At 34.9% G+C, this 456,056-nt stretch overlaps 27 protein-coding genes, 1 long non-coding RNA gene and 1 other non-coding gene across 57 annotated transcripts; 16 read left to right on the forward strand and 13 right to left on the reverse strand.

Annotated features, from left to right (window-relative positions):
• Positions 1 to 144,971: 144,971 nt before the first annotated feature.
• On the reverse strand, positions 144,972 to 146,097 carry LOC125052706 (DNA replication complex GINS protein PSF1-like). Its single transcript, XM_047653696.1, has 3 exons — positions 145,770 to 146,097; positions 145,631 to 145,695; positions 144,972 to 145,481 (listed from the first exon to the last, which is right to left on the reverse strand). The coding sequence occupies exons 1-3, from the start codon at positions 145,839 to 145,841 to the stop codon at positions 145,031 to 145,033; spliced, it is 588 nt and encodes a 195-aa protein (XP_047509652.1). The 5' UTR covers positions 145,842 to 146,097; the 3' UTR covers positions 144,972 to 145,030.
• A 2,240-nt stretch (positions 146,098 to 148,337) lies between these two features.
• Positions 148,338 to 160,209, forward strand: LOC125052705 (NF-kappa-B inhibitor alpha). Its single transcript, XM_047653695.1, has 5 exons — positions 148,338 to 149,007; positions 149,355 to 149,677; positions 156,429 to 156,517; positions 159,068 to 159,277; positions 159,470 to 160,209. Exons 1-5 carry the CDS (start codon positions 148,571 to 148,573, stop codon positions 159,536 to 159,538), a joined length of 1,128 nt encoding a protein of 375 aa, XP_047509651.1. The 5' UTR covers positions 148,338 to 148,570; the 3' UTR covers positions 159,539 to 160,209.
• A 3,460-nt stretch (positions 160,210 to 163,669) lies between these two features.
• Positions 163,670 to 167,141, reverse strand: LOC125052704 (sphingosine-1-phosphate phosphatase 1-like). The gene is made up of 4 exons (XM_047653694.1): positions 166,487 to 167,141; positions 165,752 to 166,002; positions 164,945 to 165,117; positions 163,670 to 164,626 (listed from the first exon to the last, which is right to left on the reverse strand). The coding sequence occupies exons 1-4, from the start codon at positions 166,914 to 166,916 to the stop codon at positions 164,209 to 164,211; spliced, it is 1,272 nt and encodes a 423-aa protein (XP_047509650.1). The 5' UTR covers positions 166,917 to 167,141; the 3' UTR covers positions 163,670 to 164,208.
• Positions 167,142 to 167,625: 484 nt separating this feature from the next.
• Positions 167,626 to 168,334, forward strand: LOC125052518. 2 transcript variants are annotated; one of them, XR_007117459.1, is made up of 3 exons: positions 167,626 to 167,675; positions 167,835 to 167,999; positions 168,301 to 168,334. It is a non-coding gene; the product is annotated as an uncharacterized LOC125052518 (long non-coding RNA). The 2 variants fall into 2 exon arrangements; XR_007117458.1 differs by having other exon boundaries at positions 167,665 to 167,723.
• A 5,614-nt stretch (positions 168,335 to 173,948) lies between these two features.
• Positions 173,949 to 249,817, forward strand: LOC125052148 (lysosomal-trafficking regulator). 8 transcript variants are annotated; one of them, XM_047652761.1, is made up of 54 exons: positions 173,949 to 174,096; positions 175,703 to 175,797; positions 176,121 to 176,206; positions 176,280 to 176,449; positions 176,903 to 177,039; positions 187,973 to 188,112; positions 188,602 to 188,673; positions 188,748 to 191,128; positions 192,378 to 192,574; positions 206,193 to 206,342; positions 208,051 to 208,138; positions 208,521 to 208,638; positions 209,314 to 209,534; positions 210,066 to 210,266; positions 212,286 to 212,378; positions 213,710 to 213,829; positions 214,562 to 214,690; positions 215,757 to 215,908; positions 216,125 to 216,179; positions 217,177 to 217,343; positions 217,992 to 218,066; positions 218,769 to 218,886; positions 219,579 to 219,748; positions 220,545 to 220,718; positions 221,595 to 221,741; positions 222,641 to 222,856; positions 223,674 to 223,817; positions 224,469 to 224,770; positions 225,262 to 225,308; positions 225,380 to 225,534; positions 226,453 to 226,557; positions 226,672 to 226,839; positions 227,929 to 228,018; positions 228,760 to 228,897; positions 229,922 to 230,089; positions 230,846 to 231,050; positions 231,950 to 232,117; positions 232,691 to 232,899; positions 233,642 to 233,880; positions 234,497 to 234,687; positions 235,266 to 235,409; positions 236,607 to 236,887; positions 237,596 to 237,696; positions 239,202 to 239,463; positions 240,270 to 240,417; positions 241,132 to 241,272; positions 241,886 to 242,100; positions 243,134 to 243,283; positions 243,962 to 244,151; positions 245,097 to 245,275; positions 245,957 to 246,186; positions 246,982 to 247,208; positions 247,928 to 248,138; positions 248,879 to 249,817. In XM_047652761.1, the coding sequence occupies exons 2-54, from the start codon at positions 175,720 to 175,722 to the stop codon at positions 249,009 to 249,011; spliced, it is 10,596 nt and encodes a 3,531-aa protein (XP_047508717.1). In that variant the 5' UTR covers positions 173,949 to 174,096; positions 175,703 to 175,719; the 3' UTR covers positions 249,012 to 249,817. The 8 variants fall into 8 exon arrangements, 7 of the variants coding, with proteins under 7 accessions (XP_047508717.1, XP_047508719.1, XP_047508718.1 ...); XM_047652763.1 differs by lacking the exon at positions 173,949 to 174,096 and adding an exon at positions 175,107 to 175,280 and having other exon boundaries at positions 243,965 to 244,151; XM_047652762.1 differs by lacking the exon at positions 173,949 to 174,096 and adding an exon at positions 175,108 to 175,280 and having other exon boundaries at positions 219,582 to 219,748.
• A 1,523-nt stretch (positions 249,818 to 251,340) lies between these two features.
• On the forward strand, positions 251,341 to 263,288 carry LOC125052494 (U4/U6.U5 tri-snRNP-associated protein 1). The gene is made up of 15 exons (XM_047653379.1): positions 251,341 to 251,620; positions 252,746 to 252,851; positions 253,307 to 253,446; positions 253,789 to 253,924; positions 254,086 to 254,191; positions 254,937 to 255,071; positions 255,610 to 255,723; positions 256,574 to 256,774; positions 256,940 to 257,068; positions 257,954 to 258,041; positions 258,742 to 258,872; positions 259,758 to 259,922; positions 260,529 to 260,809; positions 261,567 to 261,792; positions 263,163 to 263,288. Exons 1-15 carry the CDS (start codon positions 251,482 to 251,484, stop codon positions 263,283 to 263,285), a joined length of 2,220 nt encoding a protein of 739 aa, XP_047509335.1. The 5' UTR covers positions 251,341 to 251,481; the 3' UTR covers positions 263,286 to 263,288.
• Positions 263,289 to 273,862: 10,574 nt separating this feature from the next.
• Positions 273,863 to 275,483, forward strand: LOC125052764. The gene is made up of 2 exons (XM_047653782.1): positions 273,863 to 274,042; positions 274,123 to 275,483. The coding sequence occupies exons 1-2, from the start codon at positions 273,934 to 273,936 to the stop codon at positions 275,349 to 275,351; spliced, it is 1,338 nt and encodes a 445-aa protein (XP_047509738.1). The 5' UTR covers positions 273,863 to 273,933; the 3' UTR covers positions 275,352 to 275,483.
• Positions 275,457 to 288,602, reverse strand: LOC125052762 (WD repeat-containing protein on Y chromosome). Of its 3 annotated transcripts, XM_047653777.1 has the most exons (17): positions 287,681 to 288,602; positions 287,307 to 287,610; positions 287,039 to 287,196; positions 286,796 to 286,972; positions 286,254 to 286,433; positions 284,396 to 284,629; positions 282,910 to 283,162; positions 282,367 to 282,503; positions 282,116 to 282,204; positions 281,440 to 281,634; positions 280,619 to 280,741; positions 279,676 to 279,842; positions 278,917 to 279,128; positions 277,960 to 278,141; positions 277,042 to 277,183; positions 276,723 to 276,920; positions 275,457 to 276,293 (listed from the first exon to the last, which is right to left on the reverse strand). In XM_047653777.1, exons 1-17 carry the CDS (start codon positions 287,936 to 287,938, stop codon positions 276,153 to 276,155), a joined length of 3,150 nt encoding a protein of 1,049 aa, XP_047509733.1. In that variant the 5' UTR covers positions 287,939 to 288,602; the 3' UTR covers positions 275,457 to 276,152. The 3 variants fall into 3 exon arrangements, with proteins under 3 accessions (XP_047509733.1, XP_047509734.1, XP_047509735.1); XM_047653778.1 differs by lacking the exon at positions 284,396 to 284,629; XM_047653779.1 differs by lacking the exon at positions 287,307 to 287,610 and having other exon boundaries at positions 287,681 to 287,782.
• LOC125052767 (28S ribosomal protein S21, mitochondrial) lies at positions 288,600 to 289,141 on the forward strand. The gene is made up of 2 exons (XM_047653786.1): positions 288,600 to 288,886; positions 288,955 to 289,141. Exons 1-2 carry the CDS (start codon positions 288,713 to 288,715, stop codon positions 289,069 to 289,071), a joined length of 291 nt encoding a protein of 96 aa, XP_047509742.1. The 5' UTR covers positions 288,600 to 288,712; the 3' UTR covers positions 289,072 to 289,141.
• Positions 289,142 to 289,334: 193 nt separating this feature from the next.
• Positions 289,335 to 291,087, reverse strand: LOC125052765 (out at first protein). Of its 2 annotated transcripts, none has more exons than XM_047653783.1 (6): positions 290,848 to 291,087; positions 290,658 to 290,771; positions 290,444 to 290,578; positions 290,093 to 290,273; positions 289,858 to 290,000; positions 289,335 to 289,652 (listed from the first exon to the last, which is right to left on the reverse strand). In XM_047653783.1, the coding sequence occupies exons 1-6, from the start codon at positions 290,929 to 290,931 to the stop codon at positions 289,500 to 289,502; spliced, it is 810 nt and encodes a 269-aa protein (XP_047509739.1). In that variant the 5' UTR covers positions 290,932 to 291,087; the 3' UTR covers positions 289,335 to 289,499. The 2 variants fall into 2 exon arrangements, with proteins under 2 accessions (XP_047509739.1, XP_047509740.1); XM_047653784.1 differs by having other exon boundaries at positions 290,978 to 291,067.
• A 258-nt stretch (positions 291,088 to 291,345) lies between these two features.
• On the forward strand, positions 291,346 to 306,140 carry LOC125052763 (WD repeat-containing protein 26). Its single transcript, XM_047653781.1, has 10 exons — positions 291,346 to 291,937; positions 293,381 to 293,552; positions 293,761 to 294,189; positions 294,730 to 294,863; positions 297,024 to 297,141; positions 297,428 to 297,556; positions 298,163 to 298,296; positions 301,359 to 301,459; positions 302,927 to 303,042; positions 304,214 to 306,140. Exons 1-10 carry the CDS (start codon positions 291,795 to 291,797, stop codon positions 304,370 to 304,372), a joined length of 1,635 nt encoding a protein of 544 aa, XP_047509737.1. The 5' UTR covers positions 291,346 to 291,794; the 3' UTR covers positions 304,373 to 306,140.
• On the reverse strand, positions 306,093 to 308,098 carry LOC125052766 (trafficking protein particle complex subunit 4). The gene is made up of 4 exons (XM_047653785.1): positions 307,779 to 308,098; positions 307,259 to 307,350; positions 307,004 to 307,190; positions 306,093 to 306,728 (listed from the first exon to the last, which is right to left on the reverse strand). The coding sequence occupies exons 1-4, from the start codon at positions 307,951 to 307,953 to the stop codon at positions 306,529 to 306,531; spliced, it is 654 nt and encodes a 217-aa protein (XP_047509741.1). The 5' UTR covers positions 307,954 to 308,098; the 3' UTR covers positions 306,093 to 306,528.
• An 887-nt stretch (positions 308,099 to 308,985) lies between these two features.
• Trnas-uga lies at positions 308,986 to 309,067 on the reverse strand. Its single transcript has one exon. It is a non-coding gene; the product is annotated as a tRNA-Ser (tRNA).
• A 406-nt stretch (positions 309,068 to 309,473) lies between these two features.
• Positions 309,474 to 323,955, forward strand: LOC125052745 (DNA-binding protein D-ETS-6-like). Its single transcript, XM_047653758.1, has 6 exons — positions 309,474 to 309,880; positions 312,342 to 312,484; positions 313,123 to 313,258; positions 322,721 to 322,824; positions 323,457 to 323,603; positions 323,723 to 323,955. The coding sequence occupies exons 1-6, from the start codon at positions 309,808 to 309,810 to the stop codon at positions 323,843 to 323,845; spliced, it is 726 nt and encodes a 241-aa protein (XP_047509714.1). The 5' UTR covers positions 309,474 to 309,807; the 3' UTR covers positions 323,846 to 323,955.
• A 1,882-nt stretch (positions 323,956 to 325,837) lies between these two features.
• On the forward strand, positions 325,838 to 329,851 carry LOC125052343 (neuronal acetylcholine receptor subunit beta-3-like). The gene is made up of 6 exons (XM_047653130.1): positions 325,838 to 325,973; positions 326,218 to 326,408; positions 327,093 to 327,407; positions 328,006 to 328,259; positions 328,661 to 328,868; positions 329,528 to 329,851. The coding sequence occupies exons 1-6, from the start codon at positions 325,925 to 325,927 to the stop codon at positions 329,636 to 329,638; spliced, it is 1,128 nt and encodes a 375-aa protein (XP_047509086.1). The 5' UTR covers positions 325,838 to 325,924; the 3' UTR covers positions 329,639 to 329,851.
• Positions 329,845 to 338,466, reverse strand: LOC125052344 (ionotropic receptor 75a-like). Its single transcript, XM_047653131.1, has 10 exons — positions 337,868 to 338,466; positions 337,007 to 337,170; positions 335,797 to 336,105; positions 335,376 to 335,491; positions 334,531 to 334,698; positions 332,807 to 333,036; positions 332,253 to 332,461; positions 331,587 to 331,709; positions 330,850 to 330,998; positions 329,845 to 330,313 (listed from the first exon to the last, which is right to left on the reverse strand). The coding sequence occupies exons 1-10, from the start codon at positions 337,947 to 337,949 to the stop codon at positions 330,094 to 330,096; spliced, it is 1,770 nt and encodes a 589-aa protein (XP_047509087.1). The 5' UTR covers positions 337,950 to 338,466; the 3' UTR covers positions 329,845 to 330,093.
• An 891-nt stretch (positions 338,467 to 339,357) lies between these two features.
• Positions 339,358 to 342,685, reverse strand: LOC125052342 (solute carrier family 52, riboflavin transporter, member 3-B-like). Its single transcript, XM_047653129.1, has 2 exons — positions 340,918 to 342,685; positions 339,358 to 340,140 (listed from the first exon to the last, which is right to left on the reverse strand). Exons 1-2 carry the CDS (start codon positions 341,980 to 341,982, stop codon positions 339,934 to 339,936), a joined length of 1,272 nt encoding a protein of 423 aa, XP_047509085.1. The 5' UTR covers positions 341,983 to 342,685; the 3' UTR covers positions 339,358 to 339,933.
• A 5,359-nt stretch (positions 342,686 to 348,044) lies between these two features.
• LOC125052341 (solute carrier family 52, riboflavin transporter, member 3-A-like) lies at positions 348,045 to 355,300 on the reverse strand. 5 transcript variants are annotated; one of them, XM_047653127.1, is made up of 3 exons: positions 355,019 to 355,300; positions 351,447 to 351,610; positions 348,045 to 349,547 (listed from the first exon to the last, which is right to left on the reverse strand). In XM_047653127.1, the coding sequence occupies exons 2-3, from the start codon at positions 351,545 to 351,547 to the stop codon at positions 348,242 to 348,244; spliced, it is 1,407 nt and encodes a 468-aa protein (XP_047509083.1). In that variant the 5' UTR covers positions 351,548 to 351,610; positions 355,019 to 355,300; the 3' UTR covers positions 348,045 to 348,241. The 5 variants fall into 5 exon arrangements, with proteins under 5 accessions (XP_047509083.1, XP_047509081.1, XP_047509082.1 ...); XM_047653125.1 differs by having other exon boundaries at positions 351,447 to 351,628; XM_047653126.1 differs by having other exon boundaries at positions 351,447 to 351,631.
• Positions 355,301 to 356,773: 1,473 nt separating this feature from the next.
• Positions 356,774 to 375,303, reverse strand: LOC125052173 (reticulon-3-B). 7 transcript variants are annotated; one of them, XM_047652805.1, is made up of 7 exons: positions 374,236 to 375,303; positions 368,906 to 368,941; positions 361,117 to 361,324; positions 359,878 to 359,979; positions 359,151 to 359,257; positions 357,649 to 357,754; positions 356,774 to 357,018 (listed from the first exon to the last, which is right to left on the reverse strand). In XM_047652805.1, exons 1-7 carry the CDS (start codon positions 374,930 to 374,932, stop codon positions 356,964 to 356,966), a joined length of 1,311 nt encoding a protein of 436 aa, XP_047508761.1. In that variant the 5' UTR covers positions 374,933 to 375,303; the 3' UTR covers positions 356,774 to 356,963. The 7 variants fall into 7 exon arrangements, with proteins under 7 accessions (XP_047508761.1, XP_047508766.1, XP_047508763.1 ...); XM_047652810.1 differs by lacking the exon at positions 374,236 to 375,303 and adding an exon at positions 372,967 to 373,125; XM_047652807.1 differs by lacking the exon at positions 374,236 to 375,303 and adding an exon at positions 369,015 to 369,170.
• A 570-nt stretch (positions 375,304 to 375,873) lies between these two features.
• On the forward strand, positions 375,874 to 388,346 carry LOC125052514 (serine palmitoyltransferase 2). Of its 2 annotated transcripts, none has more exons than XM_047653405.1 (7): positions 375,874 to 376,068; positions 378,598 to 378,792; positions 384,685 to 384,839; positions 385,422 to 385,626; positions 386,210 to 386,437; positions 387,081 to 387,658; positions 388,079 to 388,346. In XM_047653405.1, exons 1-7 carry the CDS (start codon positions 375,904 to 375,906, stop codon positions 388,233 to 388,235), a joined length of 1,683 nt encoding a protein of 560 aa, XP_047509361.1. In that variant the 5' UTR covers positions 375,874 to 375,903; the 3' UTR covers positions 388,236 to 388,346. The 2 variants fall into 2 exon arrangements, with proteins under 2 accessions (XP_047509361.1, XP_047509360.1); XM_047653404.1 differs by lacking the exon at positions 375,874 to 376,068 and adding an exon at positions 378,397 to 378,513.
• A 160-nt stretch (positions 388,347 to 388,506) lies between these two features.
• LOC125052613 (SID1 transmembrane family member 2-like) lies at positions 388,507 to 403,188 on the forward strand. Its single transcript, XM_047653555.1, has 17 exons — positions 388,507 to 389,407; positions 390,659 to 390,728; positions 391,050 to 391,149; positions 392,831 to 392,929; positions 393,052 to 393,182; positions 393,840 to 393,950; positions 394,610 to 394,696; positions 395,122 to 395,319; positions 396,355 to 396,520; positions 397,117 to 397,191; positions 397,275 to 397,399; positions 397,931 to 398,390; positions 398,715 to 398,837; positions 399,819 to 399,935; positions 400,564 to 400,684; positions 402,192 to 402,438; positions 403,028 to 403,188. Exons 1-17 carry the CDS (start codon positions 389,340 to 389,342, stop codon positions 403,160 to 403,162), a joined length of 2,433 nt encoding a protein of 810 aa, XP_047509511.1. The 5' UTR covers positions 388,507 to 389,339; the 3' UTR covers positions 403,163 to 403,188.
• A 1,722-nt stretch (positions 403,189 to 404,910) lies between these two features.
• On the forward strand, positions 404,911 to 407,208 carry LOC125052771. The gene has a single exon (XM_047653791.1). It carries the CDS (start codon positions 405,081 to 405,083, stop codon positions 405,591 to 405,593), a length of 513 nt encoding a protein of 170 aa, XP_047509747.1. The 5' UTR covers positions 404,911 to 405,080; the 3' UTR covers positions 405,594 to 407,208.
• Positions 407,209 to 407,762: 554 nt separating this feature from the next.
• On the reverse strand, positions 407,763 to 410,190 carry LOC125052770 (chitinase-3-like protein 1). The gene has a single exon (XM_047653790.1). It carries the CDS (start codon positions 409,799 to 409,801, stop codon positions 408,452 to 408,454), a length of 1,350 nt encoding a protein of 449 aa, XP_047509746.1. The 5' UTR covers positions 409,802 to 410,190; the 3' UTR covers positions 407,763 to 408,451.
• Positions 407,790 to 417,751, forward strand: LOC125052768 (blastoderm-specific protein 25D-like). Of its 3 annotated transcripts, XM_047653788.1 has the most exons (7): positions 407,790 to 408,336; positions 411,298 to 412,476; positions 412,883 to 413,161; positions 413,859 to 414,085; positions 414,404 to 414,692; positions 415,068 to 415,196; positions 416,360 to 417,751. In XM_047653788.1, exons 1-7 carry the CDS (start codon positions 408,289 to 408,291, stop codon positions 416,552 to 416,554), a joined length of 2,346 nt encoding a protein of 781 aa, XP_047509744.1. In that variant the 5' UTR covers positions 407,790 to 408,288; the 3' UTR covers positions 416,555 to 417,751. The 3 variants fall into 3 exon arrangements, with proteins under 3 accessions (XP_047509744.1, XP_047509743.1, XP_047509745.1); XM_047653787.1 differs by lacking the exon at positions 407,790 to 408,336 and having other exon boundaries at positions 410,716 to 412,476; XM_047653789.1 differs by lacking the exons at positions 407,790 to 408,336; positions 416,360 to 417,751 and having other exon boundaries at positions 410,717 to 412,476; positions 414,404 to 414,724; positions 415,068 to 415,191.
• A 2,786-nt stretch (positions 417,752 to 420,537) lies between these two features.
• On the reverse strand, positions 420,538 to 424,896 carry LOC125052663 (titin). Of its 2 annotated transcripts, none has more exons than XM_047653628.1 (8): positions 424,358 to 424,896; positions 423,563 to 423,732; positions 422,490 to 422,778; positions 422,278 to 422,407; positions 421,660 to 421,904; positions 421,191 to 421,484; positions 420,839 to 421,055; positions 420,538 to 420,770 (listed from the first exon to the last, which is right to left on the reverse strand). In XM_047653628.1, exons 1-8 carry the CDS (start codon positions 424,604 to 424,606, stop codon positions 420,643 to 420,645), a joined length of 1,722 nt encoding a protein of 573 aa, XP_047509584.1. In that variant the 5' UTR covers positions 424,607 to 424,896; the 3' UTR covers positions 420,538 to 420,642. The 2 variants fall into 2 exon arrangements, with proteins under 2 accessions (XP_047509584.1, XP_047509583.1); XM_047653627.1 differs by having other exon boundaries at positions 421,660 to 421,907; positions 424,358 to 424,894.
• A 375-nt stretch (positions 424,897 to 425,271) lies between these two features.
• Positions 425,272 to 443,126, forward strand: LOC125052665 (protein phosphatase 1 regulatory subunit 14B). Of its 2 annotated transcripts, none has more exons than XM_047653631.1 (6): positions 425,272 to 425,379; positions 431,016 to 431,195; positions 440,534 to 440,665; positions 441,272 to 441,364; positions 441,986 to 442,027; positions 442,797 to 443,126. In XM_047653631.1, the coding sequence occupies exons 1-6, from the start codon at positions 425,353 to 425,355 to the stop codon at positions 442,836 to 442,838; spliced, it is 516 nt and encodes a 171-aa protein (XP_047509587.1). In that variant the 5' UTR covers positions 425,272 to 425,352; the 3' UTR covers positions 442,839 to 443,126. The 2 variants fall into 2 exon arrangements, with proteins under 2 accessions (XP_047509587.1, XP_047509588.1); XM_047653632.1 differs by lacking the exon at positions 425,272 to 425,379 and adding an exon at positions 428,079 to 428,318.
• LOC125052662 lies at positions 432,080 to 440,239 on the forward strand. Its single transcript, XM_047653626.1, has 2 exons — positions 432,080 to 432,279; positions 438,220 to 440,239. The coding sequence occupies exons 1-2, from the start codon at positions 432,251 to 432,253 to the stop codon at positions 440,024 to 440,026; spliced, it is 1,836 nt and encodes a 611-aa protein (XP_047509582.1). The 5' UTR covers positions 432,080 to 432,250; the 3' UTR covers positions 440,027 to 440,239.
• Positions 443,127 to 444,646: 1,520 nt separating the features above from the next.
• Positions 444,647 to 449,879, reverse strand: LOC125052664 (serine/threonine-protein kinase grp). Of its 2 annotated transcripts, XM_047653630.1 has the most exons (6): positions 449,739 to 449,844; positions 449,516 to 449,640; positions 449,269 to 449,440; positions 448,000 to 448,544; positions 447,144 to 447,347; positions 444,647 to 445,683 (listed from the first exon to the last, which is right to left on the reverse strand). In XM_047653630.1, exons 3-6 carry the CDS (start codon positions 449,337 to 449,339, stop codon positions 445,145 to 445,147), a joined length of 1,359 nt encoding a protein of 452 aa, XP_047509586.1. In that variant the 5' UTR covers positions 449,340 to 449,440; positions 449,516 to 449,640; positions 449,739 to 449,844; the 3' UTR covers positions 444,647 to 445,144. The 2 variants fall into 2 exon arrangements, with proteins under 2 accessions (XP_047509586.1, XP_047509585.1); XM_047653629.1 differs by lacking the exon at positions 449,516 to 449,640 and having other exon boundaries at positions 449,739 to 449,879.
• Positions 449,880 to 451,225: 1,346 nt separating this feature from the next.
• Positions 451,226 to 453,078, forward strand: LOC125052666 (myosin-2 essential light chain). 2 transcript variants are annotated; one of them, XM_047653635.1, is made up of 4 exons: positions 451,226 to 451,383; positions 451,455 to 451,482; positions 452,003 to 452,184; positions 452,541 to 453,078. In XM_047653635.1, the coding sequence occupies exons 1-4, from the start codon at positions 451,381 to 451,383 to the stop codon at positions 452,769 to 452,771; spliced, it is 444 nt and encodes a 147-aa protein (XP_047509591.1). In that variant the 5' UTR covers positions 451,226 to 451,380; the 3' UTR covers positions 452,772 to 453,078. The 2 variants fall into 2 exon arrangements, with proteins under 2 accessions (XP_047509591.1, XP_047509590.1); XM_047653634.1 differs by lacking the exons at positions 451,226 to 451,383; positions 451,455 to 451,482 and adding an exon at positions 451,521 to 451,929.
• Positions 453,079 to 456,056: the final 2,978 nt, after the last annotated feature.

Genomic DNA, 456,056 nt, shown 5'->3' on the forward strand with positions numbered 1-456,056 from the left:
CTCGGCCTGTCTCGGGGTGTCTCGACGAGTGTGTACAGCCACCATAAAATATAGAATTAGGAAGATAAAAAAAAAATAAGAAATGAAAATAAGGCAAAAAAAGAATGGACAGAAATAGAAGGACGTCGACAACAATTAAAAAATTATTTACGCAGACTAGACTACACAAACAGCAATTATTTTTAATAACAAACGGTTCCCATAAAACCCTTGAAAAGATGAAATAAACAAAGTATGATGGAATTTTACGAGCCGATAATAATTAATGGGACAGCAAATTAATGGTAATGTCTATCTGTTTATGAACGCGGTCCCACAAAGCGATTATTGTTAACTTTAATGAACCGTTAAAATTTTAACAGAGATTTTATTGAATTTATATTTTCATCTATTGTCCCTAACAAATATCGGACAAATTCAATTATATTATTTATGTGTCAATTTGCTATGTAGATCAACTTAGCACCGGAAATAATAGATACAGTATCTTTTTTTTTTATGGCTCTGGCACGATTTGTGTATTAGCCAGCGTCAAGTATAGGATTTTTTATAATTCGTGCTTGTCTTTAGAAATTCGACCGTGTCCTCCATGTGCGGTTTAGGCACTCGCCCGGTACCGCACAACCCTCCCAAAGGCCGAGAACAAATTTAAATTAAATTAAATTTGCCCTCGAACCGGGAATCGAACCCGGTACCCCTCACCTAGCTGCCACTTAATACAGTATCTTATAGAGTGACTTTATGTAAGATCACTGACATAATGTCACTGTCTGTGACCTCTAACTGAAATTCATTAAAGTTATTATGAGCGTATTATATTATCCAGTTCCACTATGAGTTTGACAAAGTATTAAGTGATAACGTTGAAGATGTTTTGCAGGCTATTGTTTAAAATTTGCCAAACTCATGGCTTCTGTCGAACACCTACGGCACCAATACGAAAATTGATGTGACAGTTTGTGGCACTTTCTATATTCATAAATAAATCATAATATTTTGGGCCTCAGATTTTGGTGTTTTTTTCGTGATCATTTATTTAAAAAAACGAATATTTTTTTTAAATAAATTATCAGCCTTCTGGGCAATCGTTTCTACGAGCGAGTGATGAATACAAAGATAGAAAGTCCATTGGAACACAGCCAGTGATCAAACCTACTACCAGGAGAGATGTGAGCCGCAGGTTGTACCACTAGCCAACACTGCTCTAATTTACAAGACCAGCCCTGCGATTCTGTAACTCACTTTTCGAACTCACACAGCGGTTTTCGCATCGGCGATCGCTCTGAAATCAGTCGTGAAGCAGTCATTTTATGATTTGGCATTCTGAAAAGGTGGGAGCTTGTAGTTTATTGTTTATCAGAATTCCAAATCATAAAATGACTGCTTCACGACTGATTTCAGAGCGACCGCCGATGCGAAAACCGCTGTGTGAGTTCGAAAAATGAGTTACAGAATCGCAGGGCTGTTATTAAATATATGCGAAGGCTGATTAATCAATCTTGTTAAATACCAAAATAAATTAGGCCGAGTATACTTTGTTCTCTATTTACTGTAAGCTATAGAAAAGAGTATTCTTCAGTATTTACCATTTTTATAAAGCGAATATACACTCTTGATTTGGAGCACGGTATTGATATATTTTTGCGTTGGCTTTTTAAATTTTATGTTTTAAAGTCATCCCAAAGGATTACTTCATTCATGACCTTTCCAGGCTATAGGGACATTCACTCTGAATTAAACTTAACATTTTATTAATTTGTTTTCGGAATATTTTACTAAATTAAACTACATAAGCCTAGCTTATGTAGCCATTCCCTTAGGCATTTTTGACTTTAAATATGGCGGCTAGTGTCTCAAATCACTACGAGTGAGTACTCAAGTCTCTGCGCATGCGCTTTTGTAATGTAATATATCCTGTGCACAATCTCAATTGTAATGACACCACCGCCATGGCCTGGCCTGGAACATTATGTAAAATATTATAATTAGCACAACAGCTAGCACAAATATTTTATTAAATAGACCGTGTCTGATCAATATTATAATAGATATTATAAGCAGAAATTGCAGTGGGTAGTTTCGATACCCACCCGCCTTCTAAAAAAGAAAGGCCTCAATGTGCCACGGGCTCATTGGTTGCTCGGACGTAAACAAGTAAGGTGGTTGGTATCGAGGCCGCATACTGTGATATCGTTCTATGTTATTTTTATATATTTTTCTTTTATTTGATTATCACTTCTGGTTGGTAAAAATATATAATTAACATAAATATATTACCACGTGACAATATTGTTTTCCTCATAGATAGTATAAGCATTCTACTGCTTTGTCTGATCTTAATCCGTCAGATTAAATCAGCATGACCAATCTTGATCTGGGAATTAATTTATCTACGCGTGACCCTGATACAGAGATACAATTATATGATAATTTGCATTAATACCTTATTCCCAGACAATTGTGCAGACAATTCGAGTTAATCGAACCCCAATTATTCAACAGATATTTTAAATTACGCCGCATTTGAGTTTCATCAACTATTAATTCTCCATTTCATTTTGATAAATTTCACAAGTATTTTAAATTGCGATAATTAAAGGAAATTTAAGTTAAATAATTTTACATTCGTGGAGTGAAAGCTTACTTAATCATAATGTTTTCCTTTGCATGCGAAAGCCATTTTGGTTTGTTGTGTGGTAACAAATGTCTGAAAATGTCTTCAAGTTTTAAAACGACTCTGCATTTATATAATACTCATAGTTCAGCTGCAATGTGGCAGTGTTTTTTATTCATTTACTAGCTGATCCGGCAAACGACGTTTTGCCATGTTTATCATTTATAATAAAAAATAGGGGTTGATCGTGGAGGGGTGAAAATTAGGGGTTGTATGTATTTTTTAATGCTGTATCATAAAAAATAAAAAATAAGAATTAAACAAAAGTTTTAGGGGTGGACTGGACTACCCTTAACATTTAGGGGGATGAAAAATTGATGTTGGCCGATTCTCATAGATACCGGATAAGCACAAAAAATTTCATCAAAATCGGTCAAGCCGTTTCGGAGGAGTATGGCAACGAAAACTGTGACACGAGAATTTTATATATTAGATAATTCTTTTGTTTTTTTTTTGTTTTTATATAAACATACTAGCCTATCACACAATCAGGCAGATATGTGATCGAGTAGCTAAGCAGCAGGGGAGTGTCGATTATTATATTATACAGTATATAATGACAACTAGGTCATCGTCCATCTGTCAAATTCATTTCGCCGAAATTTCTAGAAATACGGTAATACTTTTGAACACTGCGTATGGGAGCCCTATATTTAGATTTCGCGGTTCACTGGAGCGCGGTAAAATAACATACGGGGCAAAATAACATAACATACACCTTGTGAAGTAGGTACTCGCATCATACTTGTACATAGGTTTAGGGTAGCCGATACAATACCAATCTGTGGTGAAAAAAAGTTATTTACTTACTCACCACGGTTGCACTTTTTGTGGAAAGCCAAGAAACTTTCATATTTATAATAGACACTTTATATGGCTATTTTAAAGGCAATGAATAACGCATTGTGTTTTCAATGTAGTTTATTCTATTTTAAGAAGATTTATTGTAATCTTAATGAACTACTACGGCATTAAAATGTCTTTACATGAAGTAGTCAATAGCCAATTAGCGGATATATCACATACATATAAGCCATAACTTCTAGTCTAGTCTAGTCTTCTGAAAGTAGGGACAAACGGAATAACTTTTTTAAAAATCAGTGGTGCTACAACCTCTTTAGGTCTGAGCCTCAGATTTTTGAATCCATTTCATGATCATGTTTCAATCTAATAGGCAAGTAGGTGATCAGCCTCCTGTGCCTGACACACGCCGTCGACTTTTTGGCTCTAAGACATGTCGGTTTCCTCACGATGTTTTCCTTCGCCGTTCGAGCGAATGTTAAATGCGCACATAGAAAGAAAGTTCATTGGTGCACAGCCTGGGATCAAACCTATGACCTCAGGGATGAGAGTCGCACGCTGAAGCCAACACTGCTGTTTATAACTTTTTTAACTGTATTTAAAATCAATTTGTACACCAGCTCTTATTCTACGAATGAAATTTTAATTATACCCATCCACCGCTAGCTCGTGTGAGTAGGAAACGAGCCCTCTGGGCCTCATACTGAGGTAATTGAGCTCTTAAGAAATAAAAGAAATTTATCGGAATTTATATAATAACGCTTTTGTAATAACGCTCGAAATTGGTTCACGTCATTTGCAGAACTAATTACGATTCACTTCAAAGATTAAACTTTTATTAAATTTAAAAATATTTGAATACGGAACTTAATGTGTAAGTTGTAAGTAAAAAAAATTTTTTTATATAACATTTGGTTCTGCACTTCTTAAACTCATCATCTTTCTTTATTTAGTTTTTCTCTTCCTAGGGTTGCCTGGAAGAGATCGCTTATTAGTGATAAGACCGCCCGTTGCATGCCTTATAATTTTTATGTATTGTGTTTCTCTTATTTTTATTGCAACGAGGTGTGAATATATAAATAAATAATGCGTAGGTTTTCATTAAGTTCCTTATAAGTACGAACTATGACGAATACGAAATTTTAATATATAAATTAATACACGAACTACTATTAAATAAAAATAGTAGCCCTTTCGTATATGTTATTCACAAAATTATTACAACCAATTTGCATCACAGATGTAGCCTAAGCCTGTAAAGTTTCCATTACGCCAGGTACAACTACACTTTATTAGTTTAGATTAAATAAAATTGGTACCAACTGCTTACATTGCGCTGGTTCTCGTCCATAAAAGGGTTTGTTTATCTAAAAGACACCTGAGTCCACATAAAACCACAGTTTAAGTGTAGGTAGAAATCGCTGACAGAGTACATAAATAAGAAAAACGCGACGGTACGGGCAGGTAACCTTATTTCAATTCCTCTGACCCTTGGCACACCTTACCCTTGCGGTACCGCACTTTATTTCATCCTAAAACCTCTATTTACGGTATAAGTCATAGACTGTAGAAAGTTTTACAAAAGACTAGCAAAACATGTCACGTGTTGAAACAAAAAAGTGCATGCGTACAAAGTACACAATACATATGTCAGAATGTTAGGCTTTTAATGAATTTAATTGTCAAGAAAAGTTGTCATTTCTTCAATAATGAAATACGTGGCATTTAAATTTACACGTCATTTGAGGTTTCATTAAATTATTTAGCATAAAATACTAATATTTAATAACTAATTCGTATTTCGCCCTTCTCACTCTCTCAATCGGTCTCAATCGCTCTCTCCCTTTTGTTCGACAAAAACACTGCACATATTCGCGACGCTAATATTATTACGTTTCATCCGTAAAAAAATTACCCTCATACGCCGCGCCTAAAGAAGTTTCACTTCAAAAATATCTATTTATTCTATATGACATAAAAAAAATTGCATTTTTCACAATTGGTATTAAGTATATTACTAGTTAAAAGAGAAAAGTTAGTGTGTAGATAAAATAGATTTACTAACAAAAAGGGTGACAAAGCCATAATATCTTCTTCTATGTCGCTGATGGTCGCGTCACTGTAATGAGCCTGCTGTCCTGCTAGTGATATCTCTCCACTTTGATCAGTCTATAGTTTCTGTTAATAATCATACTTTCTAATTTAACGAAAATAAAGGTCTATATTTGGTATATCCGCTATTTTCTTATCCCTTACGCCTCATAATAAGTGTGAAATAAGAATTTATTATAGGATTCGTAAAGTCCTCGGATCTGAAACCTCTCTTATTGGTTTACCGCCAAAAAGTGTTCTAGTCTCTACAGCTAAATGTTTGTCTCATTTTGGCGCCAAAATGATCCCATGACACACTCTATTTGATTTATAGCACTTCCTAATAGAGGTGTGATATGAAAAGATATGGGGGTGTTTTTCTCGAAGGAAATGGGAAATTATTTCTTTTTACTTTGATTTAGTTGAAGCTGAGTCATACAAGTCTCATATTTACTTCAAGTCTTATAGATACAGATCTATTTCAGAAACATTTTCTTAGGATCCTCCAAGAAAAAAGCGTACCAATTCTTAAAAGGCCGGCAACGCACTCGTAAGCTTTAACCACTTAACATCAGATACATCAACCTACTGCCTGTCCGCCCCCTGTTTAATAAAAAAACTTTTCACTACAGACAGTTTTAAACAAGAAAAGAGCGTACCAATTCTTAAAAGGCCGGCAACGCACTTGCGAGCCCTAAGGCGTTGTGAGTGTCTATGGGCGGCGGTATCACTTAACATCAGGTGAGCCTCCTGCCCGTTTGCCCACTGTTCTATAAATAAAAAAAAATAAAAAACTAATTAGTAAGTATTTACTTCGAATATAGGTATGTCAACGAAATATTTATTTTCAAAATGATTCTAATGTCAAATATATTTTATATAAATAAAAAATGGTGTCAGAAACACTGCGTAATTATTTAAAACTTTAATCTCAAATTACTTATTATTGACGGTACCTCACTATTATTAACATAATTGTACGTCTCGTTTATTAACAGCTAAAAGTGGATTTCTCTTACATAGCCAAGACGTCAAGTCATGCAAGCTGCGAATTTCTAGTACATTAAATTCAAATTTGCTTATGCACTAACAATAAACGATCGTCTAGACTTTAGACTATGACGGCTGCGGTGTGTCTTACACAAACCAAATGATGCGATAAATGGATGTTTTCAATGGAAATCCATTTATAATGCTCCAATGTTTACCTTCAAGATGCAGTTGAATGCGCCCCGTCGCTGGGTAATCGGAAAAGCATTTGATTTAGTGATGTACAATATGTACGAGGTCCGATTATATCACTGCTATCCGGTGTTTTTACACGCTTTATATTAGGTTCACCTGTATGTATGTATGTAACCGACTCCTTCGGACTCGATTTTGACCCACTTTAAACGGACAGATTTAATTCAAACTTGGTACACTTATAAAGAATCAGCGACAATATAATAATTTCATAGGATTATCTCGAAAAAACAATGGAATCGAAAGTCCACAAAGCAATACGATTAAATTGAGACAACACGTATTGCTGCTAGGACTAAAAAGTGGTAAATAAATATAGTTTTACAAAAAATACTGGTATTATTGTGAAAAAGCGTGGGTTGCTCGATAGACGAAAAATATGGCACAGAGCGCCCCACGCTTTTTCACAATAATACCAGTATTTTTTGTTCATTACCATTTTCAGCCTAAATTAGGAATTGTTTTTCACTTTTTAGTTTGATTAGCGTGTTTTATAGTTTTTTTAAACTATATTTATTTCTGTTAGATCTCACCTAAATATGATTTATTTCAAGAAAATTCTCCTTCGTTGAATATAATATTAATAGAAGAGATCGTAATGTTTTTCCCATGTTTGAGCTTTTAAAAATATATATTATTATGCCGTTCGTCAGATGCAGTATGAGACTGTTATTGTTACTTTTATCTGTGATTTAATAGTCTACATCTCTACACTATGGTCTGAAAACTTTGCCGACTGCCAGATGAATCGAGCGTAGAACGTTACTGTTCAGAGTACTATTGACATTTACTAAACTTTTGCGTTAAGATTGCATCCTTTATGCCAGATATTGCACGAACACAAATATCATTCCACTTTAAGAATTTCAGAAGCGAAATAATATTTTTACTATGGGATTTTAGTTTTATAAAATATTTGTATTTATTGGCCAACCAAGCCAAGCAATAAATTGTTGTATATGGAACTAAATGCTTCATAAAAGCTTCTTTAGAAGAATATAATCAATGAAGCTTATGTAACTGTCTTCTGTATAAAAGGGATTTGTCATCAACTGTGCGCCAGAGAATTGCACATTTTGCATTATGACGTCCTACTTTAGCTCGATTGTGGGTGCCTTTTCATCACAGTGCTTATAAAAATTATTTTTAACGTATGAAGTTTTATATAAAACGTACTATTTTATTTTATTAAAAGTAACGTACTATATAAGAAACTAGCGACCCGCCCCTGCTTTACACGGGTGCAATGCTGATACTAAATACACTACAGAAAAACTGTGAACGTTTTCAAAGAAAAATGTGGAAAAAATGTTGTTGTGGGATATCCATAAGAGATAGACATATACCATCGAGGACTTTTCTGTAGACCTTTTTAATGTGTACAATATTTAGTACAGTATTTTAATAAATCTCGTAGGGTTCAGCCTGCGTTTACAATGTAAGTGGAAAAATGTAATTATTTACGACATCACATTAGAAACCTCCACTAATTAATGGATGCTATTATATATAAACCTTCCTCTTTAATCACTCTATTTATTAAAAAAACCGCATCAAAATCCGCTGCGTAGTTTTAAAGATTTAAGCATACATAGGGACAGAGAAAGCGACTTTTTTATACTATTTAGTGATATTAAATCTAGAGAAGAAATTTTATCTTCGCATGAACCTTACCTTAGCTAGAAAATAATTAAAATTAATTACAAAATTACTTGAGACCTAAAGTTTTACAAATATAGCTTAAAAATAGCATTTAATATTATTTTTACAATATTAATATTAAGTGTAGTAGTTCACTTTACTTTTATTTCTGCAATTCTGAGCTTTCTATTAGCTAAGGTTGCCTGAAAGAGATCACTTATTAAAAGAAGGCTTTCTGTTGCACTACCCTTAAGATGTTTTATTGTATTTATTTTTATTGTTTTCCTATGGTTTAAGAATCGTAAATATAAATAACAGAAGAAGATCAACTGAACTACTACGGCGTAGCAAGGCTACGCATACGTTCCTACTTGTCTCTTATGGCCGATTTACATTATCATTAGTGTTTAGGAGAGTGCTTTAGGATAGTACTTTAGTTGAAACATGTAAACGCTACTTGCTTTAGTAAACGCTACGCTAAAGAACTTGCCTTTCAAGTTGTACTAAAGCACTCTCCTAAACACTAAGATAATGTAAATCGGCCTTAACTCTTATCGCTAAAACCTTGAGTGATATTTTTTATGAACAGGGCAGCAGCAATCAAGCAGGTGCTTCTCTTAGAAATAAGTTCTTACTGCACATGGACACCTGCTACGCCACGAGGCTTACAGGTAATCCTTGAAATAAATAGACCGATACAGCTGTAACGTAATTGTATTCCTACAATGGCAACCCTACTAAACTAAAGTGTATATAGTTAATAAATTAAGCAATAAACACATTAGCTAATAGTATTACAGGCTCGTTGTGAGGGCCGATAAATCCGTTACGTACTGGATTATAGCCTAATTTTGACGTTATTGGGTTTTCCAAGCGTCAAACAATGCACAACTCCGTGCTTTATTCATAATAGCCTAGTGAGCTTATAATATGAGTAAATGAACAATAGTTTAAATTAGCAACCTTATAAATTTATGCCGTTTCCAGGCAGTCGTGATCACTTAAAGACCATTGACTGTAAAATAAGTTCAATACTGAAGCTTAAATCTGTTAAAAAAGATTCTATTCATTGTATTCATATGTTTATCGTGATAATCGTACAAAACAAGTAACATTCATGGGGTTTACTATCTGAGCATCGACAATTGCATTAAAAGGATTGCCTTTTACTATAAATAGGGAGCGTTCAAGTATTACGTTACGCAATTTTTGGAGATTATTGACCCTCCCCCTCCCCATGTAACGCGCCGTAACGTTTTTCTGTATCCAAGTATAGTATTATGAAGTGTAAAGTACTGGAAAGTCGAAAATGATATTAACAATAACAGCTTAATTCAATCCCCGCCCCGCATCGTAACGTTGTACAAACCCCCCCCCCACCAAATTCGTTACGTAATACGTAAACGCTCCCTTAGCTAATAACAGGACGAAGTAATACTGGGATGAAGATGATACTGTATAGGTAACCTATTTTTTTGGACGAACTACGAAACTAGCAAAAATTAATGGGTATTTTTTTTCTTTCAACGGTTATCAATGTAAGTACCAAAAGGACTCAAAGACATTGTTCGTGCTTTTTTAAGACCCTAACATACTTTAGTAACTTTGTTATGTATTATATATACAAGCTAGGACACAATATAATTACTCAGATTATCTATATTCAAATCGAATTCTAAAAGGAATAACAACTATACATAAAAATCTGACAATGCAATATTGAATTTTGTAAATCGTATACGGGCAAAGTCATAAATAAAATAGGGTTGAAGTACAAACAATCCTTTTAGATGGTAAACTAAACCCGAGTTTTCAATATAGCGTGCTGTGACATGACAAGTTCCGGGGGAGAGTTCCGGCCCGACAGGAGTAAGCTATGCTTATATTTCACAATAGTACCGAGGGGTTGCACCCAAAGACGTAATATATGACTTGCAGGGAGCGAGGAAAACTAAAAAATCACTGCAATGAATCATCTTGCCGAGCCCTACGGCTGAATTGAATTGTAAGGTTTTAGAACCTCCCTGCACTTCGTCTACGTAATATAATGCTTATGTTATATACAAGGCCTATGTATATAACAAAGTTACTAAAGTATGTTAGGGTCTTAAAAAGCACGAATAATGTCTTTGAGTCCTTTTGGTACTTACATTGAAAACCGTTGTAAGAAAAAACTTAGGTATTTTGCCAAATAAATTGTATTTCTTTAAGATTCGGAATTCGCATAAGGTATCATAAGGTTAATATTGTAACTTAAGGGCAGTTAAGTTCTTTGCCAATATCGAAGAGTTTAAAATAATGATAAAAGCTATAATTTCTACTACTAAGAAGTATTTCGGAACGCCTTAAATTAAAATTCTTGTCTAATAATACTTCTGATGAATGATAATTTAATTAATTAATATAATAAATAAACACCAAAGAGTAATGGACAAAAGCTAAGTAAATGTTCATCACTGAGGCTCGGTTTACTTACTTACTTACTCCAAAACCTTAGTAGAGTCTATTGTGTACAAGCAACTGTGAGCCGAATCGTTCTAGTTACGTCTAGAACACAAAAGCTGCACATATCAGAGGGTCAATTAGATTAGAAAAGCTGAAATATTTATCAAAGCTGATTATTCAAATCAGGACGATTTTGTATTCCCCCGCGGCAGTATGAAGTGTGCTGTATGAATGAACAAATGGTCCAAGTTACAAGTAAAATTATTGAGCTTCCTATACTTCTTGTTTGCTGAAAAATGACCATCGCTCGGGTAAATTAATGTCTATCGAATCTAACAATTTGAACATCTTACCTTTGAATTCCACTCAACATTTTCCGGATTCCAACCAATCGCTGCTGGATCTCATATTTGTATCTTATCCTAGTTTTGTGCGAGGCCAAATTCCCTTGGTGCCTTTTCTTGTCGATCTTATCTTCCTTTCGTACAAATTACATTCACGGAAAGTGAAACCAGAAATCTTTATACTATAATTTTAGCGGTAATTTTAACGGTTATCTAAGATGGTACTAGGTTAGTAATCGGTGTACCATGAGAGAGATGTTTACATGAAATTTATACTTTTTAACGCAGCTGTATGAGGTTAATGCCCCATCAGGTCTTTATTGTCCATAATTGGGGTGCCTGGAAGAAATCGATTGTTAGCAATATGGCCACCCGTTGCCTAATAACTTATGTAACCTGTTTTTTTAATGTAACGTGTAAAGAAATAAAATAAATAATAAACTTTGTATACCTAATATGATAGTTATTGTAAATTCTGAATTATTTGCAGTTTTGCACTTCTTGTACTGTTCCATATTCATTTATCCTTACTTTAGCTGCCAGAAAGATGCGCTTGTCATCGTAAAAAATAAAGTTGACTGTACTTTAATATATATGAAACAAAATTATTTTTATTTACCCTAAAAGTTTATCTCAAATTTGTGGCTAAGACCAATAAAGGTACGTCACTTTTTAAAATAATAATCGTGTCACAGTCATTTTGAAACCCATACTACTCTGAGTTATCTTATATATAAAAATGAAACCCCTTTTCCGTTGTCACGATGTAACATGAGAACGGCTTGACCGATTTGTCTGATTCTTTTTTATAATATTCCTTGAAGTACGAGGATGGTTCTTACGGAGAGAAAAATTAATAAAATTAAGTGAAAATGTCTAAAAACAACACTTTTCTATATTCCCATACATAATATTCGTAATAATACTTAAAAGTCAATTTGAACTTTAATACCATAATATCATAAAGTTCAAGTGTTAGTGGAGTGGTTCCGGGAAGGTAAATTTTTTGACATAATGTATTTGTTGTCTTATCAACTTTCTTTTTTTTATCTTATCTAGACCGGTGTCCCGAATAACAGAATAAGTATTAAAAAAAAATAAAGAATCGACTGTTAGGCGGTACGATGTTCGCCAGGCCAGCTAGTTTTGTATAAATCACAATACAACAGAGACAAGCTATCAAACAGTCGACTTATTAAATGTGTGTGATGGATAACTCTCTACTATTATTGACTTCGAGAATTCTAAAAATGTTTTGTTTATTTAAAATAAACATGTAAAATAAATATGTTTTGTAAAGAAAAATATCTGTGCGTTTATATATACTTCTAAAGCCATTCTATCCTATTTTCATATGCTTTTGCATCAAACATTGTACTGTAATATCCGCAATTCCGCTTATAAATTGCACAGGAGATGTATCAGGGATGTGAGCGGTGATTTGTGGTTGCGAAGAACGAATAGAATAGAAAATGAGATCACTCACTCTTAGCCAATGCAACTCCCCAGGCAATGCCATAAGTGTATATGATATTTATATAATAGTTTTATAAATATTTACAAATTATTTTTAACAAAAAAAAATTCATAACAAATTATGGTTGTGACAAAATTGATCTGACACGTCACTAGTATGGAAACTAGATGTGTGGGTAACTAGGTTACAGCTCGTCCGGGGTACATGGTGCATTTTTAATACAATAAGTTATTATTAAAATAGTTTTTAAGGAAAAGTAGTATTAATGCTAAATCTAACTAAACAATAATCGTGTAAGACAATAAGTATGTGTGAGTGTACTATGTAAATGGGTGTGTGTGCTGTGCTATGTTGATATGAAATAAATACCTAATTCAGGTCATTTATACAACTAATAACCTACTTAAATAGAAACGCATATAATAAAACAGCTTTTGAATGCTACGTCCTAATTACACTCAATTCATTCAGTAAATAAAAATTATCTATATTCGTTTTCTATTCTGTGTGTGATACATATAAGTCAACAATTGTATTGTTGGAAATCACGAATTTACGAGCAGAGACGTCATCATGGTCAAATATAAGAAAGGTAATCACCATTGACCATTTAGACCTGCTACGTCCCGATCAGATTTAGCTTCGAGACAAATGGGATACTTAAATCCTCACAAATAGATTAAGAAATAAGCAATACCTTAAACTATATGTTTGTACATAGAGTAGTCTTTCCAAGATTGGTACGTGAAGCCATTGAAATCAAAAAACACCCCAATTTCAATAGAGAAGACGGCCTAAAATTGTCAAATACCTGGGATCCAATAATATCCAAATTAAAATCTCAAGATAAACAATCCCCGAAATTAGAGGACACCGTGAGCCATTTCTGCCAAAACCCTACAACTTTTAGTCGATCCCACTCCGGGGACTTAAATACAGATAATACAAATTTTTCTACAGCTGTGATACTTTTTGACATTCAACACCTTTTGTCTTCAGTCACCGTGACCACGCACGCTGTAAAGCACGCGAAACGTCGGTCAAATTTAAAATTATGTAAAATAAATGTAAATTTATAATAAAACATAACTTCAAATCCGTTCAAAAACTGTTTTTCTATATGTTTGTATTTATGGCATGTTAGCCATTATGGTACATTTATTACGATAATAATTCTCAACTTTCGGCTTAAATTAAACCTACCTCTTCATAAATATACTTAACTTGACTCCTTTTAATAATATATTTTAAGTTTAGCTATTGTTTTTTGTAATATTAATTTATGATAGCTGCATGTTATTAATGTATTTAAAATTGGAATATTACATTGTCTAATGTCTTATATCTTATGTTCATTTCTATTGTTCCAATTTTGAAATTTTATTAATTCGTTAAATATAAAAAAAAATATTTTCATGGTCAAGGATAAATCACATAATAGTGCCTCATTAACACGATTATTAGGTTGAATACAGAATGTTGAATTCCGAGAGTCATGAACTAGCTGACAAAGTAAACCCACAACGGGATCGAAACAATGCGAACTTCGCGTATCACCAACTATCGAACGTGCTCACTAACGACAAACGACTATGGACTCGAATGTCGTTACGCTTCAGTGATATTCTGATTATTGTTTCAAAAGATTTTTAAGTGAGATTTAATACAATATTGCGCAAAATCTATTGCATTATCTTAAATTAAATCAAAATCGTAAAAAATCAATTTCTATAAACGTAATGTGTTGAATTGTTATATTATGATTTTTTTAATGTCATGCATCAATAGAACTCTAAAATTTGTCGTATTTTATAATAATTATGTTTTTATGTTTACATTTTTTTTAATCAGTTTTGGTAAGTGTATCAGTTATTCATTGTCTTTAGACTATATTTTTATATTAATTTATATACTGCTATAAATTAATATAAAAATTTAACTGTTTCTTTTTATAAAAGAAAGTTTTACACTTCTTCACAATAATTTTTTACTGTTTTCTTTAATTAGGATTTCCTGGAAAAGATCTCTTAGTAGCAATTAGCCCGATCGTTGCACGATATTTTTTTGAGTTTAATTTTAATGCTATTACTTTAATACTTCCGCAAGAAAGTTTTAATAAATGAGAAAATAAATTACATTACAAAATTAACAAAAATGTAATGACTTATAATGTATCAATGTGCTCCGTAACACTACATTCTAAATCTACCAATTACTTATCTTCAAGTTAGAAATCTGTTTGCGCAAACCCGCTGCTTGTTACATTTATATTTATTACAGCGCATAAAATGTAAATATCCGTTGCAATACATTCTGACGTCTAGATGCAGAATCTCAGCACCCTGATTAGATTCCGCGCAGACTCGGTATAAAATATGTAGCTCATACATTTTGATTGCAGTCTCGCGCGTAATTAAGCCACCTCGCTGATGTGGGTCAAGCTTTTGATCTCGAGGATATCTTGTTCATCTAGCCTTAACTAGACTTACCCTTATATAATCTTTAGTATATTGAGATGGCAGATGGATTTTCTTAGAATAAATTAGAGTACAAAACTTTAAATTGGGGTTGTGCATAACTATACTATTGGTATATGTTACGTAAGACGTTTGAGTGAACGTACGTACGTAAAATTTATTTTATTAGTAGCCGACTTTAAATCTCTTTATATATAAAATTCTCTTGTCACAATGTTCGTTCCCATACTCCTCCGAAACGGCTAGACCGATTCTTATGAATTTTTTATGCATATTCAGTAAGTCTGAGAATCGGCTACTATCTTTATTTCAAACCCCTAAGTGATAAGGCGTGTCCACCCCAAATTTTTCATTTTTATTTTTTCAAACATTTTTTGTTGTTTTTATTTTTTTATGATACAACGTACAAAAATACATACAACCCCGAATTTTCACCCCTCTACAATCAACCCATATTTTTTATTATAGTAGATAGCTATTTTTAATTGATCTAAAAAATGTTTAGCGTCAGCTAGTCTTTACATATGAAAATGACCATAAATTTGCAATTTAATTTAAAAAACTCAATCAATTTATATTACAGCAAGTCTTTCAATTTAAATTAAAAAAGCCCTTTTAATTGTTTTCTTTAATTTGATTTTTTTTTTAGACGTTTATCACAAGTAGTCATCATAATACAGTGTATTTCAAAATTGCTTTGAATACTAAAAGTCAATTAAAGTAAATTATTTTTGCTACTTGTTAGTTTGCACCAAAGTATCTTAAATTAACCGTAAAATAATGTTCTGATTTCTGAGAATGTATCATTATTTATTCACATTTATGAATACGAACAGCCAACCTGCTTATTCTAATAATATTTTTACTCTAAAAACATTTTCTATAAAACTTACAAAGTACCTAGGATACAATTTGACCAAAATTAAAAAACCAAATTTATTTTATCAGAATACAAAATATATACATTATAACTGTTATTTTCCTTAATCTATGATAACTAATTCTGTGTGCCTACGGGCAAAGGCCTCCCCCATTGTCCTCCATTTTTCCTTATTGTAAACCAATCTCGTCCAGGTCTTAGTCTTTCCTGCCATTTCCACGATTTCATCGGCCCACCTCTTAAATTGCCTACCTTTGTTTCTTTTATGGCCTCTTGGTTGCCATAGTGTAACAATTTTGCTCCATTTTTCTGCTCCTCTTATGGTATGTCCAGCCCATTTCCATTGTAGTACTTTTGTTTTATACACAACGTCAGCAAACCCTGTTTTATCTCTTAATTTTTTCTTACTAATTTCATCAATTCTTCTCTTCTTTATTATGCTTCTTTCCATGGCTCTCTGGGTTACACTTAATCTTTCGCATTAATCGCATCTATCGCATTCATCGCAAATAACCAAATAATATCGTTCAAAAGCCTGCTGGATGCCAATAAAGATAATTTATCAGTAATATTAATGATATTGCAAGTTGTTTAACAACTCTGAACAAGATAAATTGTCGTCGCATTCATGTTACATATTCATGTGTGTGTATCAGAATAACGTACCATCACACATACAATAAATAAGACTACGTTTACACATATTAAACACTATTTTTTTTAAATTCTAAACAAAATTGAAGAAGAAGCATTATTTTTCACAGAATTACCCAATCATTTATTCTGATATAAAATGTTTAGTAAGTGGTCTATCTTATGTAAAAGTACTAGTAATTTAATTTTTCATCCATCTTGAAAACAATGTTTCAAATATGCGATATAATAGCTACATAAAAGGTTTAGGATAGTTAAAATTTAATTTTTCATATATTTTTTTTCCTTAATGGCTCTGGTACGGTTTGTGCATTAGCCAGCGTCAAATATAAGATTTTTTATAATTCGCACTTGTAATTTGCCATCCTCGGCCTAGAACGTATTGCTACGTTCTAAACCGTCACAGTCTCCTTTCTTAGGTACTCACTCCTTGTCTTAGAAATTCGACCGTGCCCTCCATGTACGGTTTAAACACTCGCCCGGTACCCGCACAACCCTCCCAAAGGCCGAGAACAATTTTAAATTAAATTAAAACTTGCCCTCGAACCGGGAATCGAACCCGGTACCCCTCACCTAGCTGCCACTTAATAAAACCTCTAGGCTATGAGGCCCCTTTCATATTTATAACAAACCAATAATTGTATTACATAAAGCCTCATAATAATTCATACTTGTATGTGTAACCGCGCTCTAATAAATTTTAACAGGGCGTATAGTTCAAGCGATACATAGATTGGGAACAAAGTATAATATGAGTAGACGAATTCATCTCCTTGGCCTCAATCCTAGGCGAGCGAAACTTCAGCGGAGATGGAGCCCATTATACCGACTCATGACTCGTTTCCCCTTGTTTCTCGTTTCAAACTTGCTATACAAAATAAACAATACAATTTTATATAGTACAGATTTATACAAGCCTCAACCTCCCAATTCAACTTTGAACTTTTGGGGGTAATTTAAAATGGAATCTCATTACAAAATTATAACTTGTGAACGCATGACTTGCTATGTAAGAAGTGAATAATAGATTATCAAAATCGGCAATTCTGGCAGTGTGAAAGACATCATGTTTAAATTATCATACAAGGATAAATATAATCAAAGCATTCCATTAAAATGTGGTTTTAAATGTAAAATCATTATTGTTTAATTAAAAATAATACTTTATAATTTACTAAATTAGTTTTACAATACATAAATTAGTTGTAATATTTTAACACTGAATAGTGAGTGACAGTGCTAATGAAAAACCATGAGATTTATTGATTGTAATTAGTAAATTTACTTGGGTAGCGTCGAGAATAAAGATTTTAATTTAATTGGCTGTTATTCGCAGAGAGTACTTAAGTACATATTTATAGTCTGTAAGTATAGTCTATAAGTATAGTCTAGCTTAAATGTTTAAGAATTCAGTCCTAAAGAATCATCAAGTGTACCTCGTACTATCTGGAGTAAGTATTTTACACAAGCAATAAAAGCCATAAATGGCTATACTATGTAACTCCACCCTTACAATTAGTGTTATTTTATTTATGCCCATGTTCTATAATTTAGTAGACGTTGGGTTTTCTATTAAAATTTGTGCCACAGCGAAGCGGGGCAGGGTACAGCTAGTTATACATACAAACTAGGAGACGGGCCAAACGTTGCTGTGGCTAAGGTTTTTGTTATATTACATAGTAGCAAACTATTCAAGGGAAACGATAGGAGAACACCAGTCATGGGGACCACAATTTGGTCTCAGGCTTTATGGTGGCTATGCCATTAAATTGTAACTTATGTGAAACGTTGCTACTTTCAACACAGCGCCATCTGTTAGAATTGTGACTATTAAAAAATAAACAAATATTTTGCAATAAAATAATATTGCGGGTATAAATTGAGATTTAAGCTATCCTATCTTTTAAGTTAGATCAAACTGCATACGGTGTGCAAATTTGATTGATATCGGTTCGGTAATTTAGGTGTCCATAGCGGACAAACAACGTGACACGTAATTTACGGCCTGGCCACGGGGATCGGCGGTGCGAACTGCGATGCGGGAGGCGAGGCGACCATTCGCGCGGGGCCGTTTGCAGGCCACGGACCAGTCACGTTTGCCGCCGCGACCAGTAAGGAAGTTCGACAGCGAAATGTCTTTATCGAAATCATCTCGATATTGCTTGGAAAGTAATAGCTTTTGGTGCAAAATCTAATATTTGGAGAGATTGTGGAGAATTCCACAAGAAGTATGAGAAATTCAGAATATATCCAGAATTATTTTTTTGAGTATACCAGAATGAGTATTGAAACCTTCAATTATATTGAAGATGAATATTCATCCAGAATTGGAGAAAAAAGTTAATATAGAATTTTAAGTGCCGCTGAAAAATTGTTTTTGAGATTAAGGTATATTAAATTAATGCTGTGGATGGCCAGACTTCCAAATAGCTGGTCTAGCCAGTATTTCAGTAACAAAAAACTCTGTATTCATTTTTCGCCGCGACCGCGACTAAACTTATTTATTCCCTTCTCTATTCGCCGCGACTGCCGCTCGACTCCGTGGCTTGCACCGTACTGATTCATGCATTTGTTTCGCTCGCCCGTCGCGACGTCAGTCGCCCGCGCGATTCGCTCGGTACATTTTGCCGGTCGCATCGCTGGTCGCCGTTGCGCGTGGCTTGATTAGTACATTGCTATGAGTTTATTTCAGTCGCTAGACGCATCGCGGTTCGCACCGCGCGAATATTCGCGTCGGCGAATGTCCCGTGGCCAGGCTGTTATATATATTAAGATTTACATATCATAGAGCATTAAGCCTGTTTTAGAGAGTAAATAAAAGTATATACTGCTGTTTCTATAGCATAATTTACTAAATGTTGAAACCTAAAATAATTTAGCTGTTTCAAATAAAATATATGAAAAAGCCACTGTATGATATTCAGTAGATTTTTTAATTACAAATTTATGTCAACATCAAGATAACATAACAAGTATTAAGGTTTGTACAAACATGACAACAGTGTATGGACCTTCAAATATAAACTTATCTTCAACTATAACAATGGATAAATCAACATACCAAGTCTCCCATGTCTACCTATTTAGAACTTTAAATAGTCTGTGGATTCATAATTAATTACAGCGGTTGCGTCACAAACAGAAGTCTGGTTAGAAAGCCTAAATCTACTTACAATTGAATAAAACTTATCCCTAAACTAACATTGGGATTCGTTATGTACATTAGATAACATTGGTTTCATGAGACTTTGTAAATAATCACATGAAAACGAATTATAAAACAAAAAATCATGTGTCCAATCCACACGTGGTAGAAGTGAAACCTTCAAAAACAAAGTTTTTATAATTAAAATATGTAAATTAGACTTTTTCTCTATCTAAATGTAGGATCTTTTCTTTAAAAAATATATATATTTTAATGTTGAATTTTTATTTATAACTTTAATATCAATCTTTAATTTGGTAAAAACTAAAATAATAAAAGTTTGAAATAAATTCACAAGATCCAACGTGGGAGAAAATGAGATAGGAAGCATTATACAGTGTATAAACTTTTAATTAAGTGTAGTACGAAGTTTTCACTTCAAAAAGTTTCTATAACTAATGATTTGTAAATAAAATTGATAAATAATCTAATTTTATAATTAAACTACTTACTTGACTTACTTATTTAATTTTCATCAAATCTGTTTTTTTATTTCAGAAAATGTTCAAATACACACTATTAAAGTTTATACACTGTATAATGCCTCCTATCTCACTCTCTCCCACGCCAAATCCTATTAATTTATGTGTCTGTCTCTTTTTACTGTCGCTTTTTCCGTTGCATCCGGTTTGAAATCACAACGATTCTAAAGAATCACTTCAAAAATCTTTCGTTTAAAAAGCAACACGAAGAATTTTAAAATTTACTTTTGTACATGTAAAGATTCTATAGTATACAAATATATATAGACATAACTGGGTTGAGATGGGTAGAATTAATCATATAATAATACACCACAAATTCTAATAGAAAAACCAACGTCTACGAAATTATAGATCATGGGCATAAATAAAATAACACTAATTGTAATTACAGGTGGAGTACACAGTATAGCGAATCGTCGATGACCTGTCACTTTCCGTGCGGCTTGATCCCTTGGCGTTGCGTAGAGATGTCGGATCTCTCTGCATCTTCTACCGCATTTACCATGGAGAGTATTCAGAGGAGTTGTTCGGTCTAATACCTGCAGCTGAGTTTCATCATCGGACGTCAAGGCAAAATACAAAATACCATCCGTATCACCTCGACGTCCGTCGTTCCACAACAGAGCGTTTTCTAAGGCAGTTTTTGCCGCGCACCACCACTATGTGGAACTAGCTGCCCACTGAAGTATTTCCGAACCAATTCGACTTTCGAGGGTCCTTCAAGAAAAGAGCGTACCAATTCTTGAAAGGCCGGAAACGCACTTGCGAGCCTTCTGGCATTGTGAGTGTCCATGGGCGGAGGTATCACTTAACATCAGGTGAGCCTCCTGCCCGTTTGCCTCCTATTACATTAAAAAAAAAAAAAAGCCATTTATGGCTTTTATTGCTTGTGTAAAATACTAACTCCAGATAGGTATCCATATATTTGATGATTCTTTAGGACTGAATTCTTAAACATTTACGCTAGACTAAGACTATACATATGTATGTCAGAGATTAGGTTATAATAGAACACGGTGTAGTTTGTTTCATTACAATGGCAACACCACGCAATATCATAGACATCTTATAGGTTGTAAAGTGTCAATTATCAAAGTCAATTTGTCAGTAGTGCGTAGAATCGGTCGTGAAGAGCTTGAGTTGCTTTCCGATCGGCGCCTGCGCCGGACGTGCGCACTGACTGTGTTTAAATATTAAGTAATAAAGTCGGACGACGGTAGTGATGCCAACTTTGTAATTATTAATCGCGTTGAACCTCCGACATCAGAAGTGAGATCGATACAAAATTCATCCTGCGTGCGAGAAGTTTGGGTGAGTCCAATAAAATTGTAATATTAAGGTACGCACAGATTTACTTAAAAAATACTCCGATGAGTTTTGTGTCACATTTGAATACGTAGCCTAACATTAAATTTTAAGTGAAATTCACATGTGAGGTCCGTAGTGAATATAATGCTTCTAAGCACCCTAAAATATGCGAGTTAACTACAGGTCGTTGCCATTTTTTTGATTAGGTAGAACATTTAAAACGACATTGTTTATTTTTACGTATAAAAATAAAAATGAGGGTACCCTAACGCGATTTTCATATTGCCACAAACTTGGACATTCTAATTTTATTTGTTTTATAATGTAATATTATGTGTAATGATCATGGGGCGGGTTCAGCATGTAAACCTATACCTCATTGACGCTGTATGTTCATTAAATTGGCATATTAATATTACAAGAAGCAAGTAAACACAAGTTAACGTGTACCGAATAATGTTACTCGAGCGAGCTCGGTCGTCCCCAGAGTACTTATTTATTCAAACTTGGAGACATAAGCAGCTCTCATTAGGAACTTGCTACTCCACGGATATGGTGTAATGTATGCCAAGTAATTACAGACTAGCTTTTCAGGTGGTCTTATGTTTGAATTTTTAGGATCATTTGGAACGATGCGAGCTTAGGCATGAATACTATAATGAGTGTACATTTATACCGAAGAATAATTGTCCCTGGGTACCTAGGATGCCAGTTAACTTGAGTTTTAATTACCTAAATTTAATTTTGAGGACAACAAAAATAATATCAGATGATATCATTATTGCGATTACATTTGCAAACACATCAAATTGTATTTAGTATGAAAAAATAAAAATTACTTTATTTTACTTAAAAACATTACATTTTGTACTTACATTTAGAAAATTGTAAACACAAGGCTACGAATCGATGAGATACAATATTCATTGTGTTAAACCTTATACATAATATACTTCTATGAGCACTAGCGTTTAAACTAGGCCTAGCCTGTATCTTAAACGCTAGTTCCTTCCAGTGTCATTAAGAAATTGGTTAAATTGTTTGGTTTCATTAGATAAACACTATGCTACGAATTGTTAAGATACAATATTCATTGTGGTTAACCTTATACATAATATACTTCTATGAGCACTAGCATTTAAACTAGGCCTAGCCTGTATCTTAAACGCTAGTTCCTTCCAGTGTCATTAAGAAATTGGTTAAATTGTTTGGTTTCATTAGATGTTTATTCATTTTAATTGTTTATTAAATGAAGGTAGAATCTATTTAAATTGTTGTAAATGGTTAGACCGTAGTAAGTGTGCACTTCAACAAGGATTTTAAGTCTTGTGGATGAGATATGAATTAATATGATCATTATAACTTAGAGTCTTTAAGAACATTTATTATTTAACGTGTAATAGTAAGCAACAATAGAGAACGGTATAGGTACGGTATAGAGTTATAGTATATAGTAAGAGTACAGACGGTATAAGTGCGCTTGTATCTGAGGATGTATCATCCCCGTGGAGCCGCCAAGTTGCCTGATTCACGAACTAAACGCAACTATTAGGGCTGGCCTTCGAAATACATTATATCAATAAAAGAAACATATTTTAATTAAGATTTGTATTATCTTTTCTGAAAGTTCACACTTCATCGTTCATCACTTAATATCATCCTAAGCTCAACTTGCAACATATCAATGCTAAATTGCTTGGCTCAAAACTACATCAGTTGTTGTTTATATAGGAACTTTAATTTCCATTGCTTTTCAATTTCCAATTTCAATTGCTTACTTATAGGAAGATTAATAGAAATTAATCTTCCTATTTAAAGAATCATATTTGAAATAGAAATTTCAAATATGATTCTTTAAAGAATTACTCTTTTTTATAAATGTCACTCTTGTCTAGATGTGTTGTCCTGTAAATAAAATTACGTAGACTTAATTCCGTCCCTGGGAAATAGTTGTCCTTGGTTTACGAAAGTACTTCTTCACACAGTAATCAAATCTTAAACGAATTCAATCACGACTGCTATAAGCCACTCACAACAGAGTTATTTCAATTAAAACAAATTCGAGTTTATCTTTGAAAAGTTTTTTAAATGAGCTTAAGTAATCAGAGGTAGACAGCCCTAGCGAGCGACTTACGGTGTCGGATATTAGCGTCGTTCGCAAGTAGATCACGTATTATTTGAGAGTTTGACTGTAACTTTGTTGTGCCGGCGAGGCCGAATTATCGCACGTGACGAAGCCTAACTACAATATACAATACTCATACGATGTCTTAGAAAACCTTTTTTTATATGTGGCGTGTAAAATTAGGTGGAACAGAAAAGTATATCGATTGACTCAAAACCTGGGTTTTTTGAGCGAATTCCAAAAACCACACGATTTTAGTTGCCCTACTTGTACATATAAAACATTTACGAAAGCGATATTTTTTTTATTTTTTTTATTAATAAAAAGCTTGCCAACGCTCGGCACACTGACTTGGTTACAACAAACACAAAATAAAAATTTTAATGTGACAAGCACTCAAAGGCAAACATGACATACATATAGAGATCATACAAATATAAACCTATTATTAAACAAAACAAAAATTAAAAAAAAAATACTAATCAAAGAAAAAATTCAAATTACAAAAAATTGCGATATCATCCCTTTGTTTGATCATATTTTATAAACGACATACGAAATATTATTATTCATATACAGGTAGACGTCATTTTGATTCTGTTAGAATACGTAAATAATGCTCAACCTTTCAATAGGGTATATGATAGCCACACTTCTATAGTATATATATACAGTATCTATTCCACTATTCTATTTTTTTATCTTTTAATAATTTTTTTGAAAATAATAATTTTATTTTATTTAAATTAAATTGAATTGTATTGAATCTAATATAATATAATATAATATAATATAATATAATATAATATAATATAATATAATATAATATAATATAATATAATATAATATAATATAATATAATATAATATAATATAATATAATATAATATAATATAATATAATATAATATAATATAATATAATATAATATAATATAATATAATATAATATAATATAATATAATATAATATAATATATTTTTGCTCTTAGTCGGTAAACTTCAAGATATACTTTAATATTAAAACTAGTATTTACGTATCATTATTTACCTACTGTTTATTTACCTGATATGATGGAGTATCAAGAAATAAAAATGTTGTCGGCTTATTTAAAGCAACATTTTGTTGTACCACTATTTCTTATAGAGTCAAGAATTGTGTAGCCGACAGTCCGTTTCTACAGTCCACTGCAAATCTGGAATTTAGGAAATTGCTAGGCAACGTTCACTATTGTTCTGGCCAAATAATTCATTAATAAAAAATAAATAGGGATTGGAACTTTCCAGACATTCTTTTCCGATATTGACGATTCTTCTTACAATAAAAAAAAACCAGTGGCGGTATAATCCTTTTAGGTCTGGGCCTCTGATCTTGTATCTGTTTTATGATCATTGTTTTATGATCATTTTTCAATGTAATAGGCAAGTTGGTGATCTTGTGCCTGACACACGCCGTCGACTTTTTGGGTCTAAGGAAAGACGGTTTCCTCACGATGTTTACCATCACCGTTCGAGTGAATGTTAAATGCGCACATAGACAGCAAGTTCATTCACCAATGGGCTAACCCCGGCTATGCACCCATAGCCGGGGCTCGAACCTACGACCTTAGGGATGAGAGTTGCACGCTGTAGCCACTAGATCAACACTGCTCTCCTTCTTTCATTCACCTGTATTGTGTACATTTCATCTAGACTCGTACTGTAGATTATATGTTCAAATTTCACTACATAAGGAGCTGTCAATGGCGCCTGCATTCTATTGAAAACAATTAAATATTGCATTATGGTTCCTACTTCAAATTCTGAAATACCAGATGGGAATACCAGGATTTTTAGTGGTACAGTCCAACACTCAGAGTATTTGACTAGTTATGAATAAACCTTTAGCAAGCGAATGTCTGGCCGAACATAAGGCAGTAACCAGGATCGTTACGAGTTGCCGACTGCAACGAGTGTTATGTCTGGGTATAATTAAACCCTTGTGGCATACATTTTCAATTTCATTTTGCGAATTTATGAGCAAGCTTTCGTGCAATTAAGTGTTAAGTTATGGATCATTTGTTCATATGTGGTATTGAGAATATGTTAGTAAATTTGCTTTGTGTAAAGGTAATAAATAATTGCTTTTAAATTCTCCTATTCTTAGAACTAGCGCAAAAATTAATTTACTTACAATCTCCTATCCTTTTTGGTACTTAGAGTGTAAGGTACATTTCACCCTATCCCAAACCCCTTCAGAAAATCTTTTTACTGAGTTATCACTAATGCTGACATGCCTTGTTGTGTAAGGAATACAAAGCAAAGATGGAGCCCAAAGCTGAAAAATCCCTCTATCTATAATGGCTCAGTAATTGTAACAAATACCAGAAGTTAATCTATACAGAAACATTAGTACAAGTATGTGAGAATAAAAATACAGAATATAATTAGAGCACAACGTAGAAAAAAATTGACAAGTTAGATTTTTCCATGAACTTAACTTTAAAACATATTTATTGCGAAATTAAACGAGTAATTGTATAATTATTATTTTCCTCAAATGCTCACTTGCTTTTTAAAGATATATTTAAAATTTGTAAAAAAGAAAAGTTATATATTATTTGTACAATTGTTTTACTGACTTAGTCTTAGACTTCCTATGTCATTTATTCATTCATTCCAGGTCATAACTGTGATTTGAATATTTGGCATATGGATAAAATAATGCATATTTCAGATATGATGTTGACAAAACCGCCTATCGGACGGAAAACATGTTTTACGCAACATTTTGTTTATTTTGTTTGAAATGTTTTACAGTTATTTCTCGCGGGATAGCCAAACGTTATTTCGAACAAAGCATTTGTGTAACAAATCATAGATCTGACGTATTTCACTTTTTGTTGTGGGAGATACAATTACTAAACAATATTTTTGCCTATGTAATGAAAAATATTTATTTAATAGCTATTTATGAATATTTTCTTCACGAGAAAAGTATGTTTCCATTATGATGACGTTATTAGTTTCCATATAATAGTTCTTGGTAGTAAAGCTGTTTCTTTCTGTAAATTATCATCTACGTAATTAAGATTACTTTTTTATATATCAACTAGCTGCCCCGCGAACTTCGTTTCTCCTTCATGTGATTGTACTTACCAACTGCCTACCTTTTAAGTACATACCAACATGGAACATTTTCCTATGCTACCCCAGAGACTGTTCGGTTTTCCGGAATGGATTTTTTTTAGGTTCTTCAGTGAATTTTTCTCTACATATAAACAAGTCAATAGTTTTTGATATACAAATAAAAATAAGGGCTGATCGTAGAGGTGAAAATTAAGGGTGGTATGCATTTTTGTATGTTGTATCATAAAAAAATAAAAACAAAAAAAATTGTCTAAAAAATAAAAAATAAATGGGTTGGACTCCCCTTGTCTTAGCGCCAAACTTATATAAAATATAGTGAATATTTTATATATCTAAGGGTTTCAAATGTAGATAGTAGCCAATTCTCAGACTTACTGAATATGCATAAAACAATTCATAAGAATCGGTCGAGCCGTTTCGGAGGAGTATGGGAACGAACATTGTGGCACGAGAATTTTATATTTTAGAAGATTATTTATCGTAGTATTTAAATTATTTACATCCAGCAAATAACAAAAAGACGACTACGATCGAATTACCTCAGCACTGAGATCGCGCCTTCATATTCTGAATGTGCACTAATTAATATATTTCTATGTACACTATAAACTCTTGCTCATACAGTGCAGGAACGGCATGTCTTAGACGTGTGTCAGAAACAAAAGACTACCGACTCACATAGAAATTTCATTTAAGATTTGCCGCGCCGTTGTTATATATTTTTCAAATATAAGTGTTATATTATTTCTTAATTCACTAATAAATTTGTCTACAAACTTCCGCATTAATACCTTTGTTATCATTTATCTGTAAACCCGTCACGTAACATTAAATGCAGTGTCGGCGACCCACAACACTGAACGCGCGTAATGAAGAATACTGCCACGTGCCGGGATCATGAGACCCAGAACTCAGGACCTTTTATACTAATTATGATTTTGTGCATAGATTATTTGGTCATAATTTCATGAATATGCTATGAGTTAATGATTTATCGTGATTCACTAGTACGTGATCTAAAAGGAATGAAAGATTTGTATTAAATTTGTTTACATAATTTATTATTTTATCTAGAAGATTTATGAATTTTACAATAATAATAATGAACTCATAAGTTTAAACAATGTGGATAAAAATTTGGCACTTCACTTTAATAATAATAATCAATAAAAATAGTGTGTACTCTTCAGGAGCTCATTGTGTAAAATTTATATTATTACTTAGAATAATTGATGTAAAAAGTATAAAAGCAGTAGCGGCAAAGACGAGTTTAAATATTCAGACACTAATACTAACTACAATTAAAATAGAGACTTTAAATGAATTTTTTTGACTGACATATATTATGTCATTTACATAGCTACTATGTAAAACACATATACATATAAAACCAACATAACAAAATGTACACTAATTAAATACTTATAATAATAAAATAATATACATTGAAATAAATAACTAAACTTAACATAAACTAAGGTACTTTGCAACTTTCAATGGCGATGGTATTTGATCAATACAGAATATATACTACATTTTGTTTATGTTATTAGTAACTTATATAAATACAGTGTTCATGGATTACAATAAAATAAAAGTGACACACTATATTCTTTTACTCCACATTGGCATTAAATATTAATTGTCTCTCTAATCTCACAATAAAAACGTTCCAGTGAATTTCAATGGACGCTACAATGTCGATATCGAAGTACGAGTGTTCACGACAACCTATTCTTTGTTCATTGGCTTGTACTAAGAATTATTTACGAATAAAACGTAAAATATTGTAAACACGGGCTATCACTAATTCCCGTAACTGTAACGAAAAATAGATATTAAACAGAAAATTATTTATTCCCACGAAAATCATGTTATAACTAAGTGTACTATTAACTGAACAAGCATTTAATGTAAACTTGATATTTTAGAAGAAGGTACATGTTCACAGTATACTTAAATGTATTAAATAAAATTAGTCCTGTTAAATAAAACATAAATTAAATAACAAAAATAATCATTATTTACCTATACTTATTAATCTCACCTCTCACGTCACATCGCAACAGCATAGCTATTTAACTAAAGGTTAAATGACCGCTAAAGCTTCTGAATAAATTTTGTTATTTGTTCTAGTTTCGTAAAACACTTATTTTTATTTCAACGAAAAGCTCACGTGTTCTTTTAAATAAGCTCAAAGTAATCTCCACATACATGTCATACAATTTATTTGTCACCTTAATTAAGCTCCGCCGGTAATCTAGGTCAAGGCTATCATTATTATTACAGCTGAGAGCTAAATCCTCAACTTCGTGAATAGTTGGTTAACTATACAGCCCTCGTGTCGACGTTTGTTTAGAAATGACACTATTCTGGATTTCAATGTGGTTATTTAAGTAGGTGTCCTATTTAGCCGTAACAAAAGGTATTTACGTTTTTATTCTTGTTTTTTCAATAAATAATAATAATAATAATATAGCCTTTAAATTCCGAAACTCTGTCACTTTATATATCTGAACTTTTATATATTTTCACTCCAGTATATCTCGGAGTTCGGTTTGCCTCTTGGCAAAGGCCTCCTCTAACCCTTTCCACTGTTCTCTATCTTTTGCGACTCTTCTCCAGTTGTAGCCTGCTGTTAGTTTCAGTTCGTCCTCCCATCTCTTGCGTGGTCGACCACTTCTTCGTTTTCCGTCTCTAGGGTACAATTCCGTCACTATTTTGCTCCATTTTTCATGAGAGCTCCGTAGCATATGTTTTTTCAATAACTTTATTAAAAATTTCTTAGTTAGCTTCGATGCGTGCGATACTCAACCTAAAAGTGCATTCAAATCGTGACTATTAATTATTAATTTTATTTATTATTACATTAATTTTTCTCTTATGCTCTTATCGTGAAAGTGAATAGTAAGGAAACCGGTATGTCTTAGACCCGAAAATTGACGGCGTGTGTACTTACACAGTACTTACTTATTTAAGAAAAACTAAAAACACACATACCAAACGGGGCACCAACAGTAGAAATGCCACTCTGATGATAGATATATTTGTTGTTCTCACACCAATGGGGCTCCTGAAAACCAGTACAGTAAGTTTATCTATTAAATAGTAGTGTCTACTTAGGCTGCATGGGTACTTTGCAACTTTCAATGGCGATGGTATTTGATCAACACAGAATATACTACATTTTGTTTGTTATTAGTAAAAAAATAATGTATTATTTCTTCTTCGGTGGTCTATCCAGTATCGAATTAGATATTACAAATTATTGTATCTTGAGCCATGCACGTATATCCGAACAAACAGAAACAAGCTGTATCATTTCAAAAGCTTCAGTGGTAAAAAGTACTTAATATTCTGAACAAATATCCTAAGTTGGCAAAACTTAGTGAATATTAAGTTAAATAGAAACTAGCCGAAAACTGCGTATAGCCAGACCACAGGAAATGTGGATTAACTTTGCCTAATTTGAATTTAGTTTCACGTTGTCTATGATAAGTGTGTTACACAAACTTTATGTTTTGTGTATATGTCACCGTAAAATTGTAAACACCGTTAGATTGTAATATTGTAAACTGTCGAAAGATTGTGAACCTCAACGAACTGCTTACAATTTAAGGTATTATTATTCGGTAGTTATATGAAATTGTTGGGAAGTAAAATTAATCTGTAATTGACCAAAGAAGTTTGAATGATAACTAAGTTAGTGTAGTACAATCTACCGAATAATAATACGTTAAATTGTAAGCAGTACGCTGAGGTTCACAATCTTTCGACAGTTTATAATCTCGCGAGATAGATTACAATCTAACGGTTTTTACAATTTTACGTTCACATATATATACCTTTTTACAATAAAAAGGTATATATATGTGAACGTAAAATTGTAACAAGTATTGACTTGTTTGAAGTTTTAAGATTTATTTATTAGTTATACAATTCACAAGAGACAACAATAGATTATAATCTTTAGTTAACATACATCTTACAATAAAAAGGAAACTTATTTTAATTATTATTATATTATTGAGGGGGCATCGGGTGGCTTATCGCTAACAAGTGATCTATTCCAGGCAAGGTAATGTAAGGAAAAATAAATATTAAGGGGGAAGTGAATAAAAAGTTAACTAAAATAAAAAATAAAAGCTAATCTTATTCATCATGAATCACAATTAAATGAAATGCAATGAAATGAAATTAAATACAACGGTCTAATATACAATAAATGTAATATATTTACAATTACAAAAAAACTGTAGGAATTTTGAACGATTGAACAAATGGGAACAATATGGTTAAAAGGCTGTTATGACTTCTAATAGGCATTACAGAGGTAGCTAATCGTATAGGATCGCTATTACAATAATCTTAGATTGGTAAAACACTGGATTTTACTTGAAATGAAATGATTTATTATATAAGTTATCCTTTGAGGACGGCCACTTCATTAATCCTTGGAATACTTTGAAAACTTAAGAAAACTTTGACGTTGCTCTTTCTTTAAGAAGTTACAAATTAAATATCTTCCTTTTGGGCTGTGTTAATTTTATTGACTTGCCATAGCGTATAGTGTCTTCGGTTCATCCTCAAATGTAACAGTAATTTTTGGTTGGTAAACCTACGTGCAATTATAAAAAATATGGAAGAAAACATTTGTTTCCTACTATACTTCAGCTTGATTACTTCGTTTCATTACAAGTATGCGATTTGCTTCCATTGATGCTTTTGCTATGTTATATATAAAAAAACTTCCAAGCGAAATAAGAGAATTATCACTAAACAAATTCAAAACTCTCGTTAAACGTAAATTAAGCAGCGTTTTATAAATTTGACGAATATTTAAATGATCCTACTCCTTGGGATTGATTTGCCCCAGTTCAAACAATATGTATGACTCAAAACTTAGCGATTAAAAAGAGTGGCGAAAGGTTTCTTGCCAGATCTTCTTGCCTGCTCTACGCCCTTGACTTGCGAACTGGTAGTAAATTTAAATTTAGAATTAATCTAACTTCTTTTCTGACGTTCATAAGTGTACTTGTTTACCTATAATAATTAAGTAATATTGAGTTTGAGTTAAACCATAATATTCTTTATCTGTGCTATCGTAGCTATACATATATTTCATACCCATAATACCTCTTGTATTGTTACATATTATAATTTTATTGTACTAAAATTCAAGTATGCGCGTATTATATTGTAATTGTATTTTCGCGGATGTTGCCTTCGTTCATTTGATGTTAACCAGAATGTTCTAATTTCTAGGGAAACAGAATCATTTGCCGTGTAATAAGCATCTACTAGTCTGTTAGAACAGTTAATTTGGCGGTGTGTAATCTGTATTAAATATTTCTTTTAACAGCACTATGGAGTACAATAACAAAAGAATAATAATTAAAAACATTAATTTTTGATCTCTAGTCACGTGTCACCAAACAGTCGCAAAATAGTCGAATCGACAATGACGTAGCATGCTTATAAATAATATTTCTTCACTTATCTAATCTTAATACTAGGTATAGGAGTTCCATTTCAAAAGAGAAGGATATAATATATATAATATATGTTAAACAATGAAAATTTATACGTAAAACACATAACATCTGCACCGTCTTGCCTAAAGAAGGGCTATAGTGACTTCATGAAATTATGCATATCTAATTTGAATTTTTAAATACTTAACAGAATTTAAAATAATAATTTGTGTAGATTCTATAGTCTGTAATAAATATCCTGTTCTCATTGTAAATATTCAGTTTTATAAACTCAAAAATACAAAGCCTTGCGAATACTAAATTTAGAAAAACAATTGAAAATCCTTAAGCTGTATAAAAAGGCAAAGTTAGTTTTTACCTCCATTCAATAAAACAGGCTCAGAATCGCAGGAATTCCTGCCGGACTCTGCATTGAGTTGAACTCGCTATTTTTTTTATCATTTGGCTACATCGGTATCCGACGCTGTCCGACCACTTAATCTCTTTTAGAAATGTTTTAATTTACTCACAAAGGATTTTAGACAACTTTTTGAAAAAGAACTCTAGCGCATTATACGAATGGCTAAAAATTATCTGGAATGGACAGTGTTAAATAATTTTCTATTAAACAAATTAAATTTCTAACTAACTAACCTATGGGTGTTATGAAAGGGTATCGGGAAGCGGTAAGTATGAGATTCCTTCCAGAATCGAATGCACAGACTCGTATAATGTTACAATTGTTGTTATAATGTTAAAAAAAATCATTTAATCATATTTGTAACATAATGTACACTTATGACTTGTCAGTAAAGAAATACATATTACTTCTAATTTTACATTTACTGCCAGTTCTCAAATCAAGGGCGTAGAACGGGAGAGAAGAACTGGCAATAAACTCTCCGCCACTCTTTTTAATCGCCATTTTTTTGTTTTACAAAATGTTTGTAAGGAGCTGAAACCATTACACTATGTCCCATGTGACATTTTTAGTAATTAATAATATAAATTAAAAACAAAGATTGTCCTCTATCAGCAGGAGGCATGGTGAAATAGGAGCACGCACTTACATTCTCGTCAGTCTGGTTGATAGATATAAAAGTAGCTGTCAAACGTTAAAACATGGATACTTTTTTCACTGTATATTATCGAATCAATACCAAAGTCATGTAATATGTATTAATGACGTGGCGTGGCTGGTGCTTCCTTGTACAACGCGCCTTCACAAGGAAACTATTGATTTTTCTATGTATAGAGACAGTTTGATTTACAATGCAAACGTAAAATGTTTCGTGTCGAATGCAAGTTTAAGAACCTTTCGGTTGAAGTATTTTGTATCATCAAATGATGGTGGGGGAGCGTTCAAGTAAATGAATTTTGGGAGGGGGGGGGGTCCTTTTTTAAAACGTTACGATGCAGGGCGGGAATTACGCATTATTGTTAATATTATTTTCGACTTTCCAGTACTTTACAGCACATAAAGGTATCTTTTACGAAACGTTTTACTATTGGGTACAGAAAAACGTTACGGCGCGTCACAGGGGGGGAGGGGGTTTAATCATCAAAAATTGCGTGACGTAAAACTTGAACGCTCGCTGTACACAGATAATATATCAGTAAGGCTTGTTTACTCCGTGGTAGGTAATACAGAAATAAATACTGCACATATTTTTAAAAGTTAATTATTTTTTGTGTAAGTACATACTTGAACCCATAAGTATTAAGCTTTCCATAGTTAAGTATTAAAATGGCAGTTAAATCCACCCGTTAAAGTAGAACGCAGTACTTATTGAGTTATAGTTCCAGTTTAAATTAATGCAAATAACTCTAATCCAATTAAAATCTACGAGTATTGAAACGTTGAATTCATTAAAGCAACTTACTTCGCAATAAAGAAGTTGTAAATATCCGTTCGTAGTACAAGAAAAGTTGAATTATAAAAAACTGTGATTTTTATTGTGTAGTGGATCAAACAACTCGTGTATAAACTGTTATTACAAAGCATTTACTATAGTTATTCTGACATATCTAGTGTAAGGTTCTAATTTCTACTGTTTTTTTTAATCTGTAACTAACGAGCTCTTCTCAATAAGAACCTTTTCTTTTGAACGTCTTTCTATCTTTATATGTAGATATTTCTCCGATTTTTTTTTTTTTGATTGGACATTTCACACCAATTGACCTAGTCCCATGCTAAGCTGGTGAAGCTTGTGTTATGGGTACTAGGCAACGGATATACATTCATATTATAGATACATTATAAACATAGAAATACATATTTAAACACCCAAGGACAACACCAAATGATCATCATCATTGATGTTTGTCTCAGCCGGGGATCGAACCCGGGACCCATGGATTCGCAGTCAGGGGTACTAACCACTAGACCAATGAGCCGTCGATTTACTATTTATTAAAGTAGTAGACGGGGTCTTGCATGCCCTTTTGATTTGTACGTGGTACTATGGAGGGTAAAAGCAGCTGAGTACTCTGGGAATGGTGGGTTATATTTGATTAATTAAGAGTGACCGTGCTCCGACCGACGCTTTCGAAACAATATTAGCACACAACGTTGTGCAACGCGAAAACAAAAGCAATATATCAAAACTATTTTCAATTACACTAGCAATAAATCTACCTTTTATCGATTAGCGTCTCAACTCTAAACTGAGATTACATATTAAAAATTATATTGTTAATTATACCCACCAATTTTCTAATTTCTTTTCTGCCATGCTCAAAAAGCCTTGCCGATTCAAAATATCAATACGAAACCCAATACGAAAATCATACATTGACAATGACAATATACAGAAAAGCTCCGCAGGTCAATTTGACATTTGATAGTAGCCGGGCACGGCTATAACCAAAGACAAGTTAAATTGTCTTTGCTATAATTGAATATCGACCGTTTAGTTTTGAATGAATACCGCTACGATGGTCGCCATTTGCCGTCGTGTTAAATAAAACAAAAGCTAGATGTCGCTGCTATGCATTCCAATTTCTCAAGTAAGTAGGATAATGCGGGTACTTTATTATTAGCCGGTTAATAAAAGTGTTTGTTCAAAGCCCGCGCCACTCGAGTGACGTGGATTACTTATCCAGCCCACTATTAGTTTAGGGATATGGATATAAACACAGAGTAACGGAAAATGGTAGTTTTTAAAGGTTCTAAATAAAATTACTGTAAAAAATTAATAGTTATCAATATCTACATAGGAAGTCGGCTATAAATGTTGAAATAGATAAATACTGATTTAAATCATAAAGCCGTAAACTATCTTTTTGGCGTTTATTAAAATATTTACTAAGTGGCTTAAAATATAAACGTTTTAAGAACATTAAGCGAGCCGAGAGCGGCTGTAAATCCAAGAGTTCATATTTTACTTTTACATCGTTTTTGTTTGTGTCATTAACTGCATAGATAACAGATTCGAGATATTATAGCCCGACGTTATTTAATTCGCTAAATTAATATTGACGATATAGAAATCATTTTTTAATCAGCTGTGAAAACTGTTCACATCTATCCAAATTCGAAACATTCGGTTGCAGTATCATGACATGAATTTAAAACATCGCGCATATGTTATATGCAATTAAGTAAAACATTATTATCGACTACTGTGATGGCACTACGGCTACTTTAAAGTACGCGAAATACATTTTGGTTATTTTATTTAAAATCCACCTTTAAATTAAATAAATCGCTCGCCGCTACGCTTTCCTGAGCGCATGCCCGTATTCGTAGCAAATAATTTTTCTAAGCTATGTTATGAGCTAAGAAAAATTGTTTGCTACGATCCGTAGCATCCTTTACCCTCTATGGGCTCTACGATACTACGACATTTACTTAATTACAAACAGTATATATTATGTCAGAGATTAGGTTATAATAGAACACGGTGTAATTTGTTTGATTACAATGACAACACCACGCAATATCATAGACATCTTACAGGTTACATTAGTTGTGTCAATTGTCAAAGTCAAGCTGTCAGTAGTTCGTAGAATCGGTCATGAAGTGCTTGAGTTGCTTTCCGATCGGCGCCTGCGCACTGACTGTGTTTAAATATTAAGTAATAAAGTCAGACGGCGGTAGTGATACCAACTTTGTAATTATTAATCGCGTTGAATCTCCGACATATAAAATCAATTACTCTAGCTTGGTGCTTTGTTCATATATTATTATTTGTTACCAAACAAAACAATTATATCTCTACATAGTATAAAATGTTCCATTTGTACGCTTAGATCTTCTACAATACGCTTTCTACTAACTAGTATTCCATAGTTAATTATATAAAAATTTATTAACTATACTAATTTTTTCATTTACATAGTAGTAATACTAAAATCATTCCTTATTACACGTAACATTTAAGACACATGGCAATAAACCTACATCTCTGGTGAGCATTTTACCAACACAATTATGCAAATATAAATGTATTGCTTGAATTATTAGCCATAAATATGTATGATCTGAAAATATGGAAGACTTAATGAATGCAACATGGAAACAATCTGGCTGATATATAAATCTCGTATCTCCATACCAAGTAAGCAATCTGACAGATTCTCAATCTTTTCTAGCATTAAAAAACGCCACAACCAAGTCACCTTTTTAATTATGTTCAACTGTAAGCGATAAACAATTTCGTATGAGAATATTATGCTTGTATTGTGGGTTTTTTGCTGTTTGCTTGTGTTGATTTTTTTCTTTGCTAGTTGTGTATGTGTGTGAAGTCATATTTTCTTGTATAGTTTAGCATACATGTTGTTTTAGAAATTATAAATAAATAAATTCCCACAAAAGTACAATAACTTTGGAGTTCTAGCGTTTTAATATAATTTCCTCTATTGTCCAAAGTAAAAAGGAAAAAGACATTTATTAAAAGTAAATTATAAATAAAAATTATTTATGAATATATGCGTCGTAAAAACTATCGTATAGTAGAGCTTGCGTGGTACAGGGGGCCAAAGTTTACGATACTAAACGTCACGTAATTCTCTAGTTTTTCTTTATAAATTGTTAAAACTAGCATTATATTAAAGAGATTTTCTTTTAAACAGTACGTCGTATATCTTGTGAGCTTATTGCAATGTTGGTACAAGAATCTTTTAGCTGACACTTTTAGTTAAACTTGTTTTATTTTAATAGGTTGGTGTCTGACACCTTGGGTGAAAAAGCCGCCCTTTAAAATTTATGTATTATACTATTGATAGCTTTCGTTGCTTAAAGTATATTTTATTTATGTAATATATAAATATATATATTCATAACATTATTATGTGTAATTTATTATGTTATTAACTATGCATAAGCATGCCTTTGTAATCAGGTTTATGTCAAAAATACATAAAAGATAAGAAACTAAATAAATCATAAAAAGACAGCCGGACGTTAAACGTGTCCACAAAAAGGAAATTGTAGTAAACATTATCCCAATCACATTTCCTTTCACATATCAGTAACAAACATTTCAAGAACAAAAGAAACCTATCAGAATATTTCTTACGTATTTTTAATAAAGGAATCTTCCGCTCCATTTAAATATAGCTTCGGGCATTACAGATAAATAAAGCGATACAATGTTTTTCATTATTTCAAGGCAGATAATTTGCACATTTTATTGTACTACTTGTTTGCCTCAATTGTCAATATTCAAGTGAAATTCATTCAGCTTCATCTAGTGAATATCAGAATTCTCCAAGTAATAATGAAAAGTAGGTTGAGTTCTTCAATGCATATCATTATGGAATTCGAACAGTAACGATTTGGAAATCGTACAATGTCCGTGTCGAGTATAAGAAATGCAGGAAAAATATCGTCAACTTATCTATTTTATTTATTCACTTTGCACACACTTTGTATCTGCATCTCAAAAAAATGACCACATTATTTAATCAAAATATGTAATTTTTCAGATTTAATCTAGCAAATATAAGGACAAGAGACAAAAAACAATTGATGAATCAGTGGAAGTGCACTAAATTGAATACAAAAAAAGAGTTGTCATCTTATCGCCGTGAAACATCAAAAACTGGAGGTGGAACAAAGCCACCATCACCTTCTCCACACACAATGGACATGGCAGAGATGATACCGCAACGGTTTGAAGTAGATTTCAATGAATTTGATTGTGATGGTGTCGAGGTAGGAATGTTAATTATAAATATGATGTATAGTGATGTTCAAGGTTCAACCTCTCAAGCATAGGCATATGCTCACAACAGTACTTTATTCCCCTACAGGGTAGTTAGAGATATTCTAATACCTCAAAACATCCATGTTGCACTTGTAGTACCGAAACTCTGTCCAGCCAGAGGTGAGCCCATTCCCACTTATAATGGACAGTGGGTATAATACACCTCAACACCTGAGTGCGAACCACTCACCATGATACTTAAATTAATAGATGTTATTTATATATTTCAGGATATTACAAATAAAATCATTTTGGAAACAATTGATATCCCAAAAGCAAATAAAGCCAACAATGACAAGGTAATAAATCAGTTTTGACAAACCTTGAATACTAGAAAAGCCAGACAAAGGTGTGCACAATAGTGACAACATAACTTAACAATTTCATTATTTTGTAGGATTAAAGAAAGGTTAAAGAAAATCATGTCGAACTGAACAACAACAATCCCCAAACAACTCCAAGGAAACCTACAAGGAAGACACCGGTATTATATTTAAATTATCTCTATCTCTAAATAGAATAAAAGAAAGTTGCTATCCAGCCCTGCGATTCTGTAACTCACCTTTCGAACTCACACAGCGGTTTTCGCATCGGCGGTCGCTCTCGAATCAGTCGTGAAGCAGTCATTTTATGATTTGTCATTCTGAAAAGGTGGGAGCTTGTAGTTTATTGTTTATCAGAATGCGAAATCATAAAATGACTGCTTCACGACTGACTTGAGAGCGACCGCCGATGCGAAAACCGCATTGTGAGTTCGAAAAGTGAGTTACAGAATCGCAGGGCTGGTCTGTAGCATGTGCTACAAATTATATTAATAAACACTGTAAAACCAAAGGCTGCGTGCAACGGGTGGCTTATAAGTGATATTTTCCAGGTAACCTCTTCTAATAAAAAGCCCATAGTAAAACAAAATAATTAAATAATCTTATACAAGAAAATTTGGGTATAATCGGTAATTGTAATAAATCATGAATATAATATGATCCGTAAGTTTTAAAGTCAAAGCATTAATAATGGATTATTACAGTACTAAATACTAGGCCAAACAAAACATTTTTCAGCGTAAATTACTAATTAAAACTCTGATATTTTTGTTTAACATAATCCACTGTTACCACATGTATTTTGCCACTTGAATTAATATTTTGATACTAATGAGACTTACTACCGCTGCGTACATATTTGATTTGCGCATGCTTTATAATAGGTTGGGGAAAAAGTTTCTTCGCATTTTTTAAGAAAATTCAAAACATTTTTTAATATAGTTTATTTACATTTAACTAAAGTATGTAGGTACCATTTTGTTCGATAACTTATTGCCATTATTTAGGTAGGGACATGATCCCATTGCTATAGAAATTTTGGGGCTTCTGATCAAAATACCGCGATAATTGGTTTTGGCAGTCCTCTCGTGATGATAACCTGACACTGCCTAAAGAATTCTGAAGAGACTGAAACAGGTGGAAATCTGAAGGTGCAAGGACAGGACTATACGTCGGATGCATTATTACCTCCCAGCCAAGCTCTCTTAGTTTTTGCTGAGTGGCCAAAGATGTGTGAGGTCTAGCGTTATCATGATGAAAAACCACACCTTTTCTGGTGATTAATTCCGGCCGCTTTCTCTCAACTTCTTGCTTTAATCTCATCAGTTGTTAGCAGTAGAGTTCAGAATCGATGGTCCTGCCTGATGGTAACAGCTCATAATGAATAATGCCCTTCCAATCCCACCACACACACAGCATCACCTTGTTGCGAGTTATCCCGGGTTTCGCCACAGTCTGTGAAGCCTGACCGGCCTTTGACCACGACCTTTTTCGCACGTTCTTGTCGTACGTGATCCACTTTTCATCATCAGTTATCAGCTTCTTCAAAAATGGTTCGGTTTCATTAAGTCGTAATAAAGAATCAAAAATGAGTACACAATTCATTAGGTTTCTTACAGTGAGCTCGTGAGGTACCCAAGTGTTGAGCTTTTTTGTGTACCCAGTTTTTTTCAAATGCGCCAAAACTGTTTTGTGGTCAATTCCCCGTTCTTCAGCTACGTCGTAACTACTGATATGCCGATCTTGCTCCACTTTTTCAAAAATTCCATCCATTTTATCTGTCATAGGGCGACCAGAGCGACTTGGATCTTTGACATCAAAATTTCCGGATTGAAAACGCTTAAACCAAATTTGTGTTCTCTCACAGACACTGCACTAGGTCCATAAACATCGCAAAAAAAATTCGCGGCTTGTGTTGCATTTTGACCTTTTTTGTAGTAAAATTTTAAAATGTATCGAATTTCTTCATTCGATTCACTCATCTTGACGGTACGAAAAATAAATAAAAAACAGTCATTATCCTAATTTGATTTTGGAATTATCTTCTTTAAAATCTCAACTTTCCTTGATAACAAAACCAGCCAGATACATATAGTATAGCCAAAGAGATTTTATTACAAGTTCATACATACTATAATGCGAAAAGACTTTTTCCCCAACCTAATATAATAATTACTAGTGGACCCGACAGACGTTGTCCTGCATGATATTTCAAGCAATTAGTAAAGCAAAGTATGAAAGTACCGACTGCAGCGCCATCTGGCGGGCTGATTTGTGAATCAAAACTATTCCCAGATCCCCTTGAACACACACAAAAAATTTCATCAAAATCGGTCCAGTCGTTTGAGAGAAGTTCAGTGACATACACACTCACAGAAGAATTATATATATAAAGATATATATGTTATTGTGGATTGATAGGTACTTTGTAAGGTGATTCGATTTTAATATTTCCTAGGTTATTTGAATATATTTACATTAATTTGATTGACATTAATTTAAATATATATTTGGGCAGTGCTTAGCGTACTTTTATGCTTAAGATAAGTGTGGGTTAATCCGATGCAAGAAAGAATTACTCTTTTTATGTTCGCAATAAGTAATTCCACATACGACGAAAGATAAACATTTTTTTTACACGGAAGTCATCTTTTCTTTGTTTAAGAAAAAAAGTAACGCGTATTAGGCATAGATGGCAAAGATTTTAAAGAAAAATGCAACAGGCTCATTAGTCTCAAAACAAATATAGTAGGGTCACTGAATTATTAATATAATTTACGATTATACACTGACACGACTTATATAAGTCTATAGTAATATAGCATCGCCGCAATATTCGCACTCTTCAAATATTTATCTCACAAAACAGCACCGGTACTCTCCAACTTCTGTTAGCGATTGCCTTCCTGACTTCGTATTATACCGCACGAACCCAAGGTTATTGAGAAAACAACATCGGATCTGACCTGCGTAGGTCGAATCTTAAAATTTTAAGACTTATAATTGAACATAATATAATTTGTATACAATATTAACGAAACCAATGAAGTTCAATGCCATGTATACAAATTATAAAGTATAATAACATTTGTTCAAAATGTTTCATTAAGCAGAAATTACTCTAATTGCTAATTAGGTTGTAACGTTTTAATTATACACAACAGAGATCTATCACTCGGCACACTGAATATTTGCGGAAACGGATTTTATTTGAATTAAATTTTATTTTGGCACTTGTAAAAATTTTGAGTAATTTTTTGTGTTCTTTTTTATAGCAAACAGATGGATTCGGAAACACCTCTACGGGCAACTGGTTGCACAGAGTGATGAGGAAAACCGTGCAATAACCTTTTATAACGAAAGAAGAGAAGAAAAGAAGAGCCTGGAAGAAGCCATTCGTAAATGATATCTCAAATTGAAATTATTTTATTTCTACTCCTTCTAATCGACTTATAAAAACCGAAGAAGAACACCATCAATTTGACATGTAATTTTTTTATCATCATCATGTTGAAATATTTCAACCGTAGACCGATCTGGATGATTCAAATGTCAAATTTTTCAGGATATTAACTCATGAAAAGTCAAAAACTCGGGCCGCCATGATTGAAAAGTCATACAGATAAATAGATAATTATTCGTATAGATTAAAGTTTCAAATACAATGTAACTTACACATTATCAATACTACGAATCCATGGGTCCCGGGTTCGATCCCCGGCTGAGACGAACATCGATGTGATGAGCATTTGGTGTTGTGCTTAGGTCTTGGGTGTTTAAATATGTATTTATATGTCTATCTATCTATAATATGTATGTATATCCGTTGCCTAGTACCCATAACACAAACTTCACCAGCTTAGCATGGGACTAGGTCAATTGGTGTGAATTGTCTTTATAAAAAAAAAAAAAAAATACTTCCTCGACAAGTTGGGATATCTCTAATAATAGTGAAGTTTATGAAATCCCTAGTGAGCGAGGAGCATGGATACTTTATATCCGGTATAGGTATACCTTATATTGTCATTATTATGTATTATCTAAACTAGGTAATTATGAAAGCAGTTACATATCCTATCCTTACATTACTAAAAAACCAAGCGCTTCAAGATCTGACCCTCAGATTTCTGCATCTTTTTCGTGAACATCTGTTTTTTATAATAGGCAAGTAAGTGACCCTTCTGTGCCTGACACAAGCTTTCGACTTTTTGGGTCATGCAAGCCGGTCTCCTCACGATGTTTCCTCCACAGTACGAGCAAGTGTTAAATGCATACATAGAAAGTCCATTGCACGGCTAGGTATCGAACCTAACACCTCAGAGATGAAAGTCACACGCTGTTGCCAAAACTGCTAGTATTTATATTAATATATAATTTAAAGTTTAGCTAAATAAAGTTAATAAATTTTGCTGTCGTAAAAGTTTTGAAGAATAACAAGAGTATATGAGAAAGTTTTTCAATTTTCTATGAATATACCGCATCTAATAGCCCAATAACTTCGATAAAAACAGATAAAACCCTTCAATAAATAACTGAGTACACAAGATAGCTGAGGTTGGGCCACGCGTACTTTCCGTTTGTCATTTCACGCAACCTTAATAAATAATTGTACCTTTCGTGGCTTAGGGAGACCCAATTACAAAGGACAAAGGCGTCAGAAAATCACGGTCAGAAAATATGAAGATTAAAACCTCTTCATTCTTTTATTCGCATTTTGTGATTCGTTATTATATATGTCACCGTAAAATTGTAAACACCGTTAGATTGTAATCTATCTCGCGAGATTATTAACTGTCGAAAGATTGTGAACCTCAACGAACTGCTTACAATTTAACGTATTATTATTCGGTAGTTATATGAATTTGTTGAGAAGTAAAATTAATCTGTAATTGACCAAAGAAGTTTGAATGATAACTAAGTTAGTGTAGTACAATCTACCGAATAATAATACGTTAAATTGTAAGCAGTACGCTGAGGTTCACAATCTTTCGACAGTTTATAATCTCGCGAGATAGATTACAATCTAACGGTGTTTACAATTTTACGTTAACATATATATATATCGTTGTTAACGAACAAATAATGTTATATAGATAACAGGCGTACAAAGTAAATTCAATTACATCTACACAGTCAAAATCATTTAATCATATAGGTAACACAATGTACACTTATTAACGTCAAAAAAAAGAAATGTATATGACATGCTTCTACATTTAGTGCCAGTTCTCAAATCAAGGGTGTAGAACGGAAGAGAACTGGCAATAAACTCTCCGCTACTCTTTTTTAATCGCCATGTTTTTCTACACAACGTTTGTAAGGAGCTGCAACCATTACACCATGTTCCACATGACATCAAGTAATTAATAATAATAACATAAATTAAAAACAAAGACTTGTCTTCTAGCAGCAGGAGGTGAAATAGGAGTACGCACTTACATTCTCGTGGGAACAACACGCAAACTCATAGTCGAAATAACTAACATCTCCGCATACAAGAATTCAAGTACGACCAGTCACAAGTAGCACCCGTTCACGAGTATGACGCATGGCCAGCCATCGGCCCCCTCGCCATATTTTAGGGAGAGACAACCCGACGCATGGCACATAAACATGATGAGAGCATAAGAGATACGGATAAGAATGTGTGTGTGCGCAGGCAGTGCCTTCTTGGTCAGCTTCAATAGGAATGAATCGCTGTCATCGAAGTGGAGAACATTATAGGTATATTACAACATACAAATGTATAAGAAAAGTACGTACAAAATGTTTATTTAGTCGTAGTTTAATATTAAAGCCATTTTCAAATTTTATGAAAATAATGATTATTCAGTCTCGTTTAATTTGCCCACCTCCCTGGCTTAGTAATACTTCACTTTAAGTTGTTATTGTCTTGTGAAAAACTCTCTAATAGTCAATAAGTTGTATACTATAAATAAAATATGCTTATTAATGTCAAAAGATGTATCGTCATTTCTCGTACAACAAAACGAATCTTCACATTCAAATAGACCTCCCACGGGGCAAAACTTACAATAACATAAGTATCAAAAATAAGGAAAGTGGATAGGAATTATTTAGATAAAAGCTTTGTCGATTCCACTCCTACACCGTCCCTCGAGGTGGCGCGAAGAACACTGTTTGCTTATAATTTCCTAAATAATGCTCATAATTGTGTAACAGCTTAAGGTTTTTGTAAGATAAATGGGGATTTACTGAAAAGGTTCTTTGCTCATGTAACGAGAGGAAAGTCATCGTTTCACACATGAAGAATAACTTGACTTCGCAGGCGAAGCTGCGTGGTTTTCGTTTGGTAAGATTTTCTTTTTAACATATATCGTTATTTTTCAGCCATTTATATAAATAATAATACACACATGAGCCTTTCGGTAATCACTATATATTGGTAAAAACCGTACAAAAATACACTATTACACACGCGTAATATAATTTTGACTTGTGTAAAATCACCACATTAATAATAAAAAAATATTTTAATTTGACGACTGCGAATCCATGGGTCCCGGGTTCGATCCCCAGCTGAGACGAATATCGATGTGATGAGCATTTGGTGTTGTGCTTAGGTCTTGGGTGTTTAAATATGTATTTATATGTCTATCTATCTATAATATGTATGTATATCCGTTGCCTAGTACCCATAACACAAGCTTCACCAGCTTAGCATGGGACTAGGTCAATTGGTGTAAATAAAAATAAATAAATAATTCCGCATTTACGCTCACATATAATTTAAAACCACATCAATGAGCTTAATTACAAATTTCACATTAAAAATGATATAAGAAGATAAATGTGCCGGCCGTGATCCATTTGGCGAAGTCGGCGTCCATCACAATTACGCGTTGCGGCAAACCAAGCCATTAATATCGGTTATAGCCGGTACTGCCCACTGCCAAACTGCACATGTGCTCACTAGTAGCAGATAAGCACCTTGCACCTAAGCAATACTTCTACGACCTCTAGCAGTTTTAATAAATTATAACTACTTTTAAAATGCGACTTTTTTAGCGACAAATCCTTGATAGACACGGTTGAAAGAGAGGAGCAGTCTCGATGGAGATTTTGCTTTGAACGCCTAACAGCTCTCAACACATCTGCTCATAGTCTAGCTGACTGATTGCAAGATAAAGACTTATAAAAAAAAAAAAACTTTTAAAATGCCTTTAAACAGTGTTGCTACCTTCACCAGAGCTTTTATTTATTTATTTATTTGCTTAATGGTATTCCTACAGCTACTTACAAGTACTATACAATATTAAAAAAATTACACTATACACAAGAGCCGAAAATGGAATACACATTTAAACATACACAAAACACAGTTACACCTATACAAATACAAAGAATATATGTATGTATGTATGTAAATTCTAAATTCTAAGATTTATAGTTCATTACAACATATTTAGTATAAAGGAGGAATAAAAAAGCCATAGTTAAATTTTTATATAATTTCTTAAGCATTTTTTAGATACATTAAATATTTCTATTTGCTGGTAATTTCTGTTATAATCTTTTTATACGCTCTATTAATATACTTGTGTGATTTCAAATTTCTTTGCAAGAACCTGAATAAAATACTGTTCAAACAGTGGCACAAGTTAGAATATTTACTATAAACATATGAGCATTAACTAACTATCTTATCAATGGTAAAAAATTTCAGAATATTATCAAAAATTAAAACCTTCCGAACAATCATAATCGAAACCCAGAATCAATCATATTTAACTTAAACGCATTGTCGTTTAAAAGACATAGACATAGTTTGTTCCAGTTTCAGGCAGTTTAGACGACCACAGACAAGAAACGCATATAAAGTCGGCGATAACGGTCACGTATCAGCCAGAGTGGTTCCGTAGAATTAATTACAGCGAGCGCAGTCAGGTGCCTGGCGCGCTTCCAACCCGCTCAATAATCGCCACGGCTCATCGATTGCTTGTGGGTACTACCTACTTCTTATTGGATAACGTTAGTTTATACTTTTCCATGGATTAGAGTATTTATACCGTAGAAACCGTAGCGTAGGACGTTTCACATATTATTTATCATGCTAAGTAGATACGCGAAAAGTTTTCTTTTTTCGCACACCATAGTGAGATGTTTTGCCAAATGCCTGTCCTAGAACATGTGTCAATACTGAATCAAAGCGTTAGCTAGAAACGAAAGAGGGTACCAACATACGCAGGGATTTTAACATTATTGCAGCGCCAATGCAACTTGATCAGTGAGTTTCTTTTTTAGCAGATATATTACGAAACATAGTGAGCAGTGTTGGCCTAGTTGCTTCAGGATGCGACTCTCATCCTTGAGTTTGTAGGTTCGATCCCCGGCTGTGCACCAATGGACTTTCTTTCTATGTCGCATTTAATATTCGCTCGAATGGTGTAGGAAAACATCGTGAGGAAACCGACGTGTCTTGGACCCAAAAAGTCGACGGGGTCTGTCAGGCACACGAGGCTGATCACTTACTTGCCTATTAGATTGAAAAATTATCATGAAACAGATACAGAAATCTGAGGCACAGACCTAAAGAGGTTGTAGCGCCACTGATATTTTTTTATTACGAAACATATTAAGTCATATTAAACTATTTGTGTTATTTTTATTTATTTTGACAGATAAACGGCGTGCACCGTATCATGTGAGATATTAGCGGCCTTCACACGTACAGTTCGAACCGTAGGAAACAGCCCGCGCCATTCCGATCTGCCGTCCAATCCGTCCGTGTAGACGCGACAAGCGCGTGGTGGTTTGACAGTTCGATGCGGCGCATTGGTGTGTTCGAACGTTTGTACAGTTTTATGCGGGTACCTCGTGTGGATGACAATTATTTCAAAATGGCAGTTTGGAGCGTGGAAGCAGTGACAGGTTTTATAAGGATATATCGGGAACATCCATGTTTATGGCAAGTTAAAAATAAGTCGGCTTATACAAACCGTAATTTAAATCTTCAAATGAACGTCCAGTTGCCAGATATCTTAATGTTGCGGAAAGACGTTCTTCTGGTGTTATGCATTTTCTCATAACTGTATCTTGCTTAGTAATTCTATGACGGATAAGTTCCAATAAGCAATCAAAATTATCGCCGTCCATCCTTAGGTAATTTTTAAAATCTTCTGGATAGTTTTCTCGTATTTCTTTTAACATGGGTAAATGTCCAAATTTTCGTCTATATATCTTAACCCATACACGTCTCCTTTTTAGATTATTAAAACCAACCACGAAACCAGCTAACGCGATCACTAGACGTGTATCCATTTCTACTGTACCGGTTAAAACTGAAAGAAAACTTTTAAAATTGGTCGACATTCCACGCGCCATTCCATACTGCGATCTAAACTCTCGAAAAGCATTTATACGTACAGTTTTATCTGCAGGAAAGCGAAATAGACAGTTTGAACCGCAGTTCAAACTGTTATTACAATTTAAGCGTAAAGTAGAAGCACAGATCAGCGCGCGGTCTAGTCTGCACAGATTTATCTGCAGATTGGTGCGCAGTTCCAGAAATGCCATTCCGAACTGCACGTGTGAAGGCCGCTATTACGGTTCCAACAGCCTGAGACCGAGATTTCACAGGAAGATTTTTTTGAAAGTATGTTTTTGTTATTATTTGATTCGCCCAGCCCTGCGATTCTGTAACTCACTTCACGAACTCACACAGCGGTTTTCGCATCGGCGGTCTCTCTCAAAACAGTCGTGAAGCAGTCATTTTATGATTTGGCATTCTGATAAACAATAAAATACAAGCTCCCACCTTTTCAGAATGCCAAATCATAAAATGACTGCTTCACGACTGATTTGAGAGCGACCGCCGATGCGAAAACCGCTGTGTGAGTTCGTGAAGTGAGTTACAGAATCGCAGGGCTGATTTGTAAATTGTACGTTAAGTTTACAAATAATTTTGTGAGTACAGACTTTTTTGGTCTTGTTTTAGCCAAACTGCGATCCAAATATTCAAAGTAAAAAATATAAACAATTTGAAACACAAAGGTAATCCAATTATAAATTTGGCATTACCATTTCAATTACAAAAGACTTACTGTCAAAATAATCCAATTAATAACTTTAAATTAAAATTTCAATTATAAAAAAGCTTATTACAGTACTGTCACTCACAAAAATTAAGATTTTACGGAGAAACCGTGAGCATGACATTTACGTACAAACGTATTGCAAGAAATATTTGAAATTTTAAAACGGAATTCGCGTCTTGAATTTGAAATGTTTGAGTTATGACATATAAATGTTTTGTTCCTGGCGCGCACATACTATATGGAAATCAGATAAATGCAAGTCATATTCTTGTATATATGATTTTAATACTGTCTTATGTTGAACTGATTTTAAACTATAGCATTTGTTTAAATAAAACACTATTTTGACCGGATTGAAGTTATGTATTATTATAAATTTACAACTATTTAACATAATTTTAAATTTATCTGACGTTTCGCGTGCTTTACAGCGTGCGTGGTCACGGTGACCGAAGACCAAAGATGTTGAATGTCAAAAAGTATCACAGCTGCAGAGAAAGTTGCATTATCTGTATTTATTTCCCCGTCTTCTCTATTGAAATTGGGGTGTTTTTTGATTTAAATGGCTTCGCGTACCAATCTTGGGAAGAATCTGTTCTCTTTTGCAAGTACTTTCGGTAAAAGTTATGTCAATCAAAGACAATACTATAGCATTTGTTTTTCAAAATCGAACCGATCGTGTTTTGTTTGTAGAAATCAATATTTTTTTTCTTCGTAGTCTTCATTACTGAAGGTTGTGCCTGTCTTGAAATCTCCGGACCAATACTGCTTCATCTTTCTTCTCTATTTACTTAACTAATACAAATAAAATTTGTTTCAGTTTCTTATTTGTACTATGACTAGATTAAATATTATCCTATAACTAAGGCTATTGACATTATATGTAATATGAATTATTTAGTCCAATGGTATAAAGAAGGATAACATTATTATAATTCAGAAGTTTAGTTAGAACGTCTAGATAACTTAACATACCTTCAAATACCACTTTAAAGGAAACATACGGTTAGTACAAAAAAGGGCAAATGACCTCAATCAATCGCGATTTAATTACTTTTAATCAAACAATTTAAGGGTCATATTAATTTGCACGTCCAATGTAAACGTCGAGAACTATTCGAGAATTTCATTTTGTTTGACTTTTAACTGGGCAATAAAATAACAACATGCAAGTTTAATATGAATCCTGTGGTGCGACCGGCACTTAAATTTTATATGCTGTCATAAAATTTTCTTCACAAAAATTAATATAGTATGAATTTCGGTGAAATTTTATAAAGCGGATTGGTTTATAGATATAGTCATCCCGGGTTATCCTTTATTGCATTTAAATGAATATAGCGAACGATTAAACGACTTCAACGGTATATATTTTTAATCTCTCAGTTTATATGTTACTTACGTTTTGCTTGTGAACGGTAACGTGAACTTTTGATGAATGTTCGGACTTAAACTACAAAAGTCCATAATAATAATTCAAAAAGTCTGAATATATATATAATTTGTATTATTTTACTAACCAATATTAATGAATCTGAAAATTAACGACTATTTGATAGTCTGTAGTCCTTATTATTTATATAGAAGAAATTGTGGAAGCGTCAGCTGTCATTGTCATTTAATAATGTCAAAGTCGACTTGGTTCGAGGCCGTTAGTACGAATGGTTTATTTGTCAATGTTGCTAGATCTACAAATTAACGACTATTCAATGGTCGATAATAATAATGACTCCATACTCGTTATTATTATTATTAAAAGTAGTTTATCATATCACTTTAAACATTTAAAACTTATTAATAATAAATATTAAAGTATATCTTTGACACTCGTTTCTATGACTGCCGTTTGACTCTGTGGTCGATTCGGGTTCTGTCGTGGAACGAGTACACGTGCTATAATATATATGGGAACTGATTGGTGCGGCCCTTAGTTCAATTGGGCGGTCGAACCAATAAGAAGACTTTAATGTCGAAATTAAATGGCTGATGCCAAAAAACTAATTTATGACGTCATTATCTTCAACAATTCATCGTGGACTCTGGACACAATAATTCACGAAAGTAAGTTTCAACCCTGTTATTTCCTTATGTTAAGGATGCGCGCGTGATATGTTGGCTTGCGTGCGAGTGTGCGGCAAGTGTGTGCCTTGCTGGTTGAAACGGACTGCCAATGTGGTGCGGTCATGGTGTGTTCCTGAGGCCCGCAACCTTGAGAGGCGGGCCTCGGCGGACGTGCATCCTGTGCGCGTGGCGGGCACTGTCCCGGAAGATGTGTTCTTTGAACACATATCAGGCGCAGTCCTGGTTTACGTTGCTAACGTGGGAACTTGTACAAGTTAAGTATGAGAATGTGTGAGATGTTTTGCGAGATGATGTATGCATACTTTTGAAAGTGAAGTGTTTTGTTAAAAGTTGTGGTAGTGTGATTTTGTATGAGGGCCTTGGATGCGTGATGTATGATAGACTAGGCACTAACGTAATGTCGTCGTGATTTACTAACTGGATAAATGTTGCACAGATTGCGATGACGAATACCCCGATGACGTTGGTGAGCCTTTGGCTGCGTGTACTAATCCTTCAGCTTTCTCAAGAACACACGAACCACATATTGTCACACATTTTAGATGTAAGATTTTGTAAAACAATTAGCAGATTTCGTACTGTGTGTGATGTTGTAAGCTAAATAACTAAATACATATAAGCAGAAATCATAGTGGGTGGTTTCGATCCCCACCCGCCTTCTATAAAAGAAAGACTTCAGTGTGGCACGGGCTCTGTTGTTGCTCGGACGCTGACAAGAAAAGTGGTTGGTGTCTAGGCCGCATACTGTGAGTTAATTCTGTGTTATTTTTATTCGGTTGTTTTTGTGTAATTGTTTTATGGTTAACGGTGTTACGGGTGCCTACCTGAAAGATATGTTGAAATAACATAAATCAGGGGAAGCCCCGTCAGCCTTAGTGCTGGAGCTCTTTTGAGAGTGTGTTACGGGTTCTGGCCTGAAAGATATGTTGAAATAACATAAATCAGGCGCAGTCCCGTCAGCCTTAGTGCTGGAGCTCTTTTGAGAGTGTGTTACGGGTTCTGGCCTGAAAGATATGTTGAAATAACATATATCAGGCGCAGTCCCGTCAGCCTTAGTGCTGGAGCTCTTTTGAGAGTGTGTTACGGGTGCCTACCTGAAAGATATGTTGAAATAACATAAATCAGGCGAAGCCCCGTCAGCCTTAGTGCTGGGGCTCTTTTGATAGTGTGTTACGGGTTCTGGCCTGAAAGATATGTTGAAATAACATAAATCAGGCGAAGCCCCGTCAGCCTTAGTGCTGGGGCTCTTTTGAGAGTGTGTTACGGGTTCTGGCCTGAAAGATATGTTGAGATAACATAAATCAGGCGAAGCCCCGTCAGCCTTAGTGCTGGAGCTCTTTTGAGAGTGTGTTACGGGTTCTGGCCTGAAAGATATGTTAAAATAACATAAATCAGGCGCAGTCCCGTCAGCCTTAGTGCTGGAGCTCTTTTGAGAGTGAATTACGGGTGCCTACCTAAAAGATATGTTGAAATAACATAAATCAGGCGAAGCCCCGTCAGCCTTAGTGCTGGAGCTCTTTTGAGAGTGTGTTACGGGTGCCTACCTGAAAGATATGTTGAAATAACATAAATCAGGCGAAGCCCCGTCAGCCTTAGTGCTGGGGCTCTTTTGAGAGTGTGTTACGGGTTCTGGCCTGAAAGATATGTTGAAATAACATAAATCAGGCGCAGTCCCGTCAGTCTTTTGAGAGTGTGTTACGGGTGCCTACCTGAAAGATATGTTGAAATAAGATAAATCAGGCGCAGTCCCGTCAGCCTTAGTGCTGGAGCTCTTTTGAGAGTGTGTTACGGGTTCTGGCCTGAAAAATATGTTGAAATAACATAAATCAGGCGCAGTCCCGTCAGCCTTAGTGCTGGAGCTCTTTTGAGAGTGTGTTACGGGTTCTGGCCTGAAAGATATGTTGAAATAACATAAATCAGGCGAAGTCCCGTCGTCCTTAGTGCTGGAGCTCTTTTGAGAGAGTGTTACGGGTTCTGACCTGAAAGATATGTTGAAATAACATAAATCAGGCGAAGTCCCGTCAGCCTTAGTGCTGGAGCTCTTTTGAGAGTGTGTTACGGGTGCCTACCTGAAAGATATGTTGAAATAACATAAATCAGGCGCAGGCCTGGCAGCCTTTGTGCTGGAGCTCTTTAGAGAGTGTGTTACGGGTGCTGACCTGAAAGATGTGTTGAAATAACATAAATCAGGCCTAGCCCCGACAGCCTTAGTGCTGGAGCTCTTTTGAGAGTGTGTTACCTGGGCTGACCTGAAAGATGTGTTGAAATAACATAAATCAGGCCTAGCCCCGACAGCCTTAGTGCTGGAGCTCTTTTGAGAGTGTGTTACGGGTGCTGACCTGAAAGATATGTTGAAATAACATAAATCAGGCGCAGTCCCGTCAGCCTTAGTGCTGGAGCTCTTTTGAGAGTGTGTTACGGGTGCTGACCTGAAAGATATGTTGAAATAACATAAATCAGGCGCAGTCCCGTCAGCCTTAGTGCTGGAGCTCTTTTGAGAGTGTGTTACGGGTGCTGACCTGAAAGATATGTTGAAATAACATAAATCAGGCGCAGTCCCGTCAGCCTTAGTGCTGGAGCTCTTTTGAGAGTGTGTTACGGGGGCTGACCTGAAAGTTTTTTTTTTTTTTTTTTTTTTTATGTAATAGGAGGCAAACGGGCAGGAGGCTCACCTGATGTTAAGTGATACCTCCGCCCATGGACACTCACAATGCCAGAAGGCTCGCAAGTGCGTTGCCGGCCTTTCAAGAATTGGTACGCTCTTTTCTTGAAGGACCCTAAGTCGAATTGGTTCGGAAAAACTTCTGTGGGCAGCTGGTTCCACATAGTGGTGGTGCGCGGCAAAAACTGCCTTAGAAAACGCTCTGTTGTGGAACGACGGACGTCGAGGTGATACGGATGGTATTTTGTATTTTGCCTTGACGTCCGATGATGAAACTCAGCTGCAGGTATTAGACCGAACAACTCCTCTGAACACTCTCCATGGTAAATGCGGTAGAAGATGCAGAGAGATCCTACATCTCTACGCAACGCCAAGGGATCAAGCCGCACGGAAAGTGACTGGTCGTCGACGATTCGAACCGCTCTTCGTTGAATACGGTCAAGTGGAAGGAGCTGGTACTGGGGAGCTCCTGCCCAGAGGTGAGAGCAGTACTCCATGTGGGGCCGAATTTGCGCCTTATATAGTTGCAAGCGGTGGCCCGGAGTGAAGTACCGTCTCGCCTTGCTGAGCACACCAAGCTTTTTGGAGGCTAATTTAGCCTTTCCTTCCAGATGACCGCGAAACTGAACGTTATTCGATATGTCAACGCCCAGTATTCCGATGCTAGCTGAGGCTTTAAGGAGAGTGTCTTCGAAGAGGGGAGTAGCGACAAAGGGAGTTTTTTTAGCGGAAAACGCGCATACTTGTGTCTTCTTGGGGTTAAATTGGACTAGATTTAGTCTACCCCAGTCCGAGACTCCACGTAGAAGAGTTTCGACTTCAGACACAAGTTTGTTCCGGTACTCATCGACAACAGCCCGAGAAATACCTGCCCGGCCAGTGTAAAAAGTATCCCCAGTGCTGTCGTCCGCATAGCAATGGATGTTGCTAAGCTGCAACATATCATTGATATGCAGAATAAACAGGGTCGGGGATAGGACACAGCCTTGTGGGACACCAGCATTCACAGGTTTCAGGTCGGAGCATGCTCCGTCGATGACGACTTTGATGCTTCGATCAGCGAGAAAGCTGGAAATCCAGTTGCATAATTTCTCAGGGAGCCCATAGGCTGGAAGCTTCGAGAGCAATGCTCTGTGCCACACCCGATCGAAGGCTTTCGCTATGTCCAAACTTACCGCCAGCGCTTCCCCCTTGGACTCAATTGCCTCTGCCCACCTATGTGTAAGGTATACAAGGAGGTCACCAGCCGAGCGACCACGACGAAAACCGTACTGGGAATCGCTAATCAGCTGGTGGCCCTCTAGATACCTCAAGAGCTGGCTGTTAATAATGGTTTCCATTATTTTGGAGAACAAGGAGGTTATAGCTATTGGGCGATAGTTGGACGGATCAGAGCGATCGCCTTTTTTAGGGATCGGATGTACCGAAGCGATCTTCCAGCACTTCGGAACAGCGCCGAGCGTGTAAAGGTACCGGAAAAGGCGCGTTAGGACCGGAGCCAACTCAGGAGCACAAGTACGCAGCACAATTGGGGGAATGCCATCAGGCCCGCTCGACCTATGGATGTCCAAGGAAGACAAAGCTTTACGGATAGCACGTTGCCGGAATATAACTTCGGGCATCGTAGTATCACACCGCAATAGTGTCGGTGGTTCCTTCCCTTGATCATCCAAAGTGGAGTTCGACGCAAAGAGACAGCCTAGAAGATCGGCCTTCTCTTTCGCGGTATGGGCCAGTGAGTCATCCTCCCTATGCAATGGTGGAATTGAGGGCTGACAGAAATTCCCTTGGACAGCTTTGGCAAGAGACCAGAAGGCTCGAGTTCCCGAAGGGAGGTGGGCCAACTTCTCACCAAATCTGGCAATGTGCTCTGACTTTGCTTTAGCGATTTCCCGCTTGAAGGACCTGGAGGCTGAATTGTATGCTTTTTTACGTTCGCCGATAGTCACATCACAGGATGTCACCGCTTCTGCACAGGCTTTGAAGCATTCATGCTTACGGCGTAAAGCCGCTTTGCAAGAACGCCTAAACCAAGGCTGGGACTTGCCACCGACCGGCACCGAAGAGAATGGAATAAAAAGATCCATACCCTGCAGGACCACCTCGGCGACAGAGTCAGCGACGGCATCTGGAGTACTCGACGAAAAGCAAATGGGCCCCCAAGGGTAGGACGCAAAAAAAGACCGCATCCCATCCCAATCTGCTGACTTATAGTGCCACACGCGGCGACAGCCCGCGAAGCTAGGCCGTAGAGGGCGCGTGAACGGCACAATGCTCCGGACCACACAATGATCTGATGAACCCAATGGCGGTTCAACAGAGACTTGGTAGTTCTCCGGATGTGAAGTCAGCAGATGGTCCAACCAAGAGGGTTTATGACCATCCACATCTGGTATTCGCGTAATCGCAGGGACCATTTGTGTCAGGTCGTAGGCTAAAGCAAAGTCGTGAAAGGATCTTCCCGCGTGATCGGTAGTTTCAGAACCGAGCCAATCGGCATGGTGGGCGTTAAAATCGCCAAGTATCACGATTTCAGCGGTAGGAACCCTTTCGAGCAGGGAATCTGTAGCCATTTGGATGTGCTCAATGAGTCGGTCAGTTTCGGTATTTCCGCTATGGGACCTATACAGGCATGCGTAGAATCGCGGATGGTCATCGCAGTCTACGCGCAGCCAGAGGTTAGATAGGTCCCTTCCTTCAAGCGTCCCGAGGCGACGAGAACAGATATCCTCTCTGACGTACACGCAAACTCCAGCCCGCGGCACAAATGAATGTTCCAATTTGTACCCCGGGTAGGAGAGGTAGGAAGTATCAGCCGGGGAGGAAATCTGAGTCTCGGTAAGAAAGAGCAAGGCCGGCTTCGCAGTCTCTAGATGATGGTGGACAGCGTTGATGTTGGAATTGAGCCCCCTAACATTTGTGAAGTCCACGGCGAGTGTGGACGGGGGTGCCTTTGTTAAATTGCTCCGTTTGCCCCGAGAACGATTACTGTTGTTTTTATCGAGCGCAGAATTGCCCCCCCCAGAATACGAAGGGCAGCCTGTGCGTCCACCACCGGGTGCTGTGTGTCCCGGTGTTGGACGCCCAGAGGGGGATTCTCCACCGCGAGCGCGTGTGGTACCCCCCTGGGGTAGTTTCTGTTTTTTCTGCACCTTCATATTTCTTGTAGAGGGGGGGGGGGGGGGAGAGGGATGGGCTCCGGGAGTCTCTCTCACCGCACGAAACGCGAGTACAATAGGGCGAACCTATTGCATCACTTCACGCCGGTTTTCTGAGAGACAGTGGTACTGCCCCGGTCGTGCCTGCCCATTTGGCTGAAGCCCGAAGGCAACAGCATGGCACTCCCACTAGGAAAATGTCGAAATAACATAAATCAGGCGCAGTCCCGTCAGCCTTTGTGCTGGAGCTCTTTTGAGAGTGTGTTACGGGGGCTGACCTGAAAGATGTGTTGAAATAACATAAATCAGGCGCAGTCCCGTCAGCCTTAGTGCTGGAGCTCTTTTGAGAGTGTGTTACGGGTTCTGGCCTGAAAGATATGTTGAAATAACATAAATCAGGCGCAGTCCCGTCAGCCTTAGTGCTGGAGCTCTTTTGACAGTGTGTTACGGGTGCTGACCTGAAAGATATGTTGAAATAACATAAATCAGGCGCAGTCCCGTCAGCCTTAGTGCTGGAGCTCTTTTGAGAGTGTGTTACGGGTGCTTACCTGAAAGATATGTTGAAATAATATAAATCAGGCGAAGCCCCGTCAGCCTTAGTGCTGGAGCTCTTTTGAGAGTGTGTTACGGGTTCTGGCCTGAAAGATATTTTGAAATAACATAAATCAGGCGCAGTCCCGTCAGCCTTAGTGCTGGAGCTCTTTTGAGAGTGTGTTACGGGTTCTGACCTGAAAGATATGTTGAAATAACATAAATCAGGCGAAGCCCCGTCAGCCTTAGTGCTGGAGCTCTTTTGAGAGTGTGTTACGGGTGCCTACCTGAAAGATATGTTGAAATAACATAAATCAGGCGCAGTCCCGTCAGCCTTAGTGCTGGAGCTCTTTTGAGAGTGTGTTACGGGTGCCTACCTGAAAGATATGTTGAAATAACATCAATCAGGCGCAGGCCTGGCAGCCTTTGTGCTGGAGCTCTTTTGAGAGTGTGTTACGGGTGCTGACCTGAAAGATGTGTTGAAATAACATAAATCAGGCCTAGCCCCATCAGCCTTTGTGCTGGAGCTCTTTTGAGAGTGTGTTACCTGGGCTGACCTGAAAGATGTGTTGAAATAACATAAATCGGGCCTAGCCCCGACAGCCTTAGTGCTGGAGCTCTTCTGAGAGTGTGTTACGGATGCTGACCTGAAAGATATGTTGAAATAACATAAATCAGGCGCAGTCCCGTCAGCCTTAGTGCTGGAGCTCTTTTGAGAGTGTGTTACGGGTGCTGACCTGAAAGATATGTTGAAATAACATAAATCAGGCGCAGTCCCGTCAGCCTTAGTGCTGGAGCTCTTTTGAGAGTGTGTTACGGGTGCTTACCTGAAAGATATGTCGAAATAACATAAATCAGGCGCAGTCCCGTCAGCCTTAGTGCTGGAGCTCTTTTGAGAGTGTGTTACGGGGGCTGACCTGAAAGATATGTCGAAATAACATAAATCAGGCGCAGTCCCGTCAGCCTTAGTGCTGGAGCTCTTTTGAGAGTGTGTTACGGGGGCTGACCTGAAAGATGTGTTGAAATAACATAAATCAGGCGCAGTCCCGTCAGCCTTAGTGCTGGAGCTCTTTTGAGAGTGTGTTACGGGTGCCTACCTGAAAGATATGTTGAAATAACATAAATCAGGCGAAGTCCCGTCGTCCTTAGTGCTGGAGCTCTTTTGAGAGAGTGTTACGGGTTCTGACCTGAAAGATATGTTGAAATAACATAAATCAGGCGAAGTCCCGTCAGCCTTAGTGCTGGAGCTCTTTTGAGAGTGTGTTACGGGTGCCTACCTGAAAGATATGTTGAAATAACATAAATCAGGCGCAGGCCTGGCAGCCTTTGTGCTGGAGCTCTTTTGAGAGTGTGTTACGGGTGCTGACCTGAAAGATGTGTTTAAATAACATAAATCAGGCCTAGCCCCGACAGCCTTAGTGCTGGAGCTCTTTTGAGAGTGTGTTACCTGGGCTGACCTGAAAGATGTGTTGAAATAACATAAATCAGGCCTAGCCCCGACAGCCTTAGTGCTGGAGCTCTTTTGAGAGTGTGTTACGGGTGCTGACCTGAAAGATATGTTGAAATAACATAAATCAGGCGCAGTCCCGTCAGCCTTAGTGCTGGAGCTCTTTTGAGAGTGTGTTACGGGTGCTGACCTGAAAGATATGTTGAAATAACATAAATCAGGCGCAGTCCCGTCAGCCTTAGTGCTGGAGCTCTTTTGAGAGTGTGTTACGGGTTCTGGCCTGAAAGATATGTTGAAATAACATAAATCAGGCGCAGCCCCGTCAGCCTTAGTGCATGAGCTCTTTTGAGAGTGTGTTACGGGTGCCTACCTGAAAGATATGTTGAAATAACATAAATCAGGCGCAGACCCGTCAGCCTAAGTGCTGGAGCTCTTTTGAGAGTGTGTTACGGGTTCTGGCCTGAAAGATATGTTGAAATAACATAAATCAGGCGCAGTCCCGTCAGCCTTAGTGCTGGAGCTCTTTTGAGAGTGTGTTACGGGTTCTGGCCTGAAAGATGTGTTGAAATAACATAAATCAGGCGCAGTTCTGTCAGCTTTAGTGCTGGAGCTCTTTTGAGAGTGTGTTACGGGTGCTGACCTGAAAGATATGTTGAAATAACATAAATCAGGCGCAGTCCCGTCAGCCTTAGTGCTGGAGCTCTTTTGAGAGTGTGTTACGGGTGCTTACCTGAAAGATATGTTGAAATAATATAAATCAGGCGCAGCCCCGTCAGCCTTAGTGCTGGAGCTCTTTTGAGAGTGTGTTACGGGTTCTGGCCTGAAAGATATGTTGAAATAACATAAATCAGGTGAAGCCCCGTCAGCCTTAGTGCTGGAGCTCTTTTGAGAGTGTGTTACGGTTGCCTACCTAAAAGATATATTGAAATAACATAAATCAGGCGCAGTCCCGTCAGCCTTAGTGCTGGAGCTCTTTTGAGAGTGTGTTACGGGTTCTGGCCTGAAAGATATGTTGAAATAACATAAATCAGGCGCAGTCCCATCAGCCTTAGTGCTGGAGCTCTTTTGAGAGTGTGTTACGGGTGCCTACCTGAAAGATATATTGTAATAACATAAATCAGGCGCAGTCCCGTCAGCCTTAGTGCTGGAGCTCTTTTGAGAGTGTATTACGGGTTCTGGCCTGAAAGATATGTTGAAATAATATAAATCAGGCGAAGCCCCGTCAGCCTTAGTGCTGGAGCTCTTTTGAGAGTCTGTTACGGGTGCTGACCTAAATGATATGTTGAAATAACATAAATCAGGCGAAGCCCCGTCAGCCTTAGTGCTGGAGCTCTTTTGAGAGTGTGTTACGGGTTCTGGCCTGAAAGATATGTTGAAATAACATAAATCAGGCGCAGTCCCGTCAGCCTTAGTGCTGGAGCTCTTTTGAGAGTGTGTTACGGGTTCTGGCCTGAAAGATATGTTGAAATAACATAAATCAGGCGCAGTGCCGTCAGCCTTATTGCTGGAGCTCTTTTGAGAATGTGTAACGGGTTCTGACCTGAAAGATATGTTGAAATAACATAAATCAGGCGCAGTCCCGTCAGCCTTAGTGCTGGAGCTCTTTTGAGAGTGTGTTACGGGTTCTGGCCTGAAAGATATATTGAAATAACATAAATCAGGTGAAGCCCCGTCAGCCTTAGTGCTGGAGCTCTTTTGAGAGTGTGTTACGGGTGCCTACCTAAAAGATATATTGAAATAACATAAATCAGGCGAAGCCCCGTCATCCTTAGTGCTGGAGCTCTTTTGAGAGTGTGTTACGGGTTCTGGCCTGAAAGATATGTTGAAATAACATAAATCAGGCGCAGTCCCGTCAGCCTTAGTGCTGGAGCTCTTTTGAGAGTGTGTTACGGGTGCCTACCTGAAAGATATGTTGAAATAACATAAATCAGGCGCAGTCCCGTCAGCCTTAGTGCTGGAGCTCTTTTGAGAGTGTGTTACGGGTTCTGGCCTGAAAGATATGTTGAAATAACATAAATCAGGCGAAGCCCCGTCAGCCTTAGTGCTGGAGCTCTTTTGAGAGTCTGTTACGGGTGCTGACCTAAAAGATGTGTTGAAATAACATAAATCAGGCCTAGCCCCGACAGCCTTAGTGCTGGAGCTCTTTTGAGAGTGTGTTACCTGGGCTGACCTGAAAGATGTGTTGAAATAACATAAATCAGGCCTAGCCCCGACAGCCTTAGTGCTGGAGCTCTTTTGAGAGTGTGTTACGGGTGCTGACCTGAAAGATGTGTTGAAATAACATAAATCAGGCGCAGTCCCGTCAGCCTTAGTGCTGGAGCTCTTTTGAGAGTGTGTTACGGGTGCCTACCTGAAAGATATGTTGAAATAACATAAATCAGGCGAAGTCCCGTCGTCCTTAGTGCTGGAGCTCTTTTGAGAGAGTGTTACGGGTTCTGACCTGAAAGATATATTGAAATAACATAAATCAGGCGAAGTCCCGTCAGCCTTAGTGCTGGAGCTCTTTTGAGAGTGTGTTACCTGGGCTGACCTGAAAGATGTGTTGAAATAACATAAATCAGGCCTAGCCCCGACAGCCTTAGTGCTGGAGCTCTTTTGAGAGTGTGTTACGGGTGCTGACCTGAAAGATGTGTTGAAATAACATAAATCAGGCGCAGTCCCGTCAGCCTTAGTGCTGGAGCTCTTTTGAGAGTGTGTTACGGGTGCCTACCTGAAAGATATGTTGAAATAACATAAATCAGGCGCAGTCCCGTCAGCCTTAGTGCTGGAGCTCTTTTGAGAGTGTGTTACGGGGGCTGACCTGAAAGATATGTCGAAATAACATAAATCAGGCCTAGCCCCGACAGCCTTAGTGCTGGTGCTCTTTTATGAGTATTACGGGCGCTGTGCCGAATGATGTGTTCTGTGAACACATATCAGGCGCAGGCCTGACAGCCATTTAATTATTTCAATTTCATTATATTTATGCAACGAAGTGTGAATAAATAAATAAAGAGTTGTAGTCCCAATTATTATAAATATTAATTTAACTTAAAATTTGATAATTGCCATTCAATACGAACTAAATAATATATCTAAAAAATACACATCGAACCTCCTCCTTAGTTCGTATATTTCAACGGTAATATATTAACTAATGGTGTATGTCTATCTATTATGTTTTTTAATGGATGGTGTAGGCAGATTTGTAAAAAATGAAATGTAATTTACTAATACGAATACTCTCAGATTAAATCTTAGACATTTGTTTAAGTCTGTTTTGTCAACAAATTGTAACAAATAGATAGATATATCATTATATAGTAAGAATATTAAAAAAAACTTTGTGTATCAAATTCCATTCTTAAATAGTATTTAGTTAATAACTTATTCCATATTGAATATTAAGATATTAAAATATAATTGACTAAAAGATCGTAGCCGTATAATATAGTTTCTCTACATTTTATTTGTTGTAAAAAAAATAAAAAACATTAATTTGACCAACCGGCTAAACAGATTTAATTAAAATTTTGAAAATCGTTTAAGTTCTTTGAGCTCGTGTGCGTTATCGTTTAAACGGAATTACCTACGAATCAGATTGTCTATGTCTACTATGCATTTCCCAAAAAGCCTATAATCTAGTTGTATCTGAGATAAGCGTTTACTTTAAACTATATGAGATCGAGCCCGATTCACAACAACATTTAGACGGTATAAAAAATTGTAGTGTTTCTGTTTTGTAATTGTATTTCCTTTCTTTAACACTAGATGAAAAGGATTTTAAAATTTGTACTGTGGTGTAGCCCTTCAGGCATGAAGGTTTAGTTTTTATTTTTTAATAACCTAAAATATAAATTAAAAAAACGTGTGTGTACTTATGTATACGCAGCGAAGCACGAAGTTATACTTCTTTGGCGTAACAAGATAAAAATCTTTTCAAAATTCTATTCTACCTTTGTAGAAAAAAACGACACTAACAATAGAAAAAAGGTATTGAATACATTAAAAGTTTTATTTTAACGCATTATCTAGTTAAATAAAGCTTATTTAAATATCACAATAAACTAAAATGTTGAGCTATGATATAAATGATAGCTAACTTCAGGGTATCGGTTTTTTGTGACGTATCGTAAAAATTCACTCTAATTATTGTTCCCTAACGCGCCAAAAGAAGTACCTATAACTTCAAAAAGTAAAAAAATCTAATTTTACAACTGTGGTGAGCCCCCATCCTTGAGAGAATAGTACCAGAGCCCAACTGAACCGCTCAGTATTCCGCGCGAATATTCGATTAGGCAAACAGAATAGTGAAAAGACTACTCAATGTACACTTTGAACAGTTCGACACTCGTGTAAATGTGTTCACTGCTATTTAAATAACATAAAGATTCACTTCTTATGTTCGCTTTCCGATAAGTTTTAGCTCATATTTGCATTAAATCAAAATTGAAAGGAGTATTTTTTATTCGTTTTATATATTATAAATTAGTAAATACACTATTTAAATTTGGACCTGCCATGCCATTCTGTTAATTGTATTGTTAATTATAATTATTCTTGACATAACGACAGAAGTAATGATTCCTACAAACAAGTATATATTGTTTATAATAACATTTACTTTAGTTTTTGGTTCGGTACGTTTATGAAAAGTCTGATTATTAAATCTCAACCGTAAAACGAATCTAGTCACTAGTTAATTAATTAGTGAAATTCACTTCGTGTGTCCAAACGTGACGTTACCATTAACAACTTTGTATTTTATTAGATACGTTTATCGAAACATAACTCTTATTAGAATTAAAATAAAGTCTAAAGTTGTCCAAATAAAATTGTATTTGGAGTGACAGGGTACAGTTAGTAATTATTTCGAAAAGTCTAGCACGACGGAATGTCCCAGAGAAAGTTCCGAACTACAAACAATGCATATTCCCAATTTCACAGTTGGCGATTGAGTGTTAAATTTTAATTATAAGTTAGTAGATTTTATTTTTGGTTACTCGAGCACCAGACATTGTGGAGCGTGATTTAATATTTCCACTAAACAAGCAAACAAGCAGATTAATTTAAAAAGTTGTCCGGGTCGTGATTGGTTTTTATACGAAGTTAAAATCGGTGAAGCGGTTTAATAATAAAAATGTACAGAAGTGTGTTACATTTTTCTATGTTCAAACATCCACGTAGTATCCTAAATCAATTGATTAGCCCAGTACAGCTTGGGGACGATCTTTGTAATTTTTCAACTTTATTTTATTTTGGTACCGACTTACCAAACCGAAACAATATTGTTTCATCGGATATTTTTCGCGTTGAGATGTAATGTTGACATATTTCAGGCACTATATTTGAAAAAAAACCAGCTGGGCCTCCGATTTCTGTATCTGTTTTGTGATAATTTGCTTTTTTTGATACATCTCCTGTGCAACTTATAAGCGGAATTGCGGATATAACGGTACAATGTTTGATGCAAAAGCATATGAAAATAGTATAGAATGGCTCTGGAAGTATAATATATGAACTATTGTTGTTTGTAATATTAATTTAATAATTAATTTATGAATGCTGTTATTAATGTATTTAAATTTGGAATATTACATTGTCTTATAGCTTGTGTTCATTTCTATTGTTCCATTTTTGAAATTTGATTAATTCGTTAAATATTAAAAAAAAATATTTTCATGGTAAAGGATAAATCATGTAATAGTGCCCGATTTACACGATTATTAGGTTGAAATACAGAAAGTTGAATTCCGGGAGTCATGAACTAGCTGACAAAGTAAACCCACAACGGGATCGAAACAATGCGAACTTCGCGTATCACCAATTATCGAACGTGCTCACTAACGACAAACGAGTAACGACTCGAATGTCGTTACGCTTCAGTGATATGATTACGAAGGGCAGCCTGTGCGTCCACCACCGGGTGCTGAGTGTCCCGGTGTTGGACGCCCAGAGGGGGATTCTCCACCGCGAACGCGTGTGGTAGATTAGATTATAGAATAGATTCTCTTTTTTCTGCACCTTCATATTTCATATGGGGAGGGGGGGATGGGCTCCGGGAGTCTCTCACCGCACGAAACGCGAGTGCAATAAGGCGAACCTATTGCATCACTTCACGCCGGTTTTCTAAGACACAGTGATACTGCCCCGGTCGTGCCTGCCCATTTGGCTGAAGCCCGAAGGCAACAGCATGGCACTCCCACTAGGAAGGGGTTGACTGATTGCGCTGATGAAATAACCTCTGTCACTGGTTATTTCACCAGTGGGCGATGGGGTCGTCACGTCCCGACGCCAAAATATTAATTAATTAAATGAAATCGAATCGAATCGAATCGAATCGAATAGAATAGAATAGAATAGAATAGAATAGAATAGAATAGAATAGAATAGAATAGAATAGAATAGAATAGAATAGAATAGAATAGAATAGAATAGAATAGAATAGAATAGAATAGAATATAATAGAATATAATATAATATAATATAATATAATATAATAGAATAGAATAGAATAGAATAGAATAGAATAGAATAGAATAGAATAGAATAGAATAGAATAGAATAGAATAGAATAGAATAGAATAGAATAGAATAGAATAGAATAGAATAGAATAGAATAGAATAGAATAGAATAGAATAGAATAGAATAGAATAGAATAGAATAGAATAGAATAGAATAGAATAGAATAGAATAGAATAGAATAGAATAGAATAGAATAGAATAGAATAGAATAGAATAGAATAGAATAGAATAGAATAGAATAGAATAGAATAGAATAGAATAGAATAGAATAGAATAGAATAGAATAGAATAGAATAGAATAGAATAGAATAGAATAGAATAGAATAGAATAGAATAGAATAGAATAGAATAGAATAGAATAGAATAGAATAGAATAGAATAGAATAGAATAGAATAGAATAGAATAGAATAGAATAGAATAGAATAGAATAGAATAGAATAGAATAGAATAGAATAGAATAGAATAGAATAGAATAGAATAGAATAGAATAGAATAGAATAGAATAGAATAGAATAGAATAGAATAGAATAGAATAGAATAGAATAGAATAGAATAGAATAGAATAGAATAGAATAGAATAGAATAGAATAGAATAGAATAGAATAGAATAGAATAGAATAGAATAGAATAGAATGGGATAGGATAGGATAGGATAGGATTCCCCCCCTCCGCGGATGGATTTACCCGCGGCTCCTAGGCTCGTCGTGCCGGGGGGGCCCAGTACCTGAAGCGACCACAGCAATGCCGTCGCAAAGGGGAAGCGAAAAAGAGGTTATACAGGCTCTGGAGAGGGCATCAGCGCCCAGCGGAGATGAGTCCGCTAGTCCCTGGCAAGCTGGAGAGATCATTTGATCTCAAAGGTGAGGCTGAGGGACCTTTGCTTTGACCTGGGCTTCGGATGCTCTCGACTCTTTCTTTCTCAACAAACATGCGGTGCAGATGTATGTATGTTCTGGGGGGCAAAACAGCATTCTTTGGTGATATGGTCAGCGTATGGTGGAGGACGCTTGACGCACGATTGGAGGAGAGGCCTAATTGGGCAATAAGAGGAAGGAAACCTTGATACAAAAATCCCCTAACGTTCGGCGCTGATGAACGTGGCGTCGGACACCTAATCCCCTCTTTATGAGGAATTGAGGTCGTTGGCGGGCAGGTCAATGCCTAGCGCCAAAAAAAAACGCGTCCCCGGATAAATAAAATTGGTGTAAAAAATTAATAGTTATAAATATCTACATAGGAAGTTGGCTTTAAATGTTTAAATAGATAAATATTAAATACTGATTTAAATCATAAAGCCGTAAAATATCTTTTTGGCGTTTATTAAAATATAAACCTTTTAAGAACGTCTCACAGCGAGCCGAGAGCGGCTGTAAATCCAAGAGTTCATATTTTACTTTTACATCGTTTTTGTTTGTGTCATTAGCTGCATAGATAATAGATTCGAGATATTATATATAGCCCGAAGTTATTTAATTCGCTAAATTAATATTGACGACATAATTTTTTTTTTTTTTTATAGAACGGGGGGCAAACGGGCAGGAGGCTCACCTGATGTTAAGTGATACCGCCGCCCATGGACACTCTCAATGCCAGAGGGCTCGCGAGTGCGTTGCCGGCCTTTTAAGAATTGGTACGCTCTTTTCTTGAAGGACCCTAAGTCGAATTGGTTCGGAAATACTTAAGTGGGCAGTACAATACGGGTGGAATTTCGTATTCTGTCTCGACGTCCGATGATGAAATTCAGCTGCAGGTATTAATCCGAACCACTCCTCTGAACACTCTCCATGGTAAATGCGGTAGAAGATGCAGAGTGACCCCACATCTCTACGCAACGCCAAAGGATCAAGCCGCTCGGAGAGGGATTGGTCGTCGACGATTCGAACCGCTCTGCGTTGTATACGGTCAAGTGGAAGGAGCTGGTACTGGGGAGTCCCCGCCCAGAGGTGAGAGCAGTACTCCATGTGGGGCCGAATTTGCGCTTTATATAGTTGCATGCGGTGGCCCGGAGTGAGCACACCAAGCTTTTTGGAGGCTAATTTAGCCTTTCCCTCCAAGTGACCGCGAAACTGAACGTCGTTTGATATGTCAACGCCAAGTATTCCAATGCTGGCTGAGGCTTTAAGAAGAGTGTTTTCGAAAAGAGGAGTAGCGACAAAGGTAGTAGTTAATTTCACATAATATGTGAAATTAACTGTGAAATTAACTGTTTACATGTATCCAAATTCGAAACATTCTGTTTCAGTATTATGACATGAATTTAAAACACCGCGCATATGTTATCTGCAATTAAGTAAAACATTATTATCGACTGCTGTGATGGCACTACGGCTACTTCAAAGTCCGCAACTATTTTTGATACAATGGTTACTTTGAGATGTACATTTGAAATAAATTTTGGTTATTTTATTTAAAATCAACCTTTGAATTAAATAAATCGCTCGCCGCTACGCTTTCCTGAGCGCATGCCCGTATTCATAACAATGCTTAGAAAAATTATTTGCTATGAACCGTAGCATCCTTTACCCTCTATGGGCTCTACGATACAACGAGATTTACTTAATTACAAACAGTACCTATATAAAATCAATTACTCTAGCTTGGTGGTTTTTTATATATATTTTTATTTGTTACCAAACAAAACAATTATATCTCTACAGAGTATAAAATGTTCCATTTGTACGCTTTGATCTTCTAAAATACACTTTCTACTAACTAGTATTCCATATTAATTATAAAAAATGCATTTATTAACTATACTAATTTTTTCTTTAACAGTAGTAGTAATACTAAAATCATTCCTTTACACGTAACGTTTAAGACACATATGGCAAAAAACCTACATCTCTGGTGAACATTTTACCAACACAAATATGGAAATATGTATGTATTGCTTGAATTATTAGCCATAAATATGTATGATCTGAAAAAATGGAAGATTTAATGAATGCAACATGGAAACAATTTGACTGATATATAAATCACGTATCTCCATACCAAGTAAGCAATCTGACAGATGCTCAATCTTTTCTAGCATTAAAAAACGCCACAACCAAGTCACCTTTTTAATTATATTCAACTGTGAGCGATAAACAATTTCGTATGAGAATATTGGAGTTTACTCCTTAAGAAACGATTATAATTAAAAATATAAATATAATATATGGAAATTATAAATATAAATGATTTATCAATATATGCGTCGTAAAAACTATCATATCTACGTATATAGCAGAGCTTGCGTGGTACGGAGGGGGCCAAAGTTTACGATAGAAACCGTCACGTAATTCTCTAGTTTTTCTTTCTAAATTGTTAAAACTAACATTATATTTAAGAGATTTTCTTTCAAACTGTACGTCGTATATCTTGTGAGCTTATTGCAATGTTGGTACAAGAATCTTTTAGCTGACACTTTGAGTTAAACTTGTTTTATTTTAATAGGTTGGTGTCATGACACCTTGGGTGAAAAAGCCTTTAAAATTTATATATTATACTATTGATAGACACGTTTTCATTGCTTAAAGTATATTATGTGTTCCGTTTGACGTCCGAGGTCCATTATGAGAGTACATCGTTTCCGTTTCCGCCCAAATCGCTAGTATCCGACCTTTTCCCACCACGTGTCACCGCCGCCAGCGCCCAGCGTTTGAAACTGGAACTAACTTTTTACCTCGCTAAAGCAAGCCGCCAGAATTCTTGTTCATTGTTGCGTCGGTTTTCGTCTTGCACAGTCGCTAGTGCATACTTAAAAACGAATCAGTATATTCAAAGTTATATCGACCTAATATTTATTTTCAAAGTGGAAATAATTATTTCGTAAAATGGTAAACTCGGTTTTCACATTAAGAAAAGTGAAAGTGCTAAAATCGGTGTAAATGACGTGTTGGCCACGCGGTCAAACGTGCCTCACCCGCGCTTTACAAAGCCAATTGTCGCAGTTATTGGTGAGTCACCTTAATAATACTTTTTTACAATTATGCTGCGTCGTCTAGCATGTTAAATATAGTGACCGAATCTAATAATGCAAACCTACACGACCCATTTTTGAACCATGCGGCTGTATTTAAAGATATTGCGCATTTAGACGTGTCGGTTCAAGAACCTCGGAGTTATAAATTATAATATTAATTTAAATGCAGAGGTTTTTACATTTCTGATTTGAACTGTGTACGTCATATTGATATACAAAAGAAATACGTTGCTTTTCCTGCTTTTACCGATTTAAAAATGAGTTTATCAATAAAGCGTTACGTAGCGTTTTAGTGGTCTTCAGTCGAACGCGGTTCTTAATTTAAATTCTATACATAATAAATTGCAAGAATGTATTGGTCAAACTTGCTACTTGTCATTGCAAGTTCTTTGCGAATGAATGGGCGGTTAGGAATTGGGTCATTTGAAACGATATCGACGCTTGAAAGGCAAAAATATCTAAGCGACAAAAATACCTAAAATGAGTTCTATATACCATTCGAATCGTTTACAACGCATTTCATGTCGCTTAGATGGGTCCAACTCATGGGCTAGTTCAGGTTGAGGATTGTTTAAAAATAATACTTTTTTTATGCTGATATATATTTTGATATAGATTATTCACAAATATTCCTTCATTTACGTTCGCTAAATATGGAATTATTTAGTTTCTAATTTGTTGAAAAAAAAAGAAAAGTTTTAAAATGTCCCCTTCTGTGGACTGTTCGTGAACGTGGTAAGCACATTTTGACAAATTCTGTTCTTAATTAACAAGTGTTTAATTCATAATAAATATTAATTATCGATAATATGTATACTGAATGTTAAAATGTTACCAAGTTATTAAATATATATCTTGCTAAACCTACACAATTAGCAATAAACAGTTGGTTACGCAAAATCACGTCTTTTCTGTAGACCTAAAATTCAATCGATTTTATCGAGCTAACTCAAAATACTATTTCACAATTATTTTTTTGTACTGGCCACACTACACGGCTGGCGTTTGCCAGTTTGGATTGAGTAACTGAGCGCTCGTAGTTTATTACAACAGTTTTTGTAAATTTTACAAAACCTTTAGGCCACAACTTTATTTTTTTCTGAAGACATAATGTGTGCGTTCAGAAATTTATTTTTTGTAAAATGTCTACAAAGTGCAGGTACCGTTATTTTTTTATTTTTTTTCTTTTCTTTTCTTTTCTTTTCTTTTCTTTTCTTTTCTTTTCTTTTCTGTTCTGTTCTGTTCTGTTCTGTTCTGTTCTGTTCAATTTAATCTAATGTAATCTAATTTAATTTAATCTAATCTAATGTAATCTAATTTAATTTTATTTTGTTGTTGGCTAAATAAGCAACATTTTGTTGTACCACTAACTACTTATAGAGTCAAGTATTGTGTAGCCGACAGTCCGTTTCTACGGTCCACTGTAAATCTGGAATTTAGGAAATTGCTAGGCAACGTTTACTATTGTTCTGGCCAAATAATCTATATATAAAAGAAAGTCGGCTGGACCGATTGCCATGGTTTTTGATTTGTTGGATTTGTTTCCGTCCAGAATAGCAGAATACATCTTAAAAACAATGAAAACTCGATATGTGTTATGAATACTTAATCATTTCAAAAAATGCTGATTTATATTACATGTCAAACATTTGTTGTCCAATCCTGTCAAATAGTGTAACAACTATTTTTTGTTGTTGGAGCTTATAGCCTGGTTGCTGAGACCTTTAGGCCACAACTTTATTTTTTTCTGAAGACATAATGTGTGCGTTCAGAAATTTATTTTTTGTAAAATGTCTACAAAGTGCAGGTACCGTTATTTTTTTATTTCTTTTCTTTTCTTTTCTTTTCTTTTCTTTTCTTTTCTTTTCTTTTCTTTTCTTTTCTTTTCTTTTCTTTTCTTTTCTTTTCTTTTCTTTTCTTTTCTTTTCTTTTCTTTTCTTTTCTTTTCTTTTCTTTTCTTTTCTTTTCTTTTCTTTTCTGTTCTGTTCTGTTCTGTTCTGTTCTGTTCTGTTCAATTTAATCTAATGTAATCTAATTTAATTTAATCTAATGTAATCTAATTTAATTTAATTTTGTTGTCGGCTAAATAAGCAACATTTTGTTGTACCACTAACTACTTATAGATTCAAGTATTGTGTAGCCGACAGTCCGTTTCTACAGTCCACTGCAAATCTGGAATTTAGGAAATTGCTAGGCAACGTTTACTATTGTTCTGGCCAAATAATCCATATATAAAAGAAAGTCGGCTGGACCGATTGCCATGGTTTTTGATTTGTAGGATTTGTTTCCATCCAGAATACATTTTTCTTTTCTGTTCTGTTCTGTTCTGTTCTGTTCAATTCTGTTCAATTTAATCTAATGTAATCTAATTTAATTTAATTTTGTTGTCGGCTAAATAAGCAACATTTTGTTGTACCACTAACTACTTATAGAGTCAAGTATTGTGTAGCCGACAGTCCGTTTCTACGGTCCACTGTAAATCTGGAATTTAGGAAATTGCTAGGCAACGTTTACTATTGTTCTGGCCAAATAATCTATATATAAAAGAAAGTCGGCTGGACCGATTGCCATGGTTTTTGATTTGTTGGATTTGTTTCCGTCCAGAATAGCAGAATACATCTTAAAAACAATGAAAACTCGATATGTGTAATGATTACTTACTCATTTCAATAAATGCTGATTCTTATTACATGTCAAACATTTGTTGTCCAATCCTGTCAAATAGTGTAACAACTATTTTTTGTTGTTGGAGCTTATAGCCTGGTTGCTGAGACCTTTAGGCCACAACTTTATTTTTTTCTGAAGACATAATGTGTGCGTTCAGAAATTTATTTTTTGTAAAATGTCTACAAAGTGCAGGTACCGTTATTTTTTTATTTCTTTTCTTTTCTTTTCTTTTCTTTTCTTTTCTTTTCTTTTCTTTTCTTTTCTTTTCTTTTCTTTTCTTTTCTTTTCTTTTCTTTTCTTTTCTTTTCTTTTCTTTTCTTTTCTTTTCTTTTCTTTTCTTTTCTTTTCTTTTCTTTTCTTTTCTTTTCTTTTCTTTTCTTTTCTTTTCTGTTCTGTTCTTTCTTTTCTGTTCTGTTCTGTTCTGTTCTGTTCAATTTAATCTAATGTAATCTAATTTAATTTAATCTAATGTAATGTAATCTAATTTAATTTAATTTTGATGTCGGCTAAATAAGCAACATTTTGTTGTACCACTAACTACTTATAGAGTCAAGTATTGTGTAGCCGACAGTCCGTTACTACAGTCCACTGCAAATCTGGAATTTAGGCAATTGCTAGGCAACGTTTACTATTGTTCTGGCCAAATAATCTATATATAAAAGAAAGTCGGCTGAACCGATTGCTATGGTTTTTTAATTTGTTGGATTTGTTTCCGTCCAGAATAGCAGAATACATCTTAAAAACAATGAAAACTCGATATGTGTAATGAATACTTAATCATTTCAATAAATGCTGATTTTTATTACATGTCAAACATTTGTTGTCCAATCCTGTCAAATAGTGTAACAACTATTTTTTGTTGTTGGAGCTTATAGCCTGGTTGCTGAGACCTTTAGGCCACAACTTTATTTTTTTCTGAAGACATAATGTGTGCGTTCAGAAATTTATTTTTTGTAAAATGTCTACAAAGTGCAGGTACCGTTATTTTTTAATTTTTTTCTTTTCTTTTCTTTTCTTTTCTTTTATTTTCTGTTCTGTTCTGTTCTGTTCTGCTCTTTTATTTTCTTTTCTTTTCTTTTCTTTTCTTTTCTGTTCTTTCTTTTCTTTTCTATTCTGTTCTGTTCAATTTAATCTTATGTAATCTAATTTAATTTAATCTAATGTAATCTAATTTAATTTAATTTTGTTGTCGGCTAAATAAGCAACATTTTGTTGTACCACTAACTACTTATAGAGTCAAGTATTGTGTAGCCGACAGTCTGTTTCTACAGTCCACTGCAAATCAGGAATTTAGGAAATTGCTAGGCAACGTTTACTATTGTTCTGGCCAAATAATCCATATATAAAAGAAAGTCGGCTGGACCGATTGCCATGGTTTTTGATTTGTAGGATTTGTTTCCGTCCAGAATACATTTTTCTTTTCTGTTCTGTTCTGTTCTGTTCTGTTCAATTCTGTTCAATTTAATCTAATGTAATCTTATTTAATTTAATCTAATGTAATCTAATTTAATTTAATTTTGTTGTCGGCTAAATAAGCAACATTTTGTTGTACCACTAACTACTTATAGAGTCAAGTATGGTGTAGCCGACAGTCCGTTTCTACGGTCCACTGTAAATCTGGAATTTAGGAAATTGCTAGGCAACGTTTACTATTGTTCTGGCCAAATAATCTATATATAAAAGAAAGTCGGCTGGACCGATTGCCATGGTTTTTGATTTGTTGGATTTGTTTCCGTCCAGAATAGCAGAATACATCTTAAAAACAATGAAAACTCGATATGTGTTATGAATACTTAATCATTTCAAAAAATGCTGATTTTTATTACATGTCAAACATTTGTTGTCCAATCCTGTCAAATAGTGTAACAACTATTTTTTGTTGTTGGAGCTTATAGCCTGGTTGCTGAGACCTTTAGGCCACAACTTTATTTTTTTCTGAAGACATAATGTGTGCGTTCAGAAATTTATTTTTTGTAAAATGTCTACAAAGTGCAGGTACCGTTATTTTTTATTTCTTTTCTTTTCTTTTCTTTTCTTTTCTTTTCTTTTCTTTTCTTTTCTTTTCTTTTCTTTTCTTTTCTTTTCTTTTCTTTTCTTTTCTTTCTTTTCTTTTCTGTTCTGTTCTGTTCTGTTCTGTTCTGTTCAATTTAATCTAATGTAATCTAATTTAATTTAATTTTGTTGTCGGCTAAATAAGCAACATTTTGTTGTACCACTAACTACTTATAGAGTCAAGTATTGTGTAGCCGACAGTCCGTTTCTACAGTCCACTGCAAATCTGGAATTTAGGCAATTGCTAGGCAACGTTTACTATTGTTCTGGCCAAATAATCTATATATAAAAGAAAGTCGGCTGAACCGATTGCTATGGTTTTTTAATTTGTTGGATTTGTTTCCGTCCAGAATAGCAGAATACATCTTAAAAACAATGAAAACTCGATATGTGTAATGAATACTTAATCATTTCAATAAATGCTGATTTTTATTACATGTCAAACATTTGTTGTCCAATCCTGTCAAATAGTGTAACAACTATTTTTTGTTGTTGGAGCTTATAGCCTGGTTGCTGAGACCTTTAGGCCACAACTTTATTTTTTTCTGAAGACATAATGTGTGCGTTCAGACATTTATTTTTTGTAAAATGTCTACAAAGTGCAGGTACCGTTATTTTTTAATTTTTTTCTTTTCTTTTCTTTTCTTTTCTTTTATTTTCTGTTCTGTTCTGTTCTGTTCTGTTCTGCTCTTTTCTTTTCTTTTCTTTTCTTTTCTTTCTTTTCTTTTCTATTCTGTTCTGTTCAATTTAATCTAATGTAATCTAATTTAATTTAATCTAATGTAATCTAATTTAATTTAATTTTGTTGTCGGCTAAATAAGCAACATTTTGTTGTACCACTAACTACTTATAGAGTCAAGTATTGTGTAGCCGACAGTCCGTTTCTACAGTCCACTGCAAATCAGGAATTTAGGAAATTGCTAGGCAACGTTTACTATTGTTCTGGCCAAATAATCCATATATAAAAGAAAGTCGGCTGGACCGATTGCCATGGTTTTTGATTTGTAGGATTTGTTTCCGTCCAGAATACATTTTTCTTTTCTGTTCTGTTCTGTTCTGTTCTGTTCTGTTCTGTTTAATTCTGTTCAATTTAATCTAATGTAATCTAATTTTATTTTATTTTGTTGTCGGCTAAATAAGCAACATTTTGTTGTACCACTAACTACTTATAGAGTCAAGTATTGTGTAGCCGACAGTCCGTTTCTACGGTCCACTGTAAATCTGGAATTTAGGAAATTGCTAGGCAACGTTTACTATTGTTCTGGCCAAATAATCTATATATAAAAGAAAGTCGGCTGGACCGATTGCCATGGTTTTTGATTTGTTGGATTTGTTTCCGTCCAGAATAGCAGAATACATCTTAAAAACAATGAAAACTCGATATGTGTAATGATTACTTACTCATTTCAATAAATGCTGATTCTTATTACATGTCAAACATTTGTTGTCCAATCCTGTCAAATAGTGTAACAACTATTTTTTGTTGTTGGAGCTTATAGCCTGGTTGCTGAGACCTTTAGGCCACAACTTTATTTTTTTCTGAAGACATAATGTGTGCGTTCAGAAATTTATTTTTTGTAATATGTCTACAAAGTGCAGGTACCGTTATTTTTTTATTTCTTTTCTTTTCTTTTCTTTTCTTTTCTGTTCTGTTCTGTTCTTTTCTGTTCTGTTCTGTTCTTTTCTTTTCTTTTCTTTACTTTTCTTTTCTGTTCTTTTCTGTTCTTTTCTTTTCTTTTCTATTCCTTTCTTTTCTTTTCTTTTCTTTTATTTTCTGTTCTGTTCTGTTCTGTTCTGTTCAATTCTGTTCAATTTAATCTAATGTAATATAATTTAATTTAATTTTGTTGTCGGCTAAATAAGCAACATTTTGTTGTACCTCTAACTACTTATAGAGTCAAGTATTGTGTAGCCGACAGTCCGTTTCTACGGTCCACTGCAAATCTGTAATTTAGGAAATTGCTAGGCAACGTTTACTATTGTTCTGGCCAAATAATCTATTTATAAAAGAAAGTCGGCTGGACCGATTGCCATGGTTTTTGATTTGTTGGATTTGTTTCCGTCCAGAATAGCAGAATACATCTTAAAAACAATGAAAACTCGATATGTGTTATGAATACTTAATCATTTCAAAAAATGCTGATTTTTATTACATGTCAAACATTTGTTGTCCAACCCTGTCAAATAGTGTAACAACTATTTTTTGTTGTTGGAGCTTATAGCCTGGTTGCTGAGACCTTTAGGCCACAACTTTATTTTTTCTGAAGACATAATGTGTGCGTTCAGAAATTTATTTTTTGTAAAATGTCTACAAAGTGCAGGTACTGTTATTTTTTTATTTCTTTTCTTTTCTTTTCTTTTCTTTTCTTTTCTTTTCTTTTCTTTTCTTTTCTTTTCTTTTCTTTTCTTTTCTTTTCTTTTCTTTTCTTTTCTTTTCTTTTCTGTTCTGTTCTGTTCTGTTCTGTTCTTTTCTTTTCTTTTCTGTTCTGTTCTGTTCTTTTCTTTTCTGTTCTGTTCTTTTCTTTTTCTGTTATAATTGTATGTTTTAGACATTAATTCTCGAAAATTATTTATTAATTAATCACATCAGTTAATATTAATTAATATCAACTGATGTGAATGAGGATATCCATAACCAGACTTTACTCTTGATCGAAGATATGTGTTACCTTATGTGCGGCAGTTTGTTAGTTAGGTTAGGAATGCCAGATCGCGGAACACGGAAAAACGCATTTTATAGAGAATTGGAACGTGAACGTGAATATGATCCACATGAACTAATCCAATCAGTTCAAACGAATGTACCTCTGTTGAATCCTAAGCAGTGGGAAGTCTATGATACACTGATTAATGCAATTGATGATGTAAATGGCGGCTTATTTTTTTTTATGCCCCCGGTGGAACTAGGAAGACATTTCTCATGTCATTGATTTTAGCCACTGTACGTGCGAGATTCGAAATTGCGGTAGCAATTGCTTCTTCTGGAATAGCGGCCACATTGTTAGACGGATGCCGTACGGCTCACTCAGCGTTAAAATTGCCATTAAACCTTCAAACTACTGAACAACGGACATGTAACAATTCAATCCATATTTGTGCTGCAGAAGCGGGCCGTTCGGGGTATTTGTTGTGTTTCTCCGAGGGAGTCGGTACGGAATAAGTTTAAGGAATTAAATATTATGACACTATCTGGTCAATATATTCTTGAAGCCTTGTTGTATGTCCAAAAAAATAAACGATTTTAAAACAAATGGTGACTTTCACCAGTATAATACGCGAAATAGAACTAATTTGAGTGTACGACCAACTAGGCTCCAAAAGATAAACCACTCCTTACATGGAAATTGTATTCGTTTTTACAACAAACTCCCAAGCGAAATTAGAGAATTATCACTAAACAAATTCAAAGCCCTCGTTAAACGAAAATTAATCAACAAAGCATTTTATAAATTTGAGGACTACTTAAATAATCCTAATCCTTGGGATTGATTTGCTCCAGTTCAAACAATTTGTATGACAATACTTGGCGATTAAAGAGAGTGGCGGAAAATTTCTTGCCAGTTCTTCTTACCCGCTCTACGCCCTTGACTTGCGAACTGGTAGTAAATGTAAATTTACGATTAATTTAACTTGACGATTCAAAAGTGTACTTGGTTACCCACTTGAATAAAGATATTTTGAGTTTGAGTTTAACATTTCGAAACACTCCGCAATGGCCAAAGTTTTAGTAGCATCAAAAATCATCATATGGGACGAATGCACAATGGCGCACAAACGCGCATTGGAAGCACTAGACCGAACATTAAAAGATCTGCGCAATGACTCGAGATGTTTTGGTGGTGCAATGATTTTATTATCTGGTGATTTCCGACAAACACTACCAGTCATTCCAAGATCTACTACTGCCGACGAAATAAACGCTTGCCTCAAAGCATCAAATCTGTGGCGTAAAGAAACTTCAACTGTCTGTAAATATGAGAGTTGCATTGTTGAACGATCTATCTGCTGATGATTTCTCGAAGCAATTGCTGACTATCGGTAATGGCCGTGTTCCTGTTGACAAATCGAGCAGTTTGATTTCATTTCTTCCAAATTTTTGCAATTTTGTATCATCAAAAGACGAGCTTATCAACAAAGTATTCCCGGATATCATTGCTTACCACAAAAATACTAAATGGTTAAGTGAGCGAGCAATTTTGGCCGCTAAAAATAAAGATGTAAAGAAAGAAAGAAAATGACCTCAATTTTATAATTCAAAATCAAATCGTAGGTAGGTACTCTGAATTCATTCAAATCTATCGACTGTGTAACAGACGAAGAAGAAGCCACTAATTATCCAACTGAATTTTTAAACTCCTTGGATGTGCCTGGTTTACCACCGCACAATTTAAAACTTAAAGTTGGCTCGGTAGTCATCATGCTTAGAAAATTAAACCAACCAAAACTGTGTAATGGAACGCGTTTGGTGATAAGAAAACTGATGAGCAATGTGATTCACGCGTCGATACTTAAAGGAAAATTTAAAGATGAGGAAGTTCTTATTCCAAGGATTCCGATGATCCCAACGTATATGCCCTTTGAGTTTAAACGAATTCAATTCCCGATTCGTCTTGCCTTTGCCATGACAATCAACAAATCACAGGGCCAATCCTTGACTATTTCTGGCCTCAATCTAGAAAATGCATGTTTTTCTCATGGTCAATTGTACGTGGCATGCTCACGTGTCGGCAAACCATCCGCTTTATTTGTTCTTGCGCCTGACCAAAAAACAAAGAATGTCGTTTACCACAAAGTGCTTGAATGAAGGTCCTATTAATGAATTAATCCGAGTTTTTTTTTTTTCCCAATCTGCACAACATAGTTTTCTGACATGAGTTTGAAGTACTTAATTATTATTTTTTATTTTTACTCTTATTCTGTATGTATGTTTTCATCATCATTCATCATAATAAAATACTTTTTTGTTTCTATCTATATAAATATATTATTTTGTATCATTGTTTTACGTTCATCAAAGCCTAAATTAGTTCAGGTAAAAAGTAACACGACATTCATTGACTGTAAGGCGGTACAAAGTTCGCCGGGTCAGCTAGTATTATATAATTGTAATCGTTGTCTTATATGGTGAAAAAATATATAATCGTAATAACGAAATGTTTAAATTAATACCTTTTTGTGCTTTTTATCTTTATCACTAAATGTTTGGTTCAGAATATTCTGTTATCAGATAATCGGTAAAAATGCGAGAAACCCATAAAATTGTTCACGTTTCGACAATTTACAAATGGCAGGATGCCCGCTGGGCATAGAATGACTACACACTAGCGACGGACAAACCGCTCTTTTTTAATTAGTAAAATGAATTTAATTGATTTGTTATTGATAAAGCTAGTCGTTACATCATAAAAGCAAACTATTCTCTATACACTATAGAACATATCGTTCTATTTTGGGCGTTTATTATTTTTATTTTGACATTTTATGGAATGGAATGGAATTGAACAAGGGTTTTTTTTTTAAGGGTATTTCAACAAGAACTTTGTTTTTCAATTGTGGCCACACCGAGAACGTGATAGTTTTGACATTTAGTTTTTGGCGGTATTCGTAGCAGGTGCTTTGGCAATTATTACAATGAATTCAATTTCGCTCGAAAATCGCATTAAAATAATTCAAATCCACTATAAAAATGGTGGTTCTGTTAAAGTTACATTTCGTAAAATTCGTGATATTTTCGGCCAGCATAATCGTCCTTCTGAGACCGCTGTTAAGAATTTGGTCGCGAAATTTGAGTCGACAGGCTCGGTACAAAATGTGCCAACACCAACACGTGTTCGACCGGGTCGTTCAACAGAAAACATCGCCGCCGTGAGCCACAGTGTTGAAGAAGATCAAAATTTGTCAATTTCACGACGTTCTCAACAATTGGGGTTATCCAAAAGCACAACATGGCGAATTTTGCGAAAGGATTTGGCTTTGAAGCCTTACAAGATTCAACTGGTGCAGGAATTAAAGCTGATCGACCTTTCAAATCGCCGCAGATTCGCTCAGTTCATTCAGGAACAACCTGCTGGTTTTTCTGAAAAAATCATTTTTTCAGACGAAGCCCATTTTCATTTGTCAGGGTACGTCAACAAGCAAAATTGTCGCATTTGGGCTTCTGAAAATCCTAAAGCAATTATTGAGAAGGCTTTGCATACTCAACGTGTTACTGTGTGGTGCACTATGTGGTCTGGAGGCGTGATTGGGCCGTTTTTTTTCGAAGATGAGGCTGGAAATGCGGTAACAGTCAATGGATCACGGTATCGCGAGATGTTAACCACTAAATTTTGGCCTATTATTGATGACATGGATATCACTGAAATGTGGTTTCAACAGGACGGTGCCACATGTCACACAGCCAATGAAACGATCAATTTATTGCAAACCAAATTTCCCGAGCGCATAATTTCGCGAAATTCAGCTGTTAAGTGGCCAGCCAGATCGTGTGATTTAACACCACTGGATTATTTTTTGTGGGGCTATGTTAAAGACAGAGTCTATACGGAGCCAATCGAATCGATTGCAGCCTTAAAACTCAAAATCCGTGATGTCATTAACGAAATAGACCCTCCATTTTGCCAAAAAGTGATTAAAAATTTTGATGAAAGAATCAACATCTGTCAGCGTGGTCGTGGTGGACATTTGCCAGATATTATTTTTCATTCATAATTGCCAAACTTTTCTCTTTGTAATACAATAAAAATTTTATTCATTTTCCTCTAAATTCTTTGTTTTATTTTGTTTTAGAAAACAAAGTTCTTGTTGAAAAACCAAAGAACAGGAAGCAAATGGGCAGGGGGCTTACCTGATGATAAGTGATATCCCATGACACTCTCAATGCCAGAGTTTGCCAAGAATGCCGGTTATGAATTGGTACGCCGTTTTCTTAAAGAACGCACTACCACGACAAATAGCTGGTTCCACAGCAGTGGTGGCAAAAGAACAAAGAATGTTTTTTAAGACATAACTTTTAAACTATTGCTAAAATTTAGTCAAAGTTTTCTAATTAAGTCATATTATTATGTGTTAAACTTGGACGGAGATATCAGAATTAAAACGCTGCCCGTATGTTGTGTCTTTATTGTATATTTATTAGGACGCCATGTCCACATAGCGGTTATTCGGGGCTAATTCGGGGACTGTTCAATCATGCAGTCTTTACACCAACGTTTCTGTCATCCCTTTATGTAATTTACAATTTCGTCCTGTTTTTCCCTTTTACACAATTTCCCTTTTACACCTATAATTTTAATAAAAATACCATATATGTACTATGAAATACTCGTTACGAAATAGATTACCATGAGAACACGAAATTACGGGAGCCTTACAAAAATTGTTCAAAGAGTATGGTACTGTAATCTGGTCGCCACATTACCAAATTCATACTGATACCATTGAGACACTTCACTTTTTCATAGAAATCGTACTATACTTGCGTGGTCTATTGCAAACGTACGAGGCTTAGACTATTTGCAGTTACATAGTACATACCCTAAAACTCCGACGTGACTTTATTTACCTTGTTTATTAATATAAAGTACTTAATTTAATACTCATACTGACCTTCTTGGTAAATTTTCCTTTCTTTGTAATCCTAGAGTTACTAGTAACAAGTCTTTTTACGTACGGCTCACTAATCCGCTAATTTTAAGGCTCGCTCAATAAGTCAATTACCAATATTAATAAACAAAAACCAATGGTGCTACAACCTTCTAGGCCTGGGCCTCAGATTGCTGAATCTGTTTATGTATTTGTTTTTCTAATAGGCAATTAGACCTGACACATGCTGCCGACTATTTGGGTCTAAAGCAAGGTTCCTTTGCCTCACGAGCAAGTGCTAAACAGACGACAGACGATAGTACGAGTGTGCACATGAATAGAAAGTGCATTGGAGCACAGCCGAGCTGATGGTTAACCTACTGTTTGACCACTGGCCCGCCCGAAGTATAATGTAATACTTAATAATAAATTCTGAATATCACAACTTTTAAATGAATATAAAATACTGCATTCGCACAATAATTAGAAATTAGGATACAGTTCTGAATACACGTTTTAATTGCTTTGCTTTGTTACATTAGTTTTGTCTAAATAATGTCTTTAATAGTCTTGCGCTTACCTTATCTACTTTTTGCTCATAGAGGTTGCCTTGAAAGCAAATAGGCCACCAGTTGCTCTCTTTTTTATTTAATTTTACTATATTTCTTTATACTTGCAAGTTTTAATAAAAAAATAAAATGAATAATTTATAACATTCAAAGAGTATTAAAGGTTTTAGTTCAATAATATTTTCTATATTTATGTATAATGTCTGCAACATTTTCCACTTTCAATACTTTTCTTACGCGGTCCTTGACTTGTAATATAAGACAATTGTAGTAATAATAAAGATAAACTTCAATTTTATAAGCTATGTATTAAGTTTGGCATAAGTGTGTAAACGTATGTTGCTTTGTTTTAGGCAAGTGTCAGTAAACCTTTTGTCATAGATTTTTGGATCTGAGACATGTTTGCTCACGTCTAAGCACACATCGATTGATACCCAATCGAGAGTCAAATGCACTACGGCAGGTCTTACAATCGTATGCCCTCAGTCACTGCTCATAATTTATATTTAAATATCTTAAAAAGTTTAAACCTTTACCCAAAAGGGGTCCATTCTGCAGAATACGAAGTAATGGAAATAATAATAAATAACATAGACAAAGACAAATCATCATGGATGTTACCATCTGATTTGTAATTTTTATAGTACGGAATTAAAGTGTCTTTATTATTATCTTAAAAAGGTTAGGCGTTTGCAGATCTTTGTAATATAATTTATATTGAATTAATCAAAATAATGTTTGGATCCAACTGAGCTAGGAAGGCTTACTATTATTAAGGTTGGATAGTTCTAATAGTAAAGACAAAGATAAAATTTTTCTCTTTGTCTTTGCAATTTACATTAAAAAACCTCAAAGCTATGTAGTCCTCACTGTCGGTACCAGTATCGATTCAGGTTCACACAACCTCTTATATTAAGAAATATGAAATAATTATAGAAATGCACGAATTATACGCGCACGTTGCAATTGTCGTTCTAATTAGCCACTTAGGTTAATGCGTGACAGAATCATCAATTTTTTGCACTTTTTGGACTGACAGCGATTAGGCACAAAAAGGCATTTCAATTTTTTATTCAGCACAGGTATGGAAATCTAAAAAATTTCAGACGAGAGCGTCAAGATTGAAACAAATCATTGAACTTCGAATGAAATCAATTCTTCAAAAAGTTGTGTGATCCGATCATATCCGTCACCTCGCGTGTTATATTAAGGCTTTATTTAATATTTGTTCGTTGCCAATCTCCTAAGTGCTTGCTACTTTGACGGATCACGGGGACTTGAGATAACTCTGTTTTACTCTTTTTTCGTCTAAGTTTTTGAACTTGTGGTTGTGATTTTTTTCAAGAATGAGGGATTTGTTTTAGAGATACAAATATTTATCTTGGTGACAATATGTCGGTTAATTAAGAAGTATGATACGATGGCGCGATCAGTGCCTTCTTTACCAACTGCGTCACACTTTCTGCGGCACATAACCTTTTTTTATGTGTTCGCAAACTCCATGCGTCAGTAATAAATAAGTAAAATTGTTGGAATTGAACAAAATTTAATTTTTTTCACTTTTTTACTTATAACTCTTGAATTTTGGCTTTTTGATAAAAAGTCACCCAGACATAATTGTAGGCAAAGCGATTTGCTACAAAATATGTCCTTACAAATTTTTTGTACAATGGATAGTTAAGGAAATATAGCCAAAAACGTGTTTTCACCCCTTTATCCAAGATGGCGGCCGGGGGACAAGTGTGCCAACCCCACAAACATGGGTTTAAGCTTGTAGTGACCCCCCTACATGTCCCATAAATAAAATTGCGTCCTCTAACAAATGTTCAGCAAATGTAACATTTCAATGGACTAATATTCATATTTTATTTATTGCAATGTAGAAAACTTTGGGCTATCAAATAGCTTTATCATTCATTTCACCCTTTTGGATTTTCCCGAGAATTCGTCCTAGCCTAGAACCATCAATCTAGAAATGTGAAAGCCATAATTAGCCAAAATTTTCAAATTCCTAAACTAGTGTTAAAATCACTATAGTTAAAGTAGCATATATGGGCATAAGAAAATGTCGTCTAATTCTTTACAATACTAAACTTGCAATTAATAACAAGCAAGTGTATTTACTTAAAAATCTTTTAAGTAAGAGCCGTAAAGACGCGTGTCAGGCAAGAAAATTACTGAGTGCACCCTGAGTACCGCAAGAAAAGCTTTCATTTCAAATACTCGACTTGTTATTCGTTTTTGCTTCTACTAGCTGCCGGGAAATGGAATAGTTCTAGTTTGTTTTAACTGATTCAATGAGGAATGGTCTTTTTTTGCAAGTCTCTTGAGGGTGACAGCTTTTGAAATAGCTTCAACTTATTTTATACCAATGGAAGAATTTACTTTGAAATATCATTTTCTCGATACATTCTTCCTATAAAATATAATTATACATGTAATTTTAAGTGTTTGAATAGAAAGTAATAGAATTTTTTTTAATGTTATTGTTACAAGCAGGTCTATTAAAAACAATAATAAAATATCTCCATTTAGATAAATACTTTTAGTTTTTGTTTTATCCATATATGAGTCTACTTCTCTTCAGCTGGAAAAACAACAAAGCACATCAGTTACAATAATGAAATTAAAGTTACTGAGTGCTTCTTAAAGTATCTGAAGTGAAGTATTTATCGTGCACAAATGGATACTGCAATCATCGCAAAGTAATTTAAACCGGACTCATTGGCCAGTTAACCGTCAATAAAATGAACAATAACCACCATTTTTATTGCTTTGACATTCAATAATTTTAAAATGCAATTTACAAACGACTTTTCGTTTTACTTTTATCTCGGTTTTATACGATAATGATTGCAATCAAAATCGAAGTAATGCTCGTATACGGTTCCTATCAAAGAGCATAATTCGTTTATGACAGAAATGGTCGGAGCGCGGTATGCTGCCGTAAATTCCGCTGATATTTGGGCCCCGAGATCGAACCTAAACCGATTGTAGGCGCTTCACGAATTTGTATTTATGAGGTAATCATACCGAGTACTGTGCGCTGTGGGAAGCACAGTAATGTGGGGCAATGAGCGGCCTGAAGAAATGTATATTTAACCAGCACAAATCGACATTTTATGTGTTACGTTTTGAGTGTAAAAAATAATTTTATATCTATAAATATTTCATGATAAATAAAAACGATAATAATATCTTACCTTATTATTTTTATTAATAACCTGTAGGTTGGGGGCCTCATAGCGTAGCGGTCTTATTAAGTGGCAGCTAGGTGAGGGGCACCGGGTTCGATTCCCGGTTCGAGGGCAAGTTTTAATTTAATTTAAATTTGTTCTCGGCCTTTGGGAGGCTTGTGCGGTACCGGGCGAGTGCTTAAATCGTACATGGAGGACACGGTCGAATTTCTAAAGACAAGCACGAATTATAAAAAAATCCTATACTTGACGCTGGCTAAGGCACAAATCGTGCCAGAGCCATTAAAAAAAAACCTGTAGGTTGAGGTACAAGGTTGAGGACTAGTTCAGGCAGGCCCGAGTAACCTTCGTACAAATCCAGCCTGCCTTGCGATTCTATATTCTAAAAAATAAACTACAAGCTCCCTCCTTATCAGAATACCAAATCGTAAAATGACTGCTTCAGACTGATTTGAGCGCGAACGCCGCTGTAAAAACCGCTGTGAGAGTTCGAAAAGTGAGTTACAGAATCGCAAGGCTGTATCGCATTCATGTAAATTTATGTGGAATTAAGCTAAAAATATTCGTCAAATCTGATCAAGATTTAATTATTTAGGTACCAAAAACATTATGTAATATTTCCAAATATCGATTAGTCATAAACGAACTTCAAAATGTAATTACATACTGTTTTTTGTTTAGACTACATCATTAAGTCGGCTATATAAGTACCCTTAGTCCCATTCCCTTGACCTATAAACCCGAAATACCTAAGTTTGAGAAGCTGCATAATAAACGTGTCTCAAGAGTAACACTCATACTGAAGATGTGATGTCAAGGGAAAGGTGATAGCATGAATATGTATGAAGTAACGAGTACTTTGAGGGATTTTGAGACAATTCTATGCTACCAAGGTACAAAAATACGAGATTTAAAATTATGCGTTGATAGTGATAGTATTGATACGTTTCAATAAGTCTACATATTTTAGCCTATAAATTGATTCTCTGAATTCTGTCTGGAAATCTATTTTATTTTCAAAACTCAAACTCAAACTCAAAATAAGTTTTTTTAAACAAATATTGTATTGTAGATAAAATACTTCTATTATATTATATTATATTATATTATATTATATTATATTATATTATATTATATTATATTATATTATATTATATTATATTATATTATATTATATTATATTATATTATATTATATTATATTATATTATATTATATTATATTATATTATATTATATTATATTATATTATATTATATTATATTATATTATATTATATTATATTATATTATATTATATTATATATATTGAGATAATAAAGAATTGTATTATTTTTATCAATTGCTCTTAGTCCATGTTAGAATTACTTCACGAAACAACAGTAGTACACATTGAGTATATACAACGTACATTAGTTAAGGCTATTGAACATCTCGAAGGCTGGTGCAATGGTCAATTCAAGAGGATCACAATTAACTGATGGCTGACGTGCGCCGCTCGGAGTTCCGACAGCTTCGATTTACTGTTCAGACACTTGATAGGGTTTTGCAATAACAACAACGTATTAAAAGGTCATTAACACAGAATTGTGTTATGTGTTTTTCTCTTATATATATATATATATATAAAACGTATCGTATCTCGTATACTTATTTCTCTTATATTTCTCTTATATATATATAAAAGATACGTAGACACTCGGATATTTTGTGTACTATTAAACTCTGAACTAGATAATATTGAAACTTTTGTCGCATAATTTGAAACTATGTAACCAAAAATTCCGCTGTAACATGACAGGCAATACACACGCACATAGGCCAAAGTGTAGCGTATAAATTTTACTCCGAAACAATTATAATTTCATCGGGACTCAAGCCTACAAACACCCACCGTTGCCAAATAAGCCATGAAATCGAGCGATATTCTTCAAACGGATTTGTATATTAACACAAAATTACCAAACACTGGTTATCCCGCATATCACTGTAAATGTACAATGTCGGTGTAATTGAAAATCAAAACATAACGTCAGATGCAAAGCGAAATAGTTATTTTGCAAGCGCTCAAAGTATTGAACTAGTTATTTGCTGAAATCATGTACAATAACCATCGTCCGAATCGCAATCAAGCGTTCTTGTGTAAATAATTGAATGTGAAGCAACAATACACAGTAGGGCTGTCGACTCTTCTCTTGCTTACGTTCTGTAAAAGAAACGGCTTCACACAATGATGAAGTAGTTTGTAATTAAAAATGAAAAGGGAAATACAAAACCTACTTACAACGTTATTCATTATAGTCCAGTCAGTCAAGACAATTAATTCATTATAATTCCAAAAGTTTTCAAATTTTGATGTAAGGTCGGGAGTGGTATTAAAACAAACTATAAAATTTTGCAACCTGCTCTGCGGTCCGGAACATTGTTAAAAATGCAATAAATGAAAATTTGCTCAGTTCTTGAGACCAAAATTCCAAAAGTTCTGCAAAGTTGGAGTGGTGTTAAATATATTATTTTACATCACGTGTCAAATTTGCAACCAATTTAAGTGTACGGAACATTTTTTGTTATTAAAAATTAATGTTTTTCTTTATTAAACTGAAGGAAAACGTTCCAAAAGTTCTGCAAATTTGACAGATATATCGAAAATAAAATTGTTGGTTGGTTAAAATTGTGGTTGGTTGCAAATTTTATACGTCATATGAAATATTATATCGAAAACTTCCCAAAGTTTGCAGAACTTTTGGAATTTTTTTCACGACCATACAGCAAAAATTAATTTAATTGCAATTTTAACAATGTTCCGGACTGCGGACAAGGTTGCAAAATGAGATTTATTGTCGTCGCAATGTACCATTCACTTGACCGAAGTTTGAAAACTTTTGGAATTATTATCAAATTTTCGATTTCGAATGTCTATAATGACTGCTCTATTAATCATTCGCACTATGTTGTATCTTATCGTTTATCTAAGTGTAATAGAAAAAAAAGGGTGCGTGTACTTATGTACGCGCGTAAGAAGTAAGTACTTCTTTGGCATTATTAAAAATAGTTTTTGATTGCATGCAAATAATTAATTACAATTAAATAATCAAAGACTGGAAAAGGAGTCATTATAGTCAATAAAGTTCAGTTTACATTTGAAAAATTAAATAAATAAATATTTATTATTATTCTCTTACATTAGGTGTAATATAAATTCTATAATTATTCGAATGTTGTTTTTAAATTATGTCCAATGCCGTAGCATCTTCCGTGGGCAACTTTATTCTGTTAATTTTGTGTTACGGTGCGCGCGCGTCGTAAAATTTCACTCTCATCAATTTTTCATAACGCGCCTAAAGAAGTATAACTTCAATAAATATAGAATATGTTTGTTTAATACATAAACAAACCAACTGAGTACTGAGTTGCAGTATTTTGTTAGCACAAAAGAGTTGTCTGGTATATTTATTTTTATATACGTGCTTGTTATTGAAGCATCTACGAAACGCATCTGGCATCGATATGTAACTTTCAATAGCGATATTGATACACAATAAATAAATATTTACAAATTGGTTGATCGACAATTTACCTAGAGGAAATTGAGTTACCGCATGAATGAATATATATCTGACAGCCCTATAAATAAGTCTGTCTGTACACATCTAGTGTATAACTAATGGTTGTCGGTTAAGCGGATTAGATCCCAAGACGGGAGACGTAATCCATTTTTGAATTTAATCAGTACAACTTCGGGACAGGAATAAACAACTTAAGATAAAGGTTAGTCGCTGAATTCAGCTTTCACGCTCCAAGATCCAATAAAACTTGTGAAACATGTTCATGACTAATTTACGTAGTTTATGATTCATTAGTTATAAGAACAGTGTCCTACTGTGAACATTATTTTCCCCTTCTCGCTCGGGTAACAGGAAAAACATTATATCTAAATATAAAACGCAACTTCAGACATGAACAAAGCAATAAATATGGTTGTAAATGATTGTGTAGTTTAATAATTAACACACATATACATAATATGTAAGGAAAACATATTTTCCTATACAAACTCTTTTTTATATTTTATTTTTCTTTTTTGTCGTCTGATCGACGATGTTTTATTTGTCACTTGACATGTAAGATGTTTTAATTTTTTCTTTATATTATTTTATTTTATAAAACCTAGAATATAGGCTTAAAATGTTGTTTCTTTTGTATTCACAGGTGAGTGAATAATTTGTAAATATATATTTTTCATTAAATGTAAATTAATAGATATTTCTTTTGTAAATAAAACTTTTGTATTCACAGAGAAACGCAGTTGCGCCTTATTTATTCCCAGTACTCGTATAATCGTTTGATACCATTATACATCTATAATATAATATATAGAATACAACAGGAATAAAACGCCTAAAGAGAACTAAACCTTTTGAGTTAAAAAACCTAGTGTAGAGAATATAAGTGCAAGTGCGGTCTCTCGGACACACGAACATAGTGTCTAATCATTATAGAGCACTAAGACTATTAATTAACATTACCTTAGTTTAGTATTGTTGAAAATTAAGTCAACATAATATTACTTATTAGGCATAATTATTGTATAGGCTAGATTGTAATTCATGTAACGACTCATTGGTCTAGTGGTTAGTACCCCTGACTGCGAATCCATGGGTCCTGGGTTCGATCCCCGGCTGAGACGAACATCGATGTGATGAGCATTTGGTGTTGTGCTTAGGTCTTGGGTGTTTAAATATGTATTTATATGTCTATCTATCTATAATATGTATGTATATCCGTTGCCTAGTACCCATAACACAAGCTTCACCAGCTTAGCATGGGACTAGGTCAATTGGTGTGAATTGTCTTTAAAAAAAAAATGTAAAGCCATTTGTGAACTTTATAATTTAAAAAAAAACATACATGGTCAATAAATCTTCTTCTGAACTTTTTGTGGTAGATATTACTTGGCTACTGACCAGTACTTTAGGCGGAGTCCATAAAGTTGAAGTCATTTACGAGCTAATTCGAGCGAAGGCCTAATTCGGGTACATTTAGTGGAAATAGCGGTATTAGGATAATCAGTAACAGTAATTATGTGGTTTGGGACGGAAGTATACATTTAAATGCGGTTGCAGCCGTATCATTGCACACTTTGTATGATTTAGTTTGTTGTGTCAAATGAATTCGAGTGTGTTAAATCGGCGATGTTTAATTTACATTACAAAATATGTGACTGATATTTAAAAAAGTTTGTTTAAAATATATGCTTTTAATTAATTAAAAATACAGAATAATTATTGCCAGTTCATCCTTTCTGCCCCTTGATTTAAGAACTGGCAGTAAATTATAAGCATAATATTTTTGCAGACGTTAAAGTGAACATTGTTACATTAATAAATTATATTTTTATTTAATTTGATTTTAACATTTTCAAGAACACGATCATTGTTTCTATTAAAAAGAAATCTTGTGTCTATGTAGAAATGTATATTTTCGTAAACTATTGTTTAATATTCGAACCTTATTGTTCTAGTAGGTATTATATGTACTATACGTCAAACTTTATAGACAAAATTTATATAAAAAAATCAGTGATTTAACATATTGTATAGTCCTATTTTTGTTCACAATATATACTACCATTAATATTTCAATAAGTATATCATCGAGACCAATAGACATAATATATTGCTATTTAAACTATTGGACACAAAAACAATAAACTAAAACATATCAGTATATTTAATGTAAAAAGAAACATTGTTCAAAATAAATTGAGCTAAAATTACGCTAACAATTGAATTGAGTAATGAAAATCGATACCACGCTTATTGTTTATGCAATCAAACAATGTCGGCAGCATTAGTGCAATATAATTGATATTATGTAAATTTATATAAATACATTTATATTATGGAACATCGACAATTGAATAGGCGTGTGGACTAATTTAAATTAATTACTTTGACCCTGTTCTATGATATTGTTTGCTGGTAATATTGGTAATTCATTATTATTTACACAGTATTTCTGCATAATTTATTGATGAGTTTGGTCTAAGCAAGTCTAGAAAATAAATTATCAGAAAACAGATATTTAAGTATCTGGTGTTATAAGTTCTATGCTTCAAAGCTTTTTTGGGCCTGTATTAAGACTTTTCTTACATTCATTCCAGGTAAGGTTGTTTTTGTAGAGTACAAAACTTACTTACACAAATACAGTATTTACAATTTTCTTAACCTATAAAGTAATAATAAAAATAATTAAAAATAAATAAAATGAAAATCAAAACAAATTTAAAAAGTTTTGGTGGCAGTGTACCTTTAACGCTGGCAGCATATCCTCGCTGTATTGCGAGACTTATTCTTTGAGCCAGGAAAGTGCCAGCTCTGCGGTCACCGGTACTATCTACTAGGCGCCAACTTAAATCTTTAATAAGCGCCTGTGCACTTGAACCCCACGGCCCAAGAGTCTCTACTCCAAAGGGAACAAAATTGAAGTTGGAGGAAGATATTTGTGTCGTTAAAAAACTTACAAAACTTACTTATTTCGACTATGTATTTGCGTTTTGTTCCCACGGGAATGTAAGTGCGTGCTCCTATTTCACCATGCCTACTGCTCATAGAGGACAAATCTTTTTTTTTTATTATTTTTTATTATTAATTACTTAAGATATTATGTGGAACATGGTGTAATGGTCAGTCCTACGCCCTTGATTTGAGAACTGGCAGTAAATGTAAAATTAAAATTTGAAGAAAAGAGGAATGCGTTCATAATTGTACATTGTGTTACCTAAATGATTTTGAATTTAACTTTTTTTTATTGGACAATTCACACCAATTGACCTAGTCCCATGCTAAGCTGGTGAAGCTTGTGTTATGGGTACTAGGCAACGGATATACATACATATTATAGATAGATGGACATATAAATACATATTTAAACACCCAAGACCTAAGCATAACACCAAATGCTCATCACATCGATGTCTGTCTGAGCCGGGGATCGAACCCGGGATTCGCAGTCAGGGGAAAATTTAAACACATTCTTATAAGAATGTCTAATTGTAAATAGTACCTGATATTATACAATAGCGATTTAAATTTAGAGTATTTTTTCTTTTAATATTGAAAAATTAAATGAGTGCCTACTCACTAGTCAATATTTATTGAGCTAAATCTCGTTAACAGATTAATTATAATACTTTCGTAAGCTTCAGAAACATCCTTCAATAAATTGAGTTAACTAAATCGGTTATAAGAGTACGTAGCACTTAACATATTTCACATCGAGTAAATGGTTCGGAAACACGTATATTCCCCTTCCCACCTCGGCTCTGGAAGTGCCGAAATCCGGTCGAGCTCTAAAGACCAATTTCCCTTGCTAGACGAAACGTGCTTCAAACTTAATTTCATTATGAAGGTTTTAGTAAAATTAAGAATACAGCACACCACAGTGTTAGATTAATACACATTACGAATTAATCTATATATATAAAAATGAAACCCGTTTTCCGTTGTCACGACATAACATGAAAACGGCTTGACCGATTTAGCCAATTCTTTTTTTATAATATTCTTTGAAGTACGAGGATGGTTCTTACGGAGAGAAAAATTAAAAAAATGAGTGAAAAATTCTAAAAACAACACTTTACTATATTCCCATACATAATATTCGTAATAATACTTAAAAGTCAATTTGAACTTTAATACCATATCATAAAGTTCAAGTGTTAGTGGAGGGGTTCCGGGAAGGTAAATTTTAATTTTTTATCAACTTTCTTTTTTTTATCTTAGCTAGACCGGTGTCCCGAATAGCAGAATAAGTATTTAACAAAAATTAAGAATCGACTGTTCGGCGGTACGATGTTCGCCAGGCCAGCTAGTCATAGATAAAATTCTACGAAAGCCAGTCAGTCCGAATTTTTGAAGAGTATAAAAACTAACTAGCTACTTTTTTTCTTTGTTTATGTATTTTTAGGAAAAAAGTACCAGCAATACGGTTCCAAAGTGGTTGGTAGGATTAACTTACAAACTCATTTTCGAATATAGGTCGAAGTAAGAGGAGCCGGTAAGTATATAAATTTTAAAACATTCAAGAATCGTGTTCAAGTTGCCTAATTAATTTAGTTAATTTATAACGAAAGTCAGGTTAAAACGATATAAATTTAAAGTTAAAATATTTCAAGTGACTCTATGCCACTCGTTAAATAGTTTTAATTCCAGTTCTTAAATTTAAAATAAGAATGTACATCCATTACTTTAAATAAAGCAACTCGGAACTAGAGTGCAAACCCAAATTACCTTTCATAGAAATAAATGGGTCAAATTAATGCTATTTATTTTAGCAAATTGCATTTAAGTTTACACAATGTATTGTTGGATATAATTCCTAGTTGTATGTGGGACACAGTGAGCTACGAATAGACAGTATAACAGGACAAAGAGCTTTGAAGACTTAGGTTTGTTATTGTTTTGGAAAGTAATGTAATGTGCCACGAGAGAATGTGATATAATCCCTGGAAGATATGACAGAAATATTGTTACCGATCTGTCTGTCCAATTGCGCGTGTAATAGTCGACAAATCGGGTATTTAAGTCTGAGAAATCCTAATCTTGTATGTAGGTCTAGTGGGCTACGCAAAGAGACTGTTACGGGTTCAAATGTTTTGCACAAATCTTATTTTTTTTGGCGCCACCGGTGATGGTATAACCTTTCAGATGGCAGAATGACAATTTTAGATCAAAGACCTATGTTGGGACCAAAAGAAGATAGTTATCCTCAACTATTCTCTGGTTGATTGTATTCGCGGGCTGCTTTGGTAGAATGCCTAGAATGATCCCCGATAACCTTTAGAGAGGCTTTGAGAGTTTACCGTAAGCTACACTTCTTGTGACTTTTTAACTACCAGTTACGTTGTATAATAACATAATGTATACAAATACAAATTGATCTTCTTCTTCTTCTTCGCAAGGAAATGGCACTCCTTGCGAAGGTTGGTAATTTTGGATGCCGCGCTTCTAATCAATGACTTGGTGCAAATGACCAAACTATTGTCTTAAGTTTTTCAACCAGCACGCGGCCAGTTCTAATTCTACCTGCCACTTTGCCTTATATCATTAGTTGAAGGAACTCATATTTTTTGGAGTTACGTAAAACGTGAAATACTCAAGTTTCCTTTTCTTAACCGTCATAAGCACTTCTTTGTTCTTCTGCATTCTGTCCAGCACGGTTGTATTTCGTATGCGGTCTGTCCAATATATTTTAAGCATACGTCGATACACCTAGATCTCAAACGCTTCCAGATGTCACAAATTGATGAATCCAATTAAATTATTGTTCTTCCTTGGTAAATTTAGAGTCCCGAACCGAACATAAATAATCTGAATGCGGTAATGGATTGAATAAACTAGTAGCGCACTAAAGAAACTAAACACTTTGAATTTACATTATCAGTTTTGAAACATAATTTTCACGTAACCATAATGATAGCGATCAGTTCCTCCTTTGAATAATTCATTTATAAAGCTACTTGAAAACTGCTCAATGAATACATTTTTATAAAACCGCATGCCTGTCTGAATTTCGATAAAATTGTTTTTCATAATAAAATTTTCATATTAACCTGTTTACGTTTCACACCGGTGTATGTCATCCTTGTTTGTCCAAGAGGTGAGCGCTCATATTTTAATAATGTAAACACGATGGTAATAAAAATATACTTTTGTATATAAATTATAGAATAATAATAAATAATCCAAATGTTTAAAAAGCGAGTCTACTCCTCCCTCAAAGGCCGGCAACGCACCCACTAAAAATTCTGTCTTTTTGGTCGTCCCGCAAACTTGCCCCCCTATTATATTATTTATATTAAAAAAAATAGTTGTATAGGTTTATAAGAACGGTTTGCAAACATGGAAAATGAGACAAATCTTAGCTATTCTTAGACGTAATTAAGAAATTTCAAAACCATTTATTTTTTAGGACTTAAAAGTAAAATATTATATTTGTGCCAACCGAAACCAAAATATTATTTTTCTTTTATGTAAGATAATGAACGTCAATAAATGTAGTGACATTATTCTAAATTTTCTACCTGTTTTAAACAGCGTAGAACAGACTAGAACTGGCAAAAAACTGACCGCCACTGTGTATAATTGCCAAGTTTTGCAACTTGCTTGACTAATAACATATTGAAGCAACAACACTATTTCATACGTGAGTCTAATCATATATAATCGAAAGAAATAAAAATCTAATCTTCGTTCACTATGGATTGATTGATAGTCGATAGATTGCCCGGTTAGTAACGTAAATTCACTGTGCCTTCAGAATCTATTATACTTACTGCACACCTATAGTTAATTAAATATATTTATACAATAAGTAAAGCAAGTAAACTGAACTGAAATAACTTCTTAATAAAAATTTCGAAGTTTTCGAAACGAGTACTTAAATAAATCGTTGTTAAAAATCTTTTCCCAAATAAAATCTTGGTATTGGAGATAATATCGCTTTCAAAGGGTGACATTAGGAAGCAACAGCACGGCCATCGCCACATTACCGCTCGATAGTACCCGATAGAGGATATCGTCACAATTTACAAAGCCCACATTATCTTTTATTGTTCCTCCAATCCGAATGATAATTATACTTCGGTTTTATACCTAGTTTTAAACGTTACTTTTTGTAACATACAAGTATTACACTTCTTTTTTAAAAAAAACAGCATTGTTTTTGCTTCGACAACTCCACTGCATGAATATATCTATGCAGTGTACTCTACATACAAATAAACATTCATGATGGATAATTTCAGACAAAAGATCATAAATATAGAAGAAATTCATGTGGCATCTATATTTCTGCAGTGGGATCTCGAAAAAAGAGTTGCTAACATACGAAACCAGGTTAGAGCATGTTAAGGTGTCATTTAAGAATCGTAGAAAATTAATTGATATATCGTTTGCGTTTAACATATTTATGAATCAGGTTGATTGCCCCAACCTTTTAACTAAATTTAAATTTCGTATACCCTTTAGATACCCAAGGCATCCCATCATCCTATATATTCCTCTTTTCAGAAAAACGTGGTTTGGCCAAACCTTAGCGATATCCAGATTGAGTATTCTGATAAACGAGCTGGTTCTGTATATCCATAGTTGCTACCCTCATACTTTGAAATCAATAACCCTTTAGTTTTTATAATTTACTAGCAGACTCGGCCAAGCTTTGCTGTGGCTAAAGTTTTTGTTATAGTAGTAAACTATTCAAGGAAAACGGTAGGAGAACACCAGTCATGGGGACCCATGGGGAACATGCTTTTATGGTGGTTATGCCATTAAATTGTAGCTTATGTGAAACGTTGGTACTTTCAACACAGCGCCATCTGTTAGAATTGTGACTGTCAAATAATAAACAAATAATTTGCAATAAAATAATATTACGGGTATAAATGAAGATGTAAGCTATCCTATCTTTTAAGTTAGTTCAAACTGCACACGGTTTGCAAATTTGATTGAAATCGGTTAAGTAGTTTAGGAGTCCATAGCGGACAAACAACGTGACACGTAATTTATATATATTAAGATTAATCGATATATTTTTTCGCTTCCTGTTTGCCTATAAGTGCTTGTCACATTAAATGTTGTATTTTATTATTCTTTATGTACCAAAGTATCAGTGCACCGAACCTTGACAAGCTTTTGTAAATTAAAAATATATATTTTTGTTAAAGTTATGAAATGGGTAAAACTGAAATTAGTAATAATATCAAACCGATATTTACCCTTTAAACTAGACAACGAGCATAAACTTTCATTCGGAAGTTCGAAATCCACTTTTAGTTCTAACAGTTTATTGGTAACTTTGATTGTTAGATGTAGCAATTTGTTTAATTGGCAACCTTGATCAAGCTTAGGTATTTGCCATGAGTTTGCTCTTTACGTCGGTTATTAGAGATTATAACTTTTTTTCATTTTTTTTTTTTTAAAGACAATTCCCACCAATTGACCTAGTCCATGCTAAGCTGGTGAAGCTTGTGTTATGGGTACTAGGCAGCGGATATACATACATATTATAGATAGATAGACATATAAATACATATTTAAACACCCAAGACCTAAGCACAACACCAAATGCTCATCACATCGATTTTCGTCTCAGCCGGGGATCAAACCCGTCCCGGGTTCACAGTCAGGGGTACTAACCACTAGACCAATGAGTCGTCAATTAAGTCAAGCTTTTATTTATTTATTTAATTGAAATATTCGAATCGTAACCAGGAATAAATTAGCTTTTTAACCCTCGCCAACTTGGCGTAAATAATACGATAATTTGCATGAAGAATATAGAAATACGCATTGTCTTATATACATAATAGAAAGCGTTTCTTAATTAATGTTGCTGCAATTTTTCTTATGCAATTTCTCAATGCAGCCCTGCGATTCTAAAATGACTGCTTCACGACTGATTTCAGAGCGACCGCCGATGCGAAAACCGCTGTGTGAGTTCGAAAAGTGAGTTACAGAATCGCATGAAAATGCATGGAAAATTCTCCCTACGCGAGGACATTCAAATTTCACAATTCAAGATTGCAAGTGCTGTTATTGACACAGGTGAGATCAAGTTTTCAAACTAAAATAGCGGCTGTCGCGACGCTTGACAATTGTGAGGGGTTTTCAACTTGTATGCGGAATGTCTGAAACTCCAAATCAAATATTATTTACGTTTTATATTTTTCATAATGCATGTCCTGGTATATTATTTCATTTTAAACGGAATCATATTTATCCTACTGATAATTTATCAAGAATATAATTAAATTATATTAAATTAATGTGAAATTGAATGTGAACCACATCGATATTATTTTGACGTGATAACGTCTTTAAAATCGTTTTAGTCGGGTGACATGTTCAGAAACTTGTGTCACACCAAAACCTCACGAGCGCGATCGCAGGTATAACGAGAGAGAGACGGACCGATCTCCCGTCTCATCTCGAGCGCTGCCAGTCATTCCGTGAATGTATGAAGAAAAATGTATATCATAGTCGAATAAGTAAACTTGTCATTTTACACCCGAAATTTATCATCAAAAGTGTGAATAAAACGATAGATGTAATTTAAAATTTGAAAAAATTGTTATCTTAATTAATTCCTTACTTCCCAAAAACTTATATCACCAATAAGACGTTATCACGTAAACATCTCGATCGTAAACCTACTTTACAAACAACCAATATTTTTTTACCATAAAAAATGGTATAATTTTACTAACTTTGCAAAGGTTTTTAAAAGGTTGGCAATTAAAACAGTGACTAGGAGCTCGACTGCTCAGTGAGGTGGTGTGTTTGAAATTGACCAATGGAATTTTCTATGTGCTGCAACTTGCTGTTAATTAAAAATTCACTAGTAAACAGCTCACGCAAAAATCCCTGGCGTATGTTCGACACAGGGGATTGAATGCATAAAAAAATCCATACAATATTCAGAGGCAAAGAAGTTTAACATTGGAATGAGACTTTAAAATTATTTCATTCTAAATAAAAGTTTCCAAAGCATCTTGTCTCGATATAATTTTGATAAATTTACGAGCGACCTTGCGTCTGAAAGCAGCCATAATAGGATTGATTTTATTCCGCTCGTGTCCACAGACTATCTAGTGTGGACTACCAACCAGACGTTTCAATTTATTCCTCGTTACAACCATTATTTTTGTACTTAGAAAATTTGTTATCACTCCTATCATTACGTTTATTCTTTATTTCTTACTAGCGACCCGCCCCGGCTTCGCACAGATGCAATGCTGATACTAAATTCAAAGTGCTATAGAGAATAGAGAGAACCGCGGCCTCCGGCCTCTTGGAATATCTTCGAAAATATTCATTTAAATTATATGTTGTAAAGAGCCATATAGATCTATATTAAATCAATACTGTATTTAAGGTATTTAATTGGATAGGGATTAATGCGGTATTGGTTAAAATCGCTTCGAAAATTAGCCATTATTTGTCGTAAAAAGTAAATTACAAATTTTTTTTTACTGTGGGATATCCATGAGAGATAGACATATACCATCGCGGAGTTTTCTGTAGACCTTTTCAATGTGTACAATACGTAGTACATTATTTTGATAAATCTCGTAGGGTTCGCAATGTAAGCGGAAAAAATTTAATTATTTACGACATCACATTAGAAACCTCAAAAATAACAGTACTTTTCCACTATTTAATGGATGTTATTATACATATAAACCTTCCTCTCGAATCACTCTATCTATTAAAAAAACCGCATCAAAATCCGTTGCGTAGTTTCAAAGATTTAAGCATACAAAGGGACATAGGGTCAGAGAAAGCGACTTTGTTTTATACTATGTAGTGATTATTGACCATCCTGAACCAATCATCACTATTCTTCATTCTGCTGCTATCTTTAAAATGTTGAAGATTTCTTTTCAGTAAGTTGGATATAAAAAATTAGTTCCACGAAGCTACGATCATTTAAATACGTTTTCTCGAGAAATATTTTTCTATTACCATTTTATTTGAATTTGTATGTACATATCTTCTCTTATTTTAACTGGTCAAACACTGGGTGTGGCTAAACATTGGGAATAATCACTATTTGTAATATGTTTATGTAAAAGTATTATGTATATATATATATGTAATGTTGGTAATTTTAGCATGATATATATAGGTATATAATCCGCATCAAGGATTGTTTTTATCATTTTTTTTTGTTTTTTTATTTTTCATTTTTTTTTTCCACAAGTATTGCAAAATGAAACTTATATGAAATGTATTCTTTGTTTTGTTTCTCATTTCTCAACCATTCAATCACAATGTGCAACAGCGAAGCTTGGCAGGGAACAGCTAGTTTAATTTATATATATTATATGTAAAAAATAGAGATTTAATACCACACGTGAGTTTAATATTATTTACTAGAAGAATAGATTTTTGGCTTTATAACACCAGTACATTATAGTCCGCTAATAAGACCAAAGCCAATATAATACTACCAATGTTCTTTATATTAATTATTTATTCAATATTTTTCCATTGGTCATCTATTCAAAAACATTTTATGTTCAAGCCGTAATTAAAAAATAACTTCTACGTATTCTTTTGCTGTAAATATAAGCACATTCCATTCTACGTCGCAAATGTCGAACCTTTTCAAGCTCAACTCCGAGATTGCTCCTTTTAGTGAACCCTTACAAGTGGTTATCATACTCCAGAACGCACTCTTTAAACTTACGTGACAGAATAAGGGAACAAAAGGAACATTAGGAACTGAGATGTTTAAAAATCTGAGAATGAGAACATTGTTTTTTTTTTTTTTTTCAAAATAAAACCGACACAGTTTAGCCTTTCTTAGTTTCATCATTTTAGTATTATTTATTGAATTCCATTAACATACAGTACAATTAAAAAAAATTATAATAAGTAAGGAATTTTAAGGTTTTTTTATCGCTAGTAATTATTCTTACTAATAGCATTTACTATGATAAGAAAAGCTTGGTTTCGCTTGACGTCTAAATGTCTTAAAAAGCTCTTAATGTCTTAAAGGTTTAGGTTAAGCAAAATATAAAATTATGAAAAAATTTTGTTACGTAAACGGCACCGCTGTAAAAATTTCCGTCTTCTACTAAACTATTAAATACCTACTCATTCTAATTTCATCATAATCAAAATGTTTTGATTTATATTTAATAAACAATAATTTCATCAGAGTTTTACGATGCATAAGCCACACCTAGCACTCAGGCCGGTAAATAATTTAATATACCAATACTGAACACGCTTTACACAAGTTTATATTTGCAAAATACTTAACACGCAACTTCCTCTTCCAAATAATATGTATAGCATTGATTAAATAGACTATCAGGCTCTTGAGACTATTTAGTATAAATCTCTTCTTGCTTACGAATGAAATTCTATTCTATTCTATATTTTATTCATTCATGATTTCGTTAATTATGCTTTATGATATATTTTACGAATTCTCTGGATCAACAAGGAGTATATTATTGTTTTTATGCTAGGTGGCGCGAAATTTCTATTCTTTGGTCATTTACTTTTTTACGCCGTACCAGACTGGCGCGTATTGATGAATCTTAGGATCTGGAAATTAATACAAAACTGTTGTAAGTTTATTTAATTCTCAACTATTCCATTCCATAAATGTATTTATTAATTTATTAACACTTCGTTGCATCAACATCATAAAAATTGAATATAATTAACTGACGGCCTTATCGCTTTCAAGCGATCTCTTCCAGTCAACCACTGTGAAAAGATTATATATGTATTTAATTAAATAAGGTAAGCAAGAAGTGCAAAAATACATAATACATATACATAGTTATTAAGACAAAACTCAAGGAACAAAAAACACTAAACAAAAAAGGATACATGAAATGTAAGCTATATCTCAGTTCAACGTCTTTTATTGCATCTTGTAAATTAATAAAAAGAAAATGTGATTCTAGCGATGCTCCAAGAATTAAGACAACTCTCACGTGCGTTCACAGAAATCAGAAAATCCTTTTCATCTAACCGAATGAAGATGATGTATCCAATACAACTTGTTTACTCACTGCCTTTGTACATAATCGAATGTTTACTTTATTTGTATTGTTTGTCCAACAGAATTTGTTACGAATAGGCATTACTTGCTATAAAACAATGCCAATATAAACGTTTTTTTTAAGACTAGAATCGACAAAACAAATATGGACCTCAGTTTTTTTAACATTAGCACTGATCTGGTTTTAAAAGGTAAGGTAAGATATATACGAAGCCGCGGACTTATACATCTCAAATCAGTCGTGAAGCAGTCATTTTATGTTTTGGTAATCTAATAAACAATAAACTACAAGCTCCCACCTTTTCAGAATGCCAAATCATAAAATGACTGCTTCACGACTGATTTGAGAGCGACCGCCGATGCGAAAACCGCTGTGTGAGTTCGAAAAGTGAGTTACAGAATCGCAGGGCTGAATATTACGGGCTACTCGATTGTGAGGAAGTTGCATTGATCTGGTTAGCGTTGCACCTTCTTAAGTTCTTGTGTCATTTTCACACGTTTATATTATTTTTATAACATACTTTCATAAATTCACATTCAAAATCATTTATTCATTTGGTAACACTTATGAACGTCAATAAAGAAATACATATTAAATGCTTCTAATTTTACATTTACTGCCAGTTCTCAAATTAAAAGCGTAGAAGGGCGAGAAGAACTGACATTAAACTCTCCGCCACTCTTTTAAACCGCCAAGTTTTTTGTTTTACACTATGTTTGGTTGTAATCATTTAAGAACATAATTTAAATACAATAAAATTAACAATTAATATTAGACATTAAATTTTTTTATTAATTTAATTTTTATCGGTACTTGCATAGGTACAATGCATTCAGGACAATTTTGTCTAAAATTTTAATTTTTTGTTGCATAAATGAAGATGTAAAGTGAGTAAACCAAGTATTGACTTAAAGCGCTGGCTTTTCATTTGATGTTTCGAACGTGTTCTATTAAAACGTGACGAATCGCTTCACATAGCTTCCACGTAAAAGTAACTTTAACCTTATTTTAAGATTCGTGTCTCAAATGGAATTTTCCATCTTTCTTCAATTTGCGGTTTTAGATACAATTGTTTATATTTATGCATGTACGATTATTTGGAATCCAATCTTCAATGCAAATTTTTGAACGCTTCCACGATATGAATCTAATATAGGGGCAATCATTCGTCTACATCTACAGATAAATAACTTTGTATATCATCTAATACATATATAAAATTCTCGTGTCTTGTTGTTTTTACGGTTAAACTCCTCCGAAACGGCTTGACCGATTCTCATGAAATTTTGTGTGCATATTGGGTATAACTGAGAATCGGACAACACCTATTTTTCATCCCCCTTAATGTTAAGGGTAGTCCACCCCTAATTTTTTCTTTATTTTTAGATAATTTTTTTAATTTTTATTTTTTTATGATACAGCATTAAAAAATACATACAACCCCTAATTTTCACCCCTCTACGATCAACCCCTATTTTTTATTATAAATGATAAACATGGCAAAACGACGTTTGCCGGATCTGAATGATCTGATGCCGAATATGAACACACAAAAACTGTTAAATATTAGCATTGTATTTAATATTCGTCATTGTAAAACTATCGTACTACAACCGCTTGAGCAGAACAAATTCTGGGTAAATTGCATGAAATCAGACAGCAACTTTGAAGTTATCATACAACTTTTACCAAAAAAAATATATTAAAATTAAATATAAAGGCAGAGAAAATTGTAACATGAATATTTAGTGGATCCTATATTGAATTATAGAGTTCATTGAACAAATAATATGATTTCGCGTCGACAGTGAGCAATGACATATTCTGACGGTCTAATCTCAGATGACCCTGGGGTCCTCTAGTTATTGTTTCTAAGCCAATGGCTCCTTACATTTTACTGGAATAAAATGCGTTTAATGAAACTTTTTATCCAAGTTTATAATAACTAATTCACCATATGTCATTTAAATATCATATACAGAATCTAAGGTTATAAATATGAATCTTGTTTTGATCTAGATTTTAATTTGTAAGCCTTTTTTAAATCATGATTTCAATATAAAAAATTGGAGCTCAAGGTGTTGGAAGGTGATGCTGTCCACAAATTGTCTATGATGCACTGCATTTGAATTTGGATTTTGTCTTTTATTTTTGATGTTCGGTGTAATTTATTATATACAAGTAAACACAATGTTTTCAAGTATTATTGGCGTTTTAATTAATTGCTATAGCCTCCACCCTACCAGTCTAAATGTTCCAAAACTGTGTGCATGTAGTAGCTATTTTTAGTTAAGCTTTTATCACTTTATTATTTAGTTTTAAAAAAATTCGTTTGGAAATTTAAATTAAACAACCCAATAGAGAAATTAGTTAAGGTCTTGTAGCAGAGAAATAAATTGTAAGAACTTGCTATTGCAAGGCTGTATAAGTAAGCATTCACTTTAATACTGAGCCACATTAAACTCCGAAATAGTACACCAGTTCCACAAATAAAGCTAATAAATAAAACATGAATGCTAGTTTTTCTTCAGAAATGCATTTTTCCAGCACTTTCCTCTACCCTGTTATTCTGCGTGCCTGTCAAAAGTGTGCATTTGCGGCACTAACATTTTAAGAAAACTAGAATTTAAACTCATTTTCTCATTTAAAATTCTGCCTTGTCGACACGTTTTAGGGTGTTCATATAGGAACGTTTGAACTATCTGCCTTGCGATTCTGTAACTCACCTTTCGAACTCTCACAGCGGTTTTCGCAGCGGCGGTCGCGCTCAAATCAGTCGTGAAGCAGTCATTTTACGATTTGGCATTCTGATAAGGAAGCTTGTTGTTTATTGTTTATCAGAATGCCAAATCGTAAAATGACTGCTTTACGACTGATTCGAGCGCGACCGCCGCTGTGACAGTTCGAAAAGTGAGTTACAGAATCGCAAGGCTGTACTAGAAACAAATCGATTTTTATATATACGACTATCCGTAATATCAAATAGTAGATTTAATTTGTAGTTAAACGTGTTTAAGGTCGTCGTGTTTAAATTTAGCGGATTGAGAGATAAAATAAAGACATAAATTTTTCTTTACTATAATTCTAGCAAGTAAAAGTTCAATGTACTTTTTTGCTTAATTTTGTATCATCAAAAAAAATCAAATATCGACTGTGGTCCTTTTACTGTAACATAACAGGATTTTGCAACTCTCAGTTATTTTTACAATGTCAAGGGGCTTAGCAATATTTTTTAAATTATATAGCAAATCTTTTAATAACATTTTATTGTACTGTGTGTTACCGGCCTTAAGTAAATAGACGGATACATTGTATACTGTCAGTGATAAAACTAAAAGAAATTGACTTAATTAGTGAATTTTACGGGACTTGGAAACCCCGGTATTAAATAGTTCGTTACTTTAATCCGAATGACAAATTTCCGAGCGTATTCACGTTTCGTCTTAAATCGTACTTTATCGCACCGATGACTATGTATTATAATGAAAAAATGTATACTAATGCGCTACCCACTTTTTTATAGAACAAAGCTTTATTGTTGCAAACTGTGAACTTAAATTTAGAAAATTCTTGTTGTTTTAGTTTTGTGAGAAAGTCTCACACAAACTAGCATTTTCCCTAAACGGAAGTAAGACAATTATTTATTTATAATAGTATAACACTGTCACTTGTTTATGTACTAAGTTTTTGTGAGAAATGAATATTATATAATAATAATAATAATATATTTATTATTATTATTATTATAATAATTCGTGTTGTGAGAATTTGCTGCCTTTCCCATCTTCGCACTGTTGGACTTATAAAAATATTTTGTACATAACTTTTGTTACTCGAGAATGATATATTTCTAACAATCTTTTTACTTATAGTAATTTTGTTTATTATAGTCTTAATGAGGTTTAAGATTCTATTTAATTTTAATTTAAAATCGCGTTTTTATTTTGGCAGTTTTGTCTGTAACGCATGTTGTTTTTCTACTTGATATTAATAAATAAATAAAGCAATTAAATGAAGAAAGAACTTTTGATATCGGTCAACATAACTACGGATGAATGTAATATCGGAAATATACAAATATTTCCTCTTTATAATATAAGTATAGATTATATAATATGATAGAAAACTTATATCGATATAATTAAAATATTTCTGGCATAAAGAGGTTTTTTCTACTAAACAACCTAAACATTTAGATTAAATCAAGTCAACCTGAGAACAAGCAAAACTCGTGGACTAACAACGACCCAATATATTCATTTTGTCGTTTTGGGAAAAACGCTTTACCACTGTAACATTGGACATTTGCATAGCCATAGAATGGATTAAGTTTTGGGTGTACTAGCCGATTGGAAAGGGTCGCTTTACGAGTTAACATAAGATAGATCTATAATTCTAAATAGCTGCTAAAATGTCTCATCGTTTCTTGTACTGGACGCTGTAAAAAATATTATCCCCGCGAATGTATGACTACCTATAATTAATGTAGGTTAACCTAACATTAAACACATAAAGCAATTATAGATAAAATTGTTAAAAACTTCATGTTGGAAGTTGTAAGATAGTTTGGAAGGTTGGAATAAATGTATTTTCATTTCATTGTCACTGTCTAACGTCCTTTTTTGTAATTATTGTTACATAGTGTTTGATAGAGCATATTGGTTTTCGTTGTCTTAAAATTAAGAAAAAAATCGCGCAATGTTTACACCAAACCTAATATGTAATTGATACTTTTAGAATACTATATACTATTTATTTACTATTATTTTCTTTATTACTTTAGTTTAGTAATGTTTTTTGCTGAATATTTTCTCAAAAAAAAAAACTCAAAACTCAAAATATCTTTATTCAAGTGGGTAACCAAGTACACTTTTGAATCGTCAAGTTAAATTAATCGTAAATTTACATTTACTACCAGTTCGCAAGTCAAGGGCGTAGAGCGGGTAAGAAGAACTGGCAAGAAACTTTCCGCCGTGATAATACTCTAATTTCGCTTCTATCCGCGATCAAGAATTTCATAGCACCAGCCTCGCACAAAGACGGTCAATAAACCTTATTAATATCATAATTAAAATTGACTTTGGCCAAACCTCTTTTTTTATGTCATAGGAGGCAAACGGGCAGGAGGCTCACCTGATGTTAAGTGATACCGCCGCCCATGGACCCTCACACTGCCAGAAGGCTCGCCAGTGCGTGGCTGGCCTTTCAAGAATTGGAACGCTCTTTTCTTGAAGGACCCTACGTCAAATTGGTTCGGAAATACTTCAGTGGGCAGCTGGTTCCACATAGTGGTGGCGCGCGGCAAAAACTGCCTTAGAAAACGCTCAGTTGTGGAACGATGGACGTCGAGGTAATACGGATGGATAATTTAAACCTACTGAAGAACTGACTGTCAAGTTATATTTATTTATTTATTTATGCTTTATTACCTTATTCACAAACATACACATAACAAAAAAAAAACATGTTACAAAAGTTATAATCAAATCATGCAGTTGGTATATATACTATTAACAGAAATGTATGGGAGACGCCTAATTCCCTCGGTATATTGGGCCTCATTCAAATTCTATCTAAGGTCAGGGGTCAGATTAATAGCGCAGATATACTTGGAACCCGAGAACTTAGAAACAGATCTTATCGAAAGCCGACGACGGAGTGATTTCTACGAATTTTAGGAAGCTCTCAATGCTAAGCTTCATTAATTATATTCTTCGAAACGAAGTTATATTTATAAAATTCTACACATTTAAGCAAAAGATCCTTGTCCAGTAGTTTTTGTAAAATTCAATTGCAAATGCTAACTACGTGAAAATTACTTCAATATTTAAAGAAAACACTTTTCAACCGGATGAAAGTTATGTATTATTATAAATTTACAACTATTTTACATAATTTTAAATTTAACCGACGTTTCGCGTGCTTTACAGCGTGCGTGGTCACGGTGACTGAAGACAAATGGTGTTGAATGTGAAAAAAAAGTATCACAGCTGTAGAAAAAGTTGTATTTTTTTTTTTTTTTTTTAATATATTTATTCACAAAAAAGTTACACCTTAAATCAAACCATGCCCCGCAAAACTGCTTACGCAGTTTGACTGCAGGTGACTCGCCTTAAATAAACATATCTTCTAAATCACTAAATTACTAACACTGCTACTACAACTAATACTAATACACTTAAATTACTTATAGGTTACAGCATATTTAACAAATGGTTTTTTAATAAACCTCTAAATTTATCCAATGAAGTCTCACGTCTTATGTCCTCGGGTAAACTATTGAGCAAGTATGGAATCCGCTTCTTCAACGTTCTATCTCCATAATAATTTTGCACCATGGGTATTTCAAATTTACCTTTGGACATTGACCTTGTGTCAGTTATATGATGCACCAAACTAATAAAACGATCCTGCTTACCATGGTTATTTACAAGTACAAGGAATCTATGTTTCAGGCTAGCCGGTATTCTGTATTTATTTCAATAGATAGCATTTCAATAGTCTATTTAATCCTAATATCAATAGAAAAATCTAAGCTTATAAATTCATTATATTACATTGTCTTCGGCCCTGGGATGAATTACGATCGGGAGAAGGCCGAGTAGGTACAGTAAAAAATTCTAAAAGAAATATAATTGTTTTGATAGCGGCAGTCTCAAGAGGACCACGATTGATGAAAAGCACGAAAGTTCGCGTTCTGTAAATAATGTATAGAAAAATATTATTTAATTGAAATTAGTACCCAATTGTTATGTATCATAATAGTTAGGCCCAATACTAAAGTATAAATTAAGCCTAGGCGCTGTTGCTTAAATTATAGTTTTTTTTTTGTGATACAATTTGTGACCTATCACTTTATATTTGTGTTGATGTAGATTTAAAATAGTTATATTTTTGAAGTTATACTTCTTTAGGCGCGTTATGAAAAATTGATGAGAGTGAAATTTTACGATGCGCGCGCACCGTGACACAAAATTAACAGAATGTTGCCCACGGAAGATGCTACGACATTGGACATAATTTAAAAACAACATTCATTTACATTAATGTAAGAGAATAATAATAAATATTTATTTATTTAATTTTTCAAATGTAAACTGAACTTTATTGACTATAATGACTCCTTTTCCAGTCTTTGATTATTTAATTGTAATTAATGATTTGCATGCAATCAAAAACTATTTTTTATAATGCCAAAGAAGTATAACTTCTTACGCGCGGAAGTACACGCACCCTTTTTTTTAAATTCAAAATACACTAATCATCCGCCATCTTTTTCGTTTAATGTGGTTCCAAGTTTTCAAACTTTCTAAGAAATAGATTATAAACTTAACGGAGTCGGACGACGAATGTAAAAGTTAGCAGATAATTTCTCAATTATAACTCTTAAATCCCTCTCGATCCGTTGACAAAACAAAATTGCTATTTACTGGGGTCTGAATCCACTTTGTCCCGGGAAAATACAAAAGCAGTTAATCCGGGTAAAATATAGCGCGTTCCGGGTATCCGGCTGTCCGGTGCGGGGCCGCCCAATGTCCGACACTACGTCACATTATGTACACTACTACGTTCCATTTAAATTATTACTCTATTTATTCTTTTATGAAGTTATATTGTTTGTATACTCCGTAACTTAACTGGTCTATACGAGTTAAGTTATTTATGGCATCAGTAACATTCAGTCAAAAGATTTTATCTAAATATCTACCACATTTATGACTATTGGCAACCAAAATTTATGAGTAGACTATACTCATTATATAGTAAGATCTCATGGCGTAAATGCTTTGCGATTTATTTACTTTTTATTTATTTATTTACACTTTGTAGCAATAAAAATAAAAGAAACACAAATAACACAATACATAAAAATTATAAGAGATGCAACGGGCGGCCTTATCGCTAATAATCGATCTCTTCCAGGCAACCCTAGTTAAAGAGAAAAACTAAAAAAAGAAACATGATGAGTGCGATAAGTGCAGAACTAAATGTTATATAAAAAAAATATAAACTAAAGTAATACAAAAAAAAATATATTAACAACAAACAAAAAACTTAAAAGCTAATCTTACAGATTCATGAACAGCGAATAGTGATGCAATGCAAAAGAAAACGAAACACAAGAATTACACAAGTCAGGATTTATCAGGATTGGATAAGGTTAAGAAATGTTTATACAGAAGAGTTTTAAAAGATGACAGAGAGGTACCCAATGGTGTGGAGACGGGCAGCCTATTCCATAACTTAATAGCGGAATCCTAAATGAATTGCCTAAGAAGGATGAACTGTGGGATGGAATTTCCAATAAACATCTATTAGAAGAGCGTAACATATAGTTAGAAGGACCTAACAATTTAAAGTGATTTTTGAGATAAGAAGGGGTTTTCTGATTGAAAAGAATAGAAGTTTAGTATTTAGTATACGAGTATATACTATTATTAGTACTGTGCCAAATACCATGTATTGTAATATCACTTATTATTTCAAAACATCTGTCTAAACATCTAAAATAGATAAATAGGATTGCAGCAACCAAGCGGCAAAGCTCACAAGTAATGCGGCCATTACTCAGCCGTAATCTTTGAAGATAACAGACATTTATCTACGCCCGCGTGATGCGGACATATCTATATTTGTACCTGGATCTAGATTCAAGTAGATCGCCTGTTATTATTTTAAACAGAGTGACATGTGGTGTGGGTTGCGAATGCAACGAGCTATTTACATAACAATTTTATAGACAATCACTTTTAATTTTGAAAATATCTTCTAATAAAATTTAACATTATTCACTCTTTAACTCGCTTGATATTTTCATAATCTCTTATAATCTCGCCTTAAGAGGTTAATAGTACTAGATTATTCATTGCCTTTGATTCGAAGGAGTTATTTCTGCTTTCGAGTTATAATAAGGTTGTTTGTGTTAATTATTTAGATACCTTTTGTAAACAGCTTTGTTGGTGCTTATCCAATACTAGATAGCTTTGTCATTTTCAGTAAATTCGAACTTCAGGGTTCTCAAGTTACATTAATGTGTAATAACATACCCGGCTTTTGAATTTACTACATAATCCCAGGATTGTCGCATGATGTATCTATGTATATTTCATGAAGGCATTATCTGCTAGGAAATCTATAAGCTTGTATCTTCATAACCACCCTAGTTGGTCGCCATCCAAATGCTCTGTTCATCGGACTCATATGTCAAATGCAAACATGCAACCATGTGAAGACGCCTTATTCATAGCTGGAACTGTGTATTAATCATCGTAGTTTTCAAGGAAAAGTTCGTATAATAATACATTAAGAATCTGATTTACTAAATCAAGATGATTTACTACAAAATAAACATTTTGTGGGAAAATAGAACCTATATAGGTGAATTTAATTTCAGACAAATAATTAATATCCTCAATAGTATTAAAGAAGCCACTTATTTAATTTAAAATGAATTTATTTGATCAATCAGTTCAACACTCGTACGATTTCAAAATATTAAGTTCTCTTAGATATATTTAGTATTGGGGGCAAAAGAAGCCATACAATGTTTTTGAGCCATTCACAATTTACGTACAGGAATATGATTAACAAGTAAATGTCATGACAAAATACGTAAATGTATAAAGCAAAATTCTGTTCTCGTTAATTAGGTTACATCAATATACTATAAAGTCATTATACTCCCGATATGACACATCTTAAAGATTATTATTTCGACAAGTTGGTAATCATGCAATATGCCGGTTCAGACGCGACGATTTAACTAAGTATTTAATTGGGTACACAACCTTGGGTTGAAATTTACTTAAGCTATTAAGTACATAATCTTATATATTAAATACTCGTGTCACAATGTTAGTTACCATACTCCTCCGAAACGGCTTGACCGATTTTTATCAAATTTTATATGCATATTCAGTAGGTCTGAGAATCGGCTACTATCTATTTTTCATACCCCTAAGTGTTAAGGGTTGTCCACCCCTAACATTTTATTTATATTTTATGGACGAAATTTTAATGTTTTTATAGCCATTAAAAAATACATACAATTCTAAATTTTCACCTCTCTATCACCAACTCTTATTTTTTATTTGTTAATTAAAATCTTATGACTTGAACTCTGAGGTTTATATAGAGAAAAAGGTAGGCTAGTAAAGTCACATTAAAGAGAAACGAAGTTCGCGGGGGCAGCTAGTTTACTATAGATCTAACTGAAACCTAAAATGGTATACTAAAATCAGTTTTTAACAAATTCTTGGCGATTGTTGAGTTGCACCGATGTTAAGATGAAATTCAATGAATAAAAAGTCACTATGGCCAAAATTGTTGAACAATATATATATATATATACCAGCTACGCCTCAGAAGAGAGCTAGCCTTTTCTTTTCTTTTTTTTTTCATTATTTCTTTCCACAAGTACGAGTATTGCAAAATTAAACTTATATGAAATGTTTTCTTTGTTTTGTTTCTCATTTCTCACCCATTCACAATGTGCTACAGTGAACAGCTAGTAATAATATATATTTCTAATTAGTATATATGTTAATATAATTTAATAAAGGACTCTTTAGATTCCTATTCTCTCCTTCTTCTATATTTTATAACATTTTTTTTAAAATTAAATTGGTGACGGCAAAAATATTTATAAATAATATATCGTTTCTAATATATGAAGATTTAAATATAATTTGTTATTAGTACTGCCTGTAAAGGTCTGTAACCGAGGCCAGATGGCGGACCCACAGCTAGTTACCAATTATACCGGGTCGAGGGTCGTAATTTAATTGTCATTGTTGTTAGAACAATATCAACTAATGTAACTATACGCAAATTGTCAATCATTTTAGCTCAATTACGTGACATTATACACAATGTTAAAATAGGCGCATGGCGATAAAGTAGCTAGATTTATTAGTTCTAACATGTTTTTAATAATAACGATAAATATTATTCGGATAATAGTATTATTCTAATGATATAATTAGAACGCTTTCTTACGCCAGCTCCTCGTCGGCATGCCAAGTGGCAAAGGGCATCCCCAGTCTTCTACCGCGCTGCATTTGATCTTTGATAGCTTGATCCCTTGGTGTTGTATAGAGATGTGGTGTTTGCTGCACCTTCTATCCCATTAACCACGGAGAGTTGAGGAGTTATTCCTTCAAGAAAAGAGCGTACCAATTCTTAAAAAGCCGTCAACGCATTAGCATTCCCTATGGCATTGAGTGTCCATGGGCGGCGATATCACTTAACATCAGATGAGCCACCTGCCCCCGGTTCTATAAAAAAAAGTGTGTGCGTGTAACCTTTATGCGCGATTGAAGTAAAACTTCTTTGGCGTTGACTGCCAAGAATAATAATATTAATACAAGAATCAGTATCAAATAAAACGAGAGAATGCTATCCTAAATAAACACTCAAGAAACTGACTTAAATCAGTTCAAATAATGCACCACTAGATGGCGCTAACGGACTTATAAAACGCGCTATCGTTGTTATTTTTAATAGCCGAAACTACACAGTTTATAGTTAGCGTTACCTCCCCCAAAAAAAAAACCGAGTTACTGCCTAGTCGCGCCTAACGTTTTACTGCAAATAGATGGAATGAATTGTGTTATATTTATTTAATAAAACGATATCATTAATTATTATATTATTCAAGAAAAAAAAACATTATTGTGAATTTAACCTTTAATACGTGTTTTAGATAATATATTAAATGGGGTTTCTCCAATGGGCATCGCCCGGCCTCGTTAAGTATGTTCAGCTGTGTTTATTATTAGTTGGCGGGTAAAAGGAAAAACCAACAGCTCACACGAATAACGTAAACAGTATCCCGTTTTAATTCGGTGAAAAGATTTAAATTTGCAGCACGTTAAGCCTTGGCACAAAAGTGAATCCGGAAATAATTAAGTTTTCTTTAACAAAGCAGTAAAACTTTTCTTCGAGCTTTTCCATACATTTGGAAACTCGCCAATAAGGTTCTTTCAGACTAATCGCGGGCCACGTGCATTATGGAGCCTTGTCTGTATTTTATAAGTCTCTATTTTTTTAAAAAAAACATTAACCTATTAACTGCAGATTTTTTTTTTTTATTACCTATCGCCTTTACGTGAGTATACGTTGTGTTTACGTAAGTTTTTTGGGTTTACAAAAAAATCGAAGATAGCCCCTTTTCCATACAAATATTTTTTATAAAAGTGTTTATATTTAATTACAAAAGTGTTTAAATATAACTACTATTTAATAAATTTTATTGTTTCAACCTCGTATATATTTAAGGCATCAAAAGTATTAACGAAGATACATGATTTTATTTTTTTATTTTGATTATTTTTTGACGCGCCTCGTCTGAAGACGCCGTTCCTAAACAACACATAACGCACCATTTCGCCGTAAAATTTAATATTCTCTATAAATCAGTAGGAATAACTTCCTCTTAGTGCAAAGATTATTTTACACATAATTCGTTCTAGCCCCGAAACGACATCGTCTACTATGTAACTTACAATAAGCATGAACATTATCATTTCATTAAAATAAAGAAATCTCAAAAATAATGCCAACTCTTTTATAGATATCAGCCCTGCGATTCTGTAACTCACTTTTCGAACTCACACAGCGGTTTCAGCATCGGCGGTCGCTCTCAAATCAGTCGTGAAGCAGTCATTTTATGATTTGGCATTCTGAAAAGGTGGGAGCTTGTAGTTTATTGTTTATCAGAATGCCAAATCATAAAATGACTGCTTCACGACTGATTTCAGAGCGACCGCCGATGCGAAAACCGCTGTGTGAGTTCGAAAAGTGAGTTACAGAATCGCAGGGCAGTGTTACGATTTTTATTTGTATGAATTTTATAAAAGTCGCTTTATTTTCATTACACTGTTTATTTATTTAACTGTTTATACAGTTTAAATATTCCACAACTTCAATATTATTAAATTTTTCATGAAAGGGAAAAATTCCACTGAAATCAAATTCATTCAGTCGTAATTGTAAAAAAGACAAATCATCCATTTTCGGAATTAAGCCGTAAAGCCTCTGAGCTATCGTGAAAAGGCTCATTCACTAAATTACATACGAATTACATCTAAAAAACCACCGTAAATGGTCGTTTGAGAGAATACCGTCAATTTTTAGAATTAGGCCTTCACAGACTGGCGTCTGTAAAGCAATTATCTATTGTCACAATTTATTTGTCTTTGATAAAATGGAAAGTTTGATATACAGTGTAAATTCTTTATAACGAATTTCCAGAGACCGAACATTTTATTCGTTATAGAGAGGTTTCGTTATAGGGAGGAAGTATTTATGTATGGGTTAAACCAAATAAATATATCAATTGTTTGCGTTATAGAGAGTCCTTCGTTATAACGAATGACGCAATAAAGAGTTTGTATCTGTATTTATTAACAAAACATACGAATTTACACGTACGAGTTTATACGTAAAATAAAGACATTGGGAAATTTTATTTTACGTTTTTGTTGCTTTATTATTCTTAATCTATCTATCAAATAGTATAGAAGAATGTAGATATATAACATAGTATTATAATATTATAATCGATTAATCGTTTAGCATGAGACTTAACTAACGTTACTTATTTGTAATAGTAGAAAATATTCTATTCTATTACAAAGAAGATTATCTGTAATCTGTGTAAAAAAATAGTTTTTTTGTTTAAATTATTTATTTTCACTTAGTTTGCCACCAGTACTCTTCTTCACAACAGTTAATCTTTATAGCCTTTTGATATAAATGTATAAAATGATAAATATACTCGAATTTTATCGTGTTCATACAAAAGTATATGCTGTGACAAAATTAGCAGATACAAAGAATTCATTCACTTTGTTTTAACTCTGGCAGTTCGTCTGACGTACATTCTGCTGGTGGAGCTAACGACCAACGATGCACGTGTTACACCTGAAAATTAGTTTCTAGAACCATCGATCGGGTATAGAACGCCTGTCACCATCGCAACCTGATCTCGGTAATGGTGGCACTAAATCAAAGGCGAACTCATTCGTTTTAAACCCGGTCGCCGTGCGCTGAGCGAATTTAAATAGAATCTCTTTTACATAATTCAATGCCGAAGTTTGGGCCCTTTTTCAAATTTACAGCTTTATCAACGAATGTATATATGTATAAGAAGACATTTTTTTTTTCTTTATAGAACGGGGGGCAAACGGGCAGGAGGCTCACCTGATGTTAAGTGATACCGCCGCCCATGGACACTCTCAATGCCAGAGCGCTCGCGAGTGCGTTGCCGGCCTTTTATATATATGTAAATATATTTGTTTGTAATGATCTTTTCGTAGACTTTTTTAGAAGTTTGATCGATGTTTACGCTATTAATAACATACTTTGCTAGTAAAATTGTAATAAACTAATTTCGGGCGTTATTTAACGCTATTATAATCGTATTGTTTACAAAAATAATTGTCTTAGTATAAATGAAAAATATTATAGAGGAAATATAATTTCGAAGATGAAATATTTTTATGAAAATACAAGGCGCGCCGTATTATAATTTCAAATGGCGACCCATAAAGTGTTTTACGCCAAGATGCGGACCATGCTATTTCACTTATTCCATCACGTTTTGTATTTCTTTTAAAGAAACTTTTGAATAACCACAATTAAAATAATAAGAATTTACATTTTAATGAAAAGAGAATAAGCTTATGTTAAATGTAAGAAAGCATTTATTACGTTACTAAGTCTTTACATAATTATATATTACTAGCTGACCGAGCAAACGTCGTTTTGCCATGTATATCATTTAAAATAAAAAATAGGGGTTGATCGTAGAGGGGTGAAAGTTAGGAGTTGTATGTATTTTTTAATGCCGTATAATAAAAAACAGAAAAACATATCTAAAATAAAAATAAAATTATTTAGGGGTGGACCCCCTTAACATTTGGGGGGATGAAAAATAGATGTCCGATTCTCAGACACGCCCAATATGCACACAAAATTTCATGAGAATAGGTCGAGCCGTTTCGAAGGAGTTTAACCACAAACACCGCGACACGAGAATTTTATATATTAGACGCTTTAAACTAATACTTATTCAAGACGTATCATTTATAAAGGGGTATTTAGACTAAACGAAGCTACACTAAACCCCAAACCCTATCACGTGACATCGTCTCCAATCAGATCGTTATTCTATTTCGTTTCTGATGGATTCTGCAGTACCTCGTGTATTCTAGATAATGGACTTGCGGCTTGACACAAACTTAAGTAATTTCGCTTTGACGAGGTAAACGTGATTTGGAGCTGAATCGATACAGGGGTTTAAACTGAACCGTCGACTAATTGCGTCGAGTTTATCTCGTATTTCATGGATTTAGCTAAACCTAACGTAAACTATCCTTATTCGAGGATTTTCAAGTAAGATATACAGGGATTCGCTTACGTGTGGCCTGTATTTAATTTACGCTTAGAAGATAATCACGTAATTGTAAGTTATAAACAACCTCTCTTACGACCGCATTGATGTGGTTAGAACTGCTTACACTTCGCCCACGTTCATATAGACATGTGAACTGTATTTTAATTACACTAAATTAAGTAATTAAACATTAGGTTTAAAGACTTTATTTCTCAAAAAATGTCACTTACATGAGAATAATACTCTAGATGAACATAACATTGTAGTCGTTCTTAAAATAATCACAATAAAATATAGCCGTACATGCAATAAACTTAAAAATAAAAGTAACCAAAGAAATGAATTAAAAGTAATTATAAGAAATGAATTTAAAAGTAATTTTGTTCAACATATTCACTTAGCTTCGATTTGAATGAATTGATAGAAGTAATATTTTTTATATCTGTGGGTAGTTTATTATACTGTGCGCCTTCGTAGGTAAACATTTTTTTGTCGTAGTTCGTACGTACTTTACGTAATGCAAGATAACTCATTACAACATGCAAGAAAACATTACATTACATAAATAAAATTTATTATAAAATTGTCTCAATGTTTCATTGCTGCTATAAATTATGTCAAAAATTCTGGTTTAAATACGTCAAAGTAGAATTATTTTGATGTGTAGTACTTGTAAAAAAAATAAACTATAATGTGCGTGATCTTAGATTTATTCTTATAAAGCCCGTATTTTTGTTAAGTGAGTTTTTATATTATTCATTCTTGTATAAACGATTTATACAGAGAGAGTTGCTAGACCATTCGATAAATAATAAGGTAAAATGGTACTAAAAAGTTTATCATCAGGAATAGTAATTGAATTTTTACATTAACATCTTTCCGTTTCATTATCTATTTTTCTTAGTATGTGGGCTAATAAAACCATTATAGAAATTGCTACGACGTGGGTGAGTACTGAGTAAGGGAGCGTGGGTTTTACACAGATAATTTATTTTTAAACACATAAAAATCTATATTTTTGTTGAAATTTTTATTACTTTACATTCTCATAATATTCGCATTTCCACGAACCATCGTTAACAGTGTTTTGAAGGTTGAATGACTATAATAGCTAGCCAAGAGCTCACTTAGCTTAAAACAATCAACTCTATTTTAAGATCCATGTGTGATTCATGCAACAAATCGCTTTATTAAAATTTTAATTGATAAAAAAATAAAAATAAAATATGTTTATTATGGAACGTAAGATACATGTATCACTTATTCCACGTCATTAAATTTGAAGGCATCCCTACTCATCGGCAAAGAAGACAGAGGGTGTAGGCCGAGAGAAAAAGCCGGCGTAAAAAACTCTCGGTACTCTTTTAAAACAGCAAATCATCAAACAACACTTATTTATAACAAATATCGCAAATTAATTAGAAGTAGCCTGTCTAGCACTAGTCCCAGGCCCTTTTATCAATTAGATAATCGTTGACTTTATAGTAAGCCTTTTTACACAGCTTTTCTTTAATACATTTCTTAAATTTATTGAAAGGCAGTGATAAAAGAGCTTCTGGGATTTTATTAAAGAAGAGTATCCCTTTCCCCAAAAAAGAATTACTAACTTTAGATAGTCTAGTACGGGGAAATTGCAGCCTGCGTTTGTTCCGTGTATTAACATTGTGCGTATGTTCTATTCTAGTATTGTCACAAAACCAATGTTGGTGTCGGTATTTACAAATTCTTTATAAAAATGCTCGAATCAGTCAATTTACATTATAAACACACAAACGTATAGTCTTATTCATAAAAATTTAAACTTCTACTGACGTCACACAAACCTAGTAGACGGACGTCAAATCTACCCGCAAAACTAAAATTTCGATATTAATTGTTTATTTTTAATAATATTTTTTTTTATGGCTCTGGCATGATTTGTGCATTAGCCAGCGTCAAGTATAGGATTTTTTATAATTCGTGCTTGTCTTTAGAAATTCGGCCGTGTCCTCCATGTACGGTTTAGGCACTCGCCCGGTACCGCACAACCCTCCCAAAGGCCGAGAACAAATTTAGATTAAATTAAAACTTACCCTCGAACCGGGAATCGAACCCGGTACCCCTCACCTAGCTGCCACTTAATAAGACCGCTAGGCTATGAGGCCCCTATAATATTATTTATTATTATGTTTATTTTGTATAAGTTCAGTTCGAAACAACCCTAGTCTATAATTTATGTTATATTAACGTGATTTAAACAAAAGATAGCTGCAGTAAGCTGTAAGGATGTAGCGCCCTTGTTTATTTAATAACAGCACCGAGGCAGTTCATTAGACGCCGCCACACCAGCTAATAACGTTACTTATAACACTGCACTACACATTTTATTTACACTTTTGTGGCTTGTACTACATACAATTAAGAACACAGCATTTTGTTGCGGCGAAATTTAATCAAGATATAATTAATAATTTTTCATAGCATTTTCATATATACTGTTATGTTAAAAATTAGTATTTGGAACAGGTTTCTGAGTCTGTTGGATTGTTCATTTTAGGCAAGAGGGTTCATTTTAGTCTGCTGTGCTAGACTAAACAAATATGTATTCGCCGGGACTTGGCAAGACTTTAACATGTGACATTAACCACTATGCCACGGAGGTCGCTTTTATAATATTATTATCGTTACACAATGCAAACAAAAACAACTTTTTAAATTAACGAAAGCAGACAAAACTACGTTTTTTTATTTATCTGTTAAATTTGAATGAGTGTCTCCGATTACGGGTTTTTTTGCTAAAGCGAGATAAGCGATTTAAAAATAATTTAGTTTATATTAATATTATTCTCGATTACATATATGGTGTTCTAAGATATAAATTTTATAATTTATTAAAATTATTTAATTTATTTAATTTTTTAAACTATTATAAATAATTTGGTTCAGAAAAACGTTACGGCGCGTTACATGGGGGGGGGGTCAAAAATCTCCAAAAATTGCGTGACGTAATACTTGAACGTTCCGTTACACTTTATTAAGTTTAGCTATTTTAATTTAGCAAACGGAACACGTTAAATTTCGTAACATTTGAACGGCAATATCTCTGCGCAGTGGTGTCTGAACTGCAGTTAGGTTGATTATCGAATGAAGTCTAGGTGTCTGGCAAATGTCTGAGCGGATGCGATAGCTGGAACATAAATCTGATAGTGAAAACGAGCAGACGTCTGCTAAATAGTTGCAGTCCTCCTGAGACTCAATGTCGTATAATCTAAGAATTTACCTGCGGTTATGAATTTAGTTCGAATTTACATGAAATTGTAGCGGTTGTCCTTATAGTCCGGTCAAATTAGACAAAAATAGTGGTCAAAAAACAAAAATTCCCGGAGAGCCAAATATTGGTGGAGAGCTGGGGTTTACCATTACAAATAAAGTTTTAAAATCCCCAACGATCCTATGTGTGCTACAAAAGTTATTCGGGGTCAAAGGTCAAATGTGAAACAGGGAAAACCACGCTAAAAAAACGCGCCGGTACGGTACTTTATAGGTGGCGTGGAAATGTGTGCATATCGTATAATATGACTCTTTGAATCGCGATATCTCAGAAACTCAGGTGACTCTTAGAAAAAAAATTGTGAATACCATTTTTGTAGATAATTTTAAGATCTACAACTTTCTCACTCAAAAACTCAAATTTTGCCCTTGGACCCCGAATAACTTTTGTAGCTCACAAAGGACCGGTGGGGATTTTTAAAACTTTATTTGTAATGGTAAACCCCAGCTCTCCGCCAATTTTTGGCTTTCCGGGAATTTTTGTTATGTATTTCAAATGTCTATATTGACCGGACTATTAATGGATCAGACAATACAATATTATTTCCCACTGCCTGCGTATATTATTTAATTCACAAACATAACACAAACTTTTATATATTTGCGTCAGATATTTGCATTTGTCTATTCTATAATGTCAGTATGTGACGCCAAGAATGCATTATTAATTCCCAATAAACTTGGATTTTTGAATGTATACTAGATATTAAAATATTCGAACTATATCCTTATTTATTACGTAGTTTCGTTCTTAAATGAAAAACGTTTACAGATTATACGAGTATCTATACCAATTTCATCAATATCCCTAAGGTAAAGTAGTAAAAAAGTAAAAGTAAATGTAATCTAATTATGTCAGTATTAAACGTTAAATATTGACGCATTCTTTGGTCGCAGTAAGTTTAAATAAATAAACAAATGAAGAATGTATAATTGTACTTGTTTAATGTTTCATTTAAAACAAACGAGTGTTTTATTATTATATTATAATTATACGTTACCAATTGGTATTTCCAAATGATAACAAGAAATGTGAGTTTACAATAATATATAATACCTAAGATAATTATTTAATTGTCTCTGATAATGAAAAAATACTATGCGTAAATGAATTTCGTGTTGTACAACCAGGTATTTGTTCCTTTCTTTGTTGAGCATCTATTAAAATAAGCAAAGAACATTTTAATATTAGTAAAACGGTGCAAACAAAATACGGTTGAGAACAAACAACTAAGTCCACCTTCATAAAGCGACAAAGAATTCGCTCACTCAATTTTGTGGAGTCAGCTCAAACAGGAAAACGAGCAGCCTTTGAGCAAAGCTGAATCTCGCATTGTTATCCACTTCTAAAGATTCTAACACTAGATTTTTCTTGATTTTACACCTTGTACCAATTGATTTGGTCTTTGAAGTTGTATGCTGTATTCGCCTTTTCAGACAAATACCTCGTTTAAACGCCTTTACTAAAGTTACTACTACTAAACTAAACTATTTAATATAAAATATGATTAAAAGAAATTCGTTTATCTAATTTACAATACAACTATTTTCAATCAAAAATATTTATCAATTAATAAATGCCGTATATACAATTTTCGATTGTTACCTACAGTCCTCGATTGTTGTTATTATATTATGTATAGACTTTCTTTCTATGTGCGCATTTAACATTTGATCGAACGGTGAAGTAAAACATCGTGAGGATACCGACATGTCCTAGATCCAAAAAGTCGATGGCGTGTGTCAGGCACTGGAGGCTGATCACCTATTAGATTTAAAAATGATCATGAAACAGATTCAGAAATCTGAGGCCAAGACCTAAAGCTTGTAGCGCCACTGATTTATTTTTTATATACAGTATATAGAAAAATAGTAAAAATATATATCGAAATAGATTCGATAGATTCGATACTCCATGATTATATTCCAATTGGCGCTATTTATTCGTTTTATTAAGACACAATCTCAATTTATGAGTTATAGTGTTTAAACTATACATAAATAGGTAATCCCTAAAACCTTTTTATAATAAATAACTTGCCAAGTCTGCTATGAAAATAGATAATGTATTTTAAAACTAATCCTACTAGGAGAAAAACATTATTAACGCCTGGAAAATGTATATATTATGTTAGTATGCTGTGCAGTGATAGCAGACGTTGCTAATCATAATCTGATGTATGAGGTCAGCTGTATGGGAGTCGTGCACATCCTGATGCCGATCGATATCCGCCGTCTCGCCAGATACAGCCTACTACTAACATGCCAAATTGAATAGACAAGAATTAAATACGTACTACGTACGTTGCAGTAAAAATCCATAGAAATTTGTAGGAGAACGAAACTCTATAGACATTTGTATGAAGAACCTAAATAACTCATTTATGTAATTAACTTAACTGGCTGAATTCACAAGAATTGCATTATTTATAATTAGTTATAAAATGGTTTAGGTTTTAAGTTTTTACTTGTTATGTTTATAGTTTAGCTTTCTATTGTATTAGTATTAATTCATTGTAAAAATAGGAAATAAGGAAAAATAATTTAATAAATAAACTTAGTACCAAAAAAACCCGAACGACGCTACTGTTTCTTTGACGTATTTTCTGTTATATAGAACTATAATGTGTTATTAACACTTATTAACCCTGTGACCTGTGTTTTAAACAATTAAAGGTCTTTAACCCCTGTGAATATTAATGCAAGATTGCCCTGACGAGTTGAATTATCCCATTTGGTCGACTCGAGCTCGGGATATGCCGTGAATAAATGCGTACCTCTCACCTAGCTTAGGCTGAGGACTCATTTGTAATAAGTGAAAAAATATGTTTCTTTAAAAGGATTAGGGTTTTTGAACATTAAGGTTTATTTGTTCCAAATGAGCGAAATTGAGACGGTATGACTTAGCTATTTCTTTTTTAATAGAAAAAATACGAATATGTAAATATGTAAATTATCTTTATAACGAATTTCAAAGGACCGAGTATTTTTATTCGTTATAGAAAAATTTCGTTATACGGAGAGAAGAATTAATGCATGGGTATTGAGTTAAACCAAATAATTTTTACTCAATTTTACGTTATAGAGAATTATGCGTTATAACGATTGACGTTATAAGGAGTTTACACTGTATTTAAATTTATGATTTGGCTTTTTTGCTTCGAAATCCACGTGTTTCAAATCTTAACATTGTAATAAATATGGTTTAGGATTCAATTATTGTACTTCCTTAATAAAAGTTGTAAAATGTTCAATTGTAAAAAGGTTATATAGTTCATTATTTCTCAGGACTTCAATTTTCTATACCACAAGCCGTGTATTCAATGTGTTGAAACCTAAGTTGCAAAGCTAAATGTGTCCGCAGCCTGCAATACATAAATTACTAACAAGACTGTCTCGGTCGGGACGAATTAAAGGGAGTCGCAAGTCAGCCTCATACATACTGACTCGACACTTTACATACTAAGAACGTGCCTGGTGCGTTACTGTGACTGTCACCTCGGAAGCACTAAGGAATTTTGTATTGCATCTGTAAATTATAAAGCGAGGTTTGAAGGGCGAATAAAAAAAAGGGTGCGTGTACTTATGTACGCGCATAAGAAGTTATACTTTGGCATTTTTAAAAATAGTTTTTGACTGCATGCAAATAATTAATTACAATCAAATAATCAAAGACTGGAAAAGGAGTCATTATAGTCAATAAAGTTCAGTTTACATGTGAAAAATTAAATAAATAAATATTTATTATTATTCTCTTACATTAAGTGTAACATAAGTTCTATTATTATTCGAATGTTGTTTTTAAATTATGTCCAATGCCGTAGCATCTTCCGTGGGCAACTTCATACTGATAATTTTGTGTCACGGTGCGCGCGCATCGTAAAATTTCACTCTCATCAATTTTTCATAACGCGCGTAAAGAAGTATAACTTCAAAAATGTTTTTTATTAATACAAGTTAAATATTGTTACAATAATCGTTACGTCGGATTCATTAATTCATAAAAGTCTTCAAAAATAAGATCAGTGAAAAGGAGCAAAACAAATTCGTATCTTCTTCGTAAAACAACATTTTTATCAAGTTAAATTCAATTATTTGTAAAATTAACATTTCTGTAAAAACTCATGTTCAATGATTGAAGTTTTCTTCTTATAATGAAATTAAAACACTCATTCATCGAGCCGGACGTGTAATGTGAAACATTAATTAAAAAACCTCTCCACAATTAATTAAAAAAATGCTTGCATGTTCTCGCGCCTGTTTTTGGGAAAAAATAAAATTGATTATTCGTTTCCTTGTATTACACGAGGGCTTATAACATTGAGGGCACTCATAACTTGCTCACGGGTCAGGGTTGGCCCACTTTGCAGACCAATAGGTCACGCCACAGTAAATAAGATATGAGCTTCTTTCACCTTCGAGAATTTCCAACCAAACTGCATAATAACTGTAAAATTGACGTATTCATAATCTTAATGATATGGGGTCGTTCAAGTATTACGTAAGCATCATATGAGGGGGGGGTTATTTGATTTTCGTATTTGGTGATTACGTCAACAGTTATTATTTACTTTTCTACACATTTTAACCTATACATTGTCTATGCTGGAAGACGAAATGTATTTTCGAGGATTCCTACAAAAAATTAATACGATTATGTACTATTATTTATGAGATCTTTGCTTATTTTTTCAGACAAGAGGAAAGAGGGAGGATAAATTGCAGTAAACTAAATTCATATATATAAAAGCATATGCTAATCAAAATTTTCTTCGTCTTTTATAGATGTTGCTCAGCCTATCGTTCTAATGTGTAAGTGTAAAAGAAAATTGTATGTATCTACAGTAATCATGTCATGAAACTTATAATGGAAGGAGCGAAGTCAAATACACTAGATGTAGATAGGTACTCAATATAACATGTACTATTTATGACCATTATTTAATTTATAAAGAATAATAATTGAAATCTTAGACAATACATTTTGACTAAATATTAAACAGTTGGCACTTTTAAGAAATTTTTGATGTGCTTTATGTCTGACAATATAATATAGATTTGTATGTTATTTATAAAACACACAAAACATTGTCACAATATGCCATTCATTGTTGTGTTTCTTTGTATTATTTTATCTTGTTTAATTAGTGTCGTATAAATGCAAACAGTTGGTGCACATACAAATAAATTATGTATAAACGTTTCTGTGTAAAAAAAATTGTAGCAAAAATAAAGATACTGTCGTGAATTTACTCGTTCTAGATGTTTGGAATGTTGCACAGTTTTTACCGGAAATTGATGTATTGAAATATTATAAAACTTCTAAGCAATACATACATTAACATAACCTTAACCTAAATCAAGACTTTAAGAGCTATTACGCACTGTCGACTTGTAGCCGGCGACTCGGTCGCTGGCAACTGTGAGTTTCTACAGTTTAAATAGATGTCTACGCACTTGGTCGTCGACTGGGCGACTCGCCGCGTCGTGGCGACACACAAGCGACTGCCGGTCGCTGGCGACCAATAGGAGCATGGCTTCAAATGGAAGCATTCACACTGCGAGCAACTGTCGTAACGACTGGACGTATATATACGAATGTACTTGGAATACTGTCGCTCGGCTTGGTCTCCTGCCTAGTTGCCTATGTTTTGGTCGCCGAAGTGACCGAGTCGCCGGCGACAAGGCGACAGTGCGTAATAGCTCTAAGCGTCGACCTTTTTAAAATGTTAAGTGACATCCCTAATCATAATTAATTTTGTTCAAAGTTCGGTCAACAGCGAAAACAATTATAATTTTTTAATTCGCTCCACACATTATCACCATTACATTAATGTCGGTAAACTTCGTCGGTAAAAATGATCATGTTTTTTTAATGGATCGGTTCCGTATTCTAGTGTAAGAATTTCGTGTCATCCCAATAATCGTTTCGTTTAAAATATCAATGAAATAAAAGCAACCATCTGATTACCCTATTATCGATCTTCGACGAGACTTTATACAAAAAAATATAATCTTTAAGAAGTATATTTTTAGCCAATCTTATAGACGTAATTAACTTAAGACAGCCCTGTTATAATGAAATTATAAAAAATAGCACAAAGCAATAAAAATAATTTTCAAACTCAAGGGAAAAAGTTTCGAAGTAATCCAAAAGAAATTAATCTTTTAAACAAGTTTGGCCCTTGTGAGATCTCAACATTCAGGACCAAGAAGGAGCAATACTTCAAATAAAAAGATATATTGAAGTGTCTGAGTTTAAATAAGACTTTAGGCTCTTAAAACCTTTTAGTCTTACAGGCTCGCTTGCGTGTTCACGCTTTAAGAGCTCATTGACAATATTCTAAAATATAAACGAAATTATACAGGGTGGCCAAAAAGTCGTGGATCAAACGGAAATAGGGGATAGATGAGGTCATCAGCTGCAAAAAATTGTTCTACGGGAGGTCTCTAAGCTCAACCAATGCAGAGTTATAATTTATTTTGCGTTTTTATAAGAAAATTGACTTTTTTTACTAATTCTTATTAATATTCGAAAAATCTACACCTGTATCTTTTTCATAATATCCACTAGATTGGTACTGATGAGTACTTGCGTTAGACATACTATTTATAGTTTATTGAGTTTATTGAAGATAATATTAAGTTATACGATATAATTTTTTTTCAAATCATAACTTTTTGTTTACGATTTTTCACAATGGGGTCCGAAACACTAAAAAAAATTACTCTAGCGAAGAGTGACCCTGTATTACAAGTTTTGGCGCATTTAATATGGATTCTGAAAAGGTATTACACATGGCCATGAGGCGCTCTAATATATACAGTATGTGGTTTATTATTCACATATTATGTAATTTCGTATTCGTCTTCGTCGTTTCGTAATCGTTTATTCAGGTGTTTTTAACAATACTATCGAATGGAGTAATGATAAAGATAAATTTTGAAACTTTCATTTTGTCAAAATCTGCATCTTCCACCGCATTTAACATAGAGAGGGTTCAGAGGAGTTGTTCGGATAAATACCTACAGCAGAGTTTCATCATCGGGCGTCGAGGAAGGATACGTAATACAACCCGTATCACCTTGACGTCGTTCCACAACTGAGCGTTTTTAAGTCAGTTTATGCCGCACATCACCACTTTGTGGAACCACCTGCCCAAGTATTTCCGAACCAATTCGACTTAGGGTCCTTCAAGAAAAGAGCGTACCAAATTTTAAAAGGCTGGCAACGCACTTTCGAACCTTATGGCAATGTGAGTCCATGGGCATTTTGACCATGACCCGTTTGCCCCCTGTCAGACATAAATAAATAATTATTGATTGGTTGGTGAACTCCGTGTCCGCACTTAGACTCTCACTAGGTTATGCGTATTGATTGGTATTACATAGTGTCTTAATTTACAATCCGTATTAGCAATATCTAATCTGAATATTACACAAGTATGTATTAAACGACGCCACTTCCACATTCTCCAGTCAACGTTATAGTTGACTATTTATTTATTGTTATTTCATGTCAAATATGGGCACTTACCACATCACAATGTAAAAGAGTGTAAGTGTAACCCAGAGAGCCATGGAAAGAAGCATAATAAAGAAAAGAACAATTGACAAAATAAGTAACAAGACTTTAAGAGATAAAACAGGGTTTGCTGACGTTGTGTATTAAACAAAAGTACTTAAATGGAAATGGGCTGGACATACCATAAGAGGAGCAGATAAATGGAGCAAAATTGTAACACTATGGCAGCCAAAAGCCATAAAAGAAACAGAGATAGGCAATTTATAAGGTGGGCCGATGAAATTATGGAAATCGCTGGAAAGACTAAGACCTGGACGAGATTGGTATACAATATGGAAAAATGGAGGACAATGGGGGACAATGGGGGAGGCCCATCGACCAGAGGAGGATCAGTTATCGTAGATTAGATTAGATCTTAAAAGGCCGGCAACGCACTCGCGAGCCCTCTGGCATTGAGAGTGTCCATGGGCGGCGGTATCTCTTAACATCAGGTGAGCCTCCTGCCCGTTTGACCCTCGTTCTATAAAAAAAAAATTAAGAAAAACAATAGTTATAATGTATATATTTTTTTATTTCTGATATAAGGCTATAAAAATAAATAAATAAGTAGATGTTATGAATTTATCCAAAGCCCGCTTTAACCTCAACAAAGCAGCTTATCTGTTATTCTGATTGTCTGTACAGTGTCAAGGAAATTGTCAGCAAAAGTTAACATCAGATCGTTTCCTGATGCGCATACATTTGAATAGAAACACCCTTAGCCTCCTGTTAGTTTTGCAAAATGTGTCGGGATTCCAGGGATATATGATTGTATCAGCGACAAATTGGCTGTAACTCTTTTATTACGATCATAAAACAATATCAGCGAAAGTATTAACAATGTGGTTGTTCAGGTTCAGAGTCCTCCATTAAAGTATATAGCGGTAGATTAACTAATTATTTTATATATCGCGATGGTTTATTTGGTAGTGTAGGCTTATTTTGTTTTTTTTCTATTTAATATATTACTACGAGAGAGTTGGCCTAGTGGCTTGGCAATAAAGCCATACGTTGAATCACGGATATGCTCCCATAAATTTCTCTTTCTATTTGCACATAGCTCTTGCTTACAAAAAATCTACAGCGTGTTTTGGTACTCTCAATCAACCTACTTGCCTATAAAAAAAACATGTGTACTTATTTACACGCGTTAGAAGTAACACTTCTTTGACGGAATAATTTTCTTCGAGCACATTAGAGAGACGTTTCCCTCTTCGAATTGCATTTTTCTTGTCCATTTTAATTGTCAATCGAAACGATATAATGATAATGTTTCACAAAAAAACACTATATTTCTTATCACACTGGAACGGGTTTTCTCGTATAGAAATCATTATTTTGGTTTAAATAAACTCAAATCTGAAAAACACTACGCCATGACAGTCAATGCAACTTTTCGATTAAACAGAGCTAGCGGCCCAGACTGTTTTACCGACGTTTGAACAGATATTCAGGGTGTCGGTTTTTTGTGACGTTGTGCGGGTGTCGGTTTTTTGTGACGGTGACGCATCGTAAAAATTTACTCTCATCATTTTACCCTAACGCGCCAAAAGAAGTATAACTTCAAAAAAATCACAAATCATATGTATTGGTCAGGTAACATATAAATGTTACATTATACATCATAACTATAATATTATGGCGTCACTGGTTTATTTTTTATTAAACTGGTTTCAAAGTTAAAAATAATAAAGTTTGACATACGTTGTATTATATATGTCACCGTAAAATTGTAAACACCGTTAGATTGTAATCTATCTCGCGAGATTATAAACTGTCGAAAGATTGTGAACCTCAACGAACTGCTTACAATTTAACATATTATTATTCGGTATTTATATGAAATTGTTGGAAAGTAAAATTAATCTGTAATTGACCAAAGAAGTTTGAATGATAACTAAGTTAGTGTAGTACAATCTACCGAATAATAATACGTTAAATTGTAAGCAGTAAGCTGAGGTTCACAATCTTTCGACAGTTTATAATCTCGCGAGATAGATTACAATCTAACGGTGTTTACAATTTTACGTTAACATATATACAATATAGCAGTGTGACTTGGTGGTCGCTGTTATCAGTTTTAATAATAATGTGTTATCTTTACATTTGTTTCTTCTTTATTCCCTCTCGTTCGGTAAGTTTATAAGTTATTACTTATTAATATTAGGATATCATTTATTTTATTGTATTATCATTATTATCTTGTATTATAGATTAGGTTTACTAAACCGATAAATATTCAAAACCCAATCATCTCAACAAGAACGCGGCATAAAGTTCCGTAGACTAGATGAAGCATGCCACACACGCATAGGCCGATGCAATAAAGTCAACGCAGTAAACATTTGTCGGGTTCGGCCGTAATTGCGCATAGTTTGTTACCGAGACCCGATACCGACATGTCCCGATAGCTAACATGCCGACTCTACATGACTCCACATCTATCAAAGCATAACTCTTCGCTCCACGCACTGCAGCTCGCTATAACTCACCTCGACCAATCTTTATTCATTACGTAGCGAAAGATCTCAGTCACTGATTACCCGTAATGAGTACTTTTCTATCTTAATATATATAAATTACGTGTCACGTTGTTTGTCCGCTATGGACTCCTAAACTACCGAACCGATATCAATCAAATTTGTACACCGTGTGTAGTTTGATCCAACTTAAAAGATAGGATAGCTTACATCTCAATTTATACCCGCAATATTATTTTATTGCAAAATATTTGTTTATTATTTGATAGTCACAATTCTAACAGATGGCGCTGTGTTGAAAGTACCAACGTTTCACATAAGCTACAATTTAATGGCATTACCACCAAAAAAGCATGGTGGTCCCCATGACTGGTGTTCTCCTAACGTTTCCCTTGAATAGTTTAATACTATGTAATATAACAAAAACCTTAGCCACAGCAACGCCGGTCTACTAGTTAACTATAATTTATATGTCATTAAGACTTCATAAACGGACTAAATGACAGAAAGGAATAAATCAAAGCAATTTATTTGAAACGCGTAGTCACGTAAAAGTAAAAGAAAGTAGTGCAATGCATTGAAAGCCATCTTATTAAATAAAAGTATTATCCAGAAAACTTGGGGCATATTTTCTTATAATAAATTCTCCGGAGTTCAGTGCAATAAACGCATATCTGCATTCAAACGAATCCCTCCGATATTTTACTCAAGAGCGAGCGGGCAAGCAATTTATAGCTATCAGAAGAATAAAGTTACTTACAAATATATTCTTCCAATATTTATTTATCTGAGTTACTCTTAATACATAATAATTACTGTTATATGAACCATTTGAAAACACTAAACTTTTGAAATCTCGGAAATATCCTAGTTTTTTAAAAATATAATAATACTAGCTGACCGGGCAAACGTCGTTTTGCCATAAATATCATTTATAATAAAAAAATAGGGGTTGATCGTAGAGGGGTGAACGTTAGGGGTTGTATGTATTTTTGTATGTTGTATCATAAAAAAATAGAAATTAAAAAGTTTGTCTAAAAAAAAAAAAATATTTAGGGGTGGACTACCCCTAACATTTAGGGGGATGAAAAATAGATGTTGGCCGATTCTCATAGATACCGGATAAGCACAAAAGATTTCATCGAAATCGGTCAAGCCGTTTCGGAGGAGTATGGCAAAGAAAACTGTGACACGAGAATTTTATATATTAGATCAGTAATTTAATAGTATTTTTCCTGTTGGAAACTACACAAATACAAAACAGCAAAACAAGTCGTGGGCATTTCACACAATTTCAGTGACTAATATTGATTTCCCACCGTGATTCAATAGTTCAATAGTTCTTAATCTGAATCATAACAACATGTTTAAAACCCATGTGTGTAGAACGGCGCGCGCTTAACCTAATAAACTTTCCTTAATGTTACGCAAATAATATGATGTTTGGTTTTACTGATAATATTGTTCCTATCTTGGTATCTATATATATTATTAGCTGGCCTGGCAAACGTCGTTTTGCCATGTATATTTTTAATAAAAAATATGGGGTTGATTGTAGAGGGGTGAAAATTAGGGGTTGTGTGTATTTTTTAATGCTGTATCATAAAAAAAATAAAAAATAAAATTTATCTGAAAATTAAAAAATTAAAATTTAGGGGTGGACTACCTTTAACATTTAGGGGGATGAAAAATAGATGTTGTCCGATTCTCAGACATAACCAATATGCACACAAAATTTCATGAGAATCGGTCGAGCCGTTTCGGAGGAGTTTAACTACAATCACCGCGACACGAGAATTTTATATATTAGGTAATGTTCTTATCACTCCCGACAATTAAGTCGGCCTTTAAATTTTTGGCCGGTAAATTTTTTTTTATTAATTGTTAAGGCTGTTTCGTTATGTCCGCAAAACAGGTTGATTATGACATCACAATTTTGAGGAGCACTCACGCGAAAGCACAGAAATAAATTACGTAAGCGCTATATGAATTTCATTTGTATTAATGAATAAATTTACAAAAAGTGTTATAAGGTATTTAGTAAATAGCAACAGAATTCTGGGGTTTAAATTTCTTTTTTCAATATGGCAGTTACATTGAAAAACAATTTAGAAATTCAAATGGAAATTATTTATTTTGATTGGTTTCCAAATGAAGTTGAGTGAGAGATTCAAAGTACATTAATCAAGTTTAAAATAGTGTCGCCTCCGAGGTGGAAATCGCAAACTCTACTTTTTATCGTTTCTATGAGAAAATAGGTGGATGCAACTCATGGAAAAGAGTTACGATTATTAATTTGTATAACTTTAGAGTTATTACAAAACTTTCATATCACTACTTGAGGCACACATCATTTTTAAGTATAATCTTAAGTCCAAATGAGAACACTATCAAACGAAGGAATATGTTCCGCGCGTTTTTCTTGGGCGGCAATAATTTTGTCAGCCATTAACGTTTTCATAAATGGAATCGATCTCTTTGGTGAGTCTCTCTCTCTCGGAATTTAAATTTATTTACTACCATTGAATAGATGTGATGAAAGTAATTTCTAACATTAATTTTAACCTAAATTACAGGTGGTGATTTCTGCTGAAAGCAATTATTGAAAACATGGCCGCACATTAAACTAAATTGGTTTATTTGGCCTGTAAAATTGCAAGTACTCCCACATTTCCGTATGAATTTTAAATATTTCACCAAAAGCGTCAACAACGTAATTGAACGAACAAGTATTTTACATTGACACGGACCGAACTGGCAACGACAATTAATCGACATCGCACATAACTCGTTCAAAAGTGGAATTTACTCAACTATTTGATAAAACCTATTATAAAAATAATCGTAAAAATTCATAAATTTGTCATATTCCTGAATATAAAATAAAATTTTGATTTTATATTGTACTAACAAATTCAACGTACACATTTATATTAAGAAATACAGTTAACAATTGTTTTCTTATGTTTCAAGTACCTAACCGTTCTACCGGTGCTCTGAGTGACGTAAACAATAAAAAGACTGATGATAATAAGCAAATAATTAAAAAAACAAAAGAAACGTGACAACATAAATTGGTTACAGTCTTCTGTTGATCGAAACGTCGACTTTCGTTACAATAATAATATTATAAAGATTTAAAATTAACTATACCAAAAATCAAAAATTAAAAAAGGTATAGTAATCGGTTGATGTGTGGGTACCCATACGTTTACAATATTAATTTGTTAGGTACAAAGTGCAACTATAGCAACCTGTTATTGACGCCCGTGACAACCGTCTAGGTACAGGGTTTTTAGAGCTTCATATACTACAACTTCACATACATTGGTACACAATATGACACAGACTAGCGCGTCATCAGTCTGAAGTCGTCAGTTTAAAGCTATGTGGGTTTCCTCAGGATATATCAAAATCAAAATACGTTTATTCAATTTAGATACTTATACTTCTTAGAGCATGCTTATGAATGTCAACAACGTTTACAAAATTCACGAAAGAGCAAGACTACGCCATCCGTTCGCAAAACTACCAGGAGGCCTTGTTCTGAGAAGAACGGGCAAGAAACTCAGCAAGTTTTGCCCTCCCTTTACATTACAATTATTCAAAGGAAAATGTCATAAACCACAACGTCATTAAAGTTACATAAGTAAAAAAAATAAAAAATCTGTTCTGTGATTTACCACATTCACCATTACACACATATTCATAACACTTCAAAGATAACAAATCAAATTATAAGAATATAATTAGAACTATTGCCAAGCGTTTTTATCTTCCAGGTAGTCATTGACTGTGTAGTAACCTTTACACATTAAGGTTTTTTTGATATGTGTTTTGAATCTGTTTAAAGGCAGTTCCAATATTTCACTAGGAATCATGTTATAGCAGCGTATACTTAAGCCCATAAATGAAGTATTTATTTTCTGCAACCCGTAAGACGGCTGGAAAAGTTTTCCCTTATTTCTTGTATTCCTATTGTATATCAAAGCAAGTATTACTTGCGTGCAAAACAAAAATACTGATGCACATACTTGTAATGCAAGTAAGAGAATGTAGATTATTTTATAAAAATATTGTTAGTAAAATCGAAGATCGTTTACAATTTGTATGTATATAAAGCAGGTATATACTTATCAAGAGTGACAAGCCCTACGCAATCATTGAGTGAACATCAAAGGTGACCTGCTTAGGGCCAATCGCAGGATCTTGCTTTGATCACCGTTTTATATTCCATACGTCATGTTTGGCTAAAATCGTAAAAGTAGCACAGAAGGAACTAACTTTTATGAAATACAAGGAGTCCTAAAAACTTTTTGAAATCTTCTTATAATTATTTATTAGAACAACAGTATTTAAGACGCCAAAATTATTTTTAGTAGGTATAAACATATTTAATAAAACAATTTTCAACCGGATTGAAGTTATGTATTTACAATTATTTTTCATAATTTAAAATTTATCCGACGTTTCGCGTGCTTTACGGCGTGCGGGGAAATAAATACAGATAATACAACTTTTTCTACAGCTGTGATACTTTTTGACTTTCAACACCTTTTGTCATTAGTCACCGTGACCACGCACGCTGTAAAGCAAGCGAAACGTAAGTTAAATTTAAAATTATGAAAAATAATTGTAGACATAACTTCAATCCAGTTAAAAATTGTTTTATTAAATGTGTAAAAGTTATGTCAATAAAAGATAATACTATAAACATATTTTGTAACAGTAAATACAACAAAGGAAATAAAGCATAGATACTATTTTTCCATTAGACGTTTCGAGAACGAGTTCCTGGTTCGTTACGAGATGTACTTTTCCTACGTAAACAGTCTTAATATTTGTCTACCAGACTCTGCTTGTTAAATCTCCTTGTGAATAACAAGATATGTCAGTGTGCAACAAACAACTTCGAATTCCGTTTGACATAGATTTGACATAAAAAGTAACTCAATTATCCGCCGAAGCACGAGACTTACGGATGAGTTAATCCGCAAATAATTTATTTAATCCCCTGTTAAAACCTTTAATTACTTTGAAAATTCAGACTTAACCCAAAAGTTTGTTTATTATTTCGTTACGTATGTTTTCGCAACGCGTGAAAGCCTGGAATGTTAAACGCTTTGTGAGCGTTGATAGACTACGGTCATTCATTTTAATTAAAAGTGGCTGAGAAATAATTAGTACAGGAAATGCTTGTTCAAAGAAACTTGTGTGAATATATTTTGTATAACTATAAATTGAGAGATTAATTACTCCAAAACAGTATTAATTGCAATTATTCAACATTCTTTATTTTGTAGTTCCGCGTGCCTTAAAAGCTTATTGCAGCAGCTTTTTGGGCAACCGAATCACAACTTTCAATCAAGATTGTTCAATTGTAGTGAATTAAGTAATTCTAAAAATTGCACAGTAGTGCCTTAATATTACTGGAATCCTTAATTGCATTACAACTTTAAAGTAATACCCAATCAGTATGAATCGTACACGTATACGATCATACTGCTATAAGTATCAAGGAAAACCTCAGAAAGGTCTATTTCCCATAACACCAGTTAATTAACAAAGCCTCTATAACCGTAAAGGCTGACAACCAGTATATGCTTAACAACTTGATAAAGCTAAGTAGTCCCCTTTCTCTCATAAGTTCACAAACGTGTCTACAGCTCAGCAACGAGTACGTGGAGTAAGGATTGTGAGCTGTCACAAGTCAGTGCGGCCATTGTTTAAGACCCCTGACACACATTGCGAGAGCCCTTCCCACAAGGATCCTGCAACTGCTCTGACCTCATTATTTAAGTTTTCCTTTTCCTGAATAAATAAAAAAACATGAAAATTGTGCCTTGCTTTAGTATAGCGTTGTGTTAAGAGTCTGTTGATACTTTTAAAAGTGTCGCCTACTGAAACGCGATGAATATACGTGGTGTTATAATGGGGGTCCTGTTTTTTTTATTTACACACAGCTTGCTATATCATTTTTCTTGATGAGCCTAGAAGATGACGACAGTCAGTCCCTATGCGAGACATGACGGCGTTTTTTTTGGGTCTAAGATAAGCAGTTTTCTCACGAATTTTTGAAGTTACACTTCTTTAGGCGCCTTATGAAAAATTGATGAGAGTGAAATTTTACGATGCGCGTGCACCGTGACATAAAATTAACAGAATTAAGTTGCCCACGGAAGATGCTACGGCATTGGACATAATTTAAAAACAACATTCGAATAATAATAGAACTTATGTTACACTTAATGTAACAGAATAATAATAAATATTTATTTATTTAATTTTTCAAATGTAAACTGAACTTTATTGACTATAATGACTCCTTTTCCAGTCTTTGATTATTTAATTGTAATTAATTTTTTGCATGCAATCAAAAACTATTTTTAATACTTAATGCCAAAGAAGTATAACTTCTTACGCGCGTACATAAGTACTCGCACCCTGTTTTTCGATACTGTACGAACATTACTTCCACTCATAGTAAGATTTATTGGTGCACTGACTGCTTCTAACATCAGGTGCGTTTGACAATCGAACGTTTAACCACTAGGCTTTCTCTCTTTGTATGCAAACAACCCCGTATGTAAAGTTTACGCCAATCAAGATTACATTGGTAAATATTTACAATTTCAAATACGTACATTTTGTATATTATATTAGAATATTTATCAAGGCCACACAAGTTTTCATTTAAGTCGCGGCGATTGTAGAGAAACATTTAATCTTCCACCAAAGCACTTCTCGTAATTTAAAACTGCAGTTGACACTTTAAACAATAGCTTCACGTCTCTTATACAAGTGCTGATATTATACCTTCTACTATTCGTTTTCCGTTAGGTTTATTTAATTTTTAGCTCCATTTTTAGATTACATTCAGTTTAATCACCTACATATCTCTGGCAACACTCTATAAGAATTGGTTAGTAGGCATTAGGCGTCTAAATAATAAAGACTATATATCTCCAGTTGATACTTAAAAATAGAAGATACGTTGCGTCGCCAGCTGTAGAACACCATCAATCTATACTAAGAGGAAAGATTTGTATGTTACGTAGCGTTTTTCAAGGCAGTTTTTGCCGCGCGCCACCATTTTGTGGAACCAGCTGCCCACTGAAGTATTTCCGAACCAATTCGAAATAGGGCGTACCAATTCTTAAAAAGCCGGCAACACACTCGCGAGCCCTCTGGCATTGAGTGTCCATGGGCGGCGGTTTCACTTACCATCAGGTGAGCCTCCTGCCCGTTTGCCCCCTGTTCTATAAAAAAAAGGTTATTTTAGTTGCAAGAAAAAATAAGGATCCCTACTAAAACTACAATAATGTTACCCAAGGTGTCAAAAAAATGTCTATAAAATATCTTTCGTCGCATGCGCTGCGAAAACTATTGATGATAGAACAAAAAAAAATGTTCCACAATATTAAAGAACATAATATTAATATCTACAAAAAAAATGTGCATCCTTGCGAAGCCGGTACGGGTCGCTAGCTACTACATGATTGGTTTATACAAAATAAAATCCGCAAAAAAGAACTATACATTGCTACGTCGTAGGAAGGCGACGAGAAATAAATGAACTGTCACAAAAACCATGGCAACGAGGACCAAATGGTTTGTTTTCGCAATCAGAGCTCCCCCGACAACAAGTTATTATAATGATGCCCCAATAAAACAAAAACGGAAGTAAATTAGGCAAATGCGCCTTAAATTCATTTGCAATTAGACGAGTGCGACGCGAAGGAGGGTGGTTGGGTTGTAATCCTATTATCTACATCGGAAACAACCTTGTTACGATGTATTGCAAATTCTAAGTTCATGACTGAAGTATAAATTTAGTGGAAACTGGGTTTTCCCGGAATGAGGTATGTTTGCATAAACAATGCATAACACAAATTAGTTTTAAATATTTCAATCTTTAATTGTTTGTTTAAATATTTAAGGAGTTGTTTAATATTAACTTAATTCTAGCCACAGAATTCACTATTAATAGAGACCGTGATTATTAAAATTTAAAAACTATGGGTGATCACAAATAATTGTTATTTTATGCACATATTTTTTTACAGATTATTCAGTAAAATTTACTAACTTTATGCTATATAACAATACAATATAAATGAATACTATTTTTATGTATTTCCATATAATTTTGTAACGTTCAAACATTTATATTGTATCGGAATAAAATTAAATCGAGACATATTTTTACTTTATTTTGAGAAAAACATTACCAGTATGAACGATTGTAAAATTCACCGTCGCGTACTGAATGCAGTTTACAGAAATATGAATTTTATGTGAACACATGTTACGAGTATAAAACGAGACGCCAATTTCATACCGAGACGCGAATATAAAGATCTCACAACATTACAAAGTACACGCGTGCGATGCATCTAAAACTTACACAAACTTACGTAATAATATTCGGTCTTATTTACCCTGAAATACGGAATGTATATGTAGTACATTCCGCCATTCTTGTTTACCATTACAATTGATAAGTCCCTTAACATATATTTTATTGAATCATTATAATTTTTGTAAGTTACGAATTTGTTGTAAAAAATCTTTATTTAAAAACATTTCAATATCTTGGGAGATATCATAGTTAACACAACTCCGTAACTTGAAGTTTACCAAGAACAACGGAATGTACTGTAGTAGGTACATTCGTTTGTATTAAAATTATTTGTTGTTCTTGTTTACCATTACAATTGATAAGTCCTATAGGAAATTTTTCATTAAATCATTATAACTTTTATAGACTATCGAATTTGTCGTAAAATCTTTATTTAAAAACCTTTCTCACCTCTCTCTCGATTTCAATGAATATCTTAGTTAACACTTAACTAAAAGTTAACCAAACATACAACCAACGAAACGTGTTTATAATCTCATACAAAATCTTCATTAAATATGGTTAGAAAGTAAATTGGCTCATTCACGGCGTCAGATACCCATCTAAAGTAATTTCAAATTACAACTCGCTTTTTAGAGTAACCCTCACGTTGGAACTGAATGCATTAGCCCAAAAACAAGAAGTGGGTTCTCGTAATCACGTTAGTATTCAGTGGAAAGGTACACTGAATCAGGAACAAGTGACGTTTTTGTCTTTTTAATGAATGCTGCTCTAAATTTCTAACAAACAATACGCGCGACTGCGACTCCCCGTCCGCGCTGTGCAATATCAAACGATTTATTGTTTTGCTTTCATTTATTAAGATAAACTGACGATCAATAACTTTACTAAAATCTTTGATCTATGTATAATTTGACGACTCATTGGTCTAGTGGTTAGTACCCCTGACTACGAATCCATGGGTCCCGGGTTTGATTCCCGGCTGAGACGAACATCGATGTGATGAGCATTTGGTGTTGTGCTTAGGTCTTGGGTGTTTAAATATGTATTTATATGTCTATCTATCTATAATATGTATGTATATCCGTTGCCTAGTACCCATAACACAAGCTTCACCAGCATGGGACTAGGTCAATTGGTGTGAACTGTCTTTATAAAAAAATGTATAACAATATCTAAGATATCTTATAATTATTATAAATAACAGTTATTAATATTTTATATCTAAACCTAAATAGTTGTTAGAAAATGTATATTTAAGTACTTGAAAGTTGTCCACTCCTAGATTTTTAATTACACAAGGCATTCTGTGCGTATCATAATATATAAGTACACATATTTATCAAATTTTACACATATTGTATCTTCTTATACGAATTCGTAACCGTTAGGAGACTACAAATAAAAACCAATGTACCATTTAATACCATAGACAATTAAAGTAAATCATTATTTTAATCAATTGAACACGCAATCTACAAAAAAATTTACCGTCCGTAATTGAGTGTATAAAAACAGCCAACGCCCATTTTTAACGCAAAGCGTGTTATTGCGCCCGTGCGAACACGTTGGTTGAAAAACCTTCATGTTTCTTCTGTAATTGGAACTAAACAATAGTAGCAAGTATTGTATGGTCATAATTGGTACCAAAATTCACAAACAATGATTTATCGAATGTAATGAATTATTCATCGACACCCTATAAAAAGACATAAATCAAAAGTATTTTAAAATGTTCATGCATACAAAATGCAAAACGCTTATAGCTTATAAAAACCACCATTTGTATTTAACGAGGCAACATAAAAACTGCAAATGAAACCGAACCGTAGCGTGAGCTTAGTTTTTCGTGCAAACACTGAACAATCCATCCATGTTTATCTAGCTAACAAAAAGTTTACACATATTTCAGATTTTCCGATCAATAGATATGGTTGACGGGTGATTGACACGGAGACATTTACGTCGATAGGCTGCCGAAATTGTGAAAATATGAAGTAATGAGCGTAGGAAAAGTTCTATATGTATTCTATACGTATTCTAAATAAAGTGTGATATATTTTTGTCAGATAAATAAAGATTATTATTATAACCTCACATAGATACCTATATTTATAACTCGAACTTTTCATTGGCTAAAATTGCTTTAAAATCGCATTAAGAAAAGTTTACCGATACCATACTACCATAAATGAACACTTAAGTATGATTTACACAAAATTTTTTTTTTTTGAACAATTCACACCAATTGACCTAGTCCCATGTTAAGCTGGTGAAGTTTGTGTTATGACTAGGCAACGAATATACATACATATTAAAGATAGATAGACATAAATACATATTTAAACACCCAAGACCTAAGCACATCAAATGTTTGTCTTAGCCGGGGATCGAACCCGGGACCCATGGATTCGCAGTCAGGGGTACTAACCACTAGACCAATGAGCCGTCAAAGTTATAACTATTGGCGCGTTTTGGGTTTGACGTCATCGAAATACAGCCTTCGGTTGTAGGTTTCGGTAGGTTTTTGGGGATATAGTTTTATTATGCTTGAAAATATGCTACATAAACTCTATTATAAACAAAGTATTCATTTTATATACTTTGACCTACGTGGATAATATTTTGTGTTGACGCCCTTGATTTGAGAACTGGCAGTAAATGTAAAATTAGAAGCATTAATATGTATTTCTTTACTGACAAGTCATAAGTGTACATTATGTTACCTATGTGATTAAATGATTTTTTACTTTACAAATTTACAGTCCACCTAATACATAATATACAAACAGCTTATTCGATATACCGTAATTAAAAAACCTCTAGGTCTGTAGACTGTATCCCGTGTATTGTGATCAGCCGGTCGTTAGTATGGACTTACTGAAAGTGTAGCCGATGCGTGTGAATGTTGGTAGCCTGTATCTAAATAATAGAGCTATAGTGCTTTTCATGAAAGAAGTCCCGCGGCGATTTTTGGAACTAAATTTGACAGGTCGGCAATGTTGTCATTCGTCGATGTTAACAAGTTCGTTTGTTGTGGTAGATTTTTGTGAATTTTTAACTAGCTTAGTGCATTTTAAAGATTGATTACAATGCCAAAAGGTGTAAAAAGTTCGGTTCGAGAAATGATATTAAAGGTGAAAGAGTTCTGTGAAGCGTAACATAAGAATCAAGGTGTTTTAATACGACTAAACAATGTTCGGAAGAGAGTTGCCGCCATAACAGGTACTTTTTAAAGTTGCCATTTAATAATTTTTTGCTGTATTTATGGGACTTTTATGTTATAAATTTTTGCGACAAAATTTAACAAATACATAAAGTGATGAAACTAGGTAACTGAAATTAAAACATATATTACATATACTACCATATTAAAGTTATTATTATTTTTAATTATTCATAATTTAATTGCAGGTGTGTCAGAAAACTGTAACAAGAATTACAAACGAAGGTATTGTAACAACAGCGGCGTATACTTCGAAAAATTATGCAATAAAACTCTGAATAAAAAATTGTATTGCTTTTCTTTACCCTATTTTCTCATCTTTTCCCTGTAAGTAGGTAGAACACCGCTAATATAAGTAAATAAAAATATACTATTTACATAACAGAAATATTGTTTTATCGAAGTATGCAGAAAATAATATTATTTGATAAATAATTACATCTGCTAAATGTAAATAAAATAGGTAAATTTTATACTCATAAATGGCAACATTACGTCATGCGATTGCAGCGCCGCGTCTGGGGGACTTCTTTCATGAAAAGGAGTATACAAGGATTCTTTAAGATCGAACAGCTTTTTATAGTGTATGTACAATGATAAAAAAAAATATACTAAGAAATTAGTTATTAACAAATGTTTGTGTGGGTGCCTCCACTGATTTCATAGTTTTGTAGACATTCTGCTGTTTTTGTAAAGAAAAAGGAAATAGTAAATAAAACAAATGGGCCAATATCAATATAATGTCATTAATAACTTTCTAATGCTCGTACATACGTTACGTTTTGAAGTGGGTAAAGTGAGCAAAATATATCGATTTGCAATAAAGGGCACTTCTGATATAATGTAACTGGCCAACATAAATCAACGAAAACGCTCAGCGACAGGATCCCAAATGAAATATAAACCGTGAAAATAGAGAAATGGTCTGCCATTCACGCTGATCTTGCCATTGCTTGTTTAATTTTAATATTATTATTGAAGTGAAACTTCTTTATCGGGGTTGGAAAAAAAATTAGTGTAACATTTTTTCGTTACGCGTCACCATTTTCGGTTACGCGCCATGTTGCTTTTTGAAGTCAAACTTCTTTATCGGCGTTGGAATGAAAGTTCTTTATCGACGTATGGGAGAAATTTTGTAGCAAATCGTCACGTTTTTCGGTTACGCGCCATGTTGCTTTTTGAAGTCAAACTTCTTTACCGGCGTTAGAATGAATTTTTATCGACGTATGGGAGAAATTTTGTAGCAAATCGTCACGTTTTTCGGTTACGCGCCATCTTTTTCTTGTCCCTACCACGGTTGATCCGAAGAGATTCGAAGCCATTAATAACAAAAATATATAATAACGATAACAATGATAGTAATAATTATATTACAATTAATGAAAATCTGTAATAATCCTAGTAGTAATAAGGTAAAATGAAATAATTGTATTTGTATTCATGTCTATGATAATAAAAGCCTTTTGTTAAACTTTATTTAACCAATTTCGTTAAGTTGCATAATAGTAGATCATTTTTCGAAAAATAAGGTCATAAAGAAGTTGGCTTCTTACGTGTTTACACCTAGTACACGCACACATTTTTTTCTGTTTTGATTATTAACACACATGTGTATATTTAGAAGAAACATACAAAAATAGAAATAGGTTTTTCTCATAACTATCAAACTAGAAATCAATCGTTTCGTTATATTTATCATCTACTCTAGTAGATGACGCTTCACATCCGTACTCAAAAGTCGTTCAAGAGTTAAAAGTCATGATCTCATAATTACACAATAAATCAAATCGGAAACTAGAGGTCACTGCCCTATGCTTCTTTGAGGGTATAACTTAAATTTGTTAATCTATCGGTCGTGATGTTCGATGTCCTGGTTAACATGTTGCCACCATAAATCTAAAGTATAAGGCCATAAGCTAAAGTATATAATAAATCTAGAAGCTAAATTCCGAAATAGCTTTCTCATCTAATCACAATTCGATTTCCGACATCCCGCACTATTTATTTAGAAAGCCTGGCAACAGAGAAAACGCTGCGTCAAACAAAAATCTGTTATTCCCGCTGGAAGAGCGCCAAAGTAAACGCGCCAATACTTTTTACGAATCTGTCACAAGGAAAATGATAATAGAATAAGTAACAGAAGATATGGTTTTACAAAATGCACAAGTATATAGATATTTCTATTGACTATATATATAAATATGTATATACTTGTTATTTTAATGATAACCACAATTTGTCACATATTTTTACTTAAAACATATTGAACAGCAATTTAAGATTTTCTTCAATGATGACAACTCAGAGTTTAAACTCAAAGCAATATTGTATTGAGTTTGTGATTCTAGAATCTTCTCTCACTGGTTATTTTTTATTAAGAAACATTATCAGTTAAACCAAAAACAAGTGACTACTCTCAGGGTTAGGTCTTAATGAATTTATTTATTAATTGCCAAGCTGGATAATTACATTCAAACTAAAACAGTCTAAATGTCATTAATCTATCTGCATCTTGATACACAATTACCTAACTAGCCATAGATTTTTTAGTTGGTCTTAAATCTTAATAAACTCAATAATGTATGTATACCAAACAAATTTATTAAACTACTTTTATTAGCAAACCACTAATGCCTATAACTATGTAATTTGTTTTAAAATACCCTGTCGTATAAGTGTTTGACACTCAGATGTAGGCAGGAAGTGTCTACTATTTTTCTTCAACATAACAACATCACCATCTTCTAATTCTAATTTTCCATAATCTGTTATACACAGCACTTCAATATACAATGATTTAGGAGGTCTCAAATTCTCCGTTAGATCAATACCACTATAACCAATATCTTGGCCCAAAGACCTCATAAATGTTGCTAAATTGGTTGAATATTTAGAAAACCAATCATATTCACTGTCAGATAATAATTCTCTTATATCTGGAGGTAGGACTGAGCCAAACTCCCATCTCAGAGTTTTAATTTTATTAATGCGATCATACAGGTAAGCTAATAAGCACCGTTTATTGCGCTCTAGTGCTGAATGACGAACCTGAACAGTTGTCCACAATGACTTATTCTCTGAGGTTGCATTTCTGAAATTACAAAATATATATGAATGCATGAATTATGTTAGATGTTACTCTTAGCATGCAAAGGCTTAGCATGTAAATTGCTATGTCCACAAGTTCATCTTACATCTGTAAAGGATCAAAAACATATGATTATATATAAAGTTACTTACGCATCATTCATGTTCAATTTAAACAAAATGTGCATTTCTTCAATAATTTGACGAATCATTTCATCCTGCAACAAAAATTAACAAATAAGGTCTTAGTAATAATATACAAAACAAATATAAATGTAAGAAAACTGCTTACATTGAATGGACTCAGTGTTTCCCGGTTTCTCTCAGATTCTTTTAATAATTCAATTACTTTTTCACCGAACATGCCGAGTTAGTTTGGTTTTTAGCCTTTGAATCAGTTTTCTTATTAATTGTCGTATTGGTGGTAGGGAGAGGATACCTACTTTAACACATCGGAATTATTTAAAAAACCTAAACGCTACTTATAAGTTATAATAACGGTTATTGTATAGATGTTTTTGTAATGTTTTATAACTTAAACAAGATATTTAGTAAACAGCATGTAAATTGTTGAGTGTAAACAGTAGTTTTAGTAGGGACAAGAGGGATGCTCGTGCTCGATCAAAAAAAACATCGATGTTGCTATACAAAAATATCGTAACATCGATGTTAACTCACGGCCTACCGCACGACTAATGGGGCGTTCCCACGGAGCGTTAATCACGACAGTCAACTACGCTAGTCAACTGTCGTTCGTGACACTCACGAAAGTGTGAATTGATGAAACGTTCACATGGTTGGGGGATTTCGTGCCGTTCACGCTTCGTGTTTCGACTTAGTCATTATCGAAACATCGATATATAAATCTCTATCACGGTATTCCTCCAAACTTGGATCATATAACACCTTTTCCATAGAATATAACTCCAAAAAACGCGTAGTTTCACTGTCGTTAAACTTAATTCCACGTTGTTGTGACGACATCTTGGCTTCACGAACGGTATATCACGACTGAAAATCAAACACGTTTGATCTATCCACGCTTGAGTCGTGCGCCGTTCCTCACGAAAGCAAGTTTAACGCCTATGCGTTCACACAGAAGTGTATTTCACGAAAGCGTGGTTGACTGTCGTGATTAACGCTTCGTGGGAACGCCGCTTAATGCAACTTACGAAACAAATTATGTCTCCTATGAACGCATCTACAAATCATTCCTATTAAAATTTTAAATGCGTATTCATTCTTTGCGCCTAGGTCGTTCCCATCGTTCGTTCTTCGTAGTTTCACTCGCTCTTTCTTTCTCACGCTTCCTCGCTACTCTTTATCAACAAAGAAAATATATATTAAAAGGTTCTTCTTTATCAAAATTACTTTTCATTCAGTCAGTTGATAAAAATATCGGAATATGTAATAATTTGTTGTTTCTTGATAAATTTCGAACCATTTTACTGTATTTTATTTCTTTGTCAATTAATTAATGCAAAAGTTCAGTTTTCGATAATTATCGAACATCGATGTTGGGCTTTCGATTATGAAATCGATGTCAATATCGATGTTTTTCTAACATCGAACATCCCTTAGTTTTAGGCATGTATTGGCAGTTGGCATTTAACGTATCACAACACATCATTGCAATTGTTAGGTGTAATTACAATTATTATTATTATATGTATAATTACACATTAATTAAATACAAGACATATTTTTATTTATAATATTTGTCACTGTCAACTATCATGTGCCAAATTTTTGTAAAAATATATCGGTTCTCCAGCGAAAACTTAACGTTAGCATAACGTTGATTTTATGGGAACCCTTATGAAACAAGAATAAACTAATAACTGGAACTTTATTTTCTAGCGCCATCCTAATGCGTATATAGGATATACAATATATTATGTATTTTTTTTATCAAAATTACAAATATTTCTTATTCTACAAAATAATATCTTATCTAAACTTTTGGCAAGTTCTTGTTATTTGACACCTAGATAATTCCTAGTCTGTGAATGTTGGCTTTCAAACTTTTTGTATCCGACTATATTATAGTTGTAATAACGAGTAATCTGTGCCGTGTGCGACTGACAGTCAGTGTTACCAACTCTACCAAGTTTTAGGTAGATCTACCAACTTTTTAGGTAAATCTAGCAACTTGTAGGTAGATCTACCAACTTTTAGGATTTTTCTCAAATCTATTACGTTATAAAGAATATCCACCAACTTTTTGTTAATAAACTTTTTATTTTTATATTGTTAAATTTTATTTTATACACACAATAAGTTAAAAACACCGCGCTTTTGCGTTCTTGACAGTTGAAATATATTGATATACATCAGCCAATAAGAAACCTCGGCTTATTTACTGCGAGTTTTGACTTATGACTAACTTCAAGACTCTCATGAACTTACTATATATTTTGATATGTAAAGCGCAGCGTTGAATAAAGTATTTTAGTACTATTGGTCTATCTAAACATTAAAAAATAAAATGATTAGCAATGAATGTGAAAATGAAGAAAATTCTCCTCCATGAAAGAGAGAGTAAGATTGATCTCTTCAATCCATAACATGCTGTGATTTTTTTATGAATATTGTCCATTTTTTAGTTAATATTCATTTTTTTACTAAATACTATTAGTGATTACTTTTTTACGAAAAAAAAATGATTAAAGGGTAGCATTTTTTTATATTTAGAACTAGTTGGTAGATCTACCTACTTTTCGAATTTAAGATGGTTGGAAACTACCAACTTTTGAAATTGTATCGACCTACTCGATAAAATTGGAGTTGGTAACACTTCACTGACTGACTGATAATTATTACTAATACTTATATTATTATCTGTACGCTGAGTGCTGACTGCTGACTGCTGAGTTCAGTACATAGCATAGATCTGATACATACATTACTATTTACTAGTTACTACGTAACTTCAGTCAGTTGTTGCATGTTGCCACTTGTGGTCGTTTTGCGTTAAAAGTACAATATTTTTTTATTTTAAAATGTGCAAAACCGCAAATTGTTGAGTTTTCTTCATAATTTAGTTTTAAAAATTGAGTGATTTATAGTGAGAAGCGTTAATACTACATCACGATGAGTGCCAGGAAAGCTGTTGACACAAAATTCCTCGACGATGAAAATACGGACTCTGGTTTCCTTTCGGGGCCTCTTAGTGAACAAAACTTGACGGAGGAATACAATCCAGACGAAGAATCAAAAGAAATACATGACGGAGCAAACGATACACTAGACCGAACTAGTGATAAACAAGAAATGAATAAAGACGACAGCTGGAAAGATAATAAGAGTAGTAAAGGTTTGTTAAGTGAACATGAAGAGTTTGATAGTGGGGTTATTTCTATGGAACTGAAGTCAGGTGAAATAGACTGTCAAGAGAGAACATCATCACACGTCCCTGTAGAGCCACTGATAGTGATTGAAGAAGTTAAAAGTGACAATTCAATTCAGGCTCCAAAATATGACCTACCTCCAATCAACATATTGTTTGAACAAGATGAGGATGGTGATACGTAAGTTTCACGATCAACTTTCTTAATATGTCAAATAATTAGTCTGTATTGTGGAAGGGAAAGTTACTTTTAAGAATGAATGTGAATGGTTATGTATTGAACTGGGGATTCTTTAATTTAGTATCAAATTCAAATTCAAAAATCATTTATTCACGTAGGTAACACAATGTACACTTGTGATTCGTCATTAAAGAAATAAAATGAAATATCAATGTGGTATCCATTCTAAGAAAAGAAAACTATGTCGTAAATGTAAAGGGATGAATATTACATCTAGTCACACATATTTAGGCTATTTACATTGCAATATGTAAAGAATGTTTTGTTAAATAGTGCTTCTTTTACAGACAACTTCACATTGCTGCAGTCCATGGATGTGTCAAATCAGTTTCCACCCTTATAAAGATATGTCCTGAGAAAAAGTTACTGAATATTGTAAATCGTTATGGCCACACAGCACTGCATCTTGCTGTACTTGCTGGACATTATTATATTACAAAAAGGCTTTTGGATGCAGGAGCTTTATTAAGTGTTAGAGACTGTAATGGAGAGACACCACTTCATGTAGCTGTTAGAAAAACACATATGAAAAGCTTGAAATTTCTTCTTGAACAATTAAAAAGAAGTCCTCGGGAATATCATAATGTATTGGATCAGAAGAATTACAAGGGTAAGTTGTTTTAATTTTTTACTTGCTGCTTGTTCTCTCCCACTCACACAATCTTAGTAAAAATTTACGTAATCAGTATTCAAATATGTATTAATTCTTTGACAGGATATTTATAATTTACTTATAATATACAACATATTTTAAAATAATGATAGGGAAGTTGATTTAATTAAATATAATGAAATAACATGATATATTATACATGATATTGCTTGTCATTGTTTTAAGAAATACCACAATGTTAAAGTTTTTAATGTGATTCATATTTAAAACCCAATAATGTGTGGAATTTCCAATATGTTCATTTATTTTAACACTCAAAATAAAGCAGTTTAAAATCAACTACATTACAAAATATCTAAATACAGTACAATACTAATGAGACCATGTTGATAATATGATCATGAACAGTAATAGGTACTGAAAAATCTGAATTTGTGCAAAATTCCTGAAGGTGTAAAACCCAAGGTTTTCCTTGAATAGGACTTTACCAAAAGCAATTTGTATTTTAATAGTTCTACTCCATTAGGACTGTTATTAATTTGTCAAGAAATAGTGAATATTATATTTAACCACAACAGTTTATGCTCTAATAATAGGCTAATAAATATAAATAATATACAAAGTTTTCATCCTCATCTCAAGTATAATGTATAACAGCATCTTAAATTATTTAATAATAAACCATTTATTTAATATAAATTAAAAAAATTGAGTGATAAAGTCTAAAAACAACACTTTTCTATATTCCCATACAAAACATTCGCAGTAATATTTAAAGGCAATTTGAACTTTAATACCATATCATAAAGTTCAAGTGTTAGTGGAGGGGTTTCGGGAAGGTAAATTTTTATTTTTTGACATAATGTATTTGTTGTATTATCAACTTTATTTTTTTTATCTTACTAGCTAGACCGGTGTCCCGAATAGCAGAATAAGTATTTAAAAAAATAAGGAATCGACTGTTAGGCGGTACGATGTTCGCCAGGACAGCTAGTTTAATATAAAAGTATATATATATTTCCCTTATAAATTGGATGATCGAACAAAATGTGTATACATAAAAATAAAATGACGTCATGACGCTACTTTATAATTATTGAAACCCGATCGTGGTAATGACATTGGTAATAGAAAATATAACGGATATCAACCTGCCGGATATTAACCTGTCGTCCTTCACAGGCATTGTTAAGAAATTGCAGGACACTGGCACGCAAATGCACGTCATTATAAAAAAAGATGTCACTAGGATGTATTGAATAGGTAGCCGACCAGTTATCGTAAACATTGTTTACGTGTTCAGAAAGATGACCGTCAAGGTCTTGAGCACACTCAATGGAATCCGCATCCTTGGCAAGTCACGCGCGGGAAATACAACTGATGGTTTTTGATCAGGTATTGAAGCGTGGAAAAGTCAAGATTTACCTTAAACAGCTAGCCACAATATTTAAAGTCAAATTTTTACACTAATCACTACATAGTATAAAACAAAGTCGCTTTATCTGTCCCTATGTCCCTTTGTATGCTTAAATCTTTGAAACTACACAACGGATTTTGATGCGGTTTTTTTTAATAGATAGAGTGATTCAAGAGGAGTTTATATGTATAATAACATCCATTAAATTGTGGAGAAATACTGTTATTTTTGAGGTTTCTAATGTGATGTCGTAAATAATTACATTTTTTCCGCTTACATTGCAAACGCAGGCTGAACCCTACGAGTTTTATCAAAATAATGTACTAAGTATTGTACACATTGAAAAGGTCTACAGAAAAGTCCGTGATGGTATATGTCTATCTCTTATGGATAACCCACAATAACTTTTTTTTGTCATTTCTTTTTACGACAAATAATGGCTAATTTTCGAAGCGATTTTAACCAATACAGCATTAATCCTTAACCAATTAAATACCTTGAATACATTGTTCATTTAATATAGATCTATATGGCCCTTTACAGCATATGATTTAAATGAATATTTCGAAGATATTACAAATTTAAAAATTGCGGGTCGCAGCGCGTCGGAGGCCGCGGTTCTCCCTTTACTTTATAGCACTTTGAACTTAGTATCAGCATTGCATGCGTGCAAAGCCGGGGCGGGTCGCTAGTTAAATATATATTATTCTATAGGTACACATTTATGCTTAAACACTGGGAAAGTTGAAACCTGTTTCGAAACCTCTCAGTTTCATTGAGACAGATCTAAGCTACTTTTAAAGGTCTTGAAATGTATTTTTTAACGAATTAATTGAATGTTATATTAAAGCAGCTATTTAAATATTCAATTGACATTTTAAGTAGGGTAGGAAATGTCTACAGACGAGTTTTTCTATTTTATACAATGCCTCGTCCTTGCCTTGAAACTTTCAGCAGCTATTGACATAGGTTTTCCCATCGTTGTGACCTCGTTTCATAATAATGTAAGCGATAACATTATTGTTCTTTCAATAAGAAGTTTAACAAATTAACCGTATTCATTTTGGAATTCCCAAGAAGTGCTAATGATACCCAAAAGTAAATAATTACGGTGTATCTTTAGGCAATTGGCAACCGCGCTATACGATGGGTATTCCCAAAGTGTTCGCGTAACACATAACGATATGAACCGGCTCGCGGAGAAAGCGTTGCAAACATTCACAAAGCCCCAACTCAGACGCCAGTGTGGCTGTGTGGGATATCCCACATTGTTGCTTGTACAATGTTACGTGACTTTCGGATGAGGTTTTTCCAACTTATATGATTTCAACGATAAATAAGCGATCATTGACACGTGTATTCAATTATGTGTGTCACCTTGCGCGAACGCAGCTTATGCCTCACTAATTATATGCAACTAAAAGTAAACGTATACGTATAAAATGTATACGTTGCTTTGTTTAGTCAGTTGCATAATAGCAAGTCTGTTTGTTATCATTGCGTCGACAGAGTTGTACTGCTAACTCTAAACGCGCGATTGGATACATATATATTATTACTACATAGTATAAAACAAAGTCGCTTTCTCTGTCCCTATGTATGCTTAAATCTTTAAAACTACGCAACGGATTTTGATGCGGTTTAATAGCTAGAGTGATTGAAGAGAAAGGTTTATATGTATAATAACATCCACTAAATATGGATGGAGAAATACTGTTATTTTTGAGGTTTCTAATGTGATGTCGTAAATCGTAAATAATTACATTTTTTCCGCTTACATTGCGACATTTATCAAAATAATGTACTTAGTATTGAACACATTGAAAAGGTCTACAGAAAACTCCCCGATTACATATGTCTATCTCTTATGGATATCCCACAATAACATTTTTTTTGTCATTTACTTTTTACGACAAAAATTGCTAATTTTCGAAGCGATTTTAACCAATACAGCATTAATCCTTATCCAATTAAATACCTTAAATACATTGTTGATTTAATATAGATCTATATGGCCCTGTACAGCATATGATTTAAATGAATATTTTTGAAGATATTACAAATTTAAAAATTGCGAGACGCAGCGCGTCGGAGGCCGCGATTCTCCCTATACTCTATAGCACTATGAATTTAGTATCAGCATTGCATCCGTGCGAACCCGGGTCGCTAGTCTTAATATAATAGGCGAATATGAGTGATCTTTTGTGGCTAACCTTAAATACCCACCTCTATCAATCACATGGGGTGATTATAAACTAAATAAAAACTTCAAAGAACCGTTGTCGGAAAGTACAGAAGGTTCTCGTATACTATGTAAGGAAAACCGCAACCTGAACTTAAATGGTCTTAAGACAAGTCATCCGCCTAATGCTTGATTTAAGTGCAACAATGACTCGGATACTCTTTGGGTAATTCCGAGGTGAAAGTATTTCAAAGGCTTCGGAAATCCCAGTCTGTGTATCTGCGATAATGATGCAGCTTTTGTATGCACCTGTGTATTAGGTATCGTTATAGTTTATTTGTGTACATTAGATACGATTTTTTTATGTATCAAGTTGACCATGAGTAATGCAGGAAGGGTGGTAAACACTAGGTATAATTAATATACTTTCTTGAATCATTGCCTACTCACGTGGTCAAAGGCGTTTAGATAAATCGATGACCGCACCGGTTTTTTGGAAAACCAACATGAATCCGGTTTCCACATAATAAATTGCTTTGAGAAATTCAAAGTTTATTGTACCTAATGATTAATATTACTCAAGTGTGTACCTACTATGTTAAGGAGCAATCGAGGTATTTCCCATCACATGCTTCATTAATGGTCATGTATTTATTTGAAATATAATTGAGATATTTTAGTTATATAACGATTATAATTATTATTAGGTAGTCATTGATTTTAAAACTAGCTTAAGTCTACTTTAAAATGTTGTTAGTACTATGTTGTAGGTGCATACAATATGATACGTCATTTATAAATTAGTCCAAGCTTATTCGAATCAAAAATCAAAATACGTTATTCAATTTAGATGCTTCTTAGAGCATGCTTATGAATGTCAACAACGTTTACAAAATTCACGAAAGAGCAAGACTACGCCATCATCATAGTCTCACATGTATGAGTTAAATATGACGCGGAAGCAGTGAAAATATCATCGACCGTATATGGTGAGGGCAACAGCGCGCGCGCCGATTGCCACATTATTCGGAAAACCCGAGTACTCCCCGCGCCGCGCTCCCCTCACACCCGCGTCCACATGACCGCTCGCGCCCATTTACATCTACGCAGCTGTTTATTTACACCTCATTGTATATAGGTTTCATACGTTTGCGTGCATAATAATTAAGCTGACTTAGCTGTAACATTGCAATTCGCTTGCCAGCACCTACCTTGACGTAACTTCACTGATACATTCAGTAAAGCGCAAATGCGCAAAAAAATGTTACTGGATTTTTAAATACCCGCATTTACTGATAACAAAAATACTATTTTATATCGTGCGAGAGATAAATGGCCTTTAATAGAGTTAAATGGGTCGCCATTTGTGCGTTTCATTTTATTACCACTGCCGAAATTTAAGATGATGCCAATTGCCAAGTTTCATAAAATAGTTGTCAATGTACCCACATCTAGAATCTAGATCGATATTTGAATAATGAACGTTTTTTGCATAGATCGATAGAGATTACCTTATCAGCTGTGATTGTAAACTCGTCTGCTGTCATTGACTTAGCTAATTGTCATACGGCATACCTTGATAAACTTGATGTCATGAGAATGATATAATTGCAAAGTTTTTATACAGTGTAAAGTCGCATTTGGCTAAAATATAGATTTAAACTTATAGTAGAATATTTAATATGCACATAATACAAATAACTGGTCGTATGACGTATTTTCAAGGTAAACTTACAATAATTCGTCGATACTAGCACATAGTAAGAGTCTAACTCGTGTCTGCTGTAACTTCGTTTTTTTTTTTAATATCATGCAATAGATTTGACTTTATGCCTGTTACGTCGTTTTGGCATCTGCTGAAATCTATATATATATATAATGAAAATGGTCTTCGTTTGAGGCTCAATCACGCCTAAACCACTGATCGTATCGACATGAAACTACCACCATTCGATGCGAAATTTTCCTAGATGGTTTATGGCTATTTATTTTGTTAATTCCAACGTTCCTTCATTTTTTTATTTCTGTTTTACTTTTATGAAAATTTTTCCCGCTAATAAACACAAAAGAGGCTTCCTAGAACCGCAAAACGTCAACATCTGTTAAAAACTCGATTTTCGAAATATTTCAATTTTCTTAGCGGGAAGTTATAAAGAAGAATAATAAAAATATGAATAAAAATAAAATAATGAAACATAAAATTTATTTTAATTCGTCCAGCAAAGCGGGCGCGAAACGGCTAGTACTTATATAAAACCTCTTCCCGTAATAAATGTTCTAGATATTAAAACTTGAGCTCAGTTATTTCGGTTAGAGAATGTTTGTTGAAAATAACACTGGACAGGGGCCAGCATCTGTTTTAGGCACAGTGAGATGACGGCGAGGATACTATTTTAGAAAATTAAGCTAATTCTGCTCCTGACTTACCTTTATATAAATAATTTATTTTTCGAAAGTTGAAATATTTTGTCGGAGCTGTTTACGTTTACTAATAAACAGAAAAACATGTTTAACGTGTTTATATAATTATATAATAATGAATACTTACGCCTTCGAATTTTAATGGGAATTTTGAGAAGGTTGTATGTTAGAAGAATTAATGAATTTCCTTAATAACGTAGACAGATATAATGATACTGAGACATCTGTTACATATATTTAATCTATATTTTTATCTGTCTATTAAGTCTTGAAATAATTGATGCATTTTCTGCTGTAATCGCATCTAGTTATTTTGTAATTCTTATTTATTTTTTCATTCTTTGAAAACCACTATTCGTGTCTATTTGCTTTTACGCACATGTCATATGTCCTTTTGGGTTAGGTTTAATAAGCCGGATGAAATAACTGTTAAGGCCGATTTACATTATCTTAGTGTTTAGGAGAGTGGTTTAGGATAGTACTTTAGTTGAAACATGTAAACGCTACTTGCTGTAGTAAACGCTACGCTAAAGAACTTGCCTTTCAAGTTGTACTAAAGCACTCTCCTAAACACTAAGATAATGTAAATCTGCCTTTATACTTAGTTGTTACATACTTAAAATAAATATTATACACAAATGTTCTACACAATATTTAATCTTATACTAATCATATTCCCTTACTTTTTTGGTAAAACAATATGTAAAGTGTGGTTTATATTTTTTCAGGTCAGACGTGCCTCCATATCGCAGCTTCAAATGGCAACATAGACCAGATAAGGACGTTAGCCTCCTATGGAGCTAATATAAATGCTAAGGTAATATAAATACTTATGAAATAACGATTTAATTGTAAACATTTTATTGCTATAGATCTTTATTGTATCTGTGTGTTCTGTTATATATGGGACTCATCCATATTATGGGTACAATGATTTGTTTTAAAGAAAATCCTATCAATTACGAGTAAAACGATTATCAATGTTCTATGGGGTAATTTTTATTAATGCATTTTTCAAAACAATAACTTCTTATTATTTAATTTATTTGTTATTATTTTAAAAATATAATACAATTTTAAATCACATTTAGAAAAAAAATAGTCAAAGTTTTCCGCAGTTGCAAACCTAAGTGTTATTGATTTGTTACTAGAAATGTTGTAGTTAGATTTAACACGAATCTATCCTGATACTATAAAAACAATAATGATTTCAATAGTGTAACGATTAGTAGAATTCGCACTCCCAAAGAAAGCTTCCTTTATTAATTTATTCATCTAACGCCCAAACTCAATCGATCTAGTATTTTTAAATAATAGCAGTTATACGACATACATATGGGGGTCATGTATTCCCGTTTTAACCGCGTTATTTATTACGTGGTAGTTGAAATCGTTATCACTCGGTTACGCGTAAATATATGTTGCGTAGTCCAAGCAATTTTTGGCAAAGTAGTAAAAAATTGACAAACAACAGATGAAAAAACGCAAAATTAAATATAAACTATGCTTAAAGGTAGTACAAAAGCTCAAATTTGTTTGAAATATTTAAATTATATACCCTATTACTTATCAAGTTACGCTTTGATATCTGTTATCTGATTGTTCATTTAGTACTTATTAATTATACAATTACATACTGATTATAATCGTAAGATTCTCGTTGAGTGTCCTTAATATCACTATAAATCACAATATCATGTCATTTATGTATCACCAAGCATCAATATTAAAGTTTTACTAATTGTATACAAATTATAATGTAACTAGCAGACCGGCCAAGTGTTGCTGTGGCTAAAGTTTTTGTTATAATATTACATAGTAGTGAATAGTTCACGGGAAATACTATAAATAAATAAATAAATACGTTTAAGGGAAACGGTAGGAGAACTTATGTGAAAGGTAGATAGCTTATGTGAAACGTTGGTACTTTTAACACAGCGCCATCTGTTAGAATTGTATCAAATAATAAATAAATATTTGCAATAAAATAATATTGCGGGGGGTATAAATTGAGATGTAAGCTATCCTATATTTTAAGTTGGATCAAACTACACATGATGTGCAAATTTGATTGATATCGGTTCGGTAGTTTAGGAGTCCATCGCGGACAAACAACGTGACACGTAATTTATATATATTAAGATTACTTGTTATTAAATTAAATCTGCATTTATTTAAAAAGTTACTACGTGATGTTTTTGTGTATTTCTTTTGGGAAACCCGTCGTCAATCGTGATATCTGATAAGACGATAGCGGGTTTTTACTGAGCTATATGTAGTTCAAATTTTCACCAGCGCACTAATGAGGAATGATGAAACTGATTGCTTTTAATGATTATACATTACGAAATAATACAATTGCGTATTAGAATGTCTGATACATAACTTAAAAGAATTTATATTTCTTAAACAATTAAGACTTGTAGTATAGAATTATTAGTATTTTAAGTAAATTTACAAAATATTTTGTATAAACAATTCGTGCTTGCCTTGATTAGGTTTTTTAAACTTTTATTTCTGTATGGCATTTAATTATACATTAACTAAACGTCTTAATTATTACAACTATTACGTTGTATCTATACTATATATACATAGTAAATTTAATTACGCATTTATTAATTATATTACGTTATAGTTCCCGTATATAAGAACCACTGCTAAAACTAAAATATTTTGTTTAATTAATTTATATAAATATATTTTAGTTTTACTAGATATGGATATGTTAACGTAAGATTGTAAAAACCGTTAGATTGTAATCTATCTCGCGAGATTGTAAACTGTCGAAAGATTGTGAACCTCAACGAACTGCTTACAAATTAACGTATTATTATTCACACACAGTGACAGATATAATTCTTCGTTTAGGCGCCATATTCTGGCCTACAGATAAGATAACCTCATAAACCAGGTTCAAATCTGAAATGACGAATTATTTGACGGAATGTAATTTATAAAACGTACTTAAACTAATATTGAATGATAGAATAACGTAAGAATTTGAATTAGTTCTTGCTAGTATGCACTCAGATGATTCGTAAGGAAATTCTTAACTAAATGGCCCTTTTTTAAATCAAGCCATGATTCTTCTGTAATAATAATTGACACTTCTGTAATAATAATTGACACTTCTGTAATAATAATTGACACTTCTGTAATAATAATTGACACTTCTGTAATAATAATTGACACTTCTGTAATAATAATTGACACTTCTGTAATAATAATTGACACTTCTGTAATAATAATTGACACTTCTGTAATAATAATTGACACTTCTGTAATAATAATTGACACTTCTGTAATAATAATTGACACTTCTGTAATAATTACGAAGTTTTTCAAACAAATACTTGTTATACAGGAGGGATTAGCCGGTAGCACTGCCCTTCACATTGCAACACAGAGCCGGGACGAGGCCCTACTGCGGTACTTATTGACTGAGACAGCGGCGGATCGGGGAGCCAGAGACTACGCGGGTCACACAGCAAGACGCTTCGCTCGTAATACTAGCCTGGCGCAGCTCTTTACTGATGATTATTCTGATGATGACGATTATGATTGCGATTCAGAGGTGAGCATACGAACTTAGAAAGCAACCATTTAAAAGTGATACATCGACCAATGGTATCATAATATTACATGTTTTACTTAAGAATTTATCGTAACAAAATCCTAACCAAAGAGAAATATGTCCAGTCTTTAAATTACCTCTAAAGTATAAGCGGTAAGGATCTTCCTTTATTTTTGTTTTTTTTTTTTTCAGAATGAGAGTGAGGTGGTGTGGTTTGAGATGCCTCAAATGATGGCTGCTTGTACGATGAAGTGCGCATAACACAGTTCTATGTTCAATTCATAAACCGTAGCTTTAATTAACAAGTGAGAGCACAATTCTTGTTTGATGGCTAGGGACGAGGTCAGAGGAAGTGGCGAAGCTAGTCTTCTAATCGAAATGTTATAATTAATATTCATTTAAAATTATTTACTCCAAGAGTGACAGTTTAAAAGCTATAATGCTCAATACAATACACCTATGTTTTTATGAATTACACAGTGCGATGTTCAAATGATATCAAATATGAAATTATATTAAAATGCAATCTGATATATCAGCTATTGTAAATATAATAATTTGAACATATATATTTATTCCTTGTAGTTATGTCGTTGGTAAGTTCAAATTATTCTATTTGGCTGTATCAGTCGTTGCCATAATGATAAGTATACTCGTGGAACCGGATGTTATTTTAACTTTGTACTATCAGAAAAATAACATAGTAGTAGAGTCGATATGTAGATTTTGGTGTCACATGTAAGTTGATAGAACTCTGAATATTTGAATGTTTATTCTAAGTTTAGCATAACATATAAAAAACAAATTTAAAAATTAATATTTGACAATTGACTTTTATACGAGTAATCTACAGTCTTTTGTCCAATGCCATTATGAGGTCGTGTGGTCTTCCTTTATCTAATATAACGATTATTAAATATCTATATTACTTATTTACTGTTTTATTTTGTGTTTTATTTAAAATTAATATGATTGTGATGACCTTAATTAACGTTAAAGGAAAATGATTGAAGATACTATGTTGTTTTGAATGATGTAATATATTATTCATATTTATGGAATTTCCTTGGGGTTTCGGGTGCAACATTGTTATTTGCGGAAAATGGATTACTCATTATTTAAGATTAGGCTCCGAACAGACTTTTAATCAAAGCAGTGATGGAGGATTAATCTTATGTCCGATTTACTCTATACAAAAAAGTTGAAAGAGTCCCTCTAGTTAAAGAGTTACTTATGGATTTTAAACTTGTTTACTTTTTGCAACTATTGTTTTTTAATAGTTATATAAATTTAGTAAGTTAAAATTCCGATGTTGCCAGATGCAAGATAGGTTGATATTTATTGCGCCTAGTACAAGTCGATTTTTGATTATTGATCAGTTCTGTTGCGATGCCGCAGTTGAAAGTTGTTATCTGGAATCATATAATTTTCCGTTTATTATCAATGAGGTCGAGATAACGGTTGTATTAATTCTATGATGAAAAAAAATAATTGAGAACTTGCATTGTAAAATATCTATTGTCTATTCTAATGTCATTAGACCTGTAAAAAATCTGATAGTTATGATAAGTAAAAAAATGATAGTTGGCATCCTAAATTGTCATTAATTTATTTAACGAATTTAATTCGAAAGCGGACGCACTTACATTTTTTAGTTCTATACAAAAAATTACCTATAAGTATCTATTTGCGTTTCGGAATTTTCAGATCGCTAGTTTGGATAAATGCTCTATTTTTTATGTAGAAATCTCCATGTGCCTGTAACTAGTTCCTTCGTTTTGGAATCATAGATATCTTGTTGACTTTGTCTATGTAACAAAAACATTTTTGTAAAATCTTATTTATTATATGATTTGATTAAGTTTCTTTCAGACGCCGTTATTTAAAGATTATTATTGTATGTATTATGATTAGTATATAACTACTATTATATGAAATAAGTTGAAATATATGATGTTTAATATTATACAGATTTGTTCTTATTACCTAACTAAACTACCTAAGTAAAAATAATGGAGTTTCTACTATTTTTTCCCCACTACAAACTGATATTTTTATTCCTTTTTATAACAATAATTTTATAGATGCCTAACACTAAATATTGATGAAGAAAACCAGCGTTATAACCTTCTCAGCCTTAGGCGGCGTCCTAATTGGGAGCGATCGTACGATGGCGCGATGCGTTTTTCATCTCACGATCAAAATGGTCGTGCGATGACCTAACAGGTGTCCTAATAGATCGCGCGATGTCCATCGTGTGATCAGTGATGCCGTCGTTCGATGGCTGGCCCTTGCCCCTCACGTCCCGCGCATTTCGCGCGTCGACGCATCGCGTAGTAACCGATTAGGACACTCAAAAGAGATCTGTTGCTTTGATTACATGATCGCACGATCAAACGCATCGTACGATCGTTATTAAAGCATTTCATGTGTTCGCACGATTACTTGCGAGGTTCAAATAGGACACTCTGATGAAATCTGTATGTTTGAACTCATCGCACGACGAGACCGCATCGTGTCATCGTGCGGTCTCCGCCAATTAGGACAACGCCTTAGATTTCAGTATCTGTTTCGTGGTAACATTTTTTGTAGTTATTTAGGTCTAATGCACGTAGAGTTCTTGTTCTTTTGCGTAGAATTAAAAGTCAAAAGCACCACTGGGTTGAGTACCTTGGTAGGCCCACAAAACTGATACATAATATATAGGCAAGTTAGACTGGCTGTCTCGTAAAGCTCAAGCCCATGTAGATACATTTATATGTGTCGTTTTTCAGTTTTCTTCATCTCCTAATTCGACAAATATTTATTTATTTAATTATAAGTAATCTTACAGCTAACATACATAATATTACAAAACAAACACTTAGACAGTACAAAAAGCCAAAACAGATTACATAGATAAACAATATTATATACGAAAAATTAAACAAATAAGCGCATCAATAGACAAAACTACATACAGAAAACTGAAATTTAATATTTAAAACAACAAATAATACTAAATACAACCTAAACAAAATTCGAGTCTTCCCGCCTCTTCAAATATTTTCTCACATGTTCTTTGGTGAGGTGGAAAATATCAATATCCTCATAATTAGTGTCATAGTTAGATACATTGGTGAATTATGCAGGTAATTCGAGTTCGTACGAGGCACATGGAACAATTTTGTGTGTCTTGTCGCATATGGAGAAGGAATTTTAAAAGAAATTAACGACAGCAAATAGGGGCTATCGATCCGCCCATTAAGAATAGCATGTAAAAAAAGCAGGTCTTGCTGACTTCGCCGACTTTCTAATGAGTCTAAATTAAAATAATTGCAAGAATGTGCATAACTATCGAAGCATTGGTATTTTTTAAAACTAAGGAATTTTACAAACTTTTTTTGTTGAAGAAAACAAAAAATGTTTCATTTTAGACGTACATTAACTAATTACGCTACTAAGTGCCTATTATTATCGTTATCATTATCATCACCTTTGACTCTCATTGGCGTCATTAATATTTAAACATCTTTATAATATAACGAGGCATTGTTTTAGCTATCTTGTTGAATAAGAGGGGCTGCTTCTGCGCGTATAGTCGAGTAATAATAATACTTAAGATTTACTATTGTTTTTGTAGTAGTATCTAGGTACTTTACTGGCTACAGATTACTTTGAACAAGGTTGGATTTAAAAATATGTTTCCTTTACAAAGACATTATTTTTTTTATTTTGATAAAGTAGGTTATAACAAGATAACTAAAGCTAAATAAAGGTGATTACGCCATCCATGAAATCACTCAAACAAATCACTTACTTAAAAAAAACAATTGGATAATTAAAAATATACTTTAATATTGTAACAAATACTTAGAACTATACAACCATGTGTTCGATTTATTATAACGGAATATCTTTAATTTTTGTATAATTAGAAAATATCACTATTAATGAAAAAAATAAAATCTGTATCAACATTCTTCGGGGCCTTCGCACGATAACTTAACGATAGTTATTCGCACGATACACGTTCATGTTTTCGTTTACCTTTAAAACGCCCACAGAACGAATCTTAAGTTTTACATACAAAAATATTTCCTTAACTATAAGGATAGGTATTTGATATATCCAAGCAAGTAAATGTAGCTGGGACTAGATGAAATTAAGGTAGCCGGAATCGAGGAGTGCTCAAAAAGACTTGCTGACTTAGTCAAGTTGTAACGGTTTTTATAATTATATTCATAAAACACAAACGTTTTAAAAAAATTTTAAGCTAACGGTAGTACTCTGTAATTTTCAATATCAAAATTGGATAAAAAATCATCACTATTAGATTAGGGAGTACTAGCGTGTTTGTGGTAATAGTATTGTTTCATTTATTTTGATGAAAAAATAATTTTTGTAATGATATACAGCCGCATTTATTGCAAGGCACTTTATAACAGGATTTAATAATCTGAACTTTGTGTGTATTAAACGTTACCAAATGGTATGTAGCAATGGTATATTATTTAGTATTTGGTTTTTCCACTACCAAACAGCCTCATGTTGAACAGTAAAAAAATGGAATGCAACTTTTTTACAAGGAATATAATCTAGTGTACCTATTTACCAAATTAATAAATAATACTATTTGGCTTGTGCACATATTTATCATATTTCACTTGTGTTCGATTTAATAATAATTATATAGTATCTTATTAAACTTAAACAGGTACATTGTGCTAGAATAACATAATATATAGAAAAGTGTATAACAGTTATTAACATGTATTTAGTATTTGTTAACATGTGCATTTTTTTTTCTTTAATCATTAATGGGATTTTAATACTTATTGCCTTATATATAAACGGGTAGGTTAAATGGTGTTGACTAGGTACCATAGTCAGGTACTTTACAGACGAGTAATATTTTAATAGTTGCTGCCTTAATGTGTAGCATACCACTGTCAAATTTCAGTGTAGTATGTGGGTCTATTTATTTGCAATAGGTCGAAGACATTTGGAAACACATATGTTGTGTTAAGGCCAATAAGACCACATGTGAAGTACTTATAGCAACATTCAACAAAGATCTTGTGTTTATTGTCTAAGCTATCTTCAGAGTTTCGGAGTTCATTCTTGTCTCTACCGAGTAGAGCACATATGACGGCGTAAGAAAAGGATTTAGCGATTGCCCGGGTGGCTAAGACCCCACAGAAGCCAAGTGTGGTTCTGAGAAGGAGGCATCCAAACATCTCAACGGAGGGCCAGATGATGCGGTAGGGTGGTGTAGCCTGTGGTGGAGACATATTTCCTAACTGGTAGTTAATCCAAGAACCAATTAGGATTCCTGCACATACACTCACTATCATTGTTGTATCACCTCTGAAAATTTTCAATCTACATTAATGTATTTATTATATAGCAATATCAGAGACTAGTTATCTCAAAGTATGAAATTAAGATAACATTAACAAATATGTCTAAATAGATAAAACTAGTCAATGGGGTCTGCCAACAACTATATTGAACGATTTATTTGCTTGTAATTCATTATTTAATTAATTGATGTAGTTCAAATTAATTATTTATAAATGTGCATATTATTATTTCACTTTAATTTAAACATATTAACTTTATATATAAAATATATATTATTATAATTTAACATTTGGTATTTTGTAAATTTCCCAAATCACTTACCGTGTAGGTGTCCACTTGTCAGATTGTGGGTGGTAGACAATGACAAGGATAGAAACAGCAAACACCACCAAGGGTGCTGAGTGGCTGGTCAATAACAACGCATCCAGATAATCTACAAGAGGAACAAGTACCAACAGCAGTGTAAATGCCAGCACAAGACCCGCTGCAATGTCCTAAAATATTAAATCAAATAATTAGAGAAATACAGATATACAAAAAAAATAAAAATTTAGTTGTGTAATTGGTAACGAGTACCTATATTAAGAATTTCCTTATTTTAAAATTGGATTAACTTATTAAGAAGAAAAACTAAAGAATTGTTTTATTATCCTGTTTAGTATAACCAATTTTGTTGAGAAAAAAATTACTAAATTAAGTTCTATTGATGTATATGTCACCGTAAAATTGTAAACACCGTTAGATTGTAATATATCTCGCGAGATTGTAAACTGTCGAAAGATTGTGAAACTCAACGAACTGCTTACAATTTAAGGTATTATTATTCGGTAGTTATATGAAATTGTTGGGAAGTAAAATTAACCTGTAATTGACAAAAGAAGTTTGAATGATAACTAAGTTAGTGTAGTACAATCTACCGAATAATAATACGTTAAATTGTAAGCAGTATGCTGAGGTTCACAATCTTTCGACAGTTTATAATCTCGCGAGATAGATTACAATCTAACGGTGTTTACAATTTTACGTTAACATATACAAGTAGAACTTCAATTCACACTGACATTTATAACAAACTGTAAACTTTTTTCAATCAGAATATAGCCAATTTAGTAGCATGAAAATACTTACCAAAACACTGTGCATTCCTAAATAAACTCTACTAACACATATTAAGGTGCACCATGAAATGGCTATAATGAGACCCCAATGCATTGGATACTGATATCTATCCATAGTATAAAAGAGAACAGAGAAAGGAATCGAAACGCCCACCATTGCATGGGTTGATGGCATACCATACTCTATTGCCCATTTATCTTGTAATTTCTTGACTGGGTATCCAGGTCTTGGCCAGCGGATTATATCTTTAAAACCTTGACCTGGAATTTTAAAATGAAATTGATAATTACTCATTATAAAATTACAAATAATCCTATTCATAATCATTTTTTTAACATATTAAAATGTCATACTTCCATACCTGTAAAAGTTTTATAAAATAAATGTCAAGATAGATTTGAAATCACATTATTTTTGTGAAAATTCTCTACAAATAAGAACACAGCGAACTAGAGAACATAATTTGAGATGAGTCTCTGAATGAGTAAGTGAATCTCAGAACTATAAGGCAGTATTCTGTTATACTTAATTATCTTAATCCTTTACTTTCCATGAAACCAAAATTATTAAAAATTTGCAATTTATAAATATTCATTTAAATGAATATAATTCAAGTTATTCATTATTTGCCTACAGTAAAAGAACAATGAACAGTAAAAAATCTTTTTAATTTCTTATCAATATTACATAACATCAATATTGATAAGAATTTAGAAATTGACTTAACCATTAATTAATACTAACCTATGTACATTACAACTGTCCAAACAAGTACTACTCTCCGACCTACTGCTCCATCTACATTCCAAAACCAGAATGGTATGAATGTTGCATAAAATATCTCATCTCCAAGAGCTGTTCCTATTACAAACAGGTAATACCAAAACTTATTGCCTATCATAAGGTCCAACTCATCAGGGCCACTCTCTTCTGATGTCTCTGTATCACTTGAGGTTAGGGAACTGCCAGAATTATCACTTGGAACTCTTTTATGTTGTTTAATATCAAATTCTTCATATTTATCAAGTCTATCAGAATGTATTACAGTGGTTTCATCTTTGTTGTTTATTTTTTTATATACAATGCCAAAAAAATTCTGTACTTTAACCACAAGAAGGGGATCCTTAAGGTATTCAATTATATTTTCCCACATTATTAAATTCATTTTATTCATACAGTGATTTATGGCTTAAAAGCCCCTGCAGAATACTAATTACTTCATACACTTTCCTTGAATTAGGCCTTGGTGGTTTATACAAAAAGGTAAATAGACTACACTAAATTCGCCATCAAAAACTCGTAAATACAAAATAAAAAGATGGAAGTTTTATTTTTATTCTAAGAGTTACACTAACAAGTAACAAGCAGTTGCAAGTCTTCAAAAGTAATAACTAATAAGACCAGTGCTTCCAGGGGGTCTAGCCAAGATGGCTTAACAGTAGTGTATGTAGAAAGTCGAAAACTAAATTTGTATGAAAATGACAGCTCGTGTCGACAGTCGGTAGCCTAGGCCCTAAAGGCGTGAGTCGGGATACAATAAGCGACGCCATGACAGTGCTACGAAAAGACACACATTAACGCTTACGCTATTCGGTAGCCAACGGCCAATTAATGTTTCGGCAGTGTAGAAAAAACGGCGTTTCTCCGCCATGTTTTAGCGTGATCTCAAAAGCTGCTGTTTGCAATTATTAAGTACAAATATTGCCATCTTTAATGGCTACCGTTTTAAAAACATGTCATATTTTGGAAGTTTTAACGAAATGGTTTTAATTTGTTATCTGTCTTTTTTTAACGTTCTCGTGTAATTATAATAATTTAAACTAGAGTTAATATTTTTAAGTTAAGAGTTTTAGTTTTTCTATGAATCAATGCGAGGATAAAATAATAGACACATAAATATGAAAATATCAAGAAAATCAGCAAATTAGTAGAGGTAAATCCTAGTTATATTGGATATCTCTTATTGATATTTATATTGCATGTAAGTTCATGAAATTGTTCTTTAATTTAAAAAATACATATACCATTTAATATAGCATATATTATGTAATCACAAAGTAAAATTATTGTTCATTTTATTTGTATATTTCAGATGATAAAGCATTCACTAATGAACATAATTAGAAGTTCTAAATATATTTTATTGTAATTATAATAGAAGCTAATGATATAATATTGATTATATTAATCAAATAAAGTGGATTTATACTTCATGAACTTTGGAAATATAAAATCTAGTGAGCAATACTAAGGAATGGTAAGCAGATATTTTCTTTAATTATTTACTAAGTTAATATACTAGAGAAGTTATTATAATATTGTTAATGAATGAGAAGTTTGAATTCAAGTCCTTTGGGAGTTACTGACATTGTTTGGTTATTAAGAACTTTAATTGACAATAAGCAGCAGTGACAAATTAAGTATATTCTTAAGTTTAGAATTAAGTAAAGAGTTTTAATACTAAAGTTACCTATTGAACAAACCTTGGACCAATCTTACAGTTTAGTTTGTCAGTTTTTTATTTGATCAAAGTACTAACTAAAATATTTTCTTTTCAGAAAAAGAGAAGCTATGGAGTATGAAATAATGGTTGGTTAAGTAACATTACCTCAAGAACAGGAAACAGTAACTGAAACTATGTTCTTCTTTTGTTCTACATTTAATCTTAATAAGTTCAGCAGTTTGAATGTTAATGAGACATTATTATAAACAAACTGCATTTGTAGATTTTGGGAAGAATTATATCTTTACAATAACTATTATTATTTACAATTGTTGTGTTAAGGAAACAATCACTATTTTTTTAATCGCCCAGGATGTATTCATAGTAACTGTAGGTATCATAGTAATTTTATGAAATCATCACAACATCTAACGTTAGGTTTTATGAATTGAACAATTTTTTGTAAATAACAGCACACAAACAAGATATTGACATTGCTGCAAACTAACACTTACATTTATTAGTTAATTATCTAAATATATAAATATGAATGAATACATCTACATTAGGTAGTAATGCATTTAATTTGATGCACCTGTGTGTGTCCAGTAGTAATGTCTGTATTGTTTAATAAGTTGTTAAATATGCTTATTTTTCTATGTAGACTGCATTATGTTAAGGAAGATATTTGTGCCTTATTTTAATAAAAAATAACCATAACTGAAACATTTTTATTTTGCTACCTATTTGTTTAATATTCCTAACTATTAGTAGGTACGGGTCATTCATATATGCATTATCTGTATATTCTTGTAAAATAAACTAATATTGTGAACCACTTTAATGGCTTTTCCTACTAAAGAAGACAGGTAAATTACCAAAAATAAAACTGACAAATACATAACATACAATGTTTATTCATTTCTTACTTACCTAAACCTAATTAATTGAAGCTTAAATCAAACTCTAATTTCAGTGTTCACACTAGTCTACGTTTTTTTTTCTATTGTTTTTTAAGTCCTTGGACTTTATCAACTTCTAGTCAACCTTATTTTCACTTTTTATTTATCAATCCACAGTACTATTTCTATTGTTTCTTCTAAGCGGTAACAAAATATGTTGCTTCTTCATTTTGCAGATTAGTTGTGAGGTCAAATCCTAAAAATATCAAAGTATGAGTACTACTAATTATTATTATATATCGCGATTATGCAATTTCAAAATATTGTATTTATTTGTAGCCTTAAATTTCTGAGAAAACAAACTGAAACAAAACATAATTAATTTAAACATGCAATTAAAATTCATATATTCACTTTGCACCTTCCGTAAATTCCACTTAAATCTAAAATTGTTCCAACCTTGCTGACATTCTAATGTCCCTTTTGCAGCTTCCAATTGCAAATTTACAAAAATATTGTAAAGTTTTAACTTTTATTTGTTTATAAAAGTGACATTAGGAATACATTTAATCCAGAGACAATATGACGGAATAAGGTGCTACGAACAGCAGCTCGCATCTACGCTGTCGACTTTGCGGTAATGTATCGAGATGCCTCTTGGCTACGAACGAAGCGTTTTCGACAGTACAATTACGCAAAAGCGGTAGTGTATGTAGAATACTTTTCGACACCAATATGGCTAGACCCCCAGATCCCAAAAGTAAAATTACAGTGTTGTCAGCTAAAAAATATCGTAGTTTCTTAAAACAATACAGCAGATTTCAAATTCGATTACAGTAAAATTACAGTAAAAGTTTGTTTAAAAATTAAAAGAAAAATAAGCTGCTGTATTAATTTATTTGTAAATACATATCATTGTAAGTTATTCTAAAATAATTTCCTCATGATTTTGATAAATTTTTGCATTCATCTTCAAAATCATTTCAATAGTGGGATTAAATTTGACGCAGTTTTCAGAATTTCGACGAATGGCTTGCTGAGCTAACATATTTTCTTTAATAGTATTTGTGATCAGACAGTTCCTCTGCTTGGTTTTTATATTATTAATTTCACTAAACTTGCGTTCGCACTCAGCGTTTGAGTGAGGCAAAGATAATACTAGACGGTTAGTTTTTGCTAAGCGTTAGTTCTGATTCATTGGGGAATTCCCAGCACGTAAACTAATATGTAGGTAACAATCCTACTCTACATTGTCTATAGATAGAGGTCAGTGGTTCTGGGTTCTAGATTAGGTTGCAAATTTATATTTCGTATTTTGTAATACGTAAAACGTATTAAATTTGATTAATTTGATAATTTATATGAACGGAAATTAAATACAGTATTTTCATACACTGTATTTTATCATTACAGTATACAGTAGAAAAGTCTAAAATACAGTAAATCTACTGTAATTACAGTGAATCTGGAAGCGCTGAATAAGACCCAGACAGATTGAGAATTGAGTTATTCAAAAAGACCAAAGAGTATACTTAACACAGAATATAGTATGACAACAATTCTAACTTATCATTTACGGCACAGACGGTACATATTTCTAACTAATCTGTGATGGTTTACTATATAATGGAAGATAAGATGACAAAAGTACGGGAACCTTAAGTTGGCGGGGGGAAATTAATTTTTTTCACTTTTTTTTGGCTCTATCAACTGTTCGTTAACTGTTCTTCATTGTTCTATCAAAAAAATTTTTTGTTCGTTCTTATTTTTATTTTTTTTTAATTATAAAAAAATTGACCCTCAATTTGGCACGAACTATAGATATTTTGATATTTTTTTTTCTTTCTAATAGTTTAGAACTATTCAATAACTGTTCGTTCAAAATAAACAACTGTTCGGCTTTCATTATCCTGTAATTTAATAATAATTAACTTTTTTTTATAAATCTTAATTAAATGTTATTGCACATGCGCAGTATCAATGCGCATAGTTCTCATAAATTATGCGCGGCCTATTTGAATTCGATTGAAAGAGACAACACAACAATAACAGCAACAACAACGAAATCATCATCATCATTAATAATAATAAATATCATTCGGCAGCCTAAATGGAATTTGATGTCTTTTTTAAATTTCATATTTTAAATTCAGATAAAAATGTTCGTAATTATTTATATACAATATTTTGTTTTCCTTTTCAACGGAGTTCTTTGATTATATCTTATGTAATTGAGTAAAAATAAAGGAACTGATAAAACAATATTTTTAATTCATTTAAATCTTAGTAGGTATATGTTGGTGAAGATATGGATCTTCTTAAAGCTTCGTTTATAAAAAAAACGGTGATAAACGTAATTCATTGTAAAATTCATTAAATCATTCGAGAGAATAATTTTTTTTTTTCATTAAATTCACCTCTCTATAATCTTACATTTTAAGTTAGTCATTATGATGTAAAGCATGTCTTCAAAAAAATATAAATAAGATAAAATTGCCACCTACAAATACAAAAATGATATTAATTTTAAATTAAAATTCTTTTATATTAATTTTGAAGTAAAAATCTAAGTCAACTTATAACGTAAGTAGTACAGAAAAAATTTGTTAAAGTTTTCGTATTCGAAAATGAAATTATATTATCATCTATTTTAAATGAATAATTAAAAATATTGACTGAGAATGAAAATGAAATTGGTTCTAGAATATATTGTATCAATATATAAATATATAGTTTGCATGGGACTAATCCTTTTCTATTTTTCTCAATCAATATATTTAATCAGGAATGTTAAAAGAATGGATAAGTACAAGAAATACGACTTTAGATGTTAAGAAAGAGTTCATTTTGTTTGTATAAAATAACAAAATATAAATGAAAGTAAAAACCGGGTGATGATGATGATTTTGTTGTTGTTGCTGTTATTGTTGTGTTGTCTCTTTGAATCGAATTCAAATAGGCCGCGCATAATTTATGAGAACTATGCGCATTGATACTGCGCATGCGCAATAACATTTAATTAAGATTTATAAAAAAAAGTTAATTATTATTAAATTACAGGATAATGAAAGCCGAACAGTTGTTTATTTTGAACGAACAGTTATTGAATAGTTCTAAACTTTTAAGGCTGATTCACGCTACACCGTGTCTCGACCGGGCCGTGCCCCGGCCGGGGCACGGTCTAACATTAATGATATACTTTTGTATGAAGTAATTCATGCCTGACCGTGGCTCGGCCGGGGCACGGCCGGGGCACGGCCGGGGCACGGCGTTGTAATGTCGGTGGGTATTGTTTCCCGGCTCCGGCACGGTCCGGCCCCGGCACGTCGTAACATGAACGTAGGCGCCCGGGCGCTGCAGAGCAGTCAACGTCAAATCTTAGTGAGGTTAAATTTTTTTTTGTTTTTTTTTTGACAAAAACAGATATAGTCGTCCAAACACGTACGTGCGTACACCCAAACAGCCCGGTGTAACATGAACCACTGTCCCGGCCGGCGCACGGTGGACGTGTCCCGGCCGAGGCCCGGCCCGGTCGCGACACGGTGTACCGTGAATCATCCTTTAGAAAGAAAAAAAAATATCAAAATATCTATAGTTTGTGCCAAATTGAGGGTCAATTTTTTTATAATTAAAAAAAATAAAAATAAGAACGAACAAAAATTTTTTTTGATAGCACAATGAAGAACAGTCAACGAACAGTTGATAGAGCCAAAAAAAAGTGCAAAAAATTAATTTCCCCCCGCCAACTTAAGGTTCCCCTATAGATGGAACCATATGGCACTAAAGTTCGATGGCATTTTTTTTAATTACACGTCAAATTAATAATATCCTTCGGTTTTTCTGAAGTCGGTTAAAAAACGGTAAAAACATCGTGTACCTGTCGTCCTTTTCGGTTTATTGTTTTATTAGTAGGTTGTTGGTAAAATAGATTTAAAATGGGGAGATTAACATGCTCCTAGGCGAGGTGATACGGGTGGAATTTCGTATTCTCTCCTCAACGACTGATTATGAAACTCAGCTGCTGGTATTAATCCAAAGAGCTCCTATGATTAATGCGGTAGAAGATGCCAAGAGACCCCACAACTCTACGCAACGCCAAGGAATAAAACCGCTCTTAAAGTGACTGGTCGTCGATGATTCGAAACGCTCTTCATTGAATACGGTTAAGTGGAAGGAGCTGGTACTGGAGAGCCCAGAGGTGAGAACAGTATTCCGCGAAAGGCTGAATTTGCGCTTTATACAGTTGCAAGCGATGGCACGAAGTGAAATACAGTCTCGCCTTGTTGATGACATTATGCTTCTTTGAGAGTAATTTAGCCTTTGCTTCCAAATGACCGCGAAACTGAACTTGATTCTATATGTTAACGCCCAGTATTCCGATGTAGGCTGAAGCAAAGTAAGAAGAGTGTCTTCGAAGAGAGGAGTATCGACATAGGGTGTTTTTAATTGATATTTGATGTAATGCTTTAAAACACAAACAACTTAATGGAAGAAACAACTTCTGCGCAACTAATGCAATAACATTCCTTATTATTGCCAAACACTAAACATATATGTTTTTACTCTAAAGGGAGAAAATTGATTAATGAATACGGTAAGATATACAGTAATATATTTATCTCATCGTTCTCACGGTGGAAACAGTAATTTACTATGAAGTAATTAAGAGCGGGAGAAAAAGCGATAAAAAAAAATTTTCACTTGACATTTTTTCACTCTGTGGAGATCAAGGTGAAAAAAGTAAAAACTCGACAGACTATTATTATTCTATGACTCAAACTATAGTATAAACTCAGGAAAACAGATTATATCAAATGTCGAAATCAAAAAATATATGTTATTTCAAAGTTCGAAAGGTTGTTACTTGTTTATTTACGTATATTACATTTTTAATTCTTCTTCCAACAAATTAAGGAATTTGTAATATTAATATTAATTCAGTAATTATAAATAGTATGTATTTCAGTGTACTAAGTATTCAAGATTTTATGTGCATATCATTTTAACTTGTAAGTAGTTTACTTTCGAAAAAACTTAGAAATTACCTAGTTAGCGTAGAAAATAATAACATTACCATCTTCTCTTTAATGTTTTATTCACATCTTCTTAAAGACATTTTTATAATCAAAATTTTCATACATTGTACTATTGTATATTGGTATTTAAAATAATTAATATTTAAGGGAAAATATAATAATTAATTTGGCTTTTCTGAAGGTTTATATTCTTTTAAAATTTATTATTTATCCCGTTCTTTTAATAGATTTCTTGCTCATAATTAAAATGATAGGTTGTAATAATTCTAATTATATAAAAGACTAGAATAAACATAACTTTCAATTGCACACAACCTCTGCAAGGCAAATATTGATGGTTATCAAATATAAATAATTGAAATAAAGACAATACTTTACTCGCCTACTAAAATTTATAGTTTGTAAAAGTTTATACTTACTACAAGTTCTTCTGTCATACAATATTATTTATAATTTATTAAAAATTTTGTATGTACAACATTTGATTTCTTTAATATGTATGTTAATGTTATTGTAATTAAAAATAAGTAATTTAAAAGAAAATGCAATGAACTTCTTTTACTTAGCATATTGTACAGTATGCATTTTTATAAAACAAAACTGTAAGCTAGCTTTTAAGAATATAATATTCAATTAATGACAATTCACAATGAAAGTGGATATGATATCTCGCGGTCAGCAGATAACATTTAATAGTACATACAAACACATACTTGCTGCCCACTCACTGATATCACTTCATTGTATTAATTATAATATTCCCAGCATACTGTTGGTTTGTTTATAAATGCTGTATAAATCATTATAAACCTCAAACTTGAATGTACCTTTTCATAATGAAATTTAAAATAATTGTAAAATAATAGTTGTATAACTATTTCTCGTTTGGATTTATTAAATCTTATCATAGCAAGATTAAAGCAAAGAAATTAAATTAACAACCGGAGTTGCAGGACAAGTTGTGTAATATTTAAAGAACACATAGATAAGGTTTCTTTAAGTCAGTTCACAAGTGATGTGACAACAGTGTGTTCGTAATACATTGAAAGTTACCGAGACATAGTTGTTTATCACAATAATTTTGAAATATAAATATTTCATGACCAACAAGTGTTTAATAGTTATTAGTAGTGTGACTTGTTAATGCCAATGTGAAAGTAAGTTATATAAAAAATTGTATAAATTTATTTTTTATTATGAGAGAATAAAAATCATTTTATTTACTTTTGTAAGTAAAATACTCAATATACAGTTACATTTACCTTTCACTAAAGATTTCACTGTGCGCTTATAACAATAGACGCCGGTGAAGCAATTTTCTCTTATTGTGGTGCAAATCATTTTGTATTCACACTTTATTATTTGGTCTTCCAAAATATTAGTAATAATTATAAGGACTGTTTTTGATTACCTAGTTTAAAATAACGTATTTGCGGCATGCTTTGTTGCGAAAGTGTTACTTTAAATTACGTGTTTATATGTTACTTTTTGGCAATACTTTCTTATATTAACGATACTACCGCTAGAACTTATTTGAAGAAAGACTCAATTGCTGACCCTTAGCATTGCAAACTTGTAGGTTGGCGGTTACGGAGCATGGCCTCTGAGGAGGGAGCTAACGCGCTCAAAGTATACTGGGAACACTTCTTCAAAGCAGAAACAGGCACTTATGAGGTATAATCTTAATACATATAAATTACGCGTCACGTTGTTTGTCCGCTATGTACTCTTAAACTACTTAACCGATTTCAATCAAATTTGCTTACATATATATAATTCTACTGTACGTGTTTATGTTACTGAACTCCTCTTAAACGGCTCGACCGATTGGAATTATTTATTTTATATGCGTTTGTGTGGAGTCCTACTACTGCATTCGGTACTTTCACACTTTGTTTAATATCCTAATCGCTTGAAATATCATGCAGGTCAACGTCTGTTGGGTCCGCTAGTTATAATATAAAGTTATCCATTGCTAAAAAAAATTGTCTTTTCAGAAATCAACATGGCTGGACTTATTTTTAGCAGAGTTCATTGTGCGTCTCGACGAGGGCTGCAATCCAAAGGAATTGATAAAATTTTGGTAAGTTTTCTTTTGCGAAAAAATAAATCATTATTTTTTCTTACTTCGCCACATATTCTATTCTCTTTTACAGCCCTGTAAGTGGTGTGGTGTCTCTGGTAGGTTGCGAGTTACTTTGCGGCATCCACCGAGTCACGTCATCAATCAACACGCAATACACGCTACCGCTACCCGCCACGCTAGATGTTACGCTCGCTTCTGGCGTCACACCCGTATTACCTGACATACAAACAGAGTCATCAGGTATTTAAAAAAAAACATATAATTGTTCACGGCTAATCACGCCGGCATGGACCCATATTGCGAGTTAAGCTTTTCTTGCTCAGGGATTCCATTGAATTTTACTTTTTCTTTATAAAAATCGAAAGGTATTTTTTCTATCAAGGTTCGAACCTGAGACCTCATTCTTTATTATTACTTAGACCTTAAATTATCTAATTATGTTAGTAATACTATACTGTTCTCGAATCTCGAATATCCTTCGAAAGGAGTGAAAGTGCCAATTAATTACTACAGGCAAGTATTGTTATCTCATCAAAACTGTACTACAATATACAAAAACTGTAATGTACATAGTTTTCGATGGAATACTCAGACTTTGTACAGACTGGCGCGCAAAGGGTCAATATTAAAACAAATAACAGAACAAAACATTTATTTACGTTAGAATTTTTTTTTTATTTTTTTATTTTCTAGAAACGGCGGCGGCGCTGAAGTCCTCAAGTCTGTTTACGCGCACCAATACACTGAGTTCTGCGGAGATCCTTCGTCAGTACCTGCTCACGGGGCTTGCTTGGCGCTGTCTACTCGTGCTTAAGGCTTTGGGAGTCGAGGTACACATTATATAGGTTATATACTTATTATCAATACTAACCCATACAGCGTTACAGAACATATGTTTACAGTAAATAGAAATAAATAAAAGTAAGAAAATGTCTGTGTACTTATGTATACGCGTTAGAAGTTATACTTCTTTGGCGTAACAAGATAAGTGACCGTGTGCGCGTGCATCTAAAATATTTACTCTCATATTTTTCCCTAACGCGCTAAAAGAAGTATAAATTCAAAAACTTTAATGTTGACGATAGCTAACTTCAGGGTGTCAGTTTTTTGTGACCGTGTGCCCTCTTATCGTAAAAATTGACTATCATCATTTTTCCCTAACGGGCTAAAAGAAATCAACTTCAAAAACTAAAATGTTGACTATAGCTAACTTCAGGTGTCGGTTTTTTGGGACAGTGTGCGCGCGCATCGTAAAAATTTACTAATAATTTCCCCACGGGCCATAAGAAGTATAACTTCACAAACTAATTCATAAATACAGTTAAATAAGAGAAATATAGATTACAAAACACTAAATAAAACATTAGATAGTTCATTTAGTAAGTGGGTAAGAATGTATGAAAATATTTATTTATTTATTAACACTTCGTTGCATATACATAAATATAGTACAGTTAACATAATTAAATAAAAAGGAGAGCAACAGAGCAACTGGCGGCCTTATTGCTTTCGAGCGATCTGTTCCAGGCAACCACTGTGAGAAAAGAAAAAAAAAAGTATTAAATTACATAAGGTATAATTTATGTATATAGTATTTATGTAGTATAATTTATAAGGTAAATATTCATAGCGTAGTTTAGAATTAAATGGGATATAATAAAAGCCTGCCTGGCGTCACCTTTCCTTAGAATTTTAATTTTAAAAATCAGCCTATAGGTCTTGTTTTAATACGTTACAAAGATACATATTTTCCTCCTAAAAATATCATAGAATTATGTTTTTACAACTTGAAATTTAAACGTTACTAATTGTAAGAAAAGAATATGTCGCACTTCTTACTAAATTTTATAATAAATCTACTTTAAATCAATGCCTAATTAAATGATTTCAAAATACATCAAGTAATTATAAGAAAAAGATATTTATAAATATGCGTGTTTAACATTTGCGAGATGTCTCGTAGAAAAGTTGTCTAACAATAAATCAGAATTTTTACAATTGATGATTAAAGAAACGATTGCTTCAATGATTGTTTCTTGGGTTAAGAACCTTACTGTAATGATAAGGGAATCAAAAAACGCATAGTTAACGTGTAGTAGTATCAAATGAGTACAATCCAAGGTTATATATTTGTATTTCTTAGTTTTATAAGCGTCGCGAGTATTCAATATTTATATTTCATCTTTGAAATTCGTAAGAATTCTAAACCCAGTCACCGGCATTTTCTTTTCCGTTAGCATTTTTTGGTTCATTAATATTATTTACTATAGAATAGTGAGATCACATAAGTTTCTAAAATTTGTATGGTTGGTCCTAAGAATTATAATATAATAAAAGAAAAATGTTCATGTGGTTATGTCTCACTTTTGCGTCTATTATAATTTATAGGTACTTAAACTTACTAGAACTCTGATAAGTGATCATCCAAACCGGATCTTCGGGTTAAACATATTTAAACTTATTATTAAACATGAACTAAAGATTACGTTACCATGGTTACTATTTATGCATAAAAAACATCGTATCCACAGTGAAGCCGGTTGCAGACCGAAAACTAAGCTTTTTTTTTTTTTTTTTTTTTTTTTTTAACGTCAGGAAATGCTTTTACGCATATCCCTGCTGAATTTTACTCCAGCAGGGATTATGTGGGACTCAGACATAATATTTACACACCTACCCACTAAAACCTGACGGATGCCTTCGGCTCGCCAAAGGGCGGAGGCAGGTAACAGCTGTGCCCTATCCTTACCCCCGCCAAACGCGAATGCCACAATATCAACGTGACTCCTCCCACGAACAAATCATCAGCATCTTAACTTAGGGCAGACGTGCGAAAGCACGGCGTCGCTGCCCCAGTCGTCGTTTTCTTACCGGCGGAGCATCAGAATTGTTTTCGCGCTGACGCTCCGCATTCTCTTTCTCAGTCATGACGGCCTCACAAAAAGCCTTGAAGGCATTCCATGGGCCGTCATTGTCAGCTTCCACCATTCTTTGGATAATTAGTGGAAGCGACAGATTGCCAACAATGCTATCAGCAAGGACCGAGCGAAAGCCGTCCCAAGCCGGACACTCCTCAACAGTGTGCCTCACCGTATCCTCTCTACAGTCACAATGATGACAAGCAGGTGTCGCCTCTCTCCCAACGATTCGATGCAGGTAACTCCCAAAGCATCCATGCCCAGAGAGAACCTGAACGAGCCGATAGGAAAGCGATCCCCACCGTCGGTCCACCCAGTGTTTCAAGAAGGGACGAATAAGATCAACGGTTTGTAAACCAAACCGACATTCACTTAACTCATCCCTCCATTCTAGCAAAATTAGGCGGCGATACTCCTCCTTCCAGACCTTGACTACCTCCAGAGGTGGGTCAAAACCACCACTCCTGGCTTCAGCTCGTCTCCAAAAAATTTTACCCAAAGCCAAAGCTTCCAAATGCCAAGGCGGAGTGGCGGCTATGACACATGCCGCGTCACAGGATACGGTACGGTATGCCCTAGCAATTCTTATGGCAACTTTACGCTGTGACCGTCTCAGTAAAGCCTTGTTGTAAAAAGACAACTTATCTGCCCATATCGGACACCCATAAAGCGCCTTTGCACGCACCACTCCAGCATAAAGGAGCCTACAGCCCCCGCCTGGCCCACCGATATTTGGCATTATACGACCCAATGCCATTGCAGTTGAATCAAGCTTGGGTTCCAGGGCAGCAAAATGAGCCTTGAAAGTCCATCGGGCGTCAAGAACCAACCCGAGGTATTTCAACGTCGACTTTAATGCCATATGAACACCATCCACTATTATCTCAGCGCCTCTAGGTGGTGACCTCCTAGCGAAACATATGACATCTGATTTTTGTAGAGCGACTCGAAGACCAAGTTGTCTTATACGAGTCACTACTTCTTCCACTCCAGCAGTAACTAACAAACTCGCCTCCTGATAATTACATCCCTTGGCCGTCACAAGTGTATCATCCGCATAACATATTAAACCTACTCCTGGCATCAGTCTACCTCGAAGGACTGCATCAAATCCAATGTTCCACAAAAGGGGCCCAAGAACAGACCCCTGTGGAACTCCACATCGAACCTGATAGCATCTCCAACCTTCCCGACTTGGATAAATGATCGATCGATCAGAGAGATAAGTTCCTACTAAATGACGTAAGTACACAGGCACACCATGATAAAGGAGACCATCCATAATCGCTCTCCAGGGAATAGTATTAAACGCATTCGCAATATCTAGCGAAACCGCCAACACAACCCCACCCCCAGAGACAGTTTCTTCGCACAAGTCCCTTAACTTAGCTAAAGCGTCAATTGTAGAGCGAGCACGCCGAAAACCGAATTGAGTATCAGACAGATTTGGACCAATAGTCTGAAGATGCTTCTCGAGGCGCGAGACAATTATTCGCTCAAACAGTTTGCCCACCTCAGGAAGTAAAACAATAGGTCGATAGGCCGAAGGTGAATCTACCGGTTTCCCGAACTTCCTAAGAAGAAGCAATTGTCCAACTTTCCAGCTATTAGGGAATATGCCTTTCCTCAAAAGATCAGAAAGGAGATCTCGAAATCTGTTAAATAAGCCATTATTAAGAGATTGCGCCCAAACCGTTCCATGCAATCCATCTGGACCAGGAGCGGTTTTTTTGTTTTGAATTTTAAAAACACCAGCCCCTAACTCACCCTCTGACACCTCAGGAATATCTTCTGAATGATCGAAGTCAACATTAATAAAAGGAGTAGAATCACAAGGAAACAACGATGTAACAACCATCCCCAGAAACGTCGGCTCCATTGTGGATGTTAGCGGCGGCCTCCAGGGACGGAGTTTACTCATGACAATATTGTACGGTCGCCCCCAAGGATCACGATCCAAAGAGTTCAGGAGCTCCTTCCATGCCCTATCCTTTGCTTCAGCTATTTCCAACCGAAGAGCCCTTTTTGCTTCTTGATAAGAAGTATATAAACTTGCCTCTTCGTCCGGATCACGATAACTGAGATGCCTTCTTCTAAAACGCGTGTAACGGCGACGCGCCTTAACACACTCCATTCGTAGTCGGGCTAGTTCAGATGACCACCAATAGACGCTTTGCTTGGGTGAGATGGGACCGATCCGGGGCATAGCAACGTTACTGATACGAGTCAGTGAGTCTCTAAACCATTCTACCTCAGAATCAATTGTAAAATTTGAAGGTTTGGGATTCCAAGCTTCTACTAAGGATACCTCGGTAAGCGCATCTTTGTCTAGATATTTTCGGGACCATCTAGGACCTATCTCAGATGGAGCAGGACCCGGTAAGCTTACAGTGGAATCGAGGATATCAAAACGAATGTACTTGTGGTCCGATAAAGTTTCAACTTCTGACAACACCCTCCATCCATAAACACGACTTGCAAGAGCAGGACTTGAAAAAGTAACGTCCACAATAGAGCCACCATTCATACGTACACAAGTCTGAACATTACCCCGATTCAGTGACACTAAATTTTGAGTTGCTAGCCAATCCAACAAAGCGTCACCACGTTCGTCAGATACTGGAGACCCCCACACTGTAGATTTAGCATTGAAATCTCCAGCGACTATAAGATCGAGGGGTCGACACCATGAAACCAGACAGCCCAGTTCGGACAAAAACGTTTCAAATTCAGCAAGCGTTTTATTTGGGGAAAAATAAACACCAATAACTGCAATTCTGCCAATTTTTAAAGCAACGCAACCTCTACCCTGCATTGTAGAAGCAACTGACAGCAAGTTGACATCATTTATAAAAACCGCAACAAGGCCATCACGGTCACCGACCCAGTTGTTTTTATCTGGAACCATGTATGGTTCTGAAACAATCCCTATATTAACGATCCACTGTGTCAAACTCTGAATTAAAAGGTCTTGAGCACTTGCACAGTGGTTCAGGTTAGATTGAATAAAGCGTAGATCCATACTAACTTATTACAATTTCTTGGGTCTCCATTATGTCACCGCTTAAGGTTGGTTCTACTGAAACCTTCGTGTTGAATCTTCTCGGCATTTTTTGACTGGGAGCCGTACAAGCTTTCCCCCCCAGTCGATGATCAGCTGTTTTACCTGCCGCAATACATAGAGGACATTGTGGTTTGGATGAACAAACAGAAGCACGATGGCCTGGCTGGCCACACCGGTAACAAGACTTACTACGGTCTATTTCCGCCGTACAACGAGCTGCAACATGACCAGCTTGCAAACAGCGGAAGCACCTAAGTTCTCGTTGTTGCAGCACCGTCACCCTAGCTGAAGTCCAGCCTACAAGCAGACGACCTTCAGACAATTTCTTTGCAGCTTCCACCGGGCATTTCACCCACACCGCAAAGAGACCTGACTTATCCTGACGAACTTCGCCAACTCTAACATGATCGGATGAGCACTCCCCTTTTTTACACACAGCGAATTTTACTTCGTCAGCAGTAACAGAATCGTCTAAGCCTGATACTCTTACCTCAACAGATTTAACAGGCCTCGATACAAGGATGCCATTCGTACCATACAACTCCCTTAATTTTTTAGCCAAAACATCTGCTTTATCTCCTCCACCTTCACCAGTGACTTGTATAATGGCAGCACCAGTTGCGGCACGTCTAAACCTAACTGCTTCAATTCCCAACTCTTCTAGCCTAATCTGGCCTTTCGCTTCTTTAATAGCCTCCGCATATGTTACGCCTTTTTTCTGAATTTCCGCCGGGACAGTTACAACAACAGCAGCTGTTCGGGGAGTACGCAGTCTTGGCTTTTTAACTGGTGCCTGAAAACCTGTTACAGTTGGTTGAGCTAACACAGCACCTGACCTTTCCCTTTTCTTCCTTTTCCTTTTCTTTCTTTTCCCAACAATCAACCAATGTTCCTTAGAAAGATTGGAAGCCGATTGCAGAGGCGAGGGCTGAGTAATAGCAGATACCTTTTCAATGGCCAATATTTCCTCTCCTGCAATTCTTTTATTTTTCTTCTTTTTTGAAATAGAGGATGGTCCTTGGGGCAAAGCAGTAGATGCTGCTTGCACCAAGCTTCTACTATTCACCTGTCTATTATCCTGGGATTGACCTGACTCAAATCTAGGGGGCCCAACGACCTTGCGTCGGTCCGCGGCTAGAGAAGGTCTTAATACAGGTGCAGGATTAAGCCTAGGCTCTAGACTCTCAAACCGTGCATTTAATCTATCCCCGATACGGCGCATCAGATTTGCCTCAAACTCCTCGAGGAGAGAAGGAGTGAGCGGTGGCTCCTTTGAATTAACTCCAACATGTTTCCGAAGATCCGTCATATCCTGCTGGAGTATCTCAATTTGGTTTTTGAGGCGCTCGTTGTCTTCACGCAGAGATCGAGTTTCCTCAGAAACTGAACGTGTAGCAAGCACCCCAATATCCTTCCGCATGTCCGCAATGGCATTTTTAGCCATATGGACCCATTGTCCTTTGATATTGGACGATCTTGTGGCGACCTTTTCAACAACTCCCAGGCTAGCCTCAATCCTCTTTACTAAATCCAATGACATATCCTCGCCCTGTTCCGACACCAAGACAGAAGATAGAGTACATTGTGTTTCTCGAGCTTTAATTTCCAAGGCCAAAAGCTCTTCTTCCTCGCGAGCCTTTTTCTTAGCTCTAGTTTCTTTCAACTTGGCAGATTTATTAGCAGGAACCGGATCCACATTCTCGCCCTTAGTGGATGGCCGACCTCTGCCTTTACGCCGCGTTATCTTTGAAGTCGCCTCTCTAGCGATATCTGAATCAGTGTCAGCGACTTCTCTGAAACGCTTCCGGGAGCTCCAAAACCGCGATGAAACTGTCAAAGACTCCCTTGCTTCAACACCTGAGTATGTGGAAGAATCCGACATCTCAGGGCACTCCAACATAATATCACTCGGGGGCGCTGGCAAAACAAACTGATCGCCCGCCGTTGCCACTCCAGCCTCCTGCTCAGCCGCATCACACGGCATCTCCACACTAACATCTTCTTTTGATTTGGTTTTTTTGTTTATTAGATTATTTATTGTTGTCATTTCATAAATTATTTTCCATGGGGGAAATACACAGTCCACCCAGGTGGTGCCCCCTGCACCTAGGTAACCCATATACCACTCGGAGGACGGGTGGTATCCGAGGGCTGGCCGCTAGCGACTGACTTTACTCACCAGCCACCTGTAAATACAGGTAACCGACACCGCGCAAAACCTACAAGGCGCCCCAATGTCGGGAATTTAAGGGTTTTTTATTGAGATTTTCCTTTCTCTCAGGGCCGGCCAATAAAGGCAAGCCCCCCTGGCCACAAGCATGCCGCTAGACATGACAACGACACACGCCGGAGGTAACAGGTTGCCCGACGGAGAGTCGAAACCCACCCAGAAACTGCTTATCGCAGTCACCAGATCCGTCGCGCCATTGACCTAGAAGGTCATCTACAATATGCAGAAGCTACTGAGCATTACAAATGTAAAAAGACACGCAAGCTCTTCACCAACTCAACGCAAAAATATGCGCTCAACACCGGTCGTTACCGATTCAAAAATTGAACCGGGGGCACGCCCTGAGCCCACCAGTTTTGGTCCACGCCAGTTGGATGTCGGAAGTCCAACCGGTACCCCCGCGGGCGAGTGCGAGGACCCCTATTCGCCACCTGGGGTCGTGATCTATGGAAGTCTGGCAACTCCACAAGTTTCAAATACAGTGTGCCAAGAGCAATGCTCTTGATATTCACAAACGCCAGTTATACGAGCTGGCCATCCCACGTACGCAATAAAACGCACCTCTTGCCTTTAAAGGCTACTACAAAAGTTCGGACCGAAAACTAAGCTATGCCAAGGCTAAACTAAGCTATGCCAAGCAAGCTAGGCTAAGCTAAGCTAGAAATAAATAGCGTGCACACCAACAGCTAAGCCAAAGCTCAGTCAGTGTGGTGAAAGATGTGCAAAGGGTGTGCGGGGTAGCGGGTAGGGCTTAGCTTAGCTCGTGAAGCTGCGCATCGGCATACACAACTAACTTAGCTTCGCATATTTTAGTTAACTCACATAGCTTAGTTCGCATAGTTTGCGGTCTGCACACAAGTATGGAAAACTGCGTCAGCTATGCGAGCTAAGCTAAACTAACTTAGCTTAGCTCTTGGTCTGCAACCCGTATGACATTCTTAACTATATGGCTTAATAATTTCAGCGCATGATAAATACGGGCAGAAAGGCGTTTTACACCTTCGATGAATTAAAATACAAATATTGAGAGACTGAATCTCAAATGACAATCTAGTTAACGGGTGCAGTGCTATCTCGCTACATTATACAAGTTGTAAAACATTGAGACCCGCGACCTGCGATAACCTGCGTTATGGCCGTATTGTACCTATGTATCTACACAGCTAATTCTCAAACCTATAAAGCCCTAAATGTATAAAATAATGAATGCCAAATATTCAATAGGAATAATAAAAAATATAAAAAATTAATTGTTTCGCCGATAATTAAGTCCTTTACGCATAGTATGCTCAAACATAGTATAGTTAGATAAAGAATATATTCAAATAATCATTTCACTCAAGTATCTAATCATGTAGGTGATAAATAGAGATTTCATACCGGAACCGGAACCAGATAACTAAACCGCAGTGTCTATTAAGACAATTATTTATGAAATAAGAACATGCTTTTTGTATCTGTTAGTATTGATTGTGAAATAGGTTAACATAAAAAGAAAATTAATAATGGTCGCGTCCGCATTTTGTAGGGACGGCATCGCTTTTCATATTTTTGTATATACGTCAATTTGTTTGTCTGTCCTAACTTTGTGTCGACCAGCTGCCGACTGAAGTATTTCCGAACCAATTTGACTTAGGGTCCTTCAAGAAAAGAGCGTATCAATTCTTGAAAGGCCTGCAAGGCACTCGCGAGCCCTCTGGCATTGAGAGTGTCCATGGGCGGCGGTATTACTTAACATCAGGTGAGCCTCCTGCCCGTTTGCCCCATGTTCTATAAAAAAAAAGTGATCTAAATAAAAACAAATAATAATATTAATGTCCGATACATAGCTATCTAGCTATATTTAGTATCAAACCTGTTTCTATGAATTTGCAAAATCACACGGTACTTTAAAATACCCATTTACCAGGAATTCTGCTGTAATACATTTATTTATATGTATACGCTACAAATATAACTTAAATTTAGCTTATTTATGTAACATTAAAATATTCATTTTTTTTATGTAATGGGCAGGAGGCTCACCTGATGATACCGCCGCCCATGGACACTCACATTGCCAGAAGGCTCGCAAGCGCGTTGCCGACCTTTCAAGAATTATCTTTTCTTGACGGACCCTAAGTCGAATTGGTTCGGAAATACAGTGGGCAGCTGGTTCTTCATAGCCAAAAACTGCCTTAGAAAACGCTCCGTTATTTAGAACTAAATTAGTCATATTCTTTTGCATTTATTCATTATTTTTATCAATGCTCCTTAGCAACAGTTATTAAATAACATGCACACACACATGCAACAATGTTGTTTAGCTGACGCACTCCGTGAGTGTTTACAAACATATGTTTATTCAACATGAATATCTAATAGTATGTAAAACATAGAAAATTGATTAAAGATAATTATTTGTGTTTCGATATTTCCAAGCCAACGGAGTCAGGTGAACAGCACTTAGTAAATAAATATATATAATGTATATTTCAATTGTATTCATAGATCAGGATTTGTACTATTTTTCTAAAAGTGCCCGAGCTAAGTGGCTAATCCTTTTCATAAAGGGTCCGTGGTGATTGGGGTATCGGGTTCGATTTATAATCAGTGTGTAATATTAATGTATAAAATTAAATTTGTAAATTGGTTGTTGGCGACCGGAATAAAAATAAAATGTGTTTATTCGTTTGACAACAGTTCATTATAATGTGTAAGATTTGGAAACCCTTTCAAGGAAAAAAGTACCTGTGTCAGGAATCCGAGCGCTTCCATAACAAACTTATTAGTAAATTCCATAAACATATATAATTTAACTAGCTGACCCGGCAAACGTCGTTAGACCATGTATATTGTATATTATTACTAGGAAACACTTTTTTTAGTGCAATGAAAATAACTATCTACAATAATAAAAATGTTGTGGTTTTATGTATTTTTGTATGCTGTATCAAAAAAAATGTTTTATTTGGGTGGACACCCCTTATCAATTAGGGATTTGAAAGATAGAAGCCGTTTCTGAGACGTACTGAATATGCATAAAAAAATTCATAAGAATCGGTCGAGCCGTTTTGGAGGAGTATGGGAACGAGAATTTTATTTATTAGATTTAATTATTTTTGTTTTTTCAACTGTTTTCAACACGCCTGCAATAGTGAGTATGTGGGTTCATGTTAGTGAATTAATGAATGGTCTATTCTCTCAAATCACACATATGACACTTTGACATTTAACTGTTTGGTCAATAGCGTATAGTAATATTAACTGATATTTAATTAGTCTAATAATAATTCTAATGTATTGCGGAGACTAATGATGTGATTGCACCTCGGCAATTCTCAATACCTAGAGCAAAGGCGGATCTAGCGTTCCCATTTGTTTCTAGCATACATACGCTCGCGTGTTTGTGTCTTTATAGTAAATGAACAATATATATAAATATTTGTAATAAAGTGAGGACTAGTCCAGACCCCAGATCAATCATGTTATGACCCCCATGACCCCCTCTGGATCCGCCCTTGGCCTAGAAGGACCTCTGACAACACTTTAAAGAGCATAACATTTTTTAGGGTCTGTCATGTTGCCGTCAATTGAGCTCCGTGTTGATCTGGTTGTTTGGGGAGCTAAGTGCAGCAGGCCACGCGGCCTCAACTCATCAGAATATAACAAGGCCTCCCACTGCGCCTATACACCAGCTCTTCTCCAATAGGTATATCAAATCCATATGGGCTAACTAACTAAAGGACTTCTGTGTAAAATTAAAATTGAATCCTTGATTTTTTTAAATGTCTAAAAGGCCAAAAATTACTTTTTTTTACTTTGTGCTTACTTAACATAATATTTAAATAACAGTTCAAACTAGTCTTCTGTGGAATTAGCATTTTTCATAAGTAGCAGTTAAGTTTTCTGGATGTTGAGCAAAATTATTTGATATTACATTTTTAAAGTTATCTGACCCGATTTATTTGATTTGCTTACCATATAAGGGTTGGAGAAAGAAAAAAGTAAGAATGTTTATGTTTTTTAATTTTAATTACGCTAATATATGTATGTAATCATCTAATCGATTTCAGTTAGATTTTAAATAACCCGTTTTACCTGCTAGACATTTGTTTTATAAAAAAACATGTCATCTTGAATCAAAACTTTAGATTTTAATAATATAAAATATAAGTATGTAATCATTATTTCTAAACAGGATATGGTCTAAACAAAAGGCCAACGGAAATCAAACTTCGACGTCGCCGGGTAAGGGTTCTATTGCGACGAGGTAAATTAAGTTTTTATAATAGCGTTAGCATTTTATCGCGCTGCGTATAACTTAATCCGATTTATTATTCACAGGTCAAGGTACAATGGCTTAATGAGATTAGATTCTGATTCTAAATCGATATCCAATCCTAAAAAGAAGATAGCAAAGAAGTCAGAAGCGTCATCGGAATCTGGCGACGGGGGCGATGACCTTCAAGCTCTCAATCGCTCGCTGGGTATTAAGGCGTGCACGCCCTACGATGACCTTGACTATTGTCCCACGCCGCCGCGGTCATCCGACTTAAATGACACACTCTATTCCGACCCCTACTTCACACCGCGAAAGGCTAAACCTAAAGCTGATGACTTTATGAAAGACAAACATAAGGAAATTATTAATTCTGAAATTAGCACTTTCGAATTTACCTTGATTATAATAGATTTGTTACAAGAGTTATGCAGGGCAGAGAGCAGTCTCACTGGATCTGAAGGCTCGCAAATATCGATGCAATGCATAAATTTTTCTTTGAAAAACCTGTGCTCTCTTCAATTTGGGTCAATAGCTGCGCAGTCCAGTGCCTATGATCCCCTCGAGTTGTCGAGCATCAAGGTAGCATTAACTGAACTTTTGATCGTTTCACTAGACCAGGTGCTGATACATGCAGATCTCTGTGCCAAATTAATAAACGTTGGAATATTACCTATGCTTTTACGAATTCTAGAAGACGTCGTCTGTAAATCCTGTGCCAAATATAATACGAAAACAGACAGACAAAATCGTGCCAAAAACGTAGAAAATCCAAATTTAATAGAAACAAGTAACCTTCTAAAATTTGTATTTGGAATCGCGTATTCCGTCACGGCATTCTTTTACTGTTTGCTCATGCAATGCCGAACTGTGGAGAAGCTCAGAGAATTTACTGATCAGTTTAGGCTATACGGAGAATGCTTTAAAGGAGGATTGCTTAAAGAGTGCATAGAGCTGATGATACGAGTACCGAGGAGCGACAGTGACGAGGCTGTGACATTAATTAAGAAACTAATAGAATCAATAGGCAAGTTAGTCAGCGGAATGAAGAGAGTACGGAGTGAAGTGATACACTCAGCGGCATGTCCACGGTCACGACACAAGCCGTGCCGACAGCGAGTGACCGCTGGTATGCATCACCATCACGATATTCTTGGCGAGGCAGGCGCCGGCCTGCCCATGCCCACTGCCTGCTGTGTGTCTGTGTTATACGCCACGCTCACCTCGCTTGTGCCAGACGAGGAAATTTCCGCTCACAAAGTCCTGAGAAACAAAATCCTCCATGTCATGCTTAAGTGCGGGGTGTGTTGTTGTTTTTCGCCGAGTTTTCTCATGGAGAGCATTGTTAGACTTATGCTGACCCATAATAGTGTCGCTACTTTGTGTCTTAGATTACTTGAACACACGGTGTATGGTGATTTAGGTGCGAGTGTCCTAGTACCGAAAGTTACAGATCAGCTGCCGTGCTCGATTTGTGAACAATGTGATGATAATAAAGATCTTGGCCGTAAATATTGCGCTCACGGCGTAAGCCCGATGGAAAGAAAGAGTGTCTGGTCTTTTCTTATCCATTATAACTCTCTACTGCAGCTAGACAACCACAATAGTGTGCTTCATGCAACTGTCACCCATCTCCTTAAAGTTACACCCAAGTGCCGAATGGAAATGAAATATGAATTGCTTTTTAGTGTCATTTATCCCACATTTATCGTCTCTAAGCATAGATATACAATCCGGTTAGACGAATCCGCCTACTTTTTAACAGTTTCAAGTCTTAATATTTTTGCTAGTCTATTAAATACTGTCTCCTTCGCCGAGCAGTTTATACAAAAGGGTGGATTAAGTTACGTTCTTGAGTTGATATCGCTTCCAGAATTTTCTAGCCAGTGCTGTGCCATTTTGGAAATAGCTATCATAGTCGAAATATACAAGTTGATGAAAGAGAACGCCGAGTTGACTTACTTCCGTGAAATGAGTTCTTTGGCATCCGTGCAGATGCTGTTTAAATCTCTCTCTGAAGTTACAGATAAATGCTTCGGAGTGTTTAAGTCTTGGATACCTTTAGAAAAATCCGAGGTATTACGGGAAATAAGTGAGATAAAGGAGTCTTTAGGGCTAGGTCTGCGTGAAGGGAGAAAATTTTCTGAGCCCATCACAATAAAATCCCCGGTAAAGGAGGGTGAGAATGAGGAACAGGAATGTTTAGAAGTTCTAAAGACAGCATGCACGTTCTGGAGGTCGTGCGCAGGCCTATGCGTGCACAGCCGAGAGTTCGCCGCGTACACAGCACGTGAGAATGCTCTGGCCGAGAGCTATGCTCTGCTGCGGCTAGTGCTGCATGCGCTATGCCGCCCTTCTCCGCTATCTACAGTCCCCAGCCCCGCTGCCCTTCGTCTACTCGTTAAGATCTTGGAAGCAGTGCTCACTGTTCAATTTGCACTCACTGGTATGTATAACTAATAATTATTTAAATCGATCCGAAAGCCGTACTTGGTATCCACATTTCAGGAGAGAAAGAAATTGCTTTTGAAAGTTTAAATGACAATCCACGATAGCTAAAGGATAAATTTTATAAAGCTATTGTGTAAAATATCTAGTCTCTCTGGCCGATCGTTGGCATCTTTTGCCCTCGTTGTGACGCATTCTGTAATAAATTTGGATAATAATTTGACTTTATTTTTATTGTTTTTCGTATCAAAATTTCGTAACATTTAAATTCATCTTATTTTATAATGTCCATTTATTTCCATAGAAAACAGCTTTAAAACGCTTTCATCACTTTTGAGTTTTCGTTTTTAATGAAGTAGTATTATTGATCCAATTAAATGTGACTAATGCGCATGAGATAAGTTGCATTAAATGGCTCATGGCGGCTGAGTTTACTCGTATATTTAAGTTTGTAAACGAGACCTCATTATATGCCTTGATTTAGAGCACTGTTCGAATCAAGGCCGTTTCGTGTGTTGCTATATTATTTAAACGTTTAGCTGAGCTAGAAAATAACAAAATAATTACTGAAATAATTACCCTAGTTACTCTTTTATGTTGTGTTCTTTGTTTTCAATAGGTTTTACTGATATACTCTAGTAACAGGTATCCACAAAGGTCAGACTGTTAGAAAAATTGTCTTTCTATTTATAATAATGAGTAACTTGGATTATGTTTGGTATAAGTTTTATGCAACAGATGATATTTAAATGAAACTTTTTTGATGGATTTACTATATTATTAGCCTAACTCATAGTGCCTACGGATCCGTTATAATTTTTTTTCTAGAACGGGGGAAAACAGGATTCAGATTATAGAACATCTAATATATAAAATTCTCGTGTCGCGGTGTTTGTAGTTAAACTCCTCCGAAACGGCTTAACCGATTCTCATGAAATTTTGTTTGCATATTGGGTATGTCTGAGAATCGGACAACATCTATTTTTCATCCTCCTAAATATTAAGGGTAGTCCACCCCTAAATAATTTTATTAAAACTTCTAAATAATTTTCATTTTTTATGATACAACATTAAAAAATACATACTACCCCTAATTTTCACCCCTCTACGATCAACCCCAGTATAAATGATATACATGGCAAAACCACGTTTTCCGGATCAGCTAGTAATATATAAATTTAAGAAGAGCTATATTAGTAAATATATGGGGTGAAAATATAACCTTTTGATTGTTGTTACAAATGAAGATGCAACATCCGGCCGTTCAAAAGAAGTAAGCTGTGAGGTTGTACGTAGCGCGCTAAGCGAGTACGCGAGTACGGACGCATGGCGCGACGCGGCCGGTGGTCTCCGGGCCCTGTGTGATGCGCTTGTAGCTGTTGCCGTTACCCGTCCGCGACCTCGCATCTATACCAGCCCTCGATCACCTACAAACTTCACTAAGGTAATCTAGTCTTGTATTACAACTCTTAAAAAGCTGGGAACGCACTTGCAAGCCTTTTGGCAATGTGTTCACCGGCTGCGGTGTCACTTAACATCAGATGAGCCTCCAGCACGTTTTCCTTCTATGAAAAAAAAGTCTATCATAGTATTACAGGAGGTCTGGACCCGTTTGAATTAAATGCTTACGTGCCCATGGACACCTGCAACTCCCTCAACGGCTTCTTACGGCAACACGGGCCTTTAATGTAGTGGTACGCTGTTGTCTTGAAGGCCCCAATTCGTTACTGTTCGGATATACCTGAAAAGAATTTTCTAGAATAGAAGCCTAGATTTTCGTATTGGTAACCTGACATTCTAAGGACCAAGTGTTGGTCTCTCTCTCAATCTCTGTAAGATCAACGTTTATCAACAATATTAAAATGTTAATTGTTGAACATTTTTTGAAATAACGAACATAAAGGAGATGTCGAAAGTTGATAACGGTCATTTTAGTAAACGTTTAAAGTAAAAATATAAAGTTTGGGTAAAAAACAAATTTGAATATAATTTTAGCAGCTAACTATATAACGTAATTTAAAAAAATATATACACATATTAGTACTCATTGAATGGATATATAATGGAGTATAAAGAGTATTAATCTATACGTACAGTTTAAGGGCCTCATAGCCTAGCGGTCTTATTAAGTGGCAGCTAGGTGAGGGGTACCGGGTTCGATACCCGGTTCGAGGGCAAGTTTTAATTTAATTTAAATTTGTTCTCGGCCTTTGGGAGGGCACGGTCGAAGTTCTAAGGCAAGCAGTGAGTAGGTAGCAACCTAAGAAAGGAGACTGTGAAGGTTTAGAACGTAGCAACATGTTCTAGGCCGAGGACGGTAATTTCAGTGGTCAGTAATTCAACATCTCTTCTAGACCCAGCCCCACAATCCCCGCGTCAAGCTCGACATCCTTGATAAGCCTTCGTAAGCGCATTTTGACCTTATATAAAAAAAAATACGTACAGTTTACCCACTTTACTCTACATACGACTGTCAATTGTATATGATTTTGAACTATGAGACAATATTAAAAAATATGACTAGAAAAATGGTTAAAACGTTATACTGAATTTATCTTCTAAACGGCGAAGTCAGGGTTTAACTTTAACTAATAAAGTATAATGAACTAACTCATTAATAGATCTTACCATTTTACCGTTATTAAAAATCAGTACAAAATCGCGTCGTATCACATTAATATGGGTGAAAACAGTTGATAACATCCTTTCGTCCTTCGAAGGACGTATTAGCTTGTGTATCAATGATATGTTGTCTTTATTAAGCAAATTACCGGTTGTGCCCCTCCGAGCGCGGCCCACCGCCGGCCAACGTACATCAATCAGTCTCTTGCGGCCGTGTACGTAGACGCATCGCGACCGTGTTTTGTTATCGGTTCTAACAATCTCTACTAATAACTGTGAATCTGTGTTTGTTTTTTGGATATACCAGTTTCAGGATTAACGCATTGCTGTAGTGAAAGTTGCGGTAGGTTGGTTAGAACTGACATGCCTAGTTCGTGATCGACTTTCCTTCATAATTTCTCCTTATCTTAGAGACGTCACTGTGGCCGCTCACATTTCTCAATTGCAAATAAATAACTTATATTTATTGTGCGTATTTGTTTTCCAAACTGCAATTTTGTATATTTATTAAGTTATTTATCTATTAAAAAAATTATCAGATTGAATTTTGATTAAGTTTTTGTACTTCGTAATCGATACAAAAATACAATACTTATGTTAAAAAGTTGACAAATTTATGGCCTTTGGTTATATTAAAAACAAATCCTATCCGAGTAAAAATTAATTAATGTAATCAATGTATTAACAATTCTCCCGAAGTGGATTAAAAGGCGTATTTTTAAAATACTAATTTAATAATTCAATCAAGTATCGAGGTCAATAAATTAAATTATAACGTCCAAGTTTATCTCAAGGTGCATGTCAAAATATTTCTATTAAAAACAGTTATGAGGCCATACTTCATGCATTAATTAATTAATTACGATTATTCACTAACAGGCTATCGTTAAACTTCATTAATCAAGCATAATTGTTGACTATACTCACGTTTCTGCCTTACGTAAAACCACGCATTCGACACCTATTATTGCACGATAAATTGCTTTTGAAACTAATTAATGAGCATAGATTCCGTATGATATTACTTAGAATAATAATTGTGTGTTAGAAAGATTGTGCCTAATTTAACACACAACGTAAATTCAATGTAAATTTTAGGGTAAATAAAAAGCTTATTATTTGTTATTAATAGTAAATTGAATTTACTATTACTCTTTCTAACTTCATTCGTTATAACGAAATCCTCTAATAACGTAAAAATGAGTTAAATTTGTTTGGTTTAACCCAATACCCATACATTAATTCTTCCCTCGCTATAACGAATCCTCTCCATCTATATATATAAAAATGAAACCCGTTTTCCGTTGTCACGACATAACATGAAAACGGCTTGACCGATTTGGCCAATTCTTTTTTTATAATATTCTTTGAAGTACGAGGATGGTTCTTACGGAGAGAAAAATTAAAAAAATTGAGTGAAAAACAATACTTTTCTATATTTCCATACATAATATTCGTAATAATACTTAAAAGTCAATTTGAACTTTAATACCATATCATCAAGTTCAAGTGTTAGTGGAGGGGTTCCGGGAAGGTAAATTTTTATTTTTTGACAAAATGTATTTGTTGTCTTATCAACTTTATTTTTTTTATCTTAGCTAGACCGGTGTCCCGAATAGCAGAATAAGTATTTAAAAAAAATAAAGAATCGACTGTTAGGCGGTACGATGTTCGCCAGGCCAGCTAGTAACGATTAAAAATGCTCGGTCCCTTGAAATTCGTTATAAAGAGTTTACACTGTACTTGCTAGATGTTGGATATATACATTCTACAATATGGTTTACTATATACCTGCGACTGTTCTGTTTTTCCTTAATAAATGTATATTGCATGGCACCATTTATGAAAAGTGTCAACCCCGATTGTTAGGTGATCACTCGCACTAACGAACACTATTCATTTCTTATTCTCCTATATGTACTATAAAGACAAGTAACATTTACATTAATTTTTATTTACAAAGCCAATATTAATAACGAACTATATTTTTAACTAAGAAACTGGAATTATTGAAACAGTTAAATACATAATATATTAAGTATTTTATGGGATTCTTAAAGTTCAAGCGAATCAAAACATTTATTCGATTCCTACTTTACCGGTTTATAGGAAATGCGTTTATGTTTAAGTACTTTTAATTGTTAATTACAAAGTTAATCGTAAAATATAAAATGTCGACCTTCCACAACAGATTCCAGTATATCGTATAACGCGATGGTTCCACATGAACGCGTGTTTGCTCGGCGCACACGCACTTATTCCTTCGATTCACCGAGTCGCATAGTATTACAGGTGGATCGCTCGTGTCAAACTATTAACCAACAAACGATTTGAGTACAGATATGGCTTAAACTAAAGTAGGCCCATTAAAAAGGATAGTGTGCATTTACCAATAAATCGATTTGACACGTTTCAGTTAACCTAAAATTATGCACACGACTTAACATTTACCCATTTATATCTATATACATATATAAATAAATATCTTTATATATATATAAATGTTATGATGGTTTTTCTACGTTTCAAAAACTCAAAAAGTTCTGCAGCGATCGAGCTAAAATTTTAGCATCCGCATCAAGGATTGTTTTTATCTATTTTATTTTTTCCAAAACTATTGCAAAATTTAACTTATATGAAATTTAAACTTAAATTTAAACTTTTATTCTTTGTTTTATTTCTCATTTCTCAACCATTCAATCACAATGTGCAACAGCGAAGCGTGGCAGGGAACAGCTAGTTTTTATATAATATTAAGCATTATTAATTTGCTATACTTTAGTCGAGTTCAAACCTCTAAATCACACAAAGACCACATAAAAAATATTATACAATTTTTAATTAATTTTTTTTCCTATTGCTAAAAGTGAGAAAATAATGCTAAAAGAATTTATTCTCATGAATAAATGAAATATGCTTTATATGTGAACTTAATTATAAGAATAGCACGCCGCCATCAGACAGTTGCCAGCACTTTACATTACGTGTATTGGTTATAGTGGAAAAATGCAAAGAAAATCTGACCGCGGTCGTGATAAACCAATGCGGGCAGGAGGCTCACCTGATGTTAAGTGATACCGCCGCCCATTGACACTCAATCCCAGAGGGCTCGCGAATGCGTTGCCGGCCTTTTAAGAATTGGTACGTTCTTTTCTTGAAGGTCCCTAAGTCGAATTGGTTCGAAAATACTTCAGTGGGCAGCTGGTTCCACAAAGTGGTGGTGCGCGGCAAAAACTGCCTTGAAAAACGCTCAGTTGTGGAACGGCGGACGTCGGGGTGATACGGGTGGAATTTCGTATTCTGCCTCGACGACCGATGATTAAACTTAGCTGGAGGTATTAATCCGAACAACTATATATTATGGTTTGAGGCTCTTGATTAGCGTGGTAAAGACTACGGTATTAATTAGTTAAGACGCACTATAGCTAATCCAATTACATACACGAGACGACTCTGCCCTTAATTATAAATCCAATCAAGTGCTAATACTCAGCTTTACTTAGTTTCATTCTAGACACGTTTCTATTGAACAGGATTATCTGAGTCTGATTGTATAACGATGTGTCAAAGACCTGTACTAGTATAAGCTTTTTATAGTTTCGTCAAGTCTGTTTTAATATGAACTTGTTCACACAGAGTTTTCCATACATTTTGTTGATTTTGCAATTGTAATTCCGTTTTAATATGATAATGCATTGTTAAGCTATCAGAAGTCTCGACTCAAGCGCAATTAATGTTTTTGTTCTCCGATGGGCTGATAGCTAACATTTAAAATACACAATTCCCGCCATTGATAGGATTTACGAGGTGGACCAAATGCAAACAACTTGAATTTTATTCGGCGAATGGGGATCAAACCATAAGCCAGGCGTCAAGGTTACTTTACGAAACCGATTGGCAAACATTCCCAAATGCTTAGGGAGCCGTGGTAATTTTTTTCCATATAAAGGAACAATTATTAAATATAAACAAATATTTGTTCTATACTGCGTACAACTCTCGTGTAAGGGCGTTGTGTAAAATATATATTTTTCTTATGTACAAGTCATAAATTAGCAATCCTTTTGTATGTCGCTATTAAACCAACTATAGTCGTATTTTTAATTAGACGAAGCCAACTGATTACTGATTACTGTATTACAATTTTATATTCTACACCTTCTATAAACGTAGGTAATGTTACATCATATTATAAATCGCAGAAATATTAAAAATAAAAACCGGTTTCATTGTATAATATTAAATTGATAATCATATCTAAGTTTGTTAATTTTAAATCTCAGAGCTACCGCAACTTATGTAAAAAATAAAACAGATACAAAAGATTTTGATAAAATCCTTAGATTAATTTTTATATTGAAATGTTGGCCAATTTTTCATAATATTTCATAACAATGGTTATTTATGCGTCCTTGTTTGGTTTTCGGTCGCTGTCGCATATAACCTCGGTTTTAAAATTACAAAATTGATCTAGAGGGCGTGACTAGAGCCTTTAACCGGTTTCTCCGTTACTTTGTTCGCTTTTCTGTTTCTTCGTTTTTTACTACGGCTATTCATTTATATTTATGAATAAAAGTACAATTAATAACCATAGTATCGTTAAAACATGAGTGTTAATTACACGTATATTTTGGGCAGTTTTAAAAGTTATAAATCTTTTTTACGAGCTTTATAAAAGCACGAGTAAGACAATGTTTTTAATTATAGTCTGATTATTTTTGATACATCTTCAAACATTTTATATTACTGGAATGTTAATTTGCATTATTAGATTAAAATGCATTTCCTGCGTCATCGTAAATATTGTTAGGCAATTTTATTAAAACTTGTTCTTATCGGATTATTTGTAAATATAGATATGTAGTAAATTACGAACCGGTTTCATCATAAAAATTATAATTAGAAATATTGAGAATTTGACGGCTCATTGGTCTAGTGGTTAGTACCCCTGACTGCGAATCCATGGGTTCGATCCCCGGCTGAGACAAACATCGATGTGATGAGCATTTGGTGTTGTGCTTAGGTCTTGGGTGTTTAAACATGTATTTATATATCTATAATATGTATGTATATCCGTTGCCTAGTACCCATAACACAAGCTTCACCAGCTTAGCATTGGACTAGGTCAATTGGTGTGAATTGTCCAATAAAAAAAAACAAAAAAAATATCATTAACGGAATTGTAATATGTTGATCGAGAAATAAAACCGAGAATAAGTACACTTTTAATCACTAAGTTTACTAGGCATCTTATATCTAATTAATGATTATGTAATAAAACATGACGGATTCAAGGTCTATAAATTATATAAGTTGCTTAAGTTTTTAACTTTAAAGATAGAGTTTCAATTCTGTCGATACAAAGCTTCGTTGTTTATAGGTTATAATTTTTATTACGAAGAAAGAAACATTATACACAATATTAAGACAGTAAAAAATCTGGTTCTAATAACCAAAAGAGAGAGTGACTTTATATAAATGACAAGCCTATATAATTATGGCAATTTTTTACAATAGTAGTATATAAGTTAAATAAGGTAATTTTAAGGTGGTTTTAGTACTAACATCGTGTGTCCGAGATACCGCTCTTAAACTTATATTCACTTCACTACACCACACTAGTTTTAGTCAAAAGGTTTAGTTTTTTTAGTCTTGTTCCCGTTGTATTAAGAAGTTGAAGAAAACAGTAAAATTAAAATCAATTTATTATAGATATTTATCCGATTTTTATCTTAGAATGTCGTGCATGTTATTTTGCGTTAAAATTGTTTTATATATACTTAGTATAAATTGGATATTTTGGGATACTTCCGGTGTCATAAGATAAGTCTTAAAGGTCGGCAAACACGGCTGATTAAACCCTCACAAAAAATTGCTTATCGCTTTAAATAATCTTCATGTGATATTGCTCCGTACTAGAGTAGATGTCGCTTAATTTATAGTAACTTTTGGATTCTACTTTCTAGTACAAGCGACTTTACATATTAACTCATCAAAAATACAAACAATTACAAAAATACTAAAATATTGTTGAATCTCTGTTGTGCCTCAGTGCCAATTTTATTTCATTTCAGTGAAATAGTTATTGTAAATAGTTCCCTGTATTTAATCTGACATCGTATTATCAGAAACAATGGTTGCTTATTGATAAATAAGAACAAATAGATGTTATCATTCATGACCTACGATATACATAAGACAATCATTCTTATACCTGCTATAATTCAAAGCCTTTATTACAACTAATACAAGAGAACAAAATATAAATGCTATAATAAATAAAACAATTACTTAGGCATAGGTACCTCGCACATAGGGATGGGTAGATAGAAAATATGCAATGACCGGAAATATGTCATGATTGTAAGAAGAATTATATTAAACTGTCATAGCCAAATACTAAACTTTAAAGGCCGGCAACTCACCCACTAAAAATGGGTGTCTATGGGCTGCGATGACTGCCCTTTTTGGGCGTCCCGCAGGTTCGTTTGCCCCCCTATTGTATAAAAAAAGAATTCGCTGATACGATATAATATTCTACCTTCTTGATAAGCCGGCAACGCACTTGTGAGTATTCTGCCAGTTTGAGTGTCCATGGGCGACGGTATCACAAAACAGGTGAACCTCAAATTCGTTGTATTCAAAAAAACCTTATTAGTTACAATATATACGCCTCCTCCAAGGAATGCATTTTTTTCCTTTCATAAGCCAACTGGAGCCAATGTGGCCCAGCAGGTTTGAAAAAGATGTCCTCCCATTGTTCTGGGGGTCGTCCTTTATACCATTTACCTGTCCTTTTCATGATGCAACTTGTTTGGCCAATCTTTCATCTTGAATATCTTGAAATACGAATATGATCACTCATTATTAATATCTAATACACTAACACCTACACAATAAATTATGTAGTCAAATGTTCTGACTAATAAATTAAATTATATATATTAAATGTTGTGCAATAATAGTGACGCGATCTTGTTGCCTTAAAAACTGTAAGTCGATCTTAAATAATACACTTTTAATTACTGTAAGGGCCTTACAAAAATGGCGTTGTTCATAATTGTATAACAAGACATACACGTTTTGTAGTTAATTAAAATTGCAAAAAATGAATACCGTTGTGTAATACTTAAGGACCAGGAAGAGACCCTTGTAACAAGACATTTGTTTGTTTCTGCATCTTGCACATTGTTAAAGCCGTTTTAGCTGTACTTATTAAAAAAGATTTATGCATCAAACCAGGTTTAAATTTTTTGCATTCAAATTTTTCAATTGGTAACCGTGTAGAGTCTGGCTAATGAAAGAAGATAACGAAAAAGCGCGGCAAAATCAATAAGAGTTTGATATATTTTGCGGATTAAACTTACTTGATACTTGATATTATTTTTACATTGATAGTAACGTATTTAGTCTTTTATGTACTTAAAATTACTAGCATTGCATGGAAAACTAAAACTATATTTATTATAAAACACAACTTTATTCGAAATAATCAAAATCAGAATCCAAAAAATCAATATGCATAGATTCATCGGAGTAATTGCTGTTATCACTGTCTCTCACATTGATTATGAAACTTTATATAAATAACTATAAATATTGAGGCTATTATACCTGTTAACTATTCGGAAAAAATATATACTTAATAGAAATAAAAATGAGTTATTGCATGAAGTATCAAGACAATAAATCATACTAAGAAATTCAATGACATTCTGTGTTGCCATCCGAAAGCCAGACTCTAGTGAAAAAAAATTTATTGTTCAGAAGGGAGTAAGCGACTTTGTTTTATTATGGTGTGGTTGCCTGGAAGAGATTGCTTGAAAGCGATAGAGTCCAGCTCGTTGTCCTCCTTTTCATTTAATTATGTCAATTGTATTATGTTTCTGCAAGGAAGCGGTAATAAATAAACAAATAATATAGAGATTATTCATTATACGTAGGTATTCGCACTTTGTCATGAATCACTCTGTCTACTTACGAACCTCATTAAAATCGTTTGCGCATTAGAGAATTAAGTGTTTACGTTTATTTTATACTGTGGAAAGATAATTTTGAAATAGTTTTATTGAGTGTATTGATTCAATTTGTGGGCACCCACTCTACCCTGTGGTCGTTCAGCCGCGGTTTTAACATTGCGCAACCCGACACCGGTTTAGACACGTGACTCTGCTCGCGTGACGTCGGAAGTAAAGCTATTAAATATATAGCTATGATAATGAACCTTTGTAATAGATACTGGAAACCTGACGCTTATGCTATTAAAGGACAAATTAAATTGACGTCTCGGTCAACTACGTAATTGATAAAAAATGCGATGTGTAACGGTTATCGTATCAACGACATTTAAAACTTATTGAGTTCGACATTAATCATGGAGTTTGGGTAACGGCTGTTTAGAATGTCATTAGATATGCAGAAATAGTTTTTACACGCTTTATATTAGCTTCACCTGTATGTATGTATGTATGTATGTAACCGACTCCTTCAAACGGACAGATTTTATTCAAATTTTGCGCACCTGTCAAAGATCGATGACAATGCAATAATCCAAAAAAAAAAAACAAAAATTAAACTAAAAAATAAATAACAGTTTAAAAAAACTAAAAAACACGCTTTTAAAGCACATCAAACTAAAAAGTGAAAAATAATTCCTAATTTAGGCTGAAAATGGTAACGAACAAAAAAATACTGGTATTATTGGGAAAAAGCGTGGGGCGCTCTGTGCCATATTTTTCGTCTATAGAGCAACCCACGCTACCCTCGCGTGTTTTTTTTAGTTTTTTTAAACTATTATTTATATAGAGATACTTCCTACAAAACTACAATAGTTCTTTCCTACACTCAAAGACTAGAAACGCTCATTTGTAGAGTTTAGGATTTTGCTTGGTGATCTAACAGTATATGAAAATATAAAAACATGTGCTCAATGAAGCAAAAAATACCTTATAATTATACGTAATACCATTAATGATATTTATAGCTGAGTAACGCTTTGTTTTTCTTATGCAATATAGGTAAATAATTGCTAGTAAAATATTTATAATGTCCCTGTTATCGTAAAGATCTGAGGTCAGCATCGTGTGAGTGTGACACACACCAATAAAAAACAACAATGCGTGTTTTATTTAGATTATCATGTTTGGATAAAAGAATGTAGAAACTTAACGAAATTCGGAACGAACGAAACTAGTGGCGCTACTACCTCTTTTAGGTCTTCAGATTTCTGTATGTGTTTCGTAATCAATTTTATTTTCAATACCCAAGTGAGTGAACAGCCTTTTGTGTGAAACACGCCTTCGATTTTTGGGTGTAAAGCATGGTATGCCGGTTTCCTCACGATTTTGTAAGAGCTAGTGTTAAATGAGCACTTTATAGAACAGGGGGCAAACGGGCAGGAGGCTCATCTGATGTTAAGTGATGCCGCCCCATGTACACTCAATGCCAGAGGGCTCGCGAGTACGTTGCCGGCATTTTAAGAATTGGTACGCTCTTTTCTTGAAAGACCACGATTTCGGGACATTTTCGAGCAGGGAATCTGTGCTATTTGGATGTATTCAATGAGTCAGTCAGTTTCGGCATTTCCGCTATGGGACCTATAAAGGCATGCGTAGAATTGTGGATGGTCATCGCAGTCTACGCACAGGTTAAATAGGTTCGTTCCTTCAAGCATCCCGAGGTGACGAGAACAGATATCCTCTCTGTTTTACACGCAAACTCCCGCCCGCGGCACAAGGAATGTTTCAATTTGTACGCCGGATAGGAGAGGTAGGAAGAATTAGCCGGGGAGGATATCTGAGTCTCGGTCTATAATAAGGCCGGCTTCGCAGTTTCAAGATAGAAGTGAACCGCGTTGATGTCCATAGCGGACATTCTCCATAGCGGAGAGTTTACGTATCGCGCGATCCCAAGGACTTCGGCGCTATGGATTTTGAGATATTCATAGACATAAGATTTATTACAAACAAAAACACACACACATAAACACACAAATAAACAATACTTAAAGAAAAAAATAAAATAAGACATCAAAAACAATAAAAATTTAAAATAAAAATTTGAAATTCCCTTTTGCCATTCAGTTCGCTTCCAGTGTGCAATGTGTGTGTACTGTGGTTGTAATTGGCCCTGGCTCAACATTATGCTGAGGAGCAAAAAGTTCCACAGCGCTGGTCATTCTGCCAGAGACCACAGCAGCTAGTTTGCGCCTCTAATAAAAATAAATAATAATAATACCAAGTAGAAAAATAATAATAATAATATTAAAGTTAGAAGTGTGAGTAAATCGTGTGTAACGGTGTATAATAAATAAAATAAAATTAAAAGTTAAAAATATGAATAATTGTAAATAAGTAGATATTTTTTATTTTATGGGTGGATAAAAACTAGATTTCGTGGGACTTTAGTTGATTCGGTTGATTCATATCGAAATTGTATACGAAAAGGTCGAAATCGGCGATTACAGAGTACGGCGTAGTACACATTGTTATTGTCGATGTTTTATCGTCATAGTCTTAATATCGTCAATATGCACGTCACCTAAGACGTCCGTTAGTCTTCTTGTAAATTTGTCTGATTGATAATTATTCTGTTTACTAACGTGAGCTACAAGGCCAATGCCAATCTCTAACCTCTTATAAGCGATTGTACTCAATGCTGTACCCTCTCTTTGGTTTCGGTTCACAAGATACTCTGTCTCTCTTAGTGGGAAAATTTAAATGAAACGTAGGTTGGTTTAAAAAAACTATATAAAACAAAAATATTAGTTGCTCTGCAAATATTAAAATCTAAACTTGAATCGCTAAAGTAATAAAAACAAAAATAATAATATGTTTTACAAAAATGCAGGTAGGTCATCGATGTTAAATCAGGCATTGCGTAACGAACAGTAATCATTTCTTAGCTTTTTAACATTTGACTGCAAGATAACTAACTTCGATACTGAATTTTAATTGCATTGGCACTCCTACAAGGAAGTCGATAGAATAATATTATAATAATGTGACACACTTACAACTACGTGTCATTAATACTCAAGCTTACTTAAAAGAGAAACTTATTAGTATGTAAGGAAAATTACCTTGTTTCTACATTAACTTAGAAAGTATTTCATAAGATGGGTTATGATCAGCTACGCCTCAGAAGGAGCTATATAGTGCATATAGTGTATATATTGAAGATAGTTACGGGTCGGGTTCATAATCTGGATAATATAATGGAGAGACTGAGTCTACGGGTACCAAGTAAAAACCTGAGGCGGAAATCTCAACTTTTGGATGTACCGCGCGCACATTCCAACTTGGTTAGCGAAGCACCACTCACGCGAGCAATACATATAATAAATAGAATTTCTGTTAAGGTAGACCTATTTGTTTGTACACTGGCTGAGTTCATAAGAGTTGCTTATTATTATTAGTTATAAGATTTAGGTATATAAATATATTTTTTTAATGTTTTTTATCTAGGGTTATTGGTGTGGGTATAAATATTATGTCGTTCTATCGAATTAGTAATTACTGTAAAGATAGAATAATTATATGGAATAAAATAAAAAAGATTTTAAGAGAACAAAATGTACGCAGTACGCACCCATCAAATATATTTATAAATTTAGCATAAATAAAGTTTTTTTACTTAAAATTCCAACTGGTACATGTTTACAAACTTAAAACGCTTACAGCGATTATGGCCTCGTTTATTCCTACAATAATTTTACTGTTTAGTGCGATCCTTTGCCGCGTAGAAGATCTTATCACGATGCTGTTTTATTCCCGGACCTATTAAATTTATATTGCCTTGATAACTTATGCACTATACATTTTGCGAATTGAACTTTGTTAGACCTGCTTTTGCGTTTTCTAATTACTCGTGAACTGCAGCTTTCTAATTTGTACATATAATAGTATATAAAATATATATAATAATGTATATATAATAGGATCCTAACACTTAGTTCTTTCGACTATGATTTGCGTGTTGTTCCCACGAGAATGTAAGTGCGTGCTCCTATTTTACCATGCCTCCTGCTGATAGAGGACAAATAATTGTTTTTAATTTATTTTATTATTATTAATTAACTATTAATTACCTAAAATAAAAAAATAAAAAACTTGGCGATTAAAAATTGTGGCGGAGAGTTTATTTCCAGTTCTTCTCTTCCTTTCTACGCCGTTAATTTGAGAACTGGCAGTAAATCTTAAATTAGAAGCATTTAATATGTATTTATTTTTTGACGTTCATAAGTGTACATTGTGTTATCTATATGAATAAATGATTTCGACTTGTATTTAATTTCTTTATTCTATATAGGTTCTACCCACAAATTGTTCCGACAAGGATCTAAATCTATATTTCTTACAATAAAGAAATCATTGATATTAACAAAAAAATGTTGCGGTATGTGCAAATGATAAAATTTTGTAATAAGTAAACTTTTGCAGGTGCCATCTCTATCATACGGTTCAGAAGCAAGCTCAGCAGAGCTATCGTCGAGTGAGGAGAGCGTTTGCGGACCTTACCTGGAACCTAGCGAGCATAGTGACCCGCTTGACCGCCCAGACGACGGATATGAGGTCAGGACACAAATACAGGTTTTGAAAATACACATGTAAGGGTGCGTCCACATCTGGCGAATGTGCTGCTCGCGAGCCGTTTGCGAGCTGCGCGCGTGCAGTAACCTCGCCTCTTTAACGCAACTCATGCAAGGCTAGTAGTATATTAAGCCGCCTAGTAGTATAAGGCGTGCGCGCACTCAATTCTCGCGCTTACAGTTCTGTTAACTGGCGTGGGCGGAAGAAAGACGCGAGCCGCTAGCGCGTCGCCGCGGCCGCGACCGCGCGCTCATCGCGTACGGCGTTTAGGTTGCGAGCGAACTGCGCGCGGGCGGCGCAGGATGCACATACGCGGCATATTCGCCAGATGTGGACGCACCCTTATATCATAATAGAGAAACACAGATCGAAACACTTAAATACTGTTTGCGTATCTGATGTATACCAACACTATATTATACTGGACGTTGCTACACGTTATATCCTGGTATCTTTAGAGATCTTAATACTTTTATTTTACTTTAACATAGGATATTTGGTTTTAAAAGGCTTCGCAACAAAGATATTTGTACTGGAATGCTTATAAATCATAAACTTATGATCTTTGTCATACATACCTGTCGTGAAGGCTTAATCCGAAGTTTAATAAATGATCTTAAAAAGTATTAAATCTACATACATAACCGCACGCTCGTCCTTCTTTGTTAGTAGACTGCCGGTAATTATCTTCAGAAACTCTGTTAAAAACGTTTAAATTTATCTTATCGTTCTCACTGTCCCTGCGGAATGCTTTTTGTCACATTAGCATACTGGGTTAACATATCTATTTTACTGTTATTGTATGTTGAGGTCTTGTAACAAGTTATTCGTAGTACTTAGTACATCGACATGTTTAGGTGTATAAATAAGTTGTTTTGCATTGTAAGGGTTAGTATTATTAAATTACGATAGCCTGGTTATAAAATACTAGTAGACTCGGCCAAGCGTTACTGTGGCTAAGATTTTGTTATATTACATAGTAGTAAACTATTCAAGAGAAACGGCAGGAGAACACCAATCCACCAAATTTGGTGGTTATGCCATTAAATTGTAGCTTATGTGAAACCTTGGTATTTATTTTGATAAGGATCAATACCTAGGTACGAATAAAGAGCCATTTCTAGCGGTGGTATTTTAATAAAAAAAATTAATTAAAGGACGCTTATTGTGACGTAACTATAAAAGATAGAGACATGCTGTAGCGACATTTTTTATAGATAGTAATGGGTCCTGAAAAGTACTACATCATTTTGTTCTATCATTAATAGTTTTCGCAGCGCACACGATTGAAGGAAGTTTTTTGTTTATTTTTTTAGTTAGATTATTCAAGTTTTAGTAAGCACCCCAATTTTTTTGAAAATGAAACATAGCCTATGTCAAAGGGAATAGTGTAGCATGCCAACGGTGAAAGAATTTTTGAAATCGGTCCAGTAGTTTCGGAGCCTATTCATTTCAAACAAACAAAAAATCAAATCTTTCCTCTTTATAATATTAGTTTGATGTTTAATATTCTAAAAATTCATTGCATAATACAAGCTGCTTAAATGTAGCCGGTCTGATAAGTGTTTGATGAAGCCCTTGATAAGCGATGCAGTCTAATTTAATTGTACATGTATTTTTGTTTAAATATGGCAATAGTTTTGACATTATGCCAGTTTCAAGTAAAAAACATGTATTTTATGTTACGTATCATGTGTATTTTTCACAGGCAGACGTAGAACAGAGCAAACTGGAAGCGACAAATATGTTCAAAACTCGAAAACTTTCTGACTCTTCTATATTTAGCTATGTCTCAGGTAAAAATATTTACTTTATTACATTAAAATGCGCGCTTTATCAAACTCAAACTCAAAATATCTTTATTCAAGTAGGTAACCAAGTACACTTTTGAATAGTCAAGTTAAATTAATCGTAAATTTACATTTACTACCAGTTCGCAAGTCAAGGGCGTAGAGCGGGTAAGAAGAACTGGCAAGAAACTTTCCGCCACTCTTTTTAATCGCCAAGTATTGTCATACAAATTGTTTGAACTGGAGCAATTCAATCCCAAGGATTAGGATCATTTAAGTAGTCCTCAAATTTATAAAAAGCTTTGTTGATTAATTTTCGTTTAACGAGGACTTTGAATTTATTTAGTATCCTTGATTATGCGATAAAAGTTTATATAATTTATTGTAGGAGATAATTGTATAGAAGCGTTCAGCAAAGAATGTCCAGAGTACAACAGAAATGGGGAATTGACACACCCGGAACTGTGCGTCATTGTGGTCGATATTCTTACACAATTGATAGACAAGTAAGTACTTTATACGTTATGATACACTTTTAAAAAGAATACCTTATAATCAAAACGTATACTAAACAAGATATGAAAAATGCCTAATTAAATGGACATTAAAAACGATTATGTCGCTTTATTGGTCGCAGTATTGGTCTAGAAAAACTGTTGACCATAATAAAACAAACTCTTTCAGTTAAGAAATAAAAGGTAACCACATAATTATTAATAAATACTATGCACATTACACTTTGTTATATTACTAAAACTAGCCGTTTCGCGCCCGCTTTGCTGGACGAATTAAAATAAATTTTATGTTTCATTATTTTATTTTTTTTCATATTTTTATTATTCTTCTTTTTAACTTCCCATAAATAAATAGCCATAAACCATCTAGGAAAAATTTCGCATCGAATGGTGGTAGTTTCATGTCGATACGATCAGTGGTTTAAGCGTGAAAGAGCCTCAAACGAACACCATTTTCTTTTTATATATATAGATTACCATTTAACATTGGAACCTTCTATTCCAAAACGGAATTGCTGCCCTATCGGACACGGGACACACGTCTTTCTCTATCTCTGAAACTACATATTATAAGCCGGTGATAAAAACAACTGACCTCACATTAAAGAAGCAAAACCAATTAACACTTCTTTCTTCATTGAAAGTGATTATACATATCTGTTACAGGTTATTAGAAGAAGAGGATGGTAAAGTCAAAGATGGAAAAGACGTGAGCGGCGTTCTTGCGTCGGGCGGTGAGGAGATCGAGCGCGTATGTGCGAGCGTAGCGAGAGCGTGCGTAGCTCGACTTGGTAGCGGCCTCGCACCGCCTCGATTGTTACATCGCCTGTTGGCACACGATGCTCCCGCCGCTCGCCTCTTGGCTAGAAACTCAAATACACATGCAGGTATACCCTCATATGACGCAATTTCGTTATCGGCTCGAAATATAGCCAGGTCCTGTGAGTTAAGTGTCCTTGTAGGTAAAAACCTAAAACTAACCTTATTTTTAAAATAAATTTTATCCCATTTAAATAAAACTTCTTTAACGGATAAACGCGGATTTGTATTATTTATCGACGTTTCGATTTCATTCATGATATGATATGATAATCAGATATAGTAGATTTGGTCACCAACAAAATAATTAATAAAAAAGGTATAGAAACAGCTCAGTTTGTATTCATTTTTAACCTCCACATCGTGTGATAGCACATGATATTCGTGCTACTCCTCTTTTGGATTGATATTCATACTCGTATTTACATGCCGAAACATTCAAAAGTTTATTTATACAAAATCTTTTGCTTCAAGACGTGTCATTCAAGACGTATATATATTCGCATATTTCAATACAAAATTAATTTAAATAAGTTCAGCTACATCACGAGTCAATTTCTTTTCTATTGTTAATTTAAATTCAATGTCCTCTTTTTCAGAGCTTCAACGAAGTATAATCGAACTGATAGTGAAGTTGGGGTCCCAAAGTATGGAGTCGTGTGAACTAGCCAGTATTTTTCGGCTCGCTAGCTCCTGGAGCGCACCACTTGGTCCGCTATGTAGGGCTTTAGGCCGTCTTGCTGCGAGGGACCCCCAGCCGGACTGCGAGTTGCTACTTACAGTCACTGCTCAACCCACAGGTGAGTAACGCGATCGTAATTTGGACCACAGTTTCGATAAAAGTAGAATTTAGTACCTTTTTTATTCTTTTGATATTTACAACAAAGAAAGTGAAAACAGAAAAACAAAACAAAAACAAAAAAACAACATAAAAAAAAACAAAAACTACTAAAATAATGACAAACGGCGCGGTTGTTCCAAACAGTGCAGTATACCTTAACGGAAAGCCTCTGGAATATGTAAAAAACTACATTTACCTTGGTAAACAATTAACATTCGAAAATAAAATGAAGAACCTGATGTGACGAGCTGGAAAAAGTTTAGGTTTTTTAAGCCCTTTTAAGGTTTCCTTTATGGACATAAAGGAAACCTTAAAAGGGCAATTTCCCCTTCACCCAAAGACAATTAATTGTCTTAGACACTTGTATCTTACCTACTCTTACATACGGCTGCCAAACGTGGTCAAACAACGCAAAAATTAAAACTAAACTCGCATGACAGAAAGCAATGGAAAGAAGCGTAAGTACTAAAAATAAGAAAAAATCATAAAATTAAAAGCGAAAAAATAAGACGTAAAACAAAAGTTAGTCTTATGCCTACAACGCACTAGCGGCTGGCCGCGATGCGGCGTGCCGCTGCGGTAGGCCGCACATCGATTATTACATGAAACCGCACGATAACAACGCACTCATTTGCGGAAAAAAGCTGGAGGAGGCCTTTACCCGTGAAGGGGTTCCGATCGACGGTACTGAAGATAGCTAGAATATAGGATAACAAAATTAAAATCGTCACGAAGATGTGCAGCGTTTTTGTCGGAGAAAAGGGAGAGAGCGATTGAGACCGATGAGAGAGAGTAAGAAAGGGCGATCGTAGCATGAAGCAAATAGCCATGGAGCGAGAGTAGACTTAAAAATTAGTTTGCCAAAGAAGTTTCACTTCTGACATGTGAACTTTGTAAGCACGCATTTTTTCCTCAAATGGCTTTTGTCCGAATATTATATTAGAACTAGTATCACCGCATATTTCCAACTATTTTATTTCACACATGCAAAATCTTTTAATTATGATTGCATCATGTACACTTTAGTATTATACCATTTTTCTTTGTCTATTTCAATTTTATAACTAGAATGACGACACCGCCGAAATTCACTTGAACCTTGACCAAGTAATTTCTCTGATATAGAATTTCTGAACAAACACGATAATTTCGAATCAAACTTCAGGGCTTTTTAGGAACACGCAGAATTCAACTTAACTAAGTAATTAGATTGTAGAGTCTGGCTAATGAAAGAAGATAATTGAATTATTTGAAAACTTTCGGATGGCAACACATTCTGTGTTTTGTCATTGTCATTGAATTTCTTAGGTTAGTACGGGTTAGTATGATTTATTGTCTTGATACTTCATGCAATTACTCATTTTTATTTTTATTATTTATTTTTTCCGAATAGTTAACAGGTATTAGCCTAAACTTTGTTTTATTTGATAGAATATTTCGTTTCTTTCGCAGGATTTGATTATTCCGAATAAAGTTTGTTTTATAATAAACTAGTGGACCCCACAGACGTTGTCCTGCATGATATTTAAAGCGATTAGGATATTAAGCAAAGTATGAAAGTACCGACTGCAGTGCCATCTGCCGGGCTGATTTGTGAATCTAAACCATTCCCAGATCCCCTTGAACACACACAAAAAATTTAATCAAAATCGGTCCAGTCGTTTAGGAGGAGTTCAGTCACATACACACGCACACAAGAAATATATATATTAAGATATAGTTTTAGTTTTCCATGCAATGCTAACTAAGTACCAATAGTAAAATACTAAATACGTATAGTGTTTAATTTCATAGAAATACAGTTACTATCAATGTAAAAAATAAGAAAATCAAGTATCAAGTAAGTTTAATCCACAAAATATATCAAACTTTTAGGGATACCATACTAAAATTTTTGAATTTACCGCGCTTTTTTGTTATCTTCTTTCATTAGCCAGACTAATAGTAGAAATTTCCATACGATATATTGTTTTTACAGATGAAGAGTCCACATTTGAGGAAGTAGTAGGCGCCGTTAATCAGCAGGCAGAGACGAGTGCACGTCGAATAAGATTTAAACATCTACGAGCTGGTATGTAAAAAAACTGTTAGGGTTCCCACCTTGTAATAAAAAATTTTAGTATGATCAGTTTTTATCGGTGAATTCTCATTCTATTGGGTATAATTTTTTGGACTTAAATATTTTTTTTTATATGTTTGGACAATTCACACCAATTGACCTAGTCCCATGCTAAGCTCGTGAAGCTTGTGTTATGGGTACTAGGCAACGGATATACATACATATTATAGATAGATAGACATATAAATACATATTTAAACACCCAAGACCTAAGCACAACACCAAATGCTCATCACATCGATGTTTGTCTCAGCCGGGGATCGAACCCGGGATTCATGGATTCGCAGTCAGGGGTACTAACCACTAGATCAATGAGTCGTCAACTAATATATTAGTATAGTACTCGTGAGAACTATAATATACTGTTTAGGCCACATATTATATACATAGTAGATAAGCTGTTTATACAGGTTTTATGGTAATTTATTCTGTGGTTGACTCTGTCAAACGCTTGGATGTTAAATTTAAAATGCAGATCTTGAGTTAAATTTTTGATTCGATTTTGATAAGTTTTAGATACCAAATATAATTTATTCATGTAGGTAACTTATGTATGCTTATGAACGTCAGTAAAAATATTAATAGTTTGGAATTTACATTTACTGCCAGTTCTCAAATCAAAGGTGTAGAATGGACGAGTAGAACTGCACTTATAAATTACAATGCTTTTTTAAATAAAATGTTTGTCTCCTTCAACCATTACGTCATCCTCACGCGTTAAAGCAATCAATTATTGTAATTAAATACATAAACAATAAAACCAAACAACATCTATCAGCAAGGCGCGCTGAAATGTGAGCATGCATTTCATTACTGTGAGCAAGTAAGTAAAGGAGAATTAAGGCAAAAATTTGGCATATTATAATTTACATTACACTCTTAGTAGTACGCAGTTTTATTTAACTTTTGTCTATATAATACTAGACCGTCCAAGCGTTGCTGTGGCTAAGCTTTTTGTTATATTACATAGTAGTAAACTATTCAAGGGAAAGTTAGGAGAACTTATGTGAAAGGTAGATAGCTTATGTGAAATGTTGGTACTTTTAACACAGCGCCATCTGTTAGAATTGTATCAAATAATAAATAAATATTTGCAATAAAATAATATTGCGGGTATAAATTGAGATGTAAGCTATTCTATCTTTTAAGTTAGATCAAACTGCACACGGTGTGCAAATTTGATTGATATCGGTTCGGTCGTTTAGGAGTCCATAGCGGACAAACAACGTGACACGTAATTTATATATATTAAGATTAAAATATAATAAATTTAAAAAAAATAGGAATAACTTCCCCGTGGAGTAACGGTGCTGTCCGGTGCAGTCTGGAGACAGCCGGATGGGCTCCATGGCTCCAGGGCTTTGGTCTACTCGTTTGGCTGTCTCTCACTCCACCACAACAAGGTAAAACCACACTTTCATAATCATGGAATAAAACTTATAGAGTCTGGCTAATGAAAGTTGACACTGAAAAAGCGCGGCAAATTTAAAAAATATCAGCATGGCAGCCCTAAAGTAAAAAGGAAAGTTGGAACAACTCACTTTGATACTTTGACATTCATTTTTATTTTACTAGTGGATGCTTGCAATTTTGTCAGCGTTATGAGGAGATTAAAAGTAGCTTATATCACTTGTTAACTCTTTTAACTCCATACCAAACATCACACGGATACGTCACTCCATTGTGGCGGATTAAAGGAACAAACAGGCTATCAAACACTATCATGAGTATCAATATTATCATGAGTTTAAATATTTGTAAATCTATGTGAGTATGTATCAAAGAAAACAACACCATATATTTTTATACTGTTTTTTAATCACTATAATCAAAATCTGAATCTAAAAATTCAACATGGAGTGAATCGTCAGAATCACTGGAGTCGCTGCTGTCTCTTAAATTGATTATATATATATCATATATATTATATTAACTAAAACTAATATGTACTTATTTAAAATAAAAAAATATCAAGACATTTTGACCGTACTAACTTTAGTGTTGTCATATAAAAAGTTTGCAAAAAAATCCAGTATCTACTTTCGTTAGCCAGACTCTAATCAATAAATTAATTCACATTTGAAATTGTTATATATACAAAATTTATTTTATTTATGACATTAAATAAATTACAGAGGATTGGCAAGAAGAGCCGCCAGATGGAGGCACGCCTCGAAAGAAACGCGAGTCAAACGACCTACTGCATATATTCTCAGTCGGTCACGATTCACTTGTATTTGAGCTATGGGCCAATCCTAACAACGGTAATTGTTTTACAGTACCATGAGCGTTCAAGTATTACGTAACGCAATTTTTAGAGATTATTGACCCCCCCTCCCCCATGTAACTCGCCGTAACGTTTTTCAGTACCCAAGTACAGTACTGTACCCAAGTATAGTAAAACGTTTCGTGACCACCTAGTGACTCTTCAGATACTATTATGTAGTGCAAGTTGAAAATAATATTAACAATAACGTGTAATTAAATCCCCGCCCCGCATCGTAACGATTTACAATATGACCCCCCCCCCCTCCCAAAATTCGTTACGTAATACTTGAACACTACCTAATGTGATTTTAATTAGCCTACCTTTTTAGTACATACCAACATGGAATATTTCGCTATGCTACCCCAGAGACTGTTCGGTTTTCCGAAATGAAACTTTTTAGGATTTTATGTGAATTATTCTCTATATAAACCTCAGAGTTCAAGTCATAAGATTTTAACTAACAAATAAAAAATAGGGGTTGATCGTAGAGAGGGTAAATTAAGGGTTGTATGTATTTTTGTATGCTGTATCATAAAAAAATAAAAACAAAAAAAAACTAAAAAATAAAAATAACTTTTTTGGGGTGGATACCCCTTACCACTTAAGGGTTTGAAAGATAGTAGCCAATTCTCAGACTTACTGAATACGCATAAAAAAATTCATAAAAATCGGTCGAGCTGTTTCGAAGGAGTATGGGAACGAACATTGTGACACGAGAATTTTATAAATTAGATAAAGAACTCGTTACTATTTTGTACCATTGGTCATCTTTTCACATAGAATAACTGCAGTTAGTGAGTAATAGATTCTAAGAAGGAGAAGTCTGTAATCTTTTCCTATCCTTTTGATAAAAATGCCTTTGGTTTGACACACCCTCTTAACTGAGATATCATTTATTTTAACTGGATTTTTATAGAACAGAGGGCAAGACGCTCATCTGATGTTAACTGATACCGCCGCCCATGGACACTCAATTCAAAAGGGGTCGCGAGTGCGTTGGCGGCCTTTTGAATTTTGTCACGTTTGTCACTGGAATGTTACTATATAATATTAAACTATAGGGGAACTGACTGTGCGGCTCACTCGGCCGGAAGACGAAGCCAACTGTGTGTTAAGTTCGGCCACGACTCGCACCGCTTTAAGACCGTCGCGTTGGACCTGCCTTGCGCTAAACGTGACTGAGCGGTTGCACCGACGGCTTATATACATACAGGTAGTGTGAACTCTCATGCATTACACAACATCTTTGTGTCACTTTCATGGATTTTTTCTTTTTATTCAGGCGTTCCCAGGAATTCTAGAAAAAATATTGACTATTGGTTTGTACTGTGTTCAAAGTGTAGTTTCCTTGGATGAGATTAAGATCCTTGCTTGTTTAATAGAGCATAGCACGAAAGTATTTTATAACTTTGTTTTGTAATTTTTTCAGGTAACTCTGTATGTAAATGGTCGTGAAAATGAAGTTTTGTCATTGCCTCTCCAAGGTACGCATAAAAACTAATATCTATAATACTTTATGGGGTAGATAAATTAACCACCATTTTTAAGTGAATTAATTAATGGTTTATTACAATTCACTAATAATATACATAAGGAAACATTTGTGCATAAAATAACAAGCTCCCAAGCGCACTGACTACGTACCACCCGGTTACCTGCGTGCACGTACACGCGCAAATCATGCAAGACCAGTTTTCTGTACATTTTTTGCAATGTCAATTCAGGTTTTACTTCAACATTGACTAACTGCTGCTCACATGGTTGTTCCAAGTTTTAATAGCTAAAGGTGCGCGGTACACTAACAGCTCACAAAAGTCACTTTCTATAAGTAAAGTAAGAAGTATTTAAGATGTTGTTTTGTAACAATAAATCTGATTTTAATATTGCTCTGTCTTATTTCATAATGACTCAGGTTAAAATTAACAGTCTTAAATACAAATAAAGATAAAAAAGATACTAATAAAATCTACCAAGAAACCAAAATTATAGGTAGGCACCTGAATCTTAATTTTTTAATTAGCTCTCCGTAGCTTATCATATTAAAAAAAAATCAAACACACCACTACACGCAATACTCGTCGAGCGAGTTTGCTTATCTTGTCAAAACCGCGTACAAATTATTTGAAGAAGTCTATTAAGTATGAGGGTGTGCAATTATTTAATCAAATACCGTTTAAAATTCGTAATATTAGCGCGTTTAACCAATTCAAAAGGGCATTAAAGATACATATAATGAGTAGACTAAAATTGGGACGCCTGATGGCGACGTGTATCTCGTTTGTATATAGGTACATATTGTTTCTCATGTAAATTAAAATACATGAGAAAAAAAGTTCTTTAAACATTTAATATGAAAAATTCTAAATAGCCTAAAATATATATATATATATATGCTTATCACTGGATAATCTCACAATACTCGACATGAACATGTATCTTTCACTTGCATTTGTTTCTATAATTTAAATAAATCTTCTTCAGGTATCCTGGTCCGCAAGGCGACACCCAGTAATATACTACTGGGTGACGTAAAGCCGGCTGGTACGGGATCGGTTCGCGTATCGTCAATACGTGTGTATCGAGCGCCCGTACTTACAGCACCCGCTGCGTTGCATCTTGCTGCCCATGGGCCCGACATGCCTTGTGAGGTTAGCTTTTATATACATTTACGACTAAAAGAATATTTTCTCAATTAGTACACCATCGATACTCGACGATAAAACAAATATAGCATTGCGGGATTACAATTTGTTTAATATTGCAAGTTAACTCGTTTTTATATAGTTCTTGCAGGAGTCAAAATTATCATCTATCTTGAGTGGGGGGGAGGGTTAATCATTTAAAAGTACACTTCTATTCAAATAAAATAAAAAAGTACATTTGCTGACTGTTAAGTTGGAATATCTAGCGTTAAATAAATATAAATTATAAACACGATTAAAGGCTATAATGTATTTACTTAACCCTTTATACATATATATATATATATATATATATAGTACATACGTATATATTCTTATATTTTATTTACTCAACTTTTTTTAAAACCCTTTACAATTAAATGACTCATTTTATTTTTGTAGTCTGCGCATGTCTAATGCATATAAACTATGGAATTCTTATAATGGTTACTTGTGATGTTTTCTGTGAACAAAATATATATTGACCTAGTGAAATCTATTATATACAAAGAATTGTGAATCATCCTAAAAACATATCTGGAAAATCTGTTTTTGTAATGATAATATAAAGTGTCTATTGAATTATAAAATGAAATATAATCCATTTTTTTACAGATTCGTTGCGAATCAGCTAACTATCCTTTAGTGATCACGCCGGAACTATTAGATATGGACCTTGATTGGGACCAAGTAAGACAATTTCTTCTAAGCTATTGCATAATGTTGTTATTATATCTATGTAATCCGATTTCTAATTCCGTAGAATTCTGACAGCTATCATTTTTTGACATGTCAGAGATGGCAAACCTTTTTGGCCGGGCACATTTTTCAATTTCAATACGAGTCTGAATATCTGAATCTTTACATACATTTTATTTGTTAGCGAATGTATCCATTTTATTATGTGCGGTCCTCCGCATTAAAAGTGGTTTAACGTTGAGTGATAATTATGTACCTTTTCATCACAAACAGTAAAAAACGCATAAGTATAGGTAAAAATGTTATTTTCTTAAAAAGGTTTACTAAATCTGGAATTAGTAAGCAGTGATGCCAGCTAAAGAATAAAATAAAGTAATTGAAGTTAATTCGATATATTATTCGTGATATTGTAATATTTTTTTATTAGGTCACTTGAGTAAGTAAATATTTAGATTTACCTTTTTGTAGTTAAAACATAAAAAAACGTAGCCTTTTTTTTATTGCCCTAAAATGGGTAAAATTTGTCCCTTTTTCGGTGGAGAACTTTTTTTGTAGCAACACTTATGAAATGTCAGAATTCTACGGAATGAAAAATCAGAGTATAACATATTTCAATTTATAGCTTTCTTTTTTGCTAGGCTTTTTATTTGAATAATGATGGAAAAATATCAGTGCCAATTCTTTCTTTACCAGGTCTATGAAATCCCAAGTACAACTCTGCGGGAGTTAAATGATAATCTATTGTTACTCTTCTCTGCCAACTCTCCCGATGTTATGAATCTCTATCAACCACCGGCGCCAACTCCTACTGGTGAGACTAGTTTTCCATTTCTAATACAAATTTCAAAAATCTTAAAACATTAAGTAGCTGCTAGCACTTTTGAATGGTTTTAATAGAAAAAAGGGTGCGTGTACTTATGTACGCGCGTAAGAAGTTATACTTCTTTGGCATTATTAAAAATAGTTTTTGATTGCATGCAAATAATTAATTACAATTAAATAATCAAAGACTGGAAAAGGAGTCATTAATAGTCAATAAAGTTCAGTTTACGTTTGAAAAATTAATTAATAAATATTTATTATTATTATCTTACATTAAGTGTAACATAAATTCTATTATTATTCGAATGTTGTTTTTAAATTATGTCCAATGCCGTAGCATCTTCCGTGGGCAACTTCATACTGATAATTTTGTGTCACGGTGCGCGCGCATCGTAAAATTTCACTCTCATCAATTTTTCATAACGCGCCTAAAGAAGTATAACTTCATAAAAAGTAACTTTTTTAATTAAAGACAATTTAGAATATTTATTTTACTGTTATTTCTTTGATTAAAAACTGTAGATTCTCTAAACGATACTAATGCTCGATGATGTTCCAGTAAATTGTAAAAAAAATATTCATTTTTGACACATAAGCTCATTTTTGGGTGTGGTGTACGATAACAGATCATGTCACTCTGAATAAATAAAACTGACTTTGATATATGTATACCCTATGTAGCAGTGTTCGGCGGTCGCAGTGTGGGAGGACGATCACTGTGTAGCAACGGTGTGCCCGAGTCATTGCGGTGTACGTGGGCCGTACGTGCACGTCCGCACCCTAATCACAATCTACACAATGCTTTGTTATCGCTCGGTGGACCAGAACTCGTACTGTTTCTATATGCCAGGGTCAGTTAAGAGGATTTTTTTTGTTAATATTTCACGATGCAAGTTTTAATGATAAAACAGTCTAAACATAGGAGCTAATGTTCATAAGAGATAGCGTATGTGATTCTATACGACTAAAGGAAATGGCTGGATTTTCGGCTACACTTTTTCTTTTTGTTTTCAATTAAACATGATCTCTTCTAGCCAATTTATTATAAGAAAATGTGAGACAAAATTATTTTTTTGTATATAATATATAATGGCTAATGAAAGAAAATAATTGAATTATTTGAAAACTTTCGGGTGGCAACACAGAATGTCATTGAATTTCTTAGGTTAGTATGATTTATTGTCTTGATACTCATTTTTATTTCTATTATTTATTTTTTCCGAATAGTTAACAGGTATAATAGCCTTAACTTTGTTTTATTTGATAGAATATTTCGTTTCTTTCGCAGGATTTGATTATTCCGAATAAAGTTGTGTTTTATAATAAATATAGTTTTAGTTTTCAATGCAATGCTAGTCATTTAAAGTATCAATAGTAAAAGACTAAATACGACTAATAATAAAGACTAAATAAAATTATAAAATAAAATCAAGTATCAAGTAAGTTTAATCCACAAAATTTATCAAACTTTTAGGGATACTATACTATTTTTTTTTAATTTGCCGCGCTTTTTCGTTATCTCCTTTCATTAGCCAGACTCTAGTCGTTATTTATGTACTCTTCTATTTATTCTATTCACTTACAAAAAGTAAATTATCACGCTTATTTTAAATGTTGCTTATTTAGTGTGTTCATATATTTTTGTAGGTCGTAGAAGCAGGAGGGACCGCTGAACAGCAGGCAGCAGCGTTGGGCGTCGCGCTAAGTGCTTGTCGAGGTGACGCACGGTTATACGCAGCATTGCACGCTCGTGATACGTTGGACATGTTGCTGCCCATTTTTGCCTGCGCGGACTGCCGTCTTGGGCCACATACACTCGCGGTATGCCTTTGCTAAATAAGTAAAGGACGAAAGTATATTATGTATTATTTTATTTGGTACAAAATAGTACGAGGAAGAAATTATTTACGAATTAAATGTTTCAATTGACGTGACAAAATAGCTACACGTTTTTACATAACCATCTTTATTTTTCGAATAAACAGGTGAGAAAACTCTGAATTTTAAGTCCGTAGAAATCTGACAGCCATCATTTTTGACATGTCAGAGATGGCAAACCTTCTTGGCCGGGCACATTTTTCAATTTCAATACGAGTCTGAACATCTGAGTCTATATATACATTTTATTTGTCAGTGAATGTATCCATTTTATTAAGCGCGTTGCTCCACATTAAAAAGTGGTTTAATGGCGAGTGATAATTAAAAATTTTCATCACAAACATTAAAAAACGCACAAGTAAAGATAACATTTTTTTTTAAAGGTTACTATACCTGAAATTAGTAGGCAGTGATGCCAGCTAAAGAATAAAATTTAGTAACTAATGTTTATTCGATATGTTCGTGATATTGAAATATTTGTTATTTTTGTATTAGATCACTTGAGTAATTAAATATTTAGATTTATCTTTTTGTAGGTAAAAATACGTAGCATGTTTTTTATTGCTTTCAAATAAGTCAAATTAGTCCCTTTTTCGGTGGAGAACTTTTTTAGTAGCAACACATGTGAAATTTTTTTCACACAATACTACGGAATGAAAAATCAGAGTATAGGTGGAGATACTAGGTAGGTACTGATACGTGTTGTCCGAATTTATCTTTAATAATCAAAGGCCCATATAAGGCCGCAAGTGCCAACTATTCATCCTAGCTGTCAAGTGTTTTAACAGATGGGATTCATTCAACATTTTGAAATTTCAGATAATGTTCAAGGAAGCTTGTGACAGATCGGTAATAGAAATTAGCGGAGGTGCGGTTCGCGTCGATGTGGGCACACGAGCTGTGCTACTGGAGCCACGACTTCTTCTATTGCTGTTGCGTGCTTCTAGATATCTGGATTCACAGCCTGTATGTTTTAAATTTATTAAGAAAACTAGCTGACCCGGCAAACGTTTTTTGCCATGTATATTATTTCTAGGAAATATTTTTTTTAGTTCAATAAAAATAACTATCTACTATACTATTCTAACTATTTCGACTATGTGTTTGCGTGTTGTTCCCACGAGAATGTAAGTGCGTGCTCCTATTTCACCATACCTCCTGCTGATAGAGGACAACTCTTTGTTTTTAATTTATGTTATTATTATTAATTACTTAAGATGTCATGTGGAACATGGTTTAATGGTTGCAGCTCCTTACAAACGTTGTGTAAATAAAAAAACATCGCGATTAAAAAGAGTGGCGGAGAGTTTATTGCCAGTTCTTCTCTTCCGTTCTACGCCCTTGATTTGAGAACTGGCACTAAATGTAAAATTAGAAGCATTTAATATGTATTTCTTTACAGACAAGTCATAAGTGTACAAAGTGTTACCAATATGATTAAATGATTTTTGATTTTGATTTGATTTTACTAAAAAATAGGGGTTGATCGTAGAGGGGTGACAATTAACGGTTGTATGTATCTTTGTATGCTGTATCATAAAAAAAATAAAAACAATTTTTTTTTGGAGTGAACACCCCTTACCACTTAGGAGTTTGAAAGATAGATAGTAGCCGATTCTCAGACTTACTAAATATGCATAAAAAATTTATAAGAATCCGTCGAGCCGTTTCGGAGGACTATGGGAACGAACATTGTGACACAAGAATTTTATATATTAGCTTGAAGTGGATTTGTTAAACTGCTGTTAACTTAAATTATATGGCCTCTAGTTTTATTAACCGCACCGATTAGATCTCTGAGTATTAGTAAATCACTTACATTTTAATAGCATGTAAAGTCTTTATATATTTCCTGTATATTTAAGGAAGTGCAATGGGAAGAAGTGGATCTTAGCTCAAAAGGCGAGGACAATGAAGACAGGGATAGGAAGTTAAAAGGAGAGTTGTGTGGTGGGTCCGTATGGAGTTTGGCGTTGGCGGCGACTCGTGCGTTACTGCGGCCAACGCATCCGCGACGCACTTTTAACGCGTACCAGGCAGCACGGGTACCGCTGCTGCGGCATCTACTGCTCGCTTGCAAGGTATGGTAATGTTCGGTTAACTAGTCTAAATACTTCGTTTTTTACACCATGCACTTGATATGTTTTTACTTATAGCTCCTAATCCAGTAGGGTCTAAAACCAACCATATATTTATTTCAATAGAACCTTTTTTGTAAGTAACCTTTCTATAGAACCAGTGGCGTAACAATAGGGTGGCAGGGCTGGCAAAATGCCACGGGCCCCCGACCCAAGAGGGCCCCTGCCCAAGAGATATTATGTTCTATGGATGAATGTGAAGTCTCCATTACGCATTGGGCTAGTGTGGAGACTGCAGACCATTCCCTCTCGCCTAAGCAAGGAGGCCTATGGCCATTAGTGGGACATATACAACGTGTAATTGAGTACGCTGAAAATCTCGAAGTTTATTAAAATTAAATAAATAATAATAATAAATAAATCGTTTATTTGCCAAGATAGTGGTACAATTAGATCGAACGACAAGAAAAATCCGCACAATCAGCCATATATAAAAAGGCATGCAAATGTCATACAAACATTATCATTTTATTTTATTTTCAATAAGACCATTAACATAATGTCATAATAAGAAGTTAAGTCATTTATAATTGTTAAACTTATGGTCTAAATACTCGCTCACGCCATAAAAGCACCTTGACTTTAAAAACTGAGTAGAACGTGACGATTTTTACTGATGGGGCCCCATCAAAAGAATTGCGACGAAAGATTTCCCACGGGCCCCAGATAGTTACGCCACTCTATAGAACTTTCACAGCTAAAAAATGTGTAGAAATGTCAATCGTGGGGTTTTTTTATGTTTGTGTTTATTCTGCCTTAGGAGCGGTTCCTGAACTCGGACTCTGGTCCGTTGTCTGAACGCGGCAGTCTTACGCTGGTACAGGTGGTCCGCACTTTACTAGATGCACCGCCATTACTCGCCAACATCGCGTTACTGGCAGACTTCTTACTGCTCATGCACCAGGTACGAACTGATTGTAATTGTCGTCAATTTTAATTTCAGAAGTAGTGGGTAGTAGTGAGTACAATTGGTATTTTCCTGTTAATGTTAAAATCAAACTATGCAATATAACGAATAAAGCGCTGAAAAATCCAGTACTTTTATTTTCAGTTCATGTAATTCCGTCTTAATAATAACATTTAAAAATGTTTTTGTAGTTATACTTCTTAAGGCGCGTTATGAAAAATTGATGAGAGTGAAATTTTACGATTCGCGCGCACCGTGACACAAAATTAACTGAATGAAGTTGCCCACGGCAGATGCTACGGCATTGGACATAATTTAAAAACAACATTTGAATAATAATACAATTTATGTTACACTTAATGTAAGAGAATAATAATAAATGTTTATTTATTTAATTTTTCAAATATAAACTGAACTTTATTGACTATTATGACTCCTTTTCCAGTCTTTGATTATTTAATTGTAATTAATTATTTGCATGCAATCAAAAACTATTTTTAATAATGCCGAGAAGTATAACTTCTTACGCGCGTACATAAGTACACGCACCCTTTTTTATCGTTATTATGTAATTTAGCTATTTACTAAACAAGACAACATTCCAACTAAATGAGGCTACAAATATTTTAGAATAATGTATATTTCTAGGCTAGTGAGACTTTTATCACCCACTCCCGCGCAAATTTCTACTTCCTGGTGACGTCTGAGACACCAGATAGCACGGAGTTCAACCTCTTGCAGCTGTTAAGCAAACGGCGTGGAAAGCAGCAGCTACGTAAGTGGCGCAGTCGGGATACCATTGACAAGTCTAGCTCCTCCAGTATCTCCAATGAGGACAAAGGCTCCCGGGAAGAATTACCCCCGGACACGGACAGCGATAAGACTGACAACGCCAGCCTGGACGCTAAGCAAGTCAAATCTATCATCAATACAAGGATAAAAGAAGATCGGTATGAGTATATAACAATTTCAATTATCAAATGTAGAAGTTGAAGTTAGAAGTAGACATGGGAAGAAATTGGCTGTGCCAAAAATCAAGAACTGTTTCGGAAAAATACCATTTGTATGGCAATTAAAGTTTACAATAAATTACCAAAAGAATTAAAAGATCTTCCGTCTAGAGTCCTTGAAAAGCTTAGTGTATTACTTTTAGAAAAAATGTACTATTCAATAAATGATTATTTGCATGAAACACCGTAATTTATATAAAGCTAATGATGTAATGTATATAATATAATAGACTAGATAATATAAGAATTGACTTTGACTAATAATGTAAAATTCCTTAAGACAAATTTGCGCGACATTGTGTGGCAGAATATGCGAACGATTTACGATTGTATCACCTTAACATTTTGTACCATATTCTTGCAATAAATAAATTATTATTATTATTACACTTCCGTACTCTTATCGACATTAATATCAGGATTATTTTCAGAAAGAGTGTATCGTCAACTTCAGAATACTCGGACGCCACCACAGCAGGTTAGTAAAACTAGGAATTAGTTATAATATTTAATGACAATTTTTTTTTATTAAATGGTGGAAATTGACAGAAATTGGCGCTGATAGTGAAGCTGACGGTACGGAAAAACAGAACGGCAATGACGGAAATGAAGGGACTGACCCGCTCAAAGAATACGTCGTAATTGACTCAGAAGACGTCGTACAGCCCAATGTGGACATATACGCGGACGGCCTCTACCAACAGGTATCATTTTTGGAACGAAGTTCCTTATCGTTGCGAAAGGGGGCTAGACGGAATAAATTAAGACCAAAAGTTGAAACGTCATTTTTTGCTATAGTTGTAAGCCGTGCGGCGTGCGCGTGTTTCTCTCCCTCTCTGTCCCTATCTCTCTCTATATATATCCCTCTCTCTCTATCTCTCCCTCTCTCTCTATCTCTCCCTCTCTCTCTATCTCTTTATCTCTATCTCTCTCTCTCCCTCTCTTCCTCTCTCTCTCTCTCTCTCTCTCTCTCTCTCTCATAGAAAGCAAGCCAGTTATTTTTGTTTCGTCTTTCTATTTCACATCGAACAGTGTGGTGTCGCGATGATTATCTAATTAATCGAAAGGAACCTCGTTCCATCCGGGTGTCCCTTGACACCTCTCAAGTTTTTTTTAAACCACGTTGGACATTATGTAAATCTTATCTTAATATATATAAATTACGTGCCGCGTTGTTTGTCCGCTATGGACTCCTAAACTACCGAACCGATTTCAATCAAATTTGCACACCGTGTGTAGTTTGAACCAACTTAAAAGATAGGATAGCTTACATCTCAATTTATACCCGCAATATTATTTTATTGCAAATTATTTGTTAATTATTTGATAGTCACAATTCTAACAGATCGCGCTGTGTTCAGAGTACCAACGTTTCACATAAGCTACAATTTAATGGCATTACCACCAAAAAAGCATGGTGGTCCCCATGACTGGTGTTCTCCTACCGTTTCCCTTGAATAGTTTGCTACTATATAATATAACAAAAACCTTAGCAACAGCAACGCTTGGCCGGTCTGCTAGTGTCATATACTTGTCTAGCCCTTTTCCTGTGAATATTCTTTAAATTTTGACAGTCAAGTGTGAAACATTTTCCGATTCTAATAAATAGTACTGTATTTTAGCGTAATGTACGCGCAGGCGCCGAGCCAGGCTGGAGTGCATGTTCCGGGCTACTGCTGCTTCTGCGAGACACAGTTTTACATTTGCCTCAGGATATGTTACCGCAGGTATTAATGACTTAGTTGCATAGCACTCTACTACATTGTTTTTCATTATACAATGAAACAAAGTTCTCTTTAAAATATTTTTTTTTGTAAATAAAAGACTTTAATGTGTTTTAGGCACTAGGCGGTGCAATACAACCAGAACAGATAGCGGTATTAGCGAATCATCGATGTGCGAGCGTACGAGCGGGTGTCGTACGCGTAGTACGTGCTTTGCACGCTCGTGACCCGCGTACGCTTGCCGCGGCGCTGCACAACCATTTCTACTTGCACCTTGCCAATCAGGTATTTATTACAAAAGGTATTTTATTTATACAAAACAACTTTACGATTATAATGAAACATCCTGTTTGTGATAAAAAAAAAATATTTTCTTATTTTCTATTTTTATAGTAACTTAATAATTAAAATAAAAATTAAATTAATGACATAAAACCTATACCTTTTTATAACTATTTATAAATGTTGGCGATCTGCCTTGTCTGCCTATCCATTTTAATGTAGTAGCTCGATACAAGAGTTAGCTTCACATTCCAAACAAGTCGGCGGTAGTGTGGTAAAAACATTTTCATTTCAATATATATTTGTCTTTTATCAACACGATGGATCATTTAAAAGAAAATAATTTTTTTATTGAATCCTTACCTACAGAAGTTCTCACCCTTAAAATCGAAAGACAAAAAAAATGCAAATGCATGTCATCCTACTATTGACACTCAATGCTTTAGGTTATAGAGAACCTGAGAAGATATTAGAGCGACTCATGGCCACGTGTAATACCTTTTCAGAATCCCTATTAAATGCGCCAAAACTTGTAGTACAGGGACACTTTTCGGTGGAGTAATTTTTTTTCACAGTGGGGTCCAAAGTAAAGAAAAATTTATGATTTGAAAAAATGTTATATCGTATCACTTAATATTATCTTGAATACACTCAATAAACAACTATAAATAGTATGTAGTATACGAACGCAAGAACTCATCAGTACCAATCTAGTGGATATTATGAGGAAGATACAGGATGTAGATTTTTTCGAATTTTAAGAAGAATTAGTATAAAAAGAAGTCAATTTTGATATAAAAACCAAAATAAATCATAACTCTGCAGGGGTTGACCTAAGAGACCTCCCGTAGAACAATTTTTTGCCGCTGATGACCTCATCTATCCCCTATTTGCGTTTGATCTACGACTTTTTGGCCACCCTGTATAGATTAGACTTTAGAGAATGATAGTCATACAAATCTTTTTCTAATTATGATAAGATATTTAACGATAAAATTATAATTCCATACCTCATTTAATACCCGTGTATATTTTTCACTGTCTGGTTTTTATTAGTATTATGGTTATTAGTATATTCTTTACCTTCAACAGATATCAATGTATGACGGGTCCTGGGAGCTGGCCGAAGCTTGCGTCGCTCTGCTTACAGGACACGACAAACCACTCGAGGACCAATTAGATGTAAGTTAATGTAAAATTAAGTATGATTACGATTTATAAATCAAACTAATCTTCATTTTTATCAAAATGTACCTACGGAAAGATTACATTAATTAGTACGTATACTATACAAGTATTTTATATTTGCTTTTGTAACTTAGTGAGCTGGAGAATTGTATGTAACGGACCCCGTCGGTATGGGGCAGAAACATATCTTGATAATATTTAATCGTGTAATACGTCAGTCCAGCAACGCAGTGGCAGAGTAAGTGTCTATGGACGGTGGTATCTTAACATCAGGTGAGGCGGAAGCTCGCCCGCATAAAAAAAAAAAAACGTTTCTGTACTTATGTACACGCGTTAGAAGTTGTACTTCTTTGGCGTAACCAGATAAAAATCTTTTCTAAAATTTTGTAGAAAAAACGACACCAACAATAGGAAAAACTACAATGTCGATAATAACTAACTTCAGGGTGTCGGTTTTTTGTGACGGTAAAAATCGTAAAAATTTAACTCTCATAATTTTTCAATAACGCGCCCAAAAAAGTATAACTTCAGAATAAAGAAATAATGCAAGTAGATCAGCCTTCTATGCTTACTAATTCGAGTACTAGTCTACTGCTACTAAAATCGAACTCAGGACTAATGTGGTGGTGGTAACTAGAGAAGAATTACCACATTAAAAAAAAAAAATTTCATATACATATTGTGTATTAAAATTAACCAATACTCCTGTCCAAAGTTGATTGATATTTATGTTAGGAGGAAGTATGGAATGATCCGGATTCGTGTCGTATGTGTCCGCGAGCGCCCCCTTTGCTTGCAGTGCTGCCTACTTGCCTCAACGATGTTCCCCTCGCTCACAATGTGCTAGCCGTACTGCGCAGACTTGTTGAAAAGGTACAAATTTTGAATGCACATACTAACGGGTGCCGCAAAAGTAATGGCACTAAAGAAAATTTGTTTATTTTTTTTTATATGACGATAGTTTTCATTCTGTTGTTGATAATTGTGTAGTGAACAAATGTAAAATACACTGAAAATAAACATAGACCGTTTTACTCCCCAAGAACGTGGAATTATTTATTTATTTATTTATTTATTCAATATTATATGTCAATGTTCTTACGGAATAATTCATCAGTAATAAAAACACAACGTGAATTTCGTCGACGATTTCCTGCAAGATCTCCCGTTCTGACGAGTCCAGACTTTTTTTTTGGGGTTTTTTTGAAATCTCGGTGTATGTGAAAAAGCCACAGACTCTCGCAGCTCTAAAAGAAAACATTCATCAAGAAATAAGGAACATATCGCATGAAGTATTACGGCAAGTTATGCAAAATGTCATAAATAGGGCTCAAATGTGCATCAACTCTGGAGGTCACCATTTAAAAGACATCATCTTTAAATCCTAATGGCACAAATATGCATTTAAAAAACCCTAAATCTCGTTTTCTAATTCAGAAAAAATGTTATAGCTGAACCAAATAGGGTCTTTACTTTTGCGCCACCCAGTATATTGGAAGTTTTAACAGATTTCTAAAATATCATCATCAAGTCACTTACATTCTTACCATTATTTCGTTTATATCGATTATTCCCATTGCCTATAAATGTTTTGATTCCTCATACAATAAGACCATAGTTAGAAAGGGTCTAGTTATGAGGATTAAGTATTTAGAACGAAGTAGGGATAAAACTTTTTTTAACGTTTTGCAATACCATATCACAAACTATTCGACAGTTATATTATTAGCTCATAGATATTCCATGATTTATTTTATAAAATCTAGATATTTTTTCCGTTTAGTCCAAATACGGCTACGGAGCACTGCTCAATTTTCATTTTTAAGTTGTTTAATATGACGTAAACTCAAAAACTCAGTAAAGTTTGACATTATTAGAATATTCTTAATATTTCCAGTCATCAGTAAAATCCCTACACGAAGTGGCACTCTGCGAAGTAGTAGTGCGATGTATAGCAGGAGTTGGAGACTCAGGGGGCGAAGGCCGGGACCTATTGCTAGAGGAGTTGGGAGATCTGTTATCCCGTTTTGCTGTAAAGGTGCTTGCTGGAAACCACAGCACACAGGTATTACTTACAGACAGAGGTTATATGTTATTATTATGTTAATGTACCTTCGTAGCGCCCATTCTTTTAATTTGTTTCTGTTGCGTGATAATGATTTTATCATTAGTAAACAAGTTGTAAAAAGTGATTCCACAACTCCTTTTTTATAAACTTTATATAATATAATAATTATAAATAAATAATTAATTTTAAAGTTTAGAGAAGTTTTAAGGAAATATATTGTTTTTTTCTGTTATTGTAAAAGTAAAAAATCATTTAATCATGTAGGTAATATAATGTACACTTATGACTCGTCAATAAAGAAATACATATTAATGCTTCTAATTTTACATTTACTGCCAGTTCTCAAATTAAGGGCGTAGAACAGAAGAGAAGAACTGGCAATAAACTCTCCGCCACTCTTTTAAATCGCGATTTTTTTTACACAACGTTTGTAAGGAGCTGCAACCGTTAGACCATGTTCCACATGACATATAAAGTATGTAATTAATAATAATAACATACATTTAAAAAAAAACAAAGACTTGTCCTCCATCAGCTGGAGGCATGGTGAAATAGGAGCACGTACTTACATTCTCGTGGGACAACACGCAAACACATAGTCGAAATAACCAACATCACCGCATACACGAATTCAAGTACGACCAGTAGTATGTGACAGAAAAAAATGCCATGCATTTGTAGACAGGACTGTCAAGAATGACTAATTTTTCTGTTGAATTAACGTTTGTTATTTTAAATCTATGTATGTTACAGTTGATCGTAGATATACATCACCTATTGAGCTACATAGAGCGCGGTGGTGTGAGTGGTGACGCAGATGGCAACGGGGAGGGATGCGCTCGCGCAGCTCGAGCCGCACAAGTGCAGCTCTACATTGGACAGCTTGACCATCTTGAAACCCGACTACACCAGTTCCACGTGAGCGCGGCTGACAAGATAGCTGGTTACTTTTCTAATGGTCAGTACTTAAATTATATTACTAAAAAAATATATTTAAGCGGGGAAAAGAATTATGAATTAAATATGTATAAGAAAATATATAGTATATTGAATAGTATAAATTCACCGTAAAGCTAAAATTATTGAATACAGTACAATTCGCATTTAAATAGCAGCCGTCCAAACTATAAAGATATATTTTAATTAAACAAACTGTTTATTTATATGCAGTAATAATTACGCAATACCGTTTATGGATAATGCCGAAAGGATCATCAAATATAAAATCAAGTGTTTTAAAGGGTTCTAAAATTAGAATTAAAATTCGATCAATTTTATACTAGAACCACACGTCTTTAATTATTTGTTAAACAAATGTCACATTGCAAAGATATAAACTTTGGGGTTGTCATTGAGGCTTTTTATACAAATTACAATAATATGAATATAGATTAACGACAATTATTATATGTTAAATATATATATCTTAATATATATAAATCACGTGTCACGTTGTTTGTCCGCGATGGACTCCTAAACTACCTATCCGATTTTAAATTAAATTTGCACACCGTGTTTAGTTTGATCCAACTTAAAAGATAGGATAGCTTACATCTTAATTTATAGCCGCAATATTATTTTATTGCAAATTATCTTTTGATTATTTGACAGTCACAATTCTAACAGATGGCGCTGTGTTGAAAGTACCAACGTTTCACATAAGCAACTATTTAATGGCATAACCACCAAAGAAGCATGGTCGTCCCCATGACTCTTACTGTTTCCCTTGGATTGCTTACTACTATGTAATGTGACAAAAACCTTAGCCACAGCAACGCTTGGCCGAGTCTACTAGTATATATGTATATATTTTTTAAATTCGTTTACACAAACAAATAACCGGTTTTGTGTGCGCAGTACTTTCGTCAGCTGTAGAAGGCCGAGGCAGCGAGCGCGGAGAGGTGATGTCTCGTCACGGAGCCGTTGTATCACGTGCCGTTGCGTTCTTGCTCTCGCGTTCGCCGCGTCACGAGCTTGTAGACGAGGAGAGGTTACTGTTTCGCCTGTTGGACACACTGCTTGCTGGTATGTTTTACTTTTTTATTTCTCTTTTCTAACCGGTCAGTATTCTTTGTTTTTTTATTCCAAATTTAAAATTATTTTCTGCTGAAAATTTTGGTAAATTGTTAAGTCATGGAAGTAATACAGATTGAAAATGTTTCTTAGCCGTTTTTTTAAATATAATGCTGGTTTTCCGTGCAATACTCCAACAGAAGTAGAAGGTATAGCATTAAAAAGAAGGAAACTATATTTTCCACATGTCATATATTAAAAATACTGGCTATTTTACTCTTGACACATGTCAAGAGTAAAAAAGCATAACATCATAAACTTGAAGATTAGGTAATTTTATCACATGCATATTAAAACAAAAAGAGTTACCACTGTTTTTGGGTCAACGGGATGCTTTAAATAATATGATGTTATTTTCTCTCTATATTTATCATTCACGTACAACAAAATATTAAAATAATGCTATAAAATGCTGAAGTGAGTGCCTAAGTCTCGCTTTATTCTATGGGCTGAAGATTTTAGAAATCACCACGCTTATAGAACTCATTCCTGATTCGTACTTATAGTAGATATTGTTACTCGTAGGCGTAAGTGGCAGTGGGTCGGGCCGCGGGCGTTGGCGTTGGGGCGGCGGTGCCGAATGGGCGGCTTTACTTGGCGAAGTGTTCTGGTGGGCGGCCAGCCCTGCATCGGCCGTACGTTCCCTACAGCCGCGGCTTCTACGCACCCTGTACTGTGCGCCGCCTAACGCCAGAGACTTGCTTGCACCTAAGGACCCCTCTCATATGAGGAAGGTATGTTTACGTGTTCTAGAAGATCAATTCTTGTTTCAAGATATATTTGGCTGTGCTCAAAACGAGATTGGGAAAGAAATAAGAGAAAAGACTCTTAAGAGCGCCCTTCCCCGTCCGACGAACGGCAACGCGAGCGTGGCCAAAAAGCTTGTTGTTTCATCCAGCGCAATGTCAGAACAAGAGGTAAAGCAAGAGATAGCATAGATAGATAGCGAGCCATTCATAAAAATGGCTAACAAGCAAGTGAGAACACGATAACATTGAAAGAAAAATAGTGTGCGGAAATTTCATAAAACTTGTTCCAAGAAATACGTCTTTTTTTGCGTAAGCCTTACAAGATTATAAAAAAAAGTTTTTTATTTAGAAACTCCATTACATTTGCAAGGTTTCTATGCAAATATTTCTTTCCGGTTACTATTAATGAGTACATTATAAACGCCCAAACTTCATATAAAATTTGTACATAGAAGCAGATTTTTGGAGGTTTGTACTGAATTTGTTTCTTAAAATTTTGATTTCGCGTTTTAATAGAAACCTAGATATAGTGCACAAGATGCCTATTAGTTCAAAAGTTTCAAGGAAATATCTGTTACAACGCCATAATCACGTACGAGCGTTTGTATGAAAAGATAGACGGGTTAGCCGATAGCTCTTAAATAAACATATTTAATATATATAGGTATATAAAACAGGCTCAATAGTTGCTTGATTGCTATAGAAATAACATATTCTGTTTCCTTAGCTTTCGGTATACCTGTTGACGATGATCCGTCACATCCACTTGGCAGCGGAGAGCGAAGAGGGTGGCGGGGAAACTGTAGAGTTAGCCATCACGGACTGGGCACGCGATTGGGCGGTGGGCTCGCAGGCTGACTTGCCAGAACGACCCTTACCCGCGGAGGCCGAGCGTCTCTTACGTGCGGATGAACTACGCTGGGCCAAGACTTATTATGCCCACACGCAGGCGCAGCAGATTGCTAAGTACGAATCATTTATTAAAATTTCAAATTATCTACTGGAAATCACTATGGAACCTAATGTTTTAAAAATTATATGCTTATATAACGTTTTATAATTAAACTAGCTAACCTAAACGTTGTTTTGCCATGTATATTATTTCTAGAAAACATTTTTTTAGTTCAATAAAAATAACTATCTACTATATTAGGGCTTTATACCTGATAGTTTTTATTTAACTACTTTTTTCTTATTTTTACTAATTCTACTAACATAGATCTTAAATCAAATCTAATTTTACTAACTTACTAATCAATCAATGGACTGTATTTGTCTGATTAATAAAAATTATTATATATATTATTAAAAAATAGGAGTTGATCGTAGAGGGGTAAAATTAAGGGTTGTATGTATTTTGTATGCTGTATCATAAAAAAATAAAAACAAAAAATTTTGTCTATAAAATAAAAATTTTGGGGACACCACTTTGAAAGAAATATAAAATAGTTGATTTTCATTTATATAAAATTTCATAAGAATCGGTCTAGCCGTTTCGGAGGAGAATGGGAACAAACATTGTGACATGAGAATTTAGATTGTCATGTTATAAAATGTTTTTACAAATATATTTTGTTTATAGGGCAGTATTTAGCCGTTCGGCATTGGCGGCGCGTGTTTGCGAAACGGCCATGGCGGCGACACGGCGTGTTGTGGACGCGCAGAATGCTGAGCGTAAAGCTTTCCTTGACCACCTAAGGGACGCGCACGCTCGCCTCGCACGTGCACACACACGTTGGGCCCGCACCCTTGATGCGCATGCGCATGAAAGAGGTTTTTAAAATGTTTTAACTTAATCACGTTATATTTATGCTACCAACAAACCGAATCAGCTATGCTATTAGAAACTTTTTTTTTTATGGCTCTGGCACGATTTGTGCATTAGCCAGCGTCAAGTATAGGATTTTTTTATAATTCGTGCTTGTCTTTAGAAATTCGACCGTGTCCTCCATGTACGGTTTAGGCACTCGCCCGGTACCGCACAACCCTCCCAAACGCCGAGAACAAATTTAAATTAAATTAAAACTTGCCCTCGAACCGGGAATCGAACCCGGTACCCCTCTCCTAGCTGCCACTTAATAAGACCGCTAGGCTATGAGGCCCCTTATTAGAAACTTAAAAAGTCAGTTATGAACAAAATTTTGGGTAAGATTCAAGAGTCTTTTAGACTCGAGCCTACCTTACGTCAAAAATGTTTGAGACTTTTTTTTTTGAATAGGTGGTAGGAAAAGATTGATATGTATTTCATTTATATATTGTTATTATTACATTAAAAAACTAAAATTGACAAGAACTCTATAACAATATACAACCTTTGCTGCATTGTTAAGATATACGTTGTGATTAAATAGGTGTGTGGCACCGCTCCCGCGGATATCCCATGTCCTGGCAACTGGACAGCACTGAAGGACCCGCACGTGTTCGTCTACGCTTGCGACGTGCACACCTTCGATTACCGCCGGACAAACTACAGCCTTTACATAGGCATAAGACTGGTAAATTAACTTGTTTTTTTAAGACAATTCACACCAATTGACCTAGTCCCATGCTAAGCTGGTGAAGCTTGTGTTATGGGTACTAGGCAACGGATATACATACATATTATAGATAGATAGACATATAAATACATATTTAAACACCCAAGACCTAAGCACAACACCAAATGCTCATCACATCGATGTTCGTCTCAGCCGGGGATCGAACCCGGGACCCATGGATTCGCAGTCAGGGGTTCTAACCACTAGACCAATGAGTCGTCTTAACTTATCGGAATATATGGATTAAAAAGCAATTATAGAAGAGAAAATAAGTATTTAAGCTAATAATTACAACTCAGTGTACGATAGTAGTACCCGAGTATAGTGACATGAGCACGCGTATTTCGAATCGAATGTGGCTGAATGGATGCCTTGAGATCTCTTTTGAACAGTAATAGTATCTTAAATGAAACTCAGAGCAGTGTTGGACCAATGGACTTTCTTTCTAATTGCGCATTAACATTTGCTTGAACGGTTAAGGAAAACATCGTGAGGAAACCGACTTGTCTTAGACCCAAAAAGTGACGTCGTGTGTCAGGCACTAGAGGCTGATCACCTACTTGCCTCTTAGATAAAAAAATTTATCATGAAACAGATTCAGAAATCTGAGGCAAAGACCTAAAGAGGTTGTAGTACTGATTAAATGAAACTCTAACGACCCTTATTAAGCGTATGATACTAGCGGATTCGTTTCTATGGTTACTATTTCTTATATTAAAATAAATAAATATAGTTAAAAAAAAACTAAAAAACACGCTTGTTGTGTGTTTGCACGTTGCTCGATAGACGAAAAATATGGCACAGAGCGCCCCACGCTTTTTCACAATAATACCAGTATTTTTTGTTCATTACCATTTTCAGTCTAAATTAGGAATTATTTTTCACTTTTTAGTTTGATGAGCTTTAAAAGCGTGTTTTTTAGTTTTTTTAAACTATATTTATTTATTTTTTAGTTAATTTTTTTTTTTTTTTTTCATTTTTATTTCGGATTATTGCATTGTCATCGATCTTTGACAGGTGCGCAAAGTTTGAATTAAAACTGTCCGTTAAAAGTGGGTCAAAATCGAGTCCGAAGGAGTCGGTTACATACATACATACATACATACAGGTGAAGCTAATATAAAGCGTGTAAAAATCATATTATCTATTATATAGAAAACGCACAGCATCCACCACCATTACGCAGCGTATTATCAGGCGGCGGGGGTGGGGCCAGAGGGGCGAGGCTTCAACGCGGAGAAGCAGTGCAACATATGTCTCGGGTGCTCCACGTGAGCGTGGCTGCTGAGACCGCCGGTGAATTACTCCTCACGGACAGAGCTATGCACTTTGTGCCAGATGCAACGCCAGAAAATTCAGAGGGCATAGCGTGGCCAGCGTCTAGTGTCTATGCCGCTGCCACGAGACGGTGGTGCCTCCAGGAGCGAGCAGTTGAGGTGATTAACAAATTGTGAAATTATTGTTTAAATATAGCAGTTATGAAAAAGCCCTTATTATAGTCGTAAGTTGTTAGGATGCGTATGTGTCTAAGTTATTAAATACTTAGGGTCTGTTTCACAATTTACGGATAAGTTCCACATATCCAAATTAGCTATTTATTACTTATTGGTAGGATAAACACTATTGTTGTGTTTCACGACTGTCAGATAGCGCTATTCGTCACATAAAGTCCATCATAAGTTATGAGTCCGATGAAGTGTCATATAGCACAATTTATCTGCCAAATAATTTATGTGTTGCATAGCTATTTGGTACTTTATCCATACATTGTGAAACAGACCCTTATGTAATATTTTTTAAGATCCATAATGAATACAATTTGTGTTTGACAAAGTTTAAAAACTATTATACCAAAGCTCTTAGACGTCTTCAAATTTGTATATACCGAAGTATTAAAAAAACTATAACCAGAACCTGTAATATCAATAATTATTAAAACAATCCCCCTGCCTCCGCCCTCCTCCAAGCCCCTCAATCTTTCCTAAATATGGGTTCATTCAAGCGGGGGGCTAAATAGGCAGGCGTGCTCTCAAATTGCCCGTCCTTCTTTACATCGGATGGAATTGAGGCCAATTTTATATACTAGAAGAATGATTAACCAAAATAACCCGTCGTAACATGTTGTTTAAAATGTATGTTTATAGGTGTTCGTTCGTCCGTCGCGAGCGCATCTGCTAGCGTTTGAAACACCAGCCGATCGAACTGCTTTCCTTTCTCATCTTGCGCGCACGCATCCACATATCAAGTAAGATTTTTTTCTAGTTAAACTGTTGTTAAGTTTTAAATCTTTTAGAGAATTTTGGTGCTAGATTGGGGAGCTGAATTTTAAGTCGTTTCTGGTAATACAGTATATACATCTGTTCGGTTCAAAGAATTACATTCACTTAGTAAGAAAATTTAAATTTAAAGTAGGCTAGTTGTGTACTTCGTGCTATCAAATTATTAGAAAATAATCTCTGCAAATATTATTACAGGGTGGCCAAAAAGTCGTGGATCAAACGCAAAAAGGGGATAGATGAGGTCATCAGCGGCAAAAAATTGTTCTACGGGAGGTCTCTAAGGTCAACCCCAGCAGAGTTATGATTTATTTTTGTTTTTATATGAAAATTGACTTTTTTTTACTAATTCTTATTAAAATTCGAAAAAATCTACATCCTGTATCTTTTTCATAATATCCACTAGATTTGTACTGATGAGTTCTTGCGTTAGACATACTATTTAGAGTTGTTTATTGAGTGTATTGAAGATAATATTAAGTTATACGATATAATTTTTTTTCAAATCACTACTTTTTGTTTATTTCGGGCCCCACTGTGAAAAACAATTACTCTACCGAAAGGTGACCCTGTATTACAAGTTCTGGCGCATTTAATATGGATTCTGAAAAGGTATTACACATGGTACAACAACGATTCGGACTTATGATAGATTATTTACCTACCTGTGACCAGTACTGTGTGAATCGGACTAGATTCAAAAAATTGGACCGAATGGCTGGAGGGTTACGTAGGAATTTGATAAGACGGTGCAAATTAAGTATTATGGTCAGAGTCAGGAATTTTGAGCATATTTTATTGTAAAATATTTTGTTTCCTACAAACAACCATTGAGAAATAATTGTTTTAATACAATTATTATTTCATAATCGTTGTTTGTAATTCTTCCTAGAAAGATATTAGAGCGACTCATGACCACGTGTAATACCTTTTCAGAATCCCTATTAAATGCGCCAAAATTGTATGTAGTACAGGGACACTTTTCGGTGGAGTAATCTTTTTTCACAATGGGGTCCAAAGTAAAGAAAAATTTATGATTTGAAAAAAATGTTATATCGTATCACTTAATATTATCTTGAATACACTCAATAAACAACTATAAATAGTATGTCTAACGCAAGAACTCATCAGTACCAATCTAGTGGATATTATGAGAAAGATACAGGATGTAGATATTTACGAATTTTAAGAAGAATTAGTAAAAAAAAAGTCAATTTTCATATAAAAACCAAAATAAATCATAACTCTGCAGGGGTTGACCTTAGAGACCTCCCGTAGAACAATTTTTTGCCGCTGATGACCTTATCTATCCCCTATTTGCGTTTGATCCACGACTTTTTGGCCACCCTGTATATATACTATGTAACTTCGTGTTAAATTGTTTCGCTAAAGTAAAGGAAACAAAAAACATCTGTTTATTAGACATCCAATTTTTAATTTAATAAATCGTTTTACTACTTAAAATTTTATTCAGAACGGAACCAGAGAGTTTAACAGAAGCAATGAATCAATGGCGAAATGGCCTCATCACAAACTGGGAGTACCTGATGATTCTAAACAGTCTTGCGGGTCGTTCATACAATGACCTAATGCAGTACCCCGTGATGCCTTTTGTCCTGGCCGACTATATCTCTAAAATCCTTGACCTGACAGACCCTGCGTCCTTCAGAGACTTAAGCAAGCCCATGGCTGTCCAGAATAAGAATAGGGAGCAGCATTACATCAATACGTATAATGTAAGTATAACAATTAACAGTTTTTTTAAATATTTTTCATAAGCCATGTAGAATTTTTAAATCGTGACAAACCTTCGATTTTTCCCGTGTATTTTCTTATTACTAACATTCAACGTACAATATTTTTATTCATTTGTATGAGGGAGCGTTCAAGTATTACGTAACGAATTTTGGGGGAGGGGGGGGTCCTTTTGTAAAACGTTGCGATGCGGGGAGGGGATTGAATTTCGCATTATTGTTAATATTATTTTCGACTTTCCAGTACTTTATACCACATAATGGTAACTTTTAGGTATAAAGAGTCACTAGGTGGTCACGAAACGTTTAGTATAGTACTGTACATGGGTACAGAAAAACGTTACGGCGCGTTACATGGGGGGGGGGGGGGGCAATAATCTCCAAAAATTGCGTGACGTAATACTTGAATGCTCCCTGATTAGGCATCAACATATCTTTTTATTGTTACCTTTCTGATTAGTACCGTATACGAACGCGCATATACATACGAAAATACGCGCAACCACCGATTGAGTCTATAAGTATAGAGACTTTTCTTAATGTATTATTTTTTTTTAATCTATCAGGTCTCAAAGGTTTGTAGTGCTTAAGTAAAGTCGGGTCCAATGCTTAAAAGAATGCGTCAGCATCCTTTCTGTTTGACGATCGATCAAATGGGACTAGGCGGAGAAAACAGGGAGGTCGGACCCGTCCTCCCTGCCCTTTCTGCCCCTCGTCCTTACGACGACGGCCTCACAGAATCCTACTATTAAGTATACTAGCCAGTCTTCCATTAACGTACAATTTAGGACCTGAAAGCCGCTCGACGCATAGGCTGCAGTCCACTACTATCCCGTCAGCCACATCACTACGCATCGCTGTACTCCAACTCAGGCGGTGTACTACACTATCTCGTGCGGGTACCTCCATTCACCGAGCAATTCCTTTCCTATCAGGGTGAGTCACATAAACGGTTAGATTTTTTTTTCTTAGGCTTCTAATAATAAACATAATTCTTATTATTGAATATTTAAATTCATGTAGAGACTTTCGATGACTTGTTTCAGCAGATATGGTTAGCGAAAGCCGTGATTAGTGAAAAATACAAATTTACTTACAAACTTACAAATCTACTTAGGTAAGTTTTAAAAACGACAAAACAATATAAACTAACCTTCTTCGGATACGTAACACAAAGTACACCTATGGATACTTCGATAAAAAAAAGGGGGCGTGTACTTATGTACGCGCGTAAGAAGTTATACTTCTTTGGCATTATTAAAAATAGTTTTTGATTGCATGCAAATAATTAATTACAATTAAATAATCAAAGACTGGGAAAGGAGTCATTATAGTCAATAAAGTTCGGTTTACATTTGAAAAATTAAATAAATAAATATTTATTATTATTCTATTATTATTCGAATGTTGTTTTTAAATTATGTCCAATGCCGTAGCATCTTCCGTGGGCAACTTCATTCTGTTAATTTTGTGTCACGGTGCGCGCGCATCGTAAAAATTCACTCCCATCAATTTGTCATAACGCGCCTAAAGAAGTATAACTTCAAAATCTAAATTGACCTTTACTACCAGTTCAGTAGGCACTTTAGGGTACTCCGGGTGGTATGAAAATTTAGTATAAATTGTATAATGTATATTGATTGGTTACAGACAACAACTTCGATATGCCAGACCGGACGTTCCACTCACTTGCAACTACCTGGCGCCTCATCACTCACGACTCTCCCACCGATGTCAAGGAACTCATCCCTGAGCTCTACTATCTGCCCGAATTGTTCTACAACAATGAAGGTACAGTGAATATACGTTATTTGTAACCAAATTACCTCAAAAGACTTTTCAAATAGTTCAGAACATCACATATTTCAAACTAATTTTTGTTTTCAAACTCAACAACTTTTGGGCCGCTTTCAATTTCAAACAAACGTAACAAACTATTACCAAGAGTTCAAAAACCATTTGAATGACGAGTTATATGTGCTTTATTAACATATAAGCAAATCTTTTGAAAGACTCAAAATCTTCACAATTTTATCCTATGTACATAGTCCGTCCTTGGTTTTTGTAAAATAGTAATAAAAATCTTGACCCGTTGCTTTTTTACAATGATAGATGGTTACATACATAATTAAAACCCGTTTAAGTTTTATAATACCTATTTTTTGACATTAGATTAACATCGCTGTTTACTTTCATAAACGCTTCATTAATTAATTAAGTAATATTATCACAACTATTTTTGGCATACCCCATGTCTATATTGTATTTTTTCAATTAAGCCTAATAAATACACAACATTTATTGGCAGTTTTTTTAAATGACGATCACGAAACTTTGTTTTGCATAAAAATATTAATAGCTTTTCTTTCTTGAGCTCTTGAAAGATATACATGTTTTTTTTTAGGTTTGGAATTGGGAGTTCGTCAATGCGGCCTACGCGTGGATAGCGTAGAACTTCCTCGATGGGCGGCTGACGCTCGTCTCTTCACGTTGGCACACCGCCAAGCCCTTGAAGCACCACATGTGGCCGAAGGTCTTCCACATTGGATCGACCTTGTCTTCGGCTACAAGCAGACCGGCCAAAACGCCGTCGATGCCATCAATGTCTTTCCAGCATGTGTTAGTATCTTGACTCATATTCTGTCTGATACAACGTCAACCAAACCATATTAAATTTTATTTTATTTTAAAAGGCACACTAACGAAACACACAAACACTTACAGAGAACACATAACATAGAAAACAAGATACATGCATGTGCATCAATAAGAAGTGTGCACAACATTTAAACAACATTACAATGATGAATAGAAAATAATTTCCACATTAAAAGTAAAAAACAAACTAGATTTTAAAAAATACAAACATGCAATTTACAAATATATATAAAAGAAAACCAATTATTTTCTACTTTGAAATTATCACTATTGGTCACGGATCAACAGTGATAAATGTTGTTCTACCGTGAGTTTGATAAATTCAGTACAAAGCGTCTGTTTCATTTGTATGGAAATTCTTAGACGCTGTACGATTTTTCATAAAAATATTTAATGTAGTTTTCCATTACGTTCAATACTTCCTGAGTCATCGGGTGCTTTCATTAATGGAGGATATTATTATGACTATATATTAAGCACTCGCGTACAAAGAAGGAATAAATTCGAAATAATTAAATGCTAATTGCTATAAAACAAATGCTAAATGAATGTTATGTAAATGTTAAAAAGAAGGGGGCCTCATAGCCTAGCGGTCTTATTAAGTGGCAGCTAGGTGAGGGGTACCGGGTTCGATTCCCGGTTCGAGGGCAAGTTTTAATTTAATTTAAATTTGTTCTCGGCCTTTGGGAGGGTTGTGCGGTACCGGGCGAGTGCTTAAACCGTACATGGAGGACACGGTCTAATTTCTAAAGGCAAGCACGAATTATAAAAAATCTTATACTTGACGCTGGCTAATGCACAAACCGTGCCAGAGCCATAAAAAAAAATGTTACAGAGAGTGCCTGCGTTTGGTAATACTCGCCGATTTAAGTAATCGCCACGAAAGCCTTAGTGAGTAAAATGTACAGCCTTGACTCGTACAGCCTAGGTTTCAAGCCGAAACTACAAGAAATCTTACCTATGTACTTTAAAATGGTTGTGTTCCGATGTACAGACGTACTACGGATTTGACCCAACTGCGCTGGAAGACGAAGTGGATCGCACAGCAGCTGAAGCAATGGTGCGTACGTACGGACAGGCACCCCGTCAATTGCTTCGAGCGCCACATCCGCACAGGGCGCCGGATCTTGCAAACCACGCGCAGGTGAGAATTCTAAATGAAGACCATATTACAATTTCCAGCTGAATCGTAATCCTTTCGAACGCTATCATACTAAATTTATATATTTATCTAATATCTGAGATATAGGTTTAAAACATAACTAAGGACATAGTCTAGTCGACAAGTTGAAAATGGTACAAAATAGAGATACTGCTATTAAAATTATGTGCGAAATTGTATCCGGAATGACGTCTAGAAAAATGTGCCAAAAGCGTGTATTAGCACATAAAAAATTGCAAAAGTTATAAACAATTAAAGAAAAAAAAAAATGGCATTTCGTTTTTTGCCAATATTTAATAAACTATTAATATTTAAGAAATTTCAAATAAGATTCTGAAAGAGGAGGAAATTTCCAATAAAAAACTGGAACTCTATCTCCATTATTTATAATTATATATCATATTTTTTTTACTTTAACAAAAATTAAAAAATCCAAGTAATGTTAAAGTAAAAAAATTGTTATAAACAAAGTATAAATATTTTTTTTTACTTTTATGGCACGATCTTGTTAAGTAATGTATACGTAACAAAATTTAGTCGTCTTCGATATATTATAGATATATATAGATTATATTTAATAATTACTAAAAAAATTACGATTATCGTTAATCCTAAGTAGATTAAACATTTCTAAAATAAAAAACACTATCTCCTTCACAGCAGGCCTCATCATCAGTATACGCAGGGGTCCGTGGTGTACGTTGGGGCCGGTACTGTGGGTCACCAGGCGCGCCTCCCGCGAGACAAGTTCTACGAAGGACGTACGCGTCTGCGCACGCCTTATTGCCGCTACCACACGCGCGGGCTGTAGTTGTCTCGCTCGAACGGACTGCACTTATGCCTGTGCATGGTACGTATTTTTCTTTTTATAATGCTTTTTGACACATCTAATGTTAATTTAAGAAAGTTTAGATTTTCAGTATTTAGTAGACTATTATTTATTAAATACTATAAATATCTGTAACAGATTTTTTAATATTTTTTATCCTGTTTGCTGAAAAGTGCTCGAAACGTCCTACTAATTGATATTGTTACGAGCTAGGGAATCGGATAGAAAACGCCGTAGATTTCTTCAAGGGTTTATTTCCAATTAAATCTACGAGGAGTTTACGTCCTTCACACAGTACTTTATCACTTGTATTCACTATATTCGCACTTTATCTCTTCGGATCATCTCTTGAAATCGCATTCAAAACTGAACTAATTGGTCGCGTTTCGGCTCGCTTATATATCCCTGGGAATAATCTTGACGAAGTTCGAGAACTTTCTAGGCAGGAGCGCTACTGAGTAGCGATCGCACAATTCTAGAAAATGCGTACTCGCTATCTCTTTCGCACACTGCTCCGTCCTTGTCGTACGGCGTTCTAGAGTGCTCGGTATAGCTTCGAGAAGGTTCTGATCTTCCCTTTCTCTCGCGTTTCATACCGTCCTTTTCCCACACCTACAAAATTCCTTCATCAAAGGGGTATAACCAGGTTTGAAAGCGGGTTTCCTGAAAAGTGTACCGCTCGCCTACACTTGTTCTGAAACTGTCTGAAAAATTGTTTTAGCCTCCTGAAAACTAGGGTAACATTCTGTAAATAACGATTTTTCTAATATGTGATTGACCCTCTCCTGAAACTCCTCCTCCTCTCAGAATTCACATTTCAGCCTGCTGAATAGTTCTCTAACTAGTGGAAAAATCTAGAAACAATGCAGTCAACCCGTCTGCGTACCAATATTATGAGTAGAGCATACATGGCCTCATATAAACCACAGACATTGTTTAATAAATTTCATCACATTTTTCTTCTAGATGAACCATTAGCGACGGGATCAGGAGCAGCTAACAATAAAAACAGCTCGTCGAATAGTCCCAATTTAGGTCTCAACGTGGGATTGGTATCTTGGGGCCACGGTGACGGTGCAGTACGACTGCGTCGGCGCAGAGATCTGCCTCCGGATATCTTGTTCCATACACCACCTACTGAACAGGTATGTATTTCTGCCATAAAAATTAGTAATCTTTTTAAAAGTTCTTTTCGCTTTAGGTTTATTGAACCCATCTATGTTTAACATAGTTAATGTTGTTGCTTATATCATATATTATATATGTATATTTAAAGATTTAAAACCTTAATGTGTAAAGGTTACTACACAGTCAATGATTACTTGGAAGATAAAAACGCTTGGCAATAGTTGTAATTATATTCTTATAATTTGATTTGTGTGTAATGGTGAATGTAGTAAATCACAGAACAGATTTTTATATTTTTTTTTACTTATGTAACTTTAATGACGTGGTTTATAACATTTTCCTTTAAATAATTGTAATGTAGAGGGAGGGTAAAACTTGCTGAGTTTCTTGCTCGTTCTTCTCAGAACATGGCCTCCTGGTAGTTTTGCAAACGGATGGCGTAGTCTTGCTCTTTCGCGAATTTTGTAAACGTTTTTGAGATTCAAAAGCATGCGCTAAGACGCATCTAAATTGAATAAGCGTATTTTGATTTGTTTTCATTTGAAAGAGTTCTATAAAAAAGAGCATCGTGCAGACACATTACTGTGTCCGTCCGTATTTTAAATACGCCATTGAGTAGAAAAGCAAGATTAGCTTTCAATATCGAATTTATGTGAATTTTAATTATTATAATGTTTAAATCATTCACAATTTTTCAGATAACGACAGTATGCACGTGGCAGGAAGGCAGATGGGGCTGTGCATTGGGCCTTAGCGGTGGGGCCGTAGTGGTGATACGCGCAGAGTGCTGCGGTGGTGTGCTTCGGGCTCGAACGAGGCAATTGCACGCGCACGCCGCACCTATTACGCACATTGACGCGCAGCCAGCGGTCACGCTGCTCGTCACATCGAGTGAAGACGGACTCATTGTGCTTTGGGACTTGCACGAGTACGTAATCTACACTGTATTGAACTTAGTATTGTCTTTGATTAACATAACTACATACGCTTTGATACGAAAGTACTTGCGAAAGAAAAAAGATTCTTGCCAAGATCGGTACGCGAAGCCATTGAAATCAAAAAACACCCCAATTTCAATAGAGAAGACGGCCTAAAATTGTCAAACACCTGGGATCCAATAATATCCAAATTAAAATCTCAAGAAAAACAATCCGCTAAATAGAGGACACCGTGAGCCATTTTTGCCAAAACCCTCCATCTTTTAGTCGATACCAACTCCGGGGAAATAAATTCAGATAACACAACTTTCTCTGCAGCTGTGATACTTTTTGACATCCAACACCTTTTGTCTTCAGTCACCGTGATCAAGCACGCTGTAAAGCACGCGAAACGTCGGATAAATTTAAAATTATGTTAAATAATTGTAAATTTATAATGATACATAACTTTAATCCGGTTAAAAAGTTTTTTCTTTAAATGTATTGAACTTATTTGATTTTGTCGATGATATAATATTGAAGATTTTATTATAGAAGACTTTATATCAAATGCCTTAAGCAATCGTGACGTCTAACAATCATTAGTTCCTTATTTCCTAAATTAGTTTTCAACTTTGTGTAGTTCTCGTAAAAGCGCAGAAGTTATATATTTACAAACCTAGCTAGCATAGCTACTACAAAAAGCAACCCCAGGTTTGGGAATTTAAAAAAAATCTTACTAAAGTTATGTTGGCAACAGCAATATAAAACATATAGCAATATAAACAATTGAAAATATATTTCAGGTTAACATACATCCGTACTCTTCCAAATCGTGAAATGTTGCAAGTTAGCCTTGTAGCGATTAGCCCTACATTAAGTGACGTGGCGAGCGTACACGCGCCCGCTACCAGTGACGTACGCGCTCGTAGAGATGAGTACGCCGATAATGAAGGAATGGAATACGAACACGACGATACATACAAGTATAAGTCGCTGATTAGAGTACACACAGTTAACGGACGATTTGTTGGTGAGGATATTATCAAGTACTTCTAAATATTAGTGCTTGTTTTTTTACTTTTAACTGCTTTACATTTAGCAAATTTTCTATTTTAAAAAAAAGTGTGTGTGTGTCAGCTACGACGCACGATTGGAGTTTACTCCTTACGAACGATAATTATGATATATATCGAATAGAAAAAAAGGGTAAATGAACGCATCTGCTAAAATGATAAGAGAATCAAACATATATCTGTAATTATTCGGATTATATATATTACTTCAATAAAGCGTATTACATAAAGTATGTTACAAAATGATATAAATAAATAATAATAATAACATAATACTCTTAGACTCTTATGTCATTTAACTGGTATAATCATGAAATAAGGACTTATTTTTGTTATTAATAAATCCATGTGTTTTAGAATGAGATACGCTGTGTAATGTATTCCATCTCATTCTTTTACACATTCAATCCTACAGATATATATGTTTGTCTCTTTCTACATAACGCCTCAACTTTTCGTGTTACACTTGATTTTACTCCTCATAAAATTCATCATTCAAATCGTTTCTTAAGGAGTAAACTTCAATAAAAATTTAGTTCTTGCTTCACGTAGGGTGCATTTGTGCATACATAAAGCTTTGTATGATAATAATCTAATCTCTATTAAGACTAGGCAGGATTTTATTTTGTTATAAAAGTCTCAATGGCGTATTTAAAATTAATCCTTGTGTATATAGGTAGCGTCAAAGTGGCGGAGATAGTAAAGTGCGTGCGTTACTCGGCGTGCGCGGAGGGCACCAGCGTGAACTGCATAGCAGTTGGGCTTCGGTCTGGGGCCATCCGGCTGTACTCGTCGTGGGAACTTCGTCCTCTGGCGCACATTCCGCCACCCCAGCCCTCACCCCAGCCCCATCCACACACTGAACATCTTGACCGGGATACGCTCAGGTACACAAATGTGAAAAACACTTTAGTTTCAATTCATACAAAGAACTTTCAAATTTGCAAGTTGGAAAGTAATTGTAATTTTTTCTTTTAGTTTATTCATTGAAAAAAGAGTGTACTACTTACGTACACGCGTTAGAAGTTATACTTCTTTGGCGTATGGAAAAAAAATAACTAAAATGCAGTAGTGATTAGCGATAAATATTAAAATTAATCAAAAAGATTTTATTTAAATGAAAAAGGTTCTATTAATGTAAAAATTTATCAAGTTAATTTTACAAATTGATTTTCGCTTTTTCCATAATTGAAGCAATAATTAAAAATTATATATACCGACAATTAACCTCAAATCTATATATGCACTCTAAACAGTTTATTCAAATCAGTTTTATCACTAATATTCAATATATATAGATATACTAATAAATAATAAATTATTATTAGTAAACACTATCACCGTCGTATATGAAATTGATTTAATAAAAACACCAAAATAATATTTATTTACTAACACTGTTTAATTGTACTGTTACTAAACAAGTGTTCTAAATATAAAATACTAGAATATACAACTTGAACATAGTTATTATCGATTTTCATGCCACCTAGAACTAACTTTACGATGTAGAATTTAGGTGTCATTTAGGTGTAAAAATTCACTCTCATAATTTTTCTCCATCGCGCCAAAAGAAGTATAACTTCAAAAAGGTTTGCTCCTCAAATCTGTAATGAACGGTTTTCAGCATATCCTTCAGCCATGATAACGAAATCTTGTTCGCGAGCTACGCAGATGGCGGCGTTGTAGCGTGGGAAAGCGTGGATCACGCTGCAAAACCCTCGCCCGTACGTATACTACCTGCGCATGCCCTGCTCTAAACAGGAAAGCACCGGAAAATACATCCCAAAATACGCATAGATTTATAATATATAATAATGTCAAAAATTTGAAAATGGAACTCGAATATTCTCCTAATGACTTTTATGTCACAGATAACAGTCTGAATTTAAGAATTTAAAATATTATGTTTGTAGCTTCTGTAAAAGCTAAAAAGGCAGGTGCTATATTCATATCAGAAAATTATATTGGAATATTTTGAAATTATTATTGTTACAGGGTTTTAAAATTGTAAATTCTTGCCTTTTATATTAAACAATAAGCAGTCTTCCTACAAAGTGGAGATTCAAAATCTTCACTACTTGCTATAGTTGTTAAGATAAATCTTGTAAATGTGTATATAGGTATTTTTTTATTAAGTTAAGTGATCAGAGGCATAATGTATTTTTAATAATTGTTTAAATGATTTTCAAATAAATACATGACAAACACTATTTTATTACACTATTGGCCATTAAGGTTTTTAATTTTACATTCCAGTAGAAAAAAATAAATGCTCAGTAAAAATTTGTTAGTTTAAATGAAAAAATCTCCCATGTTATTAGAAAATATTTTAATCTTTACAAGTATCAAGACTTGATTTTATAAGTAAGATAAACTAAACTATCATATCGAATTATATTGCTCTCAATCTTAGATTAAGAATATATATATTATCTGTCATATTTAAAAGACTACATGGAATGTCTTTCTTATATATAATAAAGAGAAGTATCCTATTTAGATAATATTATGATTCGTTCCTTGTTGATTATTGTTAAGTTGTATAATAAATACTTAATAATTACTGGTGTTTGTTACTTCATCTTTGGATATCCAAAAGTCCACACACAAGTGTTGCAGTATGTAAAGTGAAAAGCAGGAGCATATTATATAGGAAACCAGTGTTACCAACTCAAATTTTATCGAGTAGGTAGATACAATTTCAAAAGTTGGTTGTTTCCAACCATATTTAATTCGAAAAGTAGGTAGATCTACCAACTATAATTTCGAGTTTTATATAAAATCTTACTCTAAGATGACCTTTAATTTATTTTTTTTTTTTCGTAAAAATGTTATAAATCACATCACAATAGTATTATAGTAAAAAAATGAATATTAACTAAAAAATGAACAATATTCATTAAAAAAAATCAAAGCATGTTATGGATTGAAGAGATCAATCTAACATAATTTACTTGTGGGGACAATGGGGGCCGGAAACTAAAATGCTTAATCCAACCTGCATATTCTGGTTCTTTTTTCCAGAATTTTGAATATTTTTGATCATAATGAATTTTCCTCAATTTTCGTGGAGGAGAATTTTCTTCATTTTCACTTTTATTACTAATTTTATTTTTTAATGTTGAGATAGACCAATAGTACTAAATGCTTTATTTATAAGGTAAAGTAGATTTGAGAAAAATCCTAAAAGTTGGTAGATCTACCTACAACTTGCTAGATTTACCTAAAAAGTTGGTAGATCTACCTAAAAGTTGGTAGAGTTGGCAACGCTGTAGGAAACACTTATCACTAAGGTTTTTTTTTAATACATTTTTTTTTAAGTTGGTGGTTCTCAGTGTTACGTCTCTCATTGATAATTTACTTTCTTATGTAAAGCATCTGACATTACTTACAGACAATATACGAATTTATTCGGAATTAATAAAGTTTTTTATTTCGATACAACAGCTATGTTGTAAGTTTATTACTTGCAATATAAAATTACCGATGAAAGTTTTTTTTTATTTCTACCGTCCAATTAGACACTTGTGACTTATTTAACCTATAGGAAAATAATTCTTAATTATATGTTAGTTATATGTTCTTAGTTATATGTTTTACAAACAGTAACATAGCTTCATGAAAGAAGATGTCTTTCGTCATTAAATATAATGGGCAAGATCTCATTATTTGACATTTATCATGGCAACCAATTTATGTCGTCACTAATTAATTGACTTAACAACATTTATACGAACTACACACTCAATTTGATGGTATTTAAAAGGCCTAAATGGAACTAGTATCCGTATTTGACAAAAGAGTTAACGACCACCATGAAAAAACGCCCATTAGTGTAAATTAGTGTCTTCTTTACCCATACACATAAGTCATAATATAATGCTTAAAGGCATATAGCTAGGTGTCCATTCTTATTTTTTTAAACGATTTCTTTGCTTTCGCTCTTAGTTTTTGTCACCGGCCCCACAATTATAATCTGTGATAACCTGTTTAGTAACTATATATGGTCTGTGGACTGTGTTTGTTTAACTGTGAAATGTGTATCTGTTGAACTTTGAAGGTTTACTTTACTCTTACTTCTTAGTTTAATATCTATGAATTGCTGTGAATTCTGCGATTTAAGCGTGTTTTACTTTTAAAAAGAATTGTGCCGTAATTTTCTACTAAATAGAATTTAAAACACGAACAAAAGCAGATACAAGCTTGAATATATTGCAATCGTACAATATGGGGTCTAAAAAACACAAAAAGGAGTCTAAAAAAAAGAAGCATAGGAGTAGGTCCCGATCGCCATTGGAAGGCGAGGAACGTGAACGAAAACGTCACAGAAAACACAAAGACCGCAAAAAGGATCGCTCTCCCGATGGTTAGTTTAAACACTTTTAACAATTTTAGCAATACGCTGCTTTCCAAGAATCATGTTTATGGTACTATGTTTAAAAAATATAGCATTGAATACGTACACAGAATTCAAACATGATTGCTGGAGACAGCGTTTTTCCAAGTTAACAAAATAATGGCAAATTTTGCTCATTTTCAGAGTGGTGGCATTCGAGATGAGAGTGCATCCCGAGTGCTTCGTCATTAAGGTAGGTACAGTAGCCAGGCTGTTAAAAAAGTTCCAAACTGGATTTGTGTCTTAGATGGATTGACATGATAAATTCTTATGAAAAGTGGAACGATTACTGTGTATTTTATGTTAACAATATCTGTCATCCTTTCTGTTGCCTATATTAGATATATGTACTTTGATATTGATGACATTACCTGGATAAGAATGTAATTTTTGCAAATTTCGGCTAGGTCTGTTGTTAACTATAAGCTGGCATGCCTCAAATTACATATAAACAGACTATAGCTTACATGTCATGTATATGTTAACGTTAAATTGTAAAAACCGTTAGATTGTAATCTATCGGTTATCGGTATTCGGTAGATTGTACTACACTAACTTAGTTATCATTCAAACTTCTTTGGTCAATTACAGATTAATTTTACTTCCCAACAATTTCATATAACTACCGTATAATAATACGTTAAATTGCAAGCAGTATGTTGAGTTGACAATCTTTCGACAGTTTACAATCTCGCGAGATAGATTACAATCTAACGGTTTTTACAATTTTACGGTGACATATACATGGAGTCTTCTTTTTCTTTATGACAGCTATTACACTATTGTGAAATACAATAAATATCTAATTGTTAATATTTATATAGTCAACATTTTGCTTTTTGGAAAGAACACAATTTACTACATTAATGTAACAGTAAAACTTATTATATAATTTGATTGTATTTGAAATTCGTTTCTTACCTTAAAGAATTAAGAAGAAAAACAACTACTGTTTTGTGTGCTAGATTTCTTAAAAAATGTAGGCAAGACTATTTCATCAGATCTATCAAACAATTATTGTTTCTATATTTTTGAAATATGGATACACAATTATGTGTCCTGGCTCTATATAAATATTATATTAATTTGTTGTAGTGGAGGAAGTTCCGGTAGACTCACATTTACAACCAAAAGAGGTTCCAAGATCAAAAAGTCGCAGTAGCAGTGTTGAAGCTGTTCAGTCCCATGATGATAAACCAAGGTAATTTTATATAATTTGTTGGTCTTTTGAGTGTAGATTCTTTTTATAATATAAAAAATTTGGTCACTGGCTGTTAATTGTCTATAGTAGTTTTTTCTTTAGTAGCTTGGCGCAATGAAAAAAATTATAGTAACTTTCTATTTTTTTTAAAGCCTAATTTACTTGACTATAATGCTAAATGTGATTGAAATATATAAAGTATATTTTCGATTTTAAGTGTGTTTAATTAAACTTGATCACTATTTTCAATAAAATACAGTGTACTCTTTATAACGAATTTCAAGGTCCGAGTATTTTTATTTGTTATAGAGAAGGAAGAATTAATGTTTGGGTATTGGGTTAAACCAAATAAATTTAACGAATTTTTACGTTATAGAGACTTTCGTTAATATGAATGACGTTATAAAGAGTTTACACTGTATAATAAATTCAATACTGTGTTAACTGAATTTCAGTGAGAAGAAGCGGAAAGTGGAGAAGGCTAAATCACCCGTTGCCCCACCTGCTTCTGCTCAGGAGAGCCTCTCTATTGAAGACACAAATAAGTTGAGAGCTAAGTTAGGCCTCAAACCTCTTGCAGTTGCTGAAAAACCAGGTTTATTTAACTTATTTTTTTTATAGAATTGGGATTAAAATATCTCAGGATATCTTCTAAATTCTATGTTGTTTGTAAATCCATAGATCTATCTAGCATCAAATCCATAATGTAGATTTATACTAATGAGTCTATGATGTTAGGTATTTCTATACCTTAAGAAACTTTCTCTATTTCTCAATAGATCATATATGTTCTTCCAATTGTTTCTATATTTTTATTCAATTAATTATGTAGTTATATTTTAAGCATTCAGTAGGTCTAGAAAAGGACTGATTATTATTCACATATAGTTATAAACAGGAATACAATTATACATAATTATAATGTTTACTATAACAGCGGAAGATGGAATGTTAAAAGATGACTTGGGTGAATTCTATCATAAGCCTGCACCCAACATATCACAACAGAAAAAGTCCGACAAGATACGCGAAAAACTTGAAGAACGCAAAGAAAAAAGGAAATTGGAGACAAAGTAAGAGAAATTCCAATTTTAATTTATTATTTGTCTTAAATAAATAACTGAACTACAAGTGTCGTTAATGGTAACAAAATTAAATGTTTTTGTTGGTGGACAAAATGTAGACCTTCTCTAAAGCTATTGAAGGATATAAGATGACTTATATTTTCCTTTAGGTTGAAAACAAATCTCATTGCTGACACTTCTGACGATGAAGATGCGTTGGCATGGATCAAGAAGTCACGACAAATGGATAAACAGAAAAAAGAAGCGGAAAAGCGGGTAAGTAGCTAACATTATTAAAAGACATTTTATTCGACTTAGGGTCCTTCAAGAAAAGAGCGTACCAATTCTTCAATTATTCTCTAGGCAACGCACTTGCGAGCCTTCTTTCATTATGAGTGTCCATGGGCGGCGGTATCACTTAACATCAGGTGAGCCTCCTGCCCGTTTGCCTCCTATTACATAAAAAAAAGACAATGAATATTTTCGTTTTTCACAAGGAACAGTTAGTTTTAGTCATGTTTTCAAGTATTACGTCACGCAATTTTTGGAGATTATTAACCCCCCCGTGTAACGCGCCGTAACGTTACTATAGAGTATAGACCCAAGTACAGTACTGTAACCAAGTATAGTAAAACGTTTCGTGACCACCTAGTGACTCTATATACCTAAAAGTAACTATTATGTGGTGGTAAAGTATTGGAAAGTCGAAATTAATATTAACAATAACGCGTAATTCAATTCCCGCCCCGTATCGTAACGTAACGTTTTACAAAAGGACCCCCCTCTCTCCTCCAAAAATCGTTACGTAATACTTGAACGCTCCCTTAGTAGGTAAATGACGTGAAAAAGAACCTAATGTTATTCACAATTTTCTTTTAAATGTTAAATACTCAATATTTATTTCCCTAGAAAGCTTGTCATAGAAAACAATTGCTATTACTAGAACTAGTATCGAGTCTATAGTGTATTAATATTTCTGGCTTTGTAAGATGATATATGATACATTTTTGTGATATGTCAGGCGGCGATGCTGGATGAGATGGATCAGGTGTTCGGTGTAGGCGCACTGGTAGCTGAGCAGCAGCTGGAAGAACGACAAAACACCTATACAGACCGACATTTACGGGGACTTCGCGTCGCACACGATATAGAACAGGTTACAAACATATATTTTTTGTATGTAATTATACTTCAAATCAGTGGTGCTACAACCTCTTTTAGGTCTGGGCCTCAGGCTCTGGTAAGTAGGTGATCAGCCTCCTGTGCCTGACACACGCCGTCGACCGTTTGGGTCTAAGACGTGTCAGTTTCCTCACTATGTTTTCCTTCACCGTTAGAGCGAATGTTAAATGCGCATATAGAAAGAAAGTTGGTGCACAGCCGGGGATCGAACCTGCGACCTCATGGATGAGAATGGCACGCTGGAGCCACTAGGCCAACACTGCTCCTATGGAATTATACTTCATTTATAAATAATTCTTGATGTATAAACTAAAACTGAAATGGTCAAATAAAACACACTACCAGATATTAACCTTTAAATTGACACAATTATAATGTGTGTAATTAAACAAAAATTTAAAAAAAAATCCCTTTAATGAAAATTATTTACTATTGTAAATATCTAATTATATTGTCCTTGTGTGTTAAATAATAGGCAACTATATATCTCAGTGGATTTAATAATATTTCAGCTGCCTGAGGAGCGCGAGACAATCCTGACGTTGGCGGACAAAGACGTGTTGGCCGAAGACAACGAGGATGTACTCGTCAATGTCAACGTACTGGACGATGAGCGTTACAAAAAGGTACTAAACGACACTTTGTGATAGAACCTTCTAGGATTTGGTTTGAAATAATTAAAATGGCTTTTGCTGTTAGTTTACATTTACAAAATAATACAATAATTACTTCATTTACTCAGACAACAGACAGATTAACACAAACATATTATGATAATGAAATAAACGTGTGGCACTCGGGAACTGCCGCGGTTAAGCTATTGCATATAATTTTTCATCAACTTATGCAGTTATAATCATTTATTAATTTTTTATTTATGCAGTATTTGTTTATCTTTGATATTAATTCAATCTACCACTCTACCTGACTCAGACTAACACGACTAGTCTGTCGCACTCTAACGCACACCGGCCGCGGTTACGCTACGTCACCGATCTCGCCAGACCGATGTGAGATGCAGAATGCGTTCTGTCCCGCTCTAACGCGTATTGGCCGCTTCTATATTACGTCATCGTGTGTTAGGTTTATTTTCGTAACAGAATGTTTTGATTCGGTCGCCGCGCTCAAAGCCCGCGATAAAATCTATGCAATAGCTTAAAATTTGCTATACAGTGTAAACTATTTACAAGGAATTTCAAGGGACCGAGGATTGTTATTCGTTATAGAGAGATTTAGTTATAGGAAGGGAAGAATTTATGATTGGGTTTTGTGTTAAATCAAATAAATGTAACAAATTTTGCGTTATAGAGAGTTTTTCGTTATAACGAATAACGTTATAAAGAATTTACACTGTATGTAAATGGGTGGTGCTACTGCTGAGGGCAGTTAATTTCAGACAACCAAACATCGGATCGGAATGTACATTAAAAAACTTGAGACTTGTAATCTAAAACTTAATCCTTTAAATTACTTTAGAACATCGAGGAACGACGCAAGGCCGCGGCGGGTTACCAAGCTTATGACGAGGAGAGCGAAATGGCTGCGGCGTTGGGTTACAATAAGCCGCTTCTGTCCAAGTATGACGAAACAATTAATCCTGAACATAAGGCGCGTTCTTCTGGATTCCACCTTGGAGACGAGGCCGCACTTGAAGCTGGAAGGTACCGGGAGATGATGGTCAGTATCTGGAACTATATTTAAGTAAAATCTGAGCATCAGTAACTTTCTCATATCTTTAATAATAGTAGGTAAGCGTCTTGTAACAAATTGTATCAAAGTCAACCTCAACATATAGATACTTATATATTTGATATATAGTAATAGTGTGTGTGTATATTACAGAGGGCTGAACGCCTGGCAGGAGGGCCTGATAAGCGTCTCGAGTCACTTCAGCTGCCAGCTCTGCGTATTGCTTCTGACTACATGGATGAAGCTGAGATCAGTACCAAGTTTAAGAAGTTCAAAAAGAAGGTAAGCGTTTTTACTACTAATATTAACAATATCTAACTTCAAGATGATATGCAACTTAAAAAATTTAGTTCCATTTTGCAACAAATATATGGTCAGAGTATATTTTTTTATATTTATATAGTATAACTAGCGGATCCGACATACGTTATTAAACAAAGTATATTAGTACCGACTGCAGCGCCATCTGCCGGGCTGATTTGTGAATCTAAACCATCCAGGGCTCCACCCAAACTCATACAAAAAAATCATTTAAATCGGTCCAGCCGTTTAAGTGGAGTTCAGTGACATACACACGTACAGTAGAATTATATATATATGTAAGCTATCCTATCTTTTAAGTTAGCTCAAACTTCACACGTGTGCAAATTTGATTGAAATTGGTTAAGCAGTTTAGGAGTCCATAGAGGACAAACATGACGCGTAATTTATATATGTCAACGTAAAATTGTAAAAACCGTTAGATTGTAATCTATCTCGCGAGATTATATTAAACTGTCGAAAAATTGTGAACTCAACGTACTGCTTACAATTTAACCTATTATTATTCGGTAGATTTTAATCTATCGAAGTGAAATCGTCAAATTCTGAAACGGTACGCACCTCGCGCGCTGATTTATAATAATACATAACTTCAATCCGGTTAAACAGTTTTTTCTTTAATACGTTAAATTGTAAGCAGTACCTTGAGTTCACAATCTTTCGACAGTTTATAATCTCGCGAGATAGATTACAATCCAACGGTTTTTACAATTTTACGTTAACATATATATGTATTAAGAAGATTATAACGGCAGTTTCAGTCTGATCAATCTGTTTACAGTACAAGAAATAAAAATAACTAACCCATTTTTGAAATTTTGTGTAACACGCCAATGAATATTTCAGGGCAAGATCCGTAAAAAACCGAAGCATGAACCCATTGACGTGGATGACTATGAGGCCGGCAACGCGCCGCTCGAAACTGACGATACAGGTGATTTTACGTATTTATTTATTTATACTTTATTACCTTAATCAAAAACATACACATAAAAAAAAGCAGGTTACATAAGTTATTACGCAACGGGCGGCCTTATCGCTAACAAGCGATTTATTTCAGGCAACCTTAAAGTGGAACAATTAAAAAGAAACACCTACAGAGGGTAGAGTACAAGTAATGCAGAAATTATTAACAAAAAAAAAACCTCAAAATGACACGTTATTATAAATAAAATATAGTAAAATCTAAAGAAAAAATAAAAATAATAATAAATAAAAATATGTAGAAACAAAAACTTAAAATACAATCAAAAGGTTAACAGAGTCACAATAATTAATACATATAAGCAGAGCTAATTACGAGGTAGAAAGAAAATGATCAAAAAGAAACTCTTTAAATAAATTTAAGGACTGAGCTTGTCTAATATCAATTGGTAAGGAATTCCATAGCAGGATTTCTTATTAATCAAGCTTATTTAAAAATAATTTCTTGCTAATTGTGTTCAAGGCCCTAACTTTATTAGCAAATTCTTCACTTAATGAAATATAAGTATAAACCTTATAAGTATGGTACGCTATTTTAATTCTCTGTATTTTTTACCTTAGATTCAGCGCCCTAGTTTCATGTGATAAATAAATATATTTGTATACATTTTTTTTAATACAGCCAGCTAATGGGCATTTTTATGTTGTAGATGTAAAGTTCGAGACACTTCAACCTGTGATGGATGAGGAGGAGGTGGAAGTGGATGGGGAGCTGCAGAGCGCCGTGGCACGGGCAAGGAGACTCAGGCTGGCAGAGAGACAGGAACCTGTCTTGCCCAAGGTATAGCCATTTATATAATTGATATTATGTTTTTTTTTTTTAATTTTATTGTATATAATTAGGGAGTCACAGTCTCATCAAATTTAGTAATCGCTACATCATGATCCTGCCGTATAATATGTTCTTATAACATGTTTTGCCAATAAATTATTATTTTATATACATACTAGCGGACCCAACAGACGTTGTCCTGATATTTCAAGCGATTAGGATATTAAACAAAGTATAAAAGTACCGACTTCAGCGCCATCTACCGGGCTGATTTGTGAATCTAAACCATTCCCAGATCCCCTTGAACACACACAAAAAATTTCATCAAAATCGGTCCAGTCGTTTGAGAGAAGTTCAGTGACATACACACTCACAGAAGAATTATATATATAAAGACTATCTGCCCCGCGAAGCTTCGTTTCTCCTTAATGTGATTTTACTTAGCCTACCTTTTTAGTACCAAAATGGAGCATTTTGCTATGCTACCCCAGTGACTGATCGATTTTCCGGCATGAAAACTTTTAAGGTTTTTCTATGAATTTTTCACTATATAAACCTCTAAGTTCAAGTCATAAATTTTAAATTAACAAATATAAAATAGGGCTTAATGATGATGAAGGGTTTGAAAGATAAAAAGTAGCCGATTCTCAGACTTACTAAATATGCATAAAAAATTTCATAAGAATCGGTCCTGAGTAGTATGGGACGAACCGAACATTGTGACACGAGAATTTTATATATTAGACTTGTGTATCAATTATTGTATTGAAAATACACACTCATATTATAATGCATGTTTTTCTCATTCAACTCTCTTTTCGTCTGCTAGTGCTCCCTTGATTTCGTTCATGAAGCATTCCAAGATACGTTAAAATTTTAAACCTTGATTTTCAGGTGGAAGAAATACTAGAGACGGTTAAGAAAGAAGAGTCTGAAGACGAAGATGCGGAGGGCGGCAGTCGCATGGTGTTAGACTCCACGGCCGAGTTCTGCCGAACTCTTGGAGATATACCCACATACGGACTTGCCGGAAACCGGGACTCTACTACTGAAATCATGGTCAGTCTTTTCTATATGTCTTTGTATTAATTGCGATTATGTCTGGTTAAGCGTTTTTTTTTTTTCGTGAAAAAGATAGATCGATTACAAATCTTTGTTTTTAATTTATTTTATTATTATTAATTAACCTAATTACTTAATATGTCATGTGGATCATGGTTTAATGGTTGCTCCTTACAAACATTGTGTAAAACAAAAAACTTGGCAATTAAATAGAGTAGCATAGTTTATTGCCAGTTTTTCTCTTCCCTTCTACGCCTTTGATTTAAGAACTGGCAGTATATGAATAAATGATTTTGATTTGATTTAAGAATGATCATCGGGACTTAATCTGTTTTATTCTTTTAAATCCCTACCTAACTGGTAGAGTATTAATTTTATTTTGATAGTATCATCATTATTTGTAACACGGTAAGTCAAATAAGGTTACTGTAAAAAAAATGAGGATAATTACACATTAGAAACATTACAATTTTATCTCAACCAGGTTAAGCACATGAATATAAATCAAATCATCTAACCAGAGTTGTTTTCACAGGAAACATAACATTACAAATGTTATTTATTAAACAAAAGACATAAATTATTTCAATGTGATTTTTATAGGATTTCGAGCAAGAAGATTTGGAGACGGAAGCGGAATCAGCAAGTGGTTCCGGCGCATGGAGCCGTGTGGAATTAGGCAGCGAGGCGCCACCGGAATTAGTAGCGGGATCATCAGTTGGATTGGGGGCGGAACCAGCTTTGGGTACGGGAGTAGCGGGAGCGTTGCAGGTGGCTCTGAGTAAGGGATACCTGGAGAGGGAAGGTGCCGCTCCGGCGCCGCGATCCCGCCTTCATCATTTGTTGCAGGCCCACCACTACTCTATAGAGGATAAGACATATGGGTAATTTATTCATCTACACAATTTTTTTTTTAAGTGTAATTTGATTATTTTTATGCGGATGGTTCATTTATTGAGGAAGGCTAAAGATTATATAACACTAGCAAACTCGGCCAAGCGTTGCTGTGGCTAAGGTTTTTGTTATATTACATAGAAGTAAACTATTCAAGGGAAACGGTAGGAGAACACCAGTCATGGGGACCACCATGCTTTTTTGGTGGTTATGCCATTAAATTGTAGCTTATGTGAAATGTTGGTACTTTCAACACAGCGCCATCTGTTAGAATTGTGACTATCAAATAATAAACAAATAATTTGCAATAAAATAATATTACGGGTATAAACGAATATGTAAGCTATCCTATCTTTTAAGTTAGTTCAAATTGCACACGGTATGCAAATTTGATTGAAATCGGTTAAGTAGTTTAGGCGTCCAAAGCGGACAAACTATGTGACACTATGTTATATAGGAACCGGCTGCCTACAGAGATATTTCCGAACCAATTCGACTTAGGGTCCTTCAAGAAATGAGCGTACCAATTTTTAAAAGGCCGGCAACGCACTCGCGAGCCCTCTTGCATTAAGACTGTCCATGGGCGGCAGTATCACTTACCATCAGATGAGCCTCCTGCCCGTTTGCCCCCTGTTCTATAAAAAAAAAACATTACGACCGAATTAATGCGGTATTGAAATGAAATGAATGTATTGTCATAGTATTATTAAAGGCTTTAATATAGAATAACCTCTAAATGGTCCACAGAGAGGACGACAAGTACAGCAGACGTGAGCGTGGCCATCACGGCGCTCTCAGCGAATTTCGGGAGAAAAACAATTTCCGGCCCAACATCAAGTTGGAGTACGTCGATGACGATGGCCACGCCCTTTGCCCTAAAGAGGCCTTCCGGTATCTCTCGCATAAGTTCCACGGCAAAGGGCCTGGAAAGAACAAACAGGAGAAGCGCATCAAGAAGGCCGTACAGGAAGGGGTCTGTAGATTTATATTTTACACTAATTTACAAATCTATAAGATTACTAGCTGATCCGGCAAACGTCGTTTTGCAATGTATATAATTTATAATAAAAAATAGGGGTTGATCGAAGAGGGGTGAAAATTAGGGGTTGTATGTATTTTTTAATGCTGTATCATTAAAAAAATTAAAATTTATCTAAAAATTAAAAAAAAATATTATGGGTGGACTACCCTTAACATTCAGGGGGATGAAAAATAGATGTTGTCCGATTCTCAGACATACCCAATATGTACACAAAATTTCATGAGAATCGGTCAAGCCGTTTCGGAGGAGTTTAACCACAAACACCGCGACACGAGAATTTTATATATTAGATATTTTTCAATTTTGTATTATAATTTGATATGGCTATGGTTGGTGGTCTTAGTGCGGAAGCACTTAGACTTATTATCGGTCCGTTGTGCGTTTATAATTTGATATATATTCTATTTTTTTTACATTAAACACAAACTAACAAGGGTTAGTTTCTAATATATAAAATTCTCGTGTCACAATGTTTATTCCCATACTCCTCCGAAACGGGTCGACCGATTCTTATGAAAAATTTTTATGCATATTCAGTAAAAATGAGAATCGGACAACATCTATTTTTCATCCCCCTAAATGTTGAGGGTGGTACCACTCCAAATTTTTATTTTAAGACAAAACTTTTTGTTTTTATTTTTTTATGATAGAGCATACAAAAATACATATAACCCATTATTGTTACCCCTCTAAGATCGATCCCTATTTTTTATTATAGTAGATAGTTATTTGAACTAAAAATTTAAAAAATATATATATATACGTATACATATGGCAAAACAACGTTTGCCGGGTCAGCTAGTATTATATATGTCACCGTAAAATTGTAAAAACCGTTAGATTGTAATCTATCTCGCGAGATTGTAAACTGTCGAAAGATTGTCAACTCAACATACTGCTTGCAATTTAACGTATTATTATTCGGTAGTTATATGAAATTGTTGGGAAGTAAAATTAATCTGTAATTGACCAAAGAAGTTTGAATGATAACTAAGTTAGTGTAGTACAATCTACCGAATACCGATAACCGATAGATTACAATCTAACGGTTTTTACAATTTTACGTTAACATATATAAATCACCTAAACTATGAAACCAAAGGTAAAAAAAAAACTACTGATCGGGTCGCCTAATTGTTATTGAACTAAGTAAGCAAAGCATCCCGACGTTATAATTCATAATCTTTCAATGAATTCGCTGACCACAATTGTTGAAAAGCACAGTTTATCTTATATGTAGTTATATTTTAATATAACAATAACTTAATTATTAAAATAACATTTCTCTACATTTTTAACAGCTTATGAAGAAGATGAGCTCAACAGACACCCCACTGGGTACATTGCACATGCTGCAGCAAAAGCAGAAAGAGACTCACTCGCCATACGTCGTTCTTAGCGGTGCAAAGAGGGACAAAAACTAATGTGTCGTCAAAAAGTAATTCTTATGTAGAAAGAAAATATTAATAAACGTTAATCCAAAAACAAAAAATAATTATTGTGTAACAATCAACTTATTAATGATGGTGATGCAAAAACTATTTTCCAATAGAAAATCTTATTCCAGTTTTTTAAACATCAATTAAAATGGATAATTAAATTAACCTCTGTATGTATATTTAGAATATATTCAATAAAAAAATTCAAAAAGAACCGTCGTTTTTATATATATATACATACTAGTGGACCCGACAGACGTTGTCCTGCATGATATTTCAAGCGATTAGTAAAGCAAAGTATGAAAGTACCGACTGCAGCGCCATCTGGCGGGCTGATTTGTGAATCTAAACCATTCCCAGATCCCCTTGAACACACAAAAAATTTCATCAAAATCGGTCCAGTCGTTTGAGAGAAGTTCAGTGACATACACACTCACAGAAGAATTATATATATATATATAAAGATATGTATATGAGCAAATACTGAAATCCGTAGGCTTGAAATGACGCTGTAAAAATTTATTTATTTATTACAGAAATATATACATTATCCTTACAGACTATGCCAATACGATAATGTCGTGAAACATTAAATAAAGTAGGTACATATATAATATTAAACACAACATATACAAATGTAGAGATAAAAAAAAAGATTTTGGCACCAATTCGGGTAATATACAACAAGCCCTTTCTTTCCTTTTAAGATTCTAGCCATAAATGTGTTCTTGAATCGTACATACGTTACAGCGAGCATACGTTTCATATCTTATATATAAAATTCTCGTGTCACAATGTTAGTTACCATACTCCTCCGAAACGGCTTGACCAATTTTTATCAAATTTTTCATACCCCTAAGTGATAAGGGTTGTCCAACCTAACATTTAATTTTTGGACGAATTTTATTTTTTTTATAATGTGCCATTAAATAATACATACAACCCTAAATTTTTACCCCTCTATCACCAACCCTTATTTTTTATTTGATAATTAAAATCTTATGACTTGAACTCTGAGGTGTATATAGAGAAAAAGGTAGGCTAAGTAAAATCACATTAAGGAGAAACGAAGTTCGCGGAGGCAGCTAGTATTTTATAAACAGCTGCCGCACCGCACAGTGTACCTGGGTCTCACGATAAAGAGCCCTTATAGGCTAGCAAATGATCGTTATTTACAAAATCATCGCCGCTTAAGGCCGATTTACATTATCTTAGTGTTTAGGAGAGTGCTTTAGGATAGTACTTTAGTTGAAACATGTAAACGCTACTTGCTTTAGTAAACGCTACGCTAAAGAACTTGCCTTTCAAGTTGTACTAAAGCACTCTCCTAAACACTAATATAATATAAATCGGCCTGTACTCTTGCGCCATCCATGATCCAGGCAACAAACTACAAGAAATTCGTGGATTTTATCACTAAAAGCAGCCTGAAATTCATTAATGACTAATTCCATATTGTTATTCCAATAGACGTTGCACCGTACAATCTTCTTTATTGAAAATATCCAAATCGTTTTATATACCTTTCGGTTTAAATTTCATGGGAATATGGAAAGATATAATAATAAGTTCCAAAACTACAGTCTTTAGACTCATTATTAAACGATATTTTACGTTTTGATTCTATTTCTCATAACATATTAATGTAAGAAAATAATAAGTTAAAATTGTGACAGAACATAGTTATCTGAGGCTTTTAGTTGGTACGTTTATGAATAACAGTTCTTATCTTAATATTTTAGTCCGGTCAATTTAGACATCCAAGGTTACAGTAATTCGCACTTGGCTGAATATTGGTAGGATTGCTCAATACACTATTATAAAGGAAATGTGAAAAGTCCTCATCGATCCGGCACGTGCAAAAAAATTTACTCCGGGTCAAAGATCACAAAAATGGGTTTTTCGCGATTTTCAGCAAAATGGTAAGTTTTATCATAAAATTAGTTTAGACAAAAATTGTAGATCAGATAACTATCTATAAAAAATGTCCAAATACTTTTTTCCTAAGAGCCACCGTTTTTGAGATATAACGATTCAAAAAGTTGAAAGGGTTGTAATCGTCATAATATGCACACGTTTCCGTAGTGTACTTAGCGCTTTTTTTTTAATGTGGTTTCCCCGGTAGGCCTATTCCACTGATCTTTTATGATTCTGTTTAATTTGAAATTATTGAATAACTGTAGATATTGACAAGGGTTGAAAATGATGAAAGGGGTGTAAATTACAAAAAATAAGAAAATTTATCCGTCTGAATCTAAATCATCATTAACTTCTGCTTTCTCTTGTTCTTGTTCTTCTTCTTTTCCTTCTCCTTCTTCTCCTTCTTCTCCTTTTTCTTCTTCTTTATCTTCTTCATTCTGGGTGTTAATAAATTGTCCCAATAATGACACATCGCATGTCTCTTCCTCAACATCAAATGAATCTTCAATTGTTGGCAATTCAACATTGGAGCATGACCGGCCTTGACAGTTAGTACATGCTACAGAACAAACAGTCCAACTTTTTTTGCAACCACATTTAGCACTACATCCCTTTTTACAGTTGCAAAAAATGGTGTTTAGTAGTTTTTCTGGTGCAGGTGGAAGTAAAGTCTGAACTGGCTCTAATGAATTGTCGACCAACTTCCAACCCCAGTCTTTTCCAACAGCACGAAATAGGTTAGAAAAAATAGGTTACAATAAACACGTGTTTTCACTCCAGAGCGATGTTGCTGAAGGTTACACTGGCGTAGAAAATAAAGGACTGGGTTTTTTTTACCCGAAATTTTCATATTTTATATGTGTAAGTCACAGACCGATAGAACGATATTTTTGCTTGTATTACGGCTTCAGTGATATATATACGTGGTGTACTTATACATATTATGACGATTACAACTCTTTTAACTGATTTGAATCGTGATATCTCAAAAACGGTGGCTCTTAGGAAAAAAAGTATTTAGAAATTTTTTATAGATAATTATCTGATCTACAATTTTTGTCGAAACTAATTTTATGATAAAACTTACCATTTTGCTGAAAATCGCGAAAAACCCATTTTTGTGATCTTTAAACCGGAGTAATTTTTTTTGCACGTGCCGGATCGATGAGGACTTTTCACATTTCCTTTATAATAGTGTATTGAGCAATCCTACCAATATTCAGCCAAGTGCGAATTATTGTAACCTTACCCCTATTTTTTAGTCTAATTTGATCGGATTATTTAGTTTACCCCGGCTATAATTCGAGTATACTTAGGTATACGTACAAAATTGTATGCGAGAAAGATGTCATATAATATTACGAACCTCTTTTAAAATTTCTTTGATTTTATGACAAGAATGAAAACATAACATTAGTGCTTATAGATATAATCTGGTCAACGACTTTATTTACATTTTAATACGGCCATTGAACGTATTGCATAGTGCATTGCAGAGTGTTATCATATTTTGTTGTAATTGCAATTAATTAATATGACAGAGGAGTGTTCTCGGCCTAGTCCAGACAATATCGTTGAATTTTTACCGTATCTCTGTTATACAATGCAAGCACCGTTCGGCGTTAAATTAAAAACTCGTATCGTGGGCAAGTTAAACATATTAAAAATCTAACTTAATAGTGGCATTGCGCAAACTGTTTTTATTAATTTTTTAAATTTCCACAGAAGAATATGTGAGCGTTATTGATAAGGCTAAAAAAACTAAGAAAGACAAATCCACAATGAATGCTCTTCAGGATCCGGAGCCAGGAGATACGACAGCTTCGGACATGCAAGAGGGCGGCGTGGGGCTAGTAGCGATGACGGCGCTATACAATGCAAGCGGCCGTCTCGTGGAGCTGCTGGTTAACCGATCACCCGTGCCCACGATGCTAATACGCGTGCTGACGCTCTGCCTGCCTTTCCAGCCGCATCTCTACCGCCTTACAGTGTGCAATGGGGTTTTTGAAAGTAAGACCCTCGCGGCGATCAGTCAGCTGTTAGTACAATCCCAAATCACGGAGCTATACCTGAGCGACTCTCCAGTGCCGGGCCACCGCTTCGGCCAGTTGCTAGCATTAGAAACTCGACTCCAGTGCCTCAGCCTCGATCGCTGCGGCCTGGACGACGATGACTGCATCGAAATCGCGAGTATGCTGTCTCATCCGAATCCAGCCTCGCAGACCCTGCTCGTCCTTTCTATGGGCTCCAACAATATTTACAATCGCGGTGCCGTAGCGCTAGCCGTTATGTTACGCAGCAATCGCAAGTTACGCTACCTGAATCTCTCAGGAAACCAAATTTCGAATACGGGGGCTGCAGCCATCTTCGGTAGCCTAATGGAGTTTCCCCTGTCCCACACGGATATCGTATCGAAACGTTTGCGAGTACTTCAATATCTTAAATTGCGAAAAGAAGTCTACGCTAAATGCTACGACGATTTAATCGCAACCGCGAGCGACAGTAAGTCTGAGGCGCGACGAAAGCCAACGACACGACCGAAGTCGGTGCCGACTGGGGCATCTCACTCCCCGGACGATATTGCCGCCAAAGCTGACGTCATGACCACCCATCTTATTGGGCCCTTCAACGAGCCGTTTGGCTGCGAGGTCACGTTTAAAAAAGAGGGCGCCGTGTACTCGTATGGCAACTTGTGCCTGTCCTATCTGAACATGTCATACAATAATTTAAACCATCCGAGCGCGGTAGCGTTAGCAGAGGCAATACAAGCCCAACAGAGGATCAAGGCGCTGACTGCCACGACAGAGGTGGGGCTCGTACGCGTACAATTAGAAGGCAACCCACTGCCTGCAGATACCGATGAGCTGGACACTGTGCAAGCGATGCTTGACCGTGCCATGCTCAGCGGAAGTAAAGGGCGTAAGAGCGAGAAATTTTCAGGTAGGTTGACCAGGCGTTGAAGTCCTTATATAAACCAACTAGAGATAGATGACTACAAAACACTTGCGACAAGAACATAGATAAGGAATGTAATATTATTAGTCAATGCTACAGAAAATTCAGTTTCTCTTCGCTTTTATGAAACAGAATTTTAAAATAATTATATATTGTATGTGCTTAAAAATATATGTATAGTTTAATGATTTCCTGGGCTTTTTTTCATAGATAATAGATATAGCTTGTTTCACAAGATTTTAAAAAATCTATGGTGTATCTTTATCCAACCAAAGGATCTTATCCGTACAGCGTTATCTACGGTGTGCTTTTTTAGTGTAACATAATAAAACTTTTCTTAGAATGAGTAGTGACCTACAGGTCCAAATTTCCGCCCTCGCCTCTACAATTGCCACGTCCTAGATTTTTACAATCCAACAATTTCGTTGCAATTGGACATAAAATAATTTTTGTTATTGATTTTTTATCATAAAATTATACCACCCATAGAACAGACACATCGTGTCCTCATAACATAATTAATTAAATATAGTTAAAAGTAGAAATATATCATAAATAGCAATAATAAGGCAATATTAGTGAATTGTCCATCTCTGGAAGTGATAGGTGCTTTATGGAGTACGGAATATATACAAATAGTTCGACTTTTCAAAACTGATTTTGTGTTGGTGACTATAAATTGTGAACTAAAAAAAAAACAAACTTTGTGCAAGTGAACTGAGATCCCAGATTGACAGTTTTTTCTGTCTAATACGTGTTTATTTTGGATCAACGACCGTTATTGTGAGTTGCTTAAATATAAAGTATAAGTACTGAAACGTACATTACTGTGAAGAGCATTTATTGCAGTGCAATTTTTACTGAGACATTTTTAAAGAGAGCATTTATTGTTGTGCAATTACGGAAATATATTTAATAATAATATAAAGTAACTAATCTAACTAATTGTCAATAGAGGGCAGTGTCCGCAAGATTGTTTTCGTAAATGCGAAAATAAGCATACCAGGGTGCAAAATAAATATTACATAGTAAACAAAAAAAAAAAAAACTTCAACCGGTGATACCAACTACCAACCAGTGCTGCTAACTTAGTGTTGCCAACTAAAAATCGATTTTACACACACGTACTAACGCTAACTCACAGCCATGGAGAAACAGCTGGCACGTCTACTAGAAAAAATAATGGAAATTGACGAGAAGCTGAATAAAAACAAAAAGGATACTAGGGACGAATTTCGTGAGCAAACAACTGCCCTCACCAAAAGCCTTACCCAAAGTATGGCGTCGACAATAGAAGAAAAACTGAAACCGTTGGTAGAAGAGAATAAAATACTTAAAAACGACGTGGCAATTATGAAGAATAAGATGCAAAATCTGGAGAGAGAAGTCAGAAAAAATAATTTAATACTCCACGGAGTAGAGGAAAACGAAAGCAATAATGCAGAACTCCTACAACTGGTCCTGAAGGTCCTTAACGAGGTGGGTAAAGATTGCGAGTTGGACAACTTTGATAAATGGGAAATAAGTGAAGCTCGTAGACTTGGCTCTATAGTCGACCAGAAACGCAGGCCTATTCTCATAAAGTTTACTCTAGCATGGAGAAAAATAGAAATCTTAAAAAACAACAAAAGATTCCCTGCAAACATATACGTGTCTGAAGACTACCCCAAAGAAGTACTGCAGAAGAGAAAAGAATTAAAGTCCCTACAACAAGAAGAAAGAAAGAAAGGAAATCTGGCTCTCATCCGATATGATCGGCTCATAATAAAGGAAACAAACTCAACCAAGGCAACTGAGAAAAGGAAGCGCTCACCATCTAAAACACCAACGCAATCTGACTGCTTTGAAGGTACAAGGCAGACGGAGCCAAAGAAAATGATTGTAACCAATGCATTTGAAAAAATGATACGCCATAGAACAAATTCTATTTCAGAAACATCTAACCAATAACATTTAGTACACAGCGGTCCCCGGAATCAAAACAAAAATAAAACCAAAGAACAAATACAAACAACCAACAAAATATACCTTTCCCCAAGCCGGACAGCGGTCTCCGTGGGGAAGCGCGACCGCAGCCCTCCAGCTGACCCTCGAGAGAGATCTCTGAAACTCACATTGGAGCAAACAAACCGGCCAAAACCCAACCTACCAAATCCAAACCCACCAAAGCCCAACCTACCAAAGTCTAAGCAACGAAGTCAAATAAACACCAATATTTATATCGGCACGCTCAACGTACTAACACTAAGAACCTGCGATCGACTTATGGAACTAGAAGAGGCGCTCAAGAACATTAAATGGAACATTCTAGGCCTTAGCGAAGTCAGAAGACTAGGAACAGAAATCACTGAACATGACGACTACATTCTATATTCTATTGGAGAGACAAAAGGACACTACGGAGTAGGCTTCATGGTCAGAAAGGAACTCAAGAACAGCATACTAGAATTCACAGGCATCTCAGAAAGAATAGCAATCCTAAAAATAAAGATAACAGGATACAGAGAACACTGTACCTTGATACAAGTGTATGCACCAACAGAACAAGCAGAAGAAGCCACAAAAGACTCATTCTATCATCAACTATCCAAAACAATAGATGTAACAGAAAAAAACTTAATAATTATGGGAGACTTCAATGGGAAAATTGGCAAGCAAAGATCAGGAGAAGAAAATATCATCGGCGAATACACCATAGGAAAGAGAAATAATAACGGAGAACGACTAGTAAATCTGAGTCACGAAAACAACCTGGCTATCCTCAACACATTCTTTAAGAAAAAACCTAGCAAAAAATGGACCTGGAAGTCACCAGACGGTAGCTACCATAACGAAATCGATTTCATAACAAGCAATCAACCCAAAGCTTTCAAAGACGTAAAGGTAATCAACCAGTTCAACTTCTACACCAACCACCGAATGGTCAGAGCAACCTTACACTCCAAAAACCAGATTAAATCTAGGCAACGCTACAAACAAGTGCTACCTTCTGAGGAATACACCCTTACTACCAAATTAGACGCAAACCATCTGCTAGAATCGCCGAACGCAATGCAGGAAAGATACAATAAAGAAATAAACAGAATGTATCAAGCTAAAAAACCAAAACAACAGACGAAGGAAATATTAAGCACACAGACCAAACAACTAATTTCGGAAAGAAAATAATTATTCAAGAACAAAAAGGATAAAGACATATTAAAAGAAATAACAAGGATCAGCAAAGCCCTAAAAGAACTACAACCACCTAAACAATGGATACCAAGACTCAAAAAACAGGACAAAAACTTAGTTACAAATAGAAAAACAATACTAGATACTGCAACATCCTTCTTTAAAGAACTGTACTCATGTAACAACAATTCCGAAACATATGCCAACCCTGACCCAGAACACGAAGAACCTATCCCACCTGTTTTAGAAAGGGAAGTCGAATATGCAATCCTGACACAGAAAAATGAAAAATCCCCTGGCCCCGACAACATAACAAATGAGACAATCAAAATTGCACTTCCGGACACACTAACAACATTAACAAATCTATTCAATGAAATATTGGATACTGAATACATACCTACACAATGGACACAAAGCACAATAATCCTAATCCACAAGAAAGGAGACAAAGAAGACCTTAGCAACTATCGTCCTATCAGTCTTATGTCCAACGTGTATAAAGTCTTTGCAAAAATCATTCTCAACCGCATCACCAAACAACTTGACGAACAACAACCTATCGAGCAAGCCGGATTTCGGTCTGGATTCTCCACAATAGACCACATGCACACCTTGAAGCAAATTGTCGAAAAGTGCCAGGAATATGGATATCCCCTGTATCTGGCTTTTGTCGACTACAGCAAAGCTTTCGACTCTTTGGAGCACCCATGCATTTGGAGAGCGCTAAAAAACCAAGGCATTGAAGGGAAATACATTAGACTCATCGGAAATGTCTACAGCCAGTGCTCGGCCAGGGTGAAGCTGGAGATGCTGGGAGAATCATTCCCACTCAAAAAAGGAGTCAGACAGGGAGACCCTCTTTCGCCTAAGCTCTTTACTAGTGTGTTGGAAGAAGTCTTCAGAAACCTACACTGGGAAGATTGCGGTATAAACATAGATGGAGAAAGGATCAACCATTTGAGATTTGCAGATGACATTGTGCTCATAACTGACAACCCGAGAACACTACAAACTATGATCGAAGAACTGGCAACCAAAAGCAAAGAAGTGGGTTTAACAATGAACAAATCAAAAACAAAAGCCATGACAAACAGAACACCAGATACTATTATCCTAGAGAACGAAAACCTAGAATATGTGACAACCTACATATACTTGGGACAACTCATCTCCATGACAGAACAAGCCCATCAGGAAATAGAGAGAAGAACCTCAAATGCCTGGAAAAGATTCTGGTCATTAAAACACATCCTAAAGAATAAAGAGTACCCACTTAGGATCAAAAGGAGCATCTTCAACACCTGTATCTTACCTATCCTAACGTACGGCTGCGAAACTTGGACCTAAGCAAGTCACAAGTCAAAAGCTTGTGACTTGCCAGAGAAGTATGGAAAGGAGCATACTAGGTTACACACGGAATGATAGGAAAAGAGCTGTAGATCTCCGAAGGATCACCAACTGGGAAGATGCAATGACCAGAGCCAAAAGGCTTAAATGGAGATGGACAGGACACCTGCTCAGAGGCCAGAGAGCAAAATGGTCGAAAAAAGTCACCCAATGGACACCTCGCTACAACACCAAGCGAAAGAGAGGAAGACCATGTGCCCGGTGGGCTAACGACTTAAAAAAAGCCACTGGTCCTCTGTGGCAAAGACTTGCCAGGGATAGGAAGGAATGGAAACAGTTGGAGTTGGGGCCTTTGTGCCACAAAGGCAAGCTATACAAGAGGACAGCTGTGCTTGTTAAACTTTTTTCTTTTTTTGTATACATTTATATTTTGTTCTCTTGTATTAGTTAAAAATAAAGGCTTTGAATCTTGAATCTTGAATCTATACCACCCAGTTCGAATCCTCCAACCAGTTACTACTGGTCTGTCATGTATAAGTTGATAGGGGGAAGAGGAAGATAGGGGGAAATACATTTTCAGCAATTGGAGGTGGATTACTGCAGTGGGGGCGGTGAACTATCTGTCTTACTTTAGAATATGGAAGTTTGCTACACCGAATGTAGGTACAATGATAAATGAGAGGGGGTTGGGTGTTAAATGTCACCGCACTTTTTTGATGATACTAATTATGTAGGAGTCTCGGGGGACCTTCATTGGAACACCTCCAAGTGATTTTTGCTGCGGAAACGCGTCTAAGTATTTTTACAAAAATATTTAAAGTTTTGTGTAATGTATTGAAATTTGTAAACAATCCACCATTTTCTACTTTTCTATTGGTTATAAGAAATGTGATAACAACATCAGAAAACGTTAAAATCTGTTTGATTTCTAATATTTAAAGGTAGCAAAAAAAATATCGGATCCCAAATTTGCTCCAGCCAGCCTACTCAGCCTGCTGGTAAATCCGCCACTAATACTACACTTCCAATTAGTTACAAAAACAGATATTGGGCTTGATGTTTTCAGGCGCTGACTCGCAATGTATATTCTCTTTGCGTCTATGTTTTATGGTTTTGGACTTAACATAAATTAAAGTTTTTAATAATGACACTGATTTGTCAATATTTTGCGGATTTTTGTACCGATTATTAAAACATATTTATAATTTTATTAAAATAATTAAGTTTTGAAGTTATGAGTGAGGATAACCAATGTACTCCCCTCAATCTCGTTAACTTTTTACCTTATGCTTGTTATCAGCTCCAAGCGCCATTCAGTGTTGATGTATCTACTAGAATTCTAGGTAAACGGCTATTTAAATTTTTATCATGAATAAGTCCGATATTGCGTTTATATATAAAATTTTCCGTCTACTTCTTTCAGAGGATTACGTGAATCAGGGCGATAAGACAAAGAAAACAAAAGCAGAAAAGTCAACGGCAAACTTAGGGTCGCAAGCGCAAGTATCAACTTCGGAAAAGAAGGAAACCCCTGTACACTTTAGAAGCAGCGGCAACAAAGATACTGTCTTTGTGACAGTCGTGTTGAATACACAAGGGCGAGTCATCGAGCTCGAACTGATAAACACTATATTGCCAATATATTTTCTCAAAATTGTCGAGCTGTGTATTCCATTCCATCCCCATATTTATAAAATTACGTTGCGATCGTGTCCTGTCAGTGAAAAAACGATCTATGAGCTCTCAAGTATATTATCCAAGTCTCAATTAACTGAACTTTGCTTAGATAAATCCCCGCTAGCGCACTGCAACTGCGCCGCAGTTCTTCAACATCAAACTTATTTAAAAAATCTAAGCCTAAACGATTGCGACTTAACTGATGAAGACTGTGAGGCCTTAGCTGTCTTCCTCAAGCATCGAAGGCCCCCCTGCCAACTGCAACTACTGTCATTGGCCTTCAACTTAATCAAAGACCGAGGTGCTGTAGCCCTCGCCAGTATGTTACGCTCTAACCGTCATTTGCGGTATCTTAATCTCGCTGAGAACCAAGTAACAGACACCGGTGCTCTTGCCATCTTTAATAGTTTAATACAGTTTCCTCTGACGCAAGATGAAATTCACTATAAACGTTTACATAATTTCGAATACCTAAAGCTATATAGGAATTTGTACGCAAAATTCTACCAAGAAGCGGTCGCGACTTACAACGTAAAAGTATTGGACGACCGCAGCGGGGGACGCAAGAAAGTTGCAGGACCAGTATCATTGGCGGTTAATCAGGCGCCAAACGTGGTCGAAATCATCTCGAAGGCCACCGCAGCCACCCTGAACTCAATAGGCCCCAACAACAATCCCTTCAGTGAAACTCTAAACCAAGATGGCCAGTTGCACTCCATCGGGAACACAAGTCTTGCTTACATAAACATTTCCCATAACAACATAAGCGTTATAAGTGTGTTAAAGTTAATAGAGGTCTTGCGCTACCAGGACCACCTTAAAGAGGGTTTAGTGCGCGTAACGTTGGAGGGAAACCCATTCCCCGCCAGCTCGCCCGCTCTAGTGCAGTTGGCAGAATTGCAGCTCCGCGCTGTCGCCCGCGTGGGGCTCGCTGGGCTCGGCAAGGCAGACAGGAAGATCACGCGCAAACGATGACCGACAAGTTCTAGTTTAGATAGTTTTACGATATTTCAGATAATTGTTAAGTATTTAGATAGTTTACTTTTAATTATTTAGTTTTGTAGGAAATGAAACTGTTACTATAGATAATTTTAAACGTTTATTGTTCATAATAAAGTATAACACACAGATTTATCATTTATATGTTTAATTGCTCGTTCAGACACGGCGGGAACCGCGCGATTTCAAAATCACATGGAAATCGCGCGGGTCTTATTTGTATGAGTTATTAAGTAATCGTTCAGACATACCCGCGCGGTTTCCGCAACCCAACCGCCAGAAAATAGAATCGCGATACTCCCTCGCGGTTCTATTACTATGAAGATCTTACTCAGCGTTCATTAGCATTGCGGGCACCGCGCGATTAACACGTCATAACAAGAGCACCGTGAGTTATTTATTGATGAAGTGGAGAGTTTTTCTTCTGGTAACACGCTTGCCCTCATATGTGTTTCAGAGCTTGAAATATCTTACCTGATTTGTTCAATGAGTTCATCAAAAGATTTTATTGACATTCTCAAATAGTCAAAAAAATTTCGCTCAAACATTCTTAAATTGGGATATAGTGTTACTATCCTCTTAAGATCCTCTCTGAATCTGCGTTTTCTTTATTTTCTGTATCAACCACTGACACGTTAGTTACTCTTCGACTTCCATCTTGAAACTGATCGCTAACTAACCGCCACTGTTTGAACAGTCGCCATTTTTGCGGTTCCAACCGCACGATCTGACAATCGCGCGGTTCCCGCTGTGTCTGAACGAGCACTAATAAGTAGTCTACTGTGGAGGAGCGGGTGGTTCGAAGTGTGGGCGTCGGGCAGGGGCTCGCTTTAATCGCGTGGCTCGCACAAGTTCTGGGGTTGGAGGCCGCCTAACGGGTTGGGTCGATGCCATGCGTAGGTGCGCGTATAGCGGAATCTGTACAAACAACATCTATATATTTTCTGATCACGGAAACTCCATTACTAATAAGATTGTATACTTAAAAATAAATCAGAGTCACAAAGATAAGGGAGCGTCCAAGTATTACGTAAGGAATTTTGGAGGGGGAACCTTTTGCAAAACGTTACGATGCCGGGCGGGGATTGAATTACGCGTTATTGTTAATATTATTCGACTTTCCAGTACTTTACACCACATAATGGTAACTTTTAAGTAGAAAGAGGCACTAGGTGGTCACGAAACGTTTTACTATACTTGGTTACAGTACTTGTACTCGGGTACAGAAAAACGTTACGGCGCGTTACACGGGCGATACGGGGTCTATAATCTCCAAAAATTGCGTGACGTAATACTTGAACTATCCCTAAGTACAGCCTGGGCTTGTACAAAAATAATAATAGCTACCGTTTGCAGTGAATCGTCGAGACGAATAGTCTGGTGTGCATCGGGACGCTTGGGCAGCGCGAAGTAATCTCCCAGCAACGGCGGCGGTGGAGGTTCACCGAAAGTGCGCGTGCGCAGCTCCAGTTCCGTGATATCGCGAAGCTTGTCTATCTCCACCTGCCCTGGCACGTAGCGAGACACCCATCCTCCTCGCCACACCTGTCAAAAAGAGCATTAGGACCATACAAAAGGCATTGGAAAGAAATAGTTGTTTGTGCTATTTCGTCGAATCTCTTTATTAAAGTAGGTAAATATAAACACAGCACAGTGATGATGTTACCTTGAAAGTAGTGAAGCTGGCGACCTTTTGAACATCTGGAGGGAAGCGCGTGTCCGTGAGCGACCACGGCACGAAGCTCCCCAACGTGCCAACGTATTCACCTGACAGCCGCCATGCGCGAACGCTGTAGTCTGACGAACCACTGCAAAAAATAATTACTATTAGAAGAGAAGGCTGTATTTGTTAAATCGACGGCATTACTGATGATCGGGATACTGCAGGCAATATTGTGTATGTGATTATTTTTAACAACTAAATAATTATTATTATTTATCGCCACGGTCACATAGCGCGCATGGACAAGAACCGATGGACCCGCCCCTTTGAATGGAGACCTCGTCAGAAAATAAGACCGCGCGGCCGCCCACCGGCTAATTGGACTGAGGACATCGTCAAGGAGGTTGCCCCCCAATGGAAGCAGAGAGGCCAGTGCAAGCCGTACTGGAAGAAAGTGGAGGAGTCCTACGTTCAGATATAGACCAAAAAAAGAGGCTGAAGATGATGATGATCATTAATCGCAAATTAAAAAAAAAACTGAATTAAATTATTGCACTCTCACTTTGAGAATTACAGATTCAATTTGCGGAAAGGGTAGCAGCTAGTTTTGTACATGTTTAGCTCGATTAAATGTCGGTTAGGGGGCGTTCAAGTATTACGTAACGAATTTGGGGGGGGGGGGTCCTTTTGTAAACGTTACGATGCGGGACAGGCATTGAATTACGCGTTATTGTTAATTAAAATTTTCGACTTTCCAGTACTTTACACCACATAATGGTATAATATGTTAGGTATAAAGAGTCACTGGGTGGTCACGTAACGTTTTACTATTGGGTAAAGAAAAACGTTACGGCGCGTTACATGGGGGGGTCAATAATCTCCAAAAATTGCGTGACGTAATACTTGAACGCTCCCCTATACCTGAAGAGTAACTCCAAATGGTCAACGTAGGCGAGACTAGTGACGCAGCGCAGGTGCGCCTTGTAGCTGTTGAGTAGCAGAGGCAGCGGTTGGTCTCTGACGCATCGCTTGGCGCGTCCTTCGATGCGATCCCGCCAAAGGAACGGAAACTTCAGCCGCAACTTTGGCATACTGATGTGCGTCTGTCAATAAAGTCAGTTATAATAGTTCAACGTCTGTTTTAAATTATTTAAAGCATTCTTAGTATAAACATTAATATTATAGAAGCAATAAATGTTTGTGCTAAAAACATGAGCTTGACTAATTTAAAAATAAGCGGCAGTACAGGATTGTTTTAATAATATAGTAAACTATACTACAGTGCAAATGTATGGACAATCTATCAAAAAATATACTCTAAAGCTTAGGTTTCCTAGAAAAGCGGTTCCGTTAACTAACGGCCCGTCATTTTACGGTTGTTAATAATGGCCGTCTTTACTTTTTAACATAATGCAAAAATACATAATTTTCACTCGTCCACTCATTGTATTAATTAAATATGGGCACCGCTACACGCGAAAACGTTGAACTAATGCTTATCACCGCTATGACGGCCGTCATGACAAATGACAACACCGCTATTTGACGTTACGGTTACAACGTTCTCTAGAAAACCTACTCCGATGTTATTTATAGACGTATGGGTGACGTCACCCAACGTTACATTACGGCACCGCTTTTCTAGGAAACCGTAGCTTTAGGACAAATAAAATCTGAAATTGAATAATCAAGGTGAAAGAATAGCAATGATAGTATCGTTGTATGGAAAACTTAACTTGGAAATCATGCATCATTCGAATTAGTAGTACATTACACAAATTTAACTATGCGTTCGGTCTGACAAAACCTACTATTTTCGTAGTGACGTATTACTAGACAAAACTATAGAATAGTTGCGCTAAGGATACTACTTATTACCTTTTCATGGGTGAGGTAGTTAGTCATGAGCCACACTTTGATATAGCCAACAGTGGTGCCGGTGAATAGATAGTTATTGTCGACATCAGTCGTAAAGGCAGACACGTAGTCACCGGCAGTGTGAATGCCCTGAAACGCACCCTGGATCCCACCAGCTGGATGCTCCGACCAGCATTGCACTTGCCCGTTTTCCAGCGACAGCATCAGAGTCGCTGGTAACAAGTTTTATCTTTACATAGCATAAAATAAATTATCATCAAAATTTTTCTCTTTTGCATTAGACAAAACGCTTGTTCAAGTTTATAAACAATTCTAAAATCGTATAAACTAATATCAAATCCAATATATAAAATTCTCGTGTTACAATGTTAGTTACCATACTCCTCCGAACCGGCTTGACCGATTTTTATCAAATTTTATATGCATATTCAGTAGGTCTGAGAATCGGCTACTATGTATTTTTCATACCCTTAAGTGATAAGGATAACCCCTAACATTTTATTTTTATTTTTTGGACGAAATTTTTTTTTTATAATGTGCCATTAAAAAATACATACAACTCTAAATTTTCACCCTTCTACGATCATTCATTATTGTAGATACAGTTATTTTTATTGGACTAAAAAAATGTTTCCTAGAAATACATGGCAAAACAACGTTTGCCGGGTCAGCTAGTTTTATTTTTAAATTTTTGAGTAAGTTAATTTTCTTTCTTGTAATCTGTGTAAAATAACTTAAGATTTATATTGTGAGGCTAACCAACGTGCATGTGCACGGGGCGTCTCTGCAGGAAGACCATAGCGTGTACGGCGAGTTGTCGCATCACTTGCGCACGGGCCGGTAAGCTCACCGCAGAAACGCGTCGAGCGCGGGCCTTCTCCATCGCAGACGCCGCATCGATTACCGAATCACGCGCACCACCCATGCTTCACATACAATTTTAAAATATTCAAGATAAATTTACTTTAAACTCGAAGCTAGCTAAATTTACTATTTAAACTCGAAGGTAGCTAAATTTTCTATTTAAACTCGAAGCTAGCTAAATTTACTATTTAAACTCGAAGGTAGCTAAATTTTCTATTTTAACTCGAAGCTAGCTAAATTTACTATTTAAACTCGAAGGTAGCTAAATTTTCTATTTTAACTCGAAGCTAGCTAAATTTACTATTTAAACTCGAAGCTAGCAAGATCAGTTGTTCCCAACCTTTTTTGTGCCATACATATTTGAATTTGAATTGTTTTAGGAAACTTAATTGATAGGTTTAGGTAAAATTCAAATTCCAAATTTTTTCATTATATGTTTTGACAATCAAATTGCCCCCCTGTGGAGAGTCGGCCCCAATTTGGAAAACACTGGTCTAGATGGTTACAACTGCTCTATTCTTCTTTAAAAAAAAAATATTTATGATTTCTCTGTCAATGCTGTATTTTAAATAAATAAGGACGATTCTAATAGCATTCAAAACTGAAATGAAAATTACAACAACTCCAAAGGACTTTCGCATTTATGAGTAGGTCTCGTAGAATTGTATAAGTTTACATTAGGAACAAAATTCTTGGATGATAGATTTATCGTGTAAGATTTATAGCCCTTAGATAAAACCAAGATGTTGAATAATTTGTCAAATGCATGCTTTAGTACCGGCTTGCACAATGATAGGTCGGTGATAGGTGTTCGTGTTATTAGATAACGTATATAAACCTAGGTCGTCGTAGTATAGAAGAGCCACGATGCGCAGATGACCCTGCAGCGGCGTGAGGGGAGGCAGCACGTTTGCTATACTGCATCTTGATACGCAGCATCGGTTCCGTGCATGAAAATCTCCTACAATATAGTCCAAATTAATTTCTTACATACAAGAGATCTTTTTCTTGGCAGAAATTAAAAAAAATCCTTTTTGTTCGGTGTTTGAAAAGGTGACACGCTCCTACAATTCGCCGACGAAACAATAATTGTTTCAGCTTACTAGAAGGCTTCACCTACTTGCATATATAACTTCCCAAGGGCGATGGATGAATCTGTCTCATTCCCCATGTCCTATAGTGGTTAAGGTTTTCAGCTACACTGTTAAAGTATAATTCTTTATCGCTTGTTAATATCATTTTCTGGTTTAAAGTACAACATATTTTCATTATTGGACTAGCACACTCGGCCAAGCTTTGCGGTGGCTAAAGTTTTTGTTATATTACATAGTAGTAAACTATTAAAGGGAAACGGTAGGAGTACACCAGTCATGGGGACCACCACGGTGGTTATGCCATTAAATTGTAGCTTATGTGAAACGTTGGTACTTTCAACACAGCGCCATCTGTTAGAATTGTGACTGTTAAATAATAAAGAAATAATTTGCAATAAAATAATATTACGGGTATAAATTAAGATGTAAGCTATCCTTTCTTTTAGGTTAGTTCAAACTGCACACGGTGTGCAAATTTGATTGAGATCGGTTCGGTAGTTTAGGAGTCCATCGCGGACAAACAACGTGACACGTAATTTATATATATTAAAGATATTTTTATTACCGATACGGTTGTCCAGTCTCCAATTTCCAGAATATCAGCTCTGAATTGTATGACGAAGTAGCGAGGGTCATAGGAGATCGCGCGGCAGCAGCTAGCACGTCATCAGTGTGCCGCGTCTCCCACGACTTTCCTGTACGCTGGGTCCCACCTTCCTCGAATTCTGTTACGTGCCGATTCCAACCCACAGCCAGGATTCTACCGAGAATCCATAGCTCTTAAAACGATTCAACTTGACTGTGTATATGTGATCTAATATAAAACTCCTACTCAAAAAGTGTTGAAATCCAACAAGCTCAGACTTTAAATTCATTTAAGAATCTTCTTTTTGAGAATTTTTATTCTACCTCGTAATAAGCTACTTATATAATATAATTCACCCTAAGATTAGCTTTAACTTTTTTATTCTTATTAATTTTTTTAGACTTTAGTATTGGACAATTCTGGTGTTATATGTACGTTTATGGTTTTTTTGGTAATTTAGTTTGGCACTTCTTGTACTTAAAAATTCTATAATAAAAGAAATACCTACTTGGGTTTACCCTCAGTAGGTATTTTTTTTATTATTTTTCTATACTAGGACTGCCGGGAAAAAATCACTTGGTAGCCATAAGGCTAACAATTTATGTAATGTATGTTTAAGGTATATAAGTGTAAATAAATGTGTGCAAACACACACCGTCCTTCCACCCAGAAACAGTTGGTCACTTCACACATGTGCTCTATCGTCATCTCCTTCAAACACACTCCCGTATTGAAGTTCCACACCTGCAACACCACTTTACTTATATTTATTTACTTACTATACATATCAAAACAAACCGCGTGTAAAACTCAATCAATCTATCCAAAAACTATTGTTTGATAGTACAATTAAAACCAAAGCAACAGTTTACGCGTCTTCTGTAAAGAAATGTAAACTCAACCCACCTTAAGCGTCCCATTCCTTGCACCGGTGAGCAGCAACTGGTCACCGGGATCGAAGCAGGCTGCCGTGATCTCAACCGGGATCAACTCACCGTGCAGAAGTCGTGTATGCGCCTCTCGGATGAGCACGTTGCGTTTACCTACACACTTCTTATTCAAGCTACTTCGACTCACGTTTATAAGTTCATTCATCTTCTATTTAACATGTAAACAATATGATAAATACAGAAATAATAATGAAAATTACAGTAAATATAATTTGTGAAAACATTTTACAGAAATTAATTTGAAAATAGCGCATGAATCATGTAAAGTATATGTCACCGTAAAATTGTAAGCACCGTTAGATTGTAATCTATCTCGCGAGATTGTAAACTGTCGAAAGATTGTCAACTCACGTACTGCTTACAATTTAACGTCTTATTATTCGGTAGATGGTAATCTATCGAAGTGAAACCGTCAAATTACAATATAAATTGTCAAATTGTTAACCGATTGTTCCGAAGGCTCTACGAAAGCAAACGCAATCCAAAAGATAAGCCTAACCAGTGAGAGGATCCCAGTTGATGATGATGCTGTCCATACCACAGGTAATGATGACCTTAAAGAGTGGGTTGTAGAGAATGCGTGCTACAGCTCGAGAGTGTGTGAACCCGTCAGTGTGGTGCGGATTGATCTGTTCGTCCAGCACCAATACGGCTATTTTGATGGCAGCTAGAATCAACTCGCGTGTTGCGCTGTTATAAACGCATGAGATGGGCGTGCGCTCTCCCACCTGAGCCGGAATGTCGATGTACGTCTGTGACAACATTAAGATTAATTTGGTACAAGAAACTTAAATACTACACCATTTCAATTTGCTTTTTAGTCGTATCAAATCACACTCATTTATTTATATAGGTAACACAATGTACACTTATGAACATCAAAAAAGAAATATACACTAAATGCTTCTAATTTTACATTTACTGCTAATTCCTAAATCAAGGGCGTAGAACGAAAGAGAAGAACTGGCAATAAACTCTCCGCCACTCTTTTTAATCGCCAAGTTTTTTGTTTTACACAATGTTTGTAAGGAGCTGCAACCAACTTAATAATAATATAAAATAAATTAAAAACAAAAATCTGTCCTCTATCAGCAGGAGGCATGGTGATATAGGAGCACGCACTTACATTCTCGTGGGGAACAACGCGCAAAAATAAATCGAAATAACTAACATTAGGGCCGATTTACATTATCTTAGTGTTTAGGAGAGTATTTTAGTACAACTTGAAAGGCAAGTTCTTTAGTGCTATAGTGCGTTGCGAGTGAACGTTTACATTTCTTCCAGTAGAGTATGATTACAGCGCCACAATGAACGCGCAACGACGTCGGCAAATACGCTCTATTCTACGCAAAATACTAACTGTAGTTATAGAACAAATAGAAGACGAGATTTTATTCGAAATAAATAAACTAAATATAAATAGTAAATAAAATAGCTTCTTTTAAGGAAGTGTATGCCGAATGCCTAGCTTGTTTGTTCTTGTATAAATTGTTTTTAACGTTCCACAAACATTCGTGAACAACATATTCAGACACAAATTTGATAGTTGTATCTTCCGACCATTTAGCCATTTTTAAAAATCAAAAAACACGCACGCTTTTCACGGCACTTGTGCACGCTCCTAAAAATTTTACTAAATTACGTGTTTACACACAACGAGGGAAGATCTCGGGGGAAGCGCGGGCGCGGGAGGGGTATCACTTGAAACAAAAATAAAAAGCGATTATATTTTGATTCAACTTGAAAGTCAAGTAGAACCGTACTAAAGCAAGTAGCGTTTACATGTTTCAACTAAAGTACTATCCTAAAGCACTCTCCTAAACACTAAGATAATGTAAATCGGCCTTTACCGCATACACGAATTCAAGTCCGACCAGTCACCACAAGTAGCACCCGTCCACGAGTATCGTCTGTGAATCGTCGGTCTATCGTCGGTGAAACCGTTTCTTAAATTATGTTTACACTTAACGATTTTTATTTTTTACCTGTACGCAATTCTGACCCTGGACATCCCAGACCTTGATCACTCGGTCACGCGATAAAGAATATACGATGCTGGCACGGTTCTGCAACACGAGTGCGACAATACCCGCGTGATGGCCGTGCAAGGCTGCGCTGGCCTTACTGGGCACGAAAGGGTTCCAAACACGCACCGAGCAGTCTGGCCCTCCCGTCACTAGAACATGTGCTTCTTCATCGAATGCGAAGCATTGAATACCCTGACAATATTGTAATCTCAGAATAGACCCATTTCTTTTAAGCACATTTTAAATAAACAATTAGTTGAACTTAGAAAAAAGTTATGAAAAGAACTGCAATTTATTTATTTTTTTTATTTTAAGCTGGTGAAGCTTGTGTTATGGGTACTAGGCAACGGATATACATACATATTATAGATAGATATACATATAAATACATAATTAAACACCCAAGACCTAAGAACAACACCAAATGCTCATCACATCGATGTTCGCCTCAGCCGGGGATCGAACCCGGGACCCATGGATTCGCAGTCAGGGGTACTAACCACTAGACCAATGAGTCGGCAATAAAAGTGGTGTTCATAATAAACCCTATCTGGTATATAAAAAAACGTGGGCGTACTTATGTACACGCGTTAGAAGTTATACTTCTTTGGCATAACAAGATAAAAATCTTTTCAAAAGTTTTGAAAGTTTTGTGAAAAACGACATTAACAATTGAAAAAACTAAAATGTTGACTATAGCTAACTTCAGGGTGTCGGTTTTTGAAGTGAAACTTCTTTATCGAGGTTGGAAAAAATTTAGTGTAACATTTTTTCGTTACGCCGTACGCGTCACGTTTTTCGGTTACGCGTCACATGTTCCGGTTACGCGTCACATGTTCCGGTTACGCGTCACATTTGACCGTTACGCGCGTCTTTTTCTTGTACCCTACCAGGGTTGATTCAAAGAGATTCTAAACCATTAATAACAAAAATGTTTAATAACGATAACAATGATACTAAAAATTCTATTACAATTTATGAAATTCTGTAATAATCTTAGTGGTAATAAGGTAAAATGAAATAATTGTATTATTTGTATTCAAGTCTGTGATATTAAAAGCCTTTTGTTAAACTTTATCTAATTTAACTTTATTTAACCAATTTCTGTAAAGTTGCATATAGATAATTTTTCGAAAAATAAGGTCATAAAGAAGTTTCACTTTAACGTGTGTACACTAGTACACGCACATTTTTTTGTAATGGTGTGCACGCGCATCGTAAAAATTTACTCTCGTCATTTTTCCCTATCGCGCCAAAAGAAGTATAACTTCAATAAGAAAATATAGTGTTAAAATTTTGAAATAGGGTTGAAATCGAGTTTTCAACAAAATTAGTTTAATTACACGCTTTATATTAGCTTCACCTGTATGTATGTATGTATGTAACCGACTCCATTTTGACCCACATTAAACGGACAGATTTAATTCAAACTTTGTACACTTATAAAGAATCAGCGACAATACAATAATTTCATAGGTTTATCTCGAAAAAACAATGAAATTTTTTTTAAGTCCACAAAGCAATACGATTAAATTGAGACAACACGTATTGCTGCTAGGACTAAAAAGTGGAAAATAAATATAGTTTAAAAAAACTAAAAAACACGCTTTTAAAGCATATCAAACTAAAAAGTTAAAAATAATTCCTAATTTAGGCTGAAAATGGTATGAACAAAAAATACTGGTATTATTGTGAAAAAGCGTGTCGCGCTCTGTGCCATATTTTTCCTCTATCGAGCAACCCGTTTTTTTTAAACTATATTTATTTTATATTTAACTAATCTGTTTATTAAAATAAAATTGAGATAATTATTAACTTTGTCGAGACGGAACATATTATGCGTCTTGGATCCGGCGAGGTCGCACATAAGCAGTGAGTCTGGGCACGTGGCGCATGATACTATGCAATGCAGAGAAGCGTAGTACGATACTTGTCGTACCCATTCACTGTGAACTCCACGTAACTCTGTCAGCTTCATCTCTGCCAGCAGATGGGGCTGCAAAACTTTTATGAATACAATCATGCAAGTACGATTGTATACGATTTAAATTTAGGGAATAATGGTTTATCAGTATACCAACTGCTTGTTTTTTATTTCACGATGCCAACTGGCAACTAATCTCTATAGAGACTGCTTATACACGGAGAAGATACTAATCCATTACTCTTTACAAAGACTGGGGGGACCTTAGAGACCTTCTCGAACACAGTCGAACACGTTAATTACTGTACAAACGAGGCAGTTATTAGATATTAAATAATTATAACATACAGATCAGTCATCTATATCTTGGATAGTTTATAGCCTAATGTTAAGATTCAAAAAGGATTTAGAAGCAAATGGTAGCAGATATGTACCCGCCGTTGCAAGTCGATGTGTCGCAACTGCACAAGTGCTCTACCAGCTTGGTTGCGGAAAGGCCCACGATCCACGGGTGAGAATTGCAGTACACGGACGTTGCCGCCTACGTCACCGCAAATCAACGTGCATTTCTCACTTATGTCTTGGTGAAAATGGTAATACATTGTACAAATCTGAAATCCATCAATATTCTAACATTGGCGATAAACAAAACCTATTTCTTCTTGTAGCATACCTACCATATATTCCCAACTCGTGATGACAATCTTCAATGTGAAGGTTTTGGCTGTACAATCGTAAAAGCGTAAATCCCTCTCCGTAGAACTCGTGACTATTATGTTTACATCAGGCATGCATACCATGTCCGTAACCCAAGTAGTGCGGACTTTCAGATGAGCTGCGATATGCAAACTTTATCACAATAATTTAATTAATATAATTATTAGCCTAATACGGATTACTGTAGACTACAAACGCTCTAGAATATAGAAATTAAGTTGAACTAACGACTTGATGAGAAAGCCGTGCGTAAAAGTGTCATGTCAAGCGACCACCAGTTAATCATGCCATCGCGACTCGCTGTAATATAGTTCCCAGTCAGGTTGTTTGTGCTACGGTCCTTGGCAACATCCGGGCAGAAGCATATGCGAGAAATGGGATGACGATGTTGCGAACGCATCACGGTGGGTAGTCCCATTATGGGTAACTGCAGAGAAGCCCGCTCATTCTCCGGATCGTTGAGGAAGTAGCCCAGAAGTAAATGCGACACCAGCTCATCCCAATCTATTTCACCCTCTCGTGAAGTATTTATCTGAAGTTAACACAACATAATATATGAATCGAAAAGGCACGAAGTGTATTCTATAACAAATCATTCTTACTTTTAGAAATAGTATTTTGAATTCATCATCGTCGTACTCGACGTTTAGAAGCGTCCGTAGTAGGTTTCTAAATTCATTGGGCAACATTTTGTTTCTATACGCTGCTTGAAACAGTTCCTTAATCTTCACCATATCAGGTATAGCACATCTTTCGTGAAGTGGAGCATTCTTCAACTTAGTTCGAGTAATAGGTGCAGTGCTACCCTCCGATTTGGATGATATCGACATTATTGATTTTACATCCACGTCGTTCGCCATTTTTTGTCTTAAGTTATTATTTCTACAAAAAGAATTACAGACAACAGCTATTATTCAAGTAAAAAAATATAATAAACTCAATCTAATGATCGAACGTTTAAATATTTGTGATACGTCAATTCAAAGAGATTTTATATGACAATAAGCTTAATATAGTATTTCTTAAATATACTCTGCATCAATATGTACCATCTCTTTGAGGTCTTCAGTCCTGAGAATAAGAACTATTTTCTAACACAATCTGTGTGACTGCTTGATAAAACTTAAGAGATCAAAATATTTACAAATAGGTTCAAAGTACATTAACATTTTAATAGTATTGTGATTTTTACACAATATTTCAGACTTTAAATTAGCTTAACAAATTATGTAAAAATACGTATAAAAAGCTTTGATTAAAAAAGGAAATTTTTCCTAAAACATAGTGGAAATATGTCAGTGGTAGCACCGACCAAACACCACGCAGGTAGGCATACATATACATAATCAAATCAATTATTTTTAAACTTACCTTTGAACCTTTTAAATTTTGATTCAAACAAGTAAAAAAAATTGGTGCATTTCTAGAATTATATGGCAACACAAAAGCCTGTATTCCAAGTTATTATCTAATATTAATATTCTGTAATCTTAGTCTGTGCTATTTCAAAATGACAATTGACAATTTACATTACAAATATAACCAAGTCAAAACAATCAATTCGCGTATTTAGTGATTGCCGATTAATTAATTAGTTTGAAGTATAAAAGCGCATAACGAACAATTTAAGAACTATGTTTTTGACTCTTAGATTATTAGGTAATCGACATCCATCGTTCATCGCCCGTACAGTGTTTGTAAAAAACAATAACGTGGACGATGCTTGCAGACTTCTTAACAGAATTCTTGGGAAAGAAGGGATTTTAGAACAATTTAGACTAACTCGACATTATGAGAAGCCGTTCCAGGTTAGTTTGAGTCTTTATTTTTATAAATCAAAAGTATTTGTCCTCTACAAAAATCTATTTATTTACAGACTCGTCGACGAGTTAACCACGAAAAATGTAAAGCCATATACAATGAAGATATGGAAAGAAAGATCCAGTTTGTTCTGCGCAAGAACAGACACGAGCCCTTCCCTGGTTGCCATTGATAGTAGCTAAATTTATTCAACAATGTATGTAGTGTGTATATTTAAAATTAAAATAGAATAACTAGTTTTACCTCATCATTAATATTTGTTACCTATCCTTTAAATGAATATCATTCTCAAAAGGAGTTGTATATGAGTATAAAGTTAATAATTACAACCAACAAAACATAATTATTGTGCATGACACATAAGGACACATTACATTTTTCTATTGTGTGGGAAAGAAATTTAAGGAAATTATAACTGTAAGTAAGACACTGCAAAACAATTAAATAGTAACATTTATACTTAAATACAGCCTCTAGCAAAATATTTACAAAAGTATTGTCTTATAGTCATAAAATTCTGAAAAATATGGAAGCTGTTGTGACTAGAGCAAGAATTTGGGGAGCACCATATAGCCAATGGAGTATGACTTGAGCCTGGTGTCACATATATGTGAGGCATGTGTCTCGGCGCCGCACATAGAAATGATACCGATAGCAGCGATGACATGTCTTGATGCCACACCTATAGCTCAATCCACCTTGTGGTTTACCTTTGCAGTATTTTAGTCCACAAGGATACCAATTTACACAAACCTGTAAAAGTTCATTAGTTAAAAAAGAACCATAAGGTAATAAAAATTTCGATGTTTAAAAGAACTTCCATCATTCAAAAGTTTGTTAATAATATAATAGAGAAATATAACTGATCTATTTTAACCTTTTCCCAATAATTATAGGCATTTGTAAGTTAAGATATAAATTTTTAATCAATAGACAAAATGAAGTTATAATAAGTTACCTCAAAGTGACAAATACACTCGTTAGCAGAGTCTGTCTCAGCTACACAAGCAGGCACAAATGGTGAACCATCAGAAGTGTCAGATGCCAAAGCATGTTCTGGGAATGGACTTATTTCTGAGGCATATGATGAATGCTCCATTCCTGTCGGGGTTAAGATAACATGTATTGTTATTTCAATTAAAAACCTCAAGTCACTTCAACAATGATTTGAAAACAATAAGAAATACATTAACCTGGTCTAGGAGCCCATCTCGTCAAATCTGCAGCTCGCAAGTACACATGATCCTTGGCAGATGCACAGTGCCTAGCAGCAGCTGGTGATAGTAATCGTGTCACTCTACTAGCCCAGGCAGTTGCTGTAGTTTGTCTCCAGCCTTTATCCTCCTCAGCAACCCGTACAGTCCCAGCATTTTTCTAGTAAATATATGTTCTTAAAAATCTCATTTAATAAACTACAAGTTATCAATTCAACTTTATAGCATTAATGCATTGACTATGATATAAATATAGAAAGTTTTTAGGTAATTATCTAAAGCTATCAAAGTACTAAACACTTATTTCAACATAGTTTATTGAGTCTATACCTGTCGTAGTTTTGCCATAGCATCTGGTGCAATGAAGTCTGCCTGAGCAGCATGTGTAAGAAAGCATAAAGTTTGGTAACCTGACTGTCCAAGCTCTTCTTCAGCCGGGATTATAACTTTCATTGCCTCAACTTCCTTAAATACAGAATAAAAACATTAAGTACCCAATATGTTAAGCATAATATATATTATGTTTAAGTTATATTTTACTTACATTTGTAAAGTCGACTAATTGTGATACGTAAGTACCATCCAAACGTAGAAAATCGAGGGTTACTGTATCTTCAGATACATTTGCAGTAATATTTTCTTGCAAAACATCACCTCCCTGAAAATGACAATATACTGATAGAATTTAAAAACATACTTTCACTTGTAATATTAAAACTATTGGTGAAATTTACCTGATTTCTAACGTTTATCAGTAATTGTAAATTCGATGGTTTTATTAAAATTATCAAAATAATTAATGAAACGATATCACGCATTTTAATGATCTAAGAGTGAACTAAACATTAAAATTCTGCTATTTACCGGTCTAACATAAAAATACGTTCCACTTTGCATATGAAATGAAAATAATAACAAAATAATTTAAAGTAAAACGGGAGTCATTGGCCATTTGACATATTGACTGTGAGTGTGAAAACTAGAATACTGAACTGCCACAGAATAATAATGATAATCTCACCGCTGACCGTATTTAAATTCCTTCAATAACAATGTTATTGAAGGAATGCAAATGCCCGTAATATATAAGATTCAGAAACTAGCTCCTAGCTTACATAGTATCTTATACTTTTGATGTAACAGACATTAGCTTATTGCAGTAGAAATAATTTCGACTTAACAAAAATTTCTGTAAAGTTGTTTTATTTATATTCTGTGGATATTTTTTTTTAAGTTACAGAATAAGATGTGTACCTAATGCACCTACGCGCTTTCGTAGTTCGTCGTCCCTATTGTTTTCTATGTATAGACAGCTGTCGTTGATCGTTCATTTTCAGCTGATTTTTGTGTACGCTTTGTAAAACCATTGGAGATTCATAATAATACCCAAATAAACCATTAGAAAAGTGTTTTTGATTAAATTAGATAGAAATTCTCCGAAAGAAGTGTGTTGTTGGCACAAGCGAGAAAGCCTTTGGAAAAGAACAAAGAGTGATGGTGAATTGAGTGCGAGTGAAGAGCAGCGGGCGTGACGTCACGCGCGGACGAGGCCGATGCGGCGGGGATCGTGACCGGAGGCGCGCGGCGAGCACGCGCAGCCAGCCTGGCCTCCAGTGACTCGGGAGACGAGGGCCAACGGCCGCCGCGCAAGCGCTCGCGGAGGCAGTCGCCACCACCGAACATGCACCAACCGTGCACGAACGGGGCGCACCTCAACGGGGATTCTGTGCGCAATGGGGACCTGGCTCCCGCACTGCAGATGCCCACTACTGACCAGGAAATTGTCCGACTCATTGGACAGCACCTGGTCTCTGTTGGACTTGAGTAAGTGAGATTTAATTTCAACTATCAGCTACATATTTTCTTCTACATAACTTCTATGGCATGTAACAGCTTATCTATTTTAAGACACAAATATTTTAATTCTATTGAGAATATTTTCTTTGTTTATGTAAAAAATCATTTTTTTCTTCCAAGTAAACAGAGTTTAACTTACAATCTATTATCTAACAATAAAACAAAACCTGGATTGGACAATACATTTAATGGATGTCTATTCTAAAAAAATCTACATTTCTAATAATATCCTCAAACATTTCCACATACAAATAAAAGAAAACAACAGCGATTGTGTTATCTTTTCTTTTACTTACAATTTCAATCAAGGTGATAAGTGAGTCTACAACAAAGTCAGGAATTTTAAGATAATTTGTATTGTACAGCTATAATTATGTATCAATAATAATTACATTTTCTTCTGATGTTTGTATAAGTGATTTTCATTTATATTTTTAGACATAACTCATATAATATTTATATCTGTGAGAGTTGTTTGTTCATCATAAAGACACACAGAAAATGAATGTTTCAACAAAACATTCACTGCATGACTTGTAGTTATGAGAGCCAATACATGCCAAGATTAATAATATCTACAACTTTAATAATAAAAGGCTGTTTTTCATATAATATATTAGATTCTTTGTTTTTTTTTGAAGTAGCATACTTGACTTTCCACATACATAATATGTTTTGTTTGTTTTATTAATTTATTCAATTCAGTGTGTATTGTTTTATGTGTATTGATAATAAATTATATTCATCATTAAGGATGTTGAAGGCCATATCAAGGTTTAGTTGTGTGAGTGTTACATTAAATTGTAGTTATTATTAATGCTTCATTTTAATAACAATATTATATTTCTGGGTTTTCCTAATGAATTAAAACCTTATGCATTATCTTGATACATTAAGTTATAAATATATATTGGACTATCCAAATGATTCTTCTTACTATTGAAATTTGTAATGCACGTAAATGCATTTGCATTGCAATTGCTTACTTGCTGAGTACTGAAATTTCTATTGCTATTTATTATCTCCATAAAGAATTACTTGAACCTTACTTTTAAAACTAGTAGTAGTATAGATAATCTTCATTAAAGATCCCATATAATTATATTGTATGCAATTTTTATTTCAATTGTGTAGTTACATAGGACAAGAGGACAGTAATACAGTATTTATAGTTATTTCACTTTTTAGTATTATTTTTGTGTTTGTATGTAAACCAAATTTTGATATCCCAGAAAAAACGAGCGTTGTAAAACTGAACCACGCGAACCAGTTGAAGATAAAAGCCAGTCACGTTAGTACGTACGTACTGAACTAATGTTCAGACTCATTTAATTTAATTGAAAATGGTAAAAGAAAGGCGAGTTTACTGTTTTGATGTGATTTGATACGACGATTATAATTTGACAACAGACGTAGCGCGGCCCTCCTGATGGAGGAGTCGGGGCTACACCTGGAACACCCGGCGGCAGCCACGTTTCGGCAGCACGTTCTGGCTGGGGACTGGGTCAAGGCCGACCATGATCTGCGCGCGCTGCACGACCTGTTACGTGACTCACCGCATCGCGACACACACAATCTATCAGTAAGCTCAGCACTATTTGCTACTTCTGCAAAGAAATAAGTGTAGCGTAGTCCTAAAACTCTCATGACAATTTTAATTTGATTAATAAACAAGTCGACATCACTTTTTATGCCTTTCAAAATATACTATACAAAAGATACTCGATAGTACATAATAATAAACGAATCAAATCGACTTATAAAATGTTTTTGTAATCTCTATTGTGTAGGAGATGAAATTCGTGGTGCTAGAGCAAAAATATCTAGAGCATCTCGAAGCAGGCCGTGTGCTGGATGCGTTGCACGTGCTGCGAAATGAATTGACTCCGCTGCAGCACGACACGCCGCGCGTGCACAGATTGTCCGCGCTCATGATGTGCGCCGACGCAGGCGAGCTACGAGCGAGAGCGCAGTGGGCCGGCGGCTCTACCTCGAGGGCAGCGGTGTTGGCCCGCGTGCAGGCCGTCCTTCCGCCCGCGCTCATGATGCCGCCCGCCCGCCTTCGTGCTCTCCTTGCTCAGGCTGCCGCCCTACAATCGCAGCGCTGCCGTTTCCACGCCGCCCCGCGACCCTCGCCGGACCAAACTGATCACATCCCCTTCTCTCTACTCGCCGACCATCAATGCTCGGCTGACCAGTTCCCGATACACTCTTTACAGGTATATTACTAATTAATATTGAATTACAATAATACTGGTAATTATATTATTAAGTATTTGAAGTCCGCAAACTATTATATGATTAATCTAATGATTAAATTCTCGTGTCACAATGTTCGTTCCCATACTCCTCCGAAATGGCTCGACCGATTCTTATGAAATTTTTTATGCATATTCAGTAAGTCTGAGAATCGGACATCTACTTTTCTACCCCCTGAATTTTAAGGGTGGTCCCACCACAAAATTTTTTATTTTTGGACAAAACTTCTTGTATTTATTTTTTTATGATACAGCATACAAAATTACATACAACCCTTAAATATCACCCCTCTACGATCAACCCCTATTTTTATTATAGTAGATAGTTATTTTTATTGAACTAAAAAAATTTTTCCTAGAAATAATATACATGGCACAACGTTTGCCGGGTCAGCTAGTTATGTTATAAAGCCGCATCCCGAGAGGCCAAACAAAAAAGCGGAAGAACTTCCTTTTAATTTGCCCTAAATAATTGTATTAAAACTTCTACATGGTACTTAGGTACTAAACGAGCACTGTGACGAAGTATGGTACTGCAAGTGGTCTCCGGATGGATCCAAATTGGCATCAGGTTCTAAGGACCACACTGTCATGATATGGGACTTTGATCCTGTAGCCAAGAGACTATCCTTCAGGTAATGATTGATAATTTTGTTTAAAAAAATCAATTAAATAAAAACATTTTTTGACGTGATAACGTCTTTAAAATCGTTTTAGTCGGGTGACATGTTCAGAAACTTGTGTCACACCAAAACCTCACGAGCGCGATCGCAGGTATAACGAGAGAGAGACGGACCGATCTCTCGTCTCATCTCGAGCGCTGCCAGTCATTCCGTGAATGTATGAAGAAAAATGTATATCATAGTCGAATAAGTAAACTTGTCATTTTACACCCGAAATTTATCATCAAATGTGTGAATAAAACGATAGATGTAATTTAAAATTTGAAAAAATTGTTATCTTCATTAATTCCTTACTTCCCAAAAACTTATATCACCAATAAGACGTTATCACGTAAACATCTCGATCGTAAACCTACTTTACAAACAACCAATATTTTTTAAATATATTTATTCTGTGATACATTTGTCATGTTTTTTGTACATGTATGTTTTGTGCTTTCTCTGTGAATGTCTATTGTCTATGGTATATGTATATTGTTAGGGTGCCTTCTAAATACATAAAAACATTCTTAAAAAATGCAATAATCTAATATATAAAATTCTCGTGTCGCGGTTTTTGTAGTTAAACTCCTCCGAAACGGCTTGACCGATTCTCATGAAATTTTGTGTGCATATTGGGTATGTCTGAGAATCGGACAACATCTATTTTCCATCCCCCTAAATGTTAAGGGTAGTCCCCTAACCCCTTAATTATTTTTTTGAAATTTTTATTTTTTTATGATACAACATTAAAAAATACGATCAACCCCTATTTTTTATTATAAATGATATACACGGCACAACAACGTTTGCCAGGTCAGCTAGTACTAATATATTTATAAGAAAAATACTACGCGGCCTGAGTGTATTCATAAATTTGGTCACACGGAAATATTATCTCTGCAAATTTATTATTATTAATTTATATGCCTATAAACTGGATATCACGGTTAAATTCACTATTTGTGTAATTGAGGTTGTAACTCACGACTAATTTTGAATTAAAGGTGTGATATTAAATTACAAAACTAATTAGTTTAAAGTCCACTCGTATATTATTAATAGCCGTCTATCATGTGTTGATACATGTCAAGTACAATCAGAATTATGAAGTTTAGCGAAAATATTTTGGCCTGGCGATGTTTTTGCTCTATAAGTTTGGACTACGCAATAACAATGCAGATATTTTTGTAAACAATTGCCTTTACATTAAACATCGGCAAGAGAGGATCTAGAGCTCGCATCAGGACATCTTTTCTTGATTTACTTCTTCTTGTCCAGTCGTGGGGCAATCTGTTCATGATTTACCTCTTCTTGTCCAGTCGTGGGGCAAACTGTTCATGATTTACCTCTTCTTGTCCAGTCGTGGGGCAAACTGTTCATGATTTACCTCTTCTTGTCCAGTCGTGGGGCAAACTGTTCATGATTTACCTCTTCTTGTCCAGTCGTGGGGCAAACTGTTCATGATTTACCTCTTCTTGTCCAGTCGTGGGGCAAACTGTTCATGATTTACCTCTTCTTGTCCAGTCGTGGGGCAAACTGTTCATGATTTACCTCTTCTTGTCCAGTCGTGGGGCAAACTGTTCATGATTTACCTCTTCTTGTCCAGTCGTGGGGCAATCTGTTTATGATTTACCTCTTCTTGTCCAGTCGTGGGGCAAACTGTTCATGATTTACCTCTTCTTGTCCAGTCGTGGGGCAAACTGTTCATGATTTACCTCTTCTTGTCCAGTCGTGGGGCAAACTGTTCATGATTTACCTCTTCTTGTCCAGTCGTGGGGCAATCTGTTCATGATTTACCTCTTCTTGTCCAGTCGTGGGGCAAACTGTTCATGATTTACCTCTTCTTGTCCAGTCGTGGGGCAAACTGTTCATGATTTACCTCTTCTTGTCCAGTCGTGGGGCAATCTTTTCATAATTTACCTCTTCTTGTCCAGACCCAGTCGTGGGGCAATCGTTTCATAGAAATACTTTAGGCAGATTTTAACAATTTACTTTGTCAAACTGAATGATCGATATGACCAATGGAATCTGTATGAAAAAAGTCACGTTCCCAAATATTGTGATTGTGTTCCGCCCTTAAGTAATTGTCCAAGACAGGAATATCTCATCATATTGATCTGTGTTCTACAGAAAATCCCTGGAGGGTCACCTGTACGGGGTGTCATATCTGTCTTGGAGTCCCGATGGCCGCTACCTCATCGCCGTTGGACCAGAGGACTGTCCCGATTTATGGATATGGAACATGGAGGTAAAATTTTATACGTAGTTTTTAGTATATTTTACGGAAAATAAATTGAACTAACGAAAGCCAATATTCTTTCTACATCTTGTGAGCTAAATATTTACTATAGACAAACGGATAAAAGAAAACAGTTTTTGTTTCTTTACTTTTTTTCTGAATCGAAGTAAGAACCGCCACATTCGTATCACTAAACCAAGGCACACTTTCGTTGGGCAAATCGTCCGAAACTGAAACCTTTGCATTCTCTAAGGAATAATGAATTTTCTCTAAACACCAAACATTCTTATTACAGACGGAACAGCTTCACCTGAAGATGACTCACTCCCAAGAGGATTCCCTAACGGCGGTGGCTTGGCACGCGACTTCAGACAAATTTGTATGCGGCGGTGCACGGGGCCAGTTCTACCATTGCACGCTCGATGTAATTATTTTTTTCAAATCATATATACAGGTTGATTTTTCATGCCTTGTGCAGGCATAATTTTCTCATAAATATAGATAACTAATTAATGTAGTGTGCAAATATTAAAATTTTAATTTAGAATAGTTTAATTATTGTGTATAAAAATATGAGCCGAAACCAAAATATAAGATGAATTATATATTGGTTAAAAAAATTATTTGGTTTGGTATACTGAAAATCTACTATTTATGTATTTAATTTATCTGTAACGTAGAACCGTCACCAAAGAAAAAAAAGAAAAGTCACCAAAAATTCTTCAAAGGCTTATGTTATCGTCCTTATATTTTGAAAATTATGGATTATTTTTTACGTTTTTACTAAATTTTTAATTTTTTATTATCATGTTTTTTGTTTACGCGTTTACTACACATTCAAATAAAATTGCATTCACGGATATAATGAATGAATACAACACGACATTTCTGTGTAATGTATTGAATACATACCTACAAATAACTTTGAATCTTACCCTTAATGTTGCCATAATAACGCCACGAAGTTGCAAATTTTATTTGCGTTTATATCCATAAAAGAAGTGTTATTAAATCAATACAATTGTATCAGGGCACTTTAATAAACAACTGGGATGGCGTACGTGTGAACGCGCTAGCGTGTCGTGCAGATGGCGCTGTACTCGCAGCTGATACTCATCACCGCGTCAGGGCCTACTATTTCGCAGACCTCACTGATAGAAACCTGTGAGTATACTGTTCAGATTATTGGCAATGTATCTACGTTTTAAGTCTGATTTTTTATGTTGGCAACACTGCCTTTACGAATGGTCGTTGACTTCGGTCAAATAAAACATCTTGTCTGAAAATATAAGTCTTTTTATTATTAAATCTAAGTGATTTAATAATAAAAAGACTTATAGTAGAGTACATTAAAAAGTGCGTGCGTACAAAGTACACATGCCGGAAGTGAAACTTCTTTGGCAAACTAATTTTTAAGTCTTGTTCATATTCATACAAATCTAAAACTTTAGATTTCCGAGACTTAGAGGGTCCCTCCCAAGAAAAGGAAGTTATGTTAATAAATTTAATTGTCATTAAGATATGACGTCATTGTAGTTATTCCTAGGCAACTATTGTACGTGCCATAGCCATTACGATGACTTCATTACCTGAATCGCACTAACGAAGTCTTTCTAACCTCTGCCTTATAAACAACTCGACCTTAGCCACTTGAGCCCTAGGGGCCGGACAGTACGTACTGGTCGTGGATCCCTTTAGGTCTAGCAGAACCGCATTCCTTCCTCTACATTCTACAAAATTGTCAGTACCTTTTTGAAGTTATACTTCTCTAGGCGCGTTATGAAAAATTGATGAGAGTGAAATTTTACGATGCGCGCGCACCGTGACACAAAATTAACAGAATGAAGTTGCCCCACGGAAGATGCTACGGCATGGACATAATTTAAAAACTACATTCGAATAATAATAGAATTTATGTTACACTTATTGTAAGAGAATAAATATTTTATATTTAATTTTTGTATTCAAATGTAAACTGAACTCTATTGACTATAATGACTCCTTTTCCAGTCTTTGATTATTTAATTGTAATTAATTATTTTCATGCAATCAAAAACTATTTTTAATAATGCCAAAGAAGTATAACTTCTTACGCGCGTACATAAGTACACGCACCCTTTTTTTGAAGTTATACTTCTTTAGGCGCGTTATGAAAATTTGATGAGAGTGAAATTTTACGATGCGCGCGCACCTATGACACAAAATTCGGAGTGTGATTATAGCGTGCGCAATCTACAAAAGAAATAGAATATAAGCTAACTTCACGCATATTCTATTTCTTAGCTTAGCAGCTTAACAAGAATTTTGAATATCCATGACAATTGACATCTGACATTGACATTTACCTTTTAAACAAATATAGGAGTTTGAATTATTGTTTAAAATAAAAGATTATCTATGTATCTAGTTATTTTCATTATACAAGTGCGAATTTTATATGTGCGTCTGAATTATAATCAGAAGTGATTTAAATTTAATATCTAAATCAAAACTAATTAATATGATAAAATATTTGTGAAAAAACTGTGCCAACCTTCCTGAGTGCTTCAATACAATTGAGGTTAACTATCCGTAGGTATTATCGAGTATTATTGTTGATTAAAACTGAAACATGAACCATTATTCATTGCTTATGTTTATTGCGTTTGTTACAGCAACGTTTTAGAAATATTCTATATATCAATAATTGAGAACAAAGATTTAAGCACGAATACTAATAAGGAGAAAATGAAGGCTTGGAGCGATATAACAGAGAAGTAAACATTTTAATAAGTACCTGCATCTCAAAAAAATGACCACATTATTTAATCAAAACATGTAATTTTTCAGATTTAATCTAGCAAATATAAGGACAAGAGACAAAAAACAATTGATGAATCAGTGGAAGTGCACTAAATTGAATACAAAAAAAGAGTTGTCATCTTATCGCCGTGAAACATCTAAAACTGGAGGTGGAACAAAGCCACCATCACCTTCTCGAGACACAATGGATATGGCAGAGATGATACCGCAACGGTTTGAAGTAGATTTCAATGAATTTGATTGTGATGGTGTCGAGGTAGGAATGTTAATTATAAATATGATGTATGGTGATGTTCAAGGTTCAACCTTTCAAGCATAGGCATATGCTCACAACAGTACTTTATTCCCCTACAGGTAGTTAGAGATATTGTAATACCTCAAAACATCCATGTTGCACTTGTAGTACCGAAACTCTGTCCAGCCAGAAGTGAGCCCATTCCCACTTATAATGGACAGTGGGTATAATACACCTTAATACCTGAGTGCGAACCACTCACCATGATACTTAAATTAATAGATGTTATTTATATATTTCAGGATATTACAAATAAAATCATTTTGGAAACAATTGATATCCCAAAAGCCAACAATGACAAGGTAATAAATCAGTTTTGACATAACTTGAATACTAAAAAAGCCAAACAAAGGTGTGCACAACAGTGACAACATAACTTAACAATTTCATTATTTTGTAGGATTAAAGAAAGGTTAAAGAAAATCATGTCGAACTGAACAACAAGAATCCCCAAACAACTCCAAAGAAACCTACAAGGAAGACACCAGTATTATATTTAAATTATCTCTATCTCTAAATAGAATAAAAGAAAGTTGCTATCCAGGTCTGTAGCATGTGCTACAAATTATATTATTAACACATTTATATAATTATATTAATATAAATGTGTTAAAAAATTTATAATATGAATTATAAAAAAATTTAAGTTTTGCATGGACAGAGCTTAAATTAATATTCTCTTATTTGTTGCAGAAAGCAAGTAGTAGTTTTAGTTTTGGAGAAGCCTCGTAGATGCACAACCAAGTAATGATTAATTTAAAATTACAAACAGAAATTCTGATGAAGACAGTCACTTAAAAATAAATAGTATAATGAAATAAAAATGTTTTAAAGATAAATAGTGTTTTATTTGTTTAATGTAAGAGAATAATAATAAATATTTATTTAATTAATTTTTCAAATGTAAACTGAACTTTATTGACTTTAATGACTCCTTTTCCAGTCTTTGATTATTTAATTGTAATTAATTATTTGCATGCAATCAAAAACTATTTTTAATAATGCCAAAGAAGTATAACTTCTTACGCGCGTACATAAGTACACGCACCCTTTTTTTATCTACTCGTAGAAAGTACGACTAGTTATTTTACTATCCGTCTGTTCTGAAGCGTGTGATGTGAATTTGCAGTATTCAAGAGGAACACGCGGTTATGGCGATGACCTTGAATGCGGCGGACACTCTGCTTTTGCTCAACGTCGCCAACCAGGGCGTACATCTTTGGGACGTCCGTGAGTATACACAACAATTATAAAACTTGGACTAGTCATTACGGTATTTGTTGCCATTATTATGGTTACATATATATATATATATATATATATATATATATATATATATATATATATATATATTCTGTTAGTTCCCGAGTGCGTTCAACCAAATAAACTCATTATAGATAGTGCTATCCATGAAGACGCACCCCACTATTCCTTCTAACCGTTTATAGTATGAGTGCAATTTTATATTTTTTAACCGACTACAAGGAACGAGTTCTCTATCGAGCATCAGTGAGTTTTTCTGCATAATTTTTAGTTGCTTCTTTTTTCATAAAATCGTAAACTTTAGAAATAATTTCTCTTGCCTAAAAATTGAAAATAAAACATTTAAGCGTTTTTTTACTTTACTTTTAAAGATAAAATGAAGTCTTCTTTTAGTAAAATTAGCTTTTTTCAAAATTAAATTACTTTTTTTTGCTTATTTCATGTGTTTTAGTAACTATAAACAATAATTTACATACCCTATGGCTTTTAAGTACAACGCGCTGAGATTTTCTCGACATTAAAACAAAATAAAGTAGAGCAACTTTCGTGACGACTGACGCTCGGAGCAAACTCCCCGCACCCCGCAAACCCCTCAACCAAAAATTGGTGGCGCGTCTTCGTGAATTGCACTATCTATAGTCTATACACTATAGATAACATCGTAATGGTAACAACATGGTATCATAACCCGTGTTTATATGCATATAGCATAATGGAAACAATTTTCGAGAAAATATAATTTCCAAATAATACATGGACTTTTAGTAAAAAACCTTATTTAATTGCACTGGCCGACTCATTTCCCTATATGTTTTTTGTTACGATTTTAATCGATTTCAGTGTAGCTTTAAAGGTCTTTAATATTTCATGTATACATCTGGTAGTAATTGCTAAATTATTGAAAAATGTGCTAAGTATGCTTTTTGCGTTCGCCACATTAATCTTCAATAAAGAAAAATATCAAATTTTATTAACACAATTTATATTAGACCTAAACTACATTAAATCCCACTTATGTTACCATGGTAACGATGTTTCTTCAATGTATACTCATAATCAATATAATTTAGTCTATAATATAATAGTCTAGGGCTAAACAATAAGTAGCTTTTTTCTCCCTGAATATAATCCGCATAGTAAAATTAATACAGTCAAAATCTGTTCTTAAGACATCGAAGGGACTACTCATTTGGTCGTAATAGCCGAAGACCATGTTATTAAGTACCTAACACAATAGAATTCAGCCGGGACCTTTGATTTTGGTCAATATAACCGGTATGTTGTTCTAAGCGATGTCGTCGTAAACGGTTTTGACTGTATATCTATTTCTAGGTTTTTGTTATAACATGTGTTGGTCCAAATAAAATCATAGTACATGTAGTACTATGGCTGATTATGTTGTGATGGGCGGGTATTGAAAATGTATATATATAGGTGCGCGTGCGCTGGTACGTCGATTCCGTGGTCTGTCCCAGGGCCATTTTACCATCCACGCCTGCTTTGGCGGAGCGCACCAGGACTTCGTCGCCTCTGGCAGTGAAGACAATAAGGTGAGACAATTATGTCAACGGTGGGATATAATAGAACCGGACATTCTAGATTAAAAAAGCCTAAAATGTATGAAGAACGGGGGGGGTCCTTTTGTAAAACATGATGCGGGGCGGGGATTGAATTACGCGTTATTGTTAATATTATTTTGGACTTTCCAGTATTTTACACCACATCATGGTAACTGTTAGGTATAAAGAGTCACTAGGTGGTCACGAAACGTTTTACTATACTTGGGTACACAAAAACGTTACGGCGCGTTACATGGGGAGGGGGGTCAATAATCTCCAAAAAATTGTGTGACGTAATACTTGAACGCTCCCATAAGCGAAATTAACTATTCTATAACTATAACTCAATAGTCGCCTCTGCCACAGAGGTAGGTTACATTCATTTTCATTTTTGGAGACGAGATTTAGGGTTAAGCTTGACTCACTGTTAAGAGGAGCTTATTCCAGACAACCTAGATAAAATTTTACTTAAAAATAATTAAAACTACGCTAAATATATGTCGCAGCCTACTAGCTTAATTAGCCGTTCAATTAACAGCTTAGCCTTTTAACTAAACGGCGCCGTTTAACTAGCGGCCTGAAAGATGTTCAGCCAGTTGATCAAACAGCTAGGCAAATGACTTGGATCGATGACGTTTTATTACTTTCCTAGCCTGTTTGACTGTTAATTTAAATTTAATTTCACTTTCTGCCACTCTCAAACTAGAAACGTAACTCTTCAAACTCGGCAAACCACGAGTGATGAAAAACAACAAGTACAATGGAAGAATGTAGTGACAATAATAATGTGAATTTGACTCAAGCAAATTAATTTTAAAAGAAATCTTTTTTTAAGTCATGTTTCATCTTTTTATTTCCGCCAAATAATGACTCTATCGTACGAATGGACTAAGCATTAGCCAGCCAGTTTATGAAATGTGGTAACAAACGCTACAGCTGAATATCTTTCAGGCCGCTAGTTAAACGGCGCCGTTTAGGTAAAAGGCTAGGCTGTTTATTGAACGGCTAATTAAGCTAGTTGGCTGCGTCATATACACAAGCATAGAGTAAAATTAAATAAAAAAGTTTTAACCTCATAAAAAATCCTAATCGGCGTACTTATTTTAACGTAGTTAAATTAAAAGGTTAATTATAGGCATACTATTTTGAATTTGCTTTCCAGGTGTACATCTGGCAGATAGAACACGAAGAACCGGTAGCGGTACTTGCAGGTCACACACGCTGCGTCAACGCCGTGGCTTGGAACCCTGTTCACCACGACGTGCTGGTGTCAGCCTCTGACGACTACTCACTGCGCCTATGGGGACCACGCCCTCACTAATGCATCAGTCATGTATTCTGCTATTCCCCGTGATACCTTTATCATTATTATGACAATTTACATAACAATAATGAATTGAAATCTAATACTTTGTGGATATATAGCAGGAACCTATGAATGTCCTTTCCAAAATGGATGGAGCACGAAATCATAAAAGTGCTCCATAATTTTGCTGTCTATTTATATAGCAAGCAAAAATAATCTATGATTTTTTTAATGAGCATCTGCACAAGAAAAAATTACTTGAAAGAAAATAACCATCTTTATTACTGAATGTACTCAAAAAATATAAGCAACAATACAAAAATTATTTATATTAAATTTTAAAATTTAATTTCTATTTAAAAAGTTTAAATGCAATCAAAAATTCTAGTGTCAAGTGCAATATTTCTTAAAAAAACATTTAATTTTAACTTTTACACATTAAACATTTGCACTTTTAATTGTATCTTCGTAATACATCCCCACAAACATAATCAAGAAACACGTTTTAAAAGCCGAAATTTATGTTAATAAAATGTGATCGTAATGTCAAAGGTTCACAGAGTGAAAAGGTTATAAATTGTGTTCGTAAACAAATTTTGAATAACTAATATTACGTCGAAATTTTGAAAATAGTGATCGGTTATATTTCAATACAAAAGTTTCACTATAATCTGTATTGGGATTGTCGCAAAGGGTAAGGGAACGCATCACGTGGCAACATCGAAGGATTAAAAAAAAACTTTCAAATTTTTTAATTGTTTCTACATTAAGTAGGCAACATTTATGACGTCATCAGTTGCTTCGGGTTGCCCTATTCATAATCTAGATTATAATTAGACTGATAAAGAAATTAGATTTATTTAAGTTAAAAGTGTGGCGTAACAAAATTAGATGTATTTTATAAAGACTGTAATTTGGCACAATAATTAATTGCGGCTTATTGTTGGCTATTGATCGTGTGGTTAATCCAAATAAAAATTTAATATCTATTGAACTATCAGTTAAAACCAAACCGTGTCCAATCCAACGGGCCAACTTTCGCTAATGCCTTATATCATAATATTAAGAGTTCTTCCTTTATCCTTTGCTGAATAGTAATAGATAATGTTAAATAAGACTTAACTATAGACAGAGATAACTTGTATTAGGACACTATTTTTATACCGACCACGGCATCTCCGCGGAGACGTTCATTTTATTCAACAGAAAATAATTTCGAACAGGGTTCATATAAATCATGTAGTTTTAATTGAATGCTCGGCTCGCCACTCTAGCGAGCGGCTAATATTTTTCTATATAGTTTGTTTCTATTCAAAACATTTTCATTTCAAGTACAAGACACTATTCAGCGCTTCGCTAGAGTGACGGCTCACTTTAGCTTTCCCGTTTATAAGTGTTGATTGTCACGCAAGGACCATCCAAAGTAATCTCAACAGTTGGAATCATGACAACTCCAGGGTATTGATGACTACCAACCAAGCTGTTGTTCCTAAACAAATTACTCTATTTTCTTAAAGAAAAATTATCTTACAATTTATCTCAAAAATAATTCAGATGTAACTTATATCTTCCCTGGAGTGTCTATACCAAATGAGCAGACAGTATGTGTACGTGTGTGTAGAAGTACAAAGAGCGAATGGTCCTATCTTGTAGGTAACATAGTTATAATATGAATAACAATAGATATAGAGGTGGTGTGTGCAGGCTAATGCCTTTTCAATTGTTATATAATAAATATTATATCAATAAATTTTTATTAAAATAAATCTATCTAATAAAACAATCTTAACCCTTATTTTAACACTTCCTAGTTATATTCTAGATTAGGTGTAATTGAATAGATACTATAAGCATATTTCTCACAAAATAAAACAATTTTGCCTGAAAACAATATTATGCATTAGCATTAGGACATATTAAAATTTGAATTCTTTTATTTTAAAAAATGAATCCATATTTTTTAATATGTAAATCCAATTTTTCCTGTATAATAGATTTATAACAAAATTTACAATATTAAATTGCAAGATGACTATCAAATTTAATAATAGTTGCCCTATCCTTAGGACAACCAGCCTTAATTAAAGCGTGTGCATACATAAGTAAACATATTCTAATAAATTTGAGTCTTGGATATGAAGACCATTTAGTTAATGCTTGACAATATTGATCTATAAATTTGCAGTGCCTGATTTTTCCACCAGCTCCAGCAAAGTGTGCAGAGATGTGTCAAATAGTTCACACCTGATCGGCATCTCTAAAGAGTAGAAGGGATTCTTCAGAGCATAGTCTGAATACAATTCATAGATTCTTTTTAGTACAACTTCAGTGCCTTGCATGTTCTGATCGGTCACTAAAATAAACTTAACACCTGTAAACAACTTTTATGTTTGATCAAGAAGAATTGCTTAAAATATACAATTTAAGACAAAAATTCTATAATTAATTTCCAATGTAAGCAAACAAGAAATATGCTATTTTATGCAGTCAAGATACAAACTAAGAATCCATTTATGGGTAGAGAAACTTTGTGTACATAAATATTTTAGGACCAAAAATAATATGTCCCAGAAGAACATAGAATATAAATTTTAAATGTCAATGAACCACACAAAGATAATTTAAAAAACAATATAGCAATCTCACCAGTTAAAGTCTGAAAGCAGGAAAGCTTAAATGTGTCAGCTGTGAGGGTCTCTATTCCTGAACTCTTGGGCACTGGACTCAGCTGACTAGCAAGGGCAAAAAGTGGATAGAACATACTTGCCAACACTATTTTCTCATTTGTTGTAGCTCTCATACGACCAAACTTTAAACTGAGAGGATAGTTTTCCTAAAACATACATTTTTACATCAAGAAATCGAAATTTTTATTTAGAAGTCTCCTATTTATATACTTACTTTAGCTTCAATTACTTCAAATACATCTTTTCCATCTTCTGTATTTCTTCCAGTAACTGGAGAACCATTTACTGATAGTAAAACATGCCCCACTGTTAATAAAGGTTTAGTTAAATGACAAATTATTACCCATTCATAATTCTATAGGTAAAATTCAGAAATTAGACTTAGCGCAAAGTAAGACTAATACATTGTAATTCATTTTAGCATATGGGTGTCTTACTTTGTACTAAATCTCATTTCTGAATGTATTTCATAATGCTACTCGCAATATCATAGTGTAATAGAGAAAAATACTTTCATCTAAGTAGCTGTTAAATGGGTTGCTTTAAAAACTTTTTGTCAAATGTGTTTAATTTGGCATACCTTAAACTCATTTTGTATTGAGCAGAATTTATGGGAAGCAGTTCCAATGACATCAAAATTTCAGTAATCAAACCAAGACTATCATGTTATTATATTGTTCAGGCTTCAATTCTTATAAGTACTACTTTGTCTTCTAGTAAAGAAATCTATTTACCGGTTATACCATCTCGTTGGCCAAACACAACAACAACCTTTTTATTTTCATACTGTAGCTTAATATCAAGAGGGAATCCAAATGTTTTTTCAGTCTCTATCCGGGGAATGTTGTGATCATAGTTATAAATTAGCCCTCCAGATTTGCTTACTACATAAACACTATAGATCACCATGATTACAAAATTCCTATATTACATTCCTATACTAAATATGTATTTTTAATTGAAATTCTTAATATTATATTTAAAACTATTGCCGTTCTCTTCAAATGATACAAACAACACGAAAATGACAGTCGACAGTGGACACAATAATTTAAAAGTTTATTGATGGGAGTCCCGAGTTATAATTTACCACAGGTTTACCAATATAAGATATCCATATCTGTCATTACCTGTTAAAGCAAAGTTGTCCTGTCTCCGTCAGTTGTAATAAAATAAAATGTAGTGGGTACTGGGTGAAGCAAACTTTTAAAAAAGTCATAGTAGTAATTGGCTTATTCTTAAGAATCTAAGACATTAAGCCCCTGAAAAAATAATATAAGATACTTTTTTATCTCGCTAGTCACTAGGACTTAATTATTTATCATCTGGTATTAAAATAATATTATTTTTTATATGTAAATGCAATGGGTCTACCTGCTAGTCGCTATGTTTATTTTTAAGGATTTGTTCCCCAAAACAAAAAAAAATAAGGTAATAAAAGACCAAAAGTACATTTTAAAACAATCCGTTCTTGATTCTTGAAGAGTAAACTGATCTGGTAAAAGGTACATACCAACTTGAACTCCCGTTTTAATATTGTATTTATTTTTAAGTTATAGTAATTTTAGAACTAAAATTAATTTTTTTTTTTTTTAAATAGGATAGTATACTGTACTACAAAAATTCTTACACAGTTCAGTCTATGACCATATTCTATGACGAGAAAATTCAGCGGCCATCCATATTGGTACGAACCGAAATAACTTGCAACCTGGCTAATTATTATAAATAGATTCAACATAAATAAAATAACAATATCTCGTCAGGTCGTCTCTCGTCAATATAAAAAAGGTACCTCAATTTAAAAAAAAATATATATTTTAGGATAATATAATATTATCATCTTTAATATCATTTTGTAACTAATATGCGTTAAAATAAAAAAATCTTGTGCTTATTTTCAAATATTCATCGACGAAGTCTAAAAATTAAAATTCAATTCGCTGAGGACAGGATTCGAACCTGCGCGGGTAGAACCCATTGGATTTCAAGTCCAACTCCTTAACCACTCGGACACCTCAGCTTTGATAATGTGTTCGAAATTGCTATACAATTTACTGATAGGTTAAAAAACACTTGGCGATACAATATTGCTATAAGATAAAGTAAATATTAATATTTACTATTTACTTTATCATATATTATTGAATACGTAGTAAAAACAATTACATAATTTTAAACATGGTTCAAATAAGATTAAATTAGAACGATAAAATAAGACGACTTCAAAAATAAAATGCAGCTACATAGTACTATTGAGTCATTCAAATAAATAAGCTTTTTAGTAAATCTATAGTAAAAAAATCTTGTAGAGAGCTTCTGAGAATGCGTTTTCCTCGTCACAGTATGAATAATCGTGTGCTACGTCACAGATGACGCGAACATGAATAAAAACAGCGGGAGATTTGCGCGCCTTGCGCTAGTGCGCTCGCGCCTGCTGTCTCGGCACCTCTGCCTTCAGCACTGCCTACGGATTTGCAGTACTAACGTAAAGTCGACGGTGTTAACAAAATAGCTAAACTTAAAGCAGTGAATCCCATTCTAGTCGTTAATTAAGTGCTTTAATTTGATATACATTTTTGAAATAAATATTTTTTACAGCTTTCACAAAAGTTTTCTGTATCTTTTCACGGATACAATTACGTATATGAGTGTACTGTGCTAGTTTTGACGTTTTTATAAAGAACAACAATAAAACAAGTGTTTAGAAGCTTCGACAAAAAGACATCCTGCTAGCGAAGGCTGGCGCCCCGCGATGCCTGCATGGAGCCTAGGCCTCCACCCTCTTCGCCATCTGACACAGACTCCGACTCCGGAGATGAAACAGTACCCGCTGGTAATTTTTATTTGAATCGAAACGGAAATATCTATATATATAAAAATGAATTGCTGTTCGTTAGTCTCGCTAAAACTCGAGAACGGCTGGACCGATTTGGCTAATTATGATCTTAAAATATTTGTGGAAGATCAAGGAAGGTTTAAACGATGGGAAACGTAAATAATAATTAAAGAAAAATACTAAAAACGACAATTGAATTTCCCAATACAAACTGTTCTTAGATGGGAAATTATTGGACGTCTTTTTAGAAATTAAAAATTGTCACTTGGTTGTCATTTACATATTTGTAGATTCTTTCAAAAATATGTGTTTCATAGTATTAGTATGTAGTCTGCTGTATGAGGGCCGACCTCTTTGGTCTGTTTTAAAAGTTTTGACACAAATATATGTTGGTGAAACAAAGTTCACGGGGTCATCTAGTAAAATAACAATACTAAAAATTCAAAAATACATGACAAATAGTAATCATTTGATGGTCCAAGTGTAGAAATTTGAAAATGTAGAAAGTGTATTTAGACACCCATTTCTAGGATATATAATGCCTGCCTTGCCATTGAACAGTATTATATTTTTAATAATAATAAAATTATAATATAGTGGTGTATTAATTTTAAAAAGGCGCCAATTTTTTGAGTTCCGACGGCCCATTGCCGATGCTCTTTTAGTAACTTTTTAAATATAAGTTCTGAACTGGACGTCAGCCTTCAATTTGATTTATTAAAAATATTACATTACATATATGTGTTCGTTGTAATTAATCATGAAAGGCAATCAAAACTTGTAGATTTATTTTTCGTAGGGCGCAGTAAATGTTTTGCCACAGCAATTTTAATGTCAATGCCAAAATCCAATATATTTTTGACATTATTATTACTTAACTACTAAGAGTAAACCTTGTAAAAGGTCTATAAAATATAATAAAAAGCCAAACAGTGTTGTACATTTGTATTACAGCTGATTTTGAATGTAAACAATTTTTTTGCATAATACCTGTATAATCTATTAGATAGATCTTTATTGTTTAAAATATTAAATTAGTATTAGTTTATTATTGTCTTAATTACATATTTAAAAGTCGTTGTATTCATCTTGTTTAATTTCTTACCTATGCTTTTTCATTTGTAGTCTTATTAGATTTACATACTGACAGGGATATTTAGTAATTTTATATATAGCACGTGGGTAACACTGAAAATTTTTAGAACTGGCCAGTCAGAAACATTGTTAATTACGTATTGCCTATACTATACAGTCCTGCCCTGGCGCCCTACGACTTTCATTTATTCCCAAGAACTAAAGATAAAATTCTAGTTATTCGCTCTACGAGCCCTGAAGATGCGGTGAAAGCGTACGAAAATGCCATAGAAGAGACCCCTAAGGAAGAATGGGCCTACTGCTTTTCTCAGTGGTTCCATCGTATGCGACGATGTTGAGAGAGGAACGGAGATTACTTCGAAAAACAATAAAAGTATTGGCAACTTTCTACATTAAGCCGTTTTTCATTTTCTAAACATTTTCAGTGTTACCTAGGCATTAACAATAATATAGTCTATTCAAAAAGAGAACTGGCGTGACAGTTGAGCGAAGTAATATTGTTTTTATTTGCTACGCGTCATTTTATTTATTCAAAATATTTATACTTTTTTATAATTAAGATTTACGATGATAACTGTTCATGTGAATAAATGACGGAAGAGTATTCGATATGTAATGACGTTCATAAGTGTACATAGTTACCAATATGATTAAATAAATTTTGATTGAATGATTATATATAGATAACAAATTACACGTCGAATTGATAACCCCCTGATTCGGGTTCTTTTTTCTGAAGTCGGTTAAAAGGGTAATTTAGCACTGCTGCGAACTTAAATCCCTGGACAGACTTTCCGCACAGATTAACTAGTTGCTGCGATGGTGTATTTGATAGACACCGGCATCGTTTAGATCCAATATATAGATAGATAGAATTTTATTTATTAGATTAATTTTGTTGTACCAAATATACTAGTTTATGTCAAAACTTCCCAAAAGTTTCAGTCATAAAACTGTTTATAGTGTAGCAGTGGCCGAGAGGCTTCAGCGTGCGATTCACATCCCTGAGGTTGTAGGTTCAATCCCCGGCATTTAACCCTCGCTCGTACGGTGAAGGAAAACATCGTAAGGATACCGTGTCTCAAATCCAAAATCTATGACATGTGTCAGATTGATCACCTACTTGTCTATGAAATAAAAATGACGAAAAGACTCATAGCTTGTAGCGCTACTGGATTATTATTACTATTTATAAAATCATTGCATAAACGAATTTATCAAGCAAGGTCTAATCATCGGTTTCGAGATACACTTGGCAAATATCCTTATATACAAACTTTAGACTATTTCTTTACAATTTTACACAAAAGGCAATAAAGTTTACAAGCTTGTTTATAGAATACTTAAATACTTAACTTTGCAGACCCAGAGACGTGGGTGCGACGCGACGTGGTGCGTTGCGTGCGTTGGGCGGCACGTACATTCCGCGTGCACGCGCCGCGAAGGCATCTTTTGCCTACATCAGGAGCTGCTCTGCTGCAGCTTACTGAGGAACATTGGCTTCAGGTCAGTCACCGGCATGATTCCTATTTGGGGATATCTTAGCAGCGCTGGTACCTACAGTATTATCGTGATATCGATTGGACACGTGATTTTAAGTAGCTAGTTATAGAAACCACTATGGATGTCGGGAGCGCTATCTCTACTGGAGGAGATGGTGGAGGTATCTACCAACGCTGCTTTTTTTTATTTCATGCACCTCAATTAATAAAATATTTAAAAGATGGCTCAAATATATTTTCATATTTGATTAAAATCAGCTGTTAATTATAAAAAAATGCGACTGAAGAATCAGTTGAACTTAGAATACTAGCTAGAGAAATTGAAAATAAATCTTGGAAGTAGCATACGATGGTAAACAGAGTTTAGTTAATAATAATAATTATTATTTATAAGCCATAAAAGAGGGTTCATATTATGATGAATGAATTACACAGTGAACAATGAACTATGTCAAATGTTAAAAATGTTATACTTAGGTATATCAAAAGCACTGTCTGTGCCTTTATAGTTTGTTTAATTTTCAAAATGGAATCATATTATTTTCTATAGGATTTTTCTATGTAAAGGATTCTGCTAACATAGCTACAAAATCCCCTGTTTATGTTTGCTTCCTAAGAAATCTGTAATATATGTGCCTACAGGTGTGCGAGGGCAAGACGGAAGCGGCGCGCATCTTCCACACATATGTGCAGCACGTGCATGCGGAGGCAAAGGGCCGGCCTCCACCAGAGCCGTTGCCAGAGCACCAGGCCTCGACCTCCGCTGCTACACTCCCAAGTATGTATAATATTTATATCTTGTCGAAAAATTAATTCAAGTGAAATAAAACTTATTACTTAGTAATTATTTTCTAACCTGCCTTGCGATTCTATAACTCACTTTTCGAACTCTCACAGCGGTTTTCGCAGCGAGGTCGCGTTCAAATCAGTCGTGAAGCAGTCATTTTACGATTTAGCATTCTGATAAACAATAAACTACAAGCTCCCTCTTTATCAGAATGCCAAATCGTAAAGTGACTTTAGGGTTTAGTTTACTGTATTACTATACAAATGAGGTAATATGTATGTCTTTGACATACATTTAAAATTAACACATCGTTATTAGTATGAAAATAAATAGCTATCTATGTATATAAAAATGAATTGCTGTTCGTTAGTCTCGCTAAAACTCGAGAACGGCTGGACCGACTTGGCTAATTATGATCTTGAAATATTTGTGGAAGATCAGGGAAGGTTTAAATGGTGGGAAACATAAATAACAATAAAAGAAAAATACTAAAAACAACAACTGCATTTTCCAATAAAAACTGTTCTTAGTTGGGAAATTGGACGTCTTTTTAGAAATAAAAAGTTGTCACATTTATTTGTAGATTCTTTCAGAAATATGTGTTAGTATGTAGTCTGCTGTATGAGGTCCAATCTCTATGGTTTGTTTTAAAAGTATTGACACAAATATATGTTGGTGAAACAAAGTTCACGGGGTCAACTAGTAATAATATGTAAATGATATCTTATATGACTAAAATAATAAAAAACATCTATGATTTGGCGCAGTATTTAATTATTGTTGTCTACATATCCGCGCTCAATTCTCAAGTGCTCCAGCAATATCTCTGTTGTCTCTAGTCCTGTCAACTTAGGTTTACTTAGGACCAAAAAATATAATCGTCATAAAATAGTTTAAATAATTCAAGCAGCTCACTTCGTAAATCTGCACGAAATACTTTAATTACCACACCGTCTACCTTATCTTATTAATAAAATGGCATAAAAGCCCGTATAGCAAGTGTACATTGCTAAAAAAGAAGTTTGCAGTAAACAGTGCAATTAAGACCTAATTATATATTTACAGCGCCATCTAGTTTATACGCTACTAGTTATAGCTTGCGCGCCAAAAAAACTCTTGAATGAGTTGCTCATGATTCAATGTAAGGTAACGCGGCCGCGTTCCATTCATCTCACGCGCTGACTCAGGGAAATTCTTCGAAATCATCGCGAAAGCACCATGATTTTTTAAAGCATTGTCTAAGTAACGAAATACCCAAACATATTTCCTGTATATGACGACTACTTCTGATATAATAGTGACCTTGACTATTATGGTAATTTCTGATAAATCCTATCGATATCTCAAAATGGATATATGTAGTTAGTTAAATATTAAGTAATTTTTAAAAGTTTACTAATTAGAATGTCTTAGCTTTATTTTTTCTTGGTTTAATGTCAATGTCCAAGGAGTGTAGTAATAGAATTGGAATGCAATAAAAAAGAAAGAACGAAAACCTGTCTGCTCTTTCGACAGGAACGAGAAAGACTGGTAAAGCCGCAAAAAAATCCATCCAAGGGGATTGCCCTATGCAATTCCATTTCAGAAAGCTACATATATTTTCAGAAGTTTTCGAAAAAGAGGTACCACTTATTTATATACCAATTAACGATATAATATATTTTTTATAAACACTTGCATTAATAGTAGTTACATATACAATCAGATAATATTAATTATTAAGGAGGCAACGGGCGGGATTATCGCTAACAAGCGATGTATTCCAGGAAACCCTAGTAAGGATAAAGATAAAAGAAATACTGAGGGAAAAGACCAAAAAGTGTATAAACAAATTTACTAGAATATAATTACAGTACAGTGTAGAACATTATACAATTATAAAACTAACATCTAAAATATTAAAAAAATATACCTAAATGTAAAGATACTAGCTACTCTCTACTAAAGGCAAAATTAATGCAATCCATTCGTGTTAAATCTACAATGTTTTTATTTTTACAATAAGTGGTTTTAAATTATTTATTTTCTAAAAAAAATATGAATAGTTTGAGATCGCTAGAGGGTAGACCGCAGCTACATAGTATTTAAACCCAGTATATAATAGTACAGATGACCCTAGAGCTGGTGCTTTCGAATCTTAAGTATCACAATACAACGGGGAAATGCTGCCAGCATAATTAATGTCACTTTACTATTTATTTTGATTATCATTATTATTAATATATTAGTTAAGTTTGCAAATAATCTAAAGCTTAAAATTTATTTGAAAAAAAAGGATTAAACATAATATAGTTTATTTGGAATCCATTTTATATATTCGGGAGTTTCAGTATGCGGCGAAATAAAAACAAAATATCTGAAAACTCCATATATCTAGTCTACGGGGAGAGATATGGTCAGTTAATCTGTAACGAGATCAGAGGCCATTACTGCCGTAATGAACAGTAGGGGACTTGGCGATAAAATCGTATAAAATTATCGTTTACTGTGATTGTTTTCTCACTATCGAATATTAAAATAACGATGAGTGACGTGAGGGCATGTGTCGCGTGCCGAACGATGGTCGCGAGCCAAACATTTTCCGAATATTTTCCAACTGACAACGATTTTCGGTACGCAGTGATTAACATAAATTCCGAACGATTCTTAATAATTATTTTTGTATTTAAATAGCTATTCAATAGTATTATGTTAATAATAGTTAACGGATAAAAAGCATTGACCTTTTCAGTTAATAGTTGTGTGTTTATTACTAATTATTCAATGTATAAGATTTTTTAAGCACGCTTATAATAGTTATAAAATAGTTTATTAATATAATTCATTTTATTAGCTGAAAAATACTTTCTTGTCATTTCCGTTCACTTACTACTTTGTTGTTTTTTCTATAGGTCGTTATTTTAACATGATTTATCAACCTACGCCGAAACGTTCTAATGTAATACATAGTTATAATCACTATCAATTAATAGTATTAATAGACTGAAGTATTTCCAAACCAATTCGACTTAGGGTCCTTCAAGAAAAGAGCGTACCAATTCTTAAAAGGCCGGCAACGCACTCGCGAGCCCTCTGGCATTGAGAGTGTCCATGGGCGGCGGTATCACTTTATATCAGTTTGCCCCCCGTTCAATAAAAAAAAAAAAAAAAAAGTTATTATGACTGTGTACAGCCACTATCAAATTTGTATAATGTGGAAGTTACGACTCATTCAAGCGTAGTCTCCTTACTCGAGGTCTTTGCGGAAGTGAGTCATTATTTACTAGGAAATGTGATTCACAGTTCCGGATACTATTCATCTCAAAATATCTGACTTATATAAAACATTGGCGCCAGCTGCTTTCATGTTAAAAAAACTGTATGAATCGTGGGAGAATTATTTGATGTGTCATCGATTAATTGTTCGATTTAAATTCGAGTCAACGAGGTTTTGCCACTCGATGTGACCATGAGAAAACAATATAGCTTTATGTAAGTATCGTATTAAAAATCAAATGAATTGATATCCTTTTACTTGATTGGCTGCGCACAGCTCCACCCACAGAAAATAATATCAGACTGAGACGTCAAAACATTTCGTGTTTTATTAACAGCATCACAAATAAGAGTTAATATTTTTATACTGCTGTTCCTCCATGAGCCTGAAAATCATTCATTGTTCCAGGAATTCTGTCTGCTCTAAGTGGGGTTCGACACATGTTATTTTTTAGTTGTATTAATCATCTGAACATGAGCATTATCGTTCTTATGATTAAACACTGTAAAATTAGTAAACCTTTACAATCTTGAATATTTAAATAATTATTTTATAAATTCTCGATAGTGAAAATGATTTTGATTTGACTTTATACACTTTTAGAGTTGACTGTTGATACCTTGAAATTTATGAGCCAATTTAAATAAATAAATAAGGTACATAATAATTCCTAATTTCAAAAAATTTCTTGTGTGTAAAAGATAAAAATTTACGTATTGATAATTTATTACGATTGTAGAAAAAACGACACCAACAATAGAAAAAATTTACTCTCATAGTTTTTCCCTAACCCACCAAGAGAAGTATAACTTTAAAAAAACTAAAATGTTGATTATAGCTAACGTCAGGGTGTCGGTTTTTTGAGACGTTGTGTGCGCGAATCGTTAAAATTTACTCTCATAATTTTTCTCTAACGCGCCAAAAGAAGTATAACCTCAAAAATTCTACCTGACAGTTTGGTGCCGAGACAGGTCAATATTTATTAATCTCTTAGGGTCTGTTTCACAATGTATGGATAAAGTACCAAATTGCTATGCAACACATAAATTATTTGGAAGATAAATTGTGCTATTTGACATTCATCGGACTCATAACTTATGATGGACTTTATGTGACGAATAGCGCTATCTGACAGTCGTGAAACACAACAATAGTGTTTATCCTACCAATAAGTAATAAATAGCTAATTTGGAACTTATGTAGAACTTACCCGAACATTGTGAAACAGACCCTTAATATAATAATTACAAAAAATCTTTACTATTTGAGGAAAATATACAGTAGGGGTCGGTATTATGGCAGATCCGCGGGATTTCCAATAAGGTGCAGGGTAATAGCGTCGCACGCTCGGCGGGAGAACATTAGCAAGTCAATGCGGTCCCCGGGATCAAGTCGTCACGGCAAGTTGGGGTCGCCACTTGATGCCTTCTGATTTATTGCGCCCTCTACTTTCAATTTAGCTTCGTGATATTAAACGCATATTTAAATTTCATCATGTGATGATGACATATTTTATGCTTCACTTAAACTTATTGCACGCCTCATTAGCGGAGCGTAAGGCAGTGCTCTACTCTCGACATGTCAAAAAACCCAGTCTTTCGAAACTTGAATGACTTTTTTCTCACTAATATAACACATACAGGATAATATGAGTGCACTAAAATCGAGTTATTTATCTATCAAGCACATATGGTATTTTTTATGAACAATTAAAAATAATTAATAATTATTTATTTTAAATATTTGTGTAAATAATAACATTAAAATCAATCATTCTTGGACGTTCGTCAGTCTGTTTATGGATCCATGTATGTGGCAGAGAAATTGGTCGAAAAATTTATCGTACCAGAATACTTTTTTTCTTATTATATAAAGTTATACCCTGGGCTGATTCCTAGTTAATATTAGCGTTCTAAGTACTGCCGTTTAATTATAAATTGTAAAAAACTAAAATACGACTGTGTTTTCCTCACCTTAGAGTTATGGCGCCACTATATATTTTTTTATTTTATTATTGTTTTTTTTTCAATCATTCATTTTAATTTAATTTTTATTTTAATTTTTTTTGTTATTTTGTTTTAAAAAACTTGAGTTTCTGTTTTAGAATTTTTTTTTAAATGTGAATGACCGCTATGAGGCGTGCACTTTTGGATTTTCCAAACTTTAAACTATTTAAAATTATTTTTAAGGAATGACCGACTACAGAAAACACTTATACGTATAAAATAAGTATGTAAGTATAAGAAATGCTGATACGAATTAAAAAAAAGGTAAATCTAGTGAATTGTAATACTCCTCCTTCAGGATTTAATATCTCGATTTAATTAGTAACTCTAATAGTTTGAGATACGATTGGCGATTTGGTCTACGGATAGGTGAATGTTGGAGGCGTGGGAACGGGAGAGCGTGGACCGCTTTCACATACTCCTCAGATGAATCATTGGAATGCGGAGCCGGTACCTGTCGCTAGTGCCTGTGTAGTTTGACCGCCCTGCCATGTCGACTGGCTAAATGAGTCTTCATAACAATTTGCGTAACTATAATCTAATTAACTTCCGAAATAAATTAATTGTTTAAAATTAATCAGATAATCCTGATACCTATAATTGATTAAACTATTCTTTTGTAATAGGCTTAGTCGGAAATAAAATATCTTAGCTGCCCTGCGATTCTGTAACTCACTTTTCGAACTCACACAGCGGTTTTCGCAGTCATTTTATGATTTGGCATTCTGAAAAGGTGGGAGCTTGTAGTTTATTGTTTATCAGAATGCCAAATCATAAAATGACTGCTTCACAACTGATTTGAGAGCGACCGCCAATGCGAAAACCGCTGTGTGAGTTCGAAAAGTGAGTTACAGAATCGCAGGGCTGCACTTTGTACAGCTTTCAAAAATACAAAAACTGAATTCTTCATTTATTATTCTTTTTATCATTAGGCGTCTCATTTAGTGACTGTTTTCTGTTACAACGGAACATTATAATTCACGAGACATCGTCCCATTGCGCCGTAAATTGTATAAATGTCTGAACATCTTAAGATGGTGGAGGTGCAACCGCGTGGGTCCGTGGCGGGGCGGAAAAAGGGCGGAGCCAGTGCCGCTCCGCCCTCGGTCCTCTGCGTCCTCAGAAAGACTGGTAGACTTAAGTCTCAAGAATACAGCGTCTAATATATTTTTTCATTTGATCGAGTATAGTAGGGACACAATCGAGACTCAATCACATCTCGGGAAATGATCGTCAAGGACTAGAATAGATTATGTTTTTCTTAATCTGGCCTAACTCTGGACACATCAATATCCTATTTGCTAAATTATGTACGTCATAAACCAACAAAAACATCTTCTAGCTAAAATCTGTGTCACTTTAAATACAGAAACACATGTGCTCTTTACGAACGTCTACCTAAGGTATCTACTACTAAGCTACAAATCTTATATTAAAAACTATATAACGATAAATATAACGATCTACTATAATAAAAAATAAGGGCTGATCGTAGAGGGTTGAAAATTAAGGGTTGTATGTATTTTTTAATGCTATATCATAAAAATAAAAAAATATTTAGAAGTAAAAAAAAAATTATGAGTTATAATAACCCTTAACATTTAGGGAGATGAAAAATAGATGTTGTCCGATTCTCAGACATACCCAATATGCACACAAAATTTCATGAGAATCGGTCAAGCCGTTTTGGAGAAGTTCAACTACAAACACCGTGACACGAGAATTTTATATATTAGATAATCTATATTTGAGTACAAAGGCGGATTACCTAAAGTCGCGATCAGTGTGTGACTTAAACTACGAATGTTTTTCCAAGAAGAGCTGTCTGCGGTTAAAATAATTTACATCCTGACCTTGAGCTTCCATTAACAACGCTCTTACTGAAAATGACGGCTAGTTATTAATTTATATAATAACAATAGTTTAATTTGGTTCTAGGAATCGGGATATGTTATACTAGTTACAAGCCACATGGATTTTTTGAAATTGTTCTACCTAAAATTACTAACACATAGTTCTGTACTAAATTATTATATATTTTTTACAGTATTTAATATCTAAAATGAAGAAAACCCAGTGACGTCCCGACATTACTGAGTCAATAAAGCTACCACATGCTGAGAGATCACAGTTTTCCCCCTTCTTTGATTCACTGATCTACCTATAAATAATCATATTATATTTAATCAAATACAATTGCTTACTAAGCGCCGCATTGAAAGCTGTAGGTAGGGTAATATATAATTAATAAAGATTACATTTTTAAAAAAGACCAAAGTGATCGAACACTACAGCCCTGCGATTCTGTAACTCACTTCACGAACTCACACAGCGGTTTTCGCATCGGCGGTCGCTCTCAAATCAGTCGTGAAGCAGTCATTTTATGATTTGGCATTCTGAAAAGGTGGGAGCTTGTAGTTTATTGTTTATCAGAATGCCAAATCATAAAATGACTGCTTCACGACTGATTTGCGAGCGACCGCCGATGCGAAAACCGCTGTGTGAGTTCGTGAAGTGAGTTACAGAATCGCAGGGCTGCTATGGAACACAAATTTCACACTAACATAAATACATGACAACCAAGTGAATTTCTTTATTTCTAAAAAGACAAAAGACATCAAATAGTTCCAGCTAGTAACAGTTTTTATTTATGTTTTCCACTGTTTAAAGCTTCCCTGAACTTCCACAAATTATATCATAATTAGCCAAATCGATCCAGCCATTCTCGAGTTTTAGCGAGACAAACGAAGAGCAATTCATTTATATAATTATATTAAATAAGCTGACATGGTACAATACAAGTTATATGAAGTTATTAAATAGAATCTAATTCACTAATCGGTACCTAAAAGCTTTTCAAGGTAAACTTAGGTCTATCTCGATCCTTATCTTTTTATATTCATAAAGTATCATACGTCATTGCAGCTGTGTCACAGAATTTAAATAAAAGTTTTCATTTAACATTTTTCATTCATACTCTTAAGATATCATTTAATACCACGTGTTATGATAATCCCCATAAGCTCTCAAGTCATATGAAGGACCAAAAGTGTACGCGTTAATCTAGTGGGAGGGGTGTGGGGTGGTTGAGAGGCGTGCCTTGCGGAAACCGTGAGACACTCATTCACTTCCGGTCCTCCATCCGGACGTAAGGCTCTACATCCGACTCTTAAATTACTTGCATTCTAAAATAATGTTTTTACGTGTTTTTGGCCCCAGTGATTTACTCTATTTTCATGACTGATTAATGTTATTTGTTTAAATACAATCAGTAAATAAGTGTTAGTATATTGTAACAAGAATAAGAGCAAAAGAAATGTGGTTAAATAAAATGTGATGCTGTGGCTTAGCCCAAGTGAACATCGTCGTTTGCAGCAACTCTATCAAGGTGCCAAGTTTTATAACTATAAGAAATGTTTATTAATTAATGTCAAATTTTGTTAGCAAAGTTAAGTATGAAGAAAGGACTAAATTTGCTAACACATCATAATTGTATAAAAAATTCCTTACCTATTCATATCAGACGAGCTCATTCTTTAAATTTATTTAAAAATCTCCTTTTTGATCATGTTTTTTATGCCTCGTGATTAGCTACTACTTTTATGTATTAATTGTGAGTCAATTTACCTTAGGCTGAGCTTTTACATGTATACATAGTACTATTTATACCTTTTCTTTAGATTTTATTTTATTTAATTTTAGTTATAGTTGCATGTTATTTTTAGTATCTTTTTGTTAATTAATTATACATCTCTTGTACTTTACCCTCTGTAGGTGTTTCTTTTTTTTCTATTGATCCATTTTAGGATTGCCTGGAAGAAATCGCTTGTTAGCGATAAGGCCGCCCGTTGCCTAATAACTTACGTAACCTACTTACTTTTTGTTTTTTTTCTATATGTATAATTATGTGTATTATCGCAATGAAGTATAAATAAATAAATAAAATGAAATGTCCAGCGTTGCTATGTATGTCTATATAATCGACCTATTTAATTATTTGTTTATTGTCAATATTATTTATAATATAGTATTTTTATTACTACATCAATAAACACTGTATTTATGACGAGTTCTAAAAAAGGGACAATGTCATAATTGTCTAGTGTAGTTGTTTTAAAAGCATTACTTTTTTTTATAATTTTAAATATATTTCCTACTATTCAACTAAAGACATATTATATTGTTCAACAGATCCCTACGCGGCGCTAGGCGGGCGGGCGAGCGGCGGTCAAGTGCAACTGTGGCAGTTCTTACTTGAAGAACTGGCGGCGGGATCACCTGGTATTTGCTGGGAGGTAAGTCTGATTGATATTAAATACTTTTTTTTTTTTTTTAAATATCTGTATACTGCCCTGTGTTACATACGGATGTGAGACTTGGTCCCTTACACAGTTACACAGGAAACTGACAGCATTCCAACATGCAGTTGAAATAAGTATGCTCGGCATCAAGAGGAAAGATAAAATTCGAAACACCGACATACGGCGTAAGACAAAACTAACCGACATACTGATCAGAATAGACCAACAAAAATGGAGGTGGACAGGACATTTGATGCGTTCTTCTTCTTCTTCTTCTACAAAGAACAAATGGAGCAACATTGTCACGCACTGGTATCCACGTAACGGCAAAAGAAGTAGAGGACGTCAACACAGACGATGGGAAGACGAACTAAAACTGACAGCAGGTCCAAACTGGAGGAGAGTCGCCTTGGACAGAACACAGTGGAAAGAATTGGAGGAGGCCTTTGCCGAAAGGCACACTGTAGTTAGGGATATTTTATAATTATAATTTATATACACTAACTTTAAAACTTACAGTATCAAAGGCTATTTTATTTATTTTTTTATTTATTTAAGTCTGATTGGAGGTTAATCACAAGCGTCTATTTAATTTTCGATATTAATGTTAAAACCTTGTCATTCAGGGTCCCCCGGGTGATGGAGAGTTTCGTCTTTCGGACCCCGAAGAAGTGGCCCGACGGTGGGGACGCCGCAAACAGAAACCTAATATGAACTATGACAAATTATCTCGCGCTCTACGCTACTATTACGACAAAAACATCATGGGGAAGGTAAAGACAGCTTTTTACCCCTGGAGTATTTCCTATTTAGCTATTTATTTATTTCATCTTCATACTAAATCTTCTGTTTGTTATACTTTACCTTGGCTAATTCAGAACATTATTACCAGGTCCCCGGTAAGAGATATGCGTACAAGTTTTGTTGGGCGGGCTTGGCCGCAGCCTGCCAGTCCCAATCGGATGCTCCCTATTGGCCATACCTTCCTGCTCATCCACATCACTCTACAAACTGACAACATTTGCAGTATTAAAAAAATCATGTGTCCAATTCACACGTGGTAGAAGTGAAACCTTCAAAAACAAAGTTTTTATAATTAAAATGTGTAAATTAGACTTTTTTCTCTATCTAAATGTAGGATCTTTTCTTTAAAAAAATATATATTTTAATGTTAAATTTTAATTTATAACTTTAATATCAATCTTTATTTGGTAAAAACTAATATAATAAAAGTTTGAAATAAATTCACAAGTCCAACGTGGGAGAAAATGAGATAGGAAGCATTATACAGTGTATAAACTTTTAATTAAGTGTAGTACGAAGTTTTCACTTCAAAAAGATTCTATAACTAATGATTTGTAAATAAAATTGATAAATAATCTAATTTTATAATTAAACTACTTACTTGACTTACTTATTTAATTTTCATCAAATCTGTTTTTTTATTTCAGAAAATGTTCAAATACACACTAATTTAAAGTTTATACACTGTATAATGCCTCCTATCTCACTCGCTCCCACGCCAGATCCTATTAATTTATGTGTCTGTCTCTTTTTACTGTCGCTTTTTCCGTTGCATCCGGTTTGAAATCACAACGATTCTAAAGAAGTTTCACTTCAAAAATTGTAAAGCACAATGCTCGTGCTCCTATTTTAACTGGAAACTACGCACTTCATGAGATCACCAACCAGTCGAAATGAATACAATAATTATAATTTAATAAATATTTTACTGATTTTACAATAAGTACACTTGCAGTATTGTTAATTTCGGTAGGTATCTACTGAGTTACCTACAATTACCTATTTGTTAATAAACATAATAATTTTGATCTTGTTATGCTTTTGTTTTGTTTTTATTATTATATTTTTATAGAATAATGTTACAGACAATTATCGTTGAAGTTGGAAGTGTTACTAAGTTCAAACTTATAGCTATTGATACGAAATATAAATAAAGTTCCTCTTTGTCATAAAATGCATTTTATTTTATAAACATATAGAAAAGTGATAATTATCCTGACATGGAGCAGGATAATATGCGGTTAATAACTTAAAAAGTTTAGTTTAGTTTAATGTCTCAAGTATTTGAGGCTTAGTCGTATGAAAAAATCATTTTGTTACCTCTTTTGGACGTTTATAACCAGTGTAGTGCCGAACTTACGTTTAGGTGTTATCAATGTTTGCATAAAGCTTTTGTTTTCGATTAGGAATTAAAGTGACAGAAAATATTCTGTACACAAATATTGATTTCGCCTGTTATTTTGGACGCGGCAATCGAAATCATCGTTTGTCTTCCCAAGGCGAAAAAATAAAGAAAATAAGACATATTTTGATATGATAAAAAAAAAACTTTCTTCCTAAAACTTCTTACAAAAGTCGCACGTTTTAATGTGTATAAATTTATAAAGCAATTTCCAAATAACTTTATAAACTAGAGATTGCAAAACATTCTTGTGATTGAACAAAATACTTTGTCTTACTTACTTACATAATATAACAGTTTCCTTAACTACTATCTAATTGAAATTACTTAAGAAAGTATGAGATATAAAGGAAAACACTAAGTAGAAACAAGAAAGTATCTTTTAACCGTACACTATATAGACAATGTGATGTGGATTTTGAAGCATTTAATCTGTGAAGGTTTTAGTACCTAATATGTTTAATAACTGTAGAATATTATGGTGCTGTTTCTAAACTATTTTTCTAGATGAATGCCTGCGAAATGAGCAGCGTGTAGCGACCTTGCGGCGCCGGACGCTGCTTCTGATACTGCGCCCACGCAATGTTCATTACAGATGGTTCACAAACTTTTAATGCCATATTTATTATTAAAATTATAATCGCTTGTGTCATATTAGTCAGTAAAGTGCAAAAACATTTTGTTGAACGGCCTTTATTAAAATAAACGGGACGTGAAGTACTTCTACGTAGGTTGTTTAAATTGTTACATTAATTACTGTTTTTTTAAAGTGTATCCAAGACGTGACCACAGGTTATGTAATTATTATTAAACAAGATAATATGGATACGCTGGACATGTTGAGAGCTTATGGTAAGCGCGAACACTAGAGACCTCAGTTGAAACAAAATGTCCGCCGCACAAGTTGCGTTACTAGTTGCAACCCTTCTGCTCTTTGGTAATTATAACTCCATTTTCATTTAACTGAAACTAATGGAATATTACTTCCATTCTTATGGAAATTTAATTCCATTCTTATGGAAGTTTAATTCCATTTCTAACCTACGCAAGTTTAAAACGTGCATGCCCTTAGATACCTAAGTATATTTCTTGTTAATTCAATATACTTAAGTCTATTTTTAAAAGACGCAAGCCTTTGACTTTTGAGGTGATCTCAGTTAAATTGAAATGAGTGTTTCTAGGAAGCAAGAGGGGTTGGTGTGGATGTACCAATATGACATCCTTTTCCTCCCAGTTGGACATACTACTTGCTGAATATGATCGGGAAGTAGCACCAGAGGGGCAGGTGCTAGTTGAGACAGCGTTAGACTTGCGCCACGCGGCAGTCTACGAGCGTAGCGCCACCGTGCGGTTGCTAGCGGACTTACATTTGGTAAGCTATCAGGGTGAGATCTATAGTGCGCACTTAGACTTTGCTCAGACTTAACTACAACCATTCTTTACTTTTTTAAAGGATAATAAAGAAGGTATTGCATGAAATGAAACATCAATTTCTGTCTTAGCTTGAGCTTAGCTTAATCTCACCGTTAAAATGTCTATAAATATACTAAATCATAGTTTAACCTTAGTGTTTTTCGTAAGTAAAGTCTGAGCAAAGTCCAAGTGCGCACTATAGATCTCACCCTCAGACCTAACAGAAATCGTTAATTATACCAAAATATACAACAATACGATATTATTCTTATTAATATAATACGCCTAACACTGCTATATTGGCCTTTTTTTGCTGGTTTTTAAATTAATTGTAAACATTGTGTCTTAGTTATATACCTAATTTGAATTATCCTTTAGAGTTTTGACTTCCAAATATATATATATATATATATGTATTATATCAGTGTCAGTGTATACCATAACCATTATTAAGAAGATTAATTCATTATATCTTCCATTTTCCTGTGTCTCTATTATTTTATAGCCATATATGTACAAGAAAAATCTATACCAACCTTCCTTTGACATCATGTTAAGTGAATCTTTGATCAGAGAGCCATGCTCGAAATAAAGAAAAACATAAATGTTTGTTTGAAGTCATTAATATTCGTACGTATTGTAGAATTGGAATGACAAGCGTATAATTTGGAACGCTACGGATTGGGGATGTGACAGCGCACTGGTTGACGCTAGTCGATTGTGGGTCCCGGATGTGGGAGTATTAAGCGTAGCCACACTAGGTACTGAAGGTGACACCAGCCTGCGTGCTCGTCTTTCCAGCGACGGTCATATCTATTGGATTCTACGCCTTGACATTATTGCCCCACTCACTCTGCAACTCACGGACTGGCCCCAGGACCAGCAAGAAGTTGCCTTCAAATTCGGCTCCAGATCGCACTCTTCAGATGAGATGCTGCTTACTTTAAGTGACCTACAGGTCAGTTAATATTGAAGCTAATTGATAATCTATAGAGCTGTGACATTTCAGCGTTTGTTCCGTTGACCGATATATGTTTTGCGATCACTTGCTCTTGCTATCTGTAATGTTATTTCGCTGGGAATCGGTCCTAGGAGTCCGCGTAAACACATTATGCGTTATATAAGCTGGAACCATGAACGGCATTGATGAAGGATTCATAGGTATATTTAAAAAAACCTTTAAAATTGCATAATATGTTCACACCCTTACTCAAAGGGAAGTGAGTAAGGATCACACGTTGGCATTCGCGCAAACAGCCATGCGATTCTGTAACTCACTTTTCGAACTCACACAGCGGTTTTCGCATCGGCGGTCGCTCTCAAATCAGTCGTGAAGCACTCATTTTATGATTTGGCATTCTGATAAACAATAAACTACAAGCTCCCACCTTTTCTGTGTGAGTTCGAAAAGTGAGTTACAGAATCGCAGGGCTGTTTCTACAGTGTGTCTCTGCCTACTTTTCTTGTAACGCACTTTTTACTACAGCACAAGTGCGGAAACGCTGTGACAAGAGTGGAAAGAATGTATTAAAAGTCATAAATTCCACGGTTTTCAGCACGCGACTGTTTTTGAGTCTGGCACATGGGAGTTGATACGTGTCAGGGGAGCGGAAATGGAATTGAACAATGGAGACTTCCAACGCCGCGTTGTCAAGTGGATGTTAGTGTTACGTCGAAGAGCAGCAGCACACACGCTTGCAGTGGGCGCAGTTTTCGCCGGCTCGGTCTTGTTATTAGTTGCGGCCACGATGCTGCCCCCTAACACGCGACCACCATTATGTGCTGCTTCAGCGGCAATAGCTTCACTTTGGTAAAATCATATTTAACAAGACTATCCTATTAATCAAAAGAAATCAGTTTATTTTATATAACTAATTCGTCACCAGTAGAATTTTGTTAAAGCTACGATAAAAAGCGATAAGTCAGAGAAGTGAAATCAATTTATTAATTACGTTGATTTCACAGAGATGGGACAAAATTGTTCACATGGAAAAATATTGTCATTTAAATATACATACCTATAGATTTAATTTATTATCTTAGTAAAATCAATCAAATATAATGTAAACCAATCTTATATTTTTAAGTTTATCAGATAAAATTAAACCTTTTTCTAGCCGTTATATTCAATGTCTTTGATGTGTATTAAAACTTGCAATTATGTTACGTAAGAATGACTAAGATTCTTTCTGTTCTATGAAAATATTGCAGGTTGATATCTGCGCTAGTGCGAATACCAGCGGGGGCGTCGACCCCTCGCGCCATGTCTCTTTTGAGTGCTACATGCATCTGCGGCGCAATAGCGGCTGCTAGCGCGGCTGTTGTTTTACGTGTTTCGCGTTGCGTCACACCACCCCCAAACATTCTAAGGACCCTTGTCACGACTGCCTCTACTTTCATCACACTCACACCACCTGAGGTATGCGCGGTCGTAAGTAGTGGCTGTTTACTGCTTCTATATTTTATGGAAAGTTTTAATTAACTATTTCTATTACAAGGTTCTTGCTGAGGTTCAGAGGTAAGATATATGTAGCCAAACATTTTATGACGTGACCAATTCTATAAGAGACTGTGATACCACAGGTTTGACTGTGGTTCACACTGTTTCACTAAAGGAGGCAAGATATATTGATGTCACCGTAAAATTGTTAACACCGTTAGATTGTAATATATCTCGCGAGATTGTAAACTGTCGAAAGATTGTGAACCTCAACGAACTGCTTACAATTTAAGGTATTATTATTCGGTAGTTATATGAAATTGTTGGGAAGTAAAATTAATCTGTAATTGACCAAAGAAGTTTGAATGATAACTAAGTTAGTGTAGTACAATCTACCGAATAATAATACGTTAAATTGTAAGCAGTACGCTGAGGTTCACAATCTTTCGCCAGTTTATAATCTCGCGAGATAGATTACAATCTAACGGTGTTTACAATTTTACGTTAACATCGACATGCGGTATAAACTTTTATTGAAAATCCTATTTTTACAAAGAGCTAGGTAAGAATTGCATTTGTGCTTAAGATAAAATTATAAGCAAATTCTTGTTTAAATATAAAGTAAATATGTTATGCAGGGGGGAGTGGCGGAATGCAGCGCATGGGCGGCGGCCGCGCGGCTCTTGGACCTGTTGATACAGGCTTTGCTGATCTTCACTCTCTTCGTGCTGCTATGTGTCTATATCTAATGCTGCTTTTATCTGTATAGATGTTTTTGGGAACAATATTGTTAACATGTATTGTAAATATAAACAGTTATGTTTATTCTTTCTAGTGAAACTAATTTTAATGATTAAATTTGCATAAGCGAAATATAAGATATAAAAGAACGAAACATAAGATTTTTTGTCACGACCAAAACACAACTGGTTTTCTTTATTGATTAAAAATTCTCAAGACTTCAAGAGTTTTTTAATCGTTCTGAACTCATGCTCTTCGCCAATAAAATTGTCTTTCTTATCGCAATTAAGACTTTGCTTAAGTTGTCGTTGTTGTTGACTTGCTAATTGAACAAAATTGTAAATAAAAAACACAAGCAGAAATGTAAAGGACTCATCCTTAGGGCTTACTCCATAGAGTTGTACGATTTAAGCGGCATTGGATTGATTTTAAGTACGTTTTAAGTAAGGACCTACGTGTGGAGCTAAAAGTGGTGTCGCCGTTGGACAAAGCGCGTAAGTATTTCAGCGAGCAGCAATAATAGGGCAGCACCAGCGCCAGCTAGTAGTGCGTGAAGCGCGGGCAACACGTCACCGAGGCCGACGCTAACGAACCCGCCTCCACCCGCTTCGCAACGTACGCGTCGGACCATCCACATACGCCGCGCTCGTTCTGTTAGGCCCGCCTCACGTTGCCACCGCAGTCTGATATATTTTTATACTACATTAATATTTTAATTTCATTGTTTCCTCTTTCATAAACGGTAAATTCTTTCGCCTTGCAGTTGAGTGTTGTTTCCGGGAGAGATGTTGTCAGGAGTCTTTAATACGCAAAAATTGTATTTAGGACTTATTGACGTGGAGTGTCATACTTTTAAGTTAATAGGGATTATAAGGAGATCAATTGTAAATATATAAAGTGAACAGAAACTTTTCATATATCGATGTGTTTTGTGTGCGGTACTGAATTAAATTAAATAAATATTAGACAAACATTTGTATACAATTTAGCGTCTTCGTGGCGTCAATTAATACAAACAATGATTCTAAAGACCTTTGGTAGAACGTATTTAGGCTGATCAGTGGTCACCTCATTGACACGAACAAATCGACGAAAAAACGGGTTTCTCTCTATAAATTATTGTACCTACAGTTGCCTCCTGCACCATTAGTGCATTTACGAGATTTTCATTTTAAGCATAAGTATTTTTTGTTACCAGCCAGTATATATAAAAAATTACCTCACAGCAAAGAGGTCTCTATAGCCTGAGTGTTTACGAATCGGCACGGAAACCATGGGCAGCTTGAAGGCCTGAATCTCCTTTAGGCCACATTTTTCGCGCTCCGTATATGTGCTGCTGATGACGCCGTAACCAGAATTCAGCTCAACCTTAGAATACAATTTCAGCTCTTAGGTACGACTCTTTACTAAGTTTTTTTTGGGATTAACATCTGTTTATTAATACTTAGTTATTATAACTTAGTAAGGTACTGCCATTAAACCCAAACAATAAGTATATAATTACACATTGGACATTAATTTTTTTTAAGATTTTTTGTAGATATGTTCTTTAATATTGTGGAACATTTTTTTGTTCAATAATCAATAGTTTTTTGCTTTTTTTTTTACGTTGGGCTACTATTATTGTAGTTTTAGTAGGGTTCCTTATTTTTTCTTATAATTAAAATATATTACGTTTGGCCTATATTAATCAGTGATAATGTAGCATTCAAATTGTGAAAGAATTTTTAAAATCGGTCCAGTACTTTTTGAGCCATTTCGTTACATACATATTTACATACAAATCTTTTCACTTTATAATATTAGTATATATTAACATTTACCTTATTAAACATAAATATAAATGTTTTGCAAAATACTGTGGGTACATCAAACTCTATGACTACTTTTTATGTCAACCTTACTGATCTACAGATCCGCTTACATCATAGTAGCCTAAGCTTATGTAGTGTGTACCTGGAAGGCGAATAAGCCAGTGCGTACACGTGCGATACCATCCCACACACTGAGATAGGCAAGTTCGCCTTGCGGCTGCAATTTGCGTTTGTAAAGCCGCTGGGTAGCTGGGTCCGTACTCTCCTGGAATATTTTCGATTCATCAAAGAACTGGAAACTTAACATCATCGATATATACCCAATCACACATACACATTCATTAATTAATGGAAGGAAATGTCAAATACAAAAAATGTTGTATGTCTAATAACATTTCTTAAAGCCTGAACTAATTTCATAGCAAATTTGATTTTAGGCATTTACCAGTAAAAATAAAAAAAAAACGCTTTTTTACCGGATTGAAGTTATGAAATAATTATAATGTATGTACATAATTAAAAATCTTTCCGACGTTTCGCGTGCTTTACTGCGTGCGTGGTCACGGTGACCTCTTTCTAAGAGGTCACCACACACGATCTCGCACGACCTCTTAGAGTATTTATTAGCCAATTATAGGCCTCCTTTAATTGGCTCCTGGCTGGCTGTAAAATAATTATAAGTTTATAATAATACATAACTTCAATCCGATAAAAAAGCGTTTTCTTTAAATGTGTAAAAGTTATGTTAATAAAAGACAACATTTACCAGTATTTTATTATAATTTTTTACGATAAATAAATAACATACCGCGAAGTAGATCTCCTTATATGTTGTGTCTTGAACCCCTAGAATCATTGGTGAGTGTGTGAGATCATCAATGGTCTGAATTGCATCGCTGGGCGCCTGTAGGATTGACACGATCTTGGCCGAGTATGATGTAAACGCGAACACAGAAGATAACAGCATGAAGAGCATAAGGATGCGTGCTGATATTATCTCTGGAGAGATGTCTGAACCTGGAGGTACAAGCATATTAGCAATTAACGGCTCATATGTTTAATTAGTACAAACAAAATTAAATATAGTATATAACATTTATATTAGAAGTTCAAATTTCAGATTGCTAAATATATCATATGATGATTGATGATTGCCATGATTTTACGAGTTCAAAATACTGGAACTGAAATCGCTGAAGAACTTTTATACATTTTTTACAAATATACCATACGTAATCTAATGACACATTAAACAAGTATATGTATTTTAAAACTAACTTTTATTTAAAAAAAATACATAGCTTTCGACATGTTCCTAATATTTCGAAACATGACAACAGCAGCTACCACAGTTTATTGTACCCTGTTGACAAGCAGCTCCAATGGCGAAAGTGAAGGTTTCTGATAGAGTAAGCCGTTCTGCAGTATCATCAGGAAGCTGACGACGCCGTGCTACGTATCCCAATACCGCTAAAAGTACACCACCACCGGCGAAAGCAGCGCCTACGGCTGCCCACACGCCGCCGCTAAATGGAAGCAGGAACACGTTGGACACGGCCGACTGCGAAGGTTGACGGAATATGAAGGCACCGCTGAAAAACATATAAGATATAATAAACTTTTGCGCCTGGCTAAAAGTAATTACAATAAAAATTCAGGCGCCGACTTTTTGAGTCAATTTTAATTAGCTCAGTTAGATAAGCCATGGCGGGTTATTCGTTGTGACAATTTTATAATAGTATACAAAATAAATTTTAATTGATAGTATCCAATTCGACTTAGGGTCCTTCAAGAAAAGAGCGTACCGATTCCTGAAAGGCCGGCAACGCACTCGCGAGCCCTCTGGCATTGAGAGTGTCCATGGGCGGCGGTATCACTTAACATCAGGTGAGCCTCCTGCCCGTTTGCCCCCTGTTTTAAAAAAAAAAAAAAAAAAAAAAAAAACAGTAGTGACGACAAATCTTCGAAAAAATTTCTGGATGCAGTGTGTATGCAGTTCGTAACTAAGTAATGTTTACGATGGGATATCCAAATACAAATAAGCAAATGAAATGCACGCCTTTGTTTATTTATTCACACGTCGTTAACTCGTATATATTAAAAAAGAAAACTATACATAAATATAATAAGGGATGCAAATGCAACGGGCGGCCTTATCGCTAATAAGCGGTCTCTTCCACCCTGGTAAGGGAAAGAATCTAAAAAAAAGTGTATTACAAATTTAAAAAAAAAATTATAGAGCCTTCATCTAAACTCTAATATATAAAATTCTCGTGACGCGGTGATTGTAGTTAAACTCCTCCGAAACGGCTTGACCGATTCTCATGAAATTTTGTGTGCATATTGGGTATGTCTGAAAATCGGACAACATCTATTTTTCATCTCCCTAAATGTTAAGGGTTTTTAACCTTTTTTTTTATGATACAACATCAAAAAATACATACAACCCCTAATTTTCACCCCTCTACGATGAACCCATATTTTTTATTATAAATGATATACATGGCAAAACGACGTTTGCCGGATCAGCTAGTAATCTATAAAAAAACTAAAACTAATCTGACGGATTCATGAATGGCGATGCAATACAAAAGAAAAGGAAATAGTAGAATTACAAAAGTCACAATAATTGATCAGGATAGGCTATGGTTAAGAAATGCTCATGCAGAAGAGTTTTAAAAGATGTTAGGAAGGTAGCCAATCGTATGGAGTCGGGCAGCCTATTCCACAACTTAATGGCGGAGTTCCTAAATAAATTGCCTAAGAAAGATGAGCTGTGAGATGGAATTTCCAATAAGCATCTATTGGAGGAGCGTAACATATACGTAAAGTTATAAGAGAACTTGAAATGATTTTTAAGATAACAGGGAGTTTTGGGATTTAAAAGAATTGAGTATAGAAGTTTATATCGTGTTTTTAGAGCTAATTCAACATAGTTCAATGGTAGAAATGTCGGAGCTATTAGTAGGTACTATTCATTTCACATTCATTCAGTCATTCATTTCATTCAATTAAATGCAAGGTCAAAAATATCACAGTTCTTTCATAAAGACAAACCAACTCCAGTCATGAATAAATTAACTTACACTAGTTCCACCGTCTCAGAACAATAGTGCAGCACGTTCCATCGGTCGCGCCGCAGAAACATGGAAGCTACACCCACCTCCACCTCCTCTCTCTGCAATAGTCCAGCCAGACCAGTGAACGAGCCGTTCTGCTGTTCGCCGTACAACTCGATTTGTTTCATATTGTATCTGTACACGATAGGTACATTTTCAACATCAATTCAGGTCAAATTATCCGTCGATGACAGATGGAAACAATACCAGAGGGCGTTTTAAGGAATTGGTACGCTCTTTTCTTCAAAGAGTATAAAAAATAAGCGAGTGACCATTACTGAAGAATACGGAAGTAATAAATACTACGCTAATCTTGTTGTATAGAGCAGTGTTGGCCTCAGCGTGCGACGGCCTCATACCTGAGGTCGTAGGTTCGGTCCCCGGCTGTGCACCAATGCACTTTCTTTCTATGTGCCCATTTAACATTTGCAGTGAAGGAACACATCGTGAGGAAACCAACATGTCTAAGACATAAAAAGTCGACGGCGTGTGTCAGGCACTGGAGGCTGATCACCTATTTACCTATTAGATTAAAAAAATGATCATGAAACAGATTCAGAAATCTGAGGCCAAGACCTAAAGAGGTTGTAGCGCCACTGATAATCGTGTTGTATTTGATAATACCGTGGGATCACTAACGAGACGTCAACTCCCGAAGAGAAAACAATCCTATCACATCAGCCTAATGAGAAACTTGTATTTGTAAACATACATCTTTTGAAAAACCTCCTGCTTGGTCACAAATATAACTCGCGGTAAAAAACTTATTTGAAAGCACTCAGTAGTGGGAATAAAATCAATTAAATAGGTACCTGAAATTGAGATCTTCAGCTAACAGCATCATTAGAGGATATGTAAGTTTTGGAAACGTATCAATTTGGCGATCATTGAGATCCGACCAACCTTTGAAATATTGCGGCTGACTTATCTGAAGGAAATAAAATTAATTAACATTGGAACCTGTAGGGTGTGTGATTCATACCTGCCCTGCGATTCTGTAACTCACTTTTTGAACTCACACAGCGGTTTTCAAATCATAAAATGACTGCTTCACAACTGATTTGAGAGCGACCGCCGATGCGAAAACCGCTGTGTGAGTTCGAAAAGTGAGTTACAGAATCGCAAGGCTGAAGCTACATATCTAAATATCGTTTTTGTAACCGTGTATCTAACTTATAAAATCCTTAGATTAGATAGAGCCTTAATTGAATAGTTATAAAGAATTACACTTACAATAGTAGCTGATTTTAGATAGATGCGGCCTAAATTCTTTCTCCTTGTTACGGCTGTGGGGATTGTGGCCCATAACCTATTCAAGTTCTCCGAATTGGTATAACCACCACCGATATCCAACACGGTGAAAGGTTGTTCAATCGCTACCCGATACACATCTAACATTTTCTCTGGAAAAGCTACCACGACATCTGCATCTGGCAGAATGACCGTGTCTTGGAGGATATCACCTAAGTCAGTATCGTTGGAGAGAATGTCGGGCAATAAGAGCCATGAATGCCGATGATTAAAAGCGCGATTAACCGACGCCTGAAATAATCAATCAGCATTTATTTATAAGCCAAGGCATTTTACTAACAATTCAATTTATTTGTTCTCAGTCTAGAATCTAGATTTATATCTATCAAACAACTTTACTTTAGCTGTATGTCAAGATTAAATAATAAATACATTTCAATGTAACACTTATTTTGTAGAATTTAAATGTATTAATTTATTCATTCATATTCATTTCACAGCATTGTACGAGGTACAGCCATTAAATAGCGATCACAAAACATTTATTTAATCATCGGGTTAATAAGAAACTATAATTTACTAGCAGACCGGCGAAGCGTTGCTGTGGCTAAGGTTTTTGTTATATTAAGCAAAGTATTCAAGGGAAACGGTAGGAGAACACCAGTCATGGGGACTACCATGCTTTTTTGGTATGTGCTTATGCTTATGTGAAACGTTGGTACTTTCAACACAGCGCCATCTGTTAGAATTATTTAATAATTATGACTATCAAATAATAAACAAATATTTTGCAATAAAATAATATTGCGGGTATAAATTGAGATGTAAGCTATATTTTAAGTTGAATCAAACTACACACAGTGTGCAAATTGGTTGATTGATATCGGTTCGGTATAATATATTAAGATTTCAATTTGCGGCGCAGTACAACAAATTACCAATTTCTGTAGATTTAAATAAATTATACAAACATACACACTACAAACAATTATCAATTACTGTAACAGATTATGAAATATTTAGTTATTGAATACACATGTCATGAAAATAATGAATAACTATAATAGTATTTCTTAAAAGTCAAAAATATCCATCACAGTTTAAAAACTCTGTTTCTACTATAGGCATGCACTCCTTTAAATATCTTCTAGTTACACTACTTATGAATATAAAGAGACATATGGCTATAGACCTTGTTAAGAATCAGATGAGCATGAGGGCAGCTCATGTCAAGAACGATGCCCTCGCGGAAGATGCGGTAAGCCGGCATATCGGGTAGCACAGAAAATTCGCTAACGTATACCCTTAGGCGAAGTCCCGTAGACCTCGTGCGAAATTGTAGATTTAATATGTCAACTAAAAGATATTTAAATTCATAAATTAATCTTTTTTAAAGTTATACTTCTTTAGGCGCGTTATAAAAATTTAAGAGAGTGAAATTTTACGATTGCGCGCGCACCGTGACACAAAGTTGTCAGTGTGATTATAGCGCGCGCGAGCGAGATGGGAATAAGACAATCTACAAGTAAAAAGAAATAGAATATGCGTGAAGTTAGAAGATCGCAAATTTTGAATGACCATAATGATTAATGACATTTGTCATTTACCTTTTAAACAAATAAAGGAGTTTTAATTATTTTTTCAAAGAAATTTAGCAATGTTTTTTCACAAAGACCTATTGTTACTTAGTTAAAAGGTTATGAAACATACCAAGTTATTAAATTGAATTAATAATATAATAAAATAATAAATAATAATAATAATTGTTATTAATATTAATTAATAATTGAATAATATACTAAATAATAATAATAATTGTTATTAATATTAATTAATAATTGAATAATATACTAAATATTATCAAATTGTTTACGTTAAATATTAATTATTAATTAATTATATTTAAAAAAATAAAGAAAGCCAAAGAAGTATAACTTCCTCCGCGCGTACATAAGTACACGCAACCTTTTTTTTTTAAACCACGATGACGGGTATTTTTACTACGTTTAGTGTTTCGGCATTTCATTTATTACACATAGTCATAGTGTATAACCTGGGCTCCAACACAAGAACGCGGTAATTAAAGACAGATTTTTGGACGAAAAATATGCTAATATAAACGAAGAGAGATCCATTCTTCAACCGGTAATTAAATGAACAGTTGCGTTAACTGTAAGAGCGCAACTAAATAAAACTTTATTATACTTTTTGTAGATATTTAATAATGAAATGCAAAGTGTTTGTTAAGCAATTTCCTACCCTCATTTAATGCTCCATAATTAGGGCATGCAATGCAGCCGTAATCAACTATTTGTCCAATTTAACCATTATGTTATTACTTACAAATCACATTGATTTTGTACCGATCTGAAAAACTAAACGCTAATTATTTCAATGCGTAATAACGCTGATGATATAAGTGATGAATAATTCATTGGACCGTTTGCCGACAACCTTTCTCGTTAGGTTTTGTGTTCCAAATTATCTTACGTCGCGACGCGTCTTTGCTCGTGTTTATACGCTTCTGGAGCGCCCATCGGCCAGTTCGGGCAGAGCTCCCGCTGGCGGTGTGATTGTTTGCGACCTGCTGATGCAGGACGGCACTGGGGCGGGCGTATAGCCGTTGGTGTGGTGGAGACGAGGATCGTCGGGCTTAACTCAACTCAATCGTTGTCTTGGTTCATGTGAGAGGCGACGGGGAGAATTGCAGCTAGCGGTCCAGGCCCGCCGACAGCGAGTCAAAGCTGCGTTATCTGCCCCGGTGTCTTGTCCGGTGGTGGTACCCGTACGCTGGTACGGAAGTCTCGGTGCGAGGTGCGGGAAGCGGGAAGGGGGACGCGTCCGCCTGCTAGAACATGCACCTGGCTGACCGTGCGACGAAATCGTTGATCCAGGTGTAGGTCACGTGCTATGGTGACGTTTCTCAAGCAGCGCGGCGCGTTCACTTCGCGCCGGAGTGTTTAGTTGTGTTCTTGATAATTTCGTCGGCGGCCTCCTAGGTGAGTGCGAACCACGCTTTCACCGCGTACGATGGAGGCGGATGTAGAGCGTGAGCTTGGAGCGTAGACATTAGCGGGCTATGGGGCGTATGGTAGGTTACGCGGCATAAATACGTCACGTGTCGTGACGTAAGGTTTCCTGTGTTACGCCACTCAGCCAGTACTCAAAACCTAATAATGATTCTTTTGTACTCACCTTAATTTCAACATTTAATTACTACGATGTTGTAATAAATTAATTAAAATGTTAACTTGCGCCGTGGAATAATATACGTACTTTATACTTAGTGGAAATCAATTAAAAATTAAATTAAAAAGTCTTAAAACACAGTCAATTTAGATTGTTGATTGTTGCGCGGTTGTTTCTCGTAAAAGTATATGTAATTTTCCCAGGAAACTTAGATTTTTTAGCGACTTGTTTATATTTTACCCAGCATTCCGCTGTGCGTTGTAGTATTTCTAAAATATAAATTGTTATAAAAATATGTTGCTACAATGGTTTCGGCGCTAAAAAACTAAGTTTTACACGTTACTTTTATGCCTTTTTTAAAGTTGTAGTCTTCATAAGTAGATAATAACAGTATTTAGACCTTTACCTTGGTAACTAAGATACCAAGTACAAATTGCACATAAGCATATACGGAAAGTAATGTACAAAGTACAAAAAAATATTATTAAATAACACTACGAATTTTATTTTATTTTACTTAATACTAATCGTATACTTTTCGTGGATTTTTTCCATTTGAATTACTTTTTGATATTTTAAACAGTCAAAAGCCTATTTTTATGATTTACTTAAATGTAACTTAAATAATAATTGTCTAGGTTGGTATTCATGTATTATATTTATTGAAATATATATAATTCACATAAAACTAACATTACCAATGTTATTTATGCATTATCAGGCAAAATGATGTAGGTACACAGCGTGGATAACCTCTATGTAATTGGAAGGTGTAATTTGACTTTTTTACGTAACAATAAAACATATATCCAAGTAGGTGTGTGGTTCTCCTAAATATACGTTAGTTAGTTATATTTCCGTACACAGATCTTTAAAATCCTATAATTGCCTAAACGTAGATTATCTATCTCCTCGCGTTACGTTGGAATGTTATGTCGGCATGGGACAATCCTGTGCCTGCTCGAAGAAGTTGCCAAAGTTGACGACCCAAAACAGGGTGAAGGAGCCCAGCGCTGATCCGAGTTGGCCAATAGTGCCCAGGACCCGCATAGGCTTGATGCCACCCTCCCGGGCCTTGCTATATATCCACATGCGCGAGTACGAAATCAGCGCGTTGGCAACCACCCATACGATTACCTGTTGATGTAGTTTCAAAATTGTACAAGTTTTAGGGGCCGTTCAAGTATTACGGGTATAGGGGCGAGGGAGGGTGTCTTTGTATTGCTTATTTGGTGATTACGTCAACAGTAATTATTTACTTTTTTACACATATTACCCACAAATTGTCTATGCTTGAAAACGAAATGCATTTTTGAGGATTCCTACAAACAATTATTACGTTTATGTACCTACTGTTATTTATGAGAGCTTTGCTTACTTTTGTTGCAGTAAATCTGCTTACGTAATATTTGATATGAATAGGTTTTTAATATTTGTTTCATAAATTGAAACTACTGCCCTGCGATTCTGTAACTCACTTTTCGAACTCACACAGCGGTTTTCGCATCGGCGGTCGCTCTCAAATCAGTCGTGAAGCAGTCATTTTATGATTTGGCATTCTGAAAACGTGGGAGCCTGTAGTTTATTGTTTATCAGAATGCCAAATCATAAAATGACTGCTTCACGACTGATTTGAGAGCGACCGCCGATGCGAAAACCGCTGTGTGAGTTCGAAAAGTGAGTTACAGAATCGCAGGGCTGAACGGATTAATTATTATCATAACTGAAGACCTATTTACGGTATTAATATATTTTAATGAAATTTAACATGTCGTCTTGTTCATTTTATAGATAATACATATTATAAATAATATTTAATACAATCAAATAAAAAATAAATAAGTTCTTGTAGTCAACATATGGACATATTTCCAATCGAAAATAATAGAGTAGAACTAGGCATGCAATACTCACAATAATCACAGCACCACTAGTCTCCTGGTAGAGAGGCGGCGTAGGCGACATGACGGCGGTGACAGTTATGTAGACAGTGAGCCCTGCGCTGGTCACCAACATCGCTGCAATGTAACGTCCGCCCGCCATCTTGAACCACACTCCCGCCAGGCATGCTACCGGGTTGGCTATGGTACCCAGAGTCACGGCCAGGTGAAACGCACGCCTTCCGTACGGCAAACAGGAATATGTTTGCAGCGATGGCATCAAACCGTTGAAGAACATATTAATAACAGCCATCAGAATAAACAACCCCATCCAGTACGACCCCAGCATAGACTCTTGTGATACTTGTATTTGAGATCCCTCGGCGATCTCAGTGTTTTCCTTCGCCAGTTCTTTTTTTTCATCCTGGGATACTCTTTCATCGTCAAAACCAGAATAATTGTTAAGGAAGAAGAAACTGATAATACTTGTGGCACATAAAGATGCCACTATACAGAAGAACACTGTTGAATCAAAACGGGCAGACGGGTAAATGGCCTCCATCGAGTTGCCATCTGATGACAGTCGGCATTCTGGTGGCCCTCCAATACCCTGTATGAGCGACAGAATCGCCGGTAGCAGCCCACCGAAGCCCTCGCCAACCAAGTACGTAGATAGGTACATTTCACGGAAGTTTCTCATGTACGGATAAAACACCACGGAACTGGTTGTTCCCACCATAGCAGTGAAAACAGTAAGAACTATAAACGTCACTGACTTCTCTGTAGAACCGACGTATGCAGTTTCTGTATAAAGAAACGCGTTAAGGAAGAGAGCCGTTGTGCCCACGGTCAGCAATCCGTAGATGAACATAGCGTCAGTGATCTTCGGCAGAAATCTCATTACAAAGGCATAGATGAGAATACCGCTGTTTGCGATTTGCACGGCCACCGTGACTGATGATCCTAGAGCCCATTGTTCAGGCAATCTTTGGACGAGCTGCGGCAATTGCACAAAGATACCGTTGACTCCGAGCCACGATCCCCAGCCCCATATCAGAAGGGCCAGGTCCAAGGACACGCGCCGACCAAACATGAACATTTTGACCTAAATGAAAGTCACCGAACGTGTCGTGCTTTAAACACTATTAAACGACTATATGAGTATCGAAAACGTAAAATATTATATAGCTACTTGAAATAAATGGATTACTTAGGCTTTCAATTCAATGATCTTATCGATAATTCGAATTATCTGTCTTATTTGATAACCATTCATCTTTCTATTCCAAAGTTGGTTATACATATGTTTACTTAAATGTTATGAGAAACAACAGTTCGAACTAATGTATTGTCAATATTTTATGTACATAGATGTAGGAGCATAGATATATTTATAATTTAAAGAATTTTAATTTAATGTTTGTAGCTAAATAGACCGCATACCGTATTATATCCAATTTATTATAAAAGGTCAATTTCTACTATAGAAAGACGATGATGATGTAAGAGTTCTTTGTTATTTTTATAAATCAGAACGTCTCCAAGCCTATCGTGTAGATAATCGGCTAGGAACAATTTGGATGTCTCCTATTTGGAACTAATCACCAATTGCACAATTTGGAACACACTCGTACATCAGGCAGAAACGAATATACATGTGAACACTGATAATTTATCACAATTAATATATTTCGTTAAATATTTGGCATTTTTTCACATTGCAATTGTATCGTACGCTCGGAACGATTAACGTGTAAGTATTGTAATATATTATTATACCCAATAAAACCTGTTCCTATTTATTATCAGTGCGGTTTAACATTATCACAACGGTTTAACACTCTAAATATTATCAGTAATACCTTATTAACACTATCTACTCGCACTAAAATTTACACGTCAACGGGAAAGAGTACAGATTTGCTAAAAAAAAGACATGTACGAATCGAATATCATTTTCAATAACGTTGAGGCCATCCGGCGAGTGTTCCAACTACGACAGATCAAGCCGATTCCTATTATATAGACGCCCTATCTTAGGAAAATGCAAAGGTATTTTACGGCTTAAGTACCTACGGTCACCACATAGCCTACGCTCGACTAGGAGATAAAATTACACTAAAACCTACTTATAGAAAACTTTGTGATTGTAGCCGTAGATAAAGTAGGAAATTAAACTAGCATAATTTAAGGACGGCATCCTAACTAAGGCTATGTTCACATGTAACGCGCGTTAACGCGCGTCAACGCGCAATCACATTTGAAGAGCGTTCAGATGATGAGCGCTAACCCGCGTTGCGAGAGTACTCGTCAGTCTAGTCCGGTAGAACGTAGAAAATGGACGTGGAAGAGGCTATTTTTTTGTGGTTATATTATAAAGAAAAATATAGAAAAAGAAAACGTACACATTGGGTTCATACAATTTTGAAAAATAGACCCAGTTTGTTTTAAATATAATTACGAAAATTAACAAAATTACATGCGATCGCGATGAAAGCGCGCGCTCATCTGAACAGCAAACGGACATTACATTAATATCAAAGCGCGCGTCAACGCGCGATCTAGAGACTTTTTCTCTGAGCGCCGCGTTGACGCGCGTTAACGCGCGCTCATGTGAACAGTTGTATGAAAATACCACAATGTCTAGTCGCGCGATTTGAAAACGCGCGTCAAGTTTTTGCCATCTGAACATAGCCTAAATATCGACATTGGAAATACTTCAATAATGTCATTTACTTCATTAATTTATTTATTTCATTTATTAGAGAAATACATACATTATCCTTACAGACTATGCCAATACGATAATGTCGAGAAACATTAAATAAAATATAATAAAGTACATATGTAATATTAAACACATAATATACACAATATCGTTACTGTGAATTCACTCTACGAACATATAAATATGTCGATAGTATCGGAGACAGCATTCAGTAGGCGCAACGTCTTTGATAACGGGGATCTGTGCAACAGACTGGTTCTTGCCCTTGGTATCGCAAATAACCTAGGCCTTCGCGGTCGCACATATCCCATAGATACTAAAAAACCCAGTTCTTGGAGTACACTTGGGTTGCACACTACAGTCTACACCCCTCAAGACTTTCAGTACGTAGTAGGCCAACTGTAAGTCCCGTCTGGTTTCCAATTTATTGTACCCCCCCCCCCCCCATCCCTAAGACAAATAATGTTGGGTACATTAAAGGATAGTAGGGATTGACGCCATACAGTCTGCTATAGAGGTACCTAATGTGTAATTTTATTTTGTATGTGCTCCAACATAAGGCAGTATTTAGTTTCTTGTGGAGCCTAAACATACGAGTTACACTCTAACATGCTTCTGACTAGAGCGTTGTACAAGCTTGAGATTTCATTCCGATTGTATGTTATATTGTACTAGTTTATTGCTATGGTAAGTTATCTATGGATAATTACACTCTTATTAACATATATTTATAAGTAGATTACGCAAAAGTTTTCGATTCCATCTCACACAGAAATATGTGGAATGCCCTCCACGAAAGCAAAGTACCAAAAGGGATGATTGAAATAGTTACGGATATATAGATACTCTCAAATTGTAAGCCGAGTCAAATTAGAAAAAAGGGGACCTTCCTGCTATATTTATAACAGTAGATACTTCAAAGCATAATGCAAATCCTTAATTGGAAACATAAATATATAATTATTGACGGTAATTCCTTAAACAACTTAAAATTTGCTAGTGACATCGTTCTATTCCCAGAAACATCACTACAAATAGAGGAAATGATAAACGAACTCTTTACTTTTACCCTAGCAATAGAAGTTGAATTAATCAAAAACAAAATAATGAAAAATCACCTACAGGATCCTGCAACAATATATCTACTTGGGTAAGGAGATATATTTTAAACATTCACGGTATCTTGACGATAGGCGAACTTGGTTGTCATGGAATAAATTCTGGGGATATAAAGAGACACAAATATACTAAATGAAGAAAGTCTAAGACACGTGTACATTGCCATGTCTTTCTTACGGTAGACAATCATGGATATATGACTCGAACACAAACAGAAAAATAACAATTTCTCAACGAGGAATGGAACGTAGTGTACTCAATTTAAAACTAAACGACAAGATCAGAAGTACAGATATAAAAAACAAAACAAAAGTTATTGATACACTATCCCATTGAAAAAACTTAAGTGGAAATGGGCGGGCCATACCGCTCGCATGAACAACAACTGATGGACAAAGAGGGTAACAAAGTGGAAAGGGACACCAGAAAAGAAGAAAGAGAGGTCACCATCTTGCATGGTGCGCTGACGAAGCTTAAGGAAGTTAGTGGAGAAGATTGGGATAAAAATGCTGAAAACAGAGAGAAATGGAGAAAATTGGAATAGGCCTATAAGAGGTACAAAAATATATAGAGCAACATTAATTATATTTTATTTGAATATTGATCATCTGCTGACACGGCTCACATGTGTTCTTAATCATAACAGCTGAAGTAGCGCGATACACCAACAGCTCACTAGAATATTATCATGTATGTGTGAATAGGTGTAATTAGTATTTAAGATATTGTTTTATAACAATAAATATATAGTTATTTATTTTAAAGTCATCGTTAGATATATATTTTTAACAAAATTACTTTTAAATTCATTTCTTAGAATTACTTTTAAGTCATATTTCTTTGTTTACTTTTATTTTTAAATTTATTGCATGTACGGCTATATATTATTGTGATTATTTTAAGAACGACTACAATGTTATGTTATCTAGAGTATTATTCTCATGTAAGTGACATTTTTTGTCTTTTTTGAGAAATAAAGTCTTTAAACCTAGTGAGAGGAATCAAACATACATCAATCGTAGATTAATATATGATATACACTAACAATAATAATAAAATAATATACATTGAAATAAATAACTAAACTTAACATAAACTAAAATATATCATTAAAAGGAAAATATTATTACAATAAATTAGATTTGAATATTGCTCTGTCTTGTTCATTTCTCGCTTCCTCTCAAAGTGGCGAAGACTACTTCAAGCCCTTAATTATCGTGGTGAGCCTGCCCGGTAGCTTTTAGATAATCCCACCACCTCGAACCTTTGATCCTACCCGTAGGGCTCCGTCTGTTACCTTAGGTCTCTTGGTGCAGACATCCCGTACTTATTTATACATTTATATATTCACTATTTATGTGTTAGGGTACGTCTGTAGGGTTGTCACCGTGACCACGCACGCTGTAAAGCACGCGAAACGTCGGATAAATTTAAAATTATGTCAAATAGTTGTAAATTTATAATAATACATAACTTTAATCCGGTAAAAAGCGTTTTTCTTTTAACGTCTGTAGGGCTTAGGGATCCGTAGCGTTGTTAGGTTCTTACGTCTCACCCTCTCATATATTGAGTCATCTAGTGCAGCTTGCTCATACATACAATACATAAACTATTCAGATACTTCTGACATTGAATACATATAAATTTTAAACACACATTTCACAGTCCACTAACTAGCAAGCTGTACAATATCAATTATTTATTTTAAGTGTGTAAATTTTGTAAATGTTTCAAGGAATAAATGAGGCTTAATTATTATTATTAACATATTTAATCGAGAGTTTAAGATGGGAATTAATAAAACCACAGAATATCCTTAAAATAATTATATTCTCTTTGCATAGTATCTGAAATCAAATAACAAATGTATATGATCCGGCTTATTTCTACTCTCACTGTATTAATGTTACTTTGGAACATTATTATACCATACCATAAATATAATTAAATAAACAGTGTCTATCTATTGTTATCGTCAATATTCACTTATAACATATGTAGCAAAGGCTTTTTTTTTATTAAAACGCTTAACGTTGCTAAGGTAAATTACATTTCATATCGAATTTGCAATTTCCAATAAGAAAAAACGCATTCACTACGTCTAATTAAATTCTTATATTTATTTAACCTTCTGATAAGTTCTTCCAATTGGGATTACAATATTTCTACACACAATTTGGAGGACAGTAACAGATAACTGCGCAAATAAAAAAATATGTTTATGCATTTAAGTTAAAGATTTTTGCGCTGATATCTACTACTTTATTCCTGTTAAATCATTCGGGACATTTCGGTCAAGGTCATACAATATCAACTGTTAAGTACAAATTTGTTTTACACAAATAAAAATTTATCATTCAGAGAGATTCAACGACTCTAAATCTTACCATAAGACTAAATAAAAGTTTGTCTTTATTGAAGTCTATTAAATATCTATTCCATTTCCACTAACATCTAATAAGTCGCTGATTGAGTCCTAAGAAATGCATATTGATAAAACAAAATCTTTACGACTTGGTCGAACAGGCTTTGCCGATATTATTATATAATCAACGGTAACAATTTAAACTAAATGTAAATTAAATGTACATGTGTTAAACGACAAAGTAATAATAATTAAAAGTTAATTAAAATATTTCTGAAGTCTAGCAATGCTGACGCAGTTAAGAAATTGGAACTAATGCACACGAACATGTACACAAAAAAGTCTCACTTACGCGACATCTTTTCGATACAAACTTAAAATAATATTTAATACTGCTTCAGCATCCACAATGCGAATGCTCTGTCGGCACTGGGCCGACACAATTATATCCACAATAACCACATAACATTACACTACTCCGAATTAACAGTATTTAAAACATAATCCTTAAATAACTTAAATTCGTGATGCCGGTGTCGGCAAATCTCCAAAGGAATATTTTTCATCATCCCAGGTTTGAGATTTCAACAGCCCTCTTGATATAAACGTTAGTTCTAGCTAATTAGTATCACTATATTCGATGAGTGATTTCAATATATATTTCGAGAATTATGCACCGAAGGAGAGAAAAGGCACAATTATCGCTCTAGATTAGATAGATTAGAGATAGGCCTATCTTTTAGATAAAATAAACTATAAAAACAAAGAATTTGGGTATATATCAAATAAATAACATCTTAACTACTTAAAAGAATTTCTTTCATAAATAATCCTATATTTACTTATGCTTGAGACAGTATTCGACACGTTTAAATTACGATAAGAGCGGTGTTAGCCGCTGTCATAAGGCAGTATTAATTGGTAGATTTATTTTAATAATATACTACAAATATCTAGTCATTTTTATTATAATTTTAATTACCTACTTACAACTAAGTCTACGAGCCAACATTATATTATATAGACAAAACTCGTTTGAGCATAATATAAAAGACCTCACTTTTAAACAATCATAAAATTCTCATAAAGATACAATATCGAAGAAAGTCATCTTTCCCGGACCACTGCTGCACCCGAGAGGGCCCGCTATATAGTCTGCGCGGGGCAGTCGGGCGTCTGTTGAAAAAAGGTGGTGTAGTTTATGAGAGCATAAAACGCGAGCGATCCTAAGGCCGAGCCCACCTGTCCCAACGCACCGCATATCCTCATGCCGCGAGCTCCTCCGCGTCGCGACCACCCGTACACCCACATACGGCCATACGACACTAGACCACTGCACAACACCCAGCAACATATCACTATTACTGCGCCCCGGTTGCTACCCGCCATCGGCGGGGTCGGGCTCTGCACCGCCGTCAATAGGATAAAGCCGAAAAGTGCCGCGCTCAACGCCAAAAGCGGCGCTAGGTAACGGCCCGCCAAAGGTCGCAGCCACACCCCAGCGAGGCACGCCATTGGGTTAGCCATTGAACCCAATGTCGCCGCCAAGTGGTAGGCGCGCTTGCCGTACGGCATACACGAATAAGACTGCACTGATGGCATTATGCCGTTGTTGACCGCGTTTAAGACTACCGCTAAAACCATCACCCCGACCCATTGCGGTTGCAGTAGCGACTCTCTTGGCGCTGCTTCGTCCTCTTTAGCCACCGCACCCTCTTTTACGCGTTCCGATGCAAAACCAGAGTAGTTGTGCAGAATGCAGAAGCTGATGAGACTGATGGTCGACAGCAGACCGAGAAGCGTGATGTAGACGGTGGAATCGAAGAGTGGAGGTGGGCGCACCGCAATGTAACTTGAGTTATCAGGCTTCAATACACACTCCACCTCACCTCCGACGCCCTGTATAAGCGCCAGAACGGAAGGCGTGAACCCGCCAAGCCCCTCGCCTATCAGGTACGTAGCGAGGTATATGTCGCGGTAGTGCCGCAGGTACGGGTAGAACAGCACCGAGCTTGTGCAGCCGACGAGGGCGACAAAAAACGTTAAAGCCAAAAAAGCTATAGATCTCTCGGTGCCCCCGATGAAGGCGGTCTTCGTGTAGAGGAATGAGTTAAGGAATAGGGCGATTGTACCGATAGTGAGCAAACCGTAGATACAATGGATATCAGAGATCCGCGAGAAGTTGCGCAGCAATGCGTAGATAAGTAGACCGATGTTAGCCGACTGCACAGCAAGAACCATGGCGGAAGGTAACGTCCAGCCTTCGGGTAGCCCCTCTATGAGCACCGGTAGCTCCACAAACAGGCCATTGACACCGAGCCAAGTACCTAGCCCCCAGCATACCAGCAGCACATCAAGCGTCACACGGCGGCGCGTTGTCCACATAGTGCTGCTGCTACTGCTATCCCGTGACTCCGGCAGACACGGCGCCCGCTCTTTCTCCTCGCTCAACCTACGAAAAAAATCAAGCTTTACTTTTAAATCTACATCGATTGTATTTAAAATTAAGAACAAATAAACGCATACACACCACCATACAAAAAATAATGGAAAAAAATGGTTCTTAAATCAGAAGACACACACACACAAGTATATAATAATGGTATTATTACATAATAAATAGATTTATAGAGTAAAAAAAATATTACACAATAATATACTAGTTAAACTCATGTCTCATTGTTATAGTGTACAATTTAATTGGAGTGGAGCATTTTATTGATTCATCATTGAACATGAAGAATTCTGTTCTCTATACTACGAGGAAATTTTGAGAAAGAAAAACATTGTTTATGCGCGTTTCGTTTTGAAATCTGTGAAATTAACCATTTTAAATTAAGGAGGTATAGTATATCGTAAATAAAAATTAATTAGTGATCTTTTAAAATCATTTAGATCTAAATAGTACTAAAATAACTAAACGGTTCTTTTAGAACTTTACCAGCGAACAACGAATATGTAAAGACTGAGACTGCAGAATTCAAAAAAGTATATGTACCTATAATTTAATATAATGTAAGTGCGTGCTCCTATTTCACCATGCCTGCTGCTGATAGAGGACAACTCTTTGTTTTTAATTTAAGTTATTATTATTAATTACTTAAGATGTCATGTGGAACATGGTTTAATGGTTGCAGCTCCTTACAAACGTTGTGTAAAAAAAACATGGCGATTAAAAAGAGTGGCGGAGAGTTTATTGCCAGTTCTTCTCTTCCGTTCTACGCCCTTGATTTGAGAACTGGCACTAAATGTAAAATTAGAAGAATTTATATGTATTTCTTTACAGACAAGTCATAAGTGAACAAAGTGTTACCAATATGATTAAATATTTTTGAATTTGAATAATTTATGTTTCATATTCAACATGAATAAAAACATATTATTTCAAGAAATTTCTGTTCTCTTTGCAGTTCGAATAATAACCAGTTCGTCCTTAAATACATCAATGCCTACGTTTTTCCAAGAACATCAGTTATGAACAATGGTATTATGATATATGTTATGTAAAATTTACAAATTGTTAAGCAATACCGAGAATAGGAGCTAAGGGGTGCCCTCTAAATAAAGGTCTCAAAGCAAAACAATTGAATCATAAATCAAAATGTTTTGTTATAATTTGGTTGTGTGCGTTTTAATCCACTTAGGATTCTACATGCACAGTAATGGAATTATTATTATATATCATGTTTTAATCGTAAAAATATAAAATCCATATGAATTAAGAAATGTTAGTAAAAACATTTATAAGAAACACTTAAAACTTGCTTTATTTTTATATTGTTGTACCCATTTCGTTTATCGTGTAAATTAAAACCTTTACCACACAAATTATGCCAACTCTAATAAACTATAGCGATGTTCAAGTAATCTAATACATATATAAAATTCTCGTTTCACAATATTCGTTCCCATACTCCTCCGAAACGGCTCGACCGATTCTTATGAATTTTTTAATGCATATTCAGTAAGTCTGAGAATCGACTACTATTTAATTCTTTCAAACCCCTAAGTGATAAGGGGTGTTCACCCCAAACTTTTTTATTTATTTTTTAGATTCTCTAAAATATGTTTATGATACAGCATACAAAAATACATACCTCTATTTTTTATTATTGCAGATAGTTATTTTTATAGAACTAAAATTTTTTTTCCTAGAAATTAAATACATGGCTAAACAAAAATTTGCCGTGTCAGCTAGTAAATACGTAAATATTGATGACAGCTTTCTGTTTCTTTAACACTTAAACACATTAGTGTTATTCAATAAAGTTTCATGTACAAAAATGGTGGCCTTGCGCTACAAAGCAGCTGGAATTACCATAAGGATATGTGAAAACTAATATCGTCATACCTGGCGACGCCAAGCGATATAGTGCGACGGAGCTCGAGGAGCACCTGGGCGTCTTCACTACCCGCGGCGGCCGTCGTTTCAGCTGATGACATGCCACACATACACTACACACACTAAGTGCACTCTAGCCCAGTCAGTATGCGCCGTGACTCCTCACCACTCAGCTGATGTATAATGGTTAACTACTAGAAGATGGTACGTCACAGTATGATACCATCATTTGGAGAATTCTCCAAGACATTAAATTTGCATTACAAATAACTGAACAAAATTCTGACTTAATTTTTCTACTTCCAAACCATTTTTTTAATCAATTTATTGAAATATAGGAATTTAATTTGAATGACATTTGAATTTAGTCAAAATGAGTCAGGGATATTGTAAGAAAAGATTAGAATAGTATATATATATTACTTAGTCACGGCACATCATCAAATATTTTAGATTTGCTAATCTGATATTGTACAAAATCATATCAATAATGGAATCAACTGATAAATAAATCAATAGGAATGACATTGCAATTATCCAATTAATTATTAAAAATTATTTATTCCAACAAAAATTTTACATTATCTTTAATAGTAAGTAATTTCTTATCCCTTTTTAAATTTATATGATGAGTATTAGTTTAGGTTTTTAGTTAATTAGTTAGTTTTAGGCTACATGTTAGAAGGTCCAATCATGCGTAAGCAGATGAAGTGATAACCTTATAAGCCATTAAATTAACTATTTAGTTTTAAGCCTTAAAGTATATGATTAGAAGCCTATCACGAATATTGCGATTTTAATTAGTAGTTAAATATTTAGTTAGTAGGCTGTTTACTGTTGAGCAAGACTTGGCAGTAAAGATTACAATTCAGGACAAGATTAAGATTATTTGCTTAAAATGGTGCAACCAGGTGTAACAATTTATTATATTTGTGTAGTAACATTATTTACATGTTTTCATTCTTTAACTGGAAATTATGAACAGTATTTATATCATAAAGGCTGATCATTTGTAAAAATATCAACATTATGTTAACTGTATCTGTTTTACAGAAGCTTATCTCTACTATATTGTATTAATAGGACATTAGCCTATATATATTGGTTGGTATAGTTTAAATTAGCGTTCATAAAGTAATAAACTTATTGTCAAAGAGAATTCAAGGGCCATAGACAAGAGGAAGAGAGATAAATCAAACTCTCCGCAAGTAGAATTACAACCAAGAAAACAGCAAACACTAAGCTCGTCTAGAAATAACAGAATAAATTAATTCGATGTGATGAGAGGCCGACCTCACGAGTCTTCATCACTCCCAACAGAAACTCAGCAATAGCAAATGTATACCGGCGATCGGAAACAAAAGTATAATAAGCAATATAAAGATACAATAGAAAATAAACACCAAGCCGGCTGATCCCCGTGGGGGAAAACGACCACAACCCTCCAGCAAACACATATAAAACTAATGAAAGATTAAAACAAACTCAGGATCAGTACATTCAACGTAGGATCACTAGCATCAACGAAAAGATTAATGGAACTTACGTACATGTTACAAAACATAAAAACCGATATACTCGGCTTGGCAGAAATAAGAAGAACGGGCTAGGCAATTGAAGAACATGAAGACTATATATTTTGTTACAAGGGTGAAACGCTCGGCCTATACGGAGTTGGATTGTTAATAAAAAAAGAACACAAACATAATACGCTTAAACAAGGAAAAAAAGGTAGATCATCGTTCAAAGCACAACCTAAGCAATTACGGACAGACGAGGACATATTGCGCACTTTAAAAATCTCGAGATCAACAAGCAAAAATTGGAAACACAAGAAAAAGATATTCAAACTTTTTACGACAACTTAGTTAGCATCATTACCTCCAGCGTTGCATGCACATTTAAAAATAAACAACCAAAATCTATTAACAAAATTCTTAGTGAACCTACTAAAACTCTTCTTAAAAGGCGAACTGAGCTCCTGAAAACCAAACCAAAAAACTAAAGAAATGAAGAAAGAACTGAGCACACTATTTAAAACTACAAGTAAGGCAATAGATAAAGACTACAAAGACGAAGAAAAGAAAGAAGAAAAGAAAGAAGAGAAGAAAGAAAGAAGAAAATCTCAGTTGGCTGTCAGGAGGGATAAGAGTTAACCAGGATCGCCTTACACACCTCACATTCTCGGACGATATTGTCTAATTCGCTGAAACAAGTAAGGAACTGGAAAAGATGATAATTACCTTAAACGAAGAAAGTGAAAAAGTAGGCCTTAAAATGAACAAGCACAAAACAAAAATAATGACAAACTGCGCGGATGCTACAAATACTACAGTATACCTTAACGGAAAGCTTCAGGTATATGTAAAAACTACATATACCTTGGTAAACAATTATCATTCGAAGATAAAAATGAAGAGCTTGAGGTAGACCGGCGAATTAACATGAGCTGGAAAAAGTTGTGGTCCATGAAGGAAATCTTAAAAGGTCAATTTCCTATTCACCTCAAGAAAATTATCTTGGACACTTGTATCTTACCTACTCTCACATACGGCTGCCAAACATGGACTTACAATACAAAAATAAAAATAAACTAGAAGCATGCCAGAAAACAATCGAAAGAAGCATACTTAAAAGAGAAGAAAAATACATAAAATTAGAAGCGAAAAAATAAGACGAAGAACAAAAGTTATAGATGCCCTAAAACAGAAGTGGCAATGGGCGGGGCATATAGCAATATACACCATTAAAAGAAGAAATAGAAGCGGTAGCAGGAAACAAATGGAGAAAGAGAGCCATAGACAGAGTCAGTTGGAAAAAGCTAGAGGAGGCCTTTACCCGTGAAGGGGTTCCAATCGACGGTACTAAAGGAAGCTATAAGCTTATAATAATATATATATATATAACAAGCAAAAGGAATAAATAAAACAGGCTTTATTATTATTATAGTTCAAATTATAAAGAATAACCAATGCTATTTCCTAGAAGCAAATGTGAATAAAGCTTAGTTTGAATATAGTTGATGTAATTGAGAATTTAGTGTTTAAAAAAACAATTGAGAATTTAGTTTTCTATTTATTTGTTATGTCTAGAACGAAGTATAGATGTCTATGTTAGGAACGTCGAAATTATAAATTATATGTGTTGGCTCTAGTTACTTGTATAACTTGACAATATAATACAAAATAAAAGAACTTGTAAATCTTGTTTGACTTGAATAAAACTAAATAAGTATAGATGTATAAGGTAAAACCTCATAATGTTAGTATTAATGACCATCTGCTGCTGCTCACCACAAGGTTAATTTTTGTTAAGACATTTTAAACAAAAAATGGCATAATTATATAATTCTTGAAGAAAGATGAATTAATTAATTGAGGATATGGTTGAAGTAATCACGGGTATTGTGAAAATGTAATGTTTAAAAACTTTAAAAGCATACCATACCAGCAAATGTAGCAACAACATGTTAATTTACAAACTTTGTCTTATTTTTGCAATTACAAAGCAAATTGTGAAATAATTTGTAAAATTATGCAGCAAATCCTTATATATTAATTTGATAATTGGTATTTTCTTACCTTGTTAAACTCATCATAAACTAGTATTTTCAACTGGTGTTTTGACTTTGTATAGTTATTTAATACTCTTATTATTTATACGCCTAATTGAATATACTTGTCCTTCAGCATACACATTAGTACAATATTCCAGTTGAGTCGTTGGACATTATATAAAATTGTTTAGAAGGGTCAAAGGTGGACTAAGTTTTTAAAATAAAACTACAACATTTCATAAAACAGAAAAGTGTCTAAAGTCTAAACTGTCACACCAAGGGTTACAGATGACGTCTAATCAGTAATCAGTAATCACACGCTAAACGATTGACTGAATCTGATGAACTGAATTGTGAAATGTGAATTGTGAATATATAACTATATATTTTATAATATTTCTAATTTGACATATAAATAAAATTTACTGACAGCTACATATATGGTGCCGTTGCCATCTTTGACACTCTCATGACATCTTTGAATCATTACAGTTAATGTCAGTCACTGTCAATTATACTTTATACGTAGACAGATTATAAAAGACTTATTTTTAAAATAATAATTTATATTTATAGACATGGTGCTCAATAAATAGTATTTATTGTTACAGAGGGCTAAAAAGAGTCATTGCAATTTGCAGAAGAGTGGGAACGCATTCCTCGAATCGTTATTAAAAACGTCGTGGAAAGCATAGCCAGGATTTAAGCTGTGATTTTGACAAGAGGTCACACTCGTTATTAGGTTTTTACATTTGTAAATTTATTTATTTAAAAGAAGTAAACAATGTTCTTGTCCTTATTGCCAACCACTTCTTATTGCTTGGTCGTGTACATCAAATTGCCAGGATTCACTTCACGCGTATTAAATTACACCACTACGATAACGAAGTTTACAGACTACGTCAGACATTAACAGCTGAAATCGAACGTAAAACGTAAATTATCATAGGTACTTACCCGTTTTTTCAAATGAGTATATTTCCCTAGTAGCTGCTTTACATCCATTAAGTACCAATATAACCAGACAACTAAATAGAAAAAAAGGGTGCGTGTACTTGTCGCGCGTAAGAAGTTATACGTTATTACTTTAGCATTTTTTAAAATAGTTTTTGATTGCAATCAAATAATTAATTAATTACAATTAAATAATCAAAGACTGGAAAAGGAGTCATTATAGTAAATAAAGTTCAGTTTACATTTGATAAATTAAATAAATAAATATTTATTATTATTCTGTTAATGTCTTACAATGTAAGACTACATTAAGTGTAACATAAATTCTATTATTATTCGAATGTTGTTATTATGTCCAATGCCGTTGCATCTTACGTGGGCAACTTCATTCTGTTAATTTTTATGTAACGGTGCGCGCGCATCGTAAAATTTCACTCATCAATTTTTCATAACGCGCCTAAAGAAGTATAACTTCAAAAATAATCATTGCATTAACTTGAAAGCAATTCGCCGATATTTAAAAATTTATGGAAATAGTTATAAACTACACTACAAATCCATTAAGATAATCATTGACAAACTGTAGCTGCAATCCGTCCCCAAAATTTTTTTTATAAGAATAAACTTAGCTCACGCTTCGTCACCTGACCATTTCCATGCTAACTCTATTGGCGATAGTGGGTTAGGCCTGTCGCAAAATGATTTTGTCTCTTACACAGTAGGGTTCTTTTAAGTGTGTGACTAATTGGTAGGACAAATACATGAGAGAACAAAAATATACAGACACAGAAACATATTATCTTGTTGATATTACAATAAAACAACATTTGGTTCGACAATTATTTTAATTTAAAATTTCAAAAAGCAAATACAATAATAATCTCCGCATGACTCGTCTCATAAAGCTTTACACATAAAGTAGGTATTTAATAGTAGATAATAAATATAACAAACAGTGAAACTCCGGCGCTACTCTGAGCGTAGTGCTCACTCACTCACACGCATACTTCCCCGCTCTACTTTTCCTTGTCACTCTCTGTCTTCCTGCCCAAGGGCACAGCCGCGCGGACCCTAAAACATTAAATGTACACTTTAGTAAATAAATAACGTCGCACAATTTCTATGCCGACTCAGGGTAAGATTCACAATCGAAAACAACGCTAAGTATAACTCCTGTGATACAACTCCAACACGGTTTTAACAAACTTAGTAGCGACTCGCAGTTTTAATTTTTGCAAGGGCTATTCTAGACTATTCACCAACAATTTAATATATTAATATGTTTTAAAGTGATCTGTCTTATTACTATGATTTCTTTGCTATGAGCGTGAAAGTAATAGACAAATAAAATAAATCAATAGACTGAAAGTTAGTATAGATAAACATAATATATAATAAAAAACTGAAAAATAAGAAGTAATTTAAAAAATTAAACTAACTTTGAAAACTTGTCAGCTGGAAAGGAAAAAATGTTTGAATACCCATAAATTACAAACTACTGAACCTATGTTCAACTGGGAATATTTCCTTACATAAAATACACCTTATATCATTTAAAAAGTATCATCTCGATATAACTTTTAGTTTCCGAGAAATTTTTGGACTTAACAATTCCTACAATATCCCAAACATTCCGGTTTTTTTTTTTTAAGTTGGGTTAAAATACATAATTAAGTACATTAGGGGATTAAAAACCCTTACTTAGCGGTAATCTCGTTGATCTTTGCGCGCGCTAATTCCAGATTGGCGTCAACTTGCGCCTTGTTCATCTCATAAGCTTTAGGCAGCGTGAAAAGCGCTATCCAGCCTGAAAACGGAAACATTTAATCAAATATTTAGTATAACAGTTAAAATAACCAAAAATTAATTTTATATTGTTGTAACAAAAAACTATTACTTTACGACTACATTAAAAAAAATCCATGTTTTAAATTTCAAATTAATCAGTCGGTAAAGTGACGGATTTGATAGAAACATGTGATTTTTTTAGAACACTGTGTAATTTAATGTTATTATTTTTATTTTGTTTCGCACTTTTAAACCACTAAGCCAACACTGCTAAATGTTCAGGGTAATTGGTAATTCCCGTTAGGAATATATCTGTGGTCATAGATCAGACAGTGAAAAGTACATTCATTCATATATCGAGTGTTTCATATTTTAATAGTGCCTTCAAGGTTTCTTAATAATTTAATTGCTTGTCCTGTACCTATGGCCACAGATACATATGAACCATTTTTGAGTTATCATGTATTTAGCCTTTTTTTTCAAAATAAGTCAAAAATGCAACATTTAAAAAAAAGTATAATTGTTTTGTAATTTCATTTGTGTTTTTGTTTTATTTACTTGACGTATTGTTTAAATCTTAATATATATAAATTAAGTGTCACGTTGTTTGTCCGCTATGGACTCCTAAACTATCGAACCGATATCAATTTGCACCGTGTGCAATTTGATCTAACTTAAAAGATAGGATAGCTTACATCACAATTTATACCCGCAATATAATTTTATTGCAAAATATTTGTTTCTTATTTAATAGTCACCATCTAACAGATGGCGCTGTGTTGAACGTTCCAATCAAAGTACCAAGTAGTTTCACATAAGCTACAATTATAGGCATAACCACCATAAAGCATGGTGGTCCCCATGACTGGTGTTCTCCTACCGTTTCCTAGGATTTTTCCTAGAATAGTTTACTACTATGTAATATAACAAACCTAACAACCTTAGCCACAGCAACGCTTGGCCGGTCTACTAATTAATTTTACGGAACTTTTAAAGAACCGTATATTTAGTTCCAATACTAATTTCCTGCCTGCTTTCTTTATAATCATTATTTTATACCAATAAGTTCTTAGTTGTTATGCAATGTTCGAAAGCTAAAGAAGAAATTTGTTTATGTTTTTAATATTATTTGCAAAGCCATTTTTGTGGAAAAAATATTTAAATTATATAAAAATAATAAATATAACATTTGGACCGATACTTATTAATTTTTATAAATCAGAATTAAAACGGGATTTAAAATATATTTTTTTTATAAATTTTTGATGATCATTCGTGGCTTATTTAAAAAAAAACTATAAAACGTGATAATTCAAAAACTTTTCATAATGCATATGGGGGTATTAACTTCCAACGGGAATACGTCAAATCACCAATACTGTATATAATAAGTTTGTGAAAATGGTTTTACTTACCGAGTATGACGAGCGTGATGCCGTTAAAGCATGCCCCGAGGTATGTGAGGCACCACAGCAGAACTCCAAACTTCAGAGAGTCCACCAGATCTTCTACCAGGAACAACCTAACACCAACATATTATTAGAAAGCTATTGCATTTGATACCCCTGATTTGTATAAAACTGTGAAAAAGGAGGGTGCTGCTGTTCGTCTGACCACCTCTTCGACATGTCTTAACCACTGTCTGATCGGCCCGAATGCCTAAATGACTAAGGTTGAGAAGCTGTATAGTTCTTAGTATATATATCCTTAGCCAGTGATTGTAGCTGTTCATACACTTATTTTCTTAAGGATTTTGGTTCCAATGTTTCTAATCAAATCAATTTTGCGTCTCTATCTAACCTGCGACGACTAGCTTACCTTATTTAAAAGATTACATTTTTTCTAGGTTCCATAAAAGTAAACTGTCAAATTCCTGCCTACTGTCATTGTCGAAAATGACATTAGTGACTATAACAACCGAATTGGATATATTTCAATATACGCGGACTTTTAGAATATCCTACAATCACTTGATCCATAGTATATCATTTAAATATTCGTAATTTAGTGATGAAAATTCTTTGTAAAGTGGAAAACAATTTTAAGTGTCCAACGAGATTGTATGCAAACTGAAACTATGTCAAAATGTACATGTATTATTGTTAGTTATAAATGTCTATTTCGGTTTACCAATGTTATTACCTGCGAAGCTCGTGCAGGGCGGCGTTAAGGTGTGCCGTAGCGGAGGCGGCCAGCGCCTGTGCCCGCTCCGCGCTCACGCTCACGTCCCGTTCCAGGAGCCATCTGAAATTTTAAGCATCCAATGTAATTATAAGAAAGAAATACAAGTGTTCTACTTAGGCAGCGTTCAAGTATTAGGTAATGAATTTGGGGGGGGGGGGGGGGGGGGGGGGGGGGGGGGGGGGGGGGGGGGGGGGGGGGGGGGGGGGGGTGGGGGGGTAACGATGCGGGGCGGGGATTGAATTACGCGTTATTGTTAATATTATTTTCGACTTTCCAGTACTTTACACCACATAATGGTTACTTTTAGGTATAAAGAGTCACTTGGTGGTCACGAAACGTTTTACTATTGGGTACAGAAAAACGTTATAGCGCGTTGCATGGGGGGGGGGACAATAATCTCCAAAAATTGCGTGACGTAATACTTGAACGCTTTTCACCAATTTTGGCCGAAGGTGGTAAAAACTTTAGCGGTTGACGGTCATATAATCTATTATTATATTGCATTTCCAACAAAAATCTATTATAGTGTTAAAATGTACTAACAAAAAATAGTAATAAAATACTCTTGTAAACCGATCCTTGTGACATATAAGAAACTTCCTACAGTAAGGTATATCGTCAAGTCTCGAGTCCATAACGATTTAAGGTCAATGACCCGAAGCAAGCTGTCTATTGTGCTAACCTAAATTCATTTTAATAATTACCGAGTGTAATATTTTATGAATTTACTTAGTTTAAATATATATAGATTACTAGCAGCTGGCCCGGCGAACATCGTACCGCCTAACAGTCGATTCTTCTTTTTTTTTTAATACTTATTCTGCTATTCGGGACACCGGTCTTGCTAGTAAGATAAAAAAAGAAAGTTGATAATACAACAAATACATTATGTCAAAAAATAAAAATTAACCTTCCCGGAACCCCTCCACTGACACTTGAACTTTATGATATGGTATTAAAGTTCAAATTGCCTTTAAATATTATTACGAATATTTTGTATGGGAATATAGAAAAGTGTTGTTTTTAGACTTTTTCAAATTTTTCTCTTCGTAAGAACCATCCTCGTACTTCAAAGGAATATTATAAAAAAAGAATCAGACAAATCGGTCAAGCCATTTTCATGTTATGTCGTGACAACGGAAAACGGGTTTCATTTTTATATATACATATATATAGATAAGAAGTATATGTACTCACTTGAAGGGGTGTCCTTCATTGGTCTTCTGAACGGCCTGAAGAACATTTTTGTAGATACGGAAAGCGACAGCGGCGGAAAGTGCCAGCAGTGAGCAGTAGGCAAACACGGACACCACAGAGCAGAGGGCCAGTGCCACCAGCAGGACTAATCCCGCGCCCAGCGCTGCACCCGATCGTGCTGCGTTGCGCCAGTATACAAGCGCCTCCACTGTAACACAGACAACCATCCAACACTTGAACAATGAACAAGCCACGCTTCTTAATTTAAAGTACAACAACATTTAAAAAAAGGGTGCGTGTACTTATGTACGCGCGTAAGTTATACTTCTTTGGCTTTCTCTATTTTTTTTAGATATTAAATAATAATTAATAATAAATATAATATAATATTTAGTATATTATTCAATTATTAATTAATATTAATTATTATTTTACTATATTATTCATTCAATTTAATAACTAGGTATGTTTCATAACCTTTTAATTAAGTAACAATAGGTCTTTGTGAAAAAGTATTGCTAAATTTCTTTGAAAAAATAATTAAAACTCCTTTATTTGTTTAAAAGGTACTACAAAGGTCATTATGATCATTCAAAATTCTTGGCATAGCTGCTAGCTTCACGCATATTCTATTTCTTTTTACTTGTAGATCGTCTTATTCCCATCTCGCTCGCGCACGCTATAATCACACTGACAACTTTGTGTCACGGTGCGCGCGCAATCGTAAAATTTCACTCTCATCAATTTTTCATAACGCGCCTAAAGAAGTATAACTTCAAAAATCCAGTAATTAAAATTCAAACCGTCTAAGACTATGACTACGAAAGAATGATATCTTCAGTAACCAAAAATGGAAAGCATATGCGTATGCCTAATAAACGTGTTTAGAATAGAAGGGTGTAAGGTTTTGTTACGTGAGCTCGACTCATGTCTCCGACCGGGGTACGGACTTCCTGTGAAGCCTTAGATATGCTCCTAGCTTCCAGCCGCGACCCGTGACTACTGAGCTGCTAATCGCTCATAACACGCGAATGCCATGTTAATAAGAATATGCTAACAGTATTACACACTCGTGATAATGATATTATTTTTATTCCGGAGAACAAAATAATAACTAAAAATGTACGTTTCTGTAAAATAATACACAGCAAAAACAATTTAATAAAATAATAGTATCCCGTAAAATGGTGGCTATTTCGTTAATGACAATTTATTTACTTACTCCTCTGTGTGTACAGGTGTTACATTTCTAAAATCGCTACGTGTAAAAATTCCCTCATGGAGTTTTTGACACATGACAAAGGTACTCCATGAAACTTTGAATATCAGAATATTTATCTATTAGTTACGAATATTTATACCTTGATTTAATAATTATGTATAAATATTGTTAAACAATAATTGCGAATAAATTTGATCACTTTATGAATCAAGCAGAATAACTTTTATCAGTGAAATTTACAGTAAGTTATTGAGCGACAGGTTCAAGAACGCCGATAACAACATTTAGGAAACCGGTCATAAATGGACGGGAACTCGCCTACGTGGTTCACATACGTATACAATGCATATAAGAATCAATGATAATCCCCATTAAGTTAAAAGACCCATATGGCTATTAAAAAGGGAGCTTTCTGGCGTTTATATGTATCCATCATTATTTAATGAATACATATACTAGCGGTAGCTTTATAGAAAGTAAAAGTAAAATTTTCCATGTAAACTAGTGAGAACGATTCGCATCATCGCATGTAACATCGCACGTGACGTACGCAAATATAACGTGGAAATCAACAAAAGTTAGAAAATATGACAGAAACTGACTAAACGATAAGATAAAACTGGACACGGATGATCTGGATTACGATATAAAGCCATGTTTAATGCGAAACGCACAACGGAATCAATGGTATCCAACAATATGGTGTCCACGTAATCATCGCGATTATTGCACCCCACTAAAATACGTCGCACAAAAGCACTTCACTGTCCCTTGCTAAGGACGTGATAAACCGACGTTTCTTATAACAAGGATTAAGGATTCTACCTGGTCCTCGCGGTGGGAGTTCAACGTACTGCGCGGCGTGGCGAGGCGACTGCTTGGGGCGCGCCATGTCGGCGAAGTGGTCGTTCGAAGCGCCGCGTACTGCCACGATGCTGACTTTCTACGCACACGTCACCCACACTACTGACTCCACGCGCGCCCGCGCAACCGGATATCTCGTCAATACATTTCTATCAAGACGTCTGATATTGTTGGATATCTATCGCTTTACTTGGGTTTCATCTCCAAAATATATGATATTCGAGAATTGATATCTTAAGAGTATAATTTCCTTTCATTCCGCAGAAACTATCATATATTGTCACCCTACAGATAACCCGGGATAACTATTTTATACTTATTGATGTCAATAGTAATAAATAATAATAAAATTAATAATTGAGCGTTACAATACGATAATGTATCAGACTTCTGTTGACTTGTAATTAATGAAGTTAAAGATGCACACGATCTAGAATAAACCTAAACATCTTTTTGAAATTGCAGATACAATTTCAGTTTTTACGTAAGTAGCGAGCTTTGTGAAATGCTATGAACAACTTGTTTCAGCCTCCCTGACACTCAAACTGCGAATAGTAGTTGTGTATAACCAGTTCTTAATCAGACTGTGTGCGTGAAAAGCTTTGCTGTAGGTCAAGTTTGCGTTTTTTAAGACAAGTAAAAGCGAAAACGAATGCAGTATGTATGTCAAAAGTTAACCTGCAGGGCTCTGAATAGAGTACTTACCATTTGAACATCGTCGTTATACAAAAATTTATTTTGGCCCGGGAGTGCATATTCATAAGAAGCGTATTAAAGTCACAAGGGTCATAATTCAAGCGTGCTCTAAACATTGATGGCATCAATCGATCAGAGATGTGTTGCCAAAATAAACATAAATTGCTAACGATTGCGCGGGAGGAACGTCCAAGTGAGAAGAGTGAGGGGACGATGCACAGGTCAATGCTACTTTCAGGGCAGTTTATATGCATTAATTATCTACCTACATGCTTAGTATTATGTCAAACCGAAAACCGAAACAATAAATGGTTATTTTAATTGACTGTCAATTGTCAGTAATAAAGAAGAACAAGATAATCGACGATGAAAAACCTCAAAACGTGAATAGAAGTAAAGTTTCATCGACAACTAGCAACATCATTATGAGACGAGATTTCGTCGACACTGGTAAGTGATACACAAGCAAAAATTCAATCTAATGCAAGAATGATAAGGTATGAACTGATATGTAGATGTTATCAATCAGCTGCCAATTTGATAATTATGTACATAGTAATTAAACGTCGTCTAATATTTTGTAATTCAGTTTAAATTATGTGAGACAAAAGCGGATAACCAAACAATATATATTGTGGTAAGTGAAGCACTTATCTTAAGAAAATATCGGGCCAAGTGAAAAAAAACCTTGTGTTGGATAAGTGATAACCCATTTGTATGGGAAGGCTACTAGTTAGTCAAACGGGTGAGACCTCGGGGCCCAGCTAACAAACAATGTAGATATAACGAGAGATCGAAACTAAGGATACATGAAGAAGCATATTGCATCGTCACGTTGGAACGTTCGTTTTCTAGATCATCATAACGACTAGTTGTATAATAAAAAGTAATGCCAAGATAAGCAAATGTCGATCAGAATGGAAATATAAAAACGATAATACATTTATTTATATTCACCTTCGTGCACAAGTTGAATAACCTGATTTTTTTCAAAATTTATTTATAGAATGTATAAATAAAAAATCAATGTTTTTATTTTGGTGCTACCATTTCAATGTATTTTGACTTTGAATACCTACTATAGTCAAGCTAATGAGCTACTTGCAGTAATATCCATTTAGGAAAACCACTGCAAAATATCGTGAATAGAGTTGGCCCTTTTATTTCCTGGAGCTTATTATATGACTTGCATAGTATAAATTTACGTTAATATAATTGTTTTATAAAACAAATATATAAGAGAGAGTTTATGTAGCTTGAAATTTTATTGCTGCCTTTGTTTTACCAAGGTTGTTTCAGTTTTTATGATAAAAAGAGATGTATGTATACTTTAGTATTTCCGTAACATCCGAGAATTATATTATGGCGATAAAACGATGCGTCGGCGCTGGTAACTATGTCGCATCGCCTTGTCCTTGGCGCACGCATGCCGCTGATTGCAGATAAGATATTTTTATAAAAACGCGTTTTTCTTTGCCAATTGCGTGCATAACGACAGTTGAATGAACAATATTTTTTTCAATATTCATAATAAAAATAAATATATCTCCTACGACTGCAGAGGTCATGTCATGATAAATAACGATAAGTATGTTCAAACAATAAATGAGTTGGGCCCGCTCTCACTTTGTTGACGTCAGGAAACATTAAACCGCCGGTGACTCGACTTATTCTTCGTACCGATTCCATGGGCATTGAACACAAACTGACCCACTTTTTTATATAAAAATCGATGGGTGACGCTGTGATGACCAAAAACAGATGATTGCTTTAGTTAAAACTGTTAAGATTTTAAATGACGTTCACCTGGATCCAGTGTATGACTTAGTTGATAAAATGAATGAATGACCTTCATTTTTCTCAGGCAAGGAGTTTTCTACGCCACATCTATGCTCGTCGTTAATGACGGCCATAATGTCAATAAAACTGACCTTCATACACATCTACGACATCATATGAAAAATGTATATGCATATTGCATATCTAAAACCAGTGACAACACATCGGTAAATATGTGCAATCTTTCTATAGAAAATCATTGCCAGGCCATTAAAAAAAACAAATCTGATACCAGGTACAGAAAACACTCGTTAAAAGAATGCTAGACAAAAATTTGACTAAGGATTATTTTGTCTAAATAGAGTTAAAAAAAAGGCCTTAATACTTTCGGTTACGTTGTCTTCTACCTATACGAGTTTAGTAGGTAGTACAAGTAACTAGCACTGTTATATTTAACTTAAAACGCCGAAACCATGACTGAGGATTAGAATACCGTCAGGCATCAAGTTAAAAAATAAACAAGCAGCTAACTTATCGATCGCCGTTTGGCGACGATCCAACATCAAGTGGACTGGCTTTGTCTGACCTCCTATACTTTCATGATTTGCAAACTCATGCAATATTCCGCCTTTGTATACGAACAGTAGCTTTTATTGCCTTTTAATTAATACGCAAAAACTATACCCTATTTTTATGGAAACTGTGTCTTTCAAACTTGTGCTGAATTAGGCCAATTTTACATAATTGATTTCAAATGGTTTATAGATTGATGAGAATATTATTATGAAATATTCGTACATAAAGCCGACAAAGCTAGATTTTATGTTCACATATGATGAATGGTGCGAAGTGAGACACATTGAGACCGCATGTTCTACGATGGATTCTTAGCGTGTCAACTGTGTAATGTATTATTTATAGAACTCGGACTATCTCGCCGGTACTGTAACAAAGATAGACTACACGTTGTACGAAATTTTTTCGATTATATAGAGGCGAAATTTTAAACCACACAATTTTAATAAGGCACGGGTTTCAAAACTTTTCACAAGACATACATTCCAATAACCCTTAAAGTATGTCGTTCCAAATAGTTGTAATAATACTATTGTAAATCTCATATAAGATGAGTGAGTGGATCATAAGGCGATAGACGACACGGCTTTGGAAGCATTAGGAACAGAAATACAATGCTCGCCGGTCACAGCGTTAAAAATACCGCTCAACTAGACTGACTGGGAAGTACCGGCACACACAGATCACCATATTATATCGTTCGTTCTCAGATCTGCTATTATAACTCTAATTAGTATTGTCTTTGATTGACATAACCTTTACACATTTAAAGAAAAAACTTTTTAACCGGATTAAAGTTATGTATTATTATAAATTTACAAGTATTTAAAAATATTTCGCGCAATCCGCGAAAATAGAGGACACCGTGAGCCATTTTTGCCAAAACCCTCCATCTTTTAGTCGATACCAACTCCGGGGAAATAATTACAGATAATGCAACTTTCTCTACAGCTGTGATACTTTTTGACATCCATGATCCAACACCTTTTGTCTTCACTCTTCAGTCACCGTGACCACGCACGCTGTAAAGCACGCGAAACGTCGGATAAATTTAAAATTATGTTAAATAATTGTAAATTTATAATAATACATAACTTTAATCCGGTTAAAAAGTTTTTTCTTTATAACTCGAATTGCTAGAACGACAAAATAAAAGACGTAATTAGAGCAACGGACCAAAGTGCATTCAAACGACTAGATAAAATATATAGACCTATTCACTGGGGACCGCCTCATCCGCAATTTATTGTACGCCTAGAACAAAGTATCTACATCAGCAATAAAATACGATCCGCAATATGTTTCATTCATTATTAAAGCAGCAATCTTAATAATGCATTCTTCAAGTGCGTGTAACATCGTAGTTTGCGAAAAAATTTACGCTAAGTGAAAAAAATTCAAGTAATTCTACTATTATTGAATAATTATTAGTGTGATTTATCGATGTTTATATGTATAAATATTTCTATGGGTTAACATTAAATTAATGTACCATTTAAACAGTCAGACATCCATTTTAGACTTTATAACTTGATCTTAATAAAAAAACAAACAGTCATCACGAGAACCCTCTTCGAAAGAGAATTGATTTATGAACATAAAAATATGTAATAATCTGCAAAATCATTGTGATATACTATGCATACAATATTATAGATATATAAGTTAATAATGTGTAATTACAGCCCAATCGTTTTAAAGTACGCTCTTTCTTCGTTTTGATGGAATAAAACTTTTTATCAATATTTGATAACATCGACTTGAAATATGACGACACTAGACACTCTTTGACACAGTTAGATTTTGAAATCATTCACAATGATAAACTATGAAGACCAATAAAACATGTGAAGTAATCTTTACTCCGAATTTTTTATCTAACTATAGTTAATACTAACAATAAATGCCTGTAGGCTGTCAACTGCAGACACTAGGCAGTAGTCACCTGCGAGATCGTGTTACGTCCGACTCGCCAGGGAACACCGAACAATACAACCTTCCTACAATTAGCAACCATAAAACCACAACGTATACAAACACGGAGCATCTCATCACAACTTTAATTCAGGCCAAATTAATTAGCTTTGTTAAAGTTTGGAATGTATTTGGTAAAAATATTGAAAGACGGTAGAACGAATTAGTAGCTTTTACTTTGAAGTACAAATAATTTCGTCAATTTGGTACGTGATCTTTATCACACAGGTTTTGCGTGTACTTTTTGTAATGTTAGTTCCAAAATTAATGTTTTTTCTGAAATTAAATGTGAAACCGAATTCACGTCAAAATTAGGACAACATTTAAGCAACATCGCCAGGTTCTAGACCAACGATATTTGGGGAACAAAATTATTAGCAAATGGAAGTGTGCCATATCTAGTAATAAAATCAGTATTGGTGGCCTGGACTGGCTAGAAGTTGTTAGTGGTGAGTTAGTGACAGAAGTGACACATTGCACATGTGACGGTTGGTTGTCAGAGTGGTGTCAAGTAGCTCGGAGCCGGACGTCTCGGCCCGGACTCACCGACTCGATCGATTGTTACTTCTTTATTTGTGACATCGTTACACTGAAAGCACACTCAACACGGGACCCCGTTAGCGTCGGCGGCGCTCGGAATGTCCTCGTCACCCGTCGCGCGTGCCCTCCTTCACTCACCTTCAGGGTGTAGTCTCTGCGGGTCGAACCAAGCATCTGCAATAGAAGGCTGCGCGTTAGCGGGTTAGTCGCGATAGAGAGAAAGCGAAGCGAAGCCCGCGACACTTACGCGGGTCGAGTACGCTGCAGAGAGAGGGTCCCGAGCTCGCCATCCTGACTCTTTACGTAATTACTAAAGCCGATAACGGCTAAACTGGCGCGCGCCGCGCTTCACACTCGCGTCGATACTGGCGGTCGCGGCGCAGCGCCCCGCTCACCGCACCCTCACTCGACCCGCGCATGCGCACAGACAATGCGCACCCTCTACTTCTGGCATGCTGCATTACATATTTTGCCTGTACATTACGCGATAGGTATACCTTACACTAGACCCACTACCCCGTACTACACTCTTACCGCTTACCAACTGCTTACAAAGATAGTACTTTTAAGTTAGGTTAGTAACAGCAATAAGCGTTGTCTATGTACAGTACACCACCACCCGATTTCATGTTTCAATAAATGTGTGATACATAGATATACAGTACATATAGGTTAGAAATTAATTGTAAAAATAACAACACAAATGATACACGCACTAGGAAACCCTGTAATAAAATTGTTAAAATTAAATAAGTGATAGAGAAGGTATGTACAAATCTCCGTAGATATTTTCGTTCGAACTAGGAATTAAGAATGAGTCACAAGTAAGCAATTAGGTACATCCAACCTACAGATGTCCAAACTTTAATGAGCCAAACAAAAATTCGTAGATTGTGCGTTGTTATATGGTAATGGGTAAATAATTGTACAAATCAGTCTATTAAACTTCCGAAATTTGTAGGAGGAAATTACCGGAGCTCGCCCATGGAGACATCACTGACATCACTCGCTCTAGACCACAAGTATTACGTCACAAGGACGACAGACTGACAACTGACAAGTTCAAGGCAATAGGCATTGTCTCATCGGAAACAGAATAGATAGCCCAATAAAAATATACAACCAACCGCAGTGTAACAACATATTCAATTTATATGACCACCTACAACAAATATTTACAATAACATTATAATAATTATGTTAAAATTCCGTGGAAAATTTAAGTTTCAAACAAACAATGCATCGAAAGGTTGCAGCGACATCGAGTGATATACGTCACAGTGCCAGTTAAAAATATCATTCGGCCGGTGACTGACTGCTGACGACACCTGCGCCTGCCCATTAAACGATAACACAGAAATAAGACCAATCTTTAACACCCTATCTACACAATACATAAATAAATCCCTTGCATATGGTATCTATACTAATATTATAAAGAGGAAAGGTTTGATTTATTGTTTGTTTGAAATGAATAGGCTACGAAACTACTGGACCGATTTCAAAAATTCTTTCACCGTTGGCAAGCTACACTATTCCCGAGTGACATAGGCTATGTTTCATTTTCAAAAAAATTAGGGATGCTTACTAAAACTGGAATAATCTAACCCAAGGTGTAAAAAAATAAACAAAAAACTTCCTTCAATCGTGTGTGCTGCGAAAACTATTAATGATAGAACAAAATGATGTATAACAATTTTTCAGGACACATCACTATCTATAAAAAATGACAGCATGTCTCTATCTTTTATAGTTACGTCACAATAAGCGGCCTTTTATTAATTTTTTTTATTAAAATACCACCGCTAGAAAAGGCTCTTTTTATTCGTACCTAGGTATTGATCCTTATCAAAATAATTACCAACGTTTCACATAAGCTACAATTTAATGGCATAACCACCAAAAAACCATGGTGGATTGGTGTTCTCCTGACGTTTCTCTTGAATAGTTTACTACTATCAACTATGTAATATATAACAAAAATCTTAGCCACAGCAACGCTTGGCCGAGTCTACTAGTACTAAATAACTTAGCATGGTATAGCTCGAAGATTGGAGATTAAGTAACGAACATAGTCATCAATGAGTCAGCTATGAGTTACCTTGCACGAGCGCACCAAATAGAGCCTTATTGCTATGACATCATGCATTATCATATAGAAACCGATTGTATCGACTACAATTTTCATGTATCTAGGAAGAAATCCGACTGAAAAGAAATATAAATAGATGTGATGGCGAAACGGTTGCGTCCGCTTATGCAATATATTTATCATTATCAGTATCATAGACGAAGTCGCGACTTCATGACGCCAATCGACACAAAAGATCCCTTCCCAATTATCTTATTAAGTTAAGGAAATTAACAAATGTTATTCAAATGCCTTTTTACCTGAAGAGGTAGGCAGAGACCACAGATCCACCTGCTACGGTTTTGACATACCTCTCTCACTTAAACAGATTTTATTATGCCATAAATATGAATAGTGGGTCAGATCCAAGGTCATGTGTAGTTGTATTTTATAGAATTGGTATTTTTCACTGAAATTAAGTTGTTTACTACCAACCCCATTTACGTCCGGATAGTTATCTAGTAGGGAGGAAATAATAAAATTTCCCCATGAGTCATACGCTTATTCACCAATATAATCGTTGGTTATCTATATGTCGTACATTGCTGAGTAATTTAAAACTTTTGGTTGTATAACTATAGATCAATATACAATTATCAGTAACAATCTTCGACCCCCATCACCACTTGTACCAAATGTTAGTGTTTAGTTTATAATAAACTGAATACTAACTACGTATAAGATTTCTGCCACCACAAAAAAGAGCTTCTGACCTTGAAACGCCTAAACAGATCTTCATAAACTGTAGCTAAGAACCATCACGTCAGCATTCTAACAAAAAGACCGCATCATAATTGGTCTATTCGTTTCGGAGTTGCTACGCCACACACAAAAACATAGATACGTCATCAACTTAGAACACCCATTTTTTGTGTCTTGTCAAAATCTATGACATATTCAATAAACCCGAATTTTTAGTCACCTCGGCTTAAAACGCATGGAATAAAGTCTCACAAATGTAAATGTTTTTTCTTATTTAAGTTTTATTATTGTACTCCGACTATATGCTAAATGAAAGTGCACATTTGCACATTAAGTAATGTATTTATCCTAGGCAGTTCGTCTGTTTCGTCGCGTGTGCGGTCTATCGATCGAGTCGGCGCGCCGCCGCTGTCCCCTAGACCTAGCCTTTATAGCACTAACGAACCGTCTACCCCTTTCCGGAAAATCCATACAACCCGAAGCTCTGCCAACATATTTATAATTCACAGCCAAAGAAAAGCCAAGAGAAAATCGTTAAATACTTATTCATCTATACCTACAGATCACTCGAACTGCTTGATAAAGTTAACCTTTTTGTTTATAATTTCTTTAATCAGCTAATGAATACACAAAGCATTATCTATATGAGGTTTGGCCTTCAAGCAATGTTGGCAAAGTTCATTTTCTCTTTGTTGTATAATTAAGCGCAAGTAAACAAAGTAGGGCGCCGGTAAATGTCGCCGATACGAGCACCCTTGCCTGTTATGACTCAGTAATTGACAATAACTTGTTCCGTAGGTGCAGAACGGAAGGATAGTTTTCAACAATCTTAATATATATAAATTACGTGTCACGTTGTTTGACCGCTATGGACTCCTAAACTACCGAACCGATATCAATCAAATTTGCACACCGTGTGTAGTTTGATATAATTTAAAAGATAGGATAGCTTACATCTCAATTTATACCCGCAATATTATTTTATTGCAAAATATTTGTTTATTATTTGATAGTCACTGTGTTGAAAGTACCAAAGTTTCACATAAGCTACAATTTAATGGCATAACCACCAAAAAAGCATGGTGGTCCCCATGACTGGTATTCTCCTTCCCTTGAATAGTTTGCTACTATGTAATATAAGAAAAACCTTAGCCACAGCAACGCTTGGCCGGTTTGCTAGTACATATATTATAAAGTTACAATTTGTGAAATGTTAAATAAAAATAATAATAGAACACTGAACAAAATATATGAACGAAAATAGTTTCAATTTTGAAACTAGATCTGAAAGTATAAAGAAAATAATAAGAAGGAATAGTAAAAAAATTCCACCACCAAATGATAAGCCAAAAGAAACGACACTTACGTGTAATTGCATCATCTCCTGATCCCATGATTGTCCAGTCACTAATAGTTCACAAAAAATATGAATATCCAAAAGAATGCGTTACGTATTTTATTTTGTAAAATGCTTAACGTATATTGGACGTTAGCTCACCGCCAAGGATTCTCCACTTATGAGCGAGCTGCGTTTCTGAACTGCTAAAATTAGCACTCAACATACAAGACGCATTTAACATGTTATATGTATCTGAAACTGACGTAGCTGATTGCTGATTTTTATATTTTCTGAAATTCAGCTGATCCCGATATCTTTTCATATCAAATCCATTGCCCAGGAAACTCTGGGTTCCAGTGGAAATAATATTACGTTCACGTATATATGCGCATAATCTAAATGGCAGACATACGAAGATAAGATAGTGCATATCTCTGAATTAGGTTTGCACTTTTTGAATTACCTAAATGAGATAAAGGTCTGAATATAGGTTTCTTTTTTGTTTTGTAAGGCATTAAATTACCTATGGTGTCGTATATATCAATATCGCTGAGTCACGTAGCACGCAACAAAAGAAATACGAACGCATCGATTTTTAATTAACACAAAAAAAGATATTTTCGTACTTAGCTATGCAGTTGAATCCTGGGTAAACTCCCAAGAGTTTATCTAACATAAGGCATTCAAATGGTTATTATAATGAGTAAAGCACATTTATTTCATTAATAGTATTAAAAATACTATTTAAAAATGTGAATCTCCAGAATAACCTATCTTGATATTGAATTTAATATTGAACAAAGCTAAGATCGCGACAGGTCAGACAAAGCTTCCTTCCGCGTGCAGTGAGAGGCGTGGGTTTCAGCGGGTGCCGTTAGCCCGTCGCTGCACCGGTCAATGCTCTTACCGCTTCGTCAGTTCCGCCACCTCTGTCTACCTGCCTAACTTAAATCTTACTTAAACACCCACCCCTGGATGCCCCTACACTCATCAGGCTAGGACCACGAAAAAGGGGTTTCCGGAAAAAAAATCATACTTTTGGACGAATATGTAGGTACAAATGTGTGGTACAAATTTGCAATAATGACTAACTAGTTCCATTGAATTTAGAAACCGTCATCTTACACACAGCAATTCATTTAGTTAATATAAGACAATCATAAATTTGACGCTACTGCACTAAAATATTAAAAATCTGAATCAGAATTTCAGTAGTGACGTAATTCCCAAACTTACGAACATGATGATAAATTTCTAATTTTAGGAATTTTAATGATATGCAATTAAAAGTCTTACCTAGTCCCATTTGGCAGAATATAACCTCTGCCTCAATGATGTGTGCAGTGGGCCCTCGAGGCGCCTCGGGCTTCGGTTTAACTGAAACCACGGGAGCAGGTGCGGTAGCTGGCTGCGCTGGTGCAGGTTTTGGCTCCACAACCGTTGATATCGTTTCAGTCTTAGATTCTAAAGGCTTCAGTAAAATGTCAGGGGAAGTCATGGGCTTAAGTTCAGGCTTCACTTCGTTTATAATGGGGGCAACGTCAGAAATTAATTCCGGCTCAGGTTCTTTCTTCTCTTGCGAAGGAGCTGGAATCGTCACAGTAGCTGGCAGCACAGGCGTTGGGTCTGTAGGAGGGGCGGGTTCGGGATCTCGTGCTTTAGCTGGCACTGGGCGGTGCATAGGTGACTCGCCGGCATCCGATTCACTATCTGTAAATTTGTCAGCGATGTGTTCCGACTTTTCTGTGACGGAGGGAGCACGAGGTGTGTCTAGAAACACATCTCTTTCCATGTCAAGGAAACTTTGAGTCGTATTCCGTGCGCTATGCAGCGGCGAGTCACTAATATCGTCCTTCTTGCCCTCACCCTCTAGGTGCTCAAAATCATCCACGGAGTCCTGATCTCGCTTCATACTTGCCTCTGGAACCACGGCATCCGCGGGTGCTCGGTCCCCGCTGGCAAGCCCAGTTATCAAAGTGTCGGCACCGTCCATAGCGAAGTTCAGATAATTAAACTTTACAGGTATTAAAAGGGTGCGGTGTCGCGATTTATGTATTAGTGGAAGGGTCTAGACGTGCCTCCTTGCAATATTGTACTGACTACTGAGGTCTGCGCGCCGCTTGCCGGTTGCCGATGCACGACGTCACTCAGCTGTCAGCACGAGAAACGGTATTAGTCATCGCACAAGACCCGGCCCTAGTGTTGCAAAGAACGAACGATATGATATGCCGTATCGATTAAATTAAATATTACTCAATCTGTATGGTAGGCGTTAAAAATTATCGTTAAATAATTTAATATTGCTATTGCTAAAATTATTTCAATAAATTGAAACTATCAGCTTCACGAAATACGTAGCAAATTCACTATACAGAAAAGTAATGTAAAAATTATTGACTTAATTTCAACGGATTTCAGCTGACAGCCTGTAACACTGCTTTACCGACAGTTACAGATACCGACTATCGACCGATAACCCCAAATTTTTCTGTCAAAACTAAATTGTTCCTAAACGATGAAACGTCATGACTAACTAACTTTTATAAGGTAATTATTTTATTGTAGGTTTACAATATCTACCATGAAATTTACTCAATAAATTAAATTGTGATATGTTATTAATGAGAACTCATAATTTTTGTACTACTAGACAAATTGTTGAACGATTGTTGTTGAATGTCAAAGTCAAAAACATATATTTTGACAACAGATATACAGTAACTATTTTAAACTTACAGCTAAAGCCTAAAGTAAACATTATCACATCTTTTCAACTCGTTTTCCCTATCTGACTATGTAATGAGATTTTATAACGAATCTTTAATTAATAAAATAAAATATTAAGGCCTTCGATTGAATAATGACACATTTACAAATGTCAAATTACTAAATTCGTCATTCAAGTTTCACTTGTAAGCTATGTGACACTTCTAGATAATCAGAATTTTGATTTTTGACATAAGGATGGCGGTGTTTAAAAGAAATGGTTGTGTTCCTCCTATTACTTTTAACCATTCAATAAAATCTCAACGCAATACAAATGATACAAACACTAAATTATTAAATGGAAATGTGAATCAGCCTTCAAATGGTTACACTAAAACTGCTCAACAGAGCAATGGCGTTACGGTATGTTTCATTAGTAACATATTAAACTCTTGCTGATAATCCACCGGCGGTTAATAATCTCGAGCACTTTCACCCTTTTAACTGATTTATAAAAAGGATAACAATAGGTATTTGTTATTTAATTACATAGTTTGTCACTATATTAGTATTAATGATATTTTCAAGGCCAAATGTAATTTCAGCTAAATTAGAATCAACCGACATCGATGTCACCACGCTCTGATTTGATAAAAAGTTTGTTTCAATAAATTGTTGAAAATACTTAATTTTTGCTTTATGAGTTCATATTCGTTTAACTACATACAAACCGAATTTTTAAGTTAAAATCTCTCAAATCTCAAATAAAGAAATTTTGTTTAATCTAGCCTATGTGGACTACATAAATGATGATAAGTCGTTAAGAAAAATGAATTCAATGTATAGGTGAAGAAGGATAAACTTCTTATATTTATTAATTTGTTCAAATAGTTCTATCAAATCAAACCTGTGAAGTAAAGCACGGACTAGAAGGCATGTTAACAGGTAAAGTTGTATGGTTAGATAATATGTTTATTTTGATGAACCATACACAAATACTATGTTAATGACTGCTTTGTTTACTATATTGTACTCAATGCAATACATTTTAAATATCTTTATCTATCATATACAGTTAAGAAAACATGCCATTTATTTCTATATGTTATTATTCTATATTTAAGATTATTGAATAATTTATAATTATATACATCTTTTTAATAAGGAGTGAAAAGCCTAGTATATTAATGTTTAATAACTGACCAAATGGTTTTTTAATAATATTTATTAATTGTATCTTTTTAATATAATTATATATAATTTTAATAAGAATGTAGGTCTGTGTATCTAATCTACATAATAATCAGACTATTTAATTTCTAGGTAAGATGAAATGGAAAATGTAATTAAAAAATCAATACTGATTTCTACTTTATGATCAAATTTTTAAATATGAAAATATCATTTTTATTTATTTACATAGAATCAGCTGCGTAAACATGAACACTAATGAATTTCTAATAAAGTTCATAAAAATCACTAACTACTAAGAAAGTCAGTAGTTAGTGATTTTTCGTAATTTATCTATTTTGTCATTCTGTCTGTGTAATAAATTTTTTATTTCCCGATAATGTATATAGAAGTTTATAATATTTATTAATTTCTAGGCCAGATCTTATGATAGTATTGATTATAACATGAAATGATTGGCCACTTTATGATTCTATCAATTCTTCACTATGGCCATGACTTACTGAATTATTTTAGTTGAAGTTTAAAAGATGAATGAGAAAGTAATTGTGAGCAAAAATCTCACAAGTAAGAAAACTAGCTTTTACAAATATATGTTGATTTTTGCTAAGCTACTACTTGGTTAACATTAGTTAAAATTCATTTGTGAATAATGCTCTAGAATTGGTTAGGCATCTTCTGACCTTACAATTAAATATTTGCTAAAAATATGATATTGGCTAATAAGATTGTAGGATAGTGTTAAGGATATACTTGATATAGTTTTACACACCTTTATTTTAAGTGTTGTGTATGTCAGTACAATATGGTATAATAGTTACAACTTATTTACCTATTTTCGGGTAATAGGCTATGACAGTATGAAAAATAAAGTTTTATGTAGAGTAATCCATATAAAACATAGCATTAAAAAGTGTTATAGAATAAAGTAACTGGTAAATAATAATAATAATAAGCCTTTATTCAGACAAGATACAATTTTGCTTAAGCTAGAATATACATGTTTAGTATTTAAAAAATTAACTTAAATATAGTTGATTATTTACAGTCCCTAGACAACCTTGTCTGTTTGTCTTATGTTGGCAAAGGAAATAAAGATTATTTAATCACAAAATCCGTAATAAAAAAAAAATTATATGCTAGTCACATGACACAAAACGGTCATAGATTAGTTGAATCGATGATGCATGCTTGTAAATAATATGACTCCTATGTAATCCTAATACTGCCTTGATGTTTAATTTCATCGGAAACGGATTTTGATCGAAACATGTTGCATATATAAATTAAGAATAATAATTTAAAAAACTCGAAGTTTGTTTACGTGTTTACAGGCATGGTCATAGAGACTGGTGCGACGCCATCTTGCCTAGATAGAGTTTTGGCGGGTTATGTTTATTTGAATCATTATTAATACTTAATTAAACTATTTGTGTGGGTGCTTCAGTCTCTAATAAATAATTTGAAATGGTTTTTAAAATCTTGTCAAATAGCCCAAAATCTATTTATTACAATTTACGTTACCTTACTAAATTTTGTATACAAGTGTGGAGCGGGTTACAAGGCAGAAGTATGTTGTTTTCCTGTATTCATATATCAGTCATAAAATGGAGGAAACTATTTCAAAAAATACTTCAGTTGTGTTTGAGACACTCAGCAGAGCAGTACTTATACACTGTAATAAACATTTGTTATGGCGTTGTGGTTAATTTTATTGCTTTGTTACAACAAAAAAAATTTTAAATGCTTATTTCATTTCAGAAAATGTCTAGAGGGAAAAGTAATGAGGTGCCATGGATGGATTGGTCACAGGAAGAGACCTTCTCGGGTTCCTTTGAAAAGTCCTCACTGCTCACCGCCGCGCTTACGCACGCTGGCCTCTACATACTCATGTTCCTGGGCTTTATAAACCAATTGTTCTTCAAACCCAAGGTCGCCATTGAAAGAAACCGAGAGGTAAGTTCACAATTGTTTTTTTTTATATAAAACAGGGGCAAACGAGCTTGCGGGACGACCAAAAAGGGCAGTCTTCGCAGCCCGTAGACAACCATTTTTAGTGGGTGCGTTGCCGGCCTTTCAGGGAGGAGTACACTCGATTTTAAATCAAATATCCATTAATTAAATTCAGTGCCGTTTGAAGGCTTCAATTTATTTACTATTGAAAAGTGTGACAACAATAATATTTTACGAGCATTGTTATTATAATCACAATATTTTAGTTTTTAATTACTGGTTTGCTCAAAATATCTTTAAATTTAATTTTTTATTTAAGTATGGAGAACAATAGAAACATTTATTAAATGAACACCTATTAAATGTTGCTCCCGTGGAATGTATTCGTCTCTTAACATGTAAAAGTTAATTTATCTGTATATTATACAAAATTCTCATATGACGTAATGACTACTGCAGGCGTTATAGGCCCCAGAATCGGGACATAAATGCGATTTTTACAATTATGGGAATATTTCAAGAGGGTAAAACGTTTACGGATGAAAGTTTCTTTAGAAATCTAATATAGTAAATTCTCGTATCACAATGTTCGTTCCCGTACTCCTCCGAAACGGCTTGACCGATTTTTATGAAATTTTTTATGCATATTCAGTAAGTCTGAGAATCGGCTACTATCTATCTTTAAAACTCCTAAGTGATGAGAGGACCTCTTCCACCGAATTTTTTTTATTATTATTTGGATAAAATTTTTGTTTTTTAAAGATACAAAATATAAAAATACATACAACCCCTAATTTTCACCCCTCTACGATCAACCCCTATTTTTTATTATTGTCGATAGTTATTTTTATTGAACTAAAAAAATGTTTCCTAAAATGTATATGCTAGTAATATCTAAAATTCCGTAATAGTGATAGATTAGGGTGATAGATTAGGTTTTGGTTTAGCTTCTCATATAAAAAATCTTGTATTAAAACTTAAAAGTGCTGTCAAATCATCCGAATGTAATTATAGTCTATTTAACAACTGTTTAGTTGGTATATGAAACGCAGTTAGAAGATTAATAGATTGTATGGCAAAGACGAAAGAAAAGTTAATATTTTAACTAATCTAGGTCAGTCGCTTGAATGGAACGTAAAATCTCTCGGCATTCCGCTTTGTGCGCGTGTCCGTAGCTGTCGCATACTGCACTGCGTCGTTTCAATGTTTGCTCTAGGTTCCGAATACTTTATAGTACAATCAAAATTGTACAACGAAACAAAACTTTTAACTGTTAGACAATTATACTTAAAAGCAATATGCAGACGTTTTTGGAAACAAACACCCGCCACATCACGTCAAAGGGGCCGTTGACAAGTATTACGTAAGCAGATTTACTGCATTTTATATCCCCCCCCCCCCTCTTGTCAGCAAAAGTAAGCAAAGCTCTCAAAAATTAAAGTACATAATCGTATTAATTTTTTGTAGGAATCCTAGAAAATGCATTTCGCTTTTAAGCATAGACAATGTGTAGGTAATATGTGTAAAAAAGTAAATAATTACCGTTGACGTAATCACCAAATAAGAAAATTAAAGCCCCCCCTCAATAGTGCTTACGTAATACTTGAACGGCCCCAACAACAAAAAACGCTCTTTCTTCGCCCAACACTTTTTCTACTTCCGAGGCCCTTTAATCTTTAACCACTTCCTTAAAAACAAACTATCACTAACATTACTTACATTTACTAAAAATCTTAAAGAATATCTTGTCAACCTGTCCTGTACTGAACAGAAAATATTCTTATTGTGCAAAAATTTTTTAAATATAAATTTGTGTTATGTATAAATCATAAAGTAAAATACAGTTTACATGTAGAAAGGAAGAGACTGGCGGCCTACAACACAGGGAATCCTAGTGTGGGGGCTAGTGCACTTTACCTAAATATCCTGTATATATATTTTTTTATATTTGTCTTTATCTTGCAATCAGTCCGCTAGACTATGAGCAGATGTATTGAGAGCTGTTAGGCGTTCAGAGCAAAATCTCCATCGAGACTGCTCCTCTCTTTCAACCGTGTCTTTCAAGACTTAGGATTTGTCGCCTTTTAAGCCTATTTCTTAGGTCCGGTATGGTTAGTTGCGTGGCAAGCTTATTAGGATGCATTTCTAGCCTTTTTCTGTATTTCATACTCCAGGTCTTGATCTCCTCTTTGACAGTCCTGATTTTGAGGTGCTATATAAATATCCTGTCACCTGTGTATAATAAAGATTTTTCTTTATTTCTTTCAGTTAGGAAATAATAGATCTAGACAGGCAAGAGCGGGTCTTGAGCTATTACATTTCATACAGCATTGTTTGATGTAATTTCTGATCGAAGAGTGCTTCTGCACTCGCAACGCTCTAATTATGTATAAATGATATTTCGGGTCAATTAGCGTAGCACGAATGGAGCGTGTTCATAACTACCTATTGTTGCTACTTGAAAATTTAATAAACGATTCATCAAAAATGAGTCTTAAATTAAAATCATTTTATTTATATCAACTTAGTACAGATAATATTAATTGCTGTAATTATGTATGTGATAAAGTCCTGTAACGGAAATTAAATACCGCAAATGTTGTCGAGGAAGGAAAATTTATGTTATTGACGCGCACAATAAGAAACCCATCCTAGGACTAGTATTGACGTAAACAAAAGACGCATTGGAATATCTGAATCAGCGTTGCCAGATTTTTTTATTGCCAAGTCGGAATTTTGGAACTTTTTGAATTAAAAAAGCGGGAATCTTTCGTCGAAAGCGGGACATAATAACTAAAGGTGAAATTTTAAATCATATACCCTATAAATACCGTTAAATAATTGTCTTCTTAATAAAAAACAAAACCAAAAAAAACTATTGATTAGAAAAATATGGCGTTTCAAACAATACTCAGATCTCTGAGGAATCAGTATTACAAATTGCAAAGTACAATAAGAGAATATTTTTTATAAGAATTACTTATTATTGGTATTTTTGTGAAGATTTAACTTATTTTAAAGTTTCCTTTTTATCTTTAATAAATATGACGAACTCTATCTTTTTGTGGTAACTGTTGAAAGACCTGGTGCCATTTCTGTGCATGACAGTGGTGTCTTGAGTGACAATTGAGTTAACCCCAAAGAGCGGGAAAAAGCCTGTCCCGCGCGGGGCATTTAATTTTCATTCAAAAATCGAGACGTATGGCAACGCTGGTCTGAATATACCATGGTTTTATGCCTAAAGTCTTTGTACAGCAAACTCATCATTTATTTATTTATTGAAGTACACTACATCATATTTCTACAGTATATCTAATAAGCATATTCTTAAATACGTGACAATTATGGCGGAACATAAATTTTCCAAAAAAATACATTAAAAATGTAACACTTCCAATTTTAGTTTTTACTAGTAATTTTTTGTTTAACAATGCGGATTAGATACTAGATAGGCGCTTAACAACTTTTTCATTGATCATCCCACTACCGAATATATCCTAGTGTTTATCCTGTTATTGTCGCGAGGAATTCATTATCTGGCGAAACTAATAGTTTAAGGTTGGAACAAACATGCAGTTACCATCTGATCGCATTTAAGTATAATAAATAATAATCAATGAAACAAAGACAGAAAAAGTCTCCATGGTCCATCGGGTAACGAAATTTCGGACTTAACAAGCGTAACATATTTATACATTTACGTAAAGTGTAATTAAGTGATTACGAAAGGTGCGTAAATGTGGGTAAAAGAGTGCCTTATATCAGTATGAAATGTCCAAATGCATAGAAGAGCTGCTTATTATTAATCGTAGTTATTTTATTCATATTATAAGAAATACACAAACAACACAAAACAAAACACTATAAGATACGACTCCCCGCTCATTGGAGCGTCTAGTAGGATTACTCGCACCTTCGACACATACACACACACTTCATTCGTACATAAACATTCGCACAACACAAGGTAGTTAGGAGAGACTCCCCTTCCACATTATAGACCGAAAAACCTATGAAACAGACGCATACTTAATGATATGTAAGAACATGTATTTTTTTGGTAGTAGTACATTAAACAAAAGGCAAAAAATGTTAATAATGAGACATCCCAATGCTACACGATGCTAATTATTTTTGTTAATGCTCATTATTCTAGACAGCCATTAGCGTAAATAACGCTCCACAAACCATCAATATAGTTATAACGGTTATCATATTAACTGTGATATATAATTAAAAGATGGTGGATGATCATCATCCGCCATTCTTTTTGGTCGATCTTTGGACCTTCATTCTCCTCCAACTCGATAGGCATTGCCGCCCTTTTGCAGCCTGCATGCTTTGCGATGTCGTCAGCCCATCCCAAAAGCTTGGTGTGCTCAGCAAGGCGAGACGGTACTTCACTCCGGACCACCGCTTGCAACTCTATAAAGCGCAAATTTGGCCCCAAATGGAGTCGGTACTGTTCTGAGCCGGGAGCTCTCCAGTACGAGCTCCTTCCTCTTGATGGTATTCAACGAAGAGCGATTCGAATCGTCGACGACCAGTCACTTTTCGTGCGGCTTGAACCTTGGCGTTGCGTAGAGATGTGGATTCTCTCTGCCTCTTCTACTGCATTTACCATGGAGAGTGTTCAGAGTTGTCCCGGATAGGGGCCGTTCTATTATGTAAGCAGATTTACTGCAATTTTATTTCCCCCCCCCCCCTCATCTTGTCTGCAAAAGTAAGCAATAAACTATAGTACATAAACGTATTAAATTTTTGTAGGAATCCTCGAAAATGCATTTCATTTTCAAGCATAGACAATGTGTGGATGTGTAAAAAGGTAAATAATGACTGTTGACGTAATCACCAAATAAGGAAATCAAAGACTATTACTATTATGTGGTGTACGTAGAAAATAATATTAACAATAACGCGTAATTCAATCCCCGCCCCGCATCGTAACGTTGTACAAAAGGACGAAAAAAATTCGTTACGTAATACGTGAACGCTCCCTAAGAAATGGTTCGACGGGCCTCCAAATTACCGTATGGAGGTTGTAGATAATACAACTAATATGAGAATATTGCTCAAAAAAAACATTTATTATTATTCTTACCAATTTGAATTGTATAACATCGCATCTTAAGACGTCATTAATTTATAATACTTACTATAAATTATTGATTATTAATTATCAAATCACAGTACATAAGTGGTATGACTCAATATCAGCTGTAAGTTATCGCGATAGCAGAGGAAAATGTAAAATATGTATTACGTTTTTATTGTTCTAGTATGATTGTTTAGTTTATCACCCCTTGAAACACGCTTGGACGTAATCTAATCGGTATTCTGTTCTTTTGCTGGTTACAATAAAATAATTGGTTTCTTAAATATAACTTTATAGTGTCCAAATGGCTTCGAAAATTGTATATACATATTTTGAATTGCTTTCGTTTTGTATTAGTTAAGCTAATTGTAATAATAAAATATAATTTTAATGGCTAATAACATCAAAATTTTGTTATTATAATAAACTACTGAATAACATTGAGGAAAATAGCTGTTTTGTTCTTGGGTCAACGGAACGCTATAAATAATAGAAGATAATGATGCTAAATTAAACGCTATGCTATGCTTATAAAATACTGAAGAGAGCTTGCGTCTGGCTATACTCTCGGGGCATAACTCCAACGATTTAGGTAATCGCCACGCTTATAATAAAACTAAGGTCGCCTGCTATTAATTTAACTGTCGACGCTTTAAAAACCATTAAATCATATTTCTTTAGTCGAGTCCTTCATTGGCCAATTTCCATGTTTTTCTTTATTTTTGCGGTGGAGGGCTGGACACTTTAAGTTATAATGTAAATTTGTACCATTTTCTTTATTTGTCCTTATCTTTGACAAGGGATATGCGCCATTGTACAACCCGTTTGAGCAATTCTTCTCGCGCTACCTGTACCGTCGAGTGAGACACTGCTTCAATCTGCCCGTCACATCGACACCCGCCGCTGAGGTCACGCTAAAACAACGTGCTACTGATGATTACAATTGGACCTTCAGGTTTGTTCAATTCCTGTATTGCTAATTTCTGTGGAGATAATCGATTTGTACGTTTTCTTTTTTTAAATTAAGATGCAGTAGCATTACTATTACTTTTCTAAGGAAACCAAAAAATTGATGAGCCAAAAGTGTGTTGTAATAATAAATTGTTGTGTAGGTTGGTTTAATTTGTGAGGCCGGTCATTCGTAGCGACGCATCACCTAGAACTTCTACAAAACAAGAAGTACTAGTAACACTTACTAACACAACATATTGTGCATCATTATGGTGTGATTTGTCAACAGAATCGATATTTGTCTTTCATTCTTCATTCTCGCCTGCCAGGCCCTTTTTTATCACAGAGTAATAATACAAATAATCGATTTTGGGTGAGCTGTCTTGTGAGGGTCCCATTTCGTGATCGGTCTTCCTCTGTTTCGTTTCCCAATAGGGCCACCCCACCTGGTCACCCTTATGGTCCATCGATCGTCAGAGAGCCTTGCTACATAACCTGCCCATCTCCACTTAAGCATAGTTTAGGGCATCAGTAGCTTTAGACACAGAGTAATATCTCGCAAATAATAAGTGACATAATCTTCCAGGTTCACCGGGGAGGAAAAGAGATGTATAAACCTGGGTTCCTACAACTACTTAGGTTTTGCTGAACCGCGCGGCGAATGTGCGGATGCCGCTGAAGAGGCCGCAAAACGATATGGCCTTGCGCTTGCTTCATCGCGTGCGGAGTTGGGCACCTGTAACGTACATCGAGAGCTCGAAAAGACCACTGCAGACTTCCTCGGCGTGGAGGTACTCTACTCCACCCTATGGTCGTATCTACTGGGTGGCCAAAAAGTCGTGGATCAAACGCAAATAGGGGATAGATGATGTCATCAGCAGCAAGAAAGATATTAGAGCGACTCATGGCCATGTGTAATACCTTTTCAGAATCCCTATTAAATGCGCCAAAACTTGTAATACAGGGTCACTTTTCGGTAGAGTAATTTTTTTTCACAGTGGGGTCCGAAATAAACAAAAAGTTTTGATTTGAAAAAAAATTATATCGTATTACTTAATATTATCTTCAATAAACAACTATAAATAGTATGTCTAACGCAAGAACTCATCAGTACCAATCTAGTGGATATTATGAAAAAGATACAGGATGTAGATTTTTTCGAATTTTAATAAGAATTAGTAAAAAAAAGTCAATTTTCATATAAAAACCAAAATAAATCATAACTCTGCAGGGGTTGACCTTAGAGACCTCCCGTAGAACAATTTTTTGCCGCTGATGACCTCATCTATCCCCTATTTGCGTTTGATCCACGACTTTTTGGCCACCCTGTATAAGTTGATGATGGCTATAGAAATATATGTTACCCTATTGCAGGACGCGATCGTGTTCGGGATGGGCTTCGCGACCAACTCCATGGGCGTGCCTGGTCTGATCGGGGAGGGTTCATTAGTGTTAAGTGACGAGAATAATCACGCCTCCCTCATCCTGGGTTTGCGCTTAGCACGGGCCACTGTGCGGGTCTTCAAACACAACGACATGAAACATCTGGAAACACTCGCGCGTCGCGCCATTGTTGAGGGGAAATGGAAGCGGATTATTGTTGTTAGTATATATTTTTACTAAGAAGTCGTGCTCTTTTTACACGCTTTATATTAGCTTCACCTGTATGTATGCATGTATGTATGTAACCGACTCCTTCGGACTCGATTATGACCCACTTTAAACGGACAGATTTAATTCAAACTTTGTACACTTATAAAGAATCAGCGACAATATAATAATTTCATAGTTATCTCGAAAAAACAATGAAATTTTTTTAAAGTCCACAAAGTAATACGATTAAATTGAGACAACACGTATTGCTGCTAGGACTAAAAAGTGGAAATTAAATATAGTATAGTAGTAATGAACAAAAAAATACTGGTTTTAATGTGAAAAAGCGTGGGTAGGATATACGAGGATATACGAAAATTTTGGCACAGAGCGCCCTACGCTTTTTCACAATAATACCAGTATTTTTTGTTCATTACCATTTTCAGCCTAAATTAGGAATTATTTTTTACTTTTTAGTTTGATGTGTATGTTTTATAGTTTTTTTAACTATATTTATTATCTAGTCTGATTTGTTATTATGTAATTTATAACTTGCTTATAGTAGGGCCTTACTATAAAACGTGGACTAAAGATAGTAGTCGTGTAATCTTGGACTTTTTTGATTTTATCTAAATCCGATGTTAATTTACAGGTGGTGGAAGGTGTGTACAGCATGGAGGGGTCTGTCGTTCCCCTACGCGCCTTAGTAGCGATAAAGAAGCGTTACGGGCTCTATCTGTACCTAGACGAGGCGCACTCAGTTGGGGCAATGGGCCATCGCGGTCGAGGAGTCACGGACTACAGCGGAGTGGATCCACGAGAAATCGATATACTTATGGGCACCTTCACGAAGAGTTTTGGCGCTGCCGGCGGGTACATAGCGGGTTCCCGTCGACTTGTCGACAGTGTACGTGCCCGCGGCCATGGCCACACGTACGCACATTCGATGTCGCCGCCTGTGGCCGCACAAGTGCTGGCCGCCATGCGCGCCATCGCCTCACCAGCTGGGGCGGCACGCGTGGCCGTTCTACGCGATAACACACGCTACTTCCGCGAAAGGCTACGCTCCCTGGGTGTTATAACATTCGGACATATTGACTCTCCCGTTGTGCCAATGTTGGTGTACACATTTAGCAAGATGGCGGCCACGGTGGAGAGGCTGCAAGAGCGAGGTGTGGCAACTGTCGGTGTCGGCTTTCCCGCTACGCCGCTGAACAAGGCGCGTATACGGTATGGCGTTTTCTATTTATTTTTATAAAGATATGTAGTTTTAATAAATTTAATTTTTTGTAAAATTTAATTTCTATTTAAACAGCTGCATACTCATTGCATCAAGTGCAATATGACATAAATATAAATACAGTCAAAACCGTTTACGATGTCATCGTTTAGAACAACATACCGGTTATATTGACCAAAATCAAAGGTCTAGGCTGAATTCTATTGTATTAGGTACTTAATAACAACGTCATCGGCTGTTACGACTATCGGTTTTTACGACCAAATATGAATAGGCCCTTCGATGTCGTTATAACAGATTTTGACTGTATGTATATAAAGTTCAGCTTAGTCTGTGAACAGCACAATTGTTGCTCCACCAAAAAGCTAAATTAAAATGATGTTTACCATTTAATACATTGTTCTCTACAGGTTTTGCTTGTCAGCTGCGCATAGTCGAGCACAGCTGGACGAATGCCTAACAGCAATAGAAGCCGTTGTGGACGAGATAGGTCTTCGATACTCGAGCACTAGGTTTAAGAGACTTAGTGTATCACGTTCTCAGAAGCGCAGTGCGGCTTATGAGTAATATTAATTTGTATGTCTGTACAAATGTCAGAAGTCAGTGCGGAGATTGACAATGTTATCTCTGATAGTTAATTATTGTGTAAGTTATACGTAATAAATTATTTTCGTATTATTTTCTTTTTTTATAACACCCAAACTTAATTTATATCTATTACATGTGTGACAGTGAGTCGTCATCGCGTTCGGTCTTGAGTCTCGTATTTTTTTTTTTTTTTTTTTAATATTATGGCAACAGCTTCAACTGAGTCTCGTATTTTACCTTGCTCCAAGTCTTTCCAGCTCTCTTTGCCTCACTTGCAACAAGTGGCGTAACTATACCTCCTGGGGCCCGTGTAAAATTCGTTTGATGGGGCCCTATCAGTGAAAATCGTCACGTACTCAGTGTAATTTTAATAAACTTTTAGATGTTCAGAGTACTCAATTATACGTTGTATATGTCCCACTAATGGCCATAGGACTCCTATCTTAGGCGAGAGGGAATGGTCTGTAGTCCCCACGCTAGCCCAATGCGTATTGGAGACTTCACATTCATCCACAGAACATAATATCTCTTGGGCAGGGGCCCTTTTGGGTCGGGGGCTCGTTGCATTTTGCCAGCCCTGCCACCCTATTGTTACGCCACTGCCTGCAACTGTACTAACTAGCCAGCCACGCTTCCTCTTTCCTTGCTGATTCCAATCGAGCGTCTGCGTTTGACTCATACACGATAATATTTGATAAATATTTTTATCCAAAAACCTATTTTAAACGTACGGAAAGATAAGAATTTTACATTAAATTTCTTAACTTGAAGGTTCTAGATTAGAATTTTATGAGTGAAATGATTGTTTTAATGAAATTTAACCCAAACAAAACCCTTAAAATAAAGAGATTAGCTGGATTTATATTACCTAATTTGTGTGACCCATTAACGTTTTTTAAAATTATCAGATAAGTATTGATCGCTGGAATTGTCTGCGGTATCTGATAAGTGTCCGGTTGGGTTGTTATCGACGAGCGGTATTCGCACTCAGTGCTATTTGATTTGTGTCACTACAATTACTCATATATATCTCTCTTTAAGAATATGTTGTTTAAGGATACTCTCGAATAAATTTAAGTGGTAATGTATTTATTTGTGTTAGTGTGCATCGGATATGCGCACGCGCAAAGCGTCACCGTAGTGCAGCTTAAGTAAGTATTGAAAGCTATGAGATTTAAATAATATTTTGTGGGATTTGGTATCATTGTATTCAGCTTATTGTTATACAAAGATGTTAATTAGAATAAATGCTATTATACTAAAAATATAAACAGTGATGTTATGTCATGTCGTATGTGAGGAAATGGGAACAATCTCAAATTAAAGTGTCTTTCACTGTCCACGATTCTTAAAAACTCAGCCTTAACGCTCGTTGCTTAGATGAATTATGTATATTATTAGTAAATTAATCGTATATCTCAACTAATCTCCTAATTAGAGATAATTTAATGAAATACTAAATACGGACGTCCGATTAGTAATAGTTACAGCACCTTAGGTAGTTGGTAAAAATTACCCAAACACGTGTAAAACGAACATCAACATTTAAATATTTAACTTATAACATGATTAACGGTGGTTACTTCAGTAAAGTTTATGATGTAAAGCTGTCTAATTCTTTTTAAAATCACTATTCTAACCATACGTAGTATAACTTGTTATTTGAACTAGATTATATACTGAACACATTTGGGCGTTTGTTATCAGTTCAAATAATTTCGACGATATTTAATAGGGGTCAAGGGCTGCGTCTAATTAGCAGTACATTTTTTTAAATTGTTTATACGCGATTTAGAGTTACTAGGATATATTGTTGCTATTGGATGTTAACATTAATTTAAGCTAGTTAAATAAATTAAGAATGTTGAATCGTAATTAGGAATTGAAAATAAGCTTTAATGGAAATCTTTGCTTATTATATTTAAGGACAAGCTATCGCGAAATTTTTTCTGGATATTAATATGTTATTTAATATTGTTAAACGTTTTTTTGTTCTATCATCAATAGTTTTCGCAGCACATGCGATGAAAGATATTTTATAGGATTTTTTTACACCTTGGGAAACATTTTTGTAGTTTGAGTAGGGATCCTTATTTTTTCTGCTAATTAAAATAACCTATATTAATCAGTGATAATGTAGCATTCAAATGGTGAAAGAATTTTTTAAATAGGTCCAATACTTTTTGAGCCAATTTACAAACAAACTTACATACAAATATTTCCTATTCCTATTTATTAAGTATAGATTTGCTTAGCAGCTCTAGTAGGCTTTCTGTAAATAAATTTTGTATAGCAGCTGTTATGACAGATACCTACCAATAATTCGTGTCTACGTCTTTAAATTGTACCTTCATTGTTATAGCTATATTTATCAAGCGACGAAAATATTCTTAATATTACAGCCTCCCATACGATGAGATCTACTCGCTGGAGCTTAATAGTACAGTGGAGTACATTTTAGACTTTACACCAGTAAGTATCGCATTCTAAAATATTTACCACACCCTTTCTGTCGTATATATCTTTATATATATAATTCTTCTGTGAGTGTGTATGTCACTGAACTTCTCTCAAACGACTGCACCGATTTTGATGAAATTTTTTGTGTGTGTTCAAGGGGATCTGGGAATGGTTTAGATTCACAAATCAGCCCGCCAGATGGCGCTGCCGTCGGTACTTTCATACTTTGCTTTACTAATCGCTTGAAATATAATGCAGGACAACGTCTGTCGGGTCCATTAGTATACGTATATGTTAGTTAACAAGTTTATTAAGCAGTATGGGTTTCTTTAGAGCGCAGGTGTTAGTCGTGATTCTCCACGTGTCGTATGGGCGCGCGTCGAGGGCGTAGATGGTTCGCGACCCGTGCTCGTTACTGCCCGGCAGCGCACAGGTATGCGTGTGTCATTAGGCACATATCCGAACATCAAATCCATTCAGTTGGTAAATTAAATAATGAGAAAAAAAATTGTTTACATCATCATATTTTTGAAGTGATTGATTTTTCCGTTACGCGCCATCTTTTGAAGTGAAACTTCTTTATCGACGTATGGGAGAAATTTTGTAGCAGGTTACGCGCCATCTTTTTCTTGTCCCTACCACGGTTGATCCGAAGAGATTCGAAGCCATTAGTAACAAAAATATATAATAACGATAACAATGGTAGTAATACTAATAATTCTATTACAATTAATGAAATTCTGTAATAATCTTAGTACTACAGTACAGTAATAAGTTAAAATGAAATAATTGTATTTGTATTCATGTCTATGATAATAAAAGCCTTAAATAATTTTGTTAATCTTTATCTAATTTTTAACTTTATTTAACCAATTACTGTAAAGTTGCATATAGTAAATCATTTTTCGAAAAATAAGGTCATAAAGAAGTTTCACTTCTTACGTGTGTACACCTAGTAGGGTAGACCGAGGCGAATCGGATCACAGGGCGAATCGGATCAAAATTAGAAATGTGTTGATAATTCAAATATCACATTAACATAGAACGCACTCAACCGGCGTTTTGTGTCTCTCCATTTACTGAGCACCTCCCGACATAAGCAGTATTTCGATCGGGCTTGTGGATCAGTGGCAATGCCGCTCGTCAGCCACTCGGTTTTTTGTGTGTCGCAATTTGGCGCTCATCTAAGGTTACGTACTTACGTTTTCTTTGTGTCATATGACGGATTTGTCTTAAAATTTAACTACTTTGGTTTATATTGCTAAGCAAGGTGTTAATATTGAAGAACCAATTCGCTTTTAAGTATAATCTTAGAGGTTAACGTCTAACATATTTATTTCAAAAGTCTTAATTATGGGGCTAATCGGATCATATCCTTAGAGGCGAATTGGATGATACTTTTAAACTGATTTATTACATGTTTGAGGTTATTGATTCATATTTATTTCATGACCACCGGAGAATGGTGTCAAGAAAAAATGAAAGAGGCTGTAAATTAAGTCCAGAACAAAGAGTTGACCTTGCGTAAAGCTGCTAAGAGTTTTTCAGTACCGTTCACGAGCTAACAGAAAAAAAGGACCATAATATATATGTGAATTATGTGCCAATAATTAAAATTGATCTTATTATTATACCTTAAAATTTTGTTATATTTTGTGCACGATCCGATTCACCCCGAGAGTTGGGGCGAATCGGATATTTTCCTTTTTTTAGTTTTTAATAGCTAATTAAGAGAATATATGTATGATTTAAGTTTTCAAATATTTATTTCATAGGTAATTGTTACTTCTTACGATTTTATCAATAAAAATAACATTATATAGCACTTTAGTATGATTTACTCAACCTCAAAGAAAAAGTGATCCGATTCGCCTCGGTCTACTATACACACATTTTTTATGCCTTAAACATTTTCTGAGGAAATCGATAAATGTATTATGTGTTTCCATTGAATGGTTTCATGCATTTTATTCTATTTAATAATTCTTAAATTTATTTGGGATATAAGATTGAATTCCTCGAAACCTAAAAAAAATTACCTATATTCAGTTTTAGAATAAGGCGCCCACAATTCAAGTTAAGAATGTCTTATAAAGTTGTTTTAATATGCGAAGGTGCTGAGACATGGCAACTACCTTACGAGGTGAATCGACGCAAATTGTTTGAGCTGGAACGTACACTTTGTCCGGATGACGCACATCTAGACACGACAGGTATGGAAAATGTAATATGTACATTTACCCCTGTTAAAATAACTATAACAATATTGCTTTGTTGTAATTAACCTACGTAAATATTTTGTTATTTTTTTTTACGAAAACTTTTAATGTTTCAGTGACCGAGCAACGCAGCTCTTACTCGTTGCACGTGTCGACGTCTAGTTCTACGAGCGTAGCATTTCACGTACGCGTATCTATAGCTCAGGCGTGGCGTCTCGACGCACCTACCGCGCTCTTTGCTACACAGGTATGTACTTTCCTCTCTAAAAAGAGACTTATGCCTCCCTGATCTTATTAGAAAATTTAAACGAAAGGTCGGTAACCATGGTAACAAATACGGTACCAACCAGTGGCGTAACTATACCATCTGGGGCCCGTGGCAAATTCTTTTGATGGGGCCCTATCAGTAAAAATCGACTCGTTGAACTGAGTTTACTTTTTATAAACTTCGAGATTTTTAGCGTACTCAATTACACGTTGTATGTATATGTCCGACTAATGGCCATAGGCCTCCTCTCTTAGGCGAAAGGGAATGGTCTGTAGTCCCCACGCTAGCCCAATGCGTATTGAGACTTTACATTCATCCACAGAACATAATATCTCTTGGGCAGGGGCCCTCATGGGTCGGGGCCCCTGGCATTTTGCCAGCCCTGCCACCCTATTGTTACGCCACTGGTACAAACCGTCGTTTTTAAAGCTTCTAAATACACTTTACTACATTAAATCACGTTTTACACTCAACATTCGATAATTATTTATTTTGAATCTATAATTTCAAAATATTTGTTGCGTGCTTTATAACAAATATGGACGACGACGAGTCTTAAACTTTGTCAAGAGTGTCTTCTGAAATATGTTACATACTCGCTAAATAAAACAATAATTTAACCTCCGTTTTTTTTAGTTTGCTCCCCGCGTTCTCTCATACCAGTTCAAAGGCGAAGAGAATCGCGTGCGGCTTGTCGTTTCTTCTGAAAGCGAGCTGTGTGCGACACTATCCCTTCAGAACTATTCGGTAAGTATCATGATAATAATTGAAGGCATACTAAACAAATTAAACTCGTACCATTTTGAATAAGAACGGTGTTTGTGTGGGCATCGTAGCTTCTAAACAAATGGGCCTATTATGAAAGCTGACGTGGTCGAGATAATTACGAAGGATACTTTTGTTAGATAGATTTACGCAGCCGTGTCGGATGGATGTTAGTCATAAGCTTGCTTTGTAATTTTCTTTGACCATCACTAACGTTCGACCAATAAACGGTTAAGATAAAGCCGGTGTACGCTCATAGTTTCTCGTAATTTAATTAAAATACTAAATTACAATTAATGTAACGGCTATCCGATGGTAGGAATTTGAATGCCAAGACAATCTATAAAAAAATTAGGTTTCACAGGGTAATAAATGCTGACCATGCACCGTGCGTGAGGCACGTGTAATTCCAGTCAATTGCGAAATGGTCATTGGGTTACGTAGCAAAATGGTTCCTTGCTACAATCTATTGTGTTTATTTGTCTAGACAGTAAAATATGAGTTCATTGCGGCGATTAAATAGGCATCTCCTCCACATGCGTGCCCTCTAATAGGCAGTATCTCACATCAGATTGTGGCCAAACGTCGGTCCAGATCTGTATGAAAAAATCTAATGTCCTTATTATTGATTGGGTTTCCAGTGTCCTATTGCGCAGACGATAGACTCGACGGGAATGACTGCTGAGCCGCGATTAACAATGATGCTTTCAGGAGCTATGTCGATTGCGGTATAAACTCTTTTTATTTTAAATTGTTGAGAAATAAAACTGGTTTCGAAGGAGTTTGGTTTAGTGTCACTAGAATTATATATATATGGTTTCAGTTATATATGTCGTAGCCAACTAGCTTAATTAGGCGTTTAATTAACAGCCATTTGATCAAACAGCTAGGCAAATAGGAAATAACTTGAATCGATTTAGTTTCAATACTTCCACTTTTTGCCACCTAGCGCCAAAACTTTCCAAACTGTCAATATGGCGTCGCTCGTAATTTGCAAAGAACAATACTATACTACATTTTAAATATTTTAAATAAAGATTCTCTTTTATTTCACAAAAGGGAGATTGTACGAATCATCCAGACTGCTTGTTAAACCGCGTTGCTTATTAAAGCGACTAGGCTGTTGATTGAAGATAATTGATAAATTATACAGCGATCGCAATACCCCAACGGATTTTACGTGGTGTTAGTGGTACATGCGACAGATGAGGCGTGTCTAAGCGAAGTGACCATAGAAGCACGGGCTGAGAAATTTTGGGAGGCTTCGCTGGCCGGAGAACTGCCATCCTACTTGCTGCCTCACGCCCCAGACCCTATCGAAAGACGGAAGGACTTTCTGGTCTCCATACAGGTAGCGGTCATATTAAGTTTACTTCTACGATAAGAATAATGTTGTCATTAATATTATTAACAAGTTCTCTTATGGGGGGCTTCATAGCCTAGCGGTCTTATTAAGTGGCACCTAGGTGAGGGGTACCGGGTTCGATTCCCGGTTCGAGGGCAAGTTTTAATTTGATTTAAATTTGTTCTCGGGTTGTGCGGTACCGGGCGAGTGTCTAAACCGTACATGGAGGACATGATCGAATTTCTAAGGCAAAAAAGCACGAATGATAACCCTTGCTCTTGTCCTCGGACTTCTGTAACTGATTCGTGATCTTTTTTTTAAATCAAGTATTACGTAAGGTTGGTCTGTGATTTTTCTTATTTGGTGATTACGTCAACAGTAATTATTTACTACTTTACACATATTACCAACACATTGGCTTTGTTTGTAAACGAAATGCATTTTCTAGGATTCCTACTAGAAATTAATACGTTTTAAATGTACAATTATTTTTGAGAACTTTGTTTACTTTTGCTGACAAGAGTAGGGGGGGGGGATAAATTGTAGTAAATCTGCTTACGTAATACTTGAACGGCGCCAAACACACGCCGCCGTTTAGTTTCTATTTACCAAGCTAGTTTTAAATACGTCATAGAAAGATACGCTCATTGGTGCACAGCCGTGATTCCAACGCACGACCACAGGGCTAAGGGCGAGCGTACGATGTCTGGATGGAATGTCTGGATGTGTTGCCCATAATATATACAATGCAGCAATGGTGCTACAACATTGTAGGTCTTCAATAAATTATTTTGCATTAAATACAATATACTAATATTTCATAAATTATCATTACGAAATTTTATTTTAAAACATAATTTCTATAAGGTAATTCGCCCTTCGCACTCTCTCGCAATCGGTCTCAATCGCTCTCTCCCTTTTCCTCGACAAAAACGCTGCACATCTTCGTGACGCAAATATTATTATTATTGCGTTTCATCCGTAAAAATTGTACCCTCATGCGCCTAAAGAAGTTTCACTTCAAAAATTGTTTGTTGTCAGAGTGCACTCAGTCGACAGCAATACGTAGTAGCGGCAACAGTCACGTTGGCAATATTCCTCTCATTTTACGTGGCATTCGGAGTTTTGGTGGTGGCCCAGCGCTGGTCACCATTCGCGAAGCTAGTCGCTCCCCAAGCAGTGCTGGCGGACAACACTTCACGGTCTGGTTGGTGAAATTATGAAAGTAATATATTTTTAAGGCGTATTCAGTGAGATTAAATACTTAGCTATGTACCGTTTTTAGGGCTTTAAAATGTTAACTATTGAACGTTTGCATAGTAATATCGGCTCTATGGATGAGATTAAGAGTCGAGACAAACTATTTCAAAGCATTTTGGATTCTGATATGTCAAAATCCAAAATACTGTTTGCGCTACATTTCGACGATTTCCTAAACACGGTAGGGTTTCACATAATATGTGTAGCCTCATACATTATCTAAACTAATAAATTGGGATACCATGTTTTGTTCTTTCCATAGAGAGGTTTTTTGGTCTTCGCCTATTATCATATTACAACTTAAAAGGATGTATGATTTGTCATGTCCACGATTGCTCGATACTTTCAGTTATGTAAATTATTATCTATACAAAAAGTTTATTTTAAATACCGATATCACTTGACAAATCTAAAGTTTTTAATATGTTGTAACAAAACGGGTATAAACCACTAATTTGATCTTAATAACTCGAAGTTTGGGAAAAGCCTACTGAACATTTACATAAATTTGAATGTATAAATGTCAATGCACAATTTTTTCAGGCATAGAAGCTCAAAACGAGCAAACATTGTCTGACCCAGCTGCATCTCCCCAAGAAACGTCTCGACGACTCTCAAGTAGGCATTATTATTTTAATTTAATATAACATATTCGGCGGATAATAAACATAAATAATTTTAAAGATATGTTTTCTTTTCAGCGAACACATACGACCGAAATGATGATAGCGACTCCGAAGATGATGAGCTTGCTACTACGGCAACGGCTGTGTCTGCTCCCGGCGCAGGCCCTGATCCTGCTTCAGTTAATGGAGCTGGAGTACAGGTTCGATTCTTTGACACTTAAATATAATAATAGCTATGTTTTGGTCACACTAAATCTTGATATATAATAGAATTAGATTTTTTACACGCTTTATATTAGCTTCACCTGTATGTATGTATGTATGTATGTAACCGACTCCTTCGGACTCGATTTTGACCCACTTTAAACGGACAGATTTTATTCAAATTTTGCGCACCTGTCAAAGATCGATGACAATGCAATAATCCGAAAAAAAAATAAAAAAATTTAACTAAAAAATAAATAATAGTTAAAAAAACTAAAAAACACGCTTTAAAGCACATCAAACTAAAAAGTGAAAAATAATTCCTAATTTAGGCGGAAAATGGTAATGAACAAAAAATACTGGTATTATTGTGAAAAAGCATGGGGCGCTCTGTGCCATATTTTCTATAGAGCCGTCTATAGAGCAACCCACGCTTTTTCACAATAATATAATATAGCGTGTTTAGTTTTGTTTAACTATAATTTATTTAATATTTAATTGGTCACTTTATGAATACCGGTTCACAGGGTCCCTTCGGTTTACCGGCGAGATTGCGCGTGGCAGCACTAGCACGTCAGCGCGAGCGCACGATACGGGCGCGGTCTGACCGCTATCTGTACACATTGTACACTGTGGCCGTATTCTACGCACTGCCTGTGATCCAGTTCGTGATCGCGTTTCAAGTTGTCATGAACGTGTCCGGCTCGCTTGATATCTGCTACTATAATTTCCTTTGCGCACATCCAGCTGGTGCTCTTGGCGATTTCAACCACGTTTTCTCAAATCTTGGTTATTTATTGCTCGGAGCGCTGTTTATGCTGCAAGTACGACGTCGTAGGGCACGCCGTCGACGCCAGCCACGTGACCCGAATTATGGTATACCGGCTCACTATGGGCTTTTATCGGCTCTGGGTGCGGGAATGATGGTGGTGGCGATCCTCTCCGCCTCGTACCACGTCTGCCCCAATCGCCTTAACTTCCAATTTGGTATGTTATAGCGAGATATTTACTTAAAGTTTAATTTGTATGAGAACCGATGTTGTTAAAACAGCAGTTACAACCCTTCATAAATGATACCATCTTTAATACTTTGATCACAAAATTTAACGTGACTGTTTCCGTAAATCCCTGATACGAAGTCCCTTGAATGTATCTTCGAAAAATATATTATACGAAGTTAATAATATAATAAATCACACAAGTGTAAACTTGTGGTGCCTGTTAAACTGATCTTATCTATATAAGGATCTATCCTTAATTATCTATTCCGTGCTCAAACGAATATTAATTATTGGCAAATAATGTTCGCAGACACGGCATTCATGTATGTGCTAGCAGTTCTGAGCACGATAAAGATATATCAAGCAAGACATCCTGATATCAACGCGAGGGCACATGCAACTTTTGGAGTGTTGGCAGTCATCATTGCCTTTGGTAAGTTGGATGGCCCTAAAAAAAAAAAAACCTGAAAATAGTTAGGAAACCTCGTATGTTTGCGATTGGACTAGAGACACTGTTGATTACTCTCTGTCGTTTAACATGGCCTTGAACGTCAATGAAACTGAAATGTAGTTTCTACAGCTGTCAAATATTTTTTCTGTATGAAGTTTGACATATTTGACAGCGCTGAAGACGAGATTGTGACTTAAGATACGAATTAAAACATAGACTTTAAAGCCATTCATTTTATAGCAATACTAATTGTCCCGGCAAACGTTGTTTTGCCATGTACCTATATTACTTCTGGGAAATTTTTTTAAGTTGAATAAAAATAACTATCTACTATAATAAAAATAGGGGTTAATCGTAGAGGGGTGAAAATTTACGGTTGTATGTATTTTTTTATGGCACGTTATAAAAAAAAAATTTTCGTCCAAAAAATAACAATAAAATGTTAGGGGTGGACAACCGTTATGGGTTTGAAAAATAGATAGTAGCCGATTCTCAGACCTACTGAATATGCATATAAAATTTGATAAAAAATCGGTCGATCCGTTTCGAAGGAGTATGGTATATTGTGACACGAGAATTTTATATATAAGATATATTTGTTTTCTATGTGAAAAATATATTCATTCATTCATAACAATTTAGCATAACATTTTACGATAACCATCATATTATATGCCTACTGAATGCTGTCTCCGACACTATCGACATATTTATATGTTCGCAGAGTGAATTAACAGTAGCGATGTTGTGTATATTATGTGTTTAATATTATATATGTACCTACTTTATTATATTCAATGTTTCACGACATTATCGTATTGGCATAGTCTGTAAGGATAATGTATGTATTTCTATAATAAATAAATAAATAAAAAATAAAATATTTAAAAAATATTTTGTTTTTAACAATAAACAAAGAACTTTTAAAACACATGATAATTATTGCCTTAATGTACGTTATAGTGGTCTGGGGAGTATTGGGCGGCGGAAGAGTTTTCTGGGGCGTATTCACGGTGCTACACGTCTTCACGTTTCTACTGCTCTCGCTACGAATATACTACGTGGGACAACTGCGCTTTGGTGGGTATTTTATCGTTCTACTATTCTTTAAAGTGTTACTTCAACTCGGCTTTTTATATACTGTTACTGATGTTGACTATGTGAATATATGTACTTAGCGTTAACTATGTATCTAAGTCCAATATGTTGTTGACACTCGAGGGTCCCACTTAACCCTAAGTCTTGTTAAGCTGTGAATATTACCCTCAATATCGAAACCAATCAAATCAAATATAATGGAATGAGTAGTGTTGGCCTAGTGGCTTCAGCAACTCTCATCCCTGAGGTCGTAGGTTCGATCCCCGGCTGTGCCAATGGACTTTCTTTCTATGTGCGCATTTAACATTTGCTCTGAAGGAAAATATCGTGAGGAAACCGACATGTCTTAGACCCAAAAACTCGACGCAGTGTGTCTGGCACAGGAGGCTGTTCACCTACTAGTCTATTAGATTGAAAAATGATCATGAAACAGCTTCAGTAATCTGAGGCCCAAAACCTAAAGAGGTTGTAGCGCCACTGATTTATTTTATTTATCGAAACCTGAATGCCTTTATGAAAAATAGGAATCAGAATAATTACTATGCTATCTAATTGAACATAAAACACAAAAAGGCCATTAAAATATTAATAATTTAATGTGAAATTGCAGAAAAGCAGTCCCTGGCAGCGGCGGCAAGTGAACTTCGGAGTGGCGCCAGGCCTTTGTATGGGGCCCGGCTCCTGCTGCTTCTCATAGCAAATGCTGTAAACTGGGCTTTCGCCATATATGGGTATATATTTCCATCTTCCGAAAGCAAACGATTTTTGAAGTTATACTTCTTTAGGCGCGTTATGAAAAATTGGTTAAAGTGAAATTTTACGATGCGCGCGCACCGTGACACAAAATTATCAGTATGAAGTTTTTAAACCAGCCTGGCGCCGAACTTGCGCGAGCGAGATGGGAATAAGACAATCTACAAGTAAAAATAAATAGAACGTGAAGTTAGCAGCTATGCCAAGAATTTTGAATGACCATAATGACCTTTTGTAGTACCTTTTAAACAAATAAAGGAGTTTTAATTATTTTTTCAAAGAAATTTAGCAATGCTTTTTCACAAAGACCTATTGTTACTTAGTTAAAAGGTTATGAAACATACCTAGTTATTAAATTGAATGAATAGTATAATAAAATAATAAATAATAATAATTATTATTATTAATATTAATTAATAATTGAATAATATACTTAATATTAAATTATTAACGTTAAATATTTAATATTTAAAAAAAATAAAGAAAGCCAAAGAAGTATAACTTCTTACGCGCGTACATAAGTACACGCACCCTTTTTTTAATTGCTTTTAATAATAATAATCGTATTTTTTGCAAAACAGGTAATATAAAAATTACGTATCCCAGGCTCCTATTGTAGTGAAAACTGTATTTCAGGAGCCTGTGACTTCCCAGTTATATGTGTATGTAAAATTAAATAAATAAAAAATTCAATTAATTTATGATAAGGTTAGTTAATAAAAACTTACAATATTTTATTTTACTTATCCCATATACATACATTTTCCACATCGTCACAGTTAAATGATGAAAGCCAGTAGGTACGCGATTACGAAATTGCTAAGCGTTTGACCTTGTTGAATTTTTTCTATACAAAAGTGATGCTAGAAAGGCATGTCGTAGTTTTTAAATTTTAAACAGAAGAGTGGGTACACGAATCGGAATCGAATCTAGAGTTTTTGTGTAGTTGGGTGTACTACTGTCGTCAACAGAAAATCTTTCCGGCGCTAGCCACGAATACACCGGTAAACGTAAAGCTTTCGAACAATTTGCTTTTTCGAAAAGATCGACATTGGGATAGTCAAACCTCCTTGAATAGTGCTCTTTGAGCTTTGAGCTCTTTGAGTTATGTGTTTACATTAACAATAATAATGAGTGTACAATTATTCACACTCAGCAGTGTATTGGCAATTCTATCAGCTGAGAAAATATCTGCCCTCTTCTTTGGCTTTAAGATTTAAAATTAAAAGTTCAAAGACCATTGTCTGTTTTAACGTTTACTACTCCCTTGAGCCTAGGATCAAGTACATAATTATTTAATTTAAAACGTAATTCAGGGAGCAGTGTTAGTTTAGAGGGTCAAGCGTGCGACTCTCAAACCTGAGAGGGCATCCAATAAAAAATAAATACCTGTAAAATGATCGAAAACAGATGTTATCTGAGGCCAAGACACATAAAAGATCGTAGCGCCACTGGATTATTATTTATTAAGGTGTATTATTGCAGACTAATCCGACAGGGTAGTGATTTTGCGTCCCACATGCTGCAAGTACTTCTTGGGAACACGCTGTTGTACATGATTTGCTATCTAGCTATGAAGTTAGTGGTCGGAGAACGCGTACGTTGGTACGTATGGGTGCTATTAGCGGGCGCCACAGCCGCCTGGATGCCGGCACTGTTCTTCTTCTTGTCTGGAAGTACCAATTGGGCTGCCACACCGGCCGCTTCTAGACACAGCAACCACGAATGCAAGGTAACTATCGGTTGTCAATATATCATGATAAATTCCACTCCGCGATCCACCGCGCGTTAGGCCACTCGGGAAAAGGACACCGGCTGCCTATCGAAGTATTTCTGAAACAGCCTTCCAAAAAAGAGAGTACTACATCCATGGTCTCTTTCATTATAGCCGGTGTTCCAGGGATGGCAATAAGCACCTGTTTAGTCTATTGCTATAAAAACCGGTCTCAAAGAAAGTCTCATCATTCAAGTATAAAAAAATAAACTTGATGTTTCAGTGCATGCTATTATTAATAATAACGACTCTTAGCTTCCATAATTATGTAGCACGTCCGACATAAATCTTTAAAATTTTAAAGTAGAGATGCATAATATGCATACGTAATACATAAATAACAGAGGACTTTTTTCATTTGTTAACGTAAGTAACAGTAAAAATAATTAATGGCCGATGTTACCCTACCAAACAAAACGCGTTTAGTTTGATAAAAATCTGTTGTAGATAGAAAAAGATAAACGTCGGTATATGGTAGAAATAATATGAACGCAGGATCTAGGCTTTTGGAATCATTAAATTATTTTAACATAATCGTATGGCACAGGTACTAGAGTTCTACGACTATCACGACTTGTGGCACCTTCTATCAGCAGTGGCGCTTTACCTTTCTTTCAACACCATGCTCACGTGGGATGATGGCTTATCCGCTGTCAAGAGAACTGAGATTGCAGTGTTTTGACACTTTAATAAAAGGAATATTTTAAATACTTGTCTTTTACTATAGTTATAGAGCTACATCTAACATTTTATATATAGATATACTATACATAGCTGGATTTACCACATATTCATTTATTCATCGCCTTTTATTTCGAGGAGGATTTTTGACGTATTCGTATAGAATCTCTAAAATCATGTCGAGAAGAAATCTGGCAAGTCCAGAGTTTGAAGATTCGAATCTTAACGGCCTGCTTAAGCGGTGACACCTAGCGAGACCAAGACGAATCGAGGTCAAGAACTGGTGGCAATTTAATGAGGTGGAAGTTGTAGTTCTGTAAACCCAAAAACAACACGAAGGCGGCCTGGCCTTACTTGGCTAAAATCGCCGACATTCGAGCCTTATAGCTGAAATATTGAAAAACATCAAATAGAAATCTGGCAGAACATAGGCGTACAAGAAATTTACGTAACGTTGACGGCCTGCCCATACGGCAGCAGATAGATAGGAGTTGCTCGAAAAAGCTACCTGGGGCGATATTTCAAATTTCGGCCAAAACACAAACTGAATTATTTATGTGTCGCCAGTTAAGTAACCGGCGCTATGAGGAAAATATTATTATTAAATCTAGAACTTTCTATCTGCTTCCTTGAACACGCCAACGGCTTGGCCAACTAAAATATTAGGGATGGCGATCTGAGATCGATTAATCGAAGAATCGATTTTTCGAGCAGAAAATATCGATTTTTTAAATCGATATGAAGTACTGTGTCGATTCACTGAATCGATATATCACCCTTGAAAATCGACATTCGATTTTTTCTGTTTTGGTATAAACCATACAATTATTTGCATTTAGTTGAATGTGCCTGAATTATAAGAGTGCTGCCGGTTAAAGAGTTAACTACTCATAAACTCGCGAGATGGCTGTATGTTTAGTATCCTTTACTCGCCTCTCTTTAATAAAAAAGTTACGTTTGTAGTCTTTGACTTTATGTATTTATAATCTGTGACGATTGATATTGCATTATTCATTTGTTGTTGTCGTTTAATGAATACTGTTATTAGCGTAATATAAGTATTTTCATGATTGATTTTCATCAGATTTTCATGTAGTGTTTGTTGCGAAATAATAACTAATTGAGAGTAGGTAAGTAAATAAGTAAAGCGCTTCTTATTTTTTACTTTGACGCTATTATTTTCAGTTTGTTCTGTTAGTTGTGATTATCATTTAAATTTACTTTTACACAGGAATAATCAGCATTGAAATAACTAATAAGTAATATGTGGAATTCTTATTGATGGAAGTGTTCATACTTCATTCACGATTACTTTATGTCCAATTATCTATTTATTGATAAGATATCGTTAATTGCAATATTAATCTTGTTTTTAGTAAAATTGATACAAATTTACATTGTAAACGCAAACTTGAAAAAAAGATCGATTTTTTAAGAATCGATTTTGTAGGCCTCGATTTTTTCGTGAATCGATTCATTAGACTACGATTCGAATCGATTTAAAAATCGATCTTTTTCGTAAAGAATCGCCATCCCTATAAAATATTATGGCAAGTAAAATAATGGAAGTTAGTGATCCCTCCCCCCGCCACTTGGGTGGTTTGCTCAAAAACAAAAAGTGTTATAGTGCATTATTATATAAAGACAAAAATACATGTGAATTTTCATGTAGAAGAATAGGCTTAAAGGCCTCGTTACCAGGCCATTAAATAAAAAAAGGAGGATGCAGGGGCATTTGACAAAAAGAAAAAGTCAAACTTTCAATGTCGATTGTCGGTGACGTCACGTCAGCAAATGTCACCACTCGCGTTCTCAATTCTCATTATTTTTATTTCGCAATTTCCAGAAATTTGCAGTTCTATACAATTCTCTGGTGTATTTTTTCTTTAAAAAGTAGTCTTATGTTATTTTGTTAAACGATGGACAATCAATATTACTACAAGCTGATGGCGAGTTATCTATCTAAACGAAACTGCGACGAGTCATTTATGAGGTATTTCTTCGGTAAGAATGCAACAAAGAAGACCCCTGAAGAGTTGGAACGGGCTGATGAAAGAAAAAGACGTTTGCAGAGGGAGAGATCGAGACGGTATCGCGCCTTGAAAAATGCCCGGCGACAAAACGAAAACAGTCGAGACAGTAATGAAAATGAATCTGCCAGGAGCAAGTCACGAACTCTTTCCGTGGACGAAGAGGTGAGCGATTGCGATGAGTCGCCAACATTGTGCGACCTGCGTGAGTTACACTATGGTGAAGCATGGCGAGAGCCAGCTTCCTCTGATTGTGCTTCAGATGATAATTCTGCGCATTCCGTGCTCGATCACACGCCTCCAGCCAACCTCTCACTTGACTTAAAAGAGTTTCTCAGTTCTAACACTGAGTTAGACTATCCTACTGTACACAGCCTTATGTTTCACTGGCTTCAGACGTAGCATCTTGGCATTAACATTAATAAGGCTAGCTTAGCCAATATGCCTATGTAATTTGGGATAAACTCACAAATTAGAAATTGTTTCAATCTGGCTTCTATCAGTAGAATCTCACAAAGTATTATTTTTGAGCTACCATAAGGTAGAACAGTAGATACTCACATATCAATACATAAGATTGCTTGTTAATGTGAAGCTGACACTTGCGATAACCGTCCTGCTCTAGATTATATGTATATGTTCTGATGTTAATGGTTACTATATACTGTTTATAATATGCTTTAAAAAAAGTAGTATAAAAAATTCTGGTTAATAACAACCAATTCCCTTAACTTCAAATGAAACATCAGATTATAATGACAGTTATAATTTGTGTTTTTTATTTCCATTGTAAAGAAAAATTACCCACTTGTTAACTTGCAATATAATTGCTATATTACTGTTCTGAACAAAATCAGTGTACTGAATTATCAGTGATAAAGTATCACACTCAGTGGCCATTGAGCTCCTTACTTAAAATAATGAATTCCACTAGACAATAAGTTGTTGTTAATTTGCCATATCCTAATGTTTAGAAACTCTACTAATATACATTATTATATATCCTTATAGAGACATAGAGTATATATACCTATAGTTTGTGATACAAGGCGTTTACATTTTGTGTGAAATCTACAATATTAGGTATAATATAGGCTAGGTAAGTCAGTAAGTTTGCGCCACACTCAATTGCTGGTCATATGCTCTAATCTTGTGTTACATTTAAACAAAGCATTCCACAATATTTTTAATGGCTTTTTAATATTTTTGTAAGCTACTTTATAAATAACTTTGACTTGTTCTGAGGGCTTAGGTCTTGAACTAAAATATCTGAATTTAAGTGTGTATGCTATAAATGCATTTAACAAAAAAATACTCAATTATTGCTCTCTTACGTTTTTATATTAAATTGGTTTATATGAAATTTATTTAAATTTTAATATAGAAATAAGTTAATTTTAAGTTGATAAAATTTCAGTTTGTGATATTTACTAGATCTTGAATTGTATTGATTTTTAATTAAGACAAGCAGTATAATATGTATGAAGAAAATTTGCATGATAAAATAAGTTGTGTCTGAATGTTATACAGATTTCATTCATAATTCCATTTTGTATTGCTCATGTGCCATTATTTAATTTCAAATTAATTGACTTAAACTGTTTTCTTGAAATTCATTTAAATGAACCAGCACAAACCTGTTATAGTACATAGGTTTAAAATATAAAAAAGTTAAGCTGATTTCTATGTAAGATGGTTTATTATAGAACTTAGAGTGCATTTTAATGACACATCATGTGAAGTAAAATTTGAATTTATTGTTAAAAACAGCATTTTCAGCTTATAACATTAAAGTCCTAAACTTGTATTGTTATAATCAGGATTATGTTATATCTTTATTATTATTGTTGCTTTGCTGTATTAGCATTAATTGCGTCAAATTAGGGAATTGTTCCCAAGGGTGCTGAAGTAGTGGTGCAGTGGAGTGCCCAAGAGAGCTAGTTATATACTTGCATATCTTTAAATATATATGTAGGTACTGTAAGGTAGTGCCATATTAAAGAGCTTCCTATTTTTATATATTGTTTTTGTTATTTTGTTGGTCCTAAAAACTCACTTAAATTGATTTTCTTTACTGACAATTTTAAAAGGTGACCATCAGATTCCTAATGATTGCATTGTTTGCAAAAATTGTATTGTTGTAGTAGAGAAGTCTGAGACAGAATTGCATATTCTTATCATGTATTCCTTACCATTTTGTGTAAGTATGATATTATAAAAAAAAAAGGATTAATAGGTTTTTGGTAGACTTGTTAAGATTCTGTATGAGTTTATATATTTTTGTGAACTGCTATCCTATTTAGGTAGATGATGGGTTCTCTAGCAATACTTAAGTTTGTCATGTTAACATAACACTTACATACTATTGATTTCTTACTTATTCCATAAAAGGACTTATGCGCACGATCAAACTAACCGTTTAGGCGATTTTATGTTCTTTCCTCCCACCCATATTACACCTACATCATTGACGTTATCATCAGTAGGTACATGATTTAATCCGGTTTTATGTTAAGAAATAACGTCAGCCCAATCTTTACCATGCGCAGATATAAAATTAAACTCTTTAAATTAATTGCACATCAACTTTAATATTAACATTTCAGGTACTTTTATTGTTACACCATACTCATATATTTTAAGGCTCATACACACTATTCAGCCTTAAGATAGGTAAAAGATAGAAAGAAACTATCATTAAGGAATAAAGAATAGCAGCAATTCTATAATTACAAGCTTCCAAAATATTTTAATGTTTATGTTTAACTGATGAGGTCAATGAAGTGGAATATAAGTTGGAAAAATCGGGTGTTTTTTACAGAATCTCTGCATAATCTGTACGTGGAACGGGTGGTGTCTACGGCGATTGTGGGCGCTCAAGTGGAAATCCCCACTGCAACCTAACGAGTTCTAGTTTTCTTTGGCTTTTTCACTAGCAAGATGACCTGTTTGCCATGCGTGCTGTTCTAGGCCGCTGAGCCGCGGCCACTGCATTCACCTTGGGCAGTCGCGATGCGCGTGGGCCGACGCCCGCGCCTCTGCCGCGGCTCGCACGATTGCTTTTAATATTTATTTTGTGGTACTAATATTGTGAATTATGAAATCCTGTACAATGTACAAAATTACTTATGTGTCTCGGAAGAAGGTAAATTTTTTATATACCTAATTAATGAAGAGGTCTCGGTAACTGCGTGTATAGGATTGCATTACAAAAATAACTTATTGAACCATATACATATTATTATCATGCAATCGCACATTCATGTTAGGATAATATTTCTAATAGAAGCAGACAAGGGAAAGTTATCACTGACATTGCTGAAAAGTATATTCCCACAGAGTCCTTTATAGTCATCCGAGTTCAGTGCATAGATCATGGCTCCTCTCAGCTTGTGCTTTTTTATATATTCAGCTTTACTTGTAACACTTTGAGGGCTGTCAAACGAAATCCATTCTGTTTGTTTATGTAAATATGACACTCGTGCATTTTTCTCTTCTACTATACTCACATTGCTATTATCTTTTAAAAAATTACAAACCTCAGGATAACTTACAAACCCTGAACTACCAACATGACCATATCCTGATGCCGGGCTCCCAATGTCTGCATTATCTTCATTTACTAGGGTAAAGCTGTGGCCATAAGTTGGTATACCCACAACAATCTTACTTTCATTTAAACCTTTACTTAGATACATTTGTATTGTATAGTTAATATTAAGAGTCCCCATGTAGAAATACTCAGAATTTCTAGCATATAATGGTGAATTTAGTCCTGTGAATGGTGTATACTGTGTATAATAATGAAAGTCATAGGTCATTATGTTTGCATAATCCACATACAAGTTGATTTGATCGACATCATATGCCACATCAACAATTATCTGAGGTGCAGCTAAAGCCACTGTGAGCATGTAATTCCTCTTCTCTCTAATATACTCCATCCTTATCTCTCTCAGCAACTGTGAGAAGTGCTGCCTTTCCCTCTTGCCTGCATCTCTGCTATATTGATGAAGGGCAGGAAATTCCCAGTCTAAATCTATGCCATCTAAAGTATAATTTCTTAACGTGTATTTTATAGACTTTATAAACTCTTTTCTAGCTATGTGATTTACTACCATATCTGAAAATCCTTCATTATTACCAGCTCCTCCCACAGACAGCAAAACTTTTAAACTTGGATTTTTGTTTTTTATTTGTAGGACATCTGCTATAGTTTTAATTTGCAAATCAGTTAAATAAATTTGTTTATTTTTCACCTGTGCAAAGGCAATATTGATGTGAGTGCACAGATGAGGGTTGATGTTGGAGGGTAGTAACTGAGAAGCATCATCATTGGAAGGAGTATTATAGTAGCATGATACCACTTTATCACTAATTATATCGGAATTATCAACATACACAATATCAATAAGTGGGTTTTGTTTCTTTAGAATGACCACAGCTATTAGTGACAAAATAATTAACCATAGAATTGTACTCACACATCTATAATACGTAAAACATTTTTTATTTTTGTTCTCTACTTTGTCCAATTCTTTATACGTACTTAGTTTTATTGAATTCCCATTTTTCTTGTAGCCAAAGATTTTGTTCCACGTCTCTTTCATAGCTTACTGCGAAAATGTTAGCTTAATATTGTTAAAAACACCCACATTACATTGAATTGTTTTTAGGTGCACAAAGACATCTAAATAAACTTAATTGCGTCATCTGCCTTCAATTAATCTTGATTACTGATAAACAAATACTGAATTGCAATATACACAGCATTCAAAACACTGGAAACTGAAAAGATAATTGTTCCTAATTCTTATTCGCAAGGACACGTGAATACGTTTGTCGGAGTCTCTTAAGTCTTGCAATTTATTTTTAGGTACTTCTGTATAACTAAGATGATTGCGTTAATAATGTTTATCAATATATTCATTTAATTTGCTGAACTCATAATAACATTTTTTTTTAAATAATTTTATGGCCTGGTATCATAATACCATAAATCATAACCATAAATAAAGATTGCCACAGAAGTTAGGCCACAGAATGCCTATTGCATTCAATAAGACTCAACAAAAGAATATTATTGTTTCAACACCATTCTAATACGTAAAAATTAGATAAAATAATGTTTTATTTTATGTAGGTTGGTAGTTGTTCGGACTAGTATCGTTTATTACATAATACATATTGGTGAAATCGAGTTTCGTTGAAGTCGGTTTTCATCATGTAGCTAGTTAGCTATGCCGAATAATTTATTAAAGTGATCTAGCAATATTATGGTGATAGTTTTTTTTTACTTTAAATATTATCGACAAATAAGATAGGTCACTAGTCAACACAAACCTCTAAAATCCAAAAAAAAAATTATTGCTACTAAAACCAGTATGAAATTGACCAAAAATGACATCAAACATAACATGTGAGTTACAGAATACTTTTAAAATACTTATTTATTGCATTAGCAATAACAGTAACAATTATATAAATTTACGGATGAAAATCATTGTTTTTTTTTTCTTTGTTTTCTATCTACATATCTACAATTTGATACTATTCAAAAAGATTAAGAGCAACAAGCATCAGAATTTGATAAATGAGTTTACGACCACAAGCATATGATAGTGAAATATGTGTCGTTTAGCCATACACAAAAATACCTTAGTTTAGAGCCAAATAGCTAGCTATCTTATTTTTACACGCTTTCTATGTTTTAACTTTTGTTCTTACCTGAAAAGTGAAAACCGAAAACAGAAAAACACCATCAACCTGTTTAATGTCAAATGTCAATGTCAGTCGCCAATTGTCAAGTAATTACCAACTAAGTAACAAATTGAATTGTTGAGGTTGTGAAAAATTTCTAAATATTAATATAAGATTTTAATTAAAACAGAACATAAATAACACTACATATTATGTCCCGACATATCCTATAAATACTTAAACAAAACTTAGATGTTATTTTTACTATAATATATTGTTCGTTATGGATGGTGTCTCCATGAATCACTATGAAAAACAGCTGTACAGTGTGTTCAAAACCTTCGACATAAATAACGAAGAAGCCTTAGATAGGTCTGCTGTTCTTGAGCTATGTGACGCGTTACAGCTTGAGGATCGAGGGGCTACACTAGTTGACACGCTTTTTGACGGGCGGCCTGACCGTGTCACCTTCACTCACTTTCGCAACGGGCTACTGTCTGTACTCGGCGGCGAGGGTCCTTCACCGGCACCCAGCACTCGACCAGCTGTATCGACACCACCCCAAAGTGACGACGATTCTTCAGGCCGAGAAGTTGCTCCGAAATTTACCTTTGGATTGAAAAAATATGGTCGTCGCTCGCGACCACAACGAATAGATTCAAACGTGTCTCCGCGACATCGTGTGGCTTCCGAGTCGCGTTTAGATGTCGAACGTTGTAAACAACGTATGAAGTGTAAACGAAGCTCTTCAGCTATGGAAAGTCGCATTGACTTACGTCTCGAAGATGAAGAAGCTCCAAAGCTAGACCATGAGCAGCGCGTCGACACAGACCGAGCTCTAAAGCTTTGCCAAAGCTTGGAAATGCATGGTGTCAATAGAAAGCTCATCCAACAAGTATTTGATTCATCAAAAACGGATGAAATGAGTTTAGGTGAATTTTTTGATAGACTTAATGTATCTCTCCAGTCCACAATTGATAGTAGTCTTGATGAAAGTAATTCTGATGTAAGTACATGTATAGATAATGATACTGTCCCCAGTGATGTAATTGTAGAGGCCTGGGAGCGAGCAGGGGTTCAAAAGCCTAGAAGACTACTTCAAGAATTAGGCTTCACAATAGTTGCTATTGAACCCAGAGATCTTGAACAATCACTTGATGAAGAATTACAAGCTTTGGGATTCCCATCAGAGATTTCAGAACCACGGTCTTTATTGTTATTAGCTGCCAATACATTGAGCAGACTACAAATAGAAAGAATTCGGAGTAAATTTGAAATGGTTGTTGCTGAACGCAACAAACTGAGATCTGACCTTTCAGAAGCTAATCGGCGAGCAAGGATGTTAGCGCAAGATGTTGATGAGAACCATGCGCAGATAGAAGCAGAGCTAAAAAATAGAATGAAGGCAATGGAATTGAAACACGCAGAAATAGCGCGATTGGCTGGAGATGAAGCTGCAGCGGAGCGGGAACGCGCATCTCGCGAGTCCAGTCGTCTGGCTGCAGATATCGCGCGCCGCGCTGATCTCGAGGCCCAGCTGCGGATAGATCTAGCAACCCGCACACAACGTTGCCAAGATCTGGAGGTTGGTGGCTTTATTTTATAGTATCAAGTTAGGAACTTATCACTGCCTCTGTTACATTTGAACTTGAAATGGTTCAAGCCATATAAACAGACAGAGAGCTTTCAGAGGTATCTACACTTATTTAAAGAGGATTTTTTTGTCTGTGAAGTCTGCGACCAACAGAAGTCTTCATCATACAAATTTATTAATATTATTGATTGGTAAGAAAAGTTTTATTTGACTGATTTACATCACTTAGTTAAGTTTAGTAGAAAAGTTTCTCTCCTATATATTAAAAAAAAAGCCTTTATTATGTGGTATATTTATTTAAATAACATATGTAAATGTTATTTAATTAAATATACATTTTTATGTTGTATCAAGTTAAACAGCATAACCATTTTCAATTTATGCCCATATATTTCAGGAACGAATCAATGAGTGTGAAAATCGTCATAATGAAATCGAGCGTGAAGGAGCCCGTGCATTGGAAGAGGCCCGAATTGCCGCCCAACGCGAAGCGGAACGCGCCGAGAGAGAACACGCCGCCGCCGAGCAGTGTGCCGAACGTCTTGCTGAACTGCGTGGCGACAACGCGCGCCTTCGGGACCGTGTCGACGAGCTGGCTGCCGCGCTTGAGGCTGCTGCCCGCGCCCCCCGCCCATCATCAGCTCCTTCCAGTCCTTTAACCCTCAATACGCTTCAGGTACCTATTGCGTTTTTAAAACTTACATCCCTTTTCTTAACCTTTATTTTTAAATGGATTGTGTGGAGGTCTTCTCTAGACCCTTTATTTTAAAACAGGGCATAATCATAATAATGTTACTATAATGTATGGACTTTTATTGTGTGATAGTTGTGAAGAAAAAATGCCTCTGAGACCTTACATTGGACTTTCTTTAATATCTTAATATATAAAAATTACGTGTCACGTTGTTTGTCCGCTATGGACTCCTAAACTACTGAACCGATTTCAATCAAATTTGCATACCGTGAGCGGTTTCATCTAACTTAAAAGATAAGATAGCTTACATCTCAATTTATACCCGCAATATTATTTTATTGCAAATTATTTGTTAATTATTTGATAGTCACAATTCCAACAGATGGCGCTGTGTTGAAAGTACCAACGTTTCACATAACCTACAATTTAATGACATTACCACCAAAAAAGCATGGTGGTCCCCATGACTGGTGTTCTCCTACCGTTTCCCTTGAATAGTTTGCTACTATGTAATATAACAAAAACCTTAGCCACAGCAACGCTTGGCCGGTCTGCTAGTGTGTTTATAAATTTTTATCTTTTAATGTTAATTTATCAAATTCAACGATTATTGTGTCATGTCATTAAACAAAGAGTTACGTGGTCCTATTATTTACATAGTTAATATTATTAATTTCAGCGTGAATGCTCAGTCGAGGATGGACACATAGAAATGTGTAGGCCATCTCAAGAGCAACTCAGCGAACTCAAGATGTTATCTGCAGAAAATGCGAGCTGTGAGCTTTGTGGTGGAAAGTGGGAGAGAGTGGGGGCACTGTGCGCAGTCCTAAGTGGCCCAGATGATGAACTGGCCCAACTGAGGGCATCACATGAGGCTGAAATATCGAATCTCAACGCTATTATCACGTTAGTGCCATTTCAATTGATGAAATAAGATAGTGAAAATACATGTAATTTAGAGTTATATCCAGTTCTAAATTTAGGTTAACACTTATAGGCATAATGGGAAATAAGAACTTTTAATACATAAACATGATAAAAAACATGAGTTTGATTGGCATATTTGGAACCTTCTAAATAGCATTCAAGTTCAATTAAGTTAGCTACAAATTGTATGGAATTCATGCATTCATGTACGCCATAAAATATCAAAAAATAGAATATTGACATTTATATATATATATATATATTTTTTTTTTAAATGGAATATTGATAATTTTGTAGGGAGCTGGAAGGTAGCTTGGATGCGTTGCGCGGTGAGTACGAGCGCTGCGAAGAGTATTGGGCAGCGAGGCTGCAGCGCGAACGGGACGAACAGCGCGCTGCCGATGAACTGCTGGCAGAGTTGGCCGATAAGGTGGCGGCCTATGAGCGCCAGTTCGCGTCGGCGTCGCGCGTTGCGCCACCAGCTCTGCCGGCGCTGCCGGAGACAGCACTGGAAGACCAGTACGCCCAGCTGGAGGCCGAGATGCAGCAGCTGCGGGAGGAGACCGATGCTCGCCTTGCGCGACAGGTACCCTTCAGACCGCCTTAGCTGACATGCGTGTGGGTGCTTTTAAATTTTTAACCAACTTCAAAAAAGGAGGTTATCAGTTTGATCTGTGTATGTGATATGGTTGGCATTGCAAAACAATTGAATATCATGATATGTTAACTATTTGCTACAATTTGTAACTTTATGTATATTTTTCTTGATATTTTTCGAATGCTAAAAGTCAAGATACTATGAACAGGTAAAGGTTCATGTTTTATCAATATCGGTTCAGTCGTTTTTGAGATAGTCCAGTATTTCTGGAGGTATGTATTGTTAAAGGTAATAATGTTGACAGCTATTTAAGTGTAGTTTAATTTTTTTAATTACTAAACTCTTTAACTGCTGTTTCCACAGGCAGAAGATCTGTCGCAGAAATCCCAGCGCATAGAGGAGTTGCAGCAGTGTGCTGATCAGCTCCAACAGCAGCTGCAGAGGCCACGCCCCAGACCCTGCACAGACCTTGATGTGCAGCGGTTCCAGCCGGTAAGTCTGATATTTAACTTTGGCTTGGTTCTTCTGAGACCTTTAATAGATGATTTCCTGCATGATAAGCAGCCTCCCAGAACAGGGGGCAAACGGGCAGTAGACTCATCTGAGTATAAGTGATACCACCGCTTGTGTACATATTTTCTAAAATCAAAGTCAAAATCATTTATTCATATAGGTAACACAATGTACACTTATAAACGTCAAAAAAAAAGTATAATAATGCTTTTAATTTTACATTTACTATGAGTTCTCAAATCAAGGGCGTAGAACGGAAGAAAAGAACTGGCAATAATCTCTCCACGACTCTTTTTCTAGATGGCTTGCAATGTTGCCGGCCTTTTAAGAATCGTTATTGCTGTGCTTGCTATTTTCTTTGAATATTTGTAGTCTTGCTTTAAAATGCAATTTTCATAATGGCGAGCATTTATAATTCTGATAAAACTTATCCGCTTTTATTACCAAAAATATTGATTTATTCAAAAAACAAACATATTACATACTCGATCCTTACAATACTAAACCAATGCAATAATGTCGAAAAATAGAAAAATATGTAATAATAAATACATAAGGTACACAATATTGCTACTGTGAAATCACTTTGCGAACATATAAAGATGTCGATTAATCCTTAAGCTTCTTAATAGTTGACTTATTTATATGAATTGGTTGACGAAAGTCTAACATTTTCAATTTTTTTTTGCGATTTCTTACTATTTTTTATTGAAAGAGCAAATGTTAAAAACGCATAAATAAAGACAATTTGTTCAGCTAGGATCCGAATACAAGAACTACGGGTTAATATTTATTATATTAAATAAATATAATAAACACTAAGAAATTCGAGTGTATGTAGTTAGTTCCTCCTTCAAATGCCGGCAACTTTACTAACTTATAGTATTTTAATAGCATAGCTTTTACACATTTAAAGAAAACACTTTTTTAGCGGATTGAAGTTATGTATTATTATAAACTTATAATTATTTTACATAATTCAATTCGGTTAAAAAGTGTTTTCTTTAACTTAACTTAGTTTTTATATTCTTTTGGATGTATGTAACCCAATATTAGAATACCATAGGACGACTGTCTGTATCAAATATGTGAAAGTAATAAATGTTAGCAGAAAATTTATACAGTTTGTTTGTTTGTGATAGACGTGTGGATGCGGCGGAGCAACGGCAGGAGCGGCTTTACGGGCGCGAGCAGCACGAGCAGAACGGGCAGCGCAGAGGCTCCACGCGCGCCTCGCCGCCGCCGACCTGCTCGTCAAAGACTTGTACATCGAAAACTGCCGCCTGGCGCATCTGCCCCACCTGCCCCCCCTTCCGCCCCTGCCCCGCTTGCCCTGACCCTCTCGGCTGGCCTCATGCAATAGTTCCTGTGAGACCTCGCTCCTACCCGTGTCACTTACGACGCGTGCCTCTTACCACACGTGTCCGTTTGTCACGTAATATTTTTAGTTTACTTAAGTTTTTTCCAGGATTGATCGGAAGAATACTAAAAGTAATCGGTGGGCTTTGAATTGTAATATTATATGCAATTTTTTTACATAATCGTATGTATATATATACAAACGTTCAATGGTTAATGCAGTGTTTCGCTCAGATCACTCAAAGACTGATACTAGAGAATTGTTTTTATTATTGAAAACTATATCGCCGGACATTCTTAATGATGATTTTGTTATTTATAATAATGGTTATTCCTATGACATGTAAATTAATGACAAGTGCCTTTTAAATAAATATTTTGTATATAAATTATATAAGTCGCCGCCGGCGCCGCGCCGGGGAGAGTGAGATGATAATATCCATAATTAATTCCTTTGGTTCGTTTTTAGAACTTCGATAATCGAGCTTTTCGTTATCCTATTTTTAGTGATTACAATACATTAGCACTTAGTTTAATGAAATATGTGATCATAATTTAAAGACATTTGATTTAGAAATTATCATGTTTTTGATGATAGGCAACTTAGGATTAGGCAGAAATGGAGTCATGTGGAAATGTTTTTTAAATTCTTCACGACTCAATATATAACCCCGTTAAGCATTTACGTTAAGAATAAAAGAATTACCAGTGCGACATATTTTTCTTATATAATTGTCAAATAAATTTTTATTTTTAAGAATTACTCTCAATATTTGATCTAAGATTCAAAGACAATAAGTGTATACACTCCAATCTGTGAAGTAGTCATGCAAGTTGATACATGAGAGTTTCTTCGCACTTTAACGTGTCTCTGACTCTTAGACTATGATTCAAAGACAAGCGTTAAGCCAATTATTTATCTGTCAAAATCCTGTGACTATTTGACAGATAAGACTTAAACTTGTCTCTGAATAGATAATTATATATTACTGGATAGATAATTATGCATTTTGTCTCTCTTATAATAAATTTGACATAATAATTCCATTGTTTCGTTTAATTAAAATTGTCTATACTTTCGGCGATTAAGTAATAAATTCCAATGTCATTCCCTCGAGTGATTTTCTTGTGATCGATAAATATATAAAAATAAAAACATGTTGATTGTATAAAAATCCACGTTTTATTTATTATTTAGACCTATTTTTCTGGAGACTTACCGTAATCAATACACTGCACGTAAGAGTTAAGACCCAACGTGCAGGAATATTTAAATACATATAAATAGATTTTTTTTAAAATAGATAGCGATGCTTGATTGCTATTAATAATCAGCATCTCAAGATCAATCTAAAATAAACTTAAAAAAATTGGGCAACGTATCTTGCTAGTTTTTCTCGTCCATTCTTTGCCCTTGACTTATGTCCGGGTGGTAGCGTTGTATTTACGTAGTTTTTCAACACAAATTGACCGAACTATGCGTGAAACACACGCTAGTTGGGCAGCTGATGGTTAGTACGCTAATTATGGTAGGGGAGCCCACGATGCTAAATGGGGATTTACTCGAGCGTCGTAGAGACCTATTGGGATGCAAAGCTTAGATAAAAAGAAGAAAAAAATGTTATATGATAATTTCCTTTTCATCGGTGGGGGAAGCGGCTAAAGATAGTTAAATATGTAAAAAAAAACTGTTGCATGGACATCCTCGAGCGCGTCAGATATTGATAGCATCTATGCCCTACGTATTTTTAATAATGTACGTATGTTAATCTGATCGTTTGCATGATGCGGGTGGTTGTATTTAAGGGTTGAAAATTAAAAAAAAAAAAAAAATTATCGAGCGCGTCAGATTTTCTAAGGGAGTGTTAAGTGCACCAAAAAAAAGCTCTCATTCACTAATCTGACGATTTCGATGGGACGCAAACCCACAGCCATTTTCTTAATTTGCAAAAAAAAAATCGCAATTTTGAAATACTCAAGCGCGTCAGATTAAGATATATGTGGTTCATCTTTATGTTCTAAACGTACTGTCTCATAATCTGACGATTATCTAGAGGGATTCGCCTGTTCTGACAAAAAAAAAATAGAAAAACGGTTCACCTAAAGGGCCATCCCTGCAACTTCCCGCTAATTCCATTCCTGGGCGCTTAAAATTGATATTTTGAGCTCGCTGAGTTCAAAGAAATAACATTCCTATGCATTTGAGCTCTCCCAGCTCGAAAGTCTGATAGAAGTTTCATAGAACACTATTTTTGGAATTTTCAAACCGCAATAACTTTTGAATGGATCAAGCAATTTTCACGCGGTTGGCGGCATTCGACGCAGTTTTATCATCCTCATAAATAATTGCAATTTTAATTGATCGAACCACAAATTTCGGAGTAATCCCGAAAAAACACTTTTTCGGGTTTCTTTCGACGATATCTCTCGAACGAATCAACCGCTTTTGACCAGCTTGGTGGCGATCGACGTGGTTTTTCAAGCTCAAAGGCGGATTAGTTTTTGAAATTGATCGATAAAGAAACCACTTTAAAAAAAAATATTTCTTATTTTTTTAAGATTTTTCAAAATTTCTCAAAATCTATCGGTCCGAATCGGTTCAAATTCACAGGAAATGTAATTTTGAGGGAAATATTTAGAACGCCGTTTAGTAGATTCCGATCGGTTTAAGGAAATGTAGGCATCACGCAGCTGCACGCATTTAACTTTATCGACGAATTTTTGTTATTTCGGCTTGCGGAAATCGTCAGATTATATATTTTTCATTATTCTTGAATTATTTCCTTCAAAATAAAAAAAAAATTAGCTACGCTCGAGAATGTCGAGATGACGTTTTTTTTTACAACTTTGTTGCCCTCCCCTTTTTTTCCGTCACTCTCAAATTGTCAGATTAGTGGAATATACACTTTTTAGGATGTAATTAACTCACCCTACCTTAATCTGACGCGCTCGGGAATTTCTGATGGTCAATTTTTTTTTACTAAACTGATCCTGTCTCCTTCACGTGCGGCCTTATATATGGGCCTCATATTTTGTGGAGGTACTTAACCGGGTACAAGGTATCCCCCTATATATTAATCTGCCGCGCTTTAGTAAATCCCGAAATCCCCTCTTGGGCTCCCCTACCATTATTCATAAGATCAGTCAGTAAGATCAAGTACCCATGTCAAAAAACTATTAAATCTTTCTACCATTATTAAATCTTTTGTATATACAACGCTACGTCCTACAATTTAAGAACTGGTAGTAAATGTAAATTTGAAGTTGTTTCATTATTTTTAATGTTTACAAGTCATAGTCAAATTAATAAATATATTAACCCTTCAATCGTTTTCTATCTTGTATGCTTATAGCCCCGAATTAATCACGAGTTACTTAAAAATAACTTATGCTAAATTAAATACAGTGCGAGAAACAAAATAATCATTTAATAGTCTCTTAAAATAATGTCACCGTTTTAATATAGTTTTAGGCAATTTTAATATACATGATTTACTTTAGTATTGATATTACAATAATTATGGAATTAAATTTTTAAATCTCTAGAACAGGTAACTTCGTACGCGTTTACTATTCATTTCAAAAGTTAGGTCCACCGTAACCACGGATTGTGGGGAGGTTTACGACCCTCCGTCAAATGTTATTAAGTATCTACACATACATAGGATAACTTAGTTTAGAATTGTTTTTACATTATTTACATATTCTTATATCAAATTTTAAGAGGTATAAAACAGACATCTCCATTTTTCAGTTCAATAACACTACAGTGTGCAATAGTATCATACATCGATAATATTAAATAATTAATTGCTTTATAGTATTTACATTGAATTCAACATTTCGACATTTGCATGTTAACAATACAACAACGTAACTAACTAGCAATATTCAAAAGCAAATGCGACTTCATAATTTTTTATGTTCTAAATTGTGTACGCGCTTAACAAAAGTGACAAAGAGCATAGCTCTCTCCGAAAGAGACCTGGTGAATATTTGGTTTTCCATTTCAGACATTAAACTGATATGTGGGCCCAGTAGCCTATGTGGGCGTGGTATTAGGCGGCTAAAGGTACATGCCGTTGACGAGGTAATCGGCATCGAGCGCATACCGTTTGTGATGGCGACGGCGGCGTGATGCAGCACGCAACCGGCAACCCGCTATTGCGCCCAACGCCGCGGTTAGCAGAGTGCCTGGATATACACAACTGGTCAGAACTGTATAAGAACTTTTAATTATCAGTCTGCGGTCTACCACTTACCGAGAACAAGTAGCATCAGTGCAGCAGGCGGGTGTTCGCTGAGACCTTCGTGCTCATCACTGGCCCAATGCTCGTGTTGCACCATCTCAACTCGCCCGATATCTCCACGCTGTTCGATTGGAGCCCGCTGTTCTATCTGCTTTGGACGCGCTTGTTCATTTGGTAGCAGCGCTAGCTTCTCGTTTTGATTCGGAGCCGCAATCGTGTTATCTAACTCCTGATAATCATTCATTGTGTTTTTATGATAGCGAAAATTAAGACTAATCAACGTTTTCATCAACTGTTTTAATATTTTTTTCAAATTTACGGTCATGAATTTATCTTAATAACATTTGGTTAACTTTATGCTTACTGGTTGTATGTCTTTAAGAACTTTTTTCTTGGTGGTGTTTTCAAGTGGTGTTGGTGAATGTTCTATTGGTATGGTCTGCTGGGGACGTGGTGCGTTTGGCAGCAGCACAGCGTTTGGAACCATCGCTCTGGGTGGTAACGAAGGCGGGGGCGTATACGGTACGCGATCGGCGGCCGCCATCAGCTCGAAACCTTTCTTGGGCGAGTCCCGCAGCACCGCACCACGGTCTCCTCCATATATTAGTGGGAGCTCAGGCATTGTGTTGTCGATCGCACTGTCTCTTTGCTCCATTACCTACGATTACCTAAATATAACTACGGATATTCGAAGAAGAATTGGGATGACAGAACCAGAGTTAAAATGTAAGATGCTTTAGCATCCATGTGTCTACCTATGTGTTCAAGATCACGGTAGTAATGGTTCTATCTTACGAAATAAGTTTTATTAATTAATAATTAAAAAATCATACTCTCTGTGCTGGGGCGGGTGGAAGGCGATGCGGGGACCAAATGCGTTCGCTGTCGGGCCAATAGCCAGGAGGCGCGGCCGGCTGCTGAGGGGGCCATTCAGGTTCAGCTCGATGTGGTTGAGGCCAAGAGTGACGCGCCCAGCTAAGCGCTGGCGCAGCTGGCTCGCCTAACTGCTGCACCAAGCCGCCCGTGTGACTAAAAATATGTGGGCCTGTTGCTGCATCTCCCGTCACCGGACCAGGTACTGCTGTAAAACAGAAATCAAATATCTAATAATTTTATATTTACCAAACACAATACCAAAGTAGTCGCAGTACGTTACACTGTTACGCCATGGCTATAAAACTATGTAATCACCTTCCTAGAAGTTATAGATCACTGCCGTGTAATTCTTTCAAGGGGAAGGTGATTACATTTTTAAAGGCAAGGTGCCTTTAAAGCGTGGGCGAGTATTTAGACCATAAGTTTGACACCATAACTTAACTTATTATTACATTTGCATGCCTATTTATATATGGCTGATTGTGCGGATTTTTGTAGTTGATCGATGTAATTGTACCCTATCTTGGCAAATAAACGATTTATTATTATTAGTATTACATATTTCAGCTGCTTACCGTCGTTATAGTGATGTTGGGGCTGTGCTTGCGTCAGACGATGAGGCCAGAGCTCAGCCGCTTCTGCTACCGCCGCCGCTTCTGCAACGCTGAGATCACCGCCGTTGTCTATTTCGGATTCGAGTCGCACCTGATATGTTATAGAAATAGAACAAAATAAGTCAAAGTGAACATTTGATTGATATACGAGCCCAAATGCAAGGTAGACTTACTTGCGTGAGTGTGGGCGGTGGTGCGGTTGTGGAGGCAGGAACTGGTGGACCCGGCGCTGGTGGGCAAGCGAGTTCGGGTGCTTCATCGCTGCCATCTGCGCATTGTGGCACACCATCACAGGCATTGTATACTGCCACGCATTCGCCGCCAGTAGCGCACGCGAACTGGTAACGGCTACAGTGCGTGGAGATACCAGCTACCCGTGGGGATGAATGCGATGGAGTCGGACGAGGTGGTGGGTGAGGCGCCAGTGGTGATGTCGGAGTCGTAGATGTGCTACGTCCGCGGCTTTAAAAATCCAAAACATTTTAAGAATTATTAAAATTGTCATACAGATAATATTATTCAAGATCTTCACACCATTCTCAACTATAATTAATTCCTTAACAAACTCAGTACGAAGTTCGGTAAGTATACTTATTACAGGGGTTTACCGTAAAAAGGGAGGGGGAGGAAGTACTTAAAAGTAAAGACTTCCCAATGGTAGCTAAGAAAAAGGTATTCAATCTATGTATCCTACCATGTGTCATATCCGGCTGCGAGACTTAGGCATTATCTCAGAAACATCTTCTAAAGTTGAGAACATGCCAAAGAGGAATGGAAAGAAGCATGGTGGGTGTAACACTGAGACATCGAAAAAGAGCAGAAGAGATAAGATCAGCGACCAAAGTGGAGGACATTACAAATAAATTAAGGCAATTGAAATGGCGCTGGACTGGGCACATGACGAGAGATAGCAGGTTGAAATGGACAAACATAATTACAGAATGGCAACCACGCGATAGAAAAAGGAAAACAGGAAGACAGAGCAAGAGATGGGCAGACGATATAAAGAGAATAGGAGGCACAACTTGGACAAGAACAGCTAACATCAGAAAAGAACGGAAGCAGCTGGAAGAGGCACAGGACACGCTGATTTAGATAATCGGGTCAAGTGATGTATTAGATTTAATTATATTTATGTATTAGAATTAAGTTTTTTTATGTAATTTAAGTAAGTGTTACTATATTATACTGGGTGTCAGCAATAAAGGCTTAATAATAATAATAATACCGTAAGTGAACGAAGTACCTTAAGTCGGCAAGCTGGTGCCTCAATGGCGCTAGGCGCTCCTGGTCCTGTAACTCTGCGAGGCGGCGACTGATTGCCAGCACGCCACTGCTGAAGTTGCCATGCGCCGTGAACTTGCAGCGAAAGTCTTCAGGCGGTCCACACGCGAATAGATAACAACTGCCAGGGCTCTGAAAATATGTATTATTTAAGTTTGTTCCCCAATTCCCAAATATATAAAGTTTATTAAGCACTGATAGGGTGTGGGCAGGAGAATAACAATATAACAATCGGTTAATTACTCTTGTCAAAAGCGATTTCCTTTTATGTTAAATCAACCCATAGATTCATCAAACAACCCATAGATTCATTAATATGAACGCAGTAGGTCGTTCTTAGATAACAATCCATGTCATTGTCTACTACATACTAGGTAGAACTTGAGCAGCAGTAGAGCAGTGTTGGCCAAGTGGCTTCATCCCTGAGGTCATAGGTTCGATCCCCGGCTGTGCACCGATGAATTTTCTTTCTATGTGCGCATTTAACATTCGCTCGAACGGTGAAAGAAAACATCGTGAGGAATCCGGCTTTCTTTAGACCCAAAAAGTCGACGCATGGATCTTGCCGATTAGATTAACAAATGATCATGAAACAGATACAGACTTCTGAGGCCCAGACCTAAAAAAGTTGTAGCGCCACTTATTTATTTACTTTTTAGGTAGAACTTGATACCTTTATCTGTATATTTGTTTATCATTAATAACGTAAGTATATTGAGCGTGCTAATTTCGTAAATATTCATAACAGTGCATTTGCCTTTTCCTCAAACACGAAGACATCGCAGCTGTCAGTCTCGCAGCAGAGGCGCAAGCACTCTGGGCGTGCTCCCACGTCTAGCTCAGCGAGGTAGCGCGCGCCCATCTCTCGCGACTCCTCCGTGCGGATGATCTTATCGCGCTGCACGTCAAAGCGCGCCGCGCACGCGCTTGGATCTAGCGACCGCGCACTCGCACCCGCCCACCACCACGTGCACAAGCTTAAAAACACCCCAAACCACATCACCATTTTGCCACTTTAACAGTACACCACTCTATCACCAATGACACTGCAAAGATTTTTAGGATTGCACTAGCGTTGATTGCGTAGTGTACCTTCAACGCTGTCCCCGTGACTGATGCCTCGCGGGTCGATATTACCGCGCAGAAGCGGCAGCAACTTGTCGTATGTTTTCATTCCCAAAGGGGATAGATAACAAAATGAATGTATTAATTTATCTATAGGATTGTCTTTTACTTTTTACTATTTTATGGAGTGTATTATATTTAATACTGTAAATTTACCGTTTAATATTTTTCATTCTAAAAAGAAGGTCAACAATTTTTAACTACCAGTCCATACAATTTAAACCCCATAAAGATCACCGGTTATACAATAATACCGATCAAATGATAAGACAGAGCCTGTCACTGGGAGCTCCTTGAATTAAAAATACGACAAAAATATACTTACATACAAGTTTCTAATATCGCATTAATTTTCTATTGTTGTATTAATACTACTAAATTTCGCCATAAAAAATATTTTGGGCTTGCATACATGTTGAGCATTCTATAGCAAGCATTCTTGAGGCATTGGTAGACAAAAGAATAAAGAAAATTTTATTATCGCAGCAACGCACACGTGTGCCCATCAGGTGTTTGTAGAATGCGTCGCGCAGCCCGGGCAGCGTAGAGCAATCGCTTCGAGGCTGACGGCGCCGTTGTTGGGCGGGCGGCGGCAGTGTAGAGGCGGGCGCGGCCGCAGTACCGCACATGTCGATCTTCTTCAAGTTTCGAACCGTGAGTACAGCTGACGCTATAGAATAAGACTGCTTGGTATTTTATAAGAAAATAGCGTATTTACAACGTAAAATATATCAAAGCCAACATTATATTATCATTTGATTATTTAACAACACGGTTATGGCCGGCGCTAGCGCTAACAGTGGTTAAATATTCCTAGGGATGTTGCTCATGTACATGAAAAAAGCTCTGATAGATACGCTGTGATTACGATGTGGAATTCCTAAAGCGCATATAATATCTATCAAAACTTGTATTGTCTTAATTTCTGCTGTTCCATTATAAACGTGCTGTTTAACTGTGAATAATTGAATATCAACGTTGATACTAATTAAGTGAACATTATAAGTCTTAGAAATACATAGTGCATGGCTCATTTTAAAGTATCTATTTAATATTTTATTTATTTATCTCTCGCATCATCTCAAATGCTTAGGCGGAGTGCACAGACCTCTAGTCGTTACGATCCTGACATACCTCTTTTGTTTCGTTTACTCTCATAATATTACCGTAGGTACTCACTCGTCAGTTAGGAGGGCTTTTGACCTGTTCTTTATCAAGAACATCCTGAAAGGTAGATCTGGTAGACGTGTGAGCAGGCCAAGTACTCCACACTCACTTTGTTTATCGACTATTGCTAGACGTGTGAATATCAATAAAATAGACATTAAAAAAAAATCATCAAAAATCCATGTAACGAAAAATTATTATAAGATGAAATATTTTACAGTGACAGATCCGAGTTATCCATGCTAATAAATAATATTTAACAAATAAAATGTATAAATTAGTATTGTATATTTTTTTTAATTTCGTAAAAAACATGGTTAAAGAAACGAACCTAATTGGTTGTAATTATAAGTTGTATCTATCAAACATATTCTATATTACAAATTAATAATATAATAGTAACGTCATCACGAACCTAGGTATACATTTGTGGTTATATAAACATGATAAAAGAAACCCGAACATGTAATTATTTAACTAATTTGAATGAGACAGTATGTGCAAATAAATTAATGAATCTTAAGGAAATTATGTAAGTCGTTACTTAAATTAGCTATAATTATTTATTTTTTTCAAAGTATTATAGCGTTGATAAAATACGACAGCGCTCAAACGGCTGGGACGTATCTCAACGTTTTGAAGCGTACACAGATTTAGGTGGGCAACACTGAAAATGTTTAGAACTGGCCAGTTAGAAACATTTCTAATAAAACCTTTTTTTAATTTCGATTATAGAACTCTTTGGTAACCTAATGTAGTATATTGCATTCATTTGTCATTTGTTTTTGTGAATTGGCGGCAAATCTAAAACTCTTGTTACACGTGAAAATGAACCTACCGCGAGAAAATTTTCGATCAATGATTTATTATGACTTTCGTTGTGGGCTTAGTCAACAACAAAGCTATAATAGGCTGCAATAAGCATTTCTTAATGAAGCCCCATATTTTGCCACTATTCACAATTGGTTAAACGAGTTTAACATGAGTGCTGTGCGACGCATGATAGGGGAAGATAAGAGAGTGACCTATCAGCAGATACGGGCAAGCCTAGGCATTGGTATGAGTCAAGTTCAAAAAATATTACACGAACATTTAGGCGTCAGGAAGCCTTGTACAAGATGGATTCCCCATACTTTAACCGACGACCAGAAAAACCTTCGCATGGACTGGTGTCGCCAAATGTTACATAAGTTCATCGGCGGTGACTCAAATGCTATATTTGACATCGTCACAGGTGATGAAAGCTGGATATATTGCTACGAACCCGAAACCAAAAGTCAATCAGCTCAGTGGGTGTTTCCTTTCGAGGATCGGCCAACTAAGGTAAAGGAAGGAAGAAGTCAAGGAAAAAAGATGATTGCCTCATTCTTTGGTCGGAAAGGTCATTTCGCGACAGTTGTGATAGAAGATGGAAACTTCTAGCACATCTGTCGAAATGACCTTCCGGACAGTTACTGCAGACTGGTATGTCAATCGCTGTTTGCCTGTTGTCTTGGAAAAAATTCGACAGCAGCGACCTCGAAGCAGGATCCTCCTTTCACCACGACAATGCTTCAGCGCACTTTTATAATTATTATAAACTATATGCCTTAATACATTTTTATCTTTTTTATTTTATTGAAAAAAATAATATATTATTATTACAGGTCACCCAAATGCAACAAGCATTTTAAACCAACTTAACTGTGACATATTGTGATGTTAGTTTAATCAGTTTAAAAAGGTATTTTCAAAACTTTTGAAATTTGAGGATACCGCATTTTTTTCCTACCTAGATACGAGTAGGTACACTAATCGTCTTATTCAAAAACATTATAAGCCTAATTTCGTTAAATTACATTTAACCACGTTGGTTAAGTTATTTGTAAATGACACGAGAGTGATAAGGACAAAAAAATAAATAGAAAATTATGTATGAGAGGTGAGCAATCGCTGAATAACACTTATGAATTCAGACAAACATACATGCTGTTAAAACGGGAAGGTGATTTTAGATGAAGACACAGAGGTTTTCCTAAAAAAATTGTTATTTTATTGCTGAATATTTTGTTAGAGCGCGTTCGACGAGTTTTGAGGGGTGTGCGGGCTTGCCTATTCGCGGTTGACGCAAGTGAGTCGCGACTCGTGCCTCGTGACCGACGTCTGTGAGTGATCCACGTTCATTGCATTCATGTTCATTACCTACTCACACTTCACAGTTCGCCACTCGCCAGTAACGACTCACGCGAGCTCGCGCGGTCACGTCTCATGTAATCAGTGTTTCTCTGTAGCTCGTTTGCGTCGCGACGGCTTTGTTGTGTGAGCTGTGTTTACGGATAGTGCAAACATTGCGAAGGTGTGACTTTATTAGCAAGTAAGCGGAGTGAACTAAAGAGCCCGGGCTGGCGAGTGGGCGCAGCCTCCCGGGAGCAACGACCGCGCGTTCGGTACGCCACTGCTTATTTATTTATTATAAACGCTATGCTTGAAAAGATATTTGCGTACGAAATAATCTTTATTAAAATTACCTACTACACGACCCTTTCGCCCTACCTGTTTACAATTTTTTTAACGATTTTAACGATGATTTAAGGCTATTTTAAGTTTTGTAACTATCAAATTACAGTTTTGCGTAATATTCGAAAAATAGCAACCAATGACATCATCCAATATGTATAGTAATTTGGTCTAATGTACCTTCCCTGTTTTCAGTTCAGTGTATAAGCGATTTCAACACAAAGATATAATATTATTATAAGATATAATATTGAGTCTCGTGAACGGGACCGAAAACCCCATAGGATTGTATTATCTTTGACTCCGAGGTCATGAACTGCTGAGTATCATAACGCGGGGTCAATCATTCATGCCGTAAATATTTTTTGTCTTAATTTATTATAATTTCTTTAAACATAATGTAAACACACGCAACTAATTTAGTACGCATTGTTAATTATATTTAGAGAAGACGAATATCAAAAATAATTTTAGAATTTGTATGGCATTTCCCACAGACTACAGTAGGTTGTAGATTTATAAAATAGTTTGAGGCAATAAAAGACGCGACGCGGTAAATACGTAAGTGGGAAATGGCCATTAGCGGATAAGGCCGCTGCTCCCATCATCACCTCTCAACCGTCACGACTACTATTTGTACCCGATCACGATTAGAAAACAAACAAGCTTCCATATTACACGTATTTTCCCTACATAAGAATAATATACAGATCTTACTTTTAATCTAATTTTAAGACCTTTATTAACTTCTACACATTTTGCCACATCAGGTCACGTGGTTTGATAGACGTTACGTCTTTCCAGTAAGGAATGCCGTAGAGGCGAGCTATAATCGGCTTATCCGGTATATAAATATAGGTCACGCAGCGTTCTGTTAGCATATTCCCTGACGGTGCTGATTGCCGTGGCTCAATAAGATTAAGGAGCTTGAAGGTCGGGGGTGTTGTCGCCTGCTGAGTGCGTCACTATTCTTATTAAATTGTCACCTCTTAGATAGATTATCTTCTGCGTCGCAGTGTCGGGTGTTCAGCACCGAGCGGCCCCTATACTGACTCACACGTAGCCATGGGTCACTCACCTTTGTTGTTCGATACGCAATTTAGCCTCCTTTAAGATATAATTTATTAATAAATTACTAAATCAGTTACTATATATTATACAGTCAACACAAATTCATAAAAAAATATAGAAATATTTAACTCGAAAGATTTTTTTCACGTTAATTGTAGATTTATAAAAGGTCGACGGTTGCTGTTTCGATCTCTTGCTAGGTACTCTGAGAAGCAAGTAAACAATTCTTCGAACTTTGTCTAAAATAAAACCTAAACATTTCGAATGTTTATATTTCCTCATGTAGAGTTAACACGTTATTCCTAGTTATGAGTCAACTAGTCGAGGGCCGTCACGCGGTGCTAGTCTCCAAGCAACGCAACAGGAACATAGTATCTTATGGCCGATTTACATTATCTTCGTGTTTAGGAGAGTGCTTTAGTACAACTTGAAAGGCAAGTTCTTTAGCGTAGCGTTTACTAAAGCAAGTAGCGTTTACATGTTTCAACTAAAGTACTATCCTAAAGCACTCTCCTAAACACTAAGATAATGTAAATCGGCCTTAAGGTGTTGATGAATATTATGTTATACGCCGGCATGTGTGTGCTGCTAAAGTCCTTAAAGAGTAACGACGAATGATTAAGATTAATATATCTCGACTACTGAATTTAAGTAATGTAATAGAAAATAAATATCTGTATAATGGCATTCTTATCAATTATCAACAAGTATAGAGTGACTGAGCATGTTGATAAAATGATAAACATCGCACGATTATGATAGGATGTGCAAGACAAGTAAATGTACAGTGTGAAACAGCCTAGCGGCCCCCTTCTAAGTAAAGAAAAAGGAATGTTGTTCAGATGCATTATTTAAACCCCATCTTTATAGTTTTAACAATAATTGTTGAAATATCTTATGCGAGGAGAGAAACGGTCGCCGTTTATAATGAGTGCCGCAAACGCAGTACTTCCTCCCTCGGTATACACCCGTGACCTCACTTCGTTCCACTTGAAAGACTTTCTTGCTACTAATGTAATTTTTTATATGCTCTAGGCTACGCATAGCTGAAGGTTGGTTAAAACGATTGTAAGATTCCCGCGCGCATAACCAGTAATTAACAAACATAAATCTAGTGTTGATAACGTGTTACTTTTATCATAGTTCATACATATATCTCCTTTTTAACAGACGGGTATTGACTATGCATTATGCTACCACCCTTCCCTCCCTCCACCCCAAAGTCTAGACTGCCGCCACTTCGAAAGCCAACCTAGTGTTAGCTAAGTACAAAATAAATCTACACATTTCGCTGTAACTTGGAAATTCTCTCAACATAATGTTTGGTACTCGTTCCACCTAAGATATTCAAGAATTAACAATAGTTATGTTAGTATACCCAATCATAAATTTCAGGGGAAAAATTAAAATGGTTTTTACCTAACATACATACCGATGGTTCAATGATTTTTCATTTTCTACCTTTTGCATTTATTCTGTCACTTTGATTTATTAGTAGGAAAGGTGATGACTAGTAAGTAAAATATGTACCTAGAATGTCCGCTTTCATATTCTAGGGGCGCAGCGGCGGGGCAGGAGGCGGCATGGATTGTGGCGTAGCGGGGGCCTTTCCGGCCCGGACCCCACATGGGGCTCATCCAGCGCCCCGAGGACATGCCCCCCATGGGGCGCTCTCACCCACCGAACGCTCGCCCGCCAAGGCGGGACTACATGTTAATTTTAGTGATAAAGGCGAGGTAAGTATTTCACCACGTTGAGTTTTTTATAATAGAACTAGTCGCCTGGTTGAAATGATAGAAGCTAACAGAATAGTCGTAGCAGTTAAGCTAAATTTAATTATCTTACGTATAGACAAGTTAGTTATAGTTCTTAGTTCAGTCTATATACATTACACACCTAGATCAGCTTCACTTCAGAACACTTCTGTGCTTGACACCAGCAGTCGGTGTCTTTTTGGGTCAAAGGTATATATATTTCGGTTTCCTCACTATGTTTTCCTTCACCATACGAGCGAGTGTTAAATGCGCACTTAGACAGAATATATAGTAGTAGGTGCACAGCCGGGCTTTGGACGTACGACCTCAGGGATGAAACACACGCTGAAACCACGAGGCCAACTCGGTCTTCGCGTTGCGTATCAACTAGGTGTTTTTAAAATATGTATTTGCATGTTGTTCCCACGAGAATGTAAGTGCGTGCTCCTATTTCACCATGCCTACTGCTGATGGAGGACAAATCTTTGTTTGTTTTTATATTTTTACTTTATTATTATAGTTAATTACTTAAACATAGAACATGGTTGCAGCTCCTTACAAACATCTTGTAAAACAAAAAACTTGGCGATTAAAAAGAGTGGCGGAGAGTTTATTGCCAGTTCTTCTCGTCCTGTTATATATTTAAAACCTTAGAGACAACCCTATGTCAGCCTCTATTTTAGCAAGCTTGCATTCTCCTATTCAACTGCCATGAGCATTATCTTTCAGCTTAAAGTTAGTCCCATTTTACGATTCAAACCGAGCAGTTGCCTTTCTAAATCTGATTTTCTAAATAAATCCTTTGTGTAAAATAAAATCTCTTTTTTTAAAACTCTAAATCCGGGACGTCGTATAACATTGGTGGCAGCTCAAGGGATTTTAAAAAAAATCCTCGGTACGCCTCAGTTTGGCAGTCGCGACTAACGAGTGATTACAAAAGTGAATATTTCTGTGAATAACTAGATTTTCCTATTCGCTGTGAATTCTAAAATTGTTTTGTGAAGAAACATCCGCCGTCTCCGCCCCATACATCAAAGATGTTCATTGGTAAAACTGCAGCATTCCTGTAAGTCTTCAAAAAAAAATCCTATATATTCGTATTTCAGTGTGTTGTGTAAAAAAATTAGTGAAGTTCAAAGTGCTAAAAATAGAAAGGCTTTAATAAATTACAATCTCATAATTGGTTATAATACCAATTAGAAATCAGTGCATCGCCTAATCAGTTCTCAGTAACGCTAGCCGTCGTCGCGTCGTTATCAGTATTGTTTTGTCTAGGCCATATCCTACGTGAAGATGCCTAAGGAAGATGTTATTGTACGCGAGTCTAAGAATAGGCCATCTACAGACGTTGATTTAAATATATTAATTAAATTCATAAACAAATTTGATGGTAACCGAGAAAAATTAAGTGCCTTTTTAAACAATTGTAAAAATGCGGTAGAACTTGCTACTCAAAATCAACAGGACATTTTATTAAAATTTATTATAAGTCAATTAGAAGGTCGCGCAGAAACGGCTTGTTGTGTTAAAGAATTCGAGAATTGGCACCAGCTCGAAGATTTCTTAAAATCTCAATTTGGGGATAAAAAACACTATGCTGCGCTGCTTTCTGATTTACAGGAATGTCGTCAATTAGGCAACGAAACGGTCAACCAGTTTGCATTACGAATAGAGTCTTGCTTGTCAAAATTATTATGCGAAATTAATATAACTATCCCTACTAAGAAAAAAGACGAACTGGCAGGCCGCGTCGCAGCTATGAAAGACTTAGCGTTACACACGTTTGTAGTCGGCCTAAATCCAAGATTGTCTACAGTAGTTCGATGCCGTGACCCTGAATCTTTGAACGACGCCATTAATTTCGCTACTTCGGAGGAAAAGATTATCAATGCTTTGACACGACGAAATACTAATTACTCGCAAACTCCAAATACTCAGAATCAGGCACGATTCCGCCCATCTCACTCATCATATCCACAAAATCGATCAGCCTTACAACATGGCACTAATAATAATACAACATCTGCCGCGTTTAGGCCCTCTAATCCTATAGTGTGCCGATATTGCAAGGCCCCAGGGCATACTATTGAAGGTTGTCGCAAACGAGAATACAATAATAGGAAATTTGGAAACAATCAAAATTCAAACTACCGCACAAACCCTACTACTTCCTTTCAAAATCGGAACCAACCGATTCATGCAATAGCTTCTTATGAAGATTATGGTGTCGATGAGACAGATAATCCTTTAAACGAATAAAGGACTCCCGACGGTGTCTCCCGAGTCCGAAATTTCAACGTCCTCTATTGCTATATCCAAATGACACCGCAAATTCTATATCCTATTACAATTCCAGGGTCACACAACAGGGTAACCAGCCCCAAAATGAAGACCATATTCCTATTTCTAAATCCAAGGTCACACAACAGGGTAACCAGCCCCAAAACGAAGACCATATTCTCATTTCTAAATCCAAGGTCACACAGCAGGGTAACCAGCCCCAAAACGAAGACCATATTCTCATTTCTAAATCCAAGGTCACACAGCAGGGTAACCAGCCCCAAAACGAAGACCATATTCTCATTTCTAAATCCAAGGTCACACAACAGGGTAACCAGCCCCAAAACGAAGACCATATTCTCATTTCTAAATCCAAGGTCACACAGCAGGGTAACCAGCCCCAAAACGAAGACCATATTCTCATTTCTAAATCCAAGGTCACACAGCAGGGTAACCAGCCCCAAAACGAAGACCATGCTCCTATTTCAAAGTCCAAAGTTACACAGCAAGGTAGTCAAACTCATAGTAGCAACGTTAATAAATCAATTACAAAATCCTCTGTACCACATAACCCTAGTTCTAATAATGGTGCAATAAATTCCCAACGAAGGACATACATGCCTGCCATATCTCCTCTTACAACATCCATGGTTGATACCTCAAACATCACACCTGAAATAAAAAACAATATATATAACAAAATACATAACGTTACTTCAAATCCATCCGAAAAATACTTACCCTTTGTGGAAGTTCAAACCTCTGTATCTACCAAACGACTTAAGCTCCTTGTTGACAGTGGTGCATCTATTAGCCTTATAAAGAAATCATCTATTCAAAACATGCCTGAAATAGACGAACATACTATAACATTTTCAGGAATTGGAACTGTAGATAAACCAATGAAGTCATTTGGACGTATACCTATCGAATTCAACTCTCTGAAGTATCGATTTCATATTATTGATAACATAAATTTTCCTTACGATGGTATAATTGGAAACGATTTCCTATCGGACAACTACTCAAACATTGATTTTAGGAATGAATCGCTTACGATTAGTCAAGTTGAACTTGCTTTAAAATTTAATGAACCAATATATACTATTGCTCCCCGAACTGAAACCATCATAGAATGCTCGGTACTTAATCCAGAAATAGGTGAAGGCTTGATGGTAGATCAAAACCCCGTCGACTCAATTCTAATTGCTAACTGCATTGTCAAGGTTAAACCTAATTCTAGGATAAACATTTCTGTTGTAAATATCTCTGAGTCTCCAATTACGTTAAACTCAAATTTAAAATTAAAACTTACGCCCTTGGAAAACAAAGAAAATCACCAAATATTCAATATATCTCATACAATCCCCAACAATGCTGTTAACAGAACTGAGCAGGTCTTAGACCTTTTAAGAGTCACTCACCTTAATAACGAAGAACGAGACTCATTATTCAATCTCTGCGCTGAATTTTCGGATATATTCCACCTCCCTGAAGATTCTCTGACTTGTACTAATGCTCTCGAGCACCAGATACCAACCTCTTCCTCTGTACCCATTAATACAAAATCATATCGATTTCCTGAAGTTCATAAACAAGAGGTAAACAATCAGATTAATAAAATGCTTAATGAAGGAATTATCAAACCGTCAACTTCTCCATGGTCATCTCCGATCTGGATAGTTCCAAAAAAGCTCGATGCTTCTGGTCAGCGTAAATGGCGCATTGTTATCGACTATCGCCGATTAAATGATATCACTATTGGAGATTCTTACCCTATTCCTAATATTTCAGAGATTTTAGACCAATTGGGTAAATGTAAATACTTTAGTACACTCGACTTAGCTTCTGGCTTTCATCAAATTAAAATGTCTGAAGCCGACGCTCCCAAAACTGCTTTTTCCATCCCACAAGGACACTTTGAATTTGCGCGGATGCCATTTGGGCTCAAAAATGCCCCTTCCACGTTTCAGAGGTTGATGAATTCCGCTCTATCAGGCCTGCAAGGGCTACAATGCTTTGTTTATTTAGATGACATCGTAATCTACTCATTTGATCTCCAAAAACATATGAAAAACCTCTCAAATGTCTTTGACAGACTCCGACAGTTTAACCTCAAACTTCAGCCAGACAAATGCGAATTTCTGCGCAAGGAAGTTTCTTATCTCGGTCACATAATAACTGACGAAGGCGTCAAGCCAAATCCCGAAAAAACCAGAGCAGTCCAAGATTTTCCCCAACCCAAATGTCCTAAAGACATTAAATCCTTCATGGGGTTAGTGTCCTACTATCGTCGTTTTATACCTAACCTATCTAAAATTGCTAAACCCCTTACAAACCTCTTAAAGAAGGATGTTCCGTTCATTTGGCAACATGAACAACAGTTAGCCTTTGAAACTCTAAAAAATAGCTTGATATCCGCACCTATACTTGCTTACCCTGACTTTAACCAACCATTCAACCTCACATGCGACGCATCTAACTATGCAATCTCGGCTATCTTGTCACAAGGGCCTATAGGAAAAGACCGCCCTATCGCTTTTGCGTCTAGAACACTATCTAAAGCCGAAAGTAACTACAGCGTTACCGAAAAAGAATGCTTGGCTATCATATGGGGAACTAAAACCTTTAGACCATACCTGTATGGTAATAAATTTACAATTTTGACAGACCATAAACCACTCAAATGGTTATTTAATTGTAAGGATCCTGGATCCAAGCTTGTAAGATGGCGTTTAAAACTCGAGGAGTTCGACTACAACATTGAATATAAAAAAGGAAAAATTAATAGTAACGCCGACGCTCTGTCTCGATTTCCCGTCAATCCAATTATCAAAGATCAGACTGATTCTCAACGGGTAATACCGTCTTCAAGTGAGAATGATCCACTTCCCTTTAGTCCTCTAACAATAGATGATCTAGGTATCCAACTCCCTTCGACATCCAATGCTGATAGTGACAGCCTACCCAATATCGATCTTTTAGAAAACGATGAAATGCTGATTCCTGCTACTAGCCCTGAGAATGAGACCAACTCACCTGCGCAAAATCCTTCACGCTTTTCACCTCTTCAAGGCGCTTCAAATTCTAACACTGACTACAACGACTTCCTGAAAACTTTCTCAAACAAAAATGAAAACTTCAACACTCATATAAAGGAACACAATGAAAGTCTCCTTAAGAGTAATTCTAAAGCCATCTTAATCCCTGTATCAATCGACTTCGATGAATCAAATCCATATCTCCAAGACATTCTGTCCACACTACCCGACACTACCAATATCCTGAATTCAGAAAGAGAACTACATTCGTTTCAAAAAATCGAAATTAAAAACAAGATATACTATCTTTTATTTACTAAAGTCTACTATTTCGACGACTGTACATATCCAGATATATTCAAAACTCTCAAAACAGCCCGAGACGATATCTTGCTTTCCGCGAACATTGGAGAAATAGCCATATCTGACTTTAAAAGTCTCTTCGAACAACATTCCTTTGTTAAAATATATGGCATGCTTATGTACTTATTTAATAATACTAACATAACAGTAAATATACACCATAATACCATCCTATATCCTGTTCCTTCCGAGATCACTAAAATCCTTAAAGAAAACCATGATATCCCGATTGCAGGACATCTGGGCTCAAATAGAATGTATAATAGAATCAAAGAACGATATTACTGGAAGAATATGCGTACAGATATAGAAAATTATGTACAAAACTGTAAACTATGTCAATCAAACAAAGCACTGAGGAAGATCAACCAATCACCCATGCAAATCACGACTACCGCTACACGCCCATTTGAAAGAATTAGCCTCGACATAGTTGGCCCTTTGCCTGAAGCTGGATTTCAAAAACTTAAATTCATACTTACTCTTCAGGATGATTTGACCAAGTTTTCCATTTCATACCCAATATCAAACGCTACAGCAGAAGAAACCTGTGAAGGTTTAGTTCACTTTATTTCCCTATTTGGTATCCCTAAAACCATATTAACAGACCAAGGAACTAATTTCACTGCCGAATTATTTAAACGCACATGCGAGTTCTTAAAGATTAAACAAATTTGGTCATCACCTTACCACCCTCAAACGCAAGGCGCTTTGGAAAGAAGCCATTCAACTTTAAAGGAATATTTGAAATCCTACGTAAATGAAAATCAGACAAACTGGCATAAGTTCGTATATACCGCCATGTTAACCTATAATAGTAGTGTCCACACAACGACTAAATTCACTCCATACGAACTTGTTTTCGGCCACAAGCCATATATCCCTGACTCAATATTTGAATCACGCCCTGACGTTACATATCCAGAGTATATTAAAATGCTCCATCACCGATTACAAATTTCTCGAGAAAAGGCTTTGGAAAATATCAAAACTTCCAAAGAAAGATCAAAAACCTACTATGATAAACACACGCGGTCTATACAGTATAAAGTAGGTGACTATGTTTATGTAAAAAATCACGTCAGGCTGCGCAAGGCTCTTTCGCCAATTTGGAAAGGTCCCTATAAAATCGTTAAAGTCCACGATAATAATACTTTACACCTTTTAATAAATCGACGTCATGTTAAACATCATTTTGATGAAGTAAAACCAGCTCACGAGATCTAATTTAAATTTTATTTCATAAATGTTTTTATTTTTATTATAAGTAACATTATTTTAATCCTTTTAATAGTATTATAACCCGCTCACATATTTTCCAGGGTCATCGCAATTCTCTGCAATGTCACCCTAGCTGAATCTGAAAATCAGTATGTCAAAAATATTGTGAAAGGTCCTGGGATCTTCTTCGACCCTGTTGGCACACTAAAGATAATAAACGACCAATTTCATATTGTAATTCCCGTAGAGATCATTCCCATACAAAATCATATAATGGACATAAATAAAGTGTTCAATAATGTTCAGTCTTATTGTCAGAGAAGCGAAGTAATTGGTGTTTCGCAATGTCATAACTTATTGCAACCTTTAGAAGCAATCCTTAAAGATCTCCAACGTGACTTTAATGCCGTTTCACATCTAGTATCCGATAATTACGTTTCGAAAAGATCCGCATGGTTTTCCGGAATAGGCACTGTATTTAAACACATATTCGGTACCTTGACCGAAGATGATGCGAAGACCTATGAAGACGCTATTAAAACTCTTTATGAAAATGATAAAAAGATTTCAGGAACATTGAAGAAAACCGTAATTGCTTCCCAATCTGCCATTTCCAATATAAATCAATCCTTACATGAAATGAACCTTAATCAAGCAAAATTGAATGGTGTCGTCAAACAATTAGCGTCTTCGGTATCCAATATAACAAATGCTTTTAATGAAGTTAACTTTAGGAATAATTTTTATAACATTTTAAATATTTTACAATCAAGCTTACTGACTTTATCATTTAAGGTGGAAGACTTACTTAACTCCATTTTACTCATTAAAAGTAACACATTGCATCCTTCAGTTCTAACCCCGAACCAAATGTACAATGATATTGTAAATAATTTTAAGTTACTACCTAAGTACAGAGATTTTCCTGTAATCATAGATATAAGCAATATTCATATTCTAATTAATATAGCCGATTTAACTTGTTACTATTTCAATGAAAAATTAATGTTTATTGTAAAGATTCCACTCGTAACCTTAGAACATTTTAATATCTATAAAACTGTACCATTGCCGATTCCACATACGGAGGGTAATTTAAATTCTTTCGCTATGATCCTCCCTTCGGAACAATTTTTAGCCTTGAGCACAGATAAACTATCTTATATCTATCTCAAAGATTTAAATGATTGTAAAAGCATACTTACTGATACTTACCTTTGTGAAATAACTGATGTCTACGCAGTACTTAATAATCCTTCATGTGAAATCGAAATAATTACTAAAGCCTTAACTACCCTTCCGGAAAATTGTCCTGTTAAGGTTATGTTTGGTGATTTAGATATTTGGCATAAGCTAAATAATAACAAATGGATATTTGTACAATCAAAATCCACTAAATTGTCTATTGAATGTAATCAAAATGTATCTGAGTTAGTTATATCCGGTACAGGTGTACTAAGTCTACCAATAGATTGTGTAGGTTTTCATAAAAACCTTAAGTTGGTGACTAAAGTGTATCCTAAAACATATGTACCCGCTGTATCCTCGAATTTTGATATTATTAACGATGATTGTTGTAAAAGTGTAAACAAATTAAGTAATAACATTTCTATTCCAAAAATCAAGATTATTAACCTTGATAATTTAAAATCAATTAAAGCTATTTCAGACATGTCAATGGAGGATCTAAATAAGATCAAGAATCCTAATAATTTTAATAATCATGTTAGCTTTCCTATTTTAAGTATTTTCTCTGTAATCTTAGTTATTAGTTTTGTTTTTGTATATTTTTATAAGAAAGGCAAATGTTCAAGAAAACTCCAAGTTTCCAATAATATCCCGGTTGAGCAAGATAATAATCTGGCAAACCAGAGTAATCCTTCAGTAGCCCGCTTGCGAGTTTGTTAAATATTAAGTAAACTTACAAATAAACCGTAAGTTTCCTCATAACGAGGGGGTTGTTATATATTTAAAACCTTAGAGACAACCCTATGTCAGCCTCTATTTTAGCAAGCTTGCATTCTCCTATTCAACTGCCATGAGCATTATCTTTCAGCTTAAAGTTAGTCCCATTTTACGATTCAAACCGAGCAGTTGCCTTTCTAAATCTGATTTTCTAAATAAATCCTTTGTGTAAAATAAAATCTCTTTTTTTAAAACTCTAAATCCGGGACGTCGTATAACAGTCCGTTCTGCGCCCTTAATTTGAGAACTGGCAGTTAATGTAAAATTATAAGCATTTAATATGTATTATTGACGTTCATAAGACTACATTGTGTTACCTAAATGAATAAATGATTTTTAATTTGAATTTGCACAGCGGCAAAATTATTACCTGTTCATAGAAACTTCATGGCAAAGTTTTTTGGGATTGTATTGTACTTTTGGGAATTAAATTATGTTACAACACAATAGGTGAAGGAGCGTCGCGAGAAGTTCCTTACAGCGAAATATGGTAGCCACCAGATGGCTCTGATCCGCAAACGGCTCGCCGTCGAAATGTGGCTGTACGACGAGCTGCAGAAGTTGTATGAGGCACCTGCGCCGGTCAGTATATCATAACAATATCTGTAATGATTGAGATCGCATATTGTTTGAAGTGCCAGTCTTGTTTTTCAATATTTATCATTCAATATACCTTCCGCCACTGTAGTCTGAGTACATACATGTGTTGAAATTAATTAGTCATTAGTGTCAACATTGTTACTACAATTAATGCGGAAGACACTTGCTAGACATAAGATCATTATATTATTATTAATCAGTGCACTTCGTAAAATCAGTCTAAATAATTGCCACAAATGGATTTACTAGGTGTTTTTTCAAGTATTAATTTAAGGAAGCATTCATGTATTACGTAACGAATTTTGGGAGGGGGGGGGGGGTCTATTTGTAAAACGTTACGTTGCGGGGCAGGGATTGATAAAGCGTTATTGTTAATATTATTTTCGACATTCCAGTACTTTACACGACATAATACACACGGTATTATGTCGGTACAGAAAAAGGTTACGGTGCGTTACATGGGGGGGGTGTCAATAATCTCCAAAAATTGCGTGACGTTATTACGTGACGTCATTACTTGAACGCTCCCTGAAACATCTATGTGAGAATTTTATATTTTACGAACTTTTAAAGTAACCATATTTACAGAGTGAGAGCGGCGCGGCGTCTCAAGAAGTCGATGTAGATATTGATGAGTTACTGGATATGGACAGTGACGAACAACGTTGGAGACATCTCACGGTAAGTGTGGATTCTAAGTTAGACTAATTTCTTTAAATTGACAAGGTTTAGCCTCTAAATTCAAATCAGTGATGATTGGTTGCCATATCAGGTATGAAGACATTACATATACAAACTCCAATGTTTTACGATAAGAAATACTATTGAAGACAAAACCAATTTAAAATACCAACTTTGTAATTTGAAATTAATCTTAATTTGATTGATTTTTATATTGATATGACATATTTTTATCGTATCTATCACATATTTTAATGCGCCAATCGGAATATCCCATATTTGAACGGGCACAATAACAAAATTATATAAATAAAGTGCCCATTTTAGTGTGTCTTTTAAGTTGTGTAGGTAATGTGCGCTCTATGAGACTAAACATTCGTTATCACATTTTTGTAATAACGTGTCTAAGACAAGGTCGTCTGGATATAGAGTTCATTGATATAAACGTTTTTATCGTACTATGAGTCGAAATGAAGATACAGCTATTAGCTGGCAATAACCAATAAGTAAATTATCGATATTTAACCAGTAAAACCAATCCTTACGTTTCAAAACTGTACTGTCGTTGAAGGACATCGAAACTAAATTTTTTAAAATATATTTTCTATTCTTTTGTTCCAGGTGCTGTTAGCCGATGCGAAAAAACCTCAGAAAGATGTACATGTAAGTTTAATCCAAAAGATTTTGGGTAAAATTCAGAAACTAGAGTTAGCTAACACTATCAGTACGTCAAATATAAAGGGTGGCCAAAAAGTCTTATACGATATAAAAAAAATTCAAAACATAACTTTTTGTTTACTTCGAACCCCACTGTAAAAAAAATACTCTACCGAAAAGTGACCCTGTATTACAAGTTTTGGCGCATTTAATAGGGATTCTGAAAAGGTATGACACATGGCCATGAGTTGCGTTTGATCCACGACTTTTTGGCCATTCTGTATTAGGAGGATTTTTACATCTTTGAGTCACCTGGGCTTTTCTAAAAACCGGAACCATATACTGGACTATACCTACGTAACTAATTATAGTGACATTGTCAACAACTGTTTAAAAAATAAAGTGCTAACGAACAAGACTAACAAAGACGACGCGACGCCCGAGTTCAATGTGATTCGAGTCTCAGTAAACAAATTAGGAAATGTTAATAAGACAATAGGCAGTTTCTTTATATTGGCCACCGCAAAGAATATACAATGATTTTATACCATGAAATCGGAAGGAATAAAATTTGCCTACTAGGGCATGCTCTAGTTACAAGTATTTGTTTAATCCCTTCGGCTCCAGCTGACATGTTCAGACATGTTTATTATATTAGAGTACTTTATTTAACATTTTACATACAAATATACATTTCCACAAAGTATTATCACTTTTATAAAAAAATATCAAACACGACTCGTATTTGATTGTAATAATTTCATGTTTGTTTCAGAGATTTATAAACGATCTTTTAGAAAAAGCAAAGACGTTGTAAATATCGAGAAACCCGGTAATGCCAGGCGACCCTCAGCTGTATACGGCCAACAACTTGGATAGCGGAGGAGCTATCTGTACTAGGTTTTATAGTACTGATTCATCATTAGTTTGAATTGTACTAGCGTTTTATACGATATGGTGCAATTCAATTTACATATATGTTTAATCAGACTTGCATTAAAGCCTGGAGGTTGCACATACTACCTCGGGCCGTCGGGGTCGCTGTAATTATAAGTAAGCTCAATATATTCCATGCCACGTGTCGAGCAGTGCTTCCAGGCTGTCATTTTAAAAATATTTTAACAGTCCTAAACCCAAACGAATTGAGTTTGTCTAATTACTTGTATGAAGAATGTACTAAATTGTATTCTAGTATATTTTCAATCTAGCAACAGCACATTTTTTGATCTGGAAGCACTGTGTGGGAGCATACCTACTGCCTTTATGGCGCGGTAGTGTGAGATAACGAAATTCCTGCTCACACGGGCGCATTACTCGATTCTTAGCTAAATTTAGTTGTACTCATTAGTATTAAATATTGAGGATGTTGTATTAAAACAGTTCTGACGTTACGTTTTGACATAATTTGCACCTTAAGCCTCGGCGAACTTCTAAACGAAAATACAATGAAAAACATATCAGCAAAAGTAGAGTCAAAGGCACTCTATATAAATGTTTTTATCATTTTTAATTTTATATATATTGAAGTTATTATTTAATATTTAAATAATATTTTATGGATAAGACGTGAGAGCAATCTCAATAATAATATTAAAAAAACTGTCAACTGTTGGTAGATTTTTTTTCGCTCTAAAGGGTTAGAATGTTTTAAATACTTTTAATAACGTTTTTCTATATTCAACATATACGTTTGGTAATAACATCTTCCTTATATAATTGTAAACATACATTTTATAAGCTTATTTTATTAAAGATCAATATAACATATATGTAGACAAGTAGTTCTTCATAGGCCTGCTGGTACTTATTTTGGACATCACGTTCCTAACATTATGTTTGAATTGCATGCCTCTAGATGGCGCTTGAGTAATAACCAATCTAAATGATTCCAACGCATTGTATCCACCACACGTCCAATTGCCCTTGAAGCTAAAGTTTAAATTGTGCGTTTTAAACTATTATTAAAGAGAGCTCAATCCAGTGTTTATGTCGTACAATTGCTTGTTCGCATTTTGTATAACCTAATTTATTTTGCAAGCGCTGAGCGCAATGAGTGCGTAATTTATTGCTTTAATAATCAAGTATGTATATTGCAAAAATAAATGTGCTTAGTTTGAATTGGTGGACTTTAGATTTACTTAAATTAATTATTGTGGCCACTGTTCAAGTGTAGCGTAGTCTGGTGGTAAAGTAGGCAAGAGCTCAAGCAGATGGACCGCAGAAAAAGAACTGTATGAAGTGGTAACATCCTCACTTATAACTGTCAGTAGTCAGTACAAACTACAATTTAAAAGTTGGTAAACCAAATCGGCAGTTAAATAAGGGTCTTCAAGCAATCCATGTGGTTAGAGCTCTTAGGTAGTAGGAATATTAATAATTTTAGGTAGTAATAAGTGTCAAGTGATGATACATTTTGTAATAAATCAGTCTATACAAAATATCTTTTATTTCTATTTTTTGATTTTGTTTTCTCATAATTCCAGTCTTCTAGACATTGGAAAGTTTCTATAATAGTTTATTCAAAATAAAAATCAATTTAAAAAAGAATATGTAAATGAACTTAAATATTCGTTCATGTTTTATTAGCTTATTTTACTTTTTAACAATAAAATTCAAACCACCCAAAACTGCTGACATTTTATTTTACATCATTTTAATTACAAAACTTTTAGAAAAATAATTTTACTTAAAAAGTACATGCATATTTACTATCCACTTAATTAGGTTTTCACTAAAATCTCACACAAATAAGTAGATATAAAAAATATTACTTGGTCCATGCATTTTGTTATTAGAAATATTCCAAAGATTGGTTTTCATACAAGGGTAAAATCTTACTGAGGTATCTGTCGTTACATACTATTACAATAGACAGATCAAATATAAAGCCATTTTATCACATGTGCCATATTTATCACATATAAGGCAGTAATTGCGTTATATGTGAAATATTACAATACTTATATTACATGACAATGTTGACATTTGCACCAAGATTGAACGGAACAATGAACATTGAATGTGCAACAACGTCACCTTCTTAAAAACACTCAATTCAAATAAGGTAGTTTATATCATAACAGAAAAAACTTCACATGCGCATCCTAGTTATGATATGCGTTCTTAGGCGGTGTCCATGCGGCATGTTTCAGTAGTAACTGGGGTAAGCGGTGCTAGTAAGTCGCGTTGCGGCGGCGCAGGCGCAGCTAGCGGACGTAGTGCCTCACTTAACTCGCGAAACCTGCGCTTGAAGGCAAGTCCACACCCACGAGCCCGCCGAAACTCAATCATAACGCAGCCACCGGCAGCAGGCGTTTCCCGCACGCGTACTGCCCATGCTCGCATGCGTACTTCACCGCATTCAACGGCCATGACACGTGGATGTAAATAGCGGTACGTGTGACCGCGGGCGGTCAGCTGTTCGGCCAGCGCAGGTAGAGCGTCGCGTTCGGCGCAGCGCAGGAACAAGCGTGTGAGCCGTGGCGCCAGGCGCTGGAGCGGAGCACCTGCCTCAGCTAGCAAATCGTCGCTATGTGCCGGTTGCGAGTGGCAAAGAAGCTCGTCCATGTCGCGCGTGCTTAGCTCACATTCGTTGCCGCCCGCCACACCGCACGGCTGCGAGCTCCATGGACGACCGCCAGCCGAGCCCGCGTCTACCTCGTCTGTTCAGTAAGAGATAATACATGTTAAAAGAAAAAAAATCACCAAAGTAATAAACATACTTACTACAACATTCAACTTCCAAACAAATGATACACAATTGCAATATATGTACATTGAGATTTCATAAATTAAACTATGTACTAGTAAATAATATTTTCTAATTTAAATTTATGCAATTCTAACATTTTGTAGGACATTTTTAAAATGATACGAATGAAGGTTACAAGAATCAAATAAGTATAATTTAACATCAGCAATTATCATCTAGAACTTTACATGAAATTCTATATATACTTGACATAAAAAAGTTTATACACAAAGTAAATATACATTAAACTTATACATAGATATTATACAAATAATAGTTGTAAGATTTAGTATTGTTACCGCATATGGTAACAGCGAAATCCTAGAAAATTAGATGTAATTGGCAATTTTTCCTTCAAGTGGCATCGAGTCGTAAGTGCTGGCGCGGTGCTTTGGTAATCTAGCTTTATGAGCACTGTACGTCATGAGCTAAATAACCAAAGCGCCGAACCGAGCTGGTGGCTTTCGTCTGGTCACTTGTTGCTTGATGTAGTTCTGGTGATGGCGATCAGCACCTGGCTGAGGCACGAGGCATCTCTGAGGTCGGATTCACTCAGAGTCACCTAGTACCTGACCGGGCGTAGCGCGGCTAGACGCTTTAGGAAAGAGAACCGACGTGGCAGCTACGCGAACTTATATTACCCTTTAGAAAATTATACTTTTCCTTTTACCCTCATTGAGTAATTACCGTCCTACTGTAATGACGTAACAATTTTGTCAATGTAACAAAATAAGATAATTTATCACTGCAGTGATCTAAACTCCCACGAGGGCTTTCTTTCCACACTATACCGTAATCTATGTTATGACATGGGACGCTTTAATATTTCAGAATTTTTATATAATAGGTAAGTAGTTCAGCCAATTTGGAACAATATGTGACTGTCTATTTTAAAAAATTATATTTGTTTATACTTTTTCATTTTATTGTTTATAGGTGCCTATTATAATCTTAATATATATAAATTACGTGTCACGTTGTTTGTCCGCTATGGACTCCTAAAAAACCGAACCGATATCAATCAAATTTGCACACCGTGTGTAGTTTGATCCAACTTAAAAGATAGGATAGCTTAAATCTCAATTTATACCCGCAATATTATTTTTTTTGCAAAATATTTGTTTATTATTTGATAGTCACAATTCTAACAGATGGCGCTGTGTTGAAAGTAAGAACGTTACACATAAGCTCGCATAAACCACCAATAAAGCATGGTGGTCCCCATGACTGGTGTTCTCCTAACGTTTTTCTTGAAAAAAACCTTAGCCACAGCAACGCTTGGCCGGTCTGCTAGTTGTTTATAAATATTAATATAAGCCGGTAGCTTCGACAGTGACCCAAAAAGAAGAAGTATTCATCGTTAAAGCTCACCAGAATTTCGAAGCCATCGGTGCGCAGAAAGCGCGTCTAGAGCTGGTCGACGAGTAGGATCGGGTCGCAGTGCGCGACGGAGTAAGTCCAAAGCAGGTAGTGAAACTTTGCGCCAGGGACCGCTAGGTGCAGCACCGCCAACTGACCAGGCAGACCAAGCTGCGTAACGAGCGTCCGACTCGTCAGCCCGCTCCCAGGCTAATTCTGTAATACATAATCCAGTATGTAGCATATAAATTAAAATTAAGCAACAATATATTTAAAAAAATATTACCCTGTCAGCAGATTTTAATTTTTTAATAAGATCAGATAACCTGTAATTGTTTACTAGAAAAGTAGTCAAAAAGAGGTTGATTAAAAAAGAAGATATAAAAAATTATATGGAAAAAATTTTCTTTTTAAAAAATAGGCATTAATAATAAATAGTCTTGTCCTATTAATTAGTTCAGATAATAAGATAGCTCAAAGGATTCTTCTTCACTATAAAAGACAAACAACTATAGTATAGGACGCGTTATTACTGATACATGAAACTAACTGATACAATGCTTGCATATAGTATAAAGTTTTTATGGTAGTTCATCAAAATATCGAAATTAATTTTGATTATTAAGAAAAACCACATCCACTTTAGGTTCTTTGGTAAACTTTGAGGAATATAAAACGACGAAAATATCGACTTCATCCTTGTGAATAAAACATCCTCTGACAACACGTCGAGTAACAGCGACTCGTAACTTCGGTACCGTAACTTTAGGGAATAAAAACGCCTACAGCTAGGATACCAAAGAAACGAGAGGCAGCGGGTGACGCCTAGAATACAGAAGGGAGTAGAAGAGCACAGGGCGAGACTTACCTCCGGCTAGCATGGCTAACAGCACCAGTGCAGCAGCCCAGAGGTCAGCAGGCGGCGCCCGGTAAGGCCGCGTCGGTGCCGTCAAGACTTCAGGCGCAGCGTATGGGGGCGTCCCACACACACGCGACAGTAGGCGCTCACGGCCGCCTTGCCGAAACAACGTGGCCATGCCGAAATCAGAGATCTTCAGTGTGTCGTGGTGGTCGAGCAATAAGTTCTCGGGTTTAATGTCACGATGAGCTACGCCGCGCGAGTGCAAGTAGCGCAGGCCGTCCAGCAACTGGCGCCAGTAGCGACGCGCTGCCGCTTCACCGGTGCCAGCGTCGGGTTCGATTCGGTCGAAGAGCTCGCCACCCTGCGCATACTCCAGGAAGAGATAGTGGACGTCACCGTGCTGGCGCGCGCCCAAACAGCGTAAAACGTGCGGATGACGTAAGGCGCGATGTAGACCGGCTTCACGAGCTCCAGCTCCTTGTTCTGCCCCACCGCGGACCGCCTTCAAAGCCACGCTCGCGTTCGTACGCGCGTGCACCAATAGGCGTACCCTACAAGTAAATACAGTTAAGATCCATCCTAATCAATTCAATTGAAATAAGATTTTATAGCACATTTTCATTAGCCACTTGAACTATTACTACAGATATCCTTTATTATACTTAAACATAATTGGTCATGTTCACTCACTAACATTCCATTAGTTAGTTCTAATCAAGTTTTATGTAAACGTAAACCTAAAATTATCAAAAATTATTAAAGTTACGAGTCTTCACAGATGCAGCACTTTATTGCACTGAAGATTGTACTTCAGCACACAGTAATTATTATATCCTTTTATAACATAAGTTAATGGTCTCGTGTTACACTATTACTCTTTTTAATAAACAGAGAGGTTAGCACAAAAATAAAGAGATTTCATTTTCATTAGCAGTATTCTGTTTGTATTTTATCTAAAATATTGTTTTGTATGACTAACCTAAGACTGATTTGGTAACAGTATGCAGTTAAGATTAAAAATAATATTTTTTCCATAATAAATATTGTGTTCTGTAAAACATGGATAATAATTATACCAAACTGTTATCACAAAATATTGATAAAAACAACACAATCTGTATGATAAAATACTAAAAACAAACTATGTCAGTCAGTTCTTTCTCTTAAAATTTTGTTGATATGAAGTTACAAATACCAACATACACCATTATTACCTTTCTGGGGTAATCTATAAATACAAAACTATAGCAATGAAAATTAACAAATTATGCATACTCGCCATAGGCGCCCTCGCCCAGCACCTGTGCCACAAGCCAACCTTCCACAAATTCTCCGCCGGAGCTCATGACACCGCTCTCAGCTGAGCGGCCGCCGCCACACGGCCGCAGTACTGGGCCCCGGCGGATTATATCGTCGACCACGCCGACAACTTTCTCTATTAGAGTACCTATTACATTAAATAACTTGTTAAAATAGGAATCATTTTGAATAAATAGTATTACTTCAGAGGCTTTCACGGTACCTCAGGTAAAGCAAGCAAATGTTTAAAACTAAATGGCGGAAGGCACGTGGAGTTTAGCGAACAAAGCCTTTGACGAACATTGACATCGCCCTCGTCCTGTCGGCTGTCTTGCGTGATATGATTAACTACGCATTATTACACAAAATACAATAATAAACAGCTCAAAATTCGTATACAAGAGGGATCATTAAGAATATTGTACAACTTTTATTTAAATACTAACCTTTTGAAGTATCTACACCATTTTGCCATTTTTCCTGCTTTCAAGTTTCAACAAATCAGCATTCAGGCGGTGAACTGCAAACAAGTGTGACCATCTAAAAATACATAATCTGCCAAATTCTTTCCTAAAGAGTGCCAGATTGACTCAAATACTAATAATTGCCTTTACTATTCCATACAAAAATAATATTAGTTTAATAATTTTACACCATAATATTTATTTATTTTTAATAGTTGTATAACAGGACTATTTAGTAAAAGAGAAATTAGAAATATCAACCAGTACTAAATGGGCTATACTAACATTTTTTTATGTGGCCTCCTGGTAGGCTGAAAACCATACCATTATATTGACAAGATTATAACCTAATCGAATGTGACAGGCCTATTCCTAGTAGTAAATCATTCATTCATTATGAATGATTTAGATATTTATTCTTACTAGCAGCATACGAGATGATTTCAGGAGTACTGTGCTTAGTGTTTTTAAAGCCTGCATGCAGATCATTTTATGAGTGAAAACTAATGAATATTTAGGTGAGATAGCTCGATCGATGACCATATTAGACAGATCATATAATATTTCATATATACATCTATAATATGGTGAAGAGATACATTTTGATGAAAAACTGAAAAAATTATAATTAGAATGACTGATTCAATTTAGGATGGAGGACAAGATATCTGTAGTTGATAGTAACAGTAACTATTAAACAATTACTTATCATGTTTTATCCATCTGAGATAGCAGCAGAATATATCGACTTTTTTAATGTTAGTGGTAAGGTTACCATTGTAAGTCCATTTTATTTTTTTTGCTAGTGCTGTTGACGCTGCTCGAAACAAATTACCAAAATAAAAGGATTCTACAAAAAAATGGTCACAATGTTAGAAATCCGATCACGGCCGCGACGCCGCGGCCGTCGTTGCCGAGATCGTCTTCGTTTAGGATCGGCTTTCATTCGGAATCTCGAGCAAATCACGGTATGCTTCAATTCACGATCAATGGCTGGAAGCGTTCGGAAATGATAAAATATTGCAAACATTTGTTAAATTATAAAATGATTTGCTAAAATAAAATCTATAGTATCATTAAGACTACAAAAGAACTGAAAATAAATTGATGGGTATTGGGTGGATTCCAAATTAAAAAAAACATTGGTATGTTTTATTGAATATGTCAGTCTATAGATTCAATACAGGTTAGTAGTTTGCCTTTTTCCCCACAGATTCTAAATGTCTCTCATCTACTTTAACATAAGTTTTTGTATGTGAATTAGTAAAAACGTACACAGAACATCACAAATACCTTATAATTTATTGAGATTCCTCATACATTTTCTCTAATTTGGAATAAATTAATTAAACTACCCAGAAACTGATGAACTGGCAAAGAATAAAAAGAATCAAAGATTGAGATCTAAAAGCTATGGACTTCCATAATCCATAGGTAAATTTAGAATTTTGTATCTATATCTATGGTTACATTTTCAATTTGATAGAATAGACACTTTGTTAGGTGTTATCTTGGTAGCAGAAAAAAATATCCATATATAATAAAAAACCTTCAGTTAGGACTTAGGTACATTTGTGAATATTTAAATTATAATCATAAATTGAGAGTATCTGAAGAAGAAATCATGGTAAGTGGTTCTTTTAAATATATTTTTTCTAGAATTTGTATAATGATAATTATGCGTTTATTACTTTTTAGGCTGGATATTCAGAAGATCAAATAGCAGGTGAGTGAGTCATCATAATATAGGAAAATTTCGATATTTAAATAATTACCGCAAGCAAATTAGAACAAAATGACAACAAGACAGGGTTACATACATGTTAATACCTTAACTGTTGGTTGTAAACCAGTACGTTGTTTATACGTAAGATGTTAAAAAATTGTTTCTACGTAAAAACGTAAGACTTGGGCGTAAGGCGTGTCGCACTGTTGTGAGTTGGCCCATGACTCACGTCAATCAACAATCTCAACGAAAGCGTCACCTATTGCAAGCGCCCTACATTCCATATAAGGTTGGTATTTTATACAATATGGATGTCGGAGGCCGACCGCCGTGTGGCGTGTGCAACAACTGCTCAGCCTGCAGGCACTCAGTGCGTTGGCGGCTTCTCTCAGTGCAACATGTTTATGTTCAATCCACCCACTAAGCTAAAACTTAACTCAGTTGAAGGTAAAGGGTAACTTTTTGGTCAGGAGAGATTTCACTATAAAACAGAAGTGTTATCATGATGGTCATATTGCAGAGTTCCAAGAAGCATTTCAGCTGTTTGACTCACGTGGAGATGGCAAGATACATGTGGCACAAATTGGAGATGCTCTGAGGGCTCTGGGCCAAAACCCCACTGAATCTGATGTTAAAAAGTGCACATTACACTTGAAGCCAGATGAGAGGATATCATTTGAAGTATTCTTACCAATATATCAGGTAAATGCTGCTTACACACATCAAGTGTATGTAATTGTCGTCCTCACCTTGAAACACAGTGTCAACTGTTTTGAGCTAAGGTCACATTACCAATTTAATTATTTCATGTACTAAGTTATGAGTACAAGCTATCCAAGTAGTCTTCTTAAAATAATGAGTCAGCTATTCATATCTGTATGTATTAAATAGAGCATGATATATTTGTATTTTATTCAAACTTTAATAAATTTAAATGTCAATTTATTCCAATATTTTCTGCTAAAGCACTTAGAATTTTGAATTTTGCAATATATACCTGTTAAAGCAATTTTTTGAAGATTATCTATTATTAATTAATTTTTCATGATGCATTGCAGGCAATATCAAAAGCCCGTAGCGGTGATACAGCTAATGATTTCATTGAGGGTCTGCGGCACTTTGATAAAGATGGCAATGGATTCATATCATCCGCTGAGCTTCGCCACCTGCTGTCAACATTGGGTGAAAAACTGAGTGATGATGAAGTGGAACAGTTGCTGCAAGGCCAGGAGGATTCGCATGGCAACATCAATTATGAGAACTTTGTGCACCTTATCATGCAAGGCTGAGCTCTTGTTAAAATAATTCTATCGTATTAAAATATGGAGTGACTAGTATTTTTAACTGGTTTCAAATACTCCTTACAAATATTTAATTTTATGGACCAAATTAGTTTTAGTGTTTTTATTAAACTTTAAACCATTTCCATTTATTATAATATTATGTATGGCATTCTCTCTGTCATCTATGATCTAAAATTTATTATTTTCAGTTAAGGATATTCCAAAATATACTGCTTTAATTCTAAGTGACATATATTGTGTATTGCGATGTATGTAAATATGTTGTATACATAATAAAATAAGTATTAATATTTATAATAGTTTTATTTATTATCCGTTTTTCTTTACTCTGTTTTTTGTTGCAACCAAAAATATAGGAGGAATTAAAGAAATTCTCTATAAGCATAAAAAAGCAGCAAACAAACATTAGGAAAAGTCATTTCACAGGAAAAAATACTACGGCTGCAGGTATTGTTACGTGTGCTCCTAAAATGTTGCTCCATTTTGTTAAGTTTTGGGAGTGTCAAGATTTTTGAAGTTATACTTCTTTAGGCGCGTTATGAAAAATTGATGAGAGTGAAATATTACGATGCGCGCGCACCGTGACACAAAATTAACAGAATGAAGTTGCTCACGGAAGATGCTGCGGCATTGGACATAATTTCAAATTCAAATTCAAATTCAAAAATCATTTATTCACGTAGGTAACACAATGTACACTTGTGATTCGTCATTAAAGATATAAATATTAATGCTTCTAATTTTACATTTACTGCCAGTTCTCAAATCAAGGGCGTAGAACGGAAGAGAAGAACTGGCAATAAACTCTCCGCCACTCTTTTTAATCGCCATGTTTTTTTTTTTTTTTTTTACACAACGGTTGTAAGGAGCTGCAACCATTACACCATGTTCCACATGACATTTTAAGTAATTAATAATAAGAACATAAATAAAAACAAAGACTTGTCCCCTATCAGCAGGAGGCATGGTGAAATAGGAGCACGCACTTACATTCTCGTGGGAACAACACGCAAACACATAGTCGAAATAATTAACATCACCGCATACACGAATTCAAGTACGACCAGTCACCACAAGCAGCACCCGTTCACGAGTATGACGCATGGCCAGCCATCGGCCCCCTCGCCATATTTTAGGGAGAGAGACAACCCGACGCATGGACGCCGCCACAAGCAATGACATTTAAGCGAGCATGACGATCCTTGAAATGTGGACTTGGCTACATAAGAAAATAATAATAATACTGAAATAATTGGATACCACATGGATCACGGTTTGTTCCCACTTTACATTAAAACAGTCGTGGATGTTGACGATCGCCCCAGAGTCTGGAAATGCAGCCGAGAGATTCAGTCGTGTTACCTATAATATATACTGGAGCAACTCATATCCAAGCACTAGGATCGTTTAAATATTCATTTATATTATAATAAGCCTTAGTAAGCAGTTTTACTTTAATGTACGATTTAAATTTATTTATTGACAACGCTTGTATCTCACTAGGGATTTTGTTGAAAAAACGTATACAATTGCCTTGGAAAGAATTACTCGTTTTATGCAGCCTTCTGGTTGGTGCGCTAATTTTGTCTTTATTACGAGTACTATAATTATGGAAGCTACTATTCTTTTTAAAGATATCTATATTTTTCCGCACATACAAAATATTCTCATAAATGTATTGACTTGCCAGAGTCAAAATATGTAATTCCTTAAATTTGCTTCGGACCGACTCCCGTGGGGACAACCCACAGATCGCTCTTATAGCCCGCTTTTGCACTACAAATATCGATTTAATGTCAGCTGCATTACCCCACAAAATAACACCATATGACATTATACTATGAAAATAGCTGAAATAAACAAGCTTTGCTGTGTTCTCATCCGTAAGATCGCGTATCTTTTTAACTGCGAACGCTGCGGAACTTAGCCTATTCGAAAGACCTTCTATGTGTCGGCCCCACTGGAGTTTACTATCTAAAGTAATTCCCAAGAACACCGCATTATCAACAAAGTCTATTTCCTCGTCTTTAATTATTATTTGAGAATGACTACTTTTTACATTTGTAGTTACAAATTTAACACATTTTGTCTTCTTTTCGTTTAACTTAAGATTATTTGTATTAAACCAGTGAACTACACTGGAGATGGCACTGTTTACGTTATCAAGTGATGGATTTTGTCGTTTCACTTTAAATAAAAGCGAAGTGTCATCAGCAAACAGTACTATCTCGTGAAGCTCCTTTACAAGAAATGGCAGGTCATTTATATAGACAAGGAATAAGAAGGGACCAAGTATGGAGCCCTGCGGTACTCCCATAGTAACAGAGGATCCCTGTGATATAGCTCCATTTACATTTACCTTTTGAATTCTATCGCTCAGGTATGATTCCACAAGATTTAGCGCCCTTTCGCCAATGCCATAGTGTTGAAGTTTCTTGATTAGGATTTCGTGATGGACACAGTCAAAAGCCTTTGATAAGTCGCAAAAAACTCCAATGGCATCATGAGAATTTTCCCAAGCATTTAAAATTTCGGAAATTAATTGAATGCCAGCATCTGCTGTAGAGCGACCTCTTGTAAAACCAAACTGCTGGCTATGCATAATTTTATTATTATTAAAATGTGTCAATAATTGTTCAAGAATGATTTTTTCAAAGATTTTACTCAAAGCCGGCAGCACAGATATAGGTCTAAAATTTGTGGGGTCCGAAGTGCTGCCCGTTTTGAATAACGGTGTGATTTTACTTATCTTCCTCTGGTCTGGAAAGACTCCACAATCTATACATTCATTAAATATTATAGCCAACTCTGAACTGATAGTATTGATTACTGATTGTAAAATGAAAACAGATACACCCCAAAGATCTTTAGTTTTTTTTATTTTTAGCTGTTTAAATGTTTTTATAATTAAAAACATTCAACAATATTTAAAAACAACATTCGAATAATAATTGAATTTATGATACACTATAAATATTTATTTAAGTTTTCAAATGTAAACTGAACTTTATTGACTATAATGACTCCTTTTCCAGTCTTTGATTATTTAATTGTAATTAATTCTTTGCATGCAATCAAAAACTATTATTAATAATGCCAAAGAAGTATAACTTCTTACGCGCGTACATAAGTACACGCACCCTTTTTATTTATTTAAATATTGTTAGGCGCAAATAAGTTTTAGCACTGTTCCGTTACTCGAAATCTAACAGCTAACTATGCGTTAAAGTTTTTCTGAGGATTTGGTTTTTGGTAATAGAAAACCGCTGC

This window comes from Pieris napi, chromosome 9, assembly GCF_905475465.1.
Source record: "Pieris napi chromosome 9, ilPieNapi1.2, whole genome shotgun sequence".
Classification (NCBI taxonomy): domain Eukaryota; kingdom Metazoa; phylum Arthropoda; class Insecta; order Lepidoptera; family Pieridae; genus Pieris; species Pieris napi.

Coding starts and splice junctions, on each gene's coding strand:
- LOC125052341 (XM_047653127.1), bottom strand. CDS start 351,547: ATGTGTGGCATGTCATCAGCTGAAACGACGGCCGCCGCGGGTAGTGAA. Junction 349,548..351,446: donor ATATCGCTTGGCGTCGCCAG/GTATGACGATAT, acceptor TTTTTTTCGTAG/GTTGAGCGAGGAGAAAGAGC.
- LOC125052662 (XM_047653626.1), top strand. CDS start 432,251: ATGTTCATTGGTAAAACTGCAGCATTCCT. Junction 432,280..438,219: donor GGTAAAACTGCAGCATTCCT/GTAAGTCTTCAA, acceptor CATATTTTCCAG/GGTCATCGCAATTCTCTGCA.
- LOC125052664 (XM_047653629.1), bottom strand. CDS start 449,339: ATGAGCTCCGGCGGAGAATTTGTGGAAGGTTGGCTTGTGGCACAGGTG. Junction 447,348..447,999: donor GTTAGCCATGCTAGCCGGAG/GTAAGTCTCGCC, acceptor TATGTATTACAG/AATTAGCCTGGGAGCGGGCT. Junction 445,684..447,143: donor CCGATGGCTTCGAAATTCTG/GTGAGCTTTAAC, acceptor CTTACTGAACAG/ACGAGGTAGACGCGGGCTCG.
- LOC125052766 (XM_047653785.1), bottom strand. CDS start 307,953: ATGGTGATCTATAGTGTTTATGTAGTAAGCAAATCTGGAGGGCTAATT. Junction 307,191..307,258: donor TTGAAGTAATTGAAGCTAAA/GTAAGTATATAA, acceptor TGTATGTTTTAG/GAAAACTATCCTCTCAGTTT. Junction 306,729..307,003: donor CTGCTTTCAGACTTTAACTG/GTGAGATTGCTA, acceptor AGTTGTTTACAG/GTGTTAAGTTTATTTTAGTG.
- LOC125052705 (XM_047653695.1), top strand. CDS start 148,571: ATGAGTGCCAGGAAAGCTGTTGACACAAAATTCCTCGACGATGAAAAT. Junction 149,008..149,354: donor CAAGATGAGGATGGTGATAC/GTAAGTTTCACG, acceptor CTTCTTTTACAG/ACAACTTCACATTGCTGCAG. Junction 156,518..159,067: donor GAGCTAATATAAATGCTAAG/GTAATATAAATA, acceptor CTTGTTATACAG/GAGGGATTAGCCGGTAGCAC.
- LOC125052745 (XM_047653758.1), top strand. CDS start 309,808: ATGGAGCCTAGGCCTCCACCCTCTTCGCCATCTGACACAGACTCCGAC. Junction 312,485..313,122: donor CTGAGGAACATTGGCTTCAG/GTCAGTCACCGG, acceptor ATGTGCCTACAG/GTGTGCGAGGGCAAGACGGA. Junction 323,604..323,722: donor ACAAAAACATCATGGGGAAG/GTAAAGACAGCT, acceptor CATTATTACCAG/GTCCCCGGTAAGAGATATGC.
- LOC125052342 (XM_047653129.1), bottom strand. CDS start 341,982: ATGTTCATGTTTGGTCGGCGCGTGTCCTTGGACCTGGCCCTTCTGATA. Junction 340,141..340,917: donor CTAGTGGTGCTGTGATTATT/GTGAGTATTGCA, acceptor CTACATCAACAG/GTAATCGTATGGGTGGTTGC.
- LOC125052765 (XM_047653783.1), bottom strand. CDS start 290,931: ATGCGTGATATCGTTTCATTAATTATTTTGATAATTTTAATAAAACCA. Junction 290,772..290,847: donor TGATAAACGTTAGAAATCAG/GTAAATTTCACC, acceptor TGTCATTTTCAG/GGAGGTGATGTTTTGCAAGA. Junction 290,579..290,657: donor AATTAGTCGACTTTACAAAT/GTAAGTAAAATA, acceptor TCTGTATTTAAG/GAAGTTGAGGCAATGAAAGT.
- LOC125052763 (XM_047653781.1), top strand. CDS start 291,795: ATGCACCAACCGTGCACGAACGGGGCGCACCTCAACGGGGATTCTGTG. Junction 293,553..293,760: donor GCGACACACACAATCTATCA/GTAAGCTCAGCA, acceptor TCTATTGTGTAG/GAGATGAAATTCGTGGTGCT. Junction 298,297..301,358: donor GACCTCACTGATAGAAACCT/GTGAGTATACTG, acceptor GTGAATTTGCAG/TATTCAAGAGGAACACGCGG.
- LOC125052706 (XM_047653696.1), bottom strand. CDS start 145,841: ATGTTCGGTGAAAAAGTAATTGAATTATTAAAAGAATCTGAGAGAAAC. Junction 145,696..145,769: donor AAACACTGAGTCCATTCAAT/GTAAGCAGTTTT, acceptor TTTTTGTTGCAG/GATGAAATGATTCGTCAAAT. Junction 145,482..145,630: donor AAATTGAACATGAATGATGC/GTAAGTAACTTT, acceptor TTGTAATTTCAG/AAATGCAACCTCAGAGAATA.
- LOC125052663 (XM_047653627.1), bottom strand. CDS start 424,606: ATGGTGATGTGGTTTGGGGTGTTTTTAAGCTTGTGCACGTGGTGGTGG. Junction 423,733..424,357: donor TCTTCGTGTTTGAGGAAAAG/GCAAATGCACTG, acceptor ACATATTTTCAG/AGCCCTGGCAGTTGTTATCT. Junction 421,485..421,659: donor CACCCGCCCCAGCACAGAGA/GTATGATTTTTT, acceptor AGGTAATCGTAG/GTAATGGAGCAAAGAGACAG.
- LOC125052514 (XM_047653405.1), top strand. CDS start 375,904: ATGGCGGTGTTTAAAAGAAATGGTTGTGTTCCTCCTATTACTTTTAAC. Junction 376,069..378,597: donor AACAGAGCAATGGCGTTACG/GTATGTTTCATT, acceptor ATTTCATTTCAG/AAAATGTCTAGAGGGAAAAG. Junction 378,793..384,684: donor CCATTGAAAGAAACCGAGAG/GTAAGTTCACAA, acceptor ATCTTTGACAAG/GGATATGCGCCATTGTACAA.
- LOC125052768 (XM_047653787.1), top strand. CDS start 411,175: ATGGATGGTGTCTCCATGAATCACTATGAAAAACAGCTGTACAGTGTG. Junction 414,086..414,403: donor AATCTCAACGCTATTATCAC/GTTAGTGCCATT, acceptor ATAATTTTGTAG/GGAGCTGGAAGGTAGCTTGG. Junction 415,197..416,359: donor ATGTGCAGCGGTTCCAGCCG/GTAAGTCTGATA, acceptor TGTTTGTGATAG/ACGTGTGGATGCGGCGGAGC.
- LOC125052665 (XM_047653631.1), top strand. CDS start 425,353: ATGTCGATCTTCTTCAAGTTTCGAACC. Junction 425,380..431,015: donor TCTTCTTCAAGTTTCGAACC/GTGAGTACAGCT, acceptor TTCATATTCTAG/GGGCGCAGCGGCGGGGCAGG. Junction 441,365..441,985: donor AACGTTGGAGACATCTCACG/GTAAGTGTGGAT, acceptor CTTTTGTTCCAG/GTGCTGTTAGCCGATGCGAA.
- LOC125052613 (XM_047653555.1), top strand. CDS start 389,340: ATGTATTTATTTGTGTTAGTGTGCATCGGATATGCGCACGCGCAAAGC. Junction 391,150..392,830: donor TACTGCCCGGCAGCGCACAG/GTATGCGTGTGT, acceptor TAATATGCGAAG/GTGCTGAGACATGGCAACTA. Junction 398,838..399,818: donor GGCAGTCATCATTGCCTTTG/GTAAGTTGGATG, acceptor TGTACGTTATAG/TGGTCTGGGGAGTATTGGGC.
- LOC125052344 (XM_047653131.1), bottom strand. CDS start 337,949: ATGGATCTCTCTTCGTTTATATTAGCATATTTTTCGTCCAAAAATCTG. Junction 337,171..337,867: donor GTTCTTGTGTTGGAGCCCAG/GTTATACACTAT, acceptor AATATCTTTTAG/TTGACATATTAAATCTACAA. Junction 336,106..337,006: donor CTCATCTGATTCTTAACAAG/GTCTATAGCCAT, acceptor TGATTATTTCAG/GCGTCGGTTAATCGCGCTTT.
- LOC125052770 (XM_047653790.1), bottom strand. CDS start 409,801: ATGAAAGAGACGTGGAACAAAATCTTTGGCTACAAGAAAAATGGGAAT.
- LOC125052148 (XM_047652761.1), top strand. CDS start 175,720: ATGGCCTCTGAGGAGGGAGCTAACGCGCTCAAAGTATACTGGGAACAC. Junction 177,040..187,972: donor TTAAGGCTTTGGGAGTCGAG/GTACACATTATA, acceptor AACATTTTTTAG/GGTCTGTCATGTTGCCGTCA. Junction 243,284..243,961: donor ATCTTGCAAACCACGCGCAG/GTGAGAATTCTA, acceptor TCTCCTTCACAG/CAGGCCTCATCATCAGTATA.
- LOC125052494 (XM_047653379.1), top strand. CDS start 251,482: ATGGGGTCTAAAAAACACAAAAAGGAGTCTAAAAAAAAGAAGCATAGG. Junction 251,621..252,745: donor AAAGGATCGCTCTCCCGATG/GTTAGTTTAAAC, acceptor AATTTGTTGTAG/TGGAGGAAGTTCCGGTAGAC. Junction 254,192..254,936: donor AAAAAGAAGCGGAAAAGCGG/GTAAGTAGCTAA, acceptor GTGATATGTCAG/GCGGCGATGCTGGATGAGAT.
- LOC125052764 (XM_047653782.1), top strand. CDS start 273,934: ATGAGTGAGGATAACCAATGTACTCCCCTCAATCTCGTTAACTTTTTA. Junction 274,043..274,122: donor TGTATCTACTAGAATTCTAG/GTAAACGGCTAT, acceptor TACTTCTTTCAG/AGGATTACGTGAATCAGGGC.
- LOC125052343 (XM_047653130.1), top strand. CDS start 325,925: ATGTCCGCCGCACAAGTTGCGTTACTAGTTGCAACCCTTCTGCTCTTT. Junction 325,974..326,217: donor TGCAACCCTTCTGCTCTTTG/GTAATTATAACT, acceptor GAGTGTTTCTAG/GAAGCAAGAGGGGTTGGTGT. Junction 328,260..328,660: donor GCGGCAATAGCTTCACTTTG/GTAAAATCATAT, acceptor AAAATATTGCAG/GTTGATATCTGCGCTAGTGC.
- LOC125052666 (XM_047653634.1), top strand. CDS start 451,794: ATGTCGGAGGCCGACCGCCGTGTGGCGTGTGCAACAACTGCTCAGCCT. Junction 451,930..452,002: donor AAAACTTAACTCAGTTGAAG/GTAAAGGGTAAC, acceptor GTCATATTGCAG/AGTTCCAAGAAGCATTTCAG. Junction 452,185..452,540: donor TATTCTTACCAATATATCAG/GTAAATGCTGCT, acceptor GATGCATTGCAG/GCAATATCAAAAGCCCGTAG.
- LOC125052771 (XM_047653791.1), top strand. CDS start 405,081: ATGGACAATCAATATTACTACAAGCTGATGGCGAGTTATCTATCTAAA.
- LOC125052767 (XM_047653786.1), top strand. CDS start 288,713: ATGTTTTTGACTCTTAGATTATTAGGTAATCGACATCCATCGTTCATC. Junction 288,887..288,954: donor ATTATGAGAAGCCGTTCCAG/GTTAGTTTGAGT, acceptor ATTTATTTACAG/ACTCGTCGACGAGTTAACCA.
- LOC125052704 (XM_047653694.1), bottom strand. CDS start 166,916: ATGAATAAAATGAATTTAATAATGTGGGAAAATATAATTGAATACCTT. Junction 166,003..166,486: donor GACAGTTGTAATGTACATAG/GTTAGTATTAAT, acceptor TTAAAATTCCAG/GTCAAGGTTTTAAAGATATA. Junction 164,627..164,944: donor GACAAGTGGACACCTACACG/GTAAGTGATTTG, acceptor GAAAATTTTCAG/AGGTGATACAACAATGATAG.
- LOC125052762 (XM_047653777.1), bottom strand. CDS start 287,938: ATGGCGAACGACGTGGATGTAAAATCAATAATGTCGATATCATCCAAA. Junction 279,129..279,675: donor CCCCGTGCACATGCACGTTG/GTTAGCCTCACA, acceptor ACTTGTTACCAG/CGACTCTGATGCTGTCGCTG. Junction 276,921..277,041: donor CCAGCTTCACTACTTTCAAG/GTAACATCATCA, acceptor TCTTTTTGACAG/GTGTGGCGAGGAGGATGGGT.
- LOC125052173 (XM_047652805.1), bottom strand. CDS start 374,932: ATGGACGGTGCCGACACTTTGATAACTGGGCTTGCCAGCGGGGACCGA. Junction 359,980..361,116: donor AATGAAGGACACCCCTTCAA/GTGAGTACATAT, acceptor TTAAAATTTCAG/ATGGCTCCTGGAACGGGACG. Junction 357,019..357,648: donor ATCAACGAGATTACCGCTAA/GTAAGGGTTTTT, acceptor TTAATGTTTTAG/GGTCCGCGCGGCTGTGCCCT.